Source organism: Phocoena sinus, chromosome 4, assembly GCF_008692025.1.
Source record: "Phocoena sinus isolate mPhoSin1 chromosome 4, mPhoSin1.pri, whole genome shotgun sequence".
NCBI lineage: Eukaryota > Metazoa > Chordata > Mammalia > Artiodactyla > Phocoenidae > Phocoena > Phocoena sinus.
In genome coordinates, this window is record NC_045766.1 from 135530564 (window position 1) to 136107279 (window position 576716).

The 576716-nt window shown below is 43.3% G+C and overlaps 2 protein-coding genes across 5 annotated transcripts; both read right to left on the bottom strand.

Moving 5' to 3' along the window:
* Window positions 1–64998: 64998 nt before the first annotated feature.
* On the bottom strand, window positions 64999–314571 carry RUNX1 (RUNX family transcription factor 1). 4 transcript variants are annotated; one of them, XM_032630113.1, is made up of 9 exons: window positions 314356–314571; window positions 314114–314230; window positions 162471–162509; window positions 156433–156686; window positions 150339–150495; window positions 132143–132247; window positions 107688–107879; window positions 75292–75453; window positions 64999–69974 (listed from the first exon to the last, which is right to left on the bottom strand). In XM_032630113.1, the coding sequence occupies exons 2-9, from the start codon at window positions 314169–314171 to the stop codon at window positions 69499–69501; spliced, it is 1443 nt and encodes a 480-aa protein (XP_032486004.1). In that variant the 5' UTR covers window positions 314172–314230; window positions 314356–314571; the 3' UTR covers window positions 64999–69498. The 4 variants fall into 4 exon arrangements, with proteins under 4 accessions (XP_032486004.1, XP_032486006.1, XP_032486005.1 ...); XM_032630115.1 differs by lacking the exon at window positions 107688–107879 and having other exon boundaries at window positions 314356–314552; XM_032630114.1 differs by lacking the exon at window positions 162471–162509 and having other exon boundaries at window positions 65511–69974; window positions 314356–314552.
* Window positions 143111–159281, bottom strand: LOC116752918. The gene has a single exon (XM_032630117.1). It carries the CDS (start codon window positions 159250–159252, stop codon window positions 158320–158322), a length of 933 nt encoding a protein of 310 aa, XP_032486008.1. The 5' UTR covers window positions 159253–159281; the 3' UTR covers window positions 143111–158319.
* Window positions 314572–576716: the final 262145 nt, after the last annotated feature.

Sequence of the window (576716 nt, forward strand, 5' to 3'; positions counted from 1 at the left end):
ACACACGTATACACAAACACATCCACATTCACACACGCAAACATACACATTCATGCAGTACACTCACACACTCACACATTGGCATACACTCATGGACCTACATATGTACACACACGTACATACACACAGCCTGCAAGCCGAGGTCTGGGCTCCCTTCCACCCCTCCTTCAATCACTGACCAGAAACAAACTCTTAGCAATATTCCGCCCACGCCTCCACCCCAACTGCCTGTGGTTCATAGTTAGGCTTTGGAAAAAAAAATTAAAGAATAGCTTTTTTTAAATAAGAAAAACCCAATCTTTCTTTTACAGTTTAAAGAACCAAGATGTGTATCATTCTAAGAACATATGATTCACAAAACCCTGGATACATAAAATGGATCAATTAAGGGATGTTTGTTTATGTTACAATTCTGAATTTTTCCGTATGACCAGTTTCCCTTCACATGTTTGATTTGAGCTTTAACATGTGAGGGCATTTTGGGGTGCCAGAAGACCAGATGCATGTGATGTCTCCCCGTGATTCGCCGGGGCCTCTGCAGGTGGTGGGCCTTCTGGGGGGTCCCTGCCCCCTGCCCGTGGGCTCAGGGACCCAGAGGAGCGGCTGCCGGCCATATGGCCTGTGCTTGGGCAAAGTCACCCTCCCACTGCAGAGGGTACCAGCCATGTCTCCCTTGCCTTGAATAGGCCACTTAGGGAGAAGGCCTGAACTGCCATTTTTGTGTCAGGCCACAGTCCAGGGGAAACTGTGTTCAGAAGCAGGGAGTTACAGATTTGGGGATGGAGATATCTATTTAGGGAGTAAGGCCTGGTACTGGGTCGCCAGTGGACATTAGAGCATCTGCTGTTCACCTCTGCCCTGTCAGGGACCACTGCCCATGTTGCCCTGCCTCTCTCCCGCGGCCCCTGGACCTGGCAGCCATCCCAACAACCCTCTTGAAGCAAGGCCAGTTTTCTTGATGACACACCCACTTCCATCTTTTCCTCACTTCCCTTCGGTAAGGGGCTCCCTGTCGTACCCCTGGATGAGTGGACTAAGACAGTGGCCACCCGTGACTGGCCAGGGGATCACCCACGGCTCAGCTGACCTGCCGAGCTCTGTCCCCTGCAAAGCCATCTCTCCAGGTGGCTGCTGTGAGTCTGAGTCAGGCCCCTTCCTGAAAGCCAGACCTTCTACTACTGCTACACACTTAACTCACACCTACTAGGACCTGGGGAAGCCGGTCTATCTTTCAGATCCCCTCAGGCTCCAGGAGAATCACTCCAGAAGGAGGGGAGCCATCCTCGCTCGGGTGAAAGGGGGTATTGAAATAGCATGAAGGGTTTTTGCTTGCTTGCTTTTCTCTGACATTAAGTGCTAACAAGTTAGACATGTTTCTAGCCTCGTCCCCATAAGGCACTTTGAAGCAGTGGTGATGTTAAAAAAGAAAAAACAAAAAACAAACAAGAGGACACATAGGGTCCTAAACTGGCCCTCAGTACCTCTGACACATCTGAATGATCACTGAATCTCTCTGAGCCTCGCTCTTCTCGACTGTAAAATGGGAACAATATCTCACAGTCGCGTAGAAATTGGTGTGTGTTTAGTTCTCTGTGAAAACTGCCAGGTAGCTGGCTGCATACAAGTGGTATTTGCTCTTATACGGGTTGTTTCAAAAGGGAGAGAGCACGAGATGACAAGTTTACAGGACCTTGAACCTTTCTTACAGAGGAGGAAAACAGTTACACCCTGACTTCCTGGTTCCCTATAGTGAAGCACCACCTGGGGGATGGTGGTGGCTGACTGCCCAGCTCTCCCCTTTGGTCAGTCACGGTGAGCCATCCAGGGCTGGGCCAGTCCTCTCTCGGGCCCCTGTGAACTGGGTGGGCTCCACAGTGGACGGTTGGCTCTACTGGGACTCCTCCCATTTGGCTTGGAGACAGTTTTCAGCCGCATGGCATTTACTCGAGGCCCTGAGAAGTGGAAAGTCAGGTACACCCAGGGGAGCGGTCTGCAAGCCAGAGTCCAAAGTCCACCTGGGCAGGATGCCCCTCTCACCACTAGGGGGCGCTTCTTCCCATTCCCCCCCCCCCCCCCCCCCCCCCCCCCCGGAATGGTGCTTCCGACGGGAACCTGTTGGGTTAACCACCCAGGCCTGAGGCAGATTCAGCCTCAGACCTTCATCCGAACCCGGTCCAGCCTTCTCGGTGTCAGCCTGGGGTGGCCCACGGGTCAAAGGGTGGCTTTTCCAGGCCAGAGAAGCAAAGTATAGAAGGATCCTGCAGGTCTCAGCCGGCTTGCAGGAGGTCCACACCCACGACAGGCTGTGTGCTCTGGTACATTGAAGGCTGTCATGGAGGGGCTCTGTGGCTTTCTGCCTTGCCTGGGAATGTCCTCAAGGGCCGGAAGCTCCCTGTTACCCTACCTCAGGCACAACTCCCTCTCGATGGCCCCTCACCCATTTCCTGTTGGTGAAAACAGATGCGGGTGGAGGCGTGTCCTGCGGTGTAGACTTCAGGGTCTGAAAAGAGCCCTAGGGTCCCTCCTTGGCCTCCCCACCTCCCAGCGCATGAGCCCAATGCTCCGATGGCTCAGAGACACACGAAGATCTTAAGGAAAGGCCAAGTCCCAGGATCCTGAGAGGCCTACAGTGGTGGAGGGTCCCACTCCCCACCTCGCAAGCCTGGGCTCCTGGAGCCAGCACACCTGCCTAGCAGACTTGTCCTCATGGCCCCGGGCCTGGAGGAAGGTGTGAGGACACCTGAATGGGTGGTTGCGTGGCTGGTAGGAGGATGCACTCTCCTGCCTCCATCCTGCGGCCGCATCCCCAGACGTCCTCCCGGCCCCTCACCGGCCCCCGAGGGGAGGAGGGGCACCACACTGTGGGGTCGGAGGATGGGGAATGAGGTTCCTGCTGCTGGTGGGAGCCCTGGGGTTACCGCTGGACGACAGCCTACTCCATCGCTCCTGAATCAACGGCCAAGCAATGGACAAATCCGTCCATTTGATTTCCCTGTAGGACTGTATTAAAAAGCAGCCGGGCAGTCTGGACATCTGACCTTTCTGCCCAGTCCACAGTCCTCAGACTGCTGTCCAAACTGGGCCTCAGCTATCTTGCTGCCGGAGAAGAAGAAAAAAGTAATGAATGTCTTGTGGCTCGTTTGTGAGTGTATTATTATGCCACGGAGCTCAGCTTCATTTGTCACCAAAGCCCACCTCTTTGCTGGCTCTTTCTGGCATCCGAGTGGGCTGATGTCTTGAGTGCGTTCCTTAGTGAAGGAACCTGGCCTCCTTTCATCAAACCAGAAGGCGGCTGCTCACAACCCACAAAAAGCAGAAGATGGAGACAGATCTTGGATGTTCCTGGAAAGAGACTCAAGGGAAAAAGGGGCGGGCGAGGGCTGTAGCATACACCACAGGTATGTAAGTACTTTCTTGTACCCACGGGCCTTTCGGGAAGCCCATGAAACTGACACAAAAACTGAGTCTAGCTGCAGCTACAAGCTGCCCAGTATTGAGGTTTGTGACTTGGGGGGAGGCCAGAGGCCCAGAGCTGCCCATGAGCCCTGGGCAGTGTCATCCGACCTGGCCCTTGCTGGTCATATCATGTGCCAAAGTATTTGAAAGGTGTGTAGGAGTGTCTGAAACACTTGCACAGGATTTTCCGACAGTGTGGACTGCACTCAAAAAAGTATAAGAAACACACAGGTTATTCTAACAAGGTTCTTTGCCTCTTGGTTTTTAAATCTGGAACAAGGATGAGAGGCTTATTTGAGGGGCTCCCTTTCTTCATGATCTTGGGCTCTCCCAAGATTGGAGCCAAGAGGAAGGAGAAATGGATTAGGGAGGCACCTGGAATTCTAAGGGAGACCGAGTAGCAGGATGCGTCCTTCCTCCATCATAATTGTTCAACTTTTATTTTATTTTAGTTTTTTGCAGCTCACTGGTCCCAAAAGAGAATATTGTTTGAAAGAAAATCTTAGGGTTATTTGGTGGTGGTTCAGGTGTTGGGCAGGCCATTTTGGTGCATATTTTGGTATTTTTTTCCAGCTCAGGCAAGGGAACGAAGAATTTGTTGTATTGAGAATGATACTAGAATACACAAAAATTAAAAAGAAGTAAAAAAAATGTGTCTTGCTTTTAAAAGACTGTGTGGTGATAATGACAAAATAGAACAGCAGCCAGAAAGATGCCCCAGAACATTTGGTCTAATGGAAGCCCAACGGGTGAGTGGCCAAAGTGCACACTTTCACCCTGTAGCTGAGGTGATGCTACCCCAAACGACGTAATAGACCAAGCGCATTTGGGTAGCACTTTACAAAGCCTGTAACAAGTGTGTGGTTCCATAAGTCACGGGTGTGTGTCGGAAGTTGAGGAGGACATTGTGACAGCAGCGAGGTGGCCGCCATCTTGCCTCATGGTCCTGGAGAGGCCTTACTGGCTTACTGGGTTCTGTCAACTCTGGGGCCTTCTACCATCTAGAGGGGGCGAGACATTCCAGTCAGAGAATCGGCAGCTTACAGGCTTGGAGGTGGCAATAAATGGAGGAGCGGGTGGAATATTGGCTAAAGTTTTGTTTGCCTCGTCTTTCATGTGAAAACAGGGGTGGGCTAGACTGGTAGGTTTCAGCCTTGACTATGTATCAGAATCATCTGAGTAGCCTTAATAGCTACCAATGCCCAAGGCACGCCTTAGATCAGCTTGAGTCACAGTCTCTGGGTTTGGGCTTGGATATTGGTGTTTTTAAAATCTCCCCAGGAGATTCTCTTGTGCAGCTGGGATTAACAGCCACTGGCTAGATGCTCTCTGAAGTTATTTCCAGCATTAACTCTCTAATTTCTGGGTCCTGGGTTACACAGTCCTGGTGGGGGTGGGAGAGGGGTAAGAGTGATGGAGGGGTTGCCCATACACATTATCTCTACTCTCAGGGCAGTAGGCTGAGCTAGCCATATACAACCAGTGTACTAGTCAACCAGTGGTTGAATAGTGACACCCCCCCCCCCCCGCCAAACTCTGGTCCACTTGGGGTCTCAGAATGTGACCTTACTTGGAAATAGGTTCTTTGCTGATGTAATTGGTTAAATGAAGGTGAGGTCATATTGGATTCGGAAGGGCCCTAAATCCAACGTGACTAATGTTTTTATAAGACGAGGAGGAGATGCAGAGTCATACACAGAGGGAAGAGGCCATGTGAACATGGAGGAAGAGACTGCAGCAACAAGCCAAGAGGTGCCAAGGATTGCCGGCAGCCACCAGAAGCTAGAAGAGGCAAGGAGCGATCTCCCCTAGGACCTTCAGAGGAAGCTTGCTTCTGCCGACCCCTTGACTTCCGACTCCTGGCCTCCAGAACGCCAGGAGAGTCCATTTCTGTCCGTTCTTTTAAGCCATCCCCTTTGTGACTGCAGTCGCAGGAAACTTATCTACCTGGTGAGCTTTGGATCTCAGAATGGCTGAGTCACTTGGTCATTGCTTGGCTGTAAGTGACTCGAGCTGATGGCACAGCTAAGGAGAGAGGCAAGTCGGCCCATCGGGAGAGTTGGTGTCACGTTTCCAGCCGAGCAAAGACAGCCGGGTGCAGACTGAGCCGGGCCTGCTTGAGAGAGTTGGCGATTTAACCAACGGGCAACACCGGGGTCATTTTTCACTAGAGGCAGGGTGACAAGATGGGAAATTGTTGAAAGTCCTGAGTTTCGGTCCTGCCCCTGCTGTGTCTGGATGGAGAGCTTTGGGAAAGACATTTAACCTCCCAGGGCCTCCGTTTCCTTGTCTGTCAAATGCAGGGATTGGATGATATAATCTTCCATGTCCTTCCCAGCTATTAAGTTGTGAACACTGAGCCAGTGAGGCAATGGAGTGCCAGTCTTAATGCTTTGGGAACAGGCCCCCTGGCACACACCAGCATTATGCTGCCTACAACCCTTGACCCAGGTCTGCGCTTCAAGTTCAGATCTGTGTAGCTATTTGCTTTAGGGATTTTGGGTGGGTGTTTTGCTTTCTGATGGAACCACTCCCCAAATTTAGGATAGCAATGCAGTCTGACTGAATTAGCAATATCTAGTCATATGCTCCTGTAATAGGAAGGAAAGATTAATCCCCCACTATGGGTCTAAGAAGCTACCTTTTCTCAGAACACGTTCTACATGGTCAACCAGGCCTTCAGTAACCCAAACAGCCAGGCGCAGAGATCTTAGGAGCTGCTCCAGTCTTCACCCCGCCCCCATCATGCAGCAGTCTGCTTTGCCCTCATATAAAATAAGCCCTGACTTTGAACATTCACCTTGACAGGGAAAAGTGGGAACGGGAAACATGGATATGGAGAAATGATGGAGAGAACGTGGGCACATGTTCTCTCTGCAGTTCCTGGGTTGATGTACAGTCATCCCTTGGTATCCGTGGCGGGGATTGGTTCCAGGACCTCCACAGATACCAAAACCCTGGATGCTCAAGTTCCTTATATAAAATGGTGCTGTAGAGTTGGCCGTCCGTATCTGAAGGTCCTGCATCTGTGGATTCAACCAACCACGGACTGAACCCACAGATGTGGAGGGCCAGCTGTATTACCCTCCTCTGCTGCCTAGTGAATTGCATGATGTTAGGGGCTTAACACAACATACATTTATCATTTCACTGGTTCCATAGGTCAGGGGTCCAGGCATGGCATAGCTGGGTTCTTGGCTCAGGGTCTCACAGGCCAAAATCAAGGTGTCAGCTGGGGCTGTGATTCTCCTCTAAGGCTCAGGGTCCACGTCTAAGCTCACTGGCTGATGGCAGAGCTTGGTTCCTTCCAGTTGTAAGATTGAGGCCTCCAGCCACACAGTCCTCTCCTTAAGGCGCCAGTGTGCTTCTTCAAGGCCAACAGAAGAATGTCTCTGCTGCTTCAAATCTCTCCTACATCATCTCCCATCCCTGACCTCCAGTCCCTCTTTTAAGCGGCTCATCTGATTAGGTCAGGCCCACCCAGAATACTCTCCTTTGGAATTAAAGTCAACTGATGAACTCAGGCCCACATAGGATAAAGTCCCTAGTTGAAGTCAACTGACCAAGGGCTCTAATGAAATATGTAAGATCCCTTCATCTCTGCCTTCTAAAGTAACCCAATCCCAGAGGTCATATTTCATCATATCACGGGTTCGGCCCCACCCTAGAGGGCAGGGGGGTTATAAAGGCGGTGTACACCAAGGTCTGGGGATCTTGGGGGCCGTCTTTGGATTCTCCTGTCCCAGATGAGTTTGACGATCTGTAATGGCCGTTCCAAAGGAAGTCTGCCTCGCTGCACAAAACCCACGGGTTGAGGTCAGCTGAGATGCCTGGTATGATTGCCACACCGTAGCATTAAGTGTCTTCTGCCTGTGTTCTTGGCAAGCTGCCCTGAGACTCTTTTACTTCTAATCGTCAGGCTCCAGCACCTGGGGAGCAAGGCGGTATGGCATTTCCGTGAAGTCCTCTGACTTGAGTCCCAGCTTCCTCTGACAAAGCAGGAGCCTGTTGACCTTCAATCCTGGCACCAAATGTACCTATTTACTGAGGCTCTCGCCAAAGGGTGGGGAGACAGAGTGGAGCAGAAAGAAGGATCCTTTTGCAGTTGGTCAGTGCAGGGCTTTGTTATGATTTTGTTCCATGGTGTACAGGTGACCAAGTGTCCCACGTACAAGGTAGATGGGTCCCCTCTCCAGCTCCACCCCGGCCTTCCCTGCATTCAGCCCAAAAGCCAGTTGTAAAGATTAAAAATAAGGAGGGAAAAAAGGCCCCTGTTTCTCCTGTGGTAGGAAAAGCTATGTTTAGAAAGAAGTAAAGAGCCTGAGAAGTTACACGGAGTTTGAAAAAACAAAACAAGAGATCCCAGTTCTTCTCTCTTCTCTTTGAGTTTCATTCTGTGTCACTTGTCAATGACTGCTGGATGGTTTCACATCTTGGTGCAGGTTTTACTGTCTGTTTGTCTCAGGGATTCTCCTGGTTTACCCCTCCAAGACAGGCAGGCTTTCCAGTGAAAAGAGTTGTCTGGGAAATGGCTTTGCTTTCTCTCACTTGTGTCGTAAGACACTGGGGAGGCATAGGCCCATGGACTTTAAACCACGGGAAAGTGAAATCTCTGTCAAAATAGGAATGCTGAGTTGGGGAGCGGAGGCAAAAGTGTAACCCTACGCTTGAGTGCACACAAGAATCAAAGGAGACCTCCCCAGCTAATGGAAGGTCACGGACCACAGCTCATGTGGCTGGAACCCTGGTCCTCAGGCTTCAGGCTTACTGCCTAGGGAGGAATTTGGCCTCTGTCATCTCCAGGTGCTTTTAGCAGTAAAATGCTCTGATTGTGTACAGCACACAATCTTCATTTAGTCTGTGTAGCTAGGACACGGCTGTCCAACTTACATAAGAAGCCACCTCCAAATAAATCATGACTATCTCACCCTGGGAAGAGCTGGAAGGTGACAGCTCTCAAGTTTGGGTTAGTTTGTTTGTTTGCCCTGAGGGATCACCTCCTCGTGAGAGATGTCGAATAACATGTCACAATTTTTAAAAATAAATAAAAAATAATTTTTTAAAACTATTCTTATTCTTGCATTTTCATGTTCTGGGAACAAAGTGATTTTTTTTTCTCTTTTGAGAAAGATTAAATACAAACAATCAAAGCATGCTGACTTTGTTCCCAGCAGCTCTCTGATTCAGTCAGGTTGAATGAGATAAAAGCAGTTTCTCTGGTAAGAAATGAATATACAGTTTCAACCACAGACAAAATGATTTCTATCTTTATTAATAAGCACATTGTCTGAGGGCTCTGGGCTTCCCTGACAATGTGGTCTTTAGGGAGAAGCATGTTCCCGCTGTGTCCTCAGGACCAGATCCTGGAAATGCTCTCCATAAGCACAGGAGGGATCTGTCTTCAGTCTGTAAAGTGATTCCGGGGAGGAATCATCTCTAGAAATGGAAGTGGCTGTGATGGAGCGGGTGTGACAGCTCCCCCAGGAGATCTTGACAAAGGAAACATCTCATCTCTCAGAGACATCTTAGGTGGCCCTGTCTGACAGCAGAGAATGGTTAGATCTCCTATCAAAGTTACCCCAAATGGCAATGATATTACTGTTCTATAAAAGAGGTTCTACTTGGTGTTTCTGAGAAGTCTGAAGATCCATTTCCATTTTTAAAGAGGAAACGTTTTTAAAATATGATAACACTTACACGTAAAATTTGAAGTGCTACCTTGCAGGGACCACTACCTTAACAACACGAGCGTAGGGGTTTTTAGCACCTGGAAGACTGCCATGAGAACCCTGTGGTGTTTGCCTGTTGGTTTGGAGTTAGGTGGTACTGTATCGATTTGACACCCCAGGAAATTCGATCTTTACCTACCATGATCACAGGAAACCCTCCCAGTTTGCTCCATGGAGGCTGACTGGTCCTGGCCTTCCTGCATACTGTGTGACCTCCTAATAAAGGAAGTTTGGATCTAGAATCCAAAGCCTGGTTAAGGGTTAATGCCTGAAGCTCATTTTTGTGGAACCAAGTAGTATCAGGAGAAAGGCAACTCTTAACTACCCTGCATTCTCCTCCCCCCCTTCCGTCTAAGGACTTCTGGGCTACCATTGGTATAGATACATGTGTGCATGGCAAGATCACGCAGACGTGGATTTCAGACCCACATCTTCATAAGGGGCATGGAGGGGGAAGCTGGAGTGGATGAGAATCAAGGACCAGGGAGAGGGTTTAGAATGGGTGGGAGCCGCAAGATTACCCAACACTTGGATTTTTAATCAAGGGATTTTAGGAAAGAACAACATGTCCTTTGTTGGGCAGAAAATACAAATGCAAAACAGAAGCCAGTAGAGATTTAGTAAACAGACCGATCAGTAGGGCCCTTTCAAGGGAGCCTTGTCTCGGTGACGGCTTTAACCTTGCGGAGGTGAATTTGGGTGTCATGGTCAATGTCGGTCTCTTCTGGCGTGGTCTTAAGTTGCCCCAGTGGTGAATGCAAGAAGCTTCGCGTTAATTTGGACACTGATTTTCACAAGCAGTAGGCCCCGGTATTTAATGATTTTGATGAACTTTTAAGATAATAGAAAGATTGTGCAGGGACATAGCGTTCTCCCTTTTTAAAATGCTTTCAGAAGGGACTCAGTTTACTTGGGTGAGGAACATAAATGTGTCCAGTTTGGGTACTGAGACTGCCAACCACTGGTAGATGTTTCTTGAAGACCAGTCTCACACCTACCTTTTTCATCCCCCGCCAGCATACCTTCAGTCTGTAGTTTCTTTCTATGCTGGCCCCTCCACCTTCCTTAACTGGTCTTAAGATAACTGGGCAAAGAGCTATGTGGCTTTAGGCAAGTCATTTAATTTTGTTGAATCACCTCATCTGGGAAAGACTTTTCCTACCCAGCTCCTGGAACTGTTATGAGAAAGTATAGGAAAAGGCATGAAAGATTAGGTAAAAACAAAGATTAATATGCTTTGTTCCTGGTTAAATGGACTAGGCCTCACAAGGCAGGGCAGCCTCATAGGCAGGGAGCTGGGACGGGGACCAAATCACTGCACTGGTTGGGAGGCCCTGAACAAGCCACTTGTTCTCCCCAAGACCAATAAGGACCATACTTGTCCTTTTGAGATTACAGGAAAAAATGGAAATGAAATCATTCTGATTTTGTCTAAAAGACAGTGTTAAGGGGAGCTATATCACTCCAAAACATTTTTAATGTGAACTTTTTAGCTCTGTTCCAGCTGCCCTTTGTCCCTGAAGAAACTCCTCCAAAAGACTTCTTGACCTGGGATCCTGTAAGGAAGTCCCCTCTGGGTCCAGGTCACCTGTGAAGCTATAACCAAGCCCAGGGCCTCCACATCAAGTCTGATCACTTCCTGTCGTCAAAGAGGCATGTGAAGGGCCTTGCAAAGTATCCATCACATTTCCGCCTTCCCAATTTTAGATGCTCCCGTTTTGTCATCTAGATCGTGAGCCACTATTCAGCATGACCCCAGATCTTTAGAGAAATCAATCACCACAGAGAAGCTAGGATTCCATGAGATAACTGATAGAAAAGCATTTGAAAACTGCAAGGTACAACGCAACTGTTCATTACGTTGATAGTTTTCTGGTTAGCCACTGATTCTTAAACCACTTTAACTGAGAACAATTTTAAAGAACCAGAGGTGAGATGAACAGTGTCTAAGAGAAAATGCTGAAGACCAAAGACCAAGCATCCTACTTTTAACTTGCTCACTGATGTTTGAGGGCCACAACCCAGTCACCTCCCAGGGATGGTTTTTTGCAAAGACATGCTTTTCAAAAAGCGTGCGTCAGGAGCTCCAGGCCTGAAGGATGTTAACTTTTACTTATGAAGCAAGAGTGGCCAGCTCCTCAATGGTCCATGTCCCAAGAACAGCAGAGATTCAGTGTCGGAGGCTGGCAGGGCCGGAAGGCAGGAAGTGGCTGAAACGCTGGAAATTCTGACTCAACACAAAAGTGAAGTGAATATTTTTCTTTTTCACATCATTATTGGAGTATAATTGCTTTACAATGGTGTGTTAGTTTCTGCTTTATAACAAAGTGAGTCAGCTATACGTATTCATATATCCCCATAGGTCCTCCCTCTTGCGTCTCCCTCCCACCCTCCCTATCCCACCCCTCTAGGTGGACACAAAGTACCGAGCTGATCTCCCTGTACTACGCAGCTGCTTCCCACTAGCTATCTATTTTACATTTGGTAGTGTATATACGTCCATGCCACTCTCTCATCAAGTGAATATTTTATACTTGCCCTTCCCTTTGAGGATATGAAACCAGGCTTGGTAATTCTCTCCCCTTGAAGACACTCAAGGACTGATACCTCTTCACATACTCAGTCACAGGTAGAAATCCCATTTTTGAGAGAGACCCCCAAATTAGTGATGCCAAAAACTGAAATAGATACCACCTATCTGGGAAAGTTTTGATCCATCCTAAAAGCAGGGAAGAACCAGTTGACTATGACAGCTGGTCATCCTCTCTCAGGGCACTGGCCATTGAGCCAACATTGGGCTCTGTGGAGCCTGCCACTCCAGCTTCCTAAGAAAAGCCAGCATCTTTTGGGGCCTGGAGCCCGTGGAGAGCAACCAAACTCAGATCAAGCTCTAATTCCTTAAGAGAACCTGGTCTGGCTTCCTTGGGGCTTTCTCCGCCCCTGTCAAATTCATAAGTCTACATGATGCCTGGTCTTAGTTTCCACCTCTTTTAGCTTTTCAATGGAACGCAGCCTCATTTGGGGTTGAACTCTCATAGGTCCAAGTTTTGATAAGCAATTGTTATTTTGACTAGTGCCTTTATTGCCTAAAATTTCGTGAAGATTATAGCATTGTAGATGACACGAGGAAGGGTAATTTATACCTTTTGTACTCAGATAACATTAGAGCTAGAAGTAACATTAGCAATCATACAGGGAAAATTTCCTTTGAGGAATCCCAGAGAACTTAAATTATTGCCCCAGGTCCCTCAGCCACCTATGGTAGAGCTGGGGCTAGTATCTAAATCTTTTGATTCATAGCTGAGGACCATAAACCAAGAAGATGCTTCTCAAGTGTGGTCCTCAGACCAGCAACAGCAGCATCACTGTGAACTTGTCAGGAACACGCACTCTTGGGTCCTACCCTGAACCTACTAAACCAGAAGCCCTAGAGTCCGTATTTTAAGAAGCCCTGTGACTTCCGTGGTGGCCCAGCAGTTAAGATTCCATGCTCCCAATTCAGGCGGCCTGGGTTCAATCCCTGGTCAGGGAACTAGATCCCGTATGCCGCAACTAAAGATCCTGCATGCAGCAACGAAGATCCCACATGCCGCAACTAAGACCCGGCACAGCCCAATAAATAAATATTAAAAAAAAAAAAAAAAGAAGCCCTGTAGGAGGTTCTGATGCTTGCTGCTAAAGTTGGAGAAGCACTATTCTATGGCATGCATGTCAAACCTTTTGGGGGTCAATTCAATATTTTTCATTATTTGTACACAGGTTGAGTGATGAGCAGCGATTTCTCTCACACTTCCTTTTCTTCATTTGTACAATCGTTCTTGAGCACCCATTCCCATATTAGGTACCACGTGGACTGGAAAGACATTGGACAAAGATTCTTTCTTTGATTAAGTCCTTGAATGATACAGATATCAAGGGCAGTAACAAGTTTGGGAACACTTTGGGCTGCAGAGGTAAGGTTGGGAATGTCGATGGGGAGACAGAATTAGCAGTCAGATGGTGGAATTGGGCCTGGAGAGTTCTAGAAACAGCAACAGTAACCTGAGACCAGTCAGGCTAGGGGAGACTGCTTGTTCTGGGAAGTTTCAAGATTGAATTGCTCCATTCCTTTGAGGACCCTAGAGATGATGACCTCCACAACAGAGGGCAGTGGGTGGCTGGCCTTAGGTCCATGGCTCAGTGACGGACTCTGCAACCTTCTGTCTGGGAGGATAAGAAGAAATATTTTCAACTTCACTACAGTACAAGCCTTAAGCAATTTGGCATCACTCAGGTGATTGGGAAACAACTGTGTAGCCTCACATGTCCCTTGAGCAGCCTCCTTGGGCTGAGCTGCTTTTTTTTTTTTTTTATTTTTTAAAGAAAGAGCCTTTGGCTGAATCTGAACTTGGAAGAGAGTCCAGCAAACAGCAAGTGGACACAAAAGGTTGAGTCATGAGTTCATGCTTCATCAAGGCCCGTCTTTTCTTCTGAGCGTGAAGTGGGATTGAAGTGGGATTGGCTTCTTCCATCATTTGCATTTTCAAATTGTAAATGTAAATTCACTGTGAGCGATTTCTCTTACCTGGATCACTCTATATACCTGTATATCTGCATATCTGCATGAAAAGAAAATTGGTATTCATAATGAGGTGCCACTAGATTCCCAAGACCTGCTAGATTGTCCAAGAAAAATATCTAGTTGAGTATCCAGCTTCAAGGAATTTTATTGTGCTTTAATTTAAAAATTTTTTTTGGCCGCACCGTGCAGCATGTGGAAACCTAGTTCCCCAACCAGGGATTGAACCTGTGCCCCCTGCAGTGGAAGTGCAGAGTCCAAACCACTGGACCGCCAGGGAATTCTCTGTGCTTTAATTTTTGAAACCTAATCATCCATTTGCCATCTAAATGATAAATCTAGTTATCAGAATTTATTAATCAGAAAACATCGTTATCAACCAAATTTATTTATTGCTGTTAAAACTACTGATATTTTTGAAAATAACACTAGCTAGCATTAATTTAGTAGACTCAGGCATTGGACTGCTGCCTTAAATTCATTATTTTGTCTCATACAATTATCCTGTGAAGGAAGCATCATTATCGTCTCCATCTTACAAGTGGGCAAACTGAGTCACAGAGAGGATATGATATCTTTAGCATCCTGCAGCAAGTTGTGAAATCTGCATCACACACACCCCTGCCCCACACCATTCAAATCCTGGTGGGAGAGGGTATTGCATCTTGGAAAGAAGTAAGGATTTCAAGCTAAGGTCTGGTAATTGAGTTTTGACAGGCGGAGAACCTTGGGGAAGCCACTTGTAAACTCTTAGGGTGTTGGTTGTCTATTCAATAACAGAAAGAACCCCTTCCTCACAGGTATGTTGCGAGGAAAAAATGAGAAGATAGGTGGAAAAGTTCTGCTCTATAAACTACCTCCCCCTTTCCCTTGTCAACCATGTCCACAAATTAGGTTTCCTTGGTGGGTCATGGATGTAGATGCAGCCTTAGGGGCCCTGATCCAACTCCCTTATCAACTTAAATGGGCTGATTCTGTTCCTAACCTGTCAGTCAGTTTAGTTCATCATAATCATCTGTCTGGCCAGGTGACCTGTTAAGGAGTCAATTAACCGCCGGTTGAACACGGAGCTCTTTGGCGAGCCAGGGATGCTGACACAGACTTGGACCTGCTCAGCGCTCTGACAGATGGATGGCATGGATGGTGGCATCCCTAAAAATAAAGATGTCTTGTCTGCGGGTCTGTGTGTTCGGTTGCCTAGGCACTCTTCCACTCTGGGGAAGTCACATTTTCCTTTGCTTCACCCAGCAGCCCCTGCAGCTGGTGATTTAGGGCCCCCAGTGGCACGTAGACCTTTACGTCCCTACTTTATCCCTTGCCCGGTACCTCAGGAACCTGCTAACTAACCTTCCCCCCAACCCACCCCAAACCTCCCTCTCACCTACTGTTGCTCTTCACCCACCGGATTTTAGCTTTTGATTAATTAGTGAAACGTGTTCTTGTGAGCTCGTGTCTCTCAAGCGCTCATGAAAAAGCTTTATGCCTGGAACAGAAACAAATATTCGCACTCCATCTTTCTAGAATGAGTGGTACTTGGGAAATATTTCTTGAAGTAAAAAATGATCTCCAAATGAAGGCATGTGAAATTGGAAAGGTAGCTGTTATGATAGATAAGGTTTTCTTTTTTAATTGTGGTAAAATAGACATCACATAAAATTTACCACGGCATTAAGTACATGTGCAATGTTGTGCAACCATCACCTCTATTTATTCCAGAACATTTTCTTCACCCCAAGAGGAGACCCAGTACCCATTAAACAGACATATCCATTTCTCCCTCCCCCAGCCCCTGGAAACCACTAACCTGCTTTCTATGTCTAGGGATCTGTCCATTTTGGATATTTTCATACAAGACTGATGAGTTTGTTAATTAAACATTTTTAACATGCTATACGTTCACACTCAAAATATAAAAGTCTAAAATATCTTCCTTTTCTGTGTCTCATCCCCCAGGAGCCCTCGTCTCTCCCTGCCCCTCTTCTACGTCTTTGTAGATTCTTATCTATTCTTCTAGAGTATGTGTATCCCTATACAAGCCAGTATTTTATCCCCATGCTTTATCACACAAAAGGTAACATTCTATACACAACATTCTGTACCTTGTTTTTTAGTCACTTAACAAAAAGTCCTGGAACTTTGTCCATATCAGACCACAGAGAGCTTCCTTGTTCCTTTCCATAGCCGCATGGTTTGTCGTTCTGAGGTTCCACACTTTAACTAATCCTTTCTTGATGGCTTCTGGATTTGTTTCTGGTTGTTTTTCATCACCCATGAAGCTGCAGTGAATCATCTTGGACACATGTCATCTCTAAAGTGTCTCTGCAACACAAACTCTCAGAAGATGTGAGGCTGGGTGAAAGGGCATGTGGATTTATACTACTGTTCACTATCACCCAGTCGCCCTCTGTAGGGTTGTGCCATTTACACTCTCCCTGGCAACACAGGAGCGCTCCATAGCCCCCGCCACTGAATGTCACCAGACCTCTATATGTTCTCATTCTCAGTCAAATTTTCATTTGAGTATCTATTCATATGTATAAGAAATGAGGTTTATTCCTCAAATAACTAAAAGGAGAACTACCATACAATCTGGCAATTCCACTGCGGACTATATACCCAAAGAAAGTGAAAACACTAATTAGAAAAGATGCATGAACCCCAATGTTCATGGCAGCACTATTTATAAGAACCAAGATATAGAAGCAACCCAAATATCCATCAACAGATGAATGGATAAAAAAAGATGTGCGACATATATATATATATATATATATATATATATATATATATATACATATATATAACGATGAATATATATATACACAATGGAATATATATGTGTGTGTGTATATATATATATATATATATATAAAATGGAATATTACTCAGCCATAAAAAAGAATGAAATTCTACCATTTGCAACAAAGTGGATGGACCTAGTATTATGCTTAGTGAAATAACTCAGACAGAGAAAGACACATACTCTGTTATCCCTTATATGTGGAAACTAAAAAATGAAACGAATGTATATGACAAAACATAAGCAGATTCACAGATATAGAGAACAAACTAGCAGTTACCAGTGGGGAGAGGGAAGAGAGGAAGGGCAGGATAAGGGTATGGTATTAAAAGATACAAACTACTACGTATAAAAGAAATAAGCAATAATGATATATTGTATAGGACAGGGAAATATAGCCATTATTTTGTAATCACTTTATTATTTTTCTTAACATCTTTATTGGAGTATAATTGCTTTAAAATGGTGTGTTAGTTTCTGCTTTACAACAAAGTGAATCAGTTATACATATACATATGTTCCCATATCTCCTCCCTCTTGCGCCTCCCTCCCACCCTCCCTATCCCACCCCTCTAGGTGGTCACAAAGCACCGAGCTGATCTCCCTGTGCTATGTGGCTGCCTCCCACTAGCTATCTATTTTACATTTGGTAGTGTATATGTGTCCATGCCACTCTCTCACTTCGTCCCAGTTTACCCTTCCTTCTCCCTGTGTCTTCAAGTCCATTCTCTACATCTGTGTCTTTATTCCTGTCCTGCCCCTAGGTTCTTCAGAACCTCTTTTTTTTTTTTTTTAGATTCCATATATGTGTGTTAGCATACAGTATTTATTTTTCTCTTTCTGACCTACTTAACTCTGTATGACAGTCTCTAGGTCCATCCACCTCACTACAAATAATTCAGTTTTGTTTCATTTTATGGCTGAGTAATATTCCGTTGTATATATGTGCCACATCTTCTTTATCCATTCATCTGTTGATGGACACTTAGGTTGCTGCTATGTCCTGGCTAGTGTAAATAGAGCTGCAATGAACTTGTAATCACTTTAAGTGGAGTATAATCTATCAAAATATTGAATTACTGTGTTGTACACCTAAAACTAATATCATATCATAAATCAAGTATACTTCAATTTAAAAAAAAAGGAAATAGGATTTAAAGAACAATTATTCTGTTTTTGTCTTCTTAAAGGAAAAAAATGTACTTGGTACCTCCCTGGTTGCCTGTTTGTCATGTCCAGTGAGATCCACCAAAGCAGCATCCAGCCCAAGCCTGCGGACCCCTCCCCTACCTGGAAAGAACTGCCCTGGGGAAGGTCTCTGCTTCCCTGGGCCATGGGTCATCTGAGCCCATATTTGTTACAAACTGATTTGGTATTTTCAGTACAGAAGCTGACAGCGTTCACTCCCTACTGCGTGTGTTTCCCATTTCCTCCTCGATGTCTGGGAGGGCGCACTGACCCTGCCCTGCAGCCATGTTTACATCCCATCTCCCCCGGGGGACAGCTGAGGGACGGTTTGTTTCCATCCTTCATTCCAAATGCAGGGAAATAAATTCAGCCCAAGCAAAGGGCGACTCCTCACCGAGGCCACCCACGTTCTCTGGTGGAGCCTGCATTCCTTCCCACCACATACCCCGCCCGGGAGCACTTCTGCCTGCCACGTTTCTCATGCTGCTGAATGCGCCTTACGTAAGTGTTGAATCAGGAGCCCACTGGAGGCTTTACTCCAAAAGGCTGTGAGGCGTGGACCCCTCGGCTCCCTGCATCTGCTGGTAAGTGTGTCAACTCAGTCCCCCGAGCCCCCATTTCCCCTCACTCTGTCTGCCTCTTCTCCCCCAAATAGAATACCCCAACCTCTCTCCCCCATCCTCCCCAAGCTAACCCCAGCCTCTGGTTCTCAGTGCAGGGAGGCCTTGGGAACAACAGAGGGTCAAGTCCTGGCTTGGTCACTGACAGTCCGGCAGTACCTTAATGTTTCCGAAATCGTGTTTTCATCTGTAAAATGGGCTGACAATACTGCTCTCCAACAGCAATGGCTGAGGACTGAAAGAGGCATTTAGAAAGTGCCTGACCCCCTAGAAAGCATGGTGGCAGCCATGAAAACGTGTCCCTCATGGTTGGCAGCGACCCCAGGGCTGCGCTTGGCATCCACCAGTGAGTCTGCAGAGAGCCACGCTCCCCAGGCAGTGACCGAGCGTGACAGGGACACCGAGACAGGTGGGTCCTGAGAGATGTGGGTTCCTCTGACAGACAGCTTTGGCTCCAGGACTCCCTGTGTGCATGGCTGGAATTTTCTCAGAACTGTGCTGAGGGAGAGACTTTGCCTCTGCAGGGTCCTGCCCTCCCCACTCACAGGGTCAGAACTGCACATGGTCTGACGGCTCTCCCACCCTCTCTGACTCCTTCCCCTTCTCCCTCGCAGGTGTGCCACCCTGAAAATCTCTTACGTGTCTAATCCCACCTTGCTGTCTGCTTCTTAGAGACCCCAAACCAACACAGCACTCAACGCATTTTAGTTCCCTCTTTGCTACATACATCATCCAAAAGCCATGTATAAGCATTTCTAATCTAGAAATCATTCAAAGGAATAATGATTCGTTACTCATTTTTAGATTATTTTATCTCAACCTTGTGAAGCTTCCTGTAAGTACCTCTGAGATCATGAATCCTGGGACTTCTTGGAGCATCAACATTTTGGGGGAGCTGCTTCTAATGCAGACAAAAGTCTCAGGCTATTCCCTTGTTGATCAAGGCTAGGCATTACAAAATGTGTCTTTTTCCTACACGAGGATAAGAGAACAGCGTTACCACCTCTGCAAGCGCCGTGCTCTCCAAAGCCGGTGTCTTTCTCCACCAGGAGAGTTAGAGGGGATGGATGGGAGGACCTCCAGCTGTGTGCACAGAGGGACTCCAGTCTCCCTGTGGTCTCAGCAGGCAGGTCTCCTTTCCTCTCTCTGACTTGGCTCCATTTGATTTTTCTATGCATCTTAGCTCCTTGGTGCCCATACTGGTGATGGAGCCTCTAACACTTATTCCTTTTCCCCTGCAAATCAGCCCAGGGGTCCTGGGCAGCTCAGAGTCATGAGACCATAAAAACATAGAATGACAGAGCATGGAGGGACTTAGAGAACATTAAATTGACCCACATCATTTGACAGGTGAGGGAAAAGGTCTGGGGTACAGCAGGAGTGAATACACCCTTGACTTCCAACAATCCATCCACCCACCCATCCATCCACATACCAATCCATCCATTCATCCATTTATCCATTCATCCATCAGTCCACTGATCCATCTACTAATCCATCCATCCATCCACACGCCCACATATCAAAGCTGGGCCCTGAGAATACAAAGAAGGTTAAGATGTGGTCTCTACTCACTAAGTCCAACAACCTCTAGATTTCATTTCTTAAAAGGCCTCAGTTCAACCTTGTCTCTGAAATAGCCCCACTGTGTCATCCATCATTTAGCCTCTTGCAGTGGAAGCCTTTCAAATTTCATCAGCAACACCTTGGTTATAGGTATGCAGGTCATGAAGAGCGAGGTCAGCAACACGCACCTGCCCATTGCTTCCAGAGGAAGGCACTCCTGTGTCCGGGGTCTGGGGGGCAGGGAGCCCTAGACTTGGCAGACTCTCCCATTCTCTCAAAAAGTGGGTGCTCTCAAATCTCTGCTTCTCACCACTCTTCTCCCTTCTCTGTCTTCCCCCACGTTGTCCTGATAACCCACCTGTCTCCAGCCTGCTCCCCTCAGGCACATTAACTTTGGGGCCACCCAGAGATGTATTCCTTTTATGGTCCTGCCTGTCTCATTGCCCTTCATTCAGAGACCCTTTCTTTCTTTGCACAAATCCATTACCTTCTGTTATCAATGTTTGTACAGAAGAGGCTCTGATGTGTCGTGTGGGGGGCTCAGGAATGGGGGAGGATGGCAAACACTTGAGCCTTTACCAAGCTTGCACTGCCTGCCTTCTGGCCGGGGATCCGGAACGTCCATTCAAAAAGAACAGCTTTTAAACAGGCCACTGATGCCAGTATCTTGCCTAAGAGAAGGGCAAGAGAGAGAGTAAATAGTGAAGCATCTGAAAGAGGCCAGGTACTCCCCCAGCCAGGGTGGTGGAGGGAGGCTGGAGCAACTTGACAAGGACTCCCCTCTGCCACCTCCACCAGCAGAGTGACTTGTCACACAGCAGCCCCTCCCCATGCTCATGATCCCATTGTCTTCTGGAGGCGAGGCCAGGTTCTGAGTAATTGGCCTCCAGCTTACCAGCTGAGCAGTCTTGAACAGGTCACGAAAATCTCTGGATTTCAGGAATTTCACCTGCAACATAGGGATCAATAACAATTCCTGCACCATCCCAGTGTAGGGATACTGTAGGACACAGGGAGACTTGTTACGGGTATCACCAGTAAAGGTGGCATGGGGCACTACTTGGTGTGTTCTCACACAGCCACAAACACCACCACCCACACGTGCCAGAATATAGTTGGTACTTCCCTGGTTGTGATGGTCTTCGGGGGATGAGCTGCTTTCAGAACAGTGACGCTTAGCTCCTCTGCAGGTTTCAACCCCCATGAAAGGCTCTCCTCAAAAATATGCACACACACCCAAGCACATATGGACTCCTGCAAGTGTCACCAAGGACGCAGGTTAAGAAGTTCTGCCTTAGAGGCAGGAATGCAGCAGCCGTGGAAACTTCCCAGGGCGGTTCATGTGAGATTCGGCCCCTAAGTCGAGCTGGTGCCTCAGGGTCCTGCCTGCCCTCAGCTGTGGGGCCCAGACCTTTCAGGGCTTTGGGGCCACCTCTGATTTCAAGTCTGTAGAGGTTCCAGTCTGCGGTTGAAAGGTGAAAAAATCTTGGGACTGTGAGCTGGTGGCAGCCCTGAATTTTGCTTGATTTTGCTTGGAACAGAGACGAGAGATCCAGGTGGGTCCTTGTGTGTATGCTGATTATGTCCCAGCTCCAGCTGTGCATGGAGAGTAAGCAGAGACAAGGTGGCTACATGGCCTGAGTTTACCATCTTTCACTACTTTCTTTATTACCAATATGTGCACGCAGCTCCCCCAGCCCCCAGGTGGGAGGAATCTAGTTCTTTCCCTGGAATCCATGACTCAGAACGGTCATATCTAAGCTGCAGATAAAGTAGGCAAGGGTCCTGGGTAGGAACTCTGGGTCCCAGAGGAGGCGCATGCAGTCAGTCTGCTTCTCTTAACATCATCGTCACTCTTCTCTGACATTCGGTTGGGGGCAGGATGTTGTGGGGGGGGGGGATGTGTTGGAACCGGGGTGAGAGTTGGGAGGGCTGGGCCCACCCCCCAGCTTTGCCCCTGACCTGCTGCGTGACCTCAGGCAAGAGCCTTCCTCTGCCTGAGGCCCAGCTCTCTCCACCTTCAGCAAACCTGCTGATCACCAGGTAACACCCATCGTGTGCTTTGAGGACAACTCCTACAGCATCTGAGTGCGAGAGGTTTCCTCTATAGCTGTAAAGCATGGCCACCAGGACAGGCAGATGCCAAGGTGATGTTGCCCATCATCTCCCGACCCCTTCCTCCCAGACCCTCTTGTAAAGAGATGCTGTGCCCTCTGGCACATTTGCAGTGGGTGGGTGCCAAGCAAGGTCCTGGCTCTCTCCAACATTCTTGTGTCAGTGGCTTTTTCCAGCAGTGGGTGTGCCCCAGCATGAGCCCACAGACCCACGGGAGGTTCTGGACTACTTAGGATTGGGGCTGGGAGCCAGGCAGAGCAGCAGGCTCTTGGCCGGCCCTAGAGCCCCAATCCCTACTTGCAGGAGCCTGGAGACATATACAACTGCCCTGATCCCTCATTGTCTCCCCTCTCAATCCTCCAGCCTCCAAAAACATGGTGATTACTGGCATCACTCATCTGTTACGAGACCTCGGCAAGTCACTTTCTCTCCGAGAGACCCAGTTTTCTAATTCGAGAAGCGAAGGTCACAATCACATGGACTTCACAGGGTAGTTACGTCGACTAGAGAAAGTCGTTTCTGTGAAAGTGATTTATTGAGAGCCTTACGCATTCATTATTTTTATGACTGTGGACTATTGTCAGGGGCAACTCTCTACGAAAGGGAGCCCACAGTGAAAGTGGATTCCAGGGTTCCGCCTCCCTAGGTCCTTGCCTAGAAGACAATCAGGCCACCGCCCCACGTCACAGCCCGGGACGAGCCGTTGGAACTGACACACAGGAGCACCTTGCGGACACTTCTGCTCACCGAGCATCTTCTGCAAGTCACATGGCCTCTCTCCTCTAGTCCTCTCCACGCCCATGGAGGTGGTTCTATGTGACTCCTCATCTTACAGAGGAAGAAACCAGCAAGGGCTTGTCCCAGAGATACAGCATAGTTGGTACAGTAAGAATTCGAACCCAGGCTGGTGGTCCTTGCCCAGCTCTGAGTCACCATCAGCTGGATCTATTGGAGGCTGGAAGTAGCTCAGGGAAAAACGCAAAGAGCCTGCCCTGCTGGCTTGTTGCCCAGAGAGAACACCCAGTGCTAGGCTCATTCCCGAGGTTGCCTTGCCACCTGCTACATCCCTGAGGCTTTCAGAAGGGACACATTGAGGGCTCCCTGCTCCCTGCACTCTACCTCAGGCCGCACCCACACCCACACCCAGCATTTCCCCCAGGGCCCATGTCTGAATTTGGGGAGTCTGGGACAAATCACTCACCAGCTGCCCTAGTTTGCTAAGACTGCAGTGCCACAGTGCCACAGATGAGATGGCTGAAAACAACAGAAATTCATCCCCTCACAGTTCTGGAGGCTTAAATCTGAATCAAGGCGTTGGCAGGGCTGGTTCCCCCTGAGGGCTGTGAGGGAGAATCGGGCCCAGGTCTCTCTCCCAGCTTCTGGTGACCGTCAGTAATCCCTGGTGTTTCTTGGCTTGTGACAGCATCACTCCCGTCTCGGCCTCCGTCTTCACATGGCCTTCTCCCTGTGTCTCTGACTCTTTACATGGCATTTTAAAAATAAGGGCACCAGTCATGTTGGATTAGGGGCCCTCCCTACTCCAGCAGGACCTCATCGTAACTAATTACATCTGCAACAACCCTACTTCCAAATAAGGTCACATTTGAGGTCCTGGGGACCGCAACATATCTTTCTTTTGAGGGGGGACAAAATTCAACCCATAACATCAGCTTTGGGTAACAATGGCCTGATAGGTATCTTGCATCTTTTCTAAATTTCCTTGAACTGAGTCAGTTTGCAGTGCTGTTGCAAGGTTACTCTGGCCTCAAGTATACAGAAGGGGCTAGGTGGAGAACAGAGAGATGTGACCCATGTCATCTGTGTTGCTCAAACCTGACAGGTGAGGATTTCTCAGAGGGTGGCCCTTAGGCCTCCTGTATCAGAACCCCTTTTGGGGGGTGATGGTGAAGGTAGAGCCTTGTTAAAAACACAGGTAGGAACCAGGAATGTATTCTTCTGAGCAGGTCTTACGGGCTGAATTGTGTTCTTCAAAAAAAGATGTTGAATTTCTAATCCCCAGCATCTCAGAATATGACATTATTTGGAGATAGGATTGTTGCAGATGTAATTGGCTAAGAGGAGGTCATGCTGCAGTAGCATGGGCCCTGATCTGGTATGACTGGTGTCCTTATGAGAAGAGGACAAAAGGCACAGACACGTGGGGAAGATGGCTGTGTAAAAATGGAGAGATGCAGGGAGAAGGCCACACAACGGCTGAGGCAGAGATTGGAGTGATGCTACCACGAGCCAAGGGATGCCAAGGAGTGCCCGTCACTCCCGGAAGACAGGAAGAGGCAAGGAAGGATTCTACACAGAGTCTCAGAGGAAACCAACCCTGCTGACACCTTGATCTTGGACTTCTGGCCTCTAGGAATGTGAGAAAATACATTTCTGCTCTTGGCGTGCCACCCAGTGTGTGTTACTCCATTACTACAGCCTTAGGAAATGAATACAGAAAGCTTCCCAGGTGATTCCTGTTTCAAAATAATTGACAACCACTGAGCTGAAGAGTCTCTTGTGCCTCCCAGCTTGGAGACCATGGTGCTGCGATGGATGCCTTTTTAGGTCTGGACGCCTCCTCTTCCCCAAACCACCATCCGTCCATCCGGGGTCCTGATACCAGGGCTCTCCAGAAGGGAAAAAATGCCAAGGAGAAGCTTCTGAGGAAGATACTCATAACCTCGTCCCCACTTTGCAGATGGGAAGTGAGGAAATTTGTCTGAAGTTTCCTGGCTGGTGGGGGACCGAGCACGGCTTCCTACTCGGGTCCAGGGGATGCTCAGTTCTCTGCTTGTCTGCCCTTCCGTTGTTTCTGGGTCTGATCTGGACAATTCAGCACATACCTTGAGCACCAGTCACCGAGGTAGGTCCTCAAGAGGCAAAAGTGAAACTCACCTCCACCTGCCAAGTGCTGCGGTGCAAACTTTTTTTTTTTCTTTTAAATAAATCAAAGCTTTTATTTGCACAGCCAGGTATCATTTGCACTCTTTGCAACTTGAATTTAATACCCCTGTAACAGGTTCTAAGCTTCTGTTGCCCAGGGAATAAAAGCTGCAACAGGGAAACCCTCTTCAACAGCCACTCCTACGAAATCTAAACCTGAAACAGACGTAATGAATGACACCAGTACAAACGGAAATACTAAGTTCCACCATTCAACACAGTTCATCACAGCGTCTTTAGGGTTCAGCTGAAGAGGGGGTAAGTTCTAAAAAGAGGGTCACTGTCTTTCTCCCATACTTTAAGATTGGTGGTTTTAATCCATATTTCTTTGCAACTTCTGTCTGGGATGGGCAGCATCACAGGGTGACTGTAGATAAGCCATGTCCATGTCCGATTTGGCCAGGTTAATAGCTTTGTTGAACATGTTAATGCCTTTCTCCACGTCTCCTCTTTGTACTTCAATAGTTCCCATGGTTTCACGTGCAAAATTACATTTATTGTCAATTTCAATAGACTTGCCGATAACCTCCAAACCTCTATCCATATCTGGGTGGCGCTTTCGGGCATCTGGGCTCTGCCTGCTGTCACCTTCTAAAGCCCAACAAGTGACACATTCCCCAAAGTTCGTTCTCTTCTTGAAACCCTAAGGCAATGTAAAGAACAGCCCCGACTCGGGTCCCAGAGAGATGCCCCCGTCTATCCTGCAGTGGACATTGACTCCCTCAGTGCCTGGCGGCTTGCCGAGTGCAGCCGGGGGAAGCCCGAAGGTCCTAACATGACCTAATTCTCAAGGAGCTGTAAAGGTTACGGATTCTGCATGAGTTCCCAGAAATGCTCCAGACTCGGGCCTCATCATCATCCTGCCTGGGGCAGTGACTGTGAATCACACAGAGGGGCACTTGTAGGGGTCCCGGGGCCCAGCAAAGGCTCCTCCTTGGTCTGTGTCAGGTCACAGCGGGCTGACCAGCTGAGGATGGTTTACGGCTCACGGACCCTGGTCCTCTGCCTTGTGCCTTCCCATGTTCCGTTTATGGCCCTTAATTGTTCCACAGAACTGCGTGTCAACCTCAGCTGTGTTTCTCTTCTCTGCTAGCCAAATCTGATTTTTCTCTGGGCCTTACCTCCCTCCAGGAAATATGTGAAAATTAGCTCAGACCAGCTGGCACAGGCCAGGGCTCTCCGCAAAAGAACTGCTTTAAAAGAGTTGAGGTTCGCTGCTTCCTCCTTTAGGGCACAGTAAAGCCAGGCCCCTACTGCAGCCCAGGGTAGCTTCCCTCCCATTTATTAAGACCTAACAAGCTCCAGTCTGTCAGACTAGCCTTTTACATAGCTTTGCTAATGTAGTCCTTGCAAACCGTCCAGTTAGATAACCACTCTTATGCTTCCCATTTTACAGATGCAAAAACCCAAAAGGAGGCACAGAGATGTCAAGTAACTTATCCGAAGTCACATAGCTAGTGATTTTCGGAAACTGGACTCTGACCCAGGTGCTACTGAGAGCTCATAATCAAAATTCCACATGGCAGCTTGAATGTCTGAGACTGTGAGCGTGTGGGTGGGAAGATAAATAGGTGACAGATAGATGTTAGATAGATGGGTAGATAGATAGTATGTAGATAGATAATATGTAGATAGTTAATAGGTAGATAGATAATAGGTAGATAACAGGTAGGTAGGTAGATAATAGGTGGCATAAATAAATGATAGATAACATAGATAGCTTGATGGAAAGAAAGATAGAAAGGTAGAAAAATGGATAGAGGATAGAGGAAAAAGGATAGATGAATGGATAGATGATAGAAGATATAGATAGATAAAAAATAGGTGATTGAGAGATGATAGATGATTGATTGATAAATCAGTAATATAGATAGAGTGATAGAAAGAAGGAAAGATAGTTAAATGGATGGATGATAGATGATAGATAGATAGATAGATAGATAGATAGATGATAGATACTCCCTATATGTAGGAGGCTGGTAAATCCCACTGGAGATAGACATAATTTGTTGTTATCACGTAGTTTTTCTAGTCAGTCTTCTGAAACTCCACGCAGGCACGCAGCCTCACGATGACCATCTTCTAAAGGATGAAAGAAATGTTCAGAGGAATCAAGCTCGTCATGCAGGTGCTGCGGCCCAGAGGCTGCGTGCTGACCTGTCCCCAAGCACTCCCTGTGAGGGGGCTTCCTGTGGCCGTGCATCGGGGGCTACGGTGGGCAGCGGGGAAAGGAGCCTCCGCCTTGGAAGTGAACTTGAGGCAGGGGGACAGGAGCAGCCCTAAAGATGCTACCTTAGGTCTTCAGGACCCTGGATGTTGGGAATGAGGCCTCGCCCCTAGGAGTGTGTGGGCCACATCCAAGCACAGTGTCTAAGAGGGATGTGCAGGCCTAGAGCCTCTCTGGTCCTGGATCCCCATTCGCCCACCCTGGGGTCTGCAGCTGAAGAGGGTGCCCGGGTGGGTGAGGGGCTGGGGCAGGGGGATCCCAGCCCTGGGAGGCTGATCTGGAGCCAGACCCGGCGGTTCAGCCGTGCCCCACCACCTACGGTGAGAGCTAACCTCTTGTGCCTCAGTTTCCTCACCTGTACAATGATGACCTTAACAGTAACTGTGTCATAGAGAGGTTATGCGGTCAATGAGTTTCTTTGTGAAAGGTGGTGGGTAGAGGGCTGACCTTTGGGCCCATGTGACAATAGCTTTGCCATGGCAGTTGCTAAGCCAGGCCCTGGGTTTGCCTTGGCCTGACGTGTTTCCATTTTCAATTGGAAATTGAATTTGGATAGACTTCACCCTGACTGGGTCTGCACCCTGGACCTCAGCCAGCCAGCTCTGAGTAACTGCAGAAAGGATGGGCTCACTGGGATTGGGTTATTGGATGTTTTCCCCACTGCGGTTTTGGGCAGCCTGCTCCATGGCAGGCAGCTGCATTGTCTTAAGACTGGACTTTCCCGGAGGGAATTTGGATCACTCTGGGTATCGTTGGAAAGGCCTGTTCCTGGACAGACAGGGTCATCAGCTGTGCCGGAAGTTGCTTTCTTTTCACCACCCCTCAGCCATTCAAAGTCTGCGTGACACCAACTCCCATGGCAATTGCCCCATTGCAAGGCAACTGGGATCGCTGTTCACATCCAGAAGGCATTGACCTCTCCTTTGTGACCATCTCGGTGCTTCCCTGGCCATAAGCCGCTTCTCCAGCCCCCCGACACCTCACCCATCTGGGCTCTGGGGGACACAGAGGTAAGAAGTCCCAGCCAGCCATGTCCCTGGCCACCATGTTTCCCGCTCACCTCCCACCTTGAGGTCCCTTCCACTGGCAGGGATTAAGTCAGCTGGGCTGCCACACCTGTTCTTGGCTGCTCTCCAGCTGTCCGCAGTGTGCTGACTGGGCCCCATCCCTCCATGCCCTCAGGAACCACTGCAGTCAGCTCCCATTGCCTATGACACCAGGATAGGATGAACACTGAAAATTCTGTGAATCTAAAACTTGAATGAAAAGAGTTTAGCTTGGGGCACACAGCTGTGCATGCCCCTCCCCCCCCTCTCTGTTGGGGGCTTTTTAGTTATTAAAAAATTTTTATCTAGCGCAAGAAGTCCCTAGACATGCCAGCCCAGAGCCCTAAATCATGAGAGGCCAGACAGCCTTCAAAACATACAGACTGAAGACTCCCTGTGGGCTAAGCCAGTCTTCTAGTGGACTGAGCTGCCAGCAGCCCCCTGAGGTGACCGGGTTATGATCAATGGGGGGCAGTCCTGAAGCCCCGGCACTCTGCGTCTTGTCAGTGATGTAGGAATGATGCTCTTTTCTGAGTGCTTTCTGAGGCTTTATACCAGGCAAGGCCATTGGCATCAGATGCAAACAGAGTCAATAAGTCTGCAAAAAGTCACCAGATAATTTATCCCATTGCTGCCAAGCCTAGAATTATAATCAGTTCTTGACTTCTTCAAAGCCTTCTTGCTGTGGATTTCCCAAATCCAAAATAAATATCGAGGGCAGTTACCTTCCCTTGGTCCTCTGATGTGTGGAGCAGTGTTCTCATCCATAAATTCAAGAACCCTCTCGTTTCATTCAGAAAGTGTTGGCCCCTGGAACTTGTTAACTCAGTATGAACACAGTTTGTCTAGATGTTGAATAAAAAGAGAGAGGAATTATTGTGCAGGAAATATTTTCCTGTCTTGAAGAAGTCTTGGGCATGCCTGATACTCCTCAGATGAAAACAGCTGTTTTCTTCCCATTACTGGATGCAGTGTTCCATCCGCCTGCTATCCTCAAAGCATCCTCAAGGGGGCAGCAAACTACAAAATCTGGCCGCGTTTCCGGGGCCGGGGCAGCCCCTCAACCCGCAGAGCCGATTTGGAACTTGTCAGTAGAGGGGGATGCTTATTGGATTACCGGTCGCCTTCTCAGGCGTTTCTCTGAGCTTGACGCGAAAGCAGTTCTCGTGGAGGGAAAGCCAGAGCTCCCCCAGTCTCATTTTTAGAGATCTGTGAACGTGACCAGACCTATTAATTACTTGATTGAGGTTCTGGGCTTTGAAGACGACAAAGCTGTGTTAAGGGGGGAGCTCTTTCTCAAGGCCCGTCTGAGTGTCTCCTTCAAGCAATCAGGTTCACTCTGGTGACCTTCTCCGGTGACACGGACAACCCACCCCACCCCTGTAGGTCAAGGAAGTGTCTCTCCTCCGTGAAGCCACTTGCAAACATTACCTTGAGCTCAAGCCACACCAAGCTACCCACAGAGTCCCAGCAAAGGGCTTAGTCACACTCGGTGTGTGTCCTTGTCACTCTGCTCTGCCCAAGTCACAGGCCCCCAGTGGCGGCTGAGAAGCTGCAAGGGGTGCTGGCTCATGAATGACCCTTTGCTGGGCTGAGACCAACTGACACGGGAGCCCTGCTCGGGGTCAGAGGGTATTGGCCACATAACTGAGCAACACCTCCAGGCACGGGGCGAGCTCTGCTCGGGTCCATCGTCCAGTGGAAGCGGGGAGTGGTGGTAAAAATGGAAACCCTCGAATATGGGACTGAGGCTTAGTCTCCAAAGCACTTTCACAGCCGACATTATCTCCTGGGAGTCTCTGCAAGGTTCTGTGAAGTTGAGGATGTGCGTGGGAGGAGTAGGCAGGAGAAACCCAGAGCCGCAGAAGGAAGAGAGATGCTGGCGGGAGATAAGGACCCGGGAGCAGAGCCTCTTCCTTGAAAGCCCTGCTGCCCCGCTTCCTCTTTCCGATTAGATGGGACCGCCGATGTGGTCAGAAAGGCGAAATCCTAAAGGCCACCATCCCCAAACTGTGACCTCAGCTAAGATGGGAACCTTCGTGGGAACAGAATTTAAAATTAATCCCTTATAAAACGGGACACTCTGCTGCTCTTAGTGAAGTAATTCTTGTAGATGCTGTGAATCGTTCTCCTTTGCATCTAGACCGAAGGGCAAGAGAAACCACTGGAGAACCTAAACAGTCCAGTCTCACTGCCAAGGGCTGGAGGGGAAAGAAGCCCTGGCTCCAGGGCGAGGTCTTTTCCTGCGCGGGGGAGCGTGGTTTCTTCCCCAGCGCGGGCGTCCTTTCACCACAGCCCACAGCCCACAGCCTAACCCAGCTCTGCTTCACTTAATTTTTGGGGAACCTGAACAACTCTCTTGGCTGGATTACTGCAGCCTCAAGGGCCAGACCTTGACCTGCTTCCCTGGAAAGGGCACGAAGCGCCCAGCACAGGGCCGCCTACGTCGGTCTTCCACGCACGCGCGTGCTGAGGGCGCGGATGTGCAGGGGCGGGTGGGGTGGGGAGGGGAGACGCAAGGAGAGGGGCCGGATTCATTAACACGGCTTTGTGGTCGTTGAGGTCCTTTTGGTTACAAACCACAGAAGTGGATTCTGGCTTATCGGTTTAGTCAAAGCGTAATTAAAACTGGGGATGTACTGGAGGGAGACCCGGGTTTCATGGCTCAGAGAGGGTGCTGGCGGGCGAAATTGTCCCCTCCTTGCGCAGCTGTCCGGAGAGATCAGAGGGATGACCTTGACTTGGCCGTCTCAGCTCCTGGTGTGCGGGGTCGCTGGTCCAACCTCCAACTCCCTGGAGCCTGGATCTGCTTAGATCAATGGGGTGTGGCTAGAGGGTCACTGTGTGCCTGTGTGTGTAGGTGTGTGTGTGATTTTAGGGAACCAGTAGCTTCTCCAGGTTGTGTATTTCATAGCATGTATTTTCATGAGTGACCTTCTGTAACCCTAGCAGAGGGGCCATCATTTTTATCTTACCGAATGCTAAACTCAGCAGGAAAGAGCCCTAATGTCTAGAATTTTCTTCACTTAACTCTCTGCATATTTCCTACAAGATAGCATATTTTCTTTAAGTGTTATCAGGTTTTCTCTTCATAGAAAGTCTGTAAAACAGAGAGAAGTACCAAGAACAAAATTAACATTGCTTATGATCTCACCACTCAGAGAGAACAATTGTCTCCTTTGGTGGATATCATATACGTATCATATATCACGTATGTAATAAAAATGTATATGTATTATAATGTATATAAATATAATGAGCACATTGTTTTGTGATCTTTCTCTTCATTTGCTGCATTTCCCATTCCATTAGATAGTCTCTTCCATCATTTAAAATGGGTGTTTAATGGGTCCTATCACATACATGTAGCTAAATTTATTTACTCAGTCCTCCATTTTTGGACATTAAGGTGCTTCAAATTCTTTGCTGTTATAAGCAATGAAATAAGCATCCTTGAAGAAGCATCTTTGTACATCTGTCTGATTATTTCCTTAGGATAAATTTCTACAAGTACAAATGCTGGATTAAGAGATGGATATTTTTTAAGGTTTGCCTTTTTGTTTAAACTTGTGTGACCCTATTTTATTTTTATTTTTTAAAATATTTATTTATTTATTTGGCTGTGTTGGGTCTTAGTTGCGGCACACATGGTCTTTTGTTGGGGCTTGCGGGCTCAGTAGTTGCGGCACGCAAGCTTCGTTGTCCCGCGTTGTGTGGGAGCTTAGTTCCCCGACCAGGGATTGAACCCGCGTCCCCTGCGTTGGAAGGGAGATTCTTTTTTTTTTTTTTTTTTCTTTTTTTGCGATACGCGAGCCTCTCACTGTTGTGGCCTCTCCCATTGCGGAGCACAGGCTCTGGACGCGCAGGCCCAGTGGCCATGGCTCACGGGCCTAGCCGCTCCGCAGCATGTGGGATCTTCCCGGACCAGGGCACGGACCTGTGTCCCCTGCATTGGCAGGAGGACTCTCAACCACTGAGCCACCAGGGAAGCCCTTTTTCTTTGGAAGGCAGATTCTTAACCACTGGACCACCAGGGAAGTCCCTAAGGTTTTTTGATAAGTAGGATCAAATGCCCTTCTGAAATGTACCAAGTCCTCCCCACTGTACTAAATAAGATAGTAACACTGAGTATTATTCATTTGCTAAATAGTTTCCTATTTTACAGGAGACAATGACATTTCATTGTGTCTTAATTTTTTAATATTTTATAAATACTTTTTATTGCGGTATAACCTGTAAACCCACACATCTTAAGTGGGCAACTGGATGAATTTTTATGTATAGAAATGCCCACGTAACCACTGTCAAGATCAGGGTATAGAACATTTCCACTGCTCCAGGAAGCCCTCTGTGCCCCCTCTCAGCTAATTTCCCCCGCTGGAAGATAACCACTATTCTGCCCTTTTCCGCTTTAGACAGTTTGTCTGTTTGTGGCCCTCATATAAATTGAAACATACAGTAACTACTCTGTCCGTGAGATTCACCCATGTCGATGTGTGCACCTGTAGTTTGCTTATTCTCACTGCTGAGCCTATTCCATTGTATGAATAAACTGCACTTTACTTATCCATTCGTCTGTGGAAGGATATTTTGGTTGTTTTCAGTCTTGAGCTGCAATGAGTAAAGCTGCTACGAACGTTCTTGTAATGTCTTTTGGACCTAAGCACTCACATCCATGGAGTCTATGCCCAGGAGGGAAGTGCTGAGTCAGATAGCATTCGTGTATTTAGTTTTAGTAGATCCTTCCAAAGATATTTTTCTAAGTGGTTGTATCAATTTAACTTCCCACCAGACATGCATGAGAGTTCCAGTTGCTCCACACCCTTGCCAACACATAGTATGTTGGTCCTTTTAATTTCAGACATTCTGGTTTAATTTGTATTTTTATTATTAGAGGTGAGGTTGATGATTTTTGGTGCATGTGCATTGACCATTTGGATTTCTTCTTTTTTGAATTGCTTGTTCAAGAGGATGTCTACCCTTCCTTTGTATTGGAGTAACTGTATCTCTTATTGTTACTATAAGTTACAATAAGGTACAAGAGTTACTGTAACTCTTATTTTAAGAGTTCTTTGTATGTTATTATTATTATTATTATTTTAACACTTGGTCATACATGTTGCCAAGACATACATGCTTTTAGATAAAATGGGGCTGAATGCAAACAAGTATCGAAACCTTATTATGGACCAGGCACTACTCTTAGGGTTTTATATATAATGTCATTAAATCCTTATAGTTTATAGAAGAAGAAACTAAGACACAGAAAGGTTAAAGAGCTTACCTAAGATCATATGGTGAATAATTATTGGGGTGGGATTCGTATGTATGCCATTGCACACCAGATCACGACAGTCAACCATCTCATGAATTTGCAACTGGACCACTAATTGTCAATGTTACTGGCGGGAATTGTGGAGTCTTCCTTTACAATCATTTTTGGAGTGATCATTTCATTCCATGATGTGGCTGATTCTGTTTGAAGGGGGGTTGTGTGCTCATGACTGGAAGAGACACAGTGTGACCAAGATTTCTGATGCCATTGGGCAGTAAGCAGCTGAGACCCCCTTGGTGGTCATCCGTCAGTCCTCAGTTCAGTCCATGACCCTGTATCTCCCACCCCCACCCCCACTGATACCCTTGGCTCCCGCCGGACTGTGCTGCATGCTGTCTCCTGCCCACAGCTTGGGTTCAGGGCTGTCTAGCTCAGTCTTGTAAGTGCAGGGCTAAATCGTCGTTGGAGACGTAGGTGTACTTAATTCTTTATCATCCTCCTCTCATGCCCAAGACACCTATACTCCCACTTTTGAGAAGTGATTCCTGAAAGAATAGTGGCAGCCAACTCTACTCTGTTCATTGCAAGTACTTTATGTACAACACAGAAAAGTAGGTCATTTAATCCACAGTTTTTCTGAATAACAATCATACCTACCACAGGTGTCATATTGATACTTACCTGTGCACAGTGATATAAAGTGGAAATTATTATACAGTGATTTATTAAAATGTGGGATTTAAAATTTAAGTATTTTTAAAACTAAAAGTTCAAAAATCTAAAAAAGAAATTAAGATGGAATACAGAACAGTGAGATTTAGACAAAGTTTTTTGGACACACACACACACACACACACACACACACTTCCTGGTCTTGGGAACTGCAGCTGTCTGGGGGGTGGTGCCTGGGCTAGGCATTGGACAACCCCAGCTCTGCCCTGGGCACAGGCCACTGAATCCCTTGCAGTTGTGCAATCCCCGTCGCCAATTTTCTAGACCCTGTGTGGCAGGTCCCCTTCCTCTCAGTGGGGCTGGTGGCCACTCATCCCATCCTTGCTGTCATCACTCTAATCTCAGGCTTCCCCACTGGCCCCTCAATGACTCTTGAGTGCCTCCCTTCTCTGCCACTCCCTGCCAGATGCTCTCCTCAAAACCAATCCCAAATCACTTCTAGATTCATCTAAAACCATTCATGTCAACATGTCATTATTCAAAAGCCCACAGTGAAGAAATGCATTTTAGACTGTGACCCCCTAGCTATGTAAGTGAGCACATATATACATGTTTGTATGCATACATATATGTATATACACACACACAGGTGAAAAACTCAAGACAAGATTCATGAAATGTGAATTTCCTATGGGATGTCCTCCCTGGCATCTTCTATTCCATTCCATTTCACTTTATTCTATTCCATTCATTTTATTTGATTCCACTTCATTAAAAATAATGCTGCTGGTGCCCCAATGCCTTTATTTCATGACCCCTTAATGGGTTGTCCCATTTTGACTGTCCCACTTTGACTCAGAGGGAAAGTTCAAGATTTTTAGCCTGTTTTCAAGGTTTTGCCAACCTGCTAGCCCCAGGCTCCCCACTCCTGCCACCCGCCCCCATCATCCCTTCAGCTTTTTTTTCAGGACTCCATGTAGGAACTCTTGGTTTTATTTCCCCAAACTGGCCCACTCTCAGTGGTTCCTGACACTCAAGGCTCTTTTCTGCCTGTCCCAGTGTGTCCCATTCTCTTCTTCATGCTGTTGGTCCTGTGGGCCCAGCTCAACCCCTGCCTCCTTCTGAAGTGACCCGGACCAAGATGCCCACACACGTGGCACCTAGATCAGGAGGATGGGCTCTGCTTTCATGACGCTTACTTTATGAACAACCCACCACAAACAGATTGGTTTCCCAGTTCAAACCATCGAGAAATACTTGGCCAGGAGCAGGACACTTAGCACTTCAGCAAGTTACTGGTGGCTGAGAGTACCCAATCCCTCTTTCCCCAGAGCCCCTACCCTCAGTCTGCCCATGGTGTTGGTGAGGAAATCAGAATGTTTTGGTAACAAGTTGGAACCAGAAACCAATTTTCCTGCAGAGGTAAACAACACTACATCGGCAGGTGAACCTGAGAAAACGTTTTGAGTGTTGTGCTTAAAGACACAGGGGTACATAGGTTTTCATGAGCTAGCCAAACAACCTCTACTCAGAATATCATTTTACAGGAAAATGCATTACATCACATACATGCTCTAAACTGCCGACCTACCAACTTTTGGAATTCTGCCTGTCCTTGGATCGAGCACCTCTTGTACTACCCTGTCTCACCACGTTTCCATGTGGGTGTGTCTTACCTCCCCAACTCAATGGCAAGCCTTGGAGCACAGAACGGTGTCCCCAGCCACCCTCCACTTTCTCCCGGGCTGAGCAAGGTGACTCCTAGTTCTCCCCGCCTCCTCCGGCCACCCAGACACCTCAGCTCTGCCTTCATCTTGGTTCATTCCAGTGTACGTGGGTTCCATCTGTTGTTTGGAAAATCTTAAGGGATTCTTAGCAGGAAAGTGAGGACAAAGAGAGAGAGGAGACAAGAGAATAAGGGAGGAGAAGAAAGGAAGAGGGATGGATGGAAAAAGGGACGAGAAAAAGGGAGAGAGGTGAGAAGGAAGACACAACAATGAAGAGAGGAAGACAGACAATGAAAGGGGAAAAGCAAGAGAAGAAAGGAAGAAAAATGAAAACAGGGAAAGAAAGAGATGAGAACAGAAAAAGAAGAAGAGGAGAAAATGGAAAGATAAAAGGTTGATAAAAGAAAAAGAAAAAAAATTCTACTAATCTTACCAGAAATTGTCTCCCTGCAGAAAAGAACAGGGAACCAGACTAGGTGAAGACAGAGGAGTGAGAAATGGATTCAGGATTCCCATCCTGGACAAAACGAGACAAAGGTGTACAGAGTTCCAGCTCAACAAGATGAAAAGGATCATGGAGATGGGTGGTGGTGGTGGTTGCCCAGCATTATTCATGCACTTAATACCACTGAGCTGTACACCTGCAAGTGGTGAAGATGGTCAACTTTATGTTATCTGTATTTTGCCACAATAAAAAGAACAATTAAAAAACTCCCCATAGATCCCCATTTGATCAAGCTCCCATTTGATGAACAATTAGGAGTTTGCACTTCGTATATGTACTAAATGTTACTGCATATTTTTAAAGTATGAAACAAATCCCAAGCTTCATACTAGATATTCAATAGAATTATTTATTTAAAATAAATAAGAGAAATGCTCCAGGGGCAAGATTTGACTGAGAAGGGAAATGAGGGAAACTTATGGGGTTTCGGTAATGTTCTATACCTCGATGAGGGGTTAGGTTACATGGCTGCATGCATGGACCCTTAAGATCACAGATGTACATTTAAGGATTGTACATTTCCTTGTATGTAAATCTTACATCAAAAGAAAAAAAATGTAAATAAATATTTAACTCAAAAAGGAGAGGGCTTTAGAAAGGTGTTTCTGATGGATAAGGAGCTAGATGACCTAACAGAATCAACAGCTGTTTCCCAACCCAGCTGAGCCACTGAGGACAGACTGCTCATTTTCCCAGGGCCTGGTTCAAGTCCCAGCCTCTTCAGTGTGAGGCATCACCTGGCAGCTGATGGGGCATCTTCCCCTCAGATTCCCTAGAGCTGTGGTCCTGCCTATCCTTGGAGCAGGAGGAGGCAGATGTCAAGACCATGGAAGGTTCTGGAGGCTTTCAAATCCCCGAGTGCTGTCAAGGTGTGGCCCTGAGCACCCACATGAGGGACCAGTGCACACCTGCCTCAGACATAGCAGGCTCTGAAAAGCAAAGAAAAGTTAAGAATACAGAATAAGATGCGTAGGTCCACTGGAAGGCCTTTCCTCCAACCTCCTAAACTGGCCTGTTTGTGGCACTGACGATAGGATTTTGGAGGACAAAAGGAAATTAACCCTCTGTGCTTCAGTTCCAAATGCGCTCTCTTGACTTATAACATGTTTGTCCTAAGGAGGGTCCTTGAGCTGCAAGGAGAAAAAAAAATCTGTTGTGGGCTACATAATAGAAAACAACTTAATAATGAGTTTAATTTTGAAAGGGTGATACATGTAATGTTATCTACTTTTTTGATAAACAATGTGGGACAGAAAACTCCATTTGACAAAACCAAAAATAATAAAGTACATATGTTGGCTTAATATTGAAGTTAGTTAAGAGAAGGAGGCAAAAAGAGAAGGGGAGTGAGGATAGATGGAAATAAGAAAGATGGAGAGAGGCAAAAAAGAATGAGGCGGAGAAGGAGAATGAAGGAAGAGAGAGAGAGAGAGAGAGAGAGATGATTGACAGAGGGAAATAGAGACAGATATTCTGCATAAAGCACATAGATGCACGTAGGCAGAGACCATCAGAGACCAATCAAGAAAGATGCTCACGTGGGAGTGTACCTATAGGCAGGCACAAAGGCTGGGTCCAGAAGAAACAGTTTCAACCTGGGGTCTTGAGAGTGGTCCCAAAAAGATAAATAAATCATGTTTCTTTTTCTCATCTGCAGCACTGTGGAAGATTTCACCTGCTGCTTTCACCATGACCAGAGGCATTAAGCTAGAGGTCAGACATCAGAGTGACCATCTCTACTCCTGATTGACTTGGATGACACATGGGTCCCATTTTGGTGATAAGCTTTTTTATTTCCTTCCTCAGTGAAGACAGATTTTCAAGTACCATTTATGCCTTTAGGATAATCTGTCATCAATTAATTTGGACATTAGATGAGCTTAATGGCCCCTTAAAGATGTCCAGGTTCTAATCTTCAGAATCCATGACTAGGCTATGTTACACATTAAGGGGGAATTAAGGTTACAGATGGAACTAAGGTTGCTAATCAGCTGTTGGTGATTATCCTGGATTATATGAGGGACCCGGTGTAATCAAAGGGTCCTCGAACAGGGATGCAGAAGAGTCCAGAGCATCCTGAGAAAGTCTCTATCTGCCATCTCTAGATTTAGGATGGAGGAAGGGGCCATGAGCCATGGAATGCGGGCAGCCTCCAGGAGCTGGAAAAGGCAAGAAAATGGATTCTCCCCTAAAACCTCCAGAAAGGAACGCAGCCCTGCTGATACCTTGATTTGAGCCCAGTGAGACCCATTTCAGACTTCTGACCACCAGAACTATAAGAGAATAAATGTGCATTGTTTTTAAGCCTCTAAGTCTGTGATAATTTGTTACAGCAGCCTTTAGGAACCAAATATAGACATAAATCCCTTGAAATTCTATTTGAAAGACGTGAAACTCTTTGGTCCACGTGCAATGAATACCTCATTTTCAGACCGCCTCTGCATTGTAGGTGTGTTTGAAAATATCAACCCTGATAATCTGTCCTGCAGATCAACAAGTTGACTGTTATTATTATTATTTTTTAATAGCTGTTCTTTGAACTCAGTTGAGGAGTATTCATTATTTTACAATTAGTTGGGAGTGTGTTTGTGTGTGTGTATCACCTCAAACCCCACATTACACAGGAAATTTGAAGTGGCCCAAGCTCCAGAGAGCTGTGAAAGTTGATCATCCGGAGAAGCTGGAAGGATAGAGACCTCGGTCATTTAACCACATTTGCTGCCTTCTCACATTGATAAAAGCCTTAATTGTCCCCTTTATGTGGAGCTGAAACCTCCAGAACCACAAATCTTTGACTCAGAGAAGGCTTAGACTCTAGCTGCATGTTGGCACCACCTGGAATCTTCTAGAAATCCTGATGGTCAGGTCACATGTAAATTGGAATCTTTGGAAGTGCCGGTAGGTGTCGGTATTTTGTGCAGCTCCCCAAGTGATTCTGGTGCAGCCAAGATTAAGAACTAATGCTTTCACGGGACCTAAGGAGCAGATCTCCAGACCCTCCGGGGGCATCGAGCAGGCCTGCCTTCTGTAGACTGGCTGCAGGGGTAGATGCAGAGGTGGGGATAGTGAAAGGTGTGGGGTGATTGAAGACTCCATGGCATAAAAAAGAATGGAATAATGTCTTTTGCAACAGCATGGATGGACCTAGAAATAATCATATTAAGTGAAGTAAGTCAGACAGAGAAAGACAAATATCATATGACAACACTTATATATGGAATCTAAAAAAATGATGCAAATGAACTTATTTACAAAACAGAAATAGACTCACAGACATGGAAAAAAATCTTATGGTTACAAAGGGGATAGTGGCAGGGCGGGGGGCGGGGAGATAAATTAGGAGTTTGGGATTAACAGATACACACTACTATATATAAAATAAACAATCTACTGTATAGCACAGGAGAGAAGACTCAATATCTTTTTTTTTTGGCTGTGTTGGGTCTTTGTTGCTGTGTGCGGGCTTTCTCTAGTTGCGGTGAGCGGGGACTACTCTTCCTTGCGGTGTGCGGGCTTCTCATTGTGGTGGCTTGGTTTTGTTGTGGAGCATGGGCTCTAGGCACGCAGGCTTCAGTAGTTGTGGCTCGTGGGCTCTGGAGCACAGGCTCAGTAGTTGTGGCACACGGGCTTAGTTGCTCTGCGGCATGTGGGATCTTCCCGGACCAGGGCTCGAACACGTGTCCCCTGCATTGGCAGGCAGACTCTCAACCACCGCGCCACCAGGGAAGTCCTGAGAATACTCAATATCTTGTAATAACCTATAAGGGAAAAGGATCTGAAAAAGAATATATATATTTGAATCACTTTGCTATACACTTGAAATTAACACAACATTGTAAATTAACTATACTTCAATTTAAAAAAAAAGACTCCATGGCAAAGACCTTACATGGTGTGCCAATTATTAATTAAGCCTGTATTAACATTTGCAATAAAACTAAGATGCCTTGGGAAGCGGTTCCAACAACTGCCTTACCTACATCAGCATCCGACCACGATGGTCTTCAGTTCTCAATCCTTAGCACAGGGCTTGGTGCTGATGGAAACCTGTGGACAGGCAGCGCTCACAGAGGTCAAAGTCTCGGAGAGGTTCAAGGTGGATTGACAACTTCCAAGTGGGTCAGCCTTATCCCTCCTCAGTTGTTGCCTTATCCTCCTTGGTGACAGGGGCCCCACCTGTCTCCTCACTTCTCTGCTTCATAGGGTTGTGGGAGATAAGAGGATGAAAGTCATACATGGGAGAGCAATGCTTTGGACACTCAGACGTCTGTGGAATGAATGAACAGCCCAATGTGGGAATGGAATCTCTGTTGGTGTTAATCCTCTCTGCCCACAGGGGATGTAGGGGAAGTAACTGAGTCCAGGGGTGGTTCTTCCTTCTAAAGTAATTGTCAAAAGAAATCTAATAGATTTTTAAAATTTTTATTTATTTATTTTTCTCTGTGTTGGGTCTTCATTTCTGTGCATGGGCTTTCTCTAGTTGCGGTGAGCTGGGGCTACTCTTCGTTGCGGTGTGTGGGCTGCTCATTGCAGTGGCTTCTCTTGTTGCAGAGCACGGGTTCTAGGTGCACGGGTTTCAGTAGTTGTGGTGCGCGGGCTCAGTAGTTGTGGCACACGGGCTTAGTTGCCCAGCGGCATGTGGGATCTTCCTGGAACAGGGCTCCAACCTGTGTCCCCTGCATTGGCAGGCAGATTCTTAACCACTGCGCCACCAGGGAAGTCCCTCAAAAGAAATCTAGCTGTAAAATTCTACTTTGCTTGTATAAATAAACAGGAACCTCATAACCCTGAGCAACTGGAAAGTTGGAAAGTTCTCTCAGTAAAAATTTGTAGGGACCAGGAGCTTTTAAAGAACTAGAATTTCTCATGTACCAGTCACTGATACAACAGTAACGTCATTAATTTGGATCCTGCAAATTTCGAATCTGCAGTAATATATACTTGTCCAACTAATTCTCCTTGAAAAAATGTTCAAAATAATTTGTTCCCTTATGGAAAAATCTTGTACTTACCAGCTAAACTTTTGACTGAGTCTGAAGTTTGAAAGTCTAGGGTCAAATCTCAGACTGGCGATTTATTAGCTAAGTGATGCTGGAAAAGTAGCAGCCTCTGTGAATCTCTTCTGTAAAACCAATAATGACCCCCAGTTTGCTGTAAGCTTAAACGTGATGAAACCATATGGCAAACTGTAGTGTGCTTTATCTAGTCTTTTTTTTTATCATCTAAATCTAGTTGTTCATGAGTAGCTTTCTTAAACTCAAGAGATATCAGATTCCTTCGTGTGGCTTCTGCCTGTAGACCTCTCTGGACTGGACCTATGGGTTCCTGCCTTGCCGGGGCTGAGCCTCAAGGTCTTGTGTGTGCAGACAGCACTGATGACCAGAACAAGCCGCATTTGGTGCAGGTTCTGGGTGCTTCATGGTACAGCCAGGAAACAAAGACTTATTGATTGATCACTTATTATCCTTGTCAAGTTTGCAGCCCTCTCCTCATCTTCCATGTGACCGACAGGCTGGTTCACGGTTGGCACTGAGAATGAGAGGCTTAAATTTTAGTCAGGTTCAGGTAACAGGTGAGGACTGGTTCCCCAGCAAGGGGAAAAACACAGCAAATATTTTGGATTCAGCTATGTGTGCCGTATCTTGCTGGAGCTTGCAGGCCCTTTGGAGGCTCTCAGACGGCTCTTAATTAATTGCTGGAGCCAAGTGGGGCAATCTTGTGAGGGCCGTTGCTTTCACTAATCTGATCCAGCGAGCACTCGGGAGGGGGGCGGGGCTGGCCTTGGATTGGGGGGAATGAGTGGGGCGTGGGAGGATCTCACCCCAAGTGATTGGGACAAAGCTTGAATGGCCAACCTGTTGGTCAAGCAAAGGAACAGACTTTCCCTTCTAGGCTTAGTTCCCTGGCTTGGAAATAAGGGACCTGGAATTGAATCCCGTCTCTGCCACTACGTATCCCTGAGACCGTGGGCCAATTAACCCCTCTGAGCTTCAGTGTCTCATCCATACAATGAATACAGAACGACAACCTCACAGATTTTTGTGGGAATCAAATGAGATGAGAATGAGGCCATGTAACATAAGCCCGGGGTCTGGTCCTGCAAGGCTGCTGAGCAGCTGGGCATATGCCTGCAGCTAGAAGCTGTGATGACCCTGCGGATGCGGATAGCGGAAGAGATCTGGGTGTGCACATTTCCATGGGGCGCCAAGGATTGGAGATTCTGGGGGTGGGCGCCTGCAGGTGCCAGGGACCATCTCCCTAACTCCTCTGCAGCAGGGCCGGCAGCTCCCAGGGAGCCTGGCAGAGCTGGACTTGGAGGGAGAGGTTCCTGCCTACCTGGTCTAGGCTCCCACTGGGTGCAAGGGGACCTTTCCCTTGGCCCTGGTCCTGGTAGAGCTCTGTTTTAGCTTTCACCACCTCTGATGTGGCCTGTGCCTTGGTCACCGAGGTTGAGGATTCCTTCTATACGCTCCCGCGGAGGGCCACAGCCTCCTGGAGAATCAGTGAGCTGGGCCTCAGGAAGGACACAGGTATAGCTGCACCTGCCACTCCTCCTGGACCCACGCTGCCGCTTTAGTAATCCGTGCTGCTCCCCCACTCCTCTCTTTGTCTGGGACACCTTGCCCCATCACCCTTCTCCTGCAGGAAGTCTTCCCTGACCACACCAGAGAGGGACAAACTTTTTCCAGGCCCAAGAGCTCCCTGGAGATGTCTCTGCCATGATCTCTGACACATTCTTTTGCTCTTGTCCTTGTCTTAGCTGTCTCGTTCAGCCAGTCTGAAAGGCTCCTGAGGGCAGGCTCTGGATCTCACACAGCTTTGAGCCTCCAGGATGCGAGCCACCTCCCAACATATATTTATGGAACTGAACTAATTCCTTTCTTTCTAACATAAGAATTGAAGTCACAAGAGGGATGGGGACCTCCCTAAAGTCTTGTGCTCATCAGCTTCTCAGACAGGGTCAGGCATAGCCTAGATTCTCATCGCATTCTTATTTGATTGAAGAATGCTATATTCATGACTCAATAGATCAGAATTAGTCAATCAGAAAACACTCCTTGAGCATCGCAATGTGGAGGATACAGGTAGAGCAGGTAGTAATTTTTTACAAGTCTCAAACTCAGGTATGCAGAAATGCAACTTTAGTTTTTTCTTATTTTTCGATAGATCATGTTACATATAAGCAAAAAATATTAAAAAGCTATAACTTAATGTCTTTTTTTCTATTTTACTAGTTGCTTGTGAATCCTTTGAAAGTAGAACCAAATGTAAATATTCTCTTTTTTTTTTTTGACCATGCTGTGGCTTGTGGGATCTAGTTCCCTGACCAGGGATTGAACCTGGGCCCCTGGCAGTGAAAGCACTGAGTTCTAACCACTGGACCACTAGGGAATTCCCCAAATATAAATATTCTTATTCCTCCCTTTTTACATAAAAATGTACCATATTGTTGCACCTTGCTTTCTTCATTACCTTTCCATATCATTATTATTTCATAGCTATAGAATATTCCATTATTGATTTAAAGGTCTCTTGTTGATGTTAGCTGTTTCCTATTTTTCTTTATTATAAATGAAACTGCAGTGAGTGACTATATGCATATGTCAATTTGAACAGGTAGGTCAAGAGGAGAAATTCCTAGAAGTGGAATCACTGGAATAGAGGGAAAATGCTTTTGTAAGATTTATAGACATTTCCAAACTCCCCTGCGCAGGGTTGTGTCAATTCAGCCAGCCCTGGAGAGAGCACCTGTTGGCCACAACTGCACCAACGGGGCATCATCAACTCAGTCCATGTTGGAAGTCCTCTTTCTACCTAGTGATAGTGCCATGGACTGAATTGTGTCGTCCCGAGTTCATATGTTGAAATGCTACCCTCACCCACTGTGATTGCATTTGGAGACAGAACCTTTAGGAGGTAATTAAGGTTAAGTAGGGTCATAAGGTTGGGGCCCTGATCCAATCGGATTGGTGGTCTTATAAGAAGAGAAAGAGAGAGACTACTTTCTCCCCACATGAGCACAAAGAAGAGGTTATGTGAGGACGAAGTGGCCACCCACAAGTCAGGAAGACAGCCCTTATCAGAAACTGAACCCTGATGGGCTTTGATCTGGGACTTCCAGCCTCCAGAACTGTGAGTAATAAATATCTGTTTTTTAAGCCACCCAGTCTGTGATGTTTTGTCATGGCAGCCCAAGCAGACTAATGTAGGTAGAAAAAGCTTAGTTACTTCAGGGTAAACTCATTCATTTTTGTGTTTTTCTTAATTGCTTTGGGATCACAGTTGGGAGTTTAGGAGTCTCTGCCTTCCCCTTGCTTCCAGGGTAGTATCTGGCTGAAATCATGGCATTTTGTCACTAACTTTCTCTGCCCTCCTTGGCTTCCACTGAGAGGTCTGTGATCCCAACATTCCTGCCTCCAGGACATGGTATGTCTTTATCAGCCTGCTTCTTTTTCTTTTTCTGGGTCTCTGGTGTGCAGATTGGATTAATCATAACCCTTAGCTCATGCCATACTATCATTATGGTCCACTTTTTTGTTAGTTATTTCTAATAATGATTAAAATAATTAGTCATTTTATGAGATGCCTGTGGTCCCACCAAGGTCTCTAGTTATCAGCTCATGACTCTGTTTCCTTTTTGTCCTGACTGTGACCCCTTTGCACTCTCCTTTGTTGCTCTCTGAGCCTCTCTGGTGCTATCTCAGGCCCTCCCGTCTGGCTCTGCTGCCTCTTGCACTCAACTGCTTTGGAGGGTAGGGGAGCGACTCTGTGAGGTCCCAGGCTCAACTGTGCTGTTAAGTGTCTAATACCTGGCTCTGATGTGGGGGGAGGGGTGCAGAGAGGACCCAATTTGTAGCGTTTACTGTTTTCAGGGGTGTGAAAACCCACACCCTGACCAATTTCAAGCTGCTAATCCCAACCAGTTCACAAAATTCCTGAAAATTTAACAGTTGGCTGCTGGAATGAGTTGGTTCCAGGTTCATCACTGGGATAAGGCACAGGGGCCTTCTCTAGACACCCACAACTTTCTCCTTTTCAGTTTGCATTCCCTAGCTGGGGCAGCCCTTCTCCAATCTCTAGGGAAATGGTAATCTATCTCCTATTTGTGCTCTTTTCAACCTGTTACTTGACTGGGACTTGGCATTCTTTGGGGATTACCTTAGACAATTTTACTCTGGTCTCTGTCTTCTGTGTAACCCCTCTCATTTGTGTCTACAGGAACAAGGGAAGAGAGTTGTGGGGAGACCAAGGCAGCAAGGGGGGAGAGTGCACCCACTGCAGAAGGGATTTTGGTCTGTTTGTTTCAGTTGTCTTTTTGGTTGGCATACTGTTGATATGCCAACAATACATATCTAAAAATTAGTACATGTCTAAAAATCTTATCATGCTACTCAAAGACATAGAAGACATAGTCTTTGCCTTCATGGAGCTTACACTTGGTATAAGATACGGGATGAACAAAGATATGGAATGGCAAGTGCCAAATTATGGTCCAGACCATGAATTTTAGTGGTTGTCTGGAGGATGGAGAAATTGCCCTGAACCAGGATGCTCAAAGAGTGCTCTGTGGAGAAGTTGGGATTTGTACTGAGTCTTGAAGGATGCTGTTTCTGGAATAAGCCCAATAACTAATTGAAAGCACATAATTCAACTTTGACAGTATGTCAAGGTGTCTCATAGAAAGCCAGCAGAATTCTTCCTGCTTGGCCAAGAGATATGTACCCTGTCACCAGGAAGCAGGTTTGATGGGCGCACTCTTGAGACTTTAGCTGTCCCGAGCAATGGCCCAAATTTGAGAAGAGTCACATTGAGTCAGGACCTGCAAGTATTGGAGGCATGGTCCTTATTCTCTAAGAGCTCCTAGTCTGATTAGGAACATCCTGACACGCTCAGTTGACAGGGACACGTGCAATGCCAGAGAATTATGATTTCCCTTCTTTTCCATCTGCATGGATTGCAAACTTAGGAAGGGGAGGTATGTAAGAAGACCATTATGAGGAGCTTCCCAGGTGGCCCTCCACACAGCCAGGACTCAACCTAACACTTTCCTTCCAGGTTGACCAGATGCTCAACCTATTGTGTTCTTTATCTCAGGGTCTGAGGGCAACATCTACCTGGATGTGAAAGTGAGAAAAGTTAGCAGTACCCTAGCTTGCTGCAAGGCATGAAGTACGTCCTCAATCCATAGTCCATTTCATTCACTTATTCATTTAACTGTTCATTAATTAATTCAGCAAACAAGAGCTTACTCTGTGGGGAGGTAGTATAGTGTATGGACCAAGAGCATGGGCTCTGGACAAAGATAATTTGGGTTGGAACCCTGGCTTTGCCACTTACTAGCTGTGTGATTGTGAGCAAGCTGCTTGAAGCCTCTAAGGCTCGGGTGCTTTTATCTGTGATGTGAAAATAATAGCATGATTTTCATACGGTCATTTTAAAGATTAAATGAGATAATCCATGAAGGGTGCTTCCTAAGCATTAGACATGGAGTTAATACTCAACACATGTTTGCTAGTTATTATAACGATTGCTAGCAGCACTACAGTTGTGTTCTTGTACTTTAGGAGGAGTATGGATGAATATGACCCTACCCTAGCGCCAGAGAAATTCTGTTGCCTCTTTTCTGAAGAGTGGACATCCCCCTTACCAAAAATGTGTGTGTGTGTGTGTGTGTGTGTGTGTGCTCCTTTTAATTAAATCACCCATGGGAGGTAATGTCCACCGGGTGAGCTTGACTTGAAGGGAAAATGTGAGCCCTACTTATCCCTTCCCTGTAGATCCATGTGTGGAGGGCCTCTATCTGCATCCTTCCCAATGCAGGGAATGGAGCCTCAAGTCCTACTTCAAATGACGCTGTGACCGTGGGCTGCCGAACCCATGGCTGGACGGACTTCAGCTGCTTTTGTGCCTCAGCAGGTGCCCCCAGCCTCATTCCCAACAGTAGGATGCCAAAAGATGGTCCCAGATGCCCTCTAAAAAATCCACCTCTTGCTGAAGGGAAAGGATGCAGACACATGCAAAAGGACAAAGACGTAATCACGAAGTCCAGTACCAGCCAGGATCAAGCCGATTACTCAACCCCAGGCTCTGTGGCAGAGGCAGGGAGGACAACGCCACACAAACCACAGAACACCCCACATGGAGCAAATGTGGGCAGCAATGATTGCACCATCATACCATTCAGACTTACTCAACTGTGAGGTTGGAGACGGCTGGGCCATATGGGTGTATTCAGCCACAGAACCCAGGTGAGGTGGCCACTAACCTACTGACACCTGTGGGGAGAGAGGGAGGCCTCTGGTCAGAGTCGCCAAGGAAAAGGTGGCCTGGTGGGAAAATGGGTGTGAGGGGTAAAGTCTGAGAAGACAAACAGGGAATGAAGTTCAAGGGCTTTGAGATTAAGTAAGCACCTCAGGTCTAGTTTTCCTCATGACTTACACTAGGGTCAACCTTCATGGCTACTGAGAAGGCTCCCTGTCTCCAACTCCACATCTTCCTCACCGGCTTTCCCTTAACAAGGCACCAAGCCTCCTGTAATTCCCGGGGATACTTGAAATGCATATCCTGCCATAGCAGGGAAAAATAAAACCCGAGTGATTCCTAATCACACTAGCATGTAAATCACTGGCCTGGGGTCTTTTTCTGATAAGAGGACATCAGAAAGGTGAAAAAAATGCTGCCCAACTTGGAAGCCTCAACGGGGTGACGGAAGCAGTGGGAGAAGGACAAGATTGCAGAGAAAGAGGCTTGAGTGTTCAAAGACAAACCTTGCTTCCTTTGCCCCCAAATTAATTTGAATTCCTCCCTCCCTTCCTTCCTTCCTTTCTTCTTTCCTTCTTCCTTCCTTCTTTTACTCCCTCCCTCCCTCCCTGTCTCCCTTCCTTCCTTCTTTCCTCTCTCTTTCCTTTCTTTCTTCTATAAAACGTTTTTGAGACTCACTACATTGTTTTGGCACTAGGCATATGAAAATAAATACTACACAGACCCTGTCCTCTCTGAGTTCCCAAGAGAAGACTAAGGGTAAACTAGCAAATTATCGCAATGAAGTGTGACCATGCACTACAGAAAGATGAAATATAAGAGGCAATGGGAGAAAATGGGAGGGAGTGACTGCTTCTGTGTGGGGTTAGCCCTCTATTTGCACAGGCTGATCTCAAGGGATTTCTATGAAGGTTGCATGTCTCACTCTTGCCTTCAGCTGGGATAAAAGCAGAAACAGAGGAAAAGAAAGGATGGTAGTGGTGGTGTGGGGGGGTGCGGGTAGATTTATCTGAGTTTGGGGAACATAGGTGGCTTTTAGACTTAGCTTTTAAGACCAGCTTGTGTCTAAGTAATGACCTTGAACAAGCCTGTTTGTCTGCAAGGGCCTCTGCTGGATTAGATAAACTTGGGTGTCCCTCTATGCCTTATTCCACACTTGTTTGAAGGGTTTTTGTGTTGATCTCCATGGGGCAGATGACTCACTTCCTTTACGAAGTTGGTGGCTGGGAGGGAGGGGTAGAACCGACCTAACTGAGCACCAGGTGCTTTCAGGCGCCACGCTAGGCAATTTTCTGTGTCATCTAATTTGCTCTTCCCCAAAACCCTATTGAGAGGCATATTATTAGTTCCATGTTGTAGATTAGAAAAGCGATGCTTAGAGCAATGCAGTCCAACTTTATGTAGTAAACTTGTGACAGGGTATGGATTACCCCCTCTACCCCCAGATCTGATCTTACTTCAAAATCTATGCTCCATGACACAGTATGATCTGGCTTTTAAAAGCAATGGAAAAATGGAATCTGGGTAGCCATGTTCATGAATTTCATTAAATAAGCTTTGTGAAATTAGACTCCAAGGGGAAAATATGGTCAATCCTGGATTGCTCTGTTGTTATTAGATGACTTAGCGTTGTGATAGTAGCTGTATCATCTCGGATGAGTCACTGAAATTTTCGTTAAAATGTTTCTTCATCTGTACTTGGGATAATAATGATATCGTAATACCCTATACCTTTGCTGACTGAAGTGAAGAGCAAGTAAATATAAATGCATGTTTTTGAATCGTAAAGTTATGCAATTTTGATTTGCTCTAACTTGGTTTACTAGGTCTCAGGTGTCCAAATGTCAGCTTTTGGTTCTGACATTCAAATCCATTTATATTTTTTCATATTGATGTATAAATAGATACAGAAAAATACACAAATCAAAATTTGTGAATTAGCTTGATGAATTATTACAAAATGAAGCACTTTTATGTAACTACCCATATCAGAGATTGAACAGTATCGGTACTCAAGACACCCCTCTTATGCCCCCTCCCAATTACTATGCCCTTCTTTCTTCCTAGAGGTAGTCACTACGAAACAGATCAGGACCCTACGGTCCTCCCCCACTCCCCTCAAGTGTCCTCAGCCTATCTTTTGTCTGTAGAAAAACTTTAGGCAAAGAATAAGTTTCATCAGACAAGTGAGAAAATGCAGAAACAAAGGAAAGCAGTCAAGCAGGACAAAATAATTATAGTTTAGTCATTAAGCAAAGTCAAGGACCTTTAGTTCCTCTTCAAGGGCTATTGATAATATTCTGAGCCATATCCCTTGTGCTGTTCGGTAGATACGGAAACCTTCACCAAGTAGAAGACGTTAACTACGTAATGACCAGACTGTAGCCATCACATAAGCTGCCACAGTTCTGAGAACTGGCCTCAAAGAAATGGCAACAAATTGACCTTGGAAGACAATCAAGATGATGTTGATCAGACCACTGCTGACCAATTTCAAGATGACCGTCAGAGCTGACTGTGCTGTTTCTGCATGTAGCCCCTCCCTCCACCTGTGCACCCCTGAAACTCCCCTTTAAAAGATCTTGCCCACGGATTATCAGGGGAGAGTTGTCGGCCTTTGGACATGAGTCCACTCCCCACCCCTTTGCTGGGCTGCAAAATAAAGCAAACTTTCCTTTCCACCAACTTTGCCTCTTTATTGGCTTTTGAGCGGTGAGCAGCCGGACCCCACTTTCAGTAACCACTATCCTGACCTAACCTTAGATTCATTTTGCCTAGTTTTGAACTTTACGTAGACGGAATCATACAGTATGTATTTTTTTTGTTTCTTTAGCTTCTTAATTCAACCTTATGTTTGTGAGAAAGAAGCAGGTGTTTATTAATTTTCACTACTGCCTAGTAAACTATTGCCTAAATAGATCACACTGTATACTAATCTAATAGATTGACTGTTGAATAGTAAACGAGTTTGAATTCTTGGAATAAACCCAACTTGATCTGATGTATTATTCTTTTTTTATATAGCTGAATTCCATTTGATAGTATTTGCTCAACATTTTTGCTTCTGTGCTTGTGAGTGAAATTGGTTCGTACTTTTCCTTTTTTGTTTTACAGTGTTCTTGTCAGGTTTTGGTGTCAAGGTCATTCTGGCTTCATAAAAAGAGGTAGGAAATGTCTTTTCCTTTTTCCTCTGAAAAAGTTTGTGTACAATTGGTACTATTAATCTTAAGGAATTAATAGCACCACTGTACACAGACTTTTTACCAATGAAAGACATGGGTTTGGAGTTTTGTTTATGGGAAGGTTTTTTGGGTTTTTTTTGCGGCACGTGGGCCTCTCACTGCTGTGGCCTCTCCCGTTACGGAGGACAGGCTCCGGATGAGCAGGCTCAGCGACCACGGCTCACGGGCCCAGCCACTCCGCGGCATGTAGGGATCCTCCCATACTGGGGCACGAACCCGCATCCCCTGCATCGGCAGGCAGACTCTCAACCACTGCGCCACCAGGGAAGCCCCCTATGGGAAGGTTTTAAGTCATGGATTCAATCACTTAAATAGACATGAGCTCTATTTAGAGTTTTTATTACTTCTTATGTCAGTTTTGGTAGGCTATATATTTTTAGGAATTTTTTCATCCATTTAAATTTTCAAACTGATTGGCGTAGACTTGTTCTTAATATCCTTTATCTATTTAATATCTGTCGTATATTTCTTGGAGGATAAACCCTTTTACTACAAAATGTCATTATCATTATAAAATGTTCCTCTTTAGTAAGTCTTCTTGGCTTCAAAGTTATTTTGTTTGACATTAATATGGTTACATGCACTTCCTTTTGGTTAGTGTTTGCATGGAGGTATATCTATTTCCATCCTTTTATCTTAAATCTCTCTGTACACTTATATTTAAGGTATGCCTCAAAAAAGCAGCATATTTTTCTGTCTGGTCTGTTAATCTTTGTTATTTAATTGAAATATTTAATCTTTATACTTAAGAGTTTCTGATATATGTAGTTTTAAATCTGCTTTTAAAAAATGTTTTGTTTCCTATTTGTCTCACCTTCTATGATTTTTTTTCTCATTTTTTTCGTGGTATTAAAATGTGTCCACGGGTTCTTTGATATGTCATCTTTCAAGGGGTGGATCTTGAAAGTCAAGATCTTCTGAGATCTTGACTTTCAAGGTCACATTTCCCTGAGTGTGACTTAATGGTTCAATTCTATCAAATAGAATAAGGCATAAATGACAGTGAGTGATTTAAAAAACTAGATCATGGATGTAGCAGCCATGTTCTGAGGACACTAGAACAATCACTCATATGTAGTGAAGAACTGAGACCTCCTGCCAATAGCCTTAGGAACGAGTCATCTTGAAAGTAGGTTCTTCACTCAGTCACACCTTCACATGACTGCAGCTCTGGCTGACATCCTGGTGGCAACCTCACGAGATGCTCTGAGTTAGAGCCACCTAGCTAAACTGCTTCCAAATCCCTGACCCACAGAAACTGTGAAGCATCAAATATTTTGTTGTTTTAAGCTGCTAAGTTTTCTTTAAGCTACTATGTTTCTTACTTTATTTGGAATATTTATTTCGCATTATTCTTTTATTCTGTTAGACATCTGTTGGTCACACATTCTTTTTTTTTTTTTTTTTTTTTTTTTTTTTTTTTTTTTTTTGCGGTACGCGGGCCTCTCACTGCTGTGGCCTCTCCCGTTGTGAAGCACAGGCTCCGGACGCGCAGGCTCAGCGGCCATGGCTCACGGGCCCAGCCGCTCCGCGGCATGTGGGATCTTCCTGCACCGGGGCACGAACCCGTGTCCCCTGCATCGGCAGGCGGACTCTCAACCACTGCGCCACCAGGGAAGCCCTGGTCACACATTCTTTTACATTTCTTACTTACTTTTTTACACCTGTCTCAGCTTATGGATAGTGACACTATCAGCTAGAAATGCCTAGGGACACTCACCTGGGTCCATGTCGAGCCCACCCCCCCGCCCCCGCCCCGACAGACATCTTCCCTTTCAGAACCAATGTTGTAGCTGGACCAGCCCTTCTTATTATGATTGCAAAATGCCCTTAGCAACAACTACTTGGAAACTTTGAAAAATAGAGACAAGGTTTATCACTCCCAGGTCTTGGAGGGTGTACAGCATGACTGGGGCCACACAGTGAGGTGGGTGTGAGGGAAGAGAGAGAGTGAGGAAGCAGGCCTGGGGTTCTGCTTTTATTGGGGTCGAGAAGGGGGTCCTAGGGTTTGGCCCGTTCATTCTTTATTGGTGAATTGAAAACCTAAGAGTGAGAATTAAAGCGCGGGAAAGAATGAACAAATAGCCCAAGTAGTTATCTAAGTCAACCAGAGATCTTTAAAACAAAGGAAAACTTCAGCGGTGGGGTGGCCTGGCTCTTTCTCTAGTCTCTGGCTGGAAATTTGTTTATTTGAGATAGCTGTCTTTGAAGTAGATGTCTCAGCAATCAAAAGCTTAAGTAGGACACTCACATTACAAGAATAATAAAAAACCCCAACTGTCAGACACTTATATTCATGGTTACTCAAGCTTACAACATGCATCTTTGACATTACAATCTACTATAAATTAGTATTTTTTATCACTCATGAATAAGGCAAGGATCGTAAGACACCTTAACTTTTCTTTTTGCCTTTAATGTTATTAGCAGGACATATTTTAAATTTCTCTCTATATTTTAAACCTCACAAGACATTATTATCACAAATTTATACCCAGGTGTTTTACCATTTCCATTACTCTTCATTCCATTGTATGCTTCCATATGGAATCATTTCCTTCTACCCAAAGAATTCTGTTTGTACTTGCTCTGTGCTGCAGTCCTATTTGGTGACACATTTTTTGTTTTTGTCAGTTTGTCTAAAACTGCCTTTACTCCATCACTTTAAAATATATTTTGACTGAGTAAGGAGTGCATAATATATTTTGACTGAGTAAGATTGCATATTTTCTTTCAGCACTTGGAAGACACCACTCCATTATTCTCTAGGTTTTGCTTTTTCTGTTTAAAAGTTATCTGTCAGTTGTATGGTTGCTCTTTTTTTTTTGGTTGCTCTTTTGAAGGTAATATGTCTTTATTTCTCTCTCTGGCTAATTGTAAGAGTCTTTTGCCCTTTGTTTTTGGTTTTCAACAATTTTACTATTATGTACCTAAGGATAGTTTTCTTAGTATTTATACTGCTTGCTTTTTTTGTTTTTAATTTTTTTTAACAGTTTAAAATCTGTGGCTTGATGCCATTGGTTGTGGACATTTTTGGTCGTCATCTCTTTGAACATTGTATCTCTCTATTTTCTTTTTCTTCTCCCGGAATTTTGATTACATGTGTATCAGACCTTTCACCATGTACTTTATGTTTCTTGTGCTCTGTTCTGTACATACTATTTTTTTTTTTTTTAACTCTGGATATTACTTTTGACCTGTTTTCCAGTTCACTAATCCTCTCTTCAGCTGTCTCTCATTTACTATTAAATTCATTGATTAAGTTCTGAATTTCAGTACTTTTCAGTTGTAGAATGTCCACTTTTTCTTTTGCTGAGGATTAACACCATAGCTATCTAACTTTCTTGTATTTATTAATCACATATATTTTGAAGTCCATATCTGATAATACCTGTGAGACTATTTCTTTAATCTGTGATTTCTCTTGGTTTTCAGTTATTTGTTCATGTCTTTTGGTGCACCAAATAATATCCAATTGAACACTAAGCATTGTGTATAAACATTTTTTGAGGTAATTTGAGGCTCTATATGCTTTTAGCATATTGGTTCCTTAAGTCCATGCTCCCTTGGCTTGATGTTCTCAAACATACACACACACACTTGGAAGATTATTTTTTTAGTTCTTATCCCTGGGAGTGTTGATTTGCAACACACTAGTCCATCATTACCTGAGGCAGGGATCTTTCAAAATCTACTTTTCACCTACCACATGCATAAATCTTTTAACTTCAGGATAGGCAGCCTGGTATACTTCTGAGAACCAAGTCTTTGAAAACTGAAATTATATTTATGATGTCAGGAAAGGCATAAATTAAAACTGAAAGCTTCTGGCATTTATTAATCCTCCAGTTTTGTCCATCATCTCTTTGTCTGTGTAAGAAATACTTCAGCAGTCCCAAAGTTCAGATTTGAACTCAGCATTGAATATAAAGATGTTGCAAAGACAACACAAGGTAAACATGTAGGGACCACGATTGGTAAGCAATGTGACCTGTACATGGCTTTGGAACCATTCTTTACACTTCAAGTTCTGGCAGCACCTAGTGAACTGGTGTTTTATAAGCTCTTATCTTTTTCTTGACTTTGTGATGGCTTCTTTTGTCAATGTGACCAACTAATTTTTAATCAGAGTTATGGCATCTTCAGAATGATATTACACATGGAGGTTCTGACCTGCACCCTTTAAAATTCAGTTTCATTAAAGGGAGGCTGGGCCTTTTAACATGTTGGAAATAGTGTTGAATCCTCCATTAAAGACATTTCTTTACACAAACTGTAGGACTCAGTGTTAAGACAAGATGGGAAGAGCCTAATGGGCCATTCTGAAAGAACTACCTGTGAAAAGGTAAAGTACAGCATGTTTTAAGTGACAAGCCCAAGAGCTGAACGTGATTCTTTGATCTTTAAAAGGCTCATAAACAGGGGCAGTGCACTTGCAGACCTATATTTATGTATTCAAATACTGGGAGAAAATCCAAACAGAGTCTCAGGACTGCAGGAGTTTGCAGTTTAGACAAAAAGAGACTGTGGGGGAGGGCAATTACATCAAACTTTTTGCAGCATGGAGCAAGCTTGCTTCCTTCCTTGTTAACCAATGAACTGGAATCTTGCTAAGAGCTTGTTTTTTAAGTGAGATTTGAACCAATCATTACACAGACGTGAGGTATTTGTGAAGAAAGAAAGAGACTATGGAAACCAAAAGAAGGGATGTTTTGTTTCTGAATTAAATCTGTGGTCATTACCACCTTCTTTTACTTCAGTGAAGGATGTCCAACTATCTCCTATCCATCAGTGCCATATCTATTATATATATAGATATAGATATAGATATAGATAGATAGATACCCCTTCTTTGGTATTAAAATCATTAACCACATATGGATGGAGAGTTAATCTATGGACAACATGCCTACTTCCTCTGTTTCATGGAGCAACTAGAGAGGGCTCATAAATAACTGCAGGGCCCCTGTCAGGGCTTTGAAGGTGGTGGTTGTTAGGAGACATTCAAAGGAAGTCAAATAACTATGCAACGTACACTCATGGCTACTTTCAGTCTCAATAACATGTTGGCGTTTTCTCTTCCCCTGACCCAGATAGTCCATCCTTGAGAAGTAAATTCTACCTTGCATAGAAGAACCACAGGCACTGGAATAGGGAATCTGAGTTGTGGTTCCAACAGTAGCCATTCACTCTTTTACCTGGTTCCCATGGTGACCACAGGTATGTATTTGTCACATGAGAGTTTGGTTCTAGGGATCCAAGGAAATCTTGGGCCAGAGCAAACTCTATTGAGTGAGTTCTGATCTCATTAGCTGTCTACTTAAACTAAGTTCTATGAATAATAATAAAATAAATACACATATTTACCACCTAAGCAAAGAAACAGAACATAACAGCATCCCAGAATCTCCTCAGTGTCCCTCCCCTTACTCACCAAATGTAACTAAGTATCCTGAATTTGGTATTAATCACTCCCCAATTTTCTTACGACATCTATGTATGAATCTCTAAAAATTAATTATTTAGCTTTGCTTGCTTTTGAAGTTTACATAAATGGAATTATACTGTATATAGTCTTCTGTTTTTTTCCCTATAGTTTATCTTGTTACATACAATGGTAGTTCATTCACTTTCATGTATACAAATACTATCCCAGTTTAAGAATAAAACACAACTTATTTATTCATTCTTCTGTAGTGGACACTGGTGTTTCTAGGTTTTGCTATCACCATTGGTGCTGCTATTCGCATTTGTACACATCTCTTGGTGTGTATGAAGAGAATTTATGGAGTATGTTTTTACTGGTAGAAATGTTGGGACTTCGGGTAAGTAGGCATTCCGGTGTTTTGAGAGTAGCGGCAACTTGTTTTCCAAACGTGGTTAAACTAATTTATTTTCCCAGCTGCGAAGTTTGGGAGCTGTAGTGCTCTTCATCCACTCTGATGTGTTCTATTGTCCTCCTTTTCATTTTTTTTTGCCAAATATATGTTTTATTCAAAATGGTGAAATGGTGCTTCCCTGGTGGCGCAGTGGTTGAGAGTCCACCTGCCGATGCAGGGGACACGGTTTTGTGCCCTGGTCCGGGAAGATCCCACATGCCGCGGAGCGGCTGGGCCCGTGAGCCATGGCCGCTGAGCCTGCGCGTCCGGAGCCTGTGCTCTGCAACGGGAGAGGCCACAGCAGTGAGAGGCCCGCGCACCGCAAAAAAAAAAAAAACCCAAATGATTAAACGGACATTTTTATTTGTACCTTAACTGTGTGGATGCCGAAGCTTGTAGGTTTCAAGTCATTTGATTAGGTTTAGGGAACATAGATTCTGGAAATGTGTTATGTGTAGGAAGGCGATCATATTACCCAAAACCAATCCATAGAAAGCCTGCATAATGATCAATCATCTAATGGTCAGTTCTCTTCAAATTCACCTCTTTGAAAGTTTTGTATCTGTTTGGAAGCCCTTCATGTGAAACGAAATACAAAGCAACATTACTAAATAAAATTAAACTAAAAAATAAAAACCAATATAGCTTAACATTTGAGAAAAGGAGCTTTAGAATAAAAGCTTAAAAGTCCCACATTTATTCACAAGGGGAACAAAGGACACCCAATTAAAAAAAAAAAAACATTATCCATAAAATACTTCAAGCTTGCTGACTGCTTGTCAAAGATTAAAAAAAGAAAGTCAGAATTGCCCTTAGACATATTCAACAGTTTAAAAACCAGGATGGAAAGTGAGGATGGGACATGGGAAAAAAATGCCAAAACCTTTGAAGCTGGATTGAATTTTAGGGTGACTTGACTCTCTCAGGCAAATGGATCACAGGCCAAGTAGTTTCCAACAAGATGACCTAGACACTTTTGAGTTGTTACAAACCCTAGGGCCGAGTTAGGGATGAGCCCTCTGTGAGGGCACTAGGCTGTTCATCATGGTAGTTTCTGGAGCCACCCTAGTACCCCCTCTCACTTCCTCATTACTTTGTAGTCCCTGAACACCCTGAGAGACCCTTGGTAACCTGGGAGGGACTAGAGTTTGGGAGAAAAGAAATCACTTTTTCCCCTAGCCACTGCTTCTGCTGGAGGTGACCCAGCAGAAACCATTTATGTATGTGTGTCAATTAGGATTGTTTGTCTGCGGTGACAGGAAATGCCACAGATGAGTGGCTTAAGTGAGAGATAAATATTTAGTGTTCTTGGGTGTAGATGGATCCAGATGCAGGCAGCCCAGGGCTGGGATGAGGGCTCCACAAAGGCACTGGACCACGCTCCTTCTAATGCCGGCTGCCCTTCTTGGGCTGTTGCCCTCTCCCTCTAACCAACACCTCCCCATTCTAGGCAGCAAGGCTGGGGAAGGGATGAAGAAGATATGCATTTAAGGAGATTTTCCAGAAGCTGCCACACCACAGCTCCACTTAGATAACATTGGCCATAACTTTGTCACATGGGACACCAAACTGCAAGGGAGCCTGGGAGATGTGGTCTTTCTTCCAGGCAGTCATGTGCCCAAGGGAATCTCTTACTAAGGAAAATAGAGATTGGGGTAAGCAACTAGTAGGTTTTCACTCTCTTAAATTCATTAATGGAAGGGAGATACAGGTATTTCAGCTCTGTGAATCCTATCGTTTTTGCAGGTTTTAACATGCAGGCCATTCTGTTTGGCAATCAAAATCAAGGCGCACAGAAACTTTGTGAAATTCTCCCTCCATCCTTGGGTGCCAGCTGGTTGGCGTAAGAGGAGGATGAGCTAACACTTAGGACACTGCTGTGGGGCTGCCTGCCTGTGGGCAGTAAGGCCAAAGGAAGGGGAAATCCCTCACTTATCAAAGTAGACCATGAGGACATGCAGAGGAGGGTTCAAGGGTCCCCCTTGTTTTGCAAAGAGTCAGCTCTAGATCATGGAGTACGTCAGAAAATGGAATACAGCTTTCTTATCAAACCTATGCATGTGGCACTCAAGCAGCATTCTTAACAAGCAAGGTAGATCAACTTTTTTCATAGCTTCTCTTTCCACCTGGATGGATCCTTCCTTGTTGGAAGAAATCTTGAAGAGCATATACAGTCCAGTCTCTCCTTCCCCTGCCCCACCATGAGACTGGGGTCCCTTGACAAACTCAATCTTCCCCAGATTTCCATCTCAGATAATGGCTACATCATTCTTCTGGTTTCTCAGGCCCAAATCCTTGAAGGTGTCCTCAGATCCTTTCTTTCTCACACAACAGATCCAACCCATCAGCATACCCTGTGGACTCTACATTGAAAATGGATTCAGAATCCAAACGACCCTTGCTACCTCTCCTGTCACATCTCTTACTTACCTGGAGAGCCTAGAGCAGGTGAACAGGAGCGGAAACCCAACCCTGCTTCACTCACTGAGTCATGTGCTTTGCTCCAAGGCTGTCCATTTGGACAAGGGGCACCCTTCTCGATTTGCACCAAGATGCCCTGTAGACAGGCAACTGCCTCGTATGTTAGCTCACGTCACTCATCTGCTCAAAACCCTCTCACTAAGAAGAAAGTCAAAATCCCACAATACTGGCTGTGTGTGACCTGGTCCTGCTACCTCTGTGACATCATCTCCTTTTACTTTGGTCACACTGGTCTTCTCAATCGATCTCAGATATACCACGCAAGGTCCTGCCTTGGGGCCTTTGCACTTCCTGCCCCCTTTGCTTAAAGTCCCTAAAATGGCTCACTCCCCCATTCATCCTTCAAGACATCTAATGTTCCATCTTTGGAACGCACCATCTTCCTTACCCTCCATAGCTGTACCCCCATCTGCTGTGGGCTGAAAAGATGTGTTCAAGTTTTAACCCCCGGTACTGTACCTGTGAATGTGATCTTATTTGGAAATAGGGTCTTCGTAGATGTGGTCAAGATAAGATGAGGTGATACTAGATTAGAGTGGATTTTAATCCAGTGACTGGAGTCCTTATACGAAGAGGGAACTTTGCACACATAAACACAAAGGGAAGAACACCTAATGAAAGAGGCAGAGATTCCAGCGCTACATGTACAAGGCAAGGAACACCAGGAATTGGGGTAAGCATCAGGTTCTCCCTCAGAGTCTACAGACAGAGTCAACCTTGCCAACGTCTTGATCTTGGACTTCTGGCTTCCAGAATTGTGAGACTAAATATCTGTTGTTTGAAGCCATCTAGTTTGTGGTACTTTGTTACAGCAATCCCAGGAAATGATTATGCCCTCTGACATACAGTGTATTACTTGTTCATTGGTTGGGGGTCTGCCTCCCCTTTAGGAGGGAAAGGACTCTGTGCTTCACTGCCATAGGATACATTTTTGATGAAGGCAGCTATTCTGTAAGAGAGACACTGCAGCTTTTAACTACCTGCAGAAACCCTCATGTAATCAAGGAAGAAAGTGGTCTCATACAATTATTCGTAATAACAAATAATCGTACTTTGTATGCGTGTAAGACTTTTCATCTTCAAAGCCCTTTCAAAACATTAATTAATCCTTACAACAGCATCAGTGAAATGGAAACGAGGGAGAATTTAAAGTATGCAAAATTTAATTTCTAATGTTAAAATTTGGCCCACGACTAATACTCCTCCTGCCTGGGCAGTAAACACATTCCATGCCATCTCCTCTCCCTTTGTAAAAGTGAGCTGGGAACTTAGTTCTGTAATATGTCAAGAAGGAGGCACACCTATTCCTGAGAAACCCCCAGGGGTAGGGACAGGTATTTGTGTATCAGAGAGAGGGGTGGATTCAAAGTTCCCTTAGGATGCTGGGATCTAGGATGCTGAGACCCTTCCTAAGGTAAGTCATGGACACAAGGTTTTGAACAAATATGTGGAGAATTCTGTCAGGGCATAAGACAAAGCTCAGCCAATGGCACCAAACTGAAAAAAGAAAGAAAAGAAAGGAAAGAAAGGAAGAAAAGAAAGAAGGAAAGAAAGGAAGAAAGAAAGAAGGAAAGAAAGAAGGAAAGAAAGAAAGAAGAAAGGAAGAAAGGAAGAAAGAAAGGAAGAAAGGAAAGGAAGAAAGAAAGAGAGAGAAAGAAAGAAAGAAAAGAAAGAAAGAAAGAAAGGAAGAAACAGAAAGAAAGAGAGAAAGAAAGGAAGGAAGAAAGAAAAAAGAAAAAGAAAGAAAAAGAAAGGAAAGAAAGGAAGAAAGAAAGAGAAAGAAGGAAGGAAAGAGAAAGAAAGAAAAAGAGAGGAAGAAATGAAAGGAAGAAAGAAAAAGAAAGAAAGAAAAGAAAGAAAGAAAGGAAGAAACAGAAAGAAAGAAGGAAAGAAAGAAGGAAGGAAAGAAAGAAGGAAGGAAAGAAAGAGAAGGAAGGAAAGAAAGAAAAGAAAGAAAGAAGGAAGGAAAGAAAGAAAAGAAAGAAGGAAGGAAAAAAGAAAGAAAGAAAGAAAGAAAAAGAAAGAAAGAAGGAAGGAAGGAAGGAGAGGGAGGGAGGGAAGAAGGAAGGAAGGAAGGAAGGAAAAACAAAAGAAAAAGAAAAAGAAAAATTGGTGGTGACCTCTTGCAGTCATAGGCCACATTTGGATACTTTGGTGAGGATTTTATCAGCATCCTCTGGTTGCCGGGGAGTGGGGGGAACTTGGCTTTGTCCAAAGTGGGCCCAAAGTGACAGGCAACAGGGAGATGCTTCTAGAACCCTGAACCTTTGGATTCTCTAGGCTGGAGGGGTGAAAGGGGGGGTGCACAATCACTCAGAAGAAAGGGGAGCTGCCCATCCCCTACGGAGCAGAGACAGTGCTTCACGCTGGGAGCATCTGGCCCTTGCATCCCACAGGGCTTGCCGCCTGCTGGTAGAGCTGCCCCAGCCAAGGGAGGGAGAGCATCATTTTCCATTTCTTAAAGGTGGCCTGTGTGTAGGGAGTTCCTTCCAAAGAGTACAGTACAGAAAGGGGGAAGTAAAGGGTAACTTTGCAGAGGAGAATCTGGCAAACACCACTCCCCACCAGCTGATCAAGGTCAACGTCAACAGTCATAAGTCATGTTGATAGTACATACACTTGGTATGATATGGTAAGAATAGCATGGTACCTCTGTGATTGTCTTCCCCAAACCCATAACCCCAGTCAAGTCACAGAGAAAACAGCAGAAAATTCTGATAGAGGGGCATCTTACCATACACCTGACTAGTACTCTTCAAAAGTATCATGACCCTCCTAAACAAGGGAAGTCTGAGAGAATGTCTCAGCCCAGAGGAGCCTAAGAAGCCCTGACAATGAAATGTAATGTTGGACCCTGGAACAGAAAAAGGACATTAGGTGAATCCTAAGAACATCTGAATAAACTATGGACTTTAGTTCATAATGAGGTATCAATATTGGCTCATTCGTTGTTGCAAATGTACCACCTTAATGTTTAAGATGTTAATAACCCAGGAAATTGTGTGCTGGTGTCAGGAGGTATGTGTAGGGGTCAGGGAGATGGGAACTCTCCATACTATCTGCTCAATTTCTCTGTAATCCTAAAACTGTCCTAAAAATCGAATTTATTAATTAAAAATAAATAGATAAATGGAGGGCAGACTCGGGAAGGTGTGGAGGACTCCTGCAGAAGCTTCCCCTCAGAATTCACGGGGTCTGCCTGACATGCTCGGTCCTGCAGGGAAGGAGATTTTAATCTGGAACTCCTCTCCGGTCTCGAGCGCTGAGCAGGGTTGAACCATTTCCATGGAAGCCCTGTGGGCTCCAAGTCCTGCCCCCCTTTACCAGAAACCCTCCCACAATCATCTCTCCCTTCTGCTTTTCAGACTAGCAAGAAGCAGCATTATTTGAAGAGCCCTGCCACCCTTGAAGGTTTAGACAACTCTTTTGTCATCAAGGAATGTCTAGCATCTCTCAGAGCTTCAGTATAGAAGAGTGATTAAGAGCAGGGGGTCCCGGGCTGGACTGCTGCTCCTCCAATAGCTGTGGCACCATGTGAATTACTTAACCTCATGGACCTCAGGCTCCTTATTTGCAAAATGGAGACAACAACAGGATCTCTCCCATGGGGCCAGTGTCAGAACTGAACAAGCTAGCATACGTGAAGCGCTTAAACCAGAGCCCGGTTTGTAGTAGGCACTTGAAAAATGTTTGTCGTAATTTTTTTCTTCAGGCCGACACTTCTCCTCTGGAATGCTTTGAGCACTTCTTCAGAAGATCCAAAATCTCTCTGACACTAATGTCTGGATTAAACGCCTGCTACAGACAGCAATCAGGCGTCTACCTGGCAAGTTTCCGTTTTCTTCTTCCTAGTACAGGGCCCCGACCCTAGAAATCTAATTCAATAAAACCTTCCGAAACAGGTATCTGGAGGTACCTGTCAAAATGTAAAACTGTTTTGAACTAGCAGTTGCTTTTAAATGTACAAAAATTCTAGCACAAAAATTCTAGCACAAGGTGCTGAGATATATACAGAGAATGGTTGTCATAGCAAGATGTTGGGAGCAACCTAGATGTCCAGCAATAAATGAAGGGGTAAATGGATTAGTACAACCATGAAATGCTATGCAGTGCAGTCGTTAAAAAGAATGATGGAGATCTAAGCTGACTGATGTGGAAGGATGCATGCTGTATACATATTAAGTGAAAAATCTATGCAATGATATGTATCATCTGATGCTTTTTTGCTTAGGTGTAGATTAAATACATGCTGTATGTTATGGTTATAGAAAAGAGTCTGGAATGGTGAACACGAAACAGTGACTAGCAACAGCAAGGCAGGGATTGGGCAAAGTGGAAGTCATTTAAACTTACTATTTGATATTGTTTACATGTTTAATAACATGTGGTATCACTTCGTGTATTTAACATTTATTGAGCATGTATTATGTGCCAAGAACTTTTTAAAGTGTTTGATATGTATTAACTTATTTAAATTTCATAACTTAAAACAGTATCATCTCTATTTTACAGGTGAGAAAAACTAGGTCACTAGTTTAACTTGTTCCCTTGTGTGAGACAGAACTAGAACTCAAACCCCGAGTACATGCTTCCAGCAGCTCCCCTAGGCTCCCTTTCGGAATGTATATAACCCAGTCCTTCCACCCATTTCCTGCCCCTGCTCATTAACCAGTAACTCCTGCGTCTGTGATTCCTTTTCTTTTTTTTAAGGTTTTTTTTTTTTTTTATGTGGACCAATTTTAAAGTCTTTATTGAATTTGTTACAATATTGCTTCTGTTTTACGTTTTGGTTTTTTGTCCACAAGGCATGTGGGATCTTAGCTCCCTGACCAGAGACTGAACCCACACCCCCTACATTGGAAGGCAAAGTCTTAACCACTGGACCGCCAGGGAAGTCCCCGTGATTCCTTTTTTTTTTTTTTTTTTCTTGCGTTACGCGGGCCTCTCACTGGTGTGGCCTCTCCCGTTGGAGAGCACAGGCTCCAGACGCACAGGATCAGCAGCCATGGCTCACGGGACCAGCCGCTCCGTGGGATCTTCCCGGACCGGGGCACGAACCTGCATCCCCTGCATCGGCAGGCGGACTCTCAACTACTGCGCCACCAGGGAAACCCCGTGATTTCTTTTGATCCCACTTGCTTAGGTTCCTGACATTCTGTGTGGCCATCCTGTAGGTCACTTCAGACCATGAGGTGGCAATGGCAAGAACTGGGAAGCAGCTTTAGCCCAGTCCTTGGCTGAGAGGTACATTGGATCACACAGAGCCTTGAGACTGAAATACTAATACTCCTCTGCACAGGGCTGGTGGTGAGGGAAGCTCTTATAAACAACTCCCTATCACAGGCATCAGGGCTGACTCCTGAAATTTACAGAAATGGAGGCGGGTAAGGGTGTCCAGCCTCAGGTTCAACATACACCCTTTCCACCTTGCGTTTGAAAATCCCACTTAATTCCTTTCTTTTGTAAGACAGGCATTTATGCCGTTTATGCATGTTTCGGTGTTCCTTCATACCCACAGCAGCAACCCCAGGAGCCTGGTCTGTGCCTAGGCCGTGGTGCTGTCGGCAGCATGAGGCCCTGGGAGGTAGAGGCACAGACTTCAGCTTGCAGGCTATAAACTGCCGTTGAAGGCGGTTTTCCGTGTGCTGCATGGGGCTTCAGTTGGCTTCCCAGCCCTCCATCTCAGAGAAAGACAAAACCAATGTGATATGGTGTACGTAGTTGCCAAACTGTTTATTTGCCATTCACTAGTTATAATACTGGATTTACAGAAGAAACTGTGGTACAAAGAAAGTAAGGCCCCGTGGTTCCTGGGCAGCAGCAGTCCAGCTGCCCTGCACAGGCTGGGCCCGGTGGATGCTCCTGGCAGAGGGGGCAGCCACTGTGACTACGTGCAGTGAGTGGAATCACGTACAGTGGCGCGTCTGCTCTCCTGCGCTATCTAGAAACACCTCGGAGAGGGGCTTCTGGGGTGTCCTCTCACAATGTATCTGGTTTAAAACTCAAGATTGGCAGTTCCCTTGCAGAAAATGTTCACTAGGTCAGTACGAGGGAGAAAGAAACCACACACAAATTTCCAGGATGCTTTGGGAACAGATCCAGTAACTGCTACACAAATAGACACGAGGTGGAGCCTAGTCAAGTAGTGTGCATTTCCCATCGTTACTTTTTCAATAGATGTGTTATACTGTCATTTCAATTTGGAAGTTTATTTTTTTCCATTGATTTTTATACATCCAGAATAGCACAAATAACCAACAGGGTTTTTTTTTTTTTTGCACATTCATTTCCCCAGAACAAAAAGTGAACTTCTTAAAAAAAAAATTAGAACCATGCTATTAGCTCTTTACAAAAGTGAATAAAAAGTAGCTCGTTTTTAAGTCTAAAATAAACAAAGTAGAAAGAAGCGGGTTTTTTTTTTTGTCTACAGTATTTAGCAAACATAAGAAATGTCCTTAGAAACACACACAAAAAATTGAAAAAAAATTATTACAGGTATTAACAATATTTTATAATGAAGCTTAAAATCTATTTACACACATAAATACAATTAACTTTGTTGATGCAACTCTTCTGGAAGGAAAAAACAATGCCAAATGATCAGCCTCATCCATACTGATCTGGCTAAAGGGTGGAGAAAACTCCAAACAAAGAAACAGACAAAAAGTCCCAAAAGACTGTATACTGCGGGTAAACAAAAAGGCATTTTGTTCAGATGTAAAAAATGTTTTCTGATATCATTGTTAAACCGACTTTTCATGTATAAAAGACCCCAAACATGTCATCCCCCAGAAAACAAAAAACACCAAAAACAAAAATCACCAGGACAGAATGTCCCAAGGAAACAGGTATTTCAAGACAGAAATCCGCAGTCCCAAATTGCAGTACATTTGAGTGAAACCATTCATTTCCTTTCTAATCAGAGCATTTCTGTTTATCTGCACAGAAACCCTAGGCAGCAGAAAGGCTGTCTGTTAAGTCACTGATTGTAATTTGCCCAGGAAGGCTTCTATTGCTGCACTTGGACAGCAAGTAGATCCAAAATGGTTGGCAATGTCTCCATTCTGCTGGAAGAAACCCATACGCAGGAGAAAGGCTGACTCACTATGTTCCTTTATGTAAAGGGAGGAAACGAGTTTGGTGTTGGGATGGTGTGCGTGCTATCTCCTTACACAAAACTGGAGAATGGAGGAGGGAAGAGGTGGGATTTGGAGGAGGGACGGGGAGAGACAAAGAGGGAGATAATTGCGGGGGGCAGAGAGGGAGAAAAATAGAAGTATTTTTAGATAGTGAGAAAAACAAAAATAACTGAAATATGTCTATGTTGAAATTATAAATAAGGGCATGAACGAGCAGTAAAGATGGCTATTTAATCTTTCTTCTCCTGGACCAGTGCTCCCAGATACATCCAGTTATTACTTAATTGGCTTAAGGATCTACTTGATAAAAGGACCACCTTAATTTAACCTGAAGGCAATAGAATGGAATTCCTCAGGGGAAAAAATGCATCAAGTATGAGACCTATCTCCAAAACAACTAAGGTTTGACTTTTTATTTTTTTTTTCTGGAAAGATTAAATACTATACATGCTGGTAAGGGTCTGTGAAACTCTGAATGGCCAAACCTGTGGGTCCACGACAAAGTGACAAGCTCTCCGCACACATGGCTTTGAGAGTGAAGATTCAATGTGAGAGATTATCTGAGTTCCCTTGTAGGGCATTGGGCTGATTTTGAGTTGGAATATCTTCAGGTACCAGAACTGAACTGAAAAGTATACATTTTTTTCCTTCATTTTTTTTTAACCAACATTTTGTCAGGTCAGATAAGGCAACGTGCTGAAAAGAACGTTGATCATGAAAAGAAAGTTGAATTTGGGGCAAATGGGCTAATGGTCCTTTTCAGAAATAAAAAGTTTTAAATTTACTGACATTTAAGGGTCATTTTGCTGTAAAAATGTAACATAGAATAAAACATGAAAATGTGTCATGGAGGGAGAATGATGCCTAAAATGAAAATAAATATATTCTGAGTTTCTCCAAGATCTGCTTTAGCTCTTTTCTAGATAAGAACGACCTGACAACACAAACTGCTTTACTCTTACCAAAGTGCTTCTGCATCTGTGTATAACAAATAATATATATATATATAAGAAAACTCAAAAACAAGTTGTTTTAAATAAGACCAGCTGTTTTGCTGCCTGCAGCCAAAGATCTTTCTAATTTGAATCCTTAAATTTATAAAATAAAAATCGAACACTGTTCTGAAGTCCTGCTTTCAAATACTCTTCAGAGTTGACCTGAAATCATTTCAACTAATTTAAGAGGTACATTAAATAACAACCAGATCATTTTTGAGCACACATATGTCAAAATCAGCAGTTAGTATTTATGAGTTGTACAACAACTGCATTCTGACCAAATCCTCCAATAAAAATAGTGCCATAAAATTTACAGTGACGTTGGGTATGTTTGGATTGTAGCCATGGGCAGCAGTGACATGAATCTTTCCTGTCATGCTGATGCACGGGTAAAAGTGCACACACCCTACAGGGTAGGGTCTCAGCCTAGTGAGAACACCACAAAGATGGGTGGTCAGTGAGCAGCATGGGATGGGGTCCTGCACAGGTGGGACGATGCTCTCCCACATGACTCCACTGAGGCACACGGAGGGGATTTGGCTTGTTCAGGCCTGCTTCTGGGCCCACCCTATGAAAACTGAGCTGGAGACCTTCAGCTGTCAAAGGCATCCGGTCTAGTCCCTTCCACTCCCAGCCTTGGGGGACAGCCACAAGTTTCGTTCTGCATCAATGAACAGGTACTGCATCAAAGAGGAATATTTTCTTGGAGCTAAGAAAATCTGAACTCTAGATTCAGATGATCTCCTCTCTTGATCTCCAGAATCTAGCAGTTAAGGAACCCCTGAATTCATCCACTCGGTTTCCATGTGGATACCGCTCCTCCACACAGCTTACTTCAGATTCATTCTGTTACAAAGCATGTCTGACATTAACAAGAGGCCATGGAGTGAGAAAACCCCTAGGCAGAAAATAAATCCTCTCCAGAGGTGCAATCATGGCATCTGCGTGAACCCTCTGGAAGCAGATTTGACCTTCTCCGTTTGAAGGGAGGGACTCAGATATGAGACCCTTTGTTGAGCTTGGCAGAAAATTCCATACTTTAGATCTTTGGAGTGACCCTCAGTATCTAAAAAGCCTACTAAAAACATTGCTGCGTTAGCTACCAACTCGTTTGATTAACATTAAAGGGAGTTTAATGTAAACAATATTTGGATAACCAAGTGATCACATTACCCATCCTTTTATTCCAACTTTCTTCAATGTGATACAATTAACTTTGGCTACTATCAAAAACGAAAACTGTAGTACTTGATATTTTTCTTCTTAATATAAGTACATTTAAATAATAAAAAAAGTATCAACACATTAAGTAAGTGTCTAAACATCAAGATACATAAATATCTAGGGATTCCTTGTGGGAATACAGTAGTTGAAAATGACCCAAAGCTGTAGCCGTTTCTCAAAAAACAACTACAAAAAAAGTCCAAAAAAAAAGTTAAATAAAACTTACAGAAAAAGGAATCATATTTCTTTCATTCGTCAAAGCAAGAAAGAAGCAAGCTCAAATTTATGTATATATAAAAATAAAAACCACCCCAAATGCAAATACGCATTTTGCAATTTATAAGGTGCTGCAAAAGAAAATTAAAAATATGAATTAGATGCCAAACAGAATGAGTTGCATCTCCCCACCCCCCCAAAAAAAAGCCCCGAAAAACCCGAATTCCATACTCTTTGGAATAAACAACTTGGTTAAAAAGTGAAGTCAAGGGTATAAAATCTTTCTTTTATTCACAGCATTACTAAATCAGAAGCATTCACAGTTTCCCTCTGGGAATCTTTCTGTTTGCCTTACAGCGTGTCCACGGGGTGGTGAAGCGGACACCCTCAAGTTGCATCAGGTTAGAAAAATCTGAGATAGGCCAATGGCAATTGCGAACTGCACGGACTTGAGAAGCACAGGTGGCCCCGAGGCCCCGCCTGGAGCGACATCACCATGGCAGTTGGCAGCGGCGCGCTCCCCAGGGCCGGCAGCCGGGCCCACGCGGGTTTCCCGAGCACACGAGGCCGGAGCCCGAAGGAGGCGCTTCCGGGACGACGCCCGGCCGCACAGAGAGCGCGTGCGCGGCCTCAGTAGGGTCGCCACACGGCCTCCTCGAGGCGCGCGGCGGGCGCCATGTTGGTTGGGGAGTTGCTGTGGCTGCCCTCGGCCTCCACCACGTCGTTCTGGTTCGGGAGGCTGGGGTTGAGCAGCGCTGAGCCTGTGGAGGCGTTGGTGCAGGGCGGCAGAATGCGCGGCGGCGACCGCTCACCGCCCACCATGGAGAACTGGTAGGAGCCGGCTGACGCGCCGTAGTACAGGTGGTAGGACGGCGAGCTGGCCTGGAACGGGCCGCCCTGCGCCTGCGACGAGCCAGGGTAGGGCGGCGGCAGGTACGTGTGGTAGCGCGTGGCCGAGCTCATGGCCGACATGCCGATGCCGATGCCCGACGTGACGGGTGTCGGGGAGTAGGTGAAGGCGCCGGGGTAGTGCATGCGGGGATCGGAGATGGAGGGCAGCGCGGAAAACTGGCGAGGGTCGCCGAAGGCTGTCAGGTCGGGCGCGGCTGCAGGGAGGGAGAGAAAAATATCGTGAGACAGGGGTTCAAGGAGGCCACGCCCCTTCCCCCGCCGGCCCGCTAGCGGGAGGATTACCCAGAACGCTGCTGCCCAGACGGCTGATAACGATGATGATGGTAATATACGATCTCATGCAACGTAATACGGTATATGATATAATACTTGCTTAATATAACCATATTTCTGTAACTCTGGGGTTGGCAAACCCACCTGCCAGATCCACCAGCTACCAATTTTTGTAAGCCCGCAGGCTAACAATGAGTTTCACTTATCTAAATGGTTGAAAAAAAAAAAAATCAAAAGATGATGTCCTGACATGAAAATGATACGGAATTTAAATTTCACTGTTGATACATGAAGTACTATTGGAAGGAGCCTGACTCATTCTTTTATGTAGTATCTGTGGCTGCTTTTAAATCACCGCTGCAGAGTTGAGTGGTCCTGGCAGAGACTGGAGGGCCAGACTGTAGGGCTCAGAAAGTCTAAAATATTTAGAATCTGGCCCTTTGCAGAAAAGTTTGCCACCTCTCTATATAATCAATATATTAATATATCACTAGTAATGTACATTTAATCGGTGATATTAATATAACAATGTATAACAAAACAGTGTAACACTAGAACTAATATAATGGATGCGTTAATAGATTAATATTAATGGAATATATATACGTAATACGGTATTGTCATAACAATATTAATAGGTAATAACATTTTAATACGTTATAATACGTTTAAAACTGCTGTTTCGGTAGGCCCGGAATAGTTAAAAATTGGCCGTTTCCTGTGGTTGAAGCTGATGCACGCCATAGTAGTGACTGGGAGTGGGCGTCCGTGAACCGTCACATCACTCTTTCTCTCCCATATCTACCTTCAGACTAGTTCCACAGTTTTAGAAACAGTACAGCGTCGGTTTCACGTGCTTTTCTCTAAGATGCATCACCAGTTCGTTAAGAGGAGTGAGTGACTGCAGGACCTTGACTTATCTGCTCCGTTTTTGTACATGTTGAAATTCTACCAGAAATGGCAAAGCTTTGTCTATAAATCTCATTTGGTTAGGATGATGCATTTACCATTTCGCAGACTGGCTTTGGCTATCCTTTGTGGCATCTTTTTGCGTTTTCCTTAACCACAGGCTGCCCTTGGGAACCACTCGTGGGTTTGGGTGCTAGGATGGGTTTCCTGTGTCCTGTGGATCAGAGTTTCCCAACAGTGGCGTTACTGACATTTGGGGCCAGCTTTGTTGGGGTGATGTGGGTCTGGGATGGATGTTTGGCAGCATCCTTGGACTCTGCCCAGCAGATGTCAGTAATGAGCCCCACTCCCCCCATTGTGACAGCCAACAATGTCTCCCGACCTTTCAAATGTCCTGGGGGTAGGGGTGAGGGGGGCAAAAGTCCCCCGCCGCCACTGAGAACCGCCACTGTGCGTGTAGGATGGTGTCCTGGGGTAGTTTCTGTTCCTCAGAATTATGTGTTAAATGACCAGGCCAGGACCGTAGTCTTTACGTCAGCAAACCCAAAAGACAGCAACAAAACAGAGCAGAGGCAAGAACTGAATGTTTTAAAATTTATTAGTTCTCAAATCAACATACGAAATAACTCCAAGCTCAAGATGGCATGTGGCCTGTGTCCTTTTGTGTTCAGGCCCACAGAGAAACCTGACTGAGCCAAAAGCTTGCTGTGAAAGGAAAGCCATCGGGTGGGTTAATCTGTTTTTGGACAGCATCGGCTGTTGATCAGCTTCCTCATATTTCAAGCCTGTTATTCCAGCAGGGAGAGCTAGTGTTCTCGTTCTTGTGCTCTCTCTTTCTCTTTCTTCCCCTTCCCCTCCCCTTCCGTCGCTCCAAGTGAACTCCTGTAAATTTGGGGTGCCTCTGATGAGGGGATGTACTCTTCATCAGAGAGGTAATTATAGAAACAACAGAAGTCCGCAGCAAATCTCTACACTGATGAGGAAGCCAGGAGTCTGACTTTGAAATAAACACTCCTGTTAACCTTTTCAAAGCGAGTCAGACGTGTGGGCAGGGAAAAAGTTGCAAACTGACAGTGGTTCTAGGGCAGCCCTTCCACGGACACTCTCTAGCTCGTCCTGAAGCCAGGCCGCACCTCATTCCACAGGGTTTGTCCCTGCCCGCTGGGGCCTTCTGTGAGCAAGCCCTGTGTCACTTGTTTGTGTTCACACAGAGAGCTGTGACATACTTGAGAGTTAACAGGAAGCTTTACTCCATTTTTCCAGTGAGATTTCTATAGTCCAGGGAGAAGCATTAGGCAATACAGTCCATTTGTTGTCATCTGATGTAATACTCTGGACACAAATAAATGACTCCACCCATTATTCCTCTTGCTTCGTTTGCCGTGAGACAAAAAGGTGAATCCACTGGAAAATGAATGAAAGGTCACCCTGTTTCATGACTGTGTCTGGACATGCTCTGCCAGTCTGTTCCAACTGCTGTGTGGTAACCTGGTGATGACAGCAAGTTACTGGAATCCCAAGTGAGCCCGTGATTTGTCACGGACATAAGTAATGGAATGATGTTATGGTCTCAGCTGTCAGGAGAAAATAGTTCTTTCACTTGTGGGCAGAATGTCTGGAAGATCTTAGATGTTGCCTGTGATTCTTTTTCTGGCCACATAGTACCAGTGTCACACTACAGAAGACCATCCGTTTGGCCAAATTGTCCTTTACACACACATTGTGATAACAAAACAACTTGGCCCACTAGGTGGGCTCAGATTCAAGTGACCTATTAAAATATTTGTTTTCATTTTTATGTCCGGTCTGACACCCTCTACCAAGCACGCCCCACCAGTGACGCACAGTTCACCCACCCGGCCTTAGCTCATTTGTCCTTTTGGCTGGGCTGGTGCCTCCTTATTGGGTAGCAGTGTGGGCAGAGGTGGGGACCCCTGATATTCACAGGGAGCTTTTAAACAGTAGGAAATCTGGGGATTAGGCGGCACAGGTATTTTAGTTGGAAATGTTGCCCCACCGATGGAGCTAAATATTTGTCATGACAGCTCAAGTCTTCATTCTGCAGCTTGTTGTGGATGAAAGCAGCCCTGCTCTGGGCCCCTCCCACTGCCCCCAAAGGATTAAACAGCCTGAGCAGATAATGGCTGCCTTAAAAGGATCTCGCATGACTCAGATTAATGCATGCTGTCTGTCGCCCAGGTTGGCAGCTAAACATTATTTAAAAAAAAGAAAAGAAAACCTCCAGATGACAACTCTTTTCAGACAAGGTGTGGAGTCTGTCTGCAAAGGTAAGAGACAGACACAGAGCACAGGTCTCTCCGGCCAAAGGAAGCCCAGGTGGCGCTGGGGGTGGGGAGAGGGGCAGAGCACAGAGCTGAGCTGGGGGGCGGGATTCAAGGAAAGCAGGCTCTCAAAGCAGCCACTTTTCTTTTAAGTATCCCAGACCCCTCCTGCCCACAGGTAGATGACAGTACTTTTCAGGCCTGGGCTCCAGGCTCGACTTCTCAGAGGGAGACCTGCCAAGGTGGAGAGCAGTCTCCCATGCTATGCTCTGCCACCGGTGAAAGCTCCTCTGGCATTCCCCTGGGTCCACCCTCCAAGACGGCGCAGGGTCACGCTTGGGTGCTGAAATGGGATGCGGTTTTTATCTCCTTCATACCCTCATGCCATAAAATGCCCTTCCATTGCTCCTTGGCTAACTGAAGTCCAGGCTATTCAGAAGTGTAACTGTGAGACGAGATTGGGGAGGGCACGTGTTACTCATTCCTATAAAAAAAGAAGTCTCCCTTCCATCTGAACTGGCCAGCCAGAACAGCTGGCCCCTAGGGTTCTTGGACTCTAAGGTGCCGATGATCTTGGGTGCTGACCAAGTCAAAAGACTTATGAAATAAATTCCAAGGGACAGACCCACAGCACGGACATTTCCAAGAAAAACAGTAATTGCTTCAGATGTAGACTACAGCCAGTGGGCAGAGCAGTGCCAACAAGAAGAAGAAACAATGAAAGATGACAAGTGCCTTTGGAAGCAGACCAGTACTGAGGAGACAGAGCTTCTACAACAACAACAAGCTGAATGGACGTCATAATTCCTACACTAGTCCCTTGACTCCTTAGCCCGGCAGGTGCCATGAAATTCTTGGCAACAGTGGCTGAAAATAATGTGGAAACTGGGCAACGAAGTTGGCTTTCCTATTCCACTACCTCGCCCAAGAAGACAGTTCTGAACTGTGGGGCAGTGTGGCCCTCAGGACATTTGGCAACGTCTGGTGATTTTTGGTTGCCATGACCGGGGGTGCTGCTGGCATCTGGAGGCCAGAGACACTGATGAAGGCCCTGCAGTGCACAGGACTGCCCCGCCACAGTGAACAATCACCTGGCCCCAGGTGTCAGCACTGCTGCTCTTGAGAAGCTGAGAGGGATTCTGTGAAGCTCTGAGAAGAAGCTGAAGCATTTGGGGAAATCTCAAATAATCACAATCGTCCACAAAACACAACATTACACCACACGTAAAATGGCAGACGCAATGCCTTTGCCCTTCTGCCTGCCCCTAATCTGCTATAATCTGATTCCAGGAGCTGAAAAGCAAAAACAGCCGCCCTTCCACAGAAGTGTGTTCTCAGGCTTCCTACTGCTGAAGTCCTCTGAAGTGTTTTCACAGTCTGGTCCAGCTCCAATTTCAAAGCCCCAAACAGGGAGTCGCTTCTTTTTGCTTTCAACAAAGGAATTTTTCTCTGTAACTCTGATTTCCCTGCCCACAAGCAAAGGTGAGTGCCAAGCCCAAAGGTCTCATAGGTTAAATGACTAGGTTTAATGAGCACGTATGAACGACAGTTATGCCAGCCATGACACCTGAGCTTTCCAGTCTGTTCCTCAAACCTGATATAAGCGGCTCTTAGTTGGGAGTGTCCCGTTAGGGTAGATGTGCGTCCCACTCCATGTGTGCCCCAGTGTGCTGTTCACGTGGCCTGTGAAAGCTCGCCACTGCAAGATGGATCAGTCCCATCTGAGGCCCAGAAGCTGACTACTTTGGCCTTTTCTGTCACTGACCCTTCAGCTGCCACCCGTGCCTGCCGAGTGTGAGCACCCCCAAACGCCCAAGGAATCCACTTTTTCCAAGCCACTTCTCCCTTCACATCTGTACGTAATCTCTGCCTCTGAGTGTCAAGGAAAATCGGCGCGTGGGCGGGGGACTTAGAGATAGACAGCCTTGTCTTTAAACAGTACTGTATCCAATCAAAAATGACTGCCACCCCGTTCGTGCATCCCTTCTGGTCTCCAGAACCTTCCACTGCAGCTGGACTTCAAAGAGTGTATTTTCAAGCAGCTTACTTGAGAGTCGACTGGAAAGCTCTGCAGAGAGGGTTGTCATGCCGCTGGCCCGTCCAGGCGAGATGGGTGTTGCTGGGTGGACAGAAGGAGAGGCAATGGGTCCCAGGTACTGGTAGGACTGCTCGTAGGACCATGGTGGGGACGGCTGGATCTGCCTTGTATCTGCAGAGAATCAGGGAGGTCACTTACATGTAGAGTGGGTCAGGATTTAGAAAAATAAAATCTTTTAATAAAAAAACAGCTACCTTTGTTTAAATCTAATACATGTTTGTGGCCTGTTTACCAGTGTTTAATAAGCCTCCTTAAGTCCCAGTATTTGCTTTTGTCTGATGATTTCCCCCCAAAACGATACTGAAATATAATTTATGTTTGACTCTTGAAGATTTTCCTCCGCTAACTGTTCCTTCCAAAGGTTTTCTTTAATCACACTACTGGTGAGAGAGGCTGATTTATGCTTTCCAGGTAGAAGTGTTAACATTCGGACCGTTGACCGCACGTATTGGCTGCCCAGCTTTACTAGTAATCGTGGTTATCATTATCAGGCGATCACCCGTCTCTCTGTACTCAGTAAGCGCAAAAGAATGCAAGGGTTTGGGTCTTTGTTTTGTACCTTTGGCAGAAATATTCTGTGGCTTTTAAATGTTTTCTGTTCAGGTGAACTCTCTCCCAAGGATAACTGAAAAGAAAGTCTGGCTAGGAAACTGGCAACAAGGCCTGATGACTAGTTCACAAACCCGGCAGTGCAGAGCTGCCTCTGTCAGCCCAGACTAACAGAGACGTCTTCCACTTTTTCTCAAGACCTCAAGTTTGCAACTTTTAAGGGGCAGAATGTTGAGCAAGTATTTTACAGATTGCCATTAAAAGAGGCCTGGTTTGTAGTGAGGTGGATGGACCTAGAGTCTGTCATACAGAGAGAAGTAAGTCAGAAAGAGAAAAACAAATACCGTATGCTAACACATATATGTATGGAATCTAAAAAAAAAAAAAAAAAAGGTTATGAAGAACCTAGGGGCAGGAATAAAGATGCAGACGTAGAGAATGGACTTGAGGACACGGCGGGGGGAATGGTAAGCTGGGACGAAGTGAGAGAGTGGCATGGACATATATACACTACCCAATGTAAAATAGCTAGTGAGAAGCAGCCACATAGCACAGGGAGATCAGCTCGGTGCTTTGTGACCACCTAGAGCGGTGGGATAGGGAGGGTGGGAGGGAGACACAAGAGGGAGGGGATATGGGGATATATGTATATGTATAGCTGATTCACTTTGTTATAAAGCAGGAACTAACACACCATTGTAAAGCAATTATACTCCAGTGAAGATGTTAACAAAAAAAATAAAGAGGCCTGGGCGAGAGAAGAGACAAAGATCTGACTTCAGAAGATTTAGGTAAAAAGCGTTTTGTTAATTTGACTCCAGCATTCATAGCAGTCTTAGTTTTCAAAAGCATCATAGTGTTTGCAGAGGAGGAGAAAAAAACCCAACACCTTCTATTCTTAGGCAAAATGTGTAAGAAAATGTAAAAATCAACCACTGTCTCACCATAAGATAGCTTTACATTCTGTCTTAGAATTAAACGTTAATTTTCTCTTTGTATTCCACCTTCTTTGTAGACAAAGGTGACAGCAAACTACACTAACTCCAAAGGGTCTTCATAGCCAGGGGTTCATGATGCTGGGAGTAAATACAGAAAGAGCAGCAAAGTTCTTAGGAAAACAACAGGTGTCAGTTTTCTGTGTGTCGTGACATAAAGAAATGAGTTATTCCTACACGTTATACATTGTCCACACCTCCTCCCTCTGGGGCTTTGCACTTCCAGTTAAAGTGTCCCTTGTCTATTATGCCTTTGAAGCTGTCACCGTGGAGAACAGAATCAAGTAAATGGAGAGCCAGGTCTGCCTTCTTACTCTTCTCCCGAGAGCCTCTACCCGGTTTCCCTCATACTGATCTACTTTCTTTTCTTTAAAATAACTGACTTCTTAATTTTGAATTTTGAAGAACCTGGGGAAATATTTTAACTTAGAATCTTTGAAATCTACTATTAAAGAAAGGTCTTCATTTTCTTCTGAATTTTAGAGAATTGAGGGGATGGCAAGGAATAAAGAGCCAGTCCATTCCAGACTCAGTGGAAAATAAGTGTTCAACTACTGTCAGAGATCCTGCATAATCTTACAGCTAACAGTGTTTCCAGCAACTGAAAGCAAATAGCAATAGCAGATTGTTTAACATTCCCATACTGCTACAAGTATTTTGCTCCAAGTGAAAATAAAATTATATACTCAGATATTTTCCGTAAGACATGCACATGTCCTGGATACACGTATTTACAAAGTGAATATATATAGTATTCAAATATGTTAATCATTTAAAAAGCAAACAGAAGAGGTTTTATAATTGTCATAAAGCCCTTTGGGTGTGAATTGCGGTACAGTAATTCATGCGTTGTTGTGTAGACAGCCCAGCACCCCTAACCCCATGTCTAAAACTACAGTAAGCATAAAGTATTATGCCATGATTCATGCTCTGTCATGTTTTACTGTAGTGAAAAAGTTGTGCTAGGCTTTTCTAAACTCATAATTAAACCATGCAAATGTTGCATGATGTTTCACAGCCTTTTAAAAATATGCTTTGGTAAAATGATCTTTATGATTAAAGTCCAGGTTCTATGATTTTTTTTTAAACACAGGGTTTCAAATTCAACATCTTCTTACTTCACACCACAACTCAGCCTTTCAGTGCTAGTTGGTGGACAGCACTAAAAACCCAGTGACCCCTGATCATTTTTCATATCTGTGACCACAGTGAACTGTGTTTGGCTTCATTGGCAGCAGTGGGCCAGAAGGTGGTGATGGCGAGCTTCTCATGTCGGAGTTTCGCGTGTTTTCTTCTATTACATGGATTATTCATTAAAACAAAAACAAAACGAAACAAAACACGAAGGGCCAATAATATGGTTTGCTGAGTTTACTATTGAGTTACCGTGCTTGCCACGATGGGGCCAACGTGAACATACGAAGGCAGGTATGGAAGTGACAGTGCTGTGGGCCACACGAGCCCTGGACTGAGAGGCAGGAGACGTGGCCTCTGGCCTGTATGTGTGATGACCCTGGGTTACTTGCTTACCCTTTCTTATTCTCATTTCTGAAAGGAGATGATCTCTGAGCCCCTTTCAGTGGTGACAGTGCAGGATCCTAATTCAAATAGGTCCCAAACAGTACTTCTCTGCTTAACTCGTTATGTTAAACAGAGTTAGGGAAGAATCAGGTGGGTGTTGGAGGTGAAGAATGGTGCTTGCAATAGTAAATACGTGTATTCTGGGAAGAGGAAGTAGGACAGGGATAAGATGGGGGTTATCAAGAAGAAAGTCATAGGCTGAGGAAGAGAACCACTGTCCGTCATTCTTCAGAGGAGGGCTGCTTGTTCTTGAAGGGAATGCCTCTGATAGGTCAATCCACCGAAAAGAACAAGTTTATTGAAACTTACTACGTGCCAGGCATGTGCTAATTTATGAGTAAGACCAATATGGTCCCTGTCCCATTGGAACTTAGTGAAGATCCCAGGACTGTATGATGCTTGGAAAGCCTTTTTCCTGTTGCATTAATCATCATGCTGAGTTACTTCATTCATTCAGTCTTAGGCTCATGAAGTTATTTACTTCCTCATTCATTCATGTTGCCAATGAACTTTTTGCTTTATTAGGGCCACTGTTTTGGGAACTCAGTAGTGAGTGGATTATAGTCCTTGCCTTCTGGAGTTGTGGCTAGTGGGGGCTGTATCCACGTGAACAGCTGGATTACCTCCCTAAACGGGACTTGGCAAACAGCCGTTCCCAAGTTAGAGATAAGAACCCTAGTGGTATTTATTACATGCTATGTTATAGCTCTGAGAGGAACAGACAAGGTAAAGCACCTAATTTAAGTGATAAACAGATTTCGGTTTGCGTTCTCCCTTCACCATAAACTAGCTGTATGACCTTGGGCAAGTCACTGATTTCCTCGGATACATAGTTTTCCTACTTCAAAGGGTAATAGGGATAAGTGAGATAAACTGTATATAAAGTGGGTGTCACCGTTTTCGGCCATATTAAATGCTCAGTAAGTCTGGCTAATTTTTATGATCATATTATTAAAAAGGAAAAGAAATCTGTGCCAAGGGACTTATCTGATATTTATAGGTAAGGCCACACACACCTGCTCCAGGATGAGACTCAGGTAACGCTGTTCTGTTCACTGAAAAAAGGCTGACGACACACAGAGTCTTCAGCACTGGAGAAGAACTGGACTCAGGAGATTAAGTGGTAAATGGGCAAGAAAACTGGAGAGTTGAGGTGAGGACGGAGAAGGTGAGGATCCAATCTCAACCAGCTCATGTTTCCGTTAAAAAAACTACTGGATTAGAAATTTTAAGTTTTAGTCTGTCTGCATCTTGTTTTTTTCCAGGGTACTTAATGTTTTGATGTAGCTGCTTTACTGAGGCTGTTTTATGATGGGTTATTTTTAGCTTTTTGATCCATCAAGTAGTGGATAAAACAGCCCCCTTCCTCTGAGATCCTGAGCCCCACTCCTTTCCATTTGAAATGAGGTCAAAGAAGGGGGGTAGTTAGGAATAAGGGGGGTTGAGGCTAGTGGTGAGCTCAGAGGTATCCATAGCATACATAAGAGTTAAGAGAGTAGAGTGCTTTTACCTTTGATGCAGCAATATCAAAATACCTTCAAAGTAAAAAACGACCCTATCAGATAATTCAAGTCAAAATGTTCTGCTGGTTCCAAGTTCAGCTCTGAAATGTCAAGAGCTTAGAAGTTATCACTCCCATCTTTACAACATGAAAAAAAACCTAAAACTGATAATCCACGATTTTTCTCAGATCTAGTAGAGAATTGAGGTCATAGGGCAAACTGCCACCCTGAAATCTTGAGAGAGGTGAATACAGAAAATTACGCTGAGGTGTGCTTGCTGGGAGCAGAAGCCACTGGAGCCATGAACTGGTAGGAACATTTAAATGGTAATTTTGACAAATTGTTGGAGGCTGAGTATAGACTAGTGTGAGAGTAAGAAACTCCTGAGGGCTGCATTCTTGTCTGTGTGTATGGGGCAGGGGTGGGGACACTTTCATGGGTTTTTCATTTAGGGACTTCTCCAGCTCTTCATGGGATCCTGTATAATAGCAGCGGGTTACAGCTGAAGGAGCTGCAAGACAGACTATTTAAGGAAGGGTTCTTAGGGAAGCCCAAAGACAGAAACAAAAACAAGGACATTAGTGGAATTTAAAGCCTCTGGCACCTTCAGCTACAGCAAACATTAAACACAGCCCAACTCCTAGTTAGATGAACATAAAATCTCACACCAAAGGCCTATTTACTTCAGTTCCTGTTACCTGATACATCATATCCAGCTTCCAAATCAGAAACAAGGCACGACAGAAGGCAAGAAAAAAATCTGAAGAGAGAAAACAAGCGTCAGGACCAGACTCAGATGTGACGTAAATTTTGGAGTTATCAGGGAATTTAACTGATCAATATGTTAAGGGCTCTAGCGTGCCACAACTACTGAAGCCTGCATGCCTAGAGTCCGTGCTCCGCACAAGAGAAGCCACCATAATGAAAAGCCCGTGCACCGCAACAAAAGAGTAGCCCCTGCTCTCTGCAACTAGAGAAAGCCTGTGCAAGGCAACAAAGACCCAACTCAGCCAACGACAACAACAAAAAAATGTTAAGGGCTCTAATGGAAAAAGAAAACAACATGGAAGAACAGATGGGTAATGTAAGCAGGGAGAGAGAGACTCTTAAGACTCAGAAGGAAATTCTGGAAATGAAAAACACTCTAACAGATACGAGAAATACCTTTGATGGGCTCATCAACAGACTGGACATGAGTGAGGAAAGAATCAATGAAATATGAAAGAATTTCAGTGAAATTGAAAATATGTCAATAGAAACTTCCCAAACTATAAAGAGAAAAAAGAAAGAAAAACAGAAACAAAAAGTCAGAACATCCATGAACTTTGGGAAAATTTCATAAGTGTAATATATGTGTAGTAGAAATATCAGAAGGAAAAGGAGAAAACAGAGTGGAAGAAATATTTGAAGTATTAATAGCTGAGAACTTGACAAAATTAATGACAGACACGAAACCACAGAGCCAAGAAACTCAGGGACCACCAAGCAAAATAAATATCAAATAATCTACATCTAGGCATATCATATTGAAACTGCAGAAAACCTAAAGACAGAGAAAATCTTGAAAGAAACCAGAAAGGAAAGGTGTGAGGCAGATACCTTGCCCAGACAGGAACAATGATAAGAATTACTTCAGACTTCTCTTCGGAAACCATGCAAGCAGAAGTAGAGTGTAGTAAATAAAGTGTTGAAAGGAAAAAGCTACCAACCTAGAATTCTATATTCAGCAAAATTCTTCTTCAAAGGTGAAGGAGAAATAAAGCCATTCTCTGACAAACAAAAACTGAGCTAATTTATCCAGCAGACCTGTCCTGCAAGAAATGTTAAAAAAAAGTTCTTCAGGGAAAAGGCAAATAATATACATCAGAAACTTGGATCTACATAAAGAAAGGAAGAACATAATAGAAAGAATAAATGAAGGTAAAGTCTTATTTTTCCTATTCTTAATTGATCCAAAAGATAACTGTTTAAAGTCATAATGGTAACGTATTGGGTGGTTGTAAGCGATGGATAAGTGAAGTGAATGACAGTACTGACAGAAATGGGAAGGAAGAACTGGTCTCGTGTTATCTGACGGTGACTTACATTCATTACACAGTATTTTGCAAACTCTAGGACAACCACTAAAAGCATTTTTTAAAGTATAACTGATACACCAAGAGCAGAGATAAAATGGAATGGAATCAAATAAAATGCTCAGTTAAACCAGAGAAGGCAGAAAAAGAGGAGAAAAGAAGAATAGGTGCGACGAATATAAAACAGTTAAAAACAAGGTAGATGTTAATACAGCTATATCAGTAATCGTTTTAAATATGAACGGTCTAATACATGTACCAACTGAAAGACAGAGATTGTCAGAGTGAATTAAAAACAAAACTATGTGTTGTCTACAAGGAACCTACTTTAAAGTGTCAGGTTGAAAGTAAAGGGGTAGAGAAAGACTGGGCTAACAGTAATCAAGAGAAAGCCAGAGCAGCTACATTAATTTTATACAAAACTGACTTCAGAAGAAGGAAAAATTTTAGGGAAAAAGAGAGGAATTACATGAAAAAGACTATATATGTAATATATATATAGTCTTTATATAACTGAATCACTTTTCTGTACAGCAGAAATTAACACTGTAAATCAACTATACTTCAATAAAATACATTAAAAAAAAGAGCGGACTTACATGATGAAAAATGTTATGTCTAAGAAAACATAACGATCCTTAACATGTATGCACCTGACAGAGTGTCAAAAGACATGAGGCACAAACTGATAAGACGACAGGGAGAAAGAAAAATACACAGTTATAGCTGAAGTCTTCACAGGCCTCTTTCAGTAATTGATACATCAAGCAGGCAGAAAATTAGGGCACAGTTCATCTGAACAGTGCTACCAACCAGCTTGACCCAATGAACATCTTTGGAAAATTCCATCCAACAACAGCAGAGTACACGTTCTTTTCAAGCTCACAGGGAGCATCCACCAAGATAGACCATAAAACACACCTTAAAATTAAAAGAACAGAAATCATACGAAGTATACTCTCAGGCCACATGGATTTAAACTAAAAAGCCAATGACAGAAAGACAGCTGGAACATCCCTGAATATTCGGAGCTTCAACAACACACTTCTGAATAACCCACGGGTCAAATAAGAAGTCTCAAGAGAAATTAAAATGTCTTTTGAACTGAATGAAAATCCAACACCACAATTTGTGGGATGCAGTGGAAAGCAGTGCTTAGAGGGAAATTTATAGCATCTTAATGCATATATTAGAAAAGAGGGATGATTCAGAATCGATGAGTTTCCACCTTAGGAACAGAGAAAAAACGAGCAAAATAAACCTAACGCAAGCAGAAGGAAAGAAATAATAAAAATTAGAGTAGAAATCAAAGAAATCGAATACAAGAAAGCAACAGAAAGTGAACAAAACTCTTTGAAAAGTTTAAAATGTCCTACTTTGTCCTCATGTTCCCGCAGGGCCATAGAAGAGGATGGCCAGAGACGCCTGCTGGTTCTCTGAGCACCTACGTCTGTGGGCTTTTTAACACCCACCCTCAAAACCTGGGTGCCCTAAGGCACACAGGCACACACATGCTGGGTGACCCCCTCAGCCTGGGTCCAGAAGGTTGATGGCTTCTGTTGTTGGTTAGAGTTAGAGGGCCCTTTCCTTTGGCTATTTAGCTGATATCTTTAAAGACCTGATTTTTCAGACACCTTTCAGAGCCACTTAAAAACAAAGACCAGACAAGTTACATATGCGTCAGGGCCCCAGTGTCTGTTTTTAAGAGCCAAACCTAAGTGGTGAACATATAAACCCTCCAGGCGGCTCTGGTTTTTTCCCTAGAGGGTTTTTTTTTCCCCCTTTCAGCTTGGAAGGTGGCAGGGCAGTTCCCAGGGTGCCCTCCAAGTTCACCTCAGTCGTGGGCAGCTGGTGTAATGCCCTCTTGGATGCCTGAGAACACACAACAGGATGTGACTCAGGACTCAGATGTGAGTCAGTTTCCAGGGCGATGTGTCAGGGCGAGCCCCGGTGGTGGTTTGCATCTCCCTGTCTGGGACCCCTGGAAGAAGGATCCAGGCTCCCCTGTGAACAAAAAGGGTGCCCCCCGATGCTCCGCTGCTACCTTCAGAACCATGTGATACCAGCTTTCACGGCCCCATGGCCTGTATCCTTCTCTGCTACGGAAGAGGCATTTCCCTGAAAGTCCCACCATCTGTCTGAAGCGCTGTTTCCTCCGGCCTGTGCAGTACAAGTGTAGCACAGAACAACAAGCAAGAACAGTGGTGCACCCAGGCAGAGACACTAACGAGCCTGGTGTTGCTATCAGTGAAACACCCTGCTAACGTGAGTCAGTTCCCACCGGCTCTGGATCCTGGAAAAAGAAGTTGTGAAAGAGCTCCGGTATCTGCCAACCGTTTGTCTCTGCTGGCCGAAGACATCTTGGTTAGTCATGTACAGCTAGGATGCGTTCATTGTTCCGGCAATTACTCTGAAGGGAAGCATCCAGGACCAAGCCGGGGCAGAGGCCTGCCTGGGGATGCTGCGTTTTAAAGGCCGTTGGGGTCTTGAGGGATCCCGTCCTCATAGCCGACCGGTGGGCCCGGGGGGTGACAGGCTACCTGCGGGAGGGCAGAAGGGAGCTGCGTGGCCATGTCCCTACCCCTCACTGCCTTGGGGACCCATCCTCTTTACCCGACCAGGAGAGGCTCCCTGGCTTTGTGGTCGGGGCACTGGGAGTCCAGAATGCTGGTTCCTAACACGAGAGCCACCGCCAGCTCCAGCGGCTTACCACAGCCCTTCCCCTCTCAGACCTTTGTTTCTTCATCTCTAAAAATGGGGGTAACCAGACTCACCTGCCTCGCAGGTGTGAGAGTTAATTACTGTTTGTGGAGCAGCTTTGAGAGCCGCAGATGAAAGGCGCTCTGTAAATGCAAAGAGCTATTCCTCGTTAGACGTGCCAGACAGTTCCCAGGGGAAGCAGCCCAATCCAGCCATGGGGCCTCTCGCCTCAGCCAGATCAGTCTGAGCTGCGTCTGGAAAAAGGCTCTGGACTCAGGCACGGTTGTCTCCGAGGCAGGGTTTGGGGACAAGTCACTGGCTTCTAGAAAAGATGGGGGTCTGGATAACACCTCTGATTCTCTGCCAGCACTGACTCCCTAAGTCTGGGGGAGAGTGGCCTTCAGGTCACACGGGGTGCAGGGATCTTGGTTCCAAGAGAAAGGAAGGCACCTTCTGGTCTCTGCTCTGTCCTCCCTCGCAGACAAGTTATTTCCCTGGCCTTTGTCAGACAAACATCCGTTGCAAACATCTTCCCGTAAAGATTTTCTGCACCCTCACTTTCTGAACCTCTGTCCCCCCGCCCCCATACACACTTTCCAGGCCTGAACCGATTCTACAGATGGGCTGGGTAGATTCCTGTAAGGCCAGGCCATCACGGGCACGTTCAAATTATTCCACGACTGCCCTGCTAATTTCTGTCCATTCCTCCGTGTCTGTCTCCTCCAACAAAAAATCTCAAAACATGGAGGCGGGTAAAAATGGCTCTCTGCTCCCAACCGCTCATTCTTCAGCACCCTCGCCCCCTTTGCTAGTTCCCGAAAGGGATGAGCCAGAGAGACCTGTCGAGGGCTGGGAAATCTCAGGCAGCTTCTAGCTTGGGACTGAGGCCCCGGTGCAGAAATGAGGATCCTCACTCATAGGAACCAAATTACTGACGCCTCAAAGTGGGACGCTACCAGCGGGAGAGGCACGGCACCCCTAGGACTGCCCATAGCTAAAGAAACTTAATTTGATGAAGGAACATCCCACCGAGCGCAGCACATGCTCTAAAGAGGACGGTGCAGGCTTGAGAGCCTTGTTCTGTGGCCCAGGGCGTGAGACTGTCAGAGCCAAGCTACAGTCCCTACTGAGCACGAAGGCCATGTGCCGATGGGGTGGGAGGGGAGCCTGTGGGACTCCCCGGGGGGGGTGGGTGGGGGAGCAGCCATCTCTCCGACTAAGTAGATACAGTATCAGCCGTCCCTTGGGCAGATCCTATCAAGTAACGTGGCTGAAGCTTTGCCAGGGTCCTTGAAATGCCTCAGGGTGGCAGCAGGCAAGAAAAAAAGAGTGATGTTATCACTGGGACCTCAGGGGCCATAAGATGAGTGCCCCTGCCCCGCCTCTGCCCTGTGAGTTGTCGGTATTGGAGGATGCTCTTAAGGCCGCCGCACAAGGACGTCTGACGCACAGCAGGTGCCGGTGAGGCCATCCTGCAGCCTGGCTGCCTCTGAGCGCCACCCACCCCCTCCGGCTCTGTGCTAAACTTTTTACTTCAGCACTTCTGCGGGTTTGTAAAAAGTTAGGACCTTTTGACAAATTCTGTTATATTATTATTATGAGATTTGTTTATTTGTTGTAAAGTCATGATGCAAATCCATTCCACCATACTTTTCGAGCTCCAGGCTGTAGCCTACACACAAATTTTAGAGTGGCTCGAAGCCCAGCCAAGCAGCCTCTGTGTCTTGTGCTCTCATGTGACATGTGCCCCAGCGCACCCGTACTGCATTTTACACCAGATACTCTGATTTTAAGCAGCAAACTCGGAAACATGGCGTTCTAATAAAACCAGAACAACAACTCTCATGAATGGGGAAAAAGGGAGTGCAATAAATACCGTCTAGAGAATGCTGAGAGAGAACACAAAAGACACTGAACTCTCCTTTGGTTTGTGTTGGCTCCAAACATTTCCGAGTTTTGGGAACCTCGTCCCCGAGCTGCCCTGCAGGGAGAAAGGGCCTGGACAAGGGCACGAAGGCAGGGTTTGGGAGTCTGAGAGATGAGGACTGAGCCCCCGCTCGCCCCTCACTCACCCTGTGCGGAGACTCCGTTTCCCCACCTGTGAGGGGCTTGGGGGGATGAAACGGCATCCGGACTCCAGCGTCGTTAATGCACCATCTGGCTTCTAGTAAGGCTCCTCTCCCCTGTCCCCTCAGAGAAAGGGCCCGTGTCCCGAGAGGGCCTGCTCCGTGCCCCTTAGGCCCGAGTGCCCCATACGAGGGAGGAGGGCGGGCACAGCCCACGAAGCCGCCAGGACGAGGCCCGCCTCGGCCTCGGCCGGAGGTGCAAAACGCCCTCAGCCCCTCACCTGGGGAGACATGGTTTCACCATCGACGCGAGCATCATTCCCGCGGCACCTGCACAGACTGCCAAACCGAATACAAGGCCTTTTCCGCCCGCCGAGCACCAGCCTCGCTCAGCGGGAGCACCCTGCCACCCTGCCCTGCGGCAGGCGCCCGCCAGCTGCTGCAGGGAAACCGGAGAGCCGAGCCTTGGAAATCGAGGATGCGCGGTTCTTCACCTTCGGGGCTGGGATTCAGGTTGAATGGCAACCGCTCGCTCTCTAATAAGAGCTTCCACCCAACACTCCCAGCCTGAAGAACGTTCTGCCAAGGGAAGTGCAGTGACGCCCAAGCTGGGGCGCCACCCCCTAACACGTGCGCGCCAGCCAAGGCAGCGGCTACCTCTGGTTGTCCCGTCCTCCCCGCCTGTCACCACCGGCCTGTCCCAGCTTTCCCTTCCCCACCCACACGCTCCTGATTTTCCTTTCCCACACATCAGGCCCGGGCTCCCGGGATTCCCAGCAGCAGGACCAGGAGGCCAGACCCCGCGGGGGCATCACCCGCCCGCATCCCTCTAGCACCCTTTCTCGGGGGGGGCACGAACACACTGCGCCTGCCTCGAGGGGGCAGCCAGCACTGCCTGGTTCCTGGCCGTCCCTTCACCTCCAACACTGCACGTCCACGACGCTCTGGGAAGGTCTCTGGATGTACAGAGCAATGGATTTCTCCCTCTTAAAGGGCGCTGCCATCCCAGCTGGCCCCGACCCTTTTCTCCTCCCACCCCGCTGTGCCTGAAGTAATGACACATTGAGACAGCCTGTTCTCTCCACGTAAGTAGGGCCCTCACCCCCGACGCTGGAGACAGAAGACGCTGCGATTCGCGGACTCCCATCTTTTCGGTTGGGAGATGGCGGGACTGGCAGTCCTGAGCCCAGTGTCCTGCTTCACTCCTAGAACGTGACAGCCTACAGCGCCGCCAGCTCTGGTTCACTTTTTGTAAACATCTTTTTGGAGTAGTTTACGTCTTAAACGCAAGGCTTCTCCACACATAAAGAGACCCCAAGGAATGGCTCCGTTACGCTTCTCTGTTTTTTGAAAATCGGTAACCACTTGGATATTTGCCGTCGGAGCAGCTGGGAGGAAGAGGCCGAGCTGCCTGGCCGCTCGGTGGCGGGTTCCTCTGCCAGGATCACTGGGTGTCTCTGGCTTGTGAGCTGGGGGTGGGGGTGGGGATCGCGATCGGCTTCCTCTGTACCTCCTGCCCCTCCTGCGGTCTGCCCCCCACCACCTCCCTGCGAGATCCGCACAAGAGGAATCGGCTCACCTAAGTCTGCAGCCGTTTCGCACACCCCGAAGAACTGACCTTGACGTGAACTAATTGGGACGGCGACAGATTAACAGCACAGGTTGCTGAGGTGGAGTTTTGCGGCATCAAGGAGGCCTTTGAAGATAAGAGCCGCGTGTACTTTCATAAGCTCATCCCTGGTGCTCTGAACAAAGAACGCAAACTAATAAAGTCAGATGCGTCTGTGGGCAATCTACACTCACAGGGGAACATCGCCCCAAACTCTGATTCAGAAAGGCAAATGGAAATCTGCCGGAATTCTTTTAAACTCCAACACAGACCTCGATTTAAAAACTGACACACACACACACACAACTCTTGGTAATAAGCAGACCTCTGATCATCTGAAGATCCACAGCTTCATGTACTGACTCAGAGAAAGTAAATGGCATTTCAAATACAACCTTCATCCTTTAATAGATGAGGTCACTCTGAGAAAGATGATACTGTGAGCCCAGCAGTGGGAAACCTCCCTCCAGAGAACTGCTTTGATTTACAAGGTCAAGGAAGGCTTTCTCAGAGAAGCAGTAGGTTTTTAGTCACTTGGACTAAAATGGAGACTTTTTAAAAATTAAAAGCTGAGTTTGAGAGAGCAGACAATTAGAAACTCCTGCTCAGCAATAGGGACGACCCCGGAGAACAGGGATCCTGGCGGCCTGCAGAAGCCAAGAGTCAGCACTGATTTGCTGATGAGGATAGAGGCCCAAGGGGCTGCCGTTTGTGGCCGACACTGACATCCTGTGTGGACCGACTGAACCCTTGTGAATTTCCCAGATGGGTCTCAACAAGGGCGGTTTCTCCTTCAGGGGACGCCGGACAACATCTGGAGATGTTTTTGCTTGTTGCCACTGGGGTAAGGGGATGCTTGTTGGCATCTCGTGGGTGGAGGCCAGGGGTGGGGTGCTATTAAACATCACCCAGTGCACAGGATGGCCCCCCAACAGCAGGGGATGATCCGGCCACAAATGCCAGTGGTGCCTTAGGGAAACCCAGCCCAGGCTAGGCATGTACAACCCCAGTGTCAAACCGTGATGACAAAGCCGGACGCTGTGACTACCAAAGGTGCCCCCAGACTCAGAGAAATTTAATGCAGCACGTGGCCTGGGCCGAGTACAAGTGAAACTGAGGAGTGTTAAGAGATAAGGAGTGTGGCGGGCACCTTCTGGAGCCCTTCCGGGAACCAGGGGTGGCCATCCGTCTGCCGTGATGCTGCGGCCAGGGCTCTGTCCCCGAGGCAGGGTTTGGGACGGCCGCTTTCTCACAGTCTCACAGCCTGGCACCCAGTCTCAGAGCTGGCATGCCGAGCCCCGTGTGAGCCGCGGGTGTAAACGACTGACAAGATCGCTCCTGAGCTGAACGTCATCTTTGCCACCTGGGAAGGGACAGGCTAGCGCTTGCCTCTCCTGAGCTCCCTGGGCATGAGTCATGTGTAACCAGGTGATGATGCAACTCACTGTCAACATTTCTAAGGTTTCATTCCAACATCTCATGGAATGATAGAGCAGAAAGCAACCTCGGAGGCTTTTCGAGCCAGCCCCACGTTGGAGCAAGCTGAAGTGTGGCGAGGTGAGATGACTCCTTCTTGTTCCCCACGGCAGGTTAGTGACAGGGCAGGGACAGACCTTCTGGTTGCTTGTAGAGTGCGGCTTTTACTATATGATGATCGAAGCCATTTCCCCCTCGAACCTAGTTACCGTATACTGACAAAACGAAGAAACTGGTCTAAATTTCAAAAAAAGAAAAAAAAACACGCGCGCGCACACAGGTGCGATCTCCAAGTACAGTGCCGTTTGGAGGCTGGGGAGGGGTACCTTTTCCTGCCAGCAGACCTGGGATTCTGAGCTTCGTGGTGCTGGCGGGAAGCCCTGACCCCATTTACGTCTCCTTTCCATCCTGAAACTGAGCCCAAACAACCCCAAATCTCAAATAAAAGTTGATATCTGTTGCTGTGAATTCATGAATAATGCAACTCAAAATTAGGGAGGGAGGGGGGGACCATTCCCGTGCCCCACACCCCCCGGCTGTGTTTTCGGGTGGGGGGTCCCAAGAGGTGGGAGGCAGGGTCACACTGCCACCCTGGTTCGGCCTTTTCTTCTGATAGCCTTCAACTGCCAAGTGGCTGCAACCAACATGCTGATTTTAAACCCTTTTATGGAAAGTGCCATACCCTCTTCTGCTCACATCACTTAAAATAATGAGTTAGGCGCAGTTGTATTAGTCTGTCTTTCAAGTGGATTAAATTCACGGGCTCATTCTCCTGCAGTCTCGCAAGCTTTGGCCTGGCTGTCTGAACGTCCAGATTAGACAGACGAGCACATGCCAGACGGCAATGAAACGCAATTACCTAGGCAAACTTTTGAAGGATTTGAGCCCTGGGGCACAGGCTGTTTACGACAGACTAAAAGCACCGTTTGTACTGAGCAAGACCAGTTGCCTCCGTCTCTTCGAGTTCTCGGTCCTGCCTCTGCCACTGGACTCCAGGCAGGATTTCTAGGGGCCTGATAACATCAGGCTTCTGTCCACACCTCAGCACCTCGGGGTCTTTACCGTGTTTTTCAACAAGAAAATGCAAGTACCAACAAAAGCCTATTATAACATCTCCCTTTGTGTTCCCTGCCTCTCCCCCGTTGGTTTATTTTTTGGTATACCAAAAAATATACCACCCCGAAAAAAGGCAGCGAGAAATCGTCCTATAGGTAGTTGCTGGGCTCCGTAGCGTCTTTGGAAACGAACAACCTTTCCAATAAACAAGAACTTCCTGCCATCCTTGAAAAAAAGAGCAAACCAGCCTCAACAACACGTCCAAAGTACTTTCCCCTCTATTGGAACTGAGGGACCAAGGGAGAGGAGACAAAAGTGGAAGGAAGATTGATAAGGAGGGTAGCAAATGGCTTTCCTGCTGCTGGCCCACATTCCAGCACTTTTTTCAGATGGAGACCAGCGGGGCCAACACAGATGGGTTGGCGTGGCCCTTTGTCCACCAGCTGAAAACTATTATGTGACCACGAGAAGGGGTCTGGGGGAAGGGGGTTAACTGGACTTCTGTAGTCCTGTTAGGCACAGAGTGAAGCCATCAAGGTGGTGGCAGGGAGAGGTTTCAGTGTTTGGGGACCCGAGGCCCTGAGGCCGGTCAGTGGGTCAGTTTGGGCAAGAGGCTGTGAGCACGGGTGGGAAGATAAGACGGGCTAGCAAGATAAAGAGTGAACTTGGAAGGATGGATTTGAAAAGTGCTGGAACCCGGAGGAACCTAGGGACGCTTCTGGGGCAAGGAGGTGACACAGGGACACCTGAACACGGCGGGGGAGAGGGCAGAACACAGGCACCGGGGAGATGGCAGGGAGGTGGGGGCATGGCCTTAGGAGGAAGCAGTGGACAAACAGCCTAGTCCAACTTTGGGGTTCAAATCTGTAATTAAACACGTGAACCTAGGTTCAGGCATTTGAATGACAGGCCCGGGTGAGCTGTGTCAGGAGCTGAATGATGACAAGGAAGGCAGGAGAGAGTTTGGCTTGGATGGGGCAGGGACAGCAAAAGGGAAAGGGTGGCTCTCTAGTTAACGGAAGCCGTAGAAAGTAACGAACGGGGGCAGAAGATTAAGAAGCGTAGAGACTTCCCAATTTCCTCTTTGTCGCAAAAGTGGAGAGAAAGGCCCCAGGGAGGGGTAGGTGTGCTATCACCCCGGTAGGACCAGCTGGGCTCCCTCCCCCAGGCTCCCAGCCGGGCTCTGGGAAGCGGAGAAAGGGCAAATCACGAAAGCAAGAAGCGAAAGTAGCGAGGCTTGGTGCCTGCAAATCCTGAAAATCCTGAAAGCAGGGAACATGCTTCCTCAATGACTCCCCCTGAGCCCTTTCCCTGGAGATCCAGGCCAGGGTCGTGGGGTCTGGAGACGTGGGAGAGAGCGTTCCTGCCTGCCTGGAACTTCTAGGAGCACTTGTCATCCTCGGAAAACTGTGATTGCAGACGGGGAGGAGAGGGGCAGGTCGGTGGGGTGCTGTGTTGACCGTCTGAGAGGCATCCCTCTGGTGGGTTTCGAGGATTGCGCAGCACAGAGGGCAACCTTAGGTGCTCGCTCCTGGGAGCCCATGACGGTTGGAGAAGCAGCAAACCTTCACCCTGCCGATGCAGGGGACACGGGTTCGTGCCCCGGTCCGGGAAGATCCCACATGCCGCGGAGCGGCTGGGCCCGTGAGCCATGGCCGCTGAACCTGCGCGTCCGGAGCCTGTGCTCCGCAACGGGAGAGGCCACAGCAGTGAAAGGCCCGCGTACCGCAAAAAAAAAAAAAAAAAAGTGAGAGGACCCGATAGACGGGTCCAGGAGTAGAGAAGGGGGGTCCGTTTGGTCCTTGGTGGGGACGAAGATGTCCTGAAGGAGATGGGGCAGGATTGGGGAGGTGGAGGGTATTAGGGGTAGGGGCTTTCTGGGTGGGCCACTGGCATGGACCAAAGCAGGTGGGCAGGGCTGGCCACAGGTGCTCAGAGCCCAGAAAAAAAGGCAGGTAAAAAGACAGCTGCTCACAGTGTCGGGGCCCCAGCTTCCCTTCGGCTCGTCTGCTTGCCTTTCGGTCATTTCGGAGCACAGCGGGCTCAGGGAGGAACATCTCATGACCCAGAGAAGGCAGGGCCTCGGCTGGAGGGGAAGCTAGGAAATCAGTGGCGAAGGTGCTCTTTTATTTCTGCACCAGGCCCCCTGTGGCCATCAGACGTGGCAACATCTGCTTCCTCCACCACGTTCCTCCACAGGTGACATGCTTAGACAGGATGGGTTTTAGGAGGAGCCTGAGGGGAGGCTGGCCGTGCGATCCCGGCCTCCCTGAAGGCCAAGGTCTCAGCAGTGACGCCACCTCCCACTGCACGGGATCCAAACATCCCCAGATTCTCTGTCACTCAGTGCTGTTTCCATGCCTCACTCTGCTGCCCCTGAAAAGTTGTCCTTTGGTACCTCTGGGGACATCGGCTGATACATATATAGATACCAGTTAAAAGGGATTTATGCTAAGAAAATGGCCGGGGCACACACTTCCCCTCGGCTAAGTCCTAGGTCTCAGATCTCCCCTGCTGTGTCTCCGAGGCTGAGGTAACGAGACAGCAGCGGGCCTTAGTGCTGACACAGTAGTTTGCAGGCTAGGAGGATGGGGCTGCCTGTTTCTTGTTGGCGAACAAGCCGAACAGAGGGACCACTGGTGCCCAAATGCCTCCCAGCTCAGGTAAGAGCCTTGCTTACTGAGAGGTGTTGGCCACCGCAGCCCCCTAGACACGACAGCTCCACAGGAGAGGAATCACGAGGTGCTCCTGCATGGGCTCCCCACTGGGAGGGCTTGCAGGAAGGGGTGGATTATATAACTCTGGGAAACTCCTTTCTGGGCCGTTCTCCTATGGACCTCCACATCATGCATTCCTATGAAAAGCAAGTCATTTCAGGTTGGCTTTGACCAACTGATGAGCACTCAGAGCCGCTGGCCTTGAGGGGTGCCAACCTGGACCCAGAAGAGGTCCTGCCCAGTCAGGGTCTCGGGAGAACTGGATTTGCAAAGGGTCCGCAGGCTTAGTGCTGGTGGCTGGCTCTGTCCTCTCTGTTGACGACAAGGGACGGGGGGGGGGGGGTGCTGAATTGGGACAGAACAGTTTGCTGTTTCGTCAGTGGATAAGGACAGAGCTAAAGACGAAGTCCCCTTCTGCTTTCTGCTCCAGTCACTGACACGTCAGCAATGGAAGGGAAAACCAGGAAGAGGAGAGCCCATCGGTGTGGGAAGAGTTCAAGTGTCAGCCCCGGTTGCAGGAGCCGTACGCCTAGCCCTAGGCACCAGGCTTCCCACTGCCTCGCTCAACCCGCCCGATGACTCAATTGATTCTCCAGCAGGCCCCGAGCTCCTTGTTTTGCAGTAGGAAATTCTCTTTCGTAAGAGGGCTACTGTTGGTATCGTTTATTTGTTTTTTTAAATTTCCAAAAGTAAGGAAAGATTTATAAGATGCGGGGGAGGGGAAGAGGGAGGAGAGGGCAAGGGAGGCAGTGACCCAGCTTGTCCCAGCCCCAGCATGTCCCAGGTTCGCCTCGGCTTCTCCTGGGCCCCCAGAACCCCCCCACCCCTTCCCGTTCTGAATGTGAAAAGTAAGCAGCGTGAGCTGCCTGGGCTGGAGATGCGTCTAACAAGGCCCTCATTGTCTCAGACAGGTGTGAGATTGGACTTGATTCGGGGCCAACATCTCCAGTCCCGGAGCCAGGTCTGTGAGCCGAAAACATGCACCAACCCTCCAGTAATACCACTGCAGCCAGCCACAGTCTCAACAATTTAAGGCTTAACACACACAGCATAAATCAGAGGAGGATGGACCGGCCGACCGGCAGGTTCTTGGGTGGATGCCTGCAGACTGTCTGCAGATCAGACCCTGCCTGTTTGGGTTATTTGAGACTTTTTTTTTTTTTTTTTTGGTAATATAAAGATGAGAAACTGGGTGGAGCGGCGTGCAGAGGCATACTGGTGTTTGCCCTATCTTGTTCCAACGGCCCCTTTTTCTCCCTAAGTGCTGTTTTGCAGGGACGGCTCGGGAAGCTTCGCTTTGCTCTATCCAAATACTAACAATGTGTTCAAGCTGGGCAGGACGGGCAGAGGGAAGCCGAGCCCTCCAATACGGGTGCCGTCTGTGTGACCTTCAGCAAGTCACTTAACCTCTCTGGGCTTCCAACTTACCCATCTAAATGAGGTGGCTGGCCATCTCATTCTGGCCTATCTCTGATTCACTCATCTCCAGTGGTCAGAAGTTCAGAGTCATTGTAAGAACTGCCTAACTCAGAGGAAGTCATCAACCTTGGGAGAAAATGTACAGCTGCACTGAATGCTCTGTTTCTGAGTGGATCAGTTTCTTGGAGCAAGAAAAGGCCCGTCATTGGCCTTCTCCTCTTATCTGTTCCTTAGGAGTGTGTGATCCTCAAAACCCGGAGCTCCAGGCCTCGGGGCAGGTGGTCAGGATGGTCCGAGAGCCCAGCGCCGCCCGTGTCTCCTGTTGACCCTGAATTAAGTTTCATTTAGGAGAGGCCACTACGGAGTCATGGGATCTCAGCCAAGGAAGGGAGCCCGGAAGCCACCCGTCAGTGTAGCACCTCAGGGAGAAAGGCATCTGGTCTCCGCTCGTGGGATTCCTGCCACAGTCCTGGGTGGCTCTGGCCCGGGCATTCGTGCCCTTGACCCTGAGTTCACCAGCAAGGGCGTGGCCACCGCAGGGATGCTGGGGTCTGGCCAGGTGCCCTGGCTCTCACTGCCCTACACCGTTCAGGGCGTGAATGACATGGACTTGGCAGCATCCTGACCTGGGACGAGGAGGACTGTCACTCAGCCCCAGGCCCCGACACCCCGCGCCTTGCTCCCGCAGCTGCGGCTGCGGCCCTGGCCCGTCTCACCCCACACCTGTTTGCTGGCCTGCTTCTGCCCCACGGCCTAGTTTGCAAGCAGGCTTTCAAGGCCTGGGCCTGGGGGCGGAATCAGCACGGGAGGCATTTACTTCAGATCACACAGGAGGGTGAAACGTGGTTCAAAGAACTCCTTTTGTAGATGGTTTGTACAAAATGCCTTAGAGGCTGACCTTCCACATCCTCTGAATGTGTCTGATTCATGCAAGTAAGGGGACAGGGCCGGGGTCACCCCTGGCTGCTGCCCACGTGGGCCCTGTGGACAGGGAGTGTCCTGTCAGCCTCCTTGCTGCCATCTTCCCCCTCCCCACCCCGGAGTAGGGTTGGGGACGCTTGGCGGGGCTGAGAAGGACGGAGGGTAGCCTTGGGACAGGTGTTCTATCCTTGCCTTTTAAAAAAAAATCCCTACCGCTTCAGTATGAAATTCAACATTGGAAGGATGGAGACAGAAGCACGTGATACCAAATCGAAGCGTGGGGATCCACCATCTCGTCGAGAAAGATAGGGAGAGGCGGAGCCGGCGTAAATGTCCTAATGCGCCCTCTGTACTCACAGCAGAGCCCACATTCTGTGCCCCCCCGCGCCCCACCCCAGGCAGAGAGACATCAAGCCAGTAGGACGGGCACTGGACCAGGAACCCCAGGACTGTTCAGGTCCTCCTCCAAGTGGGCCAATCACTGATGCTCCCTGGGCCTCAGCACCTCATGAGTGAAATAAAGGGCTTCTAGAAAGACATTTAAGGTCCCTTTCAACTATAAGAGTTTTCCATTTGCATTTGACCCTGTGGAGAAGTGGGTATGTGCTCTCCTGTTAATTTACCCAAGGAAACTGAACTTGAACAAAGACGACACTAAGACCACCCTGCCCTTGTCTGCCCCAGGGCTATCATCACTCCCGGAAGTAAGGGGACACGGAAGAAGGTCATGATCGCAGAGCAGCTGTGTGGCTCGTAGGAGAGGACGGAAGTGCAACTCCCCGCTGAGGCACCAACGCCACCAACAAGAGCACAACAATAGCAATAACAGTAAAAAGCATAACACTGACCACTTACTGAGTGTTTAAAGTGCGCCGGGCTCTACGTAAATACCCGACGAAAGCATATCTCAATCCCTGTGATGAGTTCGTGAGGCAGTGAGGGTAAATACCGCACGCCAGGCATCCGGTGCTTTGTGCATGTGAACTCATTTCATCCTCGCAACTCTCCCGTGAGCTGGGTACCATCATTACCGTGCCCGTTTTACAGATGGGGAACAGCGGTGCAGAGGACTGAAGTAATTCTTGCAAGGTCACCTAATTGGGAAGTGGCCAGCCAGGGATTTGAATTCCCATTATTTATATCCACATAGATCTTAGCGTTAATCTGTGGATCCAGATCCTGCTCTCCTCATGAACTGCATTCTGGGGGTTCCCATGTTTTTTTCTGATTCCCTTATGACGATGAGGTGGGAGGAACAGCTCCATCCCGACTGATGGGATGGAGGGACGGAAGAACTGGCATTCCGCTTTGACTTCTGCAGACCACTGAGCACTCCCGTGAACGACCAGGGAGAAAGTTTGAAAAATAAGAGAAGTTCCTTATAGACTCTCTAAGGCGTCTCCGCCCACGGCCCTCCCGGCAAGGCGTGAAAGTATCAAATGAGGAAATCGGGAAGGGATTCTGGAATAAGAATAACAGGATCTCCTCTCCCTTCCACCTGAACTGGCCACCCGTAATTTTGCACTCATTCAATTTTAAAGTCACGCCTTGTAATTTGTGGAAAATCATATTAAACAGAGCCACGTCTGGGCAATGGCTTCTCCCATTTGGCAATACGTGGTGGCTCAGAAAGCCCAATCACACAGCAGAAATATTACCAAAAAAAGAAAGCGGGGCCTCTTAATCGGGGGGCAGAGTGGGAGGCTCTGGGACATCTCTGCTGGCTTCCTGAGAATGTTAGGCGTTAATCCCTGAGAGCCGCAGAATTACAGCCTATTAGAGTTAGGGCCACCTTGTTAATGACTTTCATGATCGGTGAGGGCCTGGGACTCATGGGCCTGCCACCACCTGAGTGAGCACAGCAGGCAGGACCCTCAGGACCTCGCCACGCACCTCGTGGGTGGCTAGTGGTACGGGTTAAATGAACCAACAGTATCAGTCATTCCTGAAATGTGAGCCATAATTATTTTGTTTCTGCCTTTAGTAAACGTGAGAACCAGGCAACGTCCTCGTCATTCTGCGGTGGCCCCGGCTCCGATAACAACCCAGGTATAGACCCGATCACAGACATACGCTGCAGTTTCAAACCTGGGCGGGGGAAAGATCTGCACATTTCAAAAGCTGCTGCATTCATCCCAAAGATCCCAGCCCCGCTGGATGACCAACAGAAACACGGCTTAAAACTCAGGCAACGATGGTTGTCCCACATAGCAGGCAATTTACAGCAAAGTACGGATGAAGATTAACAGACCCTGAGAGGAGCAATGCAAATAAACTACTTAATGGGCAGAAACGCCAAGTCGAGCCCTTGAGCTCGTGCTGACTTTTACAGATATTTTAATAACTTTATCATTATATAATTTGCCATCTTATATGGACAGAGAGATGCACTAATGGAGCATGCATGAGTGGCCGCAACAGTGAGATAACCCCAGGAGACGTAATAAGACAATCACGTTCTCTTCCTTGTATGACCTACAACTCCAAGAAGCGCAATCACTAGTCGGATTATTTCTTCCTCCCTTTTTACCCCGAGATCTTCTTTTGAAACCTCCCAAGCAAGTGTATGTGTGTAGCCCTTCCCAAGATGCATAGCATAAGCTCTCTCGGTCTTGATCCGGCCTTGGGATGATCAGGTTGAGCACATAAAGCTATAGGGCAAAGAGGACTTCTTCTGCAGCAGGAACCAGCAAGTTACGGATCTGGGAAACTTCACTGCCCCAGATGGGTGAGCTGCTGACACCCAGAGTGGTGCTGACTCACCTGGGCCCCTCAGTTCCTCACACGCCTTCCCTAGGGACGCTCTGCTCTTACGACACCTGGGTGGTCACACCCAGACGCCAAGGCAGAAGGACCATAGCGCATCCTCCTTCATGCTCCCAGAAGGACCCAGATCTTGTTAGCCAGACCTGATAACATCAACTTGTGGAGGCTCAGATCCAGTGACACTGGGTGGAAGGACACGTGGTGTGCAGAAATAAGCCCTATTTCAGTCCGTACTGGCGAGTGTTTTAATGCTCAGGTTTCCCGAGCTGTTAAGTGACCTGAGATGCACAGATCAGAGTCCCCCACTATCTCCTCCACCCTCTTGTTCACGCTTCCTCCAGGTGGGAAAGCAGGGGGTCCTATCTTAAGAAGGAGAATCAACTTTACAAAAGCGACAGTTAACTCTTGCTACTGATTGCAACTGGAGGATGTTTTGACAATCTTGAAATGATACTTGGAATGTTCTTATCCCCAGACCTGACCCTTAGGTGGTGTGAAATCACGGTGGGCCCTTGAGCCTGAGTCTGGAGGAGACACTGTCTTTTCTGCCCAATGATTCTCTCTCCTACCCGTGGCTCATTCGGGGGCTTGGTGCCATGGTTCTGTTTTCCCTTGAGACATGCTCATTTCTTTTAAACAATAAATGTTATATTCCGTGCCATTTGGGAGAGGCTGAATTAGCTAACGCTCAATCTGAAGACTTTCCATAGCTTGATAATCAACAATCAACTGGATAAGAAGGGGTACATTCCTTTTTTCCTCCCCCCTATCAATTGTCAGGAGTGCCCAAAGAAACAGAAAATAAACATGATTGGCCAATGTTTGTTTTTAGGGTGCATTCTATACTGGAGTTGTTTTTTTTAAATTATTATTATTTTGTTTTATTTACTGTGGCTGGTAACTGAATCTCTAGTATCAAAACATCAAATGTTCTGCCAGAAGGAGATTATGGAAGAAAAGTCTATGCTAGGAAACTGGGTTTGTCAGTGAAGACTTTATTTACAGGAGTTTTGCAATCCAGATCTTTAATCTCCATAACAATTGAGCTGTTCTAGGGCTTTGAAAGCAATTGTTCAATAATAAGAAGGCTCAGGTAGGGCTCCATAGAGAATGGACTTGAGGACACAGGGAGGTTAAGCTGGGACGCTGTGAGAGAGTGGCATGGACATACATACGCTACCAAATGTAAAATAGATAGCTAGTGGGAAGCAGCCACGTAGCACAGGGAGATCAGCTCGGTGCTTTGTGACCACCTAGAGGGGTGGGATAGGGAGGGTGGGAGGGAGACGCAAGAGGGAGGAGATATGGGGATATATGTATATGTATAGCTGATTCACTTTGTTATAAAGCAGAAACTAACACACCATTGTAAAGCAATTATACTCCAATAAAGATGTAAAAAAAAAAAAAGGAAAGCTCAAGTAGGGCTAAAGCTTTGCAAGTAAAATGTGAAAATATAATACAGATATACACTGAGGTGGCTCTGAACAGTTGATAACCCCCCTGCCTCCCTACATTTTCCCCCTAAAAGTCAGGCTGCAGTGCTCCGAGGGTCAGAGGGAAGTAAGGGAAGATAGACGTACTTACAGTTCCTCAGCTTTATTTAAATCGTATGTGTTGAATTTTAAAGAGCCCTAAAATAACTGAATTACAGTGGGCCTGCATTTCTGTTCCATGATGTGAGGAAAAATAATGCAAATGAGGAAAACCAGCTCCGTTTGGAGAACTACAGCTGACAAGAAAACACAATGGGTCGTTTTCTCACCAGAGCCTTTTTTTTCCCCCTTATCGGCGTATATTGTTTGCCCCTCTCTTGGTACAAACTTTTGGTAAACTTTGATACCACTTCACGGCCGCAGTCAAAGTTTTGTTTTTAAATATCCAAATGTGAAAGGCTATCTTCGGGTGATTTGTAAATGTGGGATTATGAGATATGCAAAGTGAATCACCAGCCTTTCGCAATGGGTTTCTGGTCAACAGCGCCTCGCAATAAAGCCATTTTTAACAAGGCAGCTTGTTCAAAACAACAGTGATATGCTGAGCTCCAGGCGACCACATTCTTGAGTCCTTCCCAACTGGCTGGCTGTGGTCCCCGTGTCATCTTCTGTCCCTATGCTCACTCCCAGCCGCGATGTCGTGAGCTTTTGGGGGCCAGGGCCAGAGGCACCCAGGCCTCCTGCTTTTCACGGCTCCCATGACACAGGGGAGAATCCCTTTTCTCTATCACTGCTGGGCCCTCTGATTCCATCAGCATAGGTGTCTAGAAAATGTTAAGAAATATCTGATCTCATGTAGAAAAAAAAACATACATTCTCGTGGCTGGAAAATATAAGTACCATGATACTGAGTTCCGGTAAATGATGGCCTGAAGTGAGAGTAGCTGGAAGATGTGCTTGATTGTACGTGGCATAAGACACTGAGTTCACAGTTACCTGCCCATCATATCTGTTCTGGGGGAGTGGACAAGGGAAAGTGATCTCTGGACTCACCGGATGCCCTGTATCCGTTCCACCTTGGTGTAATGGGTAGAATGGTGGCCCTGCAAAGAAAGGTATGTCCATGCTCCGACCCACGGAACTGTGAACGTGACCTGATTTGGAAAAAGGGTCTTTGCGGATGTAATTAAGTGAAGGATCTCAAGATGAGATCATCTGGGTTATCTAGAGGGCGCCTAATTCCAATCACAAGTGTCTTTAGAGAAGGAGCGGGAGGTGACACAGAGAAAGAGGCCATGTGAAGATGGAGGCGAGGATTGGCGTGGTGCAGCCACAAGCCAAGGGACACTAGGAGCCACCAGAGGTTGCAAGAGACAAGAAAGGATCCTTCCCTGGGAACTTCAAAGGGAGTATGGCACCTTGATTTTGGATCCCGGCCTCCAGAACTGGAAGAGAATAAATGTCTATTGTTTTAGGCCACCAAGTTTGTGGCAACTTGTTACAGCAATCACAGGAAACTAAGAGACATGGTGTGGTGCTGCTGCTGATGAAAGCCCACAGTTGCTAAGTGTTACCCATGGGCTGGCTCCCATGCCCACTGCTTCACCTTTCACAGTGGTTCTAGGATCTCCAAGTATAATTATTACTCCCATTCTGCACATAGGGAAACTGAGGCTTTAAGAGGTTAAGTAACTTGCCAAAAGTCCTACAGTAATACGTGGTGGAGGCCGGTTTTGGGCCAAGGTGTTCTGCCTGTTGAGCCCTCATTCTTAGCCACCAGACTCTGCTATCTTTCTTGGACGAGAGATTTTCGGCTTAACCTTCCTGCTGTTGTACCACTGATAACAAGTAAGTGCTCCAACTACAGCTTTGTTAAAAGCTTATTCTTTTGAACAAAACCTTCGTGCATTTGTGAGTGTGCGTGTGAGTGTGTGTGTGTGTCTATTATCATTAGGTGTTGATAATAATAACTGAGTGTGTGCTGGCCCATAGATCACAAGAAGAAGGGAACGTTTCAGAAGGTATCAAATCCACGGAAGGAATATTTTATCATTAGGATCAAGTCCTAAAATGAACCCTTCATTCCTCTAATTAGCAAAGATGTCCACAGGCATTAACAACATGCTCCGGAAAGCATGGTCTGATCACCTTGAACGACATCCATGAAAACACTTGGTCTGAAAATGCGGTCCCACTAAAATGTGGTTTATGATTACTAGGGCGCTGACAGCTCAAGAGGTTGGCGGCTCCTTTGAAGGGCTGGTTTATTAAGTACTTAGCCGAGAGGTGCTTGTAAATACATCACAGGCATCAGAGCAGCGCCGTTCAAGGGAGTTCTGTGCTGGTGACCGTGCCGTCCATAAATAGAGCACGGAGGAAACGTAAGGCTGGTCGCCACTCTGAGCACCGCTCCGTAAGTCACTCCAGGCAGCGGATGGGAAGCAAGGGCAGCTGACAGGCTGCAGCCACATCAGACTCAACAAAGGCCACAGGCGGATTAGGAAGCCAAGGCCCAGGCCCGAGGGCCTTTTTTAAAGGAAAAAAATGAAGACTTAGCTTTCTCCCCATCCTTCATCCCCATTTTTTAAATGTCCACGATGCAATTGATTAGCAGGGGCTTTTCAAGCTTTCCTTAAACTTTGTTTACGTGGCATCAGCCCAGAAGATGGAAAACAGTCACTGAGTTCTCAGTTCCTCTAGTTCTAATAACTGTAACCTTTCTGCCTGCTGGTGAGGAAGAAGGGGGATGCGGCTGCAGCGCCCACCAACCCGCTTACACCCCACGCGAAAGCTCTTCATTTTGAGTTCATTCCACTGTTTTTCCTCTCTTCCCTGCCCCCCTTCCTTCTTACATTTATTTATTTTTATTTATTCATGGGAACACCCGATTCAGGCTTGTTTTCCGTGTAAGATTCTGGTGTCGTAGACCTTGAAAGGCTCTCAAACTCTACTATACCTAGATAAGAGTTATTTTTAGATCACTCCCTTGTCATGTTCACAGCATGTCTTGTAAGCTGATTTCTAGCACCCTGAATATTTTGCTTTGTGTAACCATGACCATTTGTAGATTTTAGGCAGAAGAACGTCCGGTGTTTGACTGAGGGTAGCCTCTACCTCCAAGGTATTCCAACAGCTCCCGCCCCTGCCCTCCCACCCACTTTGTTTTTGAGCTTCCAGAATTGCTAGAAGAGAGAGGAAGGAGAGAGAGAGACAGAGAAAGAGGAAAGGGGAGGGAAGAGACGTTGTGCATTTTGATATTTTACACCTGAGGCTGGAAAGGGCATTTATCTCTCCTCCTGCAGAAAAGTGAAAAGGTTCTTTTTTTTGTTTTTTGTTTTCTTTCGTCAATCCAGCTGATAAAGATTGACATAAGTAACCTGGTACAGCTGAGATTCAGTATCTCAAAAAGCTACACAGACAACAGGCACCAGAAAATGGTGTATCCGAAGTAACTTTAACTTGTAGGGTAACTCACTAGCAAAACAAAATCATTTGGAATACTAAAATTCAGGAGGCGATTTAAGAGCTCAAGGCCCCTCCGGACATACAGAAGTCTTAGATCAAGGCACCCACACTCCTGCAGGCTGATCAGATGTTGCCGGAGTTTGGAGGGTAAGAAGGCCTCGGTCCCAGTGGACCCCACAAGCGAGACTCTTTCACACAAGAAGGCCAGGCAGTCACCCCAATAAAGTAAACAGAGTGGCTGGGAAGCTCTCTCGCTGCCCCCGCATCCTTCCTTCACTCGTGCTTAGAGAGTCATTATTCTGAGCTCAGTTTTCTTTTCTCCCCATCTTTAAAAACAAATGTACACATCTCCAAAGGAGGGAATTTATTCAGATGCCCACCACAGAGTCCAGCCCTAAAGTTATTATTATCAACACCTAATGATAATAGAACACAGTCTTTACAGGCCTGCCGGGTGAGTGACCAGCCCAGCACTGCTCCTGTCTCCCCTTTGGTGATTGGGATTTTACGTGACACTGGTCAGCCCTGTGTCTAATTGATCCTTGATCCAAGAGTGAGAGCCGGGGAGAAACTGCCACCCACCAGGACTGGCTTTGGAGCCAGAAAGGTCTGCGTCTGAGTCCAAGTCCTTCACTTCCAACCTTGGAGATCTGGGCAGCTGTTAACCTCTGAGGTTCAGTTTCTCTGTCTATGAACCACACCACAGGATTGTACGTATAACACAATGTACACAAAAGGTCTGACTTGTTTCAAAATATGTCATAACTGTTCCAGTTAAAGAGTTAAACCTCGTGTCTCGATGTTGATGGCAAAACACACAAGAACAAAACTCGGCCTCTTAGTTTCTCTGGATTTGACAGTTTTCTGCACCAGTAGATTTCACCCCGTCTCCATTTTCCCAGAATGGAGGGACTTATGTAGCTTAAATGTGATTCATCATTTTTGGTAAATCAGGAGTCAGATGCTTAAAATGACTTGCTCGGGTTGCCTGAAGCCATCTCTAAGGGGTAGGTATGGCTGCATCGGCAGCAGTGCCCTGTTGGTCTAGATCCTGCCCTGGTCCATCTTTGAAAAGGACATGTGTCAGTTTTCTTTCCCGTGACTGTAAAAGAATTCTAAAACTCGGCTGTAGAAGTTCATGATGATGTCCTGACTTACTTAAACGCGTAGCCACGACAAAATGGCTTTCTGTTCAGTTTTAAAGACCTGGTAAAGTAGGAAGTTGAAATTAACCTCAGCCCTCTTATAGCTGAAACCTCAACAAATAAACAGTGGTTTGGTGGCATGGCAACCTGGCCCCCTTTCCCATCTGCACCCTGCTTCAGATCATTTGAGATGTCTATTTTGAGTGATTCTCAAGCACATCTCATTCTAGATACATAGAGGCATTATTCTATATCTGTGATTTCGTACTGAAGGAGTTAAAGGGCCAGGCATGACCCTCTGATGAAATCCTAGCAAGACAGGGTGTATCAGCCTATCAACTCATGATCTCTCCGAGACCGTAACTGTCGACAACTCCGCCGGGCTGAATACATCCACACATTGGTACGGCACTGCTGTAAAACTGCTCTGACTACTTTGGGGAGGTTTTTCTTCCAACTACTGCTGCCATTTCAAAGCGAGCCATAAACACATGCTGAATTTTTATATAAAGCATCTTCTTAAATATAATACAGAAGCTCTAGCGCTAAGCTGGGGAAATAACCATTTTCCTGTCCATCAAGAACAAAATGAAGGTTCTGGCTGAAAGAGACTTTACTGTTACCCTTGTTAACTTTCTAACTTCAGGGAGAAAAAACTCCCAAGGGTCTACTCAAAACAGGACGAAGGTAAAAAAGCATTTTCTTATGGAAGAAAGAAAGAAAGAATAAGGAAAAGTAGATTTACATGAATATCTCCCAGATACTTATTTTTTAAAAGTTGTTCCTACAATTTTACAAGTGACACCCTGAACGGCAAATCATGTTTTAGAAGGAAAGAACGTCAGCGATGTAGTTAACACATTCTCTCGAGTAGCAACTAAGCCTCCAAGGCACTCTAAAAGCAAGTTATTATTACTTAGATGTTGCAGAAGTAAAAAGTTTTTAACAGGAACAAGAAACGGGGTTAAACCTGATACTCTGCTAAGCGTACAGTATTCCAAAGAGCTGAGGAATGCCCGTCCATGGCAATGCCTCCGCCTGAGAGATGCTGGCTGCTGAGGACAAGAATTCAGCACCCCACCCTGCCGTTTTCTTTTTGGTAAAGAGAGTGTATCTGACCAGGAGGGAAATCAGATCTGATTCACTCTTCACCAAAACTGAAACCAAGCCGAATTCATGGTGACGATTTCCACTTGCCCCCATGTGGTTACATTTTCCATTGCCTTTCAAAATGCTTACTATTTTTAGTTCCAATAGCAGTAGAAAAAGGCAAATCCCTTTATCAACCTAGTAGTAGAAATGGTCAGGTATGTCATGAGAGAATAAGAGAACAGAAGTCTCCTCTTAGATGTTACAAATGGAATCCTGAAGATGACACAAATGAATGTAAATGGCCCTAAACACAAGATCCAGCCATCCCCTGGAGAATTTTATTCTATTTAGAAGAAAAGTGGCATTTTCCCCTCAAGCCCATCTCTCTCACTTAATGCGCCATTTCATCTAATTTCTCATACACACTTGCATTTTGGAATTAAAAAAAACATCTATATGCATATTTTGAATAGTATGCAATGATTAAGCACCAGGACACCGATGGTTTCATGGGACCTCTTTTTAAATACACCTAAGATGAAACTGTAGATGAGAGGCAGCCCCCCCAAATCAAGCTGAGGTTTCTGTGGTCCACAAAAGGGCTACTCTACAGAGAGGCCACTTAACAGCTGTCTGCATAGTATCTTATGGGAGGAGTTCTCTGGGAATTTCCCCCGCAAATAAAAATAACTTCCCCCAGAATCATGACTGTGAGAGTGAATGGCATGGGCCATCGGGCTCTGAGAAAGAGGGTGGGCGTGCCTTTAAGAGCCCCACGTGTGCTAATCCCAAAAGAAACCTACGGGCTGGAAACCCTAAAGGACTTAGGATGCTTGCACATCTCACAATACAACTCAAACAGAGAAAACACCCGGGAAAGCTAATTTCTGCTGTCCCAGAAGGGCAAGGAGCATTCCCCTTGCTGGCCACCTGCCCTTTCCCCCAGATGTGTTGCTTATCTCTTCCTTTGAGTTAAACAAGCCTGACCCTTTGAGAAAGGAATCTTACTGTGACCCTACCATACACAGCTGTGTCCTGCACAGCACCGAGAAAACGACTGCCTTTCGGAAATTTGACATGGTATCACAGAGCAAATAATCATTGACGTCAGTGCTTTCTACAGTGTAAATGAACTCTGTGTATTATCTAATTTGGCACAGTGGGTTTTATGCAATTCTTGTATTTTACAGTGTTTTTGCAATTGCCGGCTAACCCCACGGTGGGAGGGGGGATAACCCGCCTTCTTTATTGATTGCAGGTTTATGAATTGCAGTGAATACCCTTGATGGGGTGGCGTCCAGACACTCCTCCTATTTCTTTACATTTGCCAAAGAACGTATATTAAATACAAACCCCTCAAGTAATCAGTAAGAACTTGAAACATCCTGACCTTCACCTGGCCTGATGTATGTGTATGTGTGTGTGTGTGTGTGTGTGTGTGTGTGTGTGTGTGTGTGTCTTCAAGCCAAGAAGAAAATAACCTAGCCAAAGCTAACGCTTAAAAAATTCGAGATGTGATCTACACAGTGATACATATCTGTCCATATCCTCTCTATACCCTCCCTAGCAGTGCCTTTCAATCTGGGGATCTTGTTACCACGCAGATCAGACTCAGTGGGTCTGGGGCGGGCCGAAGACTCTGCCGTTAACAAGCTGCCAGGCTGCTGGTCCGGGGACCAGCCGTTTCTGAGTGTGGACGAGGAGCCACAACTGGCCTGGGTGGGTTCCGCCCAAGGGTGAGGCGGGAAGCAGGCTCTGTCCGTCCGGGTACTTACCCTGCATCTGACTCTGAGGCTGAGGGTTAAAGGCAGTGGAGTGGTTCAAGGAGGCCCGAGGGTTGGGTGTAGGGGCCGGATGGTGTGGGCTGACCCTCATGGCCGTGCGCCGCAGCTGCTCCAGTTCACTGAGCCGCTCGGAAAAGGACAAGCTCCCGGGCTTGGTCTGATCATCTAGTTTCTGACGATGTCCTATTGCGGGGAGGGGGTGGGGAGGGGAGAGGGAGGCAAGAGATCAGAAAAGGTACCGTGGATTTGCTAAAACTCGGGCTTTTCTCGTCTTTCCCCTCCCTCTCCCCTCACCCCTGGCGTGGATCTGCTGGAGATCTGCAGATTTAGCTGCTCCCGGGGTCAGGGTGGGGGGGGTGGGATTCGGGGCCGCTGTCCCCACGGCAGACCGGGGCCCCTTCTGTCACACTGGCTGCTGGGCGCTCCGCCCGGACTGGGCCCCGGCACCCACCCCAACCCTCTGTGCCCATCTCCACCGGGCGGGATGCGGTGGGCACGCGGGGCTTGGTGGCGGTGGTGATGGCGGCAAGGAGAGAAGGGGCATTCGCTGTTGGCACTTGGCCAGGAAAGGAGCCCTGCCAGTGGCATCGGAACAGCTGCCCCAGCTGCACACCCAACCCCGGGCAGGTTTCAGAGGCAGCAATGTGGGCCCTGGAGCTTAGAGGCGCGCCCCTTCTAACAGGAAGCGAGGTGTGGCTGCAAGCCCACAGCCCTGGGAGGTCAGATTTCCTGTTAAGTGCAGGGCATGGGTGGCCCCTCTCCTCGCTAGCAAGCTTTGCATGAGCATCCTTTCTTCCCTGAAGCCGACTTCCCCAGCTTCGGCCTTGTCCAGTCCAAGACTCCCAGCAGGCCGGGCCCACTGGAGCCCAAAGGGAGCCGCCAGCAGGTTGGCCGAGCTTCCCCAGGGGGCTCAGGGATCCGGGGTGGAGAGTCGGGCCCCTCAGCATCTGTAGACACAGCAAGTGTCCTCGCCTCGCTCCTGGTCTAAACTGCTGTCACCAGGCTGCAGCGGGCAGAGGCCATTCACTCAAGAAGGGCCAGGGGGGTTGGGCCTTAATCCTTTATCAAAATGTCTTTACACCAGAGACTCAGGCTTGTCAAGCAGAGCTGAGGCTCCCAGGTACTGATGTAGCCACGGGTTGGGGGTGGGGGGGGGGGCGGGGGGCGGTGGATTCATTCCTCTTTCAGAGAGGCTGCCCTCCTCCTCCTTACTTTGAACCAGGATGGTTCGAAGAGTCACTGATCAATTTCACAAAACCCTCGCCGGATTGTCAAGTGCCCTGAAACCAAGATTGGAGAAGCAGTCTCCTTGCTGCCACGCTCGAGTGCCCTTTCGCACACCCGACCCAGTCCTCAGTGAGGAAGAAGATCCCTTAATTCCACGCCCCCCAGCCCGGCGTGGGGGTCGGGGTGGGAGACGTATATTTTAGCCCAGCTCCCGCTGCTACGATTATAAAATTAAAATTTATAACTTGTATTATGGTTCCAAATCTCTGTGGTTTGCCGTTTCTTCCTGCTGCCAGGCCCCATGGCACAGTTGACACTGTCTCAAATTCCAGACCAGAAAAAGGACGCACTATATTGCAGTGATTTTATCATGAACAAGACCTGTTTTGGCTCCGAGATGAGGAAAAATACTTAAGCATAATATTTGTGCAGTTCAAATGCAACGCTCCCTCTTTTCATGTGTCACCAAGGCAAATCTGGACTCTGATTCAGCCCCACAGCCCACAGTACTCAGTCTGAACACAAGGCAGCCTGAGTCACGCAGGTCCAGCACACATGCGAGAGGCCTCTCACCCGCTGAGTATTTTAAGCACCGGCCTTGTGGGCGAAAGGCCATGGGGCCAGGTCCCGGAACAACCCCTGTCGTCCCTTTCCCTCAGAAGTACGAAAACATCTTTTTCTAGAACATTCTATCTCAGTCCACCATGGACTCATCTGTGGTCCCTGGATGGAGCTTCCCTTGACTCCTCCTTCCTCTCATCTCTGTGATACATTCTCGGCTTCCTGATGGTCAGACTGAAAAAATCTGAAGTTTTCCTGTAGAAGAGCAAACAATGCCAACTCAAAAGCCATCCCAGGCATAATAATTCAGCCCTTTAAATGCCTACCATGACCTGGTGTTAGGGGTCAAGCAGGGAAGAAGGCAGGACAAATGATTCTGGAAAGTTCTACCTCCTCAGAAAGAATGCCGGTTGGCAAAGTTTTGGAGTCTCCAGCCAGCATTTGAAGAGAGGCCTTCAATTGTGTCTGCCTCAGTCACCAATCTTGGGTGCCATCACGTGCCACCAAGAAACCAAACGGGAATAAGTCATTTCAGGTAAGCCACTACTGCGGCCAGGAACAACGTGAGATTACCTTTTTTTTAATGAGACCCCTCTCACTGCCCTATGCTTAAAAAAAAAATAAAAATAAAAGAAAGTTCTCAACACGTGAGCAACTTCTGCACCAGCTGACACCTGCCAAAACCGTAGTCATTTACAGAGATTAACTGATGACTGTCTGCTTTACTAGGAATGTTCGGGCATAGCTCTCAGAGAAAACAATTCTTCACTCTAAGCTATTTCTTAAGCCCTGAGAGTTGCAGGGCTGAGTTTAATGCTGGAGGAGGGGATGAGAGTTCATCTCACACCCTCCCCATGCTGTGATCCACAGAGTAAGTAAGAGCGTTACTGCCCTCCCAAGGAACCCTGAGCCCCTTCCTCACTACTAGTGCTAGAGAGCTGTAACACCAAGGCACGGGGGAAATCAAAAGCATTATCATATTAAAGGTGTGGTTCTGATGTGTTTATAAGCTAGATCAAAGGAAGACCTAATTCCTCTTTTCTGAAACCATCAGATTTCGTGTGCCAAAGAGCAATGTTTTGCGTGAAACGTAGAAGCTTCTGATATAAACTTTCAAGCTGGGGGAAATGAATGCGTTATGTCTCCAGTTTCCTGTATCTGTGTGCAGTTAAAATGTCAGTTTGCCCCCTGAATTTTAAATACAGGGGTATGGAAAATGTCCACTATCAAATTCACTTTTCTTCTTCCTTACCGACTACTGGGCCTCAGAGGGCAATAGGGAATTCAACCCCGGTGGTAGAATTACGCAATGAAGCCTCAAACACGTGCATGTTGGCAGCCTGGCTTTTTGAACACGTTGGAAGTCAGCTGTGTATGTCTACGTGGTGGTCCTGAAAATAGTGGCTACCTCAAGATTTCATACTGGGACATCTTACTGAATCTTTAGCAGAGTTGAAAGAGATCCTAAACTATGTTTCTCTATTACTATTTCCACATTTTCCAAAAAGTACTTGATTAGAATTTTATATATATGCAAAACTATACGAAGCCAAAAGAACAAAAAAAAGAATAAAAACAAACTAATCCCATCTGCTAAATTTTACGTCTTCATTCCAAAGACATATGTCCTGCCGTCTTCTGGAATGGGTGCCCAAGGGGTATCCCTAAACGTTAGGATATTTGTGATGGATAATGAGACCAGCTTTCAGTTTTCTGCTATAAAAACTAGGCTGAGTAGGTATGCATATTTCACTGACAAATGAAGTACCTTTTCCGAAAAAACATTGTTGATCTGTGGCTGTAAGTAACTGAAATACAACACAGATCATCCTTGAATTACAATTGGGTAATGTCCCAATAAATCCGTCCTCAATTGAAAATATCATAGGCTGAAAATACATTTAAAATACTTAACCCACCGAACAAATTAGCTTAGCCTGGCCTACCTTAAACGTTCTCAGCACACTTACGTTAGCCTACAGTTGGGCAAAATCATCCAACACAAAGCCTATTTTGTAATCAAGTGTTGACCATCTCAAGTCATTTATTGAATACGGTACTGAAAGTGAAAGACAGAACTGTCGTCTGAGCACAGAATGGTTAAGTGTATCAGTTGTTGATCCTTGAGATGGCATGGCTGATCACACAAGCATCACACCACACATCAACGGCCCGGGAAAAGAGCAAAGTTCACAATTTGAAATGTGGTTTCTACCGAATATGTGTCGCTTTCACGCCATCATAAAGTCGAAAAATTGTACGTAGAACCATCCTAAGTCAGGGACTATCTGTATATGATTTTCTATGAAAGAAAACAGATGAGGCTAAGTTGTTACCTTTTCTTGGCAAGTTCTGGGTAGAGAGAATCATTTCCTGACAAAACGCTTGTCCATGTTTCTGATATGAGTTTACTAGTTTTCTTGAAAGATTCTCCGCAGAAATATTAGAAAAGGCATATACTCAAAGCATTGTCATGACGAGCAGTTGAAAAAAATTGATGCAAAATGATGAGACCAAAAGGATATCTATCTATATGTGTGTGTATATAGATCTCTATCTCCTTCCTTCCATCCATCTATCTCACTGTGATTCTTCCAAAAGGATATAGGTTTTTCAAAAGATGTTTGCCAATCAACCTGATTCTAACGACATATATCCGGGTATAAGAACATTGACATTTCCTTCTTTAACTTGCTATTCTTTATGACTAGGGAAAAGAAACCAACACGTGTAGAGAACAGCTCACTTTTCCTGGTTTAACACTCTACCCAGGGGTAGAGTGCTCTGGGGTCATCAAAGTCATTAGGACTTTAAAGCACTGGTACTGAACATGGATGTGATCCTTCCTCAAAGTACCTTGCAGGCGGTGAAATAAAGCTTACTAGGACTTCCCTGGTGGCGCAGTGGTTAAGAATCTGCCTGCCAGTGCAGGGGACACGGGTTCGAGCCCTGGTCTGGGAGGATCCCACATGCTGCGGAGCAACTAAGCCCGTGTGACGCAACTACTGAGCCTGTGCTCTACAGCCCGCGAGCCACAACTACTGAGCCCACGTGCCACAAGTAGTTAAGCCCATGCGCCTAGAGCCCATGTGCCGCAGCAAGAGAAGCCACCGCAGTGAGAAGCCTGCGCACCGCTATGAAGAGTAGCCCCCACTAGCCGCAACTAGAGAAAGCCTGCACGCAGCAACGAAGACCCAACACATCGAAAAATAAATTTAAAATAAATAAATTTATTTTGTAAAAAAACCTTCCTAACTGCAAACCTATCCATCTGCTGGCTAATTAAATGTTGGGAAATACGGTCTCATATTATATATTGTGTATAGATGATATCTACATAGATTTATACATATAATTGTATACATAGATTATATATAGATTGTATATACCTTATATACACAATATGTAATGTGATATAAAATATATACTGATATATGTAACTATATTAGAATACATATTATAATACATGTTTCTATATCATCCAACTTTACATGTACACAGGTAGCCTAACTTTCCCCCCCTCTATCTCCTCTCGTATCGTTAAGCTTAGAAAACAGCACAAGGTTGGAGTCCTTCTGAACTGAAGAAGGGCTGGAGAAATTAGCCTCGTTTTTTCTTTTTTCTTTTTTTTTTTTTTTTTTGCGGTACGCGAGCCTCTCACTGTTGTGGCCTCTCCCGTTGCGGAGCACAGGCTCCGGACGCGCAGGCTCAGCGGCCGTGGCTCACGGGCCCAGCCGCTCCGCGGCATGCGGGATCTTCCCGGACCGGGGCACGAACCCGCGTCCCCTGCATCGGCAGGCGGACTCTCAACCACTGCGCCACTAGGGAAGCCCTAGCCTCGTTTTTTAACGCATACGTGGGAGTGAAGTTCAGAGAAGTTATGTCATTTTCCCAATCTCACACAGCCAACTAGAGAAAGAGGGCAGGTCTGAAAACACACCCACTCCCTCAACCTTCCCCCACCACCTCATGCTCCGTGCACCTAGAAATACCCATTTCCACGACTCCCACGTAACAGAGAGGAGAGGCGCACAATGTCCCGTGGTTGTCCATCACAGGGAACCCGGGCACTTGCATGATTTGCACACTCTGCCTTTACAGTCCCGCTTCTGTTCCCGGCTCGTCCTTAGAACAGAAGAGAGCCAGAGTCGTGGGGTGACCCCTGGCAGAGAGCTGGGTCTCACACGTCTGCAAGGGCATCCGAATCACCCAGATGTCCTGGCAGGGCTGGGATGGGGCCAGTGAGTTCAGAATAAGGTCCCGGTGATGCTGAGGCTGCTGGTCCAGACACCACCCTGGGAGCATGGGAGTGAGCGCCAGCGATTTGTCCCTGTGGTGCACATACTTCCAACATGCTTCTCATCTGCCGGGCTTGGAAATTAAAACACCAAATATACCAGAACTGTGTTTAGACTAAGTGCCCATGGACGCTGAGTGATGGCCTTGTTTTGGTGATAACTATTTTGTGGCCTTTAAAAAAAGTTTTTAAATTCTTCAGTGTGCTGTACAGAGTGGCTGAAAATGCCAAAACTCTGCCCGCAGAGAGGTGGGTTGTGACTGTCTCTCTCCCACCATCCCCGAGATGACTCCCTGAGTCGCTGTTGCAATAATCAGGTGGGTCTGCAAGGGGAACCCAGCATTCTCAGGCAGGAAGCCACTTCCGCCCTCCCGTCTAAGGAAAGACTTTGGGGAACAGCAGAAAAGGGTTACTTGGACGCTATGAGTCCATTCCAGAAATGCAGTGGCTGAGATCTCTGAGCCCCCGCAAGGATGGGGGTGCTAATGCAGATGCTATAATCCTTCTCTCCCTGAGAGATACAGCATGGCACCAGGGAAATGGGACTGCCAGTCTGGATGTTAATAACCCTCCATCGTAAATCTGCTTTTCCACCCAACTTTCCTGCGGACAAGAGCAAGCCTCTTCAGCCTCCTTATCTGCAAGCCTGGAATTAAAGGACTAAGACGGATGACCGTGAGGGCCTCTAAAAGCGTTCGTGTCAATTACATCTGTGGAGATTCTACTCAACTGGTTCCTGTCAGACGACTCCAAGCGGGAGCTTTCTTGAACAACTTCATGTGACATTAGGACTTTCAGAGTTCTCTTTCTTTTTTTTAGGCAAATACCTGGCCTTTGGGAGCCATTAGACTGGTCTTCAGAGCTCTGTCTTGAACCCGGGATTCTCCCCGGCCTGCCCGACCCTTGGGTGTGCTGGTGGCTGGCAGCTTCGTACAAGGTATCCTGAGAATTCACTCTCCCTCTGCCCCCTGCTCTTTCATCCGTGGCCCTTTGAACAGTTACTAATGACCTTGGACATCAGTTTTCCCAGATCCTTCCCTCTCTCCCCTCAAGCCTCCACTGAGCCTTTCCTGGTACCCACTGGCTAAGACACCCCATTCTGGTTTTGCCCCTTCCCCATAATGGCCCAAAGGCTGCATCCAGAGGGAGTGGGCCGTTAAACTCAGCTTCAAACCTGCTAGCAGGTTGTCAGGGGCTGCAGCTGGGAAGAAAACCACTCTGCTGAATCTTAATCCAGGGTCTCATTTTCCTGCATCTCTTATTGGTTAGAAAATAATGATACTCTCTGGTTCCCTGCCCACCCCTTCCCGTCAGCGGCCAGAGGAACGTAAGGCTGAGATTAGTGTTTGTCAACCTACCTGTGCAATTGTCCACCCGCCCTCACCCATGCGCCCTGTGCAGGGCTTCTGTCCCCCTCACTCATGCTCCTTCTAAACCACACCAAGCCTGTGGGGAAAATCCACTAGGATGCCACCACTTCCTAGGCCGTACATTTCTACTGACTGAGGGATTCTGCAGACGTGATGCTTTACCCCAGAAGAATCACCAGCAGGGATGGCGATGCCTTTGGCTGAGAAGAGCTTTGGTTCTCTTGCAGGTGGCGACAGGTAAGTGAGTGACCCCTGAGTCTACCTGTGCATGGGGCTTCCCTATCCTGGGTCTTCCCAAACCGTGGTCCTGCACTGCCCCCTCACATGGCATGAAGCACACATTTTAGAGGTCAGGCTGGCATTTTGCTAAGCGTGCTTTCTAGACTAGAAGGCAGACCGTTTGAATTCCCTACTTTGCTCCAGTCACACTGGCCATCTTGCTACTGCTCCTATATGCCTGCCTCAGGGCCTTTGCACTTGCTGTTTCCTCGGCCCAGAACACTTATTCTCCAGATACCTGTGGACCAGATCGCTCCTATTTTTTTCCAGTCTTCGCTTAAATTTCATCTTCTCCCTGAGAAATTCCTGAACACCCTAGTTTAAGTTGCAAACCCTCTCCAACCTGGCCAACCCCTGACCCTTTACCTTGGGTTTTCTCCATACCATTTATTAATGTTACTTACAGTCTGTCTAGGCCCACTGGGCTGCAAGCTCCATGAAGGTGGGATGTTGTCTCTTTTCTCCACAGCTGTATCCCCAGTGTATGGGAGAGTACCCGGCACACCATAGGCTCACTAAATGTTCACTGAATGACTGACTGACTGGTTGAACACTGGTGCCAACCAATTGTCCTCCATTAGATTGTAGGAAAGTAGAACTTATTTGGGGCAAAGGAAATGTGAACTAAAGTTTTCAGCTGAAATGACTCTGTAGAGGGCTCAGGAAAACTACTTGGGGAGGAAAAATATCATAACTGAACATAGAGAGTTTCACGGAGAATTGACTCATGAGAAGTTAAACCGTCCATAAAACTTGTCTTCTCTATTTTTTCCCCTTCATTACACAAAAAGATAAAAAAGAATGGATACAATAGTGTTAGTATTTATAGTAATGCTATATTTACAATAAATTGCAATGTATTTTTCATAGAACCCATATGATCTTGTGGGTTAATTTACTGTTTAGAGTTTCAAAATTCAAAGTAGTGATTATAATAATAAACGTATCAGCAAGAACTTAAAAAAAAAAAAAAAAAGAATGGATAAAAGGCCTTTCGTGCAGAGCTGAGTGTAGCACCCCTGTATAAGCAAGGCACTGCTACAGCTTCCTTGTGTTTCTGGAGAAAGTGTCCCCCCCCCCAACACACACACGTAGCATCCCATGTCCCTCTAGACACGGGCTAAGACATAACTGCTAGAGCAAAGCACGAAAGGAAAGGTGTAGAAAACCAATGTGGAGAGCAAAGCAGCGGGCTGGGGCTAGAGCGAGAACAACAACTAACCCAGACTTTAGGCCAACACAGGGCCGGCCCCCTCCATCCCTCCTTGAACCTTGCCCTCAAAATTCATGGGACAAAAACAGAAACAAAACTGTATTTCCTGAAGTTCCAGGCTCACAGTAACAGGCAGTGGAGTTTTGAGCTCATATGCATGAGCTTTTGGAGACCTGGGCCTCCCTAAAAGCAGAGGAGTCAGGATCTGTGGTCATCGGTCACCACGGGTTACCTCTTGTTTCTGTCTGGTGACTAAGGAGGTCATGGTAGCTTAGAGCAGAGAGCCCTCCTGGTTTCTTTTGCTCCTGACCAGAGGCAGCCCTCTGGGGGGCCGCGGAGGCAATCTCCGTGGAAGGGTGCAGACAGCTCACAAGTTCCGGATTCATTCTCCTCTATAAGCTTGTGATTCCAAGTACTGTCAGCCCGTCCTCGGTGAAGAGACTCTCTCAAGAAAACCCTGGTAGAGGGTAACAGAAAGTAACCCCAGAGTGGTAACTGTTGGTCATGTGATCCATTTATCCGAACGGTCCCTGCTCCCCAAGGACAGGCTCTGTGAATGGGAGGTGACTTCGGAAGGGTACGTTCTGGTGGTGAGGCAGGGGTCAAATTGAGATGAAATACTCCCTGAGGCTTTGACCTGGTTGTGGAGTCCAGGTCCCCAGCAGTGCTAGCTCTGGGAGGACAGGCAAGGCCTGGGGGAAGAGGCCACAGGCTGCACCGGGCTGCCTGGGCGTTCCTGGTCTCCCCACCAGGCGTTCTGACACCCCTGCGGGTCTCCACTCCCCTCCTGTACCCGCACACACCACGCATAAAAGCCAGGGGCCCCGAGCCTGTTCAGAGAGGGCTGCGGTAAACCGAGGGCCCTCTGGAGGTTGGGTGGTGCCCCAATCAATGCTGGGTGAATGAACGAGTGATGAATGAATGCGTAAGTGAATGAACACCCCCTTCCTGAGCTAGACTTACCCTGGGATGCACATCTAGCAGTGGGCGGGATGGTCCATTTCTCTTTGTTTTTAACAAAGGGTAAGGAAAGTTCCCTCCCATTCCTAAAAGCCCTCCTGTTGGTCCCTGGGGGAGCAGTATCTGATTCCCATCTCCTCTCATGTCACAAATGCCCACTGAATTCTGGGCTGGCCTCGCAGCAGGAGACCAAGGGGCCAGCCGAAGTCCTAACCCAAGTCCTTTAATAGATGGCGAAGCAGGCTTTGGCTGGTACAAAAGGACAGTGGCCCTCTGGCCACTCACAGCTCTTGAGCACTTGCTAGTAAGAAAGCCAAGGGTGACCAGTGGTTGTTTTTAACAGGCCATTATCCCTACCTCACACCATCCAGAGAAGAAGCGGGCAGATTGTTTTAGGGATGATAGCCTCACTCAGGCTAACTTTTATCCACTGTCCACAGCTGAGTAGGAGCGTTTGTGGGGCAGAGGTCCTCCCCCCTCAGTTACTTGAAGGGGCGGTGGCTCTTTGTCTGGGACTCCCGAAGAGTCACAGCACGGTGATGAAAATGTTGGTCCCAACGCTTGCCACGTAACGTTGGGAGGGAAAGTTCCATTTATTCCAAGACACAAGTGCCCCCTATTCACCCTGATGAGCGCATCTGAGTCTGGAGTGAAGGACAAAAAGGCTGTCAGAACTTCCCTCCAAAACACTGGCACCATTCTGCCATCCCAATCCTTTCCAGATTGGAAAGCAACAGGCCTTCCTCCTTCTGTCTTTACCTTGGGACTCTGCCTCTGGAAGGCTGGCACGGTAGGCTCAGCCTCCCCGCTCTGCTATGAATGCAACGGGACCAGTGTTTTGAACTTTCTCTCCTCTTCACACCGTCAACAGTCCCTCTTCTGTACTAACACTCTGCTGTGTGAAAGTATAACCTCCACTGGGTGAGGGCGCCCTTGTAAACTGCAGGTCATGCTTTGTCTTTTCCCAGCCCGAGGGCCACCCCCACTCCCTTCCCTGTCTCTTCCCCACCCCACCCCCACTTTTATTCTTTTTTTTAAACCACTTCTGCTTCCTTCATTTTCTTTGCAGCTGCGGCCCAAAGATATAGGAAAGCTACTGTATAGGATTTGGAAAGCAGGGCCTCTGAGAGCTTTCCAAGCTCCGTACAAGCCGGTTATTCTCTGGCTTGTTTTCTTTGGCTTAAGGTTAGTAACACAGAATGAGTCAAACAGTATTAACTTTCAATAGGGAAGTGGTGTGGTCAACCCAAGCTGTTTGCGGCTAGATTGTGAAGATAGGTAAGTGAGGCAGGTAGTGAAGAACTGCTCATAAGCCTGCGAGGAGGCAAAGGGGAGAGGCAGCCTCACTCAGAAACATCCAGCAATGAGGTCAACAGGACTCAGCCCATCTTTCTTAAGTTGGCTGAGGAATGAGCACTGAGGTCTCCGGCTGGCCAGCTTCCGGAATTTGGCCAGGTTGGGGCTCTGCAGCTTGCACAGTTGAGCACTTTGTGGGTATAAGGATGACTTCCCCCCCCGTCCTTTCTTTCCCTTCTTTCCTTCCTTCCTTTCCTCCCTCCCTTCCTTCCCTCTTTCTTTCAAATGATGCCAAAGTCATGGGAAATCTAGTTAGGATAATTAGCTCTCCTTATGGCATGTCACTCTGGGTGGACCTTTATCCATTTCTTCCCCCTGTTTGGGGTGTGAGTAACTGTGCCTTCCCCCCTCCCTCCACCTGGCCCTTGCCCATCTTCTTAGCCCTAGATCTGGTTCCCCAGGTGGATGGGCTGGCTGCAAAGCCGGGGCTCTCCTTCTCCGGGTTGGGTGATGCACTTGGCGGGGGTGGGGTGGTGGTGGAGGTGATGCAGTCACTCCTACAGACATCGAATCTTACTTTCAGAAGCTGATAAGGATCTTAAAACCATCAAATCCTCTCTCTCTCTTGTTCAGCAGAGGAGGAAACGGAGGCTGCTGAGCTTTGCAGAACCAGCCGGGGCCAGGATCTAGGGCTCCCAGCAGTCTTTCCCTGCGGCTGCCTCTCCCTTGCCCAGGGTTCAGGATTCCTCTTACATCTCAACGGAGTGGCTCCGAGAACAGCTCAGCACTCGAGACTCAAATTGCAGCAGTTTCCAGTTCTTTCTCCCTGCACTTGGCTACTTATTTATTTTGAGACTGGCTGAATCACCCAAGGAATAGAACGAGTTTCTCCTCCCAACCTGCTCTGAGCAGCCCGTCCGCCAATGAACAGGACAGCAAGCCGGCCTCCGGAGCCTTGCAAGTTTCCCACCTTGGAGCAGCTGCAGGTTTTGACTCCTCCTGGGAAACTGGCACGAAGGCTCAAGGGTGTAATATTTCACCTCCTTGCAATCTAATCCAGAAATCTCAGGCGAGCAGCATATATAAAAAGCCACGGGTGGAAAAAAAAAAAGAAAGAAAGAAGGACTCAGCAAGCTGCCCTGCAATCTTTGCAATTCTCCCTAAGCCTTTCATGGAAAGAAAATGAAATAATACAGCTGGAGAGGAAAAACTGTATTTGGTTTTGGAAAAGAAATAGATCTTAAAATAAAACTCAGTTCTCTTAACTCTCAAGGTTGTCTTTTGTCTGTTTGTTTCCAAAATGCCTAAAGGGTGTATAACGGTAGGAAAGAAAATATTAAGATATTTTAATGGCAAAAAGTAAACCTTCTAAGATTCACAGTGGGGCTGATTAAAATGTCTCTATTTTTCTCTATGGTTTTCTTCTCATCAATCCTGGAAGAAAGTATGAGATGAAATGTACCTTCAAGAAACCAGTAATTATTTTATTTAAGATCCCTGAGATTTTTGTACAATATAATATACATATCAACAGTAAAATTTCCTGATTGCTTTTCTGTTCGTCTAATTCCATATCTCTATATTTCTATTATTTGATAGACTGTTTACAAAGCACCTTGATATCTATTATCTCAATTCATCCAAAGCAATCCTATGCATTAGAGCTCATATAATTATCCCCACCTTATAGATGACTCAGTGGAAGCTTCTAGATGCTAAGAATCCTAGCAGATCACACAGCAGCGTGTTCAGTTAAGAAACAACTACCTTTTGATAAAATCTTTGCTTGGGAAAAGAGACAAAGAAGCAGGGCCATATGGTGAAGTTGGTTTTGCTTCAGTGAGGAGAATACTGGTGAAGTTGGCTCCGGAATTCAGTATTTGGGGTTAATAATAGGTAGGGTGGAAGGAAAAAGAGAAAAAAGCCCTCAGTGTATTGTATCCTGAGAGTTCCATCTGCAATGATTAAAAAAAAAAAAAAAAATTAGGGAGTACGGGATCAACATGTACACACTGCTGTATTTAAAATGGATCACCAGCAAGGACCTAGTGTACAGCACAGGGAACTCTGCTCAATGTTATGTGGCAGCCTGGATGGGACGGGAGTCTGGGGGAGAATGGCTACATGTATATGTATGGCTGAGTCGCTTTGCGGTACACCTGAAACTATCACAGCGTTGTTAATCGGCTCTACTCCAGTATAAAATAAAAAGTTTAAGAAAAAAATAACTTGGCAATGGCAAGTATTTGGCCTCCCACTTGGGCAGCATTCCAATTGCTTCTGCAGTGAGGACTATGGGGTGTGGGAAGGGGGCCCACCTGTGTCCAGGGCATGTGCTTTAATGATAACAGCTAATATTTAGGAGGTACCTCTGTGCCAGACACTATGTATCATCACATGTGTTACTTAATTTAGTTAGCACAAGAATCCCCCAAGATGGGGACATCTTCCTGGTGTTACACCTGAGGAGACTGAGCTTGGGGAAGCTAATCTGATCACAGTGGAGATGTGACCTTGAATCAGGCAGTCAGCTCTCTAGCTGGGCTTCTAACCACCACTCCAGCCTGCCCCTCAGGCTGTCTCATTTAATCCTCACATCCCCCAGCAAGGCAGGTGTCACAAGCCCATTCTACAGATGGGGAAATTACACAGTTAGTAAGCAGCAGGGCTCAGACGTGAGGCCAGGTTGGTCCAGCTCCAAACTCCTCTTTCACTCCCTCAAGCTCAGAACCCTCTGCTTCATTTCTGAAACTTGGGGCTCTGCCCTGTTAGCGATGCCAGAAATGAACAAAAAGATGTGACTGTGGATGTTTCTCCTTAGCTCTGTAAAATGAGTGAACTGGAAATATCATACATCCACTTCAGAGGTAAGGAAAAACAAGGTGATACCAGGAACAAATCCAAAGAGGGCCATAAATGTATAGTTCTTAAGAGCTTAGTTATTTCAAATATTTACTTTTTATCTCAAATGACCAGAAGGTTGACTTCTAAGCCATGGTGAACAAAAACAAAAACAAACAAATGGGATCTCAAATGCTCGACATTTCAGTGTATGAAAGTACCCTGAAAGATTCAATAACAGGCTGAGTTTTAGTCAATACTTGCTTTAATGAACCCCGAGTATATGTAAATCATGGAGGTACCAAAGTAATGTATTGCCACTAACTTACTTTATAGGGGTCTAGGGAGTTGGCAGATTAATTCAACTGTGTTCCTTAAAAAAAGGCAAACAGAAAAGAACTTTGCTTTGGGTACTTAAGTGTCTTTTACCTTGGCTTTCATCTACAAATGTATAGCCAGAATATTTGGCTTGGCTATTGGGAATTTTCCGAGTGACGATGCATAACTTACTTGCAGAAAGAACTCACTGTGAATATACCACGTGTAACTCAGAATATGAAAAAGGCATTTCACATCCAATGTCAGTGTTTGTGATGTGTCTGATAATACAGCTGTAATGTTCAGTAATAGATTATACCTAATTTACCCCTTCTTTATCGTCAGCTTTTCATAGCAAAAAAGCAAACCTCTAAAACAAATTGTTTATAAAGGAAAAGAACATGGAAAAAATGGGAGAACACAGAAATTGCAAGCTAGCTCAAATGAACTTAAACACAGATCTAGGGCAAGGGGGTAGTTTTACTTAACTTACTTAAACTTAACCTGCGTTTTTTTTTTTTTTTCTTTTTGGTCGTGGTGGAGTTCTATCAGACCTACTGGATCCAATTCTTACTAACGCCTTTCTTAGCTACATGCCTTACAGGAAAAAAATACAAGCCTTTGCAAAAACTCAAGTAGAGTTTTTTTTTGAAAAATAAAAACTAGAACGTGGTTAGAGTATAAAAAATATTCTAAGTCCACCCCAAAGCCGACAAGCAGACGCATTATAATGTGCTGTGCCAACAGCAATCCATCTGCAAGCTGTGGGTCCCCCCACCCGCGCCAGGAGAGTTTCGCACACAGAGATGGGGCCCATCTGGCTGCGCAGCGCCCAGGGTTCCAACACGCTTAGGTGCTTCCCAAAGTGCAACTAGATGGCAGCACGGACCTCAGCGGAGCTGTTCCCCAACCATCCCAGGTCAGAGGCCACTCCGTCAGGTCACAAGGTGCGCAGGCCACAAACGAGGCACTGCGCATGCCCAGAAGCGTTTCCGATGGTGAAAGGTGGAAGCACTGTCGTTGACATGTGCTACTGAGTGTCTTTGGGGAAAAAGAAGAAAAGGCCTAGCAAACACATACCAAAAAAGAAAAATCCAAAAATCCCAAGGCGAATCTAGAAAGACACATTGGTTTAGGAAACTCGGAGTGGCCGAGTGTTTCCTATGCCCGCAAAGCTGGGCTGCGGCTAACGGGTCCAGGCACCACCGCCCCCGAGGTGAGTTGCATGCATCTGACGCGAGAATTCAGACACCAAGAGACTCTGGCACATTTCATGTCAGTTTTCTAGATCAGTGTGGAAGAGCCTCTCCCAAGCTGTGTCATACATATATATCTGAAAGGACCCAGATGTTAGACCTCAAATACTTTCGATGTTACTCAGGCAGGATTTTTCCCCCTGAGTTTGTGAAAACAAAGTTCAACCTTTGGGGGCAAAGCCATTTGCCCATGAGGGACTTAGGAATGGAGCCCGGAGTGTTTCAAGGGTCCATAAAAATGCAAGAAAAGAAATTTTACCTTGTCTAAATACAAAAGGAAAACTGAAAAAAAAAATCAAAATTTATAAATGTTTAATTGTGTCTAAAAAAATGAAACATTGTGGCAACTTCACGAATTTTTAAACTTAGGAACCACAACTCTTTTTTGTTTAGCGTTTTCTCATTTCCAAAGGATTCCAAGACTCAAGGTAAATAACTGTTCCATCTCCTGAACACTGACTGTGTGCCAAACATTGGTTCAAAATGTTCTACCAAGACTGTCGCGTTCAGGCTCCCTGCCCTGGGAGGCGCGTACAGCCCCTGTCCTTGTTCTACGGAGGCTCAGCCAGGCTAGCATGCACCCCAGGTATGGTCACCCATATAGTAAGCAAGTGCCAAAATGGGGATCTCAACCCGATGGCAATCACTGTGTTGACGGCAGCGAGATCAGGGCTGCAGGGAATTAAATGAGTTACTCATAGCCAGATAATTTCAACACCAAATGATAACAGCTGTTCAAAAATGTAGGGCAAAAAAATATCTAATGTAGGAGCTGAGTGTATATGGATATGTCTGACGTATGAAGGATACACCCCTGTGGACGGCGGCCCACGGGGGTCAGCCTCTGAGGGGCACTGTTTGTGGGGCAGCCCGTGGCTTCTGTTTTTCTGATGATATTTTGTTACTCCTTCAGTGTAGACTAATTTAGATATTATCTCGTCCCATTGCCTGGTTGGACAGAAGAGGGAAGTGAGGACAAAGTACTTAAGATAACTGCCTGAGTTCACACCCACTGGCCTGGTGGCACCAGTCTGAAACCCAGGTCCCCTAGTTCAGGATCTAGAAAACTTTATACATTTTTAAAAAATATAAATTTATTTATCTTTGGCTGTGTTGGGTCTTCGTTGCCGTGCGTGGTTTTCTCTAGTTGCAGTGAGTGGGGGCTACTCTTTGTTGCGTTGCGCGGGCTTCTCATTGCGGTGGCTTCTCTTGTTGCGGAGAATGGGCTCTAGGCCCGCGGGCTTCAGTAGTTGTGGCACGCGGGCTCAGTAATTGTGGCTCGTGGGCTCTAGAGTGCCAGCTCAGTAGTTGTGGCGCCATGGGCTTACTTGCTCCGCAGCACGTGGGATCTTCCTGGACCAGGGCTCAAACCCATGTCCCCTGCATTGGCAGGCAGATTCTTAACCACTGCGTCACCAGGGAAGCCTTATACATGTTTTAAGATTAAGAGATGGAAGCCTAAATGCAGACAAGATTTTTTTTTCTTTTACCACTTCGTATACTAAATTCTAACAAGGACTGTGATATGTTAGCTTAGATCTTGACTTCACTGGTGTGGCATTTAAAATATTGATATGGGTTTGCAATGGTCTGGATGGAAGGAGGTATTCAACGTCATGGTTTAAGATTCAGTCCATGTTTCTTCTCTCCCCCATGCCCGCTACGTTAGACTGAGAAGGTACCTAGATCATTTCATTGGGTTCTCATTGGTACCTGGAAGGAACTATTTCCTTCCTTTCTGTAGCAATACAAATGCCACCTAAATAAACATCTTGGTGACTTCTGTATAAGACAGGGCTAGTTACCAAGAGGTCACAGGTCTGCCCAGGTCTCGGGCGAGCTACTGAGGGGTATTATCACCGCTTCCAGAGGCAGAACCCTACTCCCTCCAGGGTCCTTTTACACACCCCTCATCCAAGGGACCCTTTCAGACCTCAGCCTGGATAAGTCCACTAAAAGCTCTATGAAGTCCACTAAAAGCTCAAGGGTCATGGAAGTCTTTATGTATATAAAATTCTTCTTTGATATAAAATTCTAGTTTGATGTTACTAAGCATAAAAACCAGAAAGACATTCTAAAATTCCTTGGAAATATTTAGGCAGGATAATCAGTGCTTTAAAAACGGCTTTTGCCAAGTCATCAGATAGCTGGGGAGTTTAGCACAGTAGGGATTATAGCACCAGTGGAAGTCACCCCAGAATGTCTATCTTAGCAATGAATTGCCTTTCACAGTGGGAGGAGGAATATAAGTAGAACATTCTACCTCTTTGACCCTCTGTCTCCTACTTTATATTTGGGTGAGAGGGAAGAAGGAATTATTTCCTTTTCTTTCGGGAATCGCAATTTCATCTAGAAAGAATGAAAATCCAAATCCGACATTTGAAGGATCCAAGGAAAGGGGGATTACGTAGATCACCGTTCATTACTTAGAGGACATGCTTGAAGCAATTCCCAGCGAACCAAGTAATTGATAATTACAATTCTGAGGTTACAGATCCAGAAAACCGCCTGGCATTCCGCTAACAAGTCAGGAGCAAAGAATGACACAAACTTGCATCCTCCTAACGGGCTCCACACTGTGTACGTGGGCCCTCTAGGAAGCTCTTTGCCGAAGGGGGAAAGGGACTCGGATGGTTCACCTGGGGGTCATTTTTGTCACATGACTCATCTTTCCTGCCTGCCCGCACTGGAGGGAGAGGTTTATGTTGGGCAGCATCCCTGCTTCAGGCCCCCACTGATGCCAGGTCCCCAAGCAGACCCTGGTGAAAGACGTGGAACCAAAAGTTGGCACATGTGACAGCATGGCCGGTACATTTCACTGCAGCACCGCCCCAGGGAAAACACTGATTCCATCCCATCGGTACAAAAATGACGACTGCCAAGGCTATGAGGCTCTGCTTTCTCCAAGAAAACTGTATTTGAACCAGAATTTTATTGATAAACTCTCCTAATAAAACAATTTCTGCACAGAAATTTCAACACAATAAAGCTCAAGTAGCAGTTGGTGTAGTTCTTAAAACAGACTTTGGCGTCTGTGGCCTGCAGTGTCTGGACTGCTTCGTTTCAGTTCTGGCTGACTGTGTGACCCTGGGCAAGGGAATGGATTTTTCTTTGTGTCAATTTCCTTACCTGATCTTGCAAAAATTATGTCAATGAAGGTATGCGCGGCACTTTGAACAGTGTCGGGCAAACGATTAGCGCTGTCTGAGTGTTATTATTATTTTTAGGTATTTTTATTATTAAGAGAAGATAGCATTTTAAAAGAGAACTGTATGGCAGTCAATCACCAGAGCAAATCCATAAACATTTCTGCTCATCCCACACTTTTCTGGACAAATTTGATTCCAAACATTTTTATAGCACCGTAAGTTTATGGGTGGCTGTCATGCATTCCTCTTTTTCACTTGAAACATGACTGTCATAAACAAAGATCCCGTTTCTTCTCTCTCTATATATATTATAGGTTTGCAATTTACATTCAATATCATAGAAGAAAGTTAGAGTCGTGTGATGGAGTCTCAACAAAGTCCTTAACAAAGCAATTGAGTGATGGGGAATTAAGCGTATTTTAAATCGACCTATTTTAACTGTAACCCCCCATAAAATAGTGTTAGAGTTAGTTGGCAAAAAGGCTAATGTCCCAGAAAGTAGCATATTCCGAAGTTTTTAAGTAACGGCTCCACCTGGCTATCCGTTATTCTGAATCTCAAGAGCTCAGACACAACAGTTACTGTGAAGGGCTCCCTTGACCTGAGGGCAGAAGTTGTCCCAGAAATGGCCAGTATTTGTTTTAAGAACCTTTTCAGTTTTTAATTGGTTACTCAGTGCTCCAGATGTAACGGATACCTGGCCAGCCAGATGATGGCTTGTGCCATCAGAATATCCAATCCACGATCCACACTACTGGGACATCTCCCCCACTCCCCGGCCCCCCCATCACTGGGTCAGTCATTGGGGTCCCAACTACTCTTCAACCCCTCATCAGCCAAATATCTTCCTCTATAGCACTGATTTAATTCACGCATTCAAATTATTTAGTGAAATATCTACAGAGAATATGCTTCGGTATCTCAATATTGTCATATTACAGACACATGGGCTAAATTACAGGCACATGGGTGGAGAGCTAGAGTTTTCCATTAGATCCCCTGAAATAGTAAAAAAAACAAAAAAAAACCAATCTCAAATATCCTTTTCTTGAAAACTCCTTTCACTCTATCTTTCATGCTTAAAGAGAAGACTATCTTGTAATATGTTGACAAGCTTCTAAATGTTATACCTACAGACTGAAAACAGACCCCACATTGCTGCTTGCAAGAAGTCTCCCAGCAGGAGATAGCTTCTGATGGTGTTCTTTCTCCGTAATAAATTTAATTTTTCAACAATTAATACTTTATTAATCTGAGATGTAAAAATAATCCTGTGGAATGTGGGAAAAACAAGTCTTGACTCACTAAGAGGCAGGTCAGCTACTGTCAAAGGGCAAGTAACCATCTGAAATGAAAAATAGTTTCAGTTCTCTTTGGAAGACACTTTTTGCTACAACGTCACCACTGAAAACCAGGAAGATGGCTGGGAAACATCAAGTTATCCCATCGGCCCAGCCAGCAGACTAGCTGTGGCATGTTTCTTAATTCTTCGTCCTATTCTTATTGACCTGACTGGCAGGTTGAATGAGATAAGCTTTCCTTCTGGTTTTGCACAAATGGTTTACGTTGAAGCCTCCATGCCTGCAATCGAGTGCCAACAATTGCCCTTTCTAGACAATCTTAGAGCCGGGACAAATGTGAGAAGTCCTATAAGCCGACACCTCATTTAGAAAATGAGGATACCGACGTTGGGTCAGAGAGCCTAGAATAGATGAGGTGTAGACGGTGTGGTATGGACGGGGAGGTGAATGCATGAACGGACAGACAGACGGATGGATACGAGCACAGGATGAGGCATCAGGAGCTCCTCATTTCTAATCCTGGCTTCATCACCAACTATTTCTCCCAACCTAAGCAGATCATGTCATTTCTCTGGGCCTGCTTTCCCTTATCGACGAGGCAATTAGCCCTGAAGCCTCTTTCAGGTCCCTTTTAGCTCTCAAAGTCATTGATTTCATGAAACAAAAGAACTTTTCAAAACTATTCAACTTGGTGATGCTGGGACCATTTTGCCAGAATCACCCAGAATTCATAGCACCGTAATAATGATAGAAGGGACTTGGGAGGTGTTATTAATCCATAGATTTGACACTGCCTGGGCATACTAATTTCTGTGCAATGACCTCTCTTAAAATTGCATTAGAAAGAATAAGTCACACTAGTAAAGACATAGTAACAACCAAAGTATCTATCAACAGACAACGAATAAAGAAAACGTGACACACACGCGCGCGCACGCACACACACACACACACACACACAGGAATATCATTCAGGCATAAAAAAGAAATCCTACCATTTACCATTTGCAACAACATGGATGGCCCTTGAGGGCATTATGTTAAGTGAAATAAGCCAAGCAGAGAAAGACAAATACCGTATGATCTCACTTATATGTGGAATCTAAAACAAAACAAACTCACAGAAACAGAGAGTAGATTGCTGGTTGCCAGGGGTTGGGGGTGGGGAAATGGGTCAAAGGGTACAAACTTCCAGTTATAAGATGAAAAAGTTCTGGGGACCTAATGTTCAGCACGGACTCTAGTCAACACATTTTTGACCAGAGACGTGTGTTATGGCCACAGGAGTTAGTTTCTGCAAAAATCCCCCGGTCAATAATGTGTTAACAACAAAACTGCCAAGAGGGTAGATCTTAAAAGCTCCCAACACACACAAACCAACTGTCACCATACGATGTGACGGATGTGTTAACTAATCTTACTGAGGTAATCATTTCGCAATATATGCATATATCAAATAATCGTGTTGTAAACCTTAAACTTATACAGTGTTATAAGTCAATGATATCTCAGTAAAGCCAGGGGAAAATTCTGTTAACTTTCTCTTAAAGACACAAAACAAAACTGGCTGTGAGCAGAGTTTCATCAAAAGAAGTAGTTCCCACCTTGAATCAAGACATTCAAGTAATCGTAAGAAAACAGCATGCCTTTAGGCCTGCCTGGCTTCAGACAGTGAATAGAAAAGTCAGCATTACCTAAGTCACCCTGGGAGACCGTGTGCCTCTGACGTTTGTGTAGAAGTCCCTTGTGAGCTGGAGACTATCCACCTAGGCCTCTAACACCTCTTTATATCATATGTATATGCATTCATTTAACTTAATTTGGTTTTTAAGTTAATTTTTCCCTAGACCCCAAATTCCATCTGGCAGGAAAGACTCTGTAAAAATGGGTGCCTTCTTGGAGCAAATCCCTTCTGCCTGCTCAAAGAGCCCTTCCCAATAATGACTGTTTTCTTAAGTCATAAAACAGCAGGAAGCAGAGTCAACTGTATATACAGGCGGGCCATTACAATCACATGTTTTTCCCTTCTGACTGCCAGTTCTTAAAAATCCAAGCGGCCATCATTTGTTTTCCAAAGCTCAACCACCATTAGTTCTTTGAATGTTACAGGAAATACTGCCTGTGGGGCAGAAACTGCCCTTCATTATGCCTGAGAGAAGAGGGGCAGCGGAAGGTATATGGAGGGGTCTCCTGGTTTAAGCTTCCTCCTCCAGGCAGGTCTACCTTTGAACTGTCCCAGAGATGGCTATTGTTTCTATTTTTATTTTTTTTTAATGTTTTTATTGAGGTGTGGTTGATGTACAATATTATATAAGTTTCAGGGGTGTAACACAGTGATTCACAACTTCTAAAGGTTAGATTCCACTTACAGTTACTACAAAATATTGGTTATATCCCTATGGTACCATATATCTTTGTATCTTATTTATTTTATACATAGTAGTTTGTACCTCTTAATCTCCTACCTCTATCTTGCCCCTCCCCACTTCCCTGCTTCTGTTTTTAAAGATAGGGAACCTACAGCCTCCTGAGTGAGCCTTTCTGGAAGTTTAATTACCCTCAAGGTCAATTGCCTTACACCTCACAACCGCTGGCTCCCCAACCCCATGCCTGCTGTAATCTGAGCCCGCTTCCTCTTTGGTCCTCTGCAAGCACCAAGGTACCTGTGTGGTGTGTCTGTTATGTTTAATGCAGGGTCACTAGGAGTCTTCAGTTTGCCATTCCTACTTTGGAAACCTCCCAAGTTGGGTTTGGTTGGAACTGTGTGTTTCTGAGCCTGTGGTTTGCTTTTCACACAGAAATTGGAATCAGGGGATGCTACCAAGTCCCAGAGTTTCCTGAGTCCGGATATGGCCAGAACATCTCCAGGCGCTTAAAGAGAAAAATCTGCCAGGGGGAAATGAGGTCAGAAATAACGAGAGTCACGGAGCAGGCAAATGGCACCAAGGAGATGGTGAACGGACACCATGTCCTGGGGGGCAGGGGGGTGTCCCTGGTGGATGTGGTGGCTCTCTGCTGGGTTCTGCCCATTCTGGGGTATGGGGAAGGTTGAGGCAGCACCCAGGATGGTTCTAGTGGGTGATCAAGATGCCATGAGACTGTGGCCAGCACTGTAGGAAAGACTGCCATGAGCTGCGGTGCTCACAGGATGACCTGCAGAGAGCCACGCCCCAGGGGCGACCTTAGAGCCCCCAGAGGCACCAGGCAGGGCCTCTGGAGGAATGGTCCTGGGGTAGGGGGTGCAGAGCAGCAGCCAGAGATGCAGGCAGGGAGGCTCTGCTGGCATTTCCTGAGTTCATTCTCTGTGCCGGGCACATACAGCATTGTCTCATTCAAGCCGATAGAGAAGCTCCCATTATTATCCCCATTTTACAGATGAGGAAACTGAGGTTCAGAAAGGCTCCATAACTTCCTGAAGGCTTAAGAGCCTCAACCGGAACTCCACTTGTTTGCCCAGAACCCAAATTCTTAACCACTTCATTTTACGACCTGTCATCCCTGCATCTCAACTTGCTGGCACGGTAGGAAGCCCTGTTTCTGACACCCTCAACCCCACCTTTTATAAAAATTAATAGAGAATATTAATTTTCCACCGGGGGCATGACATGGTTAGGAGGCATGCAGATGCTGGGTGGGGGCTCCAGTCAGCTCCACAGATCTGGAACTGGAACCCAGCCTCCATCCCAGGGAAGGGTGTGGTTCTGGAAAAGTGTTACTGTGTGTTTACTCAAAGATAGTCATTAAGTCACCGTGAAGACATTTTTCTGCAGACTAAACAACCCCACTCCTTTTATAAAAAAGCTTTCCTCACAGGAACTATTTTTTTTGTACCCTCTTTCTATATTTACTGGTTTTCTCTCAGACACTCTTCTCCCCTCCCATTCTCTATTTTAAACAATCCTGTAATAAGATTTTGATCTGTGGCACAGAAAGGAAAGGGTCATTTTCATAGATTTCATCTCCAGCCTCCAAGTGAATAAAAGGCCAGCATGGATGGTGATCAGCCCCTTGTGGTCCACTCTGACCCTCTGGCCTCTTTTGACCACCTCTGCCCCTGGCCAATCTTCCTTGAACTTTACCACGTATTCAGTCCTTAGGCCCGTGCAGTCCTGAAATGATTCTGACATGCACCTGAGTCAGCCTGATTTCCTTTTGCCCTCCAAGAAGATGCTCCAAAAAAAGAGCCCAGCGCTCAGAGACAACTTTGAGGAGTGAGAGTGTCAAAAAGGAAAATTCTCCCGCCCTGCAGGGGTCTGACATTTCCCTGTGGCAGAAGTTTTAGCCACATCTGAGTGATGCTGATGGAACACAAGGGTTCTGGTGCCTGAGTGTACCAGCTGGGAGGGGAGGTGCCAGCCCCGAGGGGCGGCCCACTTACTTCGAGGTTCTCGGGGTCCATCCACCGTGATTTTGATGGCTCTGTGGTAGGTGGCGACTTGTGGTGGGTTTGTGAAGACGGTGATGGTCAGAGTGAAGCTCTTTCCTGTTGGAACACAAAAGAGGGCAACGAAGAATGAGGCAATGGCCTGAATATATCTGCTGGGTAATTCAAAATTAATTTATGATTTCCAGCCCTCACGCTGGAAAGGTGGCAGGACTTCAGCACACATTACTGTTTTTTCCAATACTCCTTTGAGTTTGGCTTTGCTTAAATTTTGGAATGTACACCTACGTTGTCTAGATGTGACACTTCCCTTAGTCACGTGGCTTTTGTTTAGTCATGAATAACACAGGATCAAGAGAGATTCAGATGTGTTTTCTTTCAGGTCGGGACCCCAGGGACATAGGAGCAGATTGGCAGCTGTCTACTCCTTGCCCCCAGGTCCTCCCTTTTAATAAGCTCAGAGCAAAAGGAGGAAAAGAAACCATTTCTGTCTTTGCCCTCTACACTTGTTTGTACCTCCAAGGATCAGGAAAGATAGAATTCCTAAGTTTGAGGCTAGGCTAAATTGGAACGATTCTCTCTATGTTAAAAACACTATTTGCTGGTTGATTCTAAATATTGTTTTGAAAGGCCAGATGTTATTATAGGCACTCATGGGGTTGGCCAGACAAAATTTATATTCAATAAATGGATTTAAGGATATGTAGCTGACAGATTGAGATTCAATGACAACTGTTAGCGTAAATACGCAGATGGATTTCCATCTAAGCATTTTATACATACTTAAGAAACGCAAGCATGTCTTCATAGCATAGGTCGAAAGCAATGCTTTTAATAATTTTTAAAATTGTTTTGAAATATATAATTCATAATAAAAGTATTAATATATAAATACATTAGTTACTTAAAAGCATTTCTTCTTTGCTAAGCAGTTCAGAGAATGCCCTCTGGTTTTGAATTCTGGCTAGCTGACCTTTGACAAGTCACTAGCCCTCCCTGTGCCTCAGTGTCCTTACATGGAAGATGGGCACATATAACTTCTCCTACCTTATCGAATTTGGGGAGAGGTTAAATGAATTAATATGAGTAAAATCATTAAAATAGCATCTGGCACATGGTATTCAAAGGTGTGTGTGTGTGTGTGTGTGTGTGTGTGTGTGTGTGTGTGTATGGGGGAGGAGAGAGAGAGAGAGAGAGAGAGAGAGAGAGAGGCACAGCTCTTTCTGCAAGAGAGTTAGAAGATTTAGCTTCCTGTACAAATATTTGACCTCTCCAGATCTCAGTTTCCTGGTTTGCAAAATGAAGGCGTTCATGGGATACATACAATGTCACCTTTAACTCTGATTTTATCTTCCTTTATCTTTTTAAGATTTTTTTTCTGATGTGGACCATTTTTAAAGTCTTTACTGAATTTGTTACAATATTGCTTCTGTTTTATGTTTTGGTTTTTTGGCCCCAAGGCACGTGGGATCTTAGCTCCCTGACCAGGGATGGAACCCGCACCCCCTGCATTGGAAGGCGAAGTCTTAACCACGGGACCACCAGGGAAGTCCCTGGTTTTATCTTCGAGATGAAATCCCAGTGCCCATCTCCACGTGTAGGCGTGTGCCTGTGCCAGGGGTGTTTCCCCGGCTGCCTGCAACTTCAGCATTTCAGAGATTCCATGAAAACACTATATTGCCTTCCTAGGGCTGCTGTAACAAATTACCACAAACTGGGTGGCTTAAAACAACTGAAATTTACTGTCTCCCAGTTCCGGTGTCCAGCGCTAGGAGACAATAAGCTGAGGTGTTGACGCAATTGCGGTGTCGACAGGGCCGTACTCCCTCTGGGGAAGAATCCGTCCTGGCCTTTTCTGGCTTCTGGTGGTTCCCAGCAATCCCTGGCATTCTTTGGCTTGTGGCAGCATCACTTCACTCTCAGCCTCCTTCCTCACGTGGCCTCCCTCCCTCTCTGTCCCCTGTCTCCAAATCTCCCTCTCCTTACAAGGACACCAGTCATTGGATTTAGGGCTTACCCTACTCTAGTATGACTTTATCTTAAGTTGATTACATCTGCAAAGCCCCTATTTCTAAATAAGGTCACACCCACGGACATGACTTTTAGGGAATGCTATTCAACTCAGTCCAGACACCAAATGTCATAGAGTTCCAGTCTTGGCACTACAAGTGACAACTGCTCTCTATGTACCTGTGGGTTTTACCCCCAGAACAGTCCCACTCCTGTGGCGGCCCTCCTACAACCATCCTATTCTTGTTTCCTTAATTTTTAAAAACTTTTTATTAGAGTATAGTTGATTTACAATGTTGCGTTAGTTTCAGGTGTACAGAAAAGTGATCAGTTACATATATATATATACTTTTTCATATATATTCTTTTTCAGATTCTTATCCATGATAGGTTATTACAGGATATTGAATATAGTTCCCTGTGCTATACAGTAGGTCCTTGTTGTTTATCTATTTTATGTATAGTAGTATGTATCTGTGAATCCCAAACTCTTAATTTGTCCCTCCCTGTCCCTTTCCCCTTTGGTAACCATAAGTTTACAACCACCCTACTCTTGATTTCCTAAATGACAGCAAAGAATCACTGTCTTCCTAATGTTGGCCTTTTCAGGTCTGTGTAAAACTTACAAGTTTTCAAGCACTTTCCCATACACTATTTTATTTGGTTCTCACAACACTCTCATGAAATAAACAAGACAGATTTTCTTGTCCTTGGTTAATAGGTAGCAAAGCTAAGGCTCAGAAAGGGTGAGTGGTTTGTCCAAAGTCACACAGCTTGGATACATGGAAAACCCAGATTTCCAGCTTTGTGCTTCACATTATTGTCATGAGGTCCTAAATCTCTACCTTCAAACTCAGTGGTACCAGCACCAGTAATCCAGACTCGTGGCACCTTTTCCATGCTCTGCCCCTGCCCCCAAAAGTGAAAACAGTCCTGGTGACACTAATGTACCCAAACTGTACTCAACAGCTAATTGAAAGCCCAGGTTATAGTTTAAAAGCAGTTTCTAACTGAGCTGAATTTGGGCTCTTGGCGCTTACCCTGGTTAACCACAGACTGGCCTACTGAATCGGGAAGGAAATTCAACCAAAGTGAATATTTGTGAAATCGTTGCTAGTAATTATAATTCTACTATTTTATGCCCATCATTTTACGTGCAGTCAAGAAGTGTCTGTCCAGTAAAAGCTACTAGGTGGGGCATTTTGGCCACAGTAACTGTGGCTCACGAAGGTGGGGTATTCCGGTTCGCGTCCTGCACAACGGACTATTGTTTACAGCCTTGAGCACCAGGACATCTGCTTATGACCTCATAGACAGAGGCAATAAGAGATGTCATTTTGCTCATAGGTGTGTGTGACATTTTTCCACTTCAGGAGAACTCTGCCATCTGCTTCCTCGTATTCTTCTGAGCAGACCTGGCACCAGACTTGACACCTGGGGACAGCCACCCAGTGGGCACACTGAACCCTAGGAACGATGCCCTCTGTCCTCTTCCCTCCGCCCTGGCCACGCCCCACCACGCCCCCACCACGCCCCCACCACGCCCCGGCTTGTCCCTGCCGAGATGCAGCCCTTCTTAGCCAGCACCTGCAGCAGTGGTAGCTGCACCTAGAGCATGCGTGCTATTAACCAGATTCCGTCATCAAAATGACCTATGGGCCTGGTATTTTAAGTGTGCGGGTGTGGAGAGCAAAAGCCTCTCAAGTGTTTTTCTCAGCAAGCTGTGGCCAGGCTAGTAAGAAGGTAGGGGAGAGCAAAGGAGGACGGATCGTCTGAATAACCAGGGAAATCGGCTTTTTGGGACTAACTGCAGGGTTGGGAGATGGGGCTGCCGTAGAGAGAGCTGATGTTCCCATTGGTAGCCTGAGCGGGTCCTTGCCTGGAGAGGCCGGAAGGCTCCTTGCCGCCCTGGATTTGGCCCATCGGGTGAGCAGAGGTGCCCCTGGCTGTGCTGCTGAAAGACTGCAGCCCTGGGCTCCCCAGGGGGCAAGCTGCAGGGTCACAGGTGCCCTGCGTGGGGATTCACAGCGGAGGGAGCTAAGGAAAGGGGGTCCCTGAGACCTTCCTTCTCCTGCTCGCGGAAACCTCACCCAAACAGCACCATGAGTTCTGGCGGGTGGTGTCCAGGAGGAATGCTGTTTAGAAGCACAAACAGCGGGACTGAATAAGAAGGCGGGAAGAAACAGTGAAGGAGAGAAGGGCTGTCTTGACTTAAGCCTGGAAGCAGCAAAAGACAAGAACTTGATTATACAACCCTGTGGAAGTGCCAAGGCATGGGGTGCTAGTTAACAGTGAGGACCGCCTGGGCTCAAACCTCAGCTCTGCACCTTGCTAGCTGTGTGACCTTGGGCAAGTTACTTAACCTCTCTGGGGGCCTCATCATCTGTAAAATAGGGGTGATAACAGTCCTTCCATCTCATACTGCTGTTATGCAAATTAAATGAAATAATGCATCAGCAAATATCAGTTTAATTATCACTGAAGATGTGACAAACACGATTCCACAAAGACCAGAGCTGCGGGCAATCCTGTGAGGTGCAGCTGGTGGCGAATCGACGTTGAGGTCTGATGGTGGGAGGTGAGGTGAGCCTCAGCGCGCAGCAGGTGGCGCCGATTGAGCCCCTCCAGGCCCATCCTCTCCTCTTTAGGAATTTCAGCAAACGCAGGCAGCAGAATGGGGCCTAAAGACCCATCGGGGAAAACTGCACGTTCCACTGGAACTTCCACTTCAACGTCAGTCCTGCTCCCACAAGCTGGTGACCTTTGTAAGGCACAATTGCAACTGGCTGGTCCACTTTATAAACAAGCCGGGTCAAATGCCCCCCTCAGAGCACGTGTGGTCCCCCTCGATGCCAGCGTGTTCATCCAAATGCCAGTGCAAAATCCTAAGTGCTTTATTTAGTTGGGAGGAAGGTCACGGGGCGAGTCTTCCTGGGTATTTGCTGCCATAGCAGACTCTCCGGGGTGAGGCAGTGACAAAGCCCCAGGTCTGTGCTTTCTTAGGTCCCACATTTACAGGCCCCGGGGCTGCTGGACTCTGGCAGCCGGCTGTGGTCTCATAAAGCCACGGCTGGATGCTGCAGTTCCGCAAGGGCCCAGCGCACCACACCACTTCCTCACCACATCTGGGAAGTGGCGAAACCTCAGGATTGCTGCAAATGGGCACCTGTTCCCCAAGGGCGAGGGTGGGGAGAGGAGCAGAAGGTGAAAAGGCGATTCAAGATCATCTCACGCCCTTAGAAGCTCGTGCCCCGTCACGTCGCGGCCACGTCTTCCTATGGCGATGGGTGTCTCCCTCCGTCCCCTTGTGATCGCCCCTCCCTAAGTTTGGTTCACTTAGGGTGACCACTTGCAGTGGCTCCTCAGCCATTGGGTTCTGTTTCAGTCACTCTCCTTGGTGAAGGTTTGGACCCATGAGTCATCTTCTCCTTTTTGGGCCAGTTTCGACGGGGTGTGAAACTTGCCCTTTGTCACACAAGGGCAGGCTGTACACACGCAGGACCACGTGCTGAGGGGGTCGCAGAGCTTAGGAAACGAAATCACGACAGTTTCCACTCATTTGTGCATCTCTGCGGGGAAACCGGTCATGCTCACACACTTTAAACACCCAAGAGAGGGAGAAAGGGAAAGTCAGAGAAAAAAAAATAAAAATGCAGCTTTTGAAAACCAAGGAAGCCAGGGAAGGCTCAAGTTTTGCTCTTTGCAAATTCTGGAAATCCCAAAAGATTCTGCGATGTTGCAGGAAGATTTCTCCTCTTACCATGTAGTTTGTGCCAGGTCTAATTTTAATCACAGATAACTAAGTATTATAATGAACAAACCCTCAGATTCCAGGAGAAACCTGAATCAGGGGTATTTTTCACAAAGTACCTTTAATTTATGTTTCTCGCTTTTCCGCTGGAACAGCCTAACGGCCAAAGTGCACGTTTTCCTGCTCATCCATTTCCTTACCCAAACACTTCCCGCTATTTTTGACAGTGGGGCTGTATAATTATTTATTTGGGGATTTCTGAATAGAGGACGGATTCTTTAAGTTGTACAGAATCTCCCTGTTTCTCTGCATTGAATTGAGGCGACGATGTCGGTGGGTGTCCACTCGGGTGCAAAGCGCCGGTGTTTACAGTGTCCTCACCGATGGCACCTGCAGCCACGCAGGTGAAATGTCCGGGGGAGGCCCCAGCTATTGGTACAAGGATAACCCCGCAAAGTTGCCTGAGAGTCAGGTGCTGAAAATACAGAACTAAGCTTTCCATAAAAAACAGCATGCGTTGAGTGTGACGCAACACTTGGAACATAGCAGTTTTACTTAGAGAAAACCCAAAACATGCCAAGTGTTTTCTCTGGAGCTGGTCTACAAAAATGAGTTGTGTGAGGACAGCAATGGTGTTTTATTAATCTTTGCATTTTCTGTTCTGAGGCAGTAAGAACAAAATGTTTGATAAATGGATCAGTGGATTATTCTGTAAACCTTGTTTGACAGCTGGTTCTTTATGAGGTCTGACTTCACTTGGAAGGCTCAGTTCTCCCTTTTGGTGGCATGGGCGTGAGCCCAGCTTTACTAAAGGGTTGGATGGGCAAGGCTTTCTCTTCATGAGGTGCACTACCGAACCCCAAAGTTGCACGATGCTCTCACGCTATTTTTGCACTTCCCTTCCCCAGATGTCATGGCCCCTTTCCGATCTTCCTTTTTTCTTTCGGTGTCCCAGTGCCTGAGCGTCTCGGATGAGGAACCAAGTTTTAATCCTTTTAGCCCAAACACCTCCAAGACCCTGAATTCACAGCCTCTTTAGGTCAAGGCCATGCCTGCTGCCCTGTACTTCCATCCTGGAGAACCCTTTGCTTGGCACACCCCAATTCCACAGTTTCCATACAACGGGCCAAATGCCACACAGGACAGGTGACCAAAGTGACCTCCTGGGGCTGGCCTAGTCCTAGCCCTGACCTGCTGGTGCCCATAGCCCAGTGCCTCAAACACACAGCCCAAGGCCACATGCCACCACGGCAGAGAGGTCCGGTGTGTGTGTGTGTGGGGGGGGCATTTTGGAGGGAAGGTAGCGTCAGGGTCCTCAGTGCCTGCTCGCCAGGCTGTTCGCATCCATAGCTCTACTGCAGGAAGCTGGGAGGGCAGGTGGGGATGGAGGCCAAGTAGGAAGAAGAAGGAAGGGCTAGGCAAGGCTGTAGGGTGTGGTAGGTGGGGCCTGGAGGGAGCTGATTTCTAGACATGGTGACATTTACCGATGGTGGGTTTGCACACTGGATATACAGTGACCCCTCCGTATCCACGGGTTTGGCATCCATGAATTCAACTAACCTTGGATCCCGTCTCTAAGGTCCCAAGCACCCTCCAAAAAGCCCTGTCTGCTCTTCAGTCTGCAATCCCAGCATCTCCGTACCATTTGTATCTGGTGATGTCAATTCCCTGCTTAAAACCTGCTGGGGGACCAGACCCAATTCCCAATGTGGATGTCAAGGCCCTTACCAGCTCTCTTGGCCAGCTCGGTGTTCCTCCCCAACCCTGTTTTCTGTGCTTGGACACTCTTCCTGAGGCCTTCAGCTGGTAGCCCCCTCGTCACCCTGAAACATCTCCACTGAGATGACAAGCTGTCCAGAGAGACCCCTAAGCTTGTAGTGGGTTATGCACCCAGCTGTGCATTTTGCTTCCGTCACTCCTTTCACTATGGTGCTGGCCACTCAGAACAGTGACATCTGCTTAACTGCGGGCCCCTCACCGGCCCCGGCATGCCGTGGCTTCTCTTTAGCTGGCCTTTGTATCTCCAGTGCTAGCGCAGTGCCTTGCAAGCAGCAGGTATACAATGCACATCTGATGAATGAATGAATGAAAGAAAGACCCCCATGAAATGACCTCTGTGGGTGGGGGACAGTTCTAATAAAGTAGCCATGGGCACTATACTTCCCTGATCGAACAGGGTCCAAAGCCTGTGAGCAACTCACTAATGAAAACAGAGAACACAAGGTCCATCACCAGGCTGCTGCCCGGCAAATGCCTGGGATGATTACATTATTATTATTCCTTCATTTATTTATGAATATTTATGAAATTCCTGCTGTGTCTCAGGCACTCTAATTTTACAAAGTTCCTCGGAGGATAAAGGAGTATAAATTCCTTGCCAACGAGGAGTGGACAATGGAAATAGCGTTGTTCCTGACTTTCTGACTCAGGGAGACACGGGCTACCTCCCGCCCACTCTCTTCCCTCCTCCCTCGGTGACTCTCCCACAGAAGGAGGAACGATGCGGCGGTGAGTCATAGCTCTTTCTCCCTAAGTTTTGTTACACACACCATCTCATTTTAATCACCCTAATAGCCTTTCGAGGTACATATGAAAAGCACCGTCATACCTATTGTACAGATGCGGAGACTGAGGCCGGCACATCTAAGTGAGTCCGGCAAGCACACCACCTTCTCATACTTTGTCACACTACCTTCCAAAGACCCGCAGAATCGTCACAAATAGATGCGTGTGTTTCTATGTTGTTATCATGAATCAGAGGACTATTAAATGGGACACAATGGCCTTAGTGGACTCCAGAGCCCATGGATTTGGGCAGAATGCAAGATACCTCTCCAGGCAACAGCCAGATTGATCGATTCTCTGTTGACATGTGACCAAAAAAGAAAACCACGTGTGGATGTTGGCTTGCGGTTTCTGAAAATGCTGAGATACAACCTTCAAAGGCTTCCAGGGGAACAGCCAGGATGTCCTGAAGTGTGGTCCAAGGCGAGCTGCCGTGGCACCACTACGAAACTCCCCTCAACCTGGGTGGAGTCAGCAACTATGGTGCAGGAAGAATGTGATGCCGCTGGGTGCCAGCCTGCGGAGCCCGGCAACAGGACAAAGGGATTATTCTGCTTCATTGTGAAAATGCAGTGTTTATTGTAAAAATACGACTGGGAATTAAAGGGGCATGTATGAATCATAAATATTTGCATGCTGTTAATGTTTGGGCAAAAGAGTTGGAAGGACTAAGTTGGGAGAGCTTCTTTTCGGATTACAGTACATATTTAATTTCATCTCTTCCATTGCTGATCTGAAATCGCAGTGCCCGCTGCGCATAAATAACCCTTCCGTGTCCTGAGAGCTGGCTCTATGGGGCCGAGGGATCAGCATAAGGGTTGATGTTCCCTCCCAGAAAAGTCATTCATTTAGACAAACAAAAGAAGCAGGTCCCGGTTGTATTGTTTGTTAGGAGCTCACAGAGTGGCCGTCAGCTTCCCTGCAGAGTCAGTCACAGCTACTGATCTTACCACGAAAAGTAGTAACCCCTAAAGTCTGTGTTACTTCAGGTAATCCTCACTGTACCCCGCCCCCTTTGGACAAAGGCTGAATCGGGCTCAGACAGGTCAAGTGACTTGCCCACAGACACGCAACCCTGAGCCAGTGTTCTCAACCAGTGTTTCTTCCCCCCACCTCTCCCGCAGGAAGCGACATTTGGCAAAGTCTGCAGACACTTCTTGTTGTCACCACCCATGAATGACATGGAAGGAATGCTCCTGGCTACTGGGTAGAGGCCAGGGATGCCACTAACCATCCCAAAATGCAGAGGATGGCTCCCACGACAAAGAATAAACAGCCCTAAACGTTGATGGCGCCCAGGGTGAGACACTGTCCTCCCAGGAAGAATTCAGTAATAGCCATGTGCTAACCGCTATGCTCTACTGCCTAGAGTAGGCAGAGTCCTGGGGTAGTCACTCATCTGGAGATATTTAATGAGTCCCCACTCTGTATCAGGCACTGGTCTAGTGGCTGGTGATACCACACAGTGCTGTTCTAGTTAAAGGCGGGATCTCTTGTGTTTTGAAAATTCTTGGAAGGCCACCTCTTGGGGAGTCCCACGCCCATCTTCATCCTTTCCCTGGCGCTGGGGTCCCAGCAACGCAGTGCACCAGTGCGCGCCTGCCTGCCACAGCTGTTCCCAAGCTCCTTCCCCGGTGACCTTCACTTCCCAGAACGTGGGCAGCGTGTGGGCTCCGTATAGCCCAGCTCAGACGCCGCCCGGGAATTCCCAGGAGGATAGCTAACTCTTCCAGGTCTCAAATGATTCGACACACAATTGATCTCCACGCCGAACCTGGGAGCTGGTTGCTTTACTGAGGAAAACTTACAGGAAATAGAAGGGGCAGGAAAGTTCGGAGTGAGGGCCCCCTGCAGAGTAAATGCAAACAAACAACCAACTGGAGACAGCAGTCACAGCAAAATGTATTCAAGAAACTCCACCTGTAGCAGACACCACTGTGATTCAATGAGAACACCTAGAGGACTCTTTTCTTCAGACTTTTTTCAAGTCATCTTCCCCTGAATCTTCCTGTATTATAGAAAATAGGTGATAGCAGAACCAACACGTAAGGGCAGGTGGGAGAAAGCTCCAGAAGAACCCAGCCCTCTGTCTGTCCCTGGTCCCTGCACACCTAACACGTGGGCAGCAAATCAGGGCTTCCTAGGGATGGACGGCAAATCAGCCTCTGTCCCGTCCCTACTCCTTCCATGCATTGTCCTTGGGTGTGCAAACTGACTCCTTTTCGGAGTCTGTAAGGTATTGGTCAGTGATGCATACCAGGACCTTGCTTTTAGCCCTTTTTAGTTCAAGTGTACACTGTCCACTCACACCAATTCATGTTCCTGGATTAGTGGATCTGTGGCCCCTGACTGAAGCCTGATGGGGAGGAGGATGGCAATGAGAAGCCAGCGTGCACTTTCACTGTTTCTGATGGTCCCTGTGGACCTGCACCTGTGTGGTATTCCTGAGGGAGCAGCTGTAAGTGGCGGGGAGTCCTCGAGGGAGAACTTTCCCTGCCGGGTGACCTCCTCCACCTGCAGCCTCTACTTCTGGCTGCCACACATCCTCCAACCCAGGAGATGCCAAGATGGTGCGATCCTATGCACACAGAACTCCAGTATATTTTCATATTTAGAAAAAGACTAATATGCAGTGATGCGCTCTCGTTTTTTTTTTTTTTTTTATTCTGTGTGAACTGAAGTTTTTCATAAGTTTGGTAAAGAGGCAGAAAGTGTTAGGGAAGAGAGGAGACATTTTATGACTTATCATGATCATTCGTGTGAGGCCAGCCCAGGGTTTCTCAGTCTCAGCGTGACTGATGCTTTGCAGGGGTAGGGCTGTCCTATGTGCTGTGGGAGTCACTCTACCCACTAGATGCTAGGAGCACGCCTCATCCCAGGGGTGACAACCAAAAATGTCTTCAGATATTGCCAAATGTTGGGACCCTCCGAGGGAGACCAAATTGATAGGCAGATTGATAGATAAGATCTACCAACTATGGCCTGCCCTGAGGGAAGGCAGAACATCTGGACAGACCCAAGTGCCACAGGTACTGGAAATATACCACGTAAAGAGGCCAAAGCTGTATTAGGATATGAGTTTAGACTGTTTCTCATTAATTACAGATAGATGGATAGATAGATGGATAGATAGTGACTGTACTCCATATAATGGTTTCAAATAGAATGAAGGAAAAACATCTCTAAAAACCCAAAACCAATGCCTAGAGCAAACTGGAGTGTTTCCACCTACAAACAGGCCCATCCCTCCTTGCCTTCTCTGCTGAGATCTGATAAGCACACAGGTCACCAACTGTGCTCAAATGCCTGTATTCCTGTGTATAGCCTTTGTTTGAGCCAAGGAGAGTCTCCTTTGTTTGCATAAGGTGACTCAGTTAAGGCCACACACCAGCTGCGAGGGTGCCTGCCAGACCTCCCATTCACCAGACCCAGAAGCATCCTTGGATCCGGAAGCTGGGGGGAGGGTGCAGCTCTGCAGACTGGGCTGCCCCTACATCCTTAATGACGCTCTTAAATCTCAAGGTAAAAGCAGGGATTCATCTAAGTTGAGAAACAGACAGGAAATTTACTCACATCTTTGAGCAAAACACAGTTTAAGTGGCTCCTACACGAATGTTTCTTCACCAAGGAAACCAGAGGAAACGCATTTTGAATCCAGTGGCAGGATGGCCACCGGGCCTCTCGAAGGAGGTTGTTGGGATCACCTTCTGATTTATGAGTCCTTCAACTACCTGAAACCCTCATTGGAGGAAGTTCAGTGACATAAAATGGAGTTCTTAAGTGGGATACACTGCTCGACATAGCCTAATAGAGACTGGAATGTGCTGGAATCCCAAATCGGCACCAGCAACAGGAATGCCATGGCAAGCTCGGTTCTTAACATGGACCGAAATACATCTCTGTTGAAAGTGGGACTCACATCAGGACCAGTGACGGAGGGTGGGCTTTGCCTGAAGTCCACTAACGCATGCTTATAAACATAAAATCTTGAATGCCCCAAGAGTGAGCTGATAAAACTGGCACCTTTGAAAGTATTCGCAGGCAGCTCATTAAGTCCACACTGCTCACGTATTAATTCCTGTTAATTGCTTTACTGGGGCTTCAGATGAGAAGACCTTGTTAGTATGGATTTAGTCCTCAAAGATAATTTGGTCCAGGAAGTCTTCTCAGTGGTGGTATGGATGGACACACACACACACACACACCCTTCTGGTTGAAAGTCCGCGAAATCCTTCAAAACCACGTAACCTCTCCATTTTGACAGTACATGGTTATTCATCAACATCCCCTTTCTCATCTGAACATGTTTTATAATCACCAACAGAAAGAAAACAATCATCAGACAATATACCATCTCTCTTTTCAACAAGTCATTTTTCTTTAAAAATAATAAAGAAAAAGAAACAGAATATGTTCTTCCATAACCAGTCTTCTCCATCCTCCCTTGCCCCTCGCCAACCAGCACAAAAGAAAATACAAAACTGACTCATTAGAACCAGAGCAGCAGTGCAGCCGTTGGCCGGATCACTGTTTATGTCTATAATGCTTGCTGCTGAAACAGGAAGCTCTAAAAATCACTCAACCATTATTTCTCTCGGAGGCACTTTCTGATTGATAGTCTTCTGTCCCCACCAAAAAGGGCTGCCTCAATCCAAAGCAAGCCGGCTGGCAAGGAAGGGGTTTGGGGGAGGGGTGGTGGAGAGAAGTCCAGCTTCTGCCCATCAGTTCTTAAATACTGTGCGTATAAATAACCTCAATTTAAAAAAGCTGTCCAACGCCATCAGCAACGCCTGGCACTTCATTAAATCAGCAAGAAAACCATGAAGAGGTCAATTGCAAAGCTGTGTGTTCCAGGCACAAGCAGTTTTCCAGAAAGCTCTCCTCTTTGCCATGACACCAAGCGGGACAGGGACTGCTGGGTGGTGGTTTGGGGGAGGGGTGGGAAGCAACTTGCTTTGAGAAAGTGTTTTTACTCTTTTACGGGCAAGTTGAAACAGAATGAGAAAGCTGATCTCTAGAGATGAATTCTACATCAGATCATGGGCACTAGCTTTCGCCCTGCCATCGAAAGGCATTATTTGCTAGGGCTGCCAGAGACTGCGTGTATCAGAGGCTGGGTCTTTTCCCATCAATATTTGCCCACACTGAAGTCTGAAAACAGATTTCAGTATATATATAATTTTAAAATGTAGATCAATAGCAATCCAAAAGAGGGGGAAAGTGGGAGAGTTGATTTTAACACAACTCTCCTCTTTTCCTTGTATTCTCTCCAGGAGACCTGACTGCCAGCTCATTATCTTGAATGTTATCCATGAAACAACACTGAGATTGTCAGATGAATTTTCCTCCCCCTACTATATGAGTCTGTGATAAAACAGAGAATGACTTGGATCCTGTGATAATACTGTGAGTCATTCAGACCATTTCTCAGTAGTGACCACTCCATAAAGACACGTCTCTGCTTAGAATACCGGTACGCTCTATCCTTTTCTACATGTACCTTTCCTTCAACCACAGTCTATCACTCATCTGAAAGGCAGCCTCCCCACAGTGTTCCCCGAATAACATAAAATACCTTAAGAATGAAAATGCCTTACGTAACAAACATTACGCAAATATGCAATAACCCCGATTGTGACAGCGTAAATATTATGTCTGGGAAGACATCCACAGCAAGAACATAAGGAAGGAATTTCATTTTATAAAAGAGTTGGGAAGGGTACTTGTTTGAAAGTGGGCAAGATTAAAGTTGCCAAGGAGATCAGCATAAACACAAATGTCCACCAAGAAATTAACCCCAGTCCTAACGGATGGGGGAGCAGGTGCCCTCTCTGGGCTGGTTGTGGGGTTCGAGGTGCAGGTCTGCAGCTGGGGGGCCAGGCAGTCACTAGAGAGGAGGCTGCCCCTTCGATGACAAGACAAGCCCTTCTCCTTTGCAAGGGACCATATGCGTGCACACCTGATGGCCTCTCAAAAGTCTGGACCAGCGGTTTGACTGGGATCTGTTTTCCTAATTATACACACCAGGTCCTGGCTATAATAAAAGCAGGTGTAACCAAAACAGCACAGGGTGTAAGAAGAATGTCTAACTCATGTGTTCGTTTATTTCCTCATTTTCCAGTTATCTACAATGTGCAGCACAGCGCTAGGCGGGCCCTCCATAGTCAAGGCAAAGATCCAGATTCAGAGATTCTTGGCTTGGCGGGTCCACGGATCCCCAGAAGGTCCATAAACAAGCTTCAGCGGCCCTGAAAACTGAAATTGTACAAGAAACTGTGTGTGTAAGTGCACGTGTGCATTTTTTTCCCCCTGGGGAGAAGGCTTCCAAGGATTTTCAAAATTATTCATGACGTTCCCAAAGATTAAAAATCATAGTCTTAGGAAAATCAGAAGGAAATTTGCAGTGCATTCTCTTCCCCCATTTACGATGCGGTAGATAATACGGTCTGGTAGATTTCCTCTTTGGTTCTAAAATGAATTAACTAAGGCCATAATCCCTGATTGATCGATTCCTTTACAACTGATTAAGTACTCCAATAGCGACGGGAGCTCTCACAGATTTCACTGCTAAAGTTTCTTCAATGTCTCTCGGCTGCAGCCATGATACACTTTCTTGTAACTGAAAATACCCGTAGCACCTGCCCCAATGACAGATGTCAGCTGATGTCAGCTGCTGCCAACGATCTCACCTCTTGATCCTGAACTGTGATTTTCTGGAGGTAAGGGATAGTCCCAGGACGTGAGTTTAAGTGTGAATTGTTCTGAACAAGAACCAGTGTGCTCCCGTCAGCTCCCCTCTTCTGGGAGCTGCTATCTCTTCTTCCATTGTAAAGGAACGGTTGATCTATATGGAGATACTGAATCAAAGGGAGAAAATTCCCAGGAGGAGACAGCCCTGAAGGAGAGATTTAAATTGTCAGGGCCAGAAAGGAGGGAAGGAAAGGAAAGGAAGGAGGAAGGTTCAGACTGCTGAAGCCTTCGCCAATACTTTTTAGGGGCCAGTGTTTTCAGCAAGGCCGTAAAAGCCGGATGGGCAGGTTTTCCCAGTTGCAGGCTGAACCCGAGGTTAGGAGCTGTGGTCCTGGACATCAGCCAGCACCCAGACAGATTGGTTTTGTCGAACAGAGAAAAACCCTTCCATGTTCAACTTCTGACAATTTCTACGAGGTTTTACAATCCCCAGGGACTGGCAGCTGAGACAAGAAAAGGGAGTTTCTTTTTCTACCCTTTATTTGGAACTGAGCACCAGGCCCCTTTGAGAATCCATCAGACCAGTGGCTTTTGACAGAATGGGAAATTGGCACTGAAATGTTCGGTGAGCCAACAGCCAGGACCTTCTCGGCCCCTGTGTGGTGTGTTGATGCCAATGTCATATTTTCAGACACATTTTCAAAACCAGAAAACGAAATAGTGGATAGTCTTAAGATCAAAAATGAAATAGTGGATAGTCTTAAGATCACTTAGTAAAACGTTATGAAACTTTTAAAGGACAAGATTCAGTGAGGCAGATTAAGACTAATTGTTAAAATGAGTGAGAGTCATCTGCCGTCTTCGTAATGGGAAGGAAATTGCAAAAAAACAAAAAAAAAAAAACAAAAAACAAAACCAAAACAAAACAATAAACCTGGCAGGCTTTGATGTTGACACTTAGACTTGAAAGCGTAAAATCAAGTTGTATTCTACCACTATGGGGAGAAATTATGAGAGAGTCAAACTGGGCCTTTTGATGGCTCATTTTGTCTTGTAGTCCTAACCAAAAAAAAGAAAATCATTCAAGACTGACAATAGACACAGTAACTGTAATTGGGCAAAACATTCATTTTGGGGTTCCTCTATTTTGGATTGCTTATTATCATGCGTGGGAAGCAGAGACTGCTCAAGACAGATATTGTCCATATATGGAGCGTTTCAATTAATTTTCTCGTTCCAGGTTATCAGAAGACAGCCCAGCCTTGGGTGCAGTTATTTCACTCTGCAAACTCAAGGGCATCCTGGCACGAATCAGGCAGCCAAAGGCAAACACTCCACACCTTGGGGAAACAGTTCCTTGTTACCCAAGTAAACACGAGCTTCTCTTAGTCACCCACTTGAAACAGACACGGCCAGTGAGGGGCGAGAAACGCCAGAAAAGAAAGCAGGCTGCTTTCAAAATTTCACTCTTTATCATCACCGACCTCCTGGGCCTTGCCAGAAAGCCACTACTGCACTTCTTATGGGAAAATGGCATGGGCCATTGAAGAGTTTCCAAAACTTCCATAACCAAAACCTGACCCGTAAACCCACATAGATGCATATGACGATAATACAACTTCCTCTGGAAATGCAACTAAATGATACTCAGCTGTGGCTTCCTAAGAACAGAAATCCACAGGAATTGACCTGAGGTGGTTACGAGGCTGGAAGGCATGGACCAGGCAGTAGGGCCTTTGTTTTTTATTGGCTTCTACTCATCTGAAGCCTTCAAGATGTTTTCTAAACGCACATCTCTGAATCGTAATGGGAATTCCATTTACTGAAAGGTGGGGACTTTTAATATAACAAGTGAACCCATAGAATGACTTGTGCCTTTATACCTTATAGCACCATTCATGCTTTCAATAAGTGGGTGTAATTTTCTTGGTATTACCCTGTTATTAACATAGTGCTATGAACAAATATTTTCAATCACGTTATAAGTTTTTTACAATTTTCTCTACCTTTGATTCTATCTCGAAAATTCCCCAGACAGCTAGGATAGCACAAAAACAATAGCGCAAAGAAGCAGCATGCCTTTACCCCCATTCCTCTTTGACTAATCAAATTCCCCCAAAATACAGACTTTCTTATATTTTTAAATGCCTTTATACAGACTAATGATTACTCTTATGTTTAAATGTCCATTGGTTGTACTTTTACTTTTTTTCAATACAAGAGTCAGCTACTGTTATTTAGGTTACCACGTCTTTTCTATCATACTCAAAATAACTTTTATTCCTAAGCTTATTCAATACTATATTACAAAAATGAGATTTTTAAAACAAACTATCTTACCTCCTTCAGTTAAACTAATACTACTTATTGCTATTTGTAAAATAGGACTAAGGTTCTTACAATACAAAGAAAACACAATATTTGAAAATAACTGGAAACCGGAGGAGATTACGATATGCCAAGATTCCTCTTTCTGCTCTAATACTTTGATAACGGGCACAGAAAAAGAAAACTACACATAGAACTTCACTGATGCAATCATTCCTCTGGAGGATCCAGTCTTTAATATTATTAGTACCTAAAATACTAATAAGGCATCCAAATTACATATAGGAAGGTCACATTGCCATCAAATTCACCAAGCCAGAATGTTACTATTTCTTCATATTTTACCATAAAAAATGCTTCCTTGAAACACATTTCAATCATCATCCACTATATAGCCCTTAAAATTATTAGAAGTGATCATTTGAAACTCTGTCACTTGTCAAAGGTAACACATGGGCCCTAAGTTAAAGGTTTCCAGTAAAGAGATATCTGAAAATTATCAAAGAGAGAGAACCCCAGTTGTATGATCTTAGTTTCCATGATGGTAAGTTTTATATTTTTTACATTTTAGAAAAGATCTGAGAGGTTTCCTTGAAATTCACAGTTCACGTTTTGCCTGCTCCAAATCAGTCTTAAACCAATTCCATAATAGAAAGCAATAGCGTAAAGCCAGATTCTGTTAAAAACATTAAATTTTAAATAAAAAGCTGACGTAGCAATAATAACGGGAAGAAATGACTGTGTTTCTAGGGAATCCCATCACAGAAACTTCTAGAGGTTTTGAAATCTGGGTTTGTTGCTATGTAAATACTGGGTATTTCAAGTTCAGTTCTGACAGATACATACCTCTTCCACTCCGACCGACAAACCTGAGGTCATTGAATCTCGCGACTTGGTTTTTCATGGCCGCTGTTGCATTTCTCAGTTCGGCTGAGTAGTTTTCATCATTGCCTGCCATCACAGTCACAAGAGTGCCATCTGGAACGTCCCCCAGTGCCACCACCTAAACACCAGACATCAGGCATGTTAGAAACGTTGATGTCATTTGCATAATTATTCTAAACTTGAATGTATATTAAGTGATGCTTTTTAGTTTGCGAAGGAATAACAATCTTAAATTAAGCAAAACAACAGAAGAGTCCTTAATGGGAAGATTTACTTTAAATTCCACTATGCAAAATTATCAATGTTTAAATAATAAAACATTCACCTAGTGAAGCCACATAAGGTCACAGAGTTGGAATAACACTCACTAGAGCAAGGACTTTGAAAAGCTATGCCTTCTCACGAATACAATCATCTCTTAATTCTTCATATTTGAGAAACAGAATGTCTTGCTTTTTATAAGTTTATAACCTAACCCATCTTTCATTTGTCTAGACCTCCACCGACAGGCCGAATAGGGCGGATTTTGCCTTTTAGGTGTTTAAACTTACTTCTGCTCAAATTAAATGGGATTGCTACCACTGAATTGCTGACGATCCTTGAGTGACTTAAACTCTCCCTTTGCAATTAGTTCATCCTTGTTGCCCCTACTCGCTTCTACTACCTTGATTTTCACTAGCAGTGAATTCTGGTATGCAAGAGAAAAAAATCAGAAACATGCCCTTGGCTTAATACTAACTACAAAATCAACAGACCTCGGAGAAGAGGGGTGCTCACTTGGATGCGCTCCTCTGAATTCAGGAGCGGAACTACGTCGCATTTTTATATCTGTGAGTCCCAGAGATGTGTTAACTTGGGACCTTATAGATGACTGAGGTTTTCTCCAAACCCAGTTGATCTTGAAGAAGAATTCCTTCAATGTAACTGAATGGGAATGGATTTCTATCAGAACTACTAAAGTAAACCAGTAAATACATATTTTTTGACACTTAGGTAAAAAAAAAAAAAAAAAAAAGCAGCAATTTCAAGGTAAAATGCTTTAAAGAGCATGGCCCAAAGATGCTTCATGCAGTAGTATCCAATTCTTGATCATCATTTGACCCTTCTAGAAACTATTTTCTTGATCAAAACATTTATTCTTAGCTATAGTTCCATTGTTTGTGTTTTTTAAGGTAGTTGTAGAATTTCAAATCAAGATGCCCCAAGTTCTACTTATTCCTATCACTTGCGATACCCCTTATGGTACTGTCTCAGTCACTAGTGAAATGTGTGCTCATCATTCCAATTATATAATCGTTTTGGGGGTTTTAGTTTTGAGCTGTGATAATAAAGCATTCTACAGTGATTATTCCTCCTTCTGTTTTCCACCTCCCCATTTTTACCTAATATTTGCTACATAATTTGGGGGGGTGACACCTATACTTCAGTCCTCTTTTTCTGTCTGTAAATAAGGCTGCCATAGGCTCTCTTGGATGATACAAAAGCCATGTTTCTCTAAATTCCCATCTTCATTGCCTGCTTCGTCATCACCCTTTCTCTGTGTCATCCAGATGACCATCTATTGTTTTTATTCCCGAGGATGCTGTGGCTCTTGGATTCTAAGGAGTACGATGGGGAAAATGAACCAACTCACTATAAGGGGTGGACGTACTTCCAACCCCAGGACTACACCAGGAGAATCAATTCTCACAGCAATAGGTAGGTATGTTCTTCATCTATTTTATCCAACTTGCACTCTTATCTTTCTTTCCATCCAAATGGACATGTTTTCTATACAGGAAATTTAAAAACACAGCTATTTCTTCCCCAAGCACCCTCTAATTAGGTATTTAGAGCCCATTATTAGTATGTTTGTTGCTGTTTAGTTAAGAGCAGTAATATGACAATTCCCTTTTGTTTCAAAAATATTACTGAAATAAATCTCCTTGATCAGTTATTTAGTTATTGTTACCGTTTTTTCTATTCCCATAAAATATACTTACTTTATTCTGCTTTTCTCAGTCTCTTAAAAATCCCCCGTCCTTTTTTCCCCCACTGTTTTCACTTCCCTCTGTAAAATTAGCTCACAATGTTGCAATGTCCTCCTTGAAAACATATTTTTACTCTCTTTTCCCCATCTCCCTGTGATGACCTGGCATCTCTATTTTAATTCCACTTTCAGTAAGCATACAGGGACCGGATCAACCACATGGGTTTCCAACTGAATAAGTCCTTGTTGGTTAAATAGGTTGAAATAAATAAATCTTGTTTTATAACTACCAAATGTTTTCTAAATCACCTTCATCCTACTGGCCCCTCTCACAGGCTCCACGACTGTGCCCTCACTCATCTTTCCAAAACGATCCTCATCAGTAATACGGCAAATTCACGAGGCCAACACCAAATAGAAACAAATAGAGAGTAAAATAATCATGGTGGCTAAACAGGAAAATGCTGTTGATGTTGGAATTTAAGACTAAACAAATCAGGAGTTTAACTCCTTCTTTTCCCTTTTTTTAAACTGTAGCAAGAGTCAAAGGTATTTCGGGGCTCAAAGATCATTTACTTGGCCTTTTATAGGTTTTTCATGGTGGGGGGAAGGGAAAGAATATTAGATCCAGGAATATTACATTAATAAAGTATATCACCTAATTATTAGCAAGCATTCTTAGACTAGGAAAAAGAATTTAAATTTAAAACTAACGTGTCTATTAATTTGATACAGATTTGATCATTGATAGGCAATATGCAGAGATTTTTGAAAAAAAATCTAACTTCAAACAGAGAAAAAGAAGCAACTGGAATGAAAAGCTATAAACAATAGGTAAGGAAACACAAACATTTACATTTTAACACAGACCAAACAGACAAGAAGGGACTTGCTGGCCAAAGGATAGCTCATTTTTTTTTTTTTTACTTCTCTGTTTTTAAAGTATCAGGAAGTTGGGCAAAATATCAAGCCTCGTCTATGTTACAGAACCTTCCCACACTGTTCTTGGTCGGCCTGTTCACAGTTCAAACTGGCATTTTAAACTAACTCTAATTAGGTTGAAATTACAGTCACAATTCATTTATTTCAAATCCCTTAATTTTCCAGTGTTATAAAGAAAGCTGTGGGGTGGAACTTAACATTCAGCTGAGATGATATTTAATGCATAGCTAGGGGACCACGATCTTGCTGACACAAACGTTACTTATTTCTTTCCTATGAAAAGAATATTACTATCAGTGCCCAAGGCCTCCGAACTTGCTGAAGGCGTGTTTATGCCTTTGGACTCTGGTGTACCAGGGCCTAAATGAACTTTAATATTATAGTCTTACAAAATATATCCTAAGTCATCCAAACAGCCTTTTTGGCTGCTTCTGTAAATAACGGGTAACAGTAGCAAATTTAAGATTTTCTCGGTAGCAAAATAATGGATCTCTTCTAGGCTGAAAAATAAAGGTGTTTCGTGGGAGAAGGTGGGGGGCACTTTGGGGTCCAGGATAAGCAATTAGGATGACTGTAATCTATTTTAAGGAAAATTCATAACTTGAAATCTCCCTTTAGTTTCAAAGATTAAAGCTGAGGATTTACACGTATTCAGAAGACTCCTAAAGAATCACTTCAATGCTCTTTTCACCAATATCATCAGACTTTATCACTGTTTTTCATTTCCTCCTCCTTAATACAGGGAATGTAATAATTCTTTACTGATTAACTTCTTAAAGAGATTGTCTGAGGCTTATATAAGATCCAAATTTTAAAGTAATAATTTCTATAGAAACTGCTTGGGAGGTAGGTGGTGGAAGATGAGTACAGACTGGATTCAGGGACACACAGTGAATGAATCAAGTCGGATACAGTCACTTTATTCACGTTTGGCTTGCTTTATCCCTAATCTTTGCGCCTGTTGCCTCCTTGGAAAATTTGCCTGCTCCTTCCGTTATGCAAAGAGCAGGTCTCCTTCCGAAAGAGGCCCCTCTTTATGGGGACGGGAGCGGAGACAGATTATTCATCGAGTGGTCTGATTCCTCTGCTGTCCTTGCCTTTGCCCCAAATGTTCTCAAGACCCACTTGAACTTTTCTCAAGAGACCTATACCTTGATCTTTAACCTAGAAACTATCACTCAGTAAAACAGATTTTTTTTAAAAGTGAATTGTCAAAAGTCATTTTAAAACGGAAACTTCTATGGTTATTAAGATTTCCGCTAAAAGGAATTCCCTGATGGCTCATGAAAACAATTTATATGATTTTTTTTTCATTCTTTTAGAAGAAAATAAATACTTTCATGTGGTGGCTTGAGAAACGACATCGCTTTAATGTCTGAAGATTCTCGCTTAATCACTTAGTGCTTGGGGTGTGGGTCCCTAGTAGAGGAGGAGAGATACAGAAGAGACTTGATTTATCCCAAAGGAAGCCACAGATCCCTAAGAACCCACACCCTTGGCGTGTCCAGAGCACCTGGTCTTAAAGGACCCTTTGGTTGATTATCAGCTTGTCTCCTCCCCTCTGTACTTATCTGAAAGTGACCCCAGGGCCCATCCCTGTCAGGTCCTCTGGAACTGAGGGAGAGCTGAGGAGGTCTGCCTGCTGAGTCTGTTTATGTAAAGGGATTAGAGTGATTTCAAATTGAAATGGGCTCCTAACCCAAACCTACAGAGCTCGAGGAAGGGACAGGAAAGCATCCCAGTGGCTGCTCAAACTTATCCTCATTTTCATCCCCCTCAAAAACTCCTGCTTTCAGAAAACGGAGGCAATTCTACAGACACAGACAATTGCACTTCTTTTGGTTGTTTGTTTTAGAAATCATAATCTAAGTTTGGAAGGTATGTAAAGCTTAAAAATAAAGAACTCTGACAGTAATTTTTTTTAAAAGTGAACATTATTCATTGTCACTAACTCAAGATCCAGCACAGGCTTGGAACCATAAAAAGCTTATATTAAATTAATCGCCCCTTAAGGGGACAATTATTTAACCAGATTTTTTTTTTTTAAGAAAAAAAGAGTAGCTGATCTTTACAGCTTCCCCCCCCCCACCTGCTTTCCTTAGTCCCTGCAATGAACCGGAAATGACTGCACTGATTGTATTTAAAAGCCTGCCCCTTCTTCAACTCACCCAAGACAGAAGAACTGAATCCCCACCGCCGAAATGAAATGTCTGCTGTTTGCTGCCAGGGTGGCGGTGGTTGTCTAAAAACGCCCGGGGTTGTTTATGTATCCCCTTTGAAGGCCAAGGTTTTTATAGGGAGCTCAAAGCTAGGGCAAGATCAGGGGTGAAAAGTGAACGAGGACCTCTCAAGCTGCTCGGCTGAAGTTACCCGGTCCACACCGCCCCCTCCTCAAACAGCAAAGCGGGCGGATTAGACGGCCGTCTCACGCTAGACAGCCTTGCCTCCTTCCGCTGCCCGGGCTTAAGCTAGGTGAGTCGGCGATAACGTTCAGTGGGGTACCAGGCAAAGAAAGAGCATTCGCTACTTGCGGCTTCTGGCAGGAGCAGCCTAGAAGCTCGAAAAAACTCTTCAGAAAACTTTTGCAAACTTAACTACTCCCGCCGTGGACTTTGAACCTGCTAATTCCTACAGGGCTGTTAAAGAGGGGGTGGAAGTGGAAAGCCTTGACAGTTTTCCTTGTCAGTTTATTTACATTGACCCGAAGGTATAAAAGTATCTCTATTTTATTTCCTGACGTCTCCCTCAGAATGGTTTGGGTGTCAAGCCAGAGGCGGGGAGAGAAGCAGAGGAGCTGACAGACAGGCTTGTCCCTGCCGGGTTATAACTTTTCCTACTTTAGATCAAAGCTAAGGACCCCTGCCGGGGAGAGGTCCAGCCGGCCCTCAGTGGACGTCTTTGGGGGCATCCAGAGTTTTTTGGCCATCCTTGGAGGCCGCCGCGGCCGGTTAAGGCGGGCCCCTCGAGGGTCGCCACGGCAACGCAGCATCCCCAGTCTCCCGAGCTCAGGGGGATGGACCACAGGCCTCAGCGCCGGCCCCTTTCTTGAACCCGGCCCCGCCTGCCTGGCCGCTGCCCTCCTCGATCTCCCCGGCCTCGACCGGCCTCTGCCTGTCCTCCCTCCACCCGCTCCGGGCCGAGTACCTTGAAAGCGATGGGCAGGGTCTTGTTGCAACGCCAGTGCGTGGGCAGCACAGAGCACAGGAAGTTGGGGCTGTCGGTGCGCACCAGCTCGCCCGGGTGGTCGGCCAGCACCTCCACCATGCTGCGGTCGCCGCTCCTCAGCTTGCCGGCCAGGGCGGCGCCGGCGTCCGGGGCGCCCAGCGGCAGCGCCTCGCTCATCTTGCCCGGGCTCAGCGCGGTGGAAGGCGGCGTGAAGCGGCGGCTCGTGCTGGCATCTACGGGGATACGCATCACAACAAGCCGATTGAGTTAGGACCCTGCAAACAGCTCCTACCAGACGGCGACAGGGGCGCGGATCTTCAGCAAGCAGCTCCTGGGAGACCAACATACAAGTTCAGGGAGCTTTATTGCTGTGGGGTGGCTGGGGAAGGGGGCAGACTAAGAGTTACTAACAGTCCAGGAGGGGGAAAATTCTAGTTTTGCCGATCGGCCTCAGACCCACGCAGGACTCTTTAGCAACCGACCGCTCAGTGCTTTAAAAAGTGGGCGACCAGAATCCAAAGTCAAGTGCCAAGGGAGACGATCTTCTGAGTCTTGCTTTGAGAGTTTTAAGTTCAGTCTTTGGCTGTTACCAAAGTTCCCAGAGGCAAAATTCCCATACACTTCCTAAAATATTTATGCGGAGAGCAAAAGGACCAGCAAATACATAATTTGGAAGTTCCAGTAGTTAATTGCCTGTCAGATTTTTCCCAGGTGAGTTTTGTCTAAAGTCCAACACAACAGAAAATACACGAGGAGTGTCTTCCAAATACGGCGCCACTTTTTATCATGCAAAACTGGCTTCGGTCCTCAAAAGCAAGAGCTGAGACTTCCAAAGGTCCTGCTGCTAATGTATGTGCACACATATATATATATAAATATATACATATGCTCTACTTCATAACATATTTACAACACAATCTGTAGAGAATTTAAACACAACAGAAATCCATTACTGTTCGCTGCAGGTTTTTTTTTTTTTTCTTTCTTTTTAAGTAGCCTTGAAACTCAGCTTCAGTAGTTGGAGAAGGGCTGGGCGAGAAGTACTTGTCATGTTCTCAATAAATTCTGGCAAAATGCTCAGTTCAGAAAATTCAGCTTTTCAAAGAAAAGCTAATCTTAAAAAAAAAAAAAAAGTCCAAGTCAATGACACCTAGAGTTCAGCTCTCCACATCTGAGAACTCGGGTTTGGGGATGTTGGTTAAGTTTGCGGCTGGTCCTGTGGTTTGGTGGGAGGTGAACAGCAGCCGAGTCACACGCACGCAGGCACGCACTCTTCGGAAGCCAGCCTCTGTCTGCATCGACTGCGGTGAGTCAGCCCCGACTTGGGCAGTAACGAGACGATCTTCCTCCAACGTCGCCCCAGCGTCGGCCGGTTAACTACTCAGACGCGCCAATACCCACGATCACAGCGTAACCGCAGCAGGTGGAGCGGGCCTTGTGAGGAGGCTCCGCAGCGCAGATCGAAACAGACGGGGCGGCTCCAGTTACACAAGCACGCACACACTGTCACGCACACGCAACTTCACCACTCGCCTCGAACCACAGCGCACTTTCTCCAGCAGTTGCCAAAGGAAACAACCGGGTGAAAGTTCACACCCAGGAAAGAAGTTGAACCATCCAGCCAAGAAACCAGTTCATTCAAAAGTAAGAAAGAAAGAAGAAAAATAAAAATCGAAGCTCCGACGCGGGTCGAGGAGAAACAGCAAAGACTGACTTTCTTCTGGTGTCCCCAGGAGCCCCGGGAAGAGGTGCCTGCCGGCGCAGGGCCGGGCAGCGTGGTGCCCTGGCTGGGTCAGGCCGCGGGGCGCCCGTCCTGCCTGCGCCCGCTGGCTCTATGAATGAGAGTGCCTGGAAATGAACGTGCTTTTACTGTAAGCCCGGCCCGAGGAATTCCATTCCCTCAGCTCGTTTGCATAGGGGCGGCCGCTGGCCAATCACAGGCCTTTCCGGTATCAGCCAGGGCGCGGCTCGAGGCCGCGGGCTCCTGGAATTGGCCCGCGCGCCCCCGCTGCCGCCGCGCGCTACTGTACGCAGCCGGGGTGGAGAGTCCACCGCCGCCGCTGCCACCCGGCGTTCCCCGCGCATCTGCATCCACGCACACACACGAACACACGCACACGCTCCCACGCTCGCCCCAGGCCCCGCCCCGTTGCGGACCGCGGCCCTGCGGCTTTGCACACACGGGGGGTTGTGTGGCCGCCTGCTTTGGGGCTGCAGTGAACCGCCTCGCCAGGGGCGGCCGCGGTCCAGGGACCGAGGAGGTGGAGAAGAGGAGGCCTGCCGGCCTGGGGAGGACTCGGGCAGCTTGCTGAGCCCCGAGCAGCCCGGGACCGGAGACCTGCCGTAGGGAGGCGCCCCGCGAGCCATCGAGATGAATCGGCCGCCGCGAGGCTCCGGAGACCGGGGCCGGATCGGCCGGGCGACCCCAGGCCCTGCGCGGCCGCGGCCGAGACTCTGCTTTCCCGGCGTGGATGGGATTCGGCCGCGAGGGGGCCGGAGGTCCGAGGGCCCGGCCGCGGAGCCGTTCAGCGCGCCCACACGGCCCCGTTGGCAGCTGCGGCGAAGTGGCGCTGATTCACTTAATGAGGCCAGACGGTTGTCGGTCTCCATGGTTTTTGTGTTTTTAGTTTTCTCTCTTAGTTTGTTTTCTTTAATTGGTGTTTTATCGCCGCGGCTGGGCTGCGGATTAATTACGCAGCGCGCCTTAATCAGGTTGATTGAGTTTAGAGGCGAGCAAAGGAGTTTCGTAGTTAGAAAAGACCCCAAAGAACAAGCGACTGGAAAGAAAGTTGAAAGCATCCGCTCCGCTCGCTCCCCATCCTCGGAGCGTCGGCTCCCTCGTTAGGCCCAGGTCGCCCGCGCTCCCCACCCACCTCCGGCTCCCCGGAAACGGCCCCGGCTCCGCTCCCTGCCCGCGCGCGCGAGCCGCCGCGGGTGTTAAGCCCACCCCGGCTTTGCGCGCTGGCGGGAATTTCCCCCGCTCCAGTCCCCGCGGCGCCGCGGGCATTTTCGCGGAGTTTAGAGGGGCCACTCCCCCGCCCGGCCGCGGGGCTCCCCCCTCCGCGCGGAGTCCACCCGCTCCCTCCCTCGGGGGAGGCGCTCACCCAATCCCCCCACCCCCGTCGACTCCCCGGGCGGGGGTCTCTGGCCCTCCCCCCGTGGGTCCCCTCCCTGCCGCCGGTTCGGACTCTCCTCGGGCTCTGGCGCTGTGGCCTGCCGGAGGCAGGGGCCGTGGCGAGCCAGTCGCGGAGGCCTTTCCGGGCGCCCAGGCAGCTTCCCTCGCCCCATGCCCAAAGAGGCCGGGAGGTGCTGCGGACCGCGGGCTCAGGGCGGACGCTAGGGGGCAGCAGCCGCCCTCGCTCGCCGCCCCGGGCGCCCAGTGGCCTTGCAGCGCGCCGGGGAACGCCCCCGACGGCGCGGGGCTCTGCCGGCCTTCTCGCGGCCTTTAGGTCTCCTGTACGAACTTCAGTTGGGGAAGAAACGACAGGAAATGACCGCCCAAGCCAGCCTGCGCGGCATTCCCGCCCCCACACACCACCCGCTATACCGGCAGCGCAGCTGGCGGCCAGGGAACCCTCGGACAGGGGTCCTGGCTGTCCTGGCCGGCGCGCGTTAGGGTCTCTTCTCGAAACCCCTTTGCCCGAACCCCGCCGTCGGCCGGTCCCAGGCCGTCGGTGCTGCAGGCGTCCCGGGCGCCCTCCATCCTGCCCGGCTTCTCCCCACGTGGGCCGGTCCCCTCGCGCCCCTCGCTCCGGAAAACCCGGGACGTCTGGGAGCTCCCAGGACCCAGCTGCATTTTGTTTTCATGGGTCTGGGGTCTCAGAAAACGCCTTTGTCTTTTTCTTTAAAAGTAATTTTGAAGAAGCCGCATTTTAGGTGTAAAGACCCCAAACGTCCTCTCTCCACCTGGGCCGAGGGATTCCAAATACTGCGCAGTCCCAAACCTCCCTGTCTGCCGCCCCTCCTGCCCGGGGCCACAGTCGCTCTGCGTCGGGGCTCGACGCTGCCCGCTCTAGAGGCGAGTTCGGGCGGAGTGAAATCTTTTTGCTTCAGCTCAAGTGCATTTCCCTAAGAGCCGATCAAGCGCTCCTGGGGGCCGCCTCCAAGTGCATCCCCGTAGACCCCCACGGACGGGGGCTGGGACTCTGGAGATGTAGCGGTCTGGGGTATGCCGCCGCTCGGAAAGGTCAGAGAAGGCTCCTCTGGGGCTGCGACCGTTTGCCTGAAACCCTAAACCCTGCGAGGGGCTGCGGGGCGCACCCTGCGCTGCGGTCTCCCGGGCTGGGATCAAGTTCCCTTAGTAAGGTACAGCGATAGATGCACCAGGTTTACCCTTTCAAGGGCAGCGCGCTGCTCAGCTCAGAGTCTCAACCAGTAAATCCCAAGTTCGAACGCAGACACGGATGATAATAGCAAGGAGAGCTTTTGCTGATTTATTCTGAATCGGGCCACCGGGCGTTTGGGGCTCCCCAGACTTTGCGCAGGTTATAACTGCGTTGCGCGGTGCACGCTTGAAAACCAGAAACAAACAACACTGCCCCTCCTTATCGAGGGACTAAAATGAATGCAAAGCAGGCAGCATGGGGCTCAACTAAAGGATACCCGGAACCCCTTAGTCTGAAGGGCTTTTTACATAGTTTATGAAGTTGAGTAACCATGTACGAAATGAAGAATTCATTTCCACCAGAAGCGCTCATTTAAGGGGCGATATAGAATTTCCCTTTCCCTGCCTCTCTTAAGAGAAAAGGAAAGGAAACATTACAGTATACACTCCTGGTGTTCCCCTGGAATAATACTAAAACCTACTTTTGTCATAATACAATACAAAAAATATAACGAAGTAGTATGTTGGGCGAATGCTGTGTGACAGATTCTTCCAAATTTGCTGCATGGGGGAAATTTCAAAAAGGCTCATCAACTGACTGAATGAAATGTAAGTTTTCACAGTGAATTTAAAAAGCAGTATTTGGTTAGTTGGAAGAAAAAAAAACAATTTCACCAGAAAACAACAGCTTATTGACATTTTTTCTACAACTTTAGGTAAATATATAACTATGGGGAGGGCTCAGAAAATATCTATTTCACATTTTTCCCTCTTTCAAAACCCTCTCAAAAATAAATAAGACTCAACCATTCTCTTAAAATCCCCCTCTGTAATATGATATTTCTAAAATTACTTTTCTAAAAATGTAATATTTCTAAAAGAATTATTTCTGCTTTCAGTGACTATTTTAATGAAAATAAAAATACAGAGAATGTATTTTGCTAGTGGTTCTGGACCAAACTGCTTCAGTTTGTACTAATGTCACAGGGAGGGAGAACAATTTTGTTGAAGACTAACATACATGTTAATGTATGTACAATACACACTGTCCAGTTTTCAACATTGGAATTTAATTAAACATCCCCTTCCCCCAGTGGATTTGAGATTATTTCACTTTTGAAGTCTAATAACTTTGCGGACAAGATCCCTTAGTTCTTCCATTATGTCTTTCCTCTATGTAATGACTTCCATGGGATCCTGCGGTTGATATGTGACTATTTCACTAACTTTGTAAATCAATTTACAACTCACAAGTAGCAAACTGAGAAAAAAATTTTTTAAATCTTTAAAAAAATTATGGATGCTTAGTAAACATTTTACTCTCATAAAACTTTTGCATTAGCACTGCTATAGCAAAAGTAATAAACTAGGTAATAACACATAGAAGCCAAGCTCTATTTTTTTTTTTTTAGAGAGTCATATAGAGTCATTTAATAATAAACAGCAGAATGCACCTGTGGTAAATGCTGTAGAACCGAGGGTATCTTTTAAGGTTTCACTGGAACATTTTATATGTTTGACATTTACAATATAGAAAACAGCTTTTAAGTATTTTTGAATCAGCAAAAAAAAGTGTTGATTATTTGGTTAATTTATATCGTGAGTTATTTATAGCGATACACGGATAAAATGTCATATATGCATATATGAAGGTGCATATTTTGTTAAAAATATAATTTGGAATCTAACATACCGTGAACGTCTCTAGATGGATTCATTCCATGTACACATTCTGAAAAAGTAGAAAGTAGGAAAATAAAAATATTTTTAATATTTTAAAAATATACTGACAGCAAACACCAAATAAGTTGATTAATTTAATTTTAATTGGAATCAGTGCCAGTGTAAAAACTAAGTCCCCCCTCTCATTTTTTTTGGTAGCTTGTTGCCTCTCACACTTTGTTAGCACTGGAGATTTTTATTGCATATTGTCTAGCTTTGGCTCAAAAATAAAACAGTAAATCATTATATCAAAAATGAACTGTTACCTATGCATATGATTTTTATGTACCTTTGACCAATGTTTTTCATTGCTAGGTAATACTGAATCTTAATCTTTCGTAGAATCACCTCTTTCAAGCTCTATATGTGATGCAAATGTGATTATTGAATGAACATTAAAAATCCATTTGGAGAATGTAGGGATGGATCACAATTCATAGTGAAATTAAAACCAAACCCTAACTTAATACAAAAACATTTAAAAATCTGTAACATGCTAGAAACTAAATGCAAGAAGTAAAAATATGAATAGTTTTCAAAGTGATAAAAAACAATTTGGAATATACCTTCTAAAAGAAACAAACTAGTAGATAAATGTTATGATAATTTACCTCCAATGATAGGACATTTTAGAAAGATTTCCTCTTTGCTTGATTTCCTTTCCCTTTGCTAGGAGGGCAGATTATTTATATGGAAAGCTTTCATTCTTAAAGTAACAGATGATATCAACCATTTTTGAAAATATTTGTCATGTGATAATTTCCATATATGAATTACTATATACCGCTGCATGTACAGTTACAGGTAAAGTCACAGGTAGATCCATTAAGCAAAGCCATGTGAAGCTATTCCTCTTTCCCTTGAATATCTATGTATAATGTCCTGAATGTGAAATTATTCCATCAGCCTTGTATATTGGTAATGGTCAGCACTGAATGATTAACGTGGAGGAAATAGCATTTTTCAAAGCCTTAGGATTTGAGCATTTCAAATACTGCAGACCTAAAGCTTTCAACTCCACTGCACAACATTAGTATAACATAGCTTAAATAAAACCTTTAAAACTAAGAAAGGAGGTAATTATTTCAGATTTCTGGATGCTGTTTGAATAGGCAGGAGAACAAGATTTTCAGCTCCTTAGTCTTATATTTTTGCCAAAGCAAAAAAGGCAACTAAAATGATAAGGGGTTCTGAAGGACTGCCCTATGATAAAAAATGAAAGGAATTCAGTATGTGTAGTCTTAAAGGAGCATCCTTAAAACACGCACATACACACACACACACAAACACACACACATACACACACAAGATTGTGGTTTACAAGTACATAAAGTGACTCCATAAAGATTTTTAAAAAACAGAGCAGGGAAAGAATTATTTGCACTAATAATGAATGATAAGGCAAAAAATAACAAATGTACCCGGAAGTTAGTAAGTTTAGTTTTAATAGACATGGGGGTCGGGGGAAATCCACAACAGTAAGATTGACCAGGCAGCTGAGTTTATACTAAAGAGACCCAACAAAACTAACCACTCTGGAAATTCTCTCTTGAGACCCCGAGGAGCCTTTCCATGTCTGAGCCTGAGAAATATGAGAAGCAGAGTGGAAAGGCAAGTGTTTTGTCTATACACCTAATATTTCAGTGATTCTGAGAGAAGAGCCAAGATTTTTTTTCTAAACCTAAAAGCAAAGGCAGAAGTAGTGGATTTTGAAAGGTGTGCATGCGGTCTGTTGAAAGCTTTCTTAGTTTGCCCTGCGTCAGTAGCTTTGAGGACACGCCATTAAGCTGGGGGGTGTTGGAGGGAAGAGAGAAGGGATGGGTGTCTGTACATGAAGTCATACCTGTAAAGATTTGTAATGATTTGCCCAAGGAGTTGTTAAAGGTGCTAGAACCTGAACTGTAAGAGAGGGGAGGGCTTGGATGTTCATGACAGTGAGAGCTGACTCCAGCGAGCACATCCTTCCACTCTCTCCACTGAATGCTGCTGTATGCCAGGCCATGGCCAAAATGCTTTCGGATACCTGTCCAGTTTATTCCTTGCAACAGTGCCATTACCACCCCATTTTACAGACCAGGAACCTTACACTTGGAGAGTTTAGGAAACCTGCCCAAAGTTGCTTCACGCTTGATCTCTGTGTACACACACACACACACACACACACACACACACACACATCCCCACATACGGGTCTACACACATGATGAGCTGTTTCTTTTAGACCACAACTATGTATTTTTATCGGTGTCCTTTGTAGCCTCCTGAAAAATTAACTCTGATCTCATCTTTCACTTTTATCCCCCGGTCTCAAGGTCTCCATCAGAAAATAGCCCTGAAATTCTTTACCCTGCAAAATCTCAAATATTTAGGAGTCATATCTGAGGTTATTTCTGGCCATCTACCAAGTTTGAGGAGCAGGTCAGGGTCCCTTTGGCCAATAAGTGAGAGCGATGGAGTGTCAGACTGCTGATGGACACGTGTGTAGGGTGCAGGGAGCTGATGGGAGGAGGCACAGGGGTTGGCACCACCTGGTGGGCTCTGGGAAGACTTCTCTCCTGGTTAGAGATGATATTTGATTTGACCCTTAGAGGTCGTATAGATTTTCACCAGGTGCTTGGGAGGGTGGGAGGAAAGGCTTAGGGTGGGGAGTGGGGAGAGAAGCCTTTCCAGGCAGAAGGATGAGCCTGAGAAAGGCATGGATGAAGTTATGACACAGACCCGCAGTACAGCTGGAGTATAGGCTGGGGATCAGGTTGGGGAGTGGCAGCTCGTAAATGACACGACGCCGGCAGACGTGAACGCAGGTCAGAGGCAGCTTACACAACCTAAAGAAATCTGAACTTCAACATGAGGGCAATGGGCTTCATCAGAGCCTTGAAATCTGGGAAATAACATAACGAATACATATTTTAGGAAAATAAATCTGTCGGAGGTGGATAGGTGAATTAGAGAGGGCAGAGAAGGAGTAGGAAAGCCACAGCCTTGCCAGGCAAGGACTCATAAGCATTAAGGTGGAAACAATGGAGACAGAAAAGGGGGGACTGAGGTGAGGGACGGAGAGGGGTCTTCCCCCATTTCCGGCCCAGGTGCCATTAGTAGCAGTTAAGACCAGAGAGGATGGGTTTGGGGGTAGACATCAGGAATCAGCTTGGAATGGACAGAACAAAATTATAGGTGCTGGTGGAAAAAACAGGAGGAATGGGTGTTGTGTAAGCTGCTAAGTTTGTGATCATTTGCTAGTTTGGCAGCAACAGAAAACTAGCACACCGAGCATGCCTTCCCCTCCTCTTATTGTTTTAGGGAGATGCTGCCTGTGTGCTTATAAATCTCTGTTTCTGGGGTTCAGTGGCAGGAAGCCACACACCCAAGTCACTGTTCTCCAAAAGTCCTGTCAGTGATAAAGCTGATAGTTTGGTCTCCATCTGCTCGACTTTGCCTGTCTCACAGGTGCTTCTGGATCATTGGGGAGCAAGGGTGTCTTTTATTGGCCCTCCTCAAGCCAACTCTGTACCTGTGTCATTCTCTTCTGATTCACCCTCACCCCACCTAAACACATAACCACTAGAGTTTGGATACCTTACCAGTGAGGCTCCCTCCTCTTCAAATACTAGACAGTACTGGATAAGCAAGGTGTATCCCAAGCCCCTGGGAATCTGGTTAAGTGCAGATTCTGATTCAGCAGGTTTGGGGAGGGGCCTGAGTCGCTGCATTCCCAGCAAGCTCCCTTTGATGCCACTGCTGCTGGTTCAAGGACCCCACTCAGAGTTGGCAAGGCCAACTGCTCAGTACCCAGCAAACATTGTGCCTAGCACACACTGGACTGCAGTCTCTGAAAGGTTTCTGTGGCTTCCCTGGTGGCACAGTGGTTAAGAATCCACCTGCCAATGCAGGGGACACGGGTTCGAGCCCTGGTCCAGGAAGATCCCACATGCCGCAGGGCAACTAAGCTCGTGTGCCACAACTACTGAGCCCTTGTGCCACAACTACTGAAGCCCACACACCTAGAGCCCGTGCTCTGCAACAAGAGGAGACATCGCAGTGAGAAGCCCGTGCACCACAAGGAAGAGCAGCCCCCGCTCGCTGCAACTAGAGAAAGGCTGCACACAGCAACGAAGACCCAACTCAGCCAAAAATAAATAAATAAAATAAATAAATCTATTCAAAAATTTTTTAAAATTGAAAAAAAAGGTTTTTGTAAACAACATTGCAAATTGACATGAAATCTATCTCTGATTGGACTTTTAAAACTAATGGGATGGACTGAATGTTTGCATCCCTCCCCCAACCAAACTCATACGTTGAAGCCCTAAACCCTAATGTGATGGTATTAGGAGGTAAGGCCTTTAGGAGGTCATTGGGTTTAAATGAGGTCACGTGGGTGGGGTTTTCATGGGATTAGTGCCCTTGTAAGAAGAGACTGGAGCCATTCTCTCTCTCTTTCTATCTCTCTCTCTCTCTCTCTCTCTCTCTCTCTCTCTCTCTCTCTCTCGTCATGTGAGCACATAGCAAGAAGGCAGCCAACTACAAGCCAGGAAGAGGGCTCTCACGAGACCCCAACCATGCTGGCATCCTGATCACAGACCTCCAGTTAACAGAACTATGAGAAATAAATTTCTGTTGCATAAGCCACCCAGTCTATGGTATTTTGTTATAGCAGCCCTGAGTTGACCAAGACAACCATGATAATAGAAGCTCCCTTTTATCAGTGCGTCAGACCTCACACTAATAACTTTACATGCCTTATTCCATTTAACCCGCTAGCAGCAAACAGTCCATAATTATTCCCTTCACTTTACAGATGAAGAAACTGAGCTTCAGTAATTGGCCCAATCTGAACCCATGCAATTTGCCCCTGGAGACATAGTCAGCAAGCTAAACCAACCTTGCAAGATTCATATCATTATGCTATTATCAAATTTCTTTACTAGTTCTTGACAAGTTGCCTTTAAACCATGTGGGCATTCTTTCTTATTTTGAGCAGCTTTGTCCACTAGAAATGTAATATGAGCCATATATGTAATTAAAAATTTTCTAATAACCACATTAAAAAAGTAAAGAGAAATAGGTGAAATTAATTTTAATAATATATTTTATTTAACTTAGTATAGCCAAAACACTTTCATTCCAACATGTAATCAATATAAAATTGTTAATAAGATATTTTACATTCTTTTTCTATTTTTTAGTAAGTTTGAAATTCCTGAGTGTATTTTACATTCACAGTGCATCTCATTTCGGTCTAGCCACGTTTCAGGTCCCCAAATGTCACCCGTGGCTAGTGGCTACTCTACTAGGCAGTGCGGTTCAAGGGCAACCACTCAAAACGCAATTCCCTCTGAAGAGCAGTTTTGTTGCTATTCTGCTTGTGCTCAAGTGAGCCTTGTTTTTAACCTGCTATTAGCAAAGGCCATTAAGTAATTCATCTTCCTTGACTCATTTTCCCTCTGAGCTGTCCTGAAGCGAAGTTCAGGATTTTATTACAGCATCACTTGATTGGCTTGTAGTCATAAGGAAACACACACACGGTGAAAACAACTAAGTTGCAAAGGCCTACTGACCACTGTCATTGCCACTAAAGCATTTTCACAGCCACGGATAAGCTACAAGTCCACCTCACGCAGTGTTCATTTCCATTTAATGTTTACCAGCTGCCGATGCCACAGCCCATACAATACGCTTTGGTTTCTTTGACTCTGAAAGAATACTACCAAAGTATCTCTTGACACTTTCTTTTCCAATACACTTGTTTTTCTATGAAATTCATATAGGCAACACGGATTAGAACAAGAGGTTTTACTAGCTCATGACTTCAAAACGATTGCAAAGTGATTCAGTGATATTCTCAAATAGCAATTTCTATAAACAGGTTTATTTAGAAATATAGCATATAGATTTTTCAAACAAAAAAAAAACACTCAATATGTCAATTTGCTAGCAATCTTCCAGGTTAAAAAATGAGTTCGAATCAAAGGTGAGGTAGCTCCTGGCCTCAGTTATGGAGTGGGCCCACCTGTCTTTCTTCCAGTCCTCAGAAGAAACAACCAAGAAACATGGAGTCAGGTCTGTAACAGAAACCACAGGCCCTATCTCACTACATTTGTTCCTCCGGGGCTGCTGGAACCTTTAAAGGTCTGAGCATCTCTCTCTCTCTCTCTCTCTCTTTTTATTTTGACTTTAATTTTAATTTTATTTTTTTATTAATTTTTATTAGAGTATAGTTCCTTTACAATGTTGTGCTAGTTTCTACTGTACGGCAAAGTGAATCAGCTCTACATATACCTATATCCCCTCCTTCTTGGATTTCCTTCCCATTTAGGTCACCACAGCGCACTGAGTAGAGTTCCCTGTGCTATACAGTAGGTTCTCATTAGTTATCTATTCTGTACATAGTATCAGTAGTGTATATATGTTGTAGAGATGTGGATGGACCTAGAGACTGTCATACACAATGAAGTAAGTCAGGAAGAGAAAAACAAATATCGTATATTGACGCATATATGTGGAATCCAGCAAAATAGTACAGATGATCTTATTTGCAAAGCAGAAATAGAGACATAGACATAGAGAACAAATGTATGGACACCAAGGGGGGAGGGGGGGTAGGAGGAATTGGGAGATTGGGTCCAAGCATCTCTTAAGAGCAAGCATACCTGGTTTCCACCGCTTAGTGTTTTGGGTTGGGTACAGAGGTCGAGGGGCTGATGCGTGGACACTAGAACGGGTCTGGATCTTCCCCACATTGTCTTTGGCCCCATTTAAATGAGAAGCTGAGAAACCACTTGCTGTGCATGAAACTGGTTCTCTCTTTGAGTGTTTTCCCCTATGCAAGCACTATGGAAAGTACCCAAGTGTCAAGGAGTGTCTCAAAGTCTACTACACTCGAGGAACAGGGAGGTGAATTTACATATTTTTCTATGGCTTTGAGTTTCTTAATTGGGGAATGTTACAGCAGTCAAGTTTTCTGGTGAATGATAGAAGTAGCATCTATTAAAAAAGTTACTTTTAGAGTCTGCTTTACTTTAGACATTTTAATTAGTATATTTAAAACAATTTCTGCTTCTATGAATTAGAAACAAAACACAAGTTTTCTAAGTTGAGGAAAAAAATAAATGAATGAATGTCTGAATGAATAAACAGGAGTCTTGGTCCACATTTCCCACGGGTCCTTCCACAGGGAGTTCTCCCCAAATCAAGCGCTTTTGTTTTATTCCTTGTGTTTATAGTTTATCTTTACTCTCTCACTGGGGCAATTATGACCTGGGATGGTCTAACTTTTTTCCTTCTGCAACATTTATGTTTAAAAATAATCAGGTGAGTCAGTTTAACTGGTTCTCGAACTGCTAGACATAGGGAGGAGGGTTGGGGGTTAATTGTGGGTCTGTTTGATTAGTCACTTACTTTGTACCAGTCTCATTTTCCTCACCTACAAAATGGGAGCCTTGGGCAAGAAGGCTTTCCAGCTCGGTGAACTTTATATATAAACATCACTTGGAACTGTGAGAAATTGACCTGGTCTGGTGCTGACTGAAGTCAGCATATGGCTGGGGTGAACTTGGATTTTGAGTGAGGAGGGGAAAGGAAAGAAAAAGGGGAACATAGAATCAACTCAAGATAATATATTCTAAGGGTGTTACCAATTTACATAGGGTTCCTCTAACTGCACATATGTAATTTCTATTCATTCAAGCAGGCCTGAGGATCTGTGATTTAAACAACCACACAAATAATTTTGAGGTTCTACATCTTCTAGAAAATAACAGAAATATATTGCTGTTCTGTACTTATAATTTACATAGGATTGAGATTAGAGAGAAACACATATTTACTCATAAATGTTACTTATAACTTATTACTACAGTTATTTTAAAATATTAAAATTATCCTTTTCACTACTTCTGTTTTCTCCATGTCAACCCAACTAGCGAGGTTTCACTGTATACTGTATTATACAATAACTGAAACATAATATGAGTATACAACATAGTTTAATTCCTTTAGAATAAAAAGCTAAAGGCTCTTTGCCATTATCATTACAGCTGTTAGTACATCAAACTGGAGCTTTTTTCCCACCCACTGAAATAAAAAATTTTCTATCTATGATCCCATACAGACGGTAGAGAAATTTCCCCAACTATGGCAGAACTTTCTAGAAAGAGAATGTAAAGGCTTGAGATAAATCTTGGGTGCTGACTCCCCAGTCTGTCCTAGACATGGGAAGTCTACCTAAGAATCAAGTATAAGAAGTATAATTATCTGTGAAGGACTTGCTGAGATATCTATATTGATCAATTAAATAATAAATTTCCAACTGTTGGTCTTAGAGGGTTTTTACAGGCATTCAGACAAGATGAATCCTTTTGTATTAATCCTTCTATCTTCGGGTTTGGAAAACAGAATTTTATATGGAATAATGGTCTAAGACTATCATTATCCTGCTTTCTGTGAGGTCATGGAATTATACTCCACAAAAGCTTTAAAATTTCATGTCATAGTATGAAATTAAAAAGAGCTTAAAAAAATCAGCAACAGTGGAAGCAATCATTCTATGTAATTGCAGAATTACATTTTCTAAGTTTCATAAAAATCCTAAGATCTGCATTGTAATTACAAATTTTCAGATTACAGTAATAATATAGGAAAATTAAATATTATATATTTGATGTTCCAGTAACAATCACATTTTTATGGATAAGGTTCCAGACACTGAAGTGGAATATTAACAATTTTGTTAACAACTAACAAGTATATATTGTACGACACAGGAAATATAGTCAATATTTTATAATAACTATTGGGTTGGCCAAAACGTGCGTTCAGGTTTTCCCGAACTGGTTCTCAAACTGCCATAGGCAGGAGGGTTGGGGGTTAATTGTAGGTCTGTTTGATAAGTCACTTACTTTGCGCTGGTCTCAGTTTCCTCACCTACATCTTAGGGAAAAACCCGAGCGCACTTTTTGGCCAACCCAATATAAATGAAATATAACTTTAAGAATTGTGAATAACTGTAGTGTACACCTGGGACTTATATAATATTGTACAGCAACTATATGTCAATAAAAAATGTCTGTTTTAATTAGAACAATTTTTGTGGAGATTTCTTATGAAACATTATTGCTTATTTCTCAATCAAGCAATGGTCAAGTCAGATTTAAACTTTGGGATAGGATTGTCTTGGACTAGCTTAGAAAAATGCTATAATTTAAACCTACTCAAAAAATGAAACAAATTTTGCTGCCTTTTTTGAATGAATAATGGTGCTAATTCTAGAGAGTTCACCTCTTCTTAAAAGGTAGAAGGGAAGAGTGAAATAATTTTTAACAAAATTAAAAGCAGCTGAAAAATAGGTATTATCTGTTAGCTAATTGCCAATTTATACTTATATGCACAATGAAAGCAATATACAGAGATGATCCAAAACTTATTAAAAATGATTAAACACACAAGCTCAAAGATTTTTGTCATATAGTTTTGCAAAACTGGTAGTTATTTTAATAGCAAGAGCAAAGGAACAGATGACTGGCCAAATATGATGACAAATAAGCCCTCAAATGAACTCCAGTTCTTTTCTAGTTGAACTACTGATCTGGAAGTTCACCGATGTTTAGCAACTACAAGGGACTCCCATAATTCTTGTTTCTCTTGTCACCTTAAAAATTCCATTGCCCATGAAGATACCCATCCCAGGAGAATTTCACAAGCATTATTGGGAAATACAGTACTCTAGGGTAAGTTTTGAAAAGGGGCATGAAGTAAGTATTTATATAAATGTGGATTTGAATAATTTTTAAAAAGCATTCGATTACAAGAAGTTCTGTAATTGTCACGTTCTCCATTTAAGGATTTAAGGGGGCATCTCACATTTTCTTTGGAGAAAAATATCCCGGATCAAGCCTATTCACTTCTGAATTAGGAAATATTTATTTAGCTAAGAACTCTCTTTTACCGAAGACACCAGATAGTGAAATGGACTTCTAAGGACGAAAGAAGAAAACTTTACCCAGTGTGCCATTGGGGGATCCCCTCTGTGTCTGTAAACACAACGCTGAGTTGTCAAACTGAGCCAACTCCAGGTTTAGCAGTATGAGGGAGAGCGTCCAGAAATTTCCTTGTGACCTCAGCCTAAGAGACCTCTTGATCTACACACTGCTCTGGAGATCATTATTTAACACCGGCACACTGAACAATGACATGAAGTCAGGTGCAAGACTGAGATTTCCTTCCTCCTCACTAACCAAGCTCACAGGAGAATTCATTTCTTTTCTTTTTGCCTCGGGCATCTATAGGCTAGCAATTTTCATTCTGTTACTGCAATGATTTTCCACCCATCCTTCCCAATTAGAGTGGAAATGGGTTAAGACTTCAGGTTAACCCCTTGCTTACCAGGAATGAGAAGGAAACTTACATGGAAGCTTTATTTTCACTTTTGTATATGATTTATTTTTTTGATTATGATAAATGACAGTTCGATTTATCATACTCTCTCCCAAAGACACTCCTTTCGCAAAAATGTGATAATGCCTGAAGGTAAAGCACGAAAAACCACCCCCCCAACCAGAACAGAAAACAAAAGCAAAAGAAAAAGACCCCAAAACATAAAACAAAACTTTTTTTATGAGAATGTTATGGCTACTGCTATTTGTCAACTTTATAAGGGTTCTAGAATTCTTATGAGTAAAATCAGATACAAATTCAGATATACCCTAAGAAGTTATGGCATTAAATGCACATTGCCTCCGCATATTATAGAGAATGGATACAGTAGAAGTGGAATTTTTTTCTTTTCTTTTTGGTTTTTCCTAAGCTTGAAATATCTGGAGCTAAAAAAGAAAAGTGTGGATAAATATCTAGAAAATGCTGGATCACCTGAAACTTATCAAGTAGCTCTCCCCTCCTTGAATCTAAGAATAAAAACTTCTATAGAAAAATATCTTCCCTTTATTGATCTTTAAGATTTTGGTATGTTGCAATCCAAAGTACACAGACCTCAAATAACTCCTTGGTAGCAACCTGTGAAACAAGAATCTTCTCTCTTCGGAAGGTCTGTTTGTTTCACTTTGAACAGAAGGGAAAGGAGCATTTCTGACTTGTGTTATAAATCGGCATTCCCCCCAAAAGCAAAACTCCTCTCTGGGACAAATTTTTGGATCTTTAAAAGTAAATATAAATTTTTTTCTATTTTTTAAAAGAAAACTAATATATAATTGTTTATATTGACTTAGTATGTCAAGGAAATAATTGATCATATCAGAAGCAGCCTGGACAGCATTACAGCAGCTCGATGCACGATGGCATTGGATTTTGGCTATGCTAGGTTTTAGTAGGTTTGGGGGATTCATTTACCTGAAGACAAGAGACTAGGTCACTTGACCTCTGGGAGTCCATCAAGTGTTTCTTGTCTCTGAGAATAGAGAAAGCTGTAGAATTGATTTATCAAAAGTGAAACCTTTATTTATGCTAAGAGGGTTATGACGACTGAGAGAATTTTAGTGGACAAATAAGAATGATCGCTAGGGCTTCCCTGGTGGCGCAGTGGTTGAGAGTCCACCTGCCGATGCAGGGGACACAGGTTCGTGCCCCGGTCGGGGAAGATCCCACGTGCCACGGAGCGGCTGGGCCCGTGAGCCATGGCCGCTGAGCCTGCGCATCCGGAGCCTGTGCTCCGCAACAGGAGGGGCCACAACAGTGAGAGGCCCGCTTACCGCAAAAAAAAAAAAAAAAAAAAAAAAGAATGATCGCTAACATTCATTCAGAGGCTGAGCTTCTCTGAGCCCCAGGCATTGTGGCAAGGGCTGTCCATGCATTATCTCATTTAATCCTCTCCATAATCCTGTTAAGTTTGGAACTCTTATCCCCTTAAGTTTAAAGAGGTTAAAGAGCTTGCCCTTGGCCATGTGCAGATGGAGCAGTGAAAGCAAGAACTTGACCAGCTGCACTGAGAAATCAATCTTTGAGTTGCGTGTATTTTTAATAACAATGTTGTCCTTCATATTTCTTATTTAAGAAGTTTCCTAGACAATGACTTTCCAAAGGGACTGCCTTCGCTTCTGACAGGTAGCCCATCCCCAGCTCATGGGGATGTGTAAAGCAGGTCTACTCTAGGAATGTGACACAAGGAAGTGAGCTGCTTCAGAATCACTGAGCCCAGATTGATGGATAAATATTTCAAAGGTTTTTCCAGAATGGTACTTAAGTATTAGAGCCCATCTCAATTTGGGTTTGAGCCCAGGGCCTTACGGTTTAAATATAAAATGCATTAAAGCCCTTTATTTAGAGAGCCATGTGCCATTTTTAGGGAGCAGCCCTGGTTCTCCCTCTGACTTTATTGGGAGTACAAAGCAAACAGGTGTCTCAATGTTGTCATTGGTATTCATTATTTATTAGGACTTGATGGTGTATTCATAGCCAGGAGGGTCATGAACCACCTACAGTGGAAGGCTTGACCCTAAGTACAGCCTTGTGGGTTGGGGGCTCTTGACAGAGAGAGAAAACCATAACAGGAGAACCACTCTCAGTATCACCTGTGGGGCGCTCTGGAACTCAGATGTATGTCCCTGATTTAGAAAACAGCGAGACACTGCCATGTGAAAAGTTTCTGAACAGTGACTTCAAAATCATAGATTTTGACCATTCATTGGTTTCAAATTAAACAATAATGATTACTATTATATTATTATACAAATACAAGAAAGGGAAGAAAAATAAATAGAAGGAAATAAATGGGAAACAGAGTGCCTCACATGCAGTAAGAACAAGTATTGCTTCCTGAAACCCTTTTTTTGGTTGATAGAGCCATCTCCTGAGTCATGCATGCAACTTACTTCCTACTGTCGCTTGCAATTCAGAAAAGTTTGAAAGCCTCTGGCCTAAAATGTCTTCTTTTTCTTGGTACTTATTTTATTAAGGGGACTCTGTGTACAAGCCTTTGTGACACTCTTCAGGTCCCCTAACCTGGCTGTGCCTCCGTTTCCTCACTGGCCAAGTCTAGAGCCGCTGCCACTGTCATCAGGTTTATCAAGAAGATCACATTCAACCATCGCTGCTGAAGCACTTGGAAAAGCCAGACACAATCATCAAAGTTCAAGGATTATTATAAAACAAATCAGGGTGAAACTGTTTCGAAGGCCACCCTTCTGTGGAATGGCATCTGATCATTTTGAGAGATGAAAAGAACCTGAGCAAAGACTGAGAAGAACCAAAGACTTTGTGCGATCCATTCATCTTACAGAGAGAAAGGGAGGCTCTGAAAATGAGTGGTTTTTCCCAGGTGCCGAAACAGTGGCCGATCTGGGACTCCTGGACCCGTGAATTAATGTCCTGTTCCCAAACCTGCTACTGTTGTCAACAGCCGTGTTGTGACTCCTTTTAAGAAAGGGATAGTCTTGTGAAATTTTTTTACAGAAAACTTACAACTCACGAAAAACTAAATTGATTTCTTCCCTTTCAAAGTGGTTTCCTGATTGCAATCACATCAATTAAACCCCAGCCCGGAAGAAACTGCAGGGACTGAGTAATAAATCTCCAAGAACAGATACCAAGAATCCTTTGGAAATCTCGAGAAATAATGCAATAAGATGCAAAGAGTAAATATGACTCATCTCCTATTTGAAATGTCAATCGGAAAGGGATTTTTAAAATTGTATTGGAAAGGAAGAAGGGAGAATGTCTTTTTTCTCTCTTTGATCATTTAAATTGAAAGTAATGAACCAAAAAATGTCAGACAAAATTGCCCATTTGTCTCTCCAGCGGGGGAAAAAGTGCTATAAAACAAAGACTTGGATGATATACCAAGGTCGTTGCTCAATGCTGTGTTGTAACACTATTTAACTGTCACTGAAGGCCAGGATGGCAAACATTGCATCAACTCCTCTGCAAGGTGTTTCCTGGGCTTTGCAGACAGGGTAGTTCAGGGCCGGTGCAATCTCTATTCTTGTGGAGGCCAGATAAAGCCTTCTGCTGGGGGCCACTATCTTCAGTGCTGAAGCTGTAGATAACACAGTTTCACACCCGCTGCCCAAGTCCTGCTTTCCCAATTTGTAAGTCTTTATTGCTAAAGTTTTTTGTGTGTGTTTTATCAGACACATTTTATCATCCCTCTCCAAATGCCCTTTGTCAAAGTCAGCCTTTGAACTTCTTTTGCATATACATTGAATGTGACCAATGATTCAGGATATGTAAAAGACTTATAATTCTAAAGAAAGAGGAAGGAGTCATTGATCTTTCTGATATAATAGATCTTTTTGGGGCCAGTGTGTGTGTGTGTGTGTGTGTGTGTGTGTGTGTGTGTGTGCATGCACGAGTATGTACGGATGCTGAGGAGACAGGAGGTATAATCTTGTTATTTATCTTTAAGATATTATGCAACTGATTACTCTAAGCAAATAGTTTATGCCTTTTGTTTTCCACACAAATTAAACCTGAATCCTGGGGCAGTGTAAAAAATGCTAACAGCCAGACTCTCTTGGCTGGCACTAAAGGCTACTGAGGGTGGGGCTGACTTTGGGGTCTTGTTCACAGGACCCCCTGCGTGGACTGCACACCAGGCCAACTCCGTGTTCTTTTTTTTGTGCAGTTTGTGGTCAGACAGTCAGGGTCTTAATTAGACTCCTGCTTTCCTCTCATTTGATATGGGCGCTCTCTGGAACTGAGCGCCCACCCTCACAAGAGGAATTGATGCTCGCTCATGTTATTTATAGCTCCTTTATTCGGCAAGCAGATGGAATCCATTTGGATCACATCAGATAGGTTTATAACTTCATCTCTCGCTTCTCATTTTTTGCAGGTCTCACATCAAACCCAACGCTGCATCTGTGAAAATCAACTAGAAAAGGAGAGATGGGGACAGATGAAGGTGGCACTTTTGCCTTCTGGGGCACAGAGGCAAATCCTTAATTCAGCTCACACACTGCCCCCAACACAGAGAATGTTGAGCTCTATGGGGACCACGTTATACTTATTTAAAAAAAAAAAGAAAAATAGATGATCTTGTGTCTCATGTCCTGCCCGTCCCCAGAGGGACATGCAGAGGGTGGTGAGCTGCTGAAATGGGTCAGGAGGGTTCCCCGTGGCTTTCTGGCTCCAGCCCGGCCATCCTTCACTAGAGCTAAGATGAGCTTCTCTCATGGTTGGAAAGTACAGAGGAGCAGATACATCTCTGCAAGATACAAACCTACTCTTTGGGGTTCTGGGTCCTCTCACCAAATTTCCTTGCTTCACATCACATCTTTCTCTTTTTCTTCCTCCTCCTTTTTGAAACTCTTCCCTGCCAGGTTGTGCTTGGGCCACCCTGCAGTGTTTTATGGTGTGAAGGACACCCGCAGGCCAGCATGGACAGTGAAACAAGCCAACGGATTCAGTTTCTTTTTTTTAAAATAATTTTCAAAAAGTCTTTATTGAATTTTCTTCAATATTGCTTCTGTTTTATGTTTTGTTTTTTTGCGAGGCATGTGGGATCTTAGCTCCCCGACCAGGGATCGAATCTGTACCCCCTGCATTGGAAGGTGAAGTCTTAACCACTGGACCGCCAGGGAAGTCCGCGGATTCAGTTTTAAGCAAATCAAGATTTACATCAACTGACCCTGAAATCAGCTTCCACCAACCAGCTGTATTCCTGGCTTAGCTGTCTCTTCCTCAGGGGCTCACAGACTTCTCTCCCCCTCGGTCTGCCATCTTGGAAAACCAAAGCTACCGTGTGGGTGTGCCTGAGTCATGCCGCGTGCCTCCCCGGTGTCTGGCAAGTGAGCAAAGGGCTCTGCTTCTCTTGCACCCTCACCTCCGCAACTAGCTGGAGGCTCGAGGCCCTCCCAGATCCTAGTTTTCTCCTTTTTGTAATTTCCTGATCGAATCATCAGTGATGGTGATCATTTTCACAACGTATTTATTTTTTTCTGGTGGGGAATTCATTTAGGCTTCTGGGAACTAGGAACAAATGAACTGCCTTTCTGAAGCCAAGCACCGCATAACGAAAGTGACACGCAGAGACAGAAGTCTCTCTTGCACATCATCCTGTCCATCGCTAGCCCTCGACGCGACAGTAAACTCCCCCTCTCCCACTGGAACCCAGCACCGGATAGAGCTCCCTGCATACTGGACAGAGTCTAGACGCTGCCCTCTGAGTGGGCTCCATCCTCACCCAGCCAATATCGGGCACTACGGGTGGGCTTGTGTGTGAATCACACGCCAGTCAGGACTCCTGCTATGCATGTTGCACGTCGGTTCAATATTGCGTAATACTTCAATACAAGACCTGTGAGGAGGGTACAGAAAGCCTTTGTTGGAGTTTCCTGGGGAAAGTAGGAGCTATCAGATTTGGAGGGAAAGGTATGCTTCCTGATTCTGGCATAAAACTGCTCCTGTGGTGGTACAGGACCCAGGTGATAAAGAGTAGTGCTCCGTAAATGTTTGTTGAAAAAAGTTGGTAAAAATCAGCTTCAGAAATGCACTCATGGGGATAACGTAGGGAATGAAGTTGAAATTAACAACGGCAGCAACCAGCGTCTATGAAATGAGAAGCCGAATACCAGATGTCTTGCAGACAGCAGCTCTGGGAGGGGATCTTATTCTTGATCAGATATTGAGGCACAGAGAGATGGGGGAATCTGACAAGGTTATGTACCTAGCGGTCACCTTTGAAGCCAAGCTCCCATAGAGGAAGAGCTGTGGTCTGCTCGGCGCTGAGTTTGTGGTGGGGAGAAAGGACAGCAGCCCTTCCAGCCAGCCCTGTTGTAATCTCACAGCCAGAGACCGGATGTCAATCCGATCCTGTGTCTCCTCTCCCCAGACTCTGTGAGGGCTTTCCAGGGTACAGAGAATGCCAGGTCCTGGGCCACCCCTCTGACGTCACAGAGACCCTGTATCCCTCAGCTGGCTCTGTCTCAGCCTCCATTCTGTTCCTCAAATACACCAAGCTCTTCCCAGATCTTTTCATGTGCCTGGACCAATTGTTCCCCCTGCCTTGCCCCCAGTTTTTCCCAACGCTGCCCAAATGTCATCTATTAGAGTAACAGCTAGAGATACCCCACTTCCTCCCCCTGTATGGTCACTTGTATCACATGACGACACTGATTTATTTTCGACATTGCATTGGTCTTATTTAACTTCTGTGTTCACTTATTTATTGCCTGCCTCCATCTTCCAAGTGATGGGTGGAGTGGACGTGAGAGAGAGACTTTATCTTGTTCATTGCTGGAAAGCACCCAGGATAAAAACAAAAAAAGTGTTTGGAACTGAGTTGATTCTCATTAAATACTTTTTATGAATAAATGAGTGAATGAATGAATGATAAGGAACTGTAGCAGCCGCCTCCTCTCCAGCCTTTCATGCCCTGAGGCAGCCCAAGTCTCAGAGCAAGAGGGTAACTGCTTGCAGGTGTTGAGTGGTGAAAAAATATCCCCTTTTATGACTTGCCCTTTTAATCTCTGGGTCTCAGTCTCGGAGCCCAGGGAAACACTTCTCTGTTTCTGACCCTTGGTGCCTTGAGGGTTTTGGAGGTTGACATGGCCAACACCCTGCAGAACCACTTAAGATGGCATCTGAGTTTCAGACACAGTGATAACCACAGCTGGCCAGCAGTTGGAGGAGACATCTTCCTAACAGGAGCTGCGGACGCTTTGGTTATGCAACTGTATGGTTTTTCTCACTCCGATGTTAAACGTTTCTGGTTAAATCAAAACCAAAGAAACACAGCAAGGGAGACTCATCTGTCTAGGCCCCAGCCTGGGCCCTCATCTTACAGCTACAGACCATTGTTTCCCCTGCTTCCCTTGTCTTTGGGGTGCAGGCTAAGTTGAGGTGGGAAGGGATTCTCTCTACGTTTGGGGAATCCGCGTCTGATGCGTATCTGAAGCGCCAGGTCGATCTTAGCATTGTTCCCAGAAAAATAGGACATGGACGGATGAGTGCGATTGGATCTGAGCTAAACATTCCTTGGTGACACAAACTGGGGCATGGGAGAAGCTCCGGCCTCCCACCCAGGGAGCTCTACTGGCCCAGGCCAGGCTGGAGACAGGCCTAGAACTGCAGGAGTCGTGGGAGCGGTGGGCTTTGCAGGAGCTTGTCTCTGGGATGAGTAGGGCTCCGGGAGAGAAAGAAGTCTGTAGGGCTCTGCACAGGGCCGCCCATCTACCAATGAATGGAGACGAGCAGATAGGGGTATATTTTCTGCTGCCTTGTCTGAAGACATAGGGGCACATGCTGGAAAACCCAGAGATGGGTAGCGTCATGGGGCAGCCTTTAGCACCATCAGCAAACGCCTACTTCTGCTCCACACCTCCTAAGCCTAGTCATTTTCTCTCTCTCTCTCTCTCTCTCTTCTTTTTTTTGGCCCCCTCAGCTTTGTATGATTTTCATTTAGGATTCAGGGAATCTTTTGAACACAGGGAGGGGGGGGTGGGGGCTGTTACATTATATTCTTTAATAATTCACATGGCAGCTTTGTAGGGATACTCTTAACTGCTTCTTAAAAGTAATTAATTGATTTTCTGACAGATCAGTTAACAATGTATTCCACTGACACACAGTTGCGTTGAGGCTCTAGATTGGGCCAGAGAACGGCATGGATTAAATTCAGCCCAGAGTTTAGCTTTGGAGACTCTAAAAATATGCCTCTATAAAAGGAAAGGCTTTTTTACACGGAGTGTTGTCTAAAAATCTAAACCATATGTCCTTTCCGGGCCTGTCAATGGGGTAAAATATAGGTTCAAGTGTGTGTAGCTGTTCAGACGTTGAACATTCAAGAGGCATGAAATAACCTACTGTCACTCAATATGGTCAACACTCTGGATGACACTCGCCTGGGTTCTGCTGAGGGACTTCTCTCTCTCTCTGTCGGTGTCTGGCAGGAGGAACGCTATCAAAACATGGTTTGCTCAGGACTCTTGGAAGAAGGCAGACGAGCCCTGTACTGGGTGGGAGTGGTCGCCCGTCTCACGGCAGGCTGGCTCTTTTTGTAGCTGAGTTTGCAGGATCCCTTTACCGCTGCCCGTGATGGAGGAATTCTCTATAGAGAGGATTCCTGTCCACAATGCAGACTTTATTAATGGGGACATTAAGACACTGACTAATTAAGTGGCTTGTCCCGGGTCATACAGTGAGTCAGTGAAGCCCTGGAAACAAGGACTTCTGACATCTTGGCCTCTGTAGGCCAAGATTTGTGTGACAAACTTCTGCAGGAGGGATAGTGGACTATCCCTGGCAGGGTTATACCTGCCAGGAAGTCACCGTGTAGATTTGAACACCAATGGTGCCCGTGATGTAAAACTCCTCAGAGTAAACTTTGAGGGAACCAGTATTTCTTCCCCATTCCCGATGCTGGCTGCCACAGGGGGGGCCGCCCTGGCAGGTATGGCTCCTGGCTTCTCTCTTCCTCTCACTTGCTGGGTTGGTGGGTCTGGGAGAAGGAAGTGATGGATCTGGGAACTTGATCCCCTCCCTTTCTCCTCGGGTCTGGTAGCTGCAGGAACCACGCGTTCTGGTCTGTGTCTTCACGTGGTGTGTTTTTCAGGCCCAGCACTGGTTCGAGGTGCCTGAGACAGAGAGTGAGCCTATTGAATTTTGAGTGCAGTGTTGGGGAGGCCATTGTTACCGCATAGCTAAGCTTCGTTTTGCAGTCTGGCTTTGAGCGGCAGTACAGCTGGCCTTTGGACCTACATCTGTCCCACTCCTTTTTGTCTCATAATTGATTCAGAATTCGGGAAGACTGCCATTTATTGGGCATGCTTCAATCTTTAGCATCCACAGAACATAGAGCATCTGAGCACAAAACCAGGACACGTGGTAATAGGAGAACAAGCCCACTTGAACTTGATATACAGAGAGCTGAGTCTGACTTCCTGGCTCTGTTACTTCCCTTGGGCTGGTTAATGTATCTGTTTCCTCAATTACAGAATGGGGGCGATTCTTCCTTTATACCTCTGTTATGAGGATCCAATGAAATATCCTATAAGACAAATCTTAGACTATCCTTAGCCTATCTGTTGCCCATTAATGGGACTTGAACTATTTTCTATTGCAGAATGCCAGAAGAGGGACATACAAAAGTATTTGAAAACCTTAAAACATTTCCATATCATGCCATTTTTCTTTTTACTAATTTGAGAACATCTTAAGTTCTGACTGAGTCTTATGAGGAAGAGAATTTAATGGAAGAATGAGAGGCCACGTGGAAAAAAAGGAGTGGACCTTTCAAGAGGAGGGAGACAGGTAAGAAACACTTCACAGGTAAAGTCCAGCTCATCACTGATCTGGTCCTGCTGAGAACAGACTTAACAGTCCTTTGGTAATTATTCAAGTTACCGTTCTTTCCTCCTTGCTGAGTCCAAACCCAAGTGGGCGTAAAGACTCATGCTCATAGCACCTGTTTTGATTGCATAGAAGGGTTGCCGTGGTGAGCCGCAAAGGAGGAAAGCATTTGAAAATCAGCAAAGAAGAATTATATGCAAATACAAAATGTTCTTATTGATATTCCTATGAAACTCTGTTTTGACGGCATCTATTACCGTGTTTGTTGCTTCTTGGCAAAGTGCAAGGTGTTGTCAGACCAGAGAAATAAGGGCAAGGGATCCAGAATGTTTAGATGACTCATTTCAGAATTTTCTTCAAATTTTAACATTTGGTAAATTCCATTTTTTCTAAGTCAATGTTATTTTGCTGATGCGGAGAATAAACGATAACATTATAAATATATGAAAAAAAGTAACCTCAGGGGTCCGAAGTGTTGAATATCAAGAACCTCTTCAAGTTCTTAATCTTGGGAAGTGAAAAGTTTTACCTTGGGATGGAAGTTGTCTTCTTTATTCTTTAAGTATGGTAATAGGAGATCCAAGCAGATTCAATAATGCATATTCCGAAAGTTATTCAGGTTTAAGAATAGAAGAGTTTTTTTGTAGAGAGAGTGGGGAAAGGGACATCAATTATTTACCGTGGCCCTAGAGACGGAGGAAAGTCTCAAGATTTTGCTGAAGTCACTGATCCATTTTCTGACACAACAAGTGAAATGAAACTCCAGTGGCCCATTGGTATAACATATCAGACACACCATCCCCTGTTCAATGCAGAGCTGCATTTCAAGTGCTAGAAATTTGTGTCTCAGGGTACGGGAAAGGGTGGTGATTTCTGCTGCCTTAAAATCAGTACAGTCTGTAAAGTTCTTGAAGCAATCAACAAAATATGAATTCCATAATCAATTAACGTCATGCAAGCACTCTTCACTCATGTACCAAAGACTTAGTCTGGACATTCTTGAGGAGTATATCTGCTGAAGACGTGGGCTCAGCCCTTATCCAACTCACAGTCTAGAAGGAGTGGCTGTTTGATGGCCAAATACTGACAGTTTGATGTAGAGGATAATGAATGTGATGATGGAGGAATAAACCCAGTGTCATGGAAGCTTAGGAAAGGGGAGCAGTGAGATCCATCTGGAAGGGCTGGGGACCCTTTGAGGAAGAGACGGAGGGAGGATTGAGCCTGGAGAGAGTATAGAGTTTGGGAAGAGAATTTAAGATAGCTTGCAAGACATGAGCAAGGGAAGAAGGAAGCACAGGGGAAGTGATGGATGCAGGACACAGTTTCAGTGCACGCTGGCCTGGGGAAGAGAAGGCCCAGGAAGGACCTGAGGCTGTGGGGAGGCCAACCTCAGTAAGGGGCTGTGTTTACTGGGCACCTACCATGGGCTGCCAGGCCCCAAGTCAGTCCTGTATGCATATTATCTAGTTTAATGCTCACAACAACCCCTTGAGACAGTCACCGTCCATAAAACAGCAGGTTTATAGAGAGCCAGTAATACCCAAGGCAACTGAGACCATAAGTGCAGAGATAGGACCTGGACTCAAGACTGTGGATGTCCAAGTCCCTGCTCGGAATGCATGCTGTTCCCTGTACAACATGAGGTCCCTGACTCTATCACTAAGAGGTTTGGAGATTAAAGTTCTGACTCCAATTCCAAAGTATGTATGGGGGGTGGTGGTTTCCCCACATATCCAAGGAATTCTCCCTCTTTTTTTAATAGAAGTGTAGTTTATTTATAATATTGTGTTAGTTTCAGGTGTATAGCAAAGTGATTCCATTATACATACATATATATCTATTTCTTTTTCAGATTCTTTTCCCTTATAGGTTACTACAAAATATTGAGTATAGTTCCCTGTGCTATACAATAAGTCTCAAGGAATTCTCTGACACAAGCTGGGTGTCCTACAAGTCAACTTAATTCTGACACTACCTACCTGGAGACAGCGTTAGATCCCACTGGTTAAAGCTCAGCCCTCTAAAACTGCCCCTACCCCTTCCACACTGCAGATGTCAAATGCAAGTCCAGGTTGTCACCTGTGCTTCTGACTATGAATTGGAGGTTCCAAAGACGCCCCTTCTTGGGTTTGATTAATTTACTGGAGTGGCTCATAGAACTCAGAGAAACATTTTACCTACCAGATCACTAGTTTATTATAAAAGGACATAACTCAGGAACAGCCAGACGGAAGAGATGCACAGGGCAAGGGACAGGGAAGGGGCCCAGAGCTTCCATGTCCATTTTTCAGCACACAGCTCTCCTCACCTCTCTGTGTGTTACCAGCCCAGAAGTTCTCCCAACCCTGGACTTTTGGGGTTTTATGGAGGCTTCATTACATAGGCTGACTGATTGAATCATTAGCCATTGGGACTTGAGCTCAACCTCTAGCCCTTCCCCCTTCCCCAGAGGTTGGGGTGGGAGGGTAGGGTGGGACTGACAGTTCCAAGCCTCTAATCACATGGTTGATTCTCCTGGCAACCAGTCCCAAAGTCACCTTATTAATATAACAAGAGACACCTTTATCATTCTCATCATAGGAAATTCCAATGGATTTAGGAGCTCTGTGTCAAAAAACAGGGACGAAGACCAAATATATTATTTCTTATTATAAATCACAATATCACAGGAGACTTGTTTCCCAAGAGCAGGTGTGCCCTACAGAAGCATCATAGTCTTAGGACTATGCTTCAGGGAGAGTGTCAGGGATCAATGAGAAGGACAAGTCTGAGTGGGATTGGAGGCCCATAGACCAATTAGGAGATGTGACAGGGGTCTTGGTGAGGGGACTGTGGCAGCCACAGAAAGAGAGGCGGATGGAGAAGAGGGAGTGGAAAAGAAGAGTCAGAACTTGGAACTGAACGTTGGTGTGGGGCTAGGGCACAGGTAGAGATGTCCGGGATTCTAGTCTGGATGACTGGGAGATGGAAAAAACCCACATAACAAATCACGAAATGGCTTTTTGTTGAACTCAAAGAAATAGAATTCTTTAGCTTTCTACCTTCTAATTCTGAATGCATGAGTATTTGATTCTTGGGTAGTAAAAGATGTTGGACAGAGTCGTAATGCTATATCAAACCTAGGATGCCTCTGTAGCAGTTGAGAAATGTAATGAGATGAGGGCAGCCCTTGATATTTCTTCTTGGAAGAAATATCTCAGAGAAGATAGACAGATGGAAATGTGTACAGACACAGAGAAAATGACAGAAAGTGCTGAAATGAATGTGGAGCTTGGCAGTTACAAAAGGCGAGTCGATTCTCACCACTGGAACTTAGAATCAATGTGTAAGATGTCTCAATGGGACCCCAGACACATAAACAGAAAATTAAGAGATGGTTATAAAGTCCTTGGTTTTGCCCAAGTTGTAAGGCTGTGGTAAGATCAGCTTTATCTGAGAATCACTGTGCAATAATCTGAGTTTTTCCCCTGTGGGTGCTCATGAGGTGGGAAATACAGTGGATGGTGACACCTCTCACCTTGAAAATGTCTTGGGAACATTTCTCAACATAGGTCTATGATAATTGTCCTCTGGCCTGTGAATTGAAAAAGTCTGGCTGATCACCAGCATTGCCAGATTAACATTTCACTTGGTGAAGTGCTTATCCCCAGCTGTAACGGGTACACGGAAAGATCTATGTTTATCAGATTACTTTTTTTAATTTTGTTTTTTTTTATATGCTGTGCTCTCTTATGCATGCCCTGATTTTATCCTTTGTTGGGGAGAAATATCATGGCTTTATAATCATGAGGGCTGTACTCTCAATCTTTCACAAATCTAATAAATTACATAAAGTAAAATACATAAGATAGATGTAAAATTATAATATAGTGTATTTTGAGATATAGCATAATATTTAATACATGCTAGATGCTGTTGCAATATATCAATTCCTTACAAACTAATGTATCAATTCCTTTTACATCAGTGCTATGAGGTAGGTATTATTATGATCATCCATATTTTATAGATGAAGAAACGGAGGAACAGAGCTGTTGATTAACTTGCCTAAGGTCACACAGCTAGCAGAGCTGGGATTTGAACTTAGACACTTTGGCTCCAGAGCACATGCTCAACCAGTTTCCTAAACTGCCCCCTCTTGATGCCAAAGCTTAATTCTTGGTGTGGATTTGCAAGTACAGTTTATGAAAAGTGATGACCAAGGAGAAAAGAGATATCAGAGAGATGGAAGCTCTGATCTAGTAGCCAATGAGAATCAGATGACTAAACTCATTTATGACTGTATTTAACAACTGCACCCTTTTGCCGGAGACCAGATAAGGGACCTTCCCAGTTCTTTCGACTTGTTGACCTATTGACCTACTATATTATTTTACCAGCTTTGCGTGGAAGCCCCACTGTACAAGGTTTCACCAGCACCGTGGCCTGTCCTTTGCTTCAGTGGGTCTGGTGGGCTGCCTTCACTCCTCTGGGGCTTGGTCTCCACCCCATATCTGCATGTGCCCAGCAGAGCTTGACTCTTCTGGGGAAAAAATGATTGACCAAATTAGCGTGGAGATAAAAATACTTCCTTCTTTGATTGGGTGGTCTCCTTATAGAACTGAAACAAAATTAGATCCAGGAAGTGGCAGGTATTTTGGAAACTAATACTTGATAATTGAGTATTATTAGATTCAGGTTTTTGCCCTAAGCAAGCTTTGTAGATTTTTAGGAAAGACTATTTCAGATGTGAATCAAATAGTAAAGGGAATGTGCACATCCTATTTTGTATTTAGTGCTCTATTTTTGAAACATCCTTGAGAACTAGATTTAAGCATTCATTCATCCAACACATCTTTTTGAGCTCGTGCTCCTGGCCAGGCACTGTTTTAGGAACCTGGATGAAAGCAGTGAACCAAACAACAAAACCCTCTTCCTTCGGAAAGCCGACCTTCTAGGTTCAGATGGAGAAAGCTGAATGGATTCAAATTCCATGTTTGGCACATGGACAAAGCAAATGACCCCTGTCAAAGCTAAAAATGCTCTTCATCTTTACATCCTTACATTCATACTATTGACCAATTTGTGGGGGGTATTCCCAGCTATTTTCTTCCAAGGATATATTTTAGCATCTTAGCACATTTTATGGCCTCACCCCCAATACCTTCCTTAACTGTCTGTTACTCTTCCAGAAAACTGCCTGTTTTCTGATTTCACAACCAAAGTCTTCCCCAAGACCCCAGGCTTCCCACCTCCCAAAGCTACTTATGGCCAAGTCATCATGGATGGTGACTGTCTCAGTTTCTGGTCAAAAAGATGCAGCAAGAATAAAAGCGGGCTTCCCTGGTGGCGCAGTGGTTGAGAGTCCGCCTGCCGATGCAGGGGACACGGGTTCGTGTCCCGGTCCGGGAAGATCCCACATACCGCAGAGCGGCTGGGCCCGTGAGCCATGGCCATTGAGCCTGCGCATCCGGAGCCTGTGCTCCGCGATGGGAGAGGCCACAACAGTGAGAGGCCCGCGCACCGCAAAAAAAAAAAAAAAAAAAGAATAAAAGCACTTGAGGCTCCTGGTACCACCTACAAGGGGATAACTCTCAACCGGAAACACACCAAGGAATCTTCCAATTTCAAACCAAATGGAAAATCAGTAAAAAATCTACACAAGCATTCCCTCCTTTTTTCCTATTATTTATGCTACACATAATTGCATTCCTGGGGACACAGGAGAACATCTTTTGGTGTGATTCTCTGGAGAAGATCTTAACTCTTTGCAGACTGAAGGCATTATCCTGTTCTTCATCTAAAAACTAGAATTAAAAACCTGGGTCTGGGCTTCTCTGGTGGCGCAGTGGTTGAGAATCTGCCTGCCAATGCAGGGGACATGGGTTCGAGCCCTGGTCTGGGAGGATCCCACATGCCGTGGAGCAACTAGGCCCGTGAGCCACAACTACTGAGCCTGCGCGTCTGGAGCCTGTGCTCCGCAGCAAGAGAGGCCACGACAGTGAGAGGCCCCCGCACAGCGATGGAGAGTGGCCCCCACTCGCCGCAATTAGAGAAAGCCCTCGCACAGAAACGAAGACCCGACACAGCAAAAATAAAAAATAAATTAATAAAACAAAGGACTAGTCTTTAAAAAAAAACAAACCTGGGTTCTGAGTCTGCTGCCCCTAATCCCTTGGTGATACTGGGGTGGGTTGGAGCAGTTATAGATGTGTCCACATGGACAAATTCCACACACATTAAAGAAGCCCTTTTGCATAACTACCAGGAGCTACTTAAACATTCTTTTCCCTTTTGTGTTGTAGTAAACTATACATAAAAATTTACCATTTCAACGATTTTTAAGTGTACCATTCTATGAGACTAATTACGTTTACATTGTTGTATAACCATCCATCTTTGGACATTTTTCATCTTCCCAAACTGAAACTCTGTACCCATTAGGTATTAACGTCCCATTCCTCCATCCTCCCAGTCCCTGGCAACCACAATTCTGTGCTCTGTGTCTATGAATTTGACTACCTAGGCACCTCATATAAGTGGAATCATAGAACATTTGTCCTTTTGTGATGGACAAATTATGCTATTTCCCTTAGCATAATGTCTTTAAAGTTCATCCATGTTGTAGCCTGTGTCAGAATTTCTTTCCCTTTTAAGGTTGGATAATATCCTATTGTATGTGTTACACTGCATTTCATTTACCTATTCAGTGGTCGATAGACACTTGGGTGGCGTCCAAATTTTACTAATGCTGCTCTGAACATGTGTGTACAAATATCAATATTCTTATTCACTCTCTTGACAAACAGATCTTTAAAAAATGTGACAGACTCAACTATGACCACACTCTTTTGAAAATCTGTGACAGAATAAGGTTAACTTAACTTTTCTTGAACACTTTGTACCCTTTAGATAGATTCATTCATTTGTTGGACAGACGAATGCCCACTGGGTACCAAGCACTATGTGAGATCTTGGGAATTCCGGTAGGTACTAGGAGTGGTTCCGGCTTTTTAAAGCAGACAGATCTATAAGTGGGGGTTAGGCCGGTGCTCTGCGTGACTTCAGCAAGGTGTGTGCTGGCTAGAAAGGAGAGTGCAGTTGTGCTTCCCCTTTCCTGGATGGTCAGGGGGGCTCTGAGTGCTGGTGATACCAGATCTAAAGGAGGAGCCCCAGAGATGTGTGGTCCCTGGGCCAGGTACTTGACATATATTGTTTGGTGCAATTCTCTCAATAGTTTTATGAGGTAGGCGCTTTATTGCCCTACATTACAGATAAAGAATCAAGGCTTGGAGAGATTAAGTAATTTGTCCAAGGTCACACACCTAGCACTTTACAGCTCTTAACTACTCTGTTATACGGGTGTTCCAAAGAGGAAGTGACAAGGTAACGTGGGGGGCGGGATGAAGGGCATTCCAGGATGTGAGCTGGATGCACGGACGAAGGAAGGAGCATGGAGGAATTAGAGATCCTCAAAGCATCCTTTCCAAGTGGCTTAACAAGCAATTGCCTACTGGAGCCCTCAGTGTTTCGGCTTGGAGGGGAGCCCCTGGTTTCCACATCTCTCCCTCATTGTCCTTCTGGGTAGGATGGCACCTGTGGCATCTGCAGAGACCAGACACTAGGAAACCACAGGGTATTTTCTGCCTGATTTGGGTCTCTGCTGCTTGGAAGCTCCTGGTAGAAACAGATGGAAAATATCAAAATCATTTTGACTGAATAAATATGTATCTACCATTGATGGACAGCTTCTTCTAAGCCAGGCACTATTCTAAGTACTTCTCACGTATTAACATTCTAAGTCTTGGCCACCATCCTTAGATGTAGGTTCCAAGATGGTTCTCTTTTATAGAAGAAAATAAATCCCAGGGAAGGTAAGCAACTTGTTTATGGTAACACAGCTGGGAATGGGCAGGGCCATGATTTGAAGTATATGGAGGATGGTCATTACCAATGTCCTCCTTTTGCGTTAGACTTTCAAGGTCAACTTTCTCTCCTTAGCATAATGCAGTGAGGTTCTTGGTCCACCCTCTCTGAGAATGCTGATCCCCGGCTGTTAGGACAGGTGGCTGTACAGTTCAGGGTGCCCAGAAAGCTGAGTAAAGATACAGAGCACCGGGGGGTGTTGATTCCCTTTCATCGTGTGCAGAAGCAAAGATGAACTATATTTAAATGGAACTCTTTAAGGGGCAGGTCACCGTCTGTTAGCTTTGTGGTTTCCATTTCTTTCCAGTTCACAACTGGACTCATGAAGAAACTGTGAGGTGATGAGCTGGGTCCTGCTCGCCTTGAACGGCAGTTGTGTTCATTTTTAAGTCATGATGTCATGAAAACCTGAGGCACATTTCTCAAGAGTCAGAACTTGATCTCGAATGAAATTCTAATTATAGTTGCTACCAAAAAACCACAAAAAACCCCCAACCCTCACAAACTAGTTGTTAACTTTATAAAACCTAGATGTCTCATGGGAATTCAAAGTATTCATGAGTGAAACTGAACTTGTGGCCAACCCCACACCTACCTCGCTTCCCATAGTCTCTGTTTCTATAAGCAGCCATTCTGTCACCTATCACTCAGGGAGAAATCTCACCTCTTTCTTTCCTAACACTGCGGTCCTGTCAATTTTACCCCCTCATCGTCGTTGCTTCATGTCCATTACCTCCTTCCTACTCCCGATGTTTCTTTGGCCCATGTTCTCTTTAGAGTTGACTTAGAATATTCCCTGCATCTGGTCTTGACCTCACTTTGCCATCCCCCATGTCGCTGCTAAACCACGTCTCTTATATTCAAATACTAACACATTTCCTTGCTGGAAAAACTTCTGTAGTCACCTGTCACCCGAGGCCCTGCTCACTGAGCCTCTATCCTCGTCTCCTGTCTTCCTCCTCTTGAATCTCCTGCTCTGGTTGTATTGACTCTTTTGTTTTTTCCTAGCACGTCAGGCCATGTCACAAGTCAGGGCCTTTACTCACACAGTGACCACCACTCCCCACCCATGGTGTGTTTTGCCCATTCCACAGTGGTGACTCGCTTCTCTTCATGACAGCTTAGTCATCAGCCCATCTGCAGAACCTGGCCCTTGGCTAAGCTGCAATTAGGTTCATCCCCTCATTTCCTGTCCACAAAGAATTCAGTTCAACTAAATTTCAGTAAACCATTGGTGACCACTGGCAGTGCTAGGCTCTGTGTTATACGTTGGGGGTACAGAGACTCTTGAGACACAGTTCCTGTCCTTAAGGGACACCAGGCTATGATATCTACAAGGTGTTGTGGTGGCCCTGGGTGGGTGGTGACTAATTCTCTCCAGGGGTCCAGGATTCCTGGAGCTATGATGTCAAGGTTGGGCTTGTGGAAGGATGAATGGGAAATTGGTGGAGGTAGTCGTGATGGTAGGAAATGATGCGGAGACATTCTGGTTAGAAAGAGTGACAAATGAGCAGGTGTGATGGTGCAAAAGAAGAAGGTGTCTGAGGGCTCCTGTGTGGTTTGGCATTGTTGAGTGAGTCTCCCGGGGCCTGAGGCTCAAGAGGAGGGCAAGAGCCATTTGGAGGAGTACCTTGTTTACTCTGCTGGAGTTAAAATTTCATCCCTTTCCCTGGAATGTCTGTTTCTCCCTCCATCCACCTTTCTGACCAACATCCATAAAAGTGCAATGAAATCCATCAATCCTTCCTAAACTATCTCATCCTTCTAGAATAATTCTTTGAATTCCCATAGCACAGGCAGTTTGGGTCATATATCTGAAAGCTTAATTATGCAGGTCTTTTATCATTCTCTAACTGAATCCTGTGAGTTTTTCTGCTTCCTCAATGCTGTGGGTTGGATACATTGAAGTTCCCACTCCCAGTATACCTGTGACTGTGACCTTATTTGGAAATAGGATCATTGCAGTTATAATGAAGTTAAGAAGAGGGTCGTTAGGGTGGGTCCTAATCCAATATGACTAGGGTCCTTGTAAGAAGAGGAAATTCCATAGGAAGACACAGACACACTAAACACTACATGATGTCAGAGGCAGAGATTGGAGTGATGTAGCCGGAAGCCAAGGAACGTTAAGGATTGCCGGCAACCAGCAGAAGCTAGGAAGAGGCGTGGAAGGGTTCTCCCCTGCAGGTTTCAGAGGGAGTGTGGCCCGGCAGACACCTTGATTTTGGACTTCAGACCTCTAGAACCACGAGACAATACATTTCTGTTGTTTTAAGCCTTGCTGTTTGTGGTACTTTGTTAAGGCAGTCGCAGGAAACTAATATATCCAACTAAATTGTAAGTTCCTTAGAGGCTGAAAATAGATGAGGTATTTTAGCAGCATTACGGCACAGCTCAGAAGGTGTTCAAGAAACACTTACTGACTGAAGGTAGAATAAGTGCTTGGAGTGCAGGCGGGGTTTACAATAGTCAGAAGGGCATAGAGTCATCTATGTTCACTGTAGCAGGCTTTCCTGTGCATCTCATTTAGCCATGGAAAAGCTGGGCTTCTCTCCATTAAACTTATCCTCTTCCATGGTGATGAAAAACAAAAATAAGGGTAGAACATGCACACAATTTTTAACAGAAATTATCTCTGTTAGAGGGTGAAACTTTGAGCAATTTTGATCCACTTCTTGCTTGGCTGTATTTTCTAGTCTTCTAAACATCGAACAAGTATTACTTTCATAATAAAAGGCATACGTAGTTTTTTAAAAAAAGGTAAATGTCTCCTGTGCCCAATATGAAAAGACAGTACCTATTTATTCTTGATTGATTAAATCTGTCAGCATTTGGATCCACAGCAAACACAAACAACTTGGGTTTTTCTAAAGTTCTTTGGGGCTTCTCATAAAGCAGGCTTTTTAAGCAATGTTTTGAACAGATCAGGTGAAGGTATGCGAAAGAGTCGTTCCAAGTGGGATTTTTTTATAAGGCAATAAGAACTGAAGATTTAATAGGGGATTTCTTCCCTGAGCATAGGAAGAACCAGGTAGTTGTTTATCATTCTTTGTATGGAGCATTTTGCTTTTACTCTTAGACAGACAGTTGAAACAGATGTTCCCTGAAGACATCAGCACCTTCCATAGAAAATCAAAACCACTCAGCAGAAAAACACAAGGACAGTGAGAGAGGCAGGTACTGTCCATAAAGGGTGGCTCAGTAGTGCTGGTTTGTTTTTTCTCCCCTGCATCTCTTTCCCCAGATGTCCTGGGCTTTGCCTTTGGCTAAAGTGCTATCAAAGGATGAGCTGTTGGAACCAGTTGCCTGCACAGTGAGTTGCTCAGCCAGGAGTGGACAAAAAGGGTGAATTCAAGCATTTCAGAAAGTTTGACTCCTATTTTATAAGAGCAGGGAGAAAATTCATGAAGAAAACGAGCTCATTAAAGAATGGAGCTTACAGGATGCCGACCCAGGGAAAGAACTCAGTCTTGGGAAGCACCAGTAAAGAATGAATGACAGCAGCCTGGGCTTCAGCTTTCTTTTCCTTTGCCACACTCCTTGTAACACAGAATGCACAGACACCAAGCCACGTGTGTGGTTTCTTCTGTGCACGATTGTAGGGTAACCTAACACTCAATTGTTAATCAGTTTTCCATTTGCTGACTGCTACCTATGAGGCAATTACTTTTCCAGAGATGATGCTTTGTTTGGGATAGAAGGTGACGGGTGGCATGCAAAAGCCCTGTTCCAAAGGTGGTCCCTCTTCTCTTCTGTACCTTGGGTGGATGGGGCAACTCCTTTCTCTTGAGGCTTTTCCTTTGACTATAGATGACTTGCTTGTATATATGGACTCTGAATTCAGCTAAGTTTCCCTTGCACTGACTTGGTAATTTGCACGAGCGTCATATAAGAGCATTGTAGCATCATATACTGGCTGTGTCGGAGCATATTAAGGGTGCCGTTAGAATAGATTAGACATCATGCCTGCTGGTGGTAGATACTTGACACATGTTGTCTTAAAAGAGTCTGTTTTGGCGACACAATCAAACTGCCTGTTGCATTGACGATATGCAGGGGTTTGAATCCATCCAGTTAACTGATTGTCTAGTTTGCTAGCTCTGAGGATGTCTCTTCTAGAAAAGTGATTCTCAACTTTTCCCATACATTAATGATTATCTGAAGAGTTTTTAAAAGTCATGATGCCAAGTCTACTGTTCATACCAAATGAAATCAGAATCCCTGGGAGTGGTACTCAGTCATTGGAATTTTTGAAATATACCTCAGGTGATTCCATTAAGTAGCCAAATCTGAGGACTATTTACTACTCTAGACAAGAGCTAGACTATCCAAAAGTGGCTACTAGTCTTGTGGTAATTTGAATTTAATATCATTTAAAATGAATTCCTCAGTTGCAATAGCCAATTTTCAAGTGCCCCGTAGCCACATGTTGTTGGTGGCTACCATAAGGGACAGAGCAGATTATAGAACTTGCCCATCATGGCCGAAATTTCCATTGTACAGCATTACTCTAGAGTCTAGAGGTTTAGATTTATGTCTAGTTCTTCAAACGGAATGAATACCAAATGACTACACTGTCAATAAGAATTTTAAATAAAATATTTTTGAGCAGTGTCATCATTCCCCTGTTGTGATATCCATCTCTGAAACGGTCAAGTAACAATTAGAAGGCTAATTAAAATAATTGAAGAATTTTTCTGGCCAAAGCTACATCCTTCTTGGAAGGAGGGAATCTGACGTACAGGCCAAAACAGTAGTGTGCTTTCTTGAACCATGACTGTGGTTGGTGCCCATGGTGGTTGCCAAGCCCTTTAGAAGGGACAGTCCCACCAGAATGCACTGATGGGTTCTGGGGCTCAGACAGTCCCCAGAGCCTTGAAAGTTTCTTTCCCTAGATCGCTTTAGGATTTCACTTTGTGAATAAAATCCTCTTTAGAGCTGTTCTCATTCTGCCCCAAATTCTTGAATCTGTGAGGAAGCATCTAGGCATGTTCCCTTTATGACAACTCTGTGGATCAGCCTGAAGCAACTTGCCACCAAAAAATAGGTCAGAAGCAGATTTCCTCTCAAACTTAGTACTGCAACTTTTTAAATGCATTAAGCACATGAAAAGCTGCTCAACATCACTAATCATCAGAGAAATGCAAATCAAAATTACAATGAGGTATCACCTCGCACCAGTCAGCATGGCCATCATCAAAACATCTACAAACAATAAATGCTGGAGAGCGTGTGGAGAAAAGGGAACCGTCCTACACTGTTGGTGGAATGTAAACTGGTACAGCCAGTATGGAGAACAGTAGGGAGTTTCCTTAAAAAACTAAAAATAGAGCTACCATGAGGTCCAGCAACCCTACTCTTGGACATATATTTGGAGAAAACTATAATTTGAAAAGATACATGAACGCCAAATGTTCATTGCAGCACTATTTACAATAGCTAAGATATGGAAGCAACCTAAATGTCCATTGACAGAGGAATGGATAAAGAAGATGTGGTACATATATACAATGGAATATTACTCAGCCATAAAAAGAACAAAATAATGCCATTTGCAGTAACATGGATGGACCTAGAGATTTTCATACTGAATGAAGTAAGTCAGACAGAGAAAGACAAATATCATATGATATCACTTACAGGTGGAATCTAAAAAAGGTACAACTGAACTTATTTACAAAACAGAAATAGAGTTACAGATGTAGAAAACAAACCTATGGTTATCAGGGAGTAAGAGGGGAGATAAATTGGGAGATGGGGATTGACATATACACACCACTATATATAAAATAGATAACTAATAAGTACCTCCTGTATAGCACAGGGAACTCTACTCAATACTCTGTAATGACCTATATGGGAAAAGAATCTAAAAAAGAGTGGCTATATGTATATGTATAACAGATTGACTTTATTGTACAGCATAAACTAAGTCAATACTGTAAATCAACTATACTGCTATAAAGTTAAAAAAAAGAAAAAAAATTCAGTCCTTATTTGGAAAAATCAGATATTCAAGTTAGGACTTTCAACAAACTCCTGAATTCCTCAGAATATATTTACTTAAGGGTTTGTTATAAAACACTCCTACAGCAACACTATTGAATGACTCATCTTAGGGGGCAAAAAAAGTGGAATCTGGTGGTCAACTTGGAAATAGCATCACTTTGATAATTTGACTCCATTTAAATGAATAGAAATAGATTTATACCCAGAAATTTTTGTGGGGTGGGGGATGAGAGACGACAGAGAAAGAGGGCATCCAGGGAGGATGCTGATCTCTTTGTCCTTTGTCTAAGGCAGATTCTCAATTTTTTGACATTTTATGGAGGTTACCAAGGTGCCTAGATCAATCCTTCGGTGGAAAGACATTTTGGCTGAACAATATGACCACCAAGGGAGAGACTGGTGTTGGTTTTGATAAAATACGGATGAGGACAACTTTCAAGAAACTCAATACATGATGCATCTAAGAAAAACAAGTGACATGGACAGAAACACTGGTTCCTCAAAAGATAAAACTAAGAACCACCTTGAGGCCCCTCAGGAGGGTCCAACTTTAATAATTTGTACTTAAGTTACTCTTTTGCTGCCCTTTTCTGTGCCCTTCACCAAATACACACACACACGCACGCACACACACAAGCACGTGTGTAGCAGACTCCTCACACTGTGTTCTTTAGAGCTCTGAATGCTGCTACCTATGTATTCCTTGAACGGTCTTAGAAAATTTCTAATATTTGAGTATTCACATATACACCATAGCAGATACAAAGGAGTATAAGACATGATTCTTTGTTCCTTAAGGATAAAAGATGTCCCATATCTAGAGGCAGTTACTCAATTCTAAGGTCATACCCATTTCTTTCTTGATTTTTAGAAAGAAGATGACAGTTTTTCTCCCAGGAACTGGTTGGCTCCTCCAGGTAATTCATATTTACTAACCTATGAGCTCACCATGAAGTCTCAGTGGCAGTGAACAAAGCTGGCTGGGAACTGGTAAGAGAAGCTTCATCTCTGTCATCCACTTATCTTTTGGGTTGGGATCAGGTGGGTTTTGTTGTCTAGTATGAGAATCATCTAATTTATCTCTGAGTTTTTCTACGTGATTCTTGGAGCCCAGAATCCTGATGCATGTATGCAAGGGGTTTTGAAGTGGTTTGCGGTAGTTGCTCTTACACATTTATGCCTAGAGGTGACTCACTCTTTTAAAATTCCTCCAATAATATTATTATTTTTCTAAGTGTCTGGAAGGTAGAGTTTTTGGTTGCTAGGGATTATTTACATTTGAAAACTGGTTAATCAACATAGCTTTTTTTTTAAACAACTAACAGCAGCCAACAAATAGTCTGAAACCAAGTTAGAGTCTGATTCTTTTTTTCTGACAAGATGAACTAGTGGAGGGCTGGCCAAATAAAGTTCAGCTGGAGTCCCAACTCTGATTCATTGGTACTGGCTGAGGGATTCTGAGACCATGACTCAGGCACAGGAGGAAGGAGTGCTGTGATCAATTACTGACGTCTGCAATAGGCAAGGGAGAAAGATATGGCCATATACATGCCAGATATTTCCAATCTCTGGACTAAGGAATTAAACATTTGGAGAGGATAGTGGAAGATAAGGCAGTAGAGGAAGGTTGGTTTCATGATGAAATTTGTACCTCTTTCCTTAGGCAGTGAAGAGTCATGGAAGAGTCTTGAGCATGATAGAAATATGATCAGATTTAAACTTTCAGGGGACTTGGCCATATGTGTAAGATGAATTGAAGTGGGACAGGGTAACCAATGGACAAGGAGTCCAAATACAAAGAGACAAGGAAAGGGCAGATGTAAGAAACATTAGAACTTCCCAGGAGCCAATGAAACCATGAGATTTCCCATTTCGGATGATTGATTCATAGAGGGTTTTGTTATTCTTTTTATCTATTTCCAAATAGATTTCTTTGTATACCATAGACATCGCAAGAATGGTTAATGAATAATATATGCATGAAGGAATGAATGAGTGAGTGACTGAAAGTTAGGAGGAGGGGCTGGTTTTGAGGAAAAGAGGACAATTTTTATTGTAGACATTCCGAGTTTTGCGTGTTGGTAGAGCCTTTATGAAAGAGATGTCCCCAGGTCAGATGTAGTTCCCCAGGTCTCTTCAACCCTGATACCACTGAAAGACTGTAGGTTCCTTTCTCTGAACAACTATTTTCAACACATCACTTTCCCTATAGCTGGCCAAGATGCTCCTTTAGGAAACCATGCCAGAGGTCTTTACCCACCTAAAACAATTACCATTTATTGAGGACTCAATTTCATAGTATGTGTGATACAAGGTGTCATTAAAACTTTAAAACTCCCTAATATTGGGGAGAGTTTATTTCCCCTTTCTGCAGAAGCAGGGATCAAGCCATGGAGAGGTTAAACCACCTGCCGAAGCCCACAGGGATGGTTACTAACTCAAGGAGCAGAGCCAGGATGACCCAAATCTCTCTCCTTCCAAATTTTACTCACGTTACATTTTCCCACACTGCCTCTCACCACCAGGTGATATATTCTAGAAAATGCTCATCCCAGGTTGCTGATTTCATGTTAACTGATCAGGTACAGTGGACCCTGCATCACCCCCTGCATTTTCTATCCTTTCCTACTTACTCGCCAATTTGCCTCATCCCTGCTTCTCTGACCAATAAGCTATTCTTTCCTGTTCTCCAGACACATCTGTGTCCTCATTGCATCTGCATCCTCATTTATGTTCTCACTTTCTGCTCCTGTTTCTCTCCTGGGTACATATGCATCTATGGACATAGAGATCACACATCTTTGGAGCATCTAAGATAATTTGTGCAGGAAAATGTGGGACAAATATGGGTGCATTGTGGTGTGTTGGTTCAAGCAAAGCTGCAGGCTCTAACCAGGGATTGGAAAGGCATATGCATAAGACATTAACTGTTTATCTTAAAAAATTATTGGTTGGGACCATCATGATGGTGAAGTTGTTTAGAACTAAACACCTCTTCTCCAACCTATAGGCCACTTGCCTTCTACAGATCTCTCAGTGCATGGGTGTCATGAGATGTATGCTTGTTACATGCTACAAATAGCCCTGCAGGTAGGAGTCTGTGTTTCCAAATACCCACGTAACTAGGTCAGAGTACATCCAGAGCTAGGCTGTGATGCTCTGGTGCGTTTACATGTAGCTTTTCATTGAATATAACACTTTAAGTCACTAATAATACACCTGACATGTGACATTTTAGGAGTCGTGGGATGTTATTCATCTTTTACCAAGTTTTGATGTGATTTTTTAAAATGACTTCTGACAAGTTGAAGTTATTAAGATTTATTACCAGAAAAGGAAACAAATTCTTCGTTTTACTATGTTCAATGTATAAGGTAAGAGTAGAAAATTGTCAAGTCCAATATTTCTTTTTAAATTAAAAGTTCCTATGTATTGCCTTAGTCTTTGGTTTGACTGGGCATGCAATACACTGCCAAAGGGTGCTTACCCAAGAGGATGAGGATCTCTCAGTTCAACTTGGCTTTGACCTTCATGTTATGCCCAAGTTGCTACATATGTGTTCATCTGGCTTGTTTTGTCCTGCCACATGTTAGAAACTTTGGCCTTGGAGGCACTAAAGAGTTAAGAGGACTCCAAGATGTGAACGCACAGGCTGACTCATGTGCTTTAGGGGTCGTGGAAGGCACGTCACAGAAGCAGAAACGGAGGATGCAGGGCCATCTTTGTGGCCGCTGCCTCTGCAGGTCTAGCAGTGACAGTGGAGGGTGTGATGGACTCAGGGAAGGAGGATGAAGGCAAGGGTGGGAGCTGGGCTGGAGAATGGGCACATGACCCAAAGTTTCCACGGAGGTCTCACGAGACAGAGACTTTCAGCCACCCACCAGGAAACAGAAGTTATTGCCTTTCATTTCCCCCCTTTCCTTTCTTTTTTTTTCCTGATTCTCCTTTATTCATTTTTTTCTCTCTCACTGCCTTCTTTTTCACACTTTTGATTGTCTTCATTCAACATTTGATGATTTAAAATATAATCTCCTTATAGCTAATGAGTTCTTAAACCAATGACATTTTTAAAAGAGTGAAATTAATAAAAAGGATTAGAGAGGAAACCAAAATATACTTCTATAATTAAAATAACATGTTCCTCATATGTTCACTGATTCTAGTTGATTGCTCTTGAGGAACATAAAGAGAACCAAGAAATGGATCCCACAGCTGTGGGCTCTCCTTCTACACCATGATTTCCCTTTACAGAGTCAAATCACTGGTGATTTCTAATTTGGATGGCGTTGGACTGAAACCTGGGCTTAGATCCTGACTCCAATAGTCAACATTATATGATCTTGAGTTAAGTACATGTTTTCTTAGTTTCTCCTTTGCTACTCAGATAATACCTTCCCAAACATATGCGTTATGGAGGTTTAGGAAAGATAAATGAAACAATGGGTAAATGTGACTTTGAACATTTTCAACAGCACTCTGGATCCAGGGAGTTTGTATTGGTGGTAATAATACGATAGATACACTCATGATGATAATAATTGAACTAGCCCCTCAGTGAACAAGTTTGAGGTGTTTTAGTAAACTGGTTAAAGCAGGGTTTCTCCACCTCGGAACTATTGATATTTTGGGCAGTTAATTCTTTGTTGTGGAGAGCTGTCCTAGGTATTGTTGGATGTAGAGCAGCATCCCGGCTTCTGTTTACCAGATGCCATTAGCACCCCCTACCTATGGTACAATGACCAAAAATGTCTCCAGGTGTTGCCAAATGTTCCCTTTTGAGCAAAATCGTGCCCATTTGAGAACCACTGTGATGCAACATGCCCAGTACAGCTGTAGCCTCCCTTCCTCATACTAATGTTTTGAATAAAACTTAGAAAGCTAACATAATAGATACCCCCCAAAACAGCAAAGTGGGCTAATGAGGTTGGTCTACACAAAAGTATGTTTGCCAATGTTTATACAGAACACATAGCTCTACTTAGCTCCAGCCTGTGATAGACGGAATTCAGAGTTTACTTTCAGTCTTTACTTAGAAGAGACCAAGATGAGGGGGCAAAAAGCCAGACTTCACTCTCCAGAAGCCCCCCTTCCAGATCAGAATTGCCTATGGGAGTACTGACTATGAACTGATTTACAACACAAACGCTATTTGTTCACATCCATCAAATAAAATCTGAGAGTTAAAGACATAAGCCAACGTGTTCATTTCCCCCTTAGATTCACTTGTGATAGCCATTGAAAATTCAGCCTCTCTGCTTTTTTTTTTTTAACAAAAGCACCCTGTCATTTCCAGAAAATGTTTTAAATTAGTATAAAACTTGGCTAAATTTAGCTTTTATAGAAGAACGAATAAAACATAATTAACGGTTTAAAGAAGAAAACAAAAACCACATGAAGGCATGAGACTTGCTGGCGAGAAATCTAACAGTAGTGTTTGGTAGCTAAACCATCTCCTGTGTAACAGATGTTCACGAATTTAAATGGAAACAGGATGGGTATCCGTGTAGAAGGCGTTGGTGATAAAAAAAAAAGCTGGTAACTGCGTACACGTAGGAGTCCGGTACAAGTGTGGTATTTTCATCTCTAATTGCCCAGAGATGGGTTCTCAGAAACACTGGAGTGGACAGAGGAAAAAAATCTCAGCGTGGCCAAAAATCTCGGTAGATAGCTGCTCAGGAGGGCTCTGACAAGCAGGCTGCCCCTTAGTACTGTCTGCTTGCTAATAACTGTCAGCCCAGGTGGAAGGGCAAGCACTCTATTTTAAGGCTCCGGAAGAATTTGTCTCTGATTTTAGCAGAACATATACTATCTCCAGTAATTTTTATGTAAATGTTTGCAAGTTGAGAAGAACTGTTTTTTTCTCCCTATCCAGACTACTATTTATGACTGTTCACTGGGAAAAGGGGTTAATTTGATTTAAAAGCTAAAACTGACTCTCTGTTTGGCTTCAAAAAAAATATTTAAAAATCCTCCATAGTACAGAGAGAGACAAAGGATTCTATTGTACCCCTGACCTAGGCGTGCCGTGTCTTTTTCCTCTGTACACAGACACAGGGCTTGGCCCAAAGCATGAACGATTATGCACAGATGGGTCCAATCTTTGTCACCTAATAAAGACTCATTAAATCAAAAGTCAGGTTATTATTTATTCTGCTGGACTGACATGCAACATTCCCTCTTTCATGCAGTCTTTTCTTAATACTCAAACAATTATCATTATTATTACTGTTGTTGGTACTGTAATATTTTTAAAACGCAGATGGACCTGGGAGAGTGCCATTGTGACATTGTGGCCATGAGCCAAAAAAACTACAATCATCTATTGTTGAGAACTGGAATGCCTTGGGTGACTCATAGAGGCTCTGGGGTAATATGCCTGCAATGATTCCCCCAAAGTTAATCGACTAGTTCTGCTTACATTCCTCAGTCTCTGCATTTTATCTCCTTTGAGATGAATAAATAAAATGAATAATAAATTAATTATAAATACATTAATAACACATGAAATAGATTCATATTAAACGACATGACCAAGAAGCACCTTGTAAGATGACTTCATTGACAATCAGTTTTGTTTTTTTTTTGGCGGTATGCGGGCCTCTCACTGCTGTGGCCTCTCCCGCTGCGGAGCACAGGCTCCGGACGTGCAGGCTCAGAGGCCATGGCTCATACGCCCAGCCGCTCCGCGGCATGTGGGATCCTCCCAGACCGGGGCACGAACCCGTGTCCCCTGCATCGGCAGGCGGACTCTCAACCACTGCGCCACCAGGGAAGCCCAACAATCAGTTTTTATTTGAGTTCCCTCTAAACATTCCAGGAACGGTTTTCTTCAGTTGGAAAAAAATCTCCTAAAACATTGGATCCTAAAACATTTTGAGGCTCAGTGTGGGGTTCTGGGGTTCACCTTTTATGTCATACCTCATTCCGTGAAGTGATACGGTTTTATAGTGAAAAAGCAAAAAGAAAAAATACTCTGTCCCCTGAGTATGGGGACGGGAAGGGAGCATCCCCTTCCGTGTCAGTGAGCCCACTTGCCACCCGTATATTGGGAGTTTTTAAATAGAAAATACCAGGTAAAGTTAACCTTCCTTCCTCTAAAAGTGCTTTCTCTTTGACTCAGGGATTTAGTAGTAATGCAAAAGGTCTCTGAGCTCCAAAGAAATGAGAAGTTAAGTTTACTATTTCTTTTTTAATATAATTCTTCCCAAAGATGCCAAACCTTAGTATGCAAGTCTTTGAGAGCTTTTATTGTGCAGGCAATCCTGCATTTCAGAACCTGAAGAGTGTTAGTTTATGGCTTCTAAAGTTTACATTTTGATTGATAGGAACAATTAATAAACCACGAGTCATATGATTAAAGTGAAAAGACCCAATGTGACCAAGAAGAGATTGAGATATTAAATGCCTAAATATATCATTCATGATTTTTTCAAGTAGTCTCACGCCAATTTCATTTCCAGGAGAACTAAAGTTGTCATATTTTTTTTTTTTCACTGAGGAGTAATCTCTTTCAAAACCAAAAGCAAGTGAATTCTCTCAGAATTTCATATTTAACTAAAGCATTCCAGTCTCTAATTTAGGATTAAATTAGTTCTCACTAGATTGAGAAATTGGAATGAGTTTCTTCTCCCTTAAGCTTAGATACATTCTCTTAGTCTGACAGATTGGTCAGGGTCTGTACAGACAAGTTCTGTTTGTTTCTTAGTTACTCTCCATTTTCGTACTGCTCTGCATTTTTTCTTTTCTTTCTTGGAACTTAATGCTTTTCTATCTGTGGGGATCCTTCTGGCCACATCTGTCAAAGTGCTGAACACAAATTGTTTAAATATAAGGATGGATTCAACCAACAGTGCTGGAACAACATCCACATGTCAAAAAAAAAAAGAAAAGGGATCTAGACACAGACCTTACACCCTTCACAAAAATGAACTCAAAATAAATCACAGACCTAAACGTAAAATACAAAACTCTAACACTCCTAGAAGATAATGTAGTAGAAAAGTCAGATAAGCTTGGGTTCAGTGACAACTTTTTTTAGATACAACACCAGAGGCATGATCCATGAAAGAAATAATTGATAAGCTGGACTTCGGACTTCATTAAAATTAAAAGCTTGTGCTCTGTGAAAGACAATGTTGTGAATGAGAAGACAAGCCACAAACTGGGAGAAAATATTTGCAAAAGGCACAGCTGATAAAGGACTCTTATCTGAAATATACAAAGAACTCTTAAAACTCAACAATAAGAAAACCAGTAACCCAATTAAAAAATGGGTCAAAGATCTTAACAGATACCACACCAAAGAAGATATGTAGATGGCAAATAAGCGTATGAAAAGATGCTCCACATCATATATCATCAGGGAAATGTAAATTGAAACAACAGTGAGATATTACTATACCCCTATTAGAACAGCCAAAATACAGAGCACTGATAACACCAAATGCTGACAAGGATGTGGAACAACAGGAACTCTCATTCATTGCTGGTGGGATTGCAAAATGGTCCAGCCAACTTTGGAAGAAAATTTAGCATTTTTTAAAAAAAACTAAGCCTACTCTTACCATGTAATCCAGCAATCTCACTCCTTGGTATTTACCCAAAGGAGTTGAAAACTTATGTCTACACAAAAACATGCACACGGATTTTTATAGCAGCTTTATACATAAGTGCCAAAACATGAAAGCAATCAAGATGTCCTTCAGTAGGTGAATGGATAAGTAAACTGTGGTATACCAGACAAAGGAGTATTATTCAGTACTAAAAAGAAGTGAGCTATCAAGCTACAAAAAGACATGAAAGAATCTTAAATGTGTATTACTAAGTGAAAGAAGCCAATCTGAAAAGGCTACATACTGTATGATTCCAACTGTATGTCATTCTGGAAAGACAAAACTATAGAGAGAGTTAAAAAGATCAGTGGTTGCCAGGGGTTGAGGGCAGAAAAGAGGGAGTGAGTAGGGAGAACACAAGGGATTTTTAGGTCAGTAAAAATATTCTATATGATACCATAATGGATACATGCCATTATACATTTGTCCAAATCCATAGGATGTACAACACCAAGGTGAACCTTAATGTAAACTATGGACTTTGGGTGATAATGTTGTGTCAGTGTAGTCTCGTCAGTTGTAATAAATGTACCTCACCATTGGTGGGGGAAGTTGGTAATGGGGGAGGCTATGCGTGTGTGGGAGCAGAGTATATCTGGGAACTCTCTGTACCTCCCCCCTCAGTTTTGCTGTGAACCTAAAACTGCTCTAAAAAATATAGTCTTAATTAAAGAAGGTGATTATAAACCAATAATAATAAAAAAGTTGGAAACTTGGTCTTTCATTGAAATCTATAAAACAAATGCCATTATCTTTTTCTCAATATTTTTTAAAAGTAATTTTTATTGGAGTATAGTTGATTTACTATGTTGTGTTCATTTCTGCTGTACAACAAAGTGAATCAGCTATACATATACATATAGCCACTCTTTTTTAGATTCTATTCCCATATAGGTCATTACAGAGTGTTGAGTCGAGTTCCCTGTGCTATACAGGAGGTTCTTATTTGTTATCTATTTTATATATAGTAGTGTGTATATGTCAATCCCAATCTCCCACTTTATCAATACTTTCTTTTTGTATTTGATATTGTCATCTGTAATAAACTTTTATTATGTCTTTGCCTATGTCTTTTCTATGTCTATTATATAGAGTAACAAAAAGGAATAATCTTCCTATGATAACTTTTAGTCAAATAGGTTGCTGAGAATTTTCTGATGATAAAGTTTAATCTTGGTTTTGTTACTTATCTAGAAAAGTGTTGGGACCAAAGGGACTTATGTATTTTACCGGCAAAAAGAATTCTAAAGAAAACTTATATTTATCACTGTTTTTCTAGACTCAGTTCATATAGAGGCAAATTTCATATTTTAAATGTTTTCTTCACAAAAGTTTTATAAATGAAATTTACAAGCAAATCGGATGATTAATCAATGGTCATACTGTGCCAGCGTTTGCTACTTTAAAAAACAAGTAAATGATTAATGTGATAGGTGCTTTCTGTATTAGAGACTTCTAATGTAGTTTTCATTAAAAAGTTTATCCCAGGCAACAAAAAAATTCAAAAACCATAATTGAATTCTTTGCTAGGTTCAATAGATACCCTTTCTTATTCTAACAGCTGCTTCTGTGGGCAACAACAGAAGATGGACAAACGTTATTATTTCACAACAGAAATGGCCACATCTGTTGGATTGCTAATTGCCAATAGCACCAGTTTGCTTTTATATTGTCCATCGATGGATTTATCTACTGCTAAAATAGACCGTTTTTTTTTAAAAAATTATTGGATTATATTATAGTTGATTTACAATGTCGTGTTAGTTTCAGGTGTACAGCAAAGTGATTCAGTTATACAGCTAAAGCAGACTTCAAATTCTTCCTTTGGAGAACATAACAACCATGTGTGATATATAGCAAAGATACATATTCATGGAGAGAATTTGCCCTGGCAAGCCAAAGTACCCCTGCCATGTCAGAATGGGAGGAGAAACAGGGGTGCCCTAGTCTCAGTCTTGAGCACCTTAAGCAAACAGCACTTGGAGCCAGCCTTCCAGGGTCCAGCCTCCCAGAAAGGTACCAAAGAACATAAGCACCAAGAATCATCCCCAAAGACAGGGGTTACTAGAAACTACCTGAAACTTCCTACCCAGGGAGTCTAGACATATCTGCAAAAACAAGAGCCTGTGGAAGCAGGGTTGCTCACTAGCTTCTGTTTGGCTGGTTTGGAAAACTCTGGAACATTTCCAGTTCTGAGATCTTTGCCTCACTTTGTTTCCAGGTTTTGTTTTCTTCCTTCCTCTCAGACAAGGTCTTTCAGGTTAGCCTAACAATTGTGCAATCTATAACCAGCTATGCCTCTCCCATTCATACTTGCTTTTGTTTTTCATTTAAAAGAGAAATCAACAGCCAACCACCCATTTATTGATCTGCAACAAAGAGACTGAGATGTTTCACCCTCATAACTTTTCTGGATTCTTTTCTGTGTCAAAAAAAAAAAAAAGTGTCAGCTTCTGGTCCACTGTCAACCCCTACTGCTTTTGCTTTGCAAGTCCATCCAATGGGTGGCATGAGTTGAGAAATAATGCCAGAAAGTGGTTCCTGAGAATCTCATGGAATGGAAACTTTCCAATGGGAAAGAGAAACATTAATGACTTATGAGACAAATTAATAATGGCAGTGCCCACATAAGCCACAGCCCAGAATTCTTGGGCCATAAGTAAAGTGTTGCTTGTGGCACATCAAGTGGTAACTACTCACTGGTTCTTTAGTGTCCCAGTTACATGGTTTCCATTAGTCACCAAAATCTGGAATTTCTCAAGCCAAGTTCTAAACACACAGAAAATAATAAATGGCACATAAAAGGAATAATTATCTTCATGATTTTTAAACTCAGTGCTTTGATAGCACACTGCCCATGTTCCTATATAGAGAAGTGCAGGAGAATATACTCACAGATGTACACATCCTCTAACACAAACATAGATGAAAAAGAACAGTTTGGGCCCAATTTATTCCTAAATCCTAAATCAGAATTGAGGAAAGAGATGAGTCAACTACAATTTAGTTTTGTTTTAGGAGCAAGAGGCTTGTGAGAGCTTCAGAAGTCTCACCATTAGTCAATTACACTTAGCCTTGAACTTTTCCCCTTTTCAAATGAAGTAAGACGATGCTTCACCTACAACATTCATAAGGAAGCCTAGGAACTTTCTGGTTCTTTAAAGAGTGATAATTAGTAGGTGTCTCTTCCACTGGGCTTAGAAACCTTTGATCTGTGCTTCTGGCTCCTCCAAAATATATTTGCCTTCTTCAACTCAAAGTCAAAGAAATGCAAACCTAGCTTTCCTTCTTGATGAGAGCAATGACTCAGCACTATTCAGACAGCAGTACAGAGAGCTAGAGATGTCTGATCCTGTCCTGGAGGGATGGCTGTGGCTACCAGTGCACTGGAGATGCCAAGAAATGGCCCTTCCTCAGGTCTCTCTTTTCTAAATATCTTGGCTGAGGGTTATTCTGTCCCCTTCTCTAACCTTAATCGTTTAATCAACATATGAACAACCAAAGCATCCTTCGGACAAGTCTTCATCCAGAATTGTGCCAATTCCTACGTTCACTCTGGTGTCCAGGAGTCAATCTGGCTCCTTTTACCCTCTGTGCCTCCAGAGGGTCTCAGACAAGAGTGACAAGTTGCTAAGGATGCACTATTCTGCCTCTGAGGGAAGCAGATCTGTTTACGTGACATTGGTCTAAATAAATATATATAGAGAGAAAGATCACTGAACTGGGAGTTAAGATCCACTTTCTCCTCCTGACTCTGCCACTAACTAGGAGTAAGACATGGAGAAATTTCCTCTTTGGGACTCAGTTTCTGCATCTTTAAAAGGAAGGCTATCCAATGATACCCATGAACCCGAACTGTGGCCCATCTATGTTAACCCCTTCTCTTTCAGAGCAGTCTTAAGCAATGCATTGTTTTGTACCCCCATGTGTTTTAGAATAAGAGAAATAGGTAAACTGAACACAATGACACTCTTTGAGGGAGAAAGCTGAGGTTGACTGTGGAAGGTGCCTATCATGGAAAAAGAGGGAGCTGGTGATTTCCTGCTGATGTTGACCGTATTCTCAGACACCAATACCAAGTTTCCCTTCCCCTCATCCTGGAATTTCAGCCTCTCTGTTTTCCAGCAACTCCCGGGACTTCTCCCAAATATTCTATGTGAATAGCTATCTACTCTTCTATATGGGTTCAGATTCATGCCTAGTTCAACATATCCTGAGCAAGATATCTGACTTTACTACACAGAAGGGTCTGAAAATGAGACACAAAGACCTACCCAAACATAAGTCCAAAGAAACACGCTTTACTTTGTGATTTTTACCATAATCTACCAATTGGTCTTTCAAAACTCTCGTCTTTTCATGTATGACATGTTAAGACTCTTACTAAAAAGCTCTCTTAAATGTCAGCCAATATACTCTGCAGGAAATATTTTACCTCTATTCATCCACATTCTTTTTGAAGGTCATTTTACTAAAGCTAGACATCTGAAAGATGAAGGTATAAAATCTAATTTCTTAATAGTATGGAAGGCTAATAATAGTTTTATTGTTTGATGTTTAACTATAGATGATGATTTGATGATTTCTTTTTCTTTCTTCTCTCTTTTTTTTTGAAGTTCAGTGGATTATTTAACGAGAGACATATGCAGCAAGTTAAAGCTTGCAAGCTTACTTCATCTTGGTAATGCAGAAAACTCCTTAAACTGTGGATTTTCTTTCAGAGGGCACTCTGAATCATGCAAAATAGGACCTGATTTCTCAAGGAAAATTAGTAAACAATGAAGAAAAATGTACCTTCAAATTTTATGAGCTCATCATCCACTTGTCCCTGTAACCCAATCCAGGGTTGAATTAATGAGATTCAAATACCAGAGATGTTATGGTAGTGGGATGTTTAAAATCATTCCCTTGAGGCACCCCACCTATATTGGGGTGGACTTCTGTGTTTCTGAGGATGGGAGTGGACCCAAGTTCCAGTGGTTCGATCATTAAGCTAGGTGATCTTCTATAGGTTATTTATATTGCAGTTTTCCAAGATTTATAAGACTATCATCTTTGGACTTGCCCTAATGCAATCAAGCAGAAATTTCATGTTCAACTACTTATACATTGATGGCTGTGTCTGGTAAGATTGTCTACCAGTGTCACTGTGCAGAATTTTCACGGTCTATTGGCCCACTGTGTGGATTTCATAGTCACTTGACAATCATTCACCAGATGCCTCAAGGAGCTTCCTTCACTCTGCTCCAAGTCAGGTAAGTATCCATTATTACTCTAAGAGCTATTCTTGATGGTGCTTAATTGATATTTCCATTAGTCTGATGAATACAAATGGCGATAAATGCCGGAACTGGCCACAAATTGAGTACAAGGCACCCTTTGCATCCACATGGGAGGGTGAGCAGGGTTTTAAGGCAGAGTGGTGAGGACAATTAGCATGGTTAATGGACCCTTCCCAGCGATGAGATGACACCAGCTGCCCTTCTGTTGCTTGCATTCAGTGCACACTTAAGTCTGTTTTTTTCTGTGTAGCAAATCACACTCTTTTGGACCCAGGAGGGTCCATTCATTGATGGTATAACTGTTACTGCAGTAAAACAGTGGGACAGCAAGTAGGCTGGAAGCCTCGGGTCAGGGTGGAGGATGGTTTCCTTCCTCCCTCTAATGGATGGTCACATCAAGCATGGACACTGAAGTTCCTCAAAGCTGTCATGACTGCCCCCCGTCCTGAGTTCAGAGCCCCAAGTAAGTCTGGTCAGCTTTTAACCCTCTTTCCTCAGCCTGTGTCGGTACATTGTACTTCTCCAAGTAATTGGGAAGCACAAATGGAAAAGGTCCGCAGGGGCCCATCAATCATGCCATCAGGATCAGTTTCTGCAGAAAACAACCAGGAATGTTCAAATGAAAATAGACCAATTTCACTCTGACTCTTCTACTGTTCTTAGTTTTATGACCAGGTTTCCACACAGGGTGGAAAAATACAAACAACTGCCCAGGAACTAAACACAGAAAAGAATCTGTTTTGAGGACAATTTCCCCCCTTAACTTCTCTGCTGTATTGACACGATGGACCCCATGGAGGCTCCAACAGGAACCCCACAATGGACCTTAGGCCCAGTGCAGCACACAGCATGTAAAACACGGCTGTTTAAAGCGTAAGAATCATCTTGAATATCTTCCTGGCAGAGTACTCACTTGAATCGCCAGTCTGCCAGTTGCTACAGCAAAGAGGGATAAGGGGACCAACTAATCAAGATCCATTTTACTTAATAAGGAAGAGAGGAACGATTATAGAAAGCCAGTGGGGTTATGGGGAGAGAACATGGAACCAGGTCCCAGTGTCGGTCCAAGTATCAGACCACACGATCTTCCATATGTTATTCATGTTGATGTTTTCCCACCCCTTTCAGCAGGCTCAGAGATTTATAAGATTGTGCCTTTGGGCTTGCTCTAATGAACTCAAGTAAAAATCCCATATTGATTTACTTGTACATCAACGACTGGGTCTAGTAAAACTTCTAACCCTCCAAGTCCATTGTATACAAATGCGTTCAAGCCAAATACAGTATTTTCACTTCTAGTCACTTGATAAGGATGTTGGTGGTAGATTTGCGTAAATAGTGCATTTACTTATATAATACCTTTTCTCTTTTCCCCCAATACTTTCTTTCTTTTTTTCCTTTTGTAGTCAAGGAGGAAGAGAGAAGGAGATTAAGGGAATTATTTCATGTGCTTACGACACCCTCCCAACAATTTTCTTATTCTTTGAGAGTCTCAGCCTTACTGAATAAAGAGAGTTTCCTTGAATTACATAGTGATCAGGGAAAAATTGTGTAGAAGAAAATCATATAACACTTCTCCTTTTCTTGAGCAGTTCTTCTGAAAGTTTAGGCGGGGAGAGTATTCTTCTGGATTGGTGAGTATTTGGGTGCAGAAGCACGCCAGCACATGAATTTGTCATTAAGTATTATGTTGCTTTGGGTGTTTAGCCTAATATGAAGGCTAGTTTCTTCTAGCATGAAGTTCATTTGGCTAACTTGATCCTCCCAGTTCAAATGACCAATATGGAGGGAAAGGGTTAGAAGGTCCATGCTGCACTGGGAATGTTAGAATTGGGAAGAATTTGGTCTGCATTTACATGACTAGAGAATATACTAACCATCATAATCACGTTGTGGCTGTAAGAGAATTATTTTATTTTCAGTAATATCAGCGGCTAAGTGAGCATTTTGAGATTAAATCTATAACTCTAGTATCTTCTCTGGCTAACGTTCATCAATCAGCTAAGAGCTAATTATAGTAGCAACGTAATAGATAGGTTCAGGGTTAACACTTCCACTCTCAAATGAACTGTTTGTTTAACAGGTGACTTCTGACTTATTTGGGAACTGTTATCACATCAAAGCCTGGCTTGTGAGGCTTGGCAAATGATGCATTGTATTTGAGTGTAATCTTTTGTTTCCAGTTACTTTCAAATTACCTCTTTTGCTACCTAAGATTAATAACGAGTACGGTTAAATAAAGCATTTCATTGAGAACAGGCGTGCCAATATAGATATGATAAAGACACGTAAGCTGCCAAAAAATATTGGTTGAGTATCGGCTATGTGCCAGCCATACGGTGCTGAACATTATTGATCACTCATGGCCATTAGTTGTAATATACGTATAATCTATAGTTTCAGGTGGACTGAAATATCCTAAATACATAAAATACAGGAAAACATATTCTAGAGTTTTTTCTTTTTCAAGGGGAAAACAGTTCCATGATCATACAGACGGAAGCAAGTCCATTTCTCTGTGATTAGAAATAAGCTCGAGCTTGCCTAGTGGGCAGGTGACCCACCTTCCCTTGACGTTGCTACCTACCTCCTTTGAGTGCACTTTCCTTTCCCCACTTCTTTGCCAGAAACCTCGCAAAAGTGCTCCCACCTTCCGCCTCCACATTCTCACCATCTCCTCACTGCCCAGCCCAGCAACCTGCTTTTTGCTCCACTGCTCTCCTGAAATTGCTTTCTCAAATGTCACCAGGGTCAACAGTTGCTGATTCAATTCTTCCCCTCTAGATTTCTCTGCAACACCCTTGACAACACTTTCCTTGAAATGTCCTCTGCCCTTGGTATGTCCTTGGTACTGTAGCAGCCGGGAGTTTTCTCCACCCCTTTGACGGTTCCTTCCATCTTCTTTGCTCTCGCCCCCTGATGGAAGCTTTCTTTAAGGCTTTCTTTTCCCTCTGTGCACACCCTTTCTTATAGAACTTGGGTACTTCCTGAGCTTCAACTACTGTATGTATATATGAAAGTGACTATTGAAAATCTTCCTCCAGACTTGCCTTCTTCAACTCCAGTCCTATGTCTCCGTCTGTTAGCTGGATAGCTCATCTCTTGAGGAACTTTGGTACTCAACGTATCCCAAAGAAACTCATTGACTTCTTCTCTCTAATGATCTCCTCTGCCAGATGTTCTGGTTTGGACGTGGCACTCTGTTCTCCCAGTCGCCCATGTAATCATAGACGTGGGTCCTCCCACTCCGTTGATTGTCCAGTCCTGTCAATCCTCCGCTCACCGTGTCTAGTGATATGTCTCACCCCTTGGGTTGTCCCACCATCACCTCCACCCAGTGCCTCATGGGTTCCCTCTCTGAACTGGTCTCCCCAACTCCAGTCCTTTCCCACTCTACAATGTGCTCATGTCTTATGAAATCTCTAGGCTAATCTTTCCAAAGAAATTATACCACTGTGACATTTCTCTCTACAGAAATGCTTTATTGAGTTCTGACTCCTAAACTCATGTTTTTAGCCTTTTCTCTGCTCTTCCTCAAACAGGTGACCCTGTCCTTCAAACCCAGTGGACATGGCGATGGTCCAAATCACACACGACATTCCTCTCTCTGCTCCTTTGTCTGTGCTCTTCCAGCTGCTTGGAATACCCTCCTTCACACATCCCTGCCCTTGTCATCCTTCCAGTCCCAGTTCTGTTGTCACATTTTCCACAAAGCTTGTGGGGATGTTCTGAAAATTAGAATAAAGCTTTTCACTTTTCCATAGCTTAGCTTGATGAATGTGCTACAGATACCAACGTTGTCGGGGGGTCATATCATACAGCAACACACGATTGACAAATCAACATAGGTAATGGCTGCTGAGAGAAGAGGTTTATTTACCAAAGGATCCAGTTCTACGAGCTGAGTGTACGAGAGTCTCTCTGGCCAGGGTCATCTGGTGACAGGCAGACATGGGTGGCAGTCAGAAAAGAGTTTGGGTGGTGACATCCCAGCTGTCTACAGACTCTCCCAGTCATCTCAAAGGGACCAGTGAGCCCCACAGGACTCTACAGTGTGGGCATCACATGACTCCCGAGCTCCGGAGGAGAGACAAGCTCTTCCACCTTCAGGTTCACCCATGTGCACTGCACTTGGTCCTCCCTCAGTCTGTAATCAACTACTTGTTCCCACCTTGACCAAGCTAATGCATCTTCTAGAGACCGGCTTAGGGAGTACCTCCTCTGCAGTCTCCCTTGGACTCATGGTCTCTCCTCGGACCACACATGGTCAATCATATATGGGTACCTCAATTGGCCTGATTTCTATACTCCCTATTTTACATGTGTCATCTCTCCAAATAGAATACAAAATTTCTGAATGGGAGACTGCATTCTATTCATTATGACAACACTTAACATATTCTTTTGGTCATAATTGGGATTTAATAAATGTTAGTTGAGAAAAACATTGTAGAATAAAGTTTCAGATTCTCTGGACCACCATCACTCCCAGATATTTTGACACGTGTCCCATAGAAATATGTGTCTGTCAACCTACCACTCAGATTGATGAGTTTTTATAGGCTTCTAGTAGGGCAGCTTTTAGAATAAAGACACACACCCACATGTACCCTCTCAATTGAATGGTTGAATAATCTCAAAGTTTTTAATGTAAATACAAGTAAATATGCTGAAACTTCACTTATTTCCTGAAAATGGAAATCCTTTGCATTATAAGTCACTCTGTCTTATTTTTTCAAGTTTTTCCCCTGATGTGTTCATAAAGGTGTCCTTTAGGGGACGGGAATCCACCGTTATCTCTCTGGTGGTATGAACTCTTTGGCAGAAGCCCTCTATATTGCGGTAAGTGATACATGACTCCTTAATTTTCTCCACAGAAGTTTTCATCTTCCTCCCTGCATTCCCCTCAGGGGCCTGTCCACTGTCTGAAGGGACCAACAATTGTACTGTACAGAAACATGCTCACGTTCAAGCCTTTCCCAGAAGCCTTTCCTCTAGGGTCCTTATAATATTTCTTTCGGAGAAGGTGGCCCTAGGCTCACGTTTGGAAAGTAATTGTCAGGCTGTGGGAGGTTATGGGAGCGAGCGTCCAACACCTCAGAGCCGGGTCTCTGTGGGCAGTTCATCTCCTCTGCTAACGGACACCCAAGGCCTCGACTCCGACACGAAGTCACTCTCCTCACACGAGATCTCATTTGATGCTCCTTCCTATATCCCGCTTGTCACCAGCCTCATCACTCCCACCAGATGTTCATTGGAAACGATCCTTTTTTGTTTTACTTTCAAAATGAAGGTCAGTATTTCGTCTTTAGATTTAGAATGATTATCTATTTTAAAAATTCATTTTTCCTATAAATTAAAAAGGGGGCTATAAGCAAAACCAGGACAACAAGACCTTTTCAACGATGGCCTCAGACACAGCTGATGTGGTCTCATGTTCCCTCGCGAGGCCAGGCCAGAGCCTCGTGCAAGAGAATCAAGCCTTCTAAGCTCCACCTCAATCGAGAGAGACTTTCATTCTGTTCATCTGAACTCACCCACAAAAATAGTTTTAAAAGGCTGCTTTCTAGAAAGGAATGGACTTTCTATGGGAGCCCATTAGGAATGGGAGAATTTCTCAGAGGAGGTCCCAAGGGGTCTGCTTAGGTTACCCGATGCCCAGACTCTCTGGGCATGCAGGGGACTGAGGTGGCCTTGTGGGCAGAGTGAGTACCACCCTAATTTGGAAATGACCCATTGCCAAGGATGGTGCTACTCGGGCCGCTGGAACCGTGCAGAGCAGACCACAGACCACTTCCTCCATCTCAGCCGTGCAGAAACAAGGGAATGTGCAGAATTTCTTGCCTGGAGATGTTTATTTATTTAGACATTACTTCTCTGCCCCATTCCCCCCAAACAACACAACAGGGCTTATCTGGAGATTTGGAAGACGGGAAAGAACAGATGTTTGCGAGGTTTCAGTTCAGTCTGGCCTAAAAATGGAGGCGTGAACTATACAACACACCAAAATCCTTTCTGTTCAACAACCAACAGCAGGAGAGCAATTAGTTTGAATATTTCCATTAGCCTACTTTTGAGGTTCACTGGGGGGCTTTGTTAATGGCAGGATTTAAAAACAGTAACCTCCATCTTCTTGAATACATTCCCTCCAGCTGTAGAGCTGTAAAGTGAATTTCCATAAAGCAAATTCTGTGTGTTTTTTTAAATCTTATTTTTCCATACTAAAAACAGAGACGCAACCTTCACCTCGATGAGGCTGGGTTGAAAGCTTTGGCCAGGGACTGATGAAGGGGACGTTTTGAAAATGTCCCCAGCCAGTAGAATGAGGAAAGAGGACTTTGCTCGCCAGGATGGCCTCCCCAGGGGTGCTCATCTGTTAAAGGCAAAGGCACAAGGGCAGCCCCAGGCGTGGAGGCAACCCCAGGGGACACGACAACCGCACCAATGAGAAAAAAGGTCAGTAAGGCCTGTCTTGAGATTTGTACTCTGTCACGGCCCTGCAGGGAATGGGGAGGGGACACCTCAGTGTTGTCACCCAGCTCTGTTTAGCCAACCGATAGCTGATATTTATTGGTCATATCCCTTCTGGCAAGTATTGAGCTAGGTCCTGTGGGCACCAAGATGAATAATACATGAGGCCCTCCTACAAGGAGCTTATAGTTCTTCCAGGCAAACCAAATCAGGGTCCTTGTGAACAGACTGGACACCAGTGAAAGTCGCTGGTATCAGCGTCTTGTGCTCAGAGTTACAGAATCACTGCTCGACGGCCACCGTAGGATTGTAGAATGTGGCAAGACTAAAGGATCTTAAAGATCTTGTAGCAAACTGAGGTAAAATGAAATGATTGTTTAGTTGCTTATAAACTGCCCAGAGCTAAACAAAATTATTATCTGGTCTAAGCCTCTCAGTATATGAAGGAGAAGGATTGACACAAAGTTAAGTGATTGCCCAGGGTTTTAGGGCCACCTCATTACACCTGTAGTTTAATAATCACAGCTCATATTTTATTTTTTCTTAAATATTCAAAACTAATATCTTATTTTAAATACTATACCATGAGTAACAGAAATTACACATAGATAGATGCATAGAAATTATGGGAAGGAAATTATATTCAAGTGCAATTTTTTCTGCAAAATTCAAGCACTTGTAAGTGTGAGCTTAAGTAATGATGAATTATGCTTATAATTATGCAATGATTTAGTTGCATTTTATAGAGTATCTGTGGTAGGCAGAATCCTAAGACAGCCCCCCAAGGTTTCGCACCCTAATCCCAACAGGAGTCCCTCTTTGTGCTAACTTCCAGCATGATTTAGGGGAAGCAGTAACATCCTGTCGAATCCTAGAAAGTATGATTAAAGTTCTCTTTTTAAATCCTTTATGGACGTTTAGTCAATGATTGCAGTACTACGTGTCACCCCGTTCTGTAATAGCTTATTATGAAGTTCACTAGAAAAGACATTAGAAACAGTTTCTAATTTCCAGAAAGACAAATACCCTATGATATTGCTTTTATGTGGAATAAAAAAGAATGGCACAAATGAACTTATTTACAAAACAGAAATATAGAGTCACAAATGTAGAAAACAAGCTCATGGTTACCAGGAGGGAAGGGGGGAGGGAAGCATAAATTGGGAGATTGGGATTGACATATACACACTTAATAGATAAGTAATAGGGACCTACTGTATAGCACAGGGAACTCCTCTCAATACTCTGTAAGGACCTATATGGGAAAAGAATCTGAAAAAGAGTGGATATATGTATATGTGTAACTGATTCACTTTGCTGTACAGTGGAAACTAACAGAACATTATAAATAAACTATACTCCAGTAAAAATTAAATAAATAAATAAAAGAAAAAGTTAAAAAAGAAAAAAAGAAGCAATTTGTCAACAACCTCTGGAAATCAAGTGACCAGGTATTTACATTTTACAGTGTCGCCAGCTCTTAGGTGGGGATGCTTCATCAACTCATCTTCCCAAAGGGACTTCACACAGGTGGCTCAGATAATGAATTCTCCAAGCCAGCTAGGAGCATGACAGTAATCTCACCAAAGTGGCCTTGTCACTTAAACCTGAGAAGCTATGTGGAATCACTTTTGTGTCTTTCTAATGAACTGTAATTCTTTTGAACAGGAGAATTTCTGTTACAAAAAGTGTGGAACTGGCCTGTCATCATGCTGGGTGCCTGAGATTCCAATCTAGGGTCACCTGGGTGCTTCCTATTCCTATAGAATAATTGTGTGGCATGGATTAGAGGTCAATGTATCTGAAGGAATGAATGTATTATAAATTTATAATTGCTTTATGACTTCTCAGCTTTTATATTTATATTTATCTGATTTAATTACCTAGTTCTCACTACTCTGGAAGGTTAAAAAATAATGTCTTCATTTTACAGAAAAAGGGACTGAGGTTTGAGAGGTTTAACTTGTCCCAGGGAAGTGGCAGGTCTTTAATCTCATGTCCATCAGAGTTCCTACTTACTGAACATCTTAGGTGCTGGTATTAGCAGTTAGTTCTTGTACGTTCCTTCATTTCATTTGTTCCTAATTAGTTATAGCCTCACATCATGAGGTAGGTCTTTTTATCCCCATCTGTCAGATGAGAGGCTCAATGGAGTTATGTAATTTGACTGAATCCCACAGGCTGTGACTGATCTCACAGGGCTTCAGTCCGAGATCTCTCTACTCTAGAGCTTTGACCTTCCTGCTATAACCCTGCTCTTCCAACGAAAGTAAAAGGCTATTGCTTTTTCATTTTTAAGTCTGAAAAGCACCAAGCACTGACTTGAGGCAGTGTTAAAGCTCATTCAGGGAGTCTCTGTTTTTGGCAGTTTAAAAAAAGAACGTGCTTTGCAGCATTGTTATACTGTCCAATAAATGTAATTTAATCCAACAAGCTTTGATGAGTGCCTGTTTTCTACAAGTTCCGTGTGGTACCCAATGTCTATTCACCCTTCTTCCCTAGAAAAAGTCCCTTTTTCTTTTTCTTTTTTTTTAGGACAACAATGTGTTTAGGTGCCATTTCCCATCTTTTCTTGCAGCTAGGCAGTCATGTGAACACATTCTGACATTCTACATGGGATGTCCATGAAAGTGCTTTAAAGGGCCTTTCCATCCTCCCCCACTTCCCTCTGACTAGAGTGTGGATGGGATGTCTGGAGCTCTGGTTGCCATTCTGGATCATGAAGCATCCTTGAGAATGGAAGCCAAGTGTTAAGGATGATGGAGAAGAAAGATATAAGGAGTCTAGATCCCTGATGTGATGGGGCTGCCAGGTCAGCCTTGGACTACTTACATCTGGAATCATGTGAAAGACATAGACTTTTATCTTATTTAAGCCACTCCTTTCTTCTGGTCTGTAAGTGCAATTTCTAAATGATGGAGTATAAGAAAAGTGAATAAAAATACATTTATTGGTCTCTAGGAAAGACAAATCCACAACTCACTAGTGTATGCTTTGAATACGATTTGAGCTAACAAAAGCATAAAATCAGTGGGGGAGCATCCCAGAGATAGAGGAAATTAATTCTGCTAAGAGGAGGGTGTCCAGAAAGGCTCTTGCCCCTTGGATGGAGGGAGGTAAGAAGTAGAAGAGCAAATACATTGAGCAAAAGCCTATAGTTGGAGAAGTCAAGTTGAAGAAATGGCAAATTTGTTGTAACAAACGGCATTGATGTTTCAGAAATGATTTTATTGAGGTTTTCAGCAAAGTGTTGACCATCAGTTGTGAACCTTGCTCTTATGGACCCAAATGTAAACCAAATAGCAAGTTCTTGTGTGTCATTTGGGATATTGTCTATTGGCTCATTCAAATCCCTTTCTTCAAACATATCACTTAAGTGGCAATATTTTAAGTTATAGAAAGGGTAGTTCTCCTTTATACATTTGGCTATAATTGAGTTAAAAAATGTGTTTTTAAAAATATAAGTTTCAGTTCACATTTTTAGGGCTGAGTTAAATAACTGCCTTTGAGGTGGGAGGAGAAAATGAGAGGAGAAATGCCATTTATATGGGATCCCTTCTGGGATGATATTATGGGCTAAGACTAGATGTTTGTGTACCCCTCCAGCCCTGTCCCCCAACCACCCCCCCCACCCCTGCCAAATTCATATGTTGAAGTCCTAAGCCCCAGTGTGTAGGAGTATTAGGAGGTGGGGCCTTTGTAATCAGGTTTAGATGAGCTCATGAGGGTGGGGGGCCTCATGATAGGATTAGTGACCTTATAAGAATAGACCAGAGAGTTTGCTCTTTCTCACTTTCCCCCACATGAGGACACAGCAAAAAGGTGGCTGTCTGTAAACCAGGAAGAGAGTTTTCACCAGAACCTGATCATGCTAGCACCCTGATTTTGAACTTCTCAGCCTCCAGAACTGTAAGAAATAAATGCCTTCTGTTTAAGCCCTGCGGTCTATGATATTTTGTTATAGCAGCCTGAACTGACTAATACAGATGCGTTTTACACCTTACTACCTGTGGAGGAGTACTTTGCTGACAGTTTCATTGCAGGAGTGATCATGCTGGAGGTGACCCTGAAAGGCAGAAGACAAAACTAGCAGAATGCAGAAGATGAAGAAACAAGGTCCAGTTCCAGTGGTTAATGAAACTGGGGGAGCTTTATGCAATGATGGTTAGTCCCAGCTCTCTCACTTGGGTGTTCACTAAATGTACATGTGATCCTATCCTTTCCTCAGCCTCCCTCACAGTTAGACTGGGGCCAACTGGCTGAAATATGGCCAATGTGATGTAGGTAGAAATGATCTAACCCATTCCAGGGGGAACCCAGCAGTGTCCTGGGTGATGGTCCAGCCCTCCCTCTCCCCATTGTGGTGACATCGGATCTTGTATTCCAGGTGGCATATACAAGGTGGAAGCAGCCTGGAGTACTGAGTCACTGGCTGGAGGAGATCCTTGCAGACGAGTTGCCCTCAGAACATTAGTCTTTGCAAAAGAGAGAAATAAGCCTTGGTTGTATGAAGACCTTGGACCTTGGGAACTATTTAAAATGTCAGCTAGAGTTAACTACTCTGACATTATCCCTTGGTGGGAAGGTCAGTATCAGTCCTTCATAAAATGAGCGAGAGTTGGTGCGCCTCTGGATAGGAGCACGGAATTTGGATTTGGCATAATACAGCCTTTGTTTGATTCCTGAGTTAGTTTGGGCAAGTTTCCTACCCTCTTTAAGCCCAAGATTTTTTTTTTTTTTTTTTAAATAGATCTTTATTGGAGTACAATTGCTTCACAGTACTGTGTTAGTTTCTGTTGCACAACAAAGAGAATCAGCCGTATGCATACACATGTGCCCATGTCCCCTCCCTTTTGAGCCTCCCTCCCATCCTATCCCAACCCCTCTAGGTTATCTCAAAGCACAGAGCTGATCTCCCTGTGCTATGCTGCTGCTTCCCACCAGCCAACTATTTTACATTCAGTAGTGTACATATGTCAGTGCTACTCTCACTTCGCCCCAGCTTCGCCCTCCCACCCCATGTCAAGTCCATTCTCTATGTCTACCTCTTTATTCCTGCCTACCTGGTTTGAATCCTGATTAGAATGATCCAACTCTAAAACAATGCTTTGAAGACATTCAGAAAAGTTTGAATGTGAATTTTTTTTTTTTTTTTTTTTGGATGGGGTTGTTTGTTTTTTGTTATTGAGCTGCATGAGCTGCTTGTAAATTTTGGAGATTAATCCTTTGTCAGTTGCTTCATTTGCAAATGTTTTCTCCCATTCTGAGGGTTGTCTTTTTTTTTTTTTTTTAAACATCTTTATTGGGGTATAATTGCTTTACAATGGTGTGTTAGTTTCTGCTTTATAACAAAGTGAATCAGCTATACATATACATATTTTCCCATATGTCTTCCCTCTTGCGTCTCCCTCCCTCCCGCTCTCCCCATCCCACCCTTCCAGGCTGTCACAAAGCACCGAGCTAATATCCCTGTGCCTTGCGGCTGCTTCCCCCCAGCTATCTACCTTACTACGTTTGTTAGTGTGTATATGTCCATGACTCTCTCTCGCCCTATCAAAACTCACCCCTCCCCCTCCCCATACCCTCAAGTCCGTTCTCCAGTAGGTCTGCGTCTTTATTCCTATCTTACCCCTAGGTTCTTCATGACATTTTTTTCCCTTAAATTCCATATATATGTGTTAGCATACGGTATTTGTCTTTTTCTTTCTGACTTACTTCACTCTGTATGACAGACTCTAGGTCTATCCATCTCATTACAAATAGCTCAATTTCATTTCTTTTTAAGGCTGAGTAATATTCCATTGTGTATATGTGCCACATCTTCTTTATCCATTCATCCGATGATGGGCGCTTAGGTTGTTTCCATGTCCTGGCTATTGTAAATAGAGCTGCAATGAACATTTTGGTACATGACTCTTTTTGAATTTTGGTTTTCTCAGGGTATATGCCAAGTAGTGGGATTGCTGGGTCATATGGTAATTCTATCTGTAGTTTTTTAAGGAACCTCCATACTGTTCTCCACAGTGGCTGAACCAATTCACATTCCCACCAGCAGTGCAAGAGTGTCCCCTTTTCTCCACACCCTCTCCAGCATTTATTGTTTCTAGATTTTTTGATGATGGCCATTCTGACTGGTGTGAGATGATATCTCATTGTAGTTTTGATTTGCATTTCTCTAATGATTAATGATGTTGAGCATTCTTTCATGTGTTTGTTGGCATTCTGTATATCTTCTTTGGAGAAATGTCTATTTAGGTCTTCTGCCCATTTTTGGATGGGGTTGTTTGTTTTTTTGTTATTGAGCTGCATGAGCTGCTTGTAAATTTTGGAGATTAATCCTTTGTCAGTTGCTTCATTTGCAAATGTTTTCTCCCATTCTGAGGGTTGTCTTTTGGTCTTGGTTATGGTTTCCTTTGCTGTGCAAAAGCTTTGAAGTTTCATTAGGTCCCATTTGTTTATTTTTGTTTTTATTTCCATTACTCTAGGAGGTGGGTCAGAAAGGATCTTGCTGTGATTTATGTCATAGAGTGTTCTTCCTATGTTTTCTTCTAAGAGTTTGATAGTTTCTGGCCTTACATTTAGGTCTTTAATCCATTTTGAGCTTATTTTAAGCCCAAGATTTTTACCTACAAAATGGGAATAATAGTTGTACCTACTTCTTAGGGCAATATTTTGCAAAACGTAATCTCACACACCACCCATCAAGACTCTGCTAAACCCAAATATTTGCAGAGTTGGGGGGAGACTTGGAAGTCTTGTTTTTGATAAGCTCCCCCAGCTGATTCCTACACTTTGTAGTTTGAGAATGACTGTTGTCAGGGGTTGTGAGGATTAGATGAGATCATATGAAGAAATGCACAGCACATATCTGGCACATGGTGAGGCCTCCGTAAATGGGAGCAATTGCTTTCATCATTAGAGAACACAATGGTATAAGACTCTAAATTACTCAGGAAAGTGGGCAAGTACATCAAGTGTAAAGAGGGAGAAGGCTTTGTGTTTTCTCAGGCTTATCACTCTGGCCTCAAAGGAAGCTGGCGGGGGGGTAGTCATACTGAATGTAACCCGATTTGACTTAAATGGAGGGTTGAATCAAATTGCTGTGATGTGGTGCATATTCAGAAACAAAGTAACAACTTGAAAACAGATGGAGAAGGTCAGTCTCCTATCAGCAAAATCCCTAAAGACTCCCAGGCTTTACCAAGGTGAATTTTTAAGTTTGATGGAAACGCGTTAATGAGCATATACAAATGTGGTCGAATGGTGTCCACCATGCCTGAAGCTCTGTTGGGAAAGTATTGACAGCTATATTGCTTGTTCCTGTAGTGGTTAGGAAATGAAATGCCTTTCTCTCATCAAGTAATTGCATTAAGGAGCTACTGGGAACATTTGGTGGCTTTGCTGGAATAGGCAAGAAGTCAACTGCACTTCAACCAGGTTAACTGTCAAGAGGAGTTTGGCTCAAATTTCTTTTAGTTCAAGTAACGTATTTTTTTCCCCCTCTTGCATATGGAAACAACAATAGAAAAACAAAGCCAACTAATAGTCAAAACACAACAGCACATTTGTAATAAATCCTTGCATGTTTGTGAAATGAAATTCAGTGAAAAAGGTGTTTTTGTTTTTTCCCTTTTTTTTGGAGGGGAGATGAAGGGTGGTTTTTGACACAGTATTAAGCCCTGAAATGAGCAGCTACAGAGCTGGGGTGAGAAGGATCTCCAATGACTTAAGACGGGCAGCTTTGAGCCGCCCTTAACTGCAGGGAGAGCCATTATACATTTTGCTACAACTCAAGCAGAGAGAGATTTTTCTAGTTAGGATGATTTCCATTGACGGCATTTTCCTGAAAATACAAAGTCCAAAAAGTTTCTCATTTGAAAAATCAACTGAGGGAAAAACACGAACACACAGAATAGAAATGTAAGTGGACAAAAAGTGGTCAGTTTTTGGTGAACTTGATATTATGCAATTTCAAGCTCTTGGGTTTTCAAAAGGCCCCTTTTATGTCTACACTTTCCTAAACATACGGCCACTAAGTGAAAACACATTTACCTGGACATTTTGTTCACACAATGTCAAATTCTTGGCCAGTCCTGCTTGTCACCCACTTGCCAACAATGAGTGTTGTTTTTACGACACACACCAGGCACAACTTTGGGAGTTTATGTTTCTCCCGCCAGGATGGGTGACCACCTCACTCATGAGCTGTGGTTCCAAGGCCCCTGGACACTGAGGAAGGTGCGTCTGAGTTGGTAGAGCTTTTGGCCTTACTGCCCCCAATTTCTCCTTATTCTCTCCCATCTTTTTCTTCAGCTTTGAATTTGCCCACCAGGCTTGCTGTGAAGAATGAACGATTTTCACGTGGAAGGACAGCAGGTTACAGAGCACAGGTGGGCCACCAGGACAAGCCCCCATACTGTTCTTGTTTGAAAAGATGGTGTCCTGGAAGAGGATGCCAGGGAGAGCTGACACCAGGAAGAAACTGGAGTTGTGCACCTGAGCTTTGGGACACTGTGCTCATCCAGGTTGCCTCCTCAGAACCTCACAGCATCCAGGTGCCAAACAGGGAGAAAAACACAGACTTGGCCAACACGGGTGTTACGAGTGTTTGCTCATGTCTGCTGACTGCTTTGAAGATGCAAAGCATTATGGGGCACTAAGTACGAAAATTATCAATTATAAATCCTCACGCAGTTCCCTGGAAAATTAGGGATAAATAGGCAGGAAATATAAATGTTTGTGACAGGAAGCCAGGAGCCAGGGTGGCTTGTGAAATAGGAGCTTAGCACACACTGTCGTTACCTGGAGCCAGCCAGGAGCTCACTTGTCTTTGGAAAGTCAAGGCCTCCTTGAGCTAAAGTAGTAATATTGGGGGCTTGGGGAAGATGAGAGGGAGCTCCCTTAAAGACCTGTCTTCTTAAGCACCCGTGGCATCCTGAGCTGACTGTGCTTGTGTGCCTCTTACTCCCTGAGAGGAAGCATCTCTCAAGCATGGCGCCGCCGCATGGGTGCCATGACAGGAATACCCTATTTAAAGTTTGGCCTGGGCTTTCTCCGCAACCCTGTTCTGGGATAGGATGATGGATAGAAGACCTTTGGGTCATTCAGATATTTACACATTCTGGAATAATCACCCTATTCCTGTCTCCCAGAATGAGGTGTGCCTCCTCTGGTCATGTGATGGTGTTTACAAACTTGAGCTTTCTCAACTCAGAAATCTGTAACCTTTACTGGTCATCTAAGGTCATCAGGCTGATGGTGTGTCTGGCTAATGGCACATGGAGTGCAGACAGTTGACTATCTGGCTTCATCTGGGGGTTGCTGGGCAGGATGTCTATGCCAATGTTCTGCCCTCTTGCCTGTCATGGCGCCAATGGGAATCCATTCTGCCATCGGTTTGTCTGCTGGAGTCTTGAATCAAACTCATCCTTGCAGAGAATGGTGGTGAAATGAAAACTCAATTTACCTTTTTTGAAAGACAGAGAAGACTTTGGGGGCACTCATAGGAATTACACTGTATTTACTTCATTTTAGATAAGGGATTTTCTAACAAGCTGACGTGTGGCTGTGATAGAAGTGACCTAATGCGGTGCCTTCTTATCGAGGGAACAGATAACATCGGGATTCACCTCTGAAAACTGCCAACAACCAGCTGCTTGGCTGTGGACAACCTCCATCACCTTTCCAAGACTCGGTTTCGACATCTGTAAGATGAAGTGTAGCTAGACCAGTGGTTTTAAGTTCCTTTCTTGCTCTGAAGATTTAATGTCCTCTGAGCTAGGTCTAAAATGCTATCACCCAGGGAAGGGAAGAGAGACTATTTTGACTTGCATGGGGAGAAACTATTTGGCTATGTGACCCTGGAAAAGTTACTTAATCTCTCTGTGCTTCAGTTTCCTCAACCTCAAAGTGGGGGTAAGACTGTAACTAACTCATAAGATCCTGAGGAATATGTTAAGTTAATATTTGTATAGCACTTGGAACAGTGCATAGCGTATAATAAATGCTGTGTGGATTTCTATTAATAAATATAAGGAAACTAAACTCTGGATTCCTTAGGCAGCCAGAGGGGGATGAAGAGGGCTGAAGGCCCATGAGCCAGTGACAAATGTGATAAAAATAAGACCAGAGAGAGAAGATAAAAAGACCCTCCTTTCCTCCTCCTCCTTCTTCTCTTACAGTATCTCTAATGTTTATTTCTCCCAGTTTTATTGAGATATAATTGACATATAACATTGTATAAGTTTAAAGCATACAGCAAAATGATTTGATATATGTATACATTCTGAAATGAAATGATTTGACATATGTATATACTCTGAAATGATTATGACAATAACTTTAGTTAAAAACCATCATCTCACATAGTTATACATTGTTTTCCTTGTGATAAGAACTTTTAAGATCTACTCTGTGAGTGAGTTTTGAATATACAGAACAGTACTGTTAGCTACAGTCATCAGGTTGAACATTGCACCCCAGAATTTATTTATCCTATAACTGGAAGTTCTACCATCTTCACCCAATTCCCCTTCTGAGTGTACTAAAGAAGACAAGTATTTAGGAAAGTTAAGGAGTTGAAGTGTCCTGGTTTGAATGAGTGGTGGGGGTGAGGGCTCATTGCTTCAGGGATCTGAAAGCCCAAGAGAAAGCAAGCTTGGCTTAGAGCTGGAAGCAGAAGAAGAGAAACCTCAAAAGCAGTGAGTGGCTCAAGGCATCGGCTACACGGATAAGCCAAGGCTTCCTGGGAAAGGCTGTTCTCGGCTAGAAGCCCATCTGTTCTGAGCAGAACCGTACTGACTGTACAGGGGACACTGGTGCAGGGTGGGCAACCTGCTAACATGTGCGAGGGGACTAACCAGAACTAGAGGTGAGGACAAGGTGTGTGCAGAGCTGGGCCGGCAGGTGAGGTTAAGCACAGGGGGATCAGTGGGAAAGTTGGCAGGAAAGGGTCAGCATGCACAAGGAGGTTGGCAAGCCTGAGGAAATAGAGCAAAATGGTCCCGGAAACAGGCCCCAAACCCTGGGCAAAGACATGGAAGGGCAGGTCCCAGCAGCAGATCCAGGATATCAGGTACGAGAGAGAAGCTTGGGGCAAAACCTGGCATCTACAGGGGCAGAGCTGTTCAGTGTGCGGGCGATTAAACCAAGTATTCACCAGATCGACTCCCTATTCTTTCTAGGTCCATGACCAGAGAAATAACCCAGCCTCTCTGGTGGTTAGGCACTGACTTAGACTGGGAAGCGGGATGTGGGCAGAAGTGGTGGGCATCATTCCAGGTGGCCCCACAGACTCCCCTGCACAATCCTCCATACTCTCCCTCCTGTCGACTGGGTGCAGACCAGTACAGCAACCATGGAAGACGGCAGAGCTGCAAGATGGGGAAACTTGGGTCACTGAATCTGATCAGGAACACCCGTTTTGAACTTTATTTTGATAACCTAGATTTTTGAGTTCCTTTGTTATATCAATTGGTGGTCCCCAAACTACTAAACTGAATCTCCCATGGATAGAGTCAATGTAAGGTTAAGGTTGAAGACATCCTAAGACCCTCTCAGACTTGAGAAGCAATGGAGGGCCCTTTTGCCCTTAGCCATGACCCTTCAAGGTGGCTGAGTTGTATGAGAGAGCTTACTTTTCATTGACTGTGTATAATTTTTAACCCCAAGAGTCCCTTATGTTGTTGACCATAACCAGATGAATAGGTGAGTCTCTGGACACATTGGAGAAGGTGGGAGAAGTGGCACTGAGTGAAGTATGGACAAATGAGTATCATAAATGTCTTTGGGTGAGGGAGGACGAGAAGGGGAGGGAAAGTTTGGGAGCTGTTCTGCAAAGTTACTCTATGATTCAGGAATCACATCTTTTCTGAATTAGCAGATAACTGTGAAGAAAAAACTCTGTGCCACTCTTGTGGCTTAAGAGACCTTAGCAGCCATAAGAAAGACTTTAACCAAACCTAATGAGCTTTAGAAAACAAGGATAGATAGCCCATGTCCATGGATTGGAAGAATTAATAGTGTTAAAGTGTCTGCGCTACACAAAGCAATCTACAGATTTAGTGCAATCCCTAGCTATCAAGATACCCATGACATTTTTCAGAGGACTAGAACAAAAAATCTTAAAATTTGTATGGAACCACAAAAAACCTGAATAGCCAAAGCAATCTTGAGAAAAAAGAAGAAAGCTGGAGGTATCATGCTCCCTAACATCAGACTGTACTACAAAACTACAATAATCAAAACAGCATAGTATTGGCACAAAAACAGACATATAACATAGCTCAATGGGACAGAATAGAGAGTCCAGAAATAAACCCATGCACTTATGGCCAATTAATCTACAACAAAGGAGACAAGAACATACAATGGAGAAAACACAATCTCTTCAATAAGTGGTGCTGGGAAAACTGGACAGCTACATGTAAAAAAATAAAATTAGAACATTTTCTCACACTATATACAAAAATAAACTCAAAATGGATTAAGGCCCTAAATGTAAGAATGGAAACCAGAAAACTCCTAGAAGAGAAGATAGGCAGAACGCTCTTTTACATAAACCATAGCAATAGTTTTTTGGATTTGTTTCCTAAGGCAAAGGAAAAAAAACCCAAAATAAACAAATGGGACCTAATTAAAAGCTTTTACACTGCAAAGGAAACCACTGACAAAATGAAAAGACAACCTAGTGAATGAGAGAAAATATTTGCAAATGATATGACCTTTAAGGGGCGAATATGCAAAATGTATAAACAGCTCAGACAATGCAATATCAAAAAAACAAACAACCCGATTAAAAAATGGGCAGAAGACCTGAATAGACATTTTCGCAAAGAAGGCATACAGATGGCCAACAGGTACATGAAAAGATGTTCAACATTGCTAAGCATCAGAGAAATGCACATCAAAATCACAATGAGATATAACCTCATACATGTCAGAATGGTTATCATCAAAAAGATCACACATGTTGGCAAGAATGTGGACAAAAAGGAACCCTTGTGCACTGTTGGTGGGAATGTAAGTTGGTGCAGTCACTGTGGAAAACAGTAAGGAGGTTCCTCAAGAAACTAAACATAGAATTACCATATGATCCAGCAATTCCACTCCTGGGTATATATCTGAAGAAAACGAAAAGACTAATTCAAAAAGATACATGCACTCCCATATTCATAGGAGCATTATTTACAATAGCCAAGATATGGAAGCAACCTAAGTGCCCATCAACAGATGCATGAATAAAGAAGATATGATATATATATACACACACACATATATACATATACTGGAATATTACTCAGCCATAAAAAAGAATAAAATTTTGCCATTTGCAGCAACATGGATGGACCTGGAGGGTATTATGCTTAACAAAATAAGTCAGAGAAAGACAAATGCTGTATGTTATCACTTATATGTGGAATCTAAAAATCAAAAATGGATGAATGTAACAAAACAAAAACAGACTAACAGATACAGAGAACAAACTAGTGGTTACCAGTAGGGAGAGGGAGGAAGTGAGGGTCATAGGGGTAGAAGATTAAGAGGTACAAACTAACGTGTGTAAAATAAATAAGCTACAAGGATATACTGCACAGCACAGGGAATATAGCCAATATTTTATAATAACAATAAATGGAATATAATCGATAAAATATTGAATCAGTATGCTGTAAACCTGAAACTAATACAATATTGTAAATCAACTATACTTGAATAAAAATTTTTTAATAAAGTAAAAAAAAGAAACAAGTGTATTCATATGTTTCCTCCGTATTTTGACTGACCACTTGAGAGATGATAAATGATGATGTATGAAGAAAAAATTGGGTGACATTTCTGCAATACATTTTGAAATTTAGCTATCCTGAAACTCTGGCTGTGGAACTTTCCTTGACAACTGTACTAGCAGGAGAGAGGTAGGTTATTTCAAGGCAAGCAGTGGCCGCTCTCATGTTTTACGGATAATGGTGTGACCCTATGTCAGCCTGTTATTTCGGTTTCTGCAGTGCGCAATGATTTTTGTCACGATGCACAGATGATATTCTTTCCCAAGTAAACCTTCCATGAGAGATGGGGGTAGGGGTGGACAGGCATAGTTGGTCTTTTCTCAGCAACTTATCTTTCTGAATCTGTGTCCTTTTCTAAGTATGCCTCTTTCTGTGTTTCAAAGTTCTTGCCCAGCTTAATGGAAGTTCTATTTATGTGTTTTATTAATTTACAGATTTTTGATGTCTAAGTTCATTGCACTTTCTGGCGCCACTAAACATTTTTAAACATTTAGAGAGAAGAGGCTGTGTTTTGCCAAAGGCAAAGAGCTTAGCACCCTTTTCAACTTAAGAGCTTGCTTGGGACTCAAAACACGATGTTCTGTTTGCTCAAAAGAAACTTCTTTCTCTGCTTTTAATGTTCCGGTTAGCTCTTCTTTTTGGATGGGATTTGAGAGGAATATCATCAGACAGCCAGTAAATGGACAGCTTACAGAAATTTGCACGAATGAGGTAGTTTTTCCCCCTCTGTTCCTTTAACTATGAAGACTTGAGATCTCTCTATTGCTCTATTATTGCTGTTTTGTGTTAGTTTCTTTACTGCTCTGCTCTGGCACTTGAAAACTATGCTTGAGTTCAAACAATTAAGCCAAAAGATCTTGACCAAATGGCCCAGATCTAGATTTAAGCACCACGTAACTTTCCATGTCCTCAGTCCCAGACATACACATTCCCACCACAACCATTTTCCAGAGTATGACTAAGGGATGGAGAGCATGGTGTTTCTTTTGAGAAGCAAATGAAATTTGCCCACACTTGTCCCTTTCCCTACAACCTTGGCCGTGAATATAAGCTTTGAATAAGTTTGAATATAAGTTCTTTTGTTTTGCCAGTCAAAACCTGCCTGCCTCTTGTCCCCCGGAGAGGCCACAGCAAACAGAGGAAAGAAATAAAATGGTCCTATTGATACCAGCACTTGGCTCTCAGTAGTTTTGTAAAGCTCCCAAGGCGATTCTAGTATGGAGTCAAGGTTGAGAGTTCGGGTGACAGAGCGTTTGATGTCCACAGGTCAGGCTGTGGTCCTCTTGAGGGCAGGGCCATGTCTCATGGGGTTGGTGTCCCAGGCACATGAGCCAGGGCAGCATGGCAGGGGCACTCACTAAGCACCTACACGGAAGACACACCCACATCCCTGCACTACGGGGTGTCCATGGCTTTCCAGGACAGCAGTGCCCTTTCAAGGTCCCAGCAGGGAGGAGGCATTGGTGTAAGACCCCGGGACCTGCCGGGTGAGGGTGAAAAAGCCCCGAACGGAGTGCGGTCTCTCGCCCCAGCTTCGCTATAGATTGGCCAAGTATCAGTACCTTACTGGGTCTCAATGTTCTCAAACACGTGAGTCGGCCACACTCAGATGTCTCAAAGGCCCTTTGCACCGTTAAAAATCCATCATTCCATTTGCTAAAATGCCAGGCCCATTAAGAAAGGGAGAGGGGGAAGGAAAGGTCGGGAATGGGGCAACTTGGACCACGAGGGATGACTTTTGATTTTTTTTCCCATGTGATGTGCTGTCCAAGCTCCAGGCCACCCCCGAGGAGTATTAGAGGCAGGCAGTGCAAGGCCGGGCAGGAGGTGGATTTGGACAGCGGATCAATGGGACATTGTATCTGGCACAGCTGTTTCTGTCGTGATGATAGAACAGGGAGACCCTGAGCACACAGCTGACTCGGAGAGCAGATGCCTCAGGTGGGGAGGCTTTTGAGGGACATGCTCGGCCACGAGGAGCACCGAGCCTGGCTCACTGAGCGGTGCCCTCTGTCTCTGAATATTCCAGGAGCCTGCTTTCCTTCCGTTCAAATAGGTAAAGCTCAGTTGTGTAGTCCGAAGGCTGGGGCTGCCATTCATTCATTCATTCCCTCCAAATCCTGTCCGTGTGCTCACACTGCTGATGTGAGAGTGTCCGTGCACTTGGACTCGTGCTGACCTGGGGGCCACAGAGAAGAACGAGCTGACTGGGTCGGGGAACCCAGGTGCCACCATGAACCCCGGCATCGGAGCCGTGAAGACCCAGGTAGGGAGGCTGTGGGCCTCATGGCGTTCAAGGGCATTTTAGTGCCAACCCTGGACTGCAGACACTCCTCTAGACGTGGGTGCATGTCCCCCATAGCAAGGGCTGGAGAAACACACAGCTGACGTGGCCGGAGGTGAGAGCAGCCCGGAGGTGTTGGCATTGCAGAAGTCAGCAAAGAGGAAGGAAAAGGAGCGTGATGGAAAGAGAGGTGGAAGAGGAAAGTGCTTTCGGGTCAGGCCTCTGCCACAAACCAGCTCTGCCATCAGGTGAGATCTGTCCCTCCCCCGGCCTCAGGCCCCTCATCTACAAAATGTCCCAAATGTCTTCTGGCTTCTCCTGAGGGCATGATGGATGCGTAGAACAGAGCCACACACAGAATGCTCTCAGTGCACGCACACACACACACACACTCACAGGCACACACAGATACACTCCCTCTCATATGCTTGTGGGTGTACACGCACATGCACATACACCACCTGACACACCCACACTCACATACAGGCTCACAGACACACACACTTCCATGCACAAGCAACACGCACACGCCTATACTCATGCATGCACAGAAACACACACACACTCCCTGGCATGTACTTCAGCCCATGCACACGCTCTCATGCACACAAACATACATGCACACCAGCCTGAGTACAGATTCCACACTTGATCTCCAAACTTTCAGAAAGTGGTAACAGACCAGTCGGGAAACCACGATAAAAATCATCTGGAGTGTTTTTACCAGCTTCTGATGCTCTTGCTGCCTCTGGTTTAGCCTCCTTCTCCACTGCAGAGGACCAGATACTCCAGTTTTTACGTAGGCACCACTTTCAGGGCAACAATCCATTAGGAGAAAAGAGCAAAAGCAAAGACATTTATAAGAGAAAAGAAGGAAGTCGTTCCACCCCCATCCATGTGGGGAGGAGGGATTTTTGGAGTGCTCTTTGAGAATATTTGTATAAAGAACTGTATGTTCTTGTTTACTTTATGTGGAGCCCCATTTCCTCCTTAGAACTCCTGGTGGAAAGACTCATCATTTACGGGGCTCTTCAGATGAAAATCTGAGACACAGAAAATGCACACACAACACACGAGGCCAGGGGCGTCCTCGGGTCTGTGTCTCCTCTCTGAGATCCAGGGCGTTTCTGGATGAAATGTCTACCTTGCTCTCACCACTGCCTGGTCTGACCCTGGAGCTGCAGAGAGAAGCTGAGGAACATCTCTGGGGGGTCACACCTGGAGATACCTGTGTATCCTGTGGGTAGCAGTTCAGGAAAGCCATGCAGAAATGGAGCACACCAGGGGAGGGACCAGCCAATCACATCCCAGGGCGCCTTGCTGGAACTGTCCTCTCTGTGGCAATTCCGATGTCCCCAGAAGAAAGGTGAGTTCTGTGGTCTCAGGTTCAGTTACAAAGTGCTCTCCTGTTTCTTAGTCAGTGTCCTGGGAATAGTTATGCAAATTGATAGAGGCCCATTTTACAGATAAGGAAACTGAGGCTTAGAGAGGTTAACTTGCCCAAAACGACATGGCAAGAAAACAGGAGAGCTTAAACTCAGATTTGCATCTGCTAAGCCCAAATCTACTCCTATTACTATTGATTAATGGATAATAAATAATGATGAAAAGAAAGAATAATTTTAATAATAAGCTAACATTTTAAAAGTTTACTGGGTACCTGGCACCATTTTAAGTGCATTACATGGATCAGCTTATTTAACCCTTAAAAGCCTATGAGGTGGGCACTTTTAGAATCCCCAGTGAGCAGATGAGGAAATCGAGCCCCAAGGGGTCAAGAAACTTGCCCGAAGCCACCTGTCAATGAATGGAGAAGTGGATGCCTTGGTCTAAAAACCACTCTGCTGTCCAGAGGAAGCCCGGGGGTCACCACCGCTCCCACTGGGGTTTCAAGGGTTTCCCACCCCTGCCAGCCTAGTTTCAATGTACATCATCACGTGCGTTTCCTTCTGTCCTGCGTGTCCATAGAGGGCTTCACCCACCAATCAACGGCAGCCTACTTTCTCCCCGAGGATCTGATAATTGATCCAATTATGGGTTTGCTGCAGATGGAAATTAATGTCATTTGGCCTTCTATTTATTTTTGCTTTCCCCACTGAAATGGCTATTATGGTTACATACGCCACACAAGAATTGTGATAATGTTGTTTCTAAATTAATTTCCACCTAAGAGTTTTCGATTTTCACTTTTTGTTGTGATGGAGGCTACCAACAAGGAAACTACAATTACGGCAAATGGTTCTTGTCACTGAAGCACGTGGAGGACGTGAGGAAGGGATGGGGCAGGAGTCTGAGAATAAGGGCACATTTAAAAAATATATTCAGACAACCATCTAATTTCTTCAGTAACTGGAAAAAACTTAGTGGTGTAATGAAAGCAAATTCACAAATTCGCAATTTTTTAAAATTGTGTTTTGTTTTTGCATTGAGCTTTGGGTTGGACGGAAGGAATGGTTGGTGGACCCCTCTTAGCAGGCCACTGTGAGTATAGTAACCCATCAGTCTTTCTCATAAATGTGTTGGCGTCAGTGAGGGAGGCTGGCTCCCCCCAAAAGCCCCTGAACACGGGGGCCCCGTGATGTTGCCAATCCACCCTTGTGTAGGTGTGCACGAGGCATGCAAGAGTCATTTCTGGTGTCAGCTTGAACAGGTCTAATTTAGTGTTTTAGACAAAAGGATTCTCCAGCCCCACTGTGGTGAGAAGTGAGTGATACACAGTCATGTTAATAAAATGACAAGGCATCATGTCCTTGTAACATCAAGGTGACTAATTGATACTAGTACCGGGGTCCTCTGAGACCCCCAGCAGTGTCCTAAGTATTTGATTGAAGGACTGCAATTTGGAGATGGCCAGAAGCAGGCTGCCCTCTCCTAGGGCTGCGGGCATTTGTTTCTAAAGCAGCTTCCATCAAAGAGGGTTGCAAACTCGCTGTGTCACGCCTGTTCCAGAGAAACAGCCTCTTTTCCATTTCATATCAGAATCAGTTTGGAGGCCTCCTAAATGCAGCTCCTAAGTCTGGGCAAGCAAGAGAATCAGTGGATGGCTCCCCTGCCCCCAAGCCCTCTCTCCGCACAGCCTGGATGTCTGGGGAAAACACTGATTGGCCTTTCTGGGCTGCTGAATTCCCCATGCTGGCCCTACACCCTGGACACAGCTCTCTACAACATTCTGGGGTCCAGAACATCCTCGGGAGGCAGGCTGCAAAGTTGCTTGGCTCTAGGACTGCGTCCTGGTCTGGCTGTGGTGTTTGAGCAAGTGAATTGGTTCTAGGCTCTCGGCAGGGCTCTGAGTGTCTTGTCGCTTTGGCCTGGAGACTCTTCTGAGCAATGCAACCCTCCACAGGGACACTTAGGTACCAGGCAGAATGGGACAATCAGAAGGGATGCTGGGACACTGTAGAAACTGCGGTCCTAGTTAAAAGGACCCTTTGGCCTTACCCTCTGAAGAGTCTGAATCTGGGACAGGACCCTCCAAAGGCAGTGACCTGTGGAGCCATTGGTGGAGAGGCTCCCAGTGGAAGGAAGTGGCTCTGCCGCCATTGGCAAGATTTCCGCTCCACATTCTCAGAGGCAAAATCCATCTCAATCTCACCTGTCCTTCAGGTGGCCTCCCTGGGACTCCATTTTCCATTCCAGGCTAAGACTTTCTGGAATGTTCCTTCATGCTTAGTCCAGCTGACAGTAATGGTATGGGGGTGCCTATGAGGAAAGCCATGTGACTTGCTCCCAGGCATCCCCCTTAGCAAACCCCAGGTGCTCTTTTGGGGAGAAGGTTTCTGGAGCATTCTAACACTGCTGCAGGGTGTCCATGAAGCAGGTACCACAGTGAGAGGGTGGCCTAGCCTGGGGAAAACTTTAGTAACTCACCCGAGGGTGAGAAACTGCCCTTTGCGATTTGAAAAAGTAACGCTGATAGAGAGCTTCGTCAGTTCTGAATTTGTCCCCTCCTTAGTGAGGGCTAAATTTGGGTATATTAGGAAGAAGCCATTTTGGGGTTTACATCCAGCTAAAACATTCAGCAACCACGCAGGCAATTCTGCAATAGGTCTTAGAGTGGCAAAATCAAGAACGAAGAGTTCTCTTTCCCTGTTTAGTAACAATTGGGCAGAGAGGTCTAGGTCAGACCTTTCGTATCACAGTCTCCTTCTGTCTGAAGACGAGGTTCAGTTTTCCTTTATCTCTTGTGCCCTTTGAAGTACAAGCCTCTGTCTGCTTAATGCCCTAAGCCAGAGAGACTACGGTGAATTCCTTTTACATTAAACAAATCTGAGTCTGGAAAGGCAGTAATATTTCTAAATAAGTAAGCCCAGCCATGACTTTGGCCTTTGCAAAGCTCGAGATGGTTATCCAGGACTGCTGCTAACAGAGCAGAAATTTAACGTGCATCTAGCAAGGAGCTGACGGAGGTGACTGGAGACCCTCTGACGGGTCGTCCGGCTGTAAACCCACCTCCTCTTTGAATCCATCCTATTCACAAGACAGACTGTCTCCTTCCTTCGGGGTCTAAAAAAAAAAAAAAAAAAAAGGAGAGAGGGAGTTGGGAGAAAGTGTGGGCAAAAAAGGAAGAAAAGATGAAATAGCAAAAGGAAATGAAAAGAACTTTACTGCTCAGTTTCTTCTCCTGCCTGACCCAATTATCAGATTTTGCGTTTAAGTTTAAGACAGGAGATCAAACAGCCAGAGACACTTTGTACTTCTGCCAGGAGACCATATGATATCTTTCAGTGACTCTCCTGCATGCCAGGAGTACGGAACCGTGCCTCTCTGCCGGGCCTGCATATGGTGTGACGTGCAAAAAATAGCAAAATTCATAAGTGACTGCACTCATGGATGTTGTCCAGGATTTACGGCACTTTATCAGTTCAAGAAAAAAAAAAGGCAAAGCACAATCTAATTATAACTTTCCACAAATAAGTCAAAAGTAGAATGAGAACCGAAAGAAAGACAAAAGGAGTGGGTCACGCTGACTCTGCAAAATCGATCATCTTCAGGCTTGTGTTTATGTGATACAGAACTTTTTACAAGGTATGGGTCATATGTGTTCTGGGTATTTGGACATTGCTGGCAATGGCCATGTGCATTCTCCATGAAGGCCTGGATGGCAGACGTTAACTTCTTCGAACCCTTATGGTTTGCCTCCTGAGAGAATTAGTCAAAGAACATCCTTTGTTGTGTATTGAGCTGGTTTATTTGGGCTGTGCATGGCATTTAAGTGGTTTTCCTGCCTTTGGACAAGGGTTTGTCTTTGTGCAGGTAAATGAATAGATGTTTTGGAAAGGCCACTTTTCACTTCTGAGAATCGTGATAAGTACTGGGAAATCATGATTCTGTGCCAGGGCTGGGGGTTGGCGAGGAGATGGGGCAGAAGGATGTTCTAATCTTCTCAATAACAATTTGGAAGCGCTATGGATGACCTCTACTCCATGGATGGTGGTGGAATTAGCAGCATTTACTTCTCCGAATTAATATCCAGCTAATATTCTTTGGAGATTTTTCAAATTCAGCGCTTTCTCGGGCAAAGACGATGGGTGAGCATGGAAATCACTGTTTGGTTCTGATGCTGGATGGCTGGGTGTTTAAAGACTGACCTCAGGGTCACCTCCTCTGTAGTGGCCTCCTCACTGGCTGGAGGTCCCATTAGGTTTTGCTGTAGCTATTCATTTATGGGTCTTATTTTTTACATCTGTGAACTCATTGAATCCTCACAATGACCCTCTGAGGTCGGCACCATTATCGAGCCCATTTTACAGACTATCCTAGACCCCATAGTGCACTGATGGAAAACATGGGCTCATGGAGCAAGAAGGGAACAATTGGTCAATCTGAGCGAAGAGCATCAGAAGCTCTTTGTATTACTCTTGCAACTTTCCTGTACGTTCAACTCATTTCAAAATAAAAAGGCCAAAAAAGTCTCAGGAGTTAGGTAATTCTGGATTTCAGCACTGGCTCCACCACTTACCAGCTGTTTGTAAACTAAGGTACATAAATTAGCCCACTCGATCTTCATAATCCTATAAGGTGAGGTAGGTATTACATATTTATCCCAACCGTACACATGAGGAAACTGAGGTTCCTAGAGGCTGAAGAAAATGTCAAAAAAGCTGGCGCTCTTGTATACTACACTGGTTATCCACAGTTTGAATTGACTTATTAACATAGTGTTAAGCTCCCTAAAGCACTGGAAAAAAAAGAAATACAAAGTTGGGTCAATTCCTTTCATCAAAGAAAATTTTATGGAACACGTAACAGGCTCCAATCAAGACTCTGACCTTAAGAGATGGGGCGTGTAACTTGAAATTCTTTAACTTCTCAATTAATTTCTGGATAATGGATCAATAAGGAGAATCCAGGAAAGGCTAAACATTGGGAATTTTGTTAATGTTATCCATTCTTTGTATTCATGACAGTTTGAAGAACGATAATTCTTTTACCGTATCTTAAGAAAATACTTTAACATCTTGATGGCTTTAATTGCCTTCTAGGCACATTTAAAATTTTTGTTATATTTCCTTCCTTCCACTCACCACTAATCCATCCATCCATCCATCCATCCACCCATCCATCTACCAATTTATCCATCCATCTATCCATCCACCAACCTATCCATCCAAAAACTTATCCATCTATCAACCCATCCATCCACCAACTTATCCATCCATCAATCCATCCATCCATTTATCCAACCATCCTTCCATCATCCACTATGTATGGTGTATGTACCATGAACAAGGTCTTTGTTAAAGGGAAGGTGCCTATCTTGCCTTCACTGAGTTGAAGAAGGAGATGCATGCATAACCAGACATAGAGAGGGAGGAAAACTCCAGCAGCTCAGAGGAGGGAGAAATGATTCTTCTATGAGGCCCATGCATTGCAACAATCAAACCTCAAGCACCACATACTGCACAGAACAAGCATAACAACATGTTGTGTGGTTCACCAGACCCTTATAAAGGATTTCTGTGGCCTGCCTGGATGGAACAGTACATTGCACTGATGTCTCTACTGGAATGACACTTTCTGGGACAATTTTAATGGCCCTTTGTAGAGCTGTAACTGATCACTTAGAGACCATAATCTTCTAAATACAGTTCAAAAGAATTTCTCCTAAACACAATAACAGGCCAACATTTAAGTTGATGTGGCATTCTCATATCCACTACCCAGATCTTTACTTAGTTTATTCCATTTATATGGCACTTGGTTAAGTTCAGTTTTCACTAGAAATACTGTAAATCTCATTGCCCACTGCTCCAACTTCCAGGTGACTAATGAAATATTGAACTAGAGAGCCCAACAGTGACCTCTGGGGCCTTTAATTAATACTTTCAATCTAGGGAAATGTCCATTTGGTTTCTGCCTCTATATCAATATTTAATGGCAAAATATCTTCCAATTCCATGGTTGTTAAACAAATAGACGTTTTCACTAGGCTCTGTGCTGAAGAACCTCTGGAAGTGAAAATTGATTATATCCATTTATCCACTCACTTATTATCTACCTAAAGAAATGTATAATATGCATGGCCCTAAAAAGCAAACACATGAAAATAACCAAAAGCAAACCCATGTTCCCCCAAAGTGTGGGCAAATGTAATTTTTGTTTTGTGATTGGGGAAGTGAGTCATATGTTACCGTCACCAAAGACATTTGTTATTATTTGATAGAATTCCATTGTGAATCCGATCATAAAATAAATGATCACCCTTGATGATCTTTTGTGTAAATAAGGTGTTTATACATTAGGTTTGGTATTTACTATAGACTCTCCTATAGTGGATAGTGAGACATGACTTTCTACTTAAAGGCAAACGTGGTTTGGGATTTTGCATGATCAGCTCTGCAGGACGGTGATGGGAATGCTCCTTTCAGTTGGTGACGTGTGGCCTTAGCTAACAGTCATCATTTACCAGGCCTGTTCTCTTAGACGTCCTGTGTCACCCAGTTGCATGTATAGGACATCCGGGTCAAAGCCCTTGCTGCTCCCTTTGACCTCTTCTTCCTCAACATACTGCCCTGGGGGGTATCGCGGACCTACGACCTTTACATCGGTGACTCTCAAATCCATGTCTCCAGCCCAGAACTCTTTCCCTGAACTTCTAGACCTAACTTTCTGGAGGACCTTGAGAGCTCTACTTGTATCTTTCATGGGAATCTCAAAGCCAGTATATCTAAAACCGAGCCCACCACTTGGATGGCTTCTGTAGCTCATTGAATGGCACCACGTTATCAGGCTCTTTCTCCGCAGATCTGTCTCCAGGAGAGTATCTAGTTTTCTGTCCTGCATTCTATTACACAGAAACAAAGGATGCAGATGTGGGGATCTTTAATCCTGCCCCTTCACTCCTTACAAGATATTCCTACCCTGGTCCCTGCGACAATATACTGCAGTGATTAGTGCACCTGATTGTCTCCTTTGCTGTACAGTAATCATGCCAAGGATATATTATTGTCTGTGGATGGAGGTTAATGAGGGAAGGTCAAATTCCTGCAGTTTACAGGCTTCTGGACCTGGATTGGACAAGTACATCATCTCTCCAGGACCTGAATTGACTACGTCATAGATTGTTTTTTTTTTTGGGGGGGGGCGGATCCAGTATGGTCATGTGTGGGAAATTTTTGTGTGTGAATTTTATAGTATTACAGAGATATAAGCTCTTTTTTATTTAACAAGCCATTTATTTTCTCTTATTGTTAATCTTTTAAATTTTGCATTTATTGATATAAAAAATGCTTTATTGTAGATTCAATCCACTGTGCCATGTGTTCACTATTATAATCTTCTTATAAATCCCAAGCACTAGTTTAATTTACAGAGAGAACAATGGTGGGTTCCTTTAATGTCATGGAGATCTCAGCTTGGAGTTCCTTCATATTAATCCTTCTCCAAATGTCATCACCTCCCAGGGCAAACGGCTCATCTGACACTGTTAGCTTCTAAGGAGGATTTTAATCTCCTTCTAAGGAGGGCAAAACTGAGTGGTTTCGTTCCTCCATATACTCATATAGGCCACTTTGCATTTATTATCTCAGTATTTCCAACGAATGTGGAATTTTGGCCCAGATTACCCTAAGAATTGCTTCAAATCTCTTCTTTGCCTCCGTACGTAGATAAAGCTTTAGACCATCCCACCTCTTCTTTTGATTCATTGCTTTTCAAAAATTTTCTTCTCTGTTTTCGTCAAAGCTAAGTGCAGAGATGGACTAACTGACTGTATTTCTTATCCATACGGCTGATGATTTTCAGCCATCTTAATGATCACGTGATCAAGATTGCTCAAAACCTGGCCCTTCGGAGGGCAGAATGAGGAGGAATCGCCTCCACACGGGCTGACGGCGGCTGCTGATGACGCAGAAGTCCATGCTCGCGGAAGCCTTGCCCGCACCCTGCCAGGGAACTCTTCTGAAACTAGGGCAAGCTTTGCATGAAACCCGATTTTCAAACCGAAACCATGAAAAAAAATGGTGGTTCGGTGTGGTTTTTACTCAAAACCAGGTGATGCTTTGTGGTTCAGCCACGTTTTGACTTGAAGCCAGAGAGAGCTCGCTGTGTTTGGCTGGATCTTGTTTTATGTTTCATGTTCCATTTGGTTTTGTTTCCCCAACCTGAAATCTGGGGTTCAGATGAGGGGTGCTGAATAAAGAAAATGAAGGTGGCATGAAATCTGGGGCAGATAAAGACAGCACTGGGTTTATAAAGGCCATACCACTCTCCTGGGTTACTGTCTGCTCCTGCTTTGTTTCAACATTCCTTCTGGAAAGAATCTTCTGCACACTGAATACTTCTCTGAGATTTTCTTGAAAGGAACAGAATTATTAACACCATACAAAACTAGCAAAGCCTATCTTGCTTTTGCTTTTTTTCCAATAAGTACACTAATAAATCTCTTTCTTCAGGTCAGCCATTGAAATATTTGGAGAAAACATTTTAAGCAACAGACTGTGACATTATGCATGCATGTCATGCTTTAAGCTTCTACTCTGTTGGATACCTGAACTTGTTAAATTTTCACCATGTATCAGAATATTTTACAGATGAGGAAACTGGGCTCAAGAGTGATTGGATAACCTGCCCATATACAAAAAGGGAAGGCAAACGATTGTAGCACTAGGTAGACCCAGCCAACAAATGGTAGAAGAAAATGTTGCTCTCAGGTCTTTCTCTAGCTCTTTCCATTATACAGTGTTGCCTAGAAATCAGACCATAGTTCTGTCCTCCAAGAGCTTTTAACTTGGAGAAGGAGACAAGATATATACTTAAAACCATAGTATGTAGTGGAAAGTGATAAGTGTCCTAAGAATTGTCCAGATGGCAAGTTGTGTAAGTTCAGAGGAGAGGGGAAATCACTTCCATACACAACATTATATGTCAATTGTATCTCAATAAAGATGGAAAAACTCTGTGGAAACAGTGACATTGGGACACTGAAGAGTAGTTGGGTGTGGAAATTTGGGGGAGGAAGGGAATAGTCATGGTGAGGAAATAGGGTGGGTAAAATCACAGAAATGAGAGGTTTAGTGGTTTAAGGGCAGGTTATAAAGGACAGTTGAGGAAAGTAACTTTGGATGGAAAGGTTGGGACTAAATCTTAGAGGGTCTTGGTTTTAGGAGTTGTAGTCTACCTGTGGAGGAAAGCCATTTCACGTTTTTGAGTTGAGAATTAATAAATTCAGGGCAAAAGGCAGGCAAAAGCCTATGATTTAACTCTGAAAGTTGCTTGGGTCTCACTGGAAATTCAGATGAGGATAAAAAATAATTCAGTAATTGGTCTTAAAAAAATCACTGAAGAAAAATGAATCATCCATATACCGTTTGAGCTCAACAGTGAGTTATACTTGAAATTACAGAATAATATCAAGCTCTTGCTTGAATTTTGAAGTTAGAATTTATTAGCGCATATCTTGAAGGAATACACTGTCAACTGCTTATCTTTCCAAATTAAAACAATTCCCCAAACATATGGGGTCTGTTTTTCATTATTATCCCCACATCTACCCCACCAGAGAAAAAAGAAATTAAATTTAGATTCTCCCTAATGAGAGATACGAAACACTAAGGAATAAGATTTGGTCAAGCGGTATTGAGTTTTGGAGGGCCACAAATCACTGTGATATCAAAGATTTTATTCACCCCCTAAGAACCAATTTTTGTCCCCTTGGGTTTGATATTGCCCCCATTGGGAACCCATGATAGAGACCCAAGCTTTCTTTGGCAGCCTGTTTTCCTAAACACAAAGGAAACACTAATGTCTGGTGAAGTCATTATTACAGAAGGGAGGACAGATACAGTCTCCAAGCCCAATAGGTTGACAATTGATAGAGACGCCACCTGAGAGGTTAGATGCAAAGATTAGATGGAGAACGCAGAAAACTATTACGGAGGACAATCTTATTAGAGCATCAATGTCAGTAACATGTTGGTTGAGTCTGTTTCCCTCTAGCTACCAGTCCTTTCTATAAAATAACTTATTTTTTTACCGTGCATTCCAGCAGTAGCAAAGTCAAGAAAATGCTATAAGTCCCACAAAACACAACGTGAAGGTGCTCATTAATGTAATATACTTCTGAAGCCTTGACATTACACCGGCTCTCCAACCTGCCTCACTTGTAAGGCAATGTTCCTTTAAGCAGTGGCTGTGACAATATTCATTTTAAACAACTAGATGGATATTCCTTGGAGAAATCACAACTTAAATAATAAAAAACACCCCAATATTCATGATAGCACTATTTACAATAGCCAAGACATGGAAGCAACCTAAATGGCCATCAACAGATGAATGCCTAAAGAAGATGCGCTATGTATATACACAATGGAATATTACCCAGCCATAAAAAAGAATGAGATAATGCCATTTGCAGCAACATGGATGGATCTAGAGATGATCCTACTAAGTGAAGTAAGCCAGACAAAGACAAATATCACATGATATTGCTTATATGAGGAATCTAAAAAAAAAAATGATAGAAATTAACTTACATGCAAAACAGAAATAGATCCACACACATAGAAAACAAACTTATGTTTACCAAAGGGGAAAGTGGGGGGGAGGGATAAATTAGGAGTTTGGGATTAACATATATACACTACTATATATAAAACAGATACCCAGCAAGGACCTATTGTATAGCACAGGAAACTCTATTCAATGTTTTGTAATAATCTATAAGGGAAAAGAATCTGAAAAAAATAGGTATATATATATATATATAACTGAATCACTTTGCAGTATACCTGAAACTAACACAACATTGTAAATCAACTATACTTCAATGAAAAATAAATTTAAAAAATACTTCTACAAAACCCCAAATTAAACATAAATAAATAAATAAAACCAAACTGATCATTTAAAGTTTGAGAGTGTTTGAATATATAGTTGTTTGCTTTCTTTTAACTGAATGTGGCTACTGTTCGAAATGTCCAGTGTCTTCACCAAGTAAACACTGAAGTGTTTTATGCCCAGTGAACAATCTGTCTAAAAGTTCTACCACAATGACTTACCTTCCATGGATGATATGAAGGTACTGCTTCTAGGTTAGTTTTATAATGAACTCAGAATTCAGTGGTCCTCACAGGGGAAAATGAATGGGAATACTATTTCGCAAAGAACAAAAGAAATGAATGTGTCTTCCCTTTTTACCACCCTTAAGTGTATGACAAAAAGCCTAGTTTTATTGTGTTTTTATTTGTACTTTCACAGGAAGAAAAAATATTGCCAAACTTGAAGATTCTATTTTTTTTACTAGAATAACAAGATGTCATTGGGAGAGCATTACTTTATTGGAAAGTTTTTATTTTTTAACTTGTCTACCACAGCTTCACATATTTCATAGCTGTGTGTTTCCTGGCTAAAAAGCACCAAACTTTTCAACATTTGCTGCTCCTTGTGTGAACCAGATCAGGGCTAGGAAATTCCAATATTTAAGAAGAGCTGTAGAGGGTAGAGGGCTGTAGAGCTGTAGAGCTGTAGAGGGTAATTAAGGGATTGTCTGATGTTTCGGCCAGTTCTGCTGATAAAGTGTAGGTTGCTTTATTATTTAAAGCTCTGCATGCTTCTAAGTCTCCTTTTTCTGATACTGAAGCATGTCTTTCTAAGCTACCTGGATTCAAAAAAGGAGTTTTTAGGTGGCCATGGGGTGTCCCTGGCCAGAGTTCTCAGACAAAATTAACACTTTTATTCATACTGGGCCAGGTAAGCTCTTTGTTTCTTTTAGGAGACAGATGTTCTCCCTTGAGTTGGAAAGAGTAAAGCTCCACTGTGATGTCCACTCTCTTCAGTAGGCTGTGAGCACTGAAGTTTCCAGCCATGCATGGCTAATTGGGAGCCGTGAAGGCTCAACGATGCTGTATATATTCTCATGCCCAAGTTCTAGGATACCTAACCTGTGATCCACACAGCCCATAGAATGATAGAAAGATTCTTTCCAGGTCTGGTTTTGCTCTTAAACATATGCTGCAAACTTTATATACTGTAAACCTTCTTCATTTTTTCCCTATAAGTCAATGTCTTTATGGCCAATGCTTTTATTTTTTTTTTTTGCATAGGTAGGCAACTCAGAGGCAAGCACTCTCTATAATCACCATCAAACAATATTAAGAAAAACCTTTCCATGGGTGCTTTACCAGATGCTCTGCAAAGCGAATTATATAGGCGTGTACATGATTTGGAGGGGCTTATGGTGTCATTCAGGCAGACCTTGACAATCAAATGCTAACATGAAAACCACAGGGCTGATAGGTAGCCAGTCTGCCTGGGGGTGGCCATATTCATCGTCTTATTGCCACCTTCCTTTCTGAGTGGTTGTTGTCGGTTACTCTGCCTGTCGTTCAACATTTTGATTATGTTCCCTGAAAACATATTTATTACCTGGTAAGTCTATGTCATATCTATTTTGAAGCCTCCTCTGTTTTTTAAGTGCCTGTTGTAGTACTTGGATAATGTTCACAGTAATATAAAAAGATCAGCTTGGAAAAATCGGGCTAAGTTTTCACTAACAACCTTTTCTCTCCTTGGTCCAAAAGCAACATAATACAGAGAAGAAGGTAGGAGTAAGAGTCCGAAGTGCTGGCTCTGGTTGGTGGGGTGAGGTGTGGAACTCACCAGACTCTGCACAGCCCTGCCCTCCGCTGGTGCATGGCCTGGGGCAAGCTGCTTGCTGTAAATAGTTGGATCTACCCTGCAGATAGGATTAAATGAATCACTATACATAGAGGGCTCCAAAGAGCCCCTGCCTTGACAATAAGTGCCACACAAAGGTTTGCCGTTACTACTTTGATCCTGGCTCTGTCACCGAGGAGCAGGGCTTGGACCCCTCTGGGTCTGCTGCGTCTCTCCCTATGAACAATGGACTAAGTTCTCTGAAACCATTTTGCCTTGTTGTTTTCTTTCTAAATAAGGCATCTTGCAAACACCCAGGGGTAAGTCACAGAAAGGAGGGGGATCATATCACTTATCATCAAAATAGAATACTTTTCAGCTTGAATGGAGATGCTGTTACTAATTAAGAACTACACTGGGCAATGCCGAAAGTCAAGCCAGTGTGGTCACACCACATACAGCAGGCAGGTCGTGAGCCCTACATACACTGGGGCTGGGGGATTCTGCTTTAAAGATATGAAGGGTGTGTTTCCTGGTTCAGGTTGTAATGGTGGCATTTAAATAGCACACAATTGAACCAACGATTTCCAAAACATCCTGTACTGTTTGTCCTCCCACGTTTTTCAACGTCCCTCTTCATTTATTCCCAGCTCACAGGCAGAATAAGGATCAAAATCACTGAAAAAAAAACAGGCTTGGATTAAAAATCAGTCGTGCTGATTTTTATTTCTGCTGAGTTTTCTAAAGCTACCTCCACCAGCCCGAGAGAAAGTTTTCCTCATTACTGATGGAAAGTTAAGTCTTCTCATAAGGAGGATTTCCCTTCCAGAAATTCAAAACGAGAAAAAGTATCAGACAATGTGATTTTGTGCCAGCGAACAGCCCTTTCCAAAGATTTGAACGGAATAATTTGTTTTCCATGGTTTATAGGTAGCAGATAAAACCTACATGGAAAAAATGGACAAGGAGAAATGGAAAATAAGACACAGAATCTGGAATTGTAAGCTTAAAAAGCAATTTGTTTTATTTCAGCTGTGCCCAGAAATAACTTGAGGTTAACAAGTGAGTATTTCTACTGGAAGCATCAGCTACAATTAGGTCACCAACTTAGAGAAGACGTAGGCAGAAATTTAAACACCAAGTCTATCATTATAAAGGTACTTTATCAGCAGAACTGTCAGCTATGGATTGTTGACTTGAAATGATTAAGAGGCTAAAATATCAAAGAAGAAGATGAAGTTTGTGGAAAGGTCCCTGTTCAGATCAACAGCAGCTGAGGGTCTAAATATGAGAGAGTTGCTTTACTAACTTTCCTTAGGGAGTGAGTTTTGAACTTCTTGATTTCTACATCAGTCTGATGTGAAAAAACATAAATACTTGCTTCCTCTTGAAGGCTCTGTTCTGACCAGGCAAACTCAGGGCCACATGTTTAATTCTGGTGATGATAAAATGACAAACCTGTTGCTGTTTAGGAAAACTGAGACACGGTAATACTCTTCTGATTTCCCACGGAAAATCAGCTGTGAAAAGTCTGTAACAGTACTATTCAAACGTCCTATTTGAAAAATAAGCAAAAACCAATAAAAATATGGAACCTTTGGACCTGGCACCAAGAATAGATTCTGCATGGATTGTCTTAGCTCACCCAATAATGGATTTTTTTTTTTCCTGGAAGTTTATTTGAAAGTCTAAAAAAGATTTAATTGTTAATTTTATACCTATCATTGCATAGTTTAGTAATGACTAGACTTTACAACTTTCTGGATCCACATGAGCCGTGGAATTCAGAAGAATATTATTTCCTGTTATATTGAGAACCGATTTTTCATGGTAGATTTTACTCGATCATTCATTTGATCCATTTAGTTTGATCATTTAGATGTTCCAAACTACTAAATGCTGACCTGTTTTTTTTAAGTTTCTGTTCACCATAATGATACAGGTTTAAGTTTCGCAATGGCTGTGTCTATTTCCTTAGAAGCGAAAATGTCCTGAGACCTGTGTTTTCGGTCTTTGTAGGTCTTTGCCATCAGTGCCATGGGAGCCCCCATTTCAAATTTCTCTTCTTTACATGGGGCTGTTGCTTGAACAAAAGCCTGAAAGGATGGCTTTTAGCATGGGTGCTGACACGCAGCTGTAGAGTGAGGGTGCAGTGTGCCACGCCAGCAGTCAGCTGGGTACATTCATTAGTACGTGTGGAGGCTGAGGGCTGCATGCAGACAGAAGGGGTTTCCTTTTGTCCAGCATTCACTGAGTGCCTGGCTCTACTTTCTCTGTCACAGGAACATCAGTGTTTATCTCCTTGAATCACTGCGACTATGCATTGCTGTTCCCCCTCCCATCAAAGATTTAAAGTCTCTTTTGCCATATCCAAGGTATAGAGAACCCTTTTAGGGACAGATTTTTAAATCCAGTCTACCATGGAAGTACCACTGATACCAGACATTAAGTAAAATGAAGGTTTACTTTTGATGAAGGTGTAGCTCTTACGAGGGTCCCAGGGTTAGCTCAAGACTCAGTTATGAAGTCAGAAGATGCTAGTGTGTGTGTGTGTGTGTGTATGTGTGTGAGTGTGTGTGTGTGTGTGTGAGAGAGAGAGAGAGAGAGAGAGAGAGTGCTACCATCCCCTAGACTCTCAGCCTCGTCAGTTTTTTCTTCTTTTATAATTGAAAACATCTAGCCTCATGAAAAAATTATGATATTATCTCCATTTTTTAAAAAGGGAAATAAACTCAGAGAATTTAAACCATCCCCCAAAGTCTCACAACCAGGTGGTAGTAGAACCAAGATTTGAAGCCAGGTTGGCATGTTCCAAAGTCTACTCCATTATGCTGTTAACCACGTAATCTTCAGAAACATTCCAAGCCCCTAGTTCTATGTCCTCTGCAGCTCTTCCCTGCACTCAGCAGGCTGCAAAGGGAGAAGGCACTAAATGTACATGTTGTCAACCAGCGAGCGCACAAAGTTGAATTTTTGGAAGATTAAGGTCTTACAGGACACTCTAAACTATGCCCCAAGCATCTGTCTTGTCTTTCAATATGACTTCTAGGAAGGTTAAGCATTAGAAGCTCTAGGGGTGATGTGAATCACAGGAAGTGCTAAGCTAAAATACTGACTGACTCATTCTTTCCATATACAATGACCTTTATTTCTCTAAAACTCTTAATAGACTTTTATAAACCGGGGTAAAATAAAAGCTAGTTAAATTTAATATTATGGCTACTACTAATAAATATTAAACTAAATTTACTACTAAATCGCTTTCACTTTTTGATAAGTTATCAACATGTTGGATTCTTGGCTCATCAAAACATCTGATAGCCCCGTGCCTTCTGGGTATAAAATAAACGTTAATTACAATAAATGCAATGATGCACAGTCTCTTTACTGCATTGTCTCACACGCACAATCTCTCTTGCATTCTGGACCTGTTACAACACATTTGGTTCTTGGATAGCAGGGGATGGGCTCTAGAAACATAGTGGACGTGGAGTCAGTAGAGCTCAGCTGTGCTTGGCGGTGGGGGTGAAGGAGGAGGGCATTCAATTCAAGTCTGAAATTTTAGCTCTGGTGACTGAGGGCTACTTGTCAGAAATAGGGAAGGTAGAAAGTCTGAGAAGATGAAGCCCAGGTTAGAATAAAAGAAATGTGTGTCCCAGTGGTTTTGTGATTCCAGCAATGCTTAGGAGACTTAGAATGAAGGTAGAGAAAGCACGTGTGGGGTGCCTACAAGGGGAGTGACTTGACACAGTCACTCTGTGTGGCTAAAGAATGAAGGTGAGGGGCTCAGAGCCCTGCTGAAAGGAGGAGGGAATTCATCTGAGTGTTGCGTTGGAAGCCCTTCATTTCCCCATGGTCCAGTCACAGTGTCTTGCAGTAAGGTTGATGGGAGTAGGCAACTATATTTGCTGGTGAGACCTCCAGGGAACGATGGAGCTGAGGGGTGAGCCCACCGTGGCGGGACAGGGATTATCAAGGTGCCGACTGGCTTGAGGAAACGGTTGGCCAGAGACCTCTGGGGTCACCATGAAGGAGTGAGGATGGTTGGCTAGAAAGAGTGGAGACTGTGGATGGAAGAACATTCCAGAATATGAACTCTTGGAAACGGTACCATTTTTGCTCTGAAGGCTAATAGCCTATGGTGAGCCTTAAAACATTCCAAGGCCATGAGTTACCCAACACCCATCCTGATTCCCTGCTCCAAAATTTGGAGGGGGCTCCTTGGGACATGTTACTGGGATTCCTCCCATGTTCCTTAGTGGGTATATCTTCCTTTCTCACATGTGGACAGAGATTATTATGTATGGGGTAAACATGTATCTTATTCAATCATATTTTATTATCTTTTACTATTTTACTACTGTCGTTTTATTGGAATCAACATTTCCTTCTCCAGTGATGGGGCATCAGATGTAACAAAGAGTTTTAGGGAAATGTGTCTGCTGGTCTTTCAGGATGTAACTCTTTGACCAGACTCTGCAGACTGGCTGCTGCCCACCACTCCGCTTTCTAGGTTTCACCACATTAACATCCAGTACTCTTTCCATCAAACCAGGCCAGTCATGTGTCACAGGCTGACACTGTTTGTTTTCTCAAGCATGAAAGTTGAAAGGTCAGGATTCAACATTACGCACCAAGGTTCCAGTCCAGGAGTCTCCAAAATCGAGGCCAGAAACAACTAACTCCCCAAGATGGGGCCGGCGGTGATGTGTGGAATACAGCCAGTGAGCCATGGTCCCTGGAGTGTCCTCAAAGATGCATGTCTACCCAGAACCTCAGAATGCGATTTGATTTGGAAATAAGATCTTTGTAGATGTGATTGGTTTAACTTAAGATGAGGTCACACCAGATTAGAGTGGGCTCTAAATCTAATGACATATGTCCTTCTGAGAAAAGGAGACACACAGCTGCACAGAAAGAACATGTCTGAAGACAGAGGCAGAGACTGGGTGATGCAGATACAATTTAAGGAATGTCAGGGATTACTGGGAGGCATCGGAAGTCAGGAAGTATCTTCCCTAGAACCTTGGGAGGGAGCATCACCCCGCTGACACCTTGATTTTGAACTTCTAGCCTCTAAAATTGTGAAATAATACATTTCTGTTGTTTTAAACCAGCCCATTTGTGGTCATCTGTTACGGCAGCCTAGGACACTGATACATCCCCTAACCCTGCTGAGTTAACTTGTCACTGCCCACCTGGGAAGCTCCTCCCTGGAGCCAGTGTCCCTGTAACTAACATAACTGAAAGTCTCGGGACATCTCGTCCCAGAAGCCTTCATGCCCAGGTAAGTGCATTTCTTCGGACCGCCCTTGTCATGACATCGCTCTGACTTACATCTTTGTTCCTTTGAACTTCAATCAATGGCTGAACCAGGAACGTTGTTTTGACTACGCCGATGGTTTCTAAACTCCCCACTATGTGGTTTCCAGGTCAGACCGTTGGACTTTGTTCTGTGAATCATTGCCAAAAGATTCAATTAAATCTCACTTCGCCCGCCTTGTGGCCAGGGTTTCGGTGACTTAGTGAGAACAGGGGTACTTAGGGAGTTACTGAGGAAAGCCAGACATGAGAGGGGGAGCCCAGTGCTGACACCAGGCAGAGAGCGCGGAGATTAGGGGGCTCGGGGCGGTGGGTGACGAATGAAGTCACCAGGAGCTCAGCTTCTTGGCTGGGTAGGCAGCTGTTGATTCCTGACATACTATTTTAGGACCCGAAAGAGAAAGTGAGGGGGCTTTGTGAAATCACTTAAAAGAGACTGCATGTCAAGGGGGGATGAGACATGTGTTACCACCACCATCCTTTCCCCGCAGGAATGAGAAAGAATCACAAATGTGAGTCTGCTCGTGATCTTTATGGTGGGAGGCTTCCTTTGAAGCCTGACATCACTAAAAAAAAGCCTCATAAAACCAAAAAGAAAAAATAAAAGTCTCACCAAGGAATATAGGGATGAGAAACAGTTACAGCTCTGCAGGAGCAGGAATTCGGTGGAACCAGAAGTTACTCAGGAAGAGAAAAGAGAAAGACAAGATTTCTCAATGAGCCTGGAGGATGTTGCCTTCGTGGGGAGGCTCCCTCCATTGGGGAAGAGTCCTAAGTGATGCCAGGAGAGCCAGGTGAAGGAAGAGCCCGCACCCCCGAGTGCACGAGTGGTCCTGGACAAGTCACAGAGACTTGGAATCTTGGGCTTTTATTTCTAGTTTGCTTGTGAAGCAAGTAAGGTCTGGACCCTACTAATCGTGGAGGACTTGCAGAAGGTGACTGCTTCTGGAAACTCCCCACGTATAAGCAGGGATCCTTGGGATAGGAGAGCCAGATGTGTAATAGTGTGGTACCTGTGTGCCTAGGCCTCACATCAAAGAGAATCAGGTGTGGGGCTTCCCTGGTGGCGCAGTGGTTGAGAGTCCGCCTGCCGATGCAGGGGATGCGGGTTCGTGCCCCGGTCCGGGAAGATCCCACGTGCCGCGGAGCGGCTGGGCCCGTGAGCCATGGCCGCTGAGCCTGCGCGTCTGGAGCCTGTGCTCCGCAACGGGAGAGGCCACAACAGTGAGAGGCCCGTGTACCGCAAAAAAAAAAAAAAGAAAAAAAAGAAAAAGAGAATCAGGTGCGGGTCCTTGCCACAGTGGGAAAAATGGGCAGATGTGATAGGTCATAAAGGTAGATCAGAAGGACGAGTTTAAGTTGAAAGCCTTCAGGATGGGGAGCCTCATTGCCCTGCTGTGGCTGTATCATGAACCAGGCTGAGGTACACACACACGTATGGAACGCCTCCTTTACTAGGTACAATGCTGGGAGACGAAATGAATTTTTGCTGACATTTTTTCATCAAACTAGAGAAAAGCTCAGCACCTCTTTCACAGGAAACATCAGGTCTGGGCTTCATTTGTGATCACAGTGCCACAGGCAACCCACATATTTGCCCTGAGAGCTGGATAGTTCAAGGGAATGCTGGGTCATTCTGACCACCCAGGAGTTTGGAGAACTATTGATGCCGTAGACTGAATGGATGTGTCCCCTGAAAGCTTGTGTTAAATCCTGATGTCCCAGGGGATGGTATTTGGAGGTGGGGCCTCTGAGAGGTGAGTAGGTCATAAGGGTGGAGCCCTCATGGGTGGAATTCGGTTTCTCATAAAAGAGACCCCAGAGAGCCCCTGGCGCTCCTGCCGTATGAGGACATAACAGAGAAGAAGGCCATCTATGAACCAGGAAGCCAGCCCTCACCGGACACCAAATCTGCTAGAACCTTAGTTTTGGACTTCCCAGCTTCCAGGACTGTGAGAAATAAATGTCTACTGCTTATAAGCTACCCAGTCTATGGTATTTTTGATAGCACAGCCTGAGCAGACTAAGACCGTCGAAAGCCAGAAGCAACCTTTGTGGACTCCAGGGCGGGTGAAGCCCAGCGGCCTGGCCCCTTGCCTCCACCTTGTCTACCTCTCTTGCTAACCATCTTGACCAATGGGAGGTTTTCTGAACACACCAGGTCCCTTCCTGACCGACCGCATCCTTGAACATTCCCCTCCCTCCAGATGAGAGACCCCTTTCCCCCTCTTCCCTTGGGTCAGTTCTTCCAGATCAAGAGTATTCACGTCTGCCATCGCCTCCTCTAACTGATTGGGTGCCCTGCCCTGTGCTTCCCGGCTGGCCCTGTGGGTCTGTTTCCTTGTCTGTCATCCCCAGAGGGGTCCTGGATGACATGGACATCCAGTTGACCGGCCACCCTACTAAGCACATCACAATAACCCATGGAAGCAGGGATTACCGCCGTTGCTATTTTACACGTGAGCAAATAGAGCACAAAGAAGTCAGAGGACTTGCCTGTCACACAACTAACGAGTGGTGGATGGTGTCCATGTACCTGACCTGGGTTGAATAGTGTCTCCAAAATTCATGCCCACCTCAGAGTCTCAGAGCACGACCTTCTTTGGATATAGGGTCTTTGCAGAAGCAACTAGTTAAGGTGAGGTCATGTTGGATTAGAGTGGGCTCTAAATCCATTGACTGATGTCCTTGTAAGAAGAGAAAACAGAATCACACGGAGGGAAGAAAGACTGCCACGATGATGGAGACAGACATGAGACACCAATGGCTGGCAACCAGCAGAAGCTAAAAGCAGGCCAGGGAGGATTCTCCCTGGAAGCTTTCAGAGGTAGGGTGGCCCTGCCGTAATTTCAGACTTCTACCATCTGGAACTATGAGAGAAAAAAAATTTCTGTTGTTTACAGCCATCTGTGCTATGGTCGTTTGTTATGGCAGACACAGAAAAATAATAAACTACCTCTCAGAAAGAGCAGGGAAAAGTTTCTCTGGGGGCTGTGGCATCCCTGTGCTTTCCCTGGACAGGGGAGAGGGCCAGCGGGCCTGCTTCCCTTGCAAGTTCTGCCCGGTGGCAAGATTCCCAGACCACACACACACTGAGAAGGCCTGCCTGTCCTTTCATGAGATGGCATTTTGGGAGGGACACAGGCCTGGAACACAAGGCAGGAACCTGGGGCACATTCCTGGCAGCTGGACTTTGGGAAGATAGGAGGCAGCCACCTGGTGCCTCAATTTTCATTTTTTAAAAATGGAGCCCTTATGTGAACAAGAGTCAGGCACTGGGAGTGCAATAGACAGTATAACTGACCACATCTCAGTCCCCACGAAATTAACACGCTAGGGGAGACAGGCTATGACTCAATCAGTAAACAAGTGATGATTACAGGCAATGACAAGGGATAGGAAGGAAAATTCCCCTCTCGAAAGATGGTGAGGTTTCACAAAACTAAGCATTATAAATAAAAACAAAAAACCCCACATTGAATGGTGATGCTCTGTGCCCTTGTTAACGATTGCACAAGTGTCTGCATGGCGGACCAGGCAGGACCCTGCAAGCTCAGACTCAGATGGTCCTCGGGCTGGCCCCACTAGACTTATGCCAGAGGCCAGCTTAATGTGCGGTCAGAGTGTGGTCCATCCAAGTCTAGTTTCTCCATTGCGAGGCCAGCAATAAAAGGGGTGACTGGGTATTCAGCCTGCCCAGACCTCGCAGGAGGGAGCGTGTGTCCCCTGGGCCGGTTCCCTGCAAGGCCGGCAGTTCCCCGAAAGGGCCACGCTTCTTCCTGCTAGGAAGAGCATCTGCAGGGCCTTTGGGGACACCTGCGAGAGGTGCCAGGCACCGGACTTGTCTCTTGTCTGCAGATACCATCCCCCCGGGGGTGCGTCTCCGGTGGCCGCTTTGAGAAAGACACGTGGAGCCAACTGCAGAAAGAACAAAACTTTCAGGAAGAACAAAAGAGAACAAATCTAATGAACACGATAAAGAACGTGCACAAGGATGATTTTAGATGCAAGCACAGTGACTTAGCTACAGAAAAGGATAAGAGAAAATACAGGGTGCTGTTAGTGACGGGATAATAGAAACCATTATTGTAAAACAGAACTATTTTGGAGAGAGGAGCAAACAAAACTGCTCCCGGGGCTCCTGCGTCCTCAGTGACTTTTCACCTGATATGCATTCTGAGGTCAAACACGATTACTACGAGCCAGTGCAGGGTTGGGACACACACACACACACACACACACACACACACACAAGCGATTGAGGAATGTAGAGGGAAAAGCCTGGAATAAATGCACTGGTCTAATTTCTTCCACATCACTCACTGAAATTCCCCACTCACTAATTTTCCTAAAAGTTGATTTTCTCATATACTTTGAAGTCAGGCAAGTGGGTTTTGGGAGGTGTCTGTTAACATGCTAAGGTATCTCAGGAGCCCCTTCAGCAACAGAAGAAACTCCCCTTCGTGAATGAAGAAGGAGAAAATGAAGGCGGTGATTCTAACTGAATAAATATGGAGCTCATTTTGAACCATGATCACTTCATGGTTCCCCAGAGCAACCAGGAGGAACAGGGTTTTCTTGACCATTGACATTCAAAGTTTTCTTAAAAAAAATTTAAAAATATAGCCAAGATTTTATAATAATTTTAAATGAAGTATAATCTATAAAATATTGAATCACAATGTTGCACACCTGAAACTATTGTAAATCAACTACACTTCAATTAAAAAAATTCAAAAAACCCAAGAGGTAAACTGTCTAAATGAAACGATCCATTATCTTTTCCCCCTGGTGAGGGAGTAATGAAAGGCTTCCTGTTTTAAACCCATGCACATATACATGGACAATATTATGCTTGTAGAGAAATTGCTCGATAGTGGTAGGCTGACCTAAAGAAAAAACCGGCATCGGCGTTTTGTATCTATATGAGATGGTGATTGTTAACTAATCTTATGGTGATAATCATTTCCCAAGATACGTAAATCATTATGCTGCACATCTCAGACTTGCATAGGGCTGTGTGTCAATTATATCTCAATAAAGTGGGGGGAAAAAAGAGTGGAACTAAAAACAAAAAAAATTGGCGTTCACCTCCAGCCTCAATATTGACTGGGAACCTCTGTTCTTATCCACCCTCGAGGACCTCAGCCAAATTCTGGGACGGTTAGTTTGGTTTCCTGGATGGAATTGCGACACCATTGGGGCAGAGAGTCTTGTAGCTGCAGACAAGCCCGTGAACAGGGTGTCAGGAAGTCCGGGAAAGCATGAGTCAGCTGAGCACCGACACCCCTGGCACTGGGCTCCAGAGGAAACTTGACCAGTAGCCGAAGTCAACAAAGGGCGTCGAGCAAGCCGTGCAGTCGGGGGGAGGCCATGGGGGGCCTGCCAGCATGTCCCCACAAACCCTACACACCAAGCTCCACCCTTCCCAGCAGAGTTGGACCAACCCCTGCAGCTCTGACCACAGAGGGTGGACTTTACGACCTGGGAACTAATTTCTCGTTGGTTTTGGTAAACTAAAAATGATGGAATGAGTAATGCATTAAAATCACCTTTCTCCTAATTGAAAAAAAAAAAAAGTATTACAATTCTGTTGGAGACGACGTCTTTGGAATCAAGACTGTAAATTTCTGGGAGATAATTTGAGATTTAAATGTCTAAATGTTCTAATTTACTCATTGTCTTGTACTGACACGGGGCATGGTTTATAGCAAAGGCTACAGGAACTAGGAATTAACGGTCTCTTTGTTCTTTCTGTCTTTTCTCTGCCTCTTGGCATGTATGCGTAGGTATGGGTATGTGTAGGTATGTCTTTGTATGCTTAGTTACTTCTAGCCATCACTCCTCCTATGTAGAATATCCTTGCCCCACCTTCAGTGTACCCTTGCTTTCTAGAATTTTGAACACTGAGAATTATTTGAAGCTCCTGATCAGGTTTTTTAACACGTTGAACCTGATATGTCTGCAGCCTGCCCCTAGTTATGGAGAATAATAAAAGTTCAGACTTGGTAGGACAGTGGAGCCATGGGACTCTCCCTTCACGGGGCAGGAATCCCCCCCAAAGTACCACACATTCAGGGTTTGACCTGACTTAACCAGGCTCCATCTCTGCTTCTGTCCTGCAGCCCAGCTGGCGAGCTCAGATGTGATAACTCTGCTGAAGAGGGGAGGGAGTTAAATTGTGGGCAAAGTGAGGAAAGCCCAGGATCCGGTGAAGGAGAGGAAATGGAGAGATGAGAGATGGTAGGAGAGGTTTTTGCCCATGGAGCTATGGTCACAAGCTGGGGGCCTTCTATGGAAGGGAGAGGGCTGGAGACGTAGCCTTCCCACGTCCTGCTCCGCCTGTCTCTGGCCCTTGTTCTTCCTTCTCAGACCCTGAGGATGAGTCTATTAAGTCAGCCCATCGCACACATCTAGAGGTTTCTGGGTGCTGCAGGGAACTCGAAGACGGAAACTTTGGCCTAAGAGCAGACTTCTCGGAACAGTATTGACGCAATAACAGTTAGCTTGAAAAATAATAGCAAACTCCTCCTCTCTCTCTCTCCTCCCCAACTTGACTTCATAACCCATCTCTCCTCTGTTAAAACTGTAAGTGGAAAAAAAGCTAGTTTCGCAAAGATCATTGTTACAGAAAGTGTGGCTGTAAATTATCTAGAAACTTCGGCATTTCTGCTTTATAACTTTCACCTGAGCTTATCGCTTTTCTTTGCACCATGAGGCCAGGAGAAGCAAAAACAGGAAAAAAAAACCCAACCCAACAAAAAATGAGATTTTAGCTCTTGAGCAAAAGGACATAGATACTATCAAAACATTTTGCAAAATTACAGAAACATTGCTACATTTTCCATAGGGTTAACTTTTGAGATGAAAAACTAATTTGGAACTTATGATTTCTTCGAAAAAAATTCCCTTAACCAAACCAAAGACATTTACTGGGAGAAGAAAATGACTAACTTGTAGTTTCCACAATGAGAAACACATTCCCATGGCTTCTGGCCACTTTCTGTCATTACGTGATGGGCTTAAATTGCATTCATTTATAATGAGTGAAAAATATGAATGAAATCTTTAAATTAGTCAAAATAACGTCATGCTTTAAACATCCTCCCCTGCAAAGAAAGAGAGGGTATTGGATGGCAACTGACCTCACGATCGTTTCTGAGGATCGATCCCAAACCTGACGGCCCATATTTAACTTCAAACCAAGTACTGCAACTTCACAATTAAAAAAAAAAACAAAAAGAAAGGAAAAAAAAGCAGGCTTCTTATTGCTGCAGTGAGATAGGGCAGCCTAATGGCTTTGAGCGTGTCTCTTCCTGCCGTGTATCTGGCCTTGAGTCCACAGAGCCTCCCGCCAACATCAAAGGAAGCTGTAGGAGATGGTGTGTGGAACCTCAGATAGCCCCGGGAAGTGGGGGAACCCACCCTCTGTCAAGAGGAGTTGCTAAAATTAGAGGGGGAGGTAGTCTCAGTGCTGGAAGAGATCTTACTGATCATCTGCTTCCATCAGTGATAGAACCCGTCAGACCTTCCAGACCTTCAAAGAGAAGGGCTTATGCGATCTGCAGGAACGCGTTTCTGTTTGGAGATTCTTCCCTCCGTCTATCTTAAGCTCTTCATGCTGATACTAAAGTCAATTTCCTCTTACTTCGGGGCTCAGTGCACATGGGGGGCAGCTAGGCCCTGTATTTTCCTCCGGGCTTTCTAAGATTTTTTTTTTTTTAAATAATCTAAGACCATCATTTGGCCCTTCCTATTCATCTGGGATGCTGTCCTACGGTCTTCATTTTGGTATTCTGGGTGCATTTGGGATGCATATGAAATCCTGCAAGGAGGGCTGGAAGGGTCAGGGCCAGCCTCATACTGGGGCCGAGCGAGCGAGTGGTCACCTGCTCAGCGGCATCTTTATCTCCCCCTTATCTCCCTTTCCAGGCGCCTTGCCTGGCTCTGGTGACAGTATCTGAATGTCTGCCACTTGAGATTTACGCTCTGGGGTAAGCGCTGCCCCTCCTTCTATGTTTCTCTTTGAAACTTTGCGTCCATCAGGAAAAGGTTAAGTCCCTTAAAATTAATATCTTTGCTGCCCTGATTTCCTCTCTTGAAAATATTTAGGGAAGCAAGACAGGCTGGGAGAGGGGATGGGTAGGAGAAGAAAGGGGCTTAGGAAAAGGGGACCTGAGTAGGGACCACAGAGATCAGCCTCGCTTCCCTGAGAACATTCCTTGTGGCTTCCTCGGCAGGACCACACAATGTCCAGAGACCACTGTGTGACTCACAGAGATAACGGCGGCAGTTCCTGGCAACATTTGCTCCATCCCTCCCCCTCCATCATCTGTCTTCCTCCCCAGAGAATCTTTCTTTTGCTTTGGGCACCATGAACCTCAACTTTGTAGAGCAGGGAAGGAGCCAGACCCTTGTGAATCCAATCCGCATCCCATCTTGTCAATTTCTTTCTTCTCAAGACCAAAACAAACCACAAACCCTCTTATCCCGCTAAATATCCACCCATGAAGCACAATCAAGGAATCTGTGTTCCAAAGCAAAATGCTTCTCTCTGAAGGAGTCAGCCTTTACTGCTCTGCCCTGCAAATGGGCGATTTAATAGACCTGACCCGAGGCAGGCATATGCTAGCAAGTAGGTTTATTATGAGGTTGAATTTGTGACTTGCAGTGGCTGTCAAGCACTGGGGGCCTTGAAATCAGGCCTGTGGGTGAGCAGGGTACAAACAGCTGGGCAGAGCAGCCCTTAATCCCCTGCCAGCTGGACCCAGAGACAGGCCTTGGAGGCTGGAGTGCTCGGGCTGCTCTTGGCACGGGTTCCAGAAACAATTCTGGTGGCAATGTGGGGCTGTGACTCCAGGCCTGCCCCAGAATAACACACTGTCAGCATATGTTAACAGGCTGCCTTTTCTCCAAAGATCACAAAATGCATTCCATTTAGTGTCTGTTTTGCAAGTGTTACTATCTGTGTTTTATGGGCAACAAAACCAAGATACAGCAAGGCCTTTGAGCTCTGCCATGTGAGTGTGAGTGGTGAGGGGCTGACCTTGGGAGACCTGTGCTTCCTGAGTCTCGGGCTGTTGCAAAACAGCTTCCTCCAACCTTTCCAAACTCCTTCCAGAATGGTCATGCTGGCCGGCAGATCTCAGGGGCTGGTGGGAGTTAAAAGGAACACATGTGTTCCAAACTCCCTGGAAGAGAGAGTGGTATTAAAAACACACACACAAGCTAGTGTTCACCATGTGGGGACACAGATGAAAGCGGTCGGCTGCTTCAGTACTGGGCTTTGTGACCACACGTGGTGAGGCCTTCACCCCACAGGAAGCACGTGGAAATGAGCAGAAGACATGACTCCTTCTTCTCTCCTGGGTCTTCTCTGCTATGAAGCATAAGACCACGCAGAGTCTGGTCTTTCTCCTTTTAACAATATGACCATCTGTAAGACTAAACTTTCTCAGGAACTCACCACTGACACCAGTCAACAGAAAGAGGAACTTGCTAGTCTATTACTAAGTGAAATTTTTCAGCTGGCCCTGTTCTATTTCAGCCTCATCTGCCCACGTGGAGCTTCATCTCCATTGGGGGAAATGAGATAAGCTTCTCCCCAAAGATGTCGGAGCCACACTTACAATATTTGACTCTTACACAAATGAAATCCGATTGAAGACCAATGATCTCCAGGTTTAGGACTTAAACTGTAAGACACTGAGACATCTCAAAACACTAGGCTGTAGGATGTCTAAGGGATCCTTACTCAGTGTTGAGCCATAATGAATTCCAAAAAAGGAAACTCACATCTACTGACTTTTTCAAGTCTACAGGGAAGATGATCCCAGAATTTTCATTGGAAGCTAGTGTTTAACAACCAACCAACAAGCATTTACCATATACCCACTGTGTGTAAGGTTCTGTGGGGCACAAAGAGAGCTATTTTGTGAATGTTCCCATGGTCGAGTGGTTCTTGCTCTTTGCACTTGTATCATTAGCAATAACTACTCTCAATATTTTAGAAATTCTTTGTTATCTCTCTCAACTGTGTCTCACATCCTTGTCTTCTAGAGTAACCTCCTAACTTGAGGTCTGTTCTGGGGGAGCTGGGGTTTGGGGTCACTCTTGATGCTAGCCTGGCACATACAGGGAACAGTTAGTTATCAGTGGCTGGGCCACTTCTTCCAGTGTCAGGGTGAGCTGGGGATAAGACAGCAGAAAGCAAAAGGCAGCCCCTAGTGTGTCTGAGCTCTTGATCGTTTCTTCCAAATTTATTCCTCCCATAGTTTTCCCTGCTTCTATAGCAACTGTAGTTTCCAGATGGCTTATGCTAAAGAACATTTGATTCTTCCATGCCTCTTTTCTTTTGCTCGTGTTGTCCATCCAAACTGTCATTAAATAATGTTTTGAACCTTTAAAATGGCCACTTTATTGTTCCCACAAATTACCCTCATTTCTTGACTCCATTTGCAATATTCTCCTAGTTGGCTTTTTTAAAAGTTTTTTTTTCCTTTTAATCTTTATTTGAGACATAATTCACATAAAATTCACCTAATTAAAGTGTAAATTTCAAATATTTTTGGCATATTACATTACTAATTTTTTTGAGTTGTAAAATATGTATAACAGAAAATTTCCCATTTTAACCATTTTTAAGTAAACAATCAGTGGCATGAATTATATTCACGATGGTTGCTGTGTAACTATTATCACTATCTATTACCAAAACTGTTTAAACACGCCTAAACAAACACTCTGTAAACTAGGAATAGAAGGGAACTTCTTCAACATGATAAAGACCATATATGAAAAACTTATAGCTAATATTATACTCAACAATGAAAAGCTGAAATCCTTTCCCTTACAATCAGGAATAAGATAAGGAAGCCCACTTTTGCTATTTCTGTGTAACACAGTACTGGAAATTCTAGCCAGGGCAATTAGGCAAGAAAAAAATTATCTCTATTCATAGATGACATGATCTTATATGTAGTAAATCCAAAAGAATTCACAAAAGAACCGTGTTAAATCTAATAAATGGTTTCAACAAAGCTGTAGATATAAGGTTAACACATCAAATTAGTTGTATTTTTATACACTAGCAATGAACAATCCAAAAAGGAAATTAAAAATCAGTTCCACTTACAATAGCATCAAAAAGAACAAAATACTAGGAATAAATTTAACCAAGAAGGCAAAGACTTATACACTGAAAACTACAAAACTCTACTCAAAGAAATTAGAGGAGATCTAGATAAATGGAAGGACATTCAACGTTCATGCGCTGAAAGACTCAGTAATGTTAAGATGGTTCACAGTTCACAATTGCAATATTTCCCAAAGGAATACAGAAATTCAACGCCATCCCTATCAAAATCCCGATAGTGTTTTTTTGCAGAAATAGAAAACCTATTCTAAAACCCTAATTGGCTCTTCACTTGCGGTTTCTTCTGCATGACATGCTCTGCCATCATCTGCGTGGCTCCCTGTCTCAACTCCGTCAGGTAAGGATGAGGCTGTCACCACCGCAATCACATGTCACCTGTCATCTTCTTATCATGGCCCTCCCTCACCACCCTTGCACTCCCGATCATCTCTTATTTGCCTTACTTTTCTTCATTGCTCTTAATATCATCTGTCCACGTTGTATATCTTACTTATTTATTTTTTGAATTCCCTTTTTGAATATAAATTTGATGAGGTCAGGGATTTTTGTCTATTGGTTCACTGCTGTACTCCCAGCACCCAGAACGTGTCAGGCACATAGTAGGCACTAAAGGTAGATATTTATTGAGTGCAGGCATGAATGTAAAATACACAAGAACAGTAAATAGATTCGAGTCTATTGTTTTTGTAATGAAACAAGACCAACAAGTGACTACCAACTGGATTTTTGCCTCACATCCTCCTTAACAAAATTTAGCATTAAAGGGAAAGAAACACGTTGGTGAAAGAACAATACAGCTTCATTAAATGCCCAAAGAAGTGGTGAGTGCAAATACTTCCTCCTTTTTAAAAGTCATGTTCACTTTGGGCCATTTTCAGATCATCAATTCTCTCTCCAATGTACTGCTCCCCGAATCCCAATATATTTGAAATCCCTTCCCGGTCTGAAAAAGTCATCAGAGTATCTTAATCCATCTTAATCTTCCATGGCAAAGGAACTGAGTGCGTAGAGATTCAGTTATGACTATATGTGGGATGCCAAGAACTTGTCTTTGGCTGGGTGAGAGCAAATCTCAATACCAAGGGAGCAAGCAGACAGCTGGTAGGAAAATAACAGGAATGTATGCAAGGAAGTAAAAGAGATGAACAGTAACGGGAGACTCCCATGAGTGGGAAACTTAGTACGTGTAGACGCAACTACATGCCAAACAAATTTACAATTTCACATACTTAACTTATGATTTTTACTGTGATGATGATGAGTGAACAAGGGGGAGGAGAGCTGCCTGTTAAAAGGGATGACTCATCTATGTCCTATTTTAAATCGATCTTGAGAGCGTTCTCCTGAATCACATCACTGACCTCATGAATCCGTGAAATCTCCAGAGAACAGCACAAAACTGCACTTTCAGGGGGAGGGTTAATGCATCGCGACGGCCCCTCTTCAAGGCTCAATTCCTGCATTTCCATTCTCACCGGGCGGCTACTGTCCTTAAGAAGGAGGAGTCTGCTGCCTCTTTTGGTAAAGGTGTGTACCTTCCGACTTTGTACTTATCTGTGTAGTCAACATATTTTCAAAATAATCCACTTAGACTCATGAATCCCACCCGTATAAGATTTCTTTAAAGTGGAAAAGCTTTTCACTACCATTTGCTGTTGAGAAAATGAAGGCACGAGGTAGCCATGGTAGCTGCCTTCAGGAAATGGTAGAGTCAAAGAAGGAAGAACTTGAAAATTCAGAACTGTGTTCATCCCTCTCTGCCAGCCATTGGCTACTTGTTCAAACTTGAGCCAAGGGACTGATGTGATATGAGTCACACCCATGATGATGGCACTCCACAGATGGCTCAGCATCTTTGGTTGCATCAGAATTTTGTTGTATCAAATAATTCTAAAAAGCCAAGAGGCCCAGAAGCTATAGCTAGGACATCCCTTTTATATGAATAACGAAGACCTCACTTGCATTGCAATAGCAGCTCCTGTGACAGCATGTGAGGTGCAGACCTTAGCATCATGGCAAATCTCAAAGGGTCCTGAGTAAAATCTGCTCTCTTCTTGTGCTGTCTAAAGAACAGCCTGGCGATGACAGGGCACAGTTAAGGGTGTGTCACCAGTCAAGTTCCATAAAGCTCAGACTAGAACCCAGAAGTTTTGACCCTATTCTTATCACCCTGTCCAGTGTCAAATTAACCATTTCATTTTCCCGAATGGACCAGGGATCCTTTGCAGTGGGGTCTTACCTGATCCCACCCACCTCCAATTTATCCTATTGCTTCTGTACCTTGGGATTTCACCATGTGTTGGGGTCATGTCCAGGGGAAACGGAAACATTCAACTTTCAGGTTCACGAAGGAGGCAGCTCCAAGTCCAGCCCTGGCTTGTTGCTTGCCTACTGGAGGGGTGACCGTCTCATGATCCCAGGCCCAGCTCGCCCTCAGCCCTGGACAAAAGCCCAGGCCTCCAAGAGCACAACTTGGACGTGATGCCTGTGTTTCAAATTCGCATCACTTTCCCATCACCAAGGGACTTTGATCTTAGCTCTTTCTAAGATGAGATTGGGAAATTCTTATTTTTAATTTAAATTTCTGGTGCATCAGTGTTTTAAGACGATCTCATTCCTGCTTTTGACATCTGCAGCAAAAACCTTGAAACCTGCTATCACTGCCTCACTGTTGAAAAAGAAGTCCTGGGCAGATGTTATTGATCTATACAGAGGTAGGAAGCACGTTCTTTATTAGGGTAGGACTTCTTACTTTTACCAGTATGCTCATCCCATTTGACAGAGCAACGGGGAAATAGGAGAGACAGAGATGAGAGAAAGGAGAAGAGAGAGACACAAAGAGGCAGGGGGAGAGAGACAGAGGAAGAGAGAGACGGAGACAGAAAGAGAGACAGAGAGAGAGAAAGAGAGAGAGAGAGAGAGAGAGAGAGAGAGAGAGAGAGAGAGAGAGAGACTGTATCTTACTTTTTAAAGACCAGGCTGTCTACAGTCTATAAACACCATTTGGATTCCATGTGAGTCATTTTACATCCCAGAGAATAGTCTCTTCTGCCCTCCAAAGCACCACATTTTAAATTCTAGCCTTGAGTCAGATTGGAATCAGATTAGATTTATGCCCCCATCCCACCAGACCCCATTAATTATTTAGTTAATAAATACTATGAAACTCCACAGTACTTAGTCTCTATTTTTAAGCCTAGGGACTCTCCCTTTTCCAAGCATACTGTACTGCTTAACAGACAGTCTCCACAATTCCATCCTTATCCCTGGCACCTAACCTCCATCCCCAGAAGGGACACTAAATGTTCTTGCTGTCCCTAAGCTTCCTTCTTGAAGCTCAGCCTCCAGTGAGTGGGACTCTAAACGCTCCTTCAGAGCTTGCCCGCAGGGCACCTTTCTCCCCACTGAGGACGCTGCCTACGGAGAAAGAGCCTGGCATCTGGCTGCAGCTGGAACCTCTGCCTGACCTCATATCTTTGAAGCTCCCTTTGAATTTCATGCCAATACCCAGAGCGTGGGGTGTCACTATTTTGTGATTTTCCTGCTGCCCCGGCAGGATTGCTACACGGCCTTGACACGTTTAAAGTTACTCCCTGCTCAACTGGGACTCGTGGCAGCCGGTGCCCCCCACCCCCAGCTGGAATGCCTGGGATTGTATTTTACCACATCGGCATCTTCACAGCTGGGAAGCGTCTCCCCAGGGTCTCCGACAGTGTGTAAGTTTCTCACATCATCCTTGGCAGGTTGATCCCAGTCGTAAGTCATCCTCCAAGACAAGACTGACAAGTCTGATCAATTATTGCCACAAGTTCTTTAAGTGTTGAGGAGCTAATGTGTCACTTTGTAGCCAGGGGTCGGGTGCATTGTATCTGAGAGACGGGATCCACGGAGGGAGATGAAAACACGCACACACTGAAGATCGGAGATTTACAAATTCAGTGTCCTTGATATTTTTACAGAAAATCTGCTTTGCCTGCATCAAAGCCTCACGTAGGCAAACTGAACTCAATATCTTTCTCAGAAAGCACAACGAGAAGGATATTCCATAACAAACTAAAGCCATGTTACTCTGTCTTTCAAGCCTTCCAAAGCCCTCCATATGTAACACCCTCCCTCCAGCCAACACAGATGAACATTTTCCCTGTGGCTCGGAGGCTGAGAGCCTGAGAAATAGAGTCAGTCAGATCTGAACTTGAGTCCCTGTCCTGCAGGGTGACTTTGGGCAAGTTAGGTAACCTCTCTGAAACTCATGAAGATAACGGTAATACCAATGTCAATGGTGTCACATAGGAAGGGCTCAGCCCAGCATGGGGCACATACATGTTCAGTATGTGTTAGTGCCATTGTGATGATTAACATTTCCTTTCTCAGGGTAGGAACAAGGTGCATGCAGAGGGAGTTGTGTCAGCCAATTCTTTGATGCCAGGGCTCAGCTTGGTGCTTTAGATAGGCTGCCGGCAAGACCTGAATCAATGCTTGGACACAGCCCCTTCCCTTCCTCTGCCAGGCTGAAGGCACTGGAATAACAGGGGAGAAAATGAGAGGTCTTACGAGGAGTCCTGTGTAGGACACCACCCTTCCTGGTTCACCAGGACCTTCCTACTCCCGGAAGTGCCCCAGTTAGGAGGACAAATGATGAGGTCACCCTATCTATGAGCTACCTCAAGTAGCTTCCAGAGCTGTGCTGTCCAATACCGTAGCCAACAGCAAATGTGGCTAATAAAGAAAAATGTCAACTATCACATGAATAATTTTTATAATAGAATACATGTTGAAACGATAATATTTGGCTATATTGGCTAAGTAAAAATATAAGTAGAATTAATTTTGCATGTCTCTTTTTACTTATTTGATTGTGGCTACTAGAAATTTTAATATGTGGGCTTGTGTTACATTCTAATGGACAGTGCTATTCTAGAGTTTGAGCGCTGTGGACCATACACACGTTACTGCTCTTGGACATATGCTGTGCCTGCCATCAAATTTTCTCTCGGGCTTTGGGGACAAATATCCTCGCCACAGAACTGTGCCATAATGCCCTTGGCTGGCTGCATCCACTCCTAAATCCTTGCCTCTGAGCCTGACTTCTCTCCTTTGCACCTTGGCTACATGTCATCACATGGATGTTTGAAAGGGGTCCAAATTCAACAAATCCTAAACATACCCCATCGTGTCCTGCATTCCACCCTCGGTCTTGCTTCTCACCTGGGATAACTACTCTTCCGGTAACCAGACTCCAGACTTCCACAGCACCTCTCACTGGTCCTGACTCCTTCCCTCCAGAGACTAAATCAATTGTCAATCTCCTGGGTCACGGCTTTGTCACATCTCTTCACTATTCTTGCTACTACTCTCTGTGTTCAGGCATCTGTATTCTTTAATAATAAATATTACCATTTATAAAAATATAATAATATTGTTTCAACATTCTGCAAATGAATCCTCTAGCCTCTCTCAGAACCACTGTCCTAAACATTCTCCAAGCAACATTGGCAAGGTCTTTCTACAATCCAGATCTATTTCATATCTCAACTTAAAAAATGTTCTTGGCCTTTTATTGTGTCCAAGCTCTTTCATCCCAAAGCCCTTGAGAACCCATTTTATGGATCCTGCTTAATTCCCTGTAATTTTCCCTGCCCCTCCCACCTACCCTATCCCCCCCACCCCTCACCAGACCACACTATTTTACATGAAGATGAACCGTGCCCTTTCACCTCTAAGCCTTTAATTGGTGCTGCTCCCTGCTGCCGATGTCATCTTCACTGCCTCATCTGCTTTGGGGAGTTCTGTGTAACTCGAGGATGCAGTTAAAACACACATTCTTCAAAAGCTTCCCCAGCCCCTCCCCCAGGGAGAACTGGTGTATCCTCCTACTTTCATCATGGTGCCATGATAGCACATTCAAGTTGGTTCCGTGTTAGCATCATGTACTTGAGTTTTTCCTCTTCCCAGCTAGAGGTAGCCTTCTTTAATATTTAGGTTATTCATCTTCTGACCCTCCCTTCCCCATGACAAGTAGCCCCGATTTCCAACAGTCGTTTGAAAGGTGCTCAATCCGTGAGGGTGAGTTGAATCAGCGACAAATGTAAGCTTAGCATGTTCTTTGGAGGGATCGCCTGCCAGGCTTGTCTCAGCTCTGGTCTGGGAGAATTCCTTGAGGACAGATAAGGAGGGTCCAGAACAAGGTGGCATTTAAGGAGAAAAAGGGAAAAATTAGGTTGTGCACATCTCTCTAAGCAGATTTTCGAATTATGCTATGTCAAAATATTTGTTGAATGTGCACTTCAGGAATATTTACTATCAAGGTCCAACTTCAGGAGTATTGAGCCCAGGAGGTGCTTCAAACACTGTTTATTCCACGACTTACACCTTCTTTTCCTTCATTACAGGTACGACAGGTGCCTAGAGGTGGATTCAGTCCTTCTAACCACACTGATGATGGAATGGTCATTAGAGGCCATGAAAAAGGTAGGCTTTTGGAGAAAGATGAAATTACACTTATATTAGGATTCAAACAGGACCTTACATGAAAAGAGCCACAGATCCAAAGGGAAAAGAAAGAAAGGAAAAAACCAAACCCAAACTTAAGGCCATCCGTTGTAATAGAGAAGCTTATGCTTGGCTTTCAGGAGTGCTGGTCGTGTGTGTGTTGTATTACAGACAATTATCGGTGGTCTCCTTGCTGGCCCTAAAGAATTTTGAACAGCATCAAAGGGAAATATGATCTATCAGAAGGGGAATCCTACTGCATCTTTTAACTCTGGGCCAACTCTGCTGGGTTGATGATGCATTTTATTTTTGAGGATGTATTTTATTTCCATGATGCACTTTATTCTTGAAGTCTCACAAATAGCTGTTGGTGAGAGTTGATGTGAGGATAAATTTCTCTCCCGGGACACGTGTTTTGAAAAAGCCAAACTGGGCCTGTGACATTGCTGAGTGATTCTGAAGACTGAAATTAATCCAGCTCCATGGCTTCTCTGCCATACGGCAGTCAATCCACAAGGGAGGAAGCAACATTTTTGCATAAATCAACTGTGTGTTGCTCACCACCGTGAACTTGGGGTGCAAGACCATGAAGTTTGGTCTGATTCTTCAAAGAAAATGACACCCTGGTCAATACAATTTTAGCATTACTTACACTTCATTATATTATTATATTTCTGGAAAACGATACATTTACATGCAAGCATACAAGATACTGAATGTGCGCCACTGAAAAATAAGGGAGACCAGGGTGGTTCAAACCCTCCATTGGGCCAGGCCAGCTGGAGGGCAGTAGACATTCTCCCACTTAATGCAGGGCCACCTGGCCTGATTAGAGTGGGCTTTGTTCAACTCTGTTTCCAGCCCGAATCGACAACAGAAACACACTGCACTTCTGACTTAGATGGCATGAAGCTTATTGAGGAAGAAAATGGAAGCTAAATGCTTTAAGAATGGCTCTTTCTAGGTTCTTATTTTCCAGTTGGATTAAAACTTTGACACTAACTAAATGTGAACTGTGGCCAAATAGTCTAAAATTTCTGTGCTTCAGTTTCCTTTCGTGCAGAAAATGAGCATATGAGCACGTGCTGCTCTCAAACCCAAAAGTTCTATCAGTGGACGCTGAAGAACTCTCCGTGATTTGTGTTAGACAAACTACACCCCCGTATAGATATTCTAGATGAAAATCTCCCCTGAGTGTTCACCAGAGTTTCAAAAATTGATGATGTCAAGAATGAGATCTTACGTTAGAATAGTTCAGGGAAAGCATTTCAGTCTGTGATAGTCTGACTATTGCCTGGTGATTTGAAGTTGGAGTCTCTTTCAACTCTGGCTTTAGGGCATATGAAAACCATATTGCATGTTCTGGTTTCAAGTATTTTTTCCCCGACATTTAGACCAATAGCAAGGGATTATTGCTCCATAAACTTCAGGAAAATACTTCTTAAAAATACCCAATACAATAGATTTGGGGATACTGATAACCATTGTTGGAAATTTAATCTGTTCTTTAATGTCCTTTTCATCATCTTTTCCACCTTAATGTTTAAATAAGCAGAGGCCCAAAGCACCAACAACTCCTGTACTTAGTACATTCCTACTATACTTGTCACATAAAAGCACAGTCTTTGTTTATGAGAATGTCTTTATCTGATTGTATCTTGGATTTCTTGCCATTCCTAGTCTCTGGAATACTCCCTGGTAGAGAAGGATGGTCAACAGAAGTTTGTTAAAGGAATCAATAGATGAATGTAAAAGATGGCAGCCGCACCACACATGCACACACACACGCACACTCACACAGAGTCCTACACAAGAAACAATTGATCCTGGCAACTCCGCTGAAGATCCTTCTCCCCCAGCTCCAAGGCACTGGGAAGGTCACTACGGATTCATGAGTTGTCACTTGGGAGAAAATCAATGTTTGGACTAGACATTGCTTCTCACTGGCCAAGAAGATGTTCATGTGTTGGGTTAAGGTAGATCCCTCAGTGGGTTGAAATGGAAAAGAACTCAAAACAATTTAGTATCGGTCAAAGGAAGCAAAGGAAGATAGGTGATAAATCCACATTAACCAAAAATGCCAGATGAAGTTTTAGTGACCTTAACAGTCATTGCCTGAGGAAAAAAATGTCTACTGATTGTCAAACGGTATCTATCACATTCAAGTTTCATCATTTTAATAGTGAATGAAAGCAGAGGAGCGCTTATTACCACAAAACAAAGAGAATGCTTGCTAACACCCTTGCCATTTTGTTTCAAAGTATAGTAAAATTTGGGGCACTCTTTCTACCCCAACTAGCTTCTTTCCTTGGCTTTTATGTGGGCAGGGTTGTTGTAATTTCCCTGTTCAAATAGTCTGTAGAAAGCCACAAAAGGAGATCTGGACCCTACAGCTTAACGGATTCTGGAAAGCAGCTGGCTTGTAACGTGAGTCATTCCAGCCAAGGCTTTCTCTTTTGTATGTTTTTCTCTGACCTAAAGAGTGGGTTATTGGATGTCTTCTGGCAGGTGCTATGGGATTAAGGAGGTAGCTGCTCAGGAACAAACTTTGAATTAGGGTTCTTTTCAAAAGAGTTTACTCAAGTAAATATGATCGTTAGCTTAATCTCCCGTATCTAATGTATCTAACATGAGGCTCACATTTAATAGTGAAGTTTAAAAATATTGGTTGGCATGTGCATCTATTATTTGTGTATAGATCTCCGTGCTTTTCTCCAAGAGTTGTATTTTAATGTAAATGATGAAATTTCCAGTACATTCCTATTTATCAGGATCCAAGCATTCCAAAAGCTCAAATACACGCATGACTTTGCCTTTCTTGCCATTAGGAGAGAAAACCTAGTGGAATATTAATGAACTGACAATGGGGGGCGATTTTTTTAAAAGTCACTTTTGAAGGATATTACAAGGTCTGTTGGGATTCAGAACAATCACGCACACCTATAATTCTGGGCAATGCTATATTAATAGATTTTCCTATGGTAACTCTCAGGTATTTCTGAAGATGCCTTGGGCTTCTGAATCATGGAAGAAAGATTAACTTAGATGTCAACTCTGTCAATATACCTAGGACTCCAATTTTATATCCACATATTTTATATCTATATATACAAGATATATACAAGATATAGGCTAGGATCTATTTGTATATGGCATCACCACCATCCCATCACTCAAGTTACCAAAGTGAAGAGCTTATGAGGAGAATTTGGGAAGAAAATAACACACAGTGGTTGGTAAGGAGAGATAAAAGAACGGGCAAAATATAGTAGCTTTTTGTGTCTAGAAAGTATGAAGTGTCAGATATCAGACCTGAAGACCTAGATTCAAACTTCAGCTCGTGCTCACAGAAACTAAGCATGATCTTGAACACAACGTTTAATTACCTTGAAGAGACTATTTACACATCCATACACTGAGCTGAGTAATTTTGCCAGTTCTCTGTCACGGGACAGTGAGGAATAAACGGGGTCTTTCTAGTGAAAACCCTTTGTATGCTCTTAAGTAGAATATAAACTGGTGCTGGACACATTTTTTGGTAAAGTACCAGACAACAAATATTTTAGGCTTTGTGGACAAGGTCTGTACCAAAACGACCCAACTGTGAAACTGTAGCAAGGGAGCAGTTACAGACAGTGTGTCAATAAATGGGCGTGGCTTTGCCAATAAAAATCTATTCACAAAATCAAGTGGCGGCCAGATTTGGTCCATGGGCTGTAGTTTGCTGATCCCTGATATAAATGATAGTTCCGGTCGTGACCGCGCAGTGCAAATGTCCACAGTATAGCACATTTGCAAATAGATCATCCCAGTCCTAATATACACATCGCCATCATTTCTCTTCATTAAAGATGTCCCACCCTTCTCCTGTCCACCTGTGTTTGTAAGTAAATGAAATTGAATGGAGGTCTACAGGTGTAGTTGAATTTTCACCTTGGTGTTGTAGGGCAGAGAGCCGGGCTCAGGTGAAGCATTTGAGAGCCGCTACTTGCATGATATGAAGTCTTATCTAGATACGACTAACTCATAGACACCTTTAAACATACGTATAAATCTGGCTTCTAATTGAATATCAACTGTTCTGTCCATTATATACTTAATCATGGATCCACAAACAGTAAGGAATGCTACCAAAATAAAAGAGCAACTCTGAGAAGCTGAAATGAGGGGGTAAGGGTATCAGAGGTGGGTTTATTAAAGGCCCTCAACCCCAAACTGGAGATGGGCTATAATCAAAAAAGAATAAAACAAAGTGAAGCTCTTGTCCAGTAATGGTAAGGGTCACGCACTCCGGGTTGGAATGTTCATTGGTGTAGCCTTTCCAGAGGGTAACGTATCAGCATCAAAACTCTTAAAAATTGCTTGTAGCCTCTGAACCAACTTCCATTTCTAGGAATTTATCTTAAGGAATAATCAGAAATGCACCCAAAGATTATGTTCAGAGATGTTTAATGTCACATCCATCATTATAGTGAAACATTGGAAACAATAGAAATTACCAAAGATTTAAGACTGGTTGAATAAGTTATGTGTCATGAAAATCCATGCAATAATTAAAATAACATTTTAGAATAATTTTTAATGGCACGGAAATGCTCATAATATTTTTGAAGAGATAAAAGGTAGTAGTTTATAATGAGGTCCCACTGTATAGCACAGAGAGCTCTACCCAATATTCTGTAATAACCTATATGGGAAAAGAGTCTGAAAAAGAATGGATATATGAATTGATACATGTATAACTAAATCATTTTCCTACACACCTGAAACTAACACAATATTGTAAATCAAGTATACTCCAATATAAAAGAAAAATTCAATTTAGAAAGGTAGTTTATAAAGTAATGCTTCAAACGTGATGTCAACTAAAAATATACTTTAAAGGACACCAAAATGTTAACAAGGGGCAGGAATAATTATTAGGCTTATAGACGATGCAAACTTCTTCTTTATACTTTTCTGCTTTTTCAAAATTTCTCCAATTAACTTTTATTGTTGTTTTTTTTTTTTTGCGGTATGCGGGCCTCTCACTGTTGCGGCCTCTCCCGTTGCGGAGCACAGGCTCCGGACACGCAGGCTCAGCGGCCATGGCTCACGGGCCCAGCTGCTCCGCGGCATGTGGGATCTTCCCGGACCTGGGCAAGAGCCCATGTCCCCTGCATCGGCAGGCGGACTCTCAACCACTGCGCCACCAGGGAAGCCCTCCAATTAACTTTAAAAAAAAACGTTTATTGGAGTATAGTTGACTGGAGTATATTGTGTTAGTTTCAGGTGTACAGTGAAGTGAATCAGTTACACACATATATATATATCCACTCTTTTTTAGAATCAACTTTTGAAATAAAAAAGAAAAAAGTAAACTCTATTTAAAAATCAATATTGTGATTAACCAGAGTCAGCAGAATTTTAATTAACTGGATTTTTTAGAAAAAGAAATGGACAGTCTCCCCAGGTATTCAAGAGTACAGTTTCCATACTGAGGATCACACAGAATCAGTCTAATATTTCAGTCTCCTGCAGCTACTGAATTATAGTGTGGTAAGTCCTGCTCAGATGATCCATATAGACTGGATTAGGAATCAGACAACTTTCCTTCTGGTCCAAGATCAAGTCTAGCCTTGAGCACATTTCATAACTCACTGTCTCAGTTTCTACAGCTATAAACAGGAGCTAATCATCTTTGCTCAGTTTACCTCCAGAGAGCTGCTGGGAAGGTCAAGCATGGTAGGTATGTAAACGTGAAAAACAGACATAGGATTAAAAAATATCATGGTCCTCTACCTCAATCAGTAGTTACATAATACTATATGCAGTATTTAGACAGGAAATTGAGCTTAAAGATTTTAGAGTGGTGGTGAGGAGCATGGTAGAAACAAAAGAAGTTTTCTGGTGAAGTTTGAGTCAACCATACAATCCAATTTGCCAGACTCTTCCTGAACTTTCTACTTAACGCAGGTTTTCCTCTGCTGAGGAAAACGGGAAACCAGAACTTCCTTCTAGGAACCCAAGTCATACTGTCCTCAAACCCATCTGCAAAGGTAAAAATGTTCAACTCAACCACCTGGTCACATTCCAGCCTGGGTAATTATGACCCGCCTAAAATTTCACCACAGAGAATATGCAGACAATTGGGAGGGCGGGACGGGAGATTCTGAAAGCTGACAGCCTTGGCCGTGGTGAGGAAGGGGCAGATGGTGGTCAGTCTAGCTCGCCAGTATCCAAAACAGCTCTGGGGGAGTCGGGTCTCGGGTGCAGCCTTTCACGTGTGCACCTCCAGTTTCCTGACCGACTTCCAGCCCTGCAACCCTGGAGCATACGCACTGCTTCTGTGGACCCGTCCCAGCACCTGAGATGCTGCGTTATCGTGGATACTCTGTGTGTGTGTGTGTGTGTGTGTGTGTGTGTGTGTGTGTGTGTGTGTGTCTCCCCAGCTACACGGGGATGCCTCTGGTCGGAGCTGGGCTGATGCACCCGGGATTTCCCACGAGTTTCCCGCCAGGTCCGACACTGCACAATCCACGCAGCTGTCCTGTGGGCACTGTGAGGACGAGCGAGTATCCAAGTTGTCACAGCTTTGGGGAGGAAGGAGAGAAAACAGCTAATGGGGGAGAGTGGGTCAGAGCAGAGACTCTTAGGCCAACCGCCCGAGATTGTCCATCAGTTCTGCCTTCTCCCGGGGGGAGACCCCGGCATCCTGAATCCCATGCATTTCAGCTTCCTCACCTGTAAAATGGGACCATAATTCTACCTGACTCGAGGGGCTGCTGTGGGTACTAAAGGAGTTAATATACATAAAGCGCTTAGGAGAGGTACCATGTGAGGGTGTGCTGTTATTATTATTACTGTTGTTGTCAGAGGAAAGTCGACAGAAGATCTTTAGGTGTTTTTTGGTTTTTGTTTTGTTTTGCTTTAGCACGAGAGGCTCTTGGGCATATGTGTGAGTGGAGAGGGAGGGCGGGACTGATGGGCAGTTTCCACGTGCAGGTGGGGACGGGGCTCATGGGAGGAGGTGCAGGGAGTCAGGCATGGAGGGTGCAAGTCTGCAGGTGGGGATGCAGGTCTGGCTGCCCAAGGAGAGGGCAGGTGCGCCGAGCGGGCAAAGCAGCAGCTGGCAGAGATGTGGCAGGGAACGTTCGAAGCAGCTGCGGGAAGGTCAAGTAAAATGAGCGTGGAAACCGCGATTGCCGGACTAGGCTTCTGGGCTGAGAGTGGTGAAGGCGGTGATGGTGTCCGCCCTTGGCTGGAGTGTGGACACTCATGGGAATGGAGGGAGGCCAAGGGAGAAGCAAGAACATAACTCAGTGACCCACAAGGTGGTCTGGGCAGAAGGGACCGATGCATAGACTGCAGCCAAAGCAGCGATGGCGGGGCTGGAAGTCTCTAGAAGCTGACCAGTGGCTCCCGGGAAGTGGCTGCGTGAGTTGCTGGGGAGGAGAACACTGGGAGGAGCAGGCATGGGAGGACGACGAAGAACGGGGTCCCAACAGCACGTGGAATGAGGCGATGGGCTCGGGTTCTGCAGGTACCGATGACAAGCAGACTCAGCTTCTCCAGTCCTAGTCTGCGCCCCACGGCCCATGGTTAAAATTCAGGAAGCACAGAAAACAATGATCTGAATCAGTTATCCAACATCTGTCTCCTCCCTGACTTCCGTGAGAGGTAGAACCTGAATCTCAAAAACCAAACCTCAATCAAGGACCCTCAACCTGACCTTGACCTTCCCTTCCATCCTCTACTTCATTCTGAGCAGCTGTCCTTGTGAGGTCAGGGTCTCATTTTCCTTCTGTGGTGGATTCTCAAACTCGCTGACTTATGGGCTCCAACCTGCTTGTACACACGGGCATCCGAGTGGATTTTCCCTTCGGGGAGGTGCTGGGTGGGGCGGGGGGTGGGTGGGGCGGGGCACGGTTACAGAGGGAGGCTCCACATGTGGCCAGCCTAGTTGCTGCCTCTCAAACCATTTGAAAGACTTCCCTCCTGGCCTCTCTTAGAGGCTGCCTGTGAGTTCCACAGGACATGAAAGTCATTAACGGTATTTCTCAGTTTTTACATAAAATACATATTATTGTCCATTCTCAGATCCCCATGAATTGTGATTCTTTTTAGAAGTCCATCAGCTTTTGAAGGAAGAAGATTTTCTTCCCCACCTCTCTGAAGATGTTCATCAGAGATTTATTTCCAAATGAGAAGATCACAAAACAGATCTCCTTACATATGATCTGTTCAGCTAATCCCAATGTGTGCATGTCCTGGGGTACTAGCAAAAGGAGGGTTTGTTGTTACATCAGTTGGGGAACAGAGTTAAACACAAATAGGAACTTTTCATTCCTTCAGAACTTCTGAGAGCCTTTAACGTACCAGTGGGCCTTGCGATTCTTCCAGAGGGGGCTTTGTGGGCAACAGAAACATATCTGCATCGCTAAGACCAATGTTCTGGGGACCCTTCTTTGGAAAATGTCACTTTGGTGATGCCCTCTCACCCTCTGGATGAGGCATGCACCCAGGAAGGTAAGGTGACTTGGTTAGACCCACAAAGCTAGTGAGTTACAGAACCAAGATCGATGCAAAACCACTGTGAAGTGTGCTTCCCTTTGCCATAAAGATTTCATCCCTGGGAGGAATGTGCACCTTTTCAAAGGGACCACTTTGAATGAGAAAATATCCCTGCATATATGCAGGCTTGTCCCAGGCTGCCTTTGTATTTGGGCTACAAGCAATCTCTTGATTGGGCACAGAGAAGGCAGTAGGACGTTAGAGACGTGTCTTCCTTTAGATAGTCTGGAAAGTCTGCCCCAGGGTGGGTAACAGGGCACTCGGAAGGCCACAGAGAGGGGAGCACAGCGAGAGAGACTCGTACAGTAGAAGAAAGAGGAGGGAAATAAACTACACCTATTGTACAATTTGTTTGTGTTCTAGAAAGGGGGTGACTGCCACCCCTTCCTCCTACAGCACATGGTAACTTTATCTTAGGATCTTCAGTGACTTCTGCAGTTGACGTATGATGGGGACCATCCCATAAACCTAATTCCCACGTATATCCGTATTTTAATAGTAAACTTGACTCAGGCTCCAAACGACTTACACATCAGTGCTCTTTATGAGAGAAGCTGTTTACAAGAAGCAGGGGACGTCCTGCAACCCTCACTCCAGATTGGCCCCTTCACCTTGTAGCCATACCCCACGCACGAGTGAGGCAGGGGGCTTTGGAAGCTGATGCCACATTGGGTTGCAGACGGAGAGCGATGGGAATATAGTTAATTATACCCAAAGCCTGTCCTCAGCAAACTCGCCAAACAGAAATTGTTTCCAGTCCACCCAGTATCCCAGCTTTGTCTCCTTCCCACTGAATGGCTCTTTGCAGGCTTCCAAAGCTGTGATTAGGTGATCAGGCTACTGTCATCAAACAAAACAACACATCACAACAGTTAACCTAATATACATGCAATGGTTTCTGTAATTGCTATTGGGCTGCGTGGTATGGAGTTAAACAGCTAGTGTGTTGGAGTCATAAAGTCCCAAGCTGAACTCTGCTGTGTCATTAAATCGCTCTTGGCCTTGGGTGATCTCTTCACCTCTCTGAACCTCGGTTTTGTCATCCCTAAAATGGGAACAACACCTACCCAGTCGGGTTCTTGTGAGGTGAATGGGAGATGATGCAAGTAAAGCACTCCTCTTGTCCCACTAAATGCACCTTTGCTTCCTCCTTCCTGAGTCATCATCAGGCACACCTGGTAGACAGGTGACCTTTGTCCAGTTAAGCCCTGCCGTGAGTTTTCTCGTACTTGTTATGAGCACCAGTGTTTGACGTTCATACCTGGGTCACCACCGCCTCCACTGTCATCTGTGTATCTCACTACAGGTCAGAGGGACAAGTTCTTTCTACCAAGGAGACATGGACAGTCTCAGTAAATCAGCCCTAATCCTTCCAGGCCCATGAACCAAGGGTCAGTGTGGTCATTCCCAAACCTCATTTCTGGGGCCAGGAGGATCCAGGAATAAAGGGGCCAAGACAGGAGCCCTTGGGGGCCTCCCAATGCTTGCCCAGGTGCCCAGGCATCCAGGCCTCTTTCTTGTTCTCCCACTGAGGGCTCTAAGTGAGCAGCCAGAGGGGCTCTTACATCAGAATCTCTGGGGCTTAAGCCATGTGGATGTTCTCTGTGTGTGTCTGGGGAGATGAGGCTGGATCCCTATGGATGGAACAGGAGGCAGTGAAGCTCAGAAAAGGCTGAGTGACAGTGAGAAAGCAAAGGATGGGAGGGGATGAGGGATTTAAGTGGAAGAGAGGTGGGGGGGGTGGGAGGAGTGGGTGGAGGGGACCTCCCTCACAACCAAGCTGGACTCACCTGCCACCTAGGAGGCATGAAGGGAGCGGGGCCCGTGCCAGCCTTCCTTTCCCTGTACCCAGATCTTCCCTACTGCTTAGGATGAGAAATGCCTTCGGTAGGGCCAAGCCCTTTATTCCACAGTGAAATCAGGGACTTCTGTGCTGACACCCCAGCACAAGTAGACATTATCTTTAAATGATTCTCAGAACCTGTCTGGTTCGTTAGGAATGAAGAACACAAAGCTGGATGTAATGGAGGAGCCCTGAGCTTATAAAGGGGTCTGGAGGAAGAGAAACAGAATCTAAAAATCACCAATTTGCAGATGGTTGGAACATCACCCTTAGGTGAGGAATCAGGCTCATTTTTATCCACTTCTGAACCAGAAAGTCCGAGCTGGAAACTGTGAGAAGGAACCAGGCTCAACTGTGGAAAAGTGCAAGAATACTGAACTGGAAATGAGGACTTCCGAGGTCAGGTTGTCATGATGTCCTGTGTGACTTTGGACAAGTTACTTGACCTCTCTGAGCCAGGAAGCACTGATCTATGAAAGGGGCAGGGAACAAGTGCGTCCTGAAGTCTGTCTTGCTGTGACTTGCTCTGGGTCTATATTTAGGGAGCTACTCAAACCCCGGGGAGCCTGTGTCCTCAACCTTTCTCCTTGTTCTGCATCTCCAATTCACTTTTATCATAACCAGCTTTCAGGAAAGGGATCTGTGAGCCCTTCATTCTGGATACCAATGACCAGCAACCCTTCCAGAGAGAGAATTAAATTCTTCAAATAAAGAATGGAAGTTGAGTAGTGGAATTGTCCATGAGTAATTTGATTATTAGGGTCATCTGATACCGTTCAAGTTACTAGTCAATTTGGGGACTAGATAAAGGTATTCTAGACATATGCAGGTCCCTGGGTGTGTGGCTTGGTGAGTGGATGATCCCTTTGTTTGAAGAAGGCACCTCTCCTTCTGGGCAGTCACACCCCACACAGTGATTCTTGATCAGCCAGTGGAGCCCAGGCTGGATTTCAGCCTTCACTGTCCCCTCAGCTGGTTGCCTTGTGCAGTGCCCAACCTGTTCAACTATCCATAGTGAACCCACATGAGACCAGGAGCCTGCCAGGGACAGGGACTTATCTTACTCTTTCTGGGACCCTAGGACTTAGCCCAGGGCTGGCTCTCCAAGGACCCTTAGCTAACTTTTCTTGTTTGAATAAAGGCAGCTTAAAAGAATAGATATATGAATAGGTATAACTGAATTACTTTGCTGTGCACCTGAAACTAACACAACATTGTAAGTCACCTATAGTCAATATGAAATAATAGTTTAAAAAAATAGATAAACTACAGGGGCCTACTGCATAGCACAGGGAACTATATTCAATATCTTGTAATAACCTATAATGGAAAAGAATCTGGAAAAGAATATATATATATATATATATATATATTATATATGTCTAACTGAACCACTTTGCTGTACACCTGAAACAGTGTAAGGCAACTCTACTTCAATTAAAAAAATAAATTTAAAAAAAAAGCAGCTTGATTTGATTTTGGATTTGGAGGAGAGCAGGGAATCATTTCACCTGGACCCCCTCGGCTCAAAAGTTTCCATAGCTCCCTACTGCCTTGGGGATGAAGTCCTACCGCCTGGCTTAGACTGGCCTGGACTAACTTACACTGGTTCCGCCAACCCGACATGACCTCCCTGCACTACAGTCCATTTAGTAAAATTGATCGGCTCATCGCACTCAACCATGTGGCAGCACTTCCTGCCTTGCATATGCTGTTCCCCTTTCCTGGATAACTCTTCCCTGTTCTCCTCTTAATATTTAAATCCTGACTTGGCCTGAGGCCTCTGTAATGGCTCCAGCCACATTGTTACCTGCCAGTTCTTTGAACTGCCATTGCACGACTGCAGGTGTCGCTCAATCTCATACAGTTTTAGGACGCCACCCACCCAGCTATTCTACGCGCACGTGTCTTTTGTACCCAACGATTATGTAATTGCTGGGGGCAGAAGCTACATAGGTCTCTTTTGTGTTTACAAGAGGCCTGGTATACTACTGTCCTTGTGCAGAGCAAGTCAGCCACAAATTGATACAAAGTACTAACGCTTAGGAAATAAAAATGATTTAGCATGTGTTTTTAAAAGTCCTTTGGAAAAATATTGAGAGTACCTACACTTGGGTAAAACGTTCTGGAATCAAAGTAAGTAAATGAGGTGAAGTTCCTTGAGATCCCAGGTCATACGGGATCATATGGCAGAGTCCCTGCCCTAGAAAGATGAGTAAGATGCTATTCTCAGCCACCATCCGGGGAACGGGATTGACAGTTCGCCAAGCCAGCCTCTTGCCTGGTTAATCATAAACCCAAACCTACAGAAGCCAGGACCATCGCCAGAACAAACGGACAGTTAATATTGCCCTTTGCACATGGACTCACTGGGAAACCCATTTACTGCTTGGCTGGCACACAGCACCAACTTTCTCCTGCACTCAGAGTATTCTAGCAGAGGGCAGCTTATCAGCAAGATGTCATTTTCATGGCAAAGCAGGGCATGTAAGCAGATAACGGGCCATTTGCACAGTCTCAGGCATACGAAATGCCTAGGGTTTCCCAACTTTAGATTTTTCAGACATGGAAAACATCAAAACAAGTCATGCCCTTCCCCCCAAATGATTCAATACTGTATATATAGCAAAGAAAGAACTGAAAGAGTATTATTCCCTAAGTCCTTAAAATTTATAAGTGGTTTTGAAATAGAAATAGTGTGATTTCTATTTCAAGCTCTCTGTAGAAAGTTTTTGTCATTTTCTCCTAGACCTTATTCTCCAGACAGCCTGGAAACACACAGAATGGTCTCTGGTGCTTGTGTCATCACAAAGTCATCCATTTACTAGCACACATGGATCCTGGGCTGCAGTGGTGGCCAGTCGAAAGCACGGTGGTTTAGTGGTTGGGTTTGGTTTGCCCTTATTAATTAATTAATTAATTAATTTTTTACATCTTTATTGGAGTATAATTGCTTTACAATGGTGTGTTAGTTTCTGCTTTATAACAAAGTGAATCAGCTATACATACACATATATCCCCATAACTCCTCCCTCTTGCATCTCCCTCCCTCCCACCCTCCCTATCCCACCCCTCTAGGTGGTCAAAAACCACCAAGCTGATCTCCCTGTGCTATGCGGCTGTTTCCCACTAGCTATCTATTTTACGTTTGGTAGTGTATATATGTCCATGCCACTCTCTCATTTGTCACAGCTAACCCTTTCCCCTCCCCATATCCTCAAGTCCATTCTCTAGTAGGTCTGTGTCTTTATTCCTGTCTTACCCCTAGGTTCTTCATGATATTTATTTTTTCTTAAATTCCATATATGTGTGTTAGCAAACGGTATTTGTCTTTCTCTTTCTGACTTACTTCACTCTGTATGACAGACTCTAGGTCTATCCACCTCATTACAAATAGTTCAGTTTCGTTTCTTTTCATGGCTGAGGAATATTCCATTGTATATATATGTGCCACATCTTCTTTATCCATTCATCCGATGCTGGACACTTAGGTTGTTTCCATCGCCGGTGGTTTGCCCTCATTTAGAAAGTGGCCGCTAAACAAAGGTTGACTGTATCCTGATTTCTGAGGGATGATCCTGAGGGGCTTTGTCAGGTTCTTGGCAGAGGTCAGAACTGGGAGAAGAAAGTTAAAGGCAATGAGACCTGAATGGTTTTGGTTATGCAAAAGAATATCCAAGTCCCCCAGAAAAATGCAGGCGCTTGGTCCTGGAGGCTTTCTTAGTCTCATTGTCATCTTTTTCTTTTGGCTGTGTTGGGCCTTTGTTGCTGTGCGTGGGCTTTTCTCTGGTTGCGGCGAGCTCTTCTTTGCAGTACGCAGGCTTCTCATTGCGGTGGCTTCTCTTGTTGTGGAGCACGGGATCTAGGTGTGCGGGATTCAGTAGCTGTGGCACGCAGGCTCAGTAGTTGTGGCTTGCGGGCTCTAGAGCGCAGGCTCGGTAGTTGTGGCACACGGGCTTAGTTGCTCCGCGACATGTGGGATCTTCCCGGACCAGGGTTCGAGCCCGTGTCCCCTGCATTGGCAGGCGGATTCTTAACCACTGCGCCACCAAGGAAGTCCAGTCTCACTGTCATCTTGCGATGGGGGAGAGGAAGCTGCCAATGTCACCTGCACAGACCTCTTCCTCTTACCCCATGTTCCATCTCTGTTTTAGAATTAAGCCAGGACTGATTCTCTGGGGGCTAGGCTGAGGTATAGGTAGAAATCTTGGTTTTAAAAAGTAAGTGACAGAAATATAATTAATCTACAACTTTTACTTTTTTTTTTTGTGGTACGCGGGCCTCTCACTGTTGTGGCCTCTCCCGTTGTGTAGCACAGACTCCGGACGCACAGGCTCAGCGGCCATGGCTCACGGGCCCAGCCGCTCCACGGCATGTGGGATCTTCGCAGACCGGGGCACGAACCCGTGTCCCCTGCATCGGCAGGCGGACTCTCAACCACTGCGCCACCAGGGAAGCCCTACTTTTGTTTTTAAAAAATTTTTATTGGAGTATAGTTGATTTACGATGTTGTGTTACTTTCTGCCGTAGAGCAAAGTGAATCTAATATACATATATCCACTCTTTTTTTAGATTCTTTTCCCATGTAGGTCATTACAGAGTATTGAGTAGAGGCCCCTGTGCTATGCAGTAGGTCTTTATTATCTATTTTATATATAGTAGTGTATTCTACAACTTTTAAAAGAGGATTTGCTTCCAGGTGTCTCACAGAAGGTTCTGACCTGAGTTTCTGTTGGTGGCCTTTGAGAAGGGTGATGGGAAGGCCATTATTTCTTCCCCATGAGAAGGGGCTCTAGCCTATCTGTGACTCATCAGGAAGCTTCATTAGGTCTGGATGGAGGTGGGGAAGGAGGTGTCCAGAGGACCTTGAGGCCTCACTCTATTCCCAGCTTATCTCCATGCTGGCTGGCAGCAGCACCTGGGAACTGACCATGGGGGGAGTTGGGGACATATGTGGCTTTTCTCAAGAGAGAAAAGCCCGTGCTTGGCAGAGCCCAGTGGGTACCTTGTCCTTGGGTTTTGGGCTACACTTAGGCAAGGTGGAATTGGACCCAGGAAACAGCCTGAGTTGGAACTCGAGACCCTGGGCACCAATCTGTGCCTCAGTTTCCTCGTCTGTAAAATGGGGTTAACAACAGTATCTACCATGTGAGGGGACCGCTTTTTTTTTTTTTTTTTTTTTGCGGCATGCGGGCCTCTCACTGTTGTGGCCTCTCCCGCTGCGGAGCACAGTCTCCGAACGCGCAGGCTCAGCGGCCTTGGCTCACGGGCCTAGCCGCTCCACGGCACGTGGGATCCTCCCGGACCAGGGCACCAACCCGTGTCTCCTTCATCGGCAGGCGGACGCTCAACCACTGCGCCACCAGGGAAGCCCCAGAGGGGACCACTTTGAGGATGACATGAGTTACCATTTGCAAACGTTAGAAAAATGCCTGGCATGTAAGTGTCTGTGAACTAAGTAACTAACTAAATAAATGAGATGGTCCTAACCTTCTAGGCAGTGATATTTTTTTCTCTATTAGGGAAATTTTGTTGGTTTGCTATTTGTGAGATAAGCAGCAATCACAGAAACTCGAAACATAGCCACCTAAAATGGGGTACTATAAATATTCTGTGTATTTGTGAATATATACGTGATAGAAATATGCCGACTCAAACACTACTGCCCTCCCCACTTCAAACTCTGAAGCAACTGAGAAATAGACCCTAAAATCAAATGGAAACATAAGGTGTCAACATTTTGCTTGTAGAGATGGGTTAGAGGATGGGGCTTAGTTCTGAGTCCAGGAGTCCAACTGGGGTTTCCTGCAGTCTCCACCGAGTGTGGACCATGGGAAAGCACCCCTAGGGACCCACGAAGCCAGCCACAAGGGCCTGAATTCCTAACCTCTGCTGAGCCCTGAGATCTGATGTAGTTGGGCAAGGAGCAGGAAATCTGGAAGGCCGGCCTGCCTGGGGCGTCATCCCAGGAGATGGGAGCCGAAGGATATGTACCCATTCCAGGCAGGCTGGTCCCAATGGCTCCCATCGGATGTGTCTCTCCTCCCACAGGGGGAGGGGGACGGAGGGAAAAGGAAGGTCAGAGCTATTATCTCCATGTTTCAAGAGGGAGGGAGTTGCCATGTACGAAGATGGCAAGAGCTCCAGGAGCAGGTGAAAAATTCCCTAACACGGAATCAGTGAGAAATGCATATTTTTATTTTTTGACACCATCAACCTAAGTATAAAAAGCAGTTTGCTGAGGGATCATCATTGTCTAATCTGGATTGGGCACAGGTTCGTGGGCAGCTGAGATGGCTTGTGGGTAATAGCGACTTTCCAGAGGGAGCTGCTCAGTGGTCCTGTGGTTTGCAGACAGCACTGAAGACAGGAGTGTGGCTTGTCTTTGAACAGGATAAGCAGAGTGGAAGCGTCTATACAGGGTGGGTACAATCAAAGTGGGGCAAGAGTTAGGGTCGGGGAGACAAAGAGATTCCTTCTTGGCCTTGCTTTTGATGGAGCCCGTGGTCCTCTCAGACCCACCGGGATGGCCTGAAATGCATCTGATGTTGAAGGAGAGCCTGCAGCTCTTTCCCAGCCCTAAACCAGCGGGTCCTGGGGAGAATTTCACAACCAGCTCTCCAGGACAAAATGTCTGTTGGGACATTTGCAGATTTCAGCGATTACCCATCGGTACCCTTCCCACACTGCAGCAGCCATCCACGATATACTGTTTTCACTGTTTAGAGACAACTGGCGTAAATAATCTGATCATTGTAAACTGTAGTAAAATAATCTGGCAGTGATGGGTTTTGAGTATTTATAACATGTGTTGTAAAATAAGTTGTTGAGCTCCAACTTTATATAATTTCATTTTGAATGATGGCTGTATTTAACTAACAGCATGCAAAATTCCTGAAAATTTGCAAGCGACTCTTGTGAGATGAGTCAGGCATGACATGTTTGAAACCCATCTTTCCTTGCTGTGGGAAGAAGGGGCCACAAAGTTTTCCCTTCTCCTTCTGTGATTCTCTCTCCCTCCCAGCTTGGGGGCAGATTGGGCTGAGGCAGCCCTTTACAAGGCAAGCAGAGGGGACTGCAAATGACCGGCTCCCCTTCCCACAGAGAGGCCGAGGGGTCAGTGGGCTCCCAGCTGAGCAGCCCTGCTTTCTCTCCTGGGTGCTCCCATACATGTGCAAATGTATCTGGGTATAAATGGGACAGAAGCCTGAGGGTGGGGAAAAAGTAGGGGAATGGTGCTCAGGAATCAGCCCAGCATTGCATAGTCCCCAGGGTGACTGCTGGGAACCGCAGGTGTGTACAACGGAGGATGATGGAGAGAGAAATACGGGGAGCATCTGTGGATACTGGAAGTTCCTGTATGTCAGACTGTTTCTTTTGTACATGTAGATAATACATAGATAAAATCTAAAATCAAAATATATTAACTGCATGGCTATATATTAGATGTTGATATGTATTATATTATTATTTTAATATGCTAAGATATTATATTATTATAATGATCAGAAAAATATAGTATGTTAATATATTTATAATCTATACTTTAAACTATTTCTATTATATTATTACAATTAATATAATTATATTATATTTTATGTAGTAATATAGTAATATAATTATATATTAATTAAACATTTAATTATATTATATTAAATTATTGCATATTATATCATATATTTATATTAAATGTATATGTTTTACATATTGTATTAAATATAAATATATGCTAATAGATTAAATATGAATAAATATAAATATATATATTTAGCTTGGCACATGGTTGCACAGCAAAAGACTACATTTCCCAGCTTCCCTTACAGCTAAGTGACCCCTAGGTGTTTGTTTAGACAATGGATTGTGAGCAGGAGTGTTATGGCAAATTTCAGAGCCTGGTCTTAAAGGGACAGAATAGATCTTTTCCTTCCATATTCTCCCTTTCTGCTGGTTGGGATGTGGATGTGATGTTGGGCGGTAAAGCAGCTATTTTGAGCCATGAGTTAGGAACCAGGTTTTAGAGGGGAAGAGACCTGGTTCCTTGTGATTATGAAGATCCCATACCAACCTACCCAAACTTCTACAATGGAGAGAAGCACATTTCTATTTTGTTGAAGCCCAAATAATTTGGAGTCTCTCTGTTACAGCAGGCAAACCAATACCCTGATACAACACTATGTATTTATCAGCCTGCTATTAATAATTAGAGCATGTCTTGCGTTAATAGCTGATCTCTTAGCATTCCCCAAAAGACTTTACAGAATTTCAATTTCTGCACCTTATTCTTTTAACTTTTTAAATAGTGAGGATCAGTTATACAGTAAAGTTCCTATCCAGTGCAAGTAATTTAAGGCTAAAAGTACTACATCACAACATTAGTGCATCAGGCTGGCTACTTTTTGTTTTCTTTTTAACCAGGTGTGGCTGTAAGTTGAAGCTGACTTTTTAGACCCTATATAAGAGGTTGTAGGCTGATAATATTTCCTCTTTCAACCCAGATACCTTGCAACTTTACATTATATTTTGGTGATGCTGAAATTCTGAGCATCCAGCTAGAATTCCTTTTTCATAAGAGCATTCACAGGACGGAGCATATTCTCTGGAATAACCACAATGTCTGGAACATCAGCAACGGATTTGAATTTTAGGGATAGCCAGAAGCCATTTAAGATGGAGACTAGTGATAAGTAAGGTAGCTAACAAAGACTGGTGATGCTTGTCCTGGTCAAAAATGAGGTGAATGTAAAAGTCAGGAGATTGCTTTACTTGTTTAACCAATAAGCTGCCCTGAAAGTCATTTTAAAACAGCCGCTCCCAAAAGGCTTAAAATAATAATACAGCTGTTGGAATGATGGCGGATTTTCCCCAGGGGACTACTTTGAAGGACACTGCAATTATAGATGTGTAAATTCCAGACTGTAGAGTTAAAATCAGGTCTATTATTTTCTATCCACAATCTTTGTATTCATTTGTTTATGATAATTTTTAAATGAGAAGGAAGTCCACTTAGGACCTTTCATTGGGGTCTGCAAAGTATATAACAAAAATAATCACGCATCAATTTGGGCAATGGCCCGCAAAACAAAGTTCTTTCTTAAGTGCATTCAGAGCTCTCCATTGGTCTTTCACTACCAGAGCAGCAGCATACCCCTCACCCCCAGCGCCCCTGGTGCCCTAGGCCAGTCTCAGGAGACAGCCAATGTTCCCCATTAGACTGTGTACATCACCAATCCTACCTGGCTCATGTCAGCCCATCTCATCCCCTCCTCTGTCCCTAAGAATCAACCATCCTTTGACTTGAGTTTTCACTCCTTTATTTCATTATACAGTTGACTTTTTCCTTGTTAGAGTCTGTACCTAGATTAGCCAAAATATATGGGTCTCTTTATTTACTTACATCAAACCAAAGAACTCCAACTAGGAGAACATGACAATAGAACATGAAGCCATACGTGAGATAAAAGAACAAAAGGTCATAGAAATGGGAACAGGAGTTCCTTAATTAGAGGTGTGAGGAGTGATTTCCCCTGGAGAATTTCTCAACAGAAGAGTAAGCAAATCTGCAGAAGTTTCTGGGGGAGGAACGGAAAAATGACAGGGTTCTCTGGAAATCCTTAAAAATAGGTGTGTTCTTATTCACCGAGCATAGCTATTCATCATGTACACAGAAACATTAATGAATGTGTGTGGTCTGTTTCTAGCCTGCTTTTTTGGGCAAAGAAAAATAACAGAAGCAAATTTGAAACTTCAGGACAAGAGCCTTAGTCAGGGTAGCCAGCGGCCCCAGCAATAATCCCGACACCTGGAAGCACGGTGGTCTGCTGTATCTTCAATCAGCCCCAGTAGGAGCCATTTTCTGTGACTGGTGATGTTCTTTTGTGTGTGTTTGTGGCGGGGTAGGAGGGGGGTTGTTCTTTTTACACTCAGAGAAGTCTGCGTTCCTGACTTGAGAACAGTGAGTTTTACAACTTGTGCGAACTTATTTTCAGGTTAATTCTCAATTACACACTTTGCCTTGGAGGGTCAAGTCCTTTGGTTTCCAGCGAATCCTGTGGTTGTACCTGTGGTTACCCACCAACCTCTCATCTGCTTTGCTTATCTGATAACAGGCGAATGGGGAAAGAGCTTTTAATATCCCCCAAAAGGGGAAGATTGGTAATTAGTTATTCACCGCAGGGAATCAGGCCAGGTCAGCTTTACTCCAAGAAAGAAAACAATGTGGATATTGGACTTGGGAGTTCCTTTTACACGAGATTTTGGTCTTACAGGTCCCTCTGGATTGCTTTTTCTTTGTCTTTCTTTTTTAAAGCCAGGTCAAAGCATTACATACTGCAGGGGAGAGAGAAACTTCAGTCTCTCCTAAACTGTCAGTTTCGTGACAGCTTGTAAATTTCAGGCCGGTCAGGGATCTGCCCGCCTATCCACCAGGGAGTAGTCCCTTCATCCCTCCTCAGGGAGCAGAGAGGGGATCCTCTAGAAAAAACAATGGGTGAACTAACTGAAAGAGCAGGGCAGAGGCAACAGCCAGAAACGGCGAGGACGCGAGAGAGGCCGAGACAGGAAAGGCGGCGGTGGCGCGGGCCCTGGTGCTCCGCGCGCTGCAGCGACGGAACTTCTGCAAAAGCTGCCCGCCCGCGCGTTATCAGAGGCGCGCAGGCCTGTGGTTTTCTCGCTCTCGCAACCCTGCTTTAACTGCCGGTTTATTTTTCGACAAACAGGATGCCTCCATCTGAGGCTGTCAGCATCCCAGTCTTTGAGAGAAAAGAGGTAGTGCAGCCCCACCCTAGAGGCAAGGCCACGGGGCTCTGTTTCAAGAGGCTTCCCAGAGAAGCGACAACACTGCAGGTGCAGCCGCTGGGGAAAATATTAACAAGGGCGAGGAGGCAGGAGGGAGTGAAACTTGCCGTCCCCCTCCATGTCCCCACCCCCTTTTCTGCAACTGATTCCACTGTCCCATCTCTGCAAGCATCCCGAGGCAGAGAGGCTCAAATCATGGGAAAGGTTGGAGATACAGGACAGTGCCTTCTCCAGCTTTAACGTGCACGGAAATCACCTGCGGCTCTTGCGAACATGCAGACTCTGATTCCGCGGGTCTGGGACACTGCCTGAGATTCTGCACTTCTACACAGTTCCCAGTGATGCTGCTGTTGCTGATCCAAAGCCACACTTTGAATGGCAAAGGCGTTGGGAGATTCCTGTCCAATCCTTCCCCATAAATTTCTTGCCTCCAGTCTCTGTACAGGCTACAAGCCACATGCAGAGGCTTCCACATTGCAACGAATCCTAATGCAGGACGTGCAAGTATTTCAGCCCAGCTGTATTTATTTATTCCCATGGCTCGGATTGAACACCAGCCACCTTGCTAATAGAGAAGCAACTTCCTTTGTGCTCCAGAGGGAAGGGAAGTTTGAAAAAGCCAAGAGATTTCTTAAATCCTAATTGGCAACACCTTCAGGGATTCAGGAGAGTCTAGATTAGGTTCTGAGCCAAGAGATGGTTGGGGGGTGGCTGGGACGGAAAAACACATCCCCCAAAACCCAACCTAGTCAGGGCCTTTCCTACTGAGGAAAACATTTGCATCTCACAGTTGGAATTCAATGAATGTCCACATTTCTCAGAAGCCGTCTAGTTTTGTGTAGTGGTACGGAATTTGGAGCCCATATTTGAGTATTCCAGACCCAACTGGATCTCAGACTACCTTTAGGATCTTGTGGCATGCACTTTAAAGTATATGTTTTTGAGTCACGTTTAATTAGCACTATGTACTACCTGAGAGGCTAGACTAGGAAATCCATAGTATGCGAATAAGATTGCAAGAGAGTACTTGCAGTCTAGTATGTGTAGATCCTGCCTGAGGCAGTGCTGTCAAAATTTTCGGCTAAATTTTGCTAAACCCTGAAATTTCACGAAGATTCCATCTTGACTTTATCAAAACCAGTCATGGGCTTCCTGTTACCGAGTGTTTCTCAGAGTACAACTAAAATTACAGGGTGGTCAAAATGCAGACTCTTGGGCCCTTGGGCCTTGTGTCTCTCTCAAGGCGTCCAGGATGGGATCCAGGAATGTGCATTTTAACAGACACGTCAGAGGATTCTGACATACTGCCTGGTCTGCAAGTTCAAGTCCAGCGTTCTTGCTGCAGCATTCAGAGGTCTGCCTTCAGTTTCACTGTTCACCAGTGAGCTGAAGTGGCCTCTGCGTTGTCCATGAGCACGCCCTGACCCAGTCTGACTGGCTGCCTCTTTCGTTTCATCTCCTGCGTCTTCCCAGCCCTGTATAAAATAACTTCTTTCTCTCCGAGCCCTCCTCAGATCACGGTTCCTCATTTAGCAATCAGTTATTTTCCTGCCCTTTGATGGCTCTTGTATTAGGACTGTGCTATTCAATTCTCATTTTGTTCACTGCCTATTTCTGACGCTTTGCTTGGCCTCTCTAACTAGACAGTAAGCTTCTGGAGAGACATTTAATGCCATATGATCTTTGTATTCCAGAACATTTTTTAACACGGTATCACACACACATCAACTGTTCAGTAAATTTACCGATGGGTCATTACTGACACGTTTTACAGTGTGTGATGAACCTGGTACACTAGGTTCTAGGATCAGAAGAAGCTGGGAAGGGAAATGGGGATGGTGGTGAGAGAGCCGATAATCTGGTTATAAGGTCACAAAAGGCACAGAGAAAGTGAGAAAAAGGGAGTGTGGACCCTCACTCATCTGTCTGCTCTATGAATTGGGGAAGGAATTTCTTTGTGTTAAATATAGTTTTCATTCTACATGAAATTTAGATTATTAAATAAAGGAACCGAAGGGAGGGGGTTTGCTTTTCACTCCCATCCCCCAGTGGTAGATTTCTTGGGTGGCCCACTGTCTCTTGCTCTGGCTGGCCTCCCTCTTTCCTTCTTGCCCAGCTAGTGTTCAGCTCAATAGTCCAACTCCAAGCTCAGACTGGAAGAAATTTCAGGGGTTGACATATAGCTAGGCAGAATAAATGAATGGTAGTACTTTAATGATTTACTGGAAAGCTATAAACACACATCTTTTTTTGTTTGTTTTTTTGGCCATGCCAAATGGCTTGGGAGATCTCAGTTCCCTGACCAGGGATTGAACCTGGGCCATGGCAGTGAAAGCACCAAATCCTAACCACTAGACAACAAGGGAACCCCCAACGTACCTCTGCTTTAATCCCGACATGGCTAGGGCTGTTGATCATGCAACCTTGTTCTTTCTTAACGTTTCTAAGCTTCACTATTCTGGTTTTCCTTATCTAAACCTTGAGCCTCCGTGTTTTCATCTTCAAAGTCAGCCTAACAATATTAGCTCACAAGGCATCGAGTGGGTCAGTGCAATAACTTTCGGAGACTGCTGAGAGATCCTGGCTCCCAGCAGCTGCTAGTAACCCATAGTTCCCTGCCCCTTAGCCCAGGTGTATTTCCTGGATGAATGTCTCCTCATGTTCTAGGCTCTTCTTTGCTTCCCACACTTTACTATCATCTCAGCCTCAGTCCCCCTGCTCTTCCTGTCCTACCCTGCTGCTGTGCTCCAGTCCTTAGTTTCTCTCTTAAGGGAGTCTTTCAACCTCTCTAGGAATACCTTCCTTCTTGGGCTTCAGGCATAGCCCTGTTGGCCATCTGGTCACCCTCAGCCCGGTGGTGCCCCCAACTCTGCTCCGAGGACTCCTTCACCTTGCCTTCTCTTTCCAGCCTCTGATCTGGGGTCTCTCAATGCTTCCTCCAGCCTTGACTTTTCATACTCGGTTCTCTTCTGTCTTCTTCCTTTTCCTCTGATGCTCAAAGGCCTTACGAGAGTCTTCAGACCATCTGTTTAAGGTGATAGCTCTCTCCTCCACATAATACAGAGATTAGGATCCCCTTTTGTAATATTAAGGTGCCTACAATAGATACTGGATCATGAAAGGCCTTGGAGATCCTTGTGACAGCTACCATCGTAATTTCTAAGACCTTTCAGGTTCCCTCTTTACCCTTTGACAGGTACTTGCTCTGAAGACATGCACAATTGTTTTCCCAATTTTGGGAGGCAATGAGGGTTGCACTTTATAGAAAGTAAAACACCAAGAGGGAAAAAAGGGCCTAAATACGTCTCTACAGCATCATCCTGGTGGTTGGATCTCCCAACCTTGTCACTATGCAATTTGGGGAACTGATAATTCTTTGCTGGTGCGGGGAGTGTCCTGTGCCTTGTAGGATGTTCATTAGCTTCTCTGGTCTCTACCTCCTAGATGCCAATACACCTCTCCTACTCCCCACCAGCTGTGACCACTAGAAATGTCTCTATACATTACCAAATGTGCCCTGGGGGCAAAACTACACCTCTCCCACCTCTTACCCTCTCTCTCCAGTTAAGAACCACTGATCTGGGCTTCCCTGGTGGCGCAGTGGTTGAGAGTCCACCTGCCGATGCAGGGGACACGGGGTCGTGCCCCGGTCTGGGAAGATCCCACATGCAGCGGAGCGGCTGGGCCTGTGAGCCGTGGCCGCTGGACCTGCGCGTCCGGAGCCTGTGCTCCGCAACGGGAGAGGCCGCAACAGTGAGAGGCCCGCGTACTGCAAAATAAATAAATAAATAAAAAAAAGAACCACTGATCTGAGATATCTGAAGGTGATAGGCATGGAGAAAAAAGTGGGCAAAGTAATGAGAAAGGGCTGCTCTGGCAAGAATTTCTCTGTATATGATCTAAATAAAAGAAAGGAGTCTGAACAAACAGACCCATGAGGAAGGAACCAGGAGGCCAAATCTTAAGGAAAAGTATGAAAATTACAAAGATAAGAAGGCATTTATTTGGACAAAAGATCCACTAAGGAACATTCTTCAATGGAGCAAAGAATGAGGTCCAACCTTCACGGAATTCCTCTCATATGTGGACATGGCTATGGACAAAGGTGAGTGTTTCCACGTGACAGAAGTCCAGGCTTGGCTAAAGGGGATTTAAGTGCAGAGGGACTTTTGGAGAATGGTCAGGGGTGATTTGGAGCACCAGACCCTACAGTTATTCAACAGGTGCCAAAGGTCTTGGAATGGAAGGGGAAAACACACAATACAACATCGCATGCCCAACAATTCCCTGAAGAAAATTCTCCCCTAAATTGAGGGATATAGAGAAGGAGTGCCAGGCACAATGGGCTTGAGGTGCAGCAGGACAGGACATGTACACACTCAGCTCCCCAACTTCACCAAGATAGGTAAAACCTAGAACTCCATGTCAAATCTACTGTAAGTTATTCACCAAACCCTTTCTGGTTTTCCACTAATTTCGTCTTTTGAACAGAGAAAAACATGGTTAATTTCTCCCATTAAAAAAAGGTCTCTTTGAGCAGATAACAGAGGAATACAGAGCATCCTTTCTGGCCTTTGTTTGGTGTCATAGAGGTAACCCAATGGGAAATGGACTGGGCCTCATTGTCAGTCCTGTGATTATGACTCTCTTGGTCATAGACATTTATCTTTCCACCTAGGTATTCTATTTAATGCACAAACCAATCAACTCAGGAACAGAAAGAATCCCCTTGACTATGTAGTGTTTCTCATGCTTCTTCTTGCACTTGTCTAACCTTCCACAAGGAACACGCACAGGATTCCTAGCTCCTCACCCTTTGGACAGAAGTGGAACCAGTCCCTGCCACCTGCTCTTCTTTGCTCCAATATCCCCACACACTCTTTCCTATTCTTAGCTGATCACAAGTCTTAAGGGGAACCAAGTCTGGTTGGAGGTCCAATTACTTGCTCCCTGTTGTGGCTGTGTGGGTGGAGACACTACTGTGGACTCTTCTGCTCATACCCACTGGAGTTTCTACACCTCAGCAGTAAGTACAAGGCTGATGGATCTTCATCCTTCTATCTATTCACCTGTCTATCCACCTATTCATCCATCCATTCATCCATCCAACCATTCATCCATCCATCGATCTATCCATTTATCCTTCTATCCATCCATCCATCCATCCATCCATCCATCCATCCATCCATCTATCCATCCATCCATCCATCCATCCATCCATCCATCCATCCGTCCATTCATCTATCCATTCATTTATCCATCTATCTATCCATCCATTCATCCATCCATCCATCCATTGATCCATCCATCCATCCATCCATTCATTTATCTATCTATCCATCCATCCATCCATTTATCCATCTATCCATCCATCCATCCATCCATCCATCCATTTATCCATATACCCATCCATCATCCATCCATCCATCCATCCATCCATCCATTCATCCATCCATTCATTTATCCATCTATTTATCCATCCATCCATCCATCCACTCATTTATCCATCTATCCATCCATCCATCCGTCCATTCATCCATCCATTCATTTATCCATCTATCTATCCATCCATCCATCTATCCATCCATTTATCCATCTATGCATCCATCTATCCATTCATTTATCCATCTATCTATCCATCCATCCGTCCATTCATCCATCCATTCATTTATCCATCTATCTATCCATCCATTCATCCATCCATCCATCCATTGATCCATCCATCCATCCATCCATTCATTTATCTATCTATCCATCCATCCATCCATTTATCCATCTATCCATCCATCCATCCATCCATTTATCCATATACCCATCCATCCATCCATCCATCCATCCATTCATCCATCCATTCATCCATCCATTCATTTATCCATCTATCTATCCATCCATCCATCCATCCATCCATCCATCCATTCATTTATCATCTATTTATCCATCCATTCATCCATCCATTCATTTATCCATCTATTTATCCATCCATCCATCCATCCATTCATTTATCCATCTATCCATCCATCCATCCATCCATCAGTCCATTCATTTATCCATCTATCTATCCATCCATTCATCCATCCAACATTTGTTGAGTGCCCCCACACTGCCATGTGTTGTGAATAAAGAGAAAAATGAGAAGAGCTTATCTCTCAAAGAATTCAGAGTCTCTGGGAGAATACATTTATAAACAGAAAACTTTGCATTATATTTTGGTAAGTGCTATAGTAGATATATGGACTGAACAAATGAGTCATAACTAGAACATGGCCTTTTGCATGAGCTCCCAGTGGGTATCCTAGAAGACTTGGTCTTCAGCACATCACTGTGGTAACCCCACTGCTTCAGGGAGCAGACATACATCGTGTCCGTCCACGTCTGTGTGGAGATGTGGGGAGGCCTGCTCTTGTACCCCAGCACCCCATGTGGACACATGTCCCAGCACTTGTGACATGCACAATGACTTCCCTCCACTTATCAACAGCCCAGTTAGGTGGTTCCAGTGACCCTGTTACCAGAAATTATGAGAGTGGTGTAAATTGTGCAAAGGAGCATGGAGAAATATACTCCCAGAGGAGATTTGAAAATAGCATGTAGAAAAGTGAAACTGAATGTGCTTTGGGATTTTTGAAACTTTTGACCAAATCTTCAGTGATCCTTGTATTGATCATTAGCTGGTCTTTTTGATTACCTCTTTTCTAGATTTCAAGAGCCTCTTCAAAGACATGCTAACAATCCCTTTACGAAAAGGGAAGGAAAACAAGTTATTCAAAATCAGGCACTGGAAGGATTCAGACTGACAGTACCATGCATTTCAAATACAGTTTTAGAATAGTTAAGGGCTCTTTCATCATCAAATCATAGTCCTACTTCCCATGATGTCTGTAATTAGAGACTCAGATCACTCATTTTGAATTTATTTCAGAGGACATGAGTGTCCAGGCTACACCCTCTCTAGAAGACCATCTCTTGGGAATATGCATAGTTTAGTAGTTAAGTGCTGAAGAGCCAAATCCAGACTGGAGTGTAATTCAGCCCTGCCACTTCCCAGCTGTGTGACCTTGGACAAATCTCTGGGCCACTCTGGGCCTTAGCCACTCATGTGTAAAATGAGGAGGCTAATTGTCCCCACTGTCTATGTGACAATGATGACATGAGTTCTATTTGTAAGGCACTTGCAACAGGGCCCAGCCCATGGAAAATGCTTCATAATAGTGCTTGTTCAATAAAACTTGACATTCCAACAGTGCTTTCTCATCACTTCCTATCAGCTAACTTCTGTCTTCTGAATTTTTTTTTTTTTTTTTTTTTTTTTTTGCGGTATGCGGGCCTCTCACTGTTGTGGCCTCTCCCGTTGCGGAGCACAGGCTCCGGACGCGCAGCCCCAGTAGCCATGGCTCACGGGCCCAGCCACTCCGCAGCATGTGGGATCTTCCCGGACCGGGGCACGAACCCATGTCCCCTGTATCGGCAGGCGGACTCTCAACCACTGCGCCACCAGGGAAGCCCTGTCTTCTAAATTTAATCATAGTGTACATTAACCAAAGCAACCTGGATGCATTGTTCTAGGAGTACCTAATTTTCTCTCCCTTGCCCTAGTTTTTCAGTAGAAAAATTATTAAAGATTGAGTTAACAGGCTTGGCTTACTCTAGAAAGTAATCCCAGTGTATCAGTTCTTTCTGGTTTGTCCTCAGCAGACTGGAATCATGGATGCTTTTAGTTTCTGCTCTTAGTTATGGGGTATATGACTGACTGCCCTGCTTTCAAGCTCATGGACTGTTAGTTTCTGTGGATGGCTTGAACCAGCATGAGGGGGCTGAGGTGGGAACAGGGTTCAAACTAGGTGTAGGAGTAAAAACATGTAGCAGAGGGTCAACTCGTTACATCTTTTTATTTCCTTGACCCATAAATAAATGGGAATTGACCATAGTGCACTGGTTCCTAAGGGTTCCCTGGAGCAGTGTTTCTCAAACAGGGTGATTGTAGCCCTTGGGAGACATTGGGCCATGTGTGCAGACAGTTTTGGTTGTCACATCTTGGAGAGGCGGTGCTACTGACATCTAGTAGGTGCAGGTCTGGGTCACGGCTACACATCCTGCGATATACAGGGCCCCTCAACGAAGAATGAGCCCGTCCCCCATGTCAACATTGGTGAGGTTAATTCAAGGCAAATTCTCAGCCTGCATGATGTCAGGTGCCTTCCTTAAAACACCAGAGCTGACAGATCTCAGGCACCTGCTTCCTAGTTTTACAGGGAGTAGAAGATCAGGGTGCAAGGGCGCACATAACCCCAGTGGAGACCGCAAATCAGCCCGAGGCTCCTTCTGTCACACTCCACGCCTCGCCCCGTACATCAGCCATTCACTGCCAGCAGCACGGAGGCATTAGATGCCCATGTGCGGTCACATGAATGACGGGATCAGGGTTCACTTTTGGGATTTGGGTTGCCATAGTGTGTAAAGAGGAAAACAGGAAAATCAAGCAGAACGGTGTCTAATGAAAAAAAGCAAATCAGGTGGAAAGGAAAAGCGCTTTACAATCGGTAGAATCAACTCCAAGTGTCCCGTGTGTCAGGCAGCCCTCTGGTGCTCCTAACTCAGTCCTCACGACAGTCTCTAAGGTGGCATCATCGTCATTGTCACTCTGTACAGATGAGAAAAGCAAGGCCCAGAGTGGGGAGGCAGTCTGCCCATAGGATGGGAGTTGGGTAAAGCAGAGAGAATACACGCTTCCCATGGGCTCAGCCTCCTACAAGCTGTATGGCCTGGGTGGCTTTTAGTCTATTTTACTTATTTTATTTTTAAACACTTTAATCTATTTTTTATTCAAAATTGTAATATTTTTATTTTATTTTATGTTTTATGTATTGTTTTACTTAATTTTTATTTTATATTATAGTTGACTTATAATATTGTGCTAATTTCAGGTGTACAGCAAAGTGATTCAGTTACACATATATATCCTTTCTTTTTCAGATTCTTTTCACATATAGGTTATTACAGAATATTTTATATTCCTTTTTTTTTAATCAACTGGGGATTAAGAGCTGTATTTATCTCACAACGGTTTTTGATTAAAAGGGATGATGGAGGGAATGTGCCTGATACATTGTAAGCACTTGGAGAATGTTAGTTGTACTTGTCATTATTGATAAGCAACAATGTAACTTAATTATCTAATGTGAAGACCAGAATCTTTCCTAGCAAGAGTGTGAAGGAGGCAGGATGTAACTGGGGGAGGGGGCTCCCTCCCTATCTCCCTTGGTGTGGACTTCTCCAGAACCCATGGCCGGGCCCAGGCCGCAAGGGTTGTCCAGGCTCACGTGAGGCCGCGGGGTCAAGGTCCCTCTCTGTTTTTTTACTCTTTCAGACTGTGTGATCTTTACAGAAAAGAAGACTAGCGAGAGGAGGCTGTTTAGAAACAACTCCAACTACTTCTGTGTAAATGACCTGGATTCTAAACTGACTTGTCCCTGTTGGGGGTGAAATGTGTCCCACAAAATGGTGGGAGGCCACTGTGGGCAGGTCAGCTTGGACCTGAGGCCAGGACTCCCCAGAAGGAACTGAAACCTGAGTAAATGTCAAGTGGAACTCACGGAGCAAAGATGGAAGAGGGAAGGAGGGAAGTGGGGCTGGGACAGACCAGGCCTTGGGGTGTATGCAGAAGGTGCTAAATAAGTACGGCAAGGGTGTTTTCTGAGTCACAAGAATCCCCCAACTATAACATTCAGTTTATACCACGGAGTTTTTGTTTCCCTGCGTACTTTGCACAGGGAAAGCAAGTCTCACACAAGGTCGCTTTTCTAAAGGAGCTTTCTTAGTTTATTATTAGTTTTACCTCGAAGAATAATTAGCACAAGTGCCTTTTAATTTGTTCCCATTGAGACGTTTGCATAACAACAATTGGAGGCTGGTGGGTCTCCCTGTTTCTAGGCGAGCAGGGGACTCTTGCAGGGCTGGCTGGGACCTGGCTTTGTTGGTGGGGGGGTGATTAATTATTCCGTCCTTTGCCACGTGGAGCTCGAGGAGAAAGGGAAGGAACTTTCTGAGACTCTGTGGTCACTCGCTGGAGAATAACCAGATGAGAAATGCCTTTTGTACAAATAAGGTTAGAGAGAAAAAAAGAAAACCTCAAACCCAACTACTTGAGAAAAGGATTTGTAATGATGTCAGAGGGCTGGTGACGTGGACTTTTGAAATTGCAGGTGTTTCTGCAGAAGGATGGAGAGATGATTCCCAAAGGCCCATCAGTGAGTGGGTCTCTGGCTTTGCAATTGAGGACTTTGTGTTGTGAAGAGTTCTGTTGACAGGAGGGCGTGAGGCCACTTTTACTATCAACTGCTTCCAGGTAGAATTTTTATCCCAGCCATGGGAATAACTGGATGTGGGTGTTTGCTGGGAACCTTGCTGAAAACCCTGGCCGGGGTCAAGGTCCTGACAGGCTGGCTCCCAGGGGCTCCCCGGCATCCTGGAGGATGGACTCCCGTATGAGGCCCCTGATTTTGGTGGGAGAGGGATCATTCCATGGGTTCTTCTGTAGGTGGGTCCCAGGACATGCACCAGGATGGGGCAAGAGAGGCATCTCGGGCACAAAATGTCTCTCCAAGTCATGTGAGAGCAGAGTTAGCCTCACATGACCCTGAGAGTGAGCGCCTCCTAAAGGTTTTTTGGGGAAGTGCCTCGCTGAATCAGTCTTACCCCAGATGGACTGCCAGACGGATAAACTGGCAATTAGCTGGTAGGAAGATAGGCTTAGTCATGGTCTCCCTCCACCCTCACCCCCAGCCAGCATCTCACCATCATCTTGGGAACAGGTGATTCCGATGTACACTTCTTTGAGCACTGCTGGCTTAGAGAAGCATCCCTTGTGGACAACCCTGGAACCACCAGGATGTCTCCCTTGGGGGGCTGCTCTGATGGGGAGGGGCTATGAGGATGAAACTAGTGGCCAGGGGAGCCATTGACACCGACGTTGGGGACCTAAAGCCACCGAATGCATCTAGAATCATGAGAGCAGTCCAGGACGGTGAACTTGACAGTGGACAGTGGCCTCAGCTTGAGGCCACCTGAGGTTCAGCCCCCCCCCACACACACACAATAGTGTCACTTGCTGTCCAGGGCCCTTGGCCAGTCTCTAACTCCACAAAGCTCAGCTCTCTTTTGTGTCAAACTGACAGAATGGTAACATCCACCCTCCTCCCTGCAGGCAGACCCTGAGCTGTGCAGAGCAAACCCCTCATTTACCAGCAGCTTAACCTCAGGCAGGTTACCTAACCTCTTCATGCCATGCTCCCCTGAATAAAATAGGATTAGTAATGAGGGTACCTACTCACAGGTTTGTGAGAAGGATTTAACGAGTTAACACAAGGAAAAGCTTGGTGCAATGCCAATGCTGGCACATAGCATATGCTCAATAAACACTACCTGTTGCTATCGTCCTCTTTAATATTTGTAAGCTCAGCGTCTGCCAAGGAGCGCTAAGACCATCTGTGCACTGCTGCATGGTGAGAGGAAGAGACCCAGGTCTTCATCCTGCTACATGCTGGTTCCTGGCACAGCTACAGGGCCATGTTCTGGGCTTAGCACAGGTTCCTTTCCTGCCCCACCTCCATTCTGTACACCGTCAGTGGCATTTTCCAGAGTTACCTTTACTTACTGACTTCTTCTCTGTGTCCATTGCTTCGTATATATTACGAAATTAACACAGAAATTAACGCAGAAATTAATACAACATTGTAAATCAATTATACTTCAATAAGAAACCAAACCAAACAAAAAAACAGAACAAAACACATTGATTGGAACTTCAGCTGAAGGACTCAAGGCTGCTGGTACAAGCTGAGTCCCAGCGAGCAAAACACGAAAAGTACAGGTATCTGGGGATGTCCTGACTCAAACTGAGATATTCATGGTGGCGGGGCGGGGGGGGAGGGAAAAACATCACAACTTGCCTTTTTAGTTTTTATCTTATTTTAATTTCTATTTTGGGGTGTGTTGTATACTGCACATACTATAATTATATGAGTACAGTAGGGCAGGCATGTAATTTCTAGATAAATAAATGTGCGTAGGTTTGGGGGCTAAATCGGTTTTACTTATGTTTGGTGTGATCAGAAGAGTTTGGAAATGACCGTCTTGCTGCTCAGCAGTTCCTGGTCCACTTGGAAGCCGCTTCGCTTCGCTGAGTACATCAGGGGAAGAGATGCCAGTGGAATCTCTAAGGCATGAAAGTTGAACACCGGCTTGTGTGTGTGTGTGATAGAGACAGAGACAGAGAGACAGAGACAGAGAGAGGGCTTTATCTCTCTTGAGGGAGGCCACTTCTGAGTGTAAGAGCTTTGAATCCAGAGTGCTGTGAAGATAGATATCCCTAATGGGAATTGTAGCTGGGTTCAAATTTGGTCTGAAGACAGCAACTGCACACTTCCCAGGGGTTCCCTTGAGAGCTGGTCTCCGCACCCTCTGTGTGAACACGCTTGCTTCCTCTTCTGCTGGTCGTTCAGATTTCACGAGAGATTCTCATCAAAACCAACCTGCTTAACTGGACACTTGCCTAAGGGGGACGGTGGGAACATGGTGAGTGCTTTGCTAAGGCAGTGCTGGGTTTCCGGGTAAGAGAGGACACCCAAACCACAGGGCAGGAAAGAGCGTCCAGCCTGCACCAGTGAGGCTGTTCCGTTCCTGACACATACCTACAGCAGTTCTTCTGGGCTGTGGGCTCCGCATAAATTGTCTACCTGATGTTTCCACACAGAGAAAGGGACTTGGCCTGTCAAGAGCTGTGGTGTCTGGCTAAGGCAAAGGAATGGAGTATGATTAGGAGAGGTGTCGGCTGATTATTTAGACCCCCAAGTGGAATCAGTCTGCCAAGTCCAGTGTCTGCAAAACTCTAGTGTCAGGAGGAGAGCTGACCCATTTTCTGGTTCTGACTCAGGTACTGACCAGTGGTGGGACTTCGGACAAGGAAATGTCTGTGGTGCCCTAAGGCAGAGAGATGTCTAAGATGATTCCAGCCACATATATATAACTATATATGTATATATAAAACTAAATATTACTATATATATAGTTATATACAGTTATATAGTTTCAGATGCCAACTGAGACTATATAGAGTTATATATAGAGAACACACACACATAACTTAGAAAGTATCACATGGGACGATGTCTCATAGTTTATATGTCTTGCAGTTCATTTGTTATTTAAACAGATTCATCCACCTCTAGGATACAATTATTTCTTTGTTTTGAGCACGATCTAGAGGGAAGCATGTAGGAGGTGTAGCTTTGTTTTTAACATGAAGTAATGATGTGGGGTGATTGGCAGTTGAACAGAATTTCCACTGTTGGCATTTGTACTTCTTTATACGACCCCACCCGCTTCGCAGTCCTATATTTGTTTAAGGTTGTTCAGTGATTGTTCCTCTCCTCTCGGACTTTGAGAGTCATAGCCATTCTGATCTTTATGAATGGCGGAGTCGATAATAATAAAACAGCAGTGTGAGTTTCTGTGCGTACCCATCAATGCCTAGATCATTTCGTTTTTGCCCAATGGTTCCGTGTTGCTCAGGCCGGATTGCAAAGGGCAGAGACAAGAGAGCAAACTCATAAAAGATGTGGCTATTCTTTCCCTTCCTCCTAATTCCTCCAGACCCTTGCATGTATATATATTTATACGCAGTTTCAGGGTTTACAAACTGTACACTTTCAAAGTGGGTTAGTGTCAAGTTTAGCTGTGACTGTTAGCAAGGTGGATAGGGCTGCACAGATGCAGCCTGCAGATGGTGTGGAATGAGGGGCCTCATGCACGTAGTTCAAAGTGCAAACAGAAGCTGTGTAATAAAGCAGCAAACTGTGGTTGGCATTGAAACTGCTCCTGGAAAAATGGTGCCCTAACTCATGTATTTTAGTCTACATTCTCTTTTGCACGTTTTGAAGTTGTAATAAGAAATAAACATCAAAGCCTATACGTGTCAAGATATTTTGTGCTTAGAAAATGGAAATTATTCCTCCCCTGAGCAATAAGAGATTTTCTGATGACCTCCCTTAAAGATTTTCTGCTTAGCCTCCCTTAAAAAACTCGCCCACAACAGCCTATGACCACCAAACAGCGTGCAGTGTGCTCAGGGTTCTGACTTTATTTTTACTGAATTATAGTTGATTTACAATGTTGTGTTAGTTTCAGGTGTACAGCAAAGTGATTCCGTTTTGCATGTATATCTATATAGGTATTCTTTTCCAGATTACTTTCCATTATAGGTTATTACAAGATATTGAATATAGTTCCCCGTGCTATGCAGTAGGTCCTTGTTGTTTATCTATTTTATATACAGTAGTGTGTATCTGTTAATCCCAGGGTTCTGACTTTTGTTTGTTCTTTTTAACGTATCCCTTTTCAGCAACCTGACTACTGCAATATTTTCTAGATCGGTCTTCAGGATCTACTACTAATGAAAAAATCTGAATTCCTACACATTTTCAGAAAAACTTAAGTGCTCATCAGTACCAAGGAGAAGAGGAGACAGAGGCTTGCTTTGAGGTCCCAGGATATATTTGATTTATTGCTCATATCTTATAATTTTTTTCCCTATCAGAGATCAGTAAAGGTTTATTTTAGGAGTCCTAGCCTTCACAGAGGACATCCAAAAGACCAGGAGTAAAAGCCAGATGGTTGGCAGGGAAGGTAAGCAGGAGTTTTGCAAAATGTTGGAGTAACATATTTCTCCCAATGGACATGGTTTCAAGACTTAAGTTGAGTCGTTAACTTTGCATCAGTTTAGCACAGGCTGCAAGTTTACACAAAAAAGCATCAGACTTGAAATCAGCAGAGCCATTGAACAAGCCCAACTAGTCGACTGCGATTTCCATTTTGGGTGACATTTTACCTTGGGGGCCCCTAAAATGTCTGGGGGAGCCCACTGTTTAAAAAGAAGTCCATCTGAAAATAGACACAGAAGGACCACGGGCTGGTAGGGCAGTGTTGTCCATGAAAGCAATGATCCTCAAGGAATACTAACCTTGCAGCAAAGCGAAACGAAAGCTTTACATTATTTCTTATTTCAGGGAAAAACTGAATAAAGGCTTTTTTTTTTTTTTTAAGGCATTGACTTGTAGGGAGGTAGATTTGTATCCAGACTCAGGAAGTAGACAGGCCAGTAACTATGAAGCAAATATAATCGGTAACTTGCGGAAATACAAGGTATGAATGTGTTCTATCTCCCAGATGGAGGGATATTATCTGGTTGTCGTATTTCAATCAAAGGTAAAAACATCTTTAGGTAAATTTAAGGAGGGCGACTTAAAAGAAAATTTCCCTCAAGAAATTCTGTAGGAAAGAATTCTCTTAAAAAAAGATGTAGGGCTTCCCTGGTGGATCAGTGGTTGAGAGTCTGCCTGCCGTTGCAGGGGACACGGGTTCGTGCCCCGGTCCAGGAAGATCCCACGTGCCGCGAAGCGGCTGGGCCCGTGAGCCATGGCCGCTGAGCCTACGCGTCCAGAGCCTGGGCTCCGCAACGGGAGAGGCCACAACGGTGAGAAGCCCACGTACCGAAAAAAAAAAAAAAAAAGATGTAGAGTGTGGGCTGTGGGGTTTTGAGAATTCAAAAGAGTGAGAAAGAGAAAAAAGGAAACTATTTATAGTTAGTATTGTTGTATCCTAACAGATACATCAATCCCGGGGCCAGGTGTGGTGGTTCATATACAAGCCACACTCCCGTCCATACAAGGCTGGCTGTTTTTCTTTCCTAACACCGTGGGAGTCAAGTGTGCTTCTGGGTTTTGACCCTGAAAATAGGTGTAACCCTGGCTCCCCTTTAATCAGCTCCCTGCTCTGCCCCCTCCCATCTCCTGCCTGTTTTGCTTTTAGTAAGTCAAGAATAAAAGGGGCCGGGGGAGGGATAAATTAGGAGCTTGGGATGAACAGATTCACACTACTATATATAAAACAGATAAACAGCAAGGACCTACTGTAGAGCACAGGGAACTATATTCAATACCTTGTAATAAACTATAATGGAAAAGAATCTGAAAAAGGATATATATATTCTCTATATATCATATATATAATATATATATATAGTATGTATGCATATAACTGAGTCACTTTGTTGTATACCTGAAACTAACACAACATTGTGAATCAATTACACTTCCAAAAAAAAAAAAAAGACCTTTGCTTGAAGGTGACTTCATTTTCTTCCATAAAGCAAAAAGCAAAGAAGAAGAAGAAAAAAGAAAGAAAGGATAAATATCACCCTCTCCCCCACCCCCAGCATCCACCTGCAACTTCTAAGAAGGACTGAAGGAGTAACTTCGAGTTTCTCTGCATGTATTTTCAAAGCACTGTCCACATGGAAAACAAAGGAGGTGAGATGTCACCTGGAAAAAGCAGGATATCTGCCTGGGAGCAGTCTGACAAGCCATAAGTCCACTGTCCTAGGCTCCTTCCCGCTAGAGACCCTGTGACATTGTTCTGGCCTATGAGATACATAAGGGGGAGTTGGCAGAGAGGGGTTTCCTTCCCTGGGTAAAAAGATGGAGCTTCACAAAGAGAAGGGTTTGAAGCCCCTCATCTCCTTCCTGCCTGGACAGGTCTGAGATGCAGGCATCTCACGGTGGAACCAGAACACAGGAGCAAACCGCCGTATCAGCCCTGGACCACTTACTCCCGATCCATGCCTGGCTGCTTGAGCCACCGTAGCCAAGTTTCCCGTAATGTGCAGCCAGCCATAGTTCTCACTGGTAAATCCTAGCAAGAGCTTTACGCCCTTTATGCCACTGTTAGAAAATGCAGCACTTCAGTCGGCTTTTGGATGCATGGTTTACTTTTCCACCTGAGTTCCTTCTTTCCCTTCTCTGGCATTGTTCGGTGTTATCAGGAGAGTAAAGGGGAGAAGGATGGGGGAGAGAGATTAGGGAGCGAGAGATTCAGGAAGCTAAGAGAGGATGAGGGGATGTCTCTCCGACGAAAAGGGAAGTCTGTGTGATCCAGGGGAGTGTCCATCTTACTTGTCCAGTAGGCCAAAGGTTATGCGAGGCTTTAAACTCCGTTTCATGTTCAAGAATCACCCATAGTTCTCTGAACACATGCCCTGATTATGTTCACAGCCTGCAAAGCCCTTAAAAGAAATGCTCCCTTTCTACCGCTCTGGGGCATCGTCTTCTGGGGGCGGAGGTGAAAGCAGGCCAAGAAAGACACATCACTTAAGGTTTATTTTACTCAGCAAAGAGGCTGAGGCAGGGCATTGGCGGCCCCAAGGAGAAGGGACAGGGGAGCTCAAGGAACAAGAGTTTCAGAAAAAAGTGTTTTGCAAATTTTAAGGTCTGTTTCAGGCACCAGAGCAGCTTCTGGAGAGTTCTCTGACGAATGGGGGTTGGAAAAAACAATTTTTTTTTGAGAGAATATGGGAAAATGCTTGCCACATGTGAAATGGTAGGAGAGCTGTTTCCCACCAGAAAATAAAATAATTGACAAAAAATAGTCGCTTCATGTTGTTAAACTAAGAAAATTTGTGATGCATTTTATGGTACCTCTTTCTGACCCGTTTAAAGATTTCCAACAGGAACTCCGTCATTCGGAGGCAAGCTTGTCTAGAACATTATTAGCCCCTTTTGCAGAACTCAAACGAGACACAGAGTTGTCTAATGACTCATCTAGGTCACTAGGAAGTTACCTGAGAAACTGAAAATTCGCTTGAGTTTCCTGTGCAGCCTCCACTCCTGCCCCCAACATGACAAGCACTCGAGGTGCCTTCACTGCTGGGCTTTGACAAATGCATGGTCAGAAGTGTCACCAGAAGCATGGAGCCAGGAACCTGCAGAGGGTCACCGGGTGAAGTGGCTTTTTCATTAAGAAGGGCCTTCAGTAGAGTAAAGTTATACCAGGACCTCAAGGAGGAGAAACTTCTGTCAAGATTCCAATACAACACACCCCAGTTAGCCTCAATATTGAAAAGCTAAGCCCGTGGAGTTACGTAAAGAGCCCTTGCTCTTCCTCTGTCCTCTTTTTGGTTACTAACAGGCAGAACAAGGGTAACACGGTGTTGAAGAGGCGGACCTCCCACACCCCACTGTGGTCCTGCCGCCCCACCTCCGCCCTGGGGGGACCCTCACCTAGACCCCCCCTTCCCTCCCTTCTTGGTTCCGACCTTCCACACCATCTCCTCCCCAACCCCTGGGACTCTGTCTCCAGGGAGCCTCTCCCGGGGTCCCCCCACGGCCTCGTGACTTCTCCTTTCTGAGAGTAGACAGCTTTGACTGAGCGTCATTTTAGGAAACTGAACATCAGTAGCCACCGCTGACATTAACTGCCCATTATTTTTATGACTGTGCTGAGCACTTCACACTGGTTGCTTAGTTCAGTCCACGCAGGTACTTTAACGATAGGTCCTACTACTATCCTCGCTTTATACACGAGGAAACCAAAGCTCAAGAGAGAAGCTGCTATTTGGGAAAAGCCAGAAAAATGGAAAAGATAGAAAAGGACATCACTGTCCTAAGTCTGTACCTGCCCCTCATTCAGCCCCTGCACCTTCTCTTTCTGGTCCTGGCTGCTTTTACACACTCCTGGGCTCTGTCCTCTAGACCGACACCCGCAAGCGTTTCCCTATTAGATTCTGCACGTGCAGTGGCCCCGGAGCCTCCCTCTGCCACGGCATCACTTTCTTTCTCAGTAAAGGGGCAGATCTTTTCAGAGTACACATTTCAGATCTATTTCAAGAGAAGAGAGAAATCTCCTGGCTGTGAATCTGCTTCCAAAGCTCTTCAAGTCTTCTTGCTGGTTAGATTCTGGCTCAGCTGCTCCTTCTGAAGTTGCTTCTGTCCCTGGTGGCTCACTGTGCCTGCCCTTAGAGTGTGGGCAGGTGCGGGGCCTCCTGTGGCCTGTCCCCCACCCCCAAGGGGGGAGTGTGTCCTGGGAAGGTTTGGAATTACAGGGACGATCCCTGGGGAAGAGGCAGAGCTAAGGAGGTGGTGTCTTTTGGGGGGCTGAGTTTTGCTCTTTTAAAGCTTAAACGTTTCAAAATCGCCTTGTCATTTTCAAAGGTTTCTTAGCATGCAAAGGAACTAAATGGCAAAGGCTATGATTGTGAGTTTAGCTAGACTTTAACACCTTTTTTTCCCCTTCAGTTTCAAAATGTGTGGGCAGTTTCAGAATGCAAAGCTGCATCTCACATGGGAGAGCTGGGGTCTGATTCTTCCACGTCCAGGAGGGCACTTAGGAAAAGTACAGGTTCCTGGTGGGTCAGAGGGAATCAGATTTTCTAACACACACTGTTAGGGACTGAACTGTGTCCTCCCCAAGTTCATACTTGAAGTCCTAACTCCTAGTACTTCAGAAGGTGACTGTATTTGGAGATTGGGCTTTTACAGAGAAAATTAAGACTAAACGAGGTCCTTTGGGTGTGCTCTAATGCAATATGACTAGTGTCCTTGTAAGAAGAGGAAATTATGACATAGGTAAATATGAAGGAAGACCGTCTGAGGACATGGAGAAGATGGCCTTCTACAAGCCAAAGAAAGAAGCCTCAGAAGAAACCGACCTCCTGACACCTTGAAACCTTCCAAAAAACAAAGCTACACCAGGATTCACCATGAGATCTCTGACTTCCAGGATCATGAGACAGCCCACTTCTGCGGTTGAAGCCACTCAGTCCGTGGTAGTTTGTTACGGCAGCCCTAGCAAACTAATACAGTTTTCACACAGTGTCTGATACCCAGTTAAATCGACGGCTTTCTGTGATCTTAAAACTTCAGCAGAGCCAGAAGTGCCTTCATAAATATTTCTCTGAAAAAAGTGGCAAACCGAAGCTCACAGAGAAGCACGCTTCACACGTGCAGCCTTGGATCCTGCAATTCCTTTTGAGAGATGCCTCGAGAAGACAGTGGAGAGTCAGCCCCGCTGAGATTTTTACCTGTGGTTCTAGGAACTCGGAGGCATATTAGCATTCAGGCTTTGCATAGACCACTAAGCCACTTCTAAGAACAAGGCTACCTGAGGCATTTTGCAAAAACATACGTGCCGATGCTCTTCCTCTCTAAGCCTACCGCAGCTCTGAGGGCCCACACGTGGTACCCCTCCAGGAGACCCAAGTTTGGGTCCTGCAGAGACTTCACGCCGTGAACCACGTGGAACCATGCAAGGGAATTTCAACCACACCTCGTCTTCTTGCCTGAGCACATTCAGTGAGAAGCCGCTGCAGTGGGACAGAAAGAGAGCGGCCTTCTCTGTGGTAGACCACACTTGTTTTGCATGCCAGCCTCTCAGACTCTCGCTTGCCTTGTCACACAGAAGGGAACAATGGTTTGCTGGGCGCCACACTTCTTTTTCCCCTCCATTTCCACATGGGTATCTTGCTAAAAATGAGTTACGGGTTTCCTCCTGTGAGAATTGCATGCGCTGATAAAAGACCATCCCAGGAACAAAACAAAATGTTTTCCCCGCTCGCTCGGAGCTGCAGCTGGGGAGGGCACAGACACTCTAAATTACAGGCAGTGAGAAATGACCACAGCGCTGGGAGCCGCTGATGGCCGGGCTGGGGAAACAGGGGTACCAACTCTGGGGAGAACATTTTGTTAGAGAGGAGGGTGATTCTTCTAGCATCACACTCTGAGACACTACCCACATAGCACCAAATGCCATGACATCCTGCCACCTTTACAGCTCAGATGTGTGGTGTGGACAGCTAACGCAGACAATGTAAACACTTGGCTTGACAAATCACCTAGATAAAGTGAGCTGTGAAAATGGCCAAGATTTCACTTTGATTCTCTGAAATTCAATCTCAATATTATATTCTTGAGTTAGAGATTATGAGAGGCCCCGAGTTCCTTGGAGAGGAAGGAGTGAAAAGACCTTTTCCCACGAGCCCTTCTAGGTCTTGCTTGGGGTCCTGGGGTCCGCTCCATGCTGCCCCCTTGAAAGCTAACTGCCACTGGTTCCTAACCTGGAGCGGGCTGGTGACTGTCCTGGGGACACAGAGGCTGTGGGGCTGCGTTAGAGGCTGAGCTCCCTGTCTTTCCCGGCATCTGAGCAGGTCACCGGGTCCCCTCATTATCTCTGCTGTCCGACCAGTAAGGACAGAAGGCAGGCCAGCATTGCACACAGAAATCCAATCTATTACCCAGTGGAATGTTGAAAACTTTCCTGAACCTGCCTTCCTGAGTTGATAGAATAGGAAACAATCATCGTTGGAGGGGGTATTGAAAGCAGAGTCAAAGCAGGAAGATCTTTTTTTTTTGTCTGTTATTGTACAAATATTGCTTCCTTGCTTGTTAGCGGCCTAGAGGAAATGCAGCGAGAGCCGTCCACAGCTTCTCACCAGCGGCCGGCGTTTCGGCCCATCGCCGCGAGGATGTGTGACTCACACGCATTGCGTGATTCAACTTCACTAAAATGTCCTCAGCTGCCAGTAAAGAAGCACTTGAAAACCCTTTAATTTGAAGCTTTGAATCGGTTAATGACTTGCTTTCTTCTCCGTCTGAAATCCTACTGTCCCCCAACACACACACACACACACACACACACACACACACACACACAGATCTTTGTCAAGTGTTTAAATTTCAGAGACCCGGAAACATAGAAGCTCTGTGACATCCACAATAGCGTTTGTTGTGACAAAGTGGCTGGCAGCCCTCTGCATTCTTCGGCTCACTTGGCTTGATGAATACATAATGAGTCACAGAGACTATTTGGGTGCGCGCGAGAGTTTGTAGCCAGAAAATTAATTATTTCCCCATCCCATCCATCCCACTCCATCCCAGCTCTGCCAAACCATCAAGCCACACTCCGCAGGCACTGGTCAAAGTGCTTGCCCCAGCACACGGCAATGCCTCCGTGACATTTCTATGTTATTATTTGTGTTGGTTTAGGCGCGGCCCTATATACCCAGCAAAGATACACAGAACGCACACGCACACACACGTACTCGTACGCTCAGAGCTCAACCCCAGCTCTGTGTATTTCAAGAAGCTGGTTACAAAAATGCAGACAGGTATCCCACAGTAGCTGCTCCTATTAGGAAACGGGTAATCTAATGACTTCAGCTGCCACGAACGCCTGACTCAGGCAACTTTTTCATTGCTCTTGGCAAGAGAAACCTCTGTACCCTTCGCTTTCTTTCTCTCTCAGAAGAAGCCGGCTGCCTCTTTGCACTGAGGCTGCAAGGAATAACCCAGCATGGCCCCATCCTAGGGCTTTCAACCTACACGAGTCTGCCCAGCTCCTGTTCTCTCTGCCTTTTGGAGACAACTGACTTGCTACTTGGTCCCTGCTGTTCCCGCCCGGGCTGTGAGCCTACCTCCACGTCTGCCCTACGCTGGCACCGGCCCTCCTGGCTGGCCGTGCACGAGCCCACTAAAGCCCGGGACAGGCTGGCATGTGGGGCATACTGCATGCCCAGCGCAGAACGACTCAGCCACAGTCATCCCAGGCAAGGGGCAGCCGAAGAAAACCCAGAGAGCTTCCTGCAAACGTTCTAATCTCTAGGATTTTAATCAGAAGCAGCCCAGCTTACTTGCACTTGACAAAGTTCTCACCCACCGACTGAACCCTTCAACAGCTCAACTAAGTATTTATGAGAACATTTCTGAAGAGTGGCCATCTGATGAAGAAGTAACCCAATAGTCTTGAAATCATATGCCCGAGTCTGAATTCCTCCTATACCAGACAGACAGGGCACCGGCAGGGGCTCTCTGTGCCCCAAGTTACAACAGGCTGCCACTCCATTATCAGCAACGCTGAGCAAAAGTAGATATGAAAAGCCCAGAGCGTACTCACCTCTCATGAAGCACTGTGGGTATGAAGGAAATGACTCAAATATGCTGTCTGAAGCCATCGCTTCCTCCTGAAAAGGTACCTTCTTCTGAAGGCGGGGGATTCAATGATTTCTTTTACCTTAAGAACGAAAACCCAAGAAAGGTCACTGTTTTAACCTCATCCCCAACCATGGTTTCCTACAGCTCCTTTTCTCCCCCCTCGACGCCTCTGGGGCTCCCTGAGCCTTATGAAAAAAAATGTACCTTTGCGAAGACAAATATTCAAATTGGTAAAGATTAAAAAAAAAAAAAAAGCGGCGTCTTGGCTGTGGGTTGATGATGTTCAGAACTCTGCGAAACCCTGTGGTTTGCAGTCAGTGTGATTCGTCCTGCTTACTGACCACTATGCAGGGCTCAGACTTCTGACACTGCCAGGCTACCCAACTTGTGGTTCTGTGGTTGTTTATGAGGCCCAAAGAAGTTTTCACACAACCCAAATTACAAATTTAACTGTTCCCCTTTCCACAGCCCATCTTAATTGGTTCTTGCCAATCATGTGACTTCAGTGATGTCAATTCTTTTTTTTTTTTTTTTTACTTTCTGAGCAATGCCCTTCCTTCCCTCCACCTGCCCTCCCCCCGGGCAGTGCAAGAAAATAGCCGAGTAGACTTTGCAAGAGAGAGAGAGAGAGAGAGAGAGAGAGCGATTGTAGAAGAAAGTGACTCAGTCTCTTATTTTATCAATGGTCTTTGCTGATTTAGTACAGCTTGAGTCCTGTTGTTGTTATTTGTGGTTTTGGGAACTCCTGATTATTTTGATAAAGCTTTCATTGCTGCTTATTCAATAGTAATTCAACCCTAGCATGGGGCTTCTGCTCAGACAGGATGTGGACCTCATCATTTAAGATGCTGGGCATTGGCTCAGGAGAATTCAGCCCTTGGTAAAGACGATCACGGCATAAGTGAAACTATGAAAGGAAAAAAAAAAAAAAAAACTAAAAGGAAATGTTTTGATGAGAGTCTGACCCCTAAGGGGGTCTAGCAACTTAAGGGTATTTTAAAGCCTGCCAAAAGGAAAGCATTTTAATTTTGTGATCAAAAGACCATTTTAATAAAACCAAAAGTTTGTGGTTTTCTTCCTGCTAACTGGACATCTTTTCAATAAAGAGATAAAATTATAGTACTCTCTTACGCACACATACACACACATGTAACTTAGGAAGCTAAAGGAAAACAAAGAAAAGAGAGATTCTGTATTTTGGGTCAAAGCAGTGGCTATCTGGTAACTGTTTACTTTTTGTTCTCACCCGTTGAAAGACCACTGTATTGCCTTTTCAATTCTAATCAGTAGGCTAATTCATACCTCTAGGTAAAACTCAGCCCAGGACTACGGTAACTGTGCTTTGAGAGCATTTAGAAGACCTCACAGAAGATAGAGGAACCAGAGGCGGTGATCCTCCAGAGCAAGAGGCTGATGAAAGAATATTAGATAGCTCATCCTCTACCTTAGGAAGAAGACAAGCCGGCTTGGAAGTGCTAAAAATAGGCTAATTTTGCATGTGGGCCAGCCATCCTGGGCACACACGTATTTATTTATTTTTCCTGCCCATTGGTTTTACCTACTAACAAATCAAATGTTGATCTGAAGTTCCAAAATAAGCATCCCCTTTCCCCATTAATGACTCTACTTCTTTTGCTCTGCTCCATATACGTCATCCACGGCACTCTGTATATAGTTTCAATGCACACGGTCAAGAGAAACTACGAGACAAGAGGTTTCAAAATGCCAACCCTGGGTTCCAAGCTGGTCTGTGATAGCCGGCAAAGGCACTCTGTAAGGTCTGTACTATCAGGACAGCTCCTCAGGTTTTCCCTTCATCTTTTCAATTGCGTCCCCACGCACCAGGGATAACACGCTCAAAAGCCATGGCGCAGGGCTTTTAAAAGGAATAGACATGATTTTTACTAACTCCTGTTTTGACATAAGCAGGAATTGAAACTCAAGAGACCGCTTTCTCCCAGACTTGTGTGAAGTTAGCTTGGCAAAGGTGGACACCTTATTAATATTTCAAAGAGTAATAATGTGTGTATTTCTTTTATGAAGTTTATGAAGATCTCAATGTCATGCGTGTTGCGTAGAACTCTCGATGAAAATCCTTTGCGAAGGTAATTAACAGTATGTTTCTGGGCTCCCTGATAAAGTCGCGGCTGGTTAAACCCCATATCAAGTTCTTTTCTCTCTGCCACACTGAATACTGCCTGGCAGGATCCTAGGAGCTCAAGGCTGTAACATGCAGCTGTCACTTCAGAGTCGGCTGAGACTTAATAACGACTTAGAAATTCGAGTGGGGATGCAGCTAAATCCTTTGGATATCTCACTTTAGGAACTCCCCAGATGATTTTAGCCTTACGTGTCCAGATGCTCGAGGGGAGGGTTTGGATGTGTCAGTTAAATGCCCAAATTCTTGGCTTTCCTCCGTGGGCCTAGTTGGAGCCAAATACGTATCTTTCCCATGGGGTCTTCGTAGGACAGGTCAAGTTTAAAGATCACAGTAAGGCTGGGATTTTCTGTGGCCTCGAGGTTTGTTGTAATCATCTGGGCTGGGGTTTCCACGGGGCACCAGGGGGCAGAGTCTGAAGGCCTGCACGCCGGCCCTGAGCTGCCTTTCTCCGGGTTATCTGACATGACAACCAACAACAGAACTTGACGGCTCACTGAGGCCACAGTTGGGGTTTTTCTGGGCATTCTCCAAGGCATGACGATAATAAAGACTCATCCAGCTGGTGGTGAACTTGGCCTTCTCTCTTCCTTAGAAGCCCAAGACGAAAGGACACGTGTGTCATCAGTGAACCGCCTAGGGGGATACTCAACTGTACCTCAGCTAGAACCGTTCGGGATTCTTTACGTTTGTGCACTGACCCCACGCCCTCTGTCCTACTTCCTTCAAGTGACTCAGACTCTGGGCTGCTGGCTTGGGAATTTTACCCAAGCGGCTACAGCAAGTGTGGCTTTGCGGAGTAATTGGATGGCAGTTTTCATCCCCGCTCAGTTTGTCTGCAGCTTCTATTAGGGGGGCAAATACGCTCAGGTGTCATTTTTAACGGTTCTATAAAGATACTGGCAAAGGTGGGAAGATGCACCTTTGTGTAACCTCATAATTAATTATAGGCTTCTGTGTGCGGTCCAATCCAATCCAAACATTCCGTTAGGCTTTTTCATTCCATGATTGCTGTACACTGTCTCTGAACGTGTTTATTGTTAAGAACATTCTCTGGCCGTAAGATGGAGGCAAAGAAGATCCCCTCCCCGCCCCCGCAAACTGTATATAGTCTAAAATCCCAGGAGGACAAGGCTTGTAAATAATCTCTCCACAGCACACGTTTCCATTATTTTCTAAATCTTTGTGTTCCAACAGAGGTGCTATCCAGAATCTTCCATGCCTTGCTGATAATAACCTCAGTGATAATTTTTAAACTGGGACATAGAGGTCAGAGCTTCATGGAAGGAATATAATCTGCTCTTGGCAAATCCTAGATTTTAAAACAACTGGAGAGCTCTGCAGGCCCAAACGTTAAAGGTTTTCTCTCCTGGACCCTCATGGTGGCGTCCCCGGTGGGGCACATCTGTCTTATGCACAAGCCCCTCTGGATAAGAGTACAATTCAAATGTAAGACTTTGTTTTATAGTCAGGCAAGAGTTTCAGTATTTATTTCTTAACCTTCCCTAGATGAAGATGTATTGCTCAATGGGGAAATAGGAAAATAGGATTTTTTAAAAAAATGCATTGAAGTCAACCCATCAAATGAAAGCCGTCTAATGGTATAAAAAGCTGTTTAATGACCATTGTTTCAAATATAAGACTTTAAACTACTTTGCTACTCCAAGAGTGGCCTGTGGACCAGCATTACTAACATTACACAGGAATTTGTTAGGAGTCAGAACCTGGGGCTCCCCCACAGGCCCACTGAACCAGAATCCAGTAGCTTTATAAGATTTCCCAGGGCATTCCTACACACATTAAACTCTGAGAAAGGTAGCTCCGAGAGAAGCCTTGAAAATGTAGGAATTTGGTAAAGAAAGAATATGATAATTTTCTACATTCTTTGAGATCGCTTTTTTTCCTTGGAACTTTCTGAAATGTCTGACTTTTCTACCTTGCTACCTTGGCATAATTTTGTAAGCCCTGGATATTTCTGACGGCAGACACTGCCAAGAGGCATGGTTCATGTCCTCCAAGATTGAGATTTCTTGGATTGCCACTCTTGGCTCAAGTGCTGGGTTCGGGTCACGTTTGCAGTCTGAGGCTTGACCGACACACAGTGTAGGAGGCTCCCGTGCCCTCCCACTGCCAGGCTGACAGCCCCATGCATGTAAACAGAAGGCTTTTTTTTCCTTCAGGGGCATGAGACTCTCAGTTTTCACCTAGCTTGCAGTTTGGAGGCACTTTCACCCTGAGAGTTCCTCCAGCACATCACAACATTGCAGGTGGTCTTAGGAGTCCCATGGTGGACTGTCTTCCTTGCCACCGGTTGCCTGCCTCTGCTCTCCAGCCATGGCCTTGCCGCCGTCACACCCACGCTCTGGTCCAGAAGAAAGGACCCAGCCTTACACTGTACCCACTTGTAACCGCCAAACCATCCAGAGTCTAGAGGCCCCATTTCCATAGGCACCCAGGCGTTTGGCTACTTCTTTCAGATGCATCTGGATCCTTTCAGGCCTGCCTTGGGCCAGGAATCTTGTTTGGAATAGTTTCTCCTTACAGCATTTTGGCTCTTCTGCTTCTGGTGCCATTTGAAACCAGGAGGGTAAAGCCAGAAAACTTCAACAAACCCTCCTTGAATGTTAGAATGTTCAGTATTCGAGGTTTGGTCAGAAGATGGAAAACATTTCTGGTTGGTACTGAACTTTCCAGTTCCTCCAACCTTGAGGTTAATTTTAGCATGAGATCCAGGCAGGGAAAACTAAGGGAAATGAGGAAACTAAAATTATTCTGAGTGAGAGAAGCCAGAATTCATATTGCTTAAATGGCGGCGTCAACAATACAGTTTGCGTGGCAAAGAGTGAGCCGTATCCCCAGTCTGAGCAAAGCACCTGGCCTCAGGAACTTTTTTTTTTTTTTTTTTTTTTTTTTGTGCGGTACGCGGGCCTCTCACTGCCGTGGCCTCTCCCGTTGCGGAGCACAGGCTCCGGACGCGCAGGCTCGGCGGCCCTGGCTCATGGGCCTAGCTGCTCCGCGGCATGTGGGATCTTCCCGGACCGGGGCACGAACCCGCGTCCCCTGCATCGGCAGGCGGACCCTCAACCACTGTGTCACCAGGAAAGCCCCTCAGGAACTTTTGAATTTTACTGTAATTGCTGCTCATTTTCCTGGTGGTAGGCAAATTAACAAACTTCCATGTGACTCTTTAGACACTGAAGCATAACACTACCTTTTTCACTGGGGTGCTGTGAGGATCAGTCGTTTTTGGACTATGCAAAGCGGGTTTGAATGGAATAAGAGAGATCTGTGGTTGATGTTTCAATATGGAAAAATGCAATGTGTGAATTTTAATACGTGCATTTGCCAGGTGTCCTAAAGACATGGCATTAGCCCCCTAAATTAGAGGTCTGGGTAGGAATGAGTTGAAAATCTCCTCTGCGGAAAGAAATCCTTAGTGTTCATCACTTAATTATTGCATTAAATGTTCTTTTGGAAGAATATCATTCAGCCTTACAGATGCAGGCTGCAAATTCTTACAGAACCTCAAAATGTCAAAATGAAAAAAACATCAACTCTATTGAGAAAACAGAATATCACACTTAAAATTTGTGGTGTGTATTTTAATTTCCTTCTCCTTAAATTCCCTTCCCCTCCTATGGCCAGTTCAGACACTGGCTGGATTTCTGGAAGGAGGGCAGGAAGAAAAGTCTTGTTCATGTTCTGGTTCTGATTTCATCTTCTTCTCAAGTTTTTAGTTTACTCAAAGCAGAAAGAAGAAACCGAAGTGTCACTTTATGCCACTCTGCTACATACAACTATCAGACCATGACTCCCTCAGCCTCTGGGACTGCCTGTGAATGGCCAGTCATAGAACATTACCACTGGGACCCAGGGTCTTAAGAGATACATATACATGTAGAGATTTTATTGAAGACATTGCTTCCCACACAGGACTTATATCTGAGATAATATTCCTTACGGGATAAGGAAATTTCCAGGACTGGAAAGCGTTAGTGGAACTAAAAGATTACTGAGAGGTATCCCTGTGCTTTTTCAGATTTTACCGATGCTTGTTTATAATTCTCAAATTTATATTGAAAATGGAGACTCAAGACATTAGCTTTTGCCCACATGGTCTTCATGGTGTGAACTGAGACTCCAGAACTTACTGAAACTCAAAGTAGTTGTCCAACAGACCTTAAGGGGTTTCAGAAAATCAATCTAATGAATGTTGAAAGGTCTGGAATTATACCCAAGTCATCTGGGGCTCTTAAAAAATTTTTGAGCTCCTTGAGAATATTGTTTCCTATATCTACATTACTGTCATTGTCAATGAAAAGACTTTCAGGAACATGTACTTTACCAAATTTTGTGCGTGACCTTTAACCTTTTCCTGCTGTGCCTTTGTCTTTTTTTTTTTAATTCACTTACATTTATTTTTTTTTACAGTAGGTCCTTGTTGTTCATCTATTTTATTTTATTTTTTCATATTTAGTTTGTTTATTTATTTATTTTTGGCTGCGTCGGGTCTTAGTTGCAGTACGCATGTTCTCTAGCTGTGGCACGTGGGCTTCGTTGTCCCTCGGCATGTGGGATCTTAGTTCCTCGACCATGGATCGAACCTACATCCCCAGTATTGGAAGGCAAATTCTTAACCACTGGACCACCAGGGAAGTCCCTGGTTATCTATTTTAAATATAGCAGTGTGTACATGTCAATCCCAACATCCCAATCTATCCCTCCCCCCTACCCTTACCCCCGGTAACCGTAAGTCTTGTCTTTGTTAAACAGGAACCCATCATTGCCCTTCTGACTGGTCCTTTTAAAATCACAACATTTCCATGATGTGATGGGCCTCCTTTCTCTTGACCCCCTATCTTGGCTATGGCTATAGCCAAGTATGTATATATTTAGCTTTATCCTCACCCCAAAACTCAGGCCTCCCCATCTATGTGAGTTTTTTCCATCTATATGAATTTACATCTGGACCCTCCCTCTGCCCCTCTCAGGCTCCCAATTTTTATGCTTCTCTACATCCAGTGAGCAGTGCACCTCCCAAGGATGTTTTATATCATGGCAGTGTTGTTTGCCTTTAACTCTTATCACAACATGAATTCACTTGCCTTCGTCTTTGGCAGAATTATCCAATATTGCCCCTTTATCCCTTCATTCTTTGCCTCTTCCAATCTTTTCTCTGGGCTTTACCAATTATCAGGAACACCTCGCTTTCCCCGCAACCCTTGTTGTTTCACTGAGTATTTCCTAACCTCCAGAGAGGCAGACTTGGTCCTGCTCAGAAGAAGGTTTACAATCTTATGAACCATTTATGTAAGAAACAAAATGAATAGCAAATACCAAAATGACAGGTATGGCCAGGGCTGGGACTGGGAAGAAGTGAGTGAGGCTCCCAGGATGCAATATTTAACCCTAAACTTGCAGAATCCTAGAAGTGAGTGCTTCCTTAAATTTTGCACCCTAGATGCCTCACTTGTCTCACCCTAGTCCAGACCCTGGGTCTGGCTCACAAAACTGAGCATAGACCACTGGCTGGGCAGAGGGTGGTGTCTGAGTCAGGAAGAAACTGTGTGGCTGAAAAGCCTGTAGCCTTGAAATAGTGGAGTCCTGAGCTGGACCTTGGCAGATATGGGTTTCATTTTGTTTCAACAGACACGGACATTTTTCATAGATAAAAGGACAGATGCAGCAGAGCTCTGAGGCCAAAGGCAGATCGGAAATAAACTCAGCCTGCTTGGGAGATAGTGAGAAGCCTAGCCTAGTGGTGAAGGGGACCAGAGAAGAACGTATCTAGAAAGAAAAAGCCTGGGCCAGGTAAAGGGGACGACAAAGGCCAGGATAAGGAGCTTGCTTTTATTCTGTACATAATGGGGAGCTGTCAAAAGCTTTGGACCAGGAAAGTGATGGACTGAAATTGGAGCTCTTGGCAAATTGATCTGGCAGTGGTACCTCTGGTTATTTGGTTCATCTGTTGACTTTTGAGAGTAGGGTCTTGACTATTTTTGGTCATTAATGTATCTCCAGCATCTATCATTATGCTTGGTATGTGGAAACGTTTTGAATGAATTGATGGGTGGATAGATGGACAGATGGACGGACAGGTGGATCGATGGATATGAGGCTATATTAAGACAAGAGGCTGGGGAATCATGCCCTTTGCCCTGTAACTTGGTCCCCTCTCACTCTGACCCTGAGCTCAGCCTTATGACTTGCTTTGGCCAATGGGACAGTAACAAGTTGATGGAAGCAGAGGCTTGGGAAAGTGCTTGCATACTTGAACACCTGGGCTGGTGCACTGGAAAGAGAAACACATGGAAGAGTGCAGTTGTCCCAGCTGAGGACATCCTATATCAGCCAGTAGTCAGCTGATTATCAGATACTTAACGAGCTCCACCTAACCCAGAAGAACTGACCAGCCAAACCCAGCCATGACCAGCACAACTGCCCAGCCTCCCTATAGGCACATGACCTGTAACACATGGGGGTTGTTAGAAGCCATAGTTTTGGGGTGGTTTGCAATGTTGCATCATTATGGAAGAAGTTTTTGTTGTAGAAGAGGTAGAGATGCAGAAAGAGCGGTGCTGAGCTGCTGGCTGAGATAATCAGGCAGAATCAGTAAATTTTCAAGGTGAAAGAAAATAGAAAGCTGAAGATGGGGAATCCACGTAAGAAGGGAGTGGGAGGAGACAGGAGCCAGAGGAAGAGGGCAAGAGAAGGAGGACAGAGAAATAGAAGCTTGGTACAAGCCAAGGGAGGAAGAACTTTCAGGAGATGGATGGTATGCAGAGTTAGATGTGGAAAAGAAAGAGACTAGACAAACAAAAACGTTGGGAAAGTCAACAGATTTGACAAGTAGGACCCACTTGAGATCTTTTCCTTTGTGATGCCTCCTCAGACTACACAGAAGGGTGACATCCAATTTTGCTAGTATGCAGACAAGCAGCTCCTCGTTTGCTTGAATGGAAAGCTAATATGAAATTATGTTATTACACGTTTCTGTGTGTCCCAATATATCTAAGTTGGTTATATGGCTTTTTCTGTTTCAATTCAATTCAAAAGAAATATTTATAGAGCATCTACTGGGAGAGAAAGTGCATCCAAAGAAAGATGTTGAGTAGTGTTTGTTGCTGCATCCCACAAAATGGCTAGACTTTGAGGGTATGTTTGAGATGAGCTGTCATGGGGCAAATGAGGGGACGCTTCAAAGAGATGGACCCTCCACTATGGTGGTCACCCATGTGACCAAGATATAATGGATATTCCATGTCAGAGTGAGGGGTGAGCCATGTACCACATGTAAACTTCCAAAGAGGTGCTCAAGATCCACCTGGACAACTGATTCCCAGTGAGGATATAAAGGGCCAAGAGTGGGCATTAAAGAGGAGGGTTTTAGGAGAGGGTTTTGAGGTGTGACTACCCCTCTCCCTTCCCCGCACCCAAGTGACCAAGGCCTAGGAGAGAGTTTGTCCCCTGAGATAACAAATCTAGTGAGGGGGCTTGAGTTGGACCATACAGGGATCATGTGTCCCTCAGTCTGGGCCTTGAGTCACCCCTGGGAGAGCGAGTGACCTCTTGCAAGGTAGGATGGGGGCTGCATTAGGAATTTCCAGCAACCCGCTCCAAGATGCCTCAGATATGGAATCCCCAAGTAGGATGTTGGCACTATTTTAAAAGGTATTCTGCCCAGGGTTGGATTGCCCAGGTAAAAAGATTTCAACCCCAAAGACGTTATGGTGTGAATCCCTGGGAAATGGAATTGAGATGGATTGGGGGCCAAGAGCCTAGAGAGAGGGGCATAGCAGAAGGAGCCTGATAAGAGATCCCAACGTAGAACCCACAAAAGTGCACACAGAGAAACAATCCACATCAAACATCTATAAGGCTCTTACAGTAGTGGTTGATAAGTAAGTGCCTCCTGATCGCTCTCCCTCGCTCCCTTTGCCCTCCCAAGCACTGCCCTGTGAGGAGCCTCAGCTACCAAAAGCTGGAGGTGGACAGACAAATGCTAGGCTGTAAGAAGAAAGGAGTTGGACCACACTCATCAACCACCAAAGCAGTCAGCCCAATGGGCTTCACCTGCGGCGGTGGGCGTCTAAGCAAGTTTGCAGTTTTGGTTATTTGGGACTCTGTATACAATGTAGAGGGTCCCTATGACTTTTGTTATCTACATGAGGATCAGGAAAAGGGTCACTCACACTAAACAGATTTAAAAGGACAGTGAAAGACAAAACTCAAGTGGCTTTTCACAAGGTGGAAACAATGTGAAGTGTCCATCAGTGGATGAATGGATAAACAAACTGTGGTTTATCCAGACAATGGAATATCCAGACAACGGAATATGTCATAAAAAGAAATGACCTTTGATATGTATTACAATATGGATGGACCTTGAAAACACCATGCTAACTGAAATAAACCAGACGTGAAAAGACATATATTGTATGATTTCACTTATGTGAAGTACCCAGGGTAGTCAAATTCAGAGACAACAAATAGAGTAGTTGTTACCAGGGACTGAAAGGAAGGGGAATTGGGGAGTCATTTTTGAATGGGTATAGAGTTTCAGTTTGGGAAAATGAAAAATCTGGAGATGGATAGTGGTTATGGTTGCACAACATTATGAGAATAATTGTAAATGCCACTGAATTATACACTTATGGTTAAAATGATAAATGTGAAAACAAAATGAAATGACGACCTACAGACTGGGAGAAAATATTTGCAAACGATGCAACTGACAAGGGCTTAATTTCCAAAACAGACAAAGAGCTCATACAACTCAATGACAAGAAAAACAAACAACCCAAGTAAAAAATGGGCAGAAAAACTAAATAGACATTTCTCCAAAGAAGACATACACGTGACCAACAGGCACATGAAAAAGATCCTCAACATCGCTAATTATTAGAGAGAAATGCAAATCCAAACTACAGTGAGGTACCACCTCACACGGGTCAGAATGGCTATCATCAGAAAGTCTACAAATAATAAACCCTGGAGCGGTTGCAGAGAAAGGGAACCCTTCTATGCTGTTGGTCAGAATGTAAATTGGCGCAGCCACTATGGAAAACAGTATGGAGTTTCCTTAAAAAACTAAAAGTAGAGTTACCATGTGATCCTGCCAACCCACACTTGGGCATACATACAGAAAAGACAAAAACTCTAATTTGAAAAGATACAGGCACCCAAATGTTCAAAGCAGCACTATTTACAATAGCCAAGACATGGAAGCAACCTAAGTGTCCATTGACAGGTGAACGGATAAAGAAGAAGTGATGTATATATATAAAATGGCAGCAACAGGGATGGACCTAGACAATATCATACTAAGTGAAGTAAGTTAGATAGAAAAAGGCAAATATTACATGATATCACTTATATGTGGAATCTAAAAAATAGCAGAAATGAACTTATTTACAAAACAGAAACAGACTCCCAGACATGGAAAACAAACTTATGGCTACCAAAGGGGAAGGTGGGGAGAGGAATAAATTGGGAGTATGGGATTTACAGGTGCATACTACTATATATAAAATAGATAAACAATGAGGGTTTCCTGTATAGCATAGGAAACTATATTCAATATCTTGTAATAAACTATAGTGGAAAAGAATCAAAAAAAGTGATTCGATTTTATATGTATATATAATCGAATCACTTTGCTGTATACCTGAAACTAACACATTACTGGAAATTAACTGTATTTCAATAAAAAGAATAATGAATATGTATATTTTACCACAATAAAGAAAAGTCAAGTGGTTTTTATGATTGGACCCAATGAATTCTTTGTGTCCAAAATAACTGATTATATCCACGGTGGGACCCTTGTATATTGATTCGCAAAGCTCCGGGGTAAGTAGGAGTGGGATTTATTTATTAATTATTGTTTATTCCCCTTAGCAAAGCTGGCTTCGTCAGTTTCAAGTAGATACAGCCCAACCTGGACAGGCATACCTCATTTTATTGTGCTTCCATTTATTGCACTTAGCTGATATTTCAGTTTTTAAAAATTGAAGGTTTGAGGCAACTCTGCATCAAGCAAGTCTAACAGTATAATTTTTCCAACAGCATTTAATCACTTTGTGTCTCTCTGTCACATTTTGGTAATTCTTGCCATCTTTCAAACCTTTTCATTGTTATTATACTTGTGATGGTGATCTGTGATAAGTGATCGCTCACGTGACAGCTACAAAAATTTATGACTCTCTGAAGGCTCAGATGATGGCTAGCATTTTTTAGCAATAAAGTATTTTTTAGTGTGTGTACATTGTTTTTTAGACGTAACGCTCTTGCACACTCAAGAGACTACAGCATACTGTAAACATAACTTTTGTATATGCACTGGGACACCAAAAAATTCATGTGACTCACCCTATTGCAATATTTGATTTATTGTGATGGTCTGCAGCTGAGCCCTCAGTGTCTCTGAGGTCTGCCTGTATAGAGACTGCCTTTAGGTAATTGGGTCAGTGGAGTATATCTTATGGCTTGAGACTCCCGAGAAGTTTCCTTTACCTCCATGTGCGACACAATTAAAATAGTACTTATTACTTGATAGGCATTTACTAAATCTTTATTATTTCTATGATAATTGGAAGAAATCAGAAGACCACCCAGAAAAATGATTCTTCAGAAAGTTTCTGACTTTGGCTGCACCTTACATGGTAGTCTATACTTTTTCCTTGCTTATAGAAGAATCTGGAGTTCTATCTTAGGTTGAGAAAAGTGAAATTTAAGATTTTTTTTCCAGGATAGGTTATCTTGTAATACATTTTGTTGCAAAAATTAGATAGACCCACACACTCAGATAAGCATGTGTGCATGTGTGCTTGCACACACACACACACACACACACACACACACACACTTGAATCCAGGGTACTGATTTCACTTTATGATCTGTCCTTACTTGGCCACCAATGTGTGAGCAAACTCAAACATTATCTTTCGATGTTCCCTGTTCCTGTAACTAGTAGACCACACAGAGGGCAGACCTAGAGGAGATATAACTGATTCAATGATGAGTCAGTGATTTATCTTTTTGTGCAGCATCTAAACATGCAGACGTTATCTTGTTTGATGCCTGAACTATAAATACGTTGCTACTTGTGATTAATCCTACACAATACCTATCTTCTCCTTGGATCTCCTCAAGGATTCACCAACAGCCTCTTGGGCTTCTAGCTCCCAGGTCAATAAGATGAACCTACAAAAACATGCTGATTAAATTGTTTTATCCTTTGGGATTGGCGTGCCCCCCAGTACTCCCTTTTCAGATATGCCAGTGGAAATTGACAGTAAAAGATGGAGGAATGACTCCATGTTGACAATTATGCTCCCTGTGCCATGCTGTCCCTGGACTACCTGGGACCCGGTTATTATGGTGATGAGAAGGAAGTGATGGGTTCTTCTAGATTCAGAACGCTTCACCTATTGAAATAGGTACCTTTTAACTCCAAGATTTCCATCATTATTCATATCTCTCACTCCGTGAGTAAATAAAATTTAGCTCATTCTCTCTTTTAGGATGGACTGAAAACATCTGGAACAATTAGGTGGTTTCACTGTACTTCAAGCCCTAACCTTATTGGAGAAACATATTTTTGGCTTATCACTTACTTTCAAGTTCAAGTTCATCTCTCCGCTTCTGTGATGCAATCTGATAGGGTTGCCAGATTTAGCAAAACAAAACAAAAAAAGATGCATTGTTATCTTTGAATTAAAGAGGAAAAAATGCATAAGTATTTAATATGTCCCAACTATTGCATGGGACATACTTCTAGTAAAGAACTATTCACTGTTTAACCGACATTCAAATTTAACTGGGTGTCCTGTATTTTACCTGGCAGTCCTCACTGATGGTCAAGATGTGAGATATGGATCTATATACATATCATCTAAGAAGCAGGAAGCTTTTGGGAGTAAATTTAAGCATACAGGAGAAGATAATAGAATATGCCAGTGGACTTCAAGCTCAGCAGGCTAAAGTGGATTTTTGTTTTCCCCTTTCTTGCAGCCCTTTCAAGGCCCTGGAGGAGTATTTAAAACCAAGCTCACCTTGCCAGTGGTTTGTCCAACAGTAAAGAAACAATGGCCAAAGGGACCATTTACCTTGTTTTTTTCCACGCTGGACTCACCTGCTTTCTTGTCCAGGAGGACTCATTGTGGCATTGCTCTTCTCTGTTCCTTTTCCAAAGGAGAACCCAGGCGTACTAATTGCTATGTGGCAGCCCCACTAAATGGAGATGGACAACAGCTGCGGGCAAGGCACATTCTACAAGGAGAGGTTTGGGTCTCCACTGTAGTCAGCCTCATAATCTTGCACCCTTCCATCTGCACTAACTTTTGTTTTTGGTCTTAAGCAATAGAGCTGAAAACATAAACACCTCCGTGCGCTTGCCCTTATCATTTTCCTTTTATGCTGGTTTAGGAAATACACCTGAGAGACCAAAGGCACACAATGAACCCAGCAATTACCAACCACCATAAGTGGACTGCAAATGCTCAAAAAACAAAAGCCATCTTTAGGAGGTTGGGGCTGCTGCGGGCTCCTGACCTTCCTCATGGCGCTGGGGGCCCCTTGCAGTGGCCAGGCTCCGGATCTGAGTCTAGGACTCCCTCCCACTTCTGTCCTGGGACAGCTGACTTCAGTGTTGCCAAAGATGGGGAACTTGGTAAGATATTCTCCTGATTTATTTTGAGTAAACAACTGGTACAGATCACGCACAGTGCTGGGAAAACTTTAATAAAGGGGAAGAAGCAGGACACAACTAGTCGTCTATGAAACACTTAATTGTGAAATTGTTAAAAGGAAAAATGGATCTCTTTTTTTTCCCCCAAGGTATGACTTTGACAGAAAAATCCCGAAAGGACATTAGGAAGTGGACGGGGAGAGGTGAGGGGTGCAGAAGGGGGATTGAAAACATCATCTCCATTTCACAGCTCAGGGACTGAAATTTCTATTCATTCAACAAGCCTTTATTCAGCACATTCTGTGTGCCAGGCACCGCTGTAGTGAGCAAAATAGACAAAAATGCCTGTCCCATTGAAGTCCTGGGGCAAGGCAGTCTAGAATAGAGCTTATGGATGTGAACTTTGGGGCTACACTGCCTGAGTTTGCCTCCCAGCTCAGCCACTTACTAGTTCTGCGTCCTTGGGCAAGCAACCTAACTAACCTGTGACCTGGCTTTCTCATCTGAAAAATGGGGATAATATCATTACTCCCTTCATATGGCTGTTGTGAGATGACAGTAATAATATTTCTTACCTCATAGGGTATTGTGAGGACTACATGAGTTAATGCCTATGGAGCACTTAGAAGAAACCTTGGCACATGTTAAGTACGGGGTACTTATCAGCCCTTACTTGGTGGTATCGTTGAGTCGCTATTCAATGCTAATTAATGTGCTATCTGTGGGACGTGTTGCAAAAATGATGGAGGAAGGGAGAAGCTAGTACCTCTCAAACCTATTAGCGGAAGGCTGGGCAGATGGGCTTTTATGCTCATGTGCCCTCCTACGATAGTAAATGGTTTAAGGAATTGTTTTTATTTGCCACATTCTTGGTTGGTCCCGAGATGTCAAAAGCATTTCTTTGATTTATTTATTTATTTATTATTTTAATTGAAGTATAGTTAATTTACAGTGTTGTGTTGATTTCAGGTGCACAGCAAAGTGAATCAGTTATATGTGTGTGTGTGTGTGTATATATATATATATATATATATATATATACTTTTTCAGATTCTCTTCCATTATAGGTTATTATATATTAAGTATAGTTCCCTGTGCTATACAATAAAAAGAATTTCTTCCTTTAAGTAATTCTTTAAAAATTATCAGAATGGCGTCAGTGATATGAGCCATCTTTCAGAACATGTAGAAAGCACATTTACCACCACCAAACTAGAAATCAGAGTTATCCTATTGGATGGTTAGACCGGATTCTTGTCAAGAGTGTTCTCTGGGTTCCTTGGTGCCTCACCATCACATGTCCCATCCTTCATGGCTCCGTCTGCCCTGAGCCTGGCAGCGTCTTGGCTGGGGCTGCTTTTCAGCAGACAAAGGGCAGAGCCACAGCCAATGTGTAGCTGGCAAGCAACGTGGGCAAGAACTCAGTCTCTGTGGTCGTAAACCACTGAGATTTGGGTAGTTTGGGGCCATAATCTAGTCCATCCTGACTGATATATTGGCTCCAACCAATACTCACCTAACTCATGGTTTTCTCTCTTTCTCTGAAGTCAACTATGGCTTTTTTGTTAGTTGGTTGATTATTATAGAAAGAGTATAAGTTTCATGTACTAAAAAGTAAGGGTTGCATCCAGAACCACTCTTGTCTCCTTACTAAATTATTATGGCTCCACCACTCATGCATTGATCTAAGTGCACCATTCTTTCACTTATTCACTTAACAGACCTTTTGATAACACCCAGTCTATGTTACTTTCTGGGCTAAGTGCTGGGAGAAGCAGAGAGACAGTTCAGAAATGCATAAGGCAGGGCTCCTGTCCTCAGGTGCTTATCAAGAGTGGAAACAATTTGTTTTAAGACAAGTAGAATTCTAGACATTTATTATATGCTGTGTAAAGTAACGCTATATTTGGCTTTTACCACCTACCCTCCACTTCAAGCCCTAGGCCCTAGTTACAATATTTTATGAGCTGGTATTGGCTTAGTGGTGCCCTAACTAGTAACCTTTATAAGGGTTACAACCTAAATCACATCCCTCCCTCCTTAGCTTTCCAAGATAAACACTGCCTTTAATTAAAATAATCTCTTCCCAAGTGTCCCCTCTATCTCCTCAATACTGTTATTTACCTCTTATTGGCTATTCACACCTCAGTAACTTTTCTCTTCTGGGCAGATATCTAGGGCAACCAAAACCTCTCCAGGTTTCACCACCCTGTTATTTTTTTGGAGAAGAAGATAAATTTTTTCCTTCCAAAAAACATTCAGGTGATAAACACTGCAAACATATTTCTGATTGACATTAGTGTCGGGCTAGAACTTTCTAGATCACGGGTTCAGTCTTCTATTTCTTTTCCCTTGTCATCCACTTGCACTTGGAACGCTATACACACTGGGGTCCAGGAATAGGGGAGTAAAATTCCTTAAACTGTCACTTTTTCCAGGATCCTGGGTATATCACGTATGTTATTAACTGCGAAATGACTCTGCTTTTAATAAGTTCTAAAATCTTTTCATAGGTCTAAACTCTAAAACAAAGAAACCTAACATTTCATGTAAAGATCGACAATTGGAGTTTTGCATCTCAACCAAAGTAAGGAGCTAGACTAAAAAGATATAAAGTAATAATAATAACAAGAAATAATATTTTTCTCTGGTGACCATATTTTCACTTGGAAAGTTTTCTTTGTATGAACAGAAAAGGAAAGAAATGATTCTATTTATTTTAATTGTCAAATTAATAACCTTCGATAACTTAAAAAATCTACCTTTATAAAAAAATGAAAAATGAAGAAATAATAGGAAAACACTTGATATGTCTTTGACACATCATGACATGTGACATCTAGATTTCATCAACAATGGAATTCATTGAGTTTACTAAGTAGACTAGCAACTGTCATTGGTTGACCCCCCTTGCTAAGTGCTTTACACTCATTTAATTCTTACAACCCCATATTTATCCCCATTTTACAGATGGGAAAACTGAGGTATAAAGAGACTAAGTAATTTCCAAGACCGCACAGATAGAAAGCGGGGGAGCCAGGGTTTCAAACCTAGGTAGTCTGACTCCAAATGCTGCACATGTCCTCACTACATGATGGGGCTTGGAGTATTCCATGCCTTCATCCTTACTCTTTGTTTTTATTCTTAATCCAAGAATCAGCTAAGATTAGGAAAGAGAAGATTTGCTTCAACAGGAATTCAAATTTTACATGCTTTGTAGATTGGTGCTGGGATCTTTTGCTTGAGGTTAGCAGAAATATTTTCACTCAAGTTCAGAGGGTTTGTAGGAGGTAGTTTCCAAATTTTATTGTCTTTCTTGTCTCCACAATATGAGCTATTTATAAGATGTTCAATTATACTACAAAGAGGTCATATGTTCCCTTTGGAGATTTAAATAACATTTTTTTCAGGAATAACATAAGTTGACCATGCCTAGGCCTGCAAGTGTCCTTGTTTTTGTAAAACATAGGATGCATTTAGGTCATTTTAGATCTTGTTCAACAAGGGAAGGGGATGATTTAGGAGTTAACTAGATTGTCTGTGAGGTCATTCAAAATGACCATGAAATCTTTCCTTCCTCCAAGTACCATGGGCATTTTTTAACCACTCATGCAATTAATATTGTGTACCACCCTAGCTACCAATGCCCACACCTTATCTTCCCTGACAGACTGTAATACTTGGAGTGCAAAGGACCTGTCTCAATCATTGCTATGGTACCTTTTGGATTTAGAAAGTGGTAGGGGCCCATCACTTTTTGTTGACCAGTGTGTCCATTATCTATTGCTAAAATCATGCTGAATTAAAAATATCCTCCAATCCTGAGTGCATTTAACAATGAACATTTATCAACGTTCTTGGGTCTGTGAGTCAGCGGGGCTCACTCATGCATCTTCTGTCGGCTGCAGGTTGGGTGGTCAGCTCTCCTCACCTTGGCGGGGCTCTCTTACTGGTTGGGAGTTGGCTGGGTTAGCCAGACTGTCTTCTACATGGTCTCCTGTCCTCCAGGACACCAGCCTAGGCAGTTTCTCAGGGAGGTAGAAGGGACAGAAAGCGAGCAGAAACACATATTGCCTCTAGAGGTCTAAGCTGGGAAATGACAAGCAGTCAATTCTACTATATTCTATTGGCCAAAGCAAGTGACCAGGCCAGGCACCATTCAAGGGGTGGGGAAGTAGGCTGCATCTCTTGATGGGAAGAGCGGCAGAGTCACATTATAAAGGATGGGTCCACAGGATGGGTGAAGAATTGTGGCCATCTTAGAAATCAATCTGCCACAACTAGAATAAATAAATGAAAATGAATGGTGTCATGAAATGGGAAGAAGGGCAAGGGTGGAGCAGCTGATTCAAAGTCCCTGCCCTTTCCATAGATGTGGATCACGAACATGTCATATCTCATCATGTCATGTCATGTCCTTAATCACAGTTCCTCATCTCCTCAAGCTTGTTAGGGGAATCCAATGGAACAACACACATCAAATTGCTTCGTAAATTATGTCTCAATGCATGTGTGAATCATCATTGCCGTTATTTTATTTGAGGCTGAGAAGCCTTCCGACAATTCAAGTTATTAACAAATTCTGAAGAGCACCCACAAAGAATGTGTAAACCTCTTTAAGGAGCATTTTTTCACTTTCTTCCAGGCCTGGATCTGATGCCTCCTGAGAATCAGGGATGGTCCTACGTAGTGTACAAGGTGTCAACAGGAGCCCACCTGAAATGCAGAAAATTTCTACATCTGCTGCTGCAACCCTCACCTTCCAAAGTATAGACATGTGTTCCTGCCCTGGGTGGCTCCCACACTGAAGGAGGGCGGCATACAGAACATCCGACTTCTCTATTTGTTTCTGCTTGAAGGATTAACAAGCTCTTAAAAAAAAATAAAGTCACAACTTCTCCTCTTCCAGATTTTGTGTCACAGACTGATGGGGCCTTCCCTCTTTATTGCTGTCTAGGATGATTTTTATGGACTTTGTTGATGTGAGAAATAGTCTCTGGTGATATTGAAAACAGTCGTCCCTCGGTATCCGCAGAGGATTGGTTCCAGGAGCCCCCATGGATACCAAAATCCACGGATGCTCAAGTCTCTTATGAAATGGTCCAGTTCAATGAATACAGTCTGCCCTCTCTATGGGCGATTACAAAATCCAAGGATACAGATACAGAGCGCTGGGCTGATTGTATCTGAATGGATGGATTTCCCCCTCTTGTGTCATCCCTTGTGATTAAAATAGAGACGCATTTTGCATAAATGACTTTTAGGGAGTCTCTTACATACCCCACGGGTCTGTCCCTGTTCATGAGCCAAGTGTGAATGCAAATATTTGACACATCGCAAGAAATGACATTAGGGGAAAGAAGACCAACAATGATTTCACATGTGTAGGGAACGGCCCCCATTGTACTTTCCCAACTAAGTTGCCTCTTAGTCTGCAACTGAGGCCTCTTAAGAGGCTCCATGGGCATTTCTGGTGCCCGAGAGCACGTGGGACCCCAAAGTAAAAGACCTTGCCAGCCTGAGAGAGTGGTTAGAGAGAATTTGTCACTCTTCTGGATTCTCCAAAAGATTTATCACTGCCTGTATAAATCCTAAACCCCAAATTAGCTTAAATGGCATTACACCTTGTATGTAAAACGATGGGACAGACAAACCCACGTTTTTTTTTTTTCCCCTCTTCTTGGCATTGACATAACTCATACACTATATGAAGTTCAACCTGCCATTCACTTATAACCAGACCCAAAGGCAAAGGCTGTACCATTTCCGCACATACAACCATTAATTCCTTTGAAATGGAGCTGCTTCACTTGCTGGGACTGACTTAAGCTAGAAGGGGGAAAAAAAAGGCTGGCTTTTGCCTTTCTAATGTACAAGCCACTTACCTTTTCCTAGCTCCGTGTCTCTCTCCTGTCTTGGCAGAGGGGCTAGAGTTTAGAAGGTGGCCTTGGAGGAGTGGGTCATTCTCTTGACTTCCTTGGAGCGCCATCGTGCTGTCAGGGTGAACTGTCTGCTGGGATGGTGGTAGGGTCTCTGGGGGGGATCCCAGAGCTGAACTATCTGGCCAACAGCAGCAGTGAAGTAGTGGAGGAAAGACAGCAATGTCCTTTTTTCATTAAATGTATTTATAAACATACTGAACGTGAAACATTTTTCCTTTCTTCACAGTGATGGATGATTATATGTCTATGAAATGTTTTCATTTATTTGGCGCCAGGGTAATCAAAATCAGTTGAAACTGTCCCACTGAAAGGAAAGAAAACAAGTAGGCGTGGGACAGCCTGTGTTCCTTCCCTCCTGCTCTGCAAGGGTAGTAGCTGGCAGAAGGGCTGGCTTTGCAAGGAGCACGCTCTCCAACTGGTAATTACTCCCAGTTGTGCTCAGGGCTGCCATCCACAGAGGCTGCAGCTCTGCAGGACGTTCAAAGCCATCGTGTCCTCTCTGGGAGCAGTGTGGGAGCATTGGGGCCAGCCTGTGCGTGACTCTGTTTAGGCTGAGAAAGAGCTGGTCCCAGGAAACCTTTGTGAATGAAACTCTCGTGCTTTCATGTCTGCCCTGGCCCATGTTCTGGGTCAGCCGTCCTGATCCCCAACATCCTGTTTAAACTTGGTTTTCCACTACACACAGACAAAACGATTTCTACTTTAGGCTCGCAATGGTCGCGCAAAGACAGGCAAGGGAGATTAGGTAGAGAAGCCGGGTGGGGTTGACCTGCCAGTGAGAAAAATACAGGAAGCAGATGCCCGATTCCTGCTTTTGATGGGGTTCCTTGGACGGCTAAGGAACTCCCATCTTTGTTTTACAAAACCAAGTTCGTTTGTAAAGGCCACTTTTCTGGTGAGCTTATCCAGCCTAAACCATGGAAGGGTTTTGCTCACTTCTGGTTAACTCTGTGCTTTATGGTTTGTGATACAGACCAGTTGAGAAGCACGAGGGTTAAGCTCTTCAGTGGGTAAAGAGCAAATGATTTCCCTGATTTCCAATCATCACCTTTCAAGGAAATAATTTGAATACTAGAGCAAGGAAGGGACTTTCACTTCTTGAATAGAGGTCAGAATTTTAAGTGAATTAAGAGAATCTCTTTATAGTTGTTTTCTTATTAAAACAGGCAGAGTCCTGAGTGATGGTTTCAAAGCAGGCTCAGAAAGAGATGACACTCACTTCCTGGCTCCAAATTAACAAGATGCAGAAGGGCTTGGAGAGGGTCCTTTCAGAACTTACCTATACCTAGTTTAAAAAAATGATAATCGCAGCTACAGTGTAGAAACCACTGTCCTATATAAACACGTTGCATTTATTTTGTAGTCGTTAGCTATAGAAAATTAGTGACCTATCCTAGGGTTCTTAAAATTCTGACATTGGAATTCCCAAATTCTTCACCTTAGGGAAGATGATTACTTGATATACTTCACCTACAAGGGAGCAAAGATTTTACCTTTGTGCTGTGCCAGGGCATGAAGTTGGCATTTGTAAGTATGAGATCTGAATAAAAACTATAAAATTAAAAATTTCTGAGCAAGGGACATCTTTTCCATAAGGAGCAAGGGACAAAAGTGACCATTGAATAACCAGTAGAACTTCCTGTTATTTTCGTAAATTCCCATGTTTAGCTGTGAACTTTGGAGGTGTCCAGTTTCTAAAAGTAAATCTCAAATAACACAGTGCATTACTGAAGATATTTTAAATTGCTTCTGGAACACTGGGGCAGTTTGAAAAGACAAATATAGGCGTGGCAGAAGGTTTTGAATGTCTCATGTTATCTTTCCATAATTAAAAATTAACCACTATGATTAAAAAATATATTGGTAATACTTATAAAAGAAGGTGTGAGAAGGAGACTCTTTGACCCAAAAGAGATGGTTTGAAAAATGCTGGGGGGTGGCGACCCTGACTTCAAATGTTTAGCTCTTCAATTACTTGATGTGAAATCTGTTACTTTACTAAGAGAGGAACTGATTAATTCAGAAACTGGTAGCAACCAACTTCCTCCCGGTGAGTTAAGATGACATCATCCCAAAGGTCCAATGGTAAGCTAAATACAATTTTGAAATAGCCAGTCCCATTGGCTGAGATGAAGTGGCCACAGACAACCACTATCACCCATTCTTCATCATCCAGCCCCATGGCCTAAGCCTTCAGGAAGCATCAGGGTGAGCAAGACCAGGGGCATCCAGCCAAGTCTTAAACAAATCCCTGAGACGCCTTTATCTCTGGCTGAATAGATCATGTTAAGGGTTTCTGTAGCAGAAATGGACCCCATAGACAGCATAACTTTGGTGTCTTTTTAGGTAATATTTTTCCTTCCCAGACAGAGCCCACTGATTTATTTTACAATGAGCATTTTCTATTTTTATAGATGTCTTTTCCATTTTACTTAGAATCTCATCTGAAGTGTGAACAAATCCTCAAATGTTTAGTATGAACTGAGAAGAAAGAGCCCCTTAATCAGAGTTCAGTTAACTGGCTTTGCTTGCCAGCAGATTACATATTTCAGAAAGACAAGCAGCTGCCACTCCTGCTTGGTTAGTTCCCAGTGGGTTCCAATCCCTTCATTTCTGCCTGTAGCTTCTTCCAGGTTCAGCCAAATATACATCCTTCCCCCCGTTTGCCATCAATCATTCTTACTGTAGAATATTCAGTTTATTTAAATATACACAAGGCCTCATACACACAGTCACTTCTATTCAGAACAGGCTATATAATTTGTGAGACCCAGTGCAAAGTGAAAATGTTGGTCCCTTGTTATAAAGAATTTCAAGATGGCAACAAACTTATTAAGAATTTCAAGATGGCGGCAACAGAATTTTCAAGAGCATTAAACCAAGAGCGAAGCCTTTCTGAGATGAATCCTTGTAAGACCACATGGGTTGCATGTCCCTGTCGCCAGCCCCAACTGCATTAGTAATTACACTCACTCATGTCTCCTTACAAGTAGCCAGCAAAGAACATGCGTGGAGCAATTGAACGTTTACTTTGTGCTAAAATTTCCTTTCAGCCCAACACCAATTGCCCATAATGCAGTCATAGTATGTTTGTAATGAAAACTGGTCTCTTACATTAGATTTCTAGCACTTTTACATGTATTTTCTCCTTTGATCTTAAGAAGTTCTTATTATTCCCAATTTGCCAATATGCAAACAGACAAAGTCACTTCCCCAAGGCCACACTCAATAATTTTTCCTGATTATAAGTGTACTATATAGAACGTTTGAAAAGTGTGGGGAGAAAGAGAACATTCATTACTCATAAAGTACCATCAATTAGAGAAAACCACTATTAAAGCTTTGGTATGTATGCTTCCATTTTTCTATAATTTCTAAAGTAAGAATTTTTATAGGTCCTTGTATATTTTCCAGTGTAAATGGGGATCATATCATCTATACTGCTTAATAACATTTTTGACTCAGTAATATGTCCCAGGCCTCACCCACTTTATTAAACACTCTTATGAAAAATTATTTTTAATGGCTACATACTATTGCATCATGGTTGGTAAAGAATCCACTTAGGAATAAATGAGAAATGGTAAACAGAGAAAAGATGACACAATTAGTGCTAATTCCTTTTCATACTATAACTCTTTTACTCCTTGCAACTGCCTTATAAGCAAGACGTTATCTCCATTTCACAGGTAAAGAAACTGAGACACCAAGGGTTTAATTAATTAGCTATAAGTCACACATTTATTAGGGCAAAGCTGGAATGAAGGCAAAGCTTATATTCAAATCATTCTGCAATGACAATGATACATAATTTATTATTCTATTCTGAAAAAAGTCCCTGAGTTAGCTCATCATTTAGAGCCTTGGAGATGTTTCAGGGGTGGCAGGTTCTCTGTTATTGGGAAAAGGCAGCCAGGGGAGTCCATGGAACTGAAAGGCTTCTGGAGATCCTGAGAAATAATGATCAAGAACAACCTCTGGGCCAAAGAACTATTACCGCAGAAGTTATCTCCTGGTTAATGGGAATTCTTTTGGTCACAGAAAGTCATATTCACACATTAGGAAAAACTAGCAAAGAAGGCTGTATACTCATGAAGAACAAATCTAGGAGTGGGGGTGGTGGAGGGTAGATTGGTTTCCACTTTAAGAAAGTAGCATTTGGGGTGCTATGTGTCTGTTGGACTGTGTGTTTACCCTCTAAGTGAGAATTCAGGACAATTTCAGAAAAAAAAAAAAAAAGTTCCTAAAAGTTCTCAGAAGAGATCACTTGAAAGAGATTTCCCTGGTGTAATGGTATTTTCTTGCATCAATTGCCCCCAACCCCGCCTGGCTTAGTCAGCTAGTTTCTCACTGGCATCCTTAGTTCCAGGAGCTTGGTCTCAGAGGGAAATGGAAAAGATTCCTAGCACGTACATTAGATCAAAAAAAATTGATGATGAGTAAGAGTAGCCTACTACCCCTCTCATCTTGACTACAAAATCTCCCCCAAAAGGGAAAGCAATTAGTGGGGAAAGTTTCCTGTGTCTGCTGTAACAAAGTACCACAGATTGAGTGGCTTGAAACAAGAGAAATGTACTCTCCTCCCATTTCTGGAGGCCGGAAGTCTGAAATCAAGGTGCAGATGGGGCCATATACCCTCTGACAGTTCCAGAGGAGGATGCGTCCTGCCTCTTCCAGCCTCTGGTGGCTCCAGGTGTCCCTTAGCTTGGGGCTGTACCACCCTAGTCTCTGCCTCCATCTTACATGACCTTCTCATGTCTGTGTCTTCTCCTTGTATGTCTTCTCCTCTTTGAGTATTTTTAAGGACCCTTGTCATTGGATTTAGGGTCCACTTGGATAATCTAGGTGATCTTACCTGGAGATCCTTAATTACATCTGTAAAGATCCTTTTTCCAAATAAGTTTACATTCACAGGTTCTGTGAATCAGGTTAGCTCATGGATGTATGTATATTTTGGGGAGCCACCATTGACCCTCTCCAGTGTCAGAGCTTAGATGTTGATGTGTCCCTGAGAAAGAGCTACTGAGCCCTCCTGGTTTAGACCTTGTGTAGGGCCTTCTTCCCTGGACAAAGCTCTGGGATGGAAGGAAGAGCTCAGAGCCAAAGAGCTGTTTAGGTTACCTAGGCAGACAGATCTCTCTAGCTGTCTCTGAGCTCCTGAGTTCTAGATTCAGCAAAATGATATCTGTGGGCCTCAGAGGTGCTTGGAGACAGTTAAGAAAGAGGAAGCCATGTCAAAAGAGACCACCCACCTGTGTGGCAAAGGAATTGTACGGCCAGGTGGGATGATGGGCACCTCAGTAGATTCAAGCCTAGAGATAGAAGATTACCAAAGACCCAGGTCCCACTTTTCCACCCTGAGTGGGCATGGCATAGCCCAGAGCTTTGACTCTGGGCAAGAAGGTGCTACTGAGTTGGAGGAGATGAGCATTCTGACCCAGTGATTCTGAACGGAGAGTCAGAATAGAAATTGAAGATGTACTTTTCTTAATGTATTTGTCAGGGTTCTTCAGAAAAACAACCATTAGAGGAGAAAGATTTATTTTAAGGAATTAGTTTATTCAATTGTGAACCTGGCATGTCTGGAATCTATAGGGCAGGTCAGCAGGCTGGAAATTCAGCTAAGAGTTGAGGTCACTGTCTTGAGTCCGAATTCCACAGGGTAACAGGCTGGAAACTCTAGCAGGGTTTCTATGTTGTAGTCTTGAGAATTCCTTCTGCTTTGGAGACCCTCAGTTTTTGTTCCCAAGACCTTCAACTGGTTGAATGGAGCTCACGCACATTATGGAGGATAGCCTGCTTTACTTGAAGACTACTGATTTAAATGTTAATTACATCTAAAAGATACCTCCCCAACCACAGCTAGCCTGGTGTTTGACTAAACAACTGGGCACCGTAGCCTTAGTCAAGTTGACGCATAAAATTAACTGTCACATTTATACACTGGAGCATGTGGACTTGAAATTCTGACTCGTTCTTCAAATACTCCTGAGCACCTAGTAAGTGTCAGGCATTGTGCTAAGTGCTAGAGACATTGCAGTGGACAGAACAGCTGTGACCTCTGATGCCACAGAGTTTACCATCGACCCATCAATGTAGACCAAACCAAGGCGGCAGTTACAGCACCTGAAGGTGTGTAGAGGTGTCGAGAACACCCCGAGGGGTCTTGATTGACATCTGTGATGCCTGGAAGAGTTTCCTCCAGGCTTGGAGGAAAATAGGTGTGAACCAGGGGAAGTGAGGAAGGTAAAGAAAGGAGGAGTATCACAGGTAGAGATGAAACTTAGAGTAAAAGAAAAGCAAGAGGTGTTTGAGAACCTGAAATAAATTCATTATGGGGAAAGAATGTGAGACTCGTAGTGCTGGTGAGATGAAGTTAGAGGGGTGAGCTTTGGGGCTGATTATCCTTCACCTCTTCTGAGGTGTTGTAGAAGTCATAGCTTAGCTTAAGAGCACTGGGGAGCCACTGAAGTGTGTTGAGCTGGGGGGTGGCATGATCAGACTTCCCTTCTGAGAAGAGAGCACTGGCTCGTGGTGAGGGTCAGGCCTTGGTGGTTGAAGGATCCCAGCGAGATGTGATAATGGCCAAAGTTAGGGTATGACAGGGGGTGGACAGCACAAAGTATTCGTAAGAGGACAAGTCAACCAAGATGGCATTTGTTCCATTTACAGATCGCTGTTGGAGCTCATCAGGCAGAAATAAACTCTCAAATTTCTTATTTCATGTGGGGATGAAATTTGAAAGCCTTACAAGTAGCTTATCATTTCTGATTATCTTTCTACCAGCCTTTCCTCTCCTCTCCCCATCCTTAATTCTTGTGTTTAGAATTAGATACCGATCTTTCTTTTTCAAATGTTTGATGTCTAATTCAGAGTAAAGTTTCTTTTTATTTAAAGCATGTCTTGTAAATTAACTTATCACAAAAGGGAAGAGAAGTAGATGATCATGTCAATGTGAAATGTGCCACATGCTTAAATCTTTGCAGGACTGCGCACACCCTCAGCCGAACCCCTTCCCTACTCCCACCCCTCCTCAGGTGCTGAAATCTTCCCAGCTTACCTCTCTTTGGCAGCCCCTTGCCTCTCATTTAGAAGATGAAAATCGGAGTGAATTGTAATTGAATGTTATTAACCTTTGCATATTAAAGTGAACATGAGATCAGATTGTCGGTTTTCCCAAACTCTACATCATTTTGTATTAGATTACTTTCCTCATGCCAGGATGTAGAGCTCACATGAACCCGAAGTGGAAGGAATCTTCAAATTTTGCCAAGCCTATAATATGGAGGGAAAAAAAATCTAGGTGAGGTGCATCTGAACGTGAATGAACCCCCAGCTCTGCCTTGGCAGCAGGATGAGATGAACTCAGCTCGTACTTGGCCTTTGGGTTGCTGATGTCCTGAACCACACCTCCTGAGCAGTCCGAATTCTACCAAACCAGAAACACATTTTGCCAGATGCTTTCCCCACTCACTTCCAATGTGTGCGCTTGTGTGCAATGGCATCCATATGTTTCTTATCCATTTACACTTAAATCATCAAGATGTTACTCAATGATGCTTCTGTGATTTCCAGATCTTTTCAGTTCTTTTTTTAATTTGAAAAAGTAAAATCATATTTTGCAAAGTGTAGACCTGAAACCACAAATTTGTACAATGAAGAAATATGTATGTTTGCTGTTTTCTTTCTTTCCTCTTCCAAGTTTCAAAGGGGGCATTGCCAACTTGCAAACACATGAATTCCAGAAGCATCCACACCAACTGCATGGATGAGTCTCCATCTTCTATTACTGCCATATTCCCTCACCATGGGCAATGTGTGTGTGTATGTGGCGGGGGGTAGGGCAGGGAGGTAGATGAAGAGAGAATGATTTATAGAGAAATTGATAAGAAGGAGGAAAAGGAAGGAAGATACCAAGGAAGGGTGGAAGGGAAGACTTTAAAATTTTGGAACATATGGGAAATCGATATATTCAGAGGTAAAGGAAGAGAACATACATGTAACAGGAACAGGTTAAGGTGGTCAACTACTTAATCATCCACTTGTTAAAAAGATATTTGTATAGTGCCTTCTACGTACCGAACTGTGGCAAAATAAAGATGGGCGCGAATTCTTTGGCACGTCCCCATCAAGAGGTGGGCATATTGCTTCTCTATTTGACTATGAGGTAGCCTGTGGTTACTTTGATAAATGGAGCTTTGTGAAAGTGATGCTATGTCAGTTCTGGACTTAGCCTTTACGAGGACTGGCACCTTCTGCCTTGGCCTCTGGAACCTAGCCACCATGCTGCAGCCATGTGTGAACCAGTTGACAACCCCAGCCATGCTCCCTGGTGACAGCCAGCATCAGCTGCCAGCCTTGTGAGTGTGCCATCTTGGACTCCCAGCCCATTCAAGCCTTCAGATACAAAGATTGCTTCAGCATTTCATCAGCTCCTTCTTTGGAGCCAAAAAGTTGTTTTTCTATAAAACTTTTGTTAACATTTGCCATCAGAAGTATTTGCTTATGCTGTGGTGTCTTTAAGATGAATCTTTAAAAATTTCATGCCATCACTGGCATGCATAAATGATGTATATTTTTCCAGGCTATGAAGCTTTTCATTTTAATGACTTGATGTCCAAGTAACAATCATTGCCTTCCTAGAAGCCTTTCTCAATTGCACCACAGTGACTCTATTCAAGATATCATTGCCAGTTTCTATGAGTATGACCCTTGTATTCAATATCTAGCTACTATCTGTTGACCTATCTATCTATCTACTCATGCATCTCAAATCTCACATTTTAAATATATCTCATATATGTAATATACACAGACATATATTAACACTTTATATTTTAATTTCATTGTTCCTTGAATGGATTAATAAATTCAGTTATTTTAGTTTTTGATTCATTTTTCTGGAAGCTAGCTTTGTTTTGTCCTCCAGATTCATTTTCTTGGATTTTGATGTAAGTCTGGAGGGAATATATAAGTAACTTCTGAAATACTGACTTCCCTCACCTACGTTGCTTCCTATAATCTTCCTTTTTTTCAACTGTTTTTGAAGGATAATAATAATGATAGCTGCCATTTTTGAATATTAGTTCCAGAAACTATGCCAATGAGGTAACATGTTCTCTCACTTAATTCTCGTAACAACCCCTAGAGGTTGGTATTGTTTTTCTCATTTTACTGTTCAGGAAGCAGAGACTTAGAGAAATTTAGAAACTTGCTCAGGGTCACACAGCTAATGATAACATCAGGGTTTGAATCCATATTTATCTGATTCCAAATCAATGAGATCATAATATCCTGCCTTCCTGTCTTATATACACTGACTCATTCAAAGGGATTAATTTGGTCATCTATCCAGTCATTTCAAAAATTCCTCAGACAGCTTCTGTATTGAATAGTTTAGTTAAACCATACAAGGTAAAAGGCCAGTAAAAATAAATAGGACATTCTTCACATTCATAAGGAGGTTTCTGGGCAAGAATTTGAGTCTTGTTTAATTTTATCAGTGAAATGGAACTGTAAAGTTTTTTGCCTTCCTTAATGTATCAATCAGTATAAGCTGGGTTATGCTACAGTAACAAACAATCCCACAATCTCAGTGGTTTAAAACAAGGTTAATTTCTTGCCCATGCTGTTCATCCCCTGAGGCTGGGGTGAGAGCTCTCTTCCTTGTTGTCATCATTTTCACTCTGGGACACAGTACTAACTGGGGTATTTATGATGACTGTGGCAGAAGAAAATGAGAGTTCTATAGGGTCTCACTGGGGCAAGGAACTCCTCCAGCCAGAAAGTGACACACTTACGTATATTCACAATGTATTGGTCAGAGCTAGTCACAGCCCACCACAAGGGAGCTAAGGTAGGGAACTGTCCAGAAGGTGAAATTGCTGAGAAGAGGAAAGAATGAGAATATTTGGAAACCAGAACTAATGACTACTACATTTATGGTAATATAAGAATTCATAGTCTAAGATATGGAAGGACTTTAAAACCAGAGAACATTTTATGCCTGACATGTGTCAGTGCTTCATCAGTGTCGTGGAATTCTATTGAGAAATGTGGTAATTTCAAGATTTTCTTCAAATCCCTTCTTCCAGGCTACCCTAAAGGGGAAAGAAAATGTATTTAATGGAAAGGTTATTATGAATCCTTTATTTTTTGGTTTTTCAATCTTTAGGAAAAGGCTTCAGCTAGTAGCTCTGAAGGATCAGCTTGAGACAAACCAGTACTGCAGTCAAGAACCAAGAAAAACTGGATTAAGTTGGCCTGTGTACATGTATGTGCACATGCACACGCACACACATGCACAGAGTCTGAGTAAAGAGTTACTAAAATGAACTATATCTGAGGGTCTAATATCTTGCAGAGAAAGGTCACTAATTGAAGAGAACCTGGCATTCATTACACGGCTGAAGGACGGCTTGTTACTGGGAATCCGTCAGTAGAAAATATCCAAACTCGAGCAGGGAGAAAACTATAAACTACAAGTGTTTTGTGATCAGTTAAAATGAACATAAATAAATGAAAATAAACACAAAACAGTTGATAATGTTCAGGGGCTAGAAGACTCAATATCGCAAAATAACAATTTTCCCCAAATTAAACTTTTTGTTTGATATAATCTAAGGAAAATAACAGCAAATTTGTATTTATGTGTGTGGAATTTGACAAGTTGATATTAAAATGTATGTAGAAATGTAAAAGGTCAAAATTAGCCAAGTTTCATGTTCAAGAACAACAAAGTTGGTGGATTCATATGACCAGATTTCAAGATTTATTAGAAAGCTGCAGTTACTGAGACGATACATATTAGTGCAAAGAAAGGTATACAGTCTTACTTAGTATAATCTTTTTTGGAAAAATAGGTGAATAGCAAAAAAAGAAAAAAACACACACAAACAAAAGCATTCAGTGGAATAACGTGTCAGAATGTGGTAAGTTGTAAAATAAGAAAAAATACTTGTGATACTTTTACATTTTTATTTTGATTTGCCTCTTTGTTGGGTATAAATACAGAAACTAGAAAAGATAAATTTGGGGGCTTTAAAGGAAAACTTTTGTTTGAACAGTGAAATCAATTTATGGAAATGTTTTTTCATTGTGTATTTTTGTACTTTGTTAAATAATAATGAGAACAATAACTAATAATAATAATTCTTTACAATTCTATAACACATTAGTGCTCAAAGCATGTGGTCTCGGTTTAATTTTTCCCCTCTTTATTTAAAAAAAATGAGACAGGGAGCGCAGTGGTTAAGAATCCACCTGCCAATTCAGGAGACACGGGTTCGGTCCCTGGTCCGAGAAGATCCCACATGCTGCAGAGGAACTAAGCTTGTGCGCCACAACTACTGAGCCTGTGCTCTAGGGCCCATGAGCTACAGCTATTGAGCCCACACGCCACAACTACCGAAGCCCACGCACCTGGAGCCCGTGCTCTGCAACAGGGAAGGCCACTGCAGTGAAGAGCCTGTGCACTGCGATGAAGAGTAGCCCCCGCTGGCCGCAACTAAAGAGGGCCCATGCGCAGCAACGGAGACCCGACGCAGCCAAAAATAAATAAATTAATTAATTAATTTAAAAATGAGGCAATCCAATGTTGATTCATCCTTGCAGTAATTCTGTAAAGTAGGACTGGAAAGACTGACTCTACTTCCTATGAGAGATGAGAAAACTGTGGTGCGGGGGGCATTAACCTACTTGTCTATTATCTCACATCTAGTAAAGTATGGACCAAAGGCCAGGATACAAGCATTGTGACATTGATTGATGCTGGCGTTTCCCACTAAGTTCATCTTTTCTTCCTCTCTGCCTTGATTTGGGTTTAGAAAGATTAGGATTATCAGTTTCAGGTCAGGCCTGTAGAGATAGATAAAGAGGATAGTTGTGTAATAGGACAAAGTTGAGCTGAGATGGCTGGATAGCTGAATTGAGGTAAGATTGGGCTCCAATTTCTAGAATCAAACCATAATCCAAGAACTTGAAAAAGCACAGTCACTCTACCAGAGTTGTTATCGATTAAAAAATAATAATATGAAGAAAGTATAAAACCAGGTACTGAAAAGGCAGTCTCAAGACAACACATCTGTTTCTTAAAATTTCCACTATTGTATAAAACCAAAACTGATCATCTTCTAACATCTCCCTGCTTCCCTTCTAGTCCCATTCCTCTGGGAAATTATTTGCAGAGCTGCACTGTGAACATTTTGTGTTTCCTGTGGAGCAGGAGAAGGATTGTGTGAAGGCAATTTCAACTCTGCATCAAAAGCCAAGAGAATCATCAAAGACCCCTCAGACTTCAACTGCCTGACCCTGGTGGCTACTCTCAAAGGGCCTTGAGAGCATAGACCTGAACTCCCAATTTCCTAGCTCTCCCTCTCAGTGCTCTCTGCCTACACTTTAATGGGGTAGGAAATGGCATGACAGTAAATTACATATCTCCTTTGCATCCATTGACTTGATGATAATAGGATGAATGGGTTGGGATACTCTGAGTTCATTGCTGAGACACTCTGGGTTCATTCTCCATGGGTGCAAAAAATACTTCGACCAGCTGGACCTCCTTCTTCTCCCTCCCTCCACTACGGGTCCTTCTTCTCTCTAATCTCTGGTTCTCATTGTCACTCATTGGCTCCAGAGATTAGAACTGACCTTTTATCCCATCTCTGATACCTCCTTCCATTTCCCCACTAGTCCCCATCTCAGGGATGGGATCCTTCCCTAGAGCCCAGAAGGGTCTTTCCTTCCTCCATGTCCTTGAGAATTCCTGTCCTCTCTCCACCGCTTTGATGAGCCTTGGGAGTGAGGGCTGCATGAACAACCACGTAGGCCATTGCTAGGTTCTTACTCTGAGACCTCCCATTGGAATCCGTGCTGCCTGCATTGTGATGGCAAGGAACAGAAAGAAAGTAATTGTGGTTCAGAGATACAGTCATTTTATTATCTTCCATAATGTTTGGAGGTAGATGATTTTATCTTTGGTGTAGCAGATTACTTGTGTCCTCAAGGACTAAGGCTTTTTCTCTCCTCCCTTCTCTGGGATCTTTGGCCAGCTGGCTTTTTGTCTACAGACTTGTCACCTGATGGTGATAAGATGGCTGACATGGTTCCAGATGACACATTGTCGTTCCAGTTAGTCAAGCAGGAAGGAAGGGAATGACACAAAAGGCATTCTCCTCAAGAAGTTGTGTTTTGATTCAGAACGTGAAGGTCCTCCAGTATATTTCCCTTTGTATCTTAAGGTGGAGAACAAAGGCCTATTCCCATCTAATCACTGGTGAAGGGTATTAGGATTCCCACAACTGGTTCAGGCCAATAAGGATTCATGCTAAATTCAGAAAGGGCCTCATTTCCTGGGGATGAAGTCACCTCTGTTCAACATTTTGAAACAAAATTGGGAGGAAACAACTACTGGGTAAACACAGGACCATGAGGACCCAGTCTGAAGTTGGGCTTTGCACCTAGGCATCTGGTGCTACAGGGTGGGTTCAACTATCCATCTTCTTCTTTGCCCTGACCACTGTCCATGGTAAGTACAAAAAAAAAAAACATGCAATGCATGCATCGTGCATGAAAGAATGAACGCATGAATGAGTAAATGAATGAATGAGTGAGTGATTGTGTGCATGCCTTTCTCCTTATTTATGACAGACTTACCAGAACTTTCTTCTTTATCCTGGTATTTGTCTCTGCAAAGAGGCTATTTTGAGTTCCGTTGTTCCAACTCATCTTGTATTTTATCATTCCGCCTTCTCTATTTATAATTCTAAACTCTTTGATTTCCAGGAAGCTTGTCTCTATCACGTTCCTTTTTCTTAAGCAGGCTTCCCCTCATCAAAACCTTTCCCTTTCTTCACTGCTCTCCTCCCTTGGCAGTGTTCTCCTAACTGGCCTCCCTGACTCTAGTATAATGTTTCTCATTTTTTAAAGTCAAGTGTATTGAGGTATATTTTAAATATATTAAAATTCACCATTTTTAGCTGCACAATTTAATGTTTTGCCAAACAACTGTGCAATCCCCCACTACAAACTATAGAACATTCTCATCAGACTCAAAAGTCACCTTTTGCCCCATCTTGCTCCTTTGCAGTCAGTCCTCTCCTGATACCCTAGCCCTTAGAAACCACTAGTCTGATCTCTGTTCCCATAAATTCAGCAAACAGACTTTCGATTATAGCTTATTTCACCTCATCTAATGTTTGTGAGATGCATCCATTTGTTGCATGTATCAGTAGTTTTGGGGTATCTTTTACTGTTGAGTATGGATGTACCTTGTATGGATGTACCACAATTTGTCCATTCACTAGCTGATAGACATTTGTGTTGTTTCCAGTTCTTAGCTGTTATAAATAATGTTGCTATGAATATTCATGAACAAGTCTTAGTGTTGACAAATGTTTTCATAAGTGATACTGGATCATTGGTAAGTTTATTTTTGCTTTTTAAAGAAAATGCCAAGCTGTTTGCAAACTGGACATTTCATTTTACATTTCTACCATAAAACATGAGGATTCCAGTTTCTTCTTGCTGACACTTAGATTTGTCTTTCTTTTTTATTATAAGCGTCCTAGTGGATGTGACATGATATTTTATTGTGGTTTTGTTTTGCATTTCTCTAATGATGTTGAGCATCTTTTCATGTACGTGTTAATCATTTGTATACCCGCTTTGGTGAATAAAAGAATTTTATTAGAAGACTACTGCTCACCAGAGGGAATGTTTGGTGAGGACAACATAAGAAATGTCAAGGTCTGCCCAATGGAGAAAGGCCAGTTTGAGATGAGGCCTCAGGCAGCCAGTGGTTCTTCCAGAAAGAGGGGTAGAATGGTCTTTCCATCATCAGAGCACAGGGGATTCTGATGCTGACAGAAATGTCACAAAGAACTTCAGTGCTCTGAGAGGTCTGGTATTTGATGTGAATGAGATACAGAATTTCTTCACTATTCTTGCGTTATCTAGCATCTTCCTCTATATTTCCGCACTCACCCTTACACACACACACACACACACACACACACACACACACACACACACACACACTTTCTCTCTCTCTTCCCTGCCTAGAAAATGCTATTTATTTCTAAAAATTCAGACTAAAGGTTTTTTTGGTTTTTGTTTTTCTGGAAAGCTTCTGTAGCCCAGCCAAGCAGAATTAATGGTTCCTTCTTCTGGGTTCCTATAGGAACGTGGGCACGTTTCTTATAAGCACTTAGTACATTGAATGTAATTAGGTGTTTGTGTGTCTGTCTCCCTCACCAGACAGATGGTCAGTTTCATTAAGGGTGGGACTCCATCATTTACTTTTTCATCTTCAGAGCTTACCCACAGCCTGGCACTGAGGACTCTTAGCACACACTTGTTGAGTCAGTAAAGGCAATCCCTTCCAGTTTGCTATACTTTTCACATAGAGATGCTATAGCGAAAAAAGAGAAATACATGCTTAGCACCTGAACTTGTTTCTTTGCTGATTATTACCTAATTTCAGTGGAAGTGTGGGGTGAACCAGGTCATAGTAGCCCATTTCATCCGGTCTTTTGGACCAGGGAAATAATTTCCCAGCCATCTGCAGCTTGTTTTACTGTTTCCATATGAACCTTCTTGACCCTTACACATCTACATGTTATGATTGCTGCCCTCCAAATTTTATTTTGAAGAAACGTGTTTTTTTCGAGAACTTTACACACTCATTCAAAATACTTTAATTTAGAAATTCCATATTCTAGAAAATTCTTCCCCATAGTTAAAATAAAAGTAATTCTGAATAATGTCATCAGACTTTTCTTTCTTACAGTCTCACTTAACTGCTTCCTTTGGGTCTTTGTTACCCATTGCAATGCCTACCAAGGGTTCTTCTTTAGGTTCAACTAAACCTTCAGACTCACAAGTTATCACAGGATACGCTTGACATCCATTTACTCAGAGGATGGGGGACAGGAGTCACAGTTTGCCAACAAATAGCCAACATTCATAGGAGTTCTTGCAATAGTTGTCTACACAGCAGGGAGATGAAACCACTTTGGGCACGTATGGAATCTGACCTGGCTTCAAAGTCTCATACCTGCAAAGTGCACCAACATATCTTGTAAAACTGCAGAGGTATAGCTCCCAGGGTCCCCTTAAGAGTCATATCTAATTGTAAGAGTTACCATGCTCAGGGAAGCCCCCAAACAGGACACCCTAACTGGGTTCATTGATAGTTTCTCCCAGTCCAGATGTGAGCTACGTCAGGGTCATTTTCACCATAACGAATGCTGCCTAGGAACATACTTGACGTTTTAATTTTATCAGGTGTCAGGAGAACAGAGCTAAACAAAGGTTGGATTCTTACACAGAAGGCAAGACTGTTTGGTCGAGTAACCCTTTGCCCACAACCGTATAACATAAAAGCCAAATTCCTTAGTACAGCATTCAAGGGCATCCACTGCCACAGGGGAGGGGAACTGTTCCAGGTTCATTCACCTTCCCTCCGAGTCTTAAGCATCAGTCACATCTAACGTCTCACAGTGTTCTGGAAACACACTGCATTTTCATATGTCTAAACTTCTCCCCTGAAAGGTTTCCCCGCTTATAAGCGCTGCTCCCGTATCCATTTTCACCCTTTCTTTTTTCTAATTCATGTTCCCTTGTGAAGGTGTAGATCCAGTGTGATCCCTTCTATTAAATGTGTCCCTGACATGACTCCCCAGGAAAATTTATGCATTCTCATCTCTGGCCTCACAGCGTTTTATTCACGCCATTATTTAAAATGAGAAAAGATAGAAAGAAAGAGTCAGAATTTCAGTGAATTCCACGTGCATTTTCAGCCAGACTGGCAGATTCTAGCACACAGAGCAGCTGCGGGTGTCCCAGAAATACTGTAGAGAATTTAATGAAATCACATTAATTCCAATAATGGGTATAGAAATTTTCTGAACCATTTTAAAGGTGAACAAGCCCAAGTTCACAGTGTTTTGTAAAGGTTTATGATGATTGCAAGCAATTCTTGAGTGCTCAATTTACGGCTACATTTAAATTTCCTCCGTGAATCCTCACCAAAGCCCTATGTAATAAGCATTATTATTGTTCCCATTTAATTGATGAGGAAACTGAGCTTTAGAGCTATTGAGTCACCATGTGCTTGTGATCACGCAGCTATCCAGAGGTGAGCTGGGATTAAAACCCAGGCGGGCTGGCTCAGAGGCTGACTCACACCTCTGTGTCATACTAGCTCTCTTGCACCTTGAAGGATGCCGACAGGAGAGCCCAGGGTCATGAGGATCTTTTATTCTGATTTTCTGGAAAGGTCAGTGAGTTTAAGCTGTTCACTCTACTCCCATTCTTCCCAGGGTCTATGAAAAACAATTTCAAGGTCATCTTTAAATTTCACCTCGTATGGCCCACTGGAACAATGGATAAGTTGAGTAAAATAATCCATTGACTGCCTTATTTGGTAATTCTGTAGAAATTATTTCTATAATATTGGTAAAATTCACTGTAACATTTTGACTTTTGACCTCAAAAATCATTTTGGCAATTTGGGTGTCATGATGGGAATTTGATACTCTTAGGCCCCATATTGATAAATGATTTCACACACAAAAAGCAAGAAAGGATTGAAGTTCCCCGTGCCAGGGATATATTTCTTTCTAGTGTTAATATTTGTGTTATTAGTGTTTTACCATTACAAATTATTATTTTAAGATAAGTATCCTCCATATACATATCTAACTGTGTTCCATTTGTATGGTCTAAGAGGAATAGCACCCATCACTTAAAGAGTATGTCCAACAGTTTCCAATCAAGGACAGAGATGTGTGATGTTTTATCCTTCACCTTTGATATTTTAAATCACATATTATATTTTATTTACATTTATGTCCACCAGGTACATTAAAATAAAAATATTTTAAATGATCTCTTGGACTATTTTGTTCACTTCATGCAGGGGCATGAATTCCATTCCTGGGGCATTAACAAGGATATCCAAGCAGTATGGTAGAGTCCATCCTATTACTGAAACTCTTCCAGAAGATTCTATTTTCTTCTGAAACAGATGTGGTTTAATTTTATTGAATGGTATTTAGAGTTAGATACTTAGGAAGCAGGAAATGGAATGGTCTGTATCCATTTATTCGCTCATTCATTCAAGCATTTGTAAAGCCCCTTCCATCCAGCTTCTGCCATGAACGGGCTGCGACAGTACTTCTTTCATTGTGTCTGTCTTAGACTCCCATGCCATTTTCTCACTGACCTCAAACCCAGATCTAGATCTAAGGAAATCCATTTTCCGACACTTTGGGATAGTAATATCTTGGGTGTGGAGTTGGCAAGAAGATCATCAGTCAAATTGAAGATAAGACTGAACTATTTTCTTCTCATGACACCTACAAACCTGACAATACCTGACTCCAATCTAAAAATATCAACTCCAGGATTATAAAGACTCAAGGCCTCTTTTTTTTTAAAAAATTATTTATTTATTTGGTTGTGTCGGGTCTTAGTTGCGGCACGCAGGATCTTCGTTGCGGTGCGCAGGCTCCTCTTTGTGGTGCAGAGGCTCTTCTTTGCGGGCTTCTCTCTAGTGACTCACAGGCTCAGTAGTTGTGGTGCACGGGGGATAACCAACAAGGAACTACTGTCTAGCACAGGGAACTCTGCTCAATATTATGTAACAACCTACACAGGAAAAGAATTGGAAACAAAAATAGATACATGTGTATGTATAACTGATCACTTTGCTGTACACCTGAAACTATTACAACATTGTTAATCAACTATACTCCAATATAAAATAAAAAGTTAAAAAAAAAGATTCAATGCCTCTGATGGGACTGCCCATTGCCACAGAGCTCTTAGGCCTAGGAAGAAAGGGAACAGGGGTTGGTTACTTCTGGAGGGAAGCAGCAAATGGAGAGTCTTTGTAATTCTTAGAAGACTGAATTTTTTAAGTATGGATTGGACCCTTGGGGAGTTGTTTAGGCTACATTTGTCTTTCCATAGCCTCTCTCTGTCTGTTTCTCTACTATCTATCTATCTATCTACCTACTATCTATCTATCTGTCTATCTATAATCATCATCATCCATCTTGTTTGAAGTAATTCCTAAAATGGTTGTAGCTGAGGCAGACTTAACCTTCTGGTGTGTTTTAACTCTGGACTCCTCCGAGTGACTTTTGATCTTTGAAGACAATGGTCTATGCTGGCACCAATAGTGACCATTTCACCATGAAGAGAGGAAGAGAGAGGGGAGTTACATGCATTTTGTCTTTATGACATTCAATTTCATTACTCTTAGCTAATAACAATGCCCATTGAGGTCCTGTTGATTTAAATTGTTTTTTTACAGATAATTTGTATTTTGGGCTTAGTTGCAGGTTAAACTATAATATTTAAAGAAAAATCAGATGACCACTGTTTTTTTTTTTTCTTTCCATCAGGCATATTGCTCTGGTTGCAAATAAACCTTCCTATGTATAGGAATATAATAATTTGACTCTATAAAGAAAAAAATGTAGCCATTTGTTTGGGTTAAATTAAATTAAAAGGTGTACTCATTACATTTTTTCTAGTTTTCTTATTGTATTATTATAAAGTAAATGGTTGTGTGTCACAAACAATTCCTAATTAGTCTAGCCTCCTTTTCCAGGGCTGTCAAAGAGCATAATTCCAGGGATTAAATTATTCATCCCTATAGGACACACATGAGGAAAATATTTATTTGGGCTCTTTAATTCCTACATCTTAAAGCATAAGAGCAATGATGACATAGATAAACTTCTCTTTTTCCCCAAATTCAGCATGTGTCTAAAAGAGCATCACACATATGTATAGTATGCAGAGCATAAAAAGAGTTAAAACATAGTTTCCCCAAGTGGTCAATGGTTTATGTAAGAGTTTATATGAAATATGTTTATTGACTGGTATGTACTTCAATATGTGTTGGGTGGAGTTTTACATAGACTCTCAGAGTTGAAGTGGAGCTAAGTGTTCGCCCAGCCCTCTAGCTTTACTAAACAAGAAAAAGATGCTTGTGTTGTCTCGGTTCAAGTGTAATGAGGTCACCTCCTATCACAGAGATTTCACCTCAGTTCTGACTCATAGATACTTCCAGTTAAGTCCAATGCCCAAACCGTCCTCACCAATTCTGTTAAGCCACAGCTCCCCATTTTGCTTTACACTCCCTCAAAGTTTTATTCTCACCATTCCCACTCTTAATTTCCTAAAGTCTGTCCAGACTTTGGTTCCTCCATTTTCCTTCAATCCATCAGGATCTACCAGACTTGGCTTCTCTCCTTCTCTAGTCCAGGCTCCTTGGTTTACAGGGCATGTTAGTTTTCACTGATAATCCCCTGTTTTCTCTGTCTTCTTGTCATCAGACCCGGCAAAATGCCAACTGTCAAATCCCTCCATCATTGACCTTCTCTGTTCTCAAGCCTGGAAGACAGCGTACAGATGGAGAAAATCACTAAGATTCTTCAACCAGTCAGACCAGGAAGCTTGCGTGGCTATTCCAAACCTCCACCTCCTTTCTCCATGCCTTTGCCTCACTGGCTTCCTGTATCACAGCAGATGGCCTGGCCTCTGAGGACAACCAGCCCCTCAACTTCTTGTCTTAAAGGCCCAGAGGAATGTATCACATGCACAGACTCACCTTTAACTCCTGCCCCTCGTTTCAGCTCTCTGCAGCCAATCTTACCAGTGGTCCTCTTGTTTGTTCTCTCTCCCACTTCCTCCAGACCTTGACCCCTCAACCATCTTCCCTCTTGGCTGTATCCTTACAGCTCCCTCTGTTCCAGGTCTTTCTCCTTAGCACAGAAGCAAGCTTAAGTTGTTCCCCTGTGTAAGAGCAAACAAACATAGCAATGATTAAAAATTATTTTTTTTTCATTCAACTCTTTTTTGGACATTCTCAACACCATTGATTTTCACCCCCCTCCTCGTTTCAGACACACTCCCAGGGCTATGCCCTGGATCTTGTTATAACCTGGAATTCTTCCTTCTATGAAAATGGACACCCAGCTATTTCTCCTTCTGCCCACAATATTGTATTATTTCTTCGTTCATACTGCTATATGACTACTACATTTGTTCTTTTATCTCTGGGCATATCTGTTGGCTCTTCATCCCTTACTAGTCTCACTTCGAGCACTAAGTAGCCTAGCTCTCATGACCCATAACTTCAATCCGTCTCCTGTCTTCATCTTCCTTTCCCAGGTGTTCTTATCCTTTCATCACACTTGCTTGGTAAACTCCATCCCTGGAGCCACACAACCATCTAGCTTTTCTGCACCTGGACTACTGATGAAACTTGGATAGCATGTAGATTGGGGTCCTATACATCCATAGATTCCAGCTTGAGTTGGGATCAACTCTATCCAATTCTCTTTCTACAAATTTCATGATAGCTCTCTCCTTCACTTCCCTAATGGAATGGAGACTGCTACTTCTCTCCAGTCTTTACAGACCCTATGACTATCTCCCTTCTCCCTCTTAGAGGATGCCATCTTTCTTAATTCTCTGAGAAATGGAGACCACAAGATGTAATACCTTCATGCTATGCCCCAAGCAGAAGATAGGGGGACCTGTTTTCAGGGCCCTGAAACTTCCATGGAGAAGCTGATGTCCCCTTCTCACAGTTAATGTCCTCACATGGCCTTCAACTCCTATCCCCTATCTGCTTCCTCCAGGGTCTTTCCTTATCAATTACCTCCTCACTATCTTTAATTTCCAGTGACTTTTGTTCTACTTTCTCTTTCCTCTAAACATATAATTATCTTTAAATATTCCCCCATGTATAAACAGACAAAAATTTTAAATAAGAACAAAGCACAGAATTCATCCTTGACCTTATATCTTTCTATAGTGTCCACCTTCTTTTTCACTCACATAACAGGCAAATTTTGGAAATAGTGGCCTCCTCTGCCTCATCTCGTAGACCTTCTAGGGACCTTGTTTCTGTCCCACCACTCCACCAAACGCATCCTTAAATCACTAGGATCTTCCTATCATCATGCACGACTGTTTAACATCATTCAGCCTCTGCAGGGACTTTATGCGTGGAAATTCTCTCCAGCTCAGATTGCTGTGATAGTCGCCTCCTGGGTCTTTTTCTTTCTCTGACCATTTCTTCTCATACCCCTCTGCAGGTCCCTCCTCCTCTGCTTTCCCCTAAGCGCTGGCATATCCCAATCCATATCGCCTACCAGCGTCCTTCAAAACCTACCTCTCCATTCTTCTCCTTGGTGAAGTGTTTCCTAACTGAAGCCCATAACACTATGGAAACTTAGCATCCTGATGCATAATCTAGTCACTTGCGTGTTCCTGGTAGTGGCTTTTTACATAGAAGACAGTAAATACTTGTTTAATTGAACTGAGTTGAGTTGTTATCCTTTCTCTCTGTAGTCTGTTTATATTTTGTAACAGCTGCCCTTACAGAAGGTCTATCCTCTCCTTGTTCTTTTTCTAGACTCTCATTTCAGACCTTAGCATATTTTTCAAACCTCTTCAAAGCACAAGGTTTCCTGACACTATTTCTTACTCTCATTTATATTCATCTTCATTTTTTTTTACAAGTGTTTTCACATCTGACTTTACAAAGAATTTCCTGTTTGGCCACCTCTTTAACTACTTCCCCATTTTCTTCCCAGTCAGGATTATGTTATTAACAAGAGATCCCTATTCCTTTGGAAGCAACCTGCTATTTCATCAAGTCTTAGAATCCCACTGGTCTTTGCTCTCAACTTTTAGAACTCTGCCTTCTCAAAACCAGGTCATGAATCTGACAATACCCAGCTCACCCATCATTGGCTGTCTCTGGAGTAACCTGCTTTTTTTTTTCCAGGGCCCCTGCCACTTCCTGGTTGATTAGAATAGATCCAGAGAAGCAGTTCTGCATCGCTTCCTCTTTAGGCAAGTCAATTTCTAGCAGATGTCCCTACGGCTCCTCCCATCCAGCCCCCTTCTTCTGCCACCACCAGCTCCTCTTGCTGCATCTGTGTCTGCTGTTTGATCCGTGCCTGGAAAACATCATCACTTCCGCCATCTGGATGGGTGGTCTCAGCATAGTCCCACTCTGCTTCTTTTCTTTAATCTTCAACCAAACTCTCTCTTCTCTGATAGCATCATCCTAGTCACATGTTTCACCTCAGGTGTTCATGACTCTGTCTGGTTGAACATTGAACCTGTTTCTCTTGAACAGACATTTCCTAGACTGTGGTGTCTTCAGCCAGTCAAGATTCTTCTTCTTTACACCCTGGTGATGGCAAGAAGTGATGCTTATCTTCCCTTGTTAAAACCCAGTTTACCTTTTTGTTAACTATATTTTATGCCTACCAATTTGTGTGTGGACAAAAGCACTAATTCTAGGCTTCTTGCGGGTGATTCTTGACTGCAAATTACCTTCTCGGTAGTGTTATTATGTAGTATTATTTTCTCTGTTTCCACATAAAATTTCCCAGTTTTTATTTGATGTTACCCTTTTTGCAGAACAAAGCCTTATTTTTCTTCTTTATTTTTTTAGTTTTGACTTTAAAATTTTTAACTTTCTATTCCATTTTTTTACAGAACAGAGTTGTTTGTTATTACTATTATTATTATTTGAACTTTTTTTGGCTTATCTTCATGAGATACAATTTCTAGCCAAGAATTCATATTTCAGAATAATAATTCTGAAAGCCAAATTCTGTTCTGACAACAATTGTAATAGTAGTAGTACTAGCAGTAGAAGTAGTAATAGCAGCAGTTACCATTCATTCAACGAGTATTTGTTAAGCACCTACTGTATGCCAAGCAGCACGCTATAAATTGAGGAGAAAATTGTGAGACATTCTATAACTGTCCCTGGTCCCATGGACCCTGCTGTCTAGTGAGGAATACAAATGTTAATCAGATATTCACACAAACAAAAACAAAAATCAGCCCGGCAATACAAGCATGGCAGAGACTGCTGGTCACCCACCACCATCCTGCTTCTCTCTTGGCTTTCAGTGGTAGCACGCCTCAGTTAGCTGGGCTCATGGCTGTCCAGGCAGAGACAGAGAGACCACATCCTCTTTCTAATAAAGAAAGAGAGAGTCTTCTATTTACTAAGCACTTACGTAACACTCCCTGAGTGCCAGCTACTCTTCTAGTCCCTGACACATACGGGCTCATTTTGTTCTCTCATGAACCCTTTCTGGGTACAGACTATTATTATCCTACTTTTGCAGCTGAATATTTAGAGGTCATGTACCTCTTAAGAGAAGAAGCTGGGATACAAATCCAGTCAGTCTATCTTCAGAGTCAATGCTCTTAACCATGGCACTAGGCTTTCTGTATAAAGATCTCCCATGTTGTACGTGTGTGTACATATGATCTATATGTGTAAATGCTAACCTGAAAGAGTGTATCTGTGTCTATGTCTGTGTGTCTCTGTGTATGTCTATGTGTCCATGTGTATGTCTGTGTGTGTTTGTGTGTAAACAGAAGTCCATGATTTCACTTAGATCAACACAAGTCTTTTGATTTAATACTGCAAATCTAATCCTGCCTCCTTACCCTAGGGGTTCAACTCAGTGGACATCTACAGTTATTGACTATGGACACCATTTGATCAAATGTATAGATTGGGAAATGGATTATACTCCATTTAAATTTATTATAAAATATTGGCTATATTCCCTGAGCTATACATTACATCCTTGTATCATATTTATTTTATACCTAGTAGTTTGTATCTCTTAATTTCTCTTAGAAAACTAACTTCAGCCATGGGTTATCCAGATTATCATGATCATTCAGATTATACATGATCTCAGTATCCAAAGGACCTTCGATAACTCATCTTACAACTTCAGCTGCTCCTGCAAATAGGACCCTCATGTTATTTTAGATACACGAGGTCACTAAAAATCTAAACACAAACCTAACTGTGATAATTTTAGAAAGACACTTTTCTTACTGCTGTTAAGTGAAACACACAGTTCTGCTGAGAATAAACACGGGAGAGAAAAAGTTCTTTTCTAACACCTGATGCCTCATTTGTTGGTCATCTGTTCTGAGCTGGACTTGAGTGCAGCCTTCAGTGGAGTCAGTGTTGGAAGATAAGTGAGAGCACATGGCGAGTGCATGATAAGGCCTCGGCAGCCTTAAGTAAATGTGAACAACAGGGCTCTTCTAAGGGGTGTTCTGAGAAAAAAGCATTGTTATCATCAGCATCTTCTTAACACACATCACACTTCTTAACAACTTTCCTTGGAGTTTTCAACATGTTTGTTCTTTGAACCCTGAATTATCTGCCAGGGAAGAAATTCTTCCCAAGACCAACCAGTGGTTGTTAGTGTGGCTTGTGGCTCTCAAAGCAGTTTTCTGCTGTTGTCAGCACAGCAGGAAGGAGCCTGTCCCTAGATAGCCACTGCCTGGGGCCAGCCCAGCCCTGCGCAGTGGGCCAGGAGAGGACCATCAGCCAAAGCTTTTGGAAAAACCTATAGCAAGCCTTTCAGAGGTGTTCTAGGTCTAGTGGGAGAAATTAAGAGGTACAGCCTACTAGGTGTAAAATAAATAAGATACAAGGAGGTAATACAGCCGGTATTTTATAATAACTCTAAATGGAGTATTATTTAGTATTAATATCACATGGGGTATGCCCAAGATGAATATAATATTATAAATCAACCGTACTTCAATAAAAAATAAATGTTATGGACAATCTGGAAGAAATGGACAAATTCTTAGAAATGCACAACCTGCCAAGACCGAATCAGGAAGAAATAGAAAATATGAACAGACCAATCACAAGCACTGAAATTGAAACTGTGATTAAAAACCTTCCAACAAACAAAAGCCCAGGACCAGATGGCTTCACAGGTGAATTCTATCAAACGTTTAGAGAAGAGCTAACACCTATCCTTCTCGAACTCTTCCAAAATATAGCAGAGGGAGGAACACTCCCAAATTCCTTCTACGAGGCCACCATCACCTTGATACCAAAACCAGACAAGGATGTCACAAAGAAAGAAAACTACAGGCCAATATCACTGATGAACATAGATGCAAAAATCCTCAACAAAATACTAGCAAACAGAATCCAACAGCACATTAAAAGGATCATACACCATGATCAAGTGGGGTTTATTCCAGGAATGCAAGGATTCTTCAATATACGCAAATCTATCAATGTGATAAACCATATTAACAAATTGAAGGAGAAAAACCATATGATCATCTCAATAGATGCAGAGAAAGCTTTCGACAAAATTCAACACCCATTTATGATAAAAACCCTCCAGAAAGTAGGCATAGAGGGAACTTTCCTCAACATAATAAAGGCCATATATGACAAGCCCACAGCAAACATCATCCTCAATGGTGAAAAACTGAAAGCATTTCCACTAAGATCAGGAACAAGACAAGGTTGCCCACTCTCACCACTCTTATTCAACATAGTTTTGGAAGTTTTAGCCACAGCAATCAGAGAAGAAAAGGAAATAAAAGGAATCCACATCGGAAAAGAAGAAGTAAAGCTGTCACTGTTTGCAGATGACATGATACTATACATAGAGAATCCTAAAGATGCTACCAGAAAACTACTAGAGCTAATCAATGAATTTGGTAAAGTAGCAGGATACAAAATTAATGCACAGAAATCTCTGGCATTCCTATATACTAATGATGAAAAATCTGAAAGTGAAATCAAGAAAACACTCCCATTTACCATTGCAACAAAAAGAATAAAATATCTAGGAATAAACCTACCTAAGGAGATGAAAGACCTGTATGCAGAAAATTATAAGACACTGATGAAAGAAATTAAAGATGATACAAATAGATGGAGAGATATACCATGTTCTTGGATGGGAAGAATCAACATTGTGAAAATGACTCTACTACCCAAAGCAATCTACAGATTCAATGCAATCCCTATCAAACTACCACTGGCATTTTTCACAGAACTAGAACAAAAAATTTCGCAATTTGTATGGAAACACAAAAGACCCCGAATAGCCAAAGCAATCTTGAGAACGAAAAAAGGAGCTGGAGGAATCAGGCTCCCTGACTTCAGACTATATTACAAAGCAACAGTAATCAAGACAGTATGGTACTGGCACAAAAACAGAAAGATAGATCAGTGGAACAGGATAGAAAGCCCAGAGATAAACCCACGCACATATGGACACCTTATCTTTGATAAAGGAGGCAGGAATGTACAGTGGAGAAAGGACAGCCTCTTCAATAAATGGTGCTGGGAAAACTGGACAGGTACATGTAAAAGTATGAGATTAGATGACTCCCTAACACCATACACAAAAATAAGCTCAAAATGGATTAAAGACCTAAATGTAAGGCCAGAAACTATCAAACTCTTAGAGGAAAACATAGGAAGAACACTCTATGACATAAATCACAGCAAGATCCTTTCTGACCCACCTCCTAGAGTAATGGAAATAAAAACAAAAATAAACAAATGGGACCTAATGAAACTTCAAAGCTTTTGCACAGCAAAGGAAACCATAATCAAGACCAAAAGACAACCCTCAGAATGGGAGAAAACATTTGCAAATGAAGCAACTGACAAAGGATTAATCTCCAAAATTTACAAGCAGCTCATGCAGCTCAATAACAAAAAAACAAACAACCCCATCCAAAAATGGGCAGAAGGCCTAAACAGACATTTCTCCAAAGAAGATATACAGAATGCCAACAAACACATGAAAGAATGCTCAACATCATTAATCATTAGAGAAATGCAAATCAAAACTACAATGAGATATCACCTCACACCAGTCAGAATGGCCATCATCAAAAAATCTAGAAACAATAAATGCTGGAGAGGGTGTGGAGAAAAGGGGACACTCTTGCACTGCTGGTGGGAATGTGAATTGGTTCAGCCACTATGGAGAACAGTATGGAGGTTCCTTAAAAAACTACAAATAGAATTACCATATGACCCAGCAATCCCACTACTGGGCATATACCCTGAGAAAACCAAAATTCAAAAAGAGTCATGTACCAAAATGTTCATTGCAGCTCTATTTACAATAGCCCGGAGATGGAAAGAACCTAAGCGCCCATCATCGGACGAATGGATAAAGAAGATGTGGCACATATACACAATGGAATATTACTCAGCCTTAAAAAGAAATGAAATTGAATTATTTGTAATGAGATGGATAGACCTAGAGTCTGTCATACAGAGTGAAGTAAGTCAGAAAGACAAAGACAAATACCGTATGCTAACACATATATATGGAATTTAAGGGGAAAAAATGTCATGAAGAACCTAGGGATAAGACAGGAATAGAGGCGCAGACCTACTGGAGAACGGACTTGAGGATATGGGGAGGGGGAAGGGTGAGTTTTGACAGGGCGAGAGAGAGTCATGGACATATACACACTAACAAACGTAGTAAGGTAGATAGCTAGGGGGAAGCAGCCGCAAGGCACAGGAATATTAGCTCGGGGCTTTGGGACAGCCTGGAGGGGTGGGAGGGGGAGAGTGGGAGGGAGGGAGACGCAAGAGGGAAGACACATGGGAGCACATGTATATGTATAGCTGATTCACTTTGTTATGAATCAGAAACTAACACACTATTGTAAAGCAATTATACCCCAATAAAGATGTTAAAAAAAAAAATGTTAAGTCAAATATCATATGATATCATTTACACGTGGAATCTAAAAAATGATATAAATGAATGTATTTGCAAAACAGAAATAGATTCACAGACATAGAAAACAAACTTATGGTTACCAAAGGGGACAGCAGAAGTGGGGGGAGGGATAATTTAAGGGTTTGTGATGAACGGATACACTACTCTATATAAAATAGATAAACAACAAGGACTTACTGTAGAGCACAGGGAACTCTATTCAATATCTTGTAATAACCTACAATGGAAAAGAATCTGAAAATATATATATATATATATAAAACAGACTCACTTTGCTGTACACCTGAAACTAACACAACCTTGTAAATTAACTATACTTCAATTTTTAAAAGTGGTTAAAAATTAATTAATTAATTTTAAAAAAGCTAAAAAAATTAAGAAGAGTGGGATACGCAGTTTGCCTCTTCTCCATTTTCTGCCTATCCGTTTTAAAGTGTCAATGTAAAAATGGCTCCTCCACTATCCAGAAGGGACCTAAAAGTTCAATGGGAAATTCTAATTCTAGTCTATTGGTTTCCTAGTTTGGACCAGATGAAGTATTCCACCAAGTAGCTTTAGCTCTGCAAAGACAGGTCCCATCACAATTTCTCCCTGCCTCTCCAAGCTGCCAACATGCCCAGTGCAGTCAGTATTTACAAAGAGAAAAAAATGTGAAAGTGAATGGAAGATGCTAAATTCTACCGCTTCTTGTCATCCACTGATGAACCTTTGAGAGTAATCTTAGAGCGTTTCCCGTAGATGTCCTGGAGACATTTATAGAGCTATTTTGAGGGACTAAATATAAATATTGAGAATGCAGAGAGATAAAAGCTCTGAGATAAATCTTCCATTTTGATAATCAGGAAAAGGTGTGGAGAAGTGTTGGGACCTTTGTTTTCAGTCTCTGAACCGTTTTCTTACTTCGTGTGTTCCTTGACTCATTAGTTCATTCACAGGCTTTGGAGTTAGGTCAGGGCGAACCCATCCTCGTAGTCACTTGATTGGTGCTGTCCGGCAAGTCTCTGGTATCCCTCAACTTCAGTGTCCTGTAAAATGTGAATTCATTAATTTAGTCAAGAGATGTTTGGGGTCCCTTCCTAGGTTCCACACATAGCACAGAGTAGAGAGACATTGTTCCTACTCTCCTGGAGCAGTTGAATGTCAAAATAGCAAATTAGAATGTAGATTTGAAGAAATGTGGAATGCTGCCCACAGAGAAAAGATGGAAAATATGAAAGGGCAATTAAAATAAGAAGGACTAGTTGAAATTTCAAGGAGAGACTTGAGAGATAAGAAATGTTGACGATATCAAGGCTGATGGTTTTTCAGACATTATGAAAGACAGACCTAGATTCAGAGAGCATAATACATCTCAGGTGGAATTAAAAAAGGAAATTTGTATCAAGGCACATTATAGTGTCATTGTAGAATTTCAAACATGGAATTTTGACAGAAACACTTCAAAGCTGTCATAGAGAAAAAGCAGATATATAAAGGAGCAATAATCATATCAACAGCAGAATTCTCAACAATAATGGATGTCCAAAGACAGTGAAATAAATGCAAAGAGAAAATAACTTTACCTAGTTAAACTATAGTCTCACTTCTAAAGAATCCTCAAAAGAAGAGCTTTTAAAAGATATACAGTTGACCATTGAACAATGCTGGGGTTATGGTCACTGATCCCTGGGCTGTCAAAAATCCACATATAATTTTTGACTCTCCCAAAACTTAACCACTAATAACCCACTGTTGACCAGAAGCCTTACTGATAACATAAACAGTTGATTCAAATATATATTGTATGTTATATATACTGTGTACTTACAATAAGGTAAACGAAAGAAAAGAAAATATTATTAAAAAAACATAAGGAAGAGAAAATACATTTATGGGACTGCACCGTACTTATTGATACCATAGGTTTACGTTGCCTGTTTACAAAATAGTCTTTCTCTCAATTCCTACATCAATATTGTCTTATATGATACAAAACACTGTGGATGTTATATTATTACTAACACTAGACATCAAAAATGAAAAGATAATGTGAAAAAGAAATTTATATTTACTTGCAGGTATAATGATTCCTGTATTGAAGACAAAGAAGCAGCAGTATAATTGCCTTATTATAGCCTAGTGTAATCCATACGATTGCTTCATGATAGCCCAGCCTATACACTTAGGAATAAATCATTATAAACTTTTTTGACATTCAGTATTACCACCATGTTGATAACACAGTGCTGCAAACATTGTTACATCTTTTAAAAAAAACACTTACTTGTGATGATAGGCTGAAATGCATCTTCTCCCAGTATGAGAGGGGCATACTGTACAATAATGTGATATTTTGAAAACAAAGTTATAAAATAGTAATAAAGTTAACACATTATTAATTTTATATTAAACATCACTCACCTTATGCCTATATAGAGATAGACTAGTACTACAAATATTTTTTTAACGTTTTATTCTATATTGGAGTATAGTTGATTAACAATGTTGTGATAGTTTCAGGTGTACAGCAAAGTGATTCAGTTATACACATACACGTATCTATTCTTTTTCAAATTCGTTTGCCATTTAGGTTGCTATATAATATTGAGCAGAGTTCCCTGTGTCAGACAGTAGGTCCTTGTTGGTTATCAATTTTAAATACAGCAGTGTGTACATGTCAATCCCATGCTCTCTAACTATCCCTCCCCCTGCTTCCCCCCTGGTAACCATAAGTACAGTTCTCTAAGTCTGTGAGTCTGTTTCTGTTTTGCAAATAAGTCCATTTGTATCATTTCTTTTTAGATTCCACATAAAAGCAATATCTTATATTTCAGTACTACATATATTTTATGCATTCCTGATATACTTAATTTTTCTTAATTTTTTGATATTTCTATTTACATGGTTCATCTGTGAGTTTTTTCAAATTGCTGCAAATCTCTAAAATTTTTTCAATATATTATTGAAAAAAATCTCTGTATAAATAGACCAGTGCAATTCAAACCCATGTTGTTCCAAGGGTGGACTGTACTTCAGAGAAAAAGAACATAAATACAGAAGCAATATCTCAGATCTCAGATATGCTCAGGAATGTGAGCAAAGAAAAACTGGGAACCATGGGGACAAAACCAAACATACCTTGATTGTATAAACCAACAGTAGTAATAATGATGAATTATAGCATAGAGAACATCATGGAATTAAAACCAGTACAGGGAAACTATAATATATAAGACAGGAAGTAGGGTGAATGAGAATTAGAGCAATATTGGTTTTCTCTTAATTATTCAGGAGGAGGGGGAATATTGATTATATTAAATAAAATAGTACAATTTAAAAGTCTAATTAGTTTGGAATTAAAAAAGAAAAGAATTAAAATTGAATATAAAACTTCAATCAAGTAACAGAAAAAAAGGGGACTGAACTCAGCCAAGTACTGTAATATGAAGAGTTCTTTAGAAAGGAATTCATGATGAAATGGAGATTGAATTGGATGAGTTGAGAAAGTGGGGTCAGGGAGATTATTAATGAGGTGAAGTGTAAGTTTTGTGTTTAGAATTGTGTTGAAACCATTTAGGGGAATAATAAGTGAGGCTGGACCCCATCATGCCAGGACCTGAATGACATGATGTGGAGTTTAGACCTTATTGGGAAGGTGATTGGGAAGTTTGTGATCAGATGCGTAGTTGAGTAGGAACAATGTGAAAGTTAGATTTAGTGGGAAAGTACTAGTGGTGGTGTAACATCAGTTAGGAATACTTTCAGCTGCAACTCAGGGTAAATTTAAAAGGAGCTGATAAAGAGTGGTCGTGTTTGTCACGTAACCCAAGCTGTGGAGGGCATCCGTGGCTGGCTGGGGTCAGATGTTCAGTTATATCCGCAAAGGACCCCAGCTCTTTCTGTTGTTTTGCTCTGCCATGCTCAGCACACATTAGTGGCTTCACACTTCACGGCCACAAGATGACTGCTAGCTTCATGTTTCATAACCTCAAATGAGAGCAAGAGTCAAGGGTGTCATCAAGGCAAAGAAAAACTTTTGCTTGTGTTGCTCTCACCTTTAATCAGTGTTTTAATCTGCCCTAACAAAGAGCCACAAACTGGTGGCTTAAAATAACAGAAGTGTACTCTCTTAGAGTTCTGGAGGCCAGAAGTCTGAAGACAAGGTTTTGGTAAAACCAGGCTCCCTCTGAAGGCTCTAGGATCCTTTTTTACCACTTCCTAACTTCTGGGGGTTGACAGCAATCCTTGGCAGTCCTTGGCTTGTAGCTATATCCCTCCAATCTCTGCCTGTGTCATCACTTGGACTTCTTCCCTTTGTGTCTCTTCTCTGTGTCTGTATGTCCAAATCTCCATCTCCTGTCTCTCTATAAAGACACTTGTCATTGCATTTTGGGTCCTCTCATCTAGTATGACCTCATCTTAACTTGATTATCTGCAAAGTCTGTATCTCAAAATAAGGTCACAGGCACAGGTACTGAGGTTAGGACTTGAACATAACTTGTTGAGGGATACAATTCAATTCACTACAATCAGGGATCAAAACATTTTCTCAGAAGTGCCCAGCAGGCATCCCTTCATATCCTGTGGCCAGTTCTGAGTCACAGACACAATCTTCAGCCAGGGGCTTACACTTCTTCTATGGATATCAAGAGCTTTCTGGTTGACATCTAGCAAAAATCAGAATTAAAATAACAAGGGAGAAGAGAAGTGGCTGCTTCATCTTTAGATGCTTGCTAAATGAGCCCCAGGGTCTGTTATGCAGGGAGACAAATTGGGAAGCTACTGTATATATATATTGATGAGTTAAGGGACTGAACTAAAAAACAGGGTATGATATATGAGCAACACATGCAGAGATGGACTCAATACATCCTGGAAACTACAATTACGAGCACAAGAGAATCCATGCACAAGGATAAGAGCAACCTAGACTCTGGGAAACAAGAGACTCTGTGAAACCTGACATTGAATGAGTGAGCAGATGGTGATTTGGAAAAGGTGAGTAATAACCAAGCTACAGAGAGATGTGGACACCAAGAAAGCTGTTGAAGCCACAGTTTTCTTTCTTTGTTTATTTGTAATCCCCATCTCCAACCCCCCACACCCGCTCCTCCACTCATCAACCCAAAGTGGAAAGTGTATTTCCTGCTTCAACGAATCCCTGGCAAGAACAGCTCTCCGGGAAGATACCCAGCACATGTCATGGAGACTGGAAAGCTTCTGGATGACACGGTTGCTTTTTTTGGAAGATGAACATCAAGAGTGCCCTGATGGTGCAGTGGTTAAGAATCCTCCTGCCAATGCAGGGGATGCAGGTTTGAGCCCTGGTCCAGAAAGATCCCACATGTTGTGGAGCTACTGAGCCCACGTGCCACAACTACTGAAGGCCGTGTGCCTAGAGCCCGTGCTCTGCAACAAGAGAAGCCACCGCAATGAGAAGCCTGTGCACTGCAACAAAGAGTAGACCCTGATCGCCACAACTAGAGAAAGCCCACACACAGCAATGAAGACCCAACACAGCCATAAATAAATAAATAAATTTTTAAAAAAAGAAAAAAAAAAAGGTGCCCGAGAAATGATGGTGTGAACTGCTCCAATGTCATCTTGCCTGTATTTGAATATAGTGTTTTAACTGTTCCTAAGGCCCCACCTCCATCTACCTGAGTGTCTGGGATGGAGATGTACACACTGGATTTTTCTATTAGTCACTGACTTGGTTGGCCTCCAGCTGGAAGGAGTAAAGGATGGTGCTCGAAGCTGAGATCATCCCTTGGATTCTGGTAACCTGGTTGGAGATTCCACACCCTTGGAATCCAGCACATTCATTTCCAGAAAATCAAGTTTGGTAAATTAGTACCTAATCTATTTCATTCTCAAACCCCCATCATGACAGCTTATATGAAGTTCAAGGAAAAACGTCCCAAGTCTCTTCATTTAAAACATACTGCATATTTTATATTAGCACTGAGAAACGGTCTACTTATCTCCATTTCCTTCACATTTTTTGGACTTCTGATTCTCACCCTACATTTTTCACCCACACTAAACTTCCTGCAAAGTTTTCCTTGAGACTTGACCTGTAGGAAGAAATACATGGTAACCCTACTCATTTTGCTGGCTTTGTTTATATCAGGAATTATCTAGCTGATCCAGAGCCCTTAGTACACTTATCTCCTCATTTAGTAGGAGATAAAAGAGCACAGGGCCAATTATCCCCATTTTTCACATACAAAGACTGGGTTTTTGACAAAGGAGTCTGAAGACTTGACTGGGTTGCCCAACCATGGTGTCCAGTCTGGGGGAAAAATTAGTCATCTTTCCACCCTTTAAGGTGAAGAGGCAGCCTTTAGCTTTCCTGTGGGTGGACACAGCATTGAGGAAGAGAATTCAAAATGTTAACTGATTTTAAATGCATGTACGTTGAACTGAAATAAGTTATCTGAAAGCACCGAATGCCTATCTGTTACATAGAACATGATCTACTATAAATATGAAGCAGCCACTTCTCTTCTCCCTTGTTATTCCTGCCTCCCAATCTTGACCTAAGTGTAGATTTTTGTATTAATATTTAGATGTGGTACCTTCACACACTTGAGTTTAAACACAATCATGTGACACTGTGGTTTTCTGACTTGAGCCAGAAATGATTTTCTCCTTCTAGCTGAGCTGTGCTGAATCTTCCCTTACCTTCCCTGATCAGTGGCGATTTGTGTGGGAGGAAGGGTGTGAGCTCAGCCTCTTACCTTCATTCACCGAGAAAATGTTGAATCTGTGTTTAAAAATGTTGTGTAGTTGAGTGCATGAGGAAATAAAAATGAACTGAAATCTGAGGAACCAAGTTAATAATTCATTTTATCATCTAGGAAGACTGATTCTTGCATTTGCTACTGCTCTCCTTGGGGTCCCTGGTGGAGCATGTTGCCCCTCTGAACCTGTCTCCCGGTTATTATGGTAGGTTCAAGATTATTATGATAGAGAATCTCTAGGTTTCTTTTCAGCTACAGAGATTGGGCTGAATTACATCCCTCAAAACTCATATGCTGAACTCATATGCTGAAGCCTTAATCCCTAGAACCTCAGAATATGATCCTTGAAGATAGTGCCTTTACAGAGGTAATCAAGGTAAAATGAGATCATGAGGGTGGGTCCTAATCCAATATGACTCATGTCCTTATAAAAAGAGGTTATTTGGACACAGAGAAATGTAAGGAGGGAAGATCATGTGAGGATATAGGGAGAAAACGGTCATCTGCAAGCCAAGAAAATTGGCCTTAGAAGGAACCAACTCTGTTGACACCTTGATCTCAGACATCTGGCCTTCAGAACTGTGACACAATACATTTCTGTTGTTTCAGCTGCCCAGTCTGTGGTACTTTGTTCTGGCAGCCTTAGCAAACCGATACAGAGTTCCATGATTCCACTCTGTTTAATTACATCATTACAAATTTAATACTAATGAATAACATTTTTGTCAATGCTTACATATCCTGATCTTATTGAATCCTGGCAATAGTGTGAGACAAGGGTCATTTTTCCTAGTTTCACAGAGGTTAGACACTCTACTCCAATTTAAAGATGAAGAAAGATGGGCTCAGGTGGGACTAGACCAGTCACTCAATGTTGTGGGACAGATCTAGGTCACAAAGACATGGCGTGCTTCCAAGGTTCATGTTCGAGCTTCTACTTCACTCTCCCTTGTGAAGGATCATAAGAGATAACATTATAATTTTAATCAACAAATCCATGTTTTAAGAAAATAGGGATCATATATTTATACAATGGAATACTACTCAGCCATAAGAAAGAATGAAATAATGCCATTTGCAGCAACATGATGGACCTAGAGATTATCATACTAAGTGAAGTAAGTCAGAAAGAGAAAGACAAATATCATATGATATCACTTATATGTGGAATCTAAAAGAAAATGATACAAAAGAACTTATTTACAAAACAGAAATAGACCCAGAGACATAGAGAACAAACTTATGATTACCAAAGGGAAAAGGGTAGGGGGAGGTAAAAGTTAAGAGTTTAGGATTAACATACACATGCTACCATATATAAAATAGATAATCAACAAGGACCTACCATATAGCACAGAGAACTACACTCAGTATTTTGTAATAAGCTATAAAGGAAAAGAATCTGAAAAAGAATATATATATATATGTAATTGAATCACTTTACTGTACACCTGAAACTAACACAACATTGTAAATCAAACTATACTTTAATTAAAAAAAATAGGGATCACAAAAGTTAAGGTAGCTGTCCTGGGAACTTACATAAACTCTCTAAACAAAGTTAGGGCTGACTATATGGGCACCGTCCAAGGACAGAAAAAATATGATAGGAATGCTTGCCTTATCAGTACATCTCATTTGCTTGCTTCTTTAGCCAAATTTGGCTGAAAAGATGACCATTGCTGCCAAAAACTGCAAGATGAAGGAAGGCACAGATCTCTCAGGAAAAAAAAATTCTGAGTAAAATACCCCTAATTGCTTCCAGCTCCAGGCAGCACCCTTTAATGCATGAAGACAGGCATTTACTGCCCTCATGACAGGCAGAGAGCGGCACACATGGTGCTGGAGGGGCTGCCAACTGGTAGAACCTTCTGGAAGGCAATTTGGTAGTATGTCTCAAAGACCTCCATAGTCTTTGACCGCATAATTCTACTTCTATGAGTTTATCTTGCTGAAACAGTCCTGTCAAAGATGGGAGACACGTGTGGATAAGAATGTTCTCAGCAGCTCAGTTAACCACGTCAGGGGACACTAGAGGAACGTGGAGAGAGGAAAGGAGAGCTGGTCTTGGGGTAACTTGGCAGCCTCAGAGCTACCATTGAGGGCCGCAGACCTGAGACTGATTATCATGCAATCATGGTGAAAATTGGTGTGATAAAGTGTATATCTAATAACATGCAAAGGTGTCTATGACATAGCTAAAAAAAAAAAATTATACAAGTGATGTATATAGTCTGACCTTATATATATGTATGTGTGTCTATATATACACACACGTGTACACACACAATTGAGGAGGGGTGGGACTTGAATGATGTACACCAAATGCTGACTACAGTTATCTTTGAGCCATGGAATCACGGGAGATATGATGTTTCCTTTTGTTTTTCTTACAAGTAATTTCTGAAATTTCTACAACATACATTTATTAATTTAGTAATAAAAAGCATTTTAATAAAGGTTTAATAGATGAAGGTCTATACTATTCTCTTGGTCATTATTTTTATTCTAACGTGTCATCCACCTCTCCTGAGTTATTTGATTGTTAATCCTAGCGCCAATATTTGCTAAGAACACCAAGCACTGTCTTATTCAACATGAGCTTTCATTCTTTCTTTGATGCAGTTTGCCTTCACCCAAGTTCAAATGAAATTAAAGTTGTTTGTCTTATGTTCTTGGAGGCTTGGATTTTTGTATCACTGACATTCTACCATGTCTAGAGAGAACTAATGATTGTTAGCATGACTGAAATGTGATTTCGCCTCTCACGCACTCTTGGTTGACAGTATTGGTACTGTGCATCTTGTCTGTACTAATCAGGGTTCTCCAGAGAAACAGAACTTTTATTATAAAGAATTGACTAATGTGATTATGGAGGCTGAGAAGTCCCAAGATCTGTAGCTGGCAAGCTGGAGACCCAGGAGAGCGGATGGTGTATTTTGAGTCTGAAAGCTGGCAGCCTTGAGATCTGAGAAGATCTGATTTTTCAGGCTAAGTCTGAAGGCAGGATAAGACCAATGACCCAGCTCAGCCCTCAGGCAAGAGGAGTTCCCTCTTTTTCAGCTTTTTTATTCTATCCACATATTCAATTGTCTTAATCCGTTCAAGCTGCTATAACAGAAAACCTGGACCGGGTGACTTAAACAACAAACATTTGTCTCTCACAGTTCCGATGGCTGAGAAGACAAGATCAGCTCTAGAAGCTCTGATGAGGACCCGCTTCCTGCTTCAGAGACAGTCGTCATCTCTCTGTGTCCTTATGTGGTAAAACGGACAAATGAGTTCTCTAGGGTCTCTTTGATAAGGACACTAATCCCATCATGGGGGCTCCATCCTCATGACCTAATCACCTCCTAAAGGCTCCACTTTCTAAAAGCATCACATTGAGGGTCATGATTTCAGCATATGAATTTGGTGGGGGGGGGTACACAAACATTCAGTTTATGGCAGACTCAATGATGGCCACCCACATAAGGGAGGGCAATCTGCTTTCCTCAGTCAACCAATTCAAATGCTCCTTTCACACAGAAACACCCGCACAGACACAGTCAGAATAGTGCTTGGCCAAACATCTGGGCAACTCATGGCCAGGTCAAGTTGAGACATAAAATTAGCCATCACATTGTCCAACAGAAAAATGTGTCTCAGTGGGCATAAGCCACTGAGTCCATACCTCCTGAAGTGCTGTTCCCATGTGACCTGTTGAGTCTGGCAGACCCCCTGGGTTGACTTTCTCTCCTGGGGTCACCCCACAGTGTGGGGGCACAAGAGACCTGGACAATACCATGACTTAGTTATTGGAATATACTTGGATATATTTGATTTGAACTAAACTGTGTACAGCAGATGTATTCTATCAGAGCAAAATTATTCAACTTACAAAATATATGGTTTAAATTCTTCCCTGACACTTAAGAAGTACATTATCAGTCTTTCTGTGGTTTGGTGAGGTGGGCACACAAAAGCAAGCTGTTGTCACCATCAGGTTGGCCACCCCATATAAGCGTTCCGCTCAGATTCATGTTCTCAAAAGCAGAAGGGTGGAGTCATTCACCTGTTCTCCCTTAGGTGCTGCACTCTGGCAATTTTGGAGCCAAAAGTAAATGCCAAGGCACAGCGTTGGTTGTTTGTCCCTGAATGCATGGTTTTACCCAGACTCAAGAATGGTGGTGGCTCTCTCAAGACAGAATCAGGACCAGGGATGACACTGCACTCAGGGGCTGGGAGAAGTGAGCGTGCTTTGGAACAGGACTTCGGAGATTCTGGTAGACAGGATGGACTCAGTGTCCAAGGGGTCCAAGGGTCTTGTCAACTCAGAAACTGGGCAGCTCTGGTTTCCCAATCTGGGGGTAGATTGCAGACATGGCGGATCAAGTGGGGCTCAGGACTGGAGTGTATGGCTGTGGTCACCAGGGACACCTGTTCATGGACAGTGGGGTCCAAGGTGGAGGACCGGGGCAAGACAGGCAGTGCAGAAGGCAGGGAAAGTGGGGGAAGGGCAGGAATTGAAGCCCAAATCTAGCTCAGAGGTTCTCAACTGTGGACCATTTTGCAGTGTCTGGAGACATTTAGGGGCATAATAATGGAGAGAGGGGGATAATGGCATCTAGTGGAAAGAGATCAGGGTGCTGCTAACACCCTACATGCCCATTGGCTCCCAAAGTCAGCAATGTATATGTTTTTATGTACACACACACACACACACACACACACACACACACACACACACGTGCCCACACAGATGAAGGGTGTGGAGCCTTATAGACTGGGACAGCAAAGATTGGGGGAAGAGAGCTTAGAGCGGGGAGGAGAGTTCAGAGCGGGGAGGAGAGTTCAGAGGGGGGACTTGGGGCAGCACAGCAGCCTGGAAGTCACCACCGAGGGCTGCAGGCTTGGTCTGATTTGCAGGAAAGGCACTGATTGACAGGAGCCCACTGATGACAACAAGGTTGTAATCAAATGCTGGGTCCGGGGCTGCTTCTTACCAAGATCCACCAAACTTGAAGGAGGGAGAAGAACAAGAGGATGTTCCTCCCACCTCAGGCAGGAATGACTCAGGATCCAGGAGCACACTGAAATACGGGGTGTCATCTGGGGACTCATTTATGAGAGATAATGGCAAGGGTAATGAGGCAGGGGCACTAACCCCTGAAAGCCCAGAGAGGCGACATGTGAAAACTCCCCACGAGGCCCATTTTAGGGGCTTTCTCTTTGCCTCCAGCCCCCCTCTCCATGCATAGGCTCTCCTGGAGGGAACAAACTCTGGCGGTAAAGAGCATGTGCTCTCCAGCTAGCCTGCCTGGATGTTAGCATCCTGCCTCTACCCCTTGCTGGCTGAGTGACTTTGAGCAATCTACTTAACCTCTCTGTGCCTCAGTTTCCTCATCTTTAAAGTGGGCACAATAAAAATAATGCTTATCTCCCAGAAATAACGAGAGTTAAACGAGATATTATTTGTACCGCTGAGGGCTGTCTGTGACAACTGTTTCCCTTTGCTTCTCAAAACAGACTATCATTTATTTTCCGTCTTCCAAAATTCAACCTCTCACAAAATTGAAACCAGGGAGGTGAGCAAGAGAAATTGAGAGAGACAGAGAAAGAAAATTCTTGGATTCTGCTGTTCTTTTCTCACCACTCCCAGGTTCCAGGGCTGTGAGATTTAGGGTCAGTCACATCTTCTTTGCAGGGACTAACATGAAGAGGGGACTCTGATCAGGCTTTTTCACAGGCAAAGCAGTCTTGGCATGACATGGAGAGCGTATTTCCCCCCATGGATATAAAAAAGCCCACTGAAATTATTTTTTTATTTTATTTTATTGAATGCATTTGACATATAACATCGTGTAAACTTAAGGTATACCTCGTGTTAATTTGATACAGTTATATGTTGTAATATGATTGTCATTGCAGTGATATTTAGCACCTCTATCACCCTGTATCATTAGAGTCCAATATTGTTGTCTATATTCATTATGTTGTGCATCAGACCTCTGTCTTATTTACTACTCATTGCAAATGTATACCCTTAAACGATGTTTTGCTCCCAACACATTCCAAAAAGTGCAGACCAGAGCAGAGATTTACAATAGAGGGCGTGTGAACTGCCTCAATGCAGTAGAAAGTACCATGTCTGGTACAGAGTGACTTATCAAAACTCCCACAGAGCAAATCTCTGTACCCCCAGCACGGGAATGCTGCTGAATCCTACATCCAGAATATGAAAAAATGAAGAGAAAATGAAACAAGCTGAGATTTATTTTTCAAAGGTCTGCTAAAGGATAAACATGCACAAGGGAAGGTTTTTATTCATGTGCATAGAGGTATTTACACATTTCATCAACTGTCTCACTAATGCATGCCAGAATAAGAAAAGTTTTGTGTTTCCTTGTTGGATTTTTTTTTTTTTTTTCTCCATGAGCTTTTCTGCTGTGATTCTGCTTCTTGTAAAGGGACAAGAGAGATTTGGTTGACCAAGTTGGACCCTGGACCCTTGATTGCATGTGATGACTTTTTTACTGCTGGTTCTGGCTTGATGAAACCGATTCCCTGGAAAGTGAATATGGAATAGGGAATGGTATAGAGTTAAAGAGGTGATTTAAGAGAGCTGCAATTTCTGCTTCCCACTGAGATTCACAGCACTCAGGACACTCGTAAATATGAGGGGCTTTGTTGACAAGTGGCAGCTCAGGGGTCACAAATGACCCCTGGTACATCTCTCATCCCTGTGGCCTCGGGAAGGAAGTTTTCAATCAGAAAGTTTTTAGGTTGAAACCAATATACACAAGTCACGGGGCTGGTTTTTCCTTTATGGTTTACACTGCAACACTCCGTAGGAGCTGGAGTTGACCTTTGCCCCACACGTGGCCTCGTTTTAAGGGGAGTTGAGAGCCACTGAATTTATGTCCTTGTTGGAGCCTCCACCACCAGTTAGCATCAGAGTCAAGCCTTGATCATAGAACTGCTGGTTCTTACTTCTGGGCTCCTTCCCCCGCGCTGGGTGGGTCCCTTCCTACAGACACATCTGCTCTGAAGCATTCAAGCCTCAAGAGTGATGTGACAAGTTTCAGCATCAATTTCACTCTGGAAATTGGCATCCATTGTCATCCTTCACTTGGTACTAGCCAGTCTTCATTTCCTACTTTGCATTAATTCAAACCTCGTGTAATGTTTCCAAATGCCTGCCTCAATCCACACTAACCTTCAACATCACTAACCCCAAATGGGACATTTCAATGACAAGTTTGCTCTTGGGGAAAAGGACAAAAATTAATTCTCAAGTTCCTCTTCTCCGGTCCATGTTTACAGCTAGACATGCAGGCAGAGCCCACCCAGCTCACTTTCTTTGTGACCCTCGTTCCTAATCCCAGCTTGGTTGTCAATGGTCTAGAAGATTAATTGCAAGAAAAACACCATTGTGGTTTTTCCAAACCCTCAAAGTTTTAGAGATTAGTCAATTATTTCTACTTTCGACACTCACAAGTGTGAACATGGCCTAAATCTTACCTTCAGTGAGCTTACAGATAAGAAAGATGAAAAAACATTGGCATATATGAAAAGGCATAAGCATGAGTAAGATGGTACTATTAAAGCAACAATGATTTGTGCAAGTAGTGTGTGCACTTATTTCCAGAAAGCATCAGGTGTTAATTCATAGAAAATGTTGAATTTCAGACCTTGGGGAAGAGTCCATCCTGTATTTTTGATTGACTTCGGTCTAAAAGAACAACTGTTTCTTGAATATATTCTGTGCTGTCTCCTCTCTCCCAATCAGCTGTCTATCACCAATTCAGCGGTGATATGGCATGTGGTTAGATTCCTCCATATCATCCATCATATATGTATTTTCTTTCTCAATTTCCTTTTTGTTTTATTCTGGCCACACTGCGAGGCATGTGGGATCTTAGTTCCCCGACCAGGGATCAAACTTCCCTGCTGTGGAAGCTCGGCATCCTAACCACTGGACCGCCAAGGAATTCCCTCAATTTCCTTTCTTAACACTTATCTAAATCTTTATTATGAGGAAAGAAATGTGTGAATGTACTTAACGCCACTTAACTAGACCCTTAAAACATGGTTAAAATGGTAAATTTTATGTTATGTGTATTTGACCACAATAAAAAAGAAATACGTGATTTTAGAAAGAAAAAAATGTTTTTTTTAAAAAACAGAATTCTAGCTGCAGGTAAAGAGTAAACTTAAGATGAAAGGTAGGTGAGCCAGAACCGCAGTGGATCTGAGCTTCTAAGCCCTCAGTAGGTGTTTTACCTCCTAAACCAACCCTGGAGTGGTGCGGGGGTCTTAAAATTTTTTATCTATGTCCCAGGGTTATATAAGTGACTTTCTATTGATGTATCTCATTAAACTGGGGAGGTATTCAGCTGGAAAGTGAGGACTGGTGCCAAGGAATTCAATTGGTCTATTGCTACTTGTTGCTATTTATGTGTGAGAATGACACAGATTTATCCTGCCATCCACAATTTTAAACAAAAACAAATAACTTTCATGAAAAAAACCTCATTTTCTGTCTGGTTTCCCCTTGGGAGCAAAGCCTTGCTTTTCTTAAGTGGGATGAATTTTGCACTTCATTAAATGCCCCGATCTTTTCATCATGTTAGCCTTTAAGGCAATAACATAATCTTAGATCATCTAGATTAATGATTGCAATAAAACCATGGGTATAAATCTTAAGAGGGCTGTGAAAATAAACAGCTGCAGATGATAAAGTCTGATTTCTAAAATTTCAGAAAGATTTATCGCGATTGATGGTGATCCTATGGGTATTTTTTTTTTCTTTTTCTTTTCTTGTCTAATTAAACCAAACAATCTTTCCTAGAGACTTATCAAACTTCCAGTTGAGGAGTTGAACAGGTCTTCAGGGGTAATGTACTCCCTGGGAAAAATGTTCAACCCAAATCCTTCCGGTGTGATTTAAATTCAGTCTTGACACTTTCATGGGAACACTGAGAGTACAAGTAAGGAGCGCTGTCTACACACGAAACGGCATTCTCCAAGATTCGCTATAGCACGAGATTGGTGCCCTGAATTTAGGACAGGATGATGAAGACTATTCCAAATGCTAGAAGATACTCAGGTCATCTCCCTGACCCTTACTGATCCACAAAGGAAAAATGTCTCCTCGGCCTACACACCAGCAGGAGTGAGGGACTCAGACCTCTAGACTTCCAAGGAAAACAGGGTAGTGAACCAAAACGATGTCGCTACTATATTCATGTTGGCCAAGGAGTTCCAAATTTTTCTTAAATCTGGCTCAAGACATCAGTTAGGGTTCCTTAACAAGGTGGGAAAAAGAGACTTGGAAGAAGTTGGAGCTTTGTTGATTCTTCTGCATAGGGCAGCAGCTCATGGTTCTATCAGGAGGTCCATTCAGATTGTTCTGGAATATTCTATGGCTCCACAGGTACAAGACACAAAATGTATGACTATTCCATCCTCTCTTTTGAGATAAAGTTTGAAGTTGCTTATGTGAAAGAACCTAGAAACATCGTATGGCTTAGAGATACTAGTGTCTTCACCCTCATGCTAGCAAACACTTAGAGGTCCAAGTGATAAAATCCACATCAGTGTCTGATTCTTTCAGTTTTAATCCCTTTGCATCACAGGCTCAGCATGTCCGGTTTCCCTAGACATGGGGCCACTGAGACAGGAAGCACTGCTGGAGAGGGCGTCAGGCCCCCCTCCTCACTCATAGAGAGCAATACTCCAAACTCGGTGCACGCCCCACCCCCTCTGCCCAGGACCACATAGAAATCATCTTGATGCCTTACACTAGTTTCTATCTTTTCAATGCTGTTTCAACCTTGCACTGCAGTGTGTTTATTCTGCATTAGAGTTTCTGGGTATTTGCCTTCATAGCATCCTTGGGGTAAAGCTCTCTGAGGTCAGACGTCACCCTCATGTCCCTCCTAGTACCTGGTCTAACTGCCTTCCACTCCCAACTTCCATCTTCAAAGTTGCACATCTGAAAGAGGTGCAATTGGGATTGTGAGAGATTGGGAAGTAAGGTCAGTCCTTAGTGAAGTCTCCTGAAGAGGTGGAAACGGGGCAGCCTGGGGGTGACGCTCCATCGAAAGAATGAAACCTCCGTCAGCCTCCAGCTTAGACACATCCCTCTCCAGTCCCCACATCCCACCGTCACCGTCGTTTTCCAGGTTTGTCCTCTTGTGAATGACTCAGAGTCCTTTCCTCACCCTGATTCCTGAATACACCACAAGGCTCCGAAGCCCAGAAGACCAAGCTTCTAAACTGTGTGTGTGCGCGTGTGTCTGTGGGTGGAGGTTGGCGCAGAGTGGCTTGAAGCCAGGAATCTGTAAGCATTTTTACCCTCATCATAATAATATGAATATTATAAATAGTATGTGCTTACTAAATATTTATAGCATTGGATGATTTCTCTATCACACAGATGGGTGGCTCTGGGGACTAATTAGTTGTGGATCAAAAGCCCATGACAGGGACTCACATCCCCCCTGCACCCCCATGAGGGCTTAGAGTGAACTAGGGGATGGAAAAAAGGACCTGTTTCCTTAGCGGTAGCAGTGAAAGCTCCGAAAGAAGGGGTGTTGGGACGTGTGTGGTTGTGTCCCTGTGAGTGTGTTGTTGTGAGCAGAGACTAGTCAGTGCAGGCCAATAAGGTGAAGAGGAAGACCCTGGATTTGAACTTTGGTTGGCTGGCTCCTTGCACCAGCTCTGAGCCTTTGGGCAATTTCTTTAACTTATCTCAAGGCTACAGTTTTCTCATCTGTCCTTCATAGAGTTCTTGGAAGGACTAAATATCCCAACACGCATAAAACACTTAGCATGGAGCCTGGTGTACAGTAAACACTCAATAAACATCAGCTATTACTATTATTAGGGCTGACCCCAGCTACAGATGAGAGGCTTCTAAGGCTCCAATAAATCCTCATGAGAGGGGCCCACGAGCAGCCAAGGCTGTGCTGGCTTGAATTTTTGGAACTGTCTTAATATATTTGAAATTTATACTGAAATCCAATGTGCTGAGGTCTCCTGATAAAAACAGAAAAAAAAAAAAAAGTGGAAGCATATGGTGGTCTGGGTCTTAAAGAAAAATGACTTCCGTGATAGAAACACTCTGTTGGAGAAATATGTCTTTTCAGCCCCGTCAGTCACAAACCTTTTCCAAATGTTGACATTACGCGTGATATTAATATACTCTAAAGGATCCGTGGAAAGTGGAAAAGCACAAATGTGCCATGCAAAGCCCGAGCCATGCCAATGCCCTTAATGGATTAGAAGTAACAGTTCACAGCTAGCTTTGTGTATTAGGGTTTGCAGTGGCTGGTGTCAGGGTGCTTACAACAATTAGTCACCACCCAAGGGTGTGGCCAAATCTGGATTTTTCTAAATTAAAGAAAACAGATTCTCTCTCATCCAAGGATTTATTAAGGTTTTATTTTATTTTACTTCATTATCAAGGACTTTTTCCCTTTTGGATCCCTTCTTGGTTTGGGAGGTAAATTCTTATTTAGAATAAAGCTTCGTTTTTTACCTCCGCAAGCTTGGAGGAGTTACTCAGGCAGAGAATAACCTTTGAAGTTAAGAGAAACTGTGCTATCAAGCCAGGATACGAAACAAAACCAGAAAGGCACCCCTAATGCATTATGGAATACAATGCAGAATCTGCCCGAAGGTGATGCTAATTTCTGCTCTTGTCAATGAAAAACAGGTGTCAGGACGACTTGCTCTGTATTCATCTGAATCCTCAGGACTCCGGAGGTACCACATGGCGATACGGCAAAGCTAGTGGGCCTGGTGGGCAAGCGGGTAGCCCCGTGATGGGGCAAGGGCTGGCTCCTTTATTTTCTTTGGCATGGCTTATGGAAAAGTCAGAGAAAATGAATTTCAAATGATGGGTCAAAACTCAAGATCTGAAACACATTTCTTCCATCCTGTAGGTCTCCTGCGTTCGTGGAAATCATTCTGATAACTTTAATTTCATTGTCAGTTGCAGGTATATTGTTCATAGAGTTCTATTTGAAAAACTCTCTTCATTTCAGTCATTTATCAGGCAATGAATCTTTCTCAATCCTGTAAAATCGTGGAAAAAAGTTCAAATTGGCTGTAAATGATTACACTAATTTCCTGGGGTTTTTTCCATCTCTTTTCTCCTTTGCCTTTTAAAATTGTCCCTTTCGCCTGCGGCATATTTTGCATCAAAAATGTGGAGGGGGACAGAAGATCTACATTAAGGCAGCAGCTGGGATGGGGCATCGCTCAGGCAACTTTTTCCCTCACTCAGTAATTTTGTCCACGTTGTAAAAATATTTCAAATGCTCAACAAATGTTGGCGTGCTAAACGGAAATGTGGAAATAACAAAATACTGTTTGGTGGGAAATTTTAAGAAATTAGACAGACGCATGAATGCTCTTATGGACAAAAGAGAGGCGACTGTTTTCTAAAGACTCTGAACTTTCCGAAAAGGGAGGAGACAGATGCTAGAAGCAGAAGGAAGAACATTGCCTGCAGGTCTGCTTCCGGCTTCTCCTTTCGGTTAACTTTGTTCTGGAAGGCAGCTTCTGAGGGGTCTCCCATGCACTGTGTTCTGGAGTAAGACCAAATCATAAGAAAGAGGAATATCTCTCCTCCTCAAGTCCACCACCGACTTGAGCCAAGGGAGGACATCGTCTTCCCTGCATTTCTGGCACAAGGATACCGGCAGAGAATGGCAGGCTCTGACCCTGACCTTGGGGACCCCCAGAGCTGCAGGACTGCCGTGTCCTCTCCCTCTCCTAGCCCCGTGTCCCCCTGTCCCACACCCCATCCCTGTTAATCGGGCCTTTCTTATTCCTCCTGGGTTCAGCTCTGTCTTGTTCTCAAACACAGCAGGTCCAGTGTGTACAACAGACTGGGGATCCCAAGGACCCAGCTGCACAAATGACCCCCACCTGTGAGAAGGCTCAGAGCAGGGTCCATTGCCAGTACACCATGGAGCCCATGGGAGGGTGGCATGGCCCTGTTTCTTCGCATCCTGAGGGTCTACAGGGAGGAAAGCTTGCTCCCAGAGTTGGGGATGCAATGTTGTTTCCTCGGGATGAGGTTAGACGGAAAAATGGAGGTCTGTGTCTAATTTAAAGGGTAGTGAAGAATTTAAGCTTGCCCAAAGAGAGAGCTGGTCTTTGCCCTTGCTTTCTGGGAGGTAATCGCTAAGCCCCTGGAATGTCAATCCTGATAGGAGTGTCTTTGTTGGCCTCCGGGCCGTGGACCACCCGGGCAATAACAGCATGCTCTAGGGTTGGGGCTCTGGATCCTTGGTGTCTGCTCTGCCCCCCAACTCTGTCTGCATAATGGAGCCCCAGGAGAGACTCTGGACCCCAAGGCTCAAGTGAGCTTCCTGGTGGGCAATGCTCGGTGCATACATCACACATCACTCCCGGGAGGATAATTGTCCTGCGTGCACGAACAGGACACCTGCTAGCTCTGGGTCTGGTGCCCTCCTGGAGTTCACCCCATGCTCCTGCTTCTTTGGCTAATTTTAACCTGTGTTCTTTTCCTTTAACAAATGCAACTGGAGGATAACAGCTTCCAAAGAGTTCTGTGTGTCCTTCTAGTGAATTATTGAAACTAAGGGTGCTTTCAGAACACCCTGAACTTGCAATTGATGTCAGAAGTGAAGGTGGTGATCTTCCAGACATTGTCCCTCTAACTTCGCAGTTGGTGAGGGTTCTCACCTGGGGTCTTTTAATTTACATTTTCCTAATTAAAAGAAAAATTCTGTAATGGAAAATTTTAAATATACGTAATGACGGTTTTTCAACTCCATCACTCCTTTTACATTTACCATTTGGAAATTGCCATTCTAGTGTAAGCAAGAGCCTTCTCTCTCTCACCTGGGGTCTTCTTCTTGAAGTGAGGACCTGAGGGTTTGCAAGGTGAGCCTTCTAGAACCTTCTCGCTTCTCCACTTCCTAAAAGCTACTTATTCTTATTCCTACCTCTTGGCCGCACTCAATCCACTTAACAGTATTTCCATTTGAGTCACTTATATCCAAACTAGCAATTACTTCTTATGTTCAGCTGATACGATTTTTTAAACGATTCCTTTAAGGCTGACATATCCAGGTAAAAGGAAAACTTCTACTTCCATTTCCGGATCTGCAGAGTTGATACGATGTACACATTCTCTGGGAATGGTGAAAGTTAGACAAAACGACACACAATAGGCTCTTGAGAAATGTTAGTTCCCACCTGTATGAGTTTCCCGGGGCTGCCTTAACGAAGTGTCACAAACTGGGTGGCTGAAAACAACAGAAATTCGTTTTCTCACCGTTCTGGAAGTTTGAAATTAAAGGGTTGGCAGGGCCGTGTTCCCTCTGAAATGTGTAGGGAAAGCCTTCCTTGCCTCTTCCAGATTCTGGTGGTTGGCTGGCACTCCTTGGCGTTGCTTGGCTTGTAGCTGCATCACCCCAATCCCCCATCTTCACGTGGGTTTCTCCCTGTGTCTGTCTCTTCACATGGACTTCTTTCTCTAAGTCGTATTTTATTAGAGGGCCATCCTCCTCCATTATGACCTCATCTTAGCTAATTACATCTTCAAGGACCCTATCTCCAAATAAGGTCACATTCCAGGTACGGGGTGTTAGGACACGAAAATACCTTTTCCAAAGGGATACAGTCGAATCCCTGACACCCTCCATTTCCCCTTTCTGAAAACTAAAGCTAAACATGTGAGCTCCTACAGCCTCAGCTCCTTCATCTGTGAAATGGGAAGTGTTACATCACTACCTCCCCGTCTAGGAAGGAATCAAAGAGATGAAAGCAGGCACGTGCCCAGCATGCACCTCCACGGGTGGACCTGATAGCTTAGACGCTCGAGAAATGATACCTCATTATCCCTGTCAGGGAAACATCCAAGTAGGATGTTTTCTAATGCATTTACATTCATTAAAATCTGAGATGTGCAACGGCTCTTGCCTCACCTGTTTTTTCTCATCCCGCTGCCACCGGGTGCCTGGGGAGCTGGGAAGAGTACAAACCAAGGGGGCATTGTTTCCCGAGGAACCACATTCATCGACTCCGTTTGGACAGCCAGCACGCTGAGGCAGTCCCCGGCTACACCTTGCCTTCTTCCGTGTCTTGACTTCAAGCTTATCTGAGAGCCTTTTGTTCGGGCTCATAATTAGTCAGTGACTCAGTAGCCCACAAACATTACCCGGGAGCCAGACAAGACCAGCAAGCTCTGAGGACCACCTGTTCCAAGTCATTTCCTGTGTGGGTGGTAACTTCACAGGCCTGAAAATGTGCGTTACGGTAAAAATGGCTTCAGCCCTGGCACCCTGAGTTGTTGAAACTAGATGCAATCTCGCTTGACTATGTTCTGGCCAGACATACTTTGTTATTGCCTTTTGCAAATATATTAAAAACTCTTACCCCTTTATAAACAAATGTTCTCCAGGGGTAGGCAACACACCCTGGCTATAAGGGAGAAAACACATCAGTGTTTCATCTACTGGGTCAGCTCTGCAAGGACAGAAGACACTTGGGAGGGGTGTTGATTGAGGTGGTGTGTTTGTTCCAGTGGGGATCGTTACCGATGGGGGTTCAAGAACATTCACAGTCAACGTTAAGCTACACCTCACACTAAACTGGAGTTTTGGAAACATTAAAATCAAATCTTCTGTTCACAGTACTCTTAAATTGGCCAATGGAGTGGAAAAAAAAAACAAACAGCTCAGTTATTTATGTCATGTAGACAAAACACTGGGTTGGTTGACTGATTATTTCCACTGTATAATGAGCCATCGTTGCCATTTTCACTCTGAATTTAACTGCCACATTTTTCCATGAATGTAACAGTTCCCTCATGAAGAAGGTTCATTTTTCAACTTATCGTCCCTCATCTTCCGGCTTCCTGATCTTGCTGTAGATTGTCAAGTCCTTGGGTCATGATGAAACTTTAAAAATCATTTCTTTTTATTTTTTCTGATTAGAAAAACAATACAGGCTCACTATTGCACATTTTAACCACAGGCCCACAACCCAGGAAAAAGTAGTATCAAATTTATTTAACCAATCTTTTTTGTTGAGCATTTGGATGGTTCTAATATGTAGTTATTATTAAACAATTAGCATTCTATTAGTCTTTGATACAAGTAATAACTGATCATCTTAGTGCAGGATTAGTCTTAACATTAACATATATTTTAACAATGCTTTTATTTCATCTTATTTTTCAAACTTTCATTGCTTTGCCCTTCAGTGAAGAGGGTGGTTTTAGCTAGGGCTGCAAATTTATTCATCATAAAAATAAAATCAGAACAGAGTACACAGGAATCACAATAGGATGTAGGACAAGGTGTAGACTAGAGGTGAGGTTCTAGCCCCAATCACAACTGCTTAAGCTTTGAAAATAAAACAACTCATTTCTAAGCACTAAGTTGATGCTCTCCCATTAAACCAACTCTTACATTGTCCCCGGAAACTGGCCACCAAGACTAGTGAGCTACTAGTGAAGGTCGAGTGAACTGCTCTGGGTTATATGCTTATTATGTGTGTAAGGTTGCACTGAAAGCCCAGGTCTTTCAGCTGCACACAATTTTTCTTTTTTTAGGTATATACCTGTTCCAAGTATTGCTTATACTGAAAAATTGTTCTTTATCTGAAATTCAAAGTTACCTTAAGGTCCTGTATTTTTATCTGGGACACTTAGAGAGAGAACTGATGGTTTTACAAGCAGCATTTGTGTCTACTGGTTGGTTTGTGCCTGTGAGCTGTTAAATGTTTTGACCATCACACCCCTGCAAACAACAAACCACCTTGTCATTCGAGAAGTCTCCTTATTTATGACCAAGAGAGACAGTCTAGAAAAAAGTTCTCCTAAGTTCATGGGGCAGGAAGGCAGTGTGATATCACAGAAAGAACAGGGACTTAGGAACCTGATGACTTGAGTCAAGTCTTAGCTGTGTGACCTGGTGTTAATTACTTAACCTCTCTGAGCCTCGATTTCTTGATCAAAATAGGACTAATAATACCTATTTCCCATGATTTTAGTGATTGTGAATGAGATAATGTACATTATTTCATTATTCAAAACCCTCAACTAAAATGGGGATACTTTAGCTACAACTTATAATTTAGTCATAACAACTGAAAACACTGAGTACTCCAGCTCCCAATCCTTACTTCCCATATACCCCAGTGACAATTATTAAAGCCGGTGTCACACACATTTTGCAAGGTAGAGGTAGATAGAGATGGGGTAAAAGGACAGTGTGCCCAGGAAAACCTGAAGTTCCCAGAGTGAAGGGAGCAGATCTCAAGTACAAACTATCCTCTTTGCTTGTAAAAGTGACTTTATTGGCTTCACTCAACAGTTAGCCTTGCATTTTGACGGGGATCATTAATTCACACACTCATGCATTTATTTATTTAAAAAATCCCTGGGGCAGACAGCATCCCAGGCTCTGGGGCGTAGGAAACATGCACTGGACCTGTTCCTGTCCTCACGCAGCTCGCAGTCCAGAGGGCTAGACGGGCATTAAGCAAATGATCATGCAGAGAAGTATTGTAGCACAAGTTCTGATTAGCATTGTAAGAGCAAAGTACAGGCTGGTTTGGGAGGGTAAAACGGGCAAAGGTGGTTGAGAATAGCGCTTGGTCATCTCCACACTCTCTCCTCCCGCTCCCAACCAGGTAAATGCACGGTCCATGCGACACTGAAAAGATATTATTGGGTAAAAGGAATCTGGGAACCTAAAAAGCAGGATAGGGCTTCCCTGATGGCGCAGTGGTTGAGAGTCCACCTGCGGATGCAGGGGACGCGGGTTCGTGCCCCGGTCCGGGAAGATCCCACATGCCGCGGAGCGGCTGGGTCCGTGAGCCATGGCCGCTGGGCCTGTGTGCCCGGAGCCTGTGCTCCGCAATGGGAGAGGCCACAACAGTGAGAGGGCCGCGTACCGAAAATAACACAGAAAAACAAAAAACTGAATGGTATTAAAAAGAAGAATTGTGAAAAATCTTGCTAATGACACTGATTCTCAGGACCCAAGGCAGACTTAACTCTATCCAAATCCCCAATCCAGAGGCCTGGTAAGCCATCATAGAAATCATTAGGCAAGTTTGAAGAAACACAACATCCTTCCGGATCTGTGGTCTCAAGCTTGGTTGCACATTGGAATCACCGGGGAGCTTAGAAAAATGGGGATGCCTGGGTCCCACCCTAGAGATTATGATTTACATGATTTGGGATGTGTCCTGAGTGTCAGGCGATTACAAGGTGATTACAAGGGCAGTCAAGGTTGAAGTCCATCCAGCTAGAGCAAGTTCTGTTGTCACGCAGATGAAATGAAAGGGCTGGATGAGGCTAATCTCACCCACGTAAAAACCATGTCCAAAGCCGCTCACTGATTAGGGACAATGCAGGGCTGGATTCTGAGTCCCAGTCTTCTGACTCCACCTCTCCCCCTCTTCCCTGCATTATCAGATGCCCATATGTCTGAATGTAAAAGTTGTCTTTTAAATGTACACAAAAGGTTTTAATTACATTAGTTCAAGAAAAACATCAATAATTGAACATTTGGGATTTCATAAACCATTTGACTATTCAGAAATCAAAATTTTCTGTATGGCCTCCATCTCCACCACCAATAACACGAAGGTTGTTAAAAGGCACGTTTTAAGTTGCAAAAATACTTGCAACATAGATGATAAAGTGTTATGTGCAGCATGTTTTGAAATAAATAAGAAGATGAATAATCCAATAGAACAAGGATAAAAACCTGTGAACAGAAAATTACACAAAAGGAAATTTAAGTGACCAATAAAAACATAAAAGTGTCTTTGACCTCCTTAATCATTAAAGTCATATAAATTAAAATATTTGTGAATTATCGATATCCACTTATCAAATTATGAATGATTAAAAGATTGATAATATTGGTTATTGGTAAGGATGTGACGACTGGTGATAAGGTAAACTGACATAACCTTTCTGCAGAGCCATTTGTCAAAAGCCGTAAAATATGTGCATGCTCTTTGACCAGGTAATTCTATTTTAAACAAATTTTCCTAAAAGAGAAGTGTATTAAGATGTATGTGTAAGGATCTTTTCCATCATAGGGTTTCTTATGATATCAAATATTTGGCAATAATCCAAACATCCATCAATAGAGAATTGATGAGGTAAATCTTGATAGATCCACACAAAGGAATAATGGGCAACTGGTAAAAATTATATTGCAGAATTACATTTATTGACATAGAAATATGTTTCATGTATATAAAGTGAATAAAGTTACCAAACTATGCATCACAGGTGCTCATTTTTTCACATGCATGAGTGAGTGTGTATGCGTTGACAACAAAAACCTAGGTTTGAGGTTCGATCCTGGTTTTGCCTAGGGTCTCATTCTTCCAGGGGTTGAGGTGTTTTCCAGGATGCAAGAATTTCCATGTTAAACCTGGGACGACTCTGAGCAAAGTAGAATGATTAATCATCCAGTCTTGCCACTAACTAGCTGTGTGATTTGGGACATGGCTTTTCATCTTTGTGGCACAGATTTGAAATAGCATTGGCTGGGAAATTTGTAATGCCTCCCCGGTCCGACATATTAACAATATTTCTCTTTAGGTACTGAGAATAAGGTATTTTAAAGTTTCTTCCATATTTCTTTGGAGTACCTATCCATCATATTCATAATATAAAAAGCAATAAAGTCATTTCTATTAAAAATAATCCCATGGTTCAACGACATCTATTTCTAGTACCAAGGCAATGGCACTTAATTGTAAAGAAGTGTTTCCATAGAATGTCGATCACAGATATTTTGCTACAGAACAAGAGCTGAGGCCTAGAAATTCAAGAACAGGAGGGGATCACAGACAATATCTCCACTGTACAACCACAAGATCTATAGACTAGACGTGCTAAATGAATAAACAGAAATTTACTCCTTGTTTTACGGAAATAGCAGCAAACCCCCTGTATGGATTCAGTGGGTATTAGATAGAATCTAGAATGATTTATTTGTTTTGTCCCCCAAATAAGAAGACTGCAGCTTATAAACAATTTTCAAAGTGAGTGCATTTTGTTTGAAAACATTCCACTTTGAAAGTTTCAATATTAATAATTTTTACATTGCTTTGATAAGACTAAATAGTGATGCGTTTCAAAGAATCTTCTGTTGATAGTATTAGTTTACTGAGAGAAGAGTCCTACTAACAAGTGAAAACAGTCAGTCTAGAGGGCCTTTAGGAGGAAGTTTCCCAGAAAAGGCTTTGATTTAGGTCAAGCCTAAAATTTGCTGGGTTTGGTTAGTGATGGCGCTGGGCAAGGAGAAGTTGCCACGTGTCCCAAGGTATGAAACCATAGCTTGGAAGGTAGGTAGAAATAAAACATACTCTTCTTAGAAATATCAGAATTGTACATTTTGGCATGCATGAAAATGGAAGGCTCATTCTGCAGCCTTTAACACATCTCAAGTCCTGACTTCCTCTAGAGCAAGCATCCCTGCCAATTTCTCATCTGTCTGGTAGCAGCTGCAGAAGTTGGTGGAGTCTGAAAAAGCAAAAGAATCTAGAGGCTGTGCCCTGCAAAGACCTGGCTGCCATCTTTCCAACAGAATCCCTGGCCACACCCTAAATCCTCACCTGAATACTGGATGCATTTATGTTACAGCTTTGAAATTTCCTTCCTAACTTTGTACTCTTGTGCTCTGTTCTCCATTTCAGGAGAAAGCAGAGCCAGTCTGAAATCACTGACAGTTCTGCCTCTGAAAACCCCTTAACTTCCTTCTGTGTCTGGAAATTACACCTGGGTTCCAAAATATCCTTCGTTGCTTTTGATGAGAAAGTCTGATGAGAGTGTACGGTTTGATTCACTCGGCCAGGATTCCTGACAAGTTTTCACAGGAATATTCCTATTGCAGTTTGACAAGTCATTTGGTGTGAGGAGGATATTTAGCGATCCTTTAAGCAGTGAATTTCTCCTTATCTATTTCCCAATTTATTTTAATTAAGTAGAAAAAGGTTTGCACCAATTCCCTCTCCAGATTTACAATCCTCTCCAACACTGGCAGGGTGCCTGGTAGGCTGCAGCTTAGATCCCAGACGGGGTTGCTGGAAATACAACAGTCCGTGGCTGATGTGCAGCTCCAAAGCCTCCTGTTTGAAATACACTTTTAACCCAGAAAGATGAAAACACAAATTTGCATTTCCGAATATGGACAAGGAAATGCAATGTGTTGTATTTTCTCTGGATGCTTTGGAAAAACTACACGCTAATCCAAATGGCACTCCCTTAAACATTGCTATGGAATTATCATGGTTTAGGAATAGAGCATTGAATAGACTGCTTATTGAAAACTTTGAACTCATTCTGCTGTTGTACCACCTTAATCTGTCAAACTTTAGCTATGTCCAAAAAATTACAAAGAAGAACCCCTAGTCCTTTCGCAACCAAATCTTTTGAATAGCAAAATCAATGAAATCTGACTTCAGTTCACGGTCTTTGTTCTGCTGCTAACTGGCTGCAGGGACAATGGATTTCAAGGTTTAATTTTTACTTTTACTTTATTTTTATTTTTTCAGTACGTGGGCCTCTCATTGTTGGGGCCTCTCCCGTTGCGGAGCACAGGCTCTGGACGTGCAGGCTCAGCGGGCCATCGGCTCACGGGCCCATGCCGCTCTGTGGCATGTGGGATCTTCCTGGACTGGGGCACGAACCCGTGTCCCCTGCATCGGCAGGTGGACTCTCAACCACTGCACCACCAGGGAAGCCCTCAAGGGTTAATTTTTAACAGTTCCAACAATTATGTGTTTATGAGTGACTGTTTTTCTTTCTTTTGCTTCATGTTCCTGCTTTTTCTTCTCTTTCTTCCTTCCTTTCTTTTTTTTATATAGACAGTTGATTAGTCTGCTTAGCTGCCATAACAAAAAGACCACAGGCTGGGTGCTTGAAAACAATAGAAAATTTATTTCTCAAAGTTCTGGAGGCTGGAAAGTTCAAGGTCAGGTGCCAGCAGATCTAGTTCCTGGAGACTCTCTTCTTGGCTTGCAGAGCTACTTCTCACTATGTCCTCACATGGAAGAGAGAGGAAAAGAGTGAGACAGAGACAGAGAGACAGAGAGAGGAGAGAGTACACTCTGGTGTCTCTTGTAAGAACACTAACCCTAATAGGACAAGGACCCCCACCCTTAATGACCTCACAGATTTAATTACCTCCTTATAGGTGCCATCCCCAAATTATAGTCACAATGGGGGTTAGGGCTTCAACATATAATTTTTGGGGAGGACACAATTCAGTCCAGAGTAGTAAACTAATTAAGTAAGTGAAAAGAGACAATTTGGTTTGGGGAAAGCAGGTAGAGTCTGAATAGTTTCTTGCTTTTCAGATGAAAAGTTTTGGTACAAAGACTTCATAATACAGTTGTAAGTATTTGCTGATGAGAAAGACCATCACAGAATGAGTAAAGACTCAGAGACATCTAGACTTCCTTCTCTGCTCTATTCCCTTTCTGGTTGAGTGACCATGAGCACATGCTATACGATTTTTTTGATATAAATATATTAATATTTAATTTATTATTTCTTGGCTCTGCATTGGGTTTTCATTGCTGCGCACGGGCTTTCTCTGGTCCTGTAGGCGAGCAGGGGCTACTCTTCATTGCGGGTGCGCGGGCTTCTCATTGTGATGGGCTTCTCTTGTTGTGGAGCACAGGCTCTAGGCAAGTGGGCTTTCAGGAGTTTGTGCATGTAGGCTTCCATAGTTGTGGCTCATGGCTCTCGAGTGAAGACTCGGTAGTTGTGGCGCACTGGCTTAGCTGCTCCATGGCGTGTGGGATCTTCTCGGACCAGGGTTCGAACCTGTGTCCCCTGCATTGGGAGGCGGATTCTACACCAGGGAAGTCCCTATAAGATTTTATAACCTGTTTCTTTGTGGGAATAATGGTATTTATCTCAGATAACTGTTGACTAGTTTAACTGGGAATTTGCACGTACAATGCTCGGTGAGGGGGCTGGTGCAGAGTCAGTCCTCACTTTCAGCCACTATTACTATCATCACCATCATCATCATCATCATCATCAACATCAACATCATCATTAACATTTCCAGGCTAGTTAACAGAAGGGTAAAAGCATTTTGACTTGCAAATAGTCATCACAATCCCAAACTGACATATGTAGTAAATTAGCCCAGAAGCACAAATTTAAATACGTTTTTGCTCAAAGCCAATCTTAAAGAATCCTATTGATTGGTTGTGTCACACGTTCCACATTTCACTCTTCAGAGAAAAGCTGTCTAGACTCTTAACCTCAACTCTGACCCTTATGAAGATCATTGTTCACTGAACAGAAGATATCTTTAATAGTTTGCTTTCTTTCCCGTCTTAATGGTCACTCTGCAGTGGTTTGCAGGAAACTTACCACAGAACCAACGTCAGAAGAGTCTCCAAGATGAACCAACACTTATTATAGAAGGACAGGAAGAAAACTGTCACCTGAATGAAATTTCAGTTCAATACAGTAAGTTTTTCTCAAAATGTTCAACATTTGTTATGTTTAAAAACACTTTCTCCGAAACCACTTCCAACCCACAAGTCATAATATTTTCATGATTAACCTTAGAGAGAGGAAAAAATATAACCAGAACTGTGTCACATTCCCACAGCCAAACTTCTGGTCTTTTTCTCCATTGGGTGAGGAAGGGTGGATGGTGGGTGGTGCAAAGGATGGAGATGAGAAGGTCCTTTGTCTGGAGTTGTTAATTGCTTGAGTGGTTTACCAAAGAGCAATTTCTTTCACACACACTATGTCTCACCTTGAGCTCTTATCCACTGGGACATAGTTGATCAATGATGTTAAGTCTCCAGTTACTTTACGGATAGTGATTCTTTTATTCTCACAAAGGGTTTGCCGAAATTTAAAAGAACGCCTGCAGTCATTTATTTTAATCTCTCAAGATTGTTTATTATTCTACAAGTCAGGACAGCCCCCATCTTTTGAAAGCATATTCCAAGGGAAACGATGATAAAATGGTTGCATTGTTGGATGGGTGGGGCTTTTGCAAAATAGACTCATTGTGAATAGTCTTTAGGCCACACTTTATGTTTTATCTCGTGGTCTTTCTGAAATCCATGGATGGTCATTTGGTGTAAATAACAATAATATTAATTTACCCTTAGAAATTTTTCTACTTTGAAAAGACAGTAAGATCTATAATTCTAAACTTCAGTAATAGATTATTGAAAATGTTCATTTCCCATGCGACTTCCTTCCCATGCATTGCCATAAAGCATTTTGGCCTTTATACCAAGTATAAAATGAGGAGGAATAATATGGTTTCCTTGATATTATAAGTTTCTCCTCCCAATATAATTAGTCACTTTTCTGTGTATAATGGAAATTGCAAAATGATTTTTTCCCCTTGGGTTATAAAAAATATCCTGAGTTTGTCAAATTTTGGTTTTCATGCTCTTTGATCTACTTTAAATATGAAAGGTGCAGGACCCCCAAACTGGGTGGGTGGCCCTCTACCCTGTAGTGTGAGGAAAAAAACTGTGAATTTTCCACCTTATTTTTTTGTACCCATGAGTTTCTTATTTAGAGGAAAATTTAATACACAGTGGGTAGCTTTACAGTTAACTCACCCAAATGTTACTTGTTTAAGAGGTATTTGGTGCTCAATATACCCCGTGTTTTTATTTTTTTTTTTAATAAGGCTTGTTTAAGCTCTTTTCCTAGAAAAAAAAGATATTGCCTTTTGCCAAGGGCACATTATCTTAAATATCCAGCGTTTCAGTCTATTCTCTGCAACTTAAAATTTCCACATCTTAAATTGTTTCAGTTCTCCAAACTACAGAGTTGTAGGGTTAAGAAGCACCTTCCTTTCTTAGTGGCTGAGTCTTCTTCCTTTGGAAGTTTACAGGTCTCCCTCATTTGATGGAAAAACCTATCATTCAGCACTAATGGAAGAATGGCAAGGTCTTCAAAGTCTTCCTCTGTTTAGATAAGCACCTTCCAATTTCCAAATCTGCTCTAAGCCACTCTAATGTTTACCATGTTTAAAACCATGTTTAAAACACGTAAAAACATGTAAAACATGTAAAAACCATGTTTAAAACATAAAAATGCCTTATAAGGCAAATCGCCTGTGAGCCAACATTTAAAAAATGCTGTTATGATGATAAAACATCAGTGGAAAAGGACTCAATGATTAAGAAGTCCTAAAGGGAGAGCAGCTCACCTGTTATTACAGATGTGAATAAATTACATGAGTTAATTTTCCCAAATAGACGATCAACCCTTGCATCTATAGGGGAGACCACTAATTAAAGCATGGCCCCAGAATCAGTATCCAGCCCATTTCTGAAGATGACTATGAAGGTGGTTTTGGAAGGAAGTGTTTTTAAAAACCTGGCTGTGGTTCCTTAGGTTTAAATTATTTTGCTACATTTGCTGTGCCAAGAAGAGAATTTCATCCTTTCCCACTGGAGCATAACTCCAGTGGGATGTTTGGTCAAGAGAAAGTCAGTCATGTAAGATACTGTGAAATGATGCCTTCCATTCTTGTCCCTAAATTCTACCCATTCCAAGTGTCTCTACACTTAGTACAGACTGACCAGCACTCAGGTGGGCTTCCTGGTCCTTGGATGTTCTTCTGGGCCTCACACTAGGAAAGTCTGAAGCAGGTAAGGACTGGTGTGAAAATCTTCCTTGATCAACACTGGATGGCCCTGGGAGGTTACTTGAGAAAACATGGTTGCAGAGGTATATTAGGTCCCTTTGTATCCAGTACTTTTTAAAAACGATTCTTCAAAGTTCTTATGGGATGGTACAAACCTCAGATTGTTAATGTCTGCTCTTGGACTTCATGAAATATTCTTGTCCCCTCTAGAAACATTCTCCACCACTGCAGAAAGCTGTTGAATACTTGTTAGGTTCATTGGTGACCTAACTTGGTGACTTTTAGGCAAACCCCCAAAGATGAGAGAAGCTGAAGAAGAAAACTAGGAAATGTCACTTGTAGACCCAGTCAAAGCATTCAGTTCTTGTTTTCGAAGTTATCAACTCTTTAAGAGTTTAGAAATTCTATTTGGACATTAGAAATTCTATTTAGACATGCTTGCAATAGTGAGTATATGAATGATTTCCAAATAGCCCACTCTGTAGTTCATACTTAGTGGGGTAATGCAGTAGTTGCTGCAGGCAATGTCAAGAAAAATTTGATTTCCCTATAACAAACTTCTGATTAAATACTCAGTAGATTGTGTTTATCAACCATGACCTTCAGCTGACCTGTTGTTCCAAACTAGTCAGGAAGCAAGAAAGATTGGTCTTCGGAGAAACAAGGTCTATTGTGTGTAACTCTGAACTAGAGGGTCAAGAGATCTGTCATAAATTTACTCATGATTTTTAGTCAGTTTCTTGTCTTATCTGTAAAAAAAAAGGGAAAGGAAATAGAAAAACATATATCTTTTAAGGATCTGATAGAAAAGATGCTGGGTCTAGGAAAAATGTTATTACTGGGTAGACCCCTCAAGGACATTGTGCTTAGTGAAAAAAGTAAACCTCAAAAAGTTACATGCTCTTTGATTCCATTTATGTAACATTCTTGAAAGGAGAAAGTTATAGAGGTCGAGAATAGATTGGTGGTTTCCAGGGGACAAGGATGGTGGGTATACCTGTAAAAGCATAGCATAAAAGAGTTTCTTTGTGGTGATAAAACAGTTCTGTATCTTGGTTGTGTTGGTAGTTACATGAGTCTATACACTAGATAATGTTGCATAGAGTTACACGCACACATACACACACACACACAAATGAATGCTAAAAAGTGGTAAAAACTGATTAAGGTTTGCAGGCCTTTTAATAGTATTGTACCAACGTCAACTTCTGGGTCTTGATATTTTACTTTGGTTGTATGAGATGTCATCATTGGGGAGAGCTGGAGGAGGGTACACTTAGACTCCATGTATTATTTTTCTAACTTCCTGAGAATCTTATACTCATTTCAAAATAAAACATGTTTAAAAATGGCATTACATACCTGTCACAGAGTGCCTTCTTGACCAATCCTATCTTCTCTGTGTGTATGATTACAATGAAAATAAAAGTAGAAATAATTATAACAAAAGAAAATGGTGAAGGAATGGCAGTTGTTACATGGAGTGGGATGCGTCACAGCAAAACCATCAGAGTTCTTCTTTTGTAACTTAACTTTGCATAAACGTGAATACAATGGCTCTTTGTTGAACAACACTTTGAACTTACAAGGCAAAGTTCTTAGGGACAGCCTTTTGAAATCTAAGCCTTTTGTAAGTTGAGATGCTGTGGACCATTTGTTCTATGGGCTGCTTCACAAAAACAAAGGCATCTGTAGTAAAGTAGGTTTGAGATTAAACATTTTTTTCCTGGATCTCTTTTCATAATAATTTAGAAAGCCATACTTCTGAAAAAATAGACTTCAGACTTCTACTTCCTGAAATAGTAGACTAGGTGATCCAGATGATTTGGACCAACTCTTTGCTGAAGACAAGGAGAAAGTTAGATAAAACTCACACACACACACACACACACACACACACACACACACACACACACACATACACACACACACACACCATCTAATTGAAGTAATTGAAGTCTTTGGAGAGTTGTCAATGCAATGAAGAATTACAAGGTCAAGATCCAGGAGGAGACAGAAATACATAGAGGTGGTCCCATTTGGGGTCATTTTTACTCTAAAGGTGAATGGGATTCTGGAAACAGGAGCTAAGAACTTGAAAATACATACTGAGCTTTTGCCAACCTCACATGGTGAGTGGGAGAAAAACAGGAGTTCAAGGGGGGCAGGGCTTGGAAAACCTCTCATGCTTTGGGTTGAGACACATAAGTCCTATATCATAAGAGTGAGGGTGAGTGGGATATAGTGCAGCCCTGTGGGAATGGAAGCCTGTCTTAGGATCATCTCAGTCCTTGAAATTGATGCTGATCAATAGCATGCTGGTGCTTCTGGCCACAAACAAAAGTAAATCATTTCTCTAGGGAGTTACAGTCTTAAATAAATTATATAATTTGTGACATACACCAGGTAGCTCATCAAAAATATCAAGACATAGGAGGGAATAACAGATAAAAACAGATCCCTAAGGGCTTCAGATTAGAGTTACCAACAATAGAATTTAACATAACAAAGTGTAAATCAATCATCAAAGAGATACAAGAAAAGATGAAGAAGTTTGATGAATAAATGGGAACTGTCAGGATAATCAAAGGGAAATTTTAGAATTGAAAAGTGTAATAACTAAAATTAGAAAGAGTAGAAGGAATTAAGCCTATTAAAGCATAAAAGAGAATCAGTGAATTGAAAGATAGATTAAAAGTAAATATCCAGAAAAGTCATATAAGAAATATGAAGAAAGGGTAAGAGACAAAAGGAATACAATAAGAAGATTTATCATACATGTAATAAGTTCCTTTCAGAAGAATAAAAGAAAGAGAATGGTGTGGACGTAGAGGCAGTGACTGACAAATTTCCAAACTAGAGGAGATTCAAGAAGCAGAATAAATTCAGAGAAAATCACATCAGAGAAAATTGGCTGAAAAATCAAACACAATGAGAAATCTTAAAAGTGACCAGAGGAAGAAAGACATATTGATTTCAAAGGAAAAACAGTGGATTGACAGCTGTCGTTTGAAAAAGAATATAAATTAAAATAATGAAATAAAATAATACATTTTAAAGTAAAATAAAATAAATTTTGAAAATATAAAATAAAAATATAATAAGCAAAATAAAATAATAAAAAAACATAAAATATAAAGTAAAATAAAATATAGAATAAAATAAATTAAAATAATAAAACTAAATTATAAAACTTATAAATCAAATAAAAATTAAATAACATAACATAAATACAATAAAATATAAAATAAAATAATAAAATAAATAATGAAATAACATGTAAAATAAAATATAGAGTAAAATAAAATAAATAATAGAAGCCAAAATGTAACAGAAGAAAATTTTCAAAATGCTGAAAGTTAATTTCCAACCTAGACTTCTATATTAGGTGAAAAAACGTCTTCAAGAATAAAGACAAAATAAAGACATTTTCAGAAAAGCAAACAACAGAGAGGATTTGTCACTGGCGAGCTTGCACTTACTAGAGCAATATTACAGGGCAGGAAAATATAAAAGTCATTCTTCAGGAGGAGGGAAAATGATCCCAGATGGGGACCTGGGGATGCAGGAAGGATGAAGAACAAGAAAAGACGTCTATGTCTGTAAATTGAAATGAATATTGACTGTACAAATCTGTAATAATAATATTTGAATAGAATATGAAATATGTATGCAATTAAATGACAACAATAGCAAATGAGTTGAAAGGGCGGGGAAAGCAGTCCCTGCATTGTCTGAATGAGGTGAAAAGGATTCGATTTGTGAGTCAAGCAGGTCTGCAGGGATCTCTAGGTCAGTTGTGAAAAAGCAGTAACTCCCGACGCTCAGAGGGGAAAACCAGATTTGTAATGAGGTGGATGGACCTAGAGTCTGTCATACAGAGTGAAGTAAGTCAGAAAGAGAAAGACAAATACCATATGCTAACACATATATATGGAATTTAAGAAAAAATAAATGTCATGAAGAACCTAGGGGTAAGACAGGAATAAAGACACAGACCTACTAGAGAATGGACTTAAGGATATGGGGAAGGGGAAGGGTAAGCTGTGACAAAGTGAGAGAGTGGCATGGACATATATACACTGCCAAACGTAAGGTAGATAGCTAGTGGGAAGCAGCCGCATAGCACAGGGAGACCAGTTCCGTGCTTTGTGACCACTTAAAGGGGTGGGATAGGAAGGGTGGGAGGGAGATGGCAGGTGGGAGTGAGATGCAAGAGGGAGGAGATATGGGGATATATGTATAACTGATTCACTTTGTTATAAAGCAGAAACGAACACACCATTGTAAAGCAATTATATTCCAATAAAGATGTAAAAAAAAAAAAAAAACCAAAGTGTAATCACTCTGTAAAACCAAAATAATGCGAGGACAGAGGAAAAGGAATATAGAAACAGGTAGAGCAAGTAGAAAGCAAATAATAGGGTGCAAATTTTGTCTCAAATATATTAGCATTTACAAGACCACAGTTATTGTAAACTGTGCTCTCAGTGACTGACAATAAAACTAATTTTGGAGTCATACCACATGTCAAACCACTTAACATGCAGCAACTCATTTAATCCTCATGGCATCCATGTGTAGTAAGTATTATTACTTATTAAGTTAGTACTGCTGTTTATACCCACTTTTTAAAATAAGAAAATTTAGGCACAGAGGGGTTGAATAACTGGCCCAAGATTGCCCAGCAGGAAAGGGGCAGAGCTGGGGATGGAAAGCATGCCTTTAACTCCAAGCCTGTGCTTTTGACGACCCAGTTGTGCTGTATGACCTTGCTCCTCATGTGCTAGCATTGAGAAAGTTCTAGACTTGTTGGGCATGAAAGAAAATAAGTTGTTTGAGACGTCAAGAATTTCCCCTGAATTAGGTAGTGAAGCCACTAAAATATTAAAACATAAAGTTAAAAAAAAACATAATGGGGGACTTCCCTGGTGGCACAGTGGTTGGCCTGCCAATGCAGGGGACACGGGCTCGTGCCCCCGTCTGAGAAGATCCCACATGCCGTCGAGCACCTGGGCCCATGAGCCATGGCCACTGATCCTGCGTGTCCAGAGCCTGTGCTCAACAGTGGGAGAGGCCACAACAGTGAGAGGCCTGCGTACCGCCAAAAAACCCACAAAAAACGTATTGAAAGTAGTTTGGTTGCCATTTATATTAAGAGCCTTAAGCAATTTCATTCTTTGATGCGTGATTTGCACTTCAAGGAAACCATCCCAATGACAAAGTAAGCACAGGAAAAAATGAATGGAAAGAGATGTGCATGGGAGCCTTACTCGTGAGAGAGAAAAGGTGAAACAGTGTGAATATGTCATTACTATGTTTAATTGATGAGTTAATAAGTGACTATTAAAAGAGTATTGATAAATAAAAACATATTTATATTAGGGTTAAGGTTATACGTATATATGCTTTTATTTATCAATTTTATTTTAGGTATAAATTTATTTTTATTATATACATAAAAATTGTATGCATATACACACTATTTATATGTATACAATAAAAACCTATTATAGTAAATAAGGGGGAATGGGAACAAGATAGTGTATGCTAGAATCATCACAAGTGTATACATACAGCCCCTCTTTCCCATTCTTCTTGACAAAAATCCCCACGGGGTGGGGGGGAGACTATGCAAAAGCTAATAAAGCTAATATAGTCTTGAAGCAAATATGCTAAAATATTAGCAATACGTATATTTGGGTTGTAGGAATAGATATATATTCGTTTTTCTTTTTGTATTTTCTGTTTCTCCTCGGTACACACATTAGAGTTAATATGTAAATTCATTAGCACAAGATAGCGTTGCTTGAAATGGCGAATCTTATCTGATGAGGGGGTCACTTGTGCTCTCCCTGAGTGCATTTAGAAAAGAATCCATTAACCAACAAGGGCAGGGTTCTTGATGGGACGTAGCCTTGTGTGCATCCACGGAAAAATCAACAGTGAATACCAAGCGGTTTGGGCGTATTCATCTTGCCCCCTTTGCCCTTGGTGTGGAAGGAACGGAACGTAAGACCACCTGGCTTCCGGCTGACGATGCCCGACAGCCGCCAGAGCCAGCTGCTCTAAGGAAAGACAGTGCCTCTGCCTGCCTCACAGATGGCACGAGAGGAGAGGAAAGAGGACACTGGAGAAGAGCACATAAGAAAACAAGCTGTGTGAGGCCACTGCTCTCTTTGCAACTTTGACACTTTTGTAAGTTTGTCAATCTATCCATTGATGATCATTAATTCAGTAAACAATATTGAGTGTCTGTTACATGGAAGTACTACACTAGGGACCCAGAGGGGCTAAAATAGTTTGTGGTAGGGATCTAGTTTTTGTCCCAAAGACCAATCAATCATGGAAAAGGAGACTTCTCTCTCTCTTTTTTTTTTTTTTTGTGGTACGCGGGCCTCTCACTGTTGTGGCCTCTCCCGTTGCGGAGCACAGGCTCCGGACGCGCAGGCTCAGCGGCCATGGCTCACGGGCCCAGCCGCTCCGCAGCATGTGGGATCTTCCTGGACAGGGTCACGAACCCGTGTCCCCTGCATCGGCAGGCGGACTCTCAACCACTGCGCCACCAGGGAAGCCCCTCTCTCTCTCTTTTTTAACCAAAGTCTACTTCCGTTTCCTTGTCTACAGAGCACGATATTTTTCAGATGTTTGGTTATCCTGAGAATCAAAGAGCCCATTGGGTATTTACTACGTCTCTTTAAAGGTAATTTCTCAAAGGGTAGTTCATCCAGGAAGGTGTAAAGGGATGGTTGTCTTTCTTTATCTCAGAGGTTCTTTTCTTGAGCTTTATGGACCCTGAGGGATCCATAGTGAGGATCCTTATGAGACTGGTTACAGCAAAAATACATCTTTATTTTTTCTAGCCTCTAACTCAAACGTAGCATTTTCTTCAATCACAAATATAGAGAATAAATGGCAGTAGTATTAGAAGGACATATGATTTTCTCATCAATAGAAATCACAGATATTTTTAAACCATGTTACAGTTGTTGCAAATGTATCACAGTATTGTATATGTTCATCACCACCTTGAAATCATAGTCGTTCAGCTTGGCGATAGGTCTTGTTCTTTAATGAGTTAGTGAAGAAGCATAACTGTTTCTACTTATAATTTTTTTTGAAAAACTCTTTTAATAACTATTTTGAGATTATTTAGGATTCTCCAGAGAAACAGAATCAATAGTAAATATGTATCTATATATTATAGAAAGATTTATTATAAAAGATTTGGTATAAGGAATTAGCTCATGCAATTATGGAGGTTGACAAGTCCTGAGATGTATAGTCAGCAAGCTGGAGGCCCAGGTGAAGTCCGTTTTCCCTTTGGAGGTCAGAATCAGTCACCCCAGCCAGCACAGTAACCCCCTTCTTTCCCTGTTCATTCAGAAGCACGAGGAACCCAAAGGGGCTGAGTGGCTGTGAGCCCAGCGGCTGTCTTAACTCCCAATTCAATGGAATCATTGTGGTGACTCCTGGTGGAAGCGCTGTGCCCTTTGGAACTGAGACCTTTGGGCCAACGGAGCTTAAGGTCATGGGAACAGGAAGCAGAAGTGTTGCTCGTGGGTCACTAAGGGTAATAGTGGGTGGAGCCACTCCCCTTTCCACCCTTGATTCCTGGACCTGGGAGTCTTGGCTCTGGGAGAAGCAGCACCATATAGTGAATGCTGATTCAGCGTATACACAGCCTTCTGGAGAACTATGCCTCAGCCTTACAAGGTATTGATACCTAGTTGGCACTATAACTGAGTCTTCACAAGGCCAGTCCACCATTCTATCAAGACAGTTGTTTTAGGATGGTGGGAAATACAGTTAGAATTCCAGTGACTTCCATGAGCATGAGCCCATTACTGTACTTCAATTGCTGTCGGGTGAGAGCCTGGGTCAGAAGCAATGCTGTGTGGAATACCATGGCAGTGGACAAGGCATTCTATATGTCCATGGATGGTAGTTTTGGCAGAAGTATTATGTGTAGGGTAGGCAAGTCCATATTCAGTGTGTCTATCCAGTAAGAAGGAAATGCTAGCCCTCTGAAGGCAGGATCTAATGTCATCAATGTGCCACCAGGGGGCTGGTGATCATCCCTGGTAATGGTGTCATGTTGGGGGGCTCTGTGCTGGCCTGTGCACTGGCAGATTGGGCACTCGGAGTGGCCAGAGCCATGTTGGCCTTGGTGAGTGGAAGTCCATGTTGCTGAGCCCGTGAATTACCTCTAACCCTGCCACCATGGCCACGCTCTTCATGAGCCCATTGGGTGATGATGGGAATGACTGGGAAAGAGGCTGGCTGGTACCCACGGAAAAGGTCATCCTATTCTCTTGACTACCAAACTGCCTCTCTGCTAAGATATCCTTTTGGTGAGCATTCACATGAGACACAAATGCGTTCACTTTTTGCCCATTCTGAGGGGTCTATCCACATACCTTTTCCCCAAATTCCCTTGTCATCAATTTTCCAATACTGTTCTTTCCAAGTCCTTGACTTTCCTGCTAAACAATTGAGCACAGCACATGAGGCAGTATATAATCACACACCTGACCATTTCCCTTCCAAGCAAAGTGCAACCAAGGGCATGGCTCAGAGCTCTACCCATTGAAAGGACTGCCCTTCACCCTTGTCCTTCAGGGCTGTCCCCAAGGGCTGCAGCATTGCAGCTGTCCACTTGCTAGTGGTGCCTGCATATCATGCAGAACTATCTGTAAGCCAGGCCCAAGTCTTTTCTTCCTCTGTCAACTGATTGCAGGGAATTCCTGCTGAGCCATAGGTATGGGCAAGGAGAGAGAAGGCAGTGTAGCAGGAGTGGGGACCACGCGCATTTGAGCCATTTCTTTGTGTAACTTACTTATGCCTTCAGGGCCTGCTTGGGACCGATCACATATGTATCACTTCCTTCCATTTGACGACAGAGTGCTGCTGTACACCCCCAACCTAATGGTTTATGGTCACGTGGTAACTTGGTGGCCCATGGTTAAGCATTCAGTCTCTGCTAAGGCACAGTAATAGGCCAAGAGCTGTTTCTCAAATGGAGAGCAGTTACCTGCACAGGATGGCAGGATTTTGCTCCAAAATCCTAAGGGCCTGCACTGTGATTCACCCGCAAGGGCCTGCTGAAGGCTCCACACAGCATCCCTCTCTGCCATCCCATCAGGCCCCTTTACATCTGCTGACTCATAGGGTCCAAGTGGCATGGGACCCTGGTCCTGCTGCAGAGCCTTCTTGTGTTCTGGGCCCTCCACTCAAAAGCAGCACATTTTCAGGTCACTCAGTAACAGGCTGGAGCAGCACACCCATGTCAGAAACAGGGTGTCTCCAAAATCTAAAGAAGTCCGCTAGGCACTGTGCCTCCTTTTGGTTGTAGGCGGGGTCACTGACAAACAAATATCTTACCAGTAAGTCTAGAGTAGTTGCTACTTCTTGCTTACTAGGTCCAATCAGCATAACGTCATCAACACAATGACCAGTATAATAAATATCTTATGGAAGAGAAAAGCAATCCAGATCCCTGCAGATCACAGGGTTTTCATCACTCTCCAGCCCTGTGATGACACAGGGCTGGAGAGTTGATATACCCCCCAAGGTGAGAGAGTAGAAGTGTATTGCTGGCCTTACCAGCTAAAAGCAAACTGTTTCTTCTGGTCTTTTCTAATATATTTCAAGAAAAAAGCATTTGCCAGATCAATAGCTGCACACCAGGTACCAGGTTATGTGTTAGTTTGCTCAAGCAATGAAACCACAACTGGCATTGCAGCTGCATTGGAGTCACCATCTGGCGAAGCTTACAATAATCCATCGTCACCGTCCAAGCTCCATCTGCCTTTGGCACAGGCCAAGTAAGCGAGTTGAATGGGAATGCTATGGGAATCACCATTCCTGTGTCTTTCAGGTGCTTGATGGTGACATTAATGTCTGCAATCCCTCTAGGAATCCAGTATTGGTTATCCTGAGACTCAAAGGGCCCACTGGCTATTTATGATGTCCTTCTAAATATAGCTTCTCAAGGGTTGTTTATCCAGGAAGAAGTCAAAGAAAACGTCTCTCTGCATCTCAGGAGTTCTTCTATGATGAGCATTTTTGTGACCTGGGCTAGAATACCTCTTTACTTTACTAACCTCTAACTCAAATGCAGTGTTTTCTTCAATCATGAATATAGACAACTCACGGCAGTAATATTAGAAATACTTACGACTTTCTCACCAATAGAAATTACAGATATTTTCAAATCACATTACAGTTGTTACAAGTGTACCAAAATATTGTGTATGCTCATCACTACCCTGAAACTGAAGTCATTCATCTCAGCAATAGACCTTGCTTTTTAATGAGTTAACAAAGAAGCATAAAATCACCATTTACAATTATTTAAAACATATTTTAATGACTACATTTCAATATATAATAATTGCATTTGACAGAGTAAAGTCTTGGTACAATACTGGATGTCTAGCACCCCTGATCACCTTCATAGTTTATTTTGGTGTGGGGAGACATCTGTATTTTCTGTCTGGCTGGGCAATCTGTAACAATCTTCCATGACGCTGATAACATTAATTTATTTCTTGGTTTTCCTCTCAGTTATTTCCCAAGTTATTTTAGACCTGAGGCACATGATTTCTATGAAAATGTATACCTTCTTATTTCTACTCCCCCAATTGTTCCTTTGAATCTAGTTCTATCGAAAGAGTTATACCCTCTGTTTTTGCATTCCAATCATGAGCCTTACTATAACCTCAGTTTTAGGAACGGCAGAACGAGGAAGAGCTTTCCATCATAGGTAATCACAGAAGATATTTCTTCATTGTTCTTGATTCAACTAGTACTTTTCACAGCCCATACTGGATGTCAGGAATAATACCGGGTTATTTAGCGCTTCAAGGATGGACGCAACATGGTTGCAATGGTAAAGAATCTTAATCGATCAGGAGAGACAGGCATGCAAAATGCTCTGGGGACACATAACATGGAGCAGGGAACTCTGGCACAGGAGAAGATGGCTTTGTGGGTGAAGGCACATATAAACTTGGTCTGTAAGAATGAGTATGGTTTGCAAAGTAGAGAAGGGACAAAGGAGAAGACCTGACTACCAAAGAATGGGGTTGCTGGTGGAGCCGTTACAGTCAGAGGAAGCCAAAAAGGTAAAGGAACATGTGTTTTAGGGAGCAAAATTGGTGTCAGTGGGCCTGGGACAAAAGTTATCTGGGTGGGAAAAGGGGAGAAGGCGTACTGGAGAGGTTCCATGCTATGGAGACTGGACTTAGGGTTTCTCAATAGGTAATTGAGAGCTGTTAATAACTTTTTTTTAATTATTTTTTTAATGGAGTATAGTTGGTTTACAATGTTTTGTTACTTTCTGCTGTACAGCAAAGTGAGTCTGTTATACAGATACATATATCCACTCTTTTTTAGATTTTATTCCCATACAGGTCATTACAGAGTATTTGAATAGAGTTCCCTATGCTATACAGTAGGAGGTAGTTATTATTGTCTATTTTATATAGTGTTAATAACTTTTAAGTAGGGGAATAGCATGATGAGATGCAAGTATGAGAAAACTGATTCAGGAGATGACACATTGAAGGAAGACAATGACATCAAAAAGAGTCTGTGAGCCATCTGAATTTGAAGCAAAAGAGAGAAAGAGTCAAAGGTGCCTTTCAAATATCTTGCTTAGGTGAGAGGTTTGGTGGCGACATGCTCAATTGAGGAAAGGTCAAGTTGGGGCAGAAAGTAAAGCTCTGGAGCTCATGAGAGCTATTGAGTCTGGGAAAATGAATGTATGAGTCATACACATGGAAGTGATAGTTAAAGCTCTGGGAACAAACGAGCCTTCCTAGGAGAGTGTCTAGACTTGAGATGTGAAGAGCTTTGAGGACAAGACCCCGGGGAGCACTAAGGTTAAAGAGTGAAGCCGAGAAAGATGAGTCAGGGAAGCAAAGCAAAAGAGAGGGGTTAGAGGATCCTTTGGAGAATCAAAAAGCACCATATGAGGCAAACTCAGGGCTGTGGGTGGGAGGAGAGCATTTCAGTAAGGATTTCAAAAGTAGCTACCAAGGCTGAGGTCGCAGATGAATATTCTGGAGGTAGAGTGACATTATCTACCTAAGGATGACATCTAGGGGGCTGTATTAGTCTGCTAAGGTTCATAACAGAGTACCACAGACTGGGTTTGGGGGGGGGGCTCTGAAACAACAGCAGTTTATCTTCTCATCATTCTGGAGGCTGAAATCCAAGATCAAGGTGCCATCAGGTCTGGCACCTGAGGCCTCTCTCCTTGACACACAGATAGCCACCTTCTGATTGTGGCCTCACATGCCCTTTTCTCTGTGTGTGGACACTCTTGGTGCCCCTTCCTCTTCTTATAAAGACATCAGTCCTATTGGAAGAGGCCCTCATCCTTATGACTTCATTTAACCTTAATTGCCTCTGTAAATGCCTTAGCTCTTAATACAGTCGCACTGTAGGTAAAGGCTTCAGGAGATAAATTTGGGTTGGACACAATTCAGGGTGTAACAGGAACTGTGGTGGGAAATGGTAACATGGAATGGAACTGAAAAGATCCAGCATTTCAGAGTTATGGAGTGAATCAGTTTCTCAGAGAAGAGACTTAAAAGGAATGCTGCACTGCTTGAGAGAAGGTCATGGATGAGAAGACATGTCTCTGACTTTGGAGGCTTACAGACCTCTGAGAAGATGGCATCTGTGAGTTCTCCGCAATGGACTCGCAGAGTAAGGAGAGTGACCCTCCAGTAGGAAAGTTTGTCACTGGGCTGTTTTCTAGTAGTACTGACTGTTGGTGCTGCTTGAGGATGTGGCATAGTCAATCCAGAAAGGGGACATGCGCCCAAGGTACCATGTGTACGGATCCACTTGGCTGTGCCTGGACCAACCTGCAGCCTTAGCCTCGTACCACTGAGCTCTCAACCACCTAAGAAACTCTCTTTTCCAGATGCCTTTCCCATCAGGAGCTACTTTTTTGGTCACTACCGCTGCTGCCTCAGCAATTTTGGGGTTGGTGCTGGACAGTAGAGAAAGGTCATTTCATGACATGGTCGGATACCTGGGGACATGCATGAGGATCGGGTACGTTCTCCCTTCCTAACCTAGATGTCCTGTGAAAACCCAACCTTCTGCTCCTGTTCTCACCACTTTCTGAGCCACCCCCAGCCTGCAGTCACCTTCACTGCCCACCAGCCAGAGTTCCCTTTGGAATGAAAATTATATTGCATTACTCTCCTGCTGAAAATCCTCCAGCAGATTTCTACTGCATTTAGAATAAAACCGAGAGTCATTGCCAAGACCTATTCTTGCCATAACCTACAGGAGTGATTTTGCACACACACACACACACACACACACACACACACACACACACACACACACCCCTCCCCATGAGAGGACATTTGGCAGTGTCTGAAAACTTTGGGGTAGTTACAACTTATGGAGGTGCTAACGGCATCTGGTGGGTAAAGCCCAACGGTGTGTTAAACGTCCTACTATGCGTAGGACTCTGACCTCCCTCCCTCTGCCATGACAAACAACTCTCCAGCCCCAAAGGTCAAGGGTGCTGAGGCTGAGAGGCCCTACAGGCCCCCATGTTCTGGCCCTGCCTACCCTGCCCACCTCTCTGGTATTCCTCTTGGGTCACTCTTCTCCTTCACAGTCATGATTTTTCCAGACACATCATGGCCCCCTTAGAACATCTACATTTACTGCTCCTTCTGATGTGTCCCCGAACTGTTTGCAGGGCTTGCCCTTCCCTAAGGCTTTCTCTAATTCCGTGGACTAAAAATGCCCCCCTCTCCCCTCTTTCTTCCTAGCACTTCTGTTCATGGACAATTAGGGTACTGCTGTTGCAGAAAGCGGGACCCCTTCCAGGGCCCGAGAGTGGGCTCTTGTCTAACACTCAGAAATGAATTGTCCGAGGAGACACACGTGCTGACAAAGCAAGAGACTTTATTGGGAAGAGGGGTGCTTGGGAGGAGAGCAGCAGGGTGAGGGAACCCAGGAGAACTGCTCTGCCACGAGGCTCGCGGTCTCAGGGTTTATGGTGATGGGGTTAGTATTCTGGTTGTCTCAGGCCAGTCACGTTGCTTGGCCCATAGCTGGTCTGACTCAGGGTCCTTCCTGGTGACATGCGCATCTCTCAGCCAAGATGGACTCCAGCCCAAAGGATTCTGAAATGTTGGTCGTCTCCTCTCTCCTCCTTTTAGTCCCTCCCAAATTCTTCCGGGTTAGTTTTACGCCACATACTATGGGCTGGCGTGTCCCCCCTCCTTTCACCACCTCCTGAATTCTCCTCGTTAGTTTTCGGTGGCAGCACCAAGTTTTTTATCAGGACCTCCTGTTGTGAGACAACTTACGCCAGCAGTTATCATCATGCCTGGCCAAGGAGGGTGGTTTTGGTCAACAGTTCCCTGACACCACTGGCCTCTTTTCATGTGTCTTCCTTGCTAGAAGGTGACCTCTATGACAGCGTGGGCTTCGTCTCATTCACTGCCGTGTATCCCATCCCCAAAATAAGGCCCTGCACGCAGTGGACACACAATACACTCAATCCCCTCACTCTCTTGATACTCATCCAATGAAAACTCTTCCATTAGATTTTGAAGCTGTCTGGCTCCACAAGTGCCCAGAACGCACCCAACATAATAAAGGGAGGTCAATGGATCCAGAGGGTTAAAAGTCATGGAGGCAAATGACAGCCTTCTCAGATGCACTTGCTTTGGTGAAACGACCTTCATTTCATTTTACTTTTATTCTGGACTCTCGGCTTTTACAATAATGGGCTGGACAGCAGGACAAGCGACCTCAACACTAAATTCAAGTGCAGTTTCCAACACTGTCTGCATTGCATCGTGCAAACTACATATCTGCATATGAGTATGTGCACATTCATGGGCTTGTCGTCATACGGAGCCAAGGTTCTCTTCCAACGGGTCAACCCGAGTGTTGGTCAAATTGCTTCTATTAGAACATGAATGCAACTCAGACCAAAGCAAGTCCCTGGAGACTGAGCGTTGGAGAAGGAGAGCCAGCCGGAAACTATGGTAACTTTGTGTTCTCAAACAGGGAAGGCTGCGGCTTCCATTTAATTCATTGACAGTGGAAACACTTTATAGCATTGTATGAAATATTCTTCTATAAGATAATTTCAGAACCCACTCATCTTCAAGACTCCTGATTTCCTGTCAACAGCAGTTTTTGCTTTTCTTTCTTCTTTTTTTTTTTTTCTCTTTCTTTTTTTGATGAGAGCTCTCCCTAGGGAAAAAGTAAAAACAGCTTTTCCTGGAAGAGTTCCTGCTGCCCTCATTTACCTTTTGCATAACAAAAGCCCAGACTATAATTCTGAATGGCTGTTTTGTGTCGTTGAACCAGGTGTCCTGCTTGCAGAGACTGAACATTAGAAGTCAAAGACATGCCAATTTGCTCTGTTTCAAAACACTTTGTTTCAATTGCTGCCAAAGCCTTGGGGCAAAATGCTATAATCTATTTTCAGTTCCAGCTTTTCAATTGGCTAGGCCTCTTTTTCTTTTTTTTTTTTAAACTTATTAACATGCCCAAGTAACAGTATCACTTATTAACCTTACTAATCTGGGAAGACTTTTATTAACTACAAAAGATATTCCTTATTTGAAATTAGTACTAGTTATTTCTTGGCGAGAGAACATCAAAGTCCCGAAAGATGAACACTGATTTATAAATAAATAGCAAACATGCTGGTTAAAATACATCAGCGATATATCTGTTTATAGATTAAATAATTAGATAATAGTAAGTCAAATTGAGAAAGATATGGCCATGCAATTTGAAGAAGGATACTGACATATTTGGTAAAGGCATATTTTCAACTTAAAGGGTTAGAGAGACATTCTGTCACAGATGGAGTTATGTCACATCTGGTGGATCCGGTCCCTTTTTCTCCTGGCAGCACTACAGGGGCAAAGAAGGATGTTAAAGAAAAGATAGCATATGGATGGCTAGCTGCCAGAGACACAAAAGATGAACCCCTAAATGAACGCACAAGACTCATTCATTCAAATATTTTCTGAGCGTTTACCATGAGCTGGGTATCATTTTAGATGGTAAATTTGCAAAATAAACATATATATTTGTGTTAACAGAATATTAAATGCCTGGTACTCTGAGCTGGGATTTTCCCATAATTCTTAATCGATATCTGGACGATCTTATATATCATAGACCTGTGGTTTTTCTCTCCAAAGGAGGACGCTAAAGACCTGAGAAGTTTATGCAATGGAAAGAAATCTCTTCAAAGATGTGGAATCAAATTCTGGCACGACGAACTGAGATAGGCAAGTGATTTTAGGTCCTTGAATCTCAGGATTCCACTTTATAAAATAACCTGACCTCATCAAGTCGGTATCATGGGCAACATGAGATAATGTCCACACATTGCTGGTGAGAATATATAATATAAATATACACTGCTATGGAAAACAATTTGGAAGTCCCTCAAAAAGTTAAAATTACCACATGATTCAGCAATTCCATGCTTATGTATATATCAAAAGAATTAAAAACAGGTATTCAAACAAATACATGTAAATGCATGCTTGTAGCAGTGCTATTTACAATAGCCAAAAGGTGGGAACAGCCCAAATGTCCATCAGTAGATGAGTGAATAAACAAATTGTGATATCTACAGACAACGGAATATTATCCAGCCAAAAAAAAGAAATGAAGTACAGATACATGCTACAAATACAATGTGGATCTACCTCAAAAACATTATGTTACATGAAAGAAGCCAGACACAGAAGGTCACACATTGTATGATTTCATGTATATGAATACCCAGAATAATTAAATCCATAGAGAAAGAAAGCAGGTAAGTGGCTGCCAAAACCTGTGAAGAGGGGCAACGGGAGGGATGCTCAATGGTCACAGAGTTCCCTTTTGGGTGATGAAAACATTCTGAAACTAAAGAGAAGTGATGGTCACACACATTGTGAATGTACTAAATGCCACTGGAATGTTCACCTTTAAAGTGGTAAATTTTAAGTTTGTTAATTTCACCTCAGTTAAAAAACAAAAGCAAAACCAAAACATGAGACAGTTGTTTATGAAAATACTCCATCCATTTTTTTAGTGACTTACCCAGGGTCACTGAGGATTGGAATTCATATGGATAAAAGGCTATGTAGGAAGGTTGACAGGAATCCGAAACTTTTAGTGACTCTTTCTTAAGGGAGAAAGAAACTTTCCTTTGACGGGATGCCCCCCTAAACTTCCCTTGTCTCATTGGCCAGAATCAGGTCACATGCCCTTTCCAATCATGCAAGAGGAGGGGGTTATCCTCAGACCAATCAGGTCCCCTTGGAGCTGGGGATGGGTCAGCTTCCCCTAAGACCATGGCTGTGTGTGTGTGTGTATGTGTGTGTGTGTGTGTGTGTATGTAAATACTGGAGGAGAACCAGGGTTCTCTAGGATAAGATAGAGACACAAGGACATCACTTAGGTAATCCCCAGCAACCCTCCTGTTAGAAGAGCTGGCTTCATGGTCAGTAAGGTAAAGCCCATACCGCTGACTAAACATATGTTGTAGGAAATGCTGAGCTTCTCCACAGAGATTCAGAAACACTTTACAAAACTAAAGGACAATCAAGAAGGAGATTAAAAAAACTGCCTCAAAATATTGTCCACTATGTCTATAAAATACAGTGACTGCTTTAAGAAACACTCATTTTTGGAGACAATTCGGCAAGAGACCCTAGAGTGAGAGGTGATTAGGGAGACAGTGGTGGAGAGGTAGATGGGGACCCTGGAGAGAAGGACCTAGATGGAGCCTTGGCTCAAAGTTCTAGTAAGTGTGGATTTATCCTCCATGACATGAAGCCTCCTTGAGCTTCATTTTTAATCTGTGAAACAAGGAAAGCAATAGCTTCCACACGGATAACTTGAAAGAATTATACTCGAGGGTGGAAAAATGCTTCATAAGTGATGGTAGATAGAGAGAGCATTGACTGAATTCCCTAGACAGTCATGCCACAAGGACATGACTTACACCCGGCTTCTCACTTTATAATAAATATTGTTGTGTCATGTGTCTTAATATATTGAAGGGTTTGAAACAGTTCATGCATAGTGGATGAATGAATGAATGAAGCATTAAAATGCCTGACTGCCTTCACACCCAATATAATTGGAAGCAGAGGATCCGATCATTCAGTGAGCTCCTCAAAATCCCCCCAGTGGGGCTTCCCTTGTGGTGCAGTGGTTAAGAATCCGCCTGCCAATGTAGGGGACATGGGTTCGAGCCCTGGTCTGGGAAGATCCCACATGTCACGGAGCAACTAAGCCCGTGTGCCACAACTACTGAGCCTGCACTCTACAGCCTGCGAGGCACAACTACTGAGCCCACATGCCACAACTACTGAAGCCCATGCACCTAGACCCCGTGCTCCACAACGAGAGAAGCCACCACAACGAGAAGATTGTGCACCGCAACGAAGAGCAACCCCCGCTCACCGCAACTAGAGAAAGCCTGCACGTAGCAACAAAGACCCAACGCAGCCAAAAGTACATAAATAAAATAAATAAATTAAAAAAAAAAATTACCCCCAGTGGAGCAACTGCCATTGGTTTCCCATGAGCACTCTTCCCTCCTTGGAAATCTCCAACTCATACACCATAGACCTGGCTTGCACCATTCTTTATGGTGTTCATTTCTAGGCTCCTTACTGTCAGGACTGGATACATAATTTGGGGGACCCAGTGCAAAATCAAGATTCCTTATTTAAAAATTATTAACAAACTCAAGATGGTGACAGGAGAACATTAAACCAAGGAGGGGCTTTCTAAGCACAAGACCTTGTTTGACTCTCCATGTCACATGGTCATGAACCCAGCCCTACTTATTACCTACAAGTAAGAGATGCAAATGCTTTAGCACAGTATACAAGCCTTCCATCATGGGTTCCCCAGGGTCCCAATTAGCATTTGTCTCATGGCACCTAAATCACATTTTTTTACACCTTGATCTCTCCCCTCAAGAAGGTGAGCTCCTTGAGTTCAGGGAATGTATCTTATCTCCTTCTGTGCTTTTAGCTCTCCACCCAGTGTCTGGCATACGGGTGGTTCCTAAGTGAACATGGGAATGGCTGGATCACACCAATACTGAACCGTTCATTCTCTGATGTGACTCTGGCTCGGACCTCTAAATCGTATCCCATGTCTGTTCAGGTTTTGGCTTTGACTCTGACCTTGCACCTGGTTGATGTGACACTCTGTCTTATCTTGGACTCCTAATACCTACTTCCTCTCCCTCTCCTTTGATTTTGAGCCTCAGGGATGGTGCTGGTACGCAGATCCCAACTCCGGTCATTCATATTTTTGAAGCAGCGTGACCTAGGATGAAGTTCCTCTAAAGCACATCCCAAGACAAGGATTTGGGCCAAGTATTTTATTTGCATGGTGAGGGAGTGGGAAAGTGGAGGGTGCAAAGTTAAGAAGAGATACCTTAATTAGTAGGTTCCATTATGTGCAAACTGGGCTCAGGCTGTAGGGGACCTTCTGAAAAGTTCTGTTGTACCCAACTCTAAGTGATCCTATCAGGGGTCTTTATTCACAACTGTTGCCTCTCCGTGATTGATGGTCACTCTGGGAACTTTCTGGCGCTTTAGCCTGTTTTGTATGTGAGTGTGTGTGCCCATGGTCAGAGGATGCTCTTAGCCAGGAGGTGCAGGAAGCCATCAGCAGGGCTGCAGGTAGCCTCTGGGATAGGGGTGTGTGTGTGTGTGTGTGTATGGGATGAATGTGTGGACCACCGATGACATCTGCTGCATAGAGGAATGGTAGTAAACCATCCCTGGCAGAAATGTTCTGAAGTGATCATGAACTCCAGCTAGTGCATCCATGGCAGAAACTACAGCAGATAGTTTCTTAAGGCTGTTGTTACAAAGTCCCACAAAGTGAGTAATACATCGTCTCACAGTTCTGGGGGTCAGAAGTCCATAGTCAAGGTGTCAGCAGGGCCATGCTCCCTCTAAAGGCTCCAGGGAAATATCTGTTCCTGGCCTCTCAGCTTGGTCCTTGGCTTATAGATGACCATCTTCTCCTTGTACATTTTTACATGGCCTTTCCTCCATGTGTGTCTGTCTGTGTCCAATTTCCCCTTTTTATAAGGACACCAATCATATTGGATTAGGACCCACCCTAATGATCCCATCTTACCCTGATTACCTCTGCAAAGACCCTCTCTCCAAATTATGGTTATTCTGTAGTATGGGGGTATTAGGACTTCAACATATTTTTTTAGAGGACATAATTCAATCTAAAGCATAGCCAAATGAAAAGAAACCACCACCTGAGTCCCACTTAGTCTCCATAAGTTGGCAAACACCTAACAAGGAATTGTACCCCCTGTCGATCTAGGTGCTTAGAGCAGTTCCCCAAACAACAGCCACTGGAATTTTTCACTTCACTCCCTCACATTAAAGAGAAAAGTGGACCAGACTCAGCAGGAAGACGGACTATCACCAAAGTTACATGCAAAAATGAATGGAAGATGAAAGCCAGCATAGCTTACAAAAACCGTGGGGTAATTTTGTTCAAGGGGAAGATTCATTGGAAGCCCTTTTGGGTTAAGACTGACTACTGTGGGAGGTATGTGGTAAACTAAGGGAAAATCCACAGGGGAATCTTTCTAAAAACTGAAATAATTAAAGACTTCAAAAACAGGACCTAGAGAAAAAGCCAAAAGGAATTTGATAATTTTGCCTGCAGGAAAGCAGACTGAGGTGCGGCTTCCCAGCTTCCCTGCATTTGAAAGGTGTCCAAAGGCACTCCTATTCCTGCTGAGAAGACAGTGATGGGAAAAAGGCTTAGACTGGATGGGGAGATTTGGGTGGGATAAACTGAAGAATGTTCCAGAATTAGCCTACATGTGTCAACACTCCGGGATTGGTTCACTGAGAGAAGAGACTTTACTTTTGCATGAACTTAATGATTTATGCAGATTCCTTTTACATACCTCATCTCATTTGAGTCTCCCCACGCTCCTTTGTGGGGGACAGAGTAGGTAACACTGTATAAGCTGTAAAGTTGTATACAATGTATAAGCTGTGTGCATGATTTACACTAGTAGCCTATAAAATGCCTCCGTTTTTGCCAGTCCAGGGTGTCTCAACCTCAGTACTGTTGACTTTTGGGGCCTGAACATTCTCTCTTGTGAGAAGCTGTCCTGTGCACAGTAGGATGTTTAGCAGCATCTCTGGTCTTTACCCAATGGATGTAAATAAGACCCCTCATCCCATCTTGACACCCCAAAATGTCTCCAATTATTGTCAAATGTCTCCCCTGTTGAGAACCACTGAGTAGTCTAAGTTCCCCCAACTTCAGTTTAAGTTTTTTCTCTAGTTTTTTTTATCCTCTGGGGAGATGAGAAGTATTGTTGTTCATTTTTTAAATATTTAAGAAAGATGAAGAAACATAGCCAGTGACTCCCAGGACCACCCAGACCACTGGGGAATGGCGCCTGCATTCTCCTCCCAATGGGAAGGGGGCTGTCATGTGTTGCACCCAAAGGGTACAGAGATCATGGGACTTGTAATCTGCCCAGCATCGTCAAGGAGGAAAAGTTTCACAGAAGAGGGAGGATAGAGACTAAATTGTTAAAGGATGAATAGGGGTTTATCTACTAGATGTTGTCACTCATCATATTATATACAACTTTTTATTCAAGGTCAGGGGTTGTCACATGGGCCATGCGCCAAATTAGGCCTGCTGTCTGTTTTTATTAATAAAGTTTTATTGGAACACAGTCATGATTATTCATTTTAGTAATGTCTATGGCTGCTTACACGATACGACAGCAGATCTGAATGGTTGCATCAGAGTCCACATGGATCACAAAGTTGAAAATACTTACTAACTTGCCCATAGAAAAAACTTGCCGAGCCCCATCTAGGACCTGGGACCATGAAGCACAGGGGCCCTTACTGAATGTCTGTTCTGCCACTTCACTTCTCATTGCTTTAGGTAAGATCATCTACTGTGTACCAAGCACTCTGGTCTATAGATGCTCCATTGCTTCTTTGCAATGACCTTGAAAAATATATATTGTACTCACCCGTCCAACAAATAGAAGTTCAGATAAAATAATGAACTTGAAAAAATTATATAATGAGTAAGCAGGTGGATGCAGTGTTCAAATTCCCATTTTCTCGATTCAATGTCATTCACACTCCATGAGCATCAGTGTCTTCACCTATTAAAAGCAAATAAAGGTACCTACCTACCTGTCTTCAGTGGATAAACTTTCTTCTGAAATAAAAGTGATATAACTCTTCTAATAACAAAATGCCATGGCGGTAACAAGGATCCCAGCAGTATAATGAAGTACTAGGTGACTTCTGTGCTCTGTCTTCCAGTAGCACTGGCTTTGGGACCAGCAGTATCACAAACATAAATCGTCACAGCTTTATCCTTTTACACCATTCATGGCTCACTTCAGTAAATGCTTCCTTCCCGATCACACAGCTCGGTTGGCAACTCCAGGGAAACAAATAAAATTCGAGCGTGGAGTTAAAAGAGGCTTGAGAGCAGCAACTTGAATAAATCTGCTCTACAAAGGGTTTAGAGATCCTGGAGGCCACATTAAAGACATTCCCTAAATCAATTCAGGATGGGGCTGCCTGGGTGGTGAGGGAAATTGACATGCCCCAAAGACCTGATGTTGCCTTCTCTCCACCCCACCAAATAAGGTTAAGGTTAAGGTTAGGGTTAGGGTTCGGGTTAGGGTTAGTGGACAGGAAAGTTGGCGGCAATTGTGCAGGTGAGCCTCAAACACAATGGACCAGTGGATCGTGTGTCCCCCTTGCCTTGCTTCCCCTCTTCACTGGATGCTTCGCTGGGTGCACACATATTACTAGGCATGTGTATAAAACAAAATGATTATTGTGAATGATGGAGTGATGTGTCACCAACCAGGACCCAGCACATTACACAAAGCATTTTATTTTTATTTATTTTATTTTATTTTTTAAGAAGTTAAACTCCTTTTATTCATAGACAACATGATCATGCATATTAAAAAATAAGAAATTTTCAAAAAAGATACTAGAACTAATAGCAAAGTCAAAGAATAAAATGAAGAGTTATGTTTCTAGAAATTGACGAGATAACCTTAAATTTATGTAGAAGTGCAAAAGATGTAGAAGAGCCAAAACAATTTTGAAGAAGAAAACAAATTTGGAGGACATAAACAATCTGATTTCAAGAATTACTCTAAAGCTACAGTTATTAAGACAAAAGATATGCACTAAAGTAAATATTAAAGGACACTCAATATTTGAATAATGAACCTAGATAGAATCATGGCAGTTCAGGAAGGAATGAGAATTATGGAAAGGATAATATGTGGCTAAATTTAAATGGCCACTAACACACAAAGCATTTTAAATTCATCGTCTCATTGGGTCCTTACAGCTGCCCTCTGTGGTAGGCACTGGTTTTAGCCCCATTTTACAGATGAGGAACATGAGGCTTGGGAGCTTAAGCAACTTCCCTCGAGTCGTATAAATACAAAGATTGAAAAGCAGATCTTTCTGTTTCCTAATCACAATTTCCCTGCTCCCTCCTCAATGAAAAATGGGATTCCCTGTTGAGGGCATTTCCTGCCCAGGGATCAGAGAGGCATTCTAGCTTCCCTGAGCCAAAGTGGTTCTGCCCACATCTGACTGCCAGGTCTCTGGCCTTGCCAAGCTTGCTCAGATGGGCTACGGGTGTGTGGAGTGCCTCCGATAGTGTAGACCCTCCCAGAATGGGCATATGTAACCAATCAGTGTAGTAAAAAAAGAAGGAAATAATTAAGCCCCCTCTACCCCCATGTATACGACTTGTGGAAGGTATCTGAGCAGTAGAAGAAAGAGGTGTGAAAGGCCCTAGAGCCTTAGGCCAGAGGCAGCAGACTGAGCGCACGTGGGGGGACTCACCTTCCCCGCCAAAGCCGTGGCCTGCATCAGCCTTGGCCGCGTGGGATCCGTCCTGCGCCTGTGCGGGCAAACGTTGGGCGGGGATCGTCCCCTACTCCCCAGCCACAGCTGCCTTTCTGCTCTGAGGTTCCTCCAGTTGTCAGAAGCCCACAAGAGGCCGGCACTAACATCTCTGTTCTCAGTGGGGGTCCCCCCAGGACAAGTATGGAAAGGTGAGTCCTCCAGAATCACCCTCCAGGGGGCTCTGAATGGAAACCCCAGGCTCATTGCCTTTTGTTGTAAGGTTGAATCGTGTCCCTCAAAAAGATATGTTGAAGTCTTAACCCCCAGGGCCTGTGAATGTGATCTTATTTGGAAACAGGGCTGCTGGGACTGATATTTGCCACCCAGCCCCAATCCATATGTTGAGCTAACCCCCAATGTGACTATATCTGGATAATACAGCAGGTAATTAATGTTAAATGAGATTGTAAGTGTAGGACTCTAATCCAATAGGACTGCAGCCTTATACAAAAAGGAAGAGAGAGCTTGTTCTCTTTCTCTCTTGTGCTCTCTCTCTCTCTGCCATGTGAAGACACAGTGAGAAGGTGGCCATCTGCAAACCAGGAAGAAAGCTCTCACCAGATATCAAACCAGCTGGCACCTTGATCTTGGACTTCTCAGCCTCCAGAACTGTGAGAAAATTAATTTCTGTTGCTTAAGTGACTCAGTCTATGGTATTTTACTACAGCAGCTCAACCAGACTAAGACAAGGGTCTTTACAGTTCTAATCTAGTTCAAATCGTTAATCATTAGCGTGGGTCCCAATACAAGAGGAGAAGAGATGCAGAGACAGACACACACAGAGGAAAGACAAAGTGAAGGCACACAGGGAACATGGCCATGTGAAGGCGGAGGCCGAGATGGCAGTGAGGCTCCCTTGGGAGGAGAAGTGGGGGTAATGACAGGAAGATAAAGGGGCTGTCCAAGTGGGCAGATAGTTCACACATGGCCTTCAATGCACATTGTATTGTTTTCCTCTTGCTGCTGTAACTAATGATCACAAACCGTGTATTGAAATAACACAAATGTATCATCTAGCAGTTCTGGAGCTCCGAAGTTCAAAATGGGTCTTACAGTTATAAAATTAAGGTATCAGCAGATTTGCATTTCTTCTGGAGGCTCCAGGGGAGAATCAGCATCCTTCTGTTTTCCAGCTTCTAAAGGCTGCCTGCATTCCTTGGTTTATAGCCCCACTTCATTCTCACTTCTGCTTCTGTTGTCACATCTCTTAGACTTAGACTCTGCTGCATTGTTTTTATAAGAACCCTTGTGATTACATAGGGCCCACCCAGATAATCCCCTATCTCAAGACCCTTAATTTAATCATAACTGCAATGTCCCTTTTGCCATGGAAAGTAGCATGTTTGCAGGTTCCAGGGATTAGTTGTCTACCTTGTGTAGGAAAGCACTTGCCAAGTGAAATGCCACCCTCTACTGCCCTCCAGGAGCACACAATCTGAAAGTCTACTCTTGGACTACAACCTCTGGCCTATCTACCTCTCTCGCCCCCATGATTTTCACTTCATCCCCGCTGTCCCTGAATTTATGGAGTAGCTTATCTATCAAATCATTAAGAGTTGAATTTGGCTTTAGTCTTTACATTTACTGAAAACAAGATTTTTGTACAACCTCAACTTAATATTTTCACCTGCAACATGTGACTTAAAACCTTCTTATGAAGGTTGGTAAGATTAGATGAACTAGTTTAGCACAGAACCTGTATGAGCTAAGAGCTCAATAGATATCATTTCTTTCCCCTTACTTCCTCCCTGAGGTCTTCTCCTTTGACAGTCTTCCACTCTGAGATGTCTCCTTTTCTGAGGCTTTATCTCATCTCCATCACCGATGCTTTTCCTGCCAGTGCACATTCCCGGCCTCTGTTTTCTTGACTTTACCACTTCTCAGGGCAAACTCATCTGTCCTGGTAACATCAACAAACACTCCTCTCGAAATGATGACTCCCAAACTCTGATCTCCAACTCTTCCCAAGAGCTCTGGACCTTTGCTCCAACTCCCTGATCAGCATCTTCTTGAGTATACCATTCGCCCAGTCAACTGAACAGCTTTCAAACAGAACCATTTTATGTTCTCGTCCCACTCTCACCTGGGTTCTGACTCTCACCAGCCACACTCCTGCCCGCCCAGTCCTGCATCCTAGAAATCTCACAGGCACATTGGACTCTTCTCTCTTTGCACCTCTCACATGGAAGGAGCCTGGAAACCCAGGGAAACCTCCCCTGGGAATACCTTTCCAGGCCCACGATCCTGGTTTGACAACATCCTCCTACCTTTGGCCTCTCGCCTCTCTTGGCACCAGTCTCTCTGCTGTTAGAGTTTATTTTTTGCTAAAGACAGATCATCTCATAATATCCCTCTTTTCAAAAGCCTCTGCTGACACTTCAGTTCCTAAAGTTTGAATGCTTTATAGTGGGTGTGCAATCAGTGCTTCGGGAATAATTGAAGAGATGTGTCTCTGGTAGGGCACAGTGTTTATCTGAGGGAACGCTGATAAGCTTCAATGGCTTTTCCCATGGTGGGAAGAGGGGCAGTGTGGTGCATGTGAGGCTTTGGGGCCCCTGCGCCTATACACGATACATGGGAGTCTGGTCTACCTCCAGCTCTAAGCTGGAACCTACAAGATTGCAGGTCAGGAGGAGATGACCTTAGGGACCCAGAAACAGCAAGGCCCAGTGTTCATGCCTCAAGAGAACTTCTAGACCCTTCATGCTAATAGGAGGGTTTCCAGAACAAAGCGCTCAGAACCACAAAGGAGATCTTTCTGTTGATCTCAGGCAGACCTGCAAATTCCCTGATGAGCTGTAGATCGTAGTCTACTTGCTGGTTCTACCGCTCCAATTAGGCTTTTGGAATGATCCCTGAGGGCTGTTTTCTCAGGCTATCAGAAGGGCCTGCCTGCTGTCCTGAGGTCTATAGGATGTGGCTCTGATAAGCGTACCGGTTATTCTCCCTGAGCTCCCCTCACAGCCATTCTCCCCGATCCTCTGCCCCGCTACCTGCTCCTGGGGATGACCTCCGTGGGGCATGACTGTGTTCCCTGGGCTGCCTTGCCCTCTGGCAGGAGACTGCAGTAAGAGGGGAGAGAGGAGTCAAAGCACTTCTTTCTTTTCCCCTCTTCCCACCTTGCTATAGTTTCACAGGGGACCAGGTTGTATGGCTACAGCTCCTGTTGGATGGTCCCTCTTCTGCATCCAATCTCAGCTCTACTCTTTCTCCTCGCTTCCTCAGACTTAGAGGCTGCTACTGCCTGGGTGCCTCACTATTCCTTATGAGTTTCCCAAGCTCAAACATCTGTAAATTGTTACTTTCATTAAATTCTCCATAATTCTCACAATTTAATGGCAGACCATCTTTTTCCTGCTAGGAGTCTAATGGCTATGGTAAGCACCAAGAAATACTAGCAAACATTTTTATCATTCTTGTGGCACCCTTGGTCCATGCTCTGGAAGATGCAGTGAGGACCTTGAGCCCGTATTTACCTGTGAGAACTAGAGGATTAGCCTTTTTGGTCTGTGCACCGCCTCCGTGGAAAACATACCTCCAAAGGAGCCCGAGAATTCTGAGAACATCTTGCTTTATGTCACGCCTTTTATTTTTCAAAAAGTGCGTCTATATCTGCTGAAGGAATGTTTGCAACTTCTTTTGAGGCAAATCATAGAGCTATTAGCACCCTTCCCGTTTCTCATACTTTTGCCCAAGGACATCTCAATGGCAAATGTACAACTCGCACCCATGTGTGTGGCTTTTCAGCCAGCTCTCTTTTCCGCTGAGCTGGGAGGACCCCGTTATGGATTTTCTTTTCTTCCCCCTACAGCTTTACTTTGGCAGTTTCCTGAAGCAGAAAATCCAGCAAAAACTCACTGATTACAATGGAATGTACCAGCTCATGTTGTAAAAGTTCACGGCACTTCATGGCATCCTGTGACACACACACAAAATCAGCTTAGTCAGAAGCATGTGCCATCTGACTAACGATGGGACCTGAATTGGGCATTGTGCGGTATAGCTGGAGCAGGTGGCCCTATCACTCTACAGTACCCCGTGTCGAATGAGCAATGCCCAGCGATGCCAAGAAACCCCATGAGTGAGTACAGAAAAATCTCTGTGTCAGCGTGATGCAAGTGATCTCTGCACAGGGTACATACTTAGTGCCCCATAGCAAAACCATGTCCAAAGCCAAATGGAACTTCAACAGCAAAGTGGAAGCTGTTAAAGCCAAACTGGGGAAGCACAGAGTGCCAGCCTTAACTTCCTTGAAGTCTGTTTGTGCAGCTTTGGAAATCACAGAAAGATGGGTGAACTGTTGGCCGATGGTGGAAAAGAAACACTCGGTTAAAGAAAGGACAAATGGAGAGAATTGTGATAAGAGGCAACGGTGAGGTTCCTACTTATGAGTATTCTATACTCTAGGTAGTAATAGGTGACTTGTTGCCGAATTCCAACAGTGGTATAGATGTAAATCCTGTATTAGTGTCTTTGGGAAACTGTCATTTCATGCATAACGAAAAGTAAAAAGAGCAAATGGTTGCCTCGGAGTGGGTGGGGATTGACTTGAGAATGGGCATGAGAGAACCTAGTGGGTGCTGGTCTTGTTCTGTAGCTTGAGAAGGGTTGCATTATATACCTGTGTGCTTTTGTCGAAACTTTTATAAAGGTACACATAAGATTTATGCATTTCACTGCAGGCAACTTTTTCCTAAATAAATATATATAAGCAAATATTGAGCTCTCGCTAATGATATGCATAAGGAAATATTTACAGATGAAGTATACTGATGTCTGCGACTTGCTTTAAAATGCATCAGAAATAAAATGGACTTCTATTGGTTGTAGAATCTAGGCAGTGGATATGGGTATGTTCTGTACAATCCTTCCAATTCTTTTGTATGTTTGAAAGTTTCAGTTACTACTAAATGTAAAGTAGATAACAGACAAGGACCCACTGTATAGCACAGGGATCTATAGTCAATATTTTTTAATAACTTGTAGGGGAAAAGAATCTGAAAAAAGAATCTATCTATCTATATATATCTATCTATATACATAGATAGATAGATAGATCTGAATCACTTTGCTGTATACCTGAAACTAACACAACATTGTAAATCAACTATACTTTAATAAAAGAATGAAATAAAACAAATTTTTGAAAAGTGTTGGAAAAAAATGAAAAGAAACTGAAAAGAAAAATCCCAGGGTTTCTCACTGAGTTGAGGATTATATTTTAACACAAGTGGCATCACACTGTCAAATTATTTAAATATTACTTTTAGAAATGAAGCATGCCCCATAAGATAAGACACAGGTAATCCAAAGTAAAGTCAAATTCCCCCAAACTAAACAGAAAACTGGTCCCTAGGGAGATGAACAGGGATTGATGTGGAAGACACATGAGGATCGCAAGATTGCAAATAATGCACGATTTCGAAGAGGTTATTTCTAAGAAAGCTCTTTGGGGCTAAAGGTTGATTCAGTCCCTTCCCCCGGCAGACCCACTCCATTCCCTTACCACCAAACCACTAGCTTCAGAGAGGTCACAGATGGTCTAGAGGTATGAACCATTCATGGGCTATGGGCAAATGCTGGATCCTGCAAGGTAGAATGGAGACAATTATAGACTCATATGTTCAGCTACTTCAGAACATGGTTAAAAATCCAAGCCTTCCAGATCTTCAAGTTTTATAGAACATCTACAGTTTCATTCTTTAACAGTTTGATATCTTGACTCTCTTTTGGGAGTGACTGTCAACAGGGTGAGTCTGTTTGTCAACATCTGGCTTTACTAACAGACTAATAACATTGTAGAGAGTACCTTGTGGAGTGTAGGTGCTTAATGAGTGTACTACAATGACGTTGGAATCCTCCAGCTTCTCCTGTACCTGACTGCACAACCTTTAGACAAATGCTTAAACTCTGTGAACCTCAGTTTCCCTACCTGTTCAAAACAATATCGATCATAACACTGACGTTTAGGGTCATCGTGAGAATCATATACATTTAAAAAGATGTGAGGTCTCTGGCAGGTGGTTGAATGAGACCCAAAAGAAACAAAACAAGATGAATAAGAAAGTTTTCATCTGCTGGCCCAGTCTGTTGGACCGGCTTACAAGTGGAAAGGCGAAAATGATCACAGCTCCTGTTGGGATGGAAAGTTGCTCTTGTTGGGCTCTCAGAAGACAGTGGAGGAGGCCACTGCAGTGGGAGGATCAGAAAACTGGCTACAGTGTCTAGAAATTTCTTGGGAATAATCCTGCTGAGGAGGGAGGTGTGAGGGGTATATAGCCCCGTTCTGGGGGGTATGGAGATGAACAAAAATGTGAGTTAACGATAATCACCATGAGACAGATGGAACAGCAGGGACACTGGAGGCTCCATGAGGCAATGTTCTTTCCAGTTAAGCTATTATTTGTACTACACCAGCTCTGATTATTAAAGAATATTATTTTATATTTCCGTCATTATTAATTGCTCCTCATATTCGTGATTCTGGCTAAAAGATGAAATAGAAGAGATGAGGGTTAGGGATGTACGTCACTCCTGGGTCAAGGAAGAGCGTTTACAGAAAAACAACAGTAACGCTAACACGTGCATTTGTAGAAGTGTATGGAAACCAGTCGATCAGCTGGAATTCCAGTGGAAGTTGCACAGTCTCCAAGAATAGTGCTTTCCATGTTGAGTATGGAGAGTTGCTTCTAATAACGGGACCCATTTGGACCTGTTTTATTAACTTGCTCCATTCACAAAGATGAAACCTTTTAATGGCAGTAGTAAGGCAGTGCTGCAAGCTGAAGCAACTTCCTTAAGAAGTGGAAAATAAGCATTTTACTGCAGCTGTGGCCTATGCTAAACAGCATGTAATGTACAGGAAAATCCCCCTGTAACATCCTCCTAGGACTGCATGAAGGAAAATGCTACTAGTGGGGGATTTTGCTAAGAAAGAAATCGGAACGCAAACTCTTAATAAAGCCTCTGTTTATTAGCTATCAAACTGATAATCTGAGTGGTTCAAATCAATTGATAAAATGACAGTCGTTGGTTAATGAGAAATTTATTGAAAGCAATTTCCCACTAAGATTTTTCATGTTAACTGAAGTTGCATGGTAGAAATATTTTAGACTATAAGTTGTGTTTGATAAACCGGGAGGGGAATGTTACTTTATCTTCTCCCAAGTATGAAAGCCCTTTGATGTTGTACTTGAAGATACATGAGGCTCAGATAGTTTATTCTAATATTCCTCTAAGTCGTGGGCTGCGTTTTTTTTTATTTGTTTGTTTAATAGTGCACGGGCATTTTTGCCCTTGGTCAGAGACTGGAGAGATGGAGAAATTTTATTGGGCTTCCAAACCTTGTAAAAGAGAGCTACTTTTCTCACCCTGACTGTGTGTTCCATCTGGGAGGCCAACTTCCAATATTCAGTGGAAATTTTGTCTTGCTCTTCAGCCTTTTAGATATACGGAAGATTTCTATATATTTTTTATTGAAGTGTTAAAAGGAAATACTTGTCATGTAAGCCTGAAGGAAAATTCAGACTTTTTTGACCCTTAAAGAAACGTAGATAAAAGAGTGTAAGAATATTCAAACATGCATAAAGAAACCCTTTCCAGAACAATTTAGAACTGAAAATTTACCTTTTCTTAATGTACCTCATGACTTTGAACCACAAATCTCAAAAAAAAGTTGTTTTTGTATTTAGAAATGGGCAAGTGATTACCCACACTTGAAGAAACTAGGTTTATCAGAAAACTCTACAGAAATAGATTTTTCCTATTAGGTTTATTTAGGTTATTGCATGAATCAGGCTTTGCAAGGTTATCTTGTAATAATACATGATCCCCCAAATATGAGAAGCTTCTAAAAATGAAAGTTTATTTATTCACGTGCCTTCCATTCTAGCATCTGAATTAAAGGAGCACTTTTTGCTGATAGCCCTGGCCAAGAATTGCAGTCATGAAGACTTGGACCACACCTGCCTCTGCGACTACAGGCTAATTCCTTTTTCTTTTCTTTTTTGCTGCAAATATAATTTTATTTTCTTACTTTATTATTTAAGCATCATTTCCAAACTTCTTTGTACGTGTCATTTTTTAATGATGTGTACTATTTCTTTTTTTTCAGCTTTATTGAGATATAACTGACAAATAAAAATTGTATATATTTAAGGTGTTCAACTTGATGATTTGATAAATATCTGTGAAATAATCACCACAATTCACCTGATTCTTGGAGTAAGACAGTGATCTTAAGGCCACCCAAGGGCTCTAAGGATCCTGGAAGGAAGGGAAATGTGTACATCTCAGGTGCAGCCTTCAGTGCTAGAATGGACACACGGCAGGAGGGTGTAAATATGTGTGTAGACTTTGGCAGGGATTATCCTCCTCACTCAGTCTTTTCAAACTCCAATCATGTGTGACAGCCACATGTGGCACCCCTAAATCTGATGTATTATAGTGGATAAACTAGCAGTTAGAGTCAGGAAACTGACAGATCATCCCAGCCAGGATGAAGGTGTTGTCAGTTTCCATTCACACAACAATGTAAATAACCAGGAAGCTCAAAGAACAATATGCTTTTTTGTTGGGAGGTATAACAGCAATAGCTCATATTAAATGCATATTTAATGAACATCCCCAACATGCCAAGCACTTTGCCCGCATTATCTCCTTTGATCCTCACATCAGCCCGATGAGGTGGCTATTATCATGCTTATTTTTTACAGATGAGGAAACCATGGTTTAGGAAGATTAATTTGAAAAAGACTGCACACTTAGCAAGTGGCAGAGCCTTGATTCAACCCAAGGCAATCTGATTTCAGAATTTACACTTATAACATTGCAGAGGCTAATCGTAACTGAGGTTCATAATCTTGAACCTGGAATATTACAAGTTATAAATGGCTTTTGAATCATAAAAAATTAAATTATGTTCCATGAGGTTTTTGCGTTAAATGTATTTTGTTATAGCCTAATTCAGTGGTCAACACACCTTTTCTAAAGGACCAAATAATAGATATTTTAGACCTGGTGGGCTACAAACAGCCTTTGTTGCATATTTTGTTTTTTTCTTTGGCTGTGTTGGGTCTTCATTGCTGTACGCAGGCTTCCTCTGGTTGCGGCGAGCAGGGGCTACTCTTCATTGTGGTGTGCGGGCTTATTGTGGTGGCTTCCCTTGTTGCGGAGCATGGGTTCTAGGTGTGTGGTCTTCAGTACTTGCAGCCCGCAGTCTCAGTAGTTGCAGCACGTGGGCTCAGTAGTTGTGGTGCACGGGGTTTGTTGCTCCGCGGCATGTGGGATCTTCCTGGACCAAGAATCGAACCCGTGTCCCCTGCATTGGCAAGTGCATTCTTAGCCACTGTGCCACCAGGGAAGTCCCTGTTATTTTTATAACTCTTTAGAAATGTAAAAAAACACTGTTAGCTCAAAACAAGACTTGGCCAGATTTGGCCCATAGACCACATTTTGCCAGCCCCTGATAACGCATCAAGGCTTGATATTCTGAGTATGAGAAACTGAGAGTTAGTCTTTCTGCCAAATAATGTGATTAGCCAGTATATCCCATTTACAGTTGCCTTGAAGCAGTGAGAAGTTTCTTAAACTAGAAGGTGAGTTTGGACATATACTGTCTATTCTCTATGAACTTGTTTTCTTGAGTAACCTCAGTGTGGAGTCAGGTTTACATGAGGATTCCAAATGCCACCTTAGAACCTGGAAATGCCCTTTTCAGTCCCTGTTCTGCTCCTGAAAATGGCACCAGGTGATACTTGGTAGATGTGCAGCTGTTGTTCTTGACAATTTCATCAAAAACACCAGTGTGTTTTATTGAGATTAAAAGTTTATTTCCAAGCCTCCTCTTTCTCAAAAGATATCAAAAAGCACCACAGGGCTTCCCTGGTGGCGCAGTGGTTGAGAGTCCGCCTGCTGTTGCAGGGGACGCGAGTTCGTGCCCTGGTCCGGGAAGATCCCACATGCCGCGGAGCGGCTGGGCCCATGAGCCATGGCCGCTGAGCCTGCGCGTCCGCAGCCTGTGCTCCGCAACGGGAGAGGCCACAACAGTGAGATTCCCGCGTACCGAAAAAAAAAAAAAAAAAGCACCACAAAAAAATATTGGACCCCAAATAATTTACAGACCAATAACATGGCCACAAATGGTGCCTTGGATCTTTGGCATCATACTATTGGAAATCCTATCAGGAAGGATGAAGGTCAGTATTACTTATAACAGGCAGCACTGGGTACAGTAAGTTCTCTGTCAATATGTTAAATGTTTTCTCATCACTTTAATCCCCCTTCCTCCATGGGGGTCATATGCAGACAGGCTGTGGCATTTTCAACACCAGGCCTGGGACCTCAGGGAAAGTTCTATCTCTGGGCATTGGTCTCATTCATTTATTCTACAAATATTAATATAGAGCAATCATGTCTTCTCATCTGTGTAATAAAAGGGTCAGGCTGCGTGACCTCTAAGGTATCTTCCATCAATAATATTTGCATTATTTAATGGCTCCCGTGGTATTTGCTCACTGAGGGAAGTCTTTCCTTGCTGAAGAAGGTCTTTACTCACTAAAGGAAGTCTTCCCTTAAATAAAGTTCTAAAAAATCTCTCTTGACTGTTTGCAACAGAAAATGCTTTTTCATTAACGACAGGATAAAACTGTCCTTAAAATTGGATCAGCATTCATAACAACCCAGTATAATAATAACCGTGTAACCTCACTTCACAAGAGATTCAGCCCTTCAGGAGGAAAAACGACTAAACTTAACTCATTCTTCTTCTAGGGCCAAGATAAAAATCTCAAGGTATCCTTTAGATGCTGTAATCTGCTTTGAACTTTGGCTCAGCTATTTCCATGAATATCCTCCATTTCCACTGGGGTAGATACTATATAAGACAGAACATTACAAATCACTTTGTTTAAAGTTACGGAAGAAAGAGTGGGGGGAAGAAAAAACAGCTTGGAGTCTGCTGTTAATTAAAACCAGACGATGATGTACAGCGATTTGTCTGGGGCACTTCTGACTGGGCTGGTTCCTTGACAGCTGTACATTCTTTCCTGCCTGTATTGTTTGAACTGTGTCCAATGGTACAATCGTTAAATCTTTGATATCTGTTGTTTAAATACAAGAAAGGGGGAGCTTTTTGTTCTAAGCAAGAGACGGAGATGAGTCTTGTATTACATTTAAAAAGTTAGGTTTTATTAGATCATTTTTGCTGGGTTTTCATAGAATGCCTCTGGTCATTTTTGATTGCCTGTTGACGCTTTTTCAATACACACAAATGTCAAAAGTCTGACTTCCTCCCTTCTTTCCTAAGGGATTCTTGCTGTGGGTAGGAGGGAAAAATATGCAGCACCTGGTCTGACTAGGGAGAGGTTAATTTCAAAGTTGAAAACTCCATAGGCTGGACTACATTTAAATGTTTGCTAATAGTGAGAGAGACTACCAAAAAGAAATTCAAGTGGCTTCAGGAAAATTGCTCAGAAACACACACAAAGCTTCTGTTTCATCCTCAAGTTTGACACTTGATAGTTAACCAGAGATTGTTAAGCTGTGCATCTCCAAATACCCCAGCAACTTTAAAAGGAATCATTCACACTTTCTAAAAGACAAATTGACATTAAAGAATGTATATAAAAAAGTATTTGTACATTTATCCATACCTTAAAGTTTGGGTGTTAAATATAAGCATAAAACCCTCTCTAAATAGCCATTGTGATATATCTATCTATCTAGATGTATAGATTAGATAGATGATGATTGATAGATAGAGAGATAGACTTAGTGTTTCAATTTATATTTCAGGTCAAATTTTATGTTTAAAGTTCCTTTTCAAGACAGCCTCACCTACTATCAGGAGGGTGTTTGGGGGTTCATATGAACATTCTTGCCAGCAATGGCAGCTGTGGAGTTCTGCCACAATGTTGTAACTCCCATTCTTTCAAGGTCATCCTACAAGTGTGACCTCGTTTCCTCTGAAGATTAGACAGATTGTCTTTTTACTGGGAGTCTAGATTCGGGGGGCAAAGTTTTTCAAAGACAGGTGTGAAAATTATCCTTGCTTATTCCAAACGGGGTCATTATTCCAGGATGCCATTGCTTATCTCAACCTGGTAAAGGTCAAATGAAGTTCTGGTTCACAGAAAGGTGTCCTATGCTGAGTTTTCAGCCTCAGTGGGTTTTCTTTTATTTCATTTGGTTTGGGAGAACCCAACATTGCTGATGTATTCATCTGTGTTGGGTGAAACTTTAACCAAACAACCATGGAACCCATAGGAAGGTAAGTAAGGTGGTAACTTTATTAGTCCAAACACAATACCAACAGGCAGACAGTAAAGAAAGTAAACCTTACTGGTGATAAAGGCAACTACCTCAGTGCCATTTGCTTTTGTCAAATATGAGAAATATTTGACTCTGACTATGGATATATTTTTAGTTTAATCAATCTCAATTAAAATTCGTTGAGACTATCCATTTAGAGTCAGATAAATACATACATTTGTCCAGGTCTAATCCATTTAAACTAGAGCCCAGAGTTTGCTTATTTGCCTTTGAAATTGTGGCTCAGGAAATATAAGGACCCATGAAGATCTCATTTCTGTTAGCCAGGCTGTGTAAGCATGAGACAGCTAACAGAGTAGCAAGCTAAGTTTGTTGTCTACACTCAACTCTCTCCTCCCTCCACACTCCTACAGGCTCACAGACCTCACCTCCACTAGAGTGTCTGAAAATACCAGGTATTAGATTTAGAGCTAGATCATGAGGATCAACTGTAGACTGGGATCTGAGGGGAAAACATCTGCAGGACTTATGAGAAAGGTTTTACTTCCTAATTACAAAGCACTACCCAGGAGGACATGTTCCTCTTTTATGGTCAGATGTTGCTGTAGTGATCGCCGGAATAGCTGTATCCATTTTGTGACCAGAGGATGGCACACAGGAAAGGAGAAAGAGCCCAAGTGCGTGATAACATCAATGAGCCACCAAACTGACCCTGGACTTACCTACCTCTGGATGTCTTTTTTTTTTTTTTTTTTTTTTGGTTATTTGTTTATTTATTGATGTATACTTGATATACAATATTATATGTTACAGAGGTACAATATAATGATTTGGATTCACACTTTTAAAGGTTATACTCCATTTATAGTCACTATAAAATACTGGTTATATTTCTGTGTTGTACAATGTATCCTTTTTTTTTTTTTTTTTTTTAAACATCTTTATATGGGGTATAATTGCTTTACAATGGTGTGTTAGTTTCTGCTTTATAACAAAGTGAATCAGCTATACATATACATATGTTCCCATATGTCTTCCCTCTTGCGTCTCCCTCCCTCCCACTCTCCCCATCCCACCCTTCCAGGCTGTCACAAAGCACCGAGCTAATATCCCTGTGCCTTGCGGCTGCTTCCCCCCAGCTATCTACCTTACTACGTTTGTTAGTGTGTATATGTCCATGACTCTCTCTCGCCCTGTCAAAACTCACCCTTCCCCCTCCCCATATCCTCAAGTCTGTTCTCCAGTAGGTCTGCGTCTTTATTCCTGTCTTACCCCTAGGTTCTTCATGACATTTTTTTCCCTTAAATTCCATATATATGTGTTAGCATACGGTATTTGTCCTTTTCTTTCTGACGTACTTCACTCTGTATGACAGACTCTAGGTCTATCCATCTCATTACAAATAGCTCAATTTCATTTCTTTTTAAGGCTGAGTAATATTCCATTGTGTATATGTGCCACATCTTCTTTATCCATTCATCCGATGATGGGCGCTTAGGTTGTTTCCATCTCCGGGCTATTGTAAATAGAGCTGCAATGAACATTTTGGTACATGACTCTTTTTGAATTTTGGTTTTCTCAGGGTATATGCCCAGTAGTGGGATTGCTGGGTCATATGGTAATTCTATTTGTAGTTTTTTAAGGAACCTCCATACTGTTCTCCATAGTGGCTGAACCATTTCACATTCCCACCAGCAGTGCAAGAGTGTCCCCTTTTCTCCACACCCTCTCCAGCATTTATTGTTTCTAGATTTTTTGATGATGGCCATTCTGACTGGTGTGAGATGATATCTCATTGTAGTTTTGATTTGCATTTCTCTAATGATTAATGATGTTGAGCATTCTTTCATGTGTTTGTTGGCATTCTGTATATCTTCTTTGGAGAAATGTCTATTTAGGTCTTCTGCCCATTTTTGGATGGGGTTGTTTGTTTTTTTGTTATTGAGCTGCATGAGCTGCTTGTAAATTTTGGAGATTAATCCTTTGTCAGTTGCTTCATTTGCAAATGTTTTCTCCCATTCTGAGGGTTGTCTTTTGGTCTTGGTTATGGTTTCCTTTGCTGTGCAAAAGCTTTGAAGTTTCATTAGGTCCCATTTGTTTATTTTTGTTTTTATTTCCATTACTCTAGGAGGTGGGTCAGAAAGGATCTTGCTGTGATTTATGTCATAGAGTGTTCTTCCTATGTTTTCTTCTAAGAGTTTGATAGTTTCTGGCCTTACATTTAGGTCTTTAATCCATTTTGAGCTTATTTTTGTGTATGGTGTTAGGGAGTCATCTAATCTCATACTTTTACATGTACCTGTCCAGTTTTCCCAGCACCATTTATTGAAGAGGCTGTCCTTTCTCCACTGTACATTCCTGCCTCCTTTATCAAAGATAAGGTGTCCATATGTGCGTGGGTTTATCTCTGGGCTTTCTATCCTGTTCCACTGATCTATCTTTCTGTTTTTGTGCCAGACCATACTGTCTTGATTACTGTTGCTTTGTAATATAATCTGAAGTCAGGGAGCCTGATTCCTCCAGCTCCTTTTTTCGTTCTCAAGATTGCTTTGGCTATTCGGGGTCTTTTGTGTTTCCATACAAATTGCGAAATTTTTTGTTCTAGTTCTGTGAAAAATGCCAGTGGTAGTTTGATAGGGATTGCATTGAATCTGTAGATTGCTTTGGGTAGTAGAGTCATTTTCACAATGTTGATTCTTCCCATCCAAGAACATGGTATATCTCTCCATCTATTTGTATCATCTTTAATTTCTTTCATCAGTGTCTTATAATTTTCTGCATACAGGGCTTTCGTATCCTTAGGTAGGTTTATTCCTAGATATTTTATTCTTTTTGTTGCAATGGTAAATGGGAGTGTTTTCTTGATTTCACTTTCAGATTTTTCATCATTAGTATATAGGAATGCCAGAGATTTCTGTGCATTAATTTTGTATCCTGCTACTTTACCAAATTCATTGATTAGCTCTAGTAGTTTTCTGGTAGCATCTTTAGGATTCTCTATGTATAGTATCATGTCATCTGCAAACAGTGACAGCTTTACTTCTTCTTTTCCCATTTGGATTCCTTTTATTTCCTTTTCTTCTCTGATTGCTGTGGCTAAAACTTCCAAAACTATGTTGAATAAGAGTGGTGAGAGTGGGCAACCTTGTCTTGTTCCTGATCTTAGTGGAAATGTTTTCAGTTTTTCACCATTGAGGATGATGTTTGCTGTGGGCTTGTCATATATGGCCTTTATTATGTTGAGGAAAGTTCCCTCTATGCCTACTTTCTGGAGGGTTTTTATCATAAATGGGTGTTGAATTTTGTCGAAAGCTTTCTCTGCATCTATTGAGATGATCATATGGTTTTTCTCCTTCAATTTGTTAATATGGTTTATCACATTGATAGATTTGCGTATATTGAAGAATCCTTGCATTCCTGGAATAAACCCCACTTGATCATGGTGTATGATCCTTTTAATGTGCTGTTGGATTCTGTTTGCTAGTATTTTGTTGAGGATTTTTGCATCTATGTTCATCAGTGATATTGGCCTGTAGTTTTCTTTCTTTGTGACATCCTTGTCTGGTTTTGGTATCAAGGTGATGGTGGCCTCGTAGAAGGAATTTGGGAGTGTTCCTCCCTCTGCTATATTTTGGAAGAGTTTGAGAAGGATAGGTGTTAGCTCTTCTCTAAACGTTTGATAGAATCCACCTGTGAAGCCATCTGGTCCTGGGCTTTTGTTTGTTGGAAGGTTTTTAATCACAGTTTCAATTTCAGTGCTTGTGATTGGTCTGTTCATATTTTCTATTTCTTCCTGATTCGGTCTTGGCAGGTTGTGCATTTCTAAGAATTTGTCCATTTCTTCCAGATTGTCCATTTTATTGGCATAGAGTTGCTTGTAGTAATCTCTCATGATTTTTTTTATTTCTGCAGTGTCAGTTGTTACTTCTCCTTTTTCATTTCTAATTCTATTGATTTGAGTCTTCTCCCTTTTTTTTCTTGATGAGTCTGGCTAGCGGTTTATCTATTTTGTTTATCTTCTCAAAGAACCAGCTTTTAGTTTTATTGATCTTTGCTATCGTCTCCTTCATTTCTTTTTCATTTATTTCTGATCTGATTTTTATGATTTCTTTCCTTCTGCTAGCTTTGGGGTTTTTTTGTTCTTCTTTCTCTAATTGCTTGAGGTGCAAGGTTAGGTTGTTTATTCGAGATGTTTCCTGCTTCTTAAGGTGGGCTTGTATTGCTATAAACTTCCCCCTTAGAACTGCTTTTGCTGCATCCCATAGGTTTTGGGTCGTTGTGTCTCCATTGTCATTTGTTTCTAGGTATTTTTTTATTTCCTCTTTGATTTCTTCAGTGATCACTTCATTATTAAGTAGTGTATTGTTTAGCCTCCATGTGTTTGTATTTTTTACAGATCTTTTCCTGTAATTGATATCTAGTCTCATGGCGTTGTGGTCAGAAAAGATACTTGATACAATTTCAGTTTTCTTAAATTTACCAAGGCTTGATTTGTGACCCAAGATATGATCTATCCTGGAGAATGTTCCATGAGCACTTGAGAAAAATGTGTATTCTGTTGTTTTTGGATGGAGTGTCCTATAAATATCAACTAAGTCCATCTTGTTTAATGTATCATTTAAAGCTTGTGTTTCCTTATTTATTTTCATTTTGGATGATCTGTCCATGGGTGAAAGTGGGGTGTTAAAGTCCCCTACTATGAATGTGTTACTGTTGATCTCCCCTTTTATGGTTGTTAGTATTTGCCTTATGTATTGAGGTGCTCCTATGTTGGGTGCATAAATATTTACAATTGTTATATCTTCTTCTTGGATCGATCCCTTGATCATTATGTAGTGTCCTTCTTTGTCCCTTTTAATAGTCCTTATTTTAAAGTCTATTTTGTCTGATATGAGAATTGCTACTCCAGCTTTCTTTTGGTTTCCATTTGCATGGAATATCTTTTTCCATCCCCTTACTTTCAGTCTGTATGTGTCTCTAGTTCTGAAGTGGGTCTCTTGTAGACAGCATATATAAGGGTCTTGTTTTTGTATCCATTCAGCCAATCTGTGTCTTTTGGTGGGAGCATTTAGTCCATTTCCATTTAAGGTAATTATCGATATGTATGTTCCTATTTCCATTTTCTATATTGTTTTGGGTTCGCTACTATAGGTCGTTTCCTTCTCTTGTGTTTCGTGTCTAGAGAAGTTCCTTTAGCGTTTGTTGTAAAGCTGGTTTGGTGGTGCTGAACTCTCTCAGCTTTTGCTTGTCTGTAAAGGTTTTAATTTCTCCATCAAATGTGAATGAGATCCTTGCTGGGTAGAGTAGTCTTGGTTGCAGGCTTTTCTCCTTCATCACTTTCAGTATGTCCTGCCACTCCCTTCTGGCTGGTAGGGTTTCTGCTGAGAGATCAGCTGTTATCCTTATGGGGATTCCCTTGTGTGTTATTTGTTGTTTTTCCCTTGCTGCTTTTAATATGCTTTCTTTGTATTTAATTTTTGACAGTTTGATTAGTATGTGTCTTGGCATGTTTCTCCTTGTATTTATCCTGTATGGGACTCTCTGTGCTTCCTGGACTTGATTAACTATTTCCTTTCCCATATTAGGGAAGTTTTCAACTATAATCTCTTCAAATATTTTCTCAGTCCCTTTCTTTCTTTCTTCTTCTTCTGGAACCCCTATAATTCGAATGTTGGTGCGTTTCATGTTGTCCCAGAGGTCTCTGAGACTGTCCTCAGTTCTTTTCATTCTTTTTTCTTTATTCTGCTCTGCAGTAGTTATTTCCACTACTTTATCTTCCAGGTCACTTATCCGTTCTTCTGCCTCAGTTATTCTGCTATTGATCCTATCTAGAGTGGTTTTAATTTCATTTATTGCATTGTTCATCGTTGCTTGTTTCATCTTTAGTTCTTGTAGGTCCTTGTTAACTGTTTCTTGCATTTTGTCCATTCTACTTCCAAGATTTCGGATCATCCTTACTATCATTATTCTGAATTCTTTTTCAGGTAGATTGCCTATTTCCTCTTCATTTGTTAGGTCTGGTGGGTTTTTATCTTGCTCCTTCATCTGCTGTGTGTTTTTCTGTCTTCTCATTTTGCTTATCTTACTGTGTTTAGGGTCTCCTTTTTGCAGGCTGCACTTTCGTAGTTCCCGTTGTTTTTGATGTCTGTCTCCAGTGGCTAAGGTTGTTTCAGTGGGTTGTGTAGGCTTCCTGGTGGAGGGGACTAGTGCCTGTGTTGTGGTGGATGAGGCTGGATCTTGTCTCTCTAGTGGGCAGGTTCACGTCTGGTGGTGTGTTTTGGGGTGTCTGTGGCCTTATTATGATTTTAGGCAGCCTCTCTGCTAATGGGTGGGGTTGTGTTCCTGTTTTGCTAGTTGTTTGGCATAGGTTGTCCAGCACTGTGGCTTGCTGGTCGTTGAGTGAAGCTGGGTGCTGGTGTTAAGATGGAGGTCTCTGGGAGATTTCCACCGTTTAATATTATGTGGAGCTGGGAGGTCTCTTGTTGACCAGTGTCCTGAAGTTGGCTCTCCTACCTCAGAGGCAGAGCCCTGACTTCTGCCTGGAGCACCAAGAGCCTTTCATCCACACGGCTCAGAATAAAAGGGAGAAAAAGTAGAGAGAATTAGTAGAAGTATGAGTAAAGAAAGAAGGAAAGGAGGAAAGGAAGGAAGGAAGAAAGAAGCAAAGAAGGAAAGGAGGGAGGGAGGGAGGGAGGGAGGAAGGAAGGAAGGAGGGAAAGAAGGAAAAAAGACAGAAAGATGATACAGTAAAAATAAAATAAAGTATAATATAGTTATTGAATTAAAAAATATTTAGAAAAAAAAAAAAAGGAACGGATATAACCTTAGGACAAATGTTGGAAGCAAAGCTATACAGAGAAAATCTTACACAGAAGCATACACATACACCTTCACAAAAAGAGGTAAAGGGGGAAAAATCATAAATCCTGCTCCCAGAGACCACCTCCTCAATTTGGGGTGATTCGTTGTCTAAAGGAGGGAAGGAAGGAAGGAAAGAAAGAAAGAACGAAGGTAAAGTATAATAAAGTTATTACAATTAAACTTAATTATTAAGAAAAAGAATTTTTTAAAAAAACCATGGACGGATAGAGCCCTAGGACAAATGGTGGAAGCAAGAGTATACAGACAAGATCTCACACAGAAGCATACACGTACACATTCACAAAAAGAGGAAAAGGGAAAAAAATCATAGATCTCGCTCCTAAAGTCCACCTCTTCAATTTGGGATCATTCCTTGTCTATTCAGGTATTCCACAGATGCAGGGTATATCAAGTTGATTGTGGAGCTTTAATCCGCTGCTTCTGTGGCTGCTGGGAGAGATTTCCCTTTCTCTTCTTTGTTCTCACAGCTCACAGGAGCTCAGCTTTGGATTTGGCCCTGCCTCTGCGTGTAGGTCGCTGGAGGGCGTCTGTTTTTTCGCTCAGACAGGACGGGGTTAAAGGAGCCGCTGATTCGGGGCCTCCGGCTCACTCAGGCCGGGGGTTGGGGGATGGGGGAAGGAGGGGCACTGCGTGCGGGGCCGGCCTGCGGCGGCAGAGGCAGCGTGACGTTGCGGCAGAGGCCGGCGTGACGTTGCACCAGCCTGAGGCCCGCCGTGCGTTGTCCCGGGGAAGTTGTCCCTGGATCCCGGGAACCTGGCAGTGGCGGGCTGCACAGGCTCCGCGGAAGAGGGGTGTGGAGAGTGACCTGTGCTCGCACACAGGCCCCTTGGTGGCGGCAGCAGCAGCCTTAGCTTCTCCCGCCCGTCTCTGGGGTCCGCGGTTTTAGCCGCGGCTCGCGCCCGTCTCTGGGGTTTGCACTTTCAGCCGCGGCTCGCGCCCGTCTCTGGGGTTCGCGCTTTTAGCCGCGACTCGCGCCCGTCTCTGGGGTTTGCGCTTTCAGCCGCGGCTCGCGCCCGTCTCTGGGGTTCGCGCTTTTAGCCGCGTCTCGTGCCCGTCTCTGGAGATCCTTTAAGCAGCGCTCTTAAACCCCTCTCCTCGCGCACCAGGAAACAAAGAGGGAAGAAAAAGTCTCTTGCCTCTTCGGCAGGTGCAGGCTTTTCCCCGAACTCCCTCCCGGCTAGTCGTGGTGCACCAACCCCTTCAGGCTATGTTCAAGCCGCCAACCCCAGTCCTCTCCCTGAGCTCCGTCCAAAACCAAAACCCGAGCCTGAGCTCGCAGCCCCGCCCGCCCCGGCGGGTGAGCAGACAAGCCTCTCGGGTTGGTGAGTGCTGGTCGGCACCGATCGTCTGTGCAGGAATCTCCCCGCTTTGCCCTCCGCACCCGTCGCTGTGCACTACTCCGCGGTCCCGAAACTCCCCCCTCTGCCTCCCGCAGTCTCCGCCCGCGGAGGGGCTTCCTAGTGTGTGGAAACTTTTCCTCCTTCACAGCTCCCTCCCACTGGTGCAGGTGCCGTCCTTATTCTTTTGTCTCTGTTTTTTCTTTTGCCCTACCCAGTTACGTGGGGAGTTTCTTGCCTTTTGGGAGGTCTGAGGTCTTCTGCCAGCCTTCAGTAGGAGTTCTGTAGGAGTTGTTCCACGTGTGGATGTATTTCTGGTGTATCCGTGGGGAGGAAGGCGATCTCTGCGTCTTACTCTTCCGCCATCTTCCGGCTCCTAGCAAGGGAGACAAGGAGAACCCTCTTCTGCTTCAACTCAGCATCAGATGAGGAAACCTTCTCTTAAAAATGTATCACAATGTATCCTTATAGCTTATTTTATTTTATTTTTTAAAATTAATTTTTATTGGAGTATAGTTGTTTTACAATGTTATGTTAGTTTCTACTGTACAGCAAAGTGAATCAACTATACGTATACATATACCCCTCTTTCTTGGATTTCCTTCCCATTTAGGTCACCACAGAACATTGAGTAGAGTTCCCTGAAGGTCTTTTAATGTGTCTCAGCATACACCTGAAGCTGTCTTAACTGAGAGAAGCTTGAATTAAAAAATTTGATTCCTTTCACTCTCCTCTTGTGCTTACAGATCCATAGCAATGGTCTCAATGTTCACTAAATACAACAGCTCTAAGGAACTAAGAGCAACAGGATCTGGCTGCAAGATATTGAAGGCTCAAAGGCTGGGGCCAAGTCAGGAATCAGTGCTGAGGACACTAAGCAAGATATAGAAGACAGAAATTAGCACCCTCTAGTTTCACGGTAGGTAATATTGAATCCAAAGCTGGGCTCTAAAAGTGTAAGAAGGCCAGGAAAAAGAAAGAGATTCCTGCACTGAATGAGAGGCTGGGCTCCAGAACTCTGTTTCCTTCAACTTATAACATTGCCTGATGTTTAGAAACACAGGCAAAACATTAAGGAAATGCCACCCCAAAAGTAATCCATTAATGAATTAAAAATATCCTCATGCTCTCTGCCTTTCAAGGAAGGTTGATCTACAGCTTGAGTTTATGGATAATGGACTTGAAAGAGAGGAAGGGTGAGCAGGTCAGCTCTCCTTGAATGAGGGTCTGTCCATGGCAATTAGACTTCTGAGCTCATGTAAATGAACAGGTACGTAGTACAGAGGCAGACTCGGGTTCAAATCCCAGCCTGACCTTCAACAGCTTTGTGAATAGGGTTACTCAACCCTCTCAGCTTCAGTTACTTCATTTTAAAAACGGAAAAAAAAAAATAGTATTTGTCTTATGGGAGCTTTTTGGTGATAATTCAATAAAATAATCCAAATAAAGCTATTTGCCATGCCAGGAGCATAATAAATGCGAAAAATTTTAGTGACTATGATTATTTTTATTATCTCTTACAACTGTATGATATGATGCTCTGGAGAGACTGAAATAGTTTCTAAACGGCTCCATATGTTCAACAGAAATAATAATGCTAGCAGGAGGAAAATACCTGTCAGTACTACATTTCTTACACTAATCATTGCTTTTCTAGAATTATATTTTTAAAAAATATTTCAGGGAGTAATTTTGAGACAGACACCTGGATAGCATGTGAAAATGTTTAGTTCTCTCACACAGGATTTGCCAAATTGCTGCATAAAACATGAAGATTTTGCATTATGAATATAGAATAAGAGTTTTAAAAAGATGAAAAAAAAAGATGGACAGATTAAGTATTTCCATGTTTGAACTGCTTCTGGATTATATCTGATTTTATATCATCACTATTTTAATGAGCTACTTTGTGGCCAAATAGTTTTAACATGTGTTCAAACCTAAATAATCACTCATTAATCTTATGTGATAACCAGGTTTTAATATTTATTAGACTGCTATTGTTAACAACAGACTTTACGCTATTTACAGTACCTGAATTCTTTTTTTCCAGAATAAAGTTACCTACACACCAAACTGCTTGTCTCAAAACCATGGCAGTTAGATACAATCTTAGGCAAAACTTTATGAGACGTATGTTTTTACTAAAAACCAGTCCTGAATGTTTATTTGAAATCAATTGGCAGAGCTAGGTAAAGGAATTTTGTGATTCATTCTTCAAAAATAAATAGATTTCATAAATTTTGTTGACTTGAATACAAATATACACTGATTGTTGTTGAAAGCTTCTGACATAATTACTAAACCTGGTAAAGAGAGGTCAAGATATCCATAGTTGGTTAATTCGTATGATAATGAAGACAGTGATAAGCATTTCAAGGCTAAACTATGACTTCAATTTGGTTGAGTGGTTTATTTTCTTTTTGAACATTATACCACTTCCCTGCAGCCCCTAGAGAGAATGCTGATTATTTTTCAAGGATGTAGGTGTCAGAGGTGGAATTAAATACTCTTTTTACTTTACACTGAGGCTTGTAAACCATTACCCCAATACTCTCGAAATATCATGGCTTCACTGAGGCTGAATTCTCCTCACATTATCCTTTTCTACTTCTTCTTGTTCTTAGTTGCCTGCCATTTTCTAAGCCAACCCTACACATCCATTGAAGAATCTGATACCTAAAAAAATGTTTCCTCTTTATTCAAAATTCACTCATCAACCATTATCTTCAGTGACTTTGGAGTCCAAGCAGACCCTTCTGCTTTCCTTTCTCTCTACTTCTTAGTTTCCACATCTACAATGGCCTTCATCTGCACTCCTTTTCAGGCACTCTCTCTCAAGGTTAAATCCTAGAATCTCTCCATCCTTGAATTCTTAAACACAAATATTCTACTCTTTGAGAAAAATCTTCAGTTCATTTGGTTTTATCACTACTTCTACTCTCTCTGCTTTCTAGACTTACCGTGCCCTTTGATACCTCACTTTCTTTCAGAATCAGCCTCTCCTGATCTCTTTCCATCCCTTGGCTCCTACCATTAACATCACTAGGACCGTCAGTTCTCTCACCCTCTAGCTTTCCATACATTCACTCAACGAAACTACAGTATTGAATCAATCCTTCCAGCTGCCTTCTTGGCTCCTGGACCAAGGTGGTGGAGGTGGAGGACTTTTAAAGAACATGTATGATTTCATGTCTCAATTAGATCCTCAATCGTCAATCAATTCTTTTACTTATTGTTGGGCAAGACATTTTCCAATACTTTTCCAATGTCCATGAAAAACCTTCATCACTCTTCTCAAGAACCATTTCTCATACAGACTCCTATAGCTTCATAGACAAACTTGACACTTTAATAGAAAATTGAAGTGAATAGGCAGTTTATTCCACGACCTTGCTGCAAATGTATCTGTGTGTACCAACTCTGCTGTTTATGATTCCCATTTCAAGCCATGAGGCTTGTTCCCGCTGAAGTCCACAAGCTATGACTTTATTGGCACCTCTTTCTTTTCCCCTCAAGTCCTTTTTATTCACCATCCTTACCCTCTCCCATATCTTTGAACTTATCTCAGTTGGATCCCGTACTTTAGACTACTAATGGGTTCAAGATTTTCTCAATGTAAGCATTTCTTCCTGGATTGGGCTTTCATCTAGCCACCAACTTGTTCTATCTATTCCCATCTTGTCTATGTGGCTTCAGAACAGCATATATTTCCAGTATGCCCTTTCCTCCTTTACCATTTCTTCCTTGGTCCTATCATCATACTCTATTTTAATAGTTCTCTCAGTGAGTAACCAGTAATCTTTTTTCTGAAAACTCTACTAAAAAGTTCAGTCCTTAATTTCCAGGCTTTTTGAAGCTTTGCTGATTAGGGAGTAGTGAAGAAGAGATTGGAGAGGTCCACCCAAAGCAGATGGAGGGCTCTGTGAGGAGAACTGAGGAATCTTTCACTGAAATTCTGAAGAGGTTCTGCAAGTTGACATTCATGAAGCTTTTTACTCCCTTTGCTTCCATGATTTTGTACTCCCTTGATTCTCTGTCTATACTTTCTATCTCTTTCTTAGACACAGTTTCTTCTGCTTACCAATGAAATGGTGTGGCCCAGAAGTTGCTCCTGGGAGAGCTCATCCACTCTCATGTTTTCAAGTGTCTGATGTAAGATATTGATTCCCCTGTGGACAGCTTTAGTACTGACCTCTACTGCAGTGGATTTCATATTTACTTATACTGTTGGCACTGGGAGGGTGGAATGTTCCAAAGTTGGGAAAGAGGATGAACTCGGTGTACACATGTGTGCAGAAAAGAGGTAATATAACAGACCTGGGACTTAGAAAGGTCTTCTTGCAAGGTTGGCCCTTGGCTGACATCTGGAAACTTGGATTTCAGTAGTGTTCTCACCATTCTCTAACAGATAAAGTTAGTTTACTGTGCCTAAACTGTTTGTACACACAATGTGATTTATGCTTTCTTTTTGGGAGTCTGGAATTTTGGTATGTGTTGGGGAAAGAGTACCTACGTGACCAACCCCCAGTAGGAATGCTGGGTGCTGAGTCTTTAACGTGCTTCCTTGGTAGACGACAGTTCACGTGTATTGTCCCAGTTTAATGCCAGAGGAACTATGCCTGTTTTGTGTGACTCCAATGGGAGAGGACTGTTAGAAGCCTGTGCCTGGTTTCCTCTGGACTTTACTTCATGTGCCTTTTCCCTTTGCTGATTTTCCTTGGTATCCTTTCACTATAATACATTGTAACCATGAGAATGACTATATTCTGAGTCCTATGGGTCTTTCTGGTGAATCCATTGCCTCTGGGGATTGTCTTGGGGACTCCTGATACACATGTATTCTTATTTCATGGAATTCATGTCATACATTTGGAGACAGAAGTCAGAATGAACAAAAGAGTTGGATTGAATGCTAAAAGCAAAAAGAAATAAGAGGGGTATAGGAGAGATAGGCTTAAGAGAAAGATCACCAGGCTCCATGGTGATGAAACCCTAGGCAGGTTTCATTCAACTGCTTTAACTATTTTTTGATATTTTTATTCCCATTCTTTACAGGTAACCCCAAGAATTTAAGCACTTTTTTAAAAATTGAAGTATAGTTGATTTAACAATTTACAGTGTTAGCTTCAGGTGTACGGCAAAGTGACCCGGTTATATGTACATACATATATATATATATATATATATAACATATGTACATATGTATATATATATATTTTTCAGATTCTTTTCCCTTATACATTATTACAAAATTGAGTGTAGTAACTTTCAGATGTGCTATACAGTAGACCCTTGATGGTTATCTATTTTATATATAGTAGAGTGTATATGTTAATCTCAAACTCCTAATTTATCCCTCCCCCTCTAAGTACTTTTAAATACGTTCCTGAATATTGATCTAAGTCTCTGTCTTTCTACAATGTTTTTTCTGTATTTACAGCCATAACAATCCACAAAATACAAATTAACCGTCTGTAAGATTTCTTGAGATTACATTATTCCATCACTCAATAAATATTCATTGAGCATAGATGTTTCATTGTGCCCCAGGTACTATGGTAGTCATTGGTGATTCAAAGATGACTAAGGCAAATCTCTCTCTTATCCTCAGGGAACTCACTTAAGGGAAGAAAGATGCCAAAGGAACAACAGGCAAAAGAACTTTGTTCAGATCACAGTTTTGCATATAAGTCTCAGGAGCTTTCTGGCCACCCAAAGCCTCAAATGCTCTGCCACAGCCATGCTCCCAACAGGTGAACACAGAAAACTGTTAGGTGAGTCAGCATATGGAAAAGGCTGGGGATTCCTGAAATAGCACTGAGTCATTAATCACTGATATCCTGGCTCAGTCCATGAAGCAACTGGAAATGAATAAGCAAAGAAAGTGAACGAATGGTTAGAGGATGGAAATACCCCAGGAGACATTTGTTGAGTCAGTATAAGAATGTGGAAAACTTCAACAGTCATAGATTCAAATGGAATGAAATTAAAAGAGAAGCGAGTTTTCCAAAAGCTTGATCTCCATTCAGAAATTTCTGGCCAACCTCATTCTTTTGGATTCTTTCGGGAACTGGAGAAAGGAGGGAAAGAGAGGAATAAAATGTTCTGACCACAGTGGATTCTAGATTTACATGGTATGACAATGCATAGTACATAGACAGTGTTTGATACATGATTTGGGGTTGAATTATAAAAGATATATTATCCTATAAAGGAAAAGAGAGATGACACGTAAGAATACAACCCCGAGAAACTGCTGGGAGGAAAAATGGGCTTTGGACGTTGTAAATTAATAAACATAACATATACTTTTTAAAACTATACGTGGGAGTACATATGCACAACTTCTTCCAAAATATTGGGTCTTGGCACAGTTGACTTGAAAGATCAAAGTGACACCAGATATTGATAAGTCTTGTTTAGTGGAACCTCCCATAAAATTTGGAACTTTCCAAATTTTGAATAAATGAGTTTCTGAAGAATATAACCACATTTTTCATTGATTCCCACTGCAAAATCTGGGATGTATTTTTTTAGAAAACAAAGTTCTTGCATATATGTAAAAACCATATTTAGGAACACAGTCAATTTTTAAAAACACAACTTAGAGGGAAAAAAAAAAACACATCATTTCTAACAATACATGATTTTCCAAAATATTAACAATAATAGTACATACAAAGTCATAAAAATGTTGAATTGGCTTAAATTTGTTTATACTTTTCAGTTAAAGATATCAGTTTCGAATATTGACCAAGTCTTTTCAGGAAACTCAAACCACCTTCATATTCAGTATAGAAGCTTTTCATTTTTTCTACTTTCTTCATTTATGAACCTATTTCTACATATCTCGCTTTACCATCTGTCCATGTTTCAGCATCCCCAAAGCAGAGATAGGACTGAACACCAACAGGACCACAAACCTAATAACCACTAATGATGCACCTCCTCATTCGGGCATTGTGTTAAGCTGGATGGTCTTATTCTATTTAATTTTCTCAACATTAATGCCCAGTGGGTGTTCTCACCCTCATGTTATGGGTGAGGGAAGTAAAGCTGAAACGTCCATTCTCTCCTCACAAGTGGAGAAGGCTCCTTTGCTCTAGACACCAGCTTGTTTCTAGGATGGCCCGACCACCAGGGGACAGAGCTATACACTGGGCCCATCCCAGTGGTTTCTGCCAGGCCAGCCTAGGGTGGATTGCTGCTGGGCCATTGCCTAGAATTATTCAGTCTCAGTGTTTGGAAGGCCATTGAAGGACCTCAGCCAGCCACACAGAACGCATGACCTCCTGGGATTCTACCCCTCCTCAGAAAGTAGAAGTAGCTCAGTAACCTGGCCAGGAATTTAGTACAAGCCAGGACTGGGTGATGATAACTTATCCATAGATTTACCTGTGGAAGCTGTTTGGCTGGGTCATCATGCAGGTTTGGCAACTCCTGGACTCACCTCTGCCCTGGACTCACCTCTGCCCCCAAGAAAGGCATTTGGAGAAAAAGTCTGATGGGTTCGGGTTTTATCTCTGGGTTTCACTGATCCTTCAGTTTGCCTTGTGGATGCCAATCAATAGGGACTGAATACAATGCTCATAGCTGTGTAGAGAAGCTTTGTGCATGCAAAGGACACCCTGTTAAAGCAAATAACAATAATGTCAAGTGAAATACTGTCTTTCAGGAAGTTATTGGCTCTTCACAGATATCTGTCGCTGAATTCTTCCCATTCATGTTAAGTAAGACATTTTCTCAAGTCTCATCATCTTTCTGAGACCACACGTAATTCAGGAAGCTATAGGTTTAATAATTAATAGGATCTGACCAGCCAGTTTCTTTCCTTATGTTTTCAATCAATCAGTCATCCACGATGAGCAGCTACGATATCCTTGACCCTTCTTGGAGTGAGAGCATTATTTTTTTTCTTTACTTCATTGACATATTCTTTTCCTGTCTTGGTGAATAAAGCTCATTTGCTCAAGGCAGACACCTGAGGGGATCTTAACTGTCCACTCTTCATTTTGTCCCCTCCGATCTGTTACCTGGTCCTGCCCGCTGTGCCTTCCAAGCCTCTCACCTGGTCCTAAACTTCTCCCCACTCCATTGGTCTGGCCCTGGTCCAGGCAGCTCAGGTTGTTAGAAGAAATCCTCAACAGTTCACCCTCAGTGATGCTTCCAGACACTCTTTGCAAAAGGAAAACATGACTGCATTTTCCCTTGCTTAGAATTCTTCAGGGTTTCTCTGGCCAAAGGGTAAACTCACGTTTTTGCCCATCAGAGAGAGCTCTGCATTCACTACCCTCATCCCTTCAGGTCAACTTCTATTTATTGAGCACCTACTGTGTGTCAGGCAGTGATCTAGATGCTGGAGATACAGCGGCAGACAATGTTCACGCTCTTATGGAACTTCATTCTACTGAGGAGAGACAGATAATAAAATAAATCGTGTGTGTGTGTGTGAGAGACACACACACACACACACACACACACACCTCGATATGTATGTTTGGAAGGTGACTTGTGGAAAAGTTATAGAGGATGACTTTAAGAAAAACAAAGCCGAGCAGGATTCTAGGGAATGATGGGGAAGGGATTATTATTATTTTTTTTACATCTTTATTGGAGTATAATTGCTTCAATGGTGTGTTAGTTTCTGCTTTATAACAAAGTGAATCAGTTATACATACACATATGTTCCCATAGCTCTTCCCTCTTGCGTCTCCCTCCCTCCCACCCTCTCTATCCCACCCCTCCAGGTGGTCACAAAGCACCGAGCTGATCTCCCTGTGCTATGCGGCTGCTTCCCACTAGCTATCTACCTTACGTTTGGTAGTGTATATATGTCCATGCCTCTCTCTCACTTTGTCACAGGGGAAGGGATTATTTAAATAGAGGATTAAGAAAAGCCTCGTTGAGACACTGACATTTTGATAAAGATGTGAGCTAGTCCCCTCCTCTCTGTGCATCATCATTTCCACCACCCCTCTGCCTCTCATTTTGTTCCACAACACTGAACCCATGGTCGTCCCCAGATGCACCAGTTCCTCTGGTCCCTAAGCCTTTGTGTGTACTGTTTCCTCCCTAGGACACGTCTGCTCTCCTGCAAAGGCAGACCCAGTTGTCTTTGTCTCTGCCCCCTCTGCCCCACAACTAGACTTCTCCAGTCAGGCTAACTATGACCTCCAACTTCACCTGGAACAAACCTACCAGAGTGACTGGAATTTCACACCATAATTCCCTTTCCCTGTCTAAACACATAGATACAGATATAAACATGTGCTTACATGATATACAACATCTTTTACTTATTGAGTCTTACCACGTACGTACTCTGTATTCTACATTCCTTTTCATAACAACCTAATGGGGTGATATTATCTCTATTTTACAAGTGAGAGAAGTCATTTGCCCAGTCCCTTTCCCTTTGGAGCGGGACTCAAACTGAGAACTCTCTGACCCCTATGACCTTGCTCTCTCACACCCTCCCACAGCTTCCTCCCAAGACTAAGCTACCTTAGGGCACATTCCGTCACTTTGGATTTTTATATCCATGTACCTAGCACAGTACCCGACACAGAGTAAGTGCTCAGTCACTATTTCTCCAATAAACACATTTTAATACTATGCATTCATTCATCATTCACAATGTGCAAAGTTTCCATGTCCAGACCCTGAGTATCTCTCCATAGGCCTAACCTTTCAATAATAACAATAACAACATTTTCACAGCACCCACCATGGGACAAATACTCTTCTAAGTACTAATACCAGTTTCTTTAATACTCACAACAACCAGATGAAGTGGGAGGTTCCCCATTTTACAGATGGAGAAACTGAGACTCCAGTCAATTAGATCACTTTCCGAAGCTCACACAGCTAGTAAGTGATGGGGTTGAGATTTGAACCCGGATATCCATGACCTGGCTCTGGAACCTCTACTTCCTTTCTTTTTTTTTTTATTGAAGTATAGTTGATTTACAGTGTTGCTTTATTTTCAGGTGTGAAGCAAAATGATTCAGCAAAGTCATAATATAGATACTGGATGGATATATATATATATATATATATATATATATATATATATACACTTTTTAAGATTCTTTTCCATTATAGTTTATTACAAGGTATTGAATATAGTTCCCTTGCTATATAGTAGGTCCTTATTGTTTATCTATTTTATATATAGTAGTGTGTATCTGTTAATCCCAAACTCCTAATTTATCCCTCTCCCGCCTTTCCCCTTCAGTAACCATAAGTTTGTTTTCTGTTTGTGAGTCTGTTTCTGTTTTGTGAATCAGCTCATTTGTATCATATTTTAGATTCCACATATAAGTGATATCATATGATATTTGTCTTTCTCCATCTGACTTACTTCACTTAGTACAATAATCTTTCCTTTTTGCGGCTGAGTAGTATATATATATATATATATATATCTCACATTACATCTTCTTTACCCATTCATCTGTGGATAGACATTTATGTTGATTTGTGTTGTTTCCATGTCTTGGCTATTGTAAATAGTGCTGCTATGAACATTGGGGTGCATGTATCTTTTTGAATTAGAGTTTTCTCCAGATATATGCCCAGCAGTGGGATTGCTGGGTCATACAGCAATTCCATTTTTAGTTTTTTAAGGAACCTCCATACTGTTTGCCATAGTGGCTGCACCAATTTACATTCCCACCAACAGTGAGGAAGGCTTCTTTTACTCCACACCTTCTCCAGCATTTTTTTGTAGACTTTTTTTTTTTTTGCGGTACACGGGCCTCTCACTGCCTTGGCCTCTCCCGTTGCGGAGCACAGACTCCGGACGTGCAGGCTCAGCGGCCATGGCTCACGGGCCCAGCCACTCCGCGGCATGTGGCATCTTCCCGGACCGGGGCACGAACCCGTGTCCCCTGCATCGGCAGGCGGACTCTCAACCACTGAGCCACCAGGGAAGCCCTTTGTAGACTTTTTAATGATGGCCTTTCTGCCTGGTGGGAGGTGGTACCTCATCGTAGTGTTGATTTGCGTTTCTCTAATAATTGCTGATGTTGAGCATCTTTTCATGTACCTGTTGGTCATCTATATGTCTTCTTTGGAGAAATGTTGAAGCCTCTACTTTCCATCGCTGCATCACACTGCCTGCCTTGGCTTTCCAGATTCAGGTCGCAGACCCACTGAGGGATGTGCAGTGATGTGTATTGTCAGTTTTCTACATCTGAAACAAGGAATCATCACTAACATCTACTTGGTATTGACGTAGTTGAGAAAGTAACCTTTTAAACCCGTTTTTTTCCAGTGCTAAGCAATATCCAGGGGAAATTTGACAGCACCTTGGAGAAGGGGTAATCAAAACATGAAAGGAAAAGTATCCGAAAAGAAAGTGGATAACTCCGTGATGGAGGAAAAACAACAAGAAGGAATTTTGTTATTGTTTGTTTTTTTTAAAGCAAGGAAGTATTGGTAAAACTGCTGTTGAAAGAGGATTGAAGCTGGCACAAAGGCGGCAATATTCCAGATCACAAATGAAATCTGTCTTTTAATCAAATATCTAAAAACCCATAAACCTACCCTGGAGCCAAGAAGGAATATATTAAATTATATCAGAATCCTTAGACCTAGGGAATGTGTTACTTTCAGCAAGTGACTACTTTTGAGCTGAAATGAAACATCTGAAAAACTTAAAAGGAAAATGTGATTAGGAAATCAATCTGTGCTTTTTACACTGCCTACCTCTCTCCCCATTCTCCTCCAAAAGAAAAGGAGTAATTTTTCCACTACCCCACGAAGGGGCCATCATCTTTGGTGATTTCTTTGCCGTAGAATACTGTTCATCTTATAAACCTGAACCTCTGACCACAGGGCTGATTCCAGCGTTAAACAAGCACCGCTACTTTACTGAGCATGGTGAGAAACCCTGAGTGAAGAGGTAATTCTGCTCAAGGGTCATTATTTTTTGCTTTTTTGTCTTTATCAGCACTTGAAAGAAAACCAGATATTTTCTTTTCATGAAAGTTGATGACTTCAGGTGGGGAATAAGCAGCCGTGGCAGATGGACTTCTCAAACGCAGTAAAATATCCTGTCTTCATATAAATGTTTATGGTAGCAGGAGAACTGAAGAAGAAAAACACAAGCAAAAAGTTGCATGACTCACAGGCTGAATTGCTTCTAAATAAAGCATTTCTCAGAGTTTCCCATGAGGTGTTTTGAGTGAACAAGCAGCAGGGTCCCTGCTAGTGTAGGGAAGGACATTTTTAAAAGACAAAAAGGTGCATCCAACAGTAAGTCAAGAAAATCATTCTGTTGTTTTTGATGTTTAAGAAAAATGTATGTCTAAAATGAAGCTATGTGATCACATGTGTCCTGTCCTAGTCCCAATGCGGGCGGTGGCGTCACTAGCCGTTCTTGGCTGGACCACTCTGTAGGTGATGAGCAGAGGTTGAGCGGGACGTCTCCTGTTGACTCACAGACTTTCCTCTAACAGAGCATCGTGAAGTGATGATAATTAAGTTTAATTTTAGACCTTGTGTGCCGAGCCTGGGAATGCTTTCAAATTCAGAGCAGGCTCCTTTGACTTTGACAATTGAGATTTGAAAGGAAGGTCAGAAGTCCTAGACTACCTATACACTCTTCAGTTCTTTACTTCCAGAAAATTGCAAATTTGGAACTAATTAGGGAATAATCTTCTATTGAAACTATCCTGCAAATAGCAGGCACTTCTGGCCTTGACTCAGATTCAAACACAGAAGCATCACCACCTTCCTTCACAGTCAAGACTTTCTAACTAATTACTCAGTGCCTTTTCCACTTGTGTGAAAAATCTTTTTTTTTTTTTTTTTCCCCCAGTCAAGTCTAAAGGGCTTGAGCTTGTTAAGAAACATGTCGGAATAATCTTCAGATTCTCATTGGGGCTTGCTAGTGATGGTCTCATACGACCTGATAACAAATTGGCAATATTATATTAGTTGACTCAACCATTTCTAGGTACCTGGTATGAGTAGCAATATAGAAATGAAACAGTTGTTCCAGTGAATAGAATAATTACTATCTAGAATGAGTTCAACCTTCCAAATGCTCAGAGGACCCTAGGGTTGAATGAACTGGCTTGTTCTGGGTTGCCAAATTAAAAAAATAAAAATACAAGACACTCAATTACACTTGAATTTCAGGTCAACACGGATGACATTTTAGCATCTCTATATCCCATGCAACATTTCATTATTCATAGTTTACCTGGACATCAAAAAAAATGTGCCTGCTGTTTATCTGAAATTTAAATTTTAGCTGAATAACCTATATTTTATCTGGTAACCCTTCGAGATGCATGAGCTTTTTTTCTGAGGTACTACTTTATCAAAAACCCATTCTGAATATTGTCCTGCAAGAAGTGGGGAGTCTAGAGGAAATACATCAAAACAAAATTTAATTTAAGCAAGAAAATAGCCACTCTGGAGAGGCCTTTCCCAGCCATTAATACCTACTGTAAAGCTACCCCCAGAAAACCAGTGGGGGGAAAAGTAAAAGCAACATGACAATTTAATGAATCCTGTGACCTAATACTTCCACCAGACAGAATGCAAACTCCCTGCCAGTCACCCTGAGGTTCTAGTTCCAGTATCCTCATTTTTCTTTCCTATGTTTCACTGCCTCCTGTAGGGGAAAATAAAGGAAGAGATAAAAGGAAAAGAGAGGAAAAAAAAAAAGTCCAGCATTTTAATGTACATTTGTTTTGGCATTAGCTGAGTTCTGGAGACAAAAACAATCTCCTGCCTTTAATTCAGTCCATGTGTAACAGAGTTGTATGTTGGGAGATGTGGCTTTCAATAAGAACAATTAACAAGCGTTTTTGATCACAGGAAGTTCAGAAGAGTCCCTGCTCCTTAGAATATAATAAACATCAACTTAGCAGTTAGAGAGTCCACATTGTGTAGAGTCATTTTGAAGCATCCACTATGATTGGCGGCAGAGGGAGATGGGCCCTGAGAGCTCACGCCGCCACCATCCATCTAGCCATGGGCCTCTCTGTTCAGAGCTGGGCTGTCCTTCCTTCCCGCCCAGGGAGGCTAGCTCTGCTGCTGTTTCTGGGCAAGTGGCCACGGCAGGGATGTTTGCTTTAGATAGCCTGCAGCTGGCTGAGTGGGCGTTTCATTCAGACAACACAGGCGCCTCCCACTGTCTCTACTGTTTCAGGCTAGTGAAGCCTCTGGGGCCTTTTGATTTATAAGAAGCTTTACATGCCTGGAGTTATAGTTTTAGGAAGCAAAGTTGTGATGAATGAGGGTCTGGCTGTTGATCTCAGGGATCCACACACACAACAAGGTTTGCAAACCCCTCTTCCCTTGGGACGGTCTGAAGAAGATGCCCGGCAGGCAACGTGGAGGACATGGGTGCCCGCACGTAGAAACCTGGTCATCACTAGGGCAGTGATGCCACGGTGCTTGTTAATTCCACAGCCACCCATCTCAGGGCTGACGCTAATAGTGAGACCTCAACATGTGAGGCCGCCTGGCTGTTTAATATCTGTTTAAACAGATATTCTTACATCTATATCATTTTCAATTTGAGACCATAGAGGGCTGTGAAGGGAACTGTGTTAACTTTCCTGGACAAAGCCTGAAGTTGATACTATTTTTTTTATTTTAGATGATTGTTCTCATAGGTGCTGAGAATGTACACGCTGTCAGGAGGAGGGTGGGGAATTTTACATGGAGAAGTCCGAGAAGTCTTATTTTCTTATCCCAGACGACAAATGACCGCTTAATTGAGAAAAATTCTAGCTACAGCAGTTCACTGGGGGAATGTGAAAACAAAGTGAACCAGAAAAGAAATAGAAACCCAGACTTTTCAGTTCCTGTTTATCCTATTTTTAATCTCCACATCTCAGTTGCTCTCTTTCTTGTTTCCCTGGCCTTGCTGGAATACTTACACACACCTGGCTTTCCATGTGCCTTGGGGACAGAGAGGGGGTGAGGCCCAACACAGAGAGGCCTCTGCTGCCTGCCTGTGGGCTCAGAACCAGTGTCCACGCCGGTGTGTGTAAGAGGAGGGGCTATCAGGAAACTGGGCCACATCTAATTCGAAGCTGTTGGCAAAGTATGAACCATCATCCCTCCCTGCATTCATTATCTACCTTGGCTAAGAGACTGGCAATTCCAGACCAGTGGGAAGAAGGAAAGGTGGGGAAGGGTAATCGTGAGACTGTGGACAAATGTTCAGACTGACTGGTGGCTGAGGAGATAGGAATGTCTATGTTCATTGAGCCCCATGCGTATTCTCTCTCTCCCTCTCTATCTATCTGTCCCTCCCTCTTCCTAGCCTCCAGAGATACAGAGGCAAAGGAGACTAAGGGATTCCTGGCCCTTAGAAAACTTGTAAGGAAAAAAACATTCCCACAAAGGACGCCTATGATGTAGTGGACGTTGGTACCCCATACCACAATGCAGTTACATGTGTGAACTAATTTTTTCTTTCCGCTATGAGTGAAATAATTCATACCACTATGTGGTTCCACAACTGAAACAGAGAAAAGTGAATAAAGCACACCTCCCGCCCCCACAAAACATCTTCTGAAATAAAGAGTCAAATGAGTAAGCTGGGATTTCAAAGTCTGAGGGGAGAGCACCGTCGGCCCCGGCTCTCATCTCCCAGAGCGGCCTGGAGCCCTGGTCTGCAGTTAGGTGTCTGTGAGTCTGCCTTCCCACCCGACTGTAGCCTCTGAGGGGAGGGCTGTACCTGTGTGCTGGCTTCTGCCCAGCACTGCCCAACACTGCAGCTGGGCACAGGACAGGGGACCTGCGGGGACACTCTGCCAAGGGTCGTGAGTACCCAGGCCCCCTCCCACGGTTTATCTCCCATTCAGCATATCTCACAGCCTGGAAACCCAGAGTCACTGATCAAGGGTCACTTCCGGCCTCCAGCCTGCTTAGCTATTAACATCTGCAGTCAGCAGCCCTCTCCAGGACCCTCGAGGGTGGCACCAATGTAGCTTCCCTCTTCCCCTGATGGCTTGCATTTGGCTAATTGACACGGCATATTACCATGTGAGAAGAACTGTCCCTAGTTTCCATCTCAGAGGAAGAATGAGAAGTTCCTGAGACCCCTGTGGAACCAGGTCTACATCTACTTCTACCATGGACCCCTCTCCCCCAATCTGGAGAGCTGGAACCTTCTGGAACCCTCTGGAACGTTGTACAGGCTGTTGAGCTGCTGGCACAGAGCTCAGTAATACATTTACTCAGTTCAAGCAGTCTTCAGCTGTAAGGGTGCTCATTAGAAACTGTTGCACTACATAGGTGTAAATGATTTGAATAGAAATGGATACATTTAATAAAAATGATCCGCTTTGCAGAATTACTTCAGGGTTTTGGTTTTTTTCTTTGTCGGTTCTTGTTTATTTTCTTCAGTCCCAGATAATCTTGAAATAGATTGCTGGTGTATAATTAATTTTAAATGTCATAACATTTTGAGCCAGGCTAATTTTGATGACAGTAAAGAACATTTTGAAGTAGTTTCATGATTTTTCACAGCACGACTGATTTTATAAGGGAAAAAAAAAATATTCCCATATAGTAAAGCTTTAAAAGCGCTAGCAGTGTGGTTGTTTCCTCCAACATAAGCACCCACAACAGGAAACAAGCCCACGGTGGACCGAAAATGCGGTTTCTGGAACTCTCTTAAACCTTGGCTAAGTTTTGGGGGCTCCCAAAGGACAGGATTACTTCATGTCAAAGCAAAAACCCTCCTGACTCTGTAAACAGCCTACGGTTCCGGGAAATATGGAAAATGTAGATGAGAAATGAAGTTGTGTTGTATTTGGAAAAGCTGTCGAGATCATGAAGTTTTCGTCCTGCGGGATCCACCTCTGCTGCTTTGGGGCCTTTGGGGCCCTTCTCTTCCTTGTGTTCACTCCATCTGTTACCGAGCCAAGCTCACACTGCTCTCTGCACAGCAGGCCAATCGATCACGAGACGAGGTGTTGGGGAGAGAAAAAGCGACTTTATTCAGAAAGCCAGCAGACCAAGAAGATGGTGGACTCGTGTCCCAAAGAACCCTCTTGCCCGGGTTTGAATGCTAGTTTCTTTTATAGAGCAAAGAGAGAAGGTGAGGAGGTAAAGTAAAAACGGTGATAAGTTGTTGTAGCTATTTCCTGGTTCTGGTCAGACACTGGAGGGGATGTGTTAATTTCTTCTTTCTTCAGCCATTCACAGGTGGTCAGGATGTTTCCTGGGAGCTAAACAAAGATATTTTAGCTTAAAGCTCAGACATGGGAGGCAGGGCTCCTGGAGACAGGCCATTACGTATACTTTAAGCTATAGGCAACATCCCATTAGTGATTAAATTGCAGTAAAAACAATAGAATACAAAGGTTAAAGAAAAAGAAACAGATCCAATACGGAGTCAGATTTGTTCTTCCCTGCCACACATCTCTCTTTACCTTTTCTTTCCCAAGAGCACCCATCCCCGAATAGAAACCACTAATGATGGTATCACAAGCAACAAAACACCAATGATGATATGACAGGCCCCGTTCAATCCTATTGCTTCTTTCGAGTTCAAACCCCACTGTGCATTTTCACAGGAATAGCTGTGTGTGGCATATACAAAACTCCCGAAGTAAAAGACAAAAGTCACCGAGTCCCTCATTTCCTACTAGTTTTGCGGTAAAAACCAAATTGATACTGTCTTTTCTCCTCCCCACCACAGGACTGATTCTCGTTTCATGCAGCAGTATAGATAAGTGTCAACACTTTGCTCTCACTGAGAACACTTTATGGTTCAGTGACTATCTAATGAATTTAAAATATTATTCTGATTCTATCCAGAAAAAAAGCATTTAGCATAATATAGTATTCCATCAGAATAAGCTCTGAGCTTTTCTTTTGTTCCATCATAAAATTCATGTCAGGAAGGTGGAGGGTTGATCCTCCCACAAAGAAAAGCATGTGATAAAGGCTGTATCCCAGAATTTTCAACTCCATCTAACACGTCATCCAGACAAAGAAGATTAGGGCTCTTGGCAGACTCATGTACAGTTTGCCTCTATTAGAAGTGAGAGAGCTCAAAGAGAAGAAACTACAGTGTATTCATTCCATCCATTCCTTTGGCAACAAGGATCTTCCCTTGTTTTAAACCAAACAAACATCGACAAGGAAAGCCAGCTGCTTTTACAATGAATAAACCCATTACCTCAACTCTTTGTACATTACTGAGGTATTTTTACTTGTCAGATTTTCTGTTTTGTGGATGCTTGGATTTTCTCAGTACGCTGTCAATGCAGACAAAACAGAGCTGGCTTTAGCAGCAGTACCAGATGTGGATGAGAACACGGGCCTTCCTGGCCCTCGGAGTCCAAGGTTTGGTGGTAAGTCACCGCTGCTGTCAAAAATAGTAACAGCAGGGTCTGGCATCTTGACACGACACTGCCTGATGCTGGCTAAGCTCTCTGCACAGTAGCCAACAGAGAGGAGGCTGCACTCATGCACGGGGAAAAGAGGGCACCCTGGAGTTTTGACTCAGACTGTGCGTCAGGAGTCAGCCCTACTGCAGCAAAGAAACCTCGTGCATATTGATGTAAGGAGCTACCTGACTCTGGGGTCACTATGTTTGGCCCACTGCAGTCAGTAACATTAATTGTGCCGGGGGAACAAATGAACACTAAAAATCTAAAGCAGGAGTAGGAAGGATTTTCCAAAAGTACCAGCACTAGGGCTTCTTCCTTTTCCCATATCCCCTCTCTTCTAGATTATTGGGAATCATCCATGCTCAGCATCACAGCGGCTGGTGTTGAGAACGCCATATGCTCCGAGAACCAATCAGAGGACCCCGTGACCCACAGGTCAGACAACTCGGGTCTACTGAGGCAGACAAGGGTGCTGTTTGACTGGCAGAGTAGAGAGCACAGTATCCATTTAAAAATGAACAAGTGGGATCTACCAGAGTGGTCAAATTGTCACAAACCAGCACCATGATGCAGGTTCGGAGCCAGGATCTCTGAAATGATTTGCAGTAGAAGTGAAGGTTGTAGTTTAAAATAACGTGCTTGTACACCTAGTGCCTTCCGGTAGCTAGCCTCCAGCCTCGGCCCCATCTAGTTTGCACGGAGTCTAGGCCATGGACTGAGGATGGCTTCAGACTATTTCTGTGTCGGTCTTGGTACAACCGCTTGTTAACTAAGTGACCCTGAGCAAGTTTCTTCAGTTCTCTGGCCTTCACTTTTCTCACTTATGGAATGGGGACAATGAAATCGTATCTGCCTCAGAGTTTATTGTGAATATTCAATGAGGCAATGCATGGAATACATTTATCACAATGTCAAGCACATATTCAGCATTCAGTAGAGGCTGGGTATGGTTACTAGACAGCAACCACAATGAGCCTCCTTTTCAATGACTGCCCCATGCCCATAAGCACGTTACAGAGTCTAATATGGCTGAGAGACTCTTCATACTGGGGTCCCCGCCTCTCACCAACCTTATCTCTCAGCACTCTCCCCTCTGAATTCAACACTCCAGAGATGTTGAAAATCGGTCAGGTCCTCAAAAATCTTGTGTTCTCTCTAATTCTCAGGCCTTGGGACATGTGCTCCCTTTCCTTGGAATACTCTGTCAGTACCTTTTAGTCATCCACACGCTACTCACTTCACATTAACTTGGGTCTCCCTGCCCCAAGCTTCCCATAGTATACACTCTATTACCTTCACTTGTTCAGTGCTGGTCCTTCTCTGTGACTGACAGCCCCGTGACATCAGGGGCCATGATGAACATCTCACTATCCCTAAACCCTAGTAGGGGTCTCATCCCATGATAGGTGTTCTGTCAATATTGAGTGAATGAGTGAATGAAGTTATAAAACCACCTGGGGGTCTGAAAATTATGAATACCCTCTTTCTAGGTGGCTCAGTTCAGAAGTGAATAGACCTCTGAATAGGATAAGAATAGCTAGTGAATATTCAGTGCAGAAGTGAATACGATATAACCTGTTCCTCTCTAAAGGCATGGCTTTTGCTGAAGAAATGACTAGTTGTCTCCCAGTATGTGGTCTAATCTTTTTCCATAGCAATAGAAGTCTTGATTTTTAATTGGGCCCATGGTCACTTAAAAAAACCAAACTTTCCTAACATCCTTTGCAGTTAGATGTGATCCGGTTTTGGATAAGTTCTGACCAATACAATGTAAGCTAAATGTTGCACCTTTTCATTCCATTCTCTACAAAACCCAGGTTACAAGTGTGTAGTCAAAGTCATCAGATTGCCACCTGCTGTGTGTTTTATAACAGACTCTGGCATCCTACCTTGAATGACAGTTGGAAGGCATTCTCTGTTGTGTTCTTTTTTTTCTCTCTTTCTCTACTCTGATACTTGGAATAAAGGTGCAATGGCTGGAGCTTTGGCTGCAATACTGAACTTTGAGGAACAAGGCTGTACTTTAGTACTGGCGAAGCACAGAGCTGGAAGGAGTTTGGGTCCCTGAGTATTTTAGGGAGCCATCCATCAGGTAACCACCATACCAGCCCTGGACTGCTTACTCTCTGAAGTTTTCGTTTGGTTAAGCTATAATTTTGCTCTGTTACTTGCTGTTGGGATTCAAAGAAAACTCTTGATTATCAAGAATTGCATTATAAAAATAATTATTTCAGTTGGAGGAAAAGAACTTAAAGCTATTTTTATTGAAGAACCTTTATAATAAAATTTTAATACAATAATGCTCTTTACTGCTGCTAACTAAAGATTTCTTTTTTAAATCCTAAACATAACTAAACAAGTTATAAACATCATGAAAGATCAGACCAAAGTCAGTGGATTTCTAGATTCAAAACACATAGTAGAGGGCTTCCCTGGTGGCGCAGTGGTTGAGAGCCTGCCTGCCGATGCAGGGGACACGGGTTCGTGCCCCAGTCCGGGAAGATCCCACATGCCGCGGAGCGGCTGAGCCTGCGCGTCCGGAGCCTGTGCTCCGCAACGGGAGAGGTCACGACAGTGAGAGGCCCGCGTACCGCAAACAAACAAACAAACAAACAAACACATAGTAGAACCTTACACAACTGCCACTGGTGAACAAAAGAATATAATGTCAACTGAGCAGCCGGTCACTCCAGAAATGCAGCTCTGCTTTCCAAAGCAGAGAACACGATGCCATTTTTTCTTATGTTCATGGTACTATTTCTCAATTACAAGCCCATGATAACTGGGAACAATATTCAAAATATTTATCAATCTGTACAGTCTAGATACTGACCCATCAGAACAGATGCTGGTTGTAGAACAACTAGTATACCCATCCTGGTGCAGGCTGATGTACTACCAGCCCGATGACACCAACAGCAGCCTATGTATGGAAATCACGTTTCCTAGAGAATTGACCACATTCTGTGTATTCTGTGGTATAACCCGTGGGAGAAATGCCTAGATGGTGCACAGAATGCCCTTGTCTATAGACGTAGCTTTTTTAAATTTGTGAGTTGCCTGATGGATTAGCTTAGAAGAAAACAAACCCACGGATCGCTTTAGAGAGATTTTTTTTTTTTTTGCGGTACGCGGGCCTCTCACTGTCGCGGCCTCTCCCGTTGCGGAGCACAGGCTTCGGACGTGCAGGCTCAGGGGCCATGGCTCACGGGCCATGGCTCACGGGCCCAGCCGCTCCGCGGCATGTGGGATCTTCCCAGACAGGGGCACGAACCCGCGTCCCCTGCATCGGCAGGCGGACTCTCAACCACTGCGCCACCAGGGAAGCCCTAGAGAGATTTTTGAATGGTGATTAACTGGCTCTTTAACATATACTTTCCTTAACCATTGGTTGCCTGTGTTGGAATGAGTGCTTACGCTCAAGCATGTGTACACACACACGCACACACAGTAGTGTGATCGCAATCACTAATGCATTGAATTGGACCTGTGACAGAATGCTGCTTCCTTTCATTCCAGGAACAAGAAACGTCAGCGCCTCCAACATCCTGGACCTGCTTCTGGCATACGTTTCGCAGCTCCCAGCGTCTAAAAGACTACTATTTTCGATGTGCAGCTGTGGAGTTGAAACATCTGATAGTTTCTCTTCTCCAGGCGGGTTTGGTGCAAGATACCAGTAAACGATCATTTGTTTCAGTTCTTATAAGCGTCAAGAGACTAATATTAGAGAATGGTTCCTCCTACACGTGCTCTTTCTCTTCTGGCTTTCAGCCTAGAGGATCTCAGACCCCGAGGAACTGTGCAGAGCCGTGATCAGGCAGGCCTGGGCTTTAATCCTCAACGCCTGGGGAGACCCATCTGGTTTACAAGGCTGACCGATGGGAGAACGGGAACATCGTGGGTCAGCCCCGCATCCTGGAGTCCACACTGAGTCCTTGCTAGAGCTGAACGCATCTCCTTTTGCCTTATTCCCTGTGGATTTGGACACTCACCGGCTATGATTCTCTGAAACAGTCATCTGTGTACTTGGAGGCCCTGTGAAATCCCCTTTCAGCTGAGGGGGAAGAGGGTGGTCAAAATATTTAACAACTGGTAAGATTTAACAACTGCTGAGGCCAGAGCATTACCCAGCTGGATTGGCCACTGAACACAAAGCTTGAGCCGCCTTCTGGCGACTCCTTGTCATAGACTCCAGGGGCTCAGGGAAGCAGCTCTTCGCCCGTTGGCGTGGGACACATCTCCACAGCTTAACAATAGGCAGGTCCATTGCAGCAGGTTTCTCCGGAGAATCCCCAGCCTCAGGTCCGACAATCGTCCTGTTTATCTGTCCTCGTGGTATTTATCAACCTTGCTCACACGGTGATCCATAATTGGATAATTCACAAGGTCAAAAAGACATCCCTATTTGCCAATAGCCAGATGGTCTTTGCCTATATCTGGAGAATTATTTAAGATCATTTACAAAAAATGTGATCAAATTGTTGAAGTGTGCAAACGAGAGACTATAGTAACATGAATGCCAGTTTATTTCTGACTTAGAGTGTATTGAATTTCACTGGAATCAGTAGTGCGGTGTCATATGTTAAAAAGACCCTGATATAATTGTAGGTTGCTCCAGCAGAAGTGTGATGCTTCATGCTGCTACGTCTGCTCTCTGGGCTCTCGTTCTGGCCACCACACTTGGAGGAAGTGATGCAAAAGTATACATATCCATGCACAGGTGAGGGGTCCTAGAAACATGTCATGTGGGTAAAGATTGAGGGGTGTTTCATTATGGGTGTCATGAATGATGCCTTCCATTTTGCATGAGGCTTTTCTGTGTTGCCTCAAAAGGGTGAAATAGGGGCAGTGAGTAGAAGTTAAAGGAGGTGGAACTGGGGTCAACCTAAGGAAGAATTAATGGAAAGAAAATGAACTAAACAGTAATGTAAGTTCAAGGTCATCACAATTCAGTTCAAGAAACATCTGTGAGGCGCTTACCATGCCCTGGTTACTAGGTACAATGTTGTAAACATAAAGAAGAGTACAGGCACTTCAGTCTACAATGAGATACAGATATGGAAAGAATTAATAAGAAAACATCAGAATATGTGCCACAAGAAATACTTTTATGAGATTCCAAGGAATAAGGAAGTAATGAATTCTTCTGAGGGGATTAAGAAAGTGTCTATAAAAGAATAAAAGACAGATCTAACATCTGAAGAATTAATTTCTGTTTGAATAAGACAGACAGACCGACAGACAAGGGATGGAAAGTATTCCAGGGTGAGGGGACAGTACATGCAAAGCCTAGGGAGGCACTTTAAGTTGTGTCTAGAAAACTCCAAAACAGTCTTGGAATAGATTATTTCATTAGAGAGCACTGGCTTAGGATATCCTACATACATACAGTGAGCTAGGATTTTAATTCTTCGTTCATTGGGAAGCATCGCTTATGTTTCTACATTTGTTTGGTTTTCCTTGGTCTGCTCTTCAGTCACTGTAAGGAAATTAATTAGCAAACTGTTTTCTGAATTTATGGAAAGGGAAACATTCAAATATGAGAAAAATTTGAGTTGGTTTTGGTTTCAATGTTGTTTTTTTTTTTTTTTTTTTTTCAAGTTGGCCTTCTTTACTTTACATAGGAATAAGCTTCTGTTTTGATGGCTTTGGAGACTGTGCTGCGCTTTAAAGAAATATATACAGTAGCCCGAACCTTGGTTCTTGGAGGGTAGATTGGAACTCTGCAAATGGCTAAAGTTTGGTGAAAAACACGGATGATGAGGCAAGGATAGTACCAGTCTTTTAGTTAAAAAAAAAAAAAAAGATAATCTGAAGGGTCCCACACTCAATTAGATATATAAAACTTTTCAAAATTGCTTCAAATAATTTTATTATTTTATTTAAATGTTTTTCTTATGAAAATTACACTTATTAAGTTTTTGATTCTTTTCAAGTAGCTTTGGTATTTACTTTACAGTAAACAACAAAAATAATAAAAACCAAAATAGTTCCAGGAGAGGTCTCCTGATACATAAGTATGGAAAGATCTCTTTTGGAGACTGATACACTGATATTAAAATTATTTTACGTGTCTTTAAGCATAGTATCTTATGTCATAAAACTTGATACTTCTCACAAACTAAATTCTATGAAGTTCTTTTTTTTCCCCCAAGGTCTTTCTGCACGTTTATTTCTACTTGAGGACTTCTGGTCAGTGTAATTCATTGTGTTTGCCTGTTGTTGCAATCAACATCAATTTCCTTTCTTTATGCCTGCCTCCTTTTTTTAAAAATAATTTTTATTGGAGTATGGTTGATTTACAACATTGTGTTAGTTTCTCCTGTACAGCAATCATTTTTAAATTATATTTATTTTATATCCAAACCTTGAGTTTCCTGGTCCTCTATTCATCAAGCTAGAATCATAGAATGAGGATGGACGGCCCCCAGGAACTGAGAATTATGGAGAAGTGGGTTGGCCATGGCAGCTGTGCCAAGAGGCAAACCTCTACTTCTATCAGGCCTCGGGGACTTAGGGATGTTGTGGCTGCTGGTCTACCAGCGTTTCTTCTGCCTACCGCAAACCCACCCATCGCCACCACGGGAGCTGGGGAGGTCAGCTTTGTGTCCCCTTAGATGTTTGTCATCCCTGGATTTGAAAGGCACTCCCACAGTCTTGTGCAAAGTAAAAACTGCTAAATATTCCCCAATCATAAGCTGATGACTTACAAAGAGCAGGTAAGTATCCTTAAAGGATCACTACTTTAGGCCCAGTTTAACAGAAATGTCTGTTGGGTTCGCTGCCAGGTGCCACGTTATCACTTAACCAGGAATTTCTCTACAAAAATAACTTCCCCAGTCGGAATAGTGGTATGTATACAACGGAATCTATTTGTGTTTCGGTTCAGTTTGAAATAGTTTTGACAAATGAGCTCAATGGATAGAATTTAAGCAATTTGTGCACCTCTGGAAAGATATGGCAGATGTTAGCTCTTGAATTGGTGGAAATAGAGATGATAAACTTTCATTTCACGAGCACACTTATTTAGGATTTTGGTGTTACGCTGACTTTTTAACATAAACTGGAGCAGAAGTTACTTATCGTGAACAACACTATCTTATTCAAACTCTTGGTTTGAGAAGTTGTTGGCCTTCCTTCTGTCTCCCGGTTCAGATGCTTCATAGAACAAAGCTTCCCAGAAGGGATGCACTGAGTGTGCAAAAGTGCTGGCCCCTGGGACAGGGGCTTTACATAGTTTACCTCCTTTAATCCTGACACACCTTTGAAACAATTGTTCTTTGCAGATGAAGAAAGGAGGCCCAGAGCAGCTAAGCTACAGGGTCCTGCAGTCCTAAGTTGTTTCTCTGGGTGTGTCTCTCATTGCCTCAGCAATGCTCAGTCCTTGGTTCTCAGTACCCTCTGAACTTACCTTTACAGTGGACTCATCTCATATTTTAATTACCTCTTCCTCTTGGATAGCAGGGATGGTTCATGTTCATTGCAGCGTCCCCAGGATGCAGCATAGAGCTGGGAACCTCAGTGGAGCTTGTATTTGTTGAAGGAACTGAAGCCAGATGAGAAAACAGAGTAGAAAGTGCCTTTGGAGGCCAAAGAGGGATCAGCCTGGACTGGAATGAGTGGAAAAGGATTCCCAGAAATGGAACTTGCAGCTCACCTGCAAGAACGGGTAGAATTTCAAGCCAGAATGATAGTATGAAAAGGGTAGGGTTGAGGTGGGGGGCAAATGACGTTGCCTCTTTGTCAAGAAAAATGCACAAAATTGAATGAGACAATTCTTTCATTCTAATGTGCCTCACTTTTCTTCTACCTTTCTAAAATTGTACACGGCAATTTGGAAAGATTGCGCTTTTCTTCCTCCCAAAGTAAAAATCTGATTTCATTCATCATAATAAACGCAAAGTTATTTAGAGTGCATTCATGGGTTTTGGTCACTTAATTGAAGATATATAGTATGCATTTCAATTTAGCCAGATAATTTTCAATTGTCTCAGGTACTGATTTGAAAATTATATTTTCTATTTCTAATCTGAGCTTACTTAAATTCCCTGTTGTTCCAATGACGCAAACTTAACTTTTCTTGTAATTAAGAAACATTTTACCTTTTGGAGACTGCTAAATGTTCTAAGATACTAAATTTGTTGCTCTTGACACTAGAGTTGGTAGCAAAATTCTAGAGAAGGGGGTTAAATAAAAATGTATTCTTTTTTGTTTGTTTTTTAATCTTTCGATGAGCTAGGGCAGGATCTAAGAAAAACTGCTTCTCAGTATTCTAAACACCTAGAGACCAGTTTCCTTAGAACATGAACGTGTAGTCAGATGAAGGCTTCCAAGCATTCAAGTTTTCATAGTTCTGAGCTGAGCTCTTCTTACTGCTGGAGAAAAGGTGGATAGAAGGAAGCTAATGTTACAAGCTGTTTCTCTCAAGGCGGTTAACCTGTCCCCACCTCCTTCCCCATACATAGAGCCTTTTGATGCAAACCTGCCAGGAGCGGTGCACTAAAAAATAAATATTTGCCAGTTCAAAGAGGCAGTCTTACACTTCCCCTTAAAGTGATATTGAAAAAGTTATTTGCTTTCTTGTCTCTTTAGACTAGCAAAGCAAAGCTGGAGCCTCCATGGGTTCACTTTTTCAACAGCAACCTCTTTCCAAAGATGAGCTTGCCAGGGAAAGAGATGGACTTTCTCAAAGCCACTAACGGAAGGTGATCCTTGGATGAGATTAGGTGACTCCACCAACGGAAGAGAAGCAAGATATTGCCCTTCTGAAGTGAGCACATTGAAGAGGGTTATCAGTAAACCCAAAGAGTCTAATGGAAAAATCTGATAATGTATCAGGAAGCATCACAGATCTGCAAGATGGCAGTGGCTCCCCCAGCAGAGGGGGTGTTTAAGGACATCATCGCTCTCAGGGGCAGGTACATATGCTGGGAAGGGGTGCACCAGGGCACAAGCCTCCTCACCGAGACCATGACAGCACCTGAGAGAGAGAAATCGAGTGCACTGATTTCAGATTCACTGAAATCTGGGATTCAAACTCTCCCACATACCAGAGGAGGGTGCGAGGTGCTAAAAGAAATGACAAAGCTTGGGGAGTGCATGCACACTGACTCAGGGAGAAGAAATGTGGTTGAGAACAGCACAGGGTGGATTGGAATGTTCAAACCCTAATCTTGGAGGCATGTGCCTTTGTAACACCTCAACACATTTTGAATTATCCATGACATTGATGTTTGTGGACACATTTTGATTCTGCAGTAACGAGTAATGTCAATTGTTCATTCAAGAAGTATTTAATGAATATCTGTGATTTTAGGGTATTGTGCTGGGACTTGTGAAGCCTGAAGATACTCAAGAACAGTCTGTCTCAAAGTTATTTAAAGGGTTTTTTCATTATTTTCAAAGAAGGTGTGTATATACATATACATGCATGTATGTATATATACATACACACACACACATATATATATATACTCTTTCTAAGTTATAAAAATGTTGGTAATAAGGTTTTCTAAAAACTGGCTAGAATTCTAGATTTTGCATGAGGTTGTTTGACATCAGTTGGTGAAAGAGAAGTCTTGGTCCTTTGCTGTTTAAGAAGACACTGGATAACTTTCTAAACAGCAGAGAAAAACTCTTCTATGGTTGGAGAAGAGCTGTGAAGAAACAATTGAATCTATAAAGTAGCACAATAAAGGGTTCTGAGTCCCAGCTCTACCCCTGTGTAACTGTGGACTGATTTCTTAACTACCAAAGACTCAGTCTCTGAGGATGAAAGCATCTCCTTCAAAGCGTTAGGTGAGGATTACATTTTGTAACAGCTGGCCTATGGCAGACAGTCCGTAAAGGTCAGTTCTTTCCCCAAGATATTTTCCCTTTGGTTGTACTTCAGTACACTGGATTTGCACAGAATGAGGTTTCGTACACTGAAGATCTGACTGCCAATTGGAAAGGCCCATGAAGGGGCAGGTAGACTTCCCTGGCAATATGGCACCCAACATATCCTAAAAGCTGCTCTCTTCAAAACACATTATAATGCTGGATAAAATATTTAATGCTCTTTAAGTACACGGCTTGGGGAATTGATCAGAGCTGATGAGTTAGGTGAACCCATGTAAAACTAGGGTCTTTGAAATTAGGGTCTTTGTGTTGGCACATACCTAAGGGAAAATCTACAAAGAAAATCAGGCAATAATAAGCACTAAGTTTCAGATAGTATTTACCTGATAATTAGAAGGAAAGCAAAGAGAGTTTCAATATATTTTTATGTTCTACTTCTGGAGCTCTGAGGTGAGTACATGAATGCTTATTTTATACCTTGAAAGTAAGTTATGTGTATACATACTCTTTGGTATGTTTGAAACATTTCTTACTATAAAAGATTTAAATATTGTCTTAAAATCCACCTTGAAAATTGCAGATAATAATAAATTTTGAGTAAAAATTTCAAGTTTTCTTCATCAGGTTGTATTCATTTCTGCAAAACGTTGGGAAGATGAGAACCAAGAGGGAGGAGGAGAGAACATTGCAATTAGAGGATACAGCACTCTCTAGCTGCACTTGAAATCAATAATTAGATAATAGATGAATGACAGAGGAGAAATTTTACCGTTTGATGATGTAATCTGTCAGAGTTTTTCAGGAGACAGTTTGGTCATGTGGTCTTTTGTGTTTCCCTCTTTGCCATGCCCTATAGGAAGCTCAAAGCCCAGTCTGTGCTCAGCTGCTCTGGCTTTCCCTGCAGCGGGGACCCAGCATCGCTTTCCTTTCCTGAGGGCTCCTCAAGCTGAGCCAGATTTGAGGCTGGTAGGTTTGAGTAACAAGAAGGAGTCTTGCAGTCAGGTCGAGGCTAAACCAGGAAGGGTTATCAAAGCAAAGGGGGCTAAAGAGTTCCCTGTACTTCCTCTGCCAAAGCACTTCCCAGGCTGCACTGTCGTGAGCTTTCTCTCCCCCAAGACTGTATGCTCCTTGAAGGCAGGGTCCCTGTCACTGTGGTACTTCACCGTGTAGCCAGCGGTACAGGCACAGCGGATGGTGCCCAAGGTAGGACTTCTATGAACAGGTATCAAGTGAACGAATAAATGATTCCTCATGAGCCTGGCAATCCTGGTTTTCCTTGGAGGTTTCCTCCTATGTCTGTGCCAAAACGAGACGTACCAAAACCTCTGTAAATGGTTCTCTGATGAGTGACTTAATCTGAGCTTTTCATCTTTGGTCCTGCATTAAATTTGTGAGGCTCGTGTGTTTTCTTAGCTCTGTTCCTATCCCACTGCTCAGTGTAGAGGGCATGTACTCACAAGCATGGGCATGTTCATGAAGATGTGTGCATCTGTGCACATCCCCACGCACACCACACACACACACACCCCACACACACAACACACGCCATCTACTACACACACAGAACACATATAACACAACACATGCTACATACTTGTACATAACACACACACACACCATACACCACACATTCACACCCACCACACGAGTCATCTACAAGCAAACGTTCCATAACGCGTTCATGCCACCATCTGGGAATTCTGAAGAGAGTATCAGACGAAATATTTTAAATTATTTTTCACATGCTACCAGATCACAAGAGTATGGGTTCATACAAAATAAGACATTGAAACTGAATTAGCAACAGAGAATGGAGGTAATCTGCCTTTTAGCAAATGGGAAAGCAACATGAATGCCAGGCGGGACTCAGGTGCTGTGCGTGGGTGTTTGGGGGATCCCACTAGATGGCCGTTCCCACCTTCCAGGAAGGTAGCGGGAGCCTGAGTAGGTTCAGAGAGCGTTTCTGAAAAGTCCTTTTGTTTACTCGAATGTTGTTGCCTCCCCGGCCCGGTGCTCCCCTGGCTGTGTGCCCTGTTTCTGGTGAGAACTCTGACCTAAGTTCCTTTATTTCAGAACTTACCAGAACTGCCTGCGGCTGTGGCTGTATCTGTGGCCTCAGGAGTTGGGGAAGAGGCCTGAGACCCCTGAGGTCAGGATCTACGGGAAGGGGCACTGCAGTGACCTTCAGTGACAGCAAGCCTGTGACTTGGCCTCAGCAGAGGGGAATGGGTCATTCTCACTCATGGAGCTTGTCAGGTGACCTCTCGTGGAGTCCCCATCATCAGGGGAATTTATCTAATTGCTGGGACACCAGAGATTAGGAGATGGGTCCATTGGTTTTGTAGGGTGGATTAACCTTCTAGATGGGGCAGGAATCTGAGAGATGTCTACTTATCTGCAAAATTACATCTCCCTTTCTGGTTGGTTCTCTAAGTTGCTCAGGATTTGACCAGTGGGTAAAAGCCATACAACCTGCGCGGGAGTCCAGGAGCAAGGTAGTCAGTGAGCAGTGTGTTCACTTAGACTCTTCGGGTGTCCAGGAGAGCCCTCTCTACTAGCTTCTGGAAAGATGGGGAGTGGGGCAAGGTAGACCCTCAATCAGAGCCAAGAAAGGTCTGACGTTCTCATAAACAGCCCTCCCCTTCTCACCTATCTGCCTAAATCAGAGATCCTCTGATCCTCCTTCAAGACTTTTCCTAGCCTCTATTTACCTACTTGAGTCAGGTGGCTGGGAAAGGGAGAAAAGAAAAGTAGAGTCCGCCTTGGTCCATCCCTCCGTAGGACAAACCTTGATCTTGGGATCGTAGACTCTTAAGGTTGCAGGGGACGCAGCGGAGCAAATTGTTGAGGAGTTTGGAGAAGCATGGGAGGTGGGAGGGATGGGAGGGTCACATGGAGGGACTTCCCCAGAAGTCTGGCTCCTGCTTTCCCAGCGCTTTCAAATGTGCTGTGCTCCACTGAGATCAAATGCTCAACATCTGGGCATTCTTCCAACTTGTCCTTAATTGTACTCTTGACAGCATGGCTATATTATTAGTTTCTAAGTAAGTGTTGTGAATGCCAAGAAAATCAGACTCCGTAAAATGAAGGCTAGATTTTAAAACCAAGTATTATCCATACCTTTCATGTTTATGTGTTTCCCAGTAGACAGCACATTTTTTATACCCATTATGGCATTTCTCTTCATCACCATTGTATGAGTTATGCAAAGACTGATGCCCACTTTGCCTATGAAAAAACTGAAACTCAGAAAGGTTAAGTAATTTGCCTTAGGTCATACAGTTAGTCAGGGGCAGAATCAGGAAGAGGAATCAGGGCTTCCTTTCACATCAGTAATATGGTTTCGGCAGGTCTCTGTCCCATCTGCTGTTGACAAAGACTTGACCCTGGCTCTGCTACAAGGGTACAGATAATTCGCTCACTGACAATTCCCCCCCCCCAAATTTTCCTCTCCCTTTCTCAATAAAGTTGGTCATCATTTGGATAGTTAGACATCCCTAAAAGTTGAAAATATGAGAAATTCTGGATTGTAGCATCAAGAAAAAGTGTCTTCTGAGCTATAAGGAAATGCTGTGGAAAGGAATTGATTTTGTCACAGTCTCTTGGATAGATAATCCAATTCTCTGCTTTCTCTGGGGTCAATCCATCAGTTAGAGAATCCATCAGTTATCAAATTCTGGAAAGGTAGGCACATTGTCCAAATTTAGATAGGGAAAAACTCTACTCAGAAGTTGGCATGAAACTGTGACCCAGGAGCCATAAATCCTGCCCCCTCTTGCCAATGCAAAGCAGGCTGTGTCCTTTTGAAAGCTAAATGCTTCTAAGAATTGGGTGACGATATATAAGAGAAATTCTGGCACTGAAGACCAGGTGTGACCTTCACAAAAGAAATATCTAATTTACAAGCCCAAGAAGTCGCATTCTTCCTTCTTTATTGCTCTCTGTAAAAATGAGAGTTTGCCTGATCGGAGTAGCTCATTGCCATCTAGGAGGAGCAATAAATGTAGGCCACATCTGGATGGGCTATGACTATAGAAGTTTGCACATTGAAAATTATTTGGTTAGGGCCAGGAAACAAATATTCTTTCAATGTGGTCCATCTTGTGTGATAGTTCCAAAGAAATAAAGTAATATACAATTTTGGTACCCCATTTCATGCAGTGGGGATAATGTCCTCTCATACACTGTTGTTTGGTGTGAAAACAACACAGTGTTTTAGGAAGCAAAAATTTAGCAATTTCTCTAAAATATGAAATATTCCTAACTTTGACCCAGCAATGCCTTCTTCTAGGAATTTATCATAAAGAGGTACTTCCAGATGAGCACAGGAGAGGTCCACTCAATGATGCTTTACCTTACCATCACTTATAAAAGTAAGCAACTAATAACAACTTGCTTTTCAGTCAATGGGCAATGGGTGGGATAAATGGTGGTCTAGTTATGCCATAGAATACTATTCAGTTAATAGAGAAAAAGAGATAGACCTCCATGTACCACTGTGAAGCTATCTCTACAACACAAAGCAGAAAAAGCAAATTACTGGATAGTTTGTATATTGGGTTTCAACTTTTTGCAAAAAGTAAACATAAAAGGGCATATATACATAATATATGTTTAAAAGATCATATGTGCATAAATAATGGACTAGAAAGAGATATACTACGCTTGAATGGTTTCACCTACTGGGAGAGAGAATAAGGAGAGGCTTTTTTCTTATTCTCTTCCATTTTTCCTCCTTTCCTTCCTTCACTTCCTCCCTTTCTTTCTCCTTCCTCCCTTCCTCCCTCCTTTTTCTCCTTCCTTCCTTCCTTCCTTCCTTCCTTGCTTCTTTTTTTATACAGTCCATTATTTTTAAGTTTCTTTTCATTGAGCAAGTACCACTTTCAGAACTTAAAATGTCAATAAAAATTTTAAGGAAGGAATAGCCAACCTGTCTGGTAGAGCTTGTTTTATCCTAGGCAGAATGCTAAATATCACACATTGCATAATCCTCGTGGCTACTCACCATGGCCTTATGGGGTAGGCGATGGTGTCATCTCATCTTACAAATGAGGAAGGTGAGAAACAGAAAGACTAAATAACTCATCCAAGTTTACATAGCTGGTAAGTGCAGAACAGAGACCCAACTTGGGGCCTCCAGGCAAGGAGATCCATGCTCTTCCCCCTCACTATGACTCCCCCCACAGTGGGTGGTCTGTGTCTGGAGATCTACAGGGAACTATAAAAGGATCTGAATGGGGACAAGGAGATTCGATTTTCCCAGAGAGAGGAGGGCTGGAGCCCTTTTTTTTTTTTTTTTTTCATGAAGCCCCAGATGGACAAGAAGAGGCTTTAATTAGGGGAGGGAGAATCCAGCAGAAAAAAGTTGGTGTTGATTCCCTGAACCAGTTTGTGATGCAGTGATGGGAGAATGAAGGGCATGGCCCTGGCCTTCTCTGGGATTCCTCTTTGGAGAAAAAACAAATCCTTTAGTGGAAACATAATAGCTTCCCTTCCCCAGCTCCTAAAGAAAGCCAAGGGCAGCTTGATCTCAGAAGTGTTGTTTTCTTGGGTGAACTGGGTCAAAGGTGTGGATGGGAGAGAGGCTGCCCAATGGGCACTGGCATCTCTTCTTCTGGGAACAGGGTTTTGGCTCTTCTGCAAGTGGCCACGGGGATCTGGTTACAGCCGGGCTGAGCTGGAGTAAAGGCCACGCTTGGGGTCAAGCAAAGCCTGAGAAGTGTTTGGGAACTAAGTCACCCTCAGTCCTCAGCCAAGTAAGACACGTCTTAGGGTCCCCTTCCCTCACCTCTCAGAGGCCAGGACAGCACCCTCCTGCCAACTTCCAGGGAACACCGAAGACCAAGGAAGCTTGAGAAAGTGAACATGCGGAGATTCAAAAGTTCTAGTAAAAGCACTTCTGGGGCCTGTTGCTTGACAAGGTGCACAGCACTGCTAATACGAACTTTATTTTCTATCCTGAATTTCTTCATCCTGGAAGAAATGTCTACCTGACTACACCTGGACAAGTCTTCATCTTTGAAGATTCAACACAAGTATGGCTTCCTCCAGGCAGATTTGTCCATGTCTAGGCTGGGCAGGAGCACTTCCGCTGCCCTAAGAATCCTGGGAGTCACATCCCGCCTGCCACAGCCCTCCCCATTCCATGGACACTGTTCCTTTTCACATATCACTCATCCACTCAGCTGTGAACCCTGGTAAGGCATCAGGGTCCCCTCCACAGCACAGAGCTGGCACAGTCAATATCTCTAGCCTGCCTGCACTGAAAGGTAAGACAGCTCCTCTCTGCCCAACAGAGACTGGGGTGTGAACCACCATGCTGGGCCTTGGTGTAGGGTTTGTGTTCCCCTGGAGAGGGGAAAGCCTTCTAAAGGGAACCTAGGGAGAGTGGAGGGAGGAGCAGCCTGTGAGCGAGGTTAAAGGTAAAAGACCCACAAGGGATGACAAGCACCTGTCACAAAGGACACCCCTCCTGGCTGATGAATTAAACCAAAGACAGACATTTAAGAAGACACATTCAAACAAGGAGAGTCCTCTAGAAAGATAAATGGCAGAAAATGACTCTCTCAGCTCCTGCTTGCTCCCTTCCTAGCTGATTGGGCACTTTTGTGCAGTATACTAACTGCACAACCAGACATGGTGGCCTTAAAATAATATTCAAATACCATGTGCTGAGCTGCTGCTGGAGCCAGATTCCAGATTAGCTGCTTTGTATATGTTATTTTATTAGATCTCCACATCAGTTTTATGATACCGTCTTCACTTTAAAGAGAAGATAATCTGAGGTTTAAAGAGGACATTTTCTCAAGGTCATCCAGCTATTAAGAAGTTGGTGTCCGATTCCACTGTGCTGGCTCTCAAAGACTGTTTCTAACCAACACGTTACTAGGAGTCAGGAAAACAAAAGCCAAAGGAGGGAATTCCCTGGTGGTTCAGTGTTTAGAACTCAGCTCTTTCACTGCCAAGGAACCAGGTTCTATCCCTAAGACCATGCAAGCCCTGTGGCAGGGCCAAAGAAAAAAAAAAAGCCAAGGGACATCACCATCCACTCTACACAAGAAGCTAGTGGATGAGGGGAAACACATCCAGGGAAAAGAAAGTCATCATCTTCAGAAAATGGGAGACTTCAGATGAACGGGAGATGTCACCTGGGCAATTTTACAAAACAAGCTGATGGCAAAGCCAACAGGTGTCTGTTTTAGGAGAAGCAGCGCCCGCCTGTGTGGGGGACATGGAGGGTGGAGAAAGGGTGATGCAGCACCACCTGTTCTCCTAACGTGCCATGGCAAAGGCTTCCAGACAGCTGGCAAAGATTATAAGACAGAAGGATGGGCAAGCTCTGGCCTCAGCAAAACAGGCTGTGGGGCAGATAAAGAAGAAACAACAAAGACTTCTTACTGGGTGTGAAACACTTACAGCAGCATCAGCAGAAATGCTCAAAACATTAAGTTTGCAAACAAAACAGGAAAGGAATGGGTTGGGAGATGATGCTTCTATGAAATGATGGAGTAGAAGTAGCAGAATAAAAAAGAATGGAAATTTTAAATCCATTTGTTGAAACAAAGCTACCCTTAAGTATATACATAAACAGTAGTTGTAAGAATTACAGACCTGTTGTTTGAGAAATGTTGGGAGAAGCTTGTTTAGTGGTAGGAAGAAAATTATAAATATGTTTGGAGTATACATAATATTTCATTTTTTAAAAAAGTCTGTATGAGAGTACTTAGTATGTAAGTCTAGGTTTAAATCTAAGGTATAGCTAGATCAATCTACAGTTGAGCTTCAACAACATGGGTTTGAATTTTGTGGTCCACCATTTGTGGATATTTTTCAGTAGTAAGTACTACAATACTACACCATCCATGGTTGGTTGAATCCAGGGATTCAGAGGAACCATGGGTACGGAGGGCCAACCATAGGTTGTATATGGATTAATCCCCCCCACTGTCCAAGGCTCAACGGTATTGCAGAAATAATTATTAAGCACACTCCTAGAGTACAAGGCCCAGTGGTAGAACCTGGGGCCACCAAGAAGAACTGGACATCAATCATACCTTCAAGGGCCTACACCATAGTTAGAAGTAGATGATGCTGTGCCAGTGGCAGGCAGTAGGGTGCAACCCAGCTTTGGCAATAAGAGGGTACATCTTCCATAGAGAATTTAAGAACAATAATAAAACAAAGAGCCAGTCATTCTAAACAAAGTCAATGATAAAATACTCCTCCTTCCAAGAAAGTCTTTTGTTGGTCTAAGTTGGGCTTTGACAGAGTATAGCCTGTGGGCTAAATCCAGCTGGCTGTCTGGCTTTGTAAATAAAGTTTTATTGGAACACAGCCACGCTCATTCATTTATGTGTTATCTATGGCTGCTTTCTTTCATGCTAAAAAGACAGAGTTAGGTAGTTGTGACAGAGACCAGATGGCTTCAAAGAATAAAATATTTGCTATCTGGTTCTTACAGAAAAATTTTGCCAATCCCTGGTTTAAGTTATAAACAACTTTTGCAGTTACTGTTGAGTTTTGATAATATATATGTCAACTTCATTTAGCACATTATTATTGCTTGTCCTTTAATAAATATTGTATTCTATAGGGAAGTTAATTCTACAGCTCCCAGGAATATAGTCTTACCTGAGGACTCAGCTCCATGCATTTGTTTTGAGAGTTAGTTTGTCACTGACTGGGCTCTGTTCTTCTCTCCAACCCTTATAATATTCTCACCTCTAAAGAGTAGATTCAGAATGAATGGTGATAGCACTCTGGTGTAAAATAGAAAAAATAGAACTTGAGTTACTGCAATTATTTTGTTCTGTGTGTTCATTAAAAATGTTATTCATATTTAAAACTTAAAATGATGAAGCAGAGTGCAAACTGCAAGGCATAATAATTTTACTCAGTAAGTGCAAATTTTAGTTCTTACAGGTACTATTTTATAGAATTTAAATAGTATCTTTAAAATTGACATTAATTTACTTACAAATATTATTTGGTTTAAAACTACAGAATGAATTAAGAAGATCATGATTATTACAGATTATTATGTGATTATTACTGTAAGTAATTTTGTCAAAAAAAGCGAGAGTATCCAAAAGTATGTGACCCTTGAATAGTGACCATGCCATGAAGAAAGTCCAAGGGTCATGAGAAATATGTCATGATAGAGAGTCAGGGAGGTTTCAGATGAGGACAATCCTTCCAAATGGAGGAAATCAGTGTTTGCCCTGTTTGTAGGAAATGCTTCTGGGTAGCCCTCGTTATGCTTATGAGGATGTACGTGTGTACATTGGTTTGTGCACCAGCAAACATAAGCATGCACAATGAACGACTCACTGCTCTTTGTTGGTGGGTTATTCAACTCCAAGCACATACGTGAGACTCAAGACCATCCTCAGGATTGAACTGGTAGAAATGGAGATGAAAGTCAGAAAGAATGTCAGAAGGACTGCCTTCCTTCCTTCCACAAGCATGTAGTGAACTCACTCCATGTGCTAAGCATTGAGCTAGGTTTGGGAAATATTGCCCCTGCTCTATTGGGACTTACAGTGGGTTGGGTGTATCTGGGTGCATGTGTGCATCTCGAGGAAGCCAAGGGGTTCACGGAGTCTTGTGTGCTTCCTTCCCAGAGCAGCTTCAACACTAATGATTGCTGGAAAAATCAGACTATTGGATAAATTGGGAAAAGATGACGAGTGTGTTCTCCAGCTACCTGTTGGTCATCCTCATTACTGTTGGTGGCTTCTCAGCCCACCGGTCCAATCCTTTGTGTACACCCATGGCTCGTGAGTCACTGAGGAGACATAGCAGTGACCCTGACCGTAACAAGGATAACCATTTATTTGCCCCTTGAAACGTGACCGACTGGCCCATTAATTTTGCAGCATTAATTCTGAAAGGAAATTAGATTCCAACCAGAGTCATTAATCTTTTAAAAATAGAGCCACAAGAAGAGAGCACTGATAATCAGAATGCAATTTTCTGAGTTAGGAAGTGGTCAAGACATCAGTGCCAGGGCTCCTATATACATGTAAGGTTTCCAAGGTATTTTCTTGAAAGACTTAACCAGGTCAAGCCAATGGTTTTAAGTCTAGAAAAAAGACCACTTCAAAGGGCCATTGCTTCCTAAGATTCAGCCAAGACCCTTCTCTAGCAGCGATGAAGGGAGTGACATGTATTGAATCAATAACACCAAGTCATGGCTTATTCTCCCAGCCAAATATATTTCTTACCAAGACAGGTCTATTTAGGACATGGGTCTCTACATTATTGCTGCTCAAGGTGGTTCAATGATGGTTAGAGAATGATCCATTTATTTACATTTATAATCTTTTTTTCTTTAAACTTGTTAATCCTTCTGTAGTCTGTCAGCTCTTTAAATAAATGATGATGTTTCTCATTAAAGGAAACTGAGTCTTTCTCAATAATTTAATCTAAAATCAAAACCTCCCTTAACTAGTTTATATCCTTTTAACTTAATTCTTTATTGCTTCTGTAGGCTACTAAAACTGAAATATTACTTATCCAGATTTGTTTTTTTTTCAATTCATCTCTCTCATTTTTATTCATTCAATTCCAGACCTTTTAAAAAATACATTCCTAGTGTCTAAAACTTCTAAGGAAAATTTGTTGCTGAGAGTAAATATTTTTCTATGTCACCCACCTTTTATAAGAATAATAAGATGAATCAACAGAAAACCAAGTACTGTGAGCATTTACCGTATCACTTGTAGGCCCAACTTAATATTTTTTTTATTGATAATTAAGGCCTTCAGTAGGTCTTGTTATACCAACTCTTGTTAATTATTCAACATTTGTAAGTATTTGTACCATCTGCCATAGTGGAAAGAAGAAAGACAGGCTAAAGAGGACTTAAAATTAATGCACGATTTTTGGGTCACAATAAGAAGGAATGGAGTGATTGGCCAGAACCCAATGTTGTTGAATCAAAGTTTGGTTTGGTTTCACAATTACTCTCATTGACGTGAGAGATTATGCATTTAGCCTTAATAATCAAATCAGAATCAAGAGGCCACTCACATACCAAGTGACCTCTATAGATCTTTATTAAAAATATTTTCTTAACTGCTTGACTTATTTTTTTAATACAGAGCAAGAATTTCTTCTAAAATACCTCTTTTTTTTCCTTTTGCAAATCAATTTATATTAACATTATTTTCCATCACCAACTATCTAACATTTATGTTGTCTCTTTATAATCCCAAATCCGTTATACATTAATCTCCCCAGACGACTTAGGTGGTGTAAGAGATTGTGTGTCTCCAAACACAAATTGGAAGCTTCTGAAAACTCATTAGGAATGATTCTGAGGAAGAGGTACATCTTCAACATTTCTCTGTGCTGTGGCGGGAATAATACATCTGTTCACTCTGCTCTAGATAAGAAACTTTGATAACTTTGTCTGTGGATGTGACAGCATTTCTGCTGATATCTTCATGTGCCCATTGATAGAATATATATTGGTAGGCAAGAAGGAAGTAAATCAATGCTGTGTATTTTCCATAGGAAATCTTCCGCCTGCCCAGTCATCTCGATGTGTTTTGACTTTTCTTCTATGATGAGGGCTATTAGTACACATAGAAACTGTCATCTATGAATGCCAGTTATACAAATAATGTCAAAACAGCAAATTTAAATCATAGAAAAGGCGTCTTTCTATTTACTGGAAACACTGAAATAGAATAAATACTAAATGTTGGCAAATTACTATCCCATGAGTCTCCTGGGTTGAGACGTTCAATTTATTTTGTGGATGAGAAATATCTTGATGAATGTGTCATTTAACTCCTATGTCAATGGCAAATTAATTTTGTTATAGAAGAAAAAGTGACTTTTATTTTTAATTCAAAACATTAGAAATGTCAGCAGCCTAAGTGGCTGTTGGTTTAACCACATCTTCTCTAAATCGGCAACACGAGGCAATGGCTTAAATTTAAGCACTGCAATTGTGGCTTTGGTTTCAGAACCATCGCACAGTTGTTAGTTACCATCCTTGAGCAGAGGAAAAAACTGTTCACGGTAGGAAAGGAATTTGCAAACTGCCATAGCAGGTTAATTTAGACTTAGACCTCAGTTATGAGAGTCACACATGTCTTCTGGAATTATTTGTCCAAACTTGTCTTGGGTAGATCAACAAGAAAAGACTGCTCTGGCTTTTTAAATTAAAAAGACAGAGAAATGAGAAAGACATTTAAAAACTTAATGCTGAGCAATGTTTTCAAGTGGAAAATACCTTAGCTGGAAACCTGAATTTTGAAGACTGACTTTTGGGTTTCAATATCTTTCAACCTACCTATGGTGATCCCCTACAGTGATCGTTGCACAGAGGTTTGGAATCAAGATTTGTGTTTTGTGTCACACCATAATTATGCCATCCTGACATGTTACCTCTTTTTGTCTCATTTTTTTACAGCCATAAAATGGGCTCCATGTTTCCAAGGTGATGTGTGATCAAGGGGGCAATGACTGTTGTTTCCATTCATTCATTCTAACAACACAGAAATTCCACTCCAAGTCTCTATCCTAGAGTAATTCTTGCACATGTGCGCGAGAAGACACAAACAAGAATATTCTTGGCCAAAAATTGTAAACATATAAAAAATGCCTAAATTTATCACACCAGAAGAATGGACTTTAAGCGGGACACATGTATGTATATACATCTGTGTGTTTGAGGACATTCACAAAACACACTTTCACAAAAATGTGAACACAATTCAGGAGCAAAATGTATGTATCAACATGGATATGTCTCCAAACACAAAGTACTGAAGAAAATGACAATTTGAAGAAGGATACATAGGTGTAGTACCATTTATTTGGAGATTATATGCAAGTTCATACTTTGCTGTGTTTTGGAAAAGCATGTAGTAAGCTATAATTAAATGCATGGGAATGAGAAACACCAAGCCCGGAGCATGGTTCTTTCCATGAGGCTGGGAGAAGAATTATATCAAGAGACATAATGACAAGGCAATGTTTAATTTCTATTACTTTATTGGAGAGTAAGCACGAGTCATTATTGTATTATTTTTATTAATTAATGTTATTGACTAATCAATAAGATATATTTCAGTATACCACTTTTATTCCTTTTTGTACATATGAAATATTCTTTCAAAAGTCTAGGAAGAAAGAGGTAAATGGGGTGAGGAACTGAAGACGATTCTTTCTAGATACTTAGTAGAGAAAGCAGCCTGTTGTAAAGGTGAGCCGCAGAGTTTAATCGTTGCCAAGGTTAACTGTATAGTCTTGAGGGCAAATGTAAAGAAACCAGTGGGAAAAGAGAGATTTACTATTCTATTAAGAGTGATGATTTATGTGGTGGGATGACTGAGCAGGCTGGAGAGAATGGTACTAAGGAGGCAGATGGAAAGGTTGACTTATTTCCTCTGAGGCTGGAATGGAGTGAAAGATGGAATCAGAGAGTGAAATTCTTTGACATTCAGAGGAAACTAACTAAGGAAGCTCATGCTGGTTGCTGTTGATTTCATCCAATAAAGAAGTGGTCCTGGCCCTAAGTCTCACGTTGTTTCCATTTCTTTATGCCCTCTCCCATCACCATCTCAGAAAAATCTATGTACCTATTGGTCCTCTCCACAACCTTCCCACGACCACCACTAAATTCTTTGAAGGGAGGTGCAACGCCTGCTTTCTTTACTCTGGTATCTTCTGCACCCGCCTACTCATTCAGAACATATAAGAGATGCTCAAGAAACCTTTGCTAACTGAGTAAAAAGCAAGAGGTAGTATTAAGATTGGGTTTCAAAAGAGAAAAGACAATCTACAGCTTCTTTGGAAAACGTACATAAGCTCTACAGCCCAAAGGAATGAAAGATTTATAGATTGGAACCCAGATTGCACCGTGCAAGGGTCAGGTCTGCAAATGCCTGTGACTTTCTTCAGTGACACACTGAAGTCTAAAATCAAAAACTGAAAAGGGACTTTGGAAGTAAGCTGGCTGGGATTGTGGTTGGCTGGGCAGGCTCAAGAGTAGGTCAAAGGAGCCTTGAGGCTCTGGGTTGAGCGTGAGAGCAAAGTTGAAACGTCTGACCACAGAACATCAGCGGGACGGGACTTAGGAGTAGCAAGTGAGAAAAACAAAGTGAAGCAGAAGTGGGGAAGATCCTGGAGGCCCCATCTGGTTTTTTTTGTGGTTTTTTTTTTTTTGTTTGTTTTTTGTTTTTGCAGTACGCGGGCCTCTCACTGTTGTGGCCTCTCCCGTTGCGGAGCACAGGCTCCGGACGCACAGGCTCAGCGGCCATGGCTCACGGGCCCAGCCGCTCCGCGGCATGCGGGATCTTCCCGGACCGGGGCACGAACCCGAGTCCCCTGCATCGGCAGGCGGACTCTCAACCATTGCGCCACCAGGGAAGCCCCTGGAGGCCCCGGAGGCCCCGGAGGCCCCGGAGGCCCCGGAGGCCCCATCTGGGACAAAAAGCGTGAACGTCAGAGGTGGCAGCTGAACTGGTATGTGACTGTGAATAAAGCCGGATATCAGTGGAGTCATCCGGGTTATGGAAAAGAAAACTGTGCTTCAGCCACTAAAGTCGCCATGGAAGAGGGTGATGATCTGTAGAGCTGGCCAGATGGCAGGGACATGAGAGGGAAAGTGGAGTGAGGCTCACAGACCAGTGGGAAGCAAAGAGGAGGCAGATTACTCTTTCCCTTGTCCACCAATGATCTTAACTTTCTAGACATATGATCAGGTTAATAAAAGCACAAAGAACTTGCACTAAGAATAAAGTCACTGCATACAGTTGAGAACTATACAATGAGAGCCACGACTAAATGGACACTCATATCTTTACCACTCAATATGGCCTTCACCACACCGTTTTCTATCCACACGCAATCTAACTGTGCTGACTTTTCCACACATTTCATGTGACCATCTAAACTTCCATTTTAGAATAAATGCACCCAATCTGATATAAGAATGAACCAAGACAGTAAAAAAAAAAAAAAAGATAAAAATGGGCATGCGTATTGTTTCTATAAATATTATCATAACAATAACTATTTGTCAATATTTATTGACTGTGTCAATAAATAACTGGGAGAAAACAGCTTTAGTTTATCGTTTTGTAACACAAAAAGCAAATTAACTGAACTTCCAGGTTTGTTTACCAAAGGCAGCAAACATTAAATAGCCATGGAGCCCTTAAAAAGCATTGACTCAGATTCTTAAAGTGAGACAAGTGGTTTCCATATTAAAAATATATAAAACAACACCCAAATCCAAACACTATGAGACGAAGGGACTGTGAAAACTACTTTGCAAAATCATGTTCAGATCTGCCAGTGGGATGTGGCCCTTCCAGCTTCCTGGTTAAAATGGAGCTCATCGAAATACAGTCAATAGACGGTGAAAATGATATTCGCAGCCTATCTTCAACAGCCCTTAAATATAACCTGATGTTAAAAACAATCTAAGGATGATCAGGAAAAAAATATTGAAGCCTATGATTCATAGTGGGGGCAGGTGGGGCAGGAAAGTTTTGAACGAGAAATTAATCTAAATGTGTGTGCATTTACTTTGGTCCATGTAAGATGATACCAGTCATTTAGAGATCCCAAAAGATGGTCACGTACAGTCAAATTGTTTGGTACCTGGAGGAAAGTTAAGCAATTCTTTCCTCCCCATGCAATTCTTTTCCTTTTGCAAAACTAAAGGATATAAACTCTTAAAATGGAGCTACCCACACTATTTCTAAAATGCTAAGTATCCTCCACTGCTAAATAAGAAGAAAAGAGTCAGGGAGAAATTGCGTCTTTAAAATGCTGCTTCATTTATCCACAGAGCATGCATCTTCTAGCAATCTGACAGCCATGGCTAGCCTAAAACTGGGCAATCATTTCTCAGAGAGCCGTGTTTACCTAATTAAGAGCTTCTCTGTAGTCCCCAGTTACTTAATTGTGTCATTAGCAGCAGTTTTGACATGAAGAGCAACTTGTGTCTGTTGCACCAGCCTGGCCTCTGATAGGGAAGCCCAGCAGAGCAGCTCCCAAGGGGGCTGGCAGCAGCCCGCTGCAGTATGGACAGCGCAAAATAGAATAATTGGTCCCCAGAGGGGCTGTCTCTTCAGCTGCCAATAGGGATTGCTTTTTTCCTTGTGATTTAAAAGCCAAGCCTCCACGACTTCTCTGCTGACTATTAACTTGTGGCTGCGGTGTGCAGTGGCTCCTGGGAGGGATTAGGTCCCAGCGATTGTCACCGCTGTCCTCTTCGCAGTCCTGCCATTTATGACAGCGTGAAATCGACAGTCCTGATCAAGGGAATCATGTGGTCAAGCTTCCTGGTAGTCAGGCTGAGAAAATGTGCAGTGTACCACAGAGGTATCCAACTGGGCGGGATCATAGGGGGTAAACTTCAGACTCGGGGTCAAAAGGACGCTTTGCCCTTCTGTAACATAACATAGCAAAAGGGCCAAATTGACCGTGACCATCAGGGGAGTCAGGTGGGAGCCTCCTGCAGCTCCTTCCTTTCTCCAGCAGAAAGAACAAAAGAAAAACAGTGGTTAGTGGGGACAGGGATGGGGGGAGGGGCAACATGGGGTAGGGGTTTAAGAGGTACAACTATTATGTATAAAATAAGCTACAAGGATACATTGTACGACACAGGGAATATAGCCATTTTTTTAAAAATAATAGCTATAAAATGAAGTATGACCTTTACAAACCGTGAATCACTATATTGGACATCTGTAACTTATGTAATATTGTATATCAACTATACTTCAATTAAAAAATAAAAATTAAAATGAGTGAATGCGAGATTTTACTAGGAAAAAAACATTCAATATCAACTACTCTTAGAAAGTTTTTTTTTGTTGTTTTTAAGGTTTTTTTCCTTATTGAGCTATAATTCACATATAATAAATTCACCCTTTCAAAGTGTACAATTCGGTGGTTTTAGTATATTCAGAAAGTTGTGTAAGCATACCACTGCCTAATTCTAGAACCTTTTTATTACCCCTAAAAGAAACCCCTTACCAAATAGTAGTTACTCCCAATTCCTTTCTGCCCTGAGTCCCTAGCAACCACTAATCCATTTTCTGACTCTACGGATTTGCCTATTCCAGATATTTCTAGAGAGATTTTTGATTAAAGAGGTTTCAGATATCTAATATGGGTTCAAGTTGGCAAGTATTAAAAGTGTGACATCTAAATTGGAGGGAAAATGAATTCTCCGGAACCTATAACTAAGACTTCAAAAAAATGATTGCAGAACAGCACAAAGATGGTCATGAATACATCAGCCTACACTGTTTTCTCCCTATTCTTTGGATATTAGAGTAAAATTTGCCATAGAAATTTAAACTACATTTTGTTAGTTGGAAGACTTTTTCTTTAGGCTAGCACAGTGATGATTCATTGAGGAAATAGATATTTTCATTTGTACTTTCAGTCTCTATTTTAGAGCCCTTTAATTCAAGAGTGTATATCTCTGGCTGTAAAAAAGAAAAAAATACTGTTTTTTTGGAAGGTGTCTTGAAAAGAAGAATATAAAAATATCTTTTAATAAAATTTTACTTTCTTAAAAAGCATAAAGGATTCAGATTTACTTAGCCTAGGCAACTAATTGAAAATTAGCTATTATGTATCTATAGATAATCAGCCCTCTGCTATATATTCTAGGACACAAATTTCTTTAATATAATTAAAGAATAAGTTTAATTATATTAATAATTATTAATTATTAATGGAATAATTTTAGGATGCATCATTCTACCCCTTTTTTATCAAAATTGAATTATAACTATTGGTCCAATTTTGCCTTTGGGTTTCCCAATAGAGCCTTGGGCTCTTAATTCTAGAAGAGCTGCTTGGAGCACCTTACTTTAACGGTTCCTTGAGAGGGACATATTTGCTACTAATTAAAGCTGCTTCACTTCATCTCAAGTCTTAATGTCGTTCAAGATCTTAGCCTTGCTTCTCCCAGAAAACAGAGTGTGAGACAAGGGTTTGTGTGTAGCTTATTTTGGGGAAAGTCACAAGGAACAGGAGTGGGAGACCGGACAGAGGGAAACGGAAGGAGCAAATGTCCATCCAAAGGTACATTATTGAGCTAAACTGAGAGAGCAAGAGACACCAGCACAGCTGAGGCAAGATGCTGTCAGGCTATAGCTGTGTGCAGATGGTTGCTGCAATAAATGGCTGGAGAAACATGTAGTTGTAAGAAGTGTGCAGGAAAGGGTAGCCCAATTTTACACACATGATGGATGCTTAAGGGGTTGCAAAGGATCTCTGCACATGGAGGATCTGTGTCTATGTGGAATTTCAAATAAGAAGAAATCTTTTTCAGTCAGTGCAACTTTACAAACTCTCGTATTGTTCTGGCCACAAAGAGAGTAGATGTCAGAAGATCGGTGTAGGGATCACGGCCAGGAAAGGAGCCTCCTGTGGTTGAGACACAAAGATGGGGAACAGCAGACCAGAAGTAGCAGCCGAGATCAAGAAGCAGGAACCTCAGGGTAGAGCAGGCAAGATCCGGGTGGGACAACAAGAGGGAATCTTCTTCTCTTGGCCATATCAGATAAGGAGAGGGTCAGCCCCCCTGTGAGGATGAACTGAAACCCACCCTTGGAGAGGTATGTAGGTCTCACTCCAGAGTTCAAGTTCAGTTATTCTCAACACAACACTTGGCTTCATGAAGGCTGGCATTAAAATAACACCTGAACTGAGTGGGCTATTCTTGATTAAGAGAACTAATATTCTTCTGTTTTTCAAACACTGCTAGCGTAGGCGTAAATTGGATGAGCTTTCTGGAGGAGGGCAATCTGACGGTGGAAACCAAAAACCAAAACCTTAAAAATGTATGTGTCTACTTTTAAGAATTGATCCGAAGAAGACAAGCAAATATACTCACAAATATGTATGTGTGTATATATATATAGATGGTTATTAAAGCATAGTTAATAACATTGAAGACAGCATAGGTAATAACTGGGGAAGGGCTTCCCTGGTGGCGCAGTGGTTTGGAGTACGCCTGCCGTTGCAGGGGACACGGGTCCGTGCCCCGTTCCGGGAAGATCCCACATGCCACGGAGCGGCTGGGCCCGTGAGCCATGGCTGCTGAGCCTGCGCGCCCGGAGCCTGTGCTCCGCAACGGGAGAGGCCACAACGGTGAGAGGCCTGTGTACCACAAAAAAATAAATAAAAAAAAATAGCTGGGGAAGAGTTAATAACATTTTGGTATAGTCATAAAATGAAATACCAGGAAGTTACCAAAAGCTATGGTGTAAATGTATACATATTAACGTAGAAAGAAGGCCTCAATATTGTGAAATAACAAAACAAGTTAACAAACCACATGATTCCATTTACTTAAAATTGTATATGCCTGGAGATGTACCTAGACACTTACCAAACGTTTAACTGTGCTCATCGCTAAGTAGCACTGTTTCAGGAGATTTTTTTCTTCTATATAGTACATGTATCATCTGGGATATTATAAGTCACACTATCATTCTTGCAATCTGAAAAAACAGTAAAGATATTTTCATTTTGAGGAAAATAGATTCCAGTTCTCAGTTTGGGTAAAAACATGTGGGCAGCTCCAACCTTACCAAATTTAGTCTGGGTGTGCTACATGCTACAACAGCATGCGATAATTGGCTGACTCAGGGTGTATTTCCACTCTACTGATACACAAGATTTTAGCTGTTTTACCTTAGGGTGAACCGAGGAAGCTTTGCCGAGAATCTAGATTCATGTGAGGAAAAACTAATTTACCAAAAATCTAAGGGCTCTTTGTATCTTTCTGTATGTTGTCAGAGGGCTCACCAGGTGTGCCCAATATACCAATCATCCAGCCCCAGAAACTTATTCTTGGTTTGCTCAGAGTACAAGTGAGTCATTCACATTGAAAGACTAGCGTTTGGGACACAGAAAATAAGATCAGTATCAAGGGACTGTTCCCCTGTGATTCTCTAAACATCCTTCTTCCTTCTCAATCCTCTCCCAGTATTTGCTAGGTTCATCTGAGGTTTGTTCCTTACCCTGTCATACTTCAGTGGAGATTGGATTCAATTTATTAATGACTGCATTGGTTTAAAATATTGTATGCAATACATCCAACAGCATATGGCGAGAATATGCAAACTATAGAACATATGCTGATAAAGTTTATTTTGTCTGTCTATTAATTAGATTAATACACTAATTAATTGGTGCTAACTAATTAATAAGCTTCACTGCTGTAACAGTAATGGTCATCTTACTGATGGCTTAGGAGCACATATACCTTCTGATTCATCAGAAGACAATAATTCGCCCCTCAAATAATTGCATTGCATTTTAATGCTCTACTAACTGGAAATGCATATGTGATAGTTACAGAAAGTCTTGATAAAAGAAACATCCCTTTCCTTCTCGACGTCAGCTAAAGCATTCACTGCATGCTGTCACATATATGTCTGCAGGTAGCTTTGTAAGTGTTCTCTTTTCAGGTCCCTATCTTTCTCCTCCCCAGTTAGGCAAAAATCACTCACTGTATTCTGAGTTCTGGAAGAACTTGGACTGTGCCTCGGAATCCCCAATGCTTAGCTCATGTCCTGCACCCTGGAACCCTCCACTCATACCCGGGACTGAAACCCGGGTATGTCCACCCCTGGACGAGGCTGGACACCCAAGAGCAGAGAATTGATGCTTGCAGGTGACAGGAGTTTTGGAGAGGCACATGAATGGCTTCTTAACATAGCACTTTGCCAGCGGGTGGCTTGGTAAGAGAATCAGCTGCAGATACCCTTTTCTGGTTTGCATTTGACAGTGGAGTTTCTTCCCCTAGACTAGCAACTCCAAGCTTGGATGGACCAGGGTAGAAACTCACAGCTGGTTATCTGCAGGGGATTCTGTCTCTGGCACAGGCCCTGGGGCTTAAATTTTGTTTGCTTTTGTTGCCTTTATTGTCTCTAGAACACAGAGGTTTGAACAAACAGCTTTAGGCTATTTTGATCTTAGTGATTTTCCTTTTAAATCTAGAAACATTTTTTTTCAAAAAGCATTTAATTTTATCTTTACATCTTGTATCCAAATTAACTCCTTTTCCTTTGATTTTTAAAAATTAATTAATTAATTTATTTATTTTGGGCTGTGTTGGGTCTTCATTTCTGTGCGAAGGCTTTCTCTAGTTGTGGCAAGTGGGGACCACTCTTCATCACAGCGCGCGGGCCTCTCACTATCGCGGCCTCTCTTGTTGCGGAGCGCAGGCTCCAGACGCGCAGGCTCAGTTTTCCTTTGATTTTTAAGAGTATTTAAAATTATAGATTCATGACCCTTACCTCCAGAGATTCTGATTGTTAGGTGAGTCTGGGTTGGGCCCCAGACTTTCCTACTCATTACAAAGCAGCCCCAGTGATTCTCAGAGACGGCCAAATTTCACAACCACTGACTGTGTCATTCAGTCTCAAAGAATGGGAAAACCTAGTCTTGGACTTATGACATTTTCTGGCACCAGCAATCCTCCACATCTGTTATTTGTAATTCCAATATTTATTAAGAACATAAATATGTATCAGTTACTGTTTTGCCCTGGGAACAGAGACAATATGATGGGCTGAGAAAAAATCAGGTAGAAAGTCAAACTCTGAAGGATGAAACCTTGAATCGATCAGTGTCGTTTTGTTTACCAAAAAGAACCAGGTTCTCTTGACATTTCTAAATGGTCCTTTGGGAAAAGCAAATTGAGCATTTTAAATAGGATATAACTTATTTGCATCTTTTCAGAAGAATGGCTTACACATGTTTTAAACAATGGAACCATATTTTTCTTTCAGACAAAAATGTCACTTAGAAATCTATACATATTACAACAGCGCTTTGGACTGCACCTGATTAAACTGACCTTCCAGTCAGCAAGGCAGGACTTAGAAGGACTTTTAAATAGAGTTTTTAAATTCTAATCAGTTACAAAAAAAAAAAAAACCCATTAAAAAAAACCCCTCACTTTGGCAGCTACAGATCCAAAATTGTAGCTTAATATCACACCATGGAAGAATAGACAAGCCCTCTCTAAGTTACTGCTTCTATTTCTGGTAGCTCTGCTGAATTCACACAGCTCCGAGGAGCTCCATTCATGTTGCCTCAATGTAAATAGTACCCCCAATGGTTGGATGAACTGGTTTTCCAGAGTCCTTTCAGTCCTTTCCCTGGGGATTCTGTGGTTATACTTGGAGATTTGACCAATGTTGTTATCTCTTGTGGTGAGCAGAACAATGACCCCTTAAATATTTCCACATCCTAACCTCCAGAATCTATATATACGTAAACATGTTATCTTAAAACATGGCAAAAAAGGACTTTGTAGCTACGATTAAGTTAAAGACAAAGAGATGGGGAGAGGATCGTGGATTATCCAGGCAGGTCCAACCCAATCCCATGAGCCATTAAAAGCAGAACAATCTTCCTGGTTGTGATAGGCAGGAGAGGTGACTAAAGAACAATGGCCAGAGATGCAACCCTGCTGGTTCTAAAGGTGGAGGAAGGGGGCCCAAGCCAAGGAGAGAGACTCTACAGACTAGAGGCCTAGAGACTAGACCAGGCCTCTAGAGACTAGAAAAGGCAAAGAAACAGATTCTCCCATTGAAGCTCCTGAAAGCAGTGCAGCCTTGCTGATGTCCTAATTTTACTCCAGGAGGCCCTGCATTGGACTTCTGACCTCCAGGACTGTAAGACAACATGTTCGAACTGTTTTAACCCACTAAGTTTGTGGTAATTTGTTACAGTAGCAATAGAAAATTTTAGCAATTCTTCAGTGAGTTTCTCTTTAAGTGTAAAACAACAAAACAAGACAAAACAAACAGAAAATCCCATAGCCTTTTTGACAAAATGGACCTGATTTAAATGTATGTAGTCATCCACTCAAAAAAGACATTTGCTGTTTTTTCAGAACCTCCTGGATGTTAGATTCTGCGTTACACTTAGCAACACAGAGATGAAAAGAACAGGAAGGCTTCTCCTGAGAAGTCAACTGTCTACTTGGGAGAAACAAGTTCTTCCTTCTTCTCCTTCTTCCCCATTCACTGAGCAAAGTGCACACACCTGGAGGTTTCTAGACATTAATTTAATTGATTCTCCAACAATTCTAATAAGTAGTAATATTATCATTATCCCTGCCTTACCGATGGGAAAACTGAAACACAGATAGATGAAGAGCTTGCCAAGGTCACGTGGTAAAAACGGTGGGGTCAGAATACAATCCCAGGCAGCCTGGCTCCAGCACTCACGGCATTGAGTATCACAACACACTGCCTCATGTATAAATAATATACAAATACTAGCAATGCCAAGGTGATAAGAAAAACAATAGAGATGAGAGAGAGGGCATGTTATGCCTGAGTGCTATGGGATATCAAAGTGATAGTCTCTTGAAGGAGATGGAAAATGCTTGTTGGAATGGCGACATTCTACCTTAATATGAGTTAATGATAGTACCTAACATTTGTTCTTTGTCCATGTATCAGTTAACTATCGCTGCATGGCATTCTGAAACTTAATGCCTTAAAATAATAGTATTACTTGTTCATACTCATCAGTCTATGGGTCATCCAGATCGTTCTCCTGGAATGGGCTGGACTCAGTCATGAATCTGTGGTCCAGTGAAATTTAGGTGGACAACTCTGCTGACCTAGGCTGGGCTTCCTCAGATGTTGGGGGTCAGGCTGGGCTGCCTCAGTCTCCCTCATGGACTCTGTGCTCCAGGGTGCTAATCCAAGCTTGTTCACATGGAGGTGGCAGGGTTCCTTGAGAGGCAGCAGATTGGCATGGCACAGTTTCTGCTATCTTCAACAGGATAGAGCAAGACAGGGCATTCAAGGGGATCCAAGAGGAAAGGTTTCAAGAGAACATAGATGCTACCTCTTGATGGGAAAACCTGCAAGGCACAATGCAAACGGACATGGACACAGGAGGCCAGAAAATTGGGAACATTTTTGTTATCAATCAAACACAGCACACATTGGTTTCTTTAACCCTCATAGAAAATCTCTGATGTGGGTAATATCATTGCACTCATTTGACAGCTGAGTAAACTTCAGAGCCAGCTCTGGCACTAGAGGCTCCCTGATGCCAGAGTGTGAAGGTAGACAAGGGGGAAGAGTATGTGCACCCAAATCTCGCAGGGAAGGCAGAGCAGGGGTGCAAGTATTCTCTGGCTCTCAGTTTAGCAGGAATACAGATGATGCTATGGAGGGTCAGGAGGCTGGGGAGGAGACCAGGAGGCAGAATGAGGTACCAGCCAGGAGGAGCTAAGGGTGGAGAGAACCATGAGAAGTTAAGAGTCTACTGCAATCCAGAAGAGAAATGATAAGTGACTGAACCAAGGCCATGGCTGGGGGCTTTGATTAGAGGAGAGAATTGAGAGACAGTTAGGAGGTAGACTGGACAGGATGTGGCCACAGCTGGAGGTAGGGGCTGAGGGAGAGGGAGGATTTGAAGAGCATGAATTGATGGGCACCATTCCCAGAACAGGGAATTGAGAAGACAACTGGTTTGATGGGTTTGGGAAGATGAGAGGTTGTCGGCAGGTGGGGACAATTCATTCACCATTTACCCAATAAATATTTTGGTGGCATTATATGCAGGTACTGTTCTAGGCACTTGAGATACATCAGACACAAGACAGACAAAAATCTGTGCCTCCTGGAGCTTTTATTTTAGTGCAGAGAGACAAAAATGTAACGAAGAAGCAATTTTTATAGTGTGAAAAGAGGTTGCAATTGCTATGCGTATTTCTTACCCCTGGCCCCTGTAATAAAACTACCACAAAGTGGATGACATAAAACAGAAACGTATTTTCATGCAGTTCTGAAGACCAGAAGTCCAAAATCAGTATCATTGGGCCAAAATCAATGTGTCATCATGGCTCCCTCTGGAGTCTCTGGGGGAGAATGCATTCCTTGTCTCTTCTAGTTTCTGTCAGCTGCCAGCATTTCTTGGCTTGTGGCTGCATCCCTCCCAACTCTGCCTCCAAGTTTACACTGCCTTCTCCTCTTCTGTCCATATGAAATCTCCCTCTGCTTTCCCTCTCACAAAGATACTTGTGATTGCATTAAGGGCCCACCTAGATAATCCAGGATAATCTCTTCATCTCAAACTCCTTAATTTAATCACATCTGCTAAGTCTCTGCCATATAAAGAGACATTCACAGATTCTAGTAATTAGGATGCAGATATCTTTTTTTTTTCCAGGGGAAGGCATTATTCAGCCCACTAAACTGTGGCTCAAGGGAAATGCAAAGCAGGATGTGTGGGGGCAGGAGTGCTGGGAATTGGGAAGGTCATCTTGAGCAAGAAGACAAGATGGTCCAGAAAGGGCCTACTGTGGAAGTGACAACTAAGGATGTCTGGGGGGAAAGCAGCCTAGGCAGATGTGAGTGCTAAGGCAATGATAGGGGCAGGGTGCAGCATTGTGGCACAGGTGGAGGAAGTGAGGGCAGAGGAGGACCAGTGAGGGTACAGGAGTGACCTGACGAAGCCTTAAGGTGACCATGGAACCTCCAGATCCTGGGCTGGATGGAGGAAAAGCTTTAAGCATTTAAAGGGGAGGTGAGGTCATAATCTGAGATGAGGTTAACTCGGAGAAATCTGTAGAAATGAAAAGAATAGAAGTCAGGGGACACAACCATATGGCAAACCAACGTTTCAGGGTCAGTTGACTTTAACCTCATCTGTCTACCGAAACCTGGATTTTTGAAAGCAAAGTACTGGTCTCTTTTTTTAGATAGCCTTCAAGCTAAGCTAGGCTCTGATCTTGGTTCATGGAAAGCTGCAGAGGTTCACAGAAGAACTAAATACCCTCTCCTTCTTGAGCCACTTTCCTGATCACCAGTGAGTCACATGTTTCTTCAGCAGTTTTGCATCCTGAACTCCAGGATGTCTCATACTCTGGGCCAGCATCCTCTACTTGCTGGGTACAAGAGTTCATTAGCCATGTTACTTTTGACTGCTAGGATTGATAACGATTCTATCACTAGAAATCAGGACAGCCAATGGTGTTTTTTTAATGGGCCAATTCTCCAAGAAAATCCGCACAAAAAGAGGAAAACGCCTGGTCGAAATTCACCTATTGTCATAATCTACTTCTATGACAGTGTGAGAAGGCTAGGTATAATCTGGCTTACCACTATTATCAAGGAATCAGAATTACAATTCAGGTGACAAGAAGCCTTACTTGTCTGTCACAATTAAAATAAATTGTTTATGAACTGTTTTATATTTCTTCTTAAAAGATATATTTTTGTTTGCATTGATTTTTTTTAAGTTTTTAAATTTTTATTGGAGTCTAGTTGATTTACAGTGTTGTTGCATTGATTTTTTTCTTATGTCAGGTCTTTACATATTTCTACTTTGTGATGATATATATAATTTGTGAATTTGGGGGAATAAAAATTTTATGTTAGAGTGAGATTTTATTCCACTGTTGTTTGTGTCAAATTCTTCCTTAGTATTCATGGACAAACGTAGAGATTGATGTTTGACTTATTCCAGTATTCATGCCCTCCCATTAGCTCTGGACACCCTATGGATTATTTAATATAAATATGATAACCATCCCAGACTTCTAATATTGCCCCAAACCCTATATCTTACTACTGCTGCCAAATTCAGCTATTGGATTTGGAGCTATCTTTCGACTGGTTAGTCCTAATATTAAGTCATGTACCATAGGCAAATCAAACATATTTAACTAATTTGATACAGCTATAAGACACCATAACCAACAAGAAGACACCTACTCTCTACTAAATTGAGGCCTCAGCTATGTTATGAAGACCTGCAGCCATCCTTATGAAGTGGCTGAACCTGCTGTGTAATTACACTCAAAAACATCAGCTCAGCATCAATCATGCCCACCCAAAAAAGTCACTGTATTGGGTTGACAGTTTTCAGCATTGAATGGAGACTGAAACTAACCTTGATCAATCACTCAAATCTTTCAGCTACATGAATCTACGGTCTATAGCTGATTTCTTTCCATATGAGTATTCAGCCTCATATGGGCCACTTTTATGATTGAGATGGCCACTTGAAAACTCTTGCCATTAAAAAATTTGGTTCCCAAATTTGCTCTTCATTAGAAGCATCTGAGAGCCTTTATAGACATCAAAGATCACCCCTTGCCCCAGGCTAGCTGACTGACTCTTGGGGATTGGGGGAGAGTGTAGAATTTGACTCCCCAGGTGATTTTGAAGCATGAGAGAGTTAACTATTGACATAAAGCATATGGACCCCCTTTTCAATCAATACCATGTCCAAGGCTTAAACCATAATTTGACTATGATCCATGACTTTCCAAAAGTTTACTTTAGCTTTCTTACATTTAAGAAAGGCTATCTAAAAACAATGATGAGTTGGTTATGATGGAAGTCACCACTTACAACCACTGAGCTGGGTGTTGTGTACTTTCTTATTTAATCTCCATGGCAGCCCAATGAGGAAGTTTCATTCATTAGCTTCATTCTACGGATCAAGCACCTGGGGTTCGGCAAAGAAAATTCCTCAAGGCCAAACAGTCGGTAAGTGCCAGAGCTAAGATGTAAGTGCTCGTGTGTCAAATTCCAAAGTCATAGGTCAATAGGAGCGCAATAAAGGGGTTGCAGGCTGTGGGGCTGTATGGGATCGGGGATGCTAGCCCAATCCTGGCTTCTCAGAGGAAGGGAATCTAAGCTGTAACTTGGAGGAAAAGATGAAGCCAGACTGGGGAGGCCCGAGAGGGGTGCTGAGGGAGGGAGAGGGCTGCTGGAAAGGAAGTCAAGTAGGAGGGAAGGAGTGTTCCAGGCGAGGGTAGGGAGTGAGGTGTGGTCACCAAGTGCAGCTCTGGAGGCAAAAGAGAATATGCTAATGATCCAGGAGCTACATAACCTGAGATGTCCCCAACTGGTTCAGGTAGAAATGGCAAAGTATCAAGATGAACATATTAGGAAAAAATCTATGGAAAAGAGAGGGCTCTGAGTTTATACGGTCTGAATTCATACGTGTTCAATAATGGAACTGGCATATGAGAATTCAGCAGTGATGTGAACAAAGCTTATTACAGACACTGGATGACAAAGAAGGCTCTATTCTTAAGACCAGCAGTGTGTTTATCTTCTAAGATAATTGCCACCATCCATTCCAGAAGGGGATTTGACATTATCTACTGTAGTCCTTTCATTTAGTTAAAGAATCTAAGCCTCAGAGAGGGTCTGTGGCTTTCCTAGCAGCTGCCTAAATGGGCCTGAGCTGGCCCTGGGATATAGGGTGGTTGGTTCCAGACAGGATTCTTTTTTATTCAGCCCTACTTGGAGGTAAGTCATCAGAGAGGATGGAAATTATTTTACATAATTTAAATAATAAAAAATAATGAAGAAAAGGCACGGCTGACTGCTTCTTGTGGGACCCACTACCCCTCTGACTTAAGCAGCTCTCTATCAGTGTCCTTCATCTGGGCATCCAAAGCAGCTATTGCATAAACACAAGTTCAGGGACATGCTTATATAAGCATCTTTGTGGAGAGAAGTTCTGTCACAATCCCATGTGTATTTCCATAGCTTTCAAAGGGTCTCTGCTTCCCAAAGAAGTTTTACAATGGCAAAGTGCTCTTATTAAAAACCCAAAAGTCAGAGCATTTTTTCCGAAGCTTACATATTCAGTACTGTTGGATAATTTTATTTAATAGTATGTTTGAAACAGGTTTTTCCAATGTCAAGCTAGCCTATGTCTATAAACATAAGACAGTCTGAGGATAGTATGCTCAATCATCGTTATCATCAGTGATAATGGCTAATGCTTAATTAACACAATAGGCTCCACAGAATTCGAAGACCCCAATATTACTTTACTTAATCTCAGCACTACACTGTAAGGGTGGCGTTGTTATCATCCCCGCGTTACAGGGAAGAAAACTCAACAACAAAAAGATTGAGTTAGTTGCCCTATGTTAGTGGTTCTCAAAGTGTGGTCATTAGACCAGTAGTATCAACATCATCTGGGAATTTACTAGAAATGCAAACCCTTGGGCCCCACCCTGGACCTGTGAATCAGAAGCTCCTTGTTTTAATAAGACCCTCAGGTGATTCACGCTTTTAGTCATCCAGTCTGAGAACCACAGCCCTGGGGCATCCACATGAAAACTGAAGCCAGGATTTAAATATAGGGCCTTTTGCCCCAAATCACAGCGGGTAAATGACAGAGCTGAGACTCAAGCCAGGGCACCAACTGCTGGTTTACCTTCTCTGGTTTAAGCAGTCAAACTATGGACACAGTCTAACTAGGTTATTTAAGCCCTAACTGCCATTGGGACTTAATTTTATGACTCTCCTTTATGGAATAAACTTTGGGACAGCAACCTCTGCCCAGCTGTCCCCACTGGTTTGTCGTCCTACACCATGGCATTCTCAGTGAGGGGATCCAAACACTGGGGATTACCAAATTTGAGCCATCTGACCTTAGATAATTTTTACAAGCCTTGAGGACAGGCATTTAGGCAGGCTCTTACTCCAAACATGTCTGGTTAAAAAATAATAATAATCAGTAGGTCAGATTGTCTTTATAAGAATTAACTTTTTTTTTTTTTTGATGTGGACCATTCTTTTAGTCTTTATTGAATTTGTTACAATATTGCTCCTGTTTTCTACTTTGGTTTTTTGGCCATGAGGCATGTGGGATCTTAGCTCCCCCACCAGGGATCGAACCCGCACCTCCTGCTTTGGAAGGTGAGTCTTAACCACTGGACCGCCAAGGAAGTCCCTAAAAATTAAGTTTTTATCTTTTAAGTCAAATCTGTAGGAGCATTTCACAAGGCAGCTAGAACCTCATTTTAATAAATGCTCTCCTGGTACAACTGAGCCACAGTGTTGAAAGATGAAGCCGATGTTTGGTGTTAAGTGACAGCTCTAGATTCTCAAGTTCACCACAATAGCTGGAAAGACCTTGTCCACACTGAAAATGTAAAGTATACTGCATACATCCACAAAAGACTCTCCACGTTGCCTTCAGCCTTGGTTTAACCTCTTTGACCTCTCCCCTCCAAACTCATTGTGAGGTGTTGAAAATACACATTACAACTGCAAGTCCACATTTTGGGAATAAGGACAGTTTTAGAAATAATGACTGGAAATCAGAGTAGATTATGTCCCTTTTTCAGTTTACAAGTTGCATAATTTCACTGGCTTCTTGCATCTTGGGAAGGAAGACTCTTCCAACATATTCCAAACATCTCACAAATCAGTTTACAAAAAGCTTACTATTCTGATTGCGTATAAGACAAAATGTGACACCAAGTGCAGGGCATTCTTGAAACAGCAGATGCCTGGGAGGGAGCTCTGTGCCACAGAGTCTGAATTACCTCATACCTCGAGATTAGCAGGCCCTCCAGATCAGGGAGTGGTACCTAAACTTTTTTTTCTTTTTATTAATAAGTCCCTTTAACTCTAGTTCCAGCTTTCGTTCCTCCCTGGCTTTCATAAGGAGTGTCACCAGCACAGTGACACAATGTTCTGTTTGTTTGCACTAGGAAACACAGGAAGTGTAATGGGGAAAAGGGCTGCTAATAAAAATGAGTCCAGACACTTGATATAGATGTGACAAATGCCAAGCCGACTTCCATGTAGGAGATTCTGGTCTCATTTTATGTGAAAATAAGGTAATAAAACAAGACAAAAGGAGTGATAGGACTCTAATTTCAGCTTTTTAAACAATATAAATACACTGATATCTTATAAAAAATATCCCCTACGGTGGGGTCATATTTTATGTGTTTAAATTTGTGCATGTGTGTGTGTATCCATCTATCTATTATCTATCAGTCTATCTTTTATCTATAAAGTGATAAGTCTTTCTACACATTAATATAGAACTTGGATTTCTCAACAATCTGAGAATACCAAAAAAGGCCTAGTCGGTGCCTACACAGTTATGATAAATAGTATGGTATGATGTGTCCTTAATGGAATTAAAACAGGTATTATTTGATGTTAAATTATTAACCCCAAATTGGAATATCTTAAAAGACATATATCAAATAGTAGCAATTAAAATATGCCTAAAGAAAAAATAAAATTATATACAGAATAGTTATGTGGTAAAAACTTTACCAGTTTATTTTCTTCTCTCTCTCTGTCTCTCTCTCTCTCTATATATATATATACATTTATATACATATATAATATAATAATTTGATAGGATATATAATATAGATATAGCGCATGTGTATATATAATACATATATTTCATAGATACATATAGAGAAATAGAACTGATATTGTATATATAAGACATATGTCTTCATATATATATATACATATATAGAGAGAACAATTCTTTCTCACCTGGAAGGAGTAATGCCATTCTTCATTTAACGACCATACTCATAAGATGATGGAGTTAATAGTCAGAAATGGGTCTAAAAGATCAACAGGATCAAAGGGGAGGAAATATGTACCCTCATGAGAATGCTCAAGAGCTTCTAACATTTAACCAGTCATTTTTCTTGGCAGTCCCATTTCAGGTGAAAATGAAGGAGCAGGAGAAAAGAAGATGCCAGGATGGAGAATGATAACAGGGCAGAGGCAACAGAAACAAAATGATACATTCTTAAAAGCCATCTGTTTCTGTCACAGTGGCTATTCTCATCCCTCTCCCTTTACCCCACTGATACCCTGATGCCCTGTTTCGTTTTCATTTTTCCAGTTGTGACATGTTCGGTTGGTCTTTGATACCAGGTGGAGAAAGGAGTGCAGCCCAGGCCAATAGAAACTTATTCATAGGACTGTCTCCACTTTCCCATCACCCCCACCAGCCTGCCTTCTAATGGCTCCAGTAATCTGGATTTAAATCATATGCTAAATCCCATGTCCTACTTGATCTTAATGACTAATCTGCTCTTCTGCCAAGAAGAGATGACACTCCTTGTCATCCCTCCAGTTCCTGTGGTCAAAATTAATTAATTCAGGCTTCCCTGGTGGCGCAGTGGTTGAGAGTCCGCCTGCCGATGCAGGGGACGCGGGTTCGTGCCCCGGTCCGGGAGGATCCCACATGCCGTGGAGCGGCTGGGCCCGTGAGCCATGGCCGCTGAGCCTGCGCGTCCGGAGCCTGTGCTCCGCAACGGGAGAGGCCACAACGGTGAGGCCCGCGTACCAAAAAACAAAAAAAATAATAATTAATTCAACCAATACTTATTAAGCATTACTATGAAGTAGGCAGTGGGCGAGCAACGAAAGTCCCCCTGCCTCCTCAGTTCTCTATAAAAATACAGAGAGATCAACTATTCTCCTTTGAACTTAGAATATGTATTCTCCAAGGAGCTGAGCTGAAAAAACTGTTTAATGCATTTAAAAATATGCACTTTAAAATTGTTTAATCCATTAAAGTACCTAGCAAGCTATATCGGTTGATAGTAATTTATTTTACCAACCTCTATTTAATGAAATATTTTATTCTTGGGAAAGAAAATTAATTTATTTTTTATTCTGTCTTCAGGCTGGTCTGAAACTATCAGAATTATAGCTTTTGGGTTTGATCACAAAAAGGAAGTTGATTATAGTGAACTCAAATAGCCAAATCAGATTTTTCTGCCAAATAAGTGCAATGGAAACAAGACCTCATCTAAGTGTGGAAATCATGATCTCATGCCAGAATTTTAGGGAAATGAAGTTTATGTCTAATGACCATTAATATTAGTAATTATTTACTCCTTCTTTGTTAAAAGTGTACCTGAAAGAACTACTCTAAGATATCTGCCTTTATAGCATTTTTAAAAAATAATTTGGAAAAAAATTAAAAATAGGTATTGTGTCAAGGTTGTGTTATTTCAGGTAATTAGGTTTTCTTCTCCAAGCATGTCTTTATCATTCTTTCATATCATATATGTTTTGCACTTTTTAAAACTGAAGTATAGTTAATTTATAATGTTGTGTTAGTTTCAAGTGTACAGCAAAGTGATTCAGTTATACATATATATATTATTTTTCAGATTCTTTTCCATTATAGGTTATTATATCATATTTTATAATGCAAAGATATACATCAGCTTTAACCGTATTTTTCTACATTCCCTACTGTGTTAAGGAAAACGTTGTATAAGCTCACAAAATATGAACATGCTCTACTGCTTGTACTTTTCGTTGTTGTTGTTTGGATGGCTTTGCTTTGTTTTTATTGTTGCCCAGTTGAGTAAATTTAAAACTATCATAATATTTTGTAGAAAACGATTCCTAGATGAATGAAATCTTTCTGAAATCCCCCAAATCTCACATTGGCCAACTTAGACCTACTGGCATGAATAGTACTCAGCTTCGTGCTTCTGACCCACAATTTTATATGTGAAAGTCATTGTCAAAGCTTGCAAGACAAGTCACGTTGAACATTTCCAGATTCCAAACCTCCCCTCTGTGATTTCAAACAGTCAACAGCTGCTCAGCCTGTTCTTCCCATCACTGTTCATGACTGCATTAGAAAAAATCCACCTTTAAAAAAATTGTGAAAACTGAGAACAGCAAAGCAACCGGTGGCAACTAAGTGACACTGTGCTGTTATCAACCTCAGCTCATTTTCTTGCGCTCTTGTCCAATGGGACTAAACTCTCTCTACAGCAAGGGATGGTTTCAGCTGACCTGCTATGAATGTCCCAAGTGAGTCACTGCCGTTAACTCCATCAGTGCCATTTGCTGTCCACTTGGACACTTCTGAACAGCTGCTGGGCTCCAGTGCCAACTTCTAACTGGAAATATGGTTGGTCTGACTCAGTTTCAGAAGGGGAAAAGAAGGAGGGGGAGGGAGGGAGAGGAGGAGAGAATAAACTCACATGTCCACTCTCAAAGAAGACTGACAACTCTGTTTTTCTCCATTGATTATGGTGGAAATACATTTTGAAGAAGTGAGAGTACTAAACCCAGTTCGTCACATTCTCTCTGTTTTGTTTCCTATTATTTTATTCATGAAGTTGGGTTGGGGTTTTATATTGAAAGTATGTGTTGATGTGGAAATTTGCAGCCCATAAGATATCACCCCATTTCCACTTTTTTTAGACACATTCATCTTATTTTCCAAATACAAAAGTGAATATTTCCTTGACTCTGAAAATATTTCTCATAAAATTGAAAATCCATTTTGGTTCAATCAACAACTTTTTTGGAGCATTTGCTAGAACAAGCTTCTGGACTAGACATTAACAAGGATTCTGAGAAATATCAGACATGATCCTTGGATTCAAGAATTTGTAATAAAATGAAGAGAAAAGGCCTGTTTAAATAGATGGTCCAGGAACAATATGAGGGAGTGTGCATAAAAGTGCCAGATGCCTGGTACAGCTACCAGGGTCTGCAAGAACTCAGAGAAGGGCTCTGGGCTGGTGGTTTTAAATCTGGAATGATGGTAACTGATACCAACAAGTGAAATTAAATTGACTCTACAAACATGGGCTATGTGTCATAGTTGGGCATGAAGCCTAAGTGTTTAAGTTAAAGGCTGAAATATGCTCACATGACCTCAGTATTTTATTTCAGGGGAAGTCTGTGATTTATATGTGCATTGTTGTGTGCACAAGCACATATATACATTTCCAAAAACTTTTATATTACCAGAGATACCAAGGAGGTGGCTGTGTACTTGTTCTCTTAGGAATATTTATCTACCATCTTGTTGGCAGTGAACAAACAGCTATCCAGGTTTCTGGGGCTTATGAAGAGTTAGAAAATAGATTAATAGGGTAAGAAGAGTTCTTTCATTTTGAAAGTTCCTCCCATCCAACCATTTTCACTTCTTGAAAGGAGATTTCAGACTACAGACAGGTTAATTCTTACTTTCTTTTATGATGAGGAGGTAACTATAGACTTAGAGAATTTTCTACACAATTTCGGCGCTTACAAATATTTTCCCTGAGTGGTAAACATACAAATCTTATTCCACGATCATTGGTGCTTTGAGTTAATTTACCTCTCACTATGTTACTCACTCCAGTTCATTGAGATTTGGGTTGAGAGAGCTTGTTCTCCAAATGCCAGGAGAATGTTTGTTTACTAAATAAGTGAGTATACATAATTAATCTCAAAGTCATTGATGTGACTACAAATTCAATATGGAAAAAAATAAACTTGAAATTTTAATCCTGAGGAGGTTTGCAAATATTAGAAAATAATAAATCTAAAAGAATGCTTTAATTTGGGACCCTAAAACCAACTAGCAGTTTTTCCTGTAGTTTCCCAATTCATATCTAAGGCTGCTAGAATAATTAATGAACTATTACCAGTTTTTCCTAGGTGCAAAAAACAAAATCCCATTTATAATTTAAAAAATCACACTTATCTAGAATTTCGTGTAATCAAGTCTGTCTTAGACCTTGTCTATGGGCTTGATGGGAACAAAAGAGCTTTTCTTCAAATGGGGAGCCAAGCCAGAAGGACAGCGACTCTGAAGGGAACTAAGAGTTATGTGGTGAATAAGTACAATGAATGGGACTACAAATCAACACATGAGTAATCTTGCTTTAGTACTGTGGTACACTGGTAAACCCAGAAAGAGACAGAGAAATAAGAAAGAGAAATAAGGAAGATGAGTTCTATGGAAAAATGGATGAAGACTTAATAATTTATTATATATGTGTGAGGGGATGTTAGAAAATTCCAAAGGGAAGAAAACAATTGAGCTGGGTTCTTAGAATGCCTTTGCTACATGGTTTTGGGCAGAGAGTAAGAACAATATTCATCCAATAAATATTTATTGAAGTGCCTATTATAAACCAGGCATTCTTCTGAATAGTAGAGATACTATAGTGAACCAAACCAAGTCTTTGATATCAAGATCCTTACATTCCAATGTGGAAGACATGTAATAATATATATATGTGTGTGTGTGTGTGTGTGTGTGTGTGTATACACACAGATCTGTATTACACTGTCAAGTAGACATTATAATATAATGTTTATAATATATTATAATAAGTCTCTCATATAATTATAAAATATAATGTCAGATGGCTAAAGAGAAAAATAATGCAGGGTAAGGTGATGTTAACTGCAAGTATGTGGCAGTGTGAAAATGCAGGTGACTCATGCATCAGCAAGATTTGATTGTCCTTAGAGCACAGTGTACTTGGTTGGAGTAGGGGTAGGAAAGGGGTGAGAAAATTACTACAGAGGGGGTAAAATGTTCAGATTTCAAGTCTCATATGGTCTTATAAGTCCTGCTAAGAAATTTTGATTTTTCTCTGTAGGCAAATCAGGAACCATGGAAGAATTCTTAAGCAGCGAAGTGACATGATATGATCCTGTTTTTATATAAATCACTTTCATGGCAGTATAGAAAGTGGATACGGGGTGAATAATTCCAGAGATAGGGGTCTCAGTTAGGGAGCTAGTTGCTGTGTACTATCAGTTTAGTTGAGAGGATTAAATGCAGGCCACAGTGTACCTTGTAGTCTGAGCTCTAGAGAGAAGGAATTCTAGACCAGATGACCACTGTGAATAGATAGCCCAGTTGTGGTCAGCTTGCCTAGTGGACTGGAATTGAGAGGTTTCTCCCAGCTCCATATGCTGCCTGTCTGGAATTTTGGCTTCTGGTAATAGCAGAGTCGTTTCTGTTGTTCAAACGGTATCACAGTTAACAACTATGCATCCTGGATAAAGTTTTAAAATATCAATTACTGAATACATTGGAAAGACACGAAAGGAAGACAGAGACTGGGAGACAGTGGATATTTGGAAGAAGGAAATAGCACTGATAAGTCTTCTGCTTCTTGCAGTTGTTTTGTTGTTTGTTTGTGCCAGATACAAGGTCCCAGTCTGCCAATTAAAACTTGGATAAAAAAACAATAGTTTTAGAGGCTTGAAGAGCCTGAAGACACATTTTGGGGAGACCAAACAAGATAGGAGACAGCCAGAGAATTATATACAAGATTTTTTGTATAAATTCTGTCTACATCTCTGAATGATCCTTGAAATATGCATGTACAGGGCAGAGTCCAAGCAGTTCAGCTGAGGCTAAAGGAAGTAAACATAGATTTCAGCTGCTGCCCACCACAGGGAAGACAGAATTGAAATTCAGTTCTAACCAAATTAACTTCCACTTATAGCAAAAGAATCAATAATCTTTGGAAGAATATAATAGAATCCAGTGTCTCTGAAACATATTTTTCACAATGTCCAGTATTACTAGACATACAAGGCAAACTTACTAAACATACAAAGAAACAAGAAAACATAACAGAAACCCAAGATAAAAGACTTAATAGAATTTGGCCTCAAAATGACCCAGACATTGGGATTAGCAGACAAGGATTTTAGAGTAAATATCATAACTATGATCCAAAATATGAAGAAAATGTATGTGGAATAAATGAAAAAGTGCTAAATAGAAACTGTAAATAATAACAAAGTAGAACTGAAAACTCCAATACATGAGAAAAAAATTAACTGGATGGGCTTAACAACTAGGAGCTGACACAAGAAAAAGCCAATTAAGTTGAAGATAGATCGATACAGTTATAAAGTCTGAAGAACAGGAGGAAAAAAGATTGGCCTGTGGGACAATATCAGAAGTCCAAATATACAAGTAATTTGAGTCCTAGAAAAAATAGGGCATAAGAAATATTTGAAGTAGTAATACCTGAAATTTTCCCAAATTTGGTGAGACAATTCCAGATTCAAGAAGGTCAGCAAACTCAATCAAGATCCCCCCAAAATCATAGCAAGGCCCATAAAGGTTAATTTAATGAAAACCAAAAATGACAAAAGCAGCCAGAGAAAAATGACACATTGTATGTAGTGAAACAACATTATAAACGACTGCTAACTTCTCATCAGAAACTATGGAAGCCAGAAGGCAATGGATCAATTTGTTGAAATGATTGAAAAAAAAAAACCTTTCAAGTTAGAATTCTATATCTAATGAAAAGAATCTTCAAGAATGAAAGCAAACTAAAGCCATTTTCAATTAAGTAAAAATTAACAGAATTTATTGCCAGCAATCTGTACTACAAGATATGCTTTAAGGAGCTCTTCAGACTGAGGGAATTGATACTAGGTACAAATTTCCTCTTTTGAAAAGAATGAAGAACAATAGAAATAGTAAATATGTGGGTAAATAAAAAAAGACTATTTAAAGCAAACAATTACAACTTTGTATTGTGAGATTTATAAAGCATGTAGGTAATGATATTTATGGCAACTATGGCAAAAAGTATAAGATACATGGACCTACATAACTGTTAAGTTTGTGTATTTTACATGAAGTGTATGATATTAATTCTAAGTGGACTGTTAAAATTTAAGAATGTTTACAGCAGTCCTTAGAGCAACAACTGAAAATTAATGCAAAGTGGTGTAGCTACAAAGCCAATACAGACAGTCCCTGATTTATGGTGTTTCAAGTTATGATTTTGCAACTTTAGAATGTTGTGAGAGCGATATGCATTCAGTAGAAACCATTCTTCAAATTTTGAATTTGTATCTTTTCTCAGGCTAACAATGTGTGGTAGGATACTCCCTTGTGATTCTGGGCAGCAGCAGCAAGCCACAGCTCCCAGTCAGCCATGTAATCACGTGAGTAAACAACCAATACACTTACAACCATTCTGTACCCATACAGCCATTCTGTTTTTCACTTTCAGTACAGTATTCATTAAATTATATGATATATTCAACCCTTGATTGTAAAATAGGATTTGTGTTAGATGATTTTGCCCAACTGTAGGACATTTAATGTAGGCTAGGCTAAGCTATGATGTTTGGTAGGTTAAGTGTACTAAATGCACTTTCGACATAATATTTTCAACATATGATGAGTTTATCAGGACATAACCCCATTGTAATTCAAGGAAGATCTGTACATAAATTAAAATCACTTCTAAAAAATATATAGTTAGCCCAAAACAAAGCAGGCATAAGGCTTTAATTTCCTTCTCTATATACACTCCCTGGCGATTTCATTCACTTCTATTGATTGAACTGTCACTGACAAGATGACTTAAAAAATTACAAAAGCTAAACATCTATCACCAGTCAACATCCTTCTCCTAAGATCCAGACAATATGTCTAACACAGAAGTAAAAATGAGAAGCCCATCATCTAGATACAGCCTATTTTTTTTTTAATTCAGGGTATTTGGAAACTGGAATTTTTTTTATATTACAATCCAAATTTCAAGATCTTCCTGGAAAAAAAAGTGAAAATTTGGAATACAGATCCTGAATTCCTACAACAGCATCATCAGAGTAAGCTGCATAGTGGCTGTGTTCTTTAAACTGGACATTTACCATTCCCTACATATTGCATGACTGTTGAATGAAAAAAACAGGTGAATGAATTATACCATTAAATCTGCTGATATGAATACTATAAAGCTTATAATGTAATCTGTGAAGCATTAGCTTTTTTGTCAACCCAGTCACATCAACCTGAACTGGGTTTGCAGTCAACACTTTTCCCAAGGAAGTTCAGTTTAAGTAGGTCTCTCCATTTTGTATCTTTGTGGTTGATTTTCTGAACCTCAGTGCTGACTTTCCTTGTTATCCCTGGTAGATTTCATCATTAGTTTTAGCCTATCATCATGGCCAGTTGAGATATTCCAGAATCCCAATTCTGTCATCTACCAGAGTAACTTTCCTTCTCAATTCTGTCCTTTAGAAATCTAACATTATGCCTTCTGCATTTTCCAATTTAAGTGGAACCAATCTTTGGTGACAGCTAAGCTGATGTGTAATTAGTGTCATTTAAAAATGATTCAACCTAGGAATAACTTCTCACAGATGACATTCTATTTTCACCTGAAGCTATATCAAGGTCTAGAGACATGACTTTGTGATTAATATTTTAATTAATGTTTGCTTGTTGACCCTAGTAAGCTTTTCTTTTGACACATTTTTCAATGTCAGGAGCACAAAGAATTTTAACTGATAGTGGCAGAAAGAGAAAAATAGGTGGAACACGAGGGGGCAGTTGAGGTGTGGGTTGGACTCTGGTTAATGCTCAGAATTAGGCAGCCTCTGTGGAACTGTCTGATCCAAAGTTTCGTTGCTTTTTGCCCCTGGGAATGTGAGAACTGGGAATGGTTTGCAAATATTTTCATAACCCTCCCATCTTCGTCATTATAAAGAGGAGGATTCTTTCAGCTCCCTCTTCTTTTTACTGGCACACGTTGAAAGAAAAATGCAAGGCAATATACATCTGGGAAACAAAGGTTGCCACATACATATGCAGATTGTTAAACAATATTTGGGAAAATGAATAATTTTGATTTATGTGTGTAAATGTCTTGAATTTATGCCCTTTTATGATGAGTAACACACTGATTCTCTGCTATGCCTCAGGTTCTGAAATGAGGAAGAAGATACTTCATAATTTAGCAAAAACTGAAGATTTCTCAAGCTAATAATAGACCTATCATTTTGAATCAAAGATTATCTCCTGCAATAGATAGAAGAGTGAAGAGCCAGCCATCCTTTACCTTCAGTTGGTCCAAGAGGCTCTGTGGGTTAGTGTATCGCATCCTTGAAGGAGGGGTGGTGTCCTGGCTTATATAGGAGAAACAAAAAGAAACTGGTTTAGAGGTTTTAGAAATTATGTCTTAGATGTCTAGGAAAATCACCCCAAACAATCAAAACATTGTACAACCTTTTTATTGAGATATAAAATCTACCACAGAAACCAGCCACTAAAACTCAAAGCGTGCACCAATCCTTGTGGAGATCTTTTAGGAAGAATATGATCAAGTATGAGATATAACAATGAAACAGCGTGGTGTACTCTTCTCATCTTCAAAACACTTTACAAACTTTATCTAGCGAAGGGTCACAACTCATCACTGAGATGGCAGGCGGTGCTATTCATCCCACTCTACAGATGATAACCCCAGGAAAGGTGAGTGGGCCACCCCAGGACACACAGTGGGTATCAGAGATGACACAATCTTAGAAGTCCAGATATTCTCACTGTGACCAGAGACTGTCATGCTTTCAGAAAGCCCTGGTGTCCCAGGTTCCAGTCTGAAGGCCAGCAGACTAGAGATTCAGGAGAGTTGATAATTAAATGAAGTCTGAAGGTGGTCTTCAACTGATTGTACAAGGCCCACCCACATTTTAGAGAGTGATCTCTTTTTTCTCCACCGATTTGAATGCTAATCTCATCCAAAAACACACTTCAAGTTGAAATATAAAATTAACTATCACAGTTACTATTATAAAATGGATAAACAATTCCAAGAGAATAATTACAATTTTTGGAATAAGTTGGTATCACTCATGACCAATTGTTTCTTCAGAGTATAAATCAAGTAATGCCTTTTAATAGAGAGAAAGATGGATTCTGACGAAAATTATTGTTTTACTTCTATGGGTTATGATAAAGAATAGGAATTATGATACAAAACTTGAGATAGTTGTGTCAATCTGTGGAAGCTTCTGGGGAAGCTATGAGCCTGCTTGATGCCTTTGTGCAAATGCATTTTTTGACAAATGCTGGCAAGTGGAGAGCAGGCTGAATTTCATCCTTCAACCATAGTACATGAGGTCTGGTTTTGTGTGACCTGTGTATTCCGCCATACCATATATATGAATTGTACCCTTAGACTGTGTTGTAGTCTAAATCTGGTTACAATCTAGTGAGGATGCAATTTAATGATGCGCCACTTATGTCAGAAAAAAGTTGATTACACTTATCAACAGGCCAAATATAATAAACTAGCATAAGTGAAATGGAATTTGCCTTCTTAAAGTTAGGCAGGAATTTGCCCTATTTTTAAATATGTCCTGGAAGATAAGCCAACTTTCTTAGGAACCTATTGTAGGGTCTTCAACCAAAACACCAAAATATTATTCCTTGTGTCAAAGCAAAATCACTTACATGGAATTTAAGTAAAGTCATCATTTTATTCTGTTATGAATGCAAGGAAACATGCATTTTCTTCTATTATTACAACACAATGAGTTTTAAGAACACGAAGGCTAACAGAAATTTGGGGTTGAGACTTAGAAGTAGACTGTTTTCTTCACTGGACATAAACAAAATGATTTTACATCCCAACAAGCAGATCAGAAAGCCAGACAATTTGAAGCTCACCTAAAAATGGTTCTCACAGCTTTTCATTTCCCTGGCATCTTTTAGCCTCTTGCCTTTCACAATAAAAATTAGAAAACAAAACCTATTTTCCCTTTCACAACCACTGCTAAGGTGTGGGCGTGACGAAAGAGAAGAGCCCTGCCAGCCAGTGCCAAACCAGTCCTAGGGATCATATGGTAAACCCTCACTTCTACCCACCAAAACCACCAATAAAAATAATGACAACAGTACCTCCCACTTGGGTACTGCTTTGATTTTCAATAGGATTAATTCACACTCCCTTACTTAAAACTCTTGCATGTTTATGTGCCAATAAAATAAAAAAAGCAAGACAAAACATATACACACATAGTGTGAGGTAGTCATCACATAAGGGGATTGTAGCTAAAGGAAAAGGGAGATTTAGTAATTTGCACATGGTCACATCACAAGTAAGTGACAGATTTGGATTGGAAACAAGTTCCTCTTCCATATCCAACAATCTTTCCAGGTTCTGGAACATCCATAAGATTGGTGGGATGACTCTGCATCTCCGTCCCCTTCCTGCTTATACATCCTCCTCCATCAAGCCTGCAATTTAGTCCATTTTCCCCTGCCCATCCCCAGATGGAATGGCTTTGCAGAGGAGAAGCACATTGATTGGTTTCTCTTTCTCCAAACCATCCTGAAAGGCTGTGCCACATACACTGAGGCGAGCAGCAAAGTAATCCACTCGCTTTCCCACTCATCATGGTTGGACCTTATCTTCCCTTTAACCCACAGAGTTAGGATTCACAAGAAATATGTAATCCACTTTTGTCCCTAATTTTGTCTCATATACCCATATCTATATATTTCTGTGGCATCTCATGTTTATTTCATTCAAAGGTAATCTTTTTTCCTCTTTTCTGTTTCTGTTTTTGTTTTGTTTTGTTCTGTTTTTCTGATGTTTCCACAACTTACCTATATAATTTCAGGTTGTTTATTCAGAATTCCAAGACCTTCCATGGAAAACATTTAATGTATAATAATATTACTCAGTTGTTAAAATTGTTGAACCAATTCTTCTTTTTCACTTTCTACCTCCCCTTTACCCCATTGAAATTCATCTTTTTTGTCTCTGAGCACTTCTAAACAGATAAAGATCCTTCAGTTCAAAAACTTAATCACTTTGACCAAACATTCCACTAAAGCAGAAGAGATATCAAGTGGGTTGATGTATTTTAAAAGGCCAAAGAAGATCAGTTTAATATTTTTTTTCTCTTTTAAACATACTCAGTATGGCCACAGTTTTCTCAAAGAGTCCACAATTTTAATTTAAAAACATGTTTCCTTTTTGGGACAAAAACCACACTAAAATACCAAGACCATTCTCCTGGCTCATCCTCTTTGCACAATATCCTACTTGATACTGTGATGGATTGAAGACCTAACTAAATACCCCCAGTTCATACTGAGTACACACCCTCTAAGCTCCCCAAACCAGTTAGGCATTATGGAGGGAGTTTTGCAATACAAATAGTTTCCCAGTTGCTCTCTCTTGGCCACACCCCAGAAACAAATGAAAATGTTCTAGAGTTTTCAGAGTGGTCAAACACAGCTCTGCTTCCAGCCTCTCCTGAGTCAGGCACACATTTGGCCTGAAGCTGTTTTGTTGTTTTGTACAAATGGAAGCCACTCAACTGCTTTTACACCTTATTTTAATGTCTAATTATCTCAAAGTGATCTCTGTTTTTATTGACAATAATTACCCATCAAGTTCAAAGGCTCCCCCAATTATGAAACATCTTCTAAGGACTAGCTGATTAGTCCAGCTTGTTATTAAATTAGAAGTATATTCTTGACCTGTTTTTAGTGAAGATTTTATTATTGCTTTCCTAATAAGCTTAATCATCCCCTTGAAATCACATTAATATTTTTCTAATCTCTATTATCTCTATTAAGAGGCTAGGGGCTCACTCACTATTAGGTAAGCATTTAATGTCTCCTCTAATATGGTTCTAGATCATCTCTTCAATCCCATGTTTAACTCCTTGATTTTCCAGCGTCCCTCTTCCACACCCCAGGCCCCCACTCAAACCCTCTGGTCTAACCAAATAGGTTTATACTCTGATGTCTGGAAATGATATGTACCTGTATCAGTCTCCTTGCCTTTACTCTAGTAGCAATAATGGTTTTCACTGAAACCTTCTTTTCTCTATATTCTTCCTATCCCAGTTCTCCCATGTCACCACGTCATGCTCACTCTGTACTCATCTCAAAAAGCACTGTGGCTTCTCCCACTCACATGGCACTTAGCACATGGCAGTTGCCACTAAGTCCGATAAAACTTATTTATCTCTAGATTCTGACTCCACTGCTAGATTACAAACTTCAAGAAAGTGGGATTTGCTCTCATACATCTCTGTGGCCTCACAGTCTAACAAAATAGGAGGACTGGACCTGGAGCCTAAAGAACTGGCAGGTGGTAAGTAGTTAACGCTGTCCTTTATCAGCTCTGTGCTCTTGCATTATTCAACTTGTCTTCCTTTTGGTCTCAGTTTCTCGTTCATAAATTGGAGAAAATTCTTGTCTATTTACCTGGCAGTAAGCCCTGGGGTCATCCTTGACTCCGCACTACCTCTCCCTCCAAAGTCCAATTCTGCCAGCTTCCCCTCTACAGTACATCTTGGATAAAACCACTTCCCTCCACCTCCAATATGCCCACCTTGGCCCAAGTCCCATCATATGTCCCCTGGATGCTGCAATGGTCACCCTGCTTCCATCCTCCCACACTCACCTGATGCTTCCTACAATCTCTTTCCATGTGATCTTTTAAAGCTTATGCCAGAGAGTGTCCCTGCTCTGCTCAGAAACAGAAGTTGAGTCACAAATGTAGAAAACACACTTGTGGTTACTGGGGGGAAAAGGGGGAAGGGATAAATTGGGAGACTGGGATTGACATATACACACTACTAGATATAAAATAGATAACTAATAAGGACCTACTGTATAGCACAGGGAACTCTACTCAATACTCTGTAATGGCCTATATGGGAAAAGAATCTAAAAAAGAGTGGACATATATTTATGTATAACTGACTCACTTTGCTGTACAGCAGATACTAACACAACATTGAAAATCAGCTATACTCCAATAAAGAATTTTTAAAAATAAATATTTAGCTTTAAAAACAGTAAATAAATATGGCTTAATTTCGGATTAAAAAAACAAAGAAAGAAAAAGAACTTGCCAGTGCCCTAGGATCTCACTTGGAATGAAAGGCAAAGTCCTTACCAAGGCGCCTCTCAGCCCATCTCCTTTGCTTTGCTTTGACCTCCGCTCCGGCCATTGCCTCCTTCTCGCTCCTAGGACATGCCAAGCATGCTCCCGCCTCAGAGATCAGAGCTCACTCTCCCTCTGCCTGGCGTGACCCTGCTCACATAGCTGCATGGCTCTCTTCCTCACTTCCTTCAGTTCTCTCTGTGTCTTCAGGCCATTTTGTCAGAGAGGACTTACCAGTGGCCCTATCTTAAAAAGCACCCTCACACATACACTCTTTCTTTAGTCCCTTACCTTGCTTTACTTCTCTTCAGAGCTTGTATCACCGATGACATATATTTATGTGTTTATGTATGTAGCTTCTGTCTTTCCTCTACTAGAACATTAACCTCTTGGGAGCAGATGCCTTGTTTTGTTTACTACTATATCCCCAACACCTTGAGGGGTACCTGGAACATAGTGGGTAGGTGCTCAATAAATATCCATTAAATAAATGAACAGATGAATAGGTACAGGTGTGTCTACTTGAGACCCTAAAGTTTGAGTCCACGGTTCTCCATCTTGGCTGCCCATTAAAATCCAGTGGGGAATTTTAAAGAATGTTGATGTCCAGATCACAACCTAGGCTATTTAAATCAGAATTTCTTGAAGTGGAGCCCAGGTACTGGTACCTTTTAAACACTCCCTAAATGTTTCCAATGTATAAACAAGATTGAAAACCATTGTTCTGTAGCATATAAAATAGTGTTTGTGTTCTAATGGTCTTTGTGTTCCTGGCTAGCTCCTCACTAGCTAAGTATTTTGTACAATTTCAATTACTTAATAAATACTTTTTGAGTGGTGATTTAAGAAATGTCACTTTTAGTGCCTAGAATAGTTTGTGCTCTGGGAAAATCTCAATACTATTTTGCTTGGTTGGATTTATATCTGTATCTTGCTTAGAAAAAGATGGCTGGAGAGTGGAACCATAAGAATGGAGCAGCTACTCCCTGCCAGGTACTCTGCCAGTTACCAAACATACAAATCCCATTTAACACTCACGTAACCAGGGTAATATTTTTGGTATGGTAAACCAATGTATTTTTTTTTTTATTCTTGATAAATTACTTTGCCCAGTGGCTCCCCCCAGATTGAATCAGAGGCAAGTTATTGCTTTAGGTAAAGGTAGATACTGCCCAAAAAAAGACAATTTGTTCAGCTTTGTGGAGTAAACTAGATTCGTTCAGCTCAGATAAGACAACAATCTTGAAAGTTGGGTTTGTAGGGAGAAAAGAGAATTCGATAAATACCCAAAATTTCCCTTTAATAGAAATAAGAAAACTTGCCGGAATGACCAGTAGGTCCTGGTACTTTTTGGTCTCAGGACCCCTTGCACTATGACAAATGAGTGTAACCCCCCACAAAGAGTTTTTGTTTAAGGTTAGCTCTATTAATAGTTATCATATTTGTAAATTAAAATGTTTTTCAAATGTTTATTAATTCATTTAAAAATAATAATATTAAACCCATTACATGTTATTAAAGTAAATATTTTATGAAAATAATTATATTGTCTAAAACAAAAAAGTGACTTTTAAAAAACATTTTTGCAGGGCTTCCCTGGTGGTGCAGTGGTTGAGAGTCCGCCTGCCGATGCAGGGGACACGGGTTCGTGTCCCGGTCCGGGAAGATCCCACATGCCGTGGAGCGGCTGGGCCCGTGAGCCGTGGCCGCTGAGCCTGCGCGTCCTGAGCCTGTGCTCCGCAACGGGGGAGGCCACAACAGTGAGAGGCCCGCATACCGCCAAAAAGAAAAAAAAAAAAAAATTTTTGCAAATCTCGTTAATGTCTAGTTTAATGAGACAGTTGTATTTTCATATCTACTTCGGTTTCAATCCATTGTTTTGGTTGAAGGATATAAAGAAAATCCAACTTTATACACATATGTAGCTCAAAAAAGCAAGCATGTATTATCATAGCCATCCCAGGTTATTGTGGAAGTTTTCTTTGATACTACACCGGAACCCAACAAGTGGCAGTTTCTTGAAGTTTAGTTGCAGCATGGGATCTGAAACCATATCAATAAATCTTCATTCTCTGTTACGTTAAAATCAGTTGATTAATCTTGCACTCTGAATAGATCTTTACTCATGAATGCTTTTACAACATCATGCATTGGTCTTTTGGAAAATATGCATTCACTAAGTCATGCAGATCTTCCAAATGTTGACATATTTCATTACTCAATATTTAAAAAATCACATTTGTTAATATCAGTACCCACTGCATCAGAAATGTCTTTAAGTATTGGGAAGCCAGTTCACAGCAGTGGATATAAGATTTCTAAAATTCTAATTTTCACTTGAAAGCTCAGATTTTATCATTGGCAACAAATGCTCTCACGTGTTCATGAAGTGAGAGGCTCACTTTGTTCATTTTCGAGAAAATGTTGTCCAAATGCCCAGGTCTGAATAGCTATACAATCATTCTTTCAAGTAAAAGTGATGTTCCAAGGAAAAAGAGACCAGTTCAAAATGTTCACAGTGCGATGCTGCTCCCTGGGACAACCACTGTGGTCCAGTAAGTAGCAGCAGTGCTTTCTGCATACTTCCTGTCCGTTCCATAAAATATTAAAAACATGTGTACTCAAGGGTTGAGATTGAATAGCATTAATACTTTTTATTGCTTCATCAAGGATATTCTTTAGTTAAATTGACATTTCTTTTAGTTCGAGTCGGTGACAGTGAAAAACACGATGAATACTAGCAGTGTTCGGTGCCATTGACTTGATTTTTGCTAAAATGCTAGCCATCTTACCCAGGGCGGTTTGTGCAACGTTAGTGAAAATGTCAATACATTTTTTAAAATAGATCTTTACTGGAGTATAATTACTTCACAATACCGTGTTAGTTTCTGTTTGCACAACAAAGCGAATCAGCCCTATGCATACACATGTCCCCATAGCCCTCCCTCTTGAGCCTCCCTCCCACCCTCCCTATCCCACCCTTCTAGGGCATCGCAAAGCACCAAGCCGATCTCCCTGTGCTATGCGGCTGCTTCCCACCAGCCAACTATTTTACATTCAGTAGTATATATGTCAATGCTACTCTCACTTCACCCCAGTCTTGCCCTCCCACCCCATGTCATCAAGCCCACTTTCTATGTCTATCTCTTTATTCCTGCCTTGAAACTAGGTTCATCAGTACCATTTATTTATTTATTTTTTTAGATTCCATATACATGTGTTAGAACACGGTATTTGTTTTTCTCTTTCTAACTTCACTCTGTATGACAGACTCTAGGTCCATCCACCTCACTACAAATAACTCAATTTCATTTCTTTTTATAGCTGAGTAATTTTCCACTGTATGTATGTGCCACATCTTCTTTATCCATTCATCTGTCGATGGACGTTTAGGTTGGTTCCATGTCCTGGGTATTGTAAATAGTGCTGCAATGAACATTGTGGTACATGTCTCTTTTTGAATTATAGTTTTCTCAGGGTATATGCCCAGTAGTGGTATTGCTGGGTGGTATGGTAGTTCTATTTTTAGATTTTTAAGGAACTTCCATACTGTTTTCCATAGTGGTTGTATCAAATGACATTCCCACCAACAGTGCAGGAGGGTTCCCTTTTCACCACACCCTTTCCAGCATTTACTGTTTCTAGATTTTTTGATAATGGCCATTCTGACCAAAGTGAGGTGATACCTCATTGTAGTTTTGATTTGCATTTCTCTAATAATTAGTGATGTTGAGCATCTTTTCATGTGCCTCTTGGCAATCTGTATGTCTTTTTTTTTTTTTTTTTTTTTGCTGTACGCGGGCCTTTCACTGTTGTGGCCTCTCCCTCTGTGGAGCACAGGCTCCAGGTGCACAGGCTCAGCAGCCATGGCTCACGAGCCCAGCCGCTCCAGGACACGTGGGATCCTCCCGGACTGGGGCACGAACCCATGTCCCCTGCATCGGCAGGCGGACTCTCAACCACTGCGCCACCAGGGAAGCCCTTCTGCCCATTTTTTAACTGGATTGTTTGTGTTTTTGATATTGAGCTCCATGTGCTGTTTTGTATATTTTGGAGATTAATCTTTTGTCTGTTGTTTCACATGCAAATATTTTCTCCCATTCTGGGGGTTCTCTTTTTGTCTTGTTGATGGTTTCCTTTGCTGTGCAAAAGCTTTTAAGTTTCATTAAGTCCCATTTGTTTATTTTTATTTTTATTTCTGTTACCCTAGGAAGTGAGTCAAAAAAGATCTTGCTGTGGTTTATGTCAGAGTGTTTTCCCTTTGTTTTCCTCTAAGGGTTTCATAGTGTCTGGTCTTACATTTAAGTTTTTAATCCATTTGGAGTTTATTTTTGTGTATGGTGTTAGGTAGTGCTCTAATTTCATTCTTTTACATGTAGCTGTCCAGTTTTCCCAGCACCACTTATTGAAGAGGTTCTCTTTTCTCCATTGTATGTTCTTGCCTCCTTTGTCATAAATTAGGTGCCCATATGTGTGTGGATTTATCTCTGGGCATTCTATCTTGTACCATTGATCTATATTTCTGTTTTTGTGCCAGTACCATACTTCAATACATTTTTAAAAGGCAAATAATGTCTTAATATTTATTACAATAATTTTATGTTTCATGGACCCACAGAAAGAGTCTCAGAACCCTCAGGAGTCCACATACCACACTTTGCCCTAGAGTAATCAGAAAGATGTGTTGTAAAGGAAGCTTCATTCCTGATAGCTTCCAGGAAGGAAGGAAGACCTCTGGTCCCTCTGTGTGGAACTAAGAGGCGAGAGGAAATAAATGGCAGGTGAGCCCATCTCCTTCAATTTCTTAGGATGGAGACATGGCAAGGACATGGTGTTTGAAACAACCAGAAAGATCTGAGGTTATTTCTCTAAGGAAGAAGCCTTGTTTCTGCTTCCCAGGGCATAACTCAGAAAAACATCAGTCTCCCAAGAAAAGCCTGATATTCAGCATAGCATGGGGCCAACATGGTACTGCCCAAATGTGATTAAAAATGGTTCATGCATAACATCATATTTAATGGTGAAAGACTGAGTGCTTTTTATCTAAGACTAGAAAGAAGGATGTTCCCAGCAAAGATTTCTGCACTCACCATTCTGCTCTTATTCAACAGAGTACTAGAAGTTCTTGCCATTGCAATAAGGCAAGAACATTTTTAAAAGGCATGCAGATTGGAAAGGAAGAAATAAAACTGTCCCTATTTGCAAATGACATGACTGTCTACATAGAAAAGCTCAAGGAATCTATAAAAGAAGAAAGAAAAACAAACCTCTTAAAACTAAGGAGTGAATTAAGAAAGGCTGTAGGATACATAATTGACATACAGAAATTAATTACATATTCTATATTCTAAAAAAGGACTTGTGGAAACAGAGATTAAAAACACAGTGCCATTTACAATTGTGTCCAAGAAAATGCAATACTCAGGTATAACCTTGACAAATCATGCATAGGGCCTGCATGCTGAAAATTACAAACTGATGTTAAAAGAAATCAAACAATACCTAAATTAATGGAGATACATAATGTGTCCATGGATTGGAAGATGCAATGTGTATTAAAGATGTCAATTCTTCTCAAACTGATCTTAGATTTAATGTGATTTCTATCAAAATCCAGCAAGCTTTTTGTAGATGTAGACAAGCTTATTCTAAAACTTATATGAAAAGTCATAGGCCCTACAATAGCTAAAAGGACCTTAACAGAGAAAAATAATGGGAAGAATGAGTGCTTGATGGTAAGGCTTACTATATAGCTCCAGTAATCAAGACAGTGTGGTATCAAGACAGTGAGAACAGGCATATACATCTATGTACCAGAATAGAAAAACCCAGAAATAAACCCACACATATTTGTGCAATTCTTTTCCATAGAAAGTGAATTCCAGCTGTAATGAAATATGCACACAGGAACTAATAACAGTAAACTACATCAAGTATAATTCTGACCATGAATGAATTTTAAAAATTGAGATGTAATTCACACATGAAAAATTCACCTTTTTAAAGTATACAGTTCAGTGGTGTTTAGTATATTCATGAAGTTGTGAGACTGCCACTACTATCTAATTCTAAAACATTTCCATCACCCCCAAAAGAAAGCCCATATCCATTATCCATTAGTACTCACTCCCCATTTCCCTTCTCTGTTGAGTGCTGTCAACCACTAATTTACTTTCTCTCTACAGACTTACCTACTTCGAGCATTTCATATAAATAGAAACATATGATAAGTGTATTTCTGTGTCAGGCTTCTTTCATAGGCCAGAGAGAGCCCAGGGGGCAGCCCAAGGACCTAAAGTGGTTCCAGCACCCACCATGTCCACACTGATACCTGGATGATGTCCAACAAGGATCCTGATCAGCCCCAGGAGAAATCCTAAATTGAACTCAAAGCCTCAAAAGACTGACCACTTACTCAGAGGTGACTGACTTAATCTGAAAGGGAATATTTTAAACCAGAAGAGACTAAGATACTCATACTGACCAGTGTGAGTTTTCTTCTTCCCCTTTCATGGGGGAATAGGGAAGCTCCAAAACAGAATGAGATCAGTTATGGAAAATAAGGAACACTCTCTTTTTTGAAAATCTGAGTCATAGCATTTAAGTTCCAGTCTCCTCTGCTCTTAGCAATTCCAGTTTCAAGATGAAGACACTGAGGCTCAGAAGTGCTCCGTGATTGCCCAATGTCATGAGCAAATTCACGTCTGTTTGCCTCCAAATCCTGGACTCTTTCTGAGCAAAAGTTAGTCTCTTGCTAGTGAGATTTATGTCACAGGTAGATGCTTTTCCTCTCACTAGGAAGGCTCATATACTAGATCATCTCACCCAAAACAATGTCTACAATGTTTGAGGAATTATAAAATGAAACAAAATGAAATCAAACTTTCTAATTTTCAGAAAACCTTTAAATACAAGCTCCTGTTTCCTACTCAAAACTGAAAACACGTTTTAAAAAAATTTTTTAAGTAATTACAGAATTCCTTCTATAACTTTTATACATAGTATTTTGAAAGCTACAACCAGAAATCAATGGGCATATTATATATATGCTGCTTAATAGCCCACTAACATTAAATGAGCATCTATTAGCTGTCAGGTCCTGGGCTGAGCACTTTCCCTGTATCATCTCTTTCACCTTCACAACCACTCCTTGATGGTGGCTGAGTAATGGAGCCCAAAACATACCACGAGTCAGTGACAGCCTGACCCTAACCTCTTCTCTTGGCCTCCAAGTCCATTCTTTTAACTGATACACCATTCTGTCAACAGAATATTGAATCCTACAAAGTTTTGGTCGTACGGTTTTTAGGGCTGAAAGGAGGGCCATAACATATGGGAAATGTGAAGGGGTCACCACAGAAGGCTGATTTCATTGGCCAGGCATTTTAGTCTATTTGTTTTATTTCAAATGGAAAAGAGCAAAACTGGAATAAAATTTATTCTTGAATGCATATGTATGATCATTCAAAATGTGTATTATAATTTGTTATTAAATCCCTAAAAAAAGAAGTCAACGAGAGAGGAGAGAGAGAGAGAAACCATGTGTGTACGTAAGTAAGCGTGCATGTTAATGCAGAGGTTTCCTCAAAATAGTGACATTTTATTTTGAAAAGATAATTTTTGTCATTAATTAAAACTTTCAATATATGTATTGTTAAAGAAATTTTAAGCCATATTTGTGGGGATATTTGAACTCATACTACAACTAAGCATAAGTGACATAGGGTATTATGGGTTGAATGGTTGAATTGTGTCCCCACCAAAAGATATGTTGCAGTCCTAATGCCTGGTATATGTGAATATGACCTCATTTGGAAATAAGGTCTTCACAGATGTAATGAAGTTAAGGTGAGGTCATTAAGGTGGGCCCTGATCCAAACATGACTTGTGTCCTTATAAGAAGAGGAAAACTTGGACACAGACATCCAGGGAAAACTCCATGTGAGAACAGAGGCAGAGATTGGAGTAATGCAGCTGCAAGATAAGGAACACCAGGGAGTGTCATCAAACCAGAAGCTGAAAGAGGCAAGGAAGGATCCTACCCAGAGTCTCAGAGGGTGCTTGGCCCTGCTGACACCTTGGTTTTGGACTTCTGGTGTCTAGAAGTGTGAGGGAATAAAGTTATGTTGTTTTGAGCCACCTGGTTTGTGGTATTTTGTTATGACAACCTCAGGAAACTAATTCACTGGGGTTTAGGCAGAAAAGGGAGGGCGCAGTTTGAAGAAAAGGATGATCCTGTACTGTTGGAAAGGGGAAGAGAAATAGTAGTGACATGGGAAAGAGGTGACGTGTTCTGGAAAAAGAGGAAGTCTTGATGCACCTACCTTCTTGTTCTGATTTTCTTAGAATTCAAAATACACAGAAAAACGTTCATGTAAATTGGGTGTCACAGACATCATCAAGGAAAACCACCCGTAAATCTTGCTGTACAGATGCATAAGCCTTAATCAAAATGGATGGCATAATTCACAAAATGGAACCAACCACGTACCACAATTACTAAAAAGAGTACCACATAATGCACACGCATGCTTGTGTTTGTGTGTGTGTGTGTGTGTGTGTAATTCAGTGTACTTGCCAGCACTGAGCCTCGTTTAGAAAGAACATGTTTTAGGGACTTTCTTATTGGATTTTTTCCCACTCTGAGTCTCAAACACCAATGATACCACCCTTGATTCAGGTGTTGATCAAACAGCCCTCAGAGTTCTTTAACTCTGAAATTGGTGACAATCACAGAAGAATTGGATAATTATTACTGGATACACCACAAGAGGAAATGGGTATTATTTACCATATGGATTTACATAAAATGATCTATAGCGGGCATGGGTAGGATTCTGGGATGAGTCACCATTTTGTCCCCAGCAAGGGGTGGGAGAGACATCTTCCCAGGATGACCCACAGAACCATCTTGGCGGAGGGCTGGTCTGGGGGCTCTGTTGTTCACTGCACTTTGTCCTTAGGCCAGACAGTCAATCTGAGCTCCTCTCAACGATCCTCGAAACTTGCCTTGCCTTTGCTTCCACCCAAGCTCAAAGACTCTCCTGTCCTTCTAATCCCAGGAATGACCAGATCCCTCTAACTGGAGCAAACTTGGCCCATACACCCTGAGAGGCTGGAGTTCTGCTGTGCCAGCTGTGTCAATGTGAGGGTCATTTTGTATTCACATTTTGGGGAGACATTCTCCTTAACTGGTGGTATAAACTATAACCAGATGCTAATTTCATTCTCTTCTCCTGTGGTTTGGTGCCCACCCTTTGGAAGGAACCTGATGTCAAGCTCTCGTCATGACATTTAATAGCTGTTTGACACAGGATACATTCCTTAACCCCAGAATAAGTCTCTTCACCTGTCAAATGGACATGTTAATATCTGTGAACTTTAGTAAGCATGGAATGAGGCCATTTTTAAAAGTTGGTTTCTTTTATTATAAGAATGAGAGACTTATTCGCCCTAGCATTTTTAGAGGGAGGGAGTGGTAGGGATACACCAGAGAACTGAGGGAATATCTCAAATTGGAAGTTAGATCCCAGGACCCTCTTAGAATGAGTACGATGTGGTTTGCTCAGGTCCCCTTTCAGATGACACAGGTTCGCGTTGTCACGATGGGATCATCACACTTGTCCTCCCCTGCCTGTGGTCCTCCTTTCCTCTCTCCCTCTCTCCACACATGGCTCTGGCTGAGCGCATCCATCCCCAAGGTGAACAGACCATTTTAATGGCGAAGGCTCTCAGCTGAGCTTCAGGCCAGTGTATCCAACTCCTCCACTTGGAGCACAGATGTCTCAAAATTAAGTGTCCAGAACGGCTTTATTGCTTCTTGCTTGCCCCCGACACCCATTTCTCCTTCGTCTTCCACATTTCAGAAAATGGTGCCATGGGCCACCCAGCCAATCCAGCCAGAGCTGTCATCCCACACTCAGACACCAGCAAGTTCTCGATGCCAAGTCAAGACTCCATCACAAATCTGCCACTTCCCCTCCCCCTCCCCAAGACTCTTGTCTCCCACCACTCGTCTCTTTATTCTTCACTACTGCCCTCCCATCCATGCTGCACCCTACAGCCAGAAGGACGGCTTCTCAAACTGTGAATGAGATCATTTCATTTTCCCACTTACTGCCCTCCAATGGTTTCCTAGTGTACTTATGGCAAAACCTAAACTTCCTGCAGCTTCCAAGGCTCTGAGTGACCCCCTCCCTGCCTGCTTCTCCACCCCACCTCAGGCCACTTTCTGCACATTTGTTTTGAGCTGTGTTTCATGCTTGGTGCTTCCTACCTCAGGGCCTTTGCACTTGCAGTGCCCTCTGCCTGGGCGGCTCTCCCACCTGATATTCTGGTGGCAAGCTCCTTCAAATCCCATAGGTCTCAGCGGAACGGCACCTCCAGGCAGACCACTCTAAAAGCAGGTCATTTATCTGCAGTGTTCCCCCATTTCAGCCCTACTATTGTTTCCTTCAGAAAGCACAGTTAGTGGTTATTTTCATCTGTTTTCTTTTGTATTACAGTATAACATATACTGAAGTGCACTGATTTTAAATGTACAGCTTGATGAATTTTTAAATATCTATATACCTGTGTCATCACCACCCATATCAAGAAATAGAACATGACTACAGCCCCGGACTTGCCTGTGTCTTTCTCAAGTCAATCTCCGCAGTATCTTCCTTCCCTGTTTCCAGAGATAAGCACCGTTCTGACTCCTCTCAACCACCGATTCTTTTTGCCTGTCCTTGAACTTCATAGAATCATAATCACACGCATTACTCTGTTGTGTGTGACTTCTTTCATTTATCAGAATGTTGTAAGATTTCACCCACAGTTGTGTCTAAAATAACGTGTTCCCTTTACTTCTGACTGTGTAATATTCCATTGTGTGATTATAACACAGCTCATGTATTCATTCTACTTTTGGTGGACATTTGGGCTGTTTCTGGTTTATGGCTCTTATAAATGAAACTGTATATGCCTTTTGGTGTCCGTCAGAATTCCTCTCTGTGGTTGAGTGAATACCTAAATACGGAATTGGTGGGTCACAAGGTGGGCATATGTTTTGCTTTCACAGATTATATCAGTAGTTTTACTTTGTTTTTGATTTTTGTCTTCCTTAGTAGAATTAAGCTCTGTGATGACCAGGACCTGACCTGTCCATCTTTCCTATTTTTAAACTCTTAACATCCAGTGCAGTACCTAGCACATTTTTAAGCACTCGGCTAATAGTTGTTGAACTGACAAGTACTGGGTTCTGTTCTTTCAGTTTCTGATTTCTCATTTTACTTATAAGTTTTGCTTCCACGTCCAGCTTACCATGTCTCTTCATGGTATCTTTTAAGCATCAGCCCTCATTAGTGCCATACTCCCTTTGTGATACCGAAAAGTCCAGGGACAATCTGAGGAAACAGTCCACCCTTCCCAGTCAGCCCCAGCGTGGTGTGAGAAGACTCTCACTGGTCCCCTGGGCTTGTGACAACCCTGGGCCAATAGAGTGTGATTGACGGTTAGAGTCATGTGGTCAGCCCATGCCCACCTCTGTGGAGGACCTTGTAGGACTGAGTCTGTAGCAGGAATTGTGACATTTTTCCTGACCAGCACATGTATGTAGTTGGCCCGGTACCTGACATAAAGTTGATGCTCAGCAAACAAACGACTATTATCACAACTTTGACTATTGATGCCATAGTTCATAATTGACTTTCCTCATGTTACGCCATCAAACATTCCTTAAAGAGGCAACCACAGTTTGGGAACATCGGTCTCAATTTCTATACACCCAACTTTGTGTGGAATGTGTGGATTATAAAATGTAAAATTCATAATAAAAGGACACGGCCACTTTATGCAGGAAACAATAATGCATCATTCAAAAGGTGTAGACGTTCTAATTTCCTTTAGGAAAGGGGTAGAGGCATTTATATTAAAAGTGATCATTTTGTATCTGAATACTCATCTGTAATGGAAAGACTCTGGGGGTAGGCCCCATAATCCCTGCCTCATGGTATTCACACCCTCCTCTCGAGTGTGGACAGGACCTGCCACTTGCAGCTAACCAATAGACTATGCTAAAGATGACAGGGTATATGGTGTTGGGATTGTGTATGTGGTTACATGACTACACTACATAAATCTGTATCATCCATCTTGCTAGAGTCTCTCCATCCCTTGCTGGCTTTGAAGAAGTAAATAACCACGTTAGGGAACCACACACAACAAGGAACTAGGGGCAGTCTCTAGGAGATGAAGACAGTCTCTAGCCCACAAGGGCCTCCAACTGACACCCTCAGTGAAATAAGTTCCTGAGTTATACAACCACAAGGAACTGAACTCTGCTAATAAGTATGTGAGTGTGGCATTAAATCCTTCCCCAGTCAAACTTCAGATGAGACCACGGCCCCAGTCAACACTTTCATGGCAGCCTTTGAGACCCTGAAGCATATGACCTAGGAAAAATGTGCTCAGGCTCCTGACCCACAGAAACTGTCATGATAAATGTGTGTTGTTTTAAGCCATTAAGTTTGTTGTAATATTGTTCCACAGCAATAGATTGTTAATATAGCACCCATTTTGTCATTTGTTTAACCAGCATCTATTAAGAGCATACTGCCAAACGTGATCTTGGGCGTGGATAGAGGACATTATTTAGTTATCATTCAACCCAAATACGACCAGCTTGAAAGCCATCCCCCATTCTATATTCAGTTGTTTCAGAAACACCAAAACAATAACACAAAGACTATCTGAGACTGCACAGCTCTGGTATCATTTATCTTATTTAGTGTTTTTTCCATAAACAATTTCCCCTTAGGTAAGATTAAATGTTCATGGCAAAACAAGCTTATTTGGTATAGTTGTTGCTCTTAACTGAATTATATTTTAATAAAATTAGTGATGTCTCAAACTTTCTGAAAGAAGTTTGAAAAATGTCACATCTCAGAAAGAAAGCCTGGCTAAACACATACAACTACAGTAAATTATTGTCCACCAAGTCTGGGGTTAATGTCATAGTCAATCTTCCACATAGCTGGGTTGGAAAGGTAAGAAATATCACCATCTTTTTATGATATGCACTATTCTAGATATGAGTAATAAATTAATATTTCTGGTTATATGCACTGTATACAGTGGTTAAATTATTCTGCATTTCTGTGATTAAATAATTGGAGCTGTCTTGGTTTTTAGCAACTGTGAATTTTGTGGTTAAATTATGTTGTCTAGTTTTGTTTTAACAGCTATGTGTGTGTATATATGTGTATGTGTATTTGTAGGCGATTTTCACACAAGTTATAGGTCATCATAACTAAGCCACAGAAATCTATGAAGCTATACTATGTATGCGAGTCATATGTCACTCCCACTTCTGGTTTAAATTTTGTCCTATAAATCATAACCATTAGTGGAAACTTGAAGTTGTTCCCAAGGCTTATAAACAGAGAGTAAATCTTTGTTATTAATTTTTAGAGATACAATTGTCTTAAGGGCAATTGTAGAATGGAAATCTCCTCCTTTATAGAAAATGTAAAATGTGAAATCTTCTGTTTAAAAATGTAAGTCTGATGTTTTTGTTCATTAATAAGAACAAATTTCTCTAAGAAACTGACAAGTGAAATTCCATTTTCTTGAACTTTATTATTTTTCCAAATCCCAAACTTTTTATCAGATTTTAAATTACTATTTATGTTGTCCTTATGTTCTTTTGTGGTACGTTTCTGAGTTTTTATTTACATAAAAGTATGGTTTCCCTTAAAAACAAATAAAACCATAAAAAAGCTTGCTTTGTATGAGAGAAAGCAGGTTTATAAAATTAGTATATTGGTGGACAAGTAATGAGATCACAAGGACTTTACAACCAAAGGTTGCTACTTTGACATTGAGTCTACTCTAACCAAAGTATTGTTTAATTTTTAATCATAGATATTTGTCAGCCAAATAGATACTCTACTGTACTACAATTGTAATATAAGATAACATGTTAGTTCAAAATCTACCCATGCCTGTTTCTGTATTTTTATTTTTCTTCATAGTGTTTATTAGTGTGTTGTTCAAAAGAAAACAAAAGTATTTTCCCAAGATTATTTAATGTTGATGAGGATTCGATCACATACTCTGCAGGTGAAAGCATAAACTGAAATCAATCTCTTCAATAAACAATTTAACAATAATTATTAAGAGCTGAAAACAGTTGATCCTCTGACTCAGTGGTTTCTCATCCAGGAATTTATAATATGGGATTAATCAGAGATATGTATAAAGACATATGTACAAAATTATCTGTCACAGAGTACTTTATTTTATTATAAAAATAGAAGCTGAATAATATTCCCTTGTGTATATGTACCACATCATTTCTATCCATTCATCTGTTGATTGGCATTTGGGTTGTTTCCATATCTTGGCTATTGTGAATAATAAAATGGTAGATCTATTTTTAATTTTTTGAGGAACCTTCATATTGTTTTCCACAGTGTTTAGACAAATTTACATTCCCATCAACAGCGGGTTCCCTTTTCACCACATCCTCACCAGCACCTGTTGTCTCTTGTCTTCTTGATGATAGCCATTCTAACAGGTGTGAGGTGATATCTCGTTGTGGTTTTGATTTGCATTTCCCAGACGATTAGTGATGTTGAGCATCTTTTTTTGCTGCCCATTTTAATGTCCTTTTTGGAGAAATGTCTATTTAGTTCTTCCAGCATGAGAAAGGAAGATTTGTGACAACATGGATGAAACTTGAGCACATTATGCTGAGGGAGAGAAGTCAGAGAAAAAGACAAGCACTGTATGATATCACATATGTGTGGAATCTGAAAAAGTTAAACCTGTAAAAAACGGGGTAAAATGGTGGTTCCCAGGGGATGGAGGGTGGAATAAGGATAATGGTATTTAAGGATACAAACTTGTAATGGGTAGCAAATAAGCCATAGAGATCTAACGCACAGTATAATAAATATAGACAATAATATTGTACTATAACTATGGAATGTGATAAATATCACTATATCTACAATCATATTACAGTATATAAATGTATCAAAGTAACACACTGTACCCCTTAAACTTTTACAATGTTACAAGTCAAATTTATTCAATTTTTTTAAGTTGCCAATTAAAAAAAATAGAACTTGACAACATAAGGATATGTCTATTATAGAAAATAAATCAATTGTGGAATCTCCATATGATAGAATATTATGCAATTATTAAAGCAAGATTTTTTAAAAGTATATAATGGCATAAAATATTTTAATGTTAAAAGATAGAGCAGAATCCAAAACTATACTATTAAAATAGGTACCTATGGAAGAAATGTGGACAGGAAATACAGTAGCATGTTAATATTGTTTCTGATTGGAAAGATCATGGGTAATTAAAAATGATGGATATCTAATTTTATCTCCTATCAAGTTTGTTCCACAGCTCTTCAGTAAACCTTAATATCACCTTAGCCCAGGTATAGGTTTACTGTGAAGAATTAGGATACGGACAGTGTCTATACCCAGGATAAATTAATGAGGGCAGAACAGCCTTCTCTGAGCTACACTGTTCTCAGAGACCATCGTGTTGGTGGTAGAATAATCTCAAAAGCAGATTGTAGTTTTGGGGTTGAAGAAGCAGCTTATAATAAGAGGTCACATGTGACAACCAAGAAAATATAGGCCCCTTGCGGGGTTTAGAAATACTGGGGAAAGATATAGAACTCCTTTCCATCTAGTGGTATGGGAATGCTAATGAACCTTATTTGTATAATAAAGGAAAGAGTTACCTCTGCAGTTTGGAAAGCTTGGAGAGAGTTGGATCACTTAGTGGTAGACACATGCCCAAGAGTGGACAGTGAGAGCTGTTCATTTGTATTTCTAGTTCTTTTCCTTCAGGACACACAGCAGGATTGCAACCTTTGACGCTGGGCATGATCATGAGACTAGCTTTGGCTAATGGTATATGAGAAATAACTTGTTCTGGTCACAAGCATATTTTCTTCCTGCTATCAAGATGAAAAATCTCATTCCAGACAGTAGAGACTTGCTCAGCCTGGAGCCTTGAGTAGGGCCACCAAGGAGAAGAGCTTCTTACTCACCCAAGGTGAATATAGATCCTGAGTATGAATGAACCATTGTTGTTTAAGCCACTGGGATTTGTTTTTTGTTGTTGTTGTTACTGCAGCATAACCTGGCACATCCTGACTGATCCGTTAACCTGGCACATCCTGACTGATCCTTTAATGCATTTTGAGGTCAATGCATTAAAGAGAAATTGTATAGAAACTGAAATGTGGTAAATCAAATATTTTACTTACACTCTTTTAGAAGTTTTTTAGAATTTGTTTGAAATTGATTTAAAAGCTAAGAAATGTTTTGTATTTTGAATCATTATGGTCTAATAAAATGGGATTAATAAAATTTTATAGTGTCTCAGCAAATGCAAATTAACTTTTACAAATTTTTCAAAGTTTTTAATTAATAGAAAGTTTTAAAATAATGTACCTACCAAATGATGATACCATTTTTATTGAAAGGAGAATTTGTTTTTCTTTTCATTAATATGTTAAAAGAATCTGTTAGTCAGATGTCCTTGGGGAAATTACTGATTGTGGGGCTGAACAAGAAAAGTATAAGGTGTGCCTAGAGTACCTTGGAGTGCCAAAAAGTAAGGAGGTATTTACATACATAAATATACACATGCATGAAAGATAGGGGCATATCAAAGGGACAAGGAACAAACCTGAAAGAGCTACCAAAGGCTACATCTGATATGATTTGAGCCACAAAATAAATAACATATTTTTGGACTGTAACCCAAAGTTATCCATGAGCCCATATTGATGTAAATAAATGACTCAAGAAAGAAAGAAGAAAGAAAGACCAAATCTCTCTTTCAGAAAAATTTCAAGTAATATACACACATGCCACCCCTTCCAGGAGGTAGGGTTCCATTGACTTCCCCTCCCTCGAACCTATAGGGTGGGTTAGGCTTAGGAACTCACTTCCAAAGAATAGAGGCTAGAAAAGGGAAATATTACCTTTACAGTAGAGAACCCTAAGAAACACTACTTCAGCCAAGTGATGAAGGTTAAAGTCACCCATGATGTCATGCGGATATCACGTACCTCCTAATTGAATGGGATGAGAAGGGCATATCCCCTCTGTCCCATTCCCTCCAAAATTCTAGAACCCCATGAAGAAGACAACAGACAAACCCAGGCTGGGGATCATTCTACAAGATACTTGGCTAAGACTCCTTAAGATTCTCAAGTAGTGAAAAATAAGAAAATACTGAGAAACTGTTACAGACCAGAGGAGACTGGGGAGACATGACAACTGAATGCAGTGGGTCCCCTGGATTGAATCTTGGAACAGAAAGAAGACATTATTGAAAGAACTGGTGAGATCCAAATAAGATCTGGAGTTTAGTTGACAGTAATAAAGCAATGTTGGTTTCTTTGTTGTGACAAAAATACCACAGTATGGCTTCCCTGGTGGCGCAGTGGTTGAGAGTCCGCCTGCCGATGCAGGGGACGCGGGTTCGTGCCCAGGTCCGGGAAGATCCCACATGCTGTGGAGCGGCTGGGCCCGTGAGCCATGGCCGCTGAGCCTGCGCGTCCAGAGCCTGTGCTCCGCAACGGGAGAGGCCACAACAGTGAGAGGCCCGCATACCGCCAAAAAAAAAAAAAAAACCACAGTAACATAAAATGTTAATGACTGGGAAGACTGGGTGAAGAGTATACAGGAACTCCTCTCTGAGTTATTGTTCCAACTTTTAAAAATCTAAAATTATTCCAGATATAAAGTTTATATAAGAAGGAATCTGTTAAATGGACTCATTCAATTTCCATGTGTATGTACCATCATATTCACCAGGTATTGCTCGTTTCATTTCTTAGTGTAACCAACTGGTCACCAAAATGGCAGCATTTGAGCTTTGCTCCCTGCCTCTTGTTCAGTGAAAGTAGTTGAAGGTGAAGAAACCAAAGTGGTGTACTTAATACAGGATGATTGAGCATAAAAACTTGAATGCAAATTACAGAATCAATTGGAAAGCTATATTATAATGACTTTAAAGAGACCTGTAATCAGTACACTGGTGTCTGTTGAACTTAACTGTATGTGAATACAAAACAACTGAGTCAAAAGTAGTATGATTTCTGTGGCCTGTACAGGATACTCTTTAGTTTCTGCATTTAACTGTACAAGTATACCTGACTGATAAGTAGATTGTATTCAGTGGGAAAATGAATTTAGAATATTGTGTAAAACAGGGAATCGAAGATATAACAAAGCACTCAAAAGCAACTTGGAAATGAAGAAAACCTTCAGCCTGGCAAATTTCAATTGCAAATTAAAATTTCCTCTCTTCCATCTGATTTTTCAAAGCATCAAAATTAACACCTATTTTTTTAAGATACCTACATAATTCCTTAATGCTTTCTGTCATATTTACATATTATTCTATTTCTCTATACCCAATACAGTCCTTGGTACCAGAAAGTTTAAAAGCACAATAAGTAATTGCTTTAAAATTTAAAAATAATTTAAATGTTAATTGTTTTATGACTAGAAGCTCTAGTGCCCAAATGAATAAATGAAATTATTTTCCTGTCCTCCACATATGGAAGCTTTCTGTATTCCACACTCAAAATTTCAAATGTAACTTTACAATAAAATTAATGAATTTGACTTGTAATTCAGGCAGAGAAAAACAAATACAAGTTGTATATCTTTATCATTAATGACATTTACCTCTCATTTCAAACCAATCACATTGTTCAATGTTCCTTTCTAATGGTACCTCCTTCATCATGACTTGTCTGATTTTTTCCCCATCCCCATACAAGAAAAAAGAAATCTCCTTTCTAGCTTATTCAAACTTAACTTTTATTTATTTTGTGGCATGCACTATTTACAATGATCATATTGTTGTATGTACATGATTCCATTTCCAGACTAGACATTTCTTGATGTTCAAGTCCATTTTCTATTGGCCTGACCAGCTTAGTTCAGGCTGTGAGAACATCAAAGTTTCTTTGATATGATAGAGAACTATTTATTTTTCTAGAATAATCTACCAATTTGAAATCATAATTAATTCATGCTAATTATCAAGATTGGGGGGAAATATTTGATATTGTCATACTAAGCTTCATAATTGTACAATTCGTATTCTAAATATGAATATAATTAAAATTCCTACTTCCTAAAACTACCATGAATAGCAGTGAAGACCCTGGAAGCAGAAGACCAAGGAAGAGATCGATTGCTAAACAGTTCTTTCCTGGATATGATTGGGAATTTAGAGATGTGAGGAGAACAGTGAAGAGAGGGGAGCAGAAAGGGAAAGAAGGGGAACATGGTGAAGAATAGCCCCAAATACCTGAAGGACTTTTATGAACAAGGATCTCATATTTAAAGTATTTAGACTGTGATATGCAATACCCTTCAACCTTTTGTAAAGTAATGTCTGTTGTGTACAAGGATGTTATATACAGCTTCTGTTTGTATAGGTGTTTGAGAATTGTGTTCGTGTGAGAAAGAAAGCACCTGGGTATGTGTCTGAAAGAGGAGTGTGAGTATATGTGTCTGTATGTACGTGTGTGTGAGTGTATGTGCCCAAAAGAGAAAGACGGAGATGGGGAGAGATGAGCATGTGTTTCTATTCGTGTGTGTGAGTGTGTGTATGAGAGAGGGAACATTTGTTAGAAAGGGAAACATGGTGAGTGTGTGTGTCCACCTGCATGTGTGTGAATGTATGTGAGAAAGAGAGAATATGCGTCTGTGTATGTGCGTGACAGAGCACACACTAGGGGATCATAAGGGCTAAGTCTTCTGTCTGGGTGCCAGGAGCCCAGAGGAACGACATGTGTGGAGTGACAGGGGGACAGAACCCAGAACTATTTCAGCAGAAACAGGAGACGAGAAGCAGCCAGTGTTAGACCCAAACGGTCTACGAGGGATTCCAACTCGCCCAAGAACCGCCAAGAGTCGAGAGCCGCTGCAACACGCAAGAGGTTTATTAGGAGCCGATGCACCGGGGTTCCCTGAACCTCACGCAGGAGGCCGATGGGGAACCCCTAAAAGCGGAATCACATACTTTTTATAGGTTTATTTACTCATAGGGCGGGTATATTCTCACAATGATTGGGTAAATGTGGTGACTTTTGAATTCATTGGCTTAGGAACTTTTGTCCCACCTTCTGGCCGTTATAGTTGTCTGTTCATTGTGGCGGTTAGGGCGTATACCTGTTACGGGCAACTGGAAAATTACCCGCTGTCTGGCAAGTCCCCGTCAACTGAAAAACTCCAAGAATTGGTTTCGATAGGGAGAAGGAGTGGCGCACGATAGGGAGAAGAATTGGTTTCGATAGGGAGAAGGAGTGGCGCACGATAGGGAGAAGAATTGGTTTATGGGAACAAGTGAGGGGGTGGAAAGTCCCTAAAGGCCCCACATTCCCCCCCTTTTTTTTTTGTAACTAATTTCAATCATGGAATTTCAGTTTCTTTTTGCGAGTTTTGGTATTGTTGCCTTAGCATTAAAACTTGTACCGTACTAATGCGTTCTCTAATAAAGGCTATCAGGCGATTCAGAATGCATGGTCCAAAAGTTAAGAGCAACAATAAAATAATGAGGGGCTCTAACAAGGTGGAAACTAAAGTAGTAAGCCAGGGAGATTTATCAAACCACGATTGAAACCATCCTTTTTGATTTTTCCTTTCCTGTTGTCTTTTGTCCAGGCACTCCCTAAGTTTGTCCATAGTTTTGGTAATAGCCCCAGAATGATCAATATAAAAACAGCATTCTTCTTTTAGTGCAGCACATAGTTCGCCCTCCTTAAGGAACAGCAGATCTAATCCCCTCCTGTTTTGCATTACCACCTCTGAAAGCGAGGTGAGGGATTCTTTTAACTGAGTTATGGAACTTTCTAACGCCCGGAGGTCAACATCTACAGCTTGTCTTAAGGCATCATAATAGTGGGGTTGTTGAATGAGGGCTGTTGCACCTGTTCTTACCCCGGCTGCCATTCCTAGTCCTAGGAGTACAGCCAGGGTGAGTGTTATGGGTTTCCTCTTAAACCTTCTTCTGCCCTCATATTCATCTAGAAAGGATGAATCTGAATGATAAATGAGTCTGGGGACTAGCTGAACTAACACACAAAAATCGGTTGAAGCTTTAAGGACCTCTAAAGAAATGCAGGGGGTCAATCCTGTGTTACATGCCCACCATCCATCCGGAGGAGGGAGGAGATACCCTGAGCCCTGTGGGAGGCTTAAATTGGCACAAAGATGTCGGTGGGACGAGGGGGGCGTTCCTACACATGTACCGTTTCCTAATACTGAGGCCAGGGTCAATTTACTATTTTCTTCTTGTTTCCATCGACATTGATCTGGAGTGTTAACATTATTATAATTAGAATTATATCCTATAGCATCATAATAAGGGGGAGGAGCAGCATAGCAAAGCCAACATGATTTGGTAGCCTCCGGGTTTGTGGCATTTAAAACCTCAAAAGCCGCCTGGACCAATGAGAGCATTCGGTCCCGGGGGGCCTTGGGCTTGATTGTCATTTCTTTTGGCTCAAAAGTTTGGTTTCTTATCTCTGGTAACGCTGTGGGAGGGGCCAAAGGTAGCAAAGAGTGCCCTATCTCAGGGTTGGGGCCTATAGGAACTGGAGTAGGGGTTTCAATTTTTAGTTTGATGGTCATTAGTAATCCATCATCATATCCTTCTTTATAAAACCTGATTCCCCATGAATGGCCATTTATCCAGTTTTTTATCTTTTTTTTCCTGGTTCACTAAAAGAGATCTTAAGGGGATGGCACCATTTAGTACATTCAGGCCTATAAGTTAAGGGGTTGGTTGGGTGTGTATAATTGGCTGTCACCTTAATAAAGTCCCAGCCAGAGGTGGGCTTCCAATAGGTGTCTCCTGTGGTTTCATATCCCCAGCTTTTGCAATAAAAGTTTTCAGTTCCTCCATATTTATAATTAAGGGACCTGTGGCGATGGAACCCGGGGCATATGTAGAAAGCAGGAGCTCTGAGCCCAGTCCTCCGAATCCCGTTTTTGCAACCCTTTCCGGAGGAATCAGCTCTAGTTGATAAAATTTTTGGAACATTATGTTGATCATAATAGTCTTCTAAATCCCAACCGGGAGCCCCTATGGCCAGTTTACAAACATCAGGAAAAAGGTTTGGCCACCAGGTCCATGGGGGAGCGATATTGCTAACAGACCATATTACATCTCCAGTCTGGGAAATTACCTGCCAGGTTAAACGCTGGGGCAGGTGAGGACTAAAATTACTCACAGTCAGTAGGGGTAACAAAGTTAAAGTTATAAGTCTGATGATCGCAGAAGCTTGAGCTTGAGCGGGTTGCTGGTCTTTTGGGCTCGCCATTCCGATGTTGCAGATGCTGGTGCGGCCTTCACGTGTGAAGCGTGGATCCACGCAGCGATGCCGTCTACCTTTATAGCCGTGGGGGTGGTGAGCAGGACGATGTATGGTCCTTTCCACCGAGGCTCTAGAGTCTGGGTTCGGTGCCGACGGACGTACACGGAATCTCCGACTTGGAAGGGATGAGCCTCTGCTGGTGTTCCTGGTCGGTAAGCCTCTGCCAGCTGGGACCACACCTCCTTTTGGACCAACTGGAGTCCCAACAGCCTAGCATATAAGTCAGTGTTATTCTGGCAGTCAGGACTTAATTTCTCCCTTAGCGTAAGAAGAGGAGGTGGGGCCCCGTATAGTATTTCAAATGGAGTAAGATAATAGCGGGAGGGGGTATTTCTAGCCCGGAACAGGGCTAAGGGAAGGAGCACCGTCCAATCTGTACCGCCAGTCTCTATGGACAATTTAGTTAGGGTCTCTTTTAGAGTTCTATTCATTCTCTCTACCTGTCCTGAACTCTGGGGTCTATAGGCACAATGTAATTTCCAATCAGTCCCCAGGTATTTGGCCACACCCTGACTTACCTGGGCGACGAAGGCGGGACCATTATCTGATCCTATTACCTTTGGTGCCCCGAACCGGGGGAAAATTTCTTCTAAGATCTTTTTGGCCACCACAGTAGCTGTCTCCTTCTTCGTCGGGAAAGCTTCTACCCATCCTGAGAAGGTATCTATAAAAACTAGAAGATACCTGTTACCGTACCTTCCAGGGCGTATTTCAGTGAAGTCGACCTCCCAATAGGCTCCTGGGCGGTCTCCTCTGAGCCTTTTTCCGACCTCAAGTTTTCCTTTATGGGAGTTTACCTGTTGGCATGGAATGCACTCTCGTGCAATCTGCTCAGCTATTTTGGTTAATCCAGAGGTATCATAACCTGTCTTATGTAATAGGGATACCATCTTCTTGGTTCCCAAGTGTGTCCATCTGTGAATCTGTTGTAGCATGGATTTTGCTTGTTGAGGAGATAATGTTCCTTTAGTTATGGCTGGGGTAATTGTTCCCCTATCATTTGGTTTCCCAGGACTCTCATCTGATAGTTCTAGTATGATTTCCCGTAGAGCCACTTTTCGTGCCACCCTATCTGCCATGTTGTTGCCTCTTGTCACCGGGGTATTGTCCTTCTGGTGTCCGGGGCAATGAATGATGCTGACTTTAGTGGGGAGCATGAGGGCAGCTAGCAGTGCCACTATTTCTTCTTTGTTTTTAATTTCTTTGCCCGCCGAGGTGAGCAACCCTCTTTGTTGGTAAATGGCCCCATGGACCTGGGCGGTAGCAAATGCGTATCTACTGTCCGTATAGATGTTTACCTTTTTGTTTTCTGCTAGTTCCAATGCTCTAGTCATGGCGATTAGTTCAGCCCGTTGGGCCGATGTCCCTTGCGGTAATGTGGCTGCCCAGATGACCTCTTTCCCGTCTACCACGGCAGCTCCCGCCCGACGCTTACCTTCCTCTAGGAAACTGCTTCCGTCAGTAAACCAGGTAACGTCGGCGTTGGGGAGGGGCTGATCCATCAAGTCTGGTCTGCTACCGTGTGCTGCAGCCAGTACTTCCTGACAATCATGGATGACGGTAGTGCTTTCCAGGTCAGGGTCGGGTAGCAAGGTGGCCGGGTTGAGTCCTGTGGCTGAGGTAAACTTAATACGATCTGAGTTTAACAGCAGGGCTTGGTAATGAGTCATCCTGGCATTTGTTAGCCATCTGTCGGGTGGCTGGCGAATTACACTTTCTAATGCATGGGGGGCTGTTATCGTTAGGTTCTGCCCCAAAGTCAGTTTGTCAGCATCTTTGACCAAAGCGGCCACCGCGGCGATTATTTTTAAACAGGCGGGCCATCCTGCTGCCACAGGATCCAATTTCTTTGATAGGTACGCAACCGGGCGATTCCAGGGGCCCAGTTTCTGAGTTAGTACTCCCTTTGCAATACCTTTATTCTCGGCCACGTACAGATGAAAAGGCTTAGTGATCCTTCCCCCGTTCCTTTTTTTAGGGCATTCTCTTGCCCAATGACCTTTTTCTTTACAGTAGGCACATTGGTCCTTGTCTAATGGCCGCCTTCTATCCGTTGTTCGCCCTTCCTGTCTATTTCTGTCTCTACTGTTTCCTCCTCTGACTACAGTGGCCAGTATCTTACTCAAATGTCTTTCTTGCCTCTTATCTCATCTTACCTCACGAGCCTCTTGTTCCTTCTGCTTTCTTTCTTCTCTTTCTTCTTCTGTCTCCCTCTTATTATATACCTTATCTGCCTCTTTTACTAAGTCCTGAAGGGAGAAACCTTGTAGGCCATCCAGCCTTTGTAACTTCTTTCTAATATCAGGGGCCGCCTGGTCAATAAAGGCCATTGCTATGGTGGCCTTATGTTCCTCAGAGGTTGGATCATAAGGAGTGAATCGTCTAAAAGCCTCCATTAAGCGTTTTAGGAACACGGTTGGCGATTCCTGGGGCCCCTGAGTTACCTCTCTTACCTTAGCCAAATTCGTGGGGCACCTGGCCGTTCCATGGAGACCCGCCACCAGAGCCTGGCGATACATTTTCAGGTGCTCCTTACCTTCCGGGGTATTAAAGTCCCAATTCGGCCTGACGAGTGGAAACCCGGCATCAATCTCGTTAGGGAACTGGGTAGGTTGTCCATTGGCGGCTAACACATTCTTTTTAGCCTCCAGGAGAACCCGTTGCCTCTCCTCAGTTGTGAGGAGAGTCTGGAGGAGCTGTTGACAATCATCCCAGGTGGGTTGGTGGGAGAAGACAAGAGACTCTATTAAAGCAGTAAGAGCCTGTGGGTTTTTAGAGAAAGTAGGGTTATGCATCTTCCAATTATAAAGATCTGCAGAGGAAAAGGGCCAGTATTGAAGGGGTCTATTCCCGTGGTTATCGGGGGGGCCATATTCTCTAAGGGGTAAAGCAGTAGAATCTGGGGAAACAGCCCTCTGGCTTCTGGTGCCCGCCGAGGGACCCCCCCTTTCCGCCATAACAGGTGGCCCTACTGGTGCGGAGGGTTGTGAAGCTGGGGGTCCTAGGGGCGACATGGGATTTAGGGCCGGAGGATAAGGAGGTGGGGAATCTAGAAGAAGCAAATCCGACTGCAGGTCAGGATATATCGCCTTTGGCGGGTCCGGGGCAGCAGATGACTTTTCCGTGTCTGGGGTTTTCTTCAGGGCCAATATCTCCGATTGTGCTGGAGCGCATGCAGACGTGCCTGTTGAGGAAACAAAGGGCCGGACCCACGGAGGCGGGGAGAGAACTAGATCTTCCCAGACCAAGATATATGGTATCTGGTCTGGGTGTCCGTGGGGTCCTGTGTTAAAGACCCTAGACTTGACTAGCCCAACCTTATCTAACAAAAAAGATCCTTCGGGTGGCCACCCTGTCTGAAATGTAGGCCACTCAGAGGTACACAGCGTTTGCCATTTTCCTTTCCTTACTTCTACCGAAAGGTTGTGGGCCCTAGCCCTAACTTCGGTCCAGTGGCTTAGGGTAAGAGAAAGAGGAGTCGTCATAGTTTGTCCCATTGTCGTCCGTCAAAAGAAAGATAATAGTACAGAAAAACAATAAAATTTCAAAAGACACACATTGATATTGCCGCCGCGAACTTAAACCCGAAACCAACTCAAATTCAGATGGCAGCTTATATAACCTGCCAGAACCAGCCGCCGCGAACTTAAACCCGAAACCAACTCAAATTCAGATGGCAGCTTATATAACCTGCCAGAACCAGATGAAGGGGAGACAAAATTTGTTTCTCCTTCCAGATGGACCACCAGGGCGTCCCCCGGGGCCCGTGGACACCAGCTTTCGGCACGTCTGCCTAGCCAGGAGTCCAATACAGATTCCACAGCAAGCCGGTTCGCACGGCTTTTTCCTAATGGCGGCTAGCAACAAACAAACGACAAACAAACAGACAATTGGGCTCGAGCCTACCTGATACCTCCGACTCCCGATGTTCTTGTGACCCGGGGGCGAATGGGGATCCCGGACGAGCCCCCAAATGTTAGACCCAAACGGTCTACGAGGGATTCCAACTCGCCCAAGAACCGCCAAGAGTCGAGAGCCGCTGCAACACGCAAGAGGTTTATTAGGAGCCGATGCACCGGGGTTCCCTGAACCTCACGCAGGAGGCCGATGGGGAACCCCTAAAAGCGGAATCACATACTTTTTATAGGTTTATTTACTCATAGGGCGGGTATATTCTCACAATGATTGGGTAAATGTGGTGACTTTTGAATTCATTGGCTTAGGAACTTTTGTCCCACCTTCTGGCCGTTATAGTTGTCTGTTCATTGTGGCGGTTAGGGCGTATACCTGTTACGGGCAACTGGAAAATTACCCGCTGTCTGGCAAGTCCCCGTCAACTGAAAAACTCCAAGAATTGGTTTCGATAGGGAGAAGGAGTGGCGCACGATAGGGAGAAGAATTGGTTTCGATAGGGAGAAGGAGTGGCGCACGATAGGGAGAAGAATTGGTTTATGGGAACAAGTGAGGGGGTGGAAAGTCCCTAAAGGCCCCACACCAGAGCAGAGCTTGTGCCTTGACCACCTGTTCATGCACCCACATCGCAAACTCATCCTCTCCCCTCTCAGACCCTAAGAGTTTGAAAAACTTGGGAATGAGTCCATTCTCCTTTCCACAAGTCACAGAAAGGGCATTTGAGCTATAGACTCCAGATCTTCAGTCACTTGGGGACTCCGGCTGTCATCAGAGTTGATCACAAAGATGAGTCTAGACACTTAGCTTTCAACCCAACAAAATGCTCATCTGTGCCTGGAGAGGATCCTATAGAACAAGCAAAGGTGGGGTTTGAATGTGGGGACAGGATTCACATACGCATACAATTTGGGGGTTGTCAGCTGTGCAGGCCAAGCAATTCTGCACACGAGACCCCAGGGACTAACTAATAGAAGTGGGTCAGCTAGTGACCATGTCTCCCATCCTGCTGGCTAATACCATTATCCTGCAAAGTTCTTCAGTTGCTTGCAACACCTGGTAAAATGGTGGGTCACTACTCAGGTTGTTCAAGCTCCGCCAGACAAGGAAAGCAATCAAGTACCTGCAGTGTAGGCTCCATGAGAGAACCTGGACCCTAACGGACGTGCATTCCATTCTGAAGTGTTTCTGTTACCATTGGGAGCACTGATTCTCCTTAAACAGCCAGTGGTGGTGAGAGGTTCCCATTAAAATAGAGTGGTTGAGAGGTTGAGCTTTGGTGTAAGAGAGACCCATCTGCCACTACTTTTTAGCTTTGAAACCTTGTGATGTTAATCTTGCAAAGCTTCCAGATCTTCTTCTATAACATGGAATTAACAGCACTACCTCCTTAAGGTTGTTATAGGGAACTCATGAGATAATATACTTACTGTGCTTCAGACAATGTTTTAAGACAACTGTAACAATATTTGTTATAATTCTTAGCATCGGCTACAAGTAAAAGCATTCTGGGAGATATTGTAATCAATTCACAGCAGACACCTGTCCCCCAGGCAAGAAAGAAACACCACTGTGTAGCCAGAACTTATTGCCATTCACTTGTGATTTGTTTGTTTCTCCTTGGTAAGTCTTGACTGAGTTAATGGAGAGGACCAGCGGGAGTGTTCAGATATGTAGCTCAAAGGCCAAAACCACATCAGTGTCTTCCCTCCCTTGTTCTTAGATTCACCCTTACCTCATCCAAACCAATCAGTGATAAAAACAGTTTGGGTTTGGTTGATGAACCGGTGACTTTGGGGTCACGATTCACTTTACTGCAGCTGATTTGCCCTTGCTTTTTAGCACTGATAAGGAGATATAAATATAATCAGATACTAGGTTGGGAGAGAGGGAAAGACAATGGAACCCAAGTTTAAAACAAAACTAGATGCCCTGTGCTGATACTGGGGCTCAGGGCCAGTGTCTGGCAGCTTGACAGTAAGGGCTTAAAAAAAAAAAAAAGGAAAGAAAAACAAAGCCTGAACCATTTACCACACGGTAATTGGACACAAGGAAACTTACCACTGGCACCTGGCCTTTGAGGTAATTATCCTTCTCCCAAGAACATAATAGCCCCATTGTTCGACTAGTGAGTAGAGCAGGCCATGCAATCAGAAAGGGAGAGAGTCAGCCCCAGAGCAGGAAAAGAAGGTAAGTGTGGCCTTTGATGTGCTTCCAGGCCTGGGTTGGGGACCTGGGCTGTGAGAAATAAGCATGTCAGCGATCTTTGTCTTCTCACCTGTGAAGGCACTTCTAATGTTGCAAATCCTTGCCTTTATCTGCACAGAGCCCATTAAATCAACTGGGCACAACTGTCATTGGCTGGGGCTCGAAACCAAAGCACACACTTGGGTTTGACTTTGTTGACACGCCTCGCGAGCAAGAGGAAGATCGGATAACTTCGGGCAGAGAGAATGCAGGTAGATTCAGCAGTGGTGTGATGTTTCTTAGCCTGGCTCATTAGATGTTTCCCAGACAAGTTCTCCTGGCACAAGTGAAACAATCCTGAAGTTCGAGAACACTTTTGGATGTAGAGGATGCCAAGGACCCGGTGCTCAAGGGCCTGAGTTCCAAGAAGCAGTGACATTCATTCACTCATTCATCACACATTACAGTGAGCCCCCAGGCACGGGACCTGAACGTTTTATTAACCAATATCAACTATTATCAGCTGTCAGTTGCTGTGGTCCCTGTTCTCCAGGTGTCTATAATTTTAGGTCTCTGATTCATCAATACAAATATGTCAACCATTTCTAGAACATGCTTTACTTTAAAATTTCTAGCTATACAACCGATTATGATTCTGTACTTGTTAGTTTAAGCTCACAAACCTTTAATAAGAAAATTTCCATAAAAAATTATAGGAACAATCGAATTATAAGGAATGAGCCATTAACCTTTAGACACTGGCCACCTCCTTGATATCTTCTTCACCCACATTACTGCCCTGCTACCCAGAAATTTATTAAATGGAATCTTCCTCAACCCGCAAGACCCAGCTGGTCCCTTGAACCTTGTAAAATCTGCTGCCTTCCTGTTTCTTCAGATTCTGTAACCATGGAGATCGACTTTTGCCTTGCTGCCACTGGCCAAAACTTGTTATAACAGTACTATGACTAATATATTTAATTGATAAAATACGGTATGCCCTTCCCCATACTTCTAAACTCTATAATTTCTTAATTTTATAAAGTAAACATGTATTATTTTAATAACTGAAAAAATAAATGATGTGTTATTTTTCATACTCATTTGTAGTGTCAAGTTGAATAGAAACTGATAGAAGGAAAATACAATGAAAAAAAATCCTACAGTTCTGTTTCTAATGTATATTTGTAGGAACGTGGTATGAAGCCACACAACTCTGTATCCACTCTCTGTTTCTGTGAGCCTCAGTTTCCTTATTTGAAAATGGCAACAGTAAGGTCCTACCTCTCAATCCCCTTGTGGAGATAAAATATCATAAACGCATCTATTGCAGGGGTCTGTCACGATATCAGTTTCCAGCTTCCTGCTTCTCCTCCCTTTACTTTAGACTTTAAATAAATGGCCATGAATGCAAGAGAAAACACAGTACCAATCTTGAAGGTAATGTTATCTGAATCCAATTTGAAAAATTGGATCACATGGAAGACAGCTTCTGAGTCAGCTTCCAGTGATCTCTGCCTTCTGGTATTCACATCCTTCTGTAATTCTCTCCCCCTGAATGTGGGCTGGACCTAGGGACTCGTTTCAAATGAATGGAACACAGCCTTAGTGATGGGCGTTCCCTCCAAGATTGTTATAAAAATGCTGTGGCTTCCATCTTGTGCTCCCTCTTTTGCTCCCTCTGATGGAAGCCAGCTGCCCCCTTATGATCTGCTAGATGGAGAAGTAACTGAGGGTGGCCTGTACCAATGCGTGAGTGAGCTTGTAAGTGCATCTTTCCCTCACTGAGCCTTCAAATCACTGCATCCCCAGAGGGTACCTTGATTACAGCCCTAAGGGAGACTCTGAGCCAAAGGCACCCACCAAAGCTGCTCCCAGATTCCTGACTTACAGAAACTCTGAGGCAATAAACGTTGTTTTAAGATACTCCATTTTGGTGTAATTTTTATGTAGCAATAAGTGACTAATGCAAACTGATAGATTTTCTATTTTAAAAAATTGTATTTTTTTAATGAAAGTATAGTTAATTTACAATGTTGTGTTAGTTTCAAGTGTATAGCAAAGCGATTCAGTTAATTTTTCAGATTCTTTTTCATTGTAGGTTATTATAAGAGACCGAATATAGTTCCCTTCCTCTAAGTAGGTCCTTGTTTACCTATTTTATATATAGTAGTGTGTATATGTTAATCCCAAACTCAACATATATTTATTAATGACATAGTTTACATTTGTTTTAATTTCACACTAGGTCTTTGAAATCTGATGTGTATCTCACACTATTTCACACTAACAGCCCAACTCAGTTCTGACAAATTATATTCAAGTGGTCCACAGACTCATGTGGGTAGTGGTCGGTTAGCTACTGAACAGTGCTATAGACCAATATATTTTCCTGCACTCCTTCTCTGCTATTTTTAATTGAACCCTTCCAGGTGGCCACGACTAACATTTACACTCCTTTTTGTTAAACACACACACACACACACACACACTTTCCAAAAAAGTTTGTTATCCTCTTCCTAATTTCCTGTTACTCCTATATTCTATAGAGACCTAGCTAGGCACTACATGCTGATAGGGGAGATGATGCTTTTTGCCCTCAAAATACCCCACACTTGTCCTCCAATCACCTCCTAATAAAACCCATGTCCCTGTGAAAGCTGTCTCAGAAACTCCCCCTTCCCTCAAGGTGATGTTTCGTGTGTGGTGACCAAGTAGGGAGGCCACATCCTCGGGCTGTGATGGCTTCTAGGAGATGCCATGCAAGTTAAAAAGGGCTGTGGTACTGAATGACGGAAACTTTAAGCCCAGCGTCAAGAGAGGCATGGAAAATGACAGCAAACTAGGATGGCTGGCCAATTGCTTTGCCAACCAAAACGTGTGCCAAAGCCCACGGATATTTTTAAACTCAAATCTCTCCCGTGCCTGCAACTGGAAGGACAAAAAGGAACAATGTGCTTGTGAAAGAGCCATTGTCTGGATTATCAAATATTTTATTCTTATTCAAACAGTAATACTAATTGTAAGCAGTTATGAAAAAGGTGGTCAAACTATAACAAATTCCAATCACTGGTTTGGGTTTTTATTGAATTAAAAGTAATAAAAATACACATCTAGCTCCTTTCACTGTCACATTTAAATCACACAGTAACAATATCCGTGTGTTGATGTCACAAGAGGCAGAATTGCCATTTATTTATTCATCACATAATCCAGGTAAGTAAAAAGAAATTTTTTAGTTCAAGTCTTTTGATTAACTATTTTAAAGTACCCACACAGTAATATATAGAACCCCAAATCATGCTGATTTGGTTGTTGCCGTCATTTTGGACTCTAAGAATGAGTGTTTTCTTGCTATGCTCTCTGGGTAACACCCACCCAGGGAGGTTCTGAGAGCACATCCTCCCCCAATTTTCTCATAACTTGTGGTTTTTTTTTCTTTTTTTAATCTCCATGTCTGAGCAGAGAACAGAATTGGGATGTAAGACAAAAATTATCTGCAGGAAAATATTTCCCATAACTATTCCTACAATGCCATTACATTTAATTGACCAGCAGAAAGAAAATAAGAATTGCTTTTTTGTCTTCACCAAAGAGAGAAAAACAAGGCGTAAATAATGTCTCTACTTCCTGGCCTACCTTGGAAAACAGAACTAGACTGAAAAAGTCAAGACTCCTCTACAGAATGGAGCCCAAGTCCAATGAAAGAAAGAATGAAAGCATCAACCACTGGGTGCATAAAGAGAGGTAAAGAAAGCAGCCCTGGGGATGAGTTAAATGGAATAAATCATCAACAAATATTAACCCATCAGCCAAGGTGTGCCTCCTTTATGATCAGTCTCCTGATACAGTTTGGGTATTGAAATAGTCCCCAGAAGGGGACAGGGGACAAGTTGACTTGTCCGTGGACTGTCTGCTTGCAGAACCCTGGACCTTGAGAACTTGGCTGTGGCTAATGGATGTTCACAACTGGTGTCTCAGCAGGGTGTGGAGAGAGATGGGATCCCCATCTTCCACTATGTTGCCCATGGATCAGGTATGTTCTCAATAAAAGCTTGTGGAATGAGTGAATAAATGTGATAAGTGCAGAAGATTTTTCAGTCTAACTGCAGAAGGGATTTCTTCTCAGGAAGCATAAAAAAATCTATAGGAAATAAATTAAATTATAAAAATCTGTAGGAAGGTAAACACAGTAGCCTCCAGTTTTTAAAGCCTTGGTTGATCTCTGCATAACTCCTTGTGAGCCAATTCCCAGAATAACCTCAGGCACTTGGTCAAGTGATGCGACAAGTCTTGCCATTTCTCTTCCATGATGTCTTTCCTCACCCCAAACTCAACTTCCTTCTGGGCTGCCTGTTTTCTTAACCTCCCCACCCCATGTTGCTTAGTTATCCTACACAAGTCAAAAATGTGAACAGCCTCCAAAATCATGTGTGCATGTGTATATGTGTTTATGTATGTGTGTGTGTGTGTAAGGTTCTACATGTCTGTGTGGCTATTCACAGGAACTTTGTTATGGGGAAAGCACTAGAAGAAAATTCTGGAAACTTACAATTTCACCAGCTGGAAAGATATCTAGGAACCCCAGTTTTAACATATTTCCAGTTTTTGACATAATAAAATACATGCAATATATGAATAAAATTTAACATTCAAATCATTTAAAAATCTTTCTACATATTATTAAGAAGGGTAATTTCATCAGATATGTTTCTTAAATCAATATGCAGTAAGTCTGAAGTGAGGTCAACCCATTTAACAACTGAGACATAGAAATACAAAGGATGAGGTGGGAAGGGCAAGGGACTTATTATTTGTTATATTTCTATTAATATTCTTCAGCTATGTGTAGCTATCCCAGGTCATACGTCTCAACTTTTCCAGGAGTGAAACTGGGGGTGGAGATGTGGAAAGAAAATACAGACTTGGTTCTCAAGTCTCTGAGGTAATTACTTCCTGTTCCTTTATGACAAATCCATCATTCTTTTCTAAATCTACAAAGAAAAGCAAGGATATGCAATGTGGTGGAAATAAGGTGAATAGTACAGTTTCTTACAGGAAAAACATTTGTGTGTCATTTTATCAGAAAACATAGGTATTGAGTCAAGGAATTTTTTAAAAGTATATATTTGGCATCCTCATTGCTAAATATTATATTACAGTCTAATAACCTATAATAAAAACTTAAAATAAGCATTAGATGATGAATTCATTATATTTAAATAATAATGTACCATATCAAAGAGACGATCTTGGGGGAATGAGTCTCAAAACATCTGTATATACGCTCACATACTTGGGTACATGTGTATACGATATCAATAATATATTCTATACATAGGTATTTTTTAATATTAAAAGAGCACTGGATGTATCTATGTCTACAGTTACATCTACATCTTTATCTACATCCACATCCCCCTGTTCTCTCATCTGGGGTCCTATGGCATCCTCTGTATACCATTATGTTCACTTTCACAAAAAAGTTTTGTTGTACCACAACTCCCTTTTTAAAATATTTGTCTTGTTCCAGTGCTGGCCCGGTTGAACAGTGAACTCCGACAGCAGCTCACGGAGGCTCATCAAGAACAGATTGCATTGGAAAATCAATTGGAACAACTTTGTCCAGTCACTGTGTTGTGACCCCCAAGTAACAAGTAACAGTGGGTGACCTTTTCTGCCAAGGTCTTTCCTCTGAATGTTTCAACCCTTCTTCTTGTCATAGATGTCTAAGACTGTGTCAAAAGCTGTGAGCAGCGGAGTATAATCCATATCACCTTTTCTCTTGTGCTTCACATGTACGTCTTACTGTGGTGGACAAAATACAACTGATTATCACACTTGAAATTGAAATCATCAGTGGAATTTATCTCTCATTCTTAAGTACTTCACCAAGGTGTTAGATGTTGGTCCTTACCCAAAACCAATCTTCCAGCAAATAAAAAACAATTTAGAGCATTATTATTTTCAAAGTCATAGAAGGCAGGAACTGTGATTTCTTTTTTTCACTGTTGAGTCCCCAGTACCTGGAATCTAAGTGTGGATCAAGTGTTTATAAAAGAAACAAGGGGTGATTCTCGATTTATCAATGATCAAAAATTTATTTCATATAGGATCCAGGATTTTGAAGGATGGCCTCAGAGTATAAAAGTTTTAAACTGTTTGTATTAAGAATAATATACTATAGCTCTTCCTGATTTTTTCTTAATTCCCAAGGAAAACATTTTCCTTTCCACTAGCAAGTCCTTATTTCATTAGTAATCGACTGTAATAGCCTTTCTCCAGTTATCTATTGCTATACGGCAAAGTATCCCATAGTTTGGTAGCTTAAACCAATGATTTTATTTTCTCTGTTGTTCGGGGGAGTCAAGAATTTGGGGAGGTCTTGACTGGATAACCCACCTCTGCTCTATGTGGCTTCAGCTGTGGGGTGACTGGGGCTAGAGAAACCACTTCCAGGATGTCCTCTGCACTCACACATCTGGCTCCTTGGGGCATCTCTCTCTCTCTGTCTCTCCCTCTGTAACATCTCATTTTCCAGAGCCTCTCTTAGGTTGTGACTTTGGTTCCTCCCAGTATACATGACAGCCTCAGTCTTTATATACTGGTACTTCTATATGATGCTTCAGGGTTCTAAGAGCAAGTTTTCTGAGAGACAAGGAAGAAGCTATAAGACCTTTGTATCCTAACCTCTCATGAGAAGTACATCATGTCACTTACCCCATACTCTCTTGGCCAAACAAATCACAGAGCCCACCCAGATTTGAGCGTTGGGAGCATAACACTCTCCACAGGAGATGGATTAGAGAATTTCTGGCTACCTTTAATCTGCCACAGGACTCACAAAGAAGACATGGGAATAAACACTCTCTTTAAAAACAAGAGAGTATGTTTCACGAATCAGGGTCGGGCACATAGCAAATGCTCCACATATTTTTGTGGATCAATTGAATAGATGAATTAATGAAAGAAGTACTAATAAGGTTTTCAGTGCTGCACTATGCCTGTTATTAATAGTCTTTATTTTAGGGCTTCCCTGGTGGCGCAGTGGTTGAGAGTCCGCCTGCCGATGCAGGGGACACGGGTTCGTGCCCCGGTCCGGGAGGATCCCACATGCCGCAGAGCAGCTGGGCCCGTGAGCCGTGGCCGCTGAGCCTGCGCATCCGGAGCCTGTGCTCCGCAATGGGAGAGGCCACAACGGTGAGAGGCCCGCGTACCGCAAAAAAAAAAAAAAAAAAAAAAAAATAGTCTTTATTTTAAATAGGTAAATAGATTTAATCATGCCAATATAAATATTATATCCTGTGTACTTAATGCAATTCCCCTCTGGGTGGAAAAATGCAACAATGTGAATATATTCAAATGTGGTCAAAACTTTCCATACTAGATACATGGAGTTTGTGTTCAAAATGTGAATAGTGGTTACATTTTGTGGAATCTCTTTTTGTTTAAGTATCCATCCGATAGTACAGTTGTAAATTTGAAACAGGGGGATATCATTAATTTGAAGACCAGACCAACCAAAATCTGGTTACAACCAAAATCAGAATAAAATTAAAGGATGGACGAATAGTTGTCTCAATCAAACTAATCTCCAAATATTCGATTAAATCCCCAACGCTTTTTACAAAACACCTCTTCCCCTAGATTCTTATTTTCATTTATCACAGAAAATGTCATGCATTTATGATTCATTTTCACTTTACTTAGCGAAATGCTGTTTCATAGCAATTTACTTGATATTCATAAAACTTATGAGTCAATTACATTTTTGTTAAAAACAGGAAGTTGACTTTTGCCAAGAATAAATGAACTTGAACACAAAGTTTTAAATGTGGCCTAAAGGATGGAATCCTCCGTTCTCAGGCCCATTCTGATGTTGGCAAGACCCTTCTCCTGCCCAGACTATGAAACAATAAAGATGTCCTTCAGCAACGTAAGCTTTGGGTTCTAGAAAACCTGAGTCTGTTACTAAATTTCACTTAACAACAGGATCTTGTTTTTATCTTTAGCAAATATCCTGGGACGTGTTTAAGTACCAGAGACAAACTGCTACATTACAGATTTTAAACTTGGAATGATGAGCTGATAAATATTTCAAAATATAACAGGAACAGATTCTATGAAATGAATGCAAATTAGATATTACGTTGGCTGACTTCCAACAGAGACACAAAAAGTTGAGAAAGCTAAGTGAAATCAAGTAATAAAAGATGTAATAAAGCTTTTGAGATACAAGGTTGAACATTTTGAGGCTTATCAATTTAAAACGTAAGACAAAAACCTAATTTTAACATGTTAATTACAGTGCTCTTTTGTTACCCAATTTTTTTGAAATGAATAACAGCAAATAGCAACTTATAGGTGTTTGTGTGACTAGATCTAGAACCTGAAGTTCTAGCAGATCGAAGGATCCATGAGCGACTTGTGAGTATTAACCAAGCGCCTCCTGGATGCCAGAAGATATTTTTCCAAAGTAGATTCTTATACCTTCCCCTGAAACATTCAAATGGATTTCTTTAGTCCAATCCATTAAGGCAACCACATTTTCATTTTCTCATTTTACTTAATGCAAAGTCAATTTCAAGGAAATTCAACTGTATAACCAATTATTAGCTCTACTGCAGACTAGGTCTAAACTACAAATATATATATGTACATGCTTTAAATAATCTCATTCTAGAATCATTATTTACCTAAATTATAGTGTTTGAATAATGGTCAGTTTAAATTTGGCTTTGGAAAATATTTTGGGCCAGAAAAGAGTATGTTTGAAAAATATGCACATGGCTGTAAACTTAATTATGAATTCTTCCCATGGTTACTCTAGACATGGGTTAGAGAAAGAAATGCAAACCCACAGAGGAGCGGTCTACCTCTTGTGCGTGTACTGTTTCTAATCCAGATAAGCTCCTCCAGGTAAATGTTGGCAATTGAGATCCAGTTCGTTATTTAGTTGCTGATACTTTTATCCAGTGTTAATGTATGTCCACTACGTGCCAAAAAAACAGTGTTACGTGCTTTTGGCAGAGACCATTGTTACTCATGGAATATCACAACTCTTCCCTGTTTCCCAGGAGTCACCCCCTTCACTTGAAGGTCAGGCAAAAGGGAAGTGAGGGCTTGTGCTCTGGAGCACTGAAAATTATGTGTTCTTCCTTCATCCCTAATTTCTCTGCCAGAGAGACTCAGAAGCTGTATTACTTTTCTATTGTTGCTGTAACAAATGATCACAAACTAGTGTCTGAAACAATTCAAACACTATCTTACAGTTCAAAACTTATCTTACAGGGCTTCCCTGGTGGCGCAGTGGTTGAGAGTCCGCCTGCCGATGCAGGGGACACGGGTTCGTGCCCCGGTCCGGGAAGATCCCACATGCCACGGAGCGGCTGTGCCCGTGAGCCATGGCCGCTGAGCCTGCGCATCCGGAGCCTGTGCTCCACGATGGGAGAGGCCACAAGGGTGAGAGGCCCGCGTACTGCAAAAAAAAAAAAAAAAAAAGAAAAAAGAAAACACCTTATCTTACAGTTCTGGAGGTCAGAAGTCCAACATGAGTCTCCCTGACCTAAAATCAAGGTGTTAGCAGGGCTGAGTTCCTTCTGGAGGTCCCAGGGAAGAATCTGTTTCCTTGAGTTTTCCAGCTTCTAGAGGACACCTGCATTCCTTGGCTCATGGCCCCTTCCTCCATCTTGAAAGCCAGCCATGGTGGCTCAAGGGCTTTTCACAAGGCATCTCTCTGACTCATGTCCTGTAGTCACATGTCTCTTTGACGGAGTTGGGAAACGTTCTCTATTTTTAAGGATTCTGTGATTAGATTGGGCCCATCCAGATAAACCAGGATAATTCCCTTCTCAATGTCAGTAAATTTAATTACATCTACCAAGTCTATTTTGTCATGTAAAGTAACATGCACAGGATCTGGGAATTAGGTCATGGACATTTTAAGGGGCCCTAATTCTGCCACCACAAAGCCATATGTGGAGCTGCTGGTACACAAGTTGAAGGAAGCCTGGATCCCTGAGTTACAAGATGGAGAAAAGACATTAATTACCCATGTAGAACTTTGAATGACAATAAGTGAACTTTTTGTGGTAAAGCCAGTGGGATTTGGGTGCTTTTCTGTGTGGCTACTAGCATTAATCTTCCTAACTAACATGGTGATGGTTAGGAATTTGTGAATTTGTTCAGGTTTTTTTTTTTTCTTTTTCTTTTTTTTTCTTCCAGCTATACAGACTGGGTTTTCCATTCCAACTAACATATTTCATATGCATCTTCAGTAAAATTATCCAAAGATAATTTGGATCTTCAACATTTAATAGAGAGCCTAAAACAATGAATGTTGAATGGAACTGAATAAAAAATAAACAATGAAAAACCATGCCAACTGAGATACTTTGATCTATTTTGAGCAATTCTTTATGGGAAGAGAATTATCTTGGTCAAAGACTATTGTTCTATCCTGAGTTAGGATAAGGCCAGGATTTCTCTGGGAATACTCCTTCCTGCCCAACTCACTTCCAAGCTGGTCCATGCATGGAAAGAGCTACAGGAGACCAAGGATCTGGTCCAAGTCTCTGGCCAAGGTTTTGGGACTTAAGATATATGGACCACTGAAAAGCATGCTGAGAGAAGTTCACTTATCAGGAAATAGCATAGATTTTTGGAAACAGGTAATTCTGGGAACCAATTTAAGCTCAACCAATTCTTAGGTGTGCGGTTTGGGCAAGTAACTCTATGAGCTTCTGTTTATTCAGCTATGAAACAAGATACCTAACCTATCTTGGGATGTTGATGTGAAGATTCCATGGGACACAGCTGATCTAGTACAGGTTTAGGTTCCTAGTAGAGCTTTGTTCTTATCATTCTGAATTGATAAGAGGATCTTGAGTGATAAGGTTAATTTTATGTGTCAACTTGGCTGGGCCATAGGGTGCCCAGATATTTGGTCAAACATTATTCTAGGTGTTTCTATGAAGGTGTTTTGGATGAGATTAACATTTAAATCAGTAGATTTTTAGTAAGCAGCTTGCCCTCCTTCATGTGAGTGGGCGAACCTCATCCAATCAGTTGAAGGACTGAAGAGAGAAAAAGGCCATTTCCCCTGCACAGGAGACAATTCTCCAGCAGACTGCCTTCAGAGTTCATCTGCACTCTTGGTTCTTCCTGGTGCTACAAAAAATTGCCTTTGGACTTGATCTGAAACTTTGGCTCTCCTGGGTCTCCAGTCTGCTGGTCTACCCTGATTTTGGACTCTCCAGCCTCCATAATAGTGTGAGCCAATTCCTTATAATAAATCCCTTTATATGTATACACACATTGTATTAGCCTGACTAATAGGCTGAGAGTAAATAAAAAATGGGCTTATTTTAACATTCTACCCAGGTAAATTGGTAAAGTTTGTTCTAGATCTGAAAGATAATTTTATAATAATTTAATTATTGTGGGAGGTAATTGTATGCAGGAACACACCTTCAATCGATCTTCATTCAGTTACCCTAGTAAGACCTAGAAGAATCTCAAGATCCATGAAATAACCGTGTAGAAGCTTTATTTTTTGTTTTAGAGACTTGTATTAAAGATAAAATTTTTTTTAATTGCAGTAATTTAATAAGGTGATACAAGTACTTAAATAGCACGTAATAAATATAATAAAAATTATTTGTAGAGCTGAAGACCTGTGAACTTTCAATGTATGGAACCAAGTATTTTAAAAATGAATAATTGGGGCTTCCCTGGTGACACAGTGGATGGGAGTCCGCCTGCCGATGCAGGGGGCACGGGTTCGTGCCCTGGCCCGGGAAGTTCCCACATGCCGCGGAGCGGCTGGGCCCGTGAGCCATGGCCGCTGAGCCTGCGCATCCGGAGCCTGTGCTCCTCAGTGGGAGAGGCCACAGCAGTGATAGGCCTGTGTACCGCAAAAAAAAAAAAAAAAAAGTATAATTGGTGAACACCAAATTGGGTTTAATTTAGCTTCTAATTTACAGTTTTACTCTTCATATTCTCAGGTCATGCTAGGTAAAAGCCAGACATATTTACTACCTCATTTGGAAAGAAACAAACCATCTAAAAAGAAGTCAGCAGAATACTTTTGCATGCAACATGAAGATTTGCAGAGGCTATAAATATTAATTTCAAGCCCAGATCACTCAAAATGCTCTCAAAGTGATATTGCAAATAATTTCAAGTTATGTCATAGTACAAATGGCCAATAACTAAGAATAACTCACCATTCACCAAATGCGGTGGACAGGCTGAGAGTAACAACATCAGACAGAAAAAAACGATTAAACTATGTCAACTTATATTTGTCCAAAGCATTCAAATGGTCTGCTCTGCTTGTTAATGACCATGAGAATATGCTCTTTAAAAAAGAAAAAAAAAAAATATATATATATATACTTTCAATTTTAAAATAGTTTTAGAACTTTTATAGAAAATTTGCAAGGATAGTACATAGAGTTTTTGTATACCCCTCACCCATTTGCTCCAGTGGTTAACATGTTACATAGCTGTGACACATGTGTTCCAAATAAGAACCCAACATTAACACATTACTATGAACTGAATTCTACATTTTATTTGGATTTCGCTAGTTTTCCCCTTAAGCCCTCTTTCTGTCCCAGTTTCCCACCCCACATTACATTTGTTCATCATCTCTCCTTCAGCTCCTCTACACTGTCACTTTCTCAGTCATTCCTTGTTGTTCATGACCTTGATGGTTTTGAGGAATATGTGGTGTATATAGATCTCCTTTTACTTGGTCCATCTAATGTTTCTGTCATGGTTAGACTGAGGTTATGGGTCTTGGGGAAGAATATCACCGATGAAGTGCCCTTCTCCTCATGCCATATGTGGGGTACCTGCTACCAATATGACCTATCACTGATGATGTCATCCTTGACCACCTGGCCAAGGTGAGGTTTGCCAGGTTTCTCCACTGAAAAGTCACTTCTCCCCACCTTTCCATAATCTCCTCTTTGAAAGCACTAAGCCCAGCTCACATGCAAAAGAGCAGGGGTAGGTACCAAACGTAAGGTAGATAGCTAGTGGGAAGCAGCCACCTAGCACAGGGAGATCAGCTCGGTGCTTTGTGACCGCCTGGAGGGGTGGGATAGGGAGGGTGGGAGGGAGGGAGATGTGAGAGGGAAGAGATATAGGAACATATGTATATATATAACTGATTCATTTTGTTGTAAAGCAGAAACTAACACACTATTGTAAAGCAATTATACTCCAATAAAGATGTTAAAAAAAAAAAAAAAGAGTGCACAAGGGTTCCCTTTTCTCCAAAAAAAAAAACCAAAACAAAACAAAAGACCAGGGGTAGGAATAAGCTGCACCTCATGGAGGGGGTGGGTATCTATGTATATTATTTGTAATTCATTAAGGAAGATTTATCTTCCTCTCCCAATTTATTTTTTTAAAATTTACTTATTCAATTATTTATATCAGTATAAATATTTATTTTAAACTCTGCATTATAATCTAATACTATGTCATTTATTTTTTTGCTCAAATCACTCCAGCTTTGGCTCTTGGTAGTTCATTCAGGTTGGTGCTATGTCTCTCTGACATGGGCTCATCCCTTTGTTTTTCTACAGCTTCCTTACTTTCTGTCAGTACAAGGTGCTCCAGGCTTTGTCTTTTCCCTTTCCCAGCCCTAGAATCTATCATTTCCTTTCATCTGTTTTTTTTTTTCTTTTTCTGCTCTGTCTTTCTGTGCTGTTGTTTTTTTAACATTTTTATTGGAGTATAATTGCTTTACAATGGTGTGTTAGTTGCTGCTTTATAACAAAGTGAATCAGTTATACATATACATGTGTCCCCATATATCTTCCCTCTTGCCTCTCCCTCCCTTCCACCCTCCCTATGCCACCTCTCTAGGTGGTCAAAAAGCACCGAGCTGATCTCCCTGTGCTATGTGGCTGCTTCCCAGTAGCTATCTATTTTACATTTGGTAGGGTATATATGTCCATGCCACTCTCTCGCTCTGTCACAGCTTACCCTTCCCCCTCCCCATATCCTCAAGTCCATTCTCTAGTAGGTCTGCATCTTTATTCCCATCTTGCCCCTAGGTTCTTCTGACCATTTTTTGTTGTTGTTGTTAGAGTCCATATATATGTGTTAGCATATGGTATTTGTTTTTCTCTTTCTGACTTACTTCAATCTGTATGACAGTCTCTAGGTCCATCCACCTCACTACAAATAACTCAGTTTCATTCCTTTTGATGGCTGAGTAATATTCCATTGTATCTATGGGCCACATCTTCTTTGTCCATTCATCTGTTGGTGGACACTTAGGTTGGTTCCATGTCCTGGCTATTGTAAACAGAGCTGCAATGAACATTTTGGTACATGACTCTTTTTGAATTATAGTTTTCTCAGGGTATATGCCCAGTAGTGGGATTGCTGGGCGTATGGTAGTTCTATGTTTAGTTTTTTAAGGAAGCTGCATACTGTTCTCCATAGCGGCTGTATCAATTTACATTCCCAGCAAAAGTGCAAGAGGGTTCCCTTTTCTCCACACCCTCTCCAGCATTTATTGTTTGTAGATTTTTTGATGATGGCCATTCTGACTAGTGTTAGATGATATCTCATTGTAGTTTTTATTTGTATGCTTTCATCTGTTTTTAAAGGATTTTTTTAGAAAATTATTGCCTTTGGGGCTTCCCTGGGTCCGCCTGTCGATGCAGGGGACGCGGGTTCGTGCCCCAGTCCGGGAAGATCCCACATGCTGCGGAGCGGCTGGGTCCGTGAGCCATGGCCACTGAGCCTGCGCATCTGGAGCCTGTGCTCCACAACGGGAGAGGCCACAACAGTGAGGGGCCTGCGTACAGCCAAAAAAAAAAAAAAAAAAAAAAAATTATTGCCTTTAACCTAAAAATGGATTAATTCATATGTCTCAAAATACTGCCTATATTCATAGTTTTGAGTGGCAATTTTTTTTTTTTGAAGGGGCATTAGCTCCAACTAGATAGCATTAGAAGTGTTAGTATTTCGGACCTGGTCAAATGACTGATTTTTGTAACCCTGGATCCTTTAGTAATAACCAAATTCCAGCCAAAGCATCCACATTTATTTGTGGGTCAAGCTCAATATTCTGCTGCCAGATTGAAGAAGAGGTCTCAACCTGGAGCACTACCACCAGAGAGAAATGTACCTTGGGACTTGAATAAAAAGGGTTTTATATGCCAAATCAAAACATTTGGACTAAATGCTTTAAGGACATGGTGAATCAACAAATGTTTGCAAAATGTTGGAAATATGAGATGTATCTATTTGCTATCTATCTATATCTATATATAAATATATATTTTAAAGACAATCATTTGTGGGTTCACAATTCTGTATGTTGGCAATTTGGACAGGGCTCAGCTGATAGGTTCTTCTGCTGGTCTCCACATGGCTAGTCTCAGTCAACTGGCAGAGCTTGGTGGAGTCTGGTAGCCCAACAGTACCTCATTCACATGCCTGGTGGTTGGTCTTGGCCGTCAGCTAGTCTCCTCTCTCCTTGTGGTCCCTCATTCTCAAGGAGGCTAGCCTGGGCTTCTTGCCCCCAATATATATAATCTACCTGCAAGTTTGTGTACTGTTCAGTGATGGCGACTTTTGTCTCTGGACTCTGACCACCAGTCATGTAGAGGCTTGTCCTTTTGGGCAAGTAGCTTCATTGCTTTAAACCTTTGTTATAATGATAAAAGTAGGATTCAAAATTACTTAAAACAGTGCCTGACAAATGGAAAGTCTCAAAAACTATCAGCTACTTCAATTATTATTATCATTGTTGTGGTTTTAAAAATGATTATTATCATTAAATCTAAGACATTTGTTGTTCTTCCTCCCATGTAGTTAGGTGTGACCGTGTGACTGACTTCTGGCAGAAAGAATGTGGGCAGAAGTGATACAAGCTATTTGTAGGCCTGAACCTTAAAAACTTCTCTATGATCCTTTACAACTCTCTCCTCTTTGGTCTACCAGCTGGATACTGAAATCCTGACAAGGACCAGGAGATCCTAAAGGATGGTGAGCTACAAGATGGCAGGGACCTGGGTCCCTGTGTGACCACATGGAAGGCCACTCACTGAGCATCCACATCTGCTGCGTGAACAAGAAATACATTTTTATTATGTTAAATCACTGAGATGTTGGGGATTGTTACTAGAGAGACAAGTGATACTTCCCCTAATACAGACATTAAAGGGGAAACCCAAAGGAAACTTCCTTGGTCAATTTTTTTCTTTTCTGAAGGAACAGAAACTCACTTGAATTAACAAAGATGCAGGCAATATAATTGGAAGCATACAGAAGTATCTCAAGAATCCCAGGAAAGAGCTATAGACAGGGTTTGTAAAAGACAGAAACATGAACTATAACGCTAACCATGCAAGTTACTCCTTCCATCTCTCCAGTGGTGCTTGGAATCTCATTTCTGGTTCTTTCTGATGCTGTTCATTCATTTTTTTCTGTCTACAGACTGGCTTTCTCTGCTTCTCCCTGCACCTAGACAAGAGCTGCCTCCTTCAGTAGCCCAGAGACCCTATCAGAGAAGGTGATTGGTTCAGGTTGGACCAAATTTACACCCTGATCCAATCAGCTGTGGCTAAATGGTGGGGCCACTTCACAAACACTGGTCTTTTTTCATAGAATGGAGGGGACACCCAAAGGTAACCATAGGAACTTTAGTGAGATTAGACAGAACTCTCATTTAGCTCACTGCAATAGTTGTTGGTGGGTCTAACACTTCACATTTTATTTTGTTATTAGTCCCTTATTTTTACAACTTGCACCTCAAATTTTTTAAAACTGTGTATTTAATGGAAGGCTCCTCTCTTTGGTTATCTATTATAATTAAGACTATACATGACTTTACTATCCCTTGGAATTTCATCTCAACTATGAAGATGTAGTAATTCTAAGCTGACGAGGCAAAATTTATTTCTATATCACTTCTCATCAAATGTTAGTTGTGTGCTGTTGAACTGACTCAGGAACAAGGCAGACAGTTTGGTTGAAATGTTCGCAATTTCCTGCTGACCTTCACTCTTAGACAAGAACATTTTGTAAGACACCAATCTCATTACTTTTAGGTAATACAAGTCATGTAGAGTGTTTGCAACACAGTGATGTTGTCTTAATGCTGAACTATGCTATGTTTTAAGCCTCAGCATGCAGGCATCCCCTGGGCTTACTCTCGAGCTCCCCATTTGAATTACTTTATACTTTAGCTCTCAGTCGGAATCTCCTCCAACTCCCTGGCTGAACTGCTTTGCCACATTTGGGGCCAATCAGCAGGAGCTGTTTATCTCTCAGAAGAGTATGAGCTGTTGTTTCTCATCGCACTTAGCACTCCCTTTCAGTGACATCAACTAAGCGTCATTTTCATTAAGTAATTTTCATTGCATTTCTGGTGCCAGACAACCAAGGATGATATCAAGGATGAGAAGGCTGCAATGAAACTGTTAATATAAAATTTAACAGCATATCCTTAGCTTGTCACAAATAGGGATGACAGGCAACACCAGAGAAAGGAAAAAAAAAAAAAACACAAATGGATGATGGAGGGAGATTCCAGGGGTATTTCTCCCAATATATACAAAGAGACAAAGAGGGGGGAGTTGACATTGAGTGAAGAAACATACAAAGGTGACATCTCTTAAAAATGACTGAGGGTAAGAACCTAGGGGTAAGACAGGAATAAAGACACAGACCTACTAGAGAATGGACTTGAGGATATGGGGAGGGGGAAGGGTAAGCTGTGACAAAGTGAGAGAGTGGCATGGACATATATACACTACCAAAGGTAAAATAGATAGCTGGTGGGAAGCAGCCACATAGCACAGGGAGATCAGCTCAGTGCTTTGTGACCACCCGGAGGGGTGGGATAGGGAGGGTGGGAGGGAGGGAGACGCAAGAGGGAAGAGATATGGGAACATATGTATCTGTATAACTGATTCACTTTGTTATAAAGCAGAAACTAACACACCATTGTAAAGCAATTATACTCCAATAAAGATGTTAAAAAAATAAAAAAAAGACTGAGGTTTTCTGCTTTCCCTTAGATTGAAGTCACAAGTATGAGAGGGAGATGTGAAATGAAACCAGGAAACTAAGACACAGCCCAAGAGGGTAGGGCTTTCAGAAGGTCTAAAGTTACTGGCCATCAACAGGCACATGAAAAGATGCTCAACATCACTAATTATTTGAGAAATGCAAATCAAAACTACAATGAGGTACCACTTCACAATGGTCAGAATGGCCATCACTATAAAGTCTACAAATAACAATGCTGGAGAGGGTGTGAAGAAAAGGGAACCCTCCTACACTGCTGGTAGGAATGTAAGTTGGTGCAGCCACTATGGAGAACAGTATGGAGGTTCCTCAAAAACTAAAAATGCATTGCCATATGATCCAGTAATCCCACTCCTAGGCATATATCCAGACAAAACTCTAATTCAAAAAGATACATGCAGCCCTATGTTCGTAGCAGCACTATTTATAATAGCCAAGACATGGAAACAACGTAAAGGTCCATCGATAGATGAACAGATAAAGAAGATGTGGTACATATACAATGGAATATTACTCAGCCATAAAAAAGAATGAAATAATGCCATTTGTGGCAACATGGATGGAACTTGAGACTATCATACTAATTGAAGTAAGTCAGACAGAGGAAGACAAATACCGTATGATCTCACTTCTATGTGGAATCTAAAATAGGACACAAATGAACTTATCTACAAAAGAGAAACAGACTCACAGACATAGAGAGCAGATTTGTGGTTGCCAAGGGGGAGTGGGGTGGGGGAGGGATGGAGTGGGAGCTTGGGGTTAGCAGATGCAAATTATTATGTAGAGAATGGATAAATACCAAGGTCCCATTGTATAGCACAGGGAACTATGTTCACTATCCTGTGATAAACCATAAATGGAAAAAAACATTTTAAAAAGTGTATATATATGTATAACTGAAGGACTTTGCTGTATAGCAGAAATTAACACAACATTATAAATCAACTATACTTCAATAACAATAATAATAGTGATAATAATAATAAAGTTACTGGCCATGACAGAGAGCCATAGACACTGGTTGCATACCCCCAAAAGCAGTGAGAAAGCTGCGTCCAGAGAGCTCCACCACTTCAGCAACCAGGGGCAGATGGAAGGCAGCCAAAAGACTGGGAATCTAGTGGTTTAGGAAATCTCAGCTACCATATTTCCATTCACGGATTGTCCGTGGTGTGTCATTTGCTGTTTTCAGCTTCTTTTCTGGTAATTTGTGGTACAGAGTGCCAGAGAGAGGGAGGCCCAGGTCATGCCCTCTACATCCTTCAGATTGTCCTAGGGGTGTGGAGAGGGGCAAGCTTGCTGGCAAACTAACCACAGTGCCCATTTATTAGCACTTACCATGGGCGGGCGCTTTACCTGGAGGTGCACGTCCTCGCTGGAGCCTCAGGACGAAGATATTACCGTTGCTCCTTTACAGATGAGGAAACAGAGGCCCAAAGAGACTGTGGGACTAGGCAAAGCTGGGTATGAACCCTGTTCGCTATGACTTCAGAGCTTCCTTGTAACCACAGAAATCTACGACTCTCAAATTGTGTGGGAGAGTTAAGGAAGGTTCGCTCAACTCATTATATGAAAAGCTCCAGCATAGTTTAAGAGTCAACAGCTGCTGACCCGTTTGCTTCCTTTGCTTTAGCTTTGCCGTTTTTGTGGAGGAGCTGCCTTTGGATGGGATGTTGGGTCGGAGGGATTATTTCAGGGCCGAGCGGACCTCCAGTTCTGCCTCTTCCAACCTCTCTCAGAGAAGTCAGCCCCCCCCCCACCCTCGGGGAGGGGGGCAGTGCGGGAAGTATCACACCTGCTTGTGGGAGGAGAAGAAAATCAGAGCTGGTCCAGCTCATCTGTGCATCCTTTCTAGGAGCCGGGAGGTGTGGGTTCATCCAGGGAGTGAGAGTGGTTCCGTAAGGGTGTGGCGGCAGAGTTAGGGCTGGGTCTTGAGCTTTAGACCGAGGGCTCTGTTGCGAGGCCCTGTGCCTAGGATGCGGTTAGGGGCAAAGCCTCACTGTACAGTGTTGGGGCAGGGGCGACGTGCCAAAGAGCAGCGCCATTGCAGCGCCTTTGAGCACCATTTTTCAAACTCTACGGGTTCTTGCTGCTCAGGCCCAACATCTTGAAATTCGACAGAACCAACAATATTGGCAGCCATCCGCTGCTAGCTCCCTAGGGGATATTTTATTATCTTATCAACCCAGATGACTCAGAGACACGTACGTCAAAGAGGGCTGAGATGTAGAGGAGATGGAATCTGGGGGCTTTCCCAGTCTGAGATGATGATTCTATGATGACATGACACGTGTTCATGCAGCCCACTGCTAGGCTTTGTGAAGTGAGCCCCATCCTCCAAATGCACCTTGGCTGTCACTGCCCTGGGACTAGAGGTGCCCTTTTCCTTCTGCCTGAGTCCCCCTCACCCTGGGATTATCCCTGTGGTCCTTAACCTCTCTGTCTGTGCAGTGCTCTTGGCCTCTGGTCATTTAATGACATAAGATGCTACAGAAGATATCCCTCTGTGCCTTTGGCCGGCCGGACCACTCCTGCTCTCTGCTTCCTTCAGTTACTGAGTATGTGGAACATGTGTTGTTACAGAAAACCCATTCCTGCTTTCTTTGGAGTTCATGGGCCTTAGGAAACAAATTCTAGCAGGGCTAAGAGCCTGCAAGGGTAACTAACAGATGACTCTAGGCAAACCAAGTAAAAAATCTTATTAGAAAATTGTCTTTGGGGGACATCAGTTGCGCCATGCAGCAGAAACCCACCTGGAAATCCAACCAGCCACCTGCCAGACCGCTCAGGGTACAGCAACCAAGTGTGAGGGTCACATTGCACACCGTCACTGCCAGGGAGGCCTGTTCCACTGGGACACGGGCGGCGTGGCCTGCGTGTCTCCCAGCAGGGGTGAGACCCTATGCCGTGAGAACTGCTGAGACTCACGTGAACCGGCCCCTGAAGACCCTCCTACCCTTGCCCAGCATTCACGACCCCAGTGAGCCTCCTGAAGCAGAGGAGGGCTGTGCCCTGAAGTGAAAACATGGAGCCCCTGGCCTTGGGCAGGAACACACATTGGTGCAAGCTCACTGTGTTACAAGTGGGAATTTGCTCAGCGTATAAACCAACCTATGTCACCATCACCCCTTGTAGTGGGTAAAGGCAGGGCAGTAAGCAGAAGAGGCACCAAGATGTGAGTTTAAGGCCTGGGGTCAACAGGGCTACCAAGTAACCCTTGGTTCCTGTGTCGTGTACTGTTGTTCCAGTGGAGGTCTTGGAAAAGGCCACATGGTAAGGCAATAGCACCCTGCAGGTGTGGAGACAAGGCGGATGGTCCCAGGTGAGGGCCCGGTGGCAGTGGGGTCGAGGAGAGGCAGGTCTGCAGTGCTAGTGGAATCCAGGGGAATTTAAGAAAGGTCACTGTGTCTTGTCCATGCTGGGGAGCCCAGTTACGGGCTTTGTGAGCTGTGGACATCAGTGATTAGTGTCAGTGGGGCATCTTGTAACCAGACAGGATAAGGACATCTCCAAGGAGTCAAGAGGATCCAGAGAAAAGGAGAAGGACCTGTATCCAGGTGTGATACACGTCCTTCTCCTTCTCACCCTGCTGCTGCCACGAGGACACGTAGGCTATCCCATAAGCTAGAGCCTATAGGCTGTATCCAACAGCACCTTAGAGAGGAAAGCTTGGCTGGCCAGAGGGGATCAGGGGAGGTGTTAGAAGAAAAACCTTGAAAGAATTGGCATTTGCCCAAAAGCGATGGGATTAATCCAAAGTGATACTATTACTCACACTCATAGTAAGACATAAAGACTTAGTAATAAGACTTAGTAAACTAAGACTTAGACTACATTTTAAATGAAAGACACTGAGGGCCATCTCATCAAGCATCGTTATGGTCTTCTTGAATTATGCGGTCCAGTACACAGCCGATAGCTGCATGTGGCAATTAGATTTAAATTAACTCAGAATAAAAATTAAAGATTCAGTCCCTCAGTCCCACCAGTCACATTTCAAGGGCTCAGTAGCCACACGTGGCTAACAGCTACCCTATTGGACGGAGCAGATACAGACCCCTTCCAGCATCACAGGATGTTCTACTAGGCAAAGCTGGTCTGAAACCTAAGCCCCAGGGTACTAGGTCTCTTCTCTGTCTTATTCCCAACTGTGTCCGTAGGCATCTAGAGAGACCCCAGCACATAAATGAATAGGGTCAAGGTTTTCCCTAAAGTACAGCGCTCCAAAATATTGTCCTAATCAACCTCTCCAGACCTTGCTTCTCGTTATTCATTCATTCACTAAACATATACTTACTGAGGGTCTTTGATGTGCCTGGTGCTCTGCTAGATGCTGAGAACAAAAACTAAGACATAATCCCTCTCCTTACAGAGCTCACTTTCCACCAGGGAAGACAATAAAAAAAAAAAAAAAAAACAAATAGATGCACCCAATAGTTACAGCTGGTGAGAAATACTGTGAAGGAAACACACAGGGCAGAAACGGCGGAAGCAGCTGCTTCATGTACTGGAGCCAGAGAAGGTGTCTCAAGGAGGTGGCATTCTGGCTATGACCAGAAGCTGTCTGAATCTGTTTCCCCAGAATGTGCCCCATCAGTGATACGTAAGAGCAGCTGTAAGCAGTTGGCAGATATGTAAATGAGAAGGAGACAGGTATTCAAAGGGGCAGGGGCAGGCCATTCCTGGTAAACTGAGTCTGAATCCCTTAATGGGGGCCTGAGCTTGGTCAGTGCAAAGAGCAGAAACAAGACCACTGAGACTGGACCAGAATCTGCACAGGGGAGAGAGACGTGAGTAGGGATGTTAAGAACTCTATGGACCCCTATCGGGAGGTTGCGTGCTGTGACCTCATTTGTGTTTAAATGAGGTCACTCTAGCTGCCCTGCAGAGACTGTGCTGGGGTGGGAGGAAGAATCAAAGCTACAGGCAATTCAGTATAGCCTCTGACAGCCTCCAGCAAGAAGAGGTGATGGTGCTGCTTGGACCAGCTGGGACCTGGGGCACGGAGATGTGTTAGTCAGATCGGACTTAACTTTTCCAAGGCTGTTCAGACCGTCCTCCCTGCTCTGTTTCCCATCCTCAGCCCCAGTCGCCCTTCTCACCTTGGGATGCTCTTTCCTTTTTATTTTTGCTTTTGAAATTCCACCTTTCCTTTAAGACCTCAGATACATCCTCCCCCTTGGTGAATTTATCCTTTATTGCTTGGAAACCTACGGCACTGATTATCAGTACTGTTCGCATATGTGGCGCTCAGCGAGCTCAATCCCATTCTGAGTTTGATCTTCTGTCCTCTTCAAGAACCCCTGGACAGTGTCAATGCCTCTTAGACATCTTCCTGTCCCCTACTTCAGGAGTAGCACCTGGTCCAGCATCTTAGGTATGAGTACTCAAGAATATCTGTTGAAGGAACAGATGATGAACTGTAGCTGTCTTTGCTGTTATGTCTTTCCTTTTGATTAACATCTGATTTTTTTTTTCTGCATAAGCTCACTTCTTTGACTATCATTTCCTAACCAACTCTGTGGAGAGAATACAAAACTGTTCTTTTAAACACAGTGTCTGTCCCTGGTGGGCTGCATTTGGCAACAACAATGGACTGAAACCTCCAAAGGCTTGGTAAGAGCTGTGGGGAAGCATGAAATGTGTTCAGTTAACTCCTGTTACTCAAAGTAAATGGAGGTGCTTAAGCCAACAGTCATACATTCTCAGTTGCTCCTGTGACGAGGCTGTGACTGCCTTAAGCTCACCTTATTCACCTCAGCACAGGCAGTACCGCACGTGCCTGACACACAATAGGCTCTCTGGACACATAGGTCAAAGGCACAAATAATTATACAAACACTGAGCCTTCTGATGGGCTCACTTGGAAGGGACAAGCCCCATGGTGGCTGCTTGTCTGTAGTTACGGAGCCCACTGAGAGGCAGGCCACACCATCCTTGTGAAGGGTGCACTATATTTTTACTGCCCGTTCTGGTCCAATTTAGATGTTCAACGAGGGCAGCAAGCAGGTGGAAACGTAAGGATAAATGTAATCGGCCATTTCCCATCTTCCCCGTCACCTGCCACCACTTAGAGTCACATCATTTTCTCTCTACCACCTTCACTGATCCTGTCCCAGACCCTTCATTGTTTGTCAGGGATCCTGATGAAGGGGGTCCTTCCCTCGCCCATGTAATCAGGCAAGGGAAGGAAGCCATGGGTTCTTCTCTTTCTTCTTTCTTTTCTATTAAAGGATTATTTTAATGCATTTCATTTGCAAAGATTAGTATCATGTCTATTTTTACACTAGCTTGGAGTGCCTGAGTTTGCGGTATCTTCCAGCCCATTAGTAACTGTCTTAATTCAGAAGTAAAAATGAGAGGGTCTGTACGGTGGGAAGCTGGAAAGGAGACTCCACAGGGGAGATGCATTGGCCCAGGTCTTCCATGAGTATTCTGTTTAAACTTGTACCATCTCCAACAGAACTGCTTCTCTGCTCTTCTTTTCCTCGTGGTGATGGGAGGGAAGGGGGGTTCCTCCTATTTTCTGCAACCGTTTACTTAGGCAGGCATCAATAGTTCAGGACACCAGCTCCCTTTCTGGAAGCCCAGGTGAGGGCAAAGGGCCTAGTCCAGGCCAGCAGGTCACTTGCTGTTTCCTGCAGGTCTCCGCGGAGATCACTCCAGGCTCCTAACTGGCCAGACCACAGATGCACTTGGAGAGGAGAACACAGTAAGCACTGACTTTCCAGTTGAGATCTGCTCACTGTGCTCTTTCTTTGGCTACTTCCCAGATCTCCTTGACCCATGCGAATGCCAGAGTCCATGTCTGGGGTGGAGACCCCACTGTCCCTTCAAGCAGCAGCGTGACACCCAGAGAGTTTTTTGATCCCAGCCTCAGACCCAGGCTTCTCACACCAGACCAGGTAAGGGGATTTCACATTCATTCTTTGATTTTAGAAATATTTATATGAGACTCAGAGATGAAGATGTGGCCATGCCTTAAGAGAGGCTGACTTACTACCTGACTTAGACTTTATATGTAGGGTCTGGAAGGAGGTGGGATGTGCTCTCATCTCTAGGATGTGCGTAAGTTTCACAGCTGCAGAGACCTATATAAGCAGGTCTTTAAACCCTCTTCTTTCCAAAACATTCAAGGAGCTTTGTCTCTGGGATTATTCTTTGGTCTAGAGTTGAGTCTGGCTTCTCCACGCAGGCCTCAAAAATCCTGCCCCCAGCCTTAGAGAAGTTGCTATGTTCAGTATTTCTCTGAGACATTAGTTGGAATTTCTAATTAAATTGTGAGAAAAGATTTCATTTCCCAGGATAAAGACACAGGACATGTGTCCCAACCTTCCCATCTGCCTTCCCTGCTGGGCCCATCCCCTAACTTGAGTCAAGACACTTAACCACCCCTGCCTGGGGAGGGCCATCTCTATTCTTTAAAGATCTCCAGAGAAGATTCCAGAACTTTCTTTGCTATCCCACTCCCCTGTGCAGCCGTTCTCACTGGCAGAACAACCTTTTTATACCCCCGAATACTCATACCACTTCTGAGGGTGCTTCCTAACATCTCCCCCAAACAATCAGTGATGGGTCATTCGCCACCCTTCTCGTAATAGTAATACTTTTATTAACTCAAAGATGTTTTACAGTTGTGTTTATAGTTTTAGGCATCATGACCTCTCTCCTGCAGTTATTTAAGTTGCTTGACTAATGTTTTCCTGCCTCCAGACCTTGTCTACTCCAATTTATACTGAAAACTACTTCCAGTTTAATCTTCCCCTGGCATAGTTCCCGTCAAGCTACCCTCAGCCCATCCCCCCCCCAAGCCATCACCAAAGGCATATTAGAGCGTCCCATTGCCTGGTAAACTGAGTACAAAAGTGTCATGTGAGGTCTCTGGCACTCCAACCGGGCCCCAGACATTCTCTAAACGACCTCATTGTACAGATCTCCTCTGAGACCTTGACCATTTCTCCTTTTAAGTTATTCTCTATCCAGCAGGCTACCCACCAACCGCATTTCTACCAAGCAAAATCCTACCCACTCACTGAGTGCCACAGAGGTGCATGAATGAGTTATACAGGGCCCCTGACCTACTCACTCATAGCAGGTCTAGGTAAGACAGACAAAACACAGACATTTCAACACATACAATGTGGTAGGCCCAGTGCTTTCGGGGCTGCTCTGGGGATAGTGCATGGGAACCCATAACCTTCTTTGTGGGGATGAAACTTAAGCCGTGTCTTGATGGGCAGGAAGGAGTTAGTCACATGAAGAAGTTGATGGCAGGGTATTCCAGGTAGAGGGAACCACAGAAGTGAAGGAAACTAAAGTGGTTTATCAGAGTATTCGGTACATGGAGGAGAAGGGCCAAGGCTAGCTACTATTGAGAACTTACCACGTAGCAGCCCTGTACTGCACTCTCTGTCTGGCCTTTCTTATTTCACTTGCCTGTTAGCCTGTAAGGTGGGTGTTGTTATATCATCAAAGCCGCTCAACAGATGAAGACACTGAGACACAATGAAATGGGGGAATATAGCTGTGCTCACATAGATAGTAAGTTAAGCTCAGAGTCCAGGTTTGAACCCAGAACCCAACTCTCCACGGTTGTCCTGCTTCTTTTGACACTGCAGTCATAGAAAAGGTCAGGAAGCCTTCAAAGCTCTTTGCTTAGTGGGTTCCAGATCTGGCTTTGCACTGATTTCTCATGCAAACCCAGATGTGCCACATTGGCTTTCTGGGTCTTATTTCTTCCTCTATCACAGTGGTTCTCAACCAGGGAGTGACTGTGCTCCCCAGGAGACAACTGATAACATCTGAAGGTAGTTTTGGTTGTCCCAGCAGCAGGGAGGGGACCAGCATCCCGTGAATAGAGGTCAGTGGCCTGTGCAACATCCTACAGTGCACAGGGCATCCCCGCAACCCAGGAGGACCCTGCTCTCCAGAACGGAGATGCAGCCTACCTCACCATCCTTGCCTACCTCACTCCTGATGCAGCCTACCTCACATACCATTCTGAGCCATTACTTCCGGGAGCTAATGTAGGTTAATCTCCCAAGGCGGAAACCATTGGTTTCAACGGCGGAGTCCCCGAGGGGACCCAAACCTCTTGGGTGGATCTTCTTCACGTTTGCTTCAATGAAAGCCTTCAATTCCTCCATGAACCCCATGTTTTCTCCAAGTAAAATCCTGCAGGGCTACCCAGCTGCCTGGCTTGCTGGCTGCCGTCCATCGGCTCCCGTTCTGCTGGGTTGTTTTCTCCAGAAGGTTGGCCCTCCTTCCCCTGACTGCTCTGCATCTCGCCTGTTCCTGGCATTGCCTCTGACAGCAGGACTTACTGAGAGACCAGGCCCCAGAGGAAAGTGATCAACACAGCCCCTCCATGCTCCCTGGCTTGACCTGGACCCGGAGAAGGACAGTCAGACATTTCTTCTCTGCAGAGCATCGGCCTTTCTTTCCCCAGTTTATCTGTATTTACTTGGAAAATGATTTCCTTTGCTTTACTCAGTTTTCCTTTGAGCCCAATTGCCTGCTCAGTTCTCTGTCCTTTCTGTTTATTTCTACTTCTCATTTTTCCCATTGATCAGACGCCCTGGAAATATAGCAGGAACAGTGTGTGCCCTGTAATATTCAGTTACACTTAATATTTCTCAGCAAAACGTTGACTTGGAAACGCCAAGCAGTCAGAATCCATGCCTGCTCTGCTTACACTGGACATGGGCTTCAGCACAGGCTCCGATTCATGTCAGATCTATTCCCTGCTTAAAGGGGGAACAGTGCCCATGCTAACACAGGAAGGTGCCCCAGCCAGCAAGCCGCCAAGCATCCCCACAGAAAGCAGTTTCCTCAAATAAGTGAGTGGCTATAACACACTTGGTGCTCGGCGGAATAAAGACATCACATCCCATAAAACTGCCAGACGAATATACTGTGGAATCACAAACGCTCCTTAAACAGAAAGTTTCTCTAAACCAGCCTTTGCCATCAGTGCTATTGCTAGTTTTCTTGGATGCCACCTTCTGATGACGTGTGTCACACTGAGAACTAATGAAGCTCTTTGGTGCCGTAGCGTTGAGAGACCTCTCGGGCGAGCTGAGGAAAGCTGCACACTCTTTCTCCAGAGCTGCACTGCCAACATCACAGATTAGTCTGAGAATCAGCAGCACGTACGGGTGAAATTCAATGCCCGTGGCAGAGAGCTTAAGGGGGCCCAGTCCTCTTGGGTGGATCTTTTCCATCTCGGCTTCAATAATAGTATCCACCTCCTCCACGAATCCTATGCTTTCTTCAGAATAAAATCCTGCAGGGTGACCCCATCCATGGATGGCCATGTTTTCAAACTCAAGAACCAGTCTCTGCCTTCCTGGTTTAGGAAATACTGCAAGTGAAGTATGATTTGATTATGTTAACAGAAAACAACAATAAAAACTCTCACTCAGACCTATCAACATTTTGCATCCCGAAGTGTCTCTTTGGGTACAAGATATACTTTCTTGTGTGGTTTAAAGAGGCCAGGAAAATAAATAAAATAAAGACATTGAGAAGCAAGAAACAAATTGAAAACCAAGGTTTTCTAGGAAGCCTGTCCTCCTCTCTCACCCAAGAGAATGCAGTTAACCAGCATTAAGGCACTGGGCAACCTCCAGGGGCAGCTCAGAACTAAAGTCTCAATTATGGGAGGACATGACCAGATGTTCCCTGAAAGCTCTGGTAACAGCCCCCAGGGCTACATTCCCCGCAGAATGGAAAGACCTTTACCTTGGTCCTACTCCCGCTGAGTCAGAGAATATGCAGTTATAAGTATCTGCGTCACTGTCCTTAGCCTATAGCCTTCTAAGGGGGTAGGGTCTGGACCAGCTACCAGACCTTTGCCATGAGAAGTGGGGAGCGGCTGCTGCAGAGCTCACCAAGTCATTTCTAGTAAGAAATAAGAGGAGGGACAGTGTGAGGGGACCGGTCAGTAAGGAGAGCTATCCAGGAGGTGGGGAGAGCAGAGGGCTGGGAAGCTGTAGAGGGAGAGAGCAGTAGGAAAGTGACTGTTACAAGGAGGGAATTGTGTGCAGCGTGGACGTTTAGGAAGCCTTCCTGGACAGCATGGTTATCATTCTCTCTTTCTCAAAAGACAGAGTACATAACTGCATCACTGCTCAGCTCTCCTGCAGTTGGGTGTGTGTTCCCACTGGTACTCAAGTAACCCCATCCGTCTCCTCATTGAGACTTGCAGGGATCTTTTGGACGCCTACACTGGTTGAGATGATCCTTACCCTGTAAGTATCCATATTTATTCAGATTCCATAGATTGTTCTTTTTCTCATGAATATGTTCCATGCTTTCATCCAAAAGACAGAGTTCTCATCAACAATCAGGGGTGAGAAAGTGAAAGACAAGAAGATGGGAGAATGGGAAACTTTCCTTCGGAAAATGTTTGAAACTGTCATGAAGACCTTTTAATAAATTAAAAAGAATAGGGGCTTCCCTGGTGGCGCAGTGGTTGAGAGTCTGCCTGCCAATGCAGGGGACATGGGTTCGAGACCTGGTCTGGGAAGAACCCACATGCCGCAGAGCGGCTAGGCCCGTGAGCCACAACTACTGAGCCTGCACATCTGGAGCCTGTGCCCCGCAACAAGAGAGGCCGCGACAGTGAGAGGCCCGCGCACTGTGATGAAGAGTGGTGGCCCCCGCTCGCCGCAACTGGAGAAAGCCCTCGCACAGAAACGAAGACCTAACACAGGAAACATAAATAAATAAATAAATAAATTTAAAAGTCATCGTCTTAATAAATAAATAAATAAAAAAGAATCACTTTCAGACTAAATTATTCAGGGGAATATGAAAATTATTAATCAGAAAACAATCAGCATAATCCAATTAAACTGTGGTTTTTTTCTGAGTCAGAAATGAATTTCAGCTACTGCCCCAAGGGCTAGCAGGTTATCATGGGATTAAGATTGAAGTAACAGGCATCTCGGAAAAGGCTTTCTCAGGAAAGGTGGAGAGTTTATTTCTGGTTAAAGCTTCTCTTTACCTAAGCCTCTAGAGCCTTCTCTGTCATCTGTTGTGATTAGGACTAGAAATGAGAAAGAAAAGAGTTGGTCGGAGAGTCAAAAAGCTGAACACTTTTGAACTATATCCTTTTCTGCAGCTAACGTCTTTTATATTCTGGGCGGCTCGGAGAATGTAGGTACAATACACCCATTTTATCCAGGGGTCCCAATTCCATTCCACCTACATTGTGGAAGAGAAGTAACACAGTGTGCACATTTGGATTTCTTTTCATTTTCTTTTCATTCATTTCTTTTCATTTCATTTTCCTTTCCCTCTGAACAAGGCAGGGAACTCACGGCTAAAGCAGGAGGGAGAGAAGGGTGAGTAATGCAGAGCATGGGTAGGGAGACACCAATTTATACCAAGAGGATTTCTAGACCCGGGTCATAGGAAGGGCACTTCTTTTCCCAGCTTATCGGGCTCTCTATTTCACCATGGCAAGCGTTCTTCCATGCAGATGAGCCCATAACAGAGGTGATAACCCATTCCAGCCTCTGGACCCCTCACCTCAAAGGCAGCGTTTCTGAGCATCTCAGAGGCAGAAGAGCTGGGCCCTTTCCTTTTAATCTCATCCATCTTTCTGGCTCTCCATCCCTTGATTTCAAAGCCTTTCTCAAACAAATGTTAAGTTGAAAGGATAGACTTCAATTATTTCATTTTGTGAAGGTTAAAAAGGTTCTTGTAAATGACTGATGCAAATCCTGGAAACCCGGTTAAAACAACTGGATACCAGATGGGGAAGGAAAGTGGTTTACTGTAAAGTGCTGCAGAGAGTAGGAGCTCATTTACAAGAAGCAATTACACAAACAGCCCTGAGAATCCAAGATCCCATGAAAGGATGGCTGGGGTAGAAGCACACAAGAAGCATTTTTGTGCTCACACAAAAAAGGCTAACAGTGCGATCGGTCACCTTCCCTGTTCCCTGGCACATTTCACCTTTCTTGTGTTACTAAGTCTAGGCTGACCTGCCAATAAGCCAAGAGCTACCGCCCCACGTAGAGACTTCCACTTTCTCCATTACTCAGCTACCTGGCGGAGTCTCCCAATAAGAGAAATTGAACAATATAAGGAAGTATTCAGCTATCATCATTGATGTTTAAGTCTGGGGTACTTCATTTGTATATCAAGTCAAAGAAACGGGAGAAAATTCCTTTACAATCCGGATGCCTTTTTACCCCCAATCTCTCTTTAGATTGAAAGTGAGCATAATACATTTTATTACTTACGTTCATATATAGGTATATTCTTGCATGTTGATTGATATAGTAAGCAGGTTATAAATGTGCAAATGTGGGTTATAAAGTTATAGGTGAGAACGGGACATTGTATTGAAGTTTCTTGCTCTGCACTCCTGGCCAGTCTGAGCTGACCTGTCTGCCTTCCTCTACACAGAGCCGCCTGTGCCCAATTCCATTGCCCTGAGACTGAGCCTCTGCCTCCACGTGTCACACCTTTCCCAAGATCAGTTCTCTGTCTGATCCCACTTCGGCCAGACTGGCCAGGCCTTCCCACATGGTCATCAACTTGACTGTAATCTGTGCTGGGGAGAGACCAGGAGCCCATCCAGCACTCAGTCCTTTTGCAAATGAGAACATACATTTTCGTGGAGGCCTTCTGTAAACCCATATACATCTCAGGCGTTACTCTCCATCAGAACCTTCCTCTGGAGTTAATACAGCCAGGCAAGAATGTAGGTGGTACCTTGCCAAGGCAGTGAGAGAAATGCTTTTGTGCAAGTGGACATATCCAGGGCCCTGTAATCTCAGTATCCATCTTCACAGTTATGCAGCATGTGTGCCTATGAACTGTGAACCTTCATCCTGGATTAGAAACCAGTCCGCCATGCTGGTACTTGTACCCCACAAACTCCTACAGATGGAGCTTGACAGAGGGGGCTTCCAGAGTCCCCAAGACACAATGAAATGGACCTGGCATGTCAGAGCCAGATGGAATATGCATGATAAAATCATCTGATTTCCAAATGTCTGTCAGTTAATGAATGGATAACAAAATGTAGTTGTGTACGTTTGTTAGAGCTACCATAGCAAAATTCCACAAACTGAGTGGCTTAAACAGAAACTGATTTTCTTCTAGTTCTGGAGGCCAAAAGTCCAAGATGAAGGTGTTGGTAGGTTCAGTTTCTTCGCAGGCCTCTCTCCTTGACTTGCAGACAGCCGCCTTCTCCCTGTATCCCCCACATGGTCTCTCCTTTGTACGTGTACATGTCTGTGTCCAAATTTCCTCCTCTTATAAGGACACAAGTCATATGGAATTACAGCCCAAAATAAAGATCTCCTTTTAACTTCATTACCTCTTTAAAGACCTTATCTCCAAATACAATGACATTCAAAGGTACTGGGAGTTAGAACTTCAACATATGAATTTGGGGGAAATAACCAGTCCATAGAGGTGTACATCTATTTCATGACATATTATTTGACAATGAAAAGGAATGGAGTACTGATGTATGCTACAACATGGATAAACCTTGGAAATACTAAGCCAAATGAAATAAGCCAGGCAAAAAGACCACATATTGTATGATACCATTTACGTGACATGTCCAGAATAAGCAAGTCTACAGACACAGAAAATAAATGAAAGGGTTCCAAGGGCTTGGGGGAGGGGAGAATGGGGTGTAACTACTGACTGGTATGGGTTTCTTTCTGGAACAAAAGTATTCTAGAATTAGATAGTTGTGATGGTAGCCCAACTTTGAATATATACTGAAAACTTCTGAATTGGATCCTTTAAAAGAGTGAACTTATGCAGTGTGAAATACATCTTAAACCAAAAGATATGTGATGGGGCTTCCCTGGTGGTGCAGTGGTTGAGAGTCCACCTGCCAATGCAGGGGACACGGGTTCGTGCCCCAGTCCGGGAAGATCCCACATGCGGCCGAGCGGCTGGGCCCGTGAGCCATGGCCGCTGAGCCTGTGCGTCCGGAGCCTGTGCTCAGCAGCGGGAGAGACCACAGCAGTGAGAGGCCTGCGTACCGCAAAAAACAACAACAACAACAACAAAAATGTGATGTTTCTGCTTCACAGGGTCAGTGGTCTCTATACCCATTTGGGGGCTATCACAGTGGAACACTGTGTCTACGTTTCACAAAAAAACTTCTTAAGCATTTTTATAACAGATTTAGCACTCAAATTAAAGCAGTTTTACACGAATATCTTTTTCCTGAGTGTGAACCACTTGGGTATTGCAAAGCCGGATTCAAATTCCTGCTCTGCATTCATTGGGGTTTGGGGAGGTTGGAGAGACATCAAGGACTGTCATCTGAAGACAGTCACAGTTTACTTATGCTCTTCAGCTTCATCAGAACTGGGACCTACAGTCTAACTCCAAGTAGGTCACTGTATGATCCTTGATCACTGTATGATCACCGTATGATCCTTCTCAAACCTCCCAGTCCGCTTCCATCCTCTCTGAACTCCAGTCTTTTAAGACCTCTGGACTCATGAAAGTCATTGCTGCTTCCTTACTTTGCCCCCACCCCACCCTCCACAGTTCACTCCATCCACAAGGGTAGCCGTTACTTAGGATCTGCCTCTCCTCCCTGCTATGTGCACGTCTCCCAGGCCTGTAAAGTTGCTCACCTCCTTAGACTGAGATCCATCCATTCCTTCACCCCACCAGTGTTTACTGAGCACTTACTACATGCCAAGCACTGTTCCAGAAGCAGGGAGTACACTGCTGAACAAGATGGTCAAGGTAAAGTGTGGACAGTACAAATAAACAAACACCAGTAGAGCCCCAAGTCGGAATTTCCACAACTCAGTCCTCAGTGGGCTCAACTTGCCAGCTCCCCCTCCTCTACTCTCTCCCCCCTGCATTCTTCTTTCTCAGTGCATGTCTGCCATCTCTTCTTTGAGGTCACACACAGTGCTGTATATACCTTTCCCCTTTCTATTTCATAATATTATCCTCTGTCTTTTGCATACAGTAAGTACTGAAGAAGTGTTTATTGTAGAAATCTAAAAACATGGCACACACTCCATGTTTTGGGAAGTCTGCTTGTATTGTTTTACATCTCAAGCGGTTCTCAGCATGGTGCCTCTTTGTAATGTGATAGTGTATCAAGTGTTTGATTGGGCCACTCCACGCTCAGAGCCTCCATATAAAT

What these genes read in the sequence shown, in the direction of transcription:
- LOC116752918 (XM_032630117.1), bottom strand. Translation starts at nt 159,252, where the DNA reads ATGCTTTCAACTTTCTTTCCAGTCGCTTGTTCTTTGGGGTCTTTTCTA.
- RUNX1 (XM_032630113.1), bottom strand. Translation starts at nt 314,171, where the DNA reads ATGGCTTCAGACAGCATATTTGAGTCATTTCCTTCATACCCACAGTGC. An exon ending in TGTCGGTCGGAGTGGAAGAG is followed by an intron (nt 132,248 to 150,338) that starts GTATGTATCTGT and finishes GTGTTCCAACAG; the next exon opens with GAAAGAGCTTCACTCTGACC. An exon ending in GCTTTCCAGTCGACTCTCAA is followed by an intron (nt 69,975 to 75,291) that starts GTAAGCTGCTTG and finishes CCCTCCCTGCAG; the next exon opens with CCGCGCCCGACCTGACAGCC.